The following is a 576,716-nucleotide window of genomic DNA, read 5'->3' as shown; positions in this document are numbered from 1 at the left end:
TCAGCTAGTCTTCATTTATTCAGGATTTATGATGCATCTAAATAGAGCCAGATACTGTCTTAGACACCTGGCTCAGAGGATACAGAGACAAATTAAACATAGGGCATTCCCTTGAAGGGCTTATCTGCTGTGGGAGGGAAAAAAAAAAGTTATGAACTTGCCTCACCATTACCATATGAGCTGCTACAAACATGTAGGGATTTACAGATAAAATTTTAGCTACTTCCAGAAGAATAGTTTGAAATTCCCTGGTCAGATAAGAACAGAGTCAGGGAATTTACTTGAGCACAGAATTGTCTATAGGTGTGATTTCTATTTTGTCATAACTGAGAATTTTAAGAATGATGATAAAACAAGAAAGGCAGGGCTGATTCATATCAATGTATGACAAAACCCACTGAAATGTTGTGAAGTAATTAGCCTCCAACTAATAAAAAAATTAAAAAAAAAAAAAAAAAAAGAAAGGCAGGAATTCTTGAAGCTTCTTCTAAGGGTTTCCAAACCCTCAGTTACTATAATGAGAGATAACAAGATAAACTAGATTATGTTAGAAGCTCAGTTGTGTTGAATATTGAGCTGATAACTGGAAAAAATACTTAGAAGCCAATCAGTCAGCTCTACCCAGCTTTAAGCTATATCCAGCACACAGTTTCAGCTCATTCTGTAAAATGTACAGCTATCAGCCAGCAATGTGATCTTGATTTGACTTTTCTTCGTTGTCTTCATCTATAACGTTAAGGGAGTAGAATTACTAGGCCTGTAAGGTTCATTCCATTTCTGAGGATCCATGATGGACGAGGAATCTTATAGACAGTTTTAGGAAAAAAAATGACATCAGGATCAGAATTTCATATTTAGCAATGAAAAAGCAGTGCAGTGTTATGTGAAGTGTAGAGACCCAGGCACCTGCTTCCATGTCATGAAATTAGGTTATTAACAAATACCATGTCCACCTCAGAGACTTTTGAAAATCAATCTTATACATGGTATTATATTAGCAGTTGTAGCAACAATAGTGGACTCTTAAACATTTTTATATTATTTGAATCCTAATGCTATAAATATAATAAGTATTTTCAAGTTATTTAGATATGCTAGAATTCAATGTTATTAATTTAACTGGACCTCTCATTTTTCCTTGAAAGTCCTTTTTATTCTTATTTTGTTTTATTTTTAAGCTATTTTAATGGTATTGACCATACCTCATCAATCCACATTATTTAAAGTTATTGAAATCAACTCTAAGCTCAGACTTTTATATTCTCTAAGAGTCCTTTTAGTGTCTCATATAGTAACAGTCACTCAATAAGTATTTTTAATTTAAATCATTTTTGTTCCTCACTTTTACTTATTTTATTTAATTTATGTATCTGCTCTGTATAAAAGACTTGATAAAACTTGTAAGGTTTCATAAAATAGGGAAACATTGATAAAGCCTCAGAGAACAGGAAGGAAAAGAAAATAGGAAAAGGAAACAAAAAAAAAAAAGTTAACAATCAAAAATATATACTGTAATTATTCTAACCAGAATTTTTCAAAGTACATTTTAATGGACACTAGTTCTATTGCATGTAGCCGCAAAACGAAAGAAAGATGAGGTTCTAGTAAAAATAGACACAGGAATGAGCAAAATTAAGCAATGCTATTTACAGTAATATTTCTCAGAGCCTTTAGTAATGTAAATCTCCATAAGTATCTGTCAGGAATTTTGTCCCATACAATAAAAATCATAGTTTATCAGGAAACAAAGCTTTTTATGATACTGTTGCTGAAACAAATCTCTCTCTCAGTATTGAAAACAGGTAAATTAAGTGAGAGAGCAGAGAAAATCCTCAACAGCATTTCTTCAGTAAATTTAATAGTGTTTCATGTAGACATGGTAATGTTACGCATGTAATTTCCATCAATTTTATATTGAAAATAGTGCTTTTTGCAAGCTATACAGGATTTATAGCAGTGTTAGAATTTGAATTATAATATTAAAGTGTCATAGAGGTAAAATTATTTTTTAATTTTGCATTGTTATCATAATTTTCTGCAACATGTTAAGTATCAACTTGTGATATACAGACTCACAAGGACAAAATAACAAATCTAGAGCAAGCTGTAAACTTTCAGTTATAAATTTCATATGAGAATCCCTAAAAAGCCCAGAGGTGGCTATATCTAAATGCCTACTGTTTGAGAGAAAATAAAACGGATTGTTGCTATGGTAGTTATGATGAAAAAGATTGCAAAATAATGTATAAATTTCATTAAGTGTAGTTTTAGGTGTTTTGGTTTTTTTTATCATAATTCTACCTTATTTACTAAATCCAAGTGGTATTGACATTGCATTAGTTGCTCAATTTTTAAAAGGGTAACAAATTTACAGCCTTATCACTTTATCCATGGGTTAAGTAGGTGGTATATGGGCTTCCCAGGTGATGCAGTGGTAAAGAATCCACCTGCGGATGCGGGAGACGCTGGAGATGTAGGTTCAGTCCCTGCGTCAAGCTCCAGGAGGAGGAAATGACAACCTGATCCAGTATTCTTGCTTGGAAATTTCCATGGAGAGAGATTTGCAGGCTACAGTCTATGCAGTCACAAAGGGTCAGACAAGTGAGTGACTGAGTAGGTAGGTATAGGTAGGTGAATAATTGATTGATGATAGGTAGGTAAGGAAGTAGGTAGATAGTTTGGTATGTAGGTCAAATAGATGGATAAATAGAGATAGACAGATAGATAGATCTATTTGGATCTCATAAGAAGATATGTCATCTGTGATGAAACTCTCATTTCCCAAACAGATATTCTGAAGCATTTTTCCTTTAAATAAAGTATTGCTTCTTGATTGAAGTAAAATAATAGAAAAATAATAAGTACAAGCCAAACTATTTATACTTGTTTTATAAAATTTATTCTAAATGCATCAAATGAAAATTCAACAGTAGACATGTATTTTAAGAAATTACTCATGGAGGCATATATAAGCTTTAATACAGGGCAGCTGTTTCCTACAACATATTATTCTGTAAAACACTCCAATAAAATGATTTTGATGGAACTTGAATAAAATAAAAAACGTACAGATTTATTTTTATTTTTTCTACTTTCAAGTAGTTGAGGGAAGCCTGGAAAAGATTAGAAGAAGGGCCGTGAGGCCCTTTTGTGGGTTTTGGTTTTGTGAGGCCTTGCAGAACAGTGTCAGGTAAGGTGAATCCTGAAAGATTGTGTAGACATTTTATGCATATGAAAGATCTATAAGCCTATTCAAGACAGAATAAAGTACTCAACATTTAAATGCTCTGAAAAAATAATAATATTATAATTTATAATATTGAGTTAGAAAAACTTATTTGCACATCTAAAAAGTATAAAATATGTGCATGCATGCTCAGTCGTGTCCGATTCTTTGCAACCCCATGGACTGTAGCCTGCCAGGCTCCTCTCTCCATGGAATTTTTCAGGCAAAATACTGGAGTTGTTTCCCGTTTCCCCCTCCAGGGGATCATCCCGATCCATGAATTGAGCCCACATCTCCTGCTTTGGCAAGCAGATTCTTTATCACTGTGTCACCTGGGAATACCATAAAATTTATAAGCCAGTTTAAATGAACAACTTACTATTTTAATTTGTAATAGAACTCAACATTAATTTTATTGTAGTAATTACCCTTTTACCAAAAAATTATATATTTGTCAAATATTATTAATATTTTGCTGACATTTAATGAAATTACATTGCCTTTCTGTATGCAAGTAAAAAATTTTTGAGAGATAGTAACATTTAGCAGAGAATAAGGTTTAAACCTTAGAATATTTGAAATATATATTTAAGCCAGTTTTGAAAACATTAAATAATTAAATTATTTAGTCTTTGTTAAGTCATAATTAAGTTTAAGGAAAAAGAACATAATTTATAAATAGTTTTAATATTCAGGAAAAGAATCCTTGCAAATAAGAGTTTATTATGAAAATTCTGAAAGACTTTTTAACTGCTGACATCATTGTATAGTTTGAATTAGTCCCCTGGGACCCAAAGAAAAAGCTTACAAGCAATTTATTAATCTTTCTCTCTTGTGTAACATTATTTGTCTTCCATTGAAACACTAACTTTCTACTACTTCTCTTGTTAAAATTAAGCCCTGGGGGGAACTTCATAGCTAACTAGTAATATTACATTTTAAAATAAAGGAATTATATATTTTACATATTATTCATCTTTTGCTTTCTATAGAAACGTTTATTTCTTACAGTATGCAACCTAAAACAAAGCAGTGTAGCTATTAGGTTTTATATGAATGGATTCCATATGCCATTAAGTCAAAATCAGACAAAAACTTAAGCTAAGGAAGTGTGCTACTTGAAATCGTGAGTACTAAATGTTAGAAAATCTTGATAAATGGTGTCCTGGGAAGTCTGAGACAATGGTCCAACTAACATATGCTTTGTTGGAAAAAAAAATATGTATATATATATATATATATATATATATATATACACACACACATATAGTATCCTGAGCATTTTACCACGTGTTCCACTGTAGGGATTAATGTCGTAATCAGTAGTGTAGTGGTGTTGCTAGGACAAGACTTAGTGGCCTTAACAGAATGCTTTCCAGGGAATCTGAATTGTCCAGATTATTTCCATCAGCCTCAGATTTCCTGTTGAATTTAATAAAAAGAATACTTGCTACATCTGTATAATAACAGAATGGGACTACTATTCCAACAGGGTTTCCATATGTGTGACTACTATCTTTCACACTCTGGTTAACTGGCTATTAAGACAAGATTTTCTCTAATGTGATGGTCACATGGCCAACTGCTTCTTCACTTTCTCACTCGATTTCCTGTAATCAAGCTAAATATTCATTATGGCTGTGGTTAGGTAGGCAAAATGACACCAAAATACTGGTTTTGCCTTAACAGGTTAAACTGGCTCATCTCTGACAATCTACTTTATGGAAACTTTCAATAAAACCTAGAAACCCTGCATACATAAATCATTTCTTGAGTTAATTTTAGCAAATGTAGTGATTATCAAAATCAAATGTCAATATCAAAATCAAATTTGGTAAAAATATAATGCAAAATAACACGTATTCTATCGTTAAAATGAATTCACAGTAAATACTTTAAAGAGTTATAATGTTGAATATCTAATATGACTGTATTAAACACAATGCTTCTTTTTCTCTTTTTACAGCCGATCGGTGCTTTGAACCCAAAGAGAGCTGTGTTTTATGCAGAGCGCTACGAGACCTGGGAAGATGATCAGAGCCCTCCCTACCACTACAACACACATTATTCCACGGCAACGTCCACCTTATCCTGGCTTGTTCGAATTGTGAGTGCCTTCATTAAGTTACAGTTTGCCTTTAGTATCTCAGAGTATTTAATATAAGGAAATTAAATAAAAATCAAATATACTTATTAGTTTTAAGCAGAGATTAGAGACCACTGAAGTAGAAATGAAAGATGCCAAGCTCTAGCAAAACCTGATTCCTTTTTGTTCATGAGTTGCCTTATTTGCAAAATTGGGTTAGAAAGATAGATTGAGTTTCTTAAACCTAAACCATTTACAAAAGGAACCAGACTCCCAGATTGTGTCCTTAATATCCAGCATTTCCTTTCACACTGATTGTCACCAGCTAGCATTCTTCCCAGCCCTCCCAGTCTTGCTTCTGAGGTTGTGTATTTTAAAAAAACAATTTTCTTAATGTTTTTGAAGACTACTTTCTGTTACTTTGTCTTTCTCCTAAGACATAAATAAATTCAAATCTCTCCAGTCTTTTAAATGCATACTTACACATGACTCAGCAGGCTAAGAATCTGCCTGCAATGCAGGAGATGCAGGAGACGGGAGTTCGGTTCCTGGGTCAGGAAGATCCCCTGTAAGAGGAAATGGCAACCCACTCCAGTATTCTTGCCTGGAGAATCCCATGGACAGAGGAGCCTGGCAGGCTACAGTCCATGGGGTCATAAAAGAGTTGGACACAAGTGAGTGACTAAGCATGCAGTTTGCATGTACACATACTTTCATACATATGCAGATACATACATGCCTCCTCCCAGCCCCCACCCACTCTTCAGTGACTTCCCATGTCTCCCCCTGCATAGTCAAATGTACCAGAAGCACAGCCTCCACTGTCTAGTTCTGCACTGTGCTGGTCTCTATCACCACATTCAGTCTTTATCCTGCTTGATGCAGGTTCCACTCCCATCACTTTACTGAGTTGTCTCTGTGAAGGTCACGGGTTACGTGGCAGAGCTTCATGGTGTATCTGAAGCATGTGGCACCATTGCTCATTTCCTCCTACTCGAAGTTTCTCCCATTTCATGGCTCCTCTGACAATATCCTCTGCTGGTTTCCCTTCTGTCATTCTAACTGTCCTGCCCTATCTCATGCTCAGATTTCTTTTTCTCAATATTTCTGTTCCCCAGGATTTTTCTAGGTATGTTATCTGGGCTGTATCATTCAGTTCTAAACTAGTGACTGCTAGCTTCTCTCTTCATTGCAGACATTTCTCTTGGGCTCCTAACCTGTATTTCTAAGATATGAATATATTTGCTTATTTCTATGTCTTTCTATATTTTTCTACCTGAACACCTCACAATACTATAAACAGCATTTCCAAAAATAAACTTCTCATCTCCCTCATAAATGTGCAGGGGTGTTTCCTACTGATTACTTATCTAAATAATCTGCATTTATTGCACCCAGTTACCTAACCTAGATATTTCCTCCATTTTGTCAGCCCCTTACATCCAGTCTGACATCACATGGGATAGGTTCTACCATCTACAGTCTATCTCCATTCTTTATTAACTCTGTCACTTCCTTAGTTCAGGTTCCTGTTCTTTCTCATCTATATTATTGCAAAAAATGTTAACAAATCTCTTTGCCTTGGTTTTGCCCTCTCCAATCTAGTCTAGTTGAGAGCAGTTACTGGAGTCAGATGGCCAGATATTTTTTAAACTATAAATGACTGTGGAGTAAATCTCTGAATCAATACAATCAATAATGTTTATCTCCTCTTACCAAAATATACTTCAGACTACTCTATTGCATGAGGCTGATTTGCCTCAGAAACACACTGACAAAGTAGGGAATGCATCTCCAACTGACAAGGGTTTTTTCCCCCACTGCCTAAGGAAACAGTTTGGTTTGGAGAGTTTCCTCAAGCAAACCGAACTCGTTACAAACATGTAGTGTGTGCATGTTTTAGGTAACTTGTAAATTAATGGTAGGTGATATACTATAAATAATTACTGTTATGAAAAAAGTTTGTCAGAATTGTGATTCAGTTTAATTGGATGCCTGTTTTATATTTTTCATAATCCTAAACCAACATAAGAAATTAAAGTTTAGCTTAGTCTGTAAGGAAACAAAGTCAAATGTTATTTTAAAAAACAAAGTCTGTAATTATAAACTAAAGGAAAAGACATAAAACTTTTTTAGACCAAAGTTGTTTGTCTAATTTGTTCAAAAATTCACCTTAACTATGTAAATTTGGATCCTTTTATAAAAATGTTTCTGAGCTAGCTATTTAAGAATTTTTTAAACTCTAGGACTTTTACAGAAGTTCTATTTTTAAAAAACTTTCTGTTAATTTGGGGGGAATATTAGATTTATATGTGTCTATTTACCAGTATAAACCAATCAGAACAAAACACCGTTAGTTTATGGGTTGTAATAACTTATTAATTCTCTCCAGGTGTAAGAAAATACTAGACGCTCATATAAAGAGGTAAAGGCTTTTCTGAATTACAGTCACACATATACAGAGAGAACTTTATAGCTGCAGTTTCAGGCACAGGTCAAAACTAAACAGAGAAACCCAAAAATTCACCAGTCAAGATCTCAAACAGCTGGTGTCCTTTACAGTAAATGTAAAATATTTTATCTGAGCTCAAAAATAGACCGACAAGAAAACAAAAAGCAAGAAACAGTTATTGCTGTAGTGAGCCATCACCCTGGGTGGGGGTGGGGGGCCGCATAAGACACCTTTTAGGGCATTTTGGGATTAAAAACAAGTCAGGCACCATTTCTGAAAAAAACCATTATCAAGTCGGTTGGTTTGAGAATTATATGAGAGTATATTATACATATTATGTATTATAGTATTTTGAGATATATAAAATGATATTCAATGGCTTTTGTATAATCAAATAAGTCTAAAATCGGTTTTCTAAGAATTTAAGGATGGATTTATAAAAATACTTATTATCAACAGCTTGATTTAAGTTAACACTCTTCTATCCCTGATAAACTAAACATTTTATCAAATAATAAATCATAATCCATCCCTAAATTTATTTCTTATTCTAGAGAAATGGAGTACAAGTTTGACTCTCTGTAGGGGTACAGCAGAAATGCTATCCTTGTTTATCCTACACATTCCCTTTTAGTATTGTCTATAGCTGTGCTGAATGGCAGACATGTAATGCAAGCCACTTATGTATATAATTTAAATTTTCTAGTAGCCACATTTAAGAGTAAAAAGATTCAGGTGAGATTAGTTTAATAAATATATTTGTTAGCCCAGTAGATCCAAAATGTTGTAATTTCAACATGTAACCAATATAAAAAGTGTAAATGAGATATTTCACTTTTTTTTTTTTTTTGTATTCTTTGAAATCTAGATGTATTTTCTACTTATAGCACGTTCAGCTTGAACTCACCATATTTTAAGTACTCAGTAGTCACATGTGACCTCTGGCTACTGCCTTGAAAGAAGAAATCTATAGGGTTGCTTTTATGGGAACTCATTTAGCCAGTGCATCTCAAGTTGTACTGTTATAAATAGAAGTATCACAGTCTAATAGCTTACTAAGTGTTTAACCTAATGGCCCAGAGAATTGTGATTTCCTCACTCCCAACTCAAGGAGTTTATGAAGTAGAAAATACATTAAAATTTGTGTCACTGAAAATTTGTTCATAAAAATAAAATACAGATTAAAATAAATATCTGTTCTTTATCTTTCAAGCCTGCTAGACCCAAAGTCATTAAACTCATTATTAGTTTCAGTCAATATATTTAGTATGACATTGATAATAGTTGCTTTAAAACGCAAATTAGCTACATACCTCATTACTTAAAATTAAAAGTATTATTTTAGACACACCACCAGTAAAGTCACTTGTCTAAATTGCAGGTTTCTGAAAAAGCTGTTTCTCTGCTACCTGCTGTTGGGCAAATGATGAATAAACTGTTACAGAGTTTTGGAGTTTGTTCAGATATTAAATAGTATAAAAGGACACATTTTACTTTGAATATTTTTGCTTTAAATCTTACCCTGAATATAAAACATATTCAATGAAGTAGTTAAATCGGACTCTTATATCCTTTAGTAACCTATTCAAGTTCCAAATTCAGTATATTCAGCCTACCTGTTCAAAACTCCATTGTGAAACATTTAATCATAATTTTTAGGAGGTTAAAGAGGTTGTACAGCAAGTGAATTGATAAATAAATTGTTCAGAATTTGGGACTTACTTCATAAATTATGAGTTGCCTTGAAAGCCTACCCAAAAGCCTATTTAAACTGTAATATATCTTCAGCAGTATATATTTGTAATGGGGGGAAAAAAATAGTAAAAGCGCTTAATGCAAGCATTGTAATTAAGACCAAAATGTAATGCTATTTTTTTTTTGGAAAAGTTAAAAATTACTTAATTTTTTATTCCTGGTACCACTACCACAATTTACAGGGCAATATACCTGATGTAATGAAAAGAAAAAGACAAAGCTACAACAGATAAAAGACCTCAGGAATGTACATCAAATTGACACTACATTGCATTAATCAATAGCTGCACTTTTTGCAAACTGTGGCTATGACAGTCCTGAACAAGAAGGGTTTCCTGTTTAAGCTGCAGTAACTTTTCTGACTATGGATCATCGTTCCTTCTGTGGCAGATTTTTACAGTTCCTCTAACGCATTTGGGACGACTGTCTCAAAGTAACCTGCAGCTTTCCTGACAACTCCTCGCTCTCTCTCCTGCTAAGAACTGTAGCCCTTTTCTTCTGAGTTTTTAGAACCTTCTGCTACCATATCCACCACTTCCACCACCAGATCCATAACCATCACCATAGGGACCGCCCGAGCTTCTTCCACCAAAACTACCCCCTTTCATGGGTCCATAATTTGATTGCTGTTGTCCACTGTAATTTCCAAAATCATTACAGTTTCCACCACCACCATAGTTACCTCCAAAATTTCCTCCTTCATTGTAACCATCATATCCTCCACCACCGCCACCACATCCACCACCTTGGTTTCCAGATCCTGGTCCACCACCACCGTAACCTCCTCTACTACTATAACCAGGACCACCGCCATAGTTGCCACCATCACCTCCAAATCCATTGTATCCACCGTCACCTCCTCCATAACTCCCTCGTCTGCCACCACCTCCACCACTATAGCCTCCTCTTCCACCAAAGTTTCCACCACGGCCAAAGTTACCTCCACCACCTCCAAAGCTTCCCCCACGACCCATAAAGTTGCCAGATCCACCTCCACGACCTCTTTGTGATCCAGCAGATTGCATCTCTTGTTTAGAAAGGGCCTTTTTCACTTCACAATTATGCCCATTAATAGTGTAGTATTTCTGAACAACAATTTTATCAACTGGATCATGATCATCAAAAGTTACAAAAGCAAATCCTCTCTTTTTTCCACTCTGCCTGTCTTCCATAACTTCTGTGGTTTCAATCTTGCCATACTTTTCAGAGTAGTCTCTCAAATTATATTCTTCTGTATCTTCTTTAATACCACCAACAAAAATTTTCTTCACTGTTAGATGGGCACCAGGCTTTCCAGAATCCTCTCTAGAAACAGCTCTCTTTGGCTCCACTGCACGCCCATCAGCCTCGTGTGGTCGGGCACACATTGCTGCATCCGCTTCTTCCACACAAGAGTGAGTCACAAACCCAGAGCCCCTGGAACGTTTTGTTTGGGGGTCTCTCATCACCACACAATCTGTGAGTGTGCCCCATTTCTCAGAATGTTCTCTTAAGCTATCATCTGTAGTTTCAAAGCTCAGACCACTGATAAACAGCTTTCTCAGCTGCTCTGGTTCCTTGGGCTCGTGACCCTCCTCCCCCCGGTGGCGGCGGTGACGGCTGGAGTCCGGCTGGGGGCGACCGGGCAGCGGTTTTACCTCCATTTTGAGACCGGACCCGCCTCTTCCAACTCGAGTTCAATATGGGACCCAATGTAATGCTATTGGATAGAATATTGCCATCCTGTTTCTCTTGATTCCTGATGCTTACGGACAATGCATGTTTACTTCGAGAAAGATGAGGATTCTTAAACAAGAGCCTGGTGTATGGTAAACACATAGATTTCTGAAGATTCAGAAAGATACTTCTGATTTCTTTTGAAAACACTGGGAGAAAATAAAATTCTGAAGTTAGACACAGCACAGTGTAAACAATGATTCCTCCATTTCGGAGAGTGTGATCTCTCTCAGATGTAAAACAGGGATAATTACACCCACTTAAAGGTTAATAGGGATGATTGATTTAGTTAACTGAGATAATACAGTGCCATGCACAAAAAGTGCTCATAACTTTAGTTCCCTTCCCTTTGGTCTTTATTATGCTTTATATAACTTCAAGGTATATATATCTTTTCTTTGATAAAATTATGTCCCGGCACTATTAACAAGGAATGAGGTTTGTTTCACATGAAACGAAGAGAAAGAAGAGAAGAGCGGAGAGGGGTGTAAAAAAGTCTCTTATGGGTGACTGAGCAGAAGTCATGTAAGACAGAAAAATAAAGGAGGTGTCTAAAGAGCAGAGGGGAAGAGTGACAGAGTTGGATGGCCCGGGGAGGGTGAGTCGTTTGCGATCAGATCATGGGAGGGCGCCTCTGGTGGCTCAGCTGGTAAGGAATCTGCCTGCAGTGCAGGAGGCCTGGGTTCAGTCCTTGGTCGGGAAGACCCCTGAGAGAAGGGAATGGCAGCCCACTCCAGTATCCTTGCCTAGAGAATCCCAAGGACAGGGGAGCCTGGCCAGTCCATCAGGTTGCAGAGCCACACAGGACTGAGCAAGTAACACTTTCACTTTCTTTTCACATCATTGGAAGGCAGGACAGGTTGTTAGTGTCCGTGCAGGCACTGAGGGTTATGACATAATTCAGTCGGGCTGGTACTTCTCATGTAGGACAGGCTAGTTTGACTTTCTGGCCCCAAGGAAGAGTTGGAAGGTTAGGGTAGATGTAATCAGGAGAAAGACGTCTGCCATCAGCCATTTATACGTCCGGACAGAACCTGAAGTTTTTAAAGCCCAACCAAGTACAAGTATTTTAATTTCTGAATTTTCTGTTTAACATTTATTTATTTTTCCACCTTATCTTCAAAGCCAAAAATTTTCTAGGAGAATGATAAAATACCAAATATAATGATATACACATAGAAAGAAAGGAACATGAATTCAATCCTGGGGTCGGGAAGATCCCCTGGAGGAGGAAGTGGCAACCTACTCCAGTATTCTTGCCTCGAGAATCCCATGGACAGAGGAGACTGGCGGGCTACAGCCCATGGGGTCACAAGGAGTCAGACACGACTGAGTGACTGAGCACGCACACATTGAAAGTGGTTTGATCAACATGTGTCAGTTGAATAAATATTAAAGTTTCTTAAACTTAATGTAGCGCTTGATCCCCTGTGTTAGTCAAGCATGAAGCAAATGAAACAGAAAGTCCTTGTACTGCGCCTTGAAGGTAATATGGAAACACATGAAAAAAGGTAATCTCTCTAGTGAGCAGGACTTGAAAGATCATTACCCACTTATAAACAAATAGGTTCTCCCTTTCTGTTAGTACTCTACCACTGTAGCAGCTGGAGGCCTTTGGAAATAATGAGAATATATATCAGTAAAGTAGTATGTGACCCTCAAACAGTTGTTAACTAGATCTTTTTAAAGGCTATGTGGAACAGCAAAAAATGTAGAATTCTTCAATATTTTGTGCTTTGAGTGCAACCAGATTCATAAATTTCATGACCAGAAGTAAATAATTCTTCAATTTCAGGTTTATTTTTACTGTGCCCATCTGCACTTGTTCTTGGCATGACTTCACTAAGGGTTCAAAACTAAGGAAGAGTTTGATAATTTAGGCTAAGGTAGAGATCAGCTCTTAGTGGTTGATGATAAGAAGTAAGACTCTTCATGTATAAATGGGTCTTCACTCACATCTATAACAGGTTAAAAATCATGAAGACAACTCAGACCCCTCTAAGTTATTCTCTGCCTACTACCTACAAAGAAAACATAAATGCCCTTACATCAGCATCCTAGAATAATGAAGAAGTGGATTATGAAGATGCAACTTTTTGGTCAAACTAGTAGTTAAAAACTGACTAGGAAAACTATATCTTACTCTTATCCAACCATACCCCTTCTCCCAGCAGTACCTTGTATGCTTATGTATGTTCAAAAATATTAATTAAACACTAACTGTGAACCAAGCACCATGCTTGGCTCTAAGGATAGAGGGATGAATAAAACCTAAGGAACTGTCAGTCTTGCTGGAGCCCAACATGGGTACTTGACACCAGGCATGAAGCTGGTAGTCATCGTCACCACTCTGTCATCTCTGATGCTACAGACTTTCTCCATATTATTTAATCTGAATTACCCACCAGGTATTGTTATTCCCAGTTAACACAGATGAAGGAACTGAGATATGGTTACTTCATATTGCTACCTATTTGAGGTTAAGTAACTTGCTTAAGAGGTAAATGGTTCCACCAAGATTCAAACTTAGATCTGTCATTTCATTCAGTTTACTGTTGCTATTTCTAGAATTTTTCTATCCCCACTTTAATTTAGTGATAAGATATGCTGCATTGACTACCTTATATTTAATAGGGATTCTAAAATTTACAAAGCAAATTAATTAGTGAAAGACATCCCTAAATTTTTTTTTCCTAACTTATTTTTGGGGGCATCTATTTGTCTGTCAAATCACTTAAAATCTTAAACTGCAATGTAGACCTACTGGATGCATATTTGATTTTGAGGTAAATCAGTAATACCCTCTTTACCTATATAGTGTTATATCATTCTTTATCTTATCTCTTTCACCATACTTTTCTGTCATTCAGTATTAGACATGAAAATTGGTGGCATGTTACAAAGTTATAAAATTGATGACATCCAGCCATACTAAATTTCAGGAAGATACTGAGGCATATAAATATTTATAGCTGTTGCCTGACAACTGGACTTTATGACTAGTGGCAAAAAGAGGAGTTTAAAGAGACAGAGTATGTTTTATGGATATAAAAGAATGAACAGAGATTATATATTAAGAGAAAAAAAACCTAAATATGTAGGAAAGATTTCTTAATGTTATTGAACCTAGGAGTGACATGTCATTTATCCTAGATTTAAGAGAGAGGGACTGAACCATAAGAAAGTAAATATATACTCATCTTTGTTATGATGAGTAACATAACAAAAAAGCAATAAATTTAAATGCATTAGGACCTTGTGATAACGTTATTCCTAGGTTTCCTGCTAAGGGAATATGTACTTAATGACAGACACCATGTTGCAGTAAGGTAATAGTCACAGAATACTAGAAGGACTAGAGTTGATCTAGTCCTATCTGATTTGCTTTAGTGTCATTTCATTCATTCCTTCAACAGATTATATTAACACATTGAGCAGCTTGGGTGTACCAGGAGTTCTTCTAAGTGTTGGAGATAAAACAGTGAATCTGGTAGTAGTTGGTGCTCAGTCATGTCCGACTCTTTGCGACCCCGTGGACTGTGGCATGCCAAGCTTCCTTCACCATCTCCCGGAGTTTGCTCAAACTCACGTCCATTGAGTTGATGATGCCATCCAACAGTCTCATCCTCTATTGTCCCCTTCTTCTGTTGCCTTCAGTCTTTCCCAACATCAGGGCCTTTTCCAGTGAGTCAGATCTTTGCATCAAATGGCCAAAGTATTGGAGCTTCTGCTTCAGCATCAGTCCTTCCAATGAATATTCAGGGATAATTTTCTTTAGGATTGACTGGTTTGATCTCCTTGCAGTCCAAGGGACTCTCAAGAGTCTTCTCCAACACCACAGTTCGAAAGCATCAATTCTTCAGTGTTCAGCCTCCTTTATGGTCCAACTCTCACATCCATACATGACTACTGGAAAAGCTATCGCTTTGGCTATATGAACCTTTGTTGGCAAAGTAATGCCTCTGCTTTTTAATATGCTGTGTAGGTTTGTCATAGCTTTTCTTCCAAGGAGCATTGGAACCTATTCATACAGTGGGAAAGATGGACAAGAAAGAGAAAAACAAATATCATATATTAATGCATGTATATGGGATCTAAAAAATGGTACTGGTGTACCTATTTGCAGGGCAGGAACAGAGATATAGACATAGAGAACAGAAAGGTGGACGTGAGGGTAAGGGGGCTGATTGAGAGATTGGGATTGACGTGTGTCCTGTGTAAACAGCTAGTGGGAAGCTGCTGTGTATAGCACGGGGAGCTCAGCCCAGTGCTCTGTGATGACCTGGATGTGGGGTGGAGGGGTGGGATGGGGTGGAGTGATGGGGTGGGAGGGAGGGGATGTATGTATACATAGAGCTGATTCACTTTGTTGTACAGCTGAAATTAACACAACATTATAAAGCAACTATACCCCAGTAAAAAATGTTTAAAAGTCAGTTTCAAAAAACAGTCACAAATTCTTCAGGGATGTGTTTGAGGAAATATATGTTACCATTTGAACATACTGGAGGGCTTGGCAAATCAAGGGAAGTCTTTCAGAAGGAAACATCTTGGGCTGAGACTTAAAGGATAAGAAGAGCTTAACCAAGTCAGGATGATGAGGTAGAGGGTTAAGTTTGTAGCAGGCAGAGGGAATATCCCATACAGAGGACGAGAAATGAGACCAACATGGCAAGACCTTAGGATGTGAATAAGGGAATGGCAAGAGAGAAAGAGTTTAAGCAGGTTCCATATCACTCAGGCTCTCTTAAGACAAATCAAATAGTTTCTGCTTTTTCCTAAGAGCTCTGAAAAGCTATGGCAGGATTTCAGTCAAGGAGATTTGCATTTTAAAAACATCAGGTCATAATATAGTAAGTTTAGGAGACTTTCAGGTAGTCTAAGATGGACATCCCCTATGCAATTTTCACACCATAGTGTCGGAGAGATTTTCTTAATGCAGTGTTACTATGTGTGGCCTTAGTTATGAGAAAGAAGATCTGAGTTATATGTTGACAGCAATGCAGTCATTTGTCTTAAAATCATAGAGCACTAGAACTCCATCATTTTATAAATCAGAATACTGAAGGGCAAGAAGCAAGGTAAGCTGCCAAGGTTGCAGAGTGACAGGTGATTCAGTGACCCAGAGTGACTCAGACCAGCCCCTCCTGACAGGATCCTGCCTCAAAAAACAGGCTCCAAAGGGTCTCAAAAGGGTTTCCACCTCAAAAGGGTTTCCAAAAGAGTCGTGTTTCACAAAGAGAACAGTTGTGTTCAGAAGGGTCAAATTATTGATTTGCTTTTTTTTTTTTTTTTTTTTTGCTTAGGAACCTTTCACAACCTTCTTCCTCAATGCAAATGATGGAAAATTTGACCATCCTAATCGAACATTCTCGTCTGTCGCAAGGTCTTGGAGAACTAGTCAGAGAGATACTTCTGATGTAAAGGTAAGCTCTTTTATTTGTTGATATTAATTTCAAAATGCGTTGAAATTTTGAGTTGTTTAAGTGGGTGTATAAGATACTTTATTCTGCAGCTTTGTTCCGTATTTTAAAAATTATGTGGTACACCTAAGAGGGACTTGAAAATAATTTTGAGTGCACAGAAAATGACTCAAGATTCTTTTATATTATTCAGTTAAGATGTTTTTGTTATTTTTAAAAAATTCCCATCTAATTTAGATCAAATAATCGGTAGATGGAAAGAAAAGCCCATAAATTGCCTTTCCTGCTGTTAACTCAATATTTGGCCCATTCCAGAAAACACAGCAGGAATTGGATTTGACCTTAATGTGTCATATTGTTATAGCTTGCCCAGCTTTGGGTTTATGTAGCCTGGGGCAATTAATAAAGCATTAATGACAAGACCCATTTAAAATGTAGGCTTTTCTGTACAGCCTTAGCTTTTACTTGACTGTGCCTGGGGATACTACGCAACAATACACATTAGATTAAACCAACACACACACAATATCCTGGACCAGCCGGAGAGCAGAGTCATTTTAACAGTTGCTACTGCTTACCTATTGGTAAATATAAAGATGTATTACTCCTTTACGTGGACTTTCATTTTTTAAAAAATAATCTTATTCAAAACATTAAAATACATTTGTTCTTCAATTTTTTCCTCACTTTTTTCCAATAAGATTAAATGATCCAGTTATTACATAGGTATACGTTTCTTATTTTAATCTCTTTTTCTTCAAATTTTTCTCATCACTTCCACTCATGCTGCTGAATATACAAATGTTATAGTATCATTCCATTTAGTGTTTTAATCCAACAAAAGGTAGTGAATTAAAGTAAAAATTGTCATTTACATATTTGTGCTCATCTATTGCAAACATTTTTTAAAGGCAGTTACAGTGTTACTGAACTATAAGAAATTAGATGAGTACAACTTTTATTTAGTTTCTTTCAAAGCAGAAAACAAGGAATGGATCCAAGTAATCTGTAGCATCTTTATGTGTCTTATTTGTTACTATCAGAGTTTGCATAAATGAATATTAGTTTATATGTACAATGTATTCACATTTGGAAATAAGATAATTTAACATGCATTCTTACTATATGAAACTCTGAAGGTCCATATTTTCCTTCTATCAAACTTATGATTTCACTAAGGAATCCAACTCTGAAAGATCCATAAACCATCATTTAAATTGATTTACAATGAATGATATCAAGAAGAGAATCCATTTCTTATTTAATAATTTTTTTGAGAATTAATATAAAATGGGGAGTCAGTAGGCTTCTAGAACTAACACAGTATCTTTAAAAAGCATTCAATAGCTATTTTAAATGTGAATTAAATATTCTTATCTATATTTTAAGGCTTTCTATCATATGTAAGATTATTCATTATCTTAATTCAGAGCTGTGTCCATATTATATCAAACTTTCAAGTAAAAATGCTTTCCTTGACACAATTTTCTTGACTCTTGACATCATCAGGAAACAGAAACTCGGTTTTTCAACTTAATTCAAACATTCACCCTCAGAAGCCCACACACAAGTCAGTCATCCTAATTTATGTATGTAGGTAGAGTTTTAGGCTTTACCTTCTATCCTAAGAATTTTATTGATTCTTCTGATCACCAGATATCTCCCCTAGTTACATGTCAGTCTCAGGACCAGTGGTTTTATATTTCTAAAGAAAAATGCTTCTGCAGTATCTCCTAATGTAGATTTAAGGTCTTGTATAAAAGAGAACTAGGACAAAGGGAATGGTTTTATTCTCTCTTTGTTAGCATCGTTCTTGTCCTGCGGTAATGAGTGCAAGCTGGGCAGAGAAGGAGCCGTGGTGAAGTGACCTCTCTGAAGAGAGGTCTTACAAGTTAAGTCAGACCAGTTCATTTTTACTTTTTTTTTTATTTCTCTCCTCTAGCATAGTCTTGGTAACAATGACATTCAACTTACTGAAGTTCTTATACTAATTTTTCCTTAATGCCTTCAAAAGTTGTTATATTACTTTTGAATAGCTATGCAGATGTCAGAAAAGGGAGCTGTGACAAAATGTCATTAAGGTGACATAGTGTAAATTAATACAGTTAATGGAGGTGCTCACCACTGACTCATTGACCCATTATGAGCTCTTGTGGAATTAACGAATGCCAGGGCATCAATCTTTGGAAAAAAGGAAGAAAAGAGACGGCAGCTTTAAAACCTTGCAGTGAATTATATTAGAAAAGTGAAAACGTCTGGGTTGGATTTGATTTCACTAGGAAGCCATAAAATAGTATGCTCTCTCAGCAAAATATATTAAACTGGAATGTCAGATTTGATGCAATAGGTATACAATTATGATAGTGTTAATAGTGGTCTTCTATCATTCTAAGAAATACTTTCAAGTCCAATTTCTCAGCAGCTTGAACTTGTCATAAGCTTGTAAATTAGAAATTCTTTTTGAGGATATTTTCTTATTATTGAGGGACACGTATAATACTATTAACTGTACCATGGGGTTTTAGTATAGCTGTTAAAACATACTAGAAATCAAATTTACAGACACAAAATGCCTGTTTTAATATTCATCTTGCCATTTCTTTAATAATATTTGGTGTCTTTCTGCACTATTTTTCATTTAGGAAATTTTAATCTACTTGGCCTCTTTCCTTAAAGAGAAGCTGATTAGCAGAAATCTATCAATGGGAAGAGAGTAAACAGAAGAGCTGTTATTTTAAGTAGGCAAGCTGGTGCCTTAAGTGACCCTGTAGGAGCGCACTTACCAGTTGTAACAGGGGAGTGCGTTCTTCTCGAATAATTCTCAATAGTTTTCAGACAGGCTCTTTTCTTGGTTATTCGATACAGTCCTCAAAACAGTAGCATAAGATATAAATCATTACCCCTATTCCATAAAGTAGGTTCACAGATACTAGGTGACTTGCCTAAGTTCACACAGCAGGTAAAGAGGGAGCCAGAACTAGCACTGAGGGCCGTTCGGTTATTCCCACTGCTTTATATCCGTTGGATGGTCTGCTGCTTTGGTCTTTCTGCATGATCTCACAATCATATCCAGCCATACCTGCTGGTGCTAAGTCTCTTCAGTCGTGTCCAACTCTGCGACCCTATGGACTGTAGTTCGCCAGGCTCCTCTGTCCATGGGATTCTCCAGGCGAGGATACTAGAATGGGTTGTCATGCCTTCCTCCAGGAGATCTTCCTGACCCAGAGATCAAACCAATGTCTCTTATGTCTCCTGCATTGGCAGGTGGGTTCTTTACCACTAGCGCCGCCTAGGAAGCCCAGCCACATTGACTAGTTTGGAGTAATTGACTGATCAAGTCATACTCTAATCATTTATTGCTGTGTACAAACCACCCCTCAAAATTAGTGACTTAAAAAAATTTTTTTTTAATGCAATCATTTATTTTCTGAGTTCTGCAATCAGAATAAGGTTCATCAGGTACAGCTTGTCCTTGATCCATGTGGGGTCAAATTGGTTGGCTCCTCTGGGTCTGAAAAGTTCAAGATGACTTCCCTCACATGCCTGGTGCCTTAGCAAGGATGGCTGGAGCTGATGGGGACTGGCTGGTCCTCTCTCTTTTTGTATAGTCTGTCTGGGAATACCATCACAATTTTTTTCATGGTGTCTCCCTACCAAGAGAATAAAAAACAGAAGCTGCAAAACCCACTTAATGCCTAGGCTAGGAAGTCACATACTGTTACCTCCATACCATTGTTTTTGGTCAAGGCAAGTCACAGGGCCAACCCAAATCAAGGGACAGGATAACTGGGCTCCACTTCCCCATGAAATGAGCAGCAAAGTCACACCTCAGAAGTACATGGAGGTTGATGGGATTGTTGTGGTCAACTTTGAAAAAAATGTGCTTAAGTCCTCTTTCCAGTCACAATTCACATTCCTCCTACAAACAAAATATACTCAGCTTATCCCCCACAGTCTCATCCCATTATTGGGTCAGGCTCAAAATCTAGTAGCTGATGATCTTTATCAGGTCCAGATACACATTACGTGCAGAAATTCCTAATTTGGAGATCTGGAAGATAAAAAGGCAAGTTATCTGTCCCATGTACTATCATCCCCCAGAGGTGAGACAGAACAGGTAAACCTCAACAGATACTCTGTTCAGAAAGGGGGAAGTGTGGAAGGTACACAGCAACTCCTGGTCACAGAAAGTTGGGGCCGAACCCTCTTTTGCCCAAGTTGATGCAGCAACTTTAAAAACTTGTGGATTTTTTTCTGTGTATCAAATTATAGTTCACTATCATAAAAAAAGAAACTGTTGCTCACCAGTTCTTTCAAGAAGGATCCTCCCTACTCCAGGCTGTGAATAGGATGCCCTTGGTCATGCTCATAAGATTCTTGGAATCCTTTTGTGTGGCCCAGTGGGCCTGCAAACCACTATCTTAAATTTTCCTGAAAACTTACGAAGGGTTTTACAGGTACCCTTTTACCTATGGCTATATTTTACTTACAGCACCTTAGTATATCCTTGTCTGAACTTTTTCTTTTTAATTTTGAGAATCTGACAAGATTGTCCTAGGCCCCTGTGTTTCTCTAAGGACTGCTTTAAGTCTGAGCAGATTCTTCCATAGCTCATAATACTTTATCCAGTACTAGTAAAGGAGCTTCCCCGGTAGCTCAGCGGTAAAGAATTCGCCTGCAATGCAGGAGACGTGAGTTCAGTCCCTGGGTCGGGAAGATCCCCTGGAGTAGGAAATGGCAACCCACTCCAGTATTCTTGTCTGAGAAATCTTATGGACAGAGGAGCCTGACGGGCTTCAGTCCATCAGGTCGGAAAAGAGTCGAACACAACTGAGCAACTAAACAACAACAAATACTATTACAAGAAACCAGTGGTCACTTTTGACATTCTGCTTAGAAATATCCTGAACCAGAAGCACAATTTCTTTAGATCTTTTTCTGTCTTTGAAATGATTGCAGGCATGCATCAAGTTAGTTTTTCCCACACTGCAAACCATGCATTGATTTTCTCCTGCTTCCAATAGCAACTTCCTGACTGACCCGCCTCCAAGTCTCCTCACCTCCTTACCTCCGTCCTTCCAGCCTCTGCCTCCTGCCTGTCCCGAGGCCAGTGCCACGTGTTTTTATTACTTCAGGACTCCACTCCAAGGCATGAATTTCTGTTTCAGTTTCCTATCACCATGTAACAAATCACCCCAAACCCATCTCAAAACAACATCAACTGTTATTTACTGACCATCATGAAATTGGGGTTAAGGCTCAGCAGAAACCACTCGGGTCTGCGCTTCAGCGAGAGCTGGAGAAGCTTGGCCGGGCCAAGACGGCTTTGTTCTCGTTTGGTGCCTCATCTGAGCTGATGAGGTGGTCAGGGACTGTCCAGGACTGTCTGTCTGTCCATACAAGCTTTCCAGTCATATGGCAGCCACACGGTTTTATCTGATGGTTGGCTTCTCAGGAAACAAACGAGGAGGCTGCCAAGCCTCTTAAGTCTTAGGCATCTGTGGAAGCCCTGGGGTGTCATCCTGTCCCATTCTGTGTTGAAATTAGCCAGCCTGTTTTCAGAGGGAGGGAGAATAGAGTCCACCTCTTTGTGGGAGGATTGGTAAAATGGACGTGCCAGAAAGCAGGCAAGATGGGAGAGACTGTTACAGGGATGGTTGAAAAAAACTTTGTAAATTACTAATTCTCAGAAATTTGTAAGTTTCAGTTTGGTTTATACCATTCTGTTGAATCTGATTGTGCATTTGGACAAAACCAAAATCTGAAGTGCAAGTAACTTATATATCTGCTTAGCTTAGGTAACATATAAGTTAGTCTAAATATTTGATAAAAATGTTTAAATCATCTGAAATGTCTACATAGATATCCATTCAAACATAAAAGTGACAGAGCTTTAAAAAAAAAAACCTGATTACAGGATATACTTTGATACTGGATAAACTATCAACTGAGTGAGTATCTTCAAAAATGTGTTTTGCATAAAGCTATGAAATATGTTGTTGCGCACGTCGCCCCCATTTAGTCCTCACATCCAAACTGTGAGTTAGTTGCTGTCACCATCACAATTTTGTATATCAAGAACTGTTTTTTTCTTAAAGCTTAAGAAACTTGCCCAGGCTGGCAAGAAGTCTGGATCTCAACTCAGAATGATTTGATCCCAATGCACGGAAAGTCGCACCTCCCCACTGGAAGGGACGGTCCCCAAACCGCCAGCCTGCCAGCCGTCCCTTTCACTACAACTGACTGGTAGCCCTGAGGTGACTGCTTTAACCAACACAGTTTGAAAACCACAGCTTTCAAAACTTTTTACCACTATTTCATGGCAGAAATTCAGGATTTAATGAACATATCGCAATGATCTATTAATTTTTCATCCCACATATGTGTATTGAGTACCATTTTTATACGTCAGGCACCATTCTTACAAGTCAGTGGTAAACAGGTGAGCAAGAGAGACAAGATCCTTGTCTATGGAATTTCCATCACAGTAGGACTTGGGAGCATAAGTAAATTTTAAAAAAAAGAAAGAAAAGGAGACTTGCTACACAGAAAATTAAAACAGAATGAAGTCATACAGAGTTGTTACTGCTTTGAAAGGAAAAACAGAATGTAAGCGCAGGGACCTGGATCTAAAGTGTTTGGGCTTGGCTTCTCTTTATCACCTATTTGCAGTATAGTTATTAGCAAATCACTTAACTTCAATGTTCATTTCTACAAAGTGGGAAGAACGAGGATACCTGCCTTAGGAAGATTTTGTGAAGATTAAGAGAAAGATGTGAAGTTCTTAGAACAGTGCATGACACAGTAAGATACAAATTATAATTCCTGCTGTTTCAAGATTGAATGACCAGATGTGACATTTCAGCTCTTTGCTTGTCTTGGAGCCCAGACATAGTGATTATTATCTTCTTGGACCTAACATTTGAATCTCAGTGATGAAACTCTCTTATTCATGAAATTTTTAAAAATAAACAAATGTTTTAAGCAATATAAATGTGAGCATAAATTATGTACAAATGCCTTGTATTTACATATTAAATTTAAAATCAAAATGCGTTTGAAACAAGATTTTAAAACAATAAAATCAAGGCATAAAAACTTGCACCCACTCAGCTACTTTGGCAACTTCTCTATAGACTTTTTGTGGTTTACTCTCTCTTTCTTCCCCTTCAGGGAAAAAAAGAAAAGAAAAAAAAAATTTCCCCAGCTCTGCAACTTTGGTCTTTTGGAGCTTCAAGGGGGCTTTGCAAATATGCTATGCCTCAGGAATTTTTCATATTGCTTTAAAATGTGTCTGTGTTTTTTGTTTTTTTTTTTAAATCTGCATCCTAAAAAACCAAAAGTAACTGGCAGAGTGATTCAGGGACAGTTTCTTCATCCTGTCAAACGTCAAGCCACCAAGAGCTTACACCAACATCTTAGTTAACACCCTAATTTATGACCACGGTCTGGTTGGTCAGATGAGGACCAGAGTGGAGAAAATGTCTCACTTAAGGATCATCCCAAAGGCCCTGATGATCCTACTTTTTCATGACTGGCCGCAATTCAAGCCTTCCCAAGTGTTCCTGTCAAACCCTCCCTAAATAACCGTCAGGGTGGAGGTTCCTCAGCCTCACTTTGTTCTCTTTGGTGGCAGCCAGCTTCCAGCCCATTCTTTCTGGAGTGCTCACATTAAAATGAAAAGGACCTGGTCCTCCACTTCTTCAGATTGGCTACAACTTTTCTGGCATTGTTAAAACCAACTTTTCCTAAATTTAAATTGGACTCTTTTCCACTTCTGAAACTTTCAGCATAACTAAAATAAACAAGGTAATGTTTTTTAAGCTTCAAAAGTTTCCTATCAGGAGGTGCAGATTTTATCTCTAGGTGCATCCTTTCTTCTTTTGTTTAATCGAGTACTCCATTGGCTTTTTTCCTATCTTGAAGCATTCTTCCAACCATTTGCATATTCCCCAGAGGATTTCTAGTGATATTAAAATAACTTTGTCTAGCATCTTCAATAGTTTAATATTTAATGAGCACCTGCTGTGTACAGAGTATAGCTCCAAAAGCTGTGGGGGATTCAACAAAATATAAACCTCACAACATTAGGCTCAAAATCTGCTTTGCCCAAATTGTTATTAATATAAAGTCCTAGGCTTCTTATGCCTTTGCAGATATAATTGAATGACATTCAGTGAAATATTAAATAGTATTACAGAGGCAAGTAGGTTAATGGTAACCATATATTTTTTATGACCCTATTCCACAGGAAACAATGGGAAATAATATGTATGAAAAACATGAGAGCACAGAGACAGTTGAAGATAAACTGAAACTCTTTGGGCGGTCTAAATAAAAATATAAATCGTGTTGCCATATCCATGTGGATGTACAGCATATCCCTCTTGGTCCTTAAGAAAGCTTATGTAGTCTAGTTCTGGACACAGAACATGAACACAAACATCCAACAAAAGACAGAAGGGAAATTCCTGACTTATGTGATCCTCTTACATATAAATCACCCTCTACATGGAGCAACTGTGTGAGCTTTCATTCCTCTCCCCATTTGGGACCATTTGGGAGGCTCCTTCTACTCTGTATCATATATAAAACGGGTAACGTTCAAATAGCAATGTTCTACATCTTGAACTAATTTCCCACGTTTTCTCAAACAGTGAAAGCGTTAGCCGCTCAGTCGTATCCAACTGTTTGTGACCCCGTGGATTGTAGCCGCCAGGCTCCTCTGTCCATGGAATTCTCCAGAATTCTCGAGAATACTGGAATGGGTAGCCATTCCCTTCTCCAGGGGATCTTCCAGACCCAGGGATTGAACCCCGGTCTCCTGCACTGCAGGCAGATTCTTTTTTTTTTTTTTTTTTTTTTAATTTTTTTATTAGTTGGAGCTAATTACTTCACAACATTTCAGTGGGTTTTGTCATACATTGATATGAATCAGCCATAGATTTACACTTATTCCCCATCCCGATCCCCCCTCCCACCTCCCTCTCCACCCGATTCCTCTGGGTCTTCCCAGTGCACCAGGCCCGAGCACTTGTCTCATGCATCCCATCTGGGCTGGTGATCTGTTTCACCATAGATAGTATACATGCTGTTCTTTTGAAACATCCCACCCTCACCTTCTCCCACAGAGTTCAAAAGTCTGTTCTGTATTTCTGTGTCTCTTTTTCTGTTTTGCATATAGGGTTATCGTTACCATCTTTCTAAATTCCATATATATGTGTTAGTATGCTGTAATGTTCTTTATCTTTCTGGCTTACTTCACTCTGTATAAGGGGCTCCAGTTTCATCCATCTCATTAGGACTGGTTCAAATGAATTCCTTTTGACGGCTGAGTAACATTCCATGGTGTATATGTACCACAGCTTCCTTATCCATTCATCTGCTGATGGGCATCTAGGTTGCTTCCATGTCCTGGCTATTATAAACAGTGCTGCGATGAACATTGGGGTGCATGTGTCTCTTTCAGATCTGGTTAACAAAATTCTAGCAAACAGAATCCAACAACATATTAAAAAAATCATACACCACGACCAAGTGGGCTTTATCCCAGGAATGCAAGGATTCTGCAGGCAGATTCTTTACTGTTGGAGCCACCCTTTTTATATGCCTGAGCTCCCTCCTCTCCACCTTTATTCTTCACTTTGACTCTTAGTGTCTTGCCTTAAAACAGATGTAACCATGGCAATAGCTCTTCTTTAAAATTATTGCAATACAAAATCCAAACAGCTTAGGTGGACATAAAACTTCCTTCATCATCTGACTCCGTGTACCTCATCCCCCTATCTTGGTCTGTCCCCTAATATATGCTACACTCTACCCATACTCAGTTCCTGCCACTCCTTGGCAGTACTCTCTGCTGGTCCTCCTGCCCCTTCCTCCATCTTTATCAAACTCAATGTCCGATCTCCAGTGTAATCTTTTCTGACTTGCCCAGAGTTTGCTGCTCTATCCTTCCTGCTCCCTTTTGCCTTGTTTGTACTTCTTTCATTATTATTGTGTATTGTGTATTATTGTGTATTGTAACCACCACTTCATATATCTGCCCCACAGGCCAGAATATGAATCACTCAATGGTGAGGCCGTGTCTGTTCATTATTTGTTTTCTTAGTACCCATCACAACGTCTGGTATTCAAACTTTACTACGTGCATAAATAAATATTGGGGATTATGTAATGGGTTTTGGAGATTTCTGTTTAAATGGTTTAAATGGAAGAAATGGATTCTTAAAAGGCTAAGCTCTGCTTGTAAAGAAAATTCATTTATGTGAATCTGTTCAAACTCTCATAATGCTGGAGAAATAAACATTACTCTGTCTTTCTTATGGTTCACATTTATCATCATAAGAATGGATAAGGATCGATTTCTCACAGAGGATTTGCTCACATGAAAACTCTCTTATGCTATAGCAGATAAATGTTGGTTTTAGTATGAGAATCCATAGAGAGAATGCTTATGTGTATGCATTTCTTGGGCTGAGGAATCCAGTTCATTTGAAGACCTCCGAGTCTGTTCTGTTTTGTTTGCTTGCTTGCTTGCTTGCATGCTTTGTTTTGTGGGGTTTTTATTTTCCTTTTTGTGGCTTGGGGGGGTTTGGGTGTTTTAATGTTTTTATGCATCCCTGTGTATCCATAGTGAGATTCAAATTTTGGTTACTATGCCATCCATGTTGGACATGTTACTCAAATAAATGTTCTTATAATTTTCACAGTATAAAGTTAATTTAACCCTCATCTTGATATTTGTAAAGATTAGTATTTTTCGTGTTTTTGATGGTATACATAAAAACTGTAGTTTTTTGGTTTCATTTCCTGCAGTTGTTTTTTAAAAGAAAGGACAACAAAAATTTTTAAGGTTGTGAAATCAGTTTCTGTGGCATATTTATTCTAAATTTACACAAACCACATACTAGACATTGTGCATCAAACAAGTTTGCCTTGAACCAATTGTTAATGTCGTATGTACATACACTAAGTAACACAAGTTGTCTTTGCATTCAACTTAAGAATTTACTATTCAAGTGGCATGTACTGAATATTTAAAACTTATTATGTTGCATTATCTCTTAATTTTCTTTAGTGGTAGGTATAAAAATAATTTATTTTGCCAAATTATAAAATGGAACTCTGAGTCTCTTCATGAACATCATGTATTATAATTGCCACTGGAGTCAAAAAGAAAAGTAGAAGATGCTACATGGTTTTTAAACAATATGAGCAATATTTTAAAACTTTTTTTTAAATTTTGGTATTTTAATTGTATTCAAAAAAGTGTGTTGAACAGTGTAGACTTGTAGATATGGCTTTATATACTTGTTTACTAATACTGTTGGGAACTATTATTGATTCTGTAACCCATTTCTCTTAAGTAATCTGTGGCAAGATAAGATTGAAAATCTTATAGTCAAGCATATTGTAGAAGAAAAATATCTTCTTTTCTTAGGGTCTTATCTGAAGAAAATTAAATGAAGAATAGAATCAAGTAATAAAATACTGGATTTAAGTGAAGAAATTAATTCTGTTATATAGTTTTTATAAATTAATACTTCTGTTCAACTGATTTTTAAAGTGGTTTAATATGCTACATTTTTTATTCCTGGCAGGAACTAATTCCAGAATTCTATTACCTTCCGGAGATGTTTGTCAACAGTAATGGATATAATCTTGGAGTCAGAGAAGATGAAGTGGTGGTAAATGATGTTGATCTTCCCCCTTGGGCAAAAAAACCTGAAGACTTTGTACGAATCAACAGGATGGTAAGAACAATTTTGTTTTTTCTTCATCAGTCACAAGGAAGTAAAAAATATTCTGTAGTTTTATTATGTTTTTAGCTATTAACAAATTTTCATTTAACATCTATAAATACAAGGTTAATTTTTTGAGAAGAAAGAAAGGATTTTACAGTTGTCTTTAGACAGTTTTCTTTATTGTAAAGTGCATTTTCCTTTCATGAGGACTAATAAAGGAATGGTAATTCAGTTATTTTTGCTCCCTTAGGAGAAGACAATCAGATGAGCATCTGTTGACTAATGCAACATATTCTAAAATGCTTGACATTAATGCCCATTCCTTATTTTTGTCTACTGGCTGTATCTGTTCTCTTTCTTCACTCATAAAATATTCAAAACAAAATAGTGTACATTTAGAACATACTTGTCTGTAAGAAATTGTAAGCTGTGAAACATACCTTAAAGTATCATACACTTGACTTTAAGAGAACACTCATACTGTAAATGTTCTTAGACAGAAAATGCCATTGCTTTTTAAATCTGTATGACAGATGTCTGATGTAAAAGAATGTGTGGATATTGATAGAATGTTTGCATGTGGTTATTTATAGATTTTAATATATTTATCCATATTTAAGTAGATTTTAGTCTCAGTGTGATTTTGCTATATGGAATGAACTGATTTACCTAATAGCCTCTCTAGTGTTCTTGTTCTGGTTCTTGGCCAATTAAAGAATTAGATCAATAAAATCAATGACCTAAAATATATTTTTAACCCTGTTTCACTCCCAGTTTTCTCCAGCTATCCCATAAATATGTTTTATTTTGTTTTGACAGTATATTTATTTGAATTAGAATCCAAATAATGCCCACATATTACAGTGGATCTCACATATCCCCGAGTCCCTTCTTCTGTAAGAGCTGTGTAATTCACATATATCACACAGATATAATTCACATACCATGCAAGTCAACCATTTAAAGTTAAAAAAAAATGGGTTTTAGTCTGCTCATAGACTTCCGCAACCATCACCACACTCAATTATGAACATTTTTATTATCCTGTAAAGAAACCCAATTCCCTTTAGCATCCTCACAACTTCCCCATTCTTCCAACCAGCCCTTGGCAACCACTAATCTACTTTCTATCTCTATAAAGATTTGCCTTTTCCGGATATTTTGCATAAACAGGATCAGAAAGTATATGATCCCTTGCTCTACCCTACCCCTGATTTTTTTTCTTTGTTTTTTTCCTACCCCTGATTTTATGTCTCTTTTTGCCACTGTCAGTCACATGCTTCCTTCAATTTTAGAGCTATCTTTTCTGTCTCCAAGAAATATTTTACTTTCAATATACTTATTCTAGAAAGTTGGTACTGAGGCAGTAGACTCAGTTGAAAGACTCGTTTAACCTATCTTTAAAGTTACTAAATAGATAATCTGTAATCTAGTCTCATCCTGAGGTAATATCTTGTACACATGCATGTGTGCTCAGTCATGTCCGACTGCTTGTCACCCCGTGGGCTGTAGCCTGCCAGGCTCCTCTGTCCGTGGGATTTTCCAGGCAAGAATACTAGAGTGGGTTGCCATTTCCTTCTCTAGGGGATCTTCCTGACCCAGTGATGGAACCTGTGTCTCCTGCATTGGCAGGCAATTTCTTCACCATTGAGCCACCTAGGAAGTGAGGTGATATCATGTAGTACCTAAATTTTTTGTAGGATTTCTCTTACTTCTCAATCTATAAATTGGTACTTTTGGATATATGCTGTAATTTTACAACATATACTATCTTCTTGAGCCATAGATTTATCTCTTCAGTTTATCTTTTTAATGTGAAGGATTTATACTTTAACAATGTATGTTTCTAAGAATCTATGCTTATCTTTAGAACAGGTAGTCCATTGTTACCACAGTACCCTTACATACTTGAATTTGTTATTGTCGTCATTTAGTTGCTAAGTTGTGTCTGACTCTTTTGTGACCCTGCGGTCTGTAGCCACCAGGCTCCTCTGTCCATAGGATTTCCCAGGCAAGAATACTGGAGTGGGTTGCCATTTCCTTTTCCAAGGGATCTTTCTGATTCAGGGATCAAACTCATGTCTCCTGCATTGCAGGTGGATTCTTTACCACTGAGCCACCAGGGAAGCCCCACATACTTAAATATTGACTATGATATCAGTGTAAAGATACTACATCTACAAATTCAGCCCTAGAACCCACTGCGTACTGAGTGGTGTCCGAGTTGAGTGAGTCTCAGTTTCTCGGTCATATCTGCCCTGGTGGCTGCAGTAGTATTTAGTCACCAAATATTTGCTGAGTGAATCACATAGGGGCAGTAAGGATTTTGGCATACTGTCTAGTTAGATCCAAACCAGTGAAGTAAAACAAATCTTTCACTCAGGCAAGCAAAGTAGCAAAAATTGTTGGACCACTCTTCTCTTTCTCATGATGTTGATTGAACTGATTGAACACAGGTTTTCATGTGGGCACTGATAATTAATAAGTGCCAGCTGTTTATATTAGAGAGAGATTGACTTAGGGTTTAAAAGTTCCCTGGCTCTGGAATTTAAGCTCTGCCATTTACTAGCTTCATTGCCCTGAGCAAATTATGAGATATCTTTCGTCCTCACATGTCTCATCTGTAAGGTGGGAATACCTTATATATGGTTTTTTTTTTAATTTAAAAAAAGCATTATTTATCATAAATTTACTTGTACAATTTAATGATTTTTAATATATTTACAGAGTTGTGTGACCATCACCAAAATCTAATTTTAGAACATTGCTTTTACCCCAGAAAGAGCCTGTGCCCACCCCCAACCCCAGACAGCCATTAATCTTTTTTCAATTTCCTTGATTTGCCTCTTCTGGATATTTTACTTAAATAGACCCATACAATATGTGTTATTTTGTCTTTGACATCTTTCACTTAGCGTAGTTTTTGAGGTCCATCCATGTTGTAGTGTATATCAATTCTTTGTTCCTCTTTTTCGTAACAATGCTCCACATTTTGTTTATCCATTCATCAGTTAATGAACTTTTGGGTTCTTTCCACTTTTGGGCTGTTAGGAACAATGCTACTATAAGCATTCCAATGGACCTCTCTATATGGACAAGTTTTTGTCCTTGCTTTGGGGTTTATACCCAGCAATAGAATTGCTCAGTTCAGTTCAGTTCAGTCACTCAATCGTGTCCAACTATTGGCGACCCAATGGACTGCAACATGCCAGGCCTCCCATCACCAACTCCTGGAACTTGCTAAAACTCATGTCCATCAAGTCGGTGAGGCCATCCAGCCGTCTCATCCTCAGTAATCCCCTTCTCCTCCTTCCTTCAATTTCTCCCAGCGTCAGGGTCTTTTCCAGTGACTCAGTTCTTCACATCAGGTGGCCGAAGTATTGAAGTTTTAGCTTTAGCGTGAATCCTTTCAATGAATATTCAGGGATGATTTCCTATAGGATTGACTGCTTGGATCTCCTTGCAGTCCAGGGGATTCTCAAGAGTCTTCTCCAACACCACAGTTCAAAAGTATCAATTCTTTGGCACTCAGCTTTCTTTATAGTCCAGCTCTCACATCCGTACGTGACTACTGGAAAAACCAAAGCTTTGACTAAATGGACCTTTGTTGACCAAGTAATGTCTCTGGTTTTCAGTATGCTGTCTAGGTTGGTCATAGCTTTGGTTCCAAGGAGCAAGTGTCGTTTTATTTCGTGGCTGCAGTCACCATCAGCAGTGATTTTGGAGCCCATTATATCTACTACTGTGGGCAAGAATCCCTTAGAAGAAATGGAGTAGCACATAGTCAACAAAAGAGTACGAAATGTAGTACTTGGGTGCAGTCTCAAAAATGACAAAATGATCTCTGTTTGTTTCCAAGACAAACCATTAAATTTCACAGTAATCCAAGTCTATGCCCCAAACAGTAATGCTGAAGAAGCTGAAGTTGAACAGTTCTATGAAGACCTACAAGACCTTATAGAACTAACACCCAAAAAAGATGTCATTTTCATTATAGGGGACTGGAATGCAAAATTAGGAAGTCAAAAGATAACTGGAATAACAGGCAAATTTGGCCTTGGAGTACAAAATGAAGCAGGGTAAAGGCTAATAGAGTTTTGCCAAGAGAATGCACTGGTCATAGGAAACACCCTCTTCCAACAACACAAGAGAAGATTTACACATGGACATCACCAGATGGTCAGTACAGAAATCAGACTGATTATCTTCTTTATAGCCAAAGATGGAGAAGCTGTATACAGTCAGCAAAAACAAGACCAGGAGCTGACTGGCTCAGATCATGAACTCCTTATTGCAAAATTCAGACTTAAAATGCAGAATTGCTGAGTCATGTGTTAAATTTATGTTTATCTTTTTAAGAAATTAGCTGTTTGCAAAGTGATTGTGTATCTTACATTCCTACTAGCAATGTATGACTGTTCTAGTTCCTCCATATCCTCTTCAACACTTGTTATTTTCTGAATACAGTGCTTCTTCAAAATAAATCTATTTAATATTCACTGTAAACATAATATCAACCTTAATGTTCAGTGTACTAGGAACTAGGATTGTGTATAATATGGTAAGGTAACTATTTCTCAAACACTTGCTTTCTCTCTCCAAAGGAATAAGTTTTATAACTAAAATATGAGAAATAAATACATGTGCATTTCTGAAAATGGCATAAAACGTTTTTATGATAAGTAATAAGTTCCAGTTCACAGGTGGCTCAGTGGTAAAAAATCTGCCTGCTAATGCAGGACATGCAAGAGACTCGGGTTCAATGGCTGGGTTGGAAAGATCCCCTGGAGGAGGAAATAGCAACCCACTCCAGTAGTCTTGCCTGGAGAATCCCATGGACAGAGGAGCCTGCCGGGCTACAGTTCGTAGCGTCACAAAGAAGCAAATACAACTGAGCACGCAATAAGTTCCAACTCGGTTTCTTGAAGAAATGAAAGAAGCAAGGCACCATAGTTTTTCTCTATTCAAAAACAGTTCTTGGTATCTTTTAAGCATTAATGAATTTCATAAGGCTTGTGAACTAAACCTATTCTCCATAGAATGAAAGACTTTACACAAAATTCTGCTTATTTGGGGAAGTCAGACTGCCTGCATCTTGGTTCCCGGAGGCACGGGCAGGCAGGGCCAGGTTGAATCAATCCTCTGCAGGAGGTGCCAGCACATAATAGGTGGCTTGAGAAGGAGTTATTCTTTGGGTCTTCTTTACATGGGTTTTCCTTGAAGGGTTTTTCTTGAAGGATAGAAAGGGAAAGCTACCACATGCATCAGCAAGATTCTGTGTCTGTAGCCACCATTCTTGGTGTATCAGAATTGAGCCAAAGGCCAGACACAAGCCTGCTGCCTCTGGGAAGATTCTTAATGCATCAGACCTATCAAAAGACACCTTCCAAGTGTAGCTAGTGTGTCTAACAACTGCTGTCCTGTCTCAGGGTCTCCTGTACTGCTTTTCTTTAAATTGAAGTTTTCCTTCACAGCATCCTGTTCATAATCTCCTTTGCTCCAACTTCTGGTCCATTTTCCCATCATACTGATGGGAAATGATCATACTGATATTATGAAGAAATAGTCATCTGTGTTAAAACTGGAAAATATAACCAGCTATCTACCTCTCTTCTTTTTTGCTGAAGAAATATTTACTAGATGAATCTTTCTATAATATACAAAGCCTGGGTGGTAATGTAAAATATAGAAGTATTTAAATTTTCATGAGTTTTCCATGAATTCTATGAATACAACATCCATTTTTTTAATATTATTTTGTAACATTAAAAGTTTCTATCTTTATACTGGCTCTGAAGCTCATACAGGATTTAGTACTTATGAAATGGGTTTAGAGAAAATGTGCTTTAGTGTATTTATAACTTGGACTGGGATTATCTTCAGTGATTTGAAGGAATTCTTTGTAATGAGCCTCAGGTAAAAAATGAAAATGTCATACAGCCCAAAGAAATGACACTCACAGTACCACAAAAGGCCTTCAGCTCTTGTGTGGATTAATATTCTGCATCCATACAAAGGAGCATTCCCTCTGTCTTCAATCAGGCTGTTGTTAACAACTTCAAGGCAAAGTAGACAAAAATAATGTTGTAAAAAGAGATATCATTGATTATAAATGATCAGTTTCATTATTCTATGCCAGCAATTAAAAAGGCATTTGATGCATTTGTAGAAGTCTTTACATCCTGACAGCTTTATTTCCTTTTCTTATTTTTTTTAAATGAAGCAGTATTTGGATTTTTGAATGATATATTTCTTTTAGTCCATTTTTTTAGTTATAATTGATTACAGTTGTTTATATTTTGTAAATACAGTGACAGGCTTTGTGTTTCACTGAAGAACTGTGACATTCAAAATTTGGCTTCATTAGCAAACCTGGAAGAGTCATAGAGACACTCTGAGTAGGCATTTCAATAAATTCTCAGTGCATGGAGTTCATACATCAAGAATCGGTTTAATTTATCCACAAGAAGCTAGGCTGATTGCAACCGACGCACTCATGAAACATTAATAAAGCACTGTGTTCAGTTCTAACATGATTATAATCTGACCTCCTCACAAAGGGCAGAAATAGAAAGTATCTCTGATAACATTACCCTAATGCTGGGTTCATCAATCATAATCTGCCCTTTCTTAAACTTTGTCTTAGAAGAAGGGCTTCCATGGATGTGCACTGCTGACCTCCCCAACCCTCCGCTCAGCGCGATCCAGGTTCTGTTTGCAGAGCAGGCCGGTGCACTGAGGCAGAGAGCGCAATGCCATGGCGTTTTCCTTTGCATGTGTCACATCCTTTACAAAGTGTCTTTTGTAATAGGTGAAGATCGGCATTTAGGGTATATTGTACCTTGCTCGAAGATGAAGTTTAGCAAATAGCATAACATAAGAATTACTGGCAGTCTTGAAAAATAGATAGGGCTTCCCTAGTGGCTCAGTCAGTTAAGAATCTGCCTGCAATGCAGGACACCCAGGCTCAATCCCTGGGTCAGAAAGATCCCCTGGAGAAAGGAATGGTAACCCACTCCAGTATTCTTGCCTGGGAAACACCATGAACAGAGGAACCTGGTGGAACCTACAGTCCATGGGTTGCAAAGAGTCGGACATGATTTAGTGACTAAACCAGCACCACTGTGATAGTTACATTGTGTGTGAGCGCCCGCCCTGCCACTTGTTAGCCCGGACACTCTGGACGAATAGGATATCCTTATCCCTCAGAGCTTCAGAGCATCCTTATCTCTGAAACTGGGGATTTGCCGGTCATGTAACCTTTGTTGAGAGCCAGTTCTGAACAAGGATGGAAAACACAGAGAAGATGTGGTCATGAATCGTACTCTAAAGCAGGCTAGAGTAAAGTAGAGGGATCCCTTCATTTACCCCAGTCTTCACACTGCCCTGGGCTCTGGAGATACAAGCGTGAGCAGCACAGGCAGTGGCCATTCAGAAGCTCACCCTCTGGCTAGGAACCCACACGAGGAAACACACAGGCTCAGTCAGTGCTCAGCCAGCAGGTGACTACGAGAGCTCCAGGTGCTATCTTGCATGTTTGGGGTATAGTAGCAGTGAACAGAGAGAGATCTCTGCCCTCATAGAGCTTCCTCTTGACCAAAGAGAGATGGGTGATAAACAGAAATTAATAAGTAAAGTATCTGGTATGTTCGCAGGTGATCAATACTGTGGAAAAAAAGAAGTAGTGCAAAGCAAAGGGATCAGAAATATGGAAGTGGCTGTCAGATTTTACCTGTGTTCTAACAGTATCTCTCAGGCTGCAGTTCTGGGAATGAACTGTTGAGGCACAGGGCAGCTTCGTCACACGTGTTAGGAGGTCCTGGGAGAGGGGATAGTGACTTGGGCCAGCGTGGTAGCCGTGAAGGTAGTAAGAAGCTGATCAGCTCCAGAGAATTTTTAAGTTAGAGCCAACAGTTTCCCTCTGCAACTTCCTCGCAGTGGCCATTTTCCTTCAGATTTCTCTAGTCCCACAGAGTCAGATAAAGAAAGGTTGGGGGCCAGGTGTACAGACTCATGATGGCTAGAGCAGCAAAGAGACAGCCACTGCATTTTGGTTCTTTTTTCTAGGATGGGGGAAGGGGAGAATGGGGGAGGGTGGTTAGTGCCTATCAGTTTTAACAGAAATTTGAGCGTCAGGAAAAGTCCAAGTCAACAAATCTTCTACCAAACTGTGGTCTTTTTTAAGTACATGCCTTATTTATCCATCTGTATATCCTCCAAGGCTGGCGCCTAGCATGCAGTAGGTGGCCTGTAGGTTGGGACGGGGCTCACTTTGATTATTTGCATTTCAGTGGGATGTTCTGGAGGTCAGAGATCTTGCCTTGTTTATCGAAGTCTCCCTGGGGACACGTCCTGGTACATAAGAGGTGCTCCATATGGAATGAATAAATGATGAATGAATGAATGGTCCCCCACCCCCCCCCCGTTTGAGATCTTCTTCCTTCAGATGCCCTTACAGTTCACTTCCTCCTTGTAGTCCTTAATTGTCACAAACTCGAGGACACTTTCTATGACTACCTGCTCTAAATCAGCAATCCGCTTCCCATGCATACATATCTCTTGACTTTCTTTTTCCCTTAACATTTATCACCTCTCGACATACTCTCCAACTCACTAATAATCTTGGGCTTGGTCAGTCTCTTTCTCTCTGCCAAGGATTTTGACTCTAATCCTAAGATCTGCAGTAGTGTCTGGCACATCACAGATCATCTGTCAGTATTTGTTGAATGAATGAATGAATGAATTTCCCACTCACCCTCATTTCCTGACATTCCTTCCTTCTTTTTGTGACCAACACATCTTTCCCATAGTTTAAATAGTCACCCAATAAATATTTATTATTTAATGCTGAGTTAGGAGCTATAGGAAATGGAATAGAAGCTTTAGATACAGTCTCTACATTCCAAATGCTTAGATTCTAATTGAGGATGTAGTGTGGCCTCTTTGAAACAATTAAGTGTTAATCAGTAATAACCCCATTCCTTTGTCTAGCACTTTACAATTTATATGCAAATTGATTTTCACAAGTAAATTTGTGTATATTATTTACTACATTAAACAAGAGGGTACTCATGATAAGTGTCATAAAAATTCACATAAGACTTCATAGACTGAGGTGGAGAACTCAGAAAACAGACATTGTACTTGAGTGAGGATGTCTCGGACTTGAAAAAGAAGCAGCAGGATGAACTGCTTTCATGTTAAGGGGAAAGGATCAACAGAAGTTCAGAGGTCATACCAGCTGCTATGTGCCCAGGGCTGTAAATTATGCTGCTGGAGCCGAGGATTTGTGTCTAGAAGCCTAAAGAAATAGTGGGAGAGGGTGGGATCAAGGTTTGAAAGGTCTTAGGGGTCAGGTAAAGTTTACACTGAATGTGTTTTGCTAGGAGGAGCCTTGGAAGATTTGAAATCAAGGATGACAGTAAGAGCTGATGGTTTCAGAAATCTGTTCCGCCAGCAGGATGCAGGACCTGGAGTGGAGGAGGAGGTCAGAGGCTGACAGTAGCCCATGTGGAGAGCAGGGAGAGCTCAGACTAGGACAGTGCTAGCAGGAGCGGAAAATAATGCAGTGCATTATACACCCAGAAAGCAATCAAGTAAGAGAATAATTTAAGCCCTCCAAAATAAGTATTTAAAACAAACTTACTACTTCATGGCAAATGGAAGGAAGAAAAGTGGAAACAGTGGCAAAGTTTGTTTTCTTGGGCTTCAAAATCACTGCCAATGGTAACTGCAGCCATGAAACTAAAAAACAGTTGCTCCTTGGAAGGAGAGCTATGACAAAGCTAGACAGCATATTAAAAAGTAGAGACATCACTTTGTCAATAGAGGTCCATATCGTCAAAGCTATGGTTTTTCCAGTAGTCATCTACAGATGTGAAAGTTGCATCATAAAGAAGGCTGAGCGCTGAAGAACTGATGCTTTCAAAGTGTGGTATAGAAGACTTGAGAGTCCCTTGGACATCATGGAGATCAAACCAGTCAATCCTAAAGGATATCAATCCTAAATATTCACTGGAAGGACTGATTCTGAAGTTCCAATACTTTGGTCACCTGATGCAAAGATCTGACTCATTGGAAAAGACCCTGATGCTAGGAAGGATTGAAGGCAAAAGGAGAAGGGGGTGGCAGAGGATGAGATTGTTAGATAGCATCACCAACTCAATGGACATGAATTTGAGCAAACTCTGGGAGATAATGAAGGACAGGGAAGCCTGGAGTGCTGCAGCCCATGGAGTTGCAAAGACTTGGACACAATTTAGCAATTGAACAACAGATGTTATGTTTATTTAAAATAATTACAGTACCTGGTTTCTGAACTAAGATCCTGCAAGCTGCATGGTGCAGCCAAAAAATAAATAAGTCTTTCACTAGGTCATTACTATAACTTTAATTTAATCACGAAGAGAAACCAGCATAGACACTACAGAAGAAGTAGCAATATGAATTTGTCATTGTCCACGAGAATATATGCAACTCTATTTGGTTAGATTTTCCAGCATCAGAAGCAGATTTTTGAGACAATAAGAGAAAGGGCTTGGAAATGTTCCTCTTCTAGTCTAGAAGAAGAAATAGAAATTCGATATTCTTAAATAGAAAATAACATTCTCTCCTCACAGTTAATTCCACTAGCCTCATTTCCTTTTTCCTAAGTTTCTGAGCTGCTTTGTCCTAAACCTGCCAGAGAAAGAATTCTCTGCAATCTAATACCCACGGGACAATATGAAAATTAGAATTAGGTAACTATTATTCATCTAAGAGATATCCTCTCTGGTTCAAATCTCACTCTTTATTTCCTTCCTCTCAGATCCCCAGGGTAGAATTATGGATTGGGAATTGGTTTATCTGGGCTTAAAGCAATTGCTTCTGCTTTTAGATATGCAGGAAGAGGGTGAAACAAGCTATTAAGACCATTATAACCCTAATAGCTCAGTAATCAAGTATTTCTTTCTGTTTTTCAATTGTGTTTGCAATAAAATCTTGTTTCAAAGTCCAAAATGGGTTCATGCATGAAAACACAGTTCTAAAGAGAACAAATAAGTAGATATAGCATATATTTACTAACAGATTAATACTGTCTCAGTGTCAGGCTTCAACTTTAGATAGGTCTTTATGCTTCAATTATGTGATATCTAAAATTCAGTTCTTAGATATGCACTTGATATAGAACCAGATTTAGCTTTTAAGTGCTTTGACTGGATTTTCTTTTCTTTTTCCTACAGTGATTAGCAAGACAGTCTATAAGATTATCTGTTTAATCTGTTAGCTGATTATTCCTTTGTCATTTAATTTTATAACCCCCCCCAAAAAAAACCTGAGGCAAAATTAGTTTTTATTGTTTGTTTACTAATTCACTCTACTATCTAATATATAGAATAGATTAGGGTAAGTAAGTACAGGCATAGAATTTTTTGAATGTAATTAAAGATTTTTGTACAGAGCCATGAACTGATAAGTTTGAAAACTGAGATGGAATGGATAAATATCAGGAAAAATACCAAATGTCAAAATTGGCGCAAGAAGACCTTACAAACCTTAAAGAAATTTAAATAGTAAATCTTTCCAGCCCCCGGAATATCCAAAGCCATATTATTTTATAGGTGAATTCTAGCAGATTTTTAAGAGATAAAGAATTGCTTTCTTAGGCAGATTATTCTAGAAAACGTAACAAGCCATTCAGCTCATTTTATGAGACTACTGTGATCCTGATTCCAAAGTAGTTAAAGGGAAGGAAAGGAAAAAATTAATAGGGCTGATTCATGTATGGTTATAATAGTATGAAAACTGTGGGTAATAGTATCACTAAGTAATAATAATCTAATAGCCCAGTAATTCTAAATCTATATTAAATGTGTGTGTGTGTGTACATTGACTCTTTTAAGATCAGAGAAAAGACAGTGATATCCCATGTCACAACTGTTGTTTAATATAGTTCTCAAAGTTGAGAACACTTCCATAAGAAAAAATAAAGACGTTAACTAGTGAGAGTCACCAGGAACATGATCAACTTATAGACATCAATATCATTTTTCTATGTCATCTATAACTGAGTTTAAAATATAATTTTTCAAATGTTACAGTCGTATCAAAATTTACGAACTTCCTGGGAATTAACTTAACCAGGGTTACCCATGTCCTTTATGTCATGGTCCATGCGCGGGTTGGAAAAGAATTTCCAGACACGAGACAGAATGAGAGGGAAATAAAGTTCACTAAAGTGGAGATGCCATTAGAACAGCCAGCTCAGGGGAGAGCCAGCGTTGAACAGGTGTCCTCAGTCCACCTTTAGAGCCAGGGCACAAGGAGCAGGATAGGGGTCTTGAGGATCATTTGCTGATTGTATGAGGCATGGATACTGGGTGGGGGAAGAGTAAGGCAAATACTTTCTCCCTGTGGGGTAGGGTGATGGACAGGGAGGCCTGGCATGCTGCGGTTCATGGGGTCACAGAGAGTCGGACACGACTGAGTGACTGAACTGAACTGAACTGATGGGGTAGGAGGGGAGACAGGTTATACTGCTCAGGAGGATTTGAAATTCGTTAATAGTTAACAACATGAGGGAGGGATGGATGTAAGGGTCTTGTTTTTTCCATTCCTGCATTCCAAGGCCCTCTTTGGGTTTATTTTTTCTGTTTTTTCATCCTTGGGACACCACACTTTATAGAGAAAATGTTAATTTTTATATTTAATAAAGCAATCTGTTTAAATAAATAGACATCCTGAGACCATGGATGGGAAAACCTAATATCAGTTTTCTCAGATTAACCTATACATTTATCATAATCCCAATCAAAATTATTTTGATGTATCTATACACTTATTGTGAAAGTTGCAGGAAAGAATTGTTGTTGCTTAGTCACTAAGTCCAGGAGAAGGCAATGGCACCCCACTCCAGTACTCTTGCCTGGAAAATCCTATGGACGGAGGAGCCTGGTGGGCTGCAGTCCATGCGGTCGTGAAGAGTCAGACACGACTGAGCGACTTCACTTTCACTTTTCACTTTCATGCACTGGAGAAGGAAATGGCAACCCACTCCAGTGTTCCTGCCTGGAGAATCCCAGGGACGGGGGAGCCTGGTGGGCTGCCGTCTATGGGGTCGCACAGAGTCGGACACGACTGAAACTACGTAGCAGCAGCAGCAGTCACTAAGTCATGTCTGACCCTTTTGTTACCCCATGGAAGTAGCCCTCCAGGCTCCTTCTGTCTGTAGGGTTTCCCAGGCAAGAATGATGGAGTGGATCACCATTTCCTTCTCCAGGGGATCTTCACAACCAGGGATTGAACCCAGGTTCCCTGCATTGGCAGGTGTATTCTTTACCACTGAGCCACCAGGGAAGCAAGCCCACAGGAAGGAATAAAGGTCCACAAATAGCTGAGTTGGCTCTTAAAAGGATGAATCTACCAGATACTAAGATATCTAAGAAATAAAGATAAATTAAGATAACAGTAGAACTAAAAGGATCAAAGACCTGGAGGCACACACATGTCTAGACAGATAGATAACAGGTAGGAACATAGGTGGGTAGATGATATATAGAAGAGGGAAAAAGCAAAAAGAAGGAAGGTAGAAAGGGAAGAAGGGTTATATTGCTTTTTCTATTAATAGGAAGAATATTATATTAACTGTAAACAATAGGAAGCTTCATATCTTTGTTTCAAATATACAAGCACTAAAGATGAAAGCGGACATTGCTGAAGAAAGGTGTGTTTGTTTAATATACGGTTTTGGAAAAACTGACTTACTATAGTAACAAAAATTATACTGGATCTCTACAGCATATTAAAAAGCAGAGACATTACTTTGCCAACAAAGGTCCATCTAGTCTAAAGCTATGATTTTTCCAGTAGTCCTGTATGGATGTGAGAGTTAGACTATAAAGAAAGCTGAGCGCCAAAGAATTAATGCTTTTGAACTGTGGTGTTGGAGAAGACTCTTGAGAGCCCCTTGGACTGCAAGGAGATCCAACCAGTCCATCCTAAAGGAAATCAGTCCTGGATATTCATTGGAAGGACTCATGCTGACACTGAAACTCCAATATGTTAGCCCCCAGATACAAAGAACTGACTCATTGGGAAAGACCCTGATGCTGGGAAAGATTGAAGGCAGGAGGAGAAGGGGACAGTAGAGGATGAGATGGTTGGATGACATCACCGACTCAATGGACATGAGTTTGAGCAAGCTCTGGGAGTTGGTGATGGACAGGGAAGCCTGGCGTGCTGCAGTCCGTGGGGTTGCAAAGAGTTGGACACTACTGAGCAACTGAACTGAACTGATCTAATGCCACATATAGTGAAATTGGAGTCTAGATAGATTAAAGGCCAGTATGTGAAAAGTAGGGCTCCCAGGTGACTCTAGTGATAAAGAACCCACCTGCCAATTCAGGTAGATGTAAGAGACACAGGTTCAGTCCCTGGGTTGAGAAGATGCCCTGAAGGAGGACACGTCTACCCACTCCAATATTCTTGCCTGGAGAATTTCATGTACAGAGGAGCCTGGCAGGCTGCAATCCATAGGGTTGCAGAGTTGGACATGACTAAAGCAACTTAGCATGCATGCATGCATATGAAAAGTAAAACCATAACTATAACACAGCTGACACATCAGAGTCTAGAAAGTTGTCTTCGTTACTTTAAAACAAAATCCCAAGATCATAAACGTAAAGAAAAAAATTTTGTTGCTTCAAAATTAAGAATTTCTATTCAAAGAACAACATGGATAAAGTTAATAGACATGTGACCTTTGGGAGAATGCATTGCAAAATTTGATGCCAACAAACTACCACCTGAAATATATAAAGAATTTCTGCAAAAAAAAAAAAGCAACATAAAGACAGGAACTTTCATGAAAGAATGGGCAAAAAGCATGAACATAAAATGTACTGAAGAGGAAACCCAAATGGCCAACAGCATATTAAAAACATGTCAAACCCCTCAGTAATCAGAGGAAGACAAATGACAACAGCAGTGAGATACTGTTCTGTATCTGTAACACGGGCTAATATTAAGCACCTGGACAATACCAGTTGTCAGTGGGGATGTGGCCATGTAGACACACCTTCATGCACTGCTTGAGGGAGTGGAGACAGAAACAGCCAGTCTACACTAATGACTCAGACTCAGTTTATGCACATCTAGTACAGGGATGTATCAGTCCTACTCCAGGTTATGAGTCCCAAAGATATTCTCATAAAGAGACAGGGATGCAGGAGTGGACATTCGTCACAGAGCATTGTGTCATGGTGCATTGGAGGCAGTCTAGTGCTCACTGCTGGGGAAGTTCTGAGCAGCCCCTGAAAGCAGCGGATTAGCTATGCCTGGCCACACAGCTAGATCCTATAAAACAAGGCTAAGTGAAGAAAGTAAGAAACAATGAAATCTATAACCCCACTCCGTTTTTGTGAGTCAGAAATACACACCAAAAAAATGTGTATGTGTAAAAAAAAGATAAAAAAAATTACATGAATTATGTTTTATAAAAACACATGCAAACAAAAGGAGAAACATTAAAAACTTTATAGCATTGCCCATGGCAGAGGAAAATGAAAGTAGCGGTTGGAGATACTAAATAAATGTTTTAAAACTCAAATTAGGAAACAGTGATCATTGCTTTCAACCCTCATAGTTGCATTAGGCATTTAGTTCAGTAATTGTTTTATTCAAATGCAGTAAATTTCATTGACCCTTTCTTCCAAATATGTCTAGTAGTCTCTACAAGATTGATTTGAAATGGTTACTGCTGAGCTAATTATGTAATTATGTTGGTAAGATCTTCCTTTAAAGAATTTCACTTCTGTTTGACTTCCAATGAGCAGACTTGTGCAATAGCTACTCTATAATGAACTTCCATTTGTTGTTGTTTTTTTTCATCCTTCCATTTATTGCACATGCACTGAATAGTTACTGACTTCTCAGTTATACAAATTGACCAAACCAATATGATAGACATAGTCAATATGGGATTTTAACCAATGTCTGTTTTGTATTTTCATCCCTTGTTCTCTAGTCCGAACTATTTTGTCCAATGAGATACAGAGAATAAAAATTCAGTTTAGTTTTAGTATGAAAGCTATCCTTTTAAAAAATCTGTTTATATTTCTGAATGAGAAACATTCATAATCACTGGTATAAACAAAATACCAAAATTTTTGAAGTAAATAAAAATGGAGTTTGGTGGGAATAAGTTACTAGTTAAATGTGATCAAGGATCCACCTGCCAGTGCAGGAGAAACAGGTTCGATCCCTGATCCAAGACGATCCCAGATGCTGCAGAGCAACTAAGCCCGTACATCACACCTACCGAACCTGTGCTCTAGAGCCCGGGAGCCGCAACTGCCGAGCCCACACGCCCTAGAGCCATGCTTGGCAGCAAGAGAAGCCACCACAGTGAGAAGTCCACTCATCATAACTAGAGAGCAGCACCCCTCACCGCAACTGGAGAAAAGCCTACACAGCAACAAAGACCCAGCACAGCCAAAAATGAATAATAAATAAGTAAAACTATTTTTTAAAATATGATCACAGGAAAAGTTGAGAAGTATCATTCAGATAATTTTTAGATTAAAAAAATGAAATATAATTATCAAAGGGCTAATTTAAGAAACCATTTATTAATTGAATTCCAAGCTGGTTTCAACGCCTTCGAAATCAGGGGGCATGCAGCCAAAGAATGACTTCATTCACATATTCAGTTACAGCTGTAATTGCAAAAATTGTTTTCTATGGCTTTGCATAGTTGAAATTTAAGAAGGTAGTGCTACAGCTTTTTCCTCATGTTGCTGAAATCGGTGTGCCCTTCAATCAGTGAGAAGTTGATGATGAGTGAGGGCAGGAGGTGAGAGGCATGGTGAGCCGCACTGTGACGGCCACTGCTCCGCCACGGCTGTGACCAGGGCTCCGCGCCTGCCGGCCAGGGTACCTCTATGGATGACACTTATGGCGGCTTCCCAGGAAATGAAAAGGCCTCTCTTTTTTTTCCTGACTATTTCTGGAAATTTCTTATAGTCCCTAACTCTCAGTAATTTGCATTCATTTCCCACTGGCTAGCAAATACCTAAAATTACCGAGAGGTTCCTAAACAGTATAATAGCAGAGTTAACTCATAGCAGAAGGCCATTCCCTTTTAGTAGTGTTAGAGGCAAATTTGAAGACTTTGGGCAGGAAAGTAAACATATATCAAAGTTTCTAATGAAATTTTTTACTTTGAAACTGATGTTTAAAAATGAAATTATTATGAATGGCATTAAAACAGGCATTTCAAATTCCTTTTAAACATGAATGTGTCTTTTTAAAGAAATCTATTTAATGTTAAAATTCACATCACATATTCAGTTAAGCCAAGAGTACATTTAATAGTTAAAAAGAAAATTTTCTTTTAGGTCTGTGTTTTATTAGAGGTTGTACTTTGTCATTTCTAAGAATAGGTCTGACACAAACAAGTGAAATACAGGAGGGCAAAGAATGAATTCTACTTATTTATAGAGAGTATTTCAAGCCAAGAAGAATGGAGATTTACTAAATTTTCATGGTCTCTTTATCTCTTTCTTGACTGATTCCAGGCCCTGGAAAGTGAATTTGTTTCTTGCCAACTCCATCAGTGGATTGACCTTGTATTTGGATACAAGCAGAGAGGACCGGAAGCAGTCCGGGCTCTGAATGTTTTTCACTACCTAACCTATGAAGGCTCTGTGAACCTGGACAGTATCACTGACCCTGTGCTGAGGGAGGTAGGTAATAAGTTGGATATTATTCTGAAAATTTCTGCCATCCCTTCAACACAAACTTGGCTCTCCATCTCCACCTGCATAAATCTCCTTCCAGTGTAAATTTTATAAAACATAGATTTCAAGTTCTTGACAAATGTGGAAAAGTGAGTGTTCTATGTCACAAACAAGTAATGGTACCACAGGTACCATGTAGTTCCTTTCTGAAATGCAGACATATACAGTGCACTTTAGTATCCCTCTTTTATTTGTTTTATTTCAGCATCTTCATTGAAATGCTTAATGCCTTATGTGTTATAAATTAATGAAACCTCATTGGATATTTAAATATGAATAGTTTGCATTAAAATAACCTGCCAGTACCTATTTTTTTAATGAAAGCAGAACTACAGCCTGCTAGACAGAATACTCAAAAAATGCAACCGTAAAATAGATGAGATTATAGTATGTTATTCCTGCACTTTCTCACCCTGAAATTTTATAGCTAACAGTTGGGAATTATATGCTATAGTTTGTGTATAAGTATTTTTATGAAAATATTCATAAAATATATTATTTAAATCACTCACACGTTGCACAAAATTATTTCAGATAGGTGAAAAGAGTGAAGATGCAACAGCTGCTCGATGAGTCTTGCTTCAAGGAAGCTGTATCTCAGTCTTCCATTCTACCAGATATCTGCCATCTGCTCTATGCAAAACAAGCAATCATTTCTACATTTCCAGTCACTAGGATGCTTTTTTATTTTTTTATTTTTTAATTTTAGAGGTGGAAAACTCATAGATTTGGGAAATAAAGCTCTAAAAGAAAAATTTGCATCCATAAAGTTATTTCTTATAGACTTCTCTAAAGACAAAATGACTCTATTTGTATGGCTTCAAGCAGAGAAGAGGAAAGGGAAGGGAAGAGTCTCATGATCCTTGATCATTGACCCCTCGGGCTAAATATTTGGAGAACACGTTGCAAGCATATTATTAGGTGTAGTGTTCTACCATGTTGTATGCACAAGGAAATGGAATTATTGCCTGAAGCTGGAAGAAAGAGATAGGGACAGAGAAGGGATGAGTGACAAAAGAGCCAGATACTTGAACATTTGTTGGTGAAATAAGGGATTTTGTCTACAAAAAATCTGATTAGTTTGTTCACAACTGGGAATTCTAATTCTGAGCTTAATTATTCTCTTAACAATATACTCAGTGCTTAACCACATACTCAGTGCTGTAAATGCTTTACCACTATATTCTCTTTTCAGAACCAGTACCTTTAGAATCAGAAAAAAAAGAGAAAAGAATTGGAGTAGGTTGTCCTTTTGTAGCAAGTCCAACTCCAAATTGTTTATTGACTTTTCAATATCATAAACATTTTTGCTCCTGAATATCTTAGCGTACATTTTCACCCATTATAATATGCTGTCCTTAAGTTGCAAGTTGATCATCTTGAGCAAAATAAAAATATTTTAAGCATATTGTGCATAATGAAAATACACAGCAGCATTAAAACTGACTGAAAATAGCTGATCTTTCCAACTTAAATTGAAGAAGGAAATGGCAAACCTCTCCAGTATTCTTGCTAGGAAAATCCTGTGGACAGAGAGGAGCCTAGTGGGCCCCAGTCCATAGGGTCGAAAACAGTCAGACACAACTGAGTGACTGAGCATATTTAAATGAGAACAAAGAGATAAATAAGAGAATGAAAAGGAAATGAAATTAGGATTGAGACTTTTTAAATGTGGATATAGTGTTTATTACTTGAATTCTATAAAAATACCTGCTACTACAAAGTAACACACCATTGCTCTGGACAGTAAAAAAAAAAAAAAAAAAAAAAAAAAAAAGGCCATATGTAATTGTCAAACTGTAGAAAATCTCTGTGAAACATTACATGAAAGAGAGTAATATAAAAAAAAAAAAAACAACTGTTGGGAAGGGGTTCCAGCTTTCCCAGTGTGAGGGCATAATTGCTGAACACTGAGGTTCCATCAGAGAAGCTCCCAGAGTCACTCAGTGCCATGTATGTGCTCCCTACCTAAGCCTCTCGCCCACCTCTCTCACCCAAAAGCTCTTCTGTCGGTTCTCAAAATACTACATGAGACAGCATGTGCTTGGAACACCGTTACCTTACTTCCGCCAGGCAGCATGGGCTCACGCACATACCAGCAGAGCACTGGCCCTGACCCACCCAGTGTTCTGTGGTTTAGATGCTAAGTCATGTCCAACTCTTTTGAGACCCCATGGACTGTAGCCCACCAGGCTTCTCTGCCCATGGGATTTTCCAGACAAGATTACTGGAGTGGGTTGCCATGCTCTCCTTCAGGGGATCCTCCTGACTCAGAGATCAAACCCATGTCTCCTATGTCTCCAGCATTGGCAGGCAGATTGTTTACTCACTAAGCCACCTGGGAAGCCCGTGCTTCCCAGTGGCCCTGGGTCAACTCAAGATAGCTTTATCTCTTTAAGACCACTAGGGAAGCACTTAGTATGTTGTAGATGTGACAGATGAAATGACCTTGCAAGGAATAGGAGTTAATTGTCCCTCTCCACATTTCCCGTGCTCACCTCCTTTACTCCACAACTAACATATTTCCACAAAATAAGTTCTGTATTTAATATTTAAGAAACTGCAAAGATGAGAACCTGCCTGAATCCTGTGAGCTTTCTAATGTGGCCAAGTCATTTAGTGTCCCTCCACTTCCATTGCTTTCTCCATAAAGAAGGGATAATACCAAACATGTATTTGCCAGCATAAAAGCATCTAGCATCTATTGTCACAAGAAAGAAACCTGTGGATAAGTGGAACAGAGTATAGTATAGTCTTTATCTGGTGGTCATTTTTGCCCCTATGCAGTGAGGAGGCTCTCTGCAAGGCACACTGCCTTCCATCAAAACATCAACGTTGAGTTCCAGGAGGTCTGCTCTGTGCTGCTGTGATTTGAGAGAGTTGCTTTATACCTAAATGATCAGAGGCTTTTGGGAAAAGTAGTGTTCAAAACGTTGAGCCTTTTATTGAGTTCAGTGCATTCCTTTTATTTGATAAAGTTTATCTTAGTATTTTTTAATGTGAAATCACTCTATTTCACAAAGATAAAACAAAAGGAAGGTGGTAGTTATCTTATACTAAGCTCCAACTAGCCTAAAGAAGCTAATTTTTAATCCCTTAACAAATGCTGATTTAAAGGAGAAATTTGATATACAAAAATCTACAAAAAAAAAATCTACATATGTCCCTTTTGTAAAAGAGAATAGAAAAGATATATGTGTGTGTGTGTGTGTGTGTGTGTGTGCGTGTGTGTGTGAGCGTGTGTGTATACACACATCTCACAGTCTACCTAGAACTTTGAAGTTAGAGCTAAAATTCGAAAAATGTCTTAAGGTTATTGATTCATTCTTCCTTGACAGGTGAAATCATGAAGCAGCACTAACCACAGCAATTATAGCATTAAAATGTCAAGAAATTAGAGGTCAGAATAACAGATAATTTTCTTCTCTCTGTCAGATTTAAAATTGACATTCTTTGACAGCTTAGGATCTCTGGCTGAGAAAAATATGACAGCTTAACTTATTTTATACTTGTAAAGCAGTAATTGATAATAAACTTTATCATGACAGCCTCTGGGCAGAAACATGACAGAACCGTTTGGGTGCCACGCTCTTCATGACCTGGAAACACTAGGTCTGTGGGATGTTAGGTAGCATTTAAATTGTCTTAAGCCTGAGCTTTTATCATAACCTTCTAGACACTTTTTTTTCGTAGATGAGCTCATTTGACTATTTAAGCAGTATTTTTCAAGCATGATAATGAGTGTTTTTCATATTTACTTTTTCATGTTAATAAAATTATATGATTTGCTTTATGTTTTTACTCCCCAAATGATGGCCGAGAAACTTAATCCTGTGACCTACATGATAAACAGGCTATTCTGGTTTGTGTCTGGTCCCATGGTTTTCTAACTCCTTACTACTCGAATGTGGTCCATAGACCCACAGGATCAGTATCAGCACCAGCATCACCTGGGAGCTTGTTAGAACTTCAGACTCTGCGCTCAGCAGTGCCCCCGCCCAGCCTAGTAAACCAGAATGGAAGGAAGTCCCCTGGGGACTGGTTGGAGGCATCACAGCGTTAAGAAGCACTGTGCTCCTGTTCAGTCGCTAAGTCATGTCCGACTCCTTGTGACCCCATGGACTGAGGCACGCCAGGCTTCCCTGTCCTCCACTGTCTTCTGGCTCCATCCTCCCCATCCTCTTTGCCTCCATCCCAAGGGTATCTCAGAACATCCAGGAAGAGGGCTCAAGCAAGTTTGTTTTGAGAAAAAAAACTCTCTAGGAATCTTAAAATAACAGAATATTTACTTGGGGTTTGGTTTTGTTTTGTGTGCTGTGACACTGCAGCGTGTGTGATCCTAGTTGCCAGACCGGGGATTGAACCCGTGACCCCGCACTGGAAGCATGGAGTCTCAATCACTAGCCGACCAGGGAAGTCCCTTACTTATTTTTACAGATGACATTCTTCTTACTCCCAAAATGATTCTTTAAAATGTAAGAGGCTTTTTAATGGGCACTTTCATTTTACTAATTTAAACTATAAGATTTTCTGTTTGGTTTATGCTTTCAAATTTATTAAACTTTTAACTCAGTAAAACTTCAGTTACTGTAGAGAAAATTTTAAGGTAACTTTAAGAAATCTTTATCAGCCATTTTCTTTTCTCATTTGTCCTTTACTCTTATAATGAGTGAAAAATATTCTAAAGTTGTTTCTTAAAATTATCCCTGTTGTAATCAGGAATATAATTAGTCAAGCCTGTCTGCCTCAGAGTATGATTATTTGATCCCTAGCAGTCAAAGAAAGATGATGGAAAGGTGGACATCATATAACAGGTTATATCACAGCCCCAGCATCATTATTTGAGTGACATAAGGGAGTCACTTTAATATACTTTTATGTAACCACCTAAAATATAATTGAAATGATATCTAACTCATAGGACTGTATTTGAGGATTGTATGTGAAAAGATATGTGAAAATACTTTGTAAACTGTGAAGCACTACCTGGACATTGATTACTACTACCCCCAAACATAATTAAATGAAATATCATGGAAGAACTTCTGTTTTAATAATTTATTTCTCTGTATCATCATATCTGTGGTCAACACTGCCAAACTGAAAAATGATTTAAATGACTTCTCTTTGACTGTGAGAGAGATACACACATAAGTCTACCATAAATGGCTTGTTTTGCTGGCAAATTATTAGAACTTATGGACCATGCAGCATTTATTTATACATATAATACTCATTTATCTGTTTATTTTGGGGATAGCAAAACATTAAATACATTTTTATATTACCAGTAGTCATAAAAATGTGGTATTTTTAGTCTAATTTTCTCTTACCAGTATTTCTTAGTCTTAGACTACATATTCTTCATTTATTTCTTGCTTCAATCTGACAGGGATAACAAAGCATTCCTTTGGATCTGCTATGGTGAAAATATGCCCATAGGAAGTAGAATAGATCTCTTCAGTTTTCACTTTATTTTCTTGCTGAAACATTCCTTGCTACTGCAGAGAACTGACATGATAGGGCTGTCAAGAACCAGCAAGACAAATGTGTCTTTAACCAAAACAGCTGCAATGCTGACTTCCCTAGAAAAGGAACTCATAAAATTTATAAGAAAAAAAAAAAAATGAACCCACTTTTCATCTTGATCATGTAAATGAAGGTATTTATCGTGACAATGTTGATGGCCTCTATAATAATTGCCTATTCTTTCTGAGAATCTGTTATTCCTAGTCTTTTCCTTCCCTCATTTCTGACTTCTCTCTTTGATCTAACAAGGGATATTAACAACACCCCCTCCTGGATCGCTTGAGTGGGTTGTAGAACAATATTGTCTGTTTACTGGTGCCGTGACGCCTAATTGTCTTCAGATGAGGGATGTTCAGAGTTCTTCTCCTAGGCGACTATTCTGAGGCATGATAACAAATGATCAACAAAAGGGCTGATAAATATTTCTTAAGACCATTTTCATTTCCCCCCTATAATTACTAGAAATTTTACAGAGCTGAAAATCTTAACAAACTCAAAAGCCAAATTAAAATAGAAAGAAAAGCCATACATTTTAAATTGTTGGAGTAGAAATACACATTGGGTGTTTTTACATTTAAAGAATCATTTTGGGAACAACAAGAATATTATGATCCCTAAATCTAGTAAGAGTATGGGTTCAAATGTATCTGTTAATGTGCTTCTCATCCGTAGCAATAAGGCATGCATTGAGATAATTCAATGAATACAGTTTCTATATAGAAATTAGTATCAAGAAAATTAATGATATGCATTTAATTTTCATTGGTGAATAAATCTTTTAATTTAGCTTTATCTTTTCTCCTTCTAATTACTGCAGTCCTTAGCTAGTCCATAGTCATCAATTGTCCATAGAAAAGCATAAATAATGCACTTAGTCAAAGTGAGATATATGTCATTTATGTGAGATATGCTTTTTTTCGCTCTTTGTGTTATTTTTACTGTGTGGTGTTGAGAAGTGCTAATTATTGATTTTCAGAAATTAACAGCAAATGCTTTTACAAGTGGCTAAAGTCATATTTTACACAAGGAAGAAGGGTGAAAATTGCAGCCTGCTGTTTGTAATAGAAATAGCTGAAGAGACTTCCTTATCTTCAATTAACATAGGTTTCAGTTATATTACACAGTTGTTACCTTAGCATAAATTAACAATTATTCAAAACATACTGCATGCTTTAGTTTCTTGAAGTGGGTATTACTCAAGCTAAGTACCTAACCATTTAAGTTAGATGTTTAGGACTCATTTTAAATGTTTTAACATATTGATAATGAGTCTATTTATAGCCATTTGATCTCAGTATAGTATATCTAAATTATTGTTTCCCATTTATGTCAAAGAAGAGCATTTTGTTTTGCCAAATACATGAAGTACTATTTTTAATTTGAACTTAATTTAGTGAAAGTGTATGATTTCATTTTGTAATGTTTATACCCACACCTGGTGAACCTTAGTCTTCATATCTTTCTACGTGCCAAGCAAATCCATTTCAGCTTTATTATTTTCATTATTGTCTTTCCATGATCAGACACTCCAAGTGAATTTATTTTGTGTACTGAAGAAGGTCACCACCGATACTACTCTCCCTTCCCCCCACTGTCTTCTCCTCACCCTCCTTCCTCCTCCATTTCCTGAATCAGCCAGCATAGAGTTTGCTTTATGTGAATTTATTCATCAAGGGAGAATTTGGCATGGGTATTGTACTGTTGTTACCTCTTGCATATCATTAAGTATTTCTGGACTGAGTCTTCTACTATGTACTATTGAATGATCAACATCAAAGTGGGCAAAGAACCAAAAACCTGGAGGCATCCTTAAGAACTCATCTGCTAAAACTCTTGCTTCCAGGTCAATCTGAAAATTATCCAGAACAGAATGTTTTAGTTCTTTTTTTGAGGGTTAACAAGCATAGATTGAAAAAGACTCCATGGCCTCCCCCATGAAGCTTATAACAGTGTTTATCCCTCAAATATTCTAAATCCTCAATAAAAATCTTACTTGGATGTAATCACATTTTGGTCAGTCCTACTTGGAAATGAAGCAAAAGCTATTCAGCATTTTTCTTATTTACTATACCTGAATACTAATCCCAGTTGTGTCCATCAATGTTCTGTATGTATCTCAGCACATTGCCCTTTCAAAGGGATAATGACGACTCTGAAAAATGATATCCAAATGGTCAAGAAGAACAGGGAAAGAGTCTAAACATCACTAATCATTGCTGCTGCTGCTGCTGCTAAGTCGCTTCAGTCGTGTCCGACTCTGTGCAACCCCGTAGACGGCAGCCCACCAAGGCTCCCCCGTCCCTGGGATTCTCCAGGCAAGAACGCTGGAGTGGGTTGCCATTTCCTTCTCCAATGCATGAAAGTGTAAAGTGAAAGTGAAGTTGCTTAGTCGTGTCCGACTCTTAGCGACCCCATGGACTGCAGCCTACCAGGCTCCTCCATCCATGGGATTTTCCAGGCAAGGGTACTGGAGTGGGGTGCCATTGCCTTCTCCGTCACTAATCATTAGGCAAATGCAAAACAGAACCGCAGTGAGGTGCCACTCCATACCCACTAGGTTGGATACTGTCAAACAAACACAAAATAGCAATGTCGGCAAGGATGTGGAGAAACTGGAATCCTTGAGAGTACTATGAGAATGTAAAATGGTGCAGCCTCTCTGGAAAACAATATAGAGGTTCCTCAAAAAATTAAAAAGAGACTTACCATATGATCTAGCAGTTTCACTACTGATTATATATCCAGAAGAATTAAAAGCAAGATTTCAAAGAAATATATTGCATATCCATGTTCATAGCAGCATTATTCACAACAGTCAAAGTGTAGAAGCAATCCAAGGGCCCATCAGCAGGTGAACAGTTGAAAAAAGTATGCCATTTAGATATAATGGGATATTATTTGGCCTTAAAAAGGAAGGAATTTCTGAGGCATGCTGTAACAGGAATGAACCTTGAGTACATTATGCTAAGTGAAATAAGCCTGTCACAACAAGGCAAATTACTATTTGATTCCACATACTTAGAATAGTCAAAATCAGAGAGAGGAAAAGTAGAAGGGTGGTTTCCAGGAGCAGTGAAGTAAAAGTTGCTCAGTCCTGTCTGACTCTTTGCGACCCCATGGACTGTACAGTCCATGGAATTCTCCAGGCCAGAGTACTGGCCTGGGTAGCCTTTCCCTTCATCCAGGGGTTCATCCCAACCCAGGGATTGAACCCAGGTCTCTGACATTACAGGTGGATTCTTTACCAACTGAGCCACAAGGGAAGCCTGAGAACACTGGAGCGGGTAGCCTATCCCTTCTCCAGCGGATCTTCCCGACCCAGGAATCGAACTGGGGTCTCCTGCATTGCAGGTGGATTCTTTACCAACGGAACTATCAGGGAAGCCCTTGATATCAGGGACTTCCTTCCAGGAGCTGGGGGAAGGTGAAATGAGCAGTTGTCTGATGGATACAGAGTTTCAGTTTCTCAAGCTAAAGAGAGTTCTAGAGAATAGGCACAATAATATGAATGTGTTTAACACTACTGAACTGTACACTTAAAAATTGTTAAGATGGTAAATTTTACACTGTGAAATTTTATGTGGTAAATCTTACCACAGTTTTAACAAATTTTAAAGGGATAATCAAGAGTTTAAAAATAGTCCTATTTACAAAATTGTGGGGCAGATTAAAGTAGATAATCAAGGGAAGGTGACGCCCCCTGGGGTTAACGTCTGGTTACTGGGCTTAGGCTTGAGGGTGTAAGGGGAGGCAGCTTGTTGCCAGAACCTGGCAGGAGAAGAAGCCCTGGGAAGCGGTCACCCGGCAGAACCTGTGGCCTTAGGTAGAGAACTGCAGCACAGCCATTGCCAAACTGTGACCTGACAATGAGGGGACGTAGGATAACTGCTTCGCATTCTATCTTGTGTCCCAACTAATCAGAGGCTCAACCCCGTACCAGCGATGCGGTCCTTGGAGACCATCACCCAGGGGCAAGGATGCTGATCCAGTTCACTTCTCTGTGCCCTGAGTGAGCTGCCACTCTGGAGCAAACTTATTTAAGGCATTCAGGGTAGGACAGCCACTACCTTCTCATTAAAATACATGGATTTTTCTACCTGATTTGACTTATTTTTCAGCAGAAGAATTGAGTGAGCTTGCCACCTGTGGCACTGACCTAATGTATTTGTTTAGATGTTCCAGACAGAGCTTTTTTATCTAGAAGATATGGTGTTTTTCACGTTAATTTGTTAAGTTAATTATGTAATATCCTTATAATTCATCATTCCAAGGAGGAAGTGTAGGAATCAGCAGGAAGAGAAATCTCCAGTATATATGTGTATATATATATATATATGTGTGTATTAGCTTTATACCAAAAGAATATATATATACACACATATATGTGTATATAAAAATTTGCTGATATATATGTATATATATCAGCTTTATACCAAAAAAATAAAAGCAAACACTGAGGCAAGTAAATGAGCAAATTGGAGCCCCTTCCTCAGATATTTTATAACATAGTCTGATGGTTAAAGCAAATATGGTCCTTTTTTGCTTGATTTATCAAATATTTCCTTAAATATTCTAATACTTTTGCGAGTGTAGGCGGCCTGTAGTCCATGGGGTTGCAGAGCCCTGCAGGACTTTGTGACTGAGCATGCATGCACACATAGGCTTAGCCTTAATGCAGTTGATTGTTAAAACAAAGGAAACATCTTGGTTCTTCTGTTTTGTAGTTTCCTTGAAAAACTAGAAGCAGTTGAATATAAAATAGCATTTTAATTTTTTATATAGTTAAATGTTTATAAGGCAAGAAATAATAAAGTGCAGATATTATTTGCTTGATTTATTTTGCTATTTTTCCAGCATTAAAAAGTAATGCTTTATATGATCTTGTTTTATTACAACAATAAACCAGAAGCAAAGGATTATCAGTTAAAATACATTCTGCCATTAAGTAATCTTTCTTTTTATCATTTCAGGCTTTAAGAATTCCATGTTTTTCCTATTTGATAGAGAATTGGTAGAATTGGAGGCAGAAAAGAGTGATAAAAATCACATATTTTTTTTAATTGTATTATATTTTGAAGTTGTATTTTCTGGTCAAAGGGGAAAAAAAGAATATCCGCTCTCAAACATTAAAATAAAATCATTCTAAATAAGAGCTGTATACTGAGATAAGCACAACACTAAGGAAATTTTTTGAAAATCTTTTTCTGTGTTCCCAAGCTTTTACTTTTTTTTCTTAAATTTTCTGAAATTTGCTGATAATTGGTAATTTGAACATAATCTGATATTTTGCATTATGGATAGCATAGCCTATAGTACTTTACGAAATGCAGATTTTTTTGAAACCATTTAAAAGATTTTACAAACCAAGGAAAATTGATATAAAACAGGTCATTTGACAGCCTTCCTTATTAGCTTCCTCCTACTATCTCTTTCATGGCACTTAGACCTGATGGCATTTCATCTGAAAGACAATACTAAATTAACAGTTGCAAAAAAAAGACAAACTTGTAAAGATTCTATCAGAGAAAAATATATCTGGGCTAAAGTCATCTGCACTGAGGTAAAGAGGAGATTAATCAGCGTGTTTATCTGATTCATAGCAGGGAAGGCATAAGTAGATAACCACACTACACAGAGGGAAGGAGAAGCACATTTGTTCACCTGACTTTTATCTTTTCGAGTGTTTTGAATTCGCCATTAGTTTGAACACCATTCTGAACTTTGACTTTAAGTAGATAACCACACTACACAGAGGGAAGGAGAAAGCACATTTGGTCACCTGACTTTCGTCTTTTCAAGTGTTTTGAATCCACCATTAATTTGAACACCGTTCTGAGCTTTGACTTAGCCATCACCACGCTTCCTTGTACCTTGGTTGTGAAGGTTTTTTTATTAACGGGCAGACGTGCCACACGCATGCACCACAGCATGTTCACTTTCTTTTCTGAGGATTTAATCCCAAACTTGGGCTTCCCTGGTGGCTCAGAGGGTAAAGCATCTGCCTGCAGTGCAGGAGACCTGGGTTCGTTCCCTGGGTCAGAAAGATCCCCTGTAGAAGGAGATGGCAACCCACTCCAGTACTCTTGCCTGGGAAATTCCATGGACGGAGGAGCCTGGTAGGCTACAGTCATGGGATTGCAAAGAGTTAGACACGGATGATGAATAAATACATGTCTTAACGAATAACATTGTCTTTCTGACCCATGCAGAGCAATATATAGAGAAATAGAAATATGTTGAATTTTTTAAGATCCCATTTCTGATAATATAGAAAGAATCCAAGTTATAATTAACTTCTAGTAGTTGCTTGGATGTTTTTTACTTGATCTATTTGGGGAAATTCCATTATATGGCAAAAAAAAAAAGTCCACATAACAAAAACTCTTTTTTTATGATGTTGACCAGCTAATTTCTACTTAACCTTCAAACCTCAGCTCTTATTCTTTTCCTGGAAGTCCCTGTCCTTACAGCCCTTCTCTCCCTCCATCATCCTCCACCTGAGTCTAATTGTTACTCCTCGGAGCTCCCTGGCCCTCTGGGCTTGCCTCACCCATGATCCTCCCTAACATGCACCTTGATGTCCTCATCTCATGTCCTCATGGGCTGAAAACTTTTGGGGGACAGTCTGCTGTCTGAGTTTGTGTGCCTTGGCGTAGAATAAACATTCAAAAGATGTTTGTTATTTCTGTGATATTGAGTTGTAAGAATAATAGTTCTGAAGTTTTTCTTGCTACTGTGCTTTTCTCTTTTCAGGCTACCTTTTGGTTTTGCCCGAATGCCCCACCATTTCCCCACTTCTGTATTCAAACATTTTTGGAAGGACTAAATCACAGCCCTAGCCTGCAGAGAGTCGCAGGCTGAGCAAACAGACACACATAAAGAATTCTGTGTTGAGTTCCATGATAAAGGGGAAGATATGCTGTGAGAATATGGAGGACATTGATTATGATTTAGAACATCTGGGGAGGATTTAAAACCCTGCCCAAGGTTAGCATGAAGGGAGGTGTTTTCTTCTGCATCAGAACAACTATTCAATTTTTATGCTTCATAAGTTGCAGTATGGACTGTGTATATTCCCGAGCATGTGCCCATAGAAAGTACCTCCCTTCCTTTTTTTATTTTTAAAAGATTTAATATGTTTAAAGAAATGAAATAGGCAAAAATATGAGCTAGTAACAGAGAAATGAAACCATAAAAATTCATCAGTCCCCCGCCCCTTTCTGCTGTAGTTTTATTTGTATCTCTGTTCAAAGCCCAACCTGACCATGGAAAACTATTTTCTCCTCAGCATTACTTTTTAAAAAAATCAAAATCTTTGAGCATGTGAAAGTGAAGAGAATAATATAAAAATAATAATATAACAGATTTCCACTTGCCCAATAACAATTTTCAGCAGTAGTACCTCCCGTCTTGGTGAAAAAGAAGACTTTGATTACTTTCTAAGTGTGGGGGAGCCAGTCAAGAAAATCAGTAGGTGCTCACGTACCATTCAAACATTTTAATAGACTTAGGGGAGACAACATGCTTTTTCAAGATCAGAAAGATCTGATCAATTTAAACTCAAAGGGTAAGAAGTTATTGGAGGACAGGATTACATGATAGCTAAAAGATAATATTGAACTAGGAACCTTTAGGTCGTGAAAGCATGTGATGTAGATCATAGGAAAGAGAAATTCAGTTTAGTCTTAAATAAATGTTGAATGTTGGGAACAGACTGTCTTATTGAAAAGGTAAGATTGAGTACAACTTAAAATTCACCGTGATGCCATTTGAAGCATTTAAGATATATATATGTGCATGTGTACTCTGCCTCAATCCAAAAGGATCAGTGGGAGGACCCAATAAAGCGAACTGTACAAATGATTTCTAGAAATAAAGTCAGTTTCATAACATTTTCTAATATAATTTTAATAGTTCCCCTTCAGGAAAAAAAGTCAAGCAAAGCATGTTTATTGATTCACTCCTTCTGTGAACATTTAAAAACTACCTACTCAAATGCAGGGCACTGATCTAGGGATTTAAATGTGTTTGATTTTACTTCTGTCTCTTTCCCCACTCTCTGGTCTTCTATCTGGAGGAGTAAAAACACAAGTAATAGTAGATATCATTATATTTAGTTTGTAATGTATTAAGCTAGGTATTGGGCATTTTCTAACCAAGGAAGCTTAACAATACAATTCCTACTGTTTTTTTTTCAAATAATTCTCAGAATTTATTATTAATAATGTGAACCTGACCAGAAATAGTCTCTCCCCATTTCTAATCATAAATCTTGCTTCGGGAGATGAAGTATGATGGTGTCTATATTAGCACAATTTAGTTGGTAGTCACAGTTCTCATGTGAGTGGACACCATGCAAATAAATGTATACATTAAAATTGGACAGTACTTAAAGAGGTTTAGTAATTCATCCTGTTGCTTCTGCAAATAAAGAGCCAAAGCCCCATTTATGCACTTGCTAAAATATGGCAGATAATGATGCATTCATGTTTAATATTGCTAATAAATTTGAAAATTCACACTTTTATTGATAAACATTTTCTTGAAATGCAGTCCGGGAGGACAGATTGCTAAATCTAAAGACTTTATAAATGAGAATTGAAGACACTGATACGATTAGTGGCAGGGTTTGGGCAAGAGCCATCTACCAACTTACCTGACTCCCAAGCATTCAGCAATGACTTTCGTATTTCACTTTTATGTGCCACCAAACTGCACACAATTTTAGGGGAAAAATTAACATGGTAACAGTAATAATCATAGTAAATATTGTGCTTCTCCTTATTGACTTAAATTACATACTTACAATATTTCAGAAAAATATTTCTCTTAGTCTGGTTAAATATATTGCAGTTTTTGGCTGTAGAATTTATGTATAGAAGAAATACTTAAATCTCTTTTAAGATTTTCTCTTTGATGTACGCACCAAAAAGGCATATTATACACTTCAGACAGTTTGAGATCTAGAAATATTCATTGAAAATCACAAAGGCTCATTAATATTTCCATCTGCATTGGTTTTAATGACATATTGCATAGGTCAGGATACCCCAAGAATTATTTCCTCTTTGGGTTAGTTCTCTCTAAAATTTCAGAAGACTTTTGAGAGGAATGAATTCATAGCTTACAAATAATATTTCAGAATATATCTTAGAATAGCACAGCATACTAAACTGTATTTTTTGTAGTGAAAGTTTTACTGTATTTGATTACTATACAAAGTCTTAATGTTCTTTCTACTTATTACCCTCTGAATTGATTAGAACACATGCTTATTTGAATATTATCTTGTATCCTTAGTGGACTTTATGTTTCATTCTTTTTTTTCCCCATTAAGATTCCAGAAGCTTATTTCATTAGAGATCCCCATACGTTCCTTCTTACAAAGGACTTTATTAAGGTATTTGTGTTGTATTTAGTGTTCAGAGTGTTCTCTGGTCTCTAGCTGCTTGCATGTACTCACAGGATAACATTTCCACATTTAACCCCAGCTTCTAAATAAGAATAGTGACTTAACGGAAGCATGTTTGGAAGGAGAAGCAGAGCTTGTCTACAAAATACTAACACTTGGATGATTCTGCACCCTGGGAGAAGAGCACCCGGCGAATTTTCTAGACTTTTTTCATGGCTGACTTGGGATACACTTTACGTTGTCAGAGTGTGTTGACCTCTCTCGTTGATGCATACTGATTGTGACAATCACTCTCCTTCCCCTGCAGGCCATGGAGGCACAGATACAGAACTTTGGACAAACGCCATCTCAGTTGCTTATTGAGCCACATCCGCCTCGGAGCTCTGCCATGCACCTGGTAAGACGTGGCAGCTTGCGGAACATTTCTGTCTTTCTTTGTACCTGAGTAGAGTTCAAATAAAATAGTGATTTTTTTTTTAGCAGCATTTTAAAGCTTCTCGATGTATTGACTTAACTCTTCAGCCTCAAGATATACTGATTACCTAGAAAGAAACAGAAAAAGGAGTCTAGTTCTTACCTTTAAGTTTGGCTTCAGCTAGCCCAATTTTGGATTCACAAAAATAGCCGCCCTCTCTGTTAGGAGTTGGCTCATATATATAAACTCCTTCATACACATACAGGCTTATAGACATACACAGGCACCAAAATTAGGTTACACTTATAAATTAGAATGAAAAATATAATAGAAACACAATCTAAAGGTAGCAGGTTTGATCTTTGGGGGCAAAGTGTGGTAGGGGAAGTAGTTCATTTTAAGAAAAGGAAAGAAATATAGAGATAATATACAACCTCTGCATGGCAGCAGTCAAGAAAGTAGATTAAAAATAAGGACCTCAGAACCAGATTTGGGTCAAGCACCATGTCTGCCATGAACTAATGAATGAATTGGGCAGGGTATTTAAGTTCTTTGTTTACATTTCAGCATGTGTAGCCTGAGGGTAACAAATCGCACCAGCCCTGAAAATGTAATGACTCAGTACTGTATGTAGCACTTAGACTACACACCCTGGCATACAGGTACTCAGTAAATGTTAGCTGGCGTCATATTCTCAGTCTGCGAGGGAAGAAGTAATATTCTTTTCATTTCAATCTGCATCTTTTAAGATCCATTTTCATAAGAATACGGCCTCTTTTCAGTTTTTAGCAGTTAACATTTCCCTCTTTATTTAATTTGAAGGTAAAAATTTTTCTAAGAAATTACTTTAGAACTTACTTTGTCACTGTGATTTTCCACTAAGTTTTTACTGAGAAAAAAAAAATGCTTGACAGCAAAAATATATTTGCAGAATGAATTACAGTTCATCAATTTTTCTAGATAATTGTCAAGGGACCAGATATCCTCATACTGGAGTAAAGTGCCCTAGAACACGGTCCACACTAAACGTGTAAACAAATGTACAAGTTGTTATTGTGTGATAGAAGTATTGTTCGTACCTTTCATTTATCCTGTCAACTACTTTACACATTTGAATCTAGCCCCTTCTGTGTGCCTAAGCATTGGCAGTACAGAGACAATACGTCCTATACACCTTCGAAGGGTTGATAGTCCATCACCTACTGAAACATAAATAAATGTGGATGTTTGAAAACATTTCTTTTCCTCTACAATAACTCAGCTGAACAGTTTCACTGTTTAGTCACTAATGAATTCTGCTGCTTGAGGTGGGTCCTCACATGCAGCCAAGCAGAGAGGCTTTCACCACGCGTGCTGTCCCCATCCCACACCCAGGCGCAGCGTAGACGTGGAGCCTGCAGACCTGAGAGGAAGCATTTTTACCAAACTGTCCAAAAGAGTCTCTCTCACACTTTGTTTTATGAAATGCTTTGGCAGAAGAGTTTTATCCCCATGTTGGTTTTCTCTGTTTAATAATAATAATAGTAAAAAATATTTATCCTGGAGAAATGCCCAGTCAGAACTCATTACTTTCCTAGGGGAAATTGTTAGAGGCTAAATTGGCATGGAACTGTTTATAAAGAAAATCAGCTTTTTAAGTTTATGTAGCAGAGAATTCACACACACACATACACACACACACGTCTATATAAAATAGTGAACAATTAGAAAACATTCATGAAAGCTAAATAGTGGTTATTTCCAACATTCTTATCTGTCTTTTATGTAATAATGTGTATAGTATTTTGCAACCCACTCCAGTATTCTTGCCTGGGAAATCCCATGGACAGAGGAGCCTTACAGACTACATTCCATGGGTTGGCAAAGAGTCAGATATATCTTAGCGACTAAACCACCACCACCATACTACTTACTGGTAATACTGGTAGTGTCTACTTTCTATCACGTCATATACTAGATGTTTGAGAAACAAAGATTAAAAAAGCAAAGAGAGTGTTGTCTCTCAGGAAGCTCACCATCGAGCAGAGGAAGGAGCCTAAACCACGGTCATCAGAGACACAGCAGAAGCGTGCACACGGAGCACGGACAAGGGAGGCTCTGATATTTTAATTATTGAGACTGTAGCCGTGCCCCCAGATCAGCCAGGTAAAAAATGAAAGAATGGCTTCACTTCATATTCACATACACAGTGATGGTAACTGGCTTGACTGATGTTTCCACCACAGTGATGTTGTAACTGCACTGAAAAATTACACTGCATCATGTGGACATATCGCTAAGCTAACTTCTTAAATCATCTGGAAATGTGTTAGTCACTCAGTCGTGTCCAACTCTGCGACCCTGTGAACTGTAGTCCACCAGGCTCCTCTGTCCATGGGATTCTCCAGGCAAGAATACTGGAGTGGGCTGCCATGTCTTCTCCAGGGGATCTTCCCAACCCAGGGATCAAACCTGGGTCTCCTGCATTGCAGGCAGAGTCTTTCCATCCGAGCCACCAGGGAAGCCCTCTCCCATCGTCTGGCAGCACCTAAATTGCAGCTGGTTATTAATCATTGGGGGGTCCTCTCTCAGCAACTGTGCGGAGTGCCTGCTCATTTGGCTGTGCCCTCCTCACAGACAAGAGTGCCAGCCGCTCTGCGGTCTGCTTGTGCTCACGCTAGCCTGTTTTAATTTCACTCTCCCCCACGCTGTCACTAACTGTGTTATTCCTTTTGTTTCCTTTGCTCTCCTCCCTTTCTATTCAACAGTGTTTCCTTCCACAGAGTCCACTCATGTTTAAAGATCAGATGCAGCAGGATGTGATCATGGTGCTGAAGTTTCCGTCAAACTCCCCAGTGACGCACGTGGCGGCCAACACGCTCCCCCACCTGACCGTCCCCGCGGTGGTGACGGTGACCTGCAGCAGGCTGTTTGCGGTGAACCGGTGGCACAACACAGTAGGTGCGTGGGCCTGAGGGGGTCGCTTCCTAGCGGGGCCTTAAAGCTGGGGTTCAGGTGAGTGTGCGGAGGGCTAGTGCGTGTGCCCCGTGAGCTCCAGGAAGAGCAGAGTAAATGACTGCCAGACCTCACTCTAACGCGTCTGTCTTCACTGCTGCCGTGGTTTAGTGCCACATGCAGTGCTTGTTGTTTAGTCACTCAGTCACGTCCAACTCTTGTGACCCCATAGATGGTAGTCCACCAGGCTCCTCTGTCCATGGGATTTCCCAGGCAAGAACACTGAAATGGGTTGCCATGTCCTCCTCCAGGGGATCTTCCCGACCCAGGGATCGAACCCTTGTGTCTGCACTGACAGGCAGATTCTTTCCCACTGAGCCACAGGGAAGCTCACAGAGTGCTTGGCTAATGGTTCAGTATCTAATAAGTATTTGATTAATTGAAGCAATTCTACTAATAATTCAGGTCCTCCCACCCTGCTCCTGGGAGGGGAAAAAAAAAGACAAATTGTATCCCATACTAAACAAAAACAACTTTGAATCTAGGTGGTTTCAAATCCTTTTTCTCCCACTTGATTAACTCATTTAGGAAATATCTGAATGACCACTTTGTGTCAAGTGGTCCTGGGCACTGGGAGTAGCAGCAGTGGACAAGGCAAGTAGCATCCCTCTCTTTGTGGAGCTTTGAGTCCGAGAGAAGACAGAATCTAAATTGTTGAGTTATTTCATGTGTGTTTTCTCCACACTCATTCCTGAAGGTTCCAGCTAGTACATCTTGAAGTGATATAATTCTGTCATGAAAATTCGACAAATTGATACTTATCCAGCCAGGACAGCAGTGGATGGGACTAAATGATTTAGTTGGCCCAGTTCATTACTTATGATCTCCCTAGAAGCCTCAAGATCCCCACTGTCTCTAAGTCTGAATGGCTGAGCCACACCAAGTTCACCTGAATCTTAATTCTACTGACTTCTGCGTCACTCTGGAAAACCAGATTACTTTTAGCTTTATCTCCTAAGAATTTCTGAATACCTGTTTTATGGTTATTGGTAATACTTTCAACATGAAGTAGAATGACTTCCATTCACTCAGAAATACAAAGAAGACATCTCTTAAAAATACCTGGGGTTGGCTAAAAAGTTTGTTCAGGTTTTTCCATAATACTTTACAGAAAAACCTGAATGAACTTTCAGACCAACCCAAATATGACTTTATTATTCACAGGAGTCTTAGCCTCTAGAAATATTTTGCACTGAGAGAAAGCTATGAAGATTTGATTTTTATTTTCTTTAGAGTTGTTCTAAAGTTTATATGTTACCCCATGTAAGAAATGATGACTAAAGAACTCAATCAAGCTCTATCTATTAATCCTCTGAAAGTAGCTTTTAGTTAAGATTTTAGGTGTGGCTCAACTGTATACCTTCAGTTGGCTCGTCATCTTGTGAAAGAAGCTGGAAAGGATGGGAGTCCCGTCCTCTCTGCCTTGACCCAGGTCGGCCCATGCCCACACCCATTCCTACATGTAGACATAACCTTTTCTTAGATTTCAGCTCTCTGATGGATTCCAGAAATGTTATAGTCTTCTATTTTATCCAGCTTTTTCTGTTGTTAGGATAACAACACTCTTCCTCGCTTTCTCCATCTTAAGTGGAAACCAACAGTCCCTGTTGTAATGCTTTTTTTAAGATTTGTCTTCAAAAACATGTAGTGTGACTGAATGATTCTTACAGTAATTTGCCAAATAATTTTTATGAAAATATATATATTGTATAATTGTTATAAAACACTGCTTATTAGGAAATTCCTCTGTTCTGAGAACTTTATGGTCATTTTCTCTTTTAATTAATCTTTAGGCCTCAGAGGAGCTCCAGGTTACTCCTTGGACCAAGCCCATCATCTTCCCATTGAAATGGATCCACTAATTGGTATGTTAACAACAAAAAATGCATTTTCATAAATGCAGCCTATCCACAGATTCCTATGTGGTTATTTATCACAAATGACAGTTGAATGATACTTTTTCTGTCACAACTTAATGTTCAAATAATGTCAAATTGCCATCAAGGAGCTGTGCAAATCATAATATGTCATCTAAGAACTTTTTGATATTAAAATAATGATTTGTGGTATTTTCTTGGTATTTCCAGAGGTCATTTAGGTTGGTTCTAAACAAGGCATATAATCCAAACCGTGCTTTCTTTCAGCCACAACTCTTCTTTAACAACTTTATATTATTTCAAATATATAAGGACTCAAAGCTATTATTAAGAAAGTTGATACTAAAGAATAACTTTTCTGGAAATCTCCATTCAATAGAGCTTAGCATTTTTTTTTTTAATTTAAGATTTCATATGAATTGGCAAACTCAGAAGCTATAACTATTTGTAGCAGTATTCAAAATATTTTTAAATAATCACATACACATTTATTAGCTGTGTGATGCAGAACAAGTGCCTTAATCTTTCCGGGCCTCAGTTTCATATCTGTAAGATGGTTCCTAATAATGTTTGTTCTCCCTATCCTCATGGGATCATATGAGAGCTAAATAAAGAAAAAAATCGAATATGGTATGAAAAATTATAAAACCATAAACAATTTATGGTATTTTTTCTTTAGATTAATTCAGCCTTCATCTTTGAACACAGAAATAAGATGCAAGGCAGCCATTTAGGTTAGTTACCTATACTCCTACACAGAACAGCACTTATATTTCTCTCGGAGAATATATGCTTAGGACAAGGAATATTTTTCAAGTGGAGTCTAGGTTCTAGCTGTTTCTCTGCTAAAAAAAATAGCAACAGTTTCACGTACAGCTAGAGTGTAACCGTGGAAGATTAATAGCTGTATGCTAATTAATCAGGCACCAACTACATAATTTTCAAGTGACTCAGACCTTTGATTTTCTTTTCCTTTGCTGTTTTTTTAAACTTTTTTTTTTTTACTTTTTGCCTCCTCTAGTAATTATTATTATAGTGTCAGTCGATGTCCACAAATAGTAACACTTAGATTTAATTGGTGTTAGGAAGTGATGGTGATCTTCTACATCTGCATTTTCTGTTTAAGAATTCAGCCCAGGGATTTGGCCTGAAAGGACGGTGTGGAGTAAGGGACAGGCTGGCATGCAGACAGGCACTGGGGAAATCACAGGGCATCTCTGAGTTCCTGACTTTATTCACATTCAGTCCCAGTGCTGCCCATGACTCTCTGCCTGTCTCTTTCTTCCCCAGCGCCTCTCCCATCTTTCTCATTCCCCTCCTCCCCTGCCAGCCCATTCTGGAAAGGCTTCTGTTTGTTGACAATCCAGGTCTTTAAAGCTGCTGACCTAAAGCTCCCTGAGGGGCCACCTACATAACAACACCCCTCGCACAAATCCGTACTTTCTTCTTTTCCCATGAATCATAAAGGCCATCAGAAAATGACAGGTGGGGGCAAATATGAAAACATTTTTTCTTTATGTAACATACTTCATACAATATTTATTTCTTATTATTATTGAACTTGTTGGACAATAATGAACTTGTGCAGGGTGAATATCTATTGAATTAAGTGCATATAAATATTTTTATTATGTTGTAAATTCCCATCTTGAATTCCTAATATCAGTGGAAGAACTACTTAAATTTCCAACAATTTTTTTAATATATAATATGGTTCATAAATAATCATTGTTACTAAAGAGTTTATATTCCTCATGGGGAAATGCTAAAATCTTAATCATATAGCATTAGAACCCATTTCTAGATAAATGAAGCATAAAATTATTCCTTCTGTAAGTGCTTGGTGAAACTCTTTGTAGAATCTCTCTTTAAATTCCTGTATCTGTTTTATGTTTAGCCAATAACTCTGGTGTGAATAAACGACAGATCACAGACCTCGTTGACCAGAGCATACAAATCAACGCACATTGTTTTGTGGTCACGGCAGATAATCGCTATATTCTTATCTGTGGATTCTGGGATAAGAGCTTCAGAGTTTATTCTACAGAAACAGGTAAACTGAACTATGAAATACCTTATCCTCATCAGAATGCCTATTGTTTCACCTAAAGTTTCATATGAAGTCATACTTCTTAATGTAGGCATCTTCATCTTGATGCCAAGATTCCAATTAAATGTCCACATTGTAAGTAATTGACTGCTTCTAATTTCATCCATTCTGAACTTTAGCATGAGTTGAGCCCTGAGTTCATGGGACAAAAGGGACTACTGTCCCCCTCTCCCAAATCAAATCCAGTAAAAGGCCTTAAAGCTCCCCTTAGTCTGGCCTAGCCCAAGGGGAAAAAAATCATGATTGTGTTATTTTATAAGTTCTTTCCTTAAAAAAAACGCCGAAGTGACGTTCTTGTATCATTTTTTCAGAAGGGATTCAAGAACCTAAATCTGTAGCTAGATTTGAATTACCTTGTAAGTTTACAGGTCTATAGAGTCACTTTCCACAAATCTAGTAAAATAAAGTTAAGCTTACTACCGTTTAAAGAAAGATAGCCGTTGGATTCGACATGCCATTTCTGTGTTGCAGGGAAGCTAACTCAGATTGTATTTGGCCACTGGGACGTGGTGACGTGCTTGGCCAGGTCTGAGTCGTACATCGGCGGGGACTGCTACATCGTGTCTGGGTCTCGCGATGCCACCCTGCTGCTCTGGTACTGGAGCGGCCGGCACCACATCATAGGGGACAACCCGAACAGCAGTGAGTATCAGTCCGGAATCGTCCCATCAGACTGTAAATTCCTTTAATTTCCCTAATAACTTTTGCTGGGATTGTAAGGATTTTAAAATACGAAAGCTTAAAAAGCATTGGAATATAGCTGTATTCAGAGTGTAAAAAGAGAGCAACCACTGTAACCTTCAGCCTGAGGAAACTCCCAGATCCCCTCACAGTGACCCTCTGCCCAGCTGCCCTTCCCCAGTCTCCAGATGTCCCCATCCTTTCGGAATTTCCTTCCATGTCACCTGGTCCTCTCAACTTCCTGTGATTTCTCTCAACTGAATGTATTCTCTCCCTTCTCTGAAATTCCATACACTTTATTCGTGCCTCCTGAGGACACCTACTGCTTTCTACGAGGGGTATAGTAAGTATCTGTATTTATTTGACGATGATTGAGCACCCCCTCAGGTTAGGCATGGAGGGGAGCGAAAGCTGAATAAGATGATTTCTTTGTTTAGGGTGATTCCTGACTGTTTTTTATTCAACAGTGCTCCCAGAAATATTCCATAGGAAAAAAAAAAAAGAGGTACTCCAGAGTAAAATAAATTTTAGAAAACACAGCTTATACACTCTTATTCTCTATGTAAGCTCTGAAAGACTCACACAAATACGTCTGTTGATGTTTGCATAAACCAGAGTTTCTCAAGGGCTTCCCAGCTGGTGCAGTGGTAAAGAATCCAACGCAGGAGACACAGGTTTGATCCCTGAGTTGGGAAGATTCCGCTGGAGAAGGAAATAGCAACCTCACTCCAGTATTCTTGCCTGGAGAATCCCATGGACAGAGGAGTCTGGTGGACTGCAGTCCATGGGGTTGCGAAGAGTCTCACATGACTGAGCACACACATGCACACGTGGTTTCTCAAACATGTTTTCCGAGGAACCTTTTGCTCATGAAAGAGCAGTTACTATTCCTGCGAACTGTTGTTCTGAGGAAGCTCTGACGCGCACCATGAGACCCTCTCTTTGCACTGAAGGTTCTGATTCCTGGCATAGTTGCACACATTATAGGTTTTCAATAAATGCTGTTAAATGACTGAGGAACTAGATAACAGATTTCCTAGAAATAATTACTGTTTTTAACTACCAAGCTTGTATCTCCTGTAAAATAGAGAATGATTTCTGTAAACTGTTAATAATGGCGAGTACCTAAACTAGCGTTATTCCAATTATAATTCATACATTGGTCACAATTTTAGCAGTACTCTGAAAACATGAGTTTGGGACTATTTATGATGAAACAGAGCTAAGAATTTCCCAAGAATACTATGTACCTCCCCTGAAATACTGTACAGAAAAAGAAATGTACAGGAGACCAAGGTATAACTGTGAGAGAGCAGGGCATGGAAATGTTCATATGTATATGTAGGTAGTGAGAGATTGAAAGACCAGGTGATTTAGATGACCCGGTGATTTATTCTTGTCGCCCATAGCTAGAGGTGAAGAAAAGTAGATGAAAAAACTAAAAGTGTATTATGAAGTTGTGTCTCTGAGTGTAGATACTGAATAAGAGAAACTACGTGTAATTATACATTTTAGCCTCTGCTCCAAGTTGTGAGATATTGGTTTGAGGAAAACAATTGCTTGATTTCCAACCAGCACAACTAATCAGCCACCAATTCTACAGTATACAGAACATCATATGCCAACTGCTAATAAGTTATTTACTCTTTTTAAAACTGTATCCCTAAAAAAAAAAAAGAGCTTTGTTTTTAACAGGATTCTTGTGTGTGTGTGTGTAAAATATATTTGACCTACTTTACTATTATACTTTATTATTCTTAATCATGGTACATTATCACATATATTTTGTCTAAGTGTATTTTTACATATTTCCAACCTTCCTTTTTTGAGACTAGTGTAGCATTCATTACAAGAGAAGTTGAATTGAGCACCAGAGCTGTGTGGTATCTTCCATCTATTATTGACACAAATTAGAAGTTATTAGATATAAAAAACTTTATAAAGGAGCAGAATAGTGTTTTAAATCCAACTAATTCACATCTTCAAAATGAAGCTCAGAAATGATGAAAATTATGTTTCCAAAAACAATTCATTTCTTAAAAACTACCATCTGGTAGTAGAGAAGATAATATAATGTCCTGCTATGAGATAAAAATGTTAAATTATAGTAATCATCTGTTAACTACTTTATTTTCTAATTATCTTCTAAACGAAATGATGGTTGACAATTGATTGTATCTTTGCTCCATCACTTAGCAAGAAGAGTGAAATGTAGTATTATTTAGAGTATTCAAAGTTCCTATGGTAGGAGCTGTGTAATAGGAATGTTTATGTTAATTCTTAAGAACAAAACTGTGACTGATAGATTTGTTAAAATGTAGCATTTTATTTAAGCTTTAAATAAAGACAGGATTATCCCTAAGAAATCATTGCATAATATTACCCATACAGTATTGTCTCCATTTGTGGGGATATATATTTTTTGATTAAAAACTGTCATCATCATTATAAACCTAAAGGACTTTCATAAAACCCACCCTGCCAAGACTTTCCTAGACATTTAATGTGAGCCTATATCGCATGGTTCCATTGTATTTGTTATCCTTAACATAAAAGGGAAGAAATGCTCTTCTAGATTAAACAGGATGAATTGCTAAAGTATTGGCCAAGCAGCAAGCATGTACTGAACATGTGCTGCGTCCTGGTACTGTCTTAGCAGCTGGGAGGGCTGGGCAGTAAAAGTCTCTGACTTTCTGGTGTTCACCCAAAAGTCTATATTATAATCTATATAGACTATAAGAGTCACAAAACTGCTTCTCCTGCTTGGAATTATCAAGTGTACTGAGTACTGCATGGATCATAAATTGCTATCAGTTAGTATTTAGTTTCCTAAGTATTCGTATCTACAAAATGTTTAATGTTATATCTTGGGCACAAATAGATGATTTGTATAAAAACTGATTTAAGCTTTTTGCCACATGGATAGTAAAAATCATGAGAGTTAAAAATAATAGTCATTTTTAGTAGTTGATTGACTTGACTGATTTGTGACTGACTTAACCTGTTAGAAAAGGCAACCTCATGTAGGCGTGCCCAGAGAGACCATATGTGTTGGTCAGTTCACCTTTTGCAGAGGCAGTCAAAGCACACACTGAATTGACTGTCACATCAGGGATCAGCCATGGGTATTTGCCATCAGAAAACTCACAATATGAAAGGAAAAGCTTTTTTTTTTTCCAGTTTCAGTTTAATCTATTCTAGCTACCAATTCACAGGTCAGAGAATCAGGCTATATGTGCTTTCTGTCTCATAATGCATTGCTACACAAGACCAAAAAGCTAGTTACGTCTAAATTCATATTAAAGTGTGTGACACAATGCCCTTAGGTTTCAGGGGTTGTATATATTAACCTAGACTTGAAGAGGGAAGTCCTGGCATGAAATGTAATATCCCAGTAGCTGTTAGAATTCAGAACTTGGTCTTGCTGTGGACATTAAATTCGCTTTGTATGTCAGAGGCTGAATCATGTCTATCCAGCACAACACCATAATGTGATAGATTCGTTTACTCACCTTATGTGCACATCACTAAAACTTCCTTAAGATAAACTCAAGCACTTTAATAGATGTATGCTTCTTTTACATTGTCATTATTATTTTTTGATGCATAGCTCTATTGGTGTCACAGAGGGAAAAAAAATAGTGTCTCTGCATTTTTTTAGGTAAGTTTGAAAGAGTTAATGGCTTCATTGTGTCAAATACATACATTGTTATGACTAACTTGGACATCTCATAAATAAATCTTTTTCTAATTGTCTTTACAGTTTTAATGAATTTGCCACAAAGACAATGAAAATGTGTAAGCAGATGATTACAGAGTTTCAGACCATAAAAGAAACATGCAAAGGCTACCTGGCCTAGGTTCCCGTTGAATTAATTATACTGGTTTCATTAATATATTGCAGGCTAATATTCACTGCTACTCTTTCAAACTTGCAACTCCGAACATAGACAATTTTCCTGTGGATGTAAATAGGTGCCTGACGAGATAACAGAATTGCAGATGTGAAGAACACACGCTTTGATCTGAAGCAGACTCTTACACAAATTGTGAAACTAATTTGGAAGTGATAAAAATTAATTTGCGCACTTTAATTGGAAGCAGGCGACTGCCTGAAAGGAAGGAGAGCGGAGCAGGCAATCTGTGCTCAAAGCTGATTGAATTTTTTGTCAGGCAGGTATCTTGGACTTGGCCGCTTATCCTCCTGAGCCCTTCTCTACGATATATTACAGCCCATCTCTGACTGGTGTTCTTTAAAAGGATCAATGCTATTCCTGTTGAATCCCTGGAGCCCCAAATTTCATTGATCTTGGGACTTGACATTTCTCATTACGTGCTGTAGCTTCCAACGAGATAGTCACAAGAGAGGCAAGTCAACATTGTCTCTTCAGCAGACACTTAAAACACATCAGGGCCTCGGCTCCAAATCCAGTCTGCTTGTAAAGTGTGTGGTTTTAATGTCTATACCAGATACAAGGTGCTGGATAGAGAGATGGTTGACATTTTTTTTTTTTAATCATAGCAACAGGAAACTTTGAAAGTGAATTTACTGTTCATCTTTGCAAATCAAATCTACGAATACACTTTGAGTCATATGTGTAAAAGGTTGTTATTATGCTTTTGCAATTTCACTTTTGAAAAACAAGCCTTTAGCTCACGTTTGAGCATTATGCAAAACAAACTATGAAATGAGAAGCCCATTGAAAAGGAAACTCCAGCTGTGCACGCATCTTTTCCCTGGGCTCCCATTGTGTAAGCCTCAGCTCTGGACACTGACACCCCTGCCAGCTCCAACCTGTCACTAAACATCTGCCAAATCACATCCCTTGCTTTGTCTGCACCCAGCCTTCTTTTCAAATGACCATCCTGGTGCCCAGCTCCACAGCCACCACTAACCAGTGGTGCTATAGAGGATGAAGAAAGCTTGGACAAAGAATAACCTGATGATTTCATATGTATATCTATTATATATCTAATATATATGTATTAGAGCATGGAATCTTAACTAGGGTTTAGTAAGTGTTAAACCTCTTCTCATTAACTTTGAGAGGAGGTGTAGTTTTACATGTGTAATAATTTTTACCTTGTAGGGCTTTCTGGGCGCCAAAAGACAATGTCCATAATGTAGCGCCCCTAGTACAGAGCCCATTCTGCAGGAGACCTCCTCCCGTCCCCTCAGCCCAACATTAGGAGACTTTATATGGTTCTTGACTAAGAAGGGGACTGCTTGCCACTCAGCTTCTGCTTTTCCTTCCCCCTTTAAAGAACTGAGGCTGCAAGAGACTTTGTCTTGAGCTAGAAGCAATCTAAGAAACAGAAGTGACTATGTGCTCTCATGATCCAGGTGTCTCGGATCTATACCAGTGGGATCTCTGGGCGCCATGCAGAATCGCACCTCCTTGGGAAAGACAGGCGGATGATACTGTTGATTATTTAGGGAAGAGGATGGTAGCACAGTTGTGTACTGTGACCTAGATCCTAGTCCTGAAGACTCAGGACTTAAAGGACAGACAACTGCCCTGAAATAGCAATGCTCAGGGGAAAATGTGGTCAGTGCCCTCTCTGAAGAAGAAAAAGAATAACTTAGACTTAATGACTAGATAGGTTTATATCTATCATCTATTTTTTCAAGTACTCCATGAGTGCATGATAAAATGAAACCACATCATGGGTCTTTTTCCAACACATGGAATGTTTTTATGTGGGTTGCCTTGTGACCTGTAGAAAATGCAGGCCCAGGTGTTTCTAGTACTTGGGCCACAAATGTCTGCAGCAAGCCCTCAGGGGGCCGAGAACACGGTATCTCAAGAAGGGACTCCTCACGACTAAGATCTTCTAAGCTACCTCAGCAAATGATGTCTAGCATCATTTTTTTTTTTCAAAATAAATCTTGAAATCAGAGAGCACTGATGAAAATACCACACCCTTTGAAATCTCTTATTCTAGAAACCCAGGTCAAAAATCCATCATTTTTATATAAGTATAAACATGACTGAAAATACTTTCTGCAGTGATTCTGCAATGACCCCACAAAGGCCAGGGATAAAATCTGAATGTCATATATCATGAGGAGGTTCATTTTCTGACTCCAGCAGAACCACACTGAGGATCATAGAAAATCTCTGCTGTTTTTGTTTAGCTCTAATTTAGTAGAACCCAAGCTTCTCCTGCATATTAGTAGTCCCATAAATGAGGTTTAAAATAATAAGAACCATGAGTAATCTTTACTTTGATCACTTCTCTGAAAGCCACAGCCCATCACGCTGAAAGGCTCTCTTGTCAGTTCTATGTGGATAGCAGCATCGGATACCTTTGTACTTTTTTCATCATCCATTTAAAAAATATTGAAATGACTTGTGATAAAAATGAGATGGAATCTGTTTATTGTAAGCCTGGTATATTTGCTCTTTCCAAATACTTGCCTATGAGGAATCTCAAAATCGGACTTTTTTTTTTTTCATTCATAGTAATTCCATCACACAGAGAGCTCTTCTCCTGAGAAAGTGACTCTGGAAGGAGGGCAGTGGTGCTCTGGTCCTCAGAGGAGAGGTCTCACCTGCACCTCCCTCTGCGCAGTGCCCTTTGACCCTCAGCTACATCCATCAGTTGTGATGTGACACTGACAGAATATTTCTAGGATTGTGAATGATTGTCTGGGTGGGTGACATCTGTCCCTGGCAGTGAAATGAAATATAGGGAATATGTTTACCCCCCGACTCCCGCTGCCGCTGCAGATTCCCCAACTCAAAACCCTGGAATAACATGTTATTTACTCTTGTGTAGTTGAAAGCAGGAAACCATGCTTCTCAGGGGCCCTACAAAATCTTCTAATAGTTAAGTTTTGCAGTTTACTCAAATGACTTGGGGAAATTGTAATGAAAAATAAAACACTTCAAAACTTTTAAATCAGAGGTAAGCCTTGGAAAAACTTACTTCCTCAGAAAATGCATTACATACTTAAGGAATATGTTTACTATTTTTATACTTTTTTTAAATTTCTGCAATAGAACTAGATTGCTTTTTACTTTTTCTGTGGCATATAGGGGAGAGGTTTATAAAACTATATAAATTTTATGAAATATATAATTGCAAGATGTTTAATTCATCAGTCTCGCCAAGATAAAATAATCACTTAGAAAAATTACGGATAATATTACACATAAAATCTTGTCAGTAATTAATCCTCATTTTGCCAGGGAACTTAGGGCATCTTTGAAGCATAAATTTAGAATCAAATGACAGACTAACATGGGCTTTTAGCTTCCCCTCCCACTCACCATCTAGGTAAGAAATGTCTCAAACACAAAATGGAAGCTGATGGATGTGAGGAAACACAGAAAACAGTGCGCAGTGCCTGGGGAGACAGAACACAGTGGGTCTGAAGGAGGAGACACTGGCAGAGGGAAAGAGTATTGAGTACCTTGCTGGGTAGGGCGCTTTCATTATGCACTTTCTACACAGAATTTTCCATGCATGACCTGTTGAAGCCTTCCCTCCTGCCACATGGGGCAGGGAATCAGAGCACTGCCCAGGGCTGGATCATTGCCAGGGGAGGGGCTGACCCAGGAGGCGGGCACAAGCTCCAGCCCTTGGGCATTCACTTCCTACACCGCCTTCTTCACAGTGAGGGGAGCGCAGCCCAGGAAGCATAGGACGTCTCTCTGAGAGATGAGATGGAGGAGGGGGTTCAGCCTGATCCAGAAAAAAGTACGAATTCACAGAGAAAAACAGGCTAGCATGCAGGATCTCAGGCAGCATAAAGGAAAGATCACAGACTCAACAACCAGATGAAGCAGAGTGAACAGAAAAGAAAAATACAGAACTTTCTTAAAAGTCTTAATATTTTCTAAAGTATGAGAAAGGGGACGTTAAAGCCACTGGTAATGTTCTGTATTTTTAAGCTGGGGATGAGTACAAGGTAATTCATTTTATTCTCTTTTATATATATATATATATATATGCTATAAATATTTAATATATAATTAATGTTTTTAATATAAAAGCAAATGAAAATACACATAGTTGTGTGGAAGCTGCCAACTTGAATTTTTTAATTATCAATAAAAAATAGTCTACAATAATATTCCTCAAACTTAACTAATACACTGACCCCTTTTAAAAAGTACAAAATTATTACTAACCCCCCCAAAAATCTCTGACTCTAAGGAATGTGTTCTTGAACCCCTTGAATCTAGTTTGAGAAACATTGACTTAATTAGCTCATCTTAATCTTTAAGTGCATTTCAACTTTTAATTGCTGCAGCATAGATTTTTGATGGTGGAGAGAGATTTCGTCTTTACAACTGGTTAAAAATGTACAGTATCATCAAAGTGCAAATCTGAAATTTAAAATTTTTCATAGAACTTTTCAGTCTCAAGAAAATAGCCACAGATCCCAGGATACACAGACCATAATTGGATAAATACCAAGAATTCTGGAAGAGTTGCAGTCAAAAGGCCAAGTTACAACATGACTTCTCAAGCAGAAAAAGTAATGGTCAGTGATACTGACAACTTAACATGAAATAATGATTATTTTATATATGCACAAAGGCTTATTTATGTATAATACTTGTTCTTTGCTGAAATTATATTGTAGAATCAACTGAACAATACATCCAAGATGAATAACAAAATCATACAAGTCTGCTGGAACTATTTAATAATTAAAGAGGCAATATAAGGCATTAATAAGTGTGATGTTGTTAATCAAAAGTGGAAATAGTTGGATATTACAAGGCAATGATAAACAGTTGTTGGATCTGACATGAATAGTCCAGACCCAAACGGTATTGTTAATAAGCATTTCATGTCCCTCTTTCTGACCACCCTGCCTTCAGCAGAGTTTCACTTCAGAGTCTGCTGGTCATATCCTACCCTGTACCGCTGACACTGGCTTTCTTTTCCCATGTACCAAAGCAGCCACTCCAAACTGTACCCAGGATGGCAGCATACCCAATGCACCTTCCAAAATTCCTCTCTGAATTTCTGTTGTTTCCTCTTCCTCCACACTTTTGCAGCAAGAGTATGGCAATCCCTCATTTCCATCTCAAAAGTGGCTTCTCCAAATGACTTTCCCAGCAAGACATCACTGGGCAAGAAGCCCTCTCAACTTTGCTGGTCCTTCTCACAGTCTTACATGCATGCAGTTTATTCACCAGTATTCTGCTTTTCTCTCCATTCATTTGTGGATTTTTTTCTTTTTTTTTAATCCCATTTCACTCTGTGCACCCACGTTTGTTCTTCACACTTGTCATTGTTGAGTGCCTCCAGTGGTCAACCTGTGGAAGATGTGCCATGGTTGTTTGATGTGTTCTCAGCAATTCCAGGTTATAACTTATGTCTTTTTTATACTCCCAACTCCTAACCGGCTTAGAAGACCTGTCACTTAGAAGGCATGCACTCAGTACAGAGGGCAAAGCACTTGGCAGTCAGAATGCTGATGCAGATAATTCAGCTGCGCGTTCTTGGCTAGGATCGCACCAGTACAGTCAGACGGAGAATTAAGATGATCATCTGATCGTCTCTTCTCCAAAAAATCAAAGCACCACAGCCTGTTTTGTTGAAGATATTAAGGAACATTTTTAAAGGGGTAAGAGCACGGGTTGCAAAATTTACCTAGCTCTGGGTTCAGTTCCAACACTTTTTCCTATATGAACTTGTGTAAGTTGAACAACCTTTCAAAGCTTTGGAGTTCTATAAAATAGAAACAATCATTGTACCTTCCTCCTATGAATGCTGTCATAATTAAATGACATTACCCATGTAAATGTTTTGGCAAGCTTGATTTCTATTTCTTAACAGTAATCAAGAAGAAAAAAACAGTATTTCTCACCACTATCGTGATGCTATAAGTACGTCACATTTGTTGACTTAGCCATCATCTAAGCATCCTGAGTCAAAGCTATGGTTTTTCCAGTAGTCATGTATGGATGTGAGAGCTGAGCCATAAAGAAGAATTAATGCTTTCAAACTTTGGTGTTGGAGAAGACTATTGAGAGTCCCTTGGACTGCAAGGAGATCCAACCAGTCAATCCTAAAGGAAATCAACCCTGAATATTCATTGGAAGGACTGATGCTGAAGCTGAAGCTCCAATACTTTGGCCACAATGTGTAGAGCCAACTCATGGGAAAAGACCCTGATGCTGGGAAAGACTGAAGGCAGGAGAAGAAGGGGGCAACAGAGGATGAGATGGTTGGATGGCATCACCGACTCAATGGGCATGGGTTTGAGCAAGCTCTGGGAGACAGTGAAGGACAGGGAAGCCTGGCATGCTGCAGTCCATGGGATCACAAAGAGTTGGACACAACTGAGTGACTGAACAACAACAAAAGCTTCCTGTGTAGTAGGCACAGTAGATTTCCCCATTTTGCAGATGAGGAAAAAGCAGAGAGGTTAAGTAACTGCCTCATAGTCACACAGCTATTAATAGTAAATGCCCTTACTCAACATTAATGATTGTTATTTCTAAGTGTTCAATTTAATGGTAGAGCCCTTCATTCCTGCTGTTGGTCTGTAGACACTCACTGCCGTTGTTCCCTTCCAGGTGACTATCCTGCTCCAAGAGCTGTCCTCACGGGCCATGACCACGAAGTTGTCTGCGTTTCTGTCTGTGCAGAACTTGGACTTGTTATCAGTGGTGCTAAAGGTCAGAAGACATTTCTTTCATTTTAGATCTTTAAAAACTGTACTGTTTTCACAAATTAACCATGATTTATGACTTATTTCCTTGAGGAAGCTCTCCGTAGACAAATGCAATCCCTAGGTTCTTTGCAGCTGTTTAGTTTTATTAATATTTGCTAGTACTAATATAAGATAGATGTAAAATTTTATGAAGTACTTTGTGGTCACCAGCATTCTAGCCAGAACACTGGTAAATCAAACTGCAGCACACGCATCTGATGCAGTCATTACAAATCACATTCAGAAGCCAAGGGGGAGAGAGCCGTGATCAAGGGGATCACGGGGGCTCAGGCGGTTCACCAGACATAGCCCTGGGTCCACCTCCCTCCGCTAGTCCTTTCTTCTTAAGGTTGGGTAGGTGGGAGAGGAAATCTGATTACTTGGTTCTTTTGGCTTTTTATGGAAGAAGTACTGCTTCGGGAGAAGTCAGGAAACTTCTATTCTAATTCTGGCTCAGATACCAATTCTCCATGGAAGGTTTTGGGGCAGGAAGGAACCTAATGCTTAAGAGAAACTGAAAGAAAACCAGAGGGGCTGAGTGTGGTGAGGATACCACGGAGCTAAGGAGACAGAGGCCGAAGAGGCAGGAGACTGGAGACACAAGGATTTGCAATTTGTGTTTGTTTTGAGCAAAGTAGGAAACCATTGAAGGTTTTTATCAAGATGATGAGATGATCAGATTTTGTTTCTAGGACCTTATTCTGACTGCTTTATACATAAAGGATATGATGTCTGAACGTAGGGACACTTTGTTTTTGTATTTAAGAGTAAATAACCCAGGGAGGAATACAAAAGGTATTTTCAATAAGTCTCTTTTAATGTCTGTTTTAGTAATAATATGTATAATATCATTCTATTCTATAAAGCAAAAGAAAGAAAAGGAAAGGAAAATACAAGACACATAATACACATAGGGAAAAAAAAAGTAACTTTCTATATATGATGGTTGATATTACAAGTGACTGCTATTTTTCTAACTTCATATTTTCTGGAATGCACATCTATTACTTTAGTAATCAGGAAAAAATTTGGGTATAGCCTCATAATGTCACTTGTTTTGAAAAATATATATCTACTGAAATCAGTTGATTGAAAAATAGGAATGAAATTCATACACAGTTTTATGGAGTATTTCTAAAGGATATGGAGGATAGGTAATACCAAACTATATTAACCAATTATTTTTATGAACTTGGCTAGTGAATATTTTATCTCAGTGCTGTTTCTGCTTGAGGCGGGGGAGAGAAGCAGTTGAAGCAAAATAAATCATTCCCCATACTCCTTTTACGTTCTTGCCTGATTCTTCATTTATTTGAAACAATGTTCCTACAGTCTGAATTACTTGATTAATTTTCTCAATTTTGCCTTTTACATTTTACATATAGACTATAGAAAAGGTACATTGATAGTAATGTATTTTTATGTGGCACAGTGTTAAAATTTTGATGACACTAAAGAAATTTAGCAATTGTTTTGATAATTCCCCCAAACGTTCTAAAGAAAAATTTTCTAAACACGTATGAAGAGAACACTTCTGGGACATACAGTCTCTTTTATTCTCATGTAATGTATGGACTGTATCCTGTTTTAATGAATATTATCCCATGAAGGAAAAGAACAAGTATTTACCTAGATGAAAAGTTTGGAAGACACATGTGTGTGTCATGTAATAGTTGTCTGTTGATATCTAACATCAGTGCTTGGCTCTTGCCAGCATAGCTTTCTTTTCTACCTCTTCCTGCAAACCTGAGTGTATATTCAAGTACTGATTGCGGGTTTGTGAGAGTAATATGACTGGCCATTGCTGTTCCCTACTCTGCAGAGGGCCCTTGCCTCGTCCACACAATCACTGGAGATTTGCTCAGAGCCCTCGAGGGACCAGAAAACTGCTTGTTTCCACGCTTGATTTCTGTTTCCAGTGAAGGCCACTGTATCATCTACTATGAACGAGGGCGTTTCAGCAATTTCAGCATCAATGGAAAACTTTTGGCTCAAATGGAGATCAACGATTCAACACGGGTAAATCTGTATGTTCGGTCTAACTAGGGACTGAGCCAAGAGGTTAAAGATTGACTATTTTGCATTCAGTGACTCGTAGTAGAAATTCTCAGGTATCCAGGTAAAGGTGTACTGGTTTATAAAAACATATAAATTCATATTGATGATGCTTTGAACAAAGCCAGAGTTCATTTAATCTCAAGTAGTTAACTCAGTGAATTGAACTTTGAAGGTGACAGCTGTTGTTTGTTTAGAGGTTAGACCCTTAAGGGGGGCTTCCCTGATAGCTCAGCTGGTAAAGAACCCACCTGCAACGCAGGAGACCCCAGTTCAGTTTCTGGATTGGGAAGATCCACTGGAGAAAGGGTAGACTACCCACTCCAATATTCTTGGGCTTCCGTTGTGGCTCAGCAGGTAAAGAATCTGCCTGCAATGCGAGAGACCTGGGTTCGATCCCTAGGTTGGGAAGATCCCCTGGAGAAGGGAAAGGCTACCCACTCCAGTATTCTGGCCTGAAGAATTTCAGGGACAGTATAGTCCATGGGGTCGCAAAGAGTTGGACAGACAGGACTGAGCAACTTTCACTCACTCCCTTATTAGACCCTTAAGGAGATTTTTCTTAAACTCCCCTGACAAGAAGCTGTCCCTACACTGCACTCTCCTGACCTTAAAACTGAGTTTATTGTCATAGAAACTTATCTTTCGAACCCTGTACCAAAATTACATACTGAATTGCTCATCATTCAGAAATGAATTAGAATTTCTGGTTTATCATTATTAAAAACAGTTTTGAAATGTGTTCTGCAATTTGTTCTAAAAAGTCTTGACAATGTTAGCATTCAGAACTTAACAAATCATGTTACTTAATTCTCAAGTTCTTTCTGAACTAGATTGGTAATATTCTTTTTAGAACTTCTGTTACTTTGTAACCTAAATTGGTTTTAAAGAATCCTTTGTTGTAAGACTTACTTTGATGAACTTTGATGAATTCCACATTGGGAAATCTATGGGTTAGACTTTAGAAAACTTGGACAAATGGCTAAAAGTAGATGACAATGACAAGGGACCTATGGTAAGTGCCTTTCAGTAGTGACCATTGGTCATTTGGGAAACAATGAAAGAAATGGTTGCTTTTCTACCTTCTCTGAAGGCCATTCTCCTGAGTAGCGATGGGCAGAACCTGGTGACCGGAGGGGACAATGGTGTGGTGGAGGTCTGGCAGGCCTGTGACTTCAAGCAGCTGTACATTTACCCCGGCTGTGATGCTGGCATTAGAGCAATGGACTTATCCCATGACCAGAGGTGAGCCATGTCGGGGAGAAATGTAATCACTCAAGAGTTGTCATTGAAAGTTCTTTAGATTTTACCAAGGGTGAAACGTGTGATGAAAAATACTCCAGCATCCAGATGGAAGAAAGAGTATTGTTGAAAAGGGTGAGGAGTGAGTACTTTAGGATTCTGGTAAGAAGGAAATAGGAAGAGAATAAGGGGAAAAAAGAAAGAAATGAGTCTGGAGAAAAACAGACTCATCTAGACACGTCCCAAGATGTAGAGTTATCCTCACCAACTTCTCTGTTCTCAGATCTTTACCTGGTCTCAGACAGGCCTGCCTGGCTTCCATAATGTGAAAGACACACATTTTTTTAGCAAGAGTCTTGGCTTGAGGCATAGGTCTAGCTAAATGCAAAGTGCAGACTACAGCTGGCCTCTGTTTTACAAATACAAGGCCCTGGTTACTTGAAACAGTCTCTACCCCCCGTTTGCTTATTCACACATCTCTCATTTATGTTATTTTGTGGTATTTTATGTATTGCCCTAAGATACTATAATCTTTACTTGGAAAGAATCAGTAAGAATGTTAACAAAGGAATATAGTTTTCTGTTATTCCTCAGTTTGCAACAGGATTTTGTTATTTCCTAAAATTTGCCTTTGCATTTATTATAAAGTGAAATGAATATTTGAAATGTAAAGCCTAAATTTTCTAAATTTAAAAAATAAATATTAAAACTATATAATCTTAATATGGTAAATAATTTCTCACTTTTGCTATATATCTAACAGAAATAAGAAAAGTTTATTAAGCAACTCATTTCAACTATGTGTATATGTATTCTTTATGAGTATTGGTTTTAAAATAGTATGGATATTAAGATTTACATGATAAAGCATCTTCACACTATAGTAAAATGATACTGAAGTCATCAAGAAAAGCAATAACATTTAAGTTAGCTTGGGGAAGGGATATTTGATCTGCAGCTCAACCTTTTTTTTAAGAAAACTTAATCAGAGTATTCAAAAATGCATAGTCCATATTCGTGAAAAATGGTAGTGGTTTACTGTGTAATTATTTGTATATAGATTCATGTTTCTAAAGTATTTGAAATAATTTGTGTTCTTAAGTATTTCAAGATTCCCCCTAGTATTCTTATCCATTCATGTATTCATGTTGCAAACATTTGCTGCCACCATCATATATTAAGGACTGTGCACAGTCTGGAGGCTATAAAATAAGACCACTAATCCCAAAGAGCTCCAATAATGATAATAAATACATATGAGGGAGGCAGGAGAACAGGAACAGGAAAAGGATTAGTTCTTGTCGAGGGGTGCGGGGGGCAGGAGTATTTGTGTGATGCTCATCCTCTCACATGGGTAGAGAGTAGATGAAAGCCCACAGGCAAAGCTGCATTCATGTTAGCATCTCCTAGGAGGAGTGAGGAAAGATACTAATCAGTTTCTATTTCTTTTTCAAGCTTATCCCTAATTTCAGTTATTCTTGATGTTTTATAATGCCCCTGATATGTTCAAACAGTTGTACATGCACATGAGTTACAAACTGACAGATAAACAGACAGTGAAGATTCTGTTTATCTGTGAAGTGAAGATAAACTTCACAGTGAAGAAGGTGTTTATCTGATGACCTGTGGGATCAAGTTGATAACACTTGGTCCAGCAGTCCAGGTGTTTGTTGGATTGAGTCAATTTCTCTCAAGAGAACCAAGAATAAATTTTAATCCCGTCTCAGGGCACACAAAACAAAAACTCGGTGAACTTTGAGATCATGCTGTTGTTTAGTGTAAAGCAGAACCATGTCAGTGACTTTGTGTCTTTCCTAACTACGGTCTCTGCTTTTCCAGGACTCTGATCACTGGCATGGCTTCTGGTAGCATTGTAGCTTTTAATATAGATTTTAATCGGTGGCATTATGAGCATCAGAACAGATACTGAAGACAAATGAAGAACCAAAAGCCAAGTTAAAGCTGAGAGCACAAGTGCTGCATGGAAAGGCAATATCTCTGGTGGAAAAAAAAACTTGTCTACATCGACCTCCGTTTGTACATTCCATCACACCCAGCAATAGCTGTACATCGTAGTCAGCAGCCATTTTACTTTGTGTGTTTTTTCACGACTGAACACCAGCTGCTACCAGGCAAGCTTATATCATGTAAATTATATGAATTAGGAGATGTTTTGGTAATTATTTCATATATTGTTGTTTATTGAGAAAAGGTGGTAGGACGTGTCACAAGAGACTTTTGACAATTCTGAGGAACCTTGTGTCCAGTTGTTACAAAGTTTAAGCTTTGAACCTAACCTGCATCCCATTTCCAGCCTCTTTTCAAGCTGAGAAGAAAAAAAAAAAAAAACCACGTTTGATACTTTGTACATCAGATGCATCTTATTTAAAGGGATACTTTTGTAAAAGTAAAACCTTGTATAAAGAACAAAACGTTTCTTAATTTTATTGTGGAGTTACAACTTGCATGTTCTTTAATCCCTATGTCTTGATGGAACAGGTGCACTGACAGTAGGAAATAGTAAGATCTGTCCAAGGACACAGTTTGTATGATTGAATTTGGGCTCAATCAATAATTTTTCACATTTTCACCAAAATATAGTTTTCACTTTTTAATCAGAATTCCATCCCTCTACGTGAAATTTGCTCATAAAGCATTTGGATACTAAGCCATTATTTGCCATTTTTTTGGTACTTTATACAAAGAAAATTCAGCCCTACCCTTCGTAATTTGAAGACACAGCAGAAAGGGGGCTTAGAGATGAGGTCCTGGTTTTATTGTATAAATAGGAATCCCGATTGTTAGTTCCTTAGTGATGACTTCCCAACTCCTGGACAACTCTTCCAGACTCATCCTGCTGGCTTAGCGTGTGTACATTAGGGGAGGAGATCTGACGCTAACTTTTTTTGTTTGTTTTTGCTGATTTTTTATTTTTCTCTCTCTTTGGTTCTTGAATAGCTTAGTTTCTTTAATAAATAAGCCAGACTTTATTATAACAATAACTGAAGTTATTCTTTTAGGTTCTTGTGAAATTCTCACCTAAAGCCACATTCTTAGCCTAAGGCACTTCATCTTTTATGATATAAAATGACGCTATCAAATGATTTTCCATACATTGTACTGATCAAGTTATACACCCAGGGGTATATACACTTTATTCATGTTTCTTCTTTGTATATTTGGTGACCGTATCGTCATAGATGTACATAGTGTGTCGGTAGGGCTATGAGGCATGTTACAGGAATGTAATTTTCTCAGAACTTACACTCACTTGCAGTCATTTATTTAAAAAGATAAAACAAGATAATGGGTTCTTTGTATTGGCACTTTGCACCAGAACCATATCATTATTTATTGATGTGATTACTTATTTGTTATCCACCTTGTACTAGTAAGTTTTAGCACTGAATTCCTTCTTCATTGTTGTTTGTATTTATGAGATTCTGAAATTCTGGGGAATCGGCGTAATGATTAAGTTATTCATCACCAGGCTGTAAGCAATATCTTGAGTTTGTAGCTTAGAATTGGGAGGATAATGAACATCTGGAAGACAAGTTCATTTCATCTTGAGATCATGGTGAAATATTTTGGATATATAAATTCCTTAAGCTATTGTAACCATGTTTTATTGCAAAGATGTAAAATATGCCAGATGTGTGTGAGTTGGAAATCAAAAAAAGAAAAATAAAATATGCAAAGAATTCACTGATTGTTCCACATTTCATTGGACACTTCACTTACATGCATTCATTATGTTGTCATACAAGTTTAAGAAATCAGTGTCACCTCATGTAAAGGCCCAGAGCATCTAAGAACATGAAATAGAGTCCTAATGATGGTCCATAATTCGCTGAAACTTGAGCTGCTTGGCTTGACCATCTGGCAGGGGTTTGGGGCACCAGCAACCCGAAGGAGCCAGTTCTTGTCGTTTCTTCTGCACAATCCAGTTACTGACACAGACGGTTCCAGGTATTTTTGCCACAAGTTTCTTTGCTGTAAACATCTTTTCCATGAAAATTTTTGCTGTAACTAATTGTCCATATGGTAATTTTGCTGTAAAAGATGAAATAATGGAAAATAGAAGAGGGGCATTAAGAACGACATAATGAAACATGAACAATGAGCAACAATTTTTTTTTAAGTAATGGCAAAATATAAACACTTGAATACATTTAAAATGTGTGTAGATTCATGGTAATACTGCTCAAATAACTGACTTTGCTTTGGAGGCTGTACCTAAACACTTGTCTCCTACGTCTTATGTTCATAGTATTTTGTACTTTTTTTTTTTGCTTGTTGATTTATTTCCTCATCCAGCATTGCACTTTTTCCATAAAGTGTCTTGCTTCATTAAAAGATGTATAGATGATCACTTTTCAAATTCTAGGATGCATATTTGTCACTGAGCTCTGTACTGGGTAGTGAAAGCCTTCTACACCGCTATGTGCTCTACTGGTATGTTGTCACAGGTCCAACCTGTGACAGAGTTCAACCTGTGATAGAAGTTCCAGAGTTCTGTGGGAGATGTGAGTCCCAGTCTGCACCTTCCTCCCAGGCCCTCAGCCTTTCTCCTCCAGTGTAATGGGTTTGAAAAGAAATGTAACACTTGGGGCAAATCATCATCGACTGTCGTGATTCGTTTTCTGTGTATCAGTCAGCTAGGTTGTCTTTTACGACAGAATTGCCTTATGTCAGTTAATTATGCAGCTTAATTATTTGCTGCAAAGAAGTTGACTGCAAAAAACGCAGGAGGTGGCCACAGCCAGGGGCCTTTCCAGTGAAGGTTCCGGGAATTTCCAAATGCCAGCAGTGCCCGAGGCTTTAAAAGAAGGACTGTTCAAAGCCTTAAATTCCTACTCTCTGCCCACCTTCATCCCGTCGGAAGAAGCGACGCCAACAGAGTTTTAAGAGCTTCTCATATTCTGGGCATTTTCAGCCAACGAAGGGCTGGGTCATGTCACTCAACTCCTCACTCTGGAAGTAAGTTTTTAGTGCTCTCGTCAGTTAAAATGGGGCTAATTGTCTCTACGTTGGGGTGTTTTAAAGCCTAAGTCAAGCTTTGGCGAGCTCGCTGGGCAGGTGGTCATCGCCTTCCACAGTCTAGGGGGCGCCTTTCATGTTCACCGTTTGGTGTCGCTTTCCCTGTTTCTCTGCTGTGGGTTTTCTGGGGGTACCTCCTCCTCCCCTACTTATCATGTGACTTTTCTTTTTTTTTAACTGGCACCCAACCCCTGGGCCCTCATGGATCCATCCTGGTCCCACCACATCGCCGCCTTTCCTGTTGACCCCAGTGCTTGGTCAGGGGTAGGTTTACCAGTGACCTTCCCCAAAATATGGGGTTTTTTTTAATAATTTTATTTGTTTGGTTTTGGCTGTGCTGGGTCTTGGTTGCCACGTGGGCCTGTCTCTAGTCGCCGGGAGCAGGAGGCTCCTCCCTAGTTGCGGTGCGGGGCTTCTGCTGTTGCCTAGCAGGGCCTCTAGGGCCCGCGGGCCCCCGGAGCTGCCGCAGGTGGGTTTAGAGGTTGTGGCTCCCGAGCTCCAGAGCACAGGCTCAATAGTTGTGGTGCACAGGATGTGGGATTCTTCCCGGCTCAGGGACGGAACCTGTGTCTCCTGCCATCAGCAGGCGGGATCTTTGCCACTGAGCCACCAGGGAAGACCCTCACCAATTTTTTTTTTTTTTTGGTATGCTGAAGCTAGGGAGGCAGATGACTTCCCTTTCTTACAGTGTCTGGACTGTCACCTACTAACCTGTCGCTGAGAAACCAGGGACTGCCAGCAACCAGTTCTCCACTGTGTAGAGAAAGCCCATGTGCAATAGAGAATAAAGCTGTGAGAGGATGCCAGAGCTGGAACCCTTGTCTGCCAGCTGCGAGTCCCTAGGCACCCAAATTGCCCTCATTCTTAGAGGCGTCCCAATTCTAGACTCCTGCTTTATTCAATAGCCAATGTATTACTCCCCCCACCCCACCCCAAGTTGATCAAAGCTGTATTTTTTGGTGCTTGAGAACAAATCAAAGCGTCCTTAATTAATACAATTCCCTGCCCCTGGCTCTGCTTAGAAAAACGTGACAAATCCAAATTTGCTGGTAAAGCTGCATCTATTCCTAGCCTATGTATGACCCCACGATCTCATGTTTAGGTAAAGATCCAAAAGAAACCCCTACTTCCATCCATCAACAAGACATGGAAAAGAATTCTCTTGGCAGCTTTGTTCCTGGTAATCAAACATAGATGTTGACTTCAAAATCCCATCACAAGAGAGTGCAGACTCTATGTTATATAAAGTACAAAGACTGGTGAAACTGATATGTGCTTTCAGAAATCAGCGTTGTGATTACTGGATGGGAGGTCGTGACTAATTAAGGGCCATACAGTTTGTGTTTCTCTGGGCTCTGGGCTCTGAGGCTCTGGGGCTCGGGGCTCTGGGGCTTGGGGGCTCGGGGGCTCGGGGCTCTGGGCTCGGGGCTCTGGGGTCGGGGCTCGGGGCTCTGGGGCTTCTGGGCTCGGGGCTCGGGGCTCGGGGCTCGGGGCTCTGGGCCCTCTGGGGCTCTGGGCTCGGGACTCTGGGCTCGGGGCTCTTGGCTTTCTGGGGCTTGGTCGGGGGCTCTGGGCTCTGGGACTCTTGGGGCTCTGGGCTCGGGGCTCTGGGGCTCGGGGCTCGGGGCTCTGGGGCTCTGGGCTCGGGGCTCGGGGCTCGGGGCTCGGGGCTCTGGGCCTCTGGGGCTCTGGGCTCGGGACTCTGGGCTCGGGGCTCTGGGCTCTGGGGCTCTGGGCTCGGGGCTCGGGGCTCTGGGGCTCGGGGCTCGGGGCTCTGGGGCTCGGGGCTCGGGGCTCTGGGGCTCTGGGCTCGGGGCTCTGGGGCTCTGGGCTTGGGGCTCTGGGGCTCGGGGCTCGGGGCTCTGGGGCTGTGTTGTAGAGTGCTGGAATCCCTCTCAGTTGCATGTTTCCTGCAACTGCATTCACTTTGTAAGCATTCACTGAATGGTCCAGTAAAAATTTGTGTCCTTTTCTGGTGGAAAAAAGAAAAAACAAGTATAATTTTAAAAGTTAAAAATTGAGACTTTTCCTGGTGGTCCAGTGGTTAAGATGTTGCCTTCCAATGCAGGGGGTACAGGTTCAATTCCTGGTTGGGGATCTAAGATCCCCCATGCCTGGTGGCCAAAAAGGCAAAACATAAAACGGAAGCAATACTGTAAAAAAAAGAAAAAAAAAAGCAATAAAGAGTTTAAAAATGGTCCACATCAAAAAAAAATCTTAAGAAAATAAATAAAAGTTAAAAATGTATCCTGCCTCATGCTGGCTCCTGTGACCACTTTGAATTTGTCAGCCCTGAGCCAGTCCTGTCCTTAGCCAGTGCCCACGATCTTCACCTGCCCCTTTCTCCTGTGATTTTTAGGTCTGCTGTCTTGACTGTCCCATCTTGATGAGCACTCTTTTTTTCTTCTGACAATGGCCTTGGCACCATGCCACCTCTTCCCGGAAGCCCCCATCCCCACGTAGCTGGTACCGATCTCTGTCTACACAGGGTTGTTTGCACACACCTCTCCTTTTGCACCATCTCCCTTCCACCACATGACAACTCAACTGCCAAGATTTTTCCTTTTGGTGTTGCAGGCATTCAGCACACAACCACATTGTCACTGTCATTTATGTGTCTGTCTTCCCCACCGGACTGTGAACCGACATGCTAAGCCCTTGAAAATGTTGACTGTATGAATGAATAAACCAGTGAATAAGTAAATGCATGGGTCATGTAGAGGGAAAAAAAATAAACTTGAAGACGTGGGTCTGAGCCCTGACTCTCCTGCTCGCTGATCTTGGGCAGGTAATGGAGAGTCTCTGAGGCTCGGCTCTTCAGGTGTGTTGCATTGTTTCCAAATCATAACGGGCTGCCTCTCCGTGAAGTATTCCCCCTGAACGGCGAAGCCCTCAGGCACCAGGTGGAGGGTGTTTATGACGTGGCCAAAACTCACAGGAGGGGTTGCATTGCGTGTGTTCATGGATGCAATCTATGCTCTCTGTGGGAGAGGCTGAGCCAGCAGCTTCCCGCTACCACCTGCAGACATAAATCTGGATTTCAGGTCTGTTTAGCACCTAGTAGGAAAAGAACGATGCCCTTTGACTGAATTCTATTCTTCTGCGGTACCCCTTCCTGATCACACAGAAACAGAAGGGGAGGTCACTCAATGCTGCTGGGGGAGCCAGCTCCTTATTCTTAGCAGGGCCTTCCCTGAGTGATCATTCTTTGGGATGGCAACCTGTTTTCCCTGTTGGTGGTTAGAGACAAAACCCTGGTAGAGACACCTGTGGTTAGAAACTCAGATGCCTCTGTACAGACTTCCCTCCCCTCTGATGGCAAGAGGTTCCCACAGAGATTTTTCTGAAAGCAGAGGAGACCTAGGCTATGCCTGGGACAGGGGTGGAGTGGGGCTGGAGGTACCACAGGGGAGCATGCCTTAGGGGTGTTGTTGAGGGGCTTCCAGTTGTTGAGTGGTCATCCAGTCCACTCATCTCTTTTGTCCTACTAGGCTGCTGATGGCCAGAGATCAGGACCTCTGCCTCCATCAGTCACACAGGCAGTAAGTCAGGAAGTGAGGGCACGACTTGCCCGTGGGGCCAGGATTTGGGACACTTGTACCTCCTCTCCTTGGGCTCTGCAAGCCCTCCCCCTGCCTCGCAGGACCAGATGGGGAAAGGTGAACAGGGTCCCTCCAAGAGCAGCAGGGGTTTCTGATGGAACCCATGTTCTCTGTGGGTGAGGCTGAGCCAGCAGCCTTCACCGCCTCTAGTGGATCTAGTGCTGTTTAACCGCCTGGTCATCCTCCCCCGCCCTCCATCCAGCACCCAGGGGTGCAGAGTCTGGGAGGAGGGAGGGAGGCCCTGAGCACCCACTCTCAGTGCCAGCAGCTGCAGTGGACCATGGTCTGTTCCCCCCATGGGGCAGAGGAAGGGACCGCCCTCATGTTCCCCTGTGTAATTAGGCCAGCACTTCCCAAGCCTGATCTGAAAGCCCAGGATGAAGATGGCCTTGGTCTGAAGGGAAATCAAAGGCCAGAGACTGAGTTTCTCCTCAAACTAAACTTGTTCAACTATTCTTATTCTGAGATGATGCCTTTTATGTGTGCTGAAAATTTCCTTTCAAATGAAAGTGTGGAAACTGTAGATAGTCATTTTTCATGTCTTTCTTGGTCAGATAAAGTGAAAGTCGCTCAGTTGTGTCCAACTCTGCGACCCCATGGACTATACAGTCCATGGAATTCTCCAGGCCAGAATACTGGAGTGGGTAGCCTTTCCCTTCTCCAGGGGATCTTCCCAAGCCAGGGATCAAACCCAGGTCTCCCACATTGCAGGCGGATTCTTTACTAGCTGAGCCACAAGAGAAGCCCAGTACTGAAGTAGGTAGCCTATCCCTTCTCCAGCGGATCTTCCCAACCCAGGAATCGAACTGGGGTCTCCTGAATTGCAGGTGGATCCTTTACCAGCAGAGCCACAAGGGAAGCCCAAGATTACCGGAGTGGGTAGTTTTTCCCTTCTCCGGGGGATCTTCCTGACCCAGGAATCAAACCGGGGTCTCCTGTATTGCAGGCAGATTCTTTACCAACTGAGCTATGAGGGAAGCAGAAGCCCTGGTCAGGTAAAGGTAATGCCCTAAATGTGTTTGGAATGTTCTTTCCTGAAACCCACCTCTGGTTCAGCCTGGCACCTCTCCTCAGGAGCAGAGCAGGCCTGAAAGTCTGGGAAGAGGAATCACAAGCCAGGGGTGCCAGCTTCTGCCCTGGATGAAACCAAGCTAACTTCCTCTCTGACCAGGTGGTTAAACAGCACTAGATCCAAACATACATCTACTGGAGGCGGCGGAGGCCGCTGGCTCAGCCTCACCCACAGAGAACATGGGTTCCATCAGAAACCCCTGCTGCTCCTGGAGGGACCCTGTTCACCTTCCTCCATCCGGTCCTGAGAGGCAGGGGGAGGGCTTGTGGAGCCCAAGTAGAGGGGGTACAAGTGTCCCAAATCCTGGCCCCACGGGCAAGTCCCACCCTCACTTCTTTCCCAAGGTCGCCAGAAAGAGAGGGAGCCCCGAGGATATTGGAGAAGGGGTCTCCCCTCCATCACCCAGGTTTCTTACAAGCAGAGAAAGCCAGTTCTGGGTGATTGATTGAAATAGAAGGAGTGATTTGCTGGTGAGGCAGCAGAAAGCACCTCCATTCCAGGCCAAGTGGTAGATCATGCTTCCTGAAGGCCCTTCCCAAATGGAACGACTCGGATATTGGATCAAATATTATACTAAAACCATTGTGTAAATGCACTGCTGAGCTGGCCAAAAGACCCACTGCTAAAGGCTAAGCCCCAAGGGAAAGTGGAAGCCTGGGTCGCCAGCAGAGGGTTGTTTCTAGAAGAAAGGAGATAGGACAGCAGTGCCCCTGGCCCGGGAACGGCCCAGAGGCCTGCGAGCGCTCAGCGCGTGCTAGTTCTCCCCGAGGGCGTCGTGGGTCTTAAAGCGTTTTGTTTCTGTGCTCGTGTGTCGTTTTTGCTGTGTGAGAAAATGGGAGACCTTCGGCTTCCTAATGAAGATGGAATAGTTGAAGTGGCAGGCTGAGTGTGAGGATGATAACATTCACAAAAATGCATATACATACACTGGAATTTAAAAATAGACAACAGTTGAACTTCCCTGGTGGCCCAGTGGTTAAGACCCTGCTCTTCCGCTGCAGGGGTCGCAGGTTTGATCCCAGGTCAGGAAGTTCTGCGTGCTGCGAGGTGTGGCCAAAAATAGGTATATAAATAAGCAAAAATTTTAAAAATAGGGAACAGTAAGAAGTCTGTCTAGTCAGATCTATGGTTTTTCCAGTAGTTACGTATGGATGTGAGAGTTGGATTATAAAGAAAGCTGAGTGTCAAAGAATTGATGCTTTTGAACTATGGTGTTGGAGGAGACTCTTGAGTGTCCCTTGGACTGCAAGGAGATCCAACTAGTCCATCCTAAAGGAAATCAGTCCTGGGTGTTCATTGGAAGGACTGATGCTGAAGCTGAAACTCTAATCCTTTGGCCACCTGATGGGAAAAACTAACTCATTTGAAAAGACCCTGATGCTGGGAAAGATTGAGGGCAGGAGGAGAAGGGGACGACAGAGGATAAGAGGGTTGGTTGGCATCACCGACTCGATGGACATGAGTTTGAGTAAACTCTGGGAATTGGTGATAGACAGGGAGGCCTGGCAGGCTGCAGCCCATGGGGTCGCAAAGAGTCAGACATGACTGAGCAACTGAACTGAACTGAAGAAGTAAGCAGCTATGCTAACCAAAATGATAATCATGACTGCTGCGGCTGAACTTCAGATTTCTGTGGATTCAAAAACAGAAGAGGGAAGCAGAGCGCCTCCAGTTACAGACGGTCATGAGCCCTGTGTGTGCTGTCCTGTGACAGAAATGCAGTTTCTCGCCTCAAAACAGCCACATAAGGCGGGCATCACCATTCCTTCTGTCGACAGGAGAGGCTTGAGGGGGAAGCGATCTTGTCGAAGGCCACACGCAAGGCTCTCCTCACAATTAGCTCTGAAAAGAATTGCTCTTTGTATGTGGGACACCAAGAAATAAAAGGAGCAGTGGATTTATAGTACAGGCAGATGCAAGGTTTGGTTTGGTTTTGTTTTTAGCTTATTTAATTTTTACTGCAATATAATTGATTTACAGTATTGTGTTAGTGTCTTCTGAGGGGATATATGTATGCAAATGCAGCTGTTTTTGCGACTTTTTCTGCAGTAGCCAAGTTCTGTGAGAGGCCCTGGGTGCAGAGCAGGGGCGACAGTGCCGTGGGAGACTTGGGGTTCACTCACCACTTCAGTCCGTGGCATGACTGCTGCGAGGAGTGCAGACAGTGCAGGGCTCCAATTCCAGTGTTGTAGCAGGAATCCTGAAAGTGCTGGTTGGTGCAGATACGTAAAAGCTGTATCTGAACTATTGCACCTACAGTTAAATAGCTATTTCCAAGCTGGTCCCCAGGGCTCTTTTCTCGCCAAGAGAGGTGTGGGGCCAAGCCTAAGGCTCCTCTGTCCTTTCAGCTGCTTTCTTCATGTAGGATGATCCGGGAAGACAATCCAGGCTAAAGTAAATTGTCCGGGGCAGGAGCGATCAGGCTCTCCCGGGGACTGACTTCAGTTCAGAAGGAAAACAGGCAGGCATGGAGTAAAGAGGGGAGGAGAGGGGAGCGACCCCCCTCTGGGAGAAGAGCGATGTCTGGCTCCAGGTGAAGGCTGAGGACTGGGTCTGGGAACTTCCACTCTTCGCTCCCCTTTCTCTCCCCCCTCCCACCACTTCTCTCCTCCCCACACCCCGCATCCTCTCTCCTGATGCCCTGACAACATCCTCCTCCTGTTTGCTTAAAGGTGTCCTTCCACCCCACCCTCATTCTAGATAATTCTCTACCCTACTGAAGTAGATTGGAATCCCAGATTGCTTTGAGGAGACATGAAAACACTAAAAAGAAGGGAATGAAAGGGAGATATTGTGGGAAAGGTTCGAAACCAAGAAGGGAGACGATCGGAGCACTTTCTCAACAGCTGCAGTTTTGTTCAACATGAGACGTAAAGACAGTATGTCTCTATGCAAGTACATATCAAGGTATAAATAAATATGACTTCAGGTTGAAGTCTGAAAAGCTACTCTTATACCAACAGAAGTACAGGCAACCATGTTCTTCAGTAGCACATGGAGCCAGAATCCCGGAACCCAGCTGGTCTTGCCACTGCTCAATTCAGTTCAGTTCAGTCGCTCAATCATGTCTGACTCTTTGCGACCCCATGAATCGCAGCATGCCAGGCCTCCCTGTCCATCACCAACTCCTGGAGTTTACTCAAACTCATGCCCATCGAGTCGGTGATGCCATCCAGCCATCTCATCCTCTGTCGTCCCCTTCTCTTCCTGCCCGTCTGGTCAAGGCTATGGTTTTTCCAGTGGTCATGTATGGGTGTGAGAGTTGGGCTGTGAAGAAAGCTGAGCGCCGAAAAATTGATGCTTTTGAACTGTGGTGTTGGAGAAGACTCTTGAGAGTCCCTTGGACTGCAAGGAGATCCAACCAGTCCATCCTAAAGGAGATCAGTCCTGGGTGTTCATTGGAAGGACTGATGCTGAAGCTGAAACTCCAGTACCTTGGCCACCTCATGCGAAGAGTTGACTCATTGGAAAAGACCCTGATGCTGGGAGGGATTCGGGGCAGGAGAAGAAGGGGATGACAGAAGATGAGCTTGCCACTGCTACTTCAGTACAATTGTGGGCAGAGAGCAGCAAGCAGAGGGGGGACCCCTGCCCGGGTTTGGGGCCAGGGTAGGCTGCCTGGAGGAGGTGGCAACAGGATCCGAGATCTGAAAGATGGGGCTTTTAGCTGAGACGAGGATGTGCGGAAGGAGAGGCAGTGACCTCCCACTCTTGGGGAACTGCTTCTCCTTCGTTGTCACTCTTTCACAGGGGGAGTGTGCAGGCAGAGCCAGGGGCTCCTCGGGAAGCACGTGGGTTCTTAGAAGGTGCGCAGACAGAAAAGGGACTCCAGTTGGATGGTTCTGAAAGCAGCTATTACATCGTGCCCAGCTCAGCCTCTCAGATTTCAGAAGCGTCCCAGGGCACACCTGATTGAGGCAGCAGTCTCTCTGCTGTGTCCCCCAAATCTGAACATGTGGATTTTCTTTAGGGACTCAGAAATGATTTTTGGAGGGTGTGGCTGCCTTCCTTGTGGAGTGAGCTGTTGGTTTCCTCTTAAGTTTCACTGATACATTGTAATGAAGATGGAAACAAGCCCTGTCTTTCTGGTGATGAAAGTTCATTTTCTTCCTTGTCACCTGTATGGATTTAATGAGCCTCCCCACGAGTGCCTCCTGTCTGGTCCTGTGAGGGGTGGTGAGCCTCAGAGCTTCCCCAGGGAGCTTGGTTGGACTGATCTGAAATGTTTTGCTCCTCTTATTATAAAAAATCTACTTCCTTGAAACCTACAACGTTATCCCTGGCTCTGCCTCTGGAAGCAGGAAAAAAAAAAAAACTAGAGCTGAATAAAATGAACAATTCCACTGTTACCAGGAGCCCCAGTTTTCCTTGGAGAGTATCTATTTCTTATGGGAGGGACCTCGACATCCAACCCTTCACAATTCATTAATTATTATAGGAATAACATCTTGCTACTTTATTTGACAAAGGGGCCTCTGATAAGTTCATCTAAATGTGAGACCAAATCATTTATTTATAAACTGAAAATGAGGGAGATAGGGAAAAAAATCTTTTTCTCAGAACCTCAAACATCTATCTACAAAGTAAGAGAATCCTGAGTCTCCACTGATTTTTGCAAGTAAAATGCAGATTTTATAAGGGCATTAATGTTTGATCCATATACAGGCCAAAAAGAAATGCAAATAGTTGTCACATTGTCCTTGCCAGCTTTTCTACAGGTAAAGGTAAAGGTAGCGTGGAAGTGCTGTGTGTCTGGGAATGAGATCCAGTTGTTCCTTATACGCTGTGATGAGAAATCCAGACCTGAAGTTCTAAGGAGAGAACTAGCACTAGCTGAGAGGGGAAAGCTGTAGAAGTCAATGAAAAGGTTTGGGAGATGCCGCCACAGGGATACTGGAGTAACTCTTTGAGAAAACTGGGTAAAAGATGACCTTCTGAGCTTATAAGGAAAGGCACATAATTGAAGGAGTAAAACAGGTAAAAGTTTTGGCAAAAATCAGAGCAAACCATTGTGAGTTTTTTCTTTTTTTTTTTTGCAATATGGAGGTTTAGCTATTAAAAAACCATCCCACTACAAAGCATCTTAAAATGCTGGGATTGGGGGGGAAAAAAAAAAACCTAAAGGAGGCCAAAACTGAGTCATGAGTCCAGAGAGGTAAATTTTATGAAAAAGTACTATTACCTGAAGGTCACTTGCCAATCCCTAGTTTCAAAAAAAAAAAGACGAAAGAAAGTGAGCCAGTAAGTAGTATAAATACAGAAGTTCTTTTCTTGGAACTTTGTTTAGTTTTAGGTGGCTGATCAGATGGGGCAAGGTGACCAGGCCTCAGGCTGGACAGTTGTCCTGGATCAGTCAGCCTTGAGGATTGTTTGCAGGGGATATCTCCTTCCACAACCACCATTGCTAAAACTGCCCTGCAGCCCAATGCACCACTAATCCATCTTGTTTATTAGCTGAAGAAACTCAAATTCCAGGTTTCCCTTTGCCATCTGTTGTACATTATAAGTTTTGCTTAGGCAAAAACCAAAACAAAAAATTAGACGAAGTAAACTCAGGGGAACCTTCTCGGACGCTGTTTTTGATCTGTTACCTTCAACCTGCTTGGGCTTATTTTTGTTTCTGATTGTTACCAAACCAAGAACTGGAGGACTGAGACCCACATACACAGAGGGAAGACCTTGTAAGACCAGGGAAAAGAAAGGGCTCAGTGACTAAGCATCAGTAGCCTTGACTTCTATTTTCCACAGCTGTTTGGAAAGCAGTCAGGATTAAGAATGAACAGCTATTGCTCTGGACTTTATCAGGGAGTAGCCCATGCAAGAGCAGGCATGTGATGGCTTAAAACAGCACCCCTGAATGTGTGTTTTTGGGGGGAGGAGAAATGATGTCACACAGGGAGGGCTTTGCCTCAAACAGGGGATCTGTTTTCTGATGGACCCCAATCAGGGATCGCTCTCGTGCGGAAGAGCTGGTGATGCAGACAGACTATCAACAGGTCTGAAGGGAGCGTCATCTGGCTGCCTGAGAAGGAAATAAGGAAGGGATAGTTTTCAATGTTTAGCAGAAAGTATAGCGAGGAGAAAATCTCTTTAAAAATAATGTTTATAAGATAGCATTCTAAATATAAACTCCAACAATTACACAACTATGGACTGAATTCTCCTGCGAGAAAAAACATGTGACATGTAAACCTGCCATTGCACTGTGGGCCGGCACAGCTTCTGTCTCATCAGAGCAACACCCTGGGTCACACCTGGTGAAGGGTTTTCACCCATTTTTTAAAATCAAGCAAGAAATAGAAGCTAATTTTATAACCCCACTGTTATATTAGCAGTACTTCTTACATTAAGTGATTATGGTTTTCATTTCCGAGTGTGGGTCCAGCCATCTAAGTTTTCATTTCTTACCCAAAGTCTTAAGTTCAAGAAATGCTCCACGTTTTGTCACAGAGGCCTCTGTTCACAAATTTATGGCCCCATTAAGGACAAGCATCTGGTTTCCTCAGTGGGGTAAAAGTAGGGACATAGCCCCCAGCCACAAGTCTCCGACAGAACTGAGTTAATCAGCTCACGCTGCACAACAGAATACCACAGACGGAGGAGCTTGAACAACAGACATTTACTTTTTTCACAGTTCTGGAAGCTCGAAGTCTAAGATCAAGGTGCCATCGGGGCTATTGTCTGTCTTCCCGGCTTTTAGACACCTGCCCTTTCGCTGTCTCCTCACGCGGCTTGGGTGAGGGGGCTGGACGTCTACCTATTCCTGTGACACCAGTCCTATTAGGGCCCTCACTTATGACCTCGTTTATCCTTAAATGCCTCCTTAAAAGACCCATCTCCAAATACAGTCACACTAGGGTTAGGCCTTCAGCATATGAATTTGGAGAGGATACAATGCAGTCAAAAAAAAAAAAAGAATATTACTTTATGGAGGGTCATTTGTGACATTTGAGACTATGACAAAATCCCAGACTTGCAAACACCTCCCAGCTGAGAGGAAAAGCGTTCCCTTTGCCTTCATGAGACACGGCTCCTCCTCTACTGGAGTGATCTTGGGCAAGTTCCTAAAGAGGGTGTTTGTGCAGGTCACATAAGATATTATGTGAAAATGTACAGTCTGGAGCCCTACAGGTGAAAGAAAACTAACACACTGTATTTCAGTAGGGCTTTTTGATCATTCTGTATGCTCACAACAAAACAGCATGACAAGGAGCTTATATGACTACAATACGGGTCGTTTTAGGAAAAAGCAACTTGAGTTGATTTCCAGAGTTTTCAGGGTTAATTTTCTCATGTTGGCTCTCTCTATTTCCAGAGATTTTCTCCTTGCTATATTTTCTGCTAAACGTTTAAAACTGGCTCTTCCTTACTTCCTTATTGAACAGCTATACTGCCAAAAATACTGTCCTTTTCCCTGTTTCCCAAACTGCCTTCCTCTTCCTTCCAAAAGTGAAAAAGGATTAGGATTAACAGTTAGACAAACTAGTCTATATGTGTCTTCCATGGAGAGAAAGCAGAATTCACTTACTCAGTTAGTCATTTTTCTAACATTCAAACACTCTGTCCCGAAGCCCTTTAAACTGATATTGTGTTGAATGATGTCACTAATGTTAATTGACAGTTTGTTGGAAACTGTCTCTTAAAAACTCTCAATTTCTGTTCAAGACCTGTTTATTTTGTTACAGAATTCGAAATCAAGGAGGAACTTCCAAAAAGAAAGTGTGTATGTGTGTGTGCATGCATATGTTTTGGCTTTTATACCAGGAAGGTCATTTGCAAGAGAGACCAAAAAAAAAAAAAAAGAAGAAGAAATAAGTAGAAATGAAATTAGACCTGTGTTTATACAGTTCTCCACATTGGCCCAGGACTTATTTTTGAAAGTTTGTAAACTAGCCTTCCAGTTTAAATTGAATAAGTAGGTACAGCTGAGTAAATGGGGAGACATGGGTTTGTGGCCATGTGTTTTCACTTTAAAATTACATTGAAGAGGAACAGAGGGGGTTAGAAACAAAAATAAGAAAGAGAGATATAAGACAGGCTGTGTTTAAAGGGAAAATGTGAGAAAACGAAGAGTCAAAACAGAAGTCCTCTTGGCTTGACTGGAGGGGCCCGAGGCCGCTCCACCCTGATAGCAAAGAACGACCTTTTCAGAGCCCAGAGCCATCCCTCCAACCTGGGGATGGATGCAGGAGCTTGCCATGCAGAGAAGCCCACACACCAAAAGGTGGGGTGCTGGGACAGGACTTAAAAAGTCAGGAGACATTCTGGGGTGGCCTGGATTAAAGACAGGTCCATCTGGGAATCTCCCCCTTGATCTCCCCAGGGCAGGGATTAGAGGCAGCCATTCATCATATCTTAAAGACCAACCTAAAACTACTGCCCTGTTCCTCAACAAGTCATGACACCGACTTCCTCTGTAGCTGCCTGTTACAGGCTGATTTGTGGCCACCCCCCACGCCCCCCCAGCCCACAGTCATATGTTGAAGAACCAACCCCCAGTATTTGAGAATGTAACCATTTTTGGACATAAGGTTTTTTAAAGGGACTGAGTTAAAATGAGGCTGTTATTGTGGGTCCTGATTCGATGGTACTGGTGTCCTTATAAAAATAGAGCCGGGGTGTGTGCGCGCAGAGGAAAGACCACGTGAGGACACAGGCGGAAGGAGCTATCTGCACGCGGAGGGGAGAGGGCTCAGGAGAGCCAGCCCTGCTGGCACCCTGATCTCTGACTGCCAGCCTGCAGAACTACGAGAAAGTACACCTCTGTTGTTTAAGTCACCCAGTGTGGAGTATTTTGTTAGGGCATCCTCGCAAACTAATTGAGTACTGAAGGAAACCATGCCCACAGCACCCATTAAAGATGGGTTGTTTTCTTGCCCCAAAACGGAAAGAATCCTGTGGTTTCTCACTCTAACACCAGGGGAATTGCTTAGTTTCTGCTCCCTTCACTGCCCAGGGCATAGTGTAAAATCCATCTGGACACTGTAACTATTCATGGACTTCCGGGTAATTCTGAAAGGCTTCCTTCAATTTATCCCAATAATCTACAGCATCCCTGTTAAGAATTAAATTGTGCATCCCCCCTAAAAAGTGAGCTGTTGGAGTCCTAACCCCTAGTACCTCAGCAAGTGACTTTATTTGGAAATAAGGTTTTTACAGAGGTAGTCGAGTTAAGATGAGATCGTTAGGGTGGGCCCTAATCCAGTATGACTGGTGTCTTAGAAAAGGGGGAAGTCGGGACACAGACACAGAAAAGTAGAACACCATGTGAAGATGTAGGCAGAGATCAGGGTGGTGCTTCTCCAAGCCAAGGAATGGCAGCGATTGCAGGCAGACAATCAGAAGCTGATCGAGAGAGGCAGGGGACAGAGTCTCCCTCACAGGAGAACCAACCCAGCTGCCATTGCTTTGAGCTCAGGCTCCTGGCCTCCAGAACTAGGACATAATGCATTTTCATTGTTTACGCCTTGAAATGTGCAGTACTTTGTTACCGCGGACCCAGGAAACAAGTGCAGTTCCAATCCAAAGTCTTTCTCCTTCTCATCTCTAGAAATGTTGGGGCGGGGCGGGGGTGGGGGGCCTGATAATTCCGCATATTTGGTCTACATGGGTTCTGGTTGCCCAAGACAGAGCCTCAGATGGCAGCCACAGTCTGTTTTGGGTTTTTAGCTTTGTGGGAGGGGGTTATAACTGACAGAATCGCACGTATTTAAGGTGTACAACTTACTGTTTTGATCCATGCATGCACTGTGAAATGATCACTACAGTCACGACACACCGCCTCACACAGCGCCCTTTCTGGGGTGAGGGTGGCGGGACAGGCACACTCAGGGTCTACCCTGTTAGCAGATTTCAAGTGTGCGATGCAGTATTGTCAGCTGTCATCACTGAGCTGTAAGTTAGCTCTCCAAAATGTGTTCACCTCGCCTGACTGAAACTTCCTACCCTTCGACAAATGCCTCCCCACTTCCTCACCCCCTGCCTGACAACCACCATTCTACTCTGAGCTGCAGACGCTTGTAACCGCATCTTGAAAGCGATATGGGGGCTCAGATAGTAAAGAACCTTCCTGCAGTGCAGACCTGGGTTCGACCCCTGGGTCAGGAAGATCCCCTGGAGAAGGGGTTGGCAACCCACTCCAGTATTCTTGCCTGGAGAACCCCATGTACAGAAGAGCCTGGAGGCTACAGTCCACGGGGTCGCGAAGAGTCTGATACGACGGAGCGACTAATACTTTCACTTTGGAAGTAATATAAAGTCACTTCTCCTGTTTCTGTGAATACAGTGTAGGAGGGAGGTACTCCAGTTGTGAATACCAGGAGGGAGAATCTTGTGGGCCGTCTTGGGAGCTTCCTACACCTGACCTTCCCAGACCTTCCGCCGACTGACTCCGGGAAGGGCTGTGACCTTTTTGGGTCTCCCTAGTTGTTTTTATCTGCATAATGACAAATGATGACTGCAAGGTGATGGACTGTCAGGTGGTTTTCTGTGTTGTCTCATTCAATCGGTACAACAGCCGCCAGAGGCACGGATTCTGTTTCCATCTTCATGACTGGGGAACCGCTGGCTAAATATTCGGGAGGTCTTGAACTCAGGGCGGCTGTTTCCTGAGCTGCTATGTTTTTCATGCATGAACGGAGAGTGCTGGACTCCAGAGTTCCTCCCAGCTCATCTGTCTCCAAGAAGCCTTGGGCTCCGGGGCAGGCCTTTCGCCCTGATGCTGGGGGGCACAGATTCTGGAGCCGCTGCTCCTCCTGTGGCTGGGAGCAGCCCCACTTCCCCGAACCCATGGTGTCCTCAGGCCATGCCCATGCGGTCATCCTTCCGGGAGATTGCGTCTTGGCACAGAGGTGGTGTCTGTGGGTGAGACCTCAGGGATCACCCCGACCTGACCACAGGGCGCGGGGCCCCTGGTGCGGCTGTGACACATGCAAAGCCAGGTCATGAGCAGTCACTCATTTCACCTTTCTTTCCAGACACCTAATTCTGTTATCTTGAGGAGAAGCTTCTAGACCACACAAGCGCGTGGCTTGTGGCCATCTATTGTGGGTGTGGGACCCCCCTGACCCCAGCAGGAGGTCAGCAGAGGTCACCTTCACCCGGAGGCCCTGAGCTCCCACCCTGACGGTCTCATTTCTCTGTCTCTCGGTGATTGCATTTCATGACTCTCCTGATGTCTTTTCAAAAGCCCCCTCTGGTCTATTCCTTGGTGATCAGGGCAGGCAGGGGCTCGAACTGGCCTGCAGGGCCTGTCCGCTTGCATGACCAGGCTTCCTGGGGCCCGCCCTGCTCCCCTCTCTCCCCCGACAACCAGGGAGCCGTGTCGACATCCCTTCTGAGCAGAGTTTAGATGTTCAGGTGTTTGTTTTGACATGACTGCTGCCTGCCCTCCCTCCTCTTCCTCGTCGGTCTTTCTTTCCTGACCCTGCTTCTTGTGATCAGGAGAAGTCAGTAGGCCCACGTTTAAGCTTCAGAGGCAAGTGGGAGACTCCTAAGAGGCCTGGGCTTTGAGGGAGCTCTCTCAACCCCTCCCCCCGCGATCATGGGGAGTCCCCGCACAGAACACATCTCTCTCTGACCCCATGCTCGAGGACAAGCTGAAGCCTAGCCTGTGACCCGCCTGACGGACTCTGGGATGCGGGGCCAGCAGGACTGTCTCGTGTCCCTGGCTGTGTGGGAGATGAGCACGGGCTTTGGGAGGGCTTAGAGCTGAGTTCCTGTATGAGGGTGCCACACCCCTGACGAGGGGACACAAAGGGGACCGGGAGGTGGAAAAGCCACAGGGCCTGAGGCTTTTCACTCCACACGTGTGTTCAGATGTTGGCAAAGCAGCTGATCATCAGCCAGTGTGAGATGTCACAGTGCGGCCAAGCAGTGGGGCCTCGCTGAGCTGATCACCAGTGGGCACCGATTCACTGTCCCCCCACGTTTTATCCAGTGGATTAGGGAGCCCCTAGGACTGGCCTCATTAGGCCTTCCCCACTGTAACTAGACGGCACACTTCCTCTTCCCCAGATGAGTCCTAATTGCGTTGTTTTCATTCCTGCCCTTTGAGTACATTCACTCGGTCTCTTGCTTTCCTGTGTTTAATAGCGTGTGAGCTGTGGGGGGAAATAGTTGTGGCCTTTATGCTCTGATGCTAAATGGACCTTCCAACCGCCACCTCACATACCAAGGCCACCTGTCGGGAAGCCAGTGCATCAAAGCCAAGGAGTCTGGTAACAGATATGCCCCCTCCACCACCAGCTGTGGCACCTGGAAAATGGCCCACAGAAACATTTGAAACTTTCTGCTTACCTCTAAAATGGGGACAGTAATCTCTACTTTGGGCTTCGCTGTTGGCTCAGTGGTAAAGAATCCGCCTGCCAATGCAGGAGACACAGGTTTGATCCTCGGGTCGGGAAGATTTCCCAGAGAAGGAAATGACTGCATGCTCCAATATTCTTGCCGGGAAATCCCAAGGACAGAGGAGCCTGGCGGCTACAGTCCATGGATGGCAAAAAAGTCGGACACAACTTAGCAACGAAACGACGACAAGAGCTATTCTCTACTTTTCAGACTTATGGTGATGGTGACGAAGACTATGCATGTAAAACAGGTAACATGTTACCATGTAGTAAATGTTCGTTTGAACAGTTTTCTCTTTCCCCTTGACCCCATCCACCCAGGTGGGGTGAGGGAGGCTGGTAGCCCAGAGGTCATGTGAGAGATGACAAGTGTAGACATCCGTGCAACTCCTGTTCTCGTCCTGCTGCGTTTGGATTCCATGGGCCTGGACCGCACTCTGGGAGGCTCGGGATACCCTAGAGGGAGCTTCTCTGAAAAATAAAGTTGCCACTCGCCTGCTACCCCAGGTTACACTGGATCACCACATAATGAAATGATTTTCTTTCCCCCTTTTATTTCCTCTCTTTCTTTCATTCTGAGACAAATGGAAAAATAATTTGATCCCCTTGAATCTTTTCACCCTGGGTATTCCCCCCTTCACACCCGAGCGCCGCCCCTGGATAAACGGGAACACATGTGCTGAAAGGTCGGCCTTCACCCTCCTGACTCAGGGCCCGCCTCCTCTCGGGACACGGGTTTCCTTTTAGACCTCAGAATAAATTCATCACAGCAGGAAGAACATTGTTTTTCTTCAAAACTTGGAAGGGGGAAAAAAAAAGCAAATCCCATATCGCAATTATTCCATTTCAGAGGGAAAATGTTGCCCTTTAATCTCAAAGTTTCTTCTCTCCAGCTCTGAAAGCTGTGGCCGAGGTGACTCGAAGGCTCAATACAGCTGCTTTTTTTTTTGCAGAGTCTGCACTGATTCATTGCTTGGGGAGCCAAGGGGTGACACATACATATTTTGAATGTGACCCTGGGTGTAGATCTGCATAGTGGCTTGACTGAAAGCGCTTCTCCTTCTTGAGGTGTTCACACGTGGCTGCTTTCAGTGGAGCTTCTACTTAAAAAAATAAAACAATCCTCAATACAATTCTTTCATTTGCAAGCCGAACTCTCTGAAAAATAGGCAGTGAACCTTAGTATGTTTTGTTTTTGTTTTTATTTTCTTACCGTGGTTCCTCTGACGTCCTGGCCCCTCAGAGAACAAACCCTTTTCTCTTTAATGAAAACCCACGATGACAACTGCCCGGTGCCATGGAAATTAAGCTCTTCAGTCTGACCATCTTCTGTAGCAGGTATCAGAGAAGCAGGATGTCTTCCTGAACTGAAATGTTGGCTTGAGAATTCCCGTAAACTGCCTTACACTTCATGTTAGGAAAAACCCCCTGACACTGAGCATACTCCCCCTGGCTGCCAGGCGTCTTTCTGTTTATGTAGACTTTGTTTACATGTGCCCCCTGTTAATAAAAATCTATATTGAACAGATGCACTCAAGCACCTTGGAAACTAGTTTTTCCTTCAAACTCAAAGCCCTTTCTGGGAAGGAGTGAAAGGAGTTGAGCACTGGGCTGGCCGCCCTCCATCGCATGACCATTTGTTGTCAAGGAATGTAGCAGAAGACGGCTCCTGCTATTTCCTTTTGATTTCGGTGTGTAAATCTGCTCTCACCTAAAGCTTGACCACATGATGGTGCAGACACACATTAAACTGATTATTTCTGTCTGAGCTGTGCGTAGAATGTGCACTCTAAATTGCACATAAAAATGTTCCCCAAAATAGTACCACCTGCTTGCAGAAGTATCACTTTCTTTCACAAAGACAGACCCGAATGTGTTTCTGGGATCCCGCAGCCTCTGGCTGATGAGGGTTGTCACCCTGTCCCTGCTGGGTGCCGCCCAGCTTGGGGCTTCCTTCCCCCTGAAGGCAGGGATACCAGTGGTCTCCCTGGAATGTCTTGGACAGAAGACATTCTCAGATATTTAGGGAGCAGCCCCTCCCGAATCAAAGGGACAAGAGAGGACAGTAAGCGGGTGGGGTGGGGTGGGAGGGGCAGGAATCAAGAGAGTGGAAAACAAAGCAGAAGGTAGAAGTACAACACAGACCATCACAACCCAAGACAAAGCTCTCCCAGAACAGGAGGGATAAACAAACCCAGGGAAGAAGAAAGAGAAAGGAATGTAAAACTAAAAAACAAGATTTGTTTCAGTTTGTAAAAGGCACAATGAAAACGAATCCCAGAGAGGCAAGATCAAATTATTGTGATCTCTCCTGATTAACGAGAGATGCTGAATATCCTATTTTCTTTCAAACATCTGCTACGCCCTCAGCATTCAAAGGGAAGGATGCTTAGAAAAAGAAAGAAAGGTGTTTTGCCCATATAGGGGCACACAGCTTTTATTCTCCAAAGAACTCTTCCCTGACTTACAAACTTCTTACCACAGAAAGCGGCATCCTTCTGGCTGCCCATCCAGCACGTCTCGTCCCACCTCTGGGGGCCCTGGTTGCAAACTCTCTGTTTCCTAATCATCTGGTGCTGCGTGCCCAGAGGGAACCACACAAAGACCTGAACATCCTCAGGATTCTCTTGGTCATTTTATGCTCTCGTAACAGAGCTTTAAGACTGTAAACATGGAAGATAGTAGAATGTCTTAGCAGTAAGGGTGGACATATTCAGGACCATAACTTGTCCATCTATGTCTTTGTCATCTTGAAAGGCGGAGATTTCGGCTGCCTTCTCACAGACTTGGATGTTGTCTCCATTCCTAACAGCCTGGGACCATTCATCCTTATCCGAAGTGAAGTGAAGTGAAAGTTGCTCAGTCGTGTCCGACTCTTTGCTGCCCCAAGGACTGTACAGTCCATGGAATTCTCCAGGCCAGAATACTGGAGTGGGTAGCCTTTCCCTTCTCCAGGGCATCTTCCCAACCCAGGCATCGAACCCAGGTCTCCCACATTGCAGATGGATTCTTTAGCGGTTGAGCCACAAGGGAAGCCCACCCTTAAAAAAAAAAAAAAGAAAAAACTCATTTATTTTTAATTGAAGGATAATTGTTTTTACAGAATTTTGCTGTTTTCTGTCAAACCTCAACCTGAATCAGCCATAGGTGTACATACATCCCCTCCCTTTTGACCCTCCCTCCCACCTCCCTGCCCATCCCACCCCTCCAGGTTGAAACAGAGCCCGTTTGAGTTTCCTGAGCCATACAGTAAATTCCCACTGGCTATCTATTTTATGTATGGTAATGTAAGTTTCCATGTTACTTTCCTCCCCTCTCCCCATGTCCATGAGTCTATTCTCTATGTCTGTTTCTCCATTGCTGCCCAAAAATAAATTCTTCAGTACCATTTTTCTAGATTCTGTATATATGTGTTAGAATATGATATTTATCTTTTCCTTTTTGACTTACTTCACTCTGTATAATAGGTTCTAGGTTCATCTACCTCATTAGACCTGATTCAACTGTGTTCCTTTTTATGGCTGAGTAACATTCCATTGTGTATGTGTACTGCAATTTCTTTATCCATTCATCTGTTGATGGACACCTAGGTTGCTTCCGTGTTCTTGCTATTGTGAATAGTGCTGCAATGAAGCCCGTCCTTATCCTAACTGTGCTCCTATTTTCATGTTGGCCAAGTTCCTCAAAAATAGTCTATGTTCGTGTCTCCACAGCCTCACCTCGTGTTCCCATAAAGACCTCTGTTCATGCACTTTCCTGCCCCACACCCTGCTATTCCCCCCTGCCCTGGCAGTTTATCCATGGCCTCTAACTGCCAAAAGCAGTGGGTTCTTTTCGGTCCATCTCTCATCCTCTCTGTGGTGCCGGATGGTGCTGACCTCTTCCTTCTAGAATCTCCTTCCCCACACACTGTCTCCTACTCCCCTCTGCCTTCTGTGACTGCTAATTCTCCATGTCCTGTGCAAACTCTTAATCCTTCGCCCATCCTCGGGGGCTGGTATCTTCCCTCCTACATCTATCTCAAGTCTCAGATGAGCCGGCCAGCCCAGGCCCCAGCCACCTGTCAGCCCTCTGCATTCTGCTGCTGTACCCCCTCAGCTGCTGCAGGGAAATATTCTTGCCAAGCGGTAGACTGAGTATTAGTCCCCAAAGATATGCACATCCTAACCTCTGGAAGCCATGGATGTCACCTCACAGGGCAAGAGACTTGGCAGGTGTGATTAAGTTAAGGATCTTGGGATGGGGAGCTTATCCTGGATTATCTAGGTGGACCCTAAATGTCATCACAGGTGTCCTCATAAGAGCAAGGCAGAAGGAAATCGGATGCAGAAGAGGAAAAGTCAGTGTGACAGTGGAAGCCACGACCACAGTGACCGGTGTCTCCACTCCCCACCCCCAGAGATTTTCCCCCGAGAGCCTCCAGAGGACCCAGCCCTGCTGGTACCCTGACTTTACCCCATAGAGACTCTTCAGACCTCCGGCTTCCAGAACTTTAAGAAAATGTATTGTTTTAAGGCATCAAGTTCATGGGATTTTATTACAAATACCGAAAACTAAAACAGTCTCCTAGAGCTCCTCGTGGACAGATCTGTTTGGCATCTTTCAGTCCCTGTGCCTCCTGGCAGAAGCTCATCGTTCCATTGGTCACTTGCTCTGGAATCTCTTCTTCCCTTTGACTCCCATTTATCCAGTTCTCAACAGCCAATCAAGCGTTCAGGTTCCAGGGAGTCTGCCCATGAAGCAGATTCAGCCTCAGTTCAGGCTCTCACTGTCTCTTACCTGCATTCCTCTGTGTCCTACCCAGGCCATTTCTAGTCTTATATTAACATCCAGTTTCCCTGACAACTCACTGCCACTGACTTGTCAATTTCACATGGTTCAACCCAGTGGATATAGTTGAAATAAACCAGGAAAAAAAATTCTTGGACATAAACATTTTAAAATACAGCAAAATGTATGTGAGCTTGTTTCAACATTTTCTTCAGGAGTCTCTGGAACTCCAGGGATCTGGCTGAAGAGGGGACACCCCCTTGCTTTTTATTGTCTATCCTGTCCTTCCCATCACAGGCCATGATTCCTTTTAGCTCCTTAGCTCTCTGCTCAAACTGTTCTCCTCAGAGTCAGGGCAGCTCTTGCTCGGTTTGCCTTAGCTCTTGTTTGACAGATATTCCCTTAAGTCTCTTCTAGAGGCCAGCAGGAGACTCCTCCACCCTCAGTGAAAGGACTTTCAGCTCCTAAAAACTGCATCTTCAGGCCCTTAGATTCAATCTCATTAGCATGGTGAAGAAATTCCCCACCAGGAAGGAATTTCAGCCCTTCCTGCAGTAACACATTTACAGCCCACATTTTAACTCTTGCCCCTCAAGCAAATGGCTCAATTCTCTTGAGATTGAATTGGGGGTTGAACTTTGCTATTGTTCTAGATACAAAACATGAGCCTTTTATTTTCCTTTCCAGTATTAGATTTTTTTAAAAATCTACAATAAAACTCTGAAAGGAGACTATAACATCCCTGGACAGAATTTCTCTTTGCAAGTTCTTGGCCAATCTTTGTAACTTTCCCCATTTGTATCACTTCCTCTCCCAAGTCTCCCCCTGTTCTCCCAAGGCCCAGTCCTTCCACGTTCCCCACGGCCTTGAGGGTGTGCTCATTCCTAGTGGTCTCATCCACTTCCCCACACTTTCTGTTCCAGAAACACTCAGCACTTGCCGTTGCCAGAAATACTGAACTCCGGCCTTGATTTTCATGCTTCCCTGGCTCTCAAACACATTCTTTCCCTCATTGAACCAAGGACACCACATACACATATACTTACATTTTAAAAAATAACTTTTAACTCATTTTGTAATAATTTCAGACATCAGAAAGTTTGTGACAATAATACAAAGAATTCCCCAAATGTTAACATCCTCCCTAAATAGTGTAATTATCAAAATCAGAAAAATAGCACTGATTCCATGTTATTATCTAATCTACTTCAAATTTCAATAATTGCCCCACTGATGTCATTCTTGTGTTACAGTTTCCAATCTGCTATTATACATTGCATTCAGTTGTTATGTCAGTTTAGTCTACTGTGGGCCAGTTTTTCTGGCTTCCTTTATCTTTCATGACCTTCACACTTTTGAAGAACACTGGCAAGTTGTTTCAATTTAGGTATGTCTGATGTTACTTCATCATTGAGTTAGCTATGCGTGTTTGCAGAAATGCCACAGAAATACCCTAATTCCAAAACTAGCCAAAGACATTACAAGGTAAAAAAAAAAATTCAGACCAATATTCCTTACAAATACAGATGCAAAAATCCTAACAAAGTACTAATCAACCAAGTCCAGCAATATATATAATTATATACCATGGCCAAGTGGGGCTTATTCTGAGACTACAAGGTTGGCTCAGCATATAAAAAGCAATTTATGTAATAAACCATATAATAGAATAAAGAACAGAAACCACATAATCATTTCAATAGACAAAACATTTAACAAAATCCAAAACTCTTACATCATAAAAGGACTCAGTATACAAAAACCAGCTGTGTTTCTTTATGCCAACAACGGACAATCTGAAGATGAAATTAAGAAAACAATTTCACTTACAATAGCATACTTAGGTATACATTTAATGAGATGATACAATACATATACACTGAAAACTGCAATACACTGTTGAAAAAAATTAAAGGATATTTAGATAAATGGAAGGGTATGTTTACGGATTAGGAGTCTTGACATTATTAAGATACTAATACTCTCTAAATTGATGCACAGCTTCGGTGCAATATCTACCAAATCCCTCATGACTTTTTTTTTTTTTTAGATTTTATTTTTTAGAGAAGTTTTAGATTCACAGCAAAATCGAAGTGAAGGTACAGAAAATTTCCGTATATTCTCTGCCCTGCCCCCATACATAGCCTCCTAGATTGCCAACATTCCTCCCCAGAGCAGTGCTTTTGTTATAGCTGATGCCCCTACATTGACACATCGTAATCCTCAGTCTACAGTTTATATTATAGTGTACTCTTGGTGTTATACATTCTGTGGATTTGTACAAATGTATAATGTCATATATCCACCATTGTAATATTATACAGAGTATTTCCACGGCCCTAAAACTCCTCTGTGCTCCACCTATTCATGCCTTCACAGCCTCATTCCTCCAACCCCTAGCAATCACTGATCTTTTCTTGTCTGCAGAGTTTTGCCTTTTCCATAAAGTTGTGTAGTATGAAGACTTCTCAAATTGTTTTCTTTCATGTAGTAATATGCATTTAAGGTTCCTCTGAGTCTTTTTATGGCTTGACAGATCATTTCTTTTTAGCACCGGATAACATTGTATCATCTGAATGTTTGACAGCTTATATATCGGTCCACCTGCTGAAGGCTGAAGGACACTTTGGTTGCTCCTAGGGTTTAGCCATTTGTAATAAAGCTGCCATAAACATCCTCATGAAGGTTTTTGTGTAGACATGGGTTTTCACCTCCTTTGGGTGCATATCAAGGAGTACAACTGCTGGATCATATGATAAGACTATGTATAGTTTCGTAAGAAACTGCCAAACTGTCTTCCAAAGTGGTTGCACCATTTTTTATTCACACCAGCAATGAATGAGCTTTCCTGTTGCTCCACATTCTTGCCAGCATTTGGTGGTGTCGGTGTTCTGGTTCATGGTCATTCTTACAGCTGTGTAGCAGTATCTCGTTGTTTTAACTTGCATTTTTTCTGTTGACATAGAAAGTGAAGCATCTTTTCCTGGGCTTATTTGCCATTTGTACATCGTTGGTGAGGTGTCTGTTAATGTCTTTGACTCATTTTTCAATCAGGTTATTTGTTCTTCTATTGTTGAGTTTTAATAGTTCTTTGGATATTTTGGATAAAAGTCCTTTATCAGATGTCTTTTGCAAATATTTTTTCCCAGTCTGTGCTTGTCTTCTCATTGTCTTGACATTCATTTTTAACAAAGCAGAAGTGTTTAATTTTAATGAAGTCTAAGCTAATCAATTATTTATTTCATGGATCATGCCTTTGGTATTGTACCTAGGAAGCCATTAAAATATTCAAGGTCAGGTAGGTTTTCTCCTATATCATCTTCTAGGACCTGCTAGCTACTTTGCTGAAAGTGGCAAGCTGATCCTAAAATTCATATGAAAATTCAAGCTGTCCAGAACTGTGAAAACAACCATGAAAAATAACAAACTCCTTGTAGGATTCATGCTTCCCAACTTTAAAATTGAATACAAAGATAAAGTAATCAAGCCTGAGTAATCAAGATCAATGGGATATAATTGTTAGTCCAAATGTAGATCCACACACAGACATTTAGTCTACTAATTTTCAACGAAGGTACTGAGGCAATTCAAGTTGGGGAAAGGATGAAGTTGGACCCTTACCATGTACATTAAAGAAAACCATGGGTGCTTCTTGGTGATCCAGTAGTTAAGAATTCTCCTTCCAATTTAGGGGACATGGGCTCAGTCCCTGGTTGGGGAACCAAGATCCCACATGCTGTGGGGCGGTTAACCCTGTACACTACAGCCACAAAGCCCACACACTCTGGAGCCTGAGGGCTGCCGCATAGACTCCAGGTATTGCAACTCAGACCTGACACAGCCAAATATATCACAGACTTTGATGTAAAGGCAACTAAAACACTTAAAACAATGAATGAAGTGAATGTTCATGACCTTGAATTAGGCAGTGATTTCTGAGATATGACATCAAAAGCACAAGTGACAATAGTAAATGAATAACTTGGACTACATCAATACTCAAAACTTCTGTGCTGCAAATAATACAATCAAGAGAGTAAAAAGACAGCCCACACAATGGGAGACAGTATTTGTAAACCATATATCTGACAAGGAACTTGTATTCAGAATATAAAGATAACTGTTGAAACTCAAACATAAAAAGAAAAATAAGCCAATTAAAATGGGCTTCCGCAGTGGCTCAGTGGTGAAAGAATGTGCCTGCATTGCAGATGCAGGAAACACGGGTTCAATCCCTGAGTGGGGAAGATCCCCTGGAGAAGGAAATAGCAACCCATTCCAGTTTTCTTGCCTGGAAAATCCCATGGACAGAGGAGCCTGGCAGGCTATGGTTCATAGGATCTCAGAGTCCGACACAACTGAGCATGCACACATGTATGCAAGCCAATTAAATAATTGAGAGAGGGTTTTATGAGACCTTTTCTAAAGAAAATGTATAAATGGCATTACCCTTGGTGTGCACAAGGATATCCTTGTATCCTTTTCTTGTCTGCATCTGTTGAGCACTTTTGCGCTTGTCCACACGACAGTTACCCTGTTTCCAGGTCCCTCTGCTCTTGGCTGGTAGGACTCTGAGACAGCATCCCACCCTGAGCACAGCACCAGCTGAGGAAGATGCTCAGCTCTGGTTGGTGGTGGAACGAACACGTGAGGGAAAGAATGAAGGGATGAACAAACACTGCAATGAATGCTCAGATGCAAGCCATAGTATAAGAATATTGCTGGAGAAACATCATCTTGTGTGGCCTCAGGTGGTGGCCCACAGTCTGGTGTATTAGTTTTCTGTCCAGACAAGATATAGAAAAAGAGGGAGAAATCGAGGACACTCCCGAGGCTCCTGGTTATGAGCCCATTGGTAGAAGGCGGTGTGAACACTAAGCCAGGGGACCTACCTGAAGACGATCTGTGTGTTGAGGCCATGCTGGGTTAAGGAACTGCCGTCCACCCGGGATGCTGAAGCAGGGTGTCTCGGAAGCAGCTGGGTGTCCGGGCTGGAGCTCCCAGGAGAGGACTGGCTGGATGACACTTCGCAAGTCAAGGGCCTGCTTGGAAACGATTAAGCCCTGGGAAAATGAGTGTGAGCTGAGAGAGGAGGGGAGAAGATAGAGCAGAGAACCTTGACAACACTGAGGGTCAGTCACCTGCAGGGGAACCCACAGAAGAGCAGCCTGAGAAGAGTCTTGGGGAGACCTGAGAACAGAACCAAGAACTGGAGCGAGCGAGACCAGTAAGATGGAGACAGAAACGGCTCAGGGTTTAGACATCATGGGGAAGGTGTAGTGGCAGCAAGGGGCGTATTTCTGGGACGTAAACTCTAGACGGAGGACAGGGGCCCTAGAAGTGTCGCTTATTCCCATAGGGAATTTGAAAACCAGTATAGGACAGAGATCCAGTAGCACTTCTTAGAAGTTTAAGGTCCATCGATCATGTCTTTTAAAGCCATGGAGGGTCTTGAGTATGTTTGTACATCAGAAAAGGCAGACAGGGCCAGCAGAAAGGAAGAGGTCTGGTGAGACAGGAAATCATTAGCAGGAGACTGAAAGTGTGGAGGAGAGAGGATTTGGAGCCCAGATGGAAGGCAGCACGTCACAGGGGAGGGCCCCGCGTCCCCCAAGACAAGAGGGAAGAGTCGAGGCTGGCTGAGGTGTGGGGAGTTTGGGGGAGCATGGCAGGAGGCTGAGGTGTCTCCTTTAGGGGCCCCCTTGTTTTCTCTGAGGCACCTGGGGGGCGGGGGGGCGGGCAGCAAGAATCAGATAAGGTCTTGAAGGAGTGAGGGAGCTTTTGGGGGGAGGCCTGTGGAATGGCCTTGAGAGGCAGCCGACCCTGGGGCTCTGACTCTGCAGGGAGATGGGGGGCATTTCTCCTGCAGCCCCAGCAGCCTGGGGAGAGGGGGTGAGACGAAGGGGCGCAGGGCCTGGAGTGGGCGGGATGGGAGGGAAGGCGGTGAGGAGGCTGAGGTGAGGGCAAGACTGCAGTGATGAGTGGTGATCGAGGGAGGGGTCCCGGGCCGCAGGCTGAGAACACAGGCTGGGGGAGGAAGACAGGGAGAGAATGGAAAATCAGAGCTTGTGACTGGCGAGTGGGTTGATGGAGGAGGGTCTCTGAGGAGCAGCTCGGTGATGACAAGACCTGGGTGCGGCTGTGGGTGTAGCGGCTGAATCTGCGGAGCCAGCGATGGTGTAGGAAGTGAAGCGGGGCATCCCAGGACACCAGAGGAGGAGGCCCCACCTTGGAGCCCTTAGCCAGAGCCAAGATTGTGTCCACTGTGTCAGAAGACAGATCTTGCCCGGGGACGTGGGAGCCAGCGAGAGGCAAGGAAGTGAGTGGGCCGCAGGGCTGACCCAGGAGGAGGGAGGAGAAGACTGCAGAGGGGGCGGCCGGTGGGGAGAAGCTGGCGCTGGCAGGAGTAGAGGCCACGCTTCCAGAGAGAAGCAATGCCCCGGGATAGCCCACTCCGGCTTCCGGCCTGGCTTCTGGATGTGAGCTTAGCACACACCTCTGTTACAGGCAGAGGACTCTGCTGGAGCCCCAGGGTTCAACATGAAGAGGTACCAAACTCCGTACAAACACTTTAGCCTTACCATTCCCAACCAAGATAAACCACAGTCCTCATACACATTTTATTCCCCTGATGCGACTGATGAGGGTGTTAGGCTGAAAGAAAATCATTGTTTTTGTTACAAATGCAGTGCAGTTTCTTTTCACTTTGGCTCCTTGCCCTTTATCCTCATGATAATTTGAATTCTCCTGCCCCTCGTTGCTGTTTGATCTACGTCAGCCCTTTGTGGGATGCGTTCCAAAGGCACCTAGTTTCCACTTACTGGAGATGAAATTATACATACACCGGAAGTGCCGGGCACTCCCAGCTCGCAGCTGAGCCTCTCAGGTGCAAATTTCTCTTGTAGAAGAGCCCAGCGTTGCCAGAGGTCACGCCCCCTTCTGAGATCAGCTCATAGCCAGTGACTGGTCCACTGGTCCGTTTGGGAGAATAAAGCACCAGCCAGCTCCCCTCAGTGTAGGGCAATTCTCAAGGATCATCCCAGCTCCAGAGCCCCCTGGTGAGCTGGCTGAGGTCTTTTGTTGTGACTGCCTTGCAGTGGAACTTTTTTCTCTGCCCAGTTCTGCTGGCTTCACTGCCCCCACGGGTGTCCATCCTGAGAATAACCAACCCCCAAACTTTCCGCATCCAAGTCTCCTCGGTCTGCTTCTTAGTACAGGAGCCAGACTTATTAATAGCAAATAAGACTATAGGATGCCCAGGGAAATTTGAATTTCAGATAAACAATGCATAATTTTTTTTAATGTGTCTTCAGTATCGCATGGGATATACTTATGCTAAAAACCAATTTATTGTTTGTCTGAAGTTTTCAGATTTACCCCGGCATCCTATATTTTATCTCTCAATGCTGCTGCTTTGGAAGCCCAACCTGGCCTACAAAGTGAAGTTCATGGCCCTCAGAGGTTGTGGAAGAGGAGCCCAGTGTTTTCCGTGCCATAAAAAAAACTCAGGGTTACACAAGAGCCAGGGGCGTTTCAAGGTCAACTGGATGCCCCATCTGGAGAACGGATGGGGACCAGTTCCTGCTGGTGAGGCTGAACGATTTTCAGGGGTGGAGGTGAAACTGAAGAGTTCTCCAGGAAGAACCCACACAGTACTGACGTGGAGGTAACCACCTCAGGGGAGGCCACCACAGAGCAGACAGGACCAGGCTGAGCCACGTGAAGCCAGGGACACAGCCCATGACAGTCACCAGGGCAGACCCTACCTCCCTCCTGCTCCCATATTGGGGGGGGGATCTTACTGGACAGGAGGAGTTTCAGAGTCACATCACACATCTCCTCCACTTACAGCAGTGATGCCCCCAGTTCAAGAATGCAGACATTTTAAATGATAAAGACTGAATCTTAAATGCCAAATTTAAACTATTTTAGTTACCAGGGATGATGGCAAGGTATGCAATCTGGTCAAAATCATGTGAGGAAGGGACCTGGCCCTTGGTGAGAAAGGAGGATTCAACATGGACCTTATCAAGGAGAAGTTACTAGGAAGAGTAAGACCATTTCCTGCTTATATCCAATGAATTATATCTGTAATAAAACAGGTAATTATTATTATCATGCCAAAGGGCTGTTAAGCCAGAGAAACTAAGCTTTCCAACATCCTTACCAGAGAAGGAGGAGGAGGGGTTGTAGTTTGGGAAAGGACCCCAAGCCCTACCCTACTCCTTATCCAACCCACACCATCCTGCTGACTCTTGGCCTCTTCCCCACTGTGTGTGCTCTGGAGAGGAGGCTCCTCCTTCCCAGAAAAACATGCAAGTCTTCCTAAAGAGCAGCATTCAGTCCTGCCCACTTCTTCAGGTTCTTCTTCTTTCCCCTGTGGCCCCCACAACTCTGCAAATCATGGTGGTATGGTGCAGTCAGTACGGCTTTCTCGGGGGACATTGATGACTTGGTTGGTCCATGCCCTTGTTTACTGGTCTGGATCCTCACTGACCTCTTGACAGCACCTGAAGCAGCTGTCTATGGACTTTTCCCCCAGAGTCCTTCCTCTCTTGGAATACAAAGGACCTCCTACCTCTGAATACTCCCTATCTCTATTGGTAACTCCTCTTCCTCTTTCTGCCTTGAAGACACGGGTGCACATTTTCACTTCTCAGTGTCTTGCATCCTTGTCAACACTTGCTATTGTCTGTCTCTTTTCTTTCAGTTGTCCTAGTGTATATGAGAGGGTTTCCCAGGTGGCGCTAGTGGTAAAGAACCTGCCTGCCAATGCAGGAGACACTCGATCCCTGGATTGGGAAGATCCCCTGGAGGAGGAAATCTCGTGGATTCTCCTCCAGACCCTGGTGGGCTACAGGCCATGGGGTCACAAAGAGGTGGACATGACTGAAGCAACTTAGCATACTGTATATGAAAGAGCATCTCATTGTGGTTTTGATTTCATTTCCTAATGACTAATGATGTTGGCCATGCTTTTTTGTGTTTATTGGTATTTGTGTATCTTCTTTGGAGAAATGTCTACTAGGATTATTTGCCCACTTTTTCACTAGGTTACATGTCTTTATTTTTGAGTCATGAGAATTATATGGATATTTTGGATACAAATTTCTTATCAAATATATGACTTGCAAATATGTAGTCTTTTGTGACTGGCTTACTTAGTTTTGAATGATTTTGAGACTCATCCATGTTGCTTTGTACATAGTAGTTACTCCCTTTTATTGCTGAGTAAGTCTCCATTATACAGATGTACTTGGTCCATATATCTGTTCACTACCTGATAATTGAGTTGTTTCTGATTCTTAGCTACAATGAAAAAAGATGTTACAAATATTAGCACAGAAATCTTTCTATGGCTTTATGTTCTTATTTCTCTTGGGTTCTCAACACTTCCCTTTTGGATTTTGAAGCTCTGACTAGCTAGGAGCCAAGCTAAAAATCAAGGATTCTCCTATAAAGAGAGAACAGAACAGACGCGCAGAACAACTTGCAGACTCTGCAATAATAACCCAGACACAAAGCCCTGTTTTTTATCTTACCAGTCAGGGTTCAACCAGGCAAGCAGAAGCAAACAATAGGACATACACATACACACAGACCGCTACAGATTTATCACGAGGACTTGCTGGCTAAGCCCATCCAGAGCGCTTCCTTGGTAGGTAAAGAATCCGCCCACAATGCAGGAGACTACCTGCAATGCAGGGCCTGGGGTTTGATCCCTGGGTCGGGAAGATTCCCCGGAGAAAGAAATGGCAACCCACTCCAGTACTCTGGCCTGGAAAATTGCATGGACACAGGAGCCTAGTGGGTTCATAAAGAGAGGCCTTTAGAAAGGGAAAATCAGAAGTAGCCTGGACCTACAGGCATGGATGGAAGCTGTTGTTCAGGGCAGATTTAAGCTTTCTTTTTGGGCCTGCTGACTGATTAGGTTAGGCCAACCCAGGATAATCTCCCTAACCTAAAGTCAACTGATCAAGGACTTTAAGTCCAAAGGGAAAAACCCCTTCACAGCACCACCCATGTTAGTGTTTGATCGAATGACTGGAAGAAGTGGTGTACATGGCAGCTGCTTCCCTCCTGTCCTCATGCTCCGAAGACAATATCCCTTGTAGCCCACCCTGTCTGAAGACATACTGGAGAGGGAATTCTGGGAAATGTAGTGTAGGACAGTAGTTCACCAAAGCCATCACACCTGTGATTGCAAATTAACAAGTCCCAGGAAAAATCTCTAACTGGCCCAGCACAGGTCACAAGACCATACCAAGCCCAACCTCTGCCACCAGGGGAAGGGGTAGAATATTCAGGCCTGAATGTCATGACCATCTATTGACTAGGAGGGTATGAAACTGTGATGTGTAACCCCACAGCATTGCATGATTGGGGTGGGGGAGGAAGGGGTGCCCAAATAACTGGGATGCTGAAAACCGCGGGACCCGTGACTATATCTTGGATCCCTCATAGGGCTGCATGCTGTCTGCCTACTGCTTCAAAAGCAGTCATAGGCACAGCTGAAAGCCAAGTGAGGACCGGAGTAGGACATCCAGGTGGTATGAACTCTACTGCTTGTCCAACCACTGCCTTTGACTGGACCTGGCTTAGACCAAGAGAAGGGCAAATCTGTCAGTCCCTGTGACTCCTCCACATGGGAATTGGCTTCTCCACACAGTGCCTTTCCAATTTTCTGAAACAGTTGTTATTTTCCAAGACATATTACATATCTGCACAGCAGCACTGCTGCCTGTTCACAGTTTCCTCTGGAAGTCTCTGGCAAATGACAGCTGGCTGCAGGGAGGGGAATGATTTGTGTTGCCTCCTCCTCCAGGGGCTTGAACCTCTGCGTGGGGACCCCAAGGAGAAGGCCCTCCACATTTGTGGATCCCATTTACCCAAAACAGCACGTTGGTGCCATTAGTCCCTATGGCATCATCCCGTTGTTAAATCTAGGCCAGCGGAAACAGTGCTTGGCTGCCTCTCTTGTGGACTCATCAAAGTTTCATGATCCTTTTCATCAGAGCAGTTCCAGCAGGAAGAGGAGCCGTCGCTGTATATTCATCCTGGTCTCATCCCCTACAAGGCTGTAAACTCCCCAGCAGGAGAAGTGATGTCTGATTCCTGTCTGTATGCGTCCTCAGCGCTGAATTCTAAAGGGCATCAGGAGCATGTTTGCTGATGATTAATGAATGAAGGAGACCAGGAAGGGCTGGTCTCTGGTTCCTCCTATGCAGGGTCCATAACTAAGTTAAATTAGAAGCTGGAAAGTGCTGCACACTCCACCCCCTTGCTTTCATCGTGCTCATTAGAGTTTGTGCTTAAATATAACACACACCTTTCATTCTTCCTGCCTCTCCTAGACTGTAAGTTTCATACGGACGGGGACTTTGCCTGTTTGCCTCACCTGGCACTCAACAGGCACTCCATGAATATGAGTTAAATGAATAAATGTCTTTGTCACATCATCTGGTGAGCATATTTCATTCAAAATATCAGAGCTTCTGAGGAAGACAAATGATCTCTGCTCTAATCTTTCAGTTTAAAGGCTAGTTGTGATTTCCCCCCAGACTTTAAATAGGCAGTGTTTATTGAGTACTCGCTATGTGCCAGGCATTTTTCTACAGTCTTACATGCACACTTCTTTAAATGCTCACAGCACATCTATGTAGGCTAATGCTCATTTTACAGTGGAGGAAATAAAAGCATGGTGAGCTTAAGTACTTGCCCATTGCTAAATTGTGGGGGGAGCCACCAGATAATGGTACCTCATTATCTGTTGCCCCACCCTTCATGTCTAGATGTGTAAGGCAGTAAACTGACTAACCTCCAGACCTTGGAAGGTGGGATAGAGCCCAGAGCTGAGCTGACTTGTCTTAAAATTCATCACCTTGGTATTTTACTCCTTGTATGAACTACCCAATGTCGTTCTTAAACTCCCCTCTTCTTCAAAAAATAGTCCTACATATTACTTGACAAATGCCAGGCAACCCCACTCTTGAGTTGCTTACCCAAAATAAATGAAAACATTTGATTTCACAAAGACCTGTAAACAAAATATCCACAGCAGCTTGATTCTCAATAGAGAAGAACTAGAAACAACCTAAATATTCATCTGCTGGGGAATGGATATACAGATTTCAGTGCATCCACATAAAGGAATACTACTTAGCTGTAAAAGTAATGAACTGCTGGTACCTGCAGCAGTGTGGATGAATCTGAAAGGCATTGTGCTCGCTGAAATAAAACAGAAACAAAGACCAGATACAGTGTATGATTCCATTTATACGACAGTCTAGAAAAGGTAAAACTAAAAGGACAGAAAACGAATCAGTGGCTGGGGGGTCCTGGAGGTGTAGAGGGGGAGGAGTTCGCTGCAAGGGGACTCAGGAAACCTTTCGGTGAGAAGGAGTGGAAACTTGATTGTGGTGATTACACAGCTGTATGTATATTTGTTGGGGCTTCCCTGGTAGCTCAGTGGTGAAGAACCTGCCTGCTGGTGCAGGAGATGCAGGTTCAATCCCTGGATTGGGAAGAGCCCCTGGAGAAGGAATTGGCAACCCACTCCAGTATTCTTGCCTGTAAAATCCCATGGACAGAGGAGCCTGGTGGTCTACAGTCCATGGGGTCACAAAGAGTCGGACACAGTTGAGTGACTCAGGACACCACCTCACACAGTACACTAAAGAGGATGGAATTCATTGAATGTAAATTACACCTCTGTAAACCTGATTAAAATTTTTTTTCTTTTACTCCAATGTAAGAAAACCTTCTTCTATACATTTTTTAAAATTCAAATGATAACATCACTCTGAAAGTACATATAATTAAAAAATAACAATAGGAAAACCTAACTTGAAATGTGGGTTAACACATTCCCACTGAGCGAGCTAAGCAGAGCTGCTTCCTGCCCTAGAATGGCTAGGGCACCACCTAGAATGGCTCCTCTGTACAAAGGGGCAGGGGAAGCTGGGAAAGCATCTAATCCAGGGGTGTGTTTCCGCGGCTTGGTGTTAATCAGATTCCGTATGACTGCACTGACCTTTGTTCTCCTTCTGGTGGAATTGCCAACGCTCAGGGGAAACCTGTTTACTTTTAGCAAGTGCCGCAGGGTGCACGGTAACCGGTGTTCACCCCAGGATTCAGACGCGCCTGAGAAACAACAGAGGGAAGGGCGTAGGACTGAAGCAGAGAAGGCGGGTTGGTGTCAGAACCTAAGCAACTGGACAGAAAGCGTGATGTACCCCTGAGCCCTGGCCTCCCCTCTCAGGGACTGATGTCATGGCCCCAGGCCTTGGAGGCAGCAACACAAATAAATAGAAGAGCTGTTTCATTAAAATCTCCGTGAGACGTGGTGAGCTCTGGGCGGTCTTCCGTGACCCCTGGAACAGAGGAGGCTGCGTGTTAAAGACAAGATTGCCCCCGAGGCCCGTCTCTGGAGTGAGACAGGGACAGGGCAGCTGAGGGTCAGCCAGGGCAGCCTCCAGCTGCAGGGCGACGTCAGGCCCCAGCAGCATCAGCAGCTCTGCAGGTTCAGAGACTGGAGATGCGGTGGGAGACCTGGGGCAGGAGGAAGCTGGTGCAAACTGAGGGGACAAGTCTCCTGGAGCCCCAGGGGAGATGCGGAGGATGAAGGCGGGCTAGGGTTCCTGCAAAGAGCATAGGTTCAGAGTTACAGGAAAATTGCTCTCTCGCTGTTATAATTACTCCCGGTATCCATCCCCAAGCCCTCCAGCTGGCGGATAGCACAGTCCATGGACATCGCTCTTGAAGTAGCTGGATTCTGTGCTAACATGGTTGTGCAATCACATTCCTCCTCTTCAAAAATTTCCACCTGCATTATCTATAAATCCCCTTAAAGTTTCTGCTTCTACGTGCATCTCCTGGGAGCTGTGGTCCATAGCAACTAAATTAGCATCCAGGCCTGCTTAATTAATAAAACGAGCAGCATACATTTGCAATCCTTCTGTGCAATTATGGCATTGCTCCGATTCCTACATGGAATTCAGCCTGTTAGCAGGAGAAAAAAAAAAAAAACACGGTGCACCAGACAATTATTTTGCCCTTTGAAATATTTTTAAAAATTCAACTTGTTATGTCTGAGACCTTGTGGTCATTTTTTCCCCCTTGAATTGTGCTTGCTCTGATTGGTAGCTGAGAAAACCCTGGCTTGGCACAAAGCAAGGCCTAAAATTTGGTGAAATTAATTGTGACCTCAGATCTGTTGTATGATCTCTCTCCTTGAGCCTTAATTTTGCCATCTTTAAATGAAGATAATGATACCACTTCTGCAGGATTGAGGTGAGGATTATATATACTACATGTAAAACGTGTGCATGCATTGCTAAGTTGCTTCAGTCATGTCTTACTCTTTACGACCCTGTAGACTGTAGCCCACCAGGCTCCTCTGTCCATAGGATTCTCCAGGCAAGAATACTGGAGTGGGTTTCCATACCTCCTCCAGGGGATCTTCCCAATCCAAGGATCGAACCCATGTCTCTATGTCTCGTGCATTAGCAAACAGGTTCTTTACCACTAGCACCACCTGGGAATTCCCAAAACTTGCTATACGAAATATGTATTATGCTGATGCTGCAGCTGAAACTCCAATACTTTGGCCCCCTGATGCAAACTGACTCATTGGAAAAGACCCTGCTGCTGGGAAAGATTGAAGGCAGGAGAAGGAGATGACAGAGGATGAGATGGTTGGATGGCATCACCAACTCAATGGACCTGAGTTTGAGCAAGCTCCAGGAGTTGGTGATGGACAGGGAAGCCTGGCATGCTGCAGTCCATGGGGTTGCAAAGAGTCAGACACAACTGATCAACTGAACTGAAATGAATTACATATGTATATATATATATATATATATATAAAGGAGATATAGCATTTTATACATCATGTAAATGCTGGGAAAGAATAAAGACCTGTCTTTGAATCCCAAATATACCACTAAATTGTCGACTGACCTTCAGGAAAATCCTTTAACTTCTTTCTCTTTTTTGCAGAGATACTAATACTGGTGCCCACAGGATTTTTGCAAACATTAAATGAGACGATATAGACAAAAGCAGGTTAAAAAGTTGGACTGGTTATTTCATTTCTGTAGCTTTGTGATCATTGTGCTTCCTTCAGAGTTAACCTAACTTTCCTTTCCCCGGGAACTAACCCCTCCTTGGCTGTGGAATCAACGGGTGTTTCTATAAGAGTTCATCTTGCACAGTTCACAGAGGAGTGCAGCTCATCCATGAACATTGCAGGTATAGCTCATCTGTATATATTTCAAGTATAGCTCATCTGTGTACATTTCAGGTATAGCTGCCAGTCCATGTACATTTCAAGTATAGCTCATCCATGTACGTTTCAGGTATAGCTCATCTCTGTATATTTCAAGTGTGACTGATCTGTTCACTCATCTCAACTGAGTTTGGCAGGAGTGTCCCACGCCCAGGTGGGATCTCATGTCACACCTGAGAAAAAGAAATGCCCATGTCCATAAGTAAACATGGTCGTCCTCCTTCTCCCACCTGCACCCCAGAATTGCTGTGCAAGTTCCCCTTCCTGCCCCTCGATCTGTCGGGATCAGCATGGCATCTATTTATTTATTTTGCTCGTCTATGCTCATTGGAGGCAGTCTTCCCTCTCCTCATCTTTCGTTCACCATTTGTAGATCGTTCCTATTAAGCATTAACTTGGTGAATGGATGCGCGTCACTTGGGAACAGCTCTGGAATATTGCAAAACATAAAGCAGTCAGTGCAAACATCTGCAAAACTTGGCAATTACTGTGGTTTCAATGAGCTCAGGGCCAAGTCCTTGACAGGCCTTGAGGTCCTCAGAGAACGCTGCACACGGAAGATTTATTTGGGGAAAGGATGAGAAATGTCACTTTGCCCTTCAGGTAGGAGGTAGACTCGGTCAGCATTTGCAAGCATGAGTCATCGTCTGATCTTAGCCCTCTCGGTGTTGTCTAAGCTGCCCTCTCCCTCATTCCAAGTCCTCATGGTGATTTTGAAAGAAGCTTAAAACCCAGGGCCATCCTTTGAGATGTTGGGGGAATGGGCAGTCCTCCAGGCTGGGTCTTGGATGTCTGGGTTCCACTGACCGCCCCTGTCCTCCCCACCACCTCTGGGACCAGCGCTTGGAGGGGCCGCATTCCATTCTCCACCCCTCTGGTGCGCTCTCGGTTTCAGCTCTGGCACCTCCTCTGAGACTCCCCAGTCTTCTCGGGGAGGCCCTGGCTGGTAACAAGAGCCTGTCTCCCCTGCCAGCAGCTGTCAGAGGCTAGGGGGCCTGCCTGCTGCCCCCATCTAGAGGCAGTGAGGTTTCAGCAGGTGAGATGGCGCAGCCTCCCTTCTGGATTCTCCAGCAGAGAACATGGATTACTCACTCATTTCCAGAGTGTGGCTTTTGCTTTTGATGCTTTGCATCCTCTTTAGGCCTGGGAAACAGATCAGGCTGCTTTCTTAGCAACTGATTCTTACTAATTCTAGGGATCAAAGTGATACTGCTGTGTCCATGGAAGGGAGGTTGGTATTAGATCTTCTTTCCCTGGTCTAATAAAGGCAAAGTTTCATGGTTCTAAAGTCATTTCCCCCTCACATTTGGATCTTGAGATGTTGACTCCCCTCTTGAGATCGTCGATAAAACATTATCACAAGTTTCAGAGTATTCAAGTCAAGCCTACAAAATCCAGGGTGCATCGAATGGTTGGGGTTGGGCCATCAAGGCAGAGTCAAGTGAGGACTGTTGTGGGCCCAGGCACTTTAGCTTTCCTTGGCTCTTTCCTCTATGAAAATGACTAAATACATAATCTTGGCATAAGACAAATATAATCCAAGCTAGGTTCATTATTGGAGAGGGCAATGGCACCCCACTCCAGTACTCTTGCCTGGAAAATTCCATGGACAGAGGAGCCTGGTAGGCTGCAGTCCATGGGGTCCCTGAGACGGACACGACTGAGCGACTTCACTTTCACTTTTCACTTTCATGCATTGGAAAAGGAAATGGCAATCCACTCCAGTGTTTTTGCCTGGAGAATCCCAGGGACGGGGGAGCCTGGTGGGCTTCCATCTATGGGGCTGCACAAAGTTGGACACTACTGAAGCGACTTAGCAGCAGCAGCAGGTTCATTATTACTGCTTTCTATTCTTTTCTGATTTTAAAATAAAAGTAAAAATAGTTTTGGGGCTCCAGGAAGTATCATGGGTCCTAGGCCCTCTTCCTGCTGTGCTCCGTGGAGGTCAGTCATGCACCGACCCTGATGGAGGCTCCCATGGGTCTCAGTGGCTTTGCAACCTGGCCTGGAGTCCAGAAGGTTCTCACTCCCTGCACGATGGCACAAACTGGATCTGGTAAGTTTTCTATTCCTCTTTCTCTCTCCTCCCCACACATAAATCAGAACTATCCCAAGATGAGAGATTGTCTTGTTTATCTTTGCATCACACTCTCATTTCCACCTTCTTTAGATGTTCAGCAACATGTTGTGGAATTAAATTGACGTTCTAAGGTAACATTTCACAGCAAGGGCGAAGAAGGAGGCTTAAGCAGTCAGCCAGTTGATGACACCGACCAGAGGCCACATCCGCACTGTGCTCTGAGATACCCCACGAAGCACAGGTTGACACTTGTCCCCCCGTGTTGTCCACAACAAAATGGTGGGGACACATGAGCAACAACACTCTCACCCGGGCAAGCCATGTGGCACCCTGGTTAGGAGCTCGGACTTGAAACCCTTCAGCCTGACCTTGAACCTTAGCCTCTCTATCAACTTCAAGGCCCTGGAGATAATCTTGAAACTGTGTAAGGTTTTCTCACATTTGACTTTGGGTAATAATAACATCTGCCACGTCATTCAAAGAGATAATGTGTGTGAAGATACTAGAGCATCACGTGGGCTGAGACATAGACAGCATTAGATGAGTTAGTTCTCTGTGGTGGTGGTTTTGACCCACATCACTGTCAAATCATCACTCTCTCTTAAAGTTTCCATCCTCAGCTGCAGAAATTTCTGCCAGTCACACATTACATTTTCAAAACTGAGCTCCTTTTCTTACCTTGAATCTCATGTTTTGTTCCCTTTCCTCCTGTAGCTGAAGCTCCTTGAGGGCAGGCCTGCCTGTGCCTTTCATCTTTGGTGTCCCGGAGTCTAATAAATCCCCTTCGCGGGAGGTATGAGCGAGTTACCCAGTGATGTTCCCCAGGGGCAGCAACCTGGGAGGTGTGGAGTGGTTAACTGACCCAGAAATGCGTGGCGGAGTTGGGGCTGGTAAAGGATCAGCTGAGCACAGATTCTGTGGTTTTCACAACAAGGTATATCATATCCACCTCATCACTGCCTCAGAGAAGGGCTGAGATTTTCCATTAGGGACAGAGGGATGGGATTAGAGGAGCAGAGGCAAAGCTGGGAGCAAACCTTTGGCAGAGCGGTCAGTGGAGCCACACAGAGGCAGTAAATGAAACCAGAAGATAAAAGACGGTTCTTAAAGTGAACTTGGAACTTTGTTTAGGGATAAAAACTAAGAACATCTCAATCGTGTCCAACTCTGTGCAGCCCTGTGGGCTGTAGCCCACCAGGCTCCTCTGTCCAGGGAAATCTCCAGGCAAGAATACTAGAGTGGGTTGCCATGCCCTTCCCCAGGGGATCTTCCTGACCCAGGGATCAAACCTGCGTCTCTTATGTCTCCTGAGTTGGCAGGTGGGTTCTTTACCACTAGCGCCACCTGGGAAGCTCATCAATGTGGTAGAGTAACATTTTTGAGATACTAACTCATCTCTCTCCTGGTAATCCTTCTCCGACCTTGTCTTCCCTCACTCTGCGTGGCCTGGGGTGCAGGTGGCAGCCTGGAAAAATGCAAAAATGTAGAAGACACCTTACCTTCCTACCCAGAGAGGAAGCCACACAGCATAGTCCTGGGTTCCCATGGTAACTTAAAGAGAAACTTTCATGATGTCAGGAGACCTTGATGCCCTGTGAATGAAGGAGAAAGATGTCCTCAAATTCCTCACAGCAGGAACCCACCCAAGTGGCACCGACCTTGACTTCTGAATGGAAGGGTGAGTCTACAGAGAAGCAATGGCTTCTGTTAATACATAGTGAACCCGGGAGAGAAGAGAACCTGGGAGAAGCTTCTGCTGGCAGCTTGAGCCACTGTTGCCGCTGCAGACCTGGCTGATGTCAGCATCACATGCTCCAGGAAAACTGGCCAGAGAGCTGATCTGATCCTGGCAGGCTTCCGGGAGCCACGGCTTCTGGTGGGTTCCTGATCCCAGGGACTGCCCTGCGGCCTCTCCCAGGGGCTCTTCCATTAACCAGGCCCATCATCCCGCAAAGCGCAGCCTTGCCCCTGGGCCACGTGGACACTGCTGTCCGTGCCAACTCGAGGGAGCAACCTCTGCGCATCTGACATGGTGAATGCTGCCCGTGTGAACACCCGTGGAGGTCATGCTCACCTCTGCTTCTGCCGAGCTCCCGAGGAGACTGAAAATGCAGAACAGGTCCCTGCTGGAAGGGCTGTGACCAAGGAGGGTGTCAGAGCAAACGGAATCTGCTCCAGCTCCCCACCTTACTGCTGCTCGGTCTGAGGTCACAGACGGGTCCACAGGCTAAGAGCCTCCTATGCCGGCTCGGTGGTTCCCCAGTGAGGACCCAAGCGCTCAGCGGGCTGGTGAAGGTGGGACCGCAACTCCCGCCACTCAGACCGCTGAATGGGGGGAACCACAACAGATGGGCCTTAGCTGTTCTTGCTCAGACTCTTAAACAAAAAAAATGGAAATAAGGTTGATGAAAATTAACACTTTCTTTAAAAAAAAAAAGAGTGTGGAAGGCAGAAGGAAGAGCTGCCTCCATCTCAGTTTCCCAAAACCTGAACCCACTAAGAATATATTCAGTTTAGTCGGTCATGTCCAACTCTTTGCCACCCCATGGACTGCAGCACGCCAGGCTTCCCTGTCCATCACCAACTCCTGGAGCTTGCTCAAACTCATGTCCATCAAGTCAGTGATGTCATCCAACCATCTCATTATGTGCCTCCAAAGCTAACCTGAAGGTACAAGGAATTCCTCGAAGGAAAAATCCTCAAGGGAGAAAATGGTTTTCCCTCTCTAGTGTCATTAAAAAACATTTCCCAGGACTGGAAGTAGAGTCCTGGGATGGCTGCCCTGACCATTTTCCTGGACAGAGTCAGCCCTAGAAGTCGAGACCCTGGAGAGGGTCTGCAGGCTGGGCTGGGCTGCAGCTGAGGGAACGCACTGCTATGTCTCTGCTCGGCAAAGACAGCCTTGAACCCGAGGGGCTGTGTGGACAGACTGAGTATATACCTCAGAGGGGAACTCCATTGACTCATGACTCAAGGACTGAGTTTCCTCCAGCCTCCCTCAACACTAGTCAGATTCAACTAGTGGAGTTTCAACACCACCCTGGAAATAAGGGGAGAGGAATCAGAATAAATGGAAAATGTGTTTCTGACCATCAGGTGGAAATTAAAGTTATAGAAAAAATATTTATATTTTTTAGACCACTGCATTTGTGGATGAGACTAAGTCTGGTAACAGTAGCCCAGACCCATCTCAAAGACTGCCAGCCTGGGAGCTTCCCTTGTGGTCCAGTGGTTGAAACTCTGGGCTCCCAATGCACAGGGCTTGGGTTTGATCTCTGGTCAGGGAACTAGATCCCATGTGCAACTAAAGATCTCACATGCCACAATTAAAGATCTCACATGCCACAACTAAAAAAAAAGTTGCAATGCCACATGCTGCACCAAAAACCCAGCACAGTCAAATAAAAATAAGTATTTTTTTTTAAAAAGATGCCAGCCCAGCAGAGTGTCCTCTAGGACAGCCAGTGGCTGGACCCAGAGAGGGTGAATGGGAGAATTGAGCAAAGGAAAAACATCTCTGCTGAAAACAGAGTCATTCTGATCATACTGGCTGAGGCTCCTTTGTGAGGAGGGATGGGGACTTGGAAAAAACTCTAGTAAATGATGTACTATCTTTGCTTCCCATTCCAGAATACGGATCAGTTGTTTCAAGCAAATCTCAGCAACTTAATAAAAGACATGAGTTCAGCTAAGAGGTCTTCCAGGGTTGCTGTCTTGCACCCAGAACCAGGTGGATTCCGCTTGACTAACTGGGGTCATGATCCTGGTGTCCATCGCGGGTACCACAGGGGGAGGAGCCTCGCTGTGTGGTGAAGCATGCCGCCCCACTGGTTTACTGGGACTCGCTTTGTTGGCTAGCATGTAGCAGGTGCTCCCTCCATGTTAATGACTGGATGAATGTTGAAGCTTCTCTGGAGTTTCTGCCTGCCCCTGGTCGCTCCAGGGGAATAGAATTGCCCTTCTGCAGCCAGGCCCTCAGGCACAGAGATGCTGCGGATGGTTCTAGCCTGGATGCCTAAGGGACTGTCCAATGACTCATCCCCCAGGACTGAGGCAGATGAGATGGCGTCCTATTCTGAAGGCCTTTCTCCCCCAGCTCTTGCCCAGGCACCCTTCTTATAGGCCTATGGACATTCTTCTCTCACTAATCTGTATTCATTAAAGTATGGCAATTGTATCCCCAGCACAGTGCCTGGCAAATGTTTGAGGAGTTAAATGATAACATGCTAAGATCAGGCCAGATGAGCCCTGCCCATCAAGGCCAGGCAGCGCTACCCAGCCTGAGCTTAGCATCATCAAGTGGCAGTGAATTGATCATCTCAGAACTGTGCTCCTCTTCACAAGGTGCTTGCACTGCCAGTAACCTCCATTGCCGAAGTCTTTGAATTTTCAGTAGGAAACATCTTTGTCAAGTGGACCAGACCTGGCTGGCATTCCCAGATGCTCAGGCCAGAGCAGCAGGCTCTTTGCAGTCCCTCTCCTCTACCAAGCACTACGATGCCTTAAGTGGGAAGGAAAAGGGAGGGGAGGTGAGGATCTCGTAATTGTCCTCCAGGGATGCCTGAGGCGGAGAGACAACCATGGGGCCCAGCAGACTGCAGCAGAACAGATGCTACCTCTTGAAGCTTGCAGGGAGCCTGGATCTTGCGGGTCCCTGGGCCAATCCCTGGGGAATGGGATGATGCTCAGGTGCCCCCTGGTGGTCTTCCTACAAACCGCAAGACTCTGAAAGCAGGGTCGTCTCCAGTGGAGAATGGCGGGGTCCACACCCAGAGGAACAGCATCACCTGTTAGGGAAAGATAAGAATCAATTGGGGGCCGGGGAGCCGCGGTGCCTTAATTAAGTGCCTGACATCGAGGGATGTCTTCTTAGTGAGCCTATGCCCAGTTAGTCTATGTGGATTGATTTTGTGATTACATCTTGAAGCCCGGCCGCCAGGAGCCTTGATAAAATCTTTACATCTACATTAATCAGGGAATCCAGGTAAGCACCACTGAACGCTTGCCAGATGCGCCCAGTAGATGAAGGCCTCCACTGAGGAGGTCAGTGTTCCCAGGGTCAACATTAATTGTCAGGTTCGGTAGCCAAAACGGGCTGAGCAGTGAGAATGGGGAGGGGAGTGAGGTGTGGACTTGCCTGGAGAACTTATGGAGAAGCCGTCAAAGCCAGGTGCCTGGAAAGAGCCAGGGTCTCCACTCCTGAGCTCTCAGCAGCAGGAAGACCCCCCACCGCAGCAGTGGGGGGGATGGGCTCCAGACCAGGCAGCTGCCAATTGGCTCTGAAAGAGCTTCAGGACTTTCCCGAAGACACAGGGATCGTTTCACAGATTAGGATCTGTCCTAAGGGGGAACCCAAGGTTCTTTTCATTCCCATACATAGATGAATCATCCTGTTACTTTCTAAATCTTTTTACAGTTCATGTACCAGGTAGTTAAGTGTTAAGGTGATGAGTTTAACCAAAGGGGTTTTAGAAAGCAAAGGCATTTCACGGTCCGTAGGTAGACAAGTCATGTGGGAAGATTTTTCTTACCATAAAACAAATGGATTTTAAAACTAAGGACTTCATACCTCGAGCTCTGTTCAAGAACCTGGAGGGACCAAACTCTTAGTCCAGAACCCAAACGTTCATGTAGTTTCAACTGTTTCATCTCAAAATTACAGCTTGTACTTCCACAGTTCTTTTGCTTATGCCTCTAAAAGTTACCAACGGGGTTGTTTATACAGTGTAGCTAAGAGTTTTGCTTTTTGGAAAAGCACGCTCTTGTTAACCAAATCAAAGTTTTTAAAACATGAGCTAAATGTGCTCCATTTATTATCATAGTCACACACCCATTTAATGGATGATTATGTTGAGGATCTTGCTGGAAGATTCATGAAATGGGGTTAGAACAAAGAGAACCTGGCTTTCCTCCATCCGTTCATGCAGAAGATGCACGTTTCACCACGTGTGCCTTACCCAGGGCCCTTGAAGTCAGGGCTGCAGCAAACGTCCTTTCTTCTGGCTTCTTGGAAAAGGCAGGCCTCGAGAAGTGATTTCTGAGAAAAGCAATACCCCTCAATGAAAAACTGGCCATAAAACATAAAAGAGAAACTCCCCTCCTTTCCCCAGCAGCAATGCGTCTTCTACTGTATCCTGCCTTCTAAAGGCTTCAAACAGTGAAAAGCTGAATTTGAAACATTCACTGCATTAAGGCACAATTGAGCTTAGCCAGGATCTTTATGGGTCTTATAAATATTTATACTTAATAACATCTGGGCCGAGCCTTAGCTTCGAATCTCATGTTTGCAGAACGAGTCTTTTCTCTTTTAATGAGAAATGAGGTTGAGGAGACACCTTTACTTTGGTATTTTACAGTTTTCATATTCGTTTCTCTTAGCATAGCTCACAAGAGCCAAGCCAGGGTCTGTTTGATTTATTCATTTTATTACTAATCAAGAGGCAGAAAGTGAAGCCGGGAGAAAGGGGGCGAGTGGAAGGTGGGAGCTCTCCTAGGACTGGCTCACACAGCTGAGGGTTGCACAATTATCTGCAAATGTCAGGGCCCCAAATCCACTTTTGCCTGAATTATATGATCTACTGTCCCAAAGGCCCCGAATTTCCTCTAAATAATTGCACAATATTCTTACTTCGTTGTAGCTGAGGAGGCGTAGTCATGGGAGTAGAGAAATGTTGTTGACCTCTTCAGGTTCTCCAAAAGCTTTTCAAGGAGTGATTTATCATTTTTGGACAGGTCAGCATCAGCTCTGTTTCCATAGGCAGAGAGAAAGTATGGCTTTCAAATTCAAAGACCAGAAATGTGTGGATGCAAATGAAGTCCACCCTTAGTTTTCTGCACCAAGAGAAAGCAATTCAAAACTCACTGGTGCTTGGATTGGAAATGGGTTTGTGCTCTTAATCAGATCCAGTGCTTGAAAGTGTTGTGGACATTTCATTTCCAGCAAAGCAAGGAATCTTGCTTTGAAGCCTGATTTAGAAGGAGCTAGAAAGAGATTTCTTTTCCCATATCATCTCTTTTTTTATACCTCAATAAAACCTGGGGTTTGGGGTGGAAAGAGGCAGAGCTTTCTTGCTGGCCCTGAAATGTATCAGGAGAAGTCACACTGCCCTTTCAAATGTCCCTGGAGCAAAAATGGCAACACAATTTATGTTGCAAGGGGCTCTCCAACCAGAATGGATGCTGCAGAAAAAGTAAGTGGAAACTGGAAGGAATCGACATGTCAGTAAAGTAAGGAATTGAAATGTTAGTGTTTCTTGCTGAAAGGGGGAGCTGTCAACTTGGAAAATAATTAAATGCTAAGTGCTGTCAATGGATTTGAAAGATTTGCCTCAGGTAAACCAAAATGCAGATAATTGATACATACTACAAATATACAAAGAGAGAGTCAAAGGAGAAGGATATTTTGTTGTAGAGAAGTAAAGTCACTTACTCAAGGTCACTAAGGCATTCCATTCTCCAGATTTGTTCCATAAAGCGACTCCATGACTACGGTCCTCTGATCATCAATATGGACACGGCATTGCCTTGAATTAGTCTCATAGGCATTTTTTCTAATTTTCCTCTCAGATATGAATGCAAAACTTTTAACAATTCCGTTCTGGGCGCTGGCCTTCTCAAACGCTCAGCTCCCTCTGGGTTCACATCATCTCCTTTGAAAGAAGAGATAAGCCTCTACTCTATTATTAGAAGCAAATGGTTTGAGAAAGTGATTTTTCCCCCCACCCTCCTCTAGTCATCCAAAATGTGGCAGAAAGTGAGAGTGAAACAGAAGATAAGAGTCCCACTCCCTGACTTAGACATTGGTTTTTGTCCAGACGTAGAAGACGCCTTCAGAACGAGATAGCAGGTAGAATTACGCTTTGTTTTCCTAATGACACAGGCACCATAATAACCTTAGAAAAGTAATCCTCAACATGATACCCATAGGGATATTTCTAATAAGTAACTCAGAATCATATAATATTCCTGCCGTGGTGTGGCCCAAGGGAACCGTGAGAAGATTAGATTTATTTTCTCATGTTCATCTAAATGAGGCCGAGAGGCAGGAAGAGGGGCATCGCCTACATAATACTCTGACATTGTGTGACTATGTTCTTAGGCCCGCATCCAAATGGTCCTCGGACTGAGAGAAACTGAAGCTGAAAGCTGAGAACCATCAATCTCTGACACGGAACTTTTTCAGATGCTTTCTGAAAACTGAATATGCACATGCTGACCAGTGCATCCTGGGATTTCTACAGGTTGGGGACTCCCAGAACCCCGGGGGGAGCCCACAAATTCTAGCTCTTGAAACAGAGACTTAAGTTCCAGAAACAACACAAATGATTTTGCTTAGAACAGTTAAAAGAAAGCTAATGTTACTTTAATTTGGGGATTCTACAAAATTCAATACGCAACAGAGAAAAAAAGATAGAAAATACTTCAGTCAAGAATTTTAACTATCATGAAAAGATAATATTAGTAAAATAGTAGCACACAGCATCTGGCCGAGGATAAGACTTACATTAATATTTTAATTTTACATTAATTATTTGTTTTTGACCATGCTAAGTCTTCGTTGCAGCCAGCGGGTCTTCTCTTTGTCGTGGTGTGCGGGCTTCTCATTGCAGAGGCTTCTCTTGTTGCAAAGTGTGGGCTCCTAGGGCACCCGAACTTTAGTAGCTGCAGCACGTGCGATAACTAGTTGTGGCTCCCAGGCTCCAGAGCACAGGCTCTGTTGTGGTGCACGTGGTGTTGTGCAACATGTGGGATCCTCCTGGATCAGGGATTGAACTCACGTCTCCTGCATTGGCAGGTGGAGTCTTTACCACCGAGCCACCAGGGAAGCCCTAACATTTTTCTCTAAATGGAATAGCAACCCTTTTAAATCTCGACTCTTCTGTTGGACACACCCCCTTAGTGACAGCCACCGTTGATTGGATACTTACTAGATATCAGGCACTGAAGTGGGTGCTTACAAGCATTATCTTGGTTGATCCATGTGAAGTAGGACTTATTATTGCCATTTTCCAAATAGGAAAGTTGAGGTTCAGAGAGGCCCCAAATCATACAGTTGATGTATGAAGAAGCCAGGATCCAAACACAGGCTTGTGATCCTATCACAATGCATCATTTTAATAATTCCAGGCCCCTCCTGCACCAAAAACAGAACTAGCACATAAGTCAGTCCAGGGAAAAGTCAGTTTTTCTCTGGGAAAACCTCAGGTGATCAGCCACCTGGAAACCCCACTCTAATCTAGACTAATGAAGAACTGGCCTCGAAATATTTACCAAAACACAGATTTCCAGGGTATTGTCAGAATTTGATAAGGAAGAGTGACAAAGCATGTGGTCATCCTGAATTGTGCCCAGAACACGCACCTGAAGGCCAAGGAAAAGTTGTTCACACCAGACTGAGCTCAGGCTGAAAAAGCCACAGAAGAGACGTCTGTGATTAGGAGCAACCAGTTCACTGAGAAAAACTGAGGGGAGCGTTCCTGACAAGCCTGGGTGCCAAGACCAATATTATCTTATATTAAAAAATAATCGAGGCTGATACCAGGCTTTCGCAGATCCAAATTCACCGTGACCAGGAAAAGAACTGGGGAGGGCGAGGAGGGGTGGGGAACCAGAGGACCACCACCCCGCTTCAGTAGCCTGGGGAAGGAGGAGACAGAAGCAAGTGAAATTCAATATCCCAGAAGTTAAAGCCCTGTGCTTGTCGGGGACAAAAGAAAACACACCTAATGGGGTAGAATAACAAAGAGAGCGCTCTGCATTCAGAGAGTATCAGGCCCTTCAAAGATCTTTGCAAATGGTACGGGGCTCCATGGTACAGGACACCTGTGAGGCATCGTTTGCGCCGGCTGCTCTGTGGAGTGGAGCTGGTCCTGACAATGGTGAGAAAGCTCCAACACAATGGTTGCATTCCCGCCCTCGGAGGGATTAGGCTCCAAAGCCACCTGGGAAGAGAACAACGCAGGCCTGGCAGGGCCCCACCCCCTCCGCAGCCTGGGTGCTCTTTTGGCCGGTGGGTGGGGCATTTTCCCTGAGGCCTCCTGGTTTCCCTCCATGCTTATTGGTTGCAGAGTAACTAAGGGTAGGTGGGTGTGGTTGACAGATTTGTTTTTTTTTTTTTTTTTTTAAATAGAGGACCGGTTTTCAGAGAATGAGAATATCCTAAAGCAATGATCCGTGAACTTTTTGGCTTACATTCCTTTTAAAATAATTTTGAAAAACTTTGTAACCCCACCCATATTATGCAGTTGACCTCTGAGTTCTTCATCATGAGTTTTTCATCATAAGTAATTGCAAAGTAATTGCAAAGGATGTAACTTCTGGCATATTGTACAACTTGACAATTCAAAATATAGCTCTTAGTAACTCTCTTGAAAATGTCCAACTGAATGATTTAATATCCACCAGCATTCATTTTAAAATACAAGTTATCGACACTTCTCTCCAACTTTGCATTTTCATTCTACTTCTCTTTAAGAACTATCCAAGTTAATTACATTTTTGTACTTGTTTTATGACAGCTCTTTCACATATTTTTGTGATAAATATATATGTGTGCATATATGTATATTTTTAAATTTATAGGTTTCAACATTTTCTTCTGAATTGAGGTATTATTATAATTGATAAATAATTGACCACAACAGTATGGGGCTTCCTAGGTTGCTCAGTGGTAAAGAATCCGCCTGCCAATGCAGGAGCCAAAGGAGACTCAGGTTCAATCCCTGGGTTGGGAAGATCTCCTAGAGGAGGAAATGGCAACCCTCTTCAGTATTCTTGCCTGGAAAATCCCAAGGACAGAGGAGTCGGGTAGACTCTAGTCCATGGGGTCGCAAAGAGTCAGACGCAACTGACCACACATGCACAGCAGTATAAAGATTTTACAAATTTTGAAAAATAATTATAAGCATAAAGCTCTAAAAGTTTACTGAATTTATGTATTAATAGGATGGGAGGGCATTTATATGTCTTTCATTGTTTCTTTGTTTGGTGCCCTGGAGGTTTTTACACCTGGGGAAATACAGCATAGTAAGTTTTGGGGGTTGTGGATTGTTTTTTATTTTATTTTTATTTTATAAAATAGAGGAAGGCATATTGTGGCATTGGAGATGGCAAAGGACAAAAGCAAAGGCTTGTCCTCAGGTCAATCCGTTTTCAGGAGAGAACTCATGGAAGTTGAGGAGTCGGAAATTGATTTCCTTGAAATTACCCACATGCAGGTAGCAGAAGGAAAGACCGTGGTAGAGGGTCAGACTGGGCCCTGTGCTTCAGTTTGAAGATGACTGGCTTCAGCGGCGCTCTGTGGACTGTCCTTTCCTTTTCTGGGGGGTGGAATCAGGGAAGCCATCCAAAACCTTAGGGTCCCAGGTGAGAGTGGAGATGCCGCAGGCTCTGGCTCCGCCGCTTGTTAGCTGTGTGACTTTGGTAAGGAAGGAACCTCTCTGACCCGCAGCCCCTCTTCTTCACAGCGAATGCACAGGAGCTGCTTCTCCCACAGGGCTGCTGGAAGGGTCATGTGACTCAAACAAGTGGCTGCTCGGGCTTATCAGTTAGTTTCCTTTCCTCTGGCAGAAATAACGATTTGTTAGATTTAGCTGTGTGGACATGCGTTATAGTCTCGGTAAGTCTTACGGACAAAACGCATCAAGACAGTCTTGGGCCATAGTGAACTCAGAGTCAGTACCGCAGGAAAGAGAATCGTCACTTTGTGTGTCCTCATTCCTGGGTCTTACTGCCTCAGACATGTCGGGGAGCCAGGCCCCTTCTCTCCGGAGTTTTCCTTGCTCTTCTCCCTGTGCCTTCTTTGTCCTTTGGAAGACCCTGCCCCAGGCTGCAGAGGGCCCTTGCTGGGTACGTGCAGCGTGGTCAGACCTGCAGTACGGTCTCCATGGCGGCCCATCTATTTGGGTCTCAAGTTCAGCTGGAAAGGCACTTGGAGCCCTGCAGCCCTGTCTGCATCTGGAGGGTTGGAGGAGCTCCTCTTTGGCTGAGAGGAGGCTTAGCTTTGGCAGCCTGGCGAGGATAGCTTGAGACTGTGGACTATGGCATCAGACTGATACAGTTTCAAATCCTTACTAGCTGACTAGTCACTGACTACCTGGATACCCTTGGTAGGCCATTTAACCCTTCTCAGGCCAAGTTAACGTGTTGATAAAATATGGTTGGTAATAACACTTACTTACTATGTTTAGAGAAGTTAATGACATATTGCACATTAAACAAACACGGTGCCTCCCACGAGGAAGTAAGTGTTCAATAGGTACTGGAAGTTCCAGCTGGGAAAATAAGACAGGAAAATTAACTAAGATGCACCCAGAATGGAAAGAAAGAACTAAAATTATCTATATTTGCAGATAATATGATTGCCTTAGAACATTCCCATGAATTCTGGTTAACTTTAAATAATTCTTTCAGATAAATTCTAGAGTGGAATTGGCACAATGCTTAAACCATAGGGAGTCTCTGTCCTTTTTTCCCCCCATGTTAACTAGTAAGTAGATCAAGTGGGCAAACCATTTTGTCCTCAGTTTTTACTATCTGAGATGGAGGTAGGCCCTGCAGAGTTTGTGAGGTGACACCAGGTGTGTCTTGCACCCAGCAAGCCAGCAGGAAACAGGAAGGGAGTGTGGACCAGTTACTGACATCTTGCCCAGGATTCATCTGAGTGCTGTTAGTGGGGAATGGAGCCCTTAATGAAGTGAGGGTCCCTACTGAGGGGTGTCCCCTGGGCTTTCTGAGGCTGGGGATGTGGAACCTCAAGCCAGCAGGTGCTGAGAAACTTCCACAATCAAGGTCCCGTCAGGTACACCACATACCTCAAGGGGAAGCCCGTTCCTGACCACTCCCCACTGTCCTGGCCTGGGGGAGAGTGCTAGAATGTGAGGCCCCTGAGGACAAGGACTTGTTTGCTCATCACAGTATTCCCAGGGCCTGGAACAGCACTGTCCGAGAGGAATACAACTTGAGTCATGCATGTAACTTAAAATATTCTAGTAGCTACATTTTACAAGTGTAGAGAAGCAAGTGGAATTAGCCTAATTAATCAGTTCAGTTCAGTCACTCAGTCGGGTCCAGCTCTTTGCCATCCCATGGACTGCAGCACACCGGGCCTCCCTGTCCATTTCCAACTCCTGGAGTTTACTCAAACTCATGTCCATTGAGTCGGTGATGACATCCAACCGTCTCATCCTCTGTCATCCCCTTCTCCTCCCGCCTTCAATCTTTCCCAACATCAGGGTCTTTCCAAATAATCAGTTCTTCGCATCAGGTGGCCAAAGTATTGGAGCTTCAGCTTTAGCATCAGTCCTTCCAATGAATATTCAGGACTGATTTCCTTTAGGATGGACTGGTTTATATAAGCAGATTTATCTGTTGCTGTTAATCCAGTATACCCCAAATATTATTTCAGCGTGTGATCAATATAAAAATTATTAATGAGACCTTTATTTTTTGCACTCAGTCTTTGAAATCCATGACATTTTATACTCATAGCTCATCTCAGTTCACACCGGCCACATGTCAAGTGCTCAGTGGCCATGTGTGGCTGCACTGTAGCCCTCAACAGACCTAGAACACTTGCTGGTTCATGGCAGGTGCCTGCAGAGAATTAAGAAGTACAGTTAAATCAGAGTCTCTGTGTTTCCTAGGACTGCAGTAACCAATCACCAGAAATTTGTTGGCTTAAAACCTCTCCTGGTTCTGGAGGCTAGAAGTTCAAGATCAAGGTGTCCATGGGGTTGGAGCCTTTCAGAGGTTCACAGGGATAATCCTCCCATGCCTTTCTCCCAGCTTTTTCCCAGCTCCTTGGGATTTCTTAACTTGTAGACCCATCAGTACAATCTTTGCTTCTGTCTTCTGTGTCTCTCTGGATCCTTTTGTGTCTCTCATAAGGACTCGGGGTCTCCTCTATACTGGGATGAGCTCATCTTGATCCTTACCATCATTACATCTGCAGAGACCCTTCTCCAAACAAGTTCACTTTCTGAGCTCCTAAGTGGACATAAATTTTGGAGGGGCATTACTCAGTCCACTACGGGAGCCTAGACATTTATATTTTTAACAGCTCCCAGCTGATTGTTCTATGCACTGTGGCTTAAGGAAACCCACAATATCACCTCATTGAATTCTTAACAGCCTTGCAGGGTGGAATTACTATCTCACTTTTACCCAAGAGAAATCTAAAGTTGGGAATTTAAGTAATTTGCCCAAGTTCGCAAAGCTGGTAAATAGCAGAGCTGAAGCTCAAACTCTGGTCTATATGACTCTAAAGTCCGTAGTCTTAAAACATGTATTCAACCCAATCTCATGTGTTCAACGTCTGTGGATTTCTATTAGCTTCCCTAAATGAAAGTCCTTTGTAAAAATGCTTCCTCTTTCGTATTTCTAGGCTTTGAGTCAGTGGCTTGACATCATTGTGCATTTTTCATATTTGATCGGAATAATGTATTCTGTATGAGAACCATCTTTAAGATCGTGCAAAAGACATTACCATTGTTAGAAATGGCTAAGAAAAGGATTTGCTTTCATTTTAAGGCTGAGGAGACTATGAAGGAAGGGGGGACTAAGTTCAGTAATACATGTGGCATTTGAAAACCATCATCAGATCTGGGAGCAAAATCTCAGTGTGTGTCCAGAGGTGGAAACAGCTCCTGGAAAGAGCTTATGAAGAACTGTGTGGGAAAGGCACCCAGTACTCCCAGCAAGGAACTCAGTATTACTCCAAAGGGAACTTTTGTAAATACAAAGGAACGATCCTCCCCTCCAAAGTGCGTGTTCTCTATTTAATAGCAGAGACTCAGAGGACAGCTAGGAAAGTGATTCCAGACACTTCTGGTTGTGGGAGGGTGGCCTGGCAAAAAATGCTCAGTGGGGAGATGGGAATGTTTCATTTTTCACTTACATGTGAGAGTAAACACAGCTCTCTTCATCCTTTCCTTCCAGGTTTTAATTTACCAAAATAAGTGGAACCACCTAGCTTCCTCTACTGGTATCTGGAGTCCCCACTGCAATGGGGAGGACGGGGCCAAGGGTCAGGTCAGGGTTGTCTCTTGGTGAACTGGAAGCCTGTCACCAGCCCTCCGCCAAGTGGCTTTAGCTGAGTGCATTGGCACCACAGTGTCCATTGTCTCCGGCCCTTCCTGGGCCTGACCACTGGGGCCTGGGTGTCACTGACCTGGAGACACAGTTACCAGCTGTGAAGAAATCCCTTTACTGAAATAGGCAGCTGCACTTAGCAGGACTGGAAGAATCTGTTTCACTGAGATTTTCCAGGCCTGGACCTGGTGTCTAAAGACTTGGCATTTGGCTTCAATTTGGTGGAAAGGCCTGGAGAAGATGTTGATTCTCTGCCTCTACCATGGCAGTGCAGAAGGCCCTGGGCCCACCTCATAATATTTGCTGTGGTTAAAAAAAAAAAAAAAAAAAAAAACCCAAAACAGCAGCAACAACAAAAACTCAAACCCAAATCTGAGCAAAACCCAGCTTGTTACACTACTGCTTGGGTAAACCAAAACTGCAGGATGTGGCTGCACTGGAAACCGTCCCTCTTGTGGTCTCGAATGCGGATTCTTGTTTGTTTTTCTAAACAGCCCCTTGCTCTGAGTCACACAAGTTCTGCATGCCTGCCTCATGGACTGAATGTGTGCCTTTCCTTCAAAATGTAAATGTTGAAAGCTTAACCTCAGTGTGGCTGAGTTTGGAGACGGGACTTCTAAGGAAGTAATTGGATTCGGTGAGGTCATAGAGTGGGGCCTTGGGCCAACAGAATTAGTGTCCTTATAACAAGAGACACCACACTGCTCTTGAGCTTTCTCTCTCCGTGTACATGCACATGCGCTGGGGAACAGTCGTGGTCAAGTGAGCACACAGGAGGTAGCCATGTGCAACCCAAGGGGAAACCCTCAGCAGACATCAACCCTTGCTGTTGTTCAGTTGCTAAGTCATGTCCGATTCTCTGTGACCCCACGGACTGCAGCACACCAGGCTTCCCATCCTTCACTATCTCCCAGAGCTTGCTCAAACTCATGTCCATTGATGAGTGATGCCATCCAACCATTTCAACCTCTGTCGTCCCCTTCTCCTCCTGCCTTCAATCTTTCCCAGCACAAGGGTCTTTTCCACTGAGTCGGTTCTTCACATCAGGTGGCCAAAATATTGGAGTTTCAGCTTCAGCATCAGTCCTTCCAATTAATATTCAGAATTGATTTTCTTTAGGATGGACTAGTTTGATCTCCTTGCTGTCCAAGGGGCTCTCAAGTGTCTTCTCCAGCACCATGATTTGAAAGCATCAATTCTTAGGTACTCAGTCTTATTTATGGTCCAACTCTCACATCTGTACATGACTACTGCAAAAACCATAGCTTTGACTATACGAACCTTTGTTGGCAAAGTGATATTTCTGCTTTTTAATACACTGCCTAGGTTTGTCATAGCTTTTCTTCCAAGGAGCAAGCCTCTTTTAATTTCATGGCTGCAGTCACCATCTGCAGTGATTTTGGAGCCCAAGAAAATAAAACCTGCCACTGTTTCCACTTTGCCCCCATCTATCTGTCATGAAACAATGGGCCTGGACGCCGTGATCTTAATTTTTGCAATGTTGAGTTTTAAACCAGCTTTGTCTCTCCCCTCTTTCACCCTCACTAAAAGGCTGTTTTTTTTCCTCTTTACTTTTGGCCATTAGATTGGTGTCATCTGCGTATCTAAGGTTGTTGATATTTCTCCTGGCAATCTTGATTCCAGGATTGTGCTTCATCCAGTCTGGCATTTTGTATGATATACTCTGTATAGAAGTTAAATAAGCAGGGTGACAATATGCAGTCTTTACGTACTCCTTTTTCCATTTTGAACCAGTATGTTGCTCCATGTCTGTTTCTAATGGTTGCTTCTTGACCACCCTGGGGTTGGCAACTTAATCTTGGACTTTCCAGAAAGTCCAAGAAAATACATTTCTGAAAAAAAATGTATTTATTTTTATTTTGAAAACAATAAATTTCTGTTGTAAAACTCCCCCTTTGACTGTGTGGATCACAACAAACTGTGGAATATTCTTAAGGAGATGGGAATATCAGACCACCCTACCTGCCTCCTGGGAAAACTGTAAGACTGAGTGCCAAAAAATTGATGGCCTTCAAACTCTGGTGCTGGAGAAGACTGTTGAGAGTTCCTTGAATAGCAAGGAGATCAAACCAGTCAATCCTACAGGAAATCAACCCTGAATATTCATCTGAAGGACTGATGCTGAAGTTGAAGCTCCAATACTTTGGCCACCTGATACGAAGAGCCAACTCATTGGAAAAGACCCTGATGCTGAGAAAGATTGAAGGTGGGAGGAGAAGGGGATGACAGAGGATGAGATGGTTGAATGGCATCACCGACTCAATGGACATGAGTTTGAGCAAGCTCCAGGAGTTGGTTATGGACAGGGAGGTCTGGCGTGCTGCAGTCCATGGGGTTACAAAGAATCAGACACATTTGAACGACTGAACCGAACTGAACTGAGGGAACTTCTGAGAAGGGCCAGGCCAAGAGTGGGAGCCCAGAGGCAGGGAACTGGATTTTCAGAGCGTCCCTGGGGCACCCTGAGGAACTCTGTGAAGGACAGGGAAGCCTGGTGTGCTGCAGTCCATGGGGTCACAAAGAATGAGACATGACTTAGCGACTGAACAGCACCAGCAGCAAAGCTCTCCAGTCCATGGAACTGCAGAGGAATCCCCTCTGAGAAACAAGGCTGGCAGGAGGGAGGGGCACAGAGCAGGCTCAGGTTTTCACTTCTCCTTCCCCACTGGCTTCAGCCTCAGTTTCCTTGTAGGTGAAACAGTGTGTGCAAGGTTGCCAACGTAACCCCCAAACAAGCGAGACTCCCACGGTGGGGGAGCCCTTTGGGATGAGGCTTTCTTCCTCGGGAACTTAATTCCTCTTTGACTCTGCTCAGTGAGAGGGGAGATGTGGATCTTGACTTTCCATGTGAGTTCTGAAAACCTGAGAAGACGGCTTCTCTCGTCCGGGGCGGCATGATTTTAGTTCTCTGTAGACTTATGTGTCAGTTAAGGGTATAAAATGTTCTCTCGGGTCCTTTGCAGATCTAAACCCAGCTTTTCACAGACACTGTTTCTTCTTCTTATTCATCTTTATAAGATATATAACTTTTTATGGAAAAAAAACAACAACAAACCCAGAACCAACCACAGAAGAATAGAGCTTTCCTGAATTATGAAGGAAATACGTGCATATGGGTGTGCAGAATGGTTCATTCTGTTTAACTAACAGAATGAGCACAGTCTGCTGGATATAGGGAATACAAAGACAGTGAGAGGGTCCCTACTTTCAATGGTGTAGAATACACTGGAAAACATTCAAGTAAGTGGTCTTCCTTTTTATTTTAAACTCAAAAAGAAAAAGAACGAAATACAGCGATGACTTGTTCTCCTACCATTCCCTACCTCATTTATAGAGCATGCCTCATGTTTTAAACCTCTGGGAAATAATAGCAACAGACGCCAAGTGTGTTTTAACAGAGCCGAGTATCTGGCTCATGTTCTAAGCACAGACAGGGGACACTTGTATTAAGTTAACACACATTAATATATGAGCTCATCTGATGCATGTGGTGAAGGTTCAAGATGGCAAATAGTTCTTACAGCTGCTAAACTCAGCAAAAGCTAATTGCCCTTTGGAACTGGAAAAGGGTGGTGGTTGTAAGACATTGTGAAGGTACTTAATGCCACAGAATTATATACTTGAAAGTGGTTATTTTTTTTTTTTTTTTGAAAGTGGTTCATTTTTATGTGAATGTCACTTCAATCAAAAAAAAAAAAAAAAAAAAGCTGATTGTCACTTGGGCCTCTTGCTGGACTAAGATGCACTTCCATACCTGAGATTCAAGGTCTGAGAATAACCTTGGATCAAGGCAGCAGGGTCACGTTTCCTGTGAACACCCACAGGAGAGATGAAAGCCAGAGACATGAGCAAACGCTTAGACCCAGAACCACATTCTTAGCCCAGCAGGACCCTGACCTGTGCGTCTCACTGACACGTCTGACGAGGTGAATAGGATTCCATAACTTTCTTTGCTATGGCTGTCTGCCTCCTCAGTTACTCTTTATTTTACTTTTACCATATAACAGCGTATTTCACTCTTGCCTCGTCACCCCTCCGCCTAATCTGTAATGTTTCCTACGTCTGAAATGCCCAGCAGTGTGCAGCGTAACGTTGGTCTTCCCATGCTGTGGTTGCCATTCGCCCTTTGAGGGCCTCCTGAAAATGTCTGTGAGTGTAATGCCTTATTTTCACACATATGGACACACCTCCTTCTTCCTCTTGGATTCCTCCCAGCTGGGGGTTCAACCTTAGTAATTTAATCACCCAGGCTTCTTGGCTTGGTTTCCATGGCCTTGGTTACATCATAATTTCCTTTCACCGCATAGTGTATATTTTCTGGCCAACTGTCTTGTCTCTCCTCTACTGTACAATTGTGGGGCGACGATGGAATGACATGACTTCAAGCTCTTGTTTCTTTTCTTTGCGGGAATGCTCAGGCTCTCGTCTCAGCTCCCTGAACTGCCAATTTCCTTCAACAGCACTTGCATATCAGTGCTCGCAGGCTGAGCCGTTCTCCTCTGTCTTGGTTCTGTCTTTACTATTCACACTCTGATGTTTTGCATGTTGGTTGGTCCCCACTCTCAGGAATACTGGGGCTCTTTTTGGAGATTTGCATGTTTGTTTCTTTAATCTTTGTGCTTGTCGGCCCGCACAGGTGCCCTGTGACTCTCAGTGGGCCCAAATGCATCGAGGTTATCACTGCCCTTCAGTACAGAAGCACTGGACTAGGGTTCACGTCCTGACATGGTCACTTTCTGACTTTGGATTCTGGGCTCAGTTCTTAATAATTGTTTGGCAGTTTTGAGAATTCAATAAAGTTGTGCCTAGGGCAAGACATATAGAACACACATCCAGGGGATAGTAGGTATTCCATAAGGATTTGTTGGATTTAGAGTAAAATTATTTTCATCTCAGGAAATATTTAATCTGAATCTCTGACTATAAAGACCCATTTAAGGGATTAAGAAAACAGTCATTCATTGTGGTGGGAACATAAATTGATACAACTTTTCTGGAGAGTAATTTGACCATATGTATATTAAAAATAGATAAGCTCTCTGTCCCAGCAATTCCAGTTGGAGGTATTTACACTAAGGAAATAGTTGATCTACCCAAAGATTTCACTATTCACTTGAAGCCATGTTTGTATTCATAAATTATTGAAAATATCTAAATGTTCATCAGTTCAATTCAGTTCAGTCGCTCAGTCGTGTCCAACTCTTTGCAACCCCATGAATCACAGCATGCCAGGCTTCCCTATTTATCACCAACTCCCAGAGTTTACTCAAACTCATGTCCATCGAGTCGGTGATGCCATCCAGCCGTCTCATCCTCTGTTCATCAGTAGGAGATGATTAAAAAGATTATAGTATATCCATAAAAGGAATAGTATACAGCTGTTTTAAAAAGGTGTTGTAGAAGAATACTGAATGACAAGCACAATATGCATGACATTTTTTTTAAAAATTGTTTTTTGGCTATGCTGGGTCTCCATTGCTTTGTGCGGGCTCTCTCTAGTTGTGGCAAGTGAGGGCTACTCTCTAGTTTTGGTGCTCGGACTTCTCATTGCAGTGGCTTCTCTTTTTGCAAAGCATGGGCTCCAGGGCGTGTGGGCTTCAGTAGCTGCAGCTCGTGAGCTCAGTAGTTGCGACTCATGGACTCTAGAGCTCAGGCTCAAGATTGTGGTGCTTGGGCTTAGCAGCATGTGAGATCTTCCCAGGCCAGAGATCAAACTCGTGTCCCCTGCATTGGCAGGTGAATTCTTATCCACTGTGCCACCAGGGAAGTGCCTGCATGACATTTTAACTGAGAAATCAAGGTTAAAACACACTTGGATATTTAATAGATTAAAAAAATCAATCCTGTCGATTTAAAAAGTAGAAAGTCTGTCTCTGCCCACTTGCCAAATATGTTCTACTGGTAGCCGCTGCCACAGCAAACAGAAGCTCTGTCCTTCCAGTCGCTCAGGACAAAACTTCAGTGTCATTTTTTTATTGTCACAGCCAGTCTAAGTCATCATGATGTCCTCTGACCCTCTACTACTTTTAAGATCTACCCAGAATCGCAGCCTCACAGGAGTCTTTGCTATCATCCTAGTGCAAGCCACTATCATCTCTCAGATGAATTAGTGCAACATCTTCTCACTCATCTTCTTCTTAGTACACCTCACAGGTTATTTTCGGCACAGCAGTGGAGGGAACCTGTCAAGGCATTAAAACTCTTCACGGAGTGCTCTGCTCACTGCTTGCTGTCTCACTCAGAGTCAGAGACACAGGAAATGGCCTGCACAGCCCTCCACACCCTCTCCATTAGCTTTTGGATCGCATCTCTTACTCCTTTGCCCCTTATTCTCCCCACCCCAACCACACTTCCCATTTCTTGAGCACATCAGGCGAACTCTTACTTCAGGGCTTTTGTGCTGGATGTTCACAGATATACCTGCATATCTCCTCCTTCTACTTCCAGTTTTTGCTCAAACTTCAGCAAAGTCTCCCTTGACTGCTTTATTTAACATTCCATCATGTGTCCCTACTGCCGGCATGCTTCATCACCTTTACTAGTTTTATATTCTTCCCACTGTCTTATGACTTTCTATCATCTTTCCTTGATTTGTGATGCATATTTTTTTCTACAGTTAAACATCTATGATATTGAGATGCAACTGACAATCACATATGTCTTCCAATGAGTTGACAGCTGTTATCTTTCATAGTGGTGAATGAGATGATGGTGGATCTTACAATCAACAGCGTGATGAATTGCTTGCAAAAAATGATAGCTATTGGTTACTTCCTTGTATCCATGCCTTTTGATGTGACTTTATAGCTCCTCTATTTTCCTACTCCCTAAAAGTTACCCAGTCCTGTGGACTGCTTTGATTAACACATTGTTGCAGAAATGAGGGACCAGTTCTGAGCTTGGTTCTGTGGAGGCCTGGTGTATATCCCGTCTCTCCTTTGGAATGCTGACTCTGGCCCTGTTAGCTGGAATGCTGGATGATGAGAAACAATTGGCCCAATTGCCTCTCCTGCCCCACTTGACAGCCAGGAGAGCTCCCTCGCTAGTAGGCAGCTGACCGTGGATGCAGGAGTCATCTCAGAAGTACCATCAGTTGAATCCAGACAAAATTATTGATCTCCAGAATAGTGACCTAAAGAATGGCCTTTCCTTTGATGTGTTTTATTATGCAAACAGAGGTGATTGATTCTGCTGGTGTCTGAGAGTCAGTGAAAAACAATGAATGATTTTCTTATTATGTTTATACTTATATGTATATTTCCCTCTAAGTAAAATATAAGTTTCAGGAGAGAGGGCTTTTCCGCCCCTTTGTTTTAATTATGTGACCATCTCCTCTGCCTAAAGGGCTCAACAAATATTGGCTGAATGTCTTACATGTAGGTAAGTGCAAGATAATCCTGTTTATGTGAAAGACTAGAGGACGCATGTTGAGGTCTTCATTGGGGTGGAATTTTTCCCCCTTTTGCTTTGCTTATGATGTCCAAAATTCAGCAATAAACAAGCCTTCCTTTTATTTAAAAATCATTTTTGATGTATCAATACTTAATCATTGCAGCAATAAAATTGTAACTCAACTAGCCACTACCCTTAGGGGTGATACCTCCTCACTGTCTTGGTGGGGTCTTATTTTTATGTTTGTGGCTTCTGGGGTTTCTAGTGTTAATAATGGGCTTCCCTGATGGCTCACAGGTAAATAATCCACTTGCAATTCAGGAGACATGAGAGTTCAATCCCTGGATCAGGAAGATCCTCTGGAGGAGGAAATGGCAACCCCCTCCAGTATTCTTGCCTGAAAAACCCATGGACAGAAGAGCCCGGCGGGCTACAGTCCATGGGGTCGCAAAGAGTTGAACATGAGTGAACACATATACAAAACAACAGCAAGAAAAATAATGCTAATAATACAGCCGTTTTAACTGCCAAGAGAAAAATATCAACCCTGAATAACTCCTCATTTAGGGCTTGAGTCTTTTGAAATTGTCATCCAAAGATTATCCTAATCGACTATTTCAGTTCCAGATATGCTAAAATTTAGTTAACACCTCTCCTTAACTGATCAGTACAGTTCTTATCTGCAGCTATTAGTACATCAAAATAGCATCAAAATGTTAGAGAATCAAGACACTGCCTGTGTTGACTTCTCTGTACTCATGGTAAAATTTGCTTGCTGAGCATCCTTTCTACAAACCTTATTAAAAGTCAGATTTATGCTGACTAAAGATACAACCCCTTAAGTGGAAGAAGGTTGTAGGGTAACACTCCCACTGTCTATTTATTCATTACTGATGAATGCTCATCATTGGCAAACTTTCAGCCAATGTATAGACACAGTAATTGTTGTTTCTTTCCTTTAATGTAGAAAACTAGAGTACTTTATAACAATCTGAAAGCTTTCTCTTCTTCACTGACACCCCAATTGCTTTCTAAGGCATTCTTCCTCTCTGTCAGTCCATCCTTTTGCCCTAAAATATCTGTTAAGTATCTCTTCTTTTTAGGCACAGTGCTAAGTGATACATAGAAAAACATGGGTGAGAGCTTCTCCCAAGAAGCTCCAGTGTGGCGAGACAGGCCTGCAAACATATAATCATCCTCTCGTGAGATGAGCGGTAATGATAAGTAGTAGTAAATATACAGTGGTGCCCAAAGCAGAGGTGACCCAGTTTAGTCACTGGGGTGGAAGTGAGTGAGGTTGGCACCGTCTTCACCAAGACTGAGATGTACTCATGTTGTCTTACGGGGTGAGCAGAAATGGGGGAGAAGGTGTCGAGGAAGGGGAGGGTCAGAGGCAGCAGGTGAGGCAGAAGAGAAAAGGATCATAAAAAGTCTTAATTTTAAAAAAATAACAGCATTACCAAGATATGGTTGTTTTAGCTGATAGCACTGGCATTTTGGTGTCCCTTGTCAGACCAGGGGGCCCAGGTGCCAAGGACTTGGAGGACCAGTTAGTTACCAGCTGTGCAAAAGCCCCCTCATTTAGCAGGATTAGGAAGATCTGTCTCATTTCACATCTCATAGAATTTACTCTTTTTCCTTAATGTTCATTTATTTTATTTGGCTGTGTCGGGTCTGAGTTGCAGCACTCAGCCTCTTTGTTGCATCACGCCGGACCTTTTGTTGTGGCTCACGGACTGTAGTTGTGTTGCAAGGGCTTAGTTCTCCACGGCGTGTGGAGTCTTAGTTCCCTAACCAGGGATCGGACCTGAGTTCCCTGCATTGAAAAGCAGATTCTCTTCGATGTATACCTAGGAGTGGAATTGCTAGGTTCCATAATAACTTGACCATATACACCTAGGAGTGGAATTGCTGGCCTTTCTTGGCCACCCTTGGTATCATGCAGGGATCCTTTCCCATTCTGCCGTGACAGAAGGTTGAGAAATGCTGCTAAGGATTGGTAATAACCTCTGTATTGCTAAATTCTACCAACATTAAAAAAAAATCTTTAATTTACTCTCTACCCTTGGCTTTCACAATACAGCCCTCTCCTGGGTCTTGCCTACTTCTCCAGCTGTTTCTCTGTGTCTTCTCTTGCACATTTTCTCCTCCATCCAACCACTATAGGTTGAAGATCTTAAGGGCTCAGTCCGGGACCCACCCCTCCTCCTCCACACTTGTCTCAGGCATTCTCATCCATCAGCGGGTTCCCCTTTAGGGATGCCTGAAGATTTCTGTCTCCTCTGGGCTCCAGGCTAGTACATCCTACTGCACCCTCGAGGTCTTTTGGACGTGTCAGAGTCACCTCAAAAAGAACATGTCTACAACTAGGTTCAGCATCTACCTCCACTCCTTCATGCTGGCTCTCTTCCAGAGTTTCCTAACGCAGGGAATCAGAGGGACCATTATCCCTTCTGTAAGCGAGAAAGTGGAAATTACCCCTAACAACTCTTGCTTAAACCCTTCATGGTCAAGTCCTATTAAGATTAGCTCCTAAATATCCAATTCCCCATCTCCACTCTCACTACCAGAGTGTATTTACTCTCATCATTTATCTGTACTGCTTTCTGCCTGTCTTCTCTGCCCCACCCTCTTAAAGCTTGTACTGCTGCCAGAGTAATCTCTTTGAAATGAACATTTGATCCCATCACCACCTCCACCTCTTACTTAAAACCCATCAGTTTCTCTGAGGATAAAGATAAACTACCATCCTCCCTACAAGACCCAGCCAGCCTGGTTCTCAGGTGTCTGCACCTTTCTTCCTCCACACTGTCCCTTGGGTTAGCATGCTCACTTCCACCACTGAGGCTTTGCATAAACTCCTCTCAAAATGCTCTTTACCCTCTTCTTTGCTACTTAACTCTTACCCAGCCTTCTAATCTCACCTCAGGACACCTTGTCTGACCTCCTGTCTCCATCAGATTTCCCTCTCAGATTCTCTCATTGTACCCCTATGTAATACTCATCACAGCTGAAATGCTACTTGTGCAATTATCTGATTAATGTTTATCCACCACTAGACTGTGAACTTCACAAGAACCAAAGGGTTGATTTATTTGGTTTCCTACTATTACTTAGTACCCAACACAATGGCTGGTGCATCATAGATGCTTATGAACTGTTTGTGGAGAGAATGAATGAGTGTCATCCTAAGAAGCTGGCTATTTATCCTGTGGGCATCATTGAAAAAATGCAAGCAGAAAAATAAGGTGATTGGAATTTTAAAAAGAAAACTCAGCAGTTTTAAGATAGGACAGACAGGGGTTTAAAGGACCAGTTTGAAACCTGTCACAATAGGACAACTGAAAATTAATGAGATCGTAAACCAAAGAAGTGCCATGGGATTGAAGAGGAGGAGGTGGGCATGATGGTGCTTAGAAGGTAGAATCAATAGAACTTAGTGATTCAGTGACATGGACGCCTGGTTGGAGGGGAGTGCCCACTCATCCAGGGTGTTCAGGGCATGAAACTTGTTTGCAGGAAGAGAGAAAGTGAGCTCAGTTTTGGATCTGATGAAATTAGAGGTCCATATGAGCCTTGCATGAGCTATGAGATATCTACCAGGCCGTCTGATATTTTCAGCCCTCTTCATGGTGGCGTCCTCTCATCCTGTTAACAAGGTCCAAGTTCATTCTTTTAAAAATTGAGCGCTCTTGGAGCCTTATCACTCTTTCATTACTCCTGCTCTTAACAGAATATTCCTGAAAGGGCAGGGAACACATGGTCTGTCTACACGTGCTTACCTCCTGTTTGCCCCTGCACTCTCTGCTCTCTTGGCATTTCTGAAACTGCTTTCAGTAAGGCTCCCAGAAGCTAAATCTGCACCCCTGGAGACTGAATATACAGATGGACAATGCCAGACCATATATAAAAATATAACTTTGACCCACAACCTTCAGCAACAAGCCCAGGAAACCAATCCTTTATGTACAATGAGCAACCTCAGGAAGCCAGCCTGTTATCCGTCAGACTAGTTGGAAGCTTCAGATCACCATCCCTGGGGACAGTTCAGGAAGTTAGGCCATAACTTCTATAACAACCAGCCCCAGATGACCAGGACTTGATTCATAACCAGAAGTTTCCCTATTTTCTTCCCCAACTGAGAGCGCCTTCCTCAGCCCTCTTCTCTACTTATATTCTTAACTCTGCTCAGCAGCAGCATCTGCTCTTCAAGGTTTTAAATACCACTGCTGGTCCACTCCCTCACCCCTGTGAGCAGCCCAGACTTGTTCTGCAGGTTGTCCCCTTCCACAGGCACCACAGTCCCCTAAACTCAATATATACATCCCAAAGCACGCTGGTCTCACCCCAGCACACTCGCCCTGTCCTCTTCCCCACTGTTAGTCACGCCACACTCACCAAATCACCCCAGAGAAATAAGTAGATTCCACTGGTTGATTTGGCCTCCTAAACACGTCCTTACTGCCTCTTCTTCAGCCCTATCACCACTGCCCATGTCAGGACTTCACTAGGTCTTCCTAAAACATTGCCAGTCCCTTAATGATTTTTCAGTTGCCAAGCTTGTCCCCTTTCACACAAGCCTCTACTCGTCTTTTATAAGCGTACATCTCAGTATGCCGCGTCCTACCCTAAACCCTTCACTGCCTCATGACTGTTTCATAAGGCATGTCGGCCCCATGACGACTCACCAGCCACATTTCCTGCCAAGCAAGGAAATGGAACTTAATGTCCTAAGTAGACACATCACACTGTTGAGGCCCCTGAGACTGTGCAGTGATGTGTGTCCCAGGAGGAGGGAAAGCGCTGAGGATGCCCTCCTCGTTGGTGACCTATGGTCTTAGCTTGGAGTCCTGAGAGAACGTTCACAGCAAGTGGTTTGACACCTGTGAGGAGATCGCTGCTCAGACAGTCGCCAGCCTGAGGGCCATGTTGGATTCAATTAGCTGTGGTTCCTGAACTTGAGAATTCTCTTTCTTGGATGCCCTGGTTTCTACTTGGCTTTTAGGTATGGCCGGAACCAAATAGGGGAAATAGATGCTTTCCCAGGAGCAGGGGAGTTTCAAACTCTCACCCTCAGAAGTTTTCATCTGCTGCACAGAATGAGTCCTTGCTTATACTTACAAATGTGGCCCTTCCCCTCCTGTGACCCCTTCACCAGATGAGGGGAAGGGGGACAGTGGGCTCCCCCTGACTCTCCAGAGACAAGGCCAGGGTCCCAGCAGGCATCCTATTGTCAGCCAAAGCAACAGGAAGAAAGAAAGTCAATATTGGAGGGCAACGGCTGATTGTTAGAGCTGGGCTCGGGTGGAGGAAAGATAATGGTCTGGTGATTTCACACGTAAACATTTTTAAGATGCCAATAGCCAGCAGGCAGCCTTTCACATCAGATATTTGTGAAGAGCAGTGGAGTTGGGGGAAGGTGGGCAGACAGGGTACTTCCGCCTGAAGCCGAAAATACAGGAGCTCAGACTGGAGAAAAGGGTGTCTCATTTTCCAAGTGCCAAGTTGCGCCTCCCTGATTTACAGCCAGACTTTTGAAGCTGACTGCTCAAATCTAAAGTTACTGCAGCGGCCTCCTGCGCTGGGAGCAAAGGATGAAGTGGATGACAGTGAAGGAGAGTAAATAGAGCCGGGGAGGCCGGCTCTGGCCAGGAGCTGGGCCCGTGTCACAGCAGACTGTGAAGCCTGACGCTGTGGGAGTCGGGATCATCCTTACGGGGGTGACACAAAGGCAAACGCTCGGGACACATAAGCTGCCTGCAGCAGGGAGCTGGCTGTGCTCCGTGATGTGGGCTCGTGTTTTAATCGCCACTCCCCCCATATGCACATATAAACACACACAGCACGTTTGCACCACACATACATGCACACATACACATATACACACTGCACACTCATGCATACATACATGCTTCATACACACCACGTATTCATACCATACACACAGATACATGCATACATATATACCATATACACGCACACACACCACATGCCACATACATACATACATATACTCCTACACACACACACCCATGCACCCACACACACTACCTGTTCACACCATACATATAGACACATACACTGCACATACTATTCACACATACACACTTCCAGGATAACTTTGTAGTGACACCACTAGGAACTCCAGTACTGGCCCCCACCCTGGACGCTGCGGAGTGGGAGAAGGGGCCTGCTAACTACAGCAGCACAGAAGCCGCGGTGGTTATGGGTCTGAGCTCTTAAAGCTAAATGTTGATGCAGCAGATGTTAGAATGCGGAAGCTCCATCTCTAGCAGGCCCCCTGGCTTATGATGGAGGTCGATTTAGCCCAGAGGTCAGTCTGGATACAGGACCACATTAAGGAGAAGCAAAACCTTGGGCATTTATAGTGGAGCGACTGCCTGGTTTTCAGGCAACAGATGTGCCTCTGAGGAGGGGGGCAGGTTACAGCTTGGGATGAATGAATGTGGCTTGGAGGGGTTTATGGGGCTGTTTTTGCCAGAACGCCGATGAGTGGAGCCGAGCACTCGGAGGAGGTAAGAGCCTGTGGGAGGAGGCCTGACCGGGCCCGACAGACGCTTGCCTCTCTCTCACCTAGAAAGTTCTTCTCTGCTGGCAAGTGAGAGACAGAGCTGAGTTGGGTAATCTTGATTGTGATGGATAGGAGTGTTCCTCTAAGTCTGAGGGCACCTTTGCTACTGTAAGAGGGACTCATGGAGGCTCTGATCGGCTGACACTAAAGAGATTGAGGCTCAGTAGTGAGCAGACCTCCAGGCTGGCACGGCTTCAAGCTCTTTTATTCCAGAGACCTGATTACTCAGGTGACAACTACCTGCCTTCTGGGCTTCCCTTGTAATTCAGCTGGTAAAGAATCCACCTGCAATGCAGGAGACCCCAGTTCTATTCCTGGGTCGGGAAGATCCCCTGGAGAAGGGATAGGTTACCCATTCCAGTATTCGTGGGCTTCCCTGGTGGCTGAGATGGTAAAGAATCCACACGCAATGTGGTCAATCCCTGGGTTGGGAAGATTCCCTGGAGAAGGGGGATACCCACTCGTGTTCTGGCCTGAAGAATTCCATGGACTGTATAGTCCATGAGGTTGCAAAGAGTTGGACAGATGGAGCGACTTTCACTTTCTTTTCTCCAGCAGGACTGCCCTTGGTGTGTTTTCCTCAGACATTTTTGGTACAGACGTGTTGAGAGAGGGAAGCCCTGTTGTGAGAGGCAGAGGCATTAAGGTATACACACCCATCGACAACGTTTTTGCAGGAAAGCACACCAAGGTGTGGGCAAATCGGGAGAACCCACAAAACCACTGGGCAGGAGAAGTCTCTTGAGAGAATCAGTGGATCCAAGTGTTGGAATGAGGTCTCTCTCCCATCCTGAGCAGGAAATGTTCAGTTTTCCAGTTTAAGAAAACAGCGTGAACCTCCCTTTACTGAGAAGCTAGGAAACAATAGAAGCTATTGATGAAGTCCAAACGATTTGCCCAGCATGAGAGCAGAGAACTGAGAAAATGTTCTTGAAAAAAAGAAACATCCACAGCCGGGAGAACAGAGGGAACCATGTTGAGAGAGGAAATTAAACATGTCTAGGTTGATCGGCCTTGATTTACCTGTTGAAAGTGAAAGGATATTTCACATTCTGAACAACGTGCCCTTCATGACAAGTTCACCGCTTCGTGAAGAATCCAGAAAATTAATAGGTAATTCTGATGGAATAACGAAACCTCTCTGGGTGGAACATTAATTACCACCCTGCTGTAGGGAAAGGTGATAATGTGGATTTGTCCGGGAGGGAGGAGAGAGAGAGCTATTTTCAGGGTCAGTGGATTTCTCTTTTCCTTTTTTTTTTTTCCAGCAGTGAAGCAACACAGGAGAGAAAATTGTGATTCCTTTTTCCCCCTGTGATCCGAGCAGCTTTGTGATCTGGAGACTCTACTCCTTGTGGGAAGGGATTAACACACGACTGGCCCCTCTGTTTGCACAGGGAGGCTGCCCTCTTGTCACTGCTGTGAGGGATCCATCAGGGTTCCTGTTATTTCAGAAAGGGAAGGGTCTCTACTGCCCCTCAGGTGCTGTTCACCCAGCTTCACTTCCTCCTTTAACCAGCCCTGGGGACCCAGCATCCGGGCTGTTTCGTTTCTACCCACCACATGTTTACTGGACCACGCGGGCCGGGCCGCACGCCTGTTCTGCGTGAGAGCTGAGGGTCCGGGGGCCCGCTGCCTGGGCTGGACCCCGGCCTCCTCGGGCCTGGCCGTGAGCCTCCATCTTACCCACCCCGAGCTCCACTGTGCTCTCTCTGTTCCCATGGCTTGAAACACGTTTCTCCTTCTCTTGGCTGGTTCCTGCTTCTCCTTCAGACCCTCCCTTAGGGGCACCTGGTCCAGGAAGCCTCCTCTGAGTCCCCCCACCCCTGTGTCTCAGTGAGGTGAGTTTCCAGAGTGCCCGCGGGGTACCCCGGGCCCCTTTGTTCTGCTTTCCCGCACGGGGCCCCAGCGGTTAGACCTTCTATCTCGTGATCCCAGGATGGCTCCTGTGATCCAGCGGAGGGGCTGGCACCGGAGAGGGGCTTGCTGGAAATGGGACTAGAGGATGTGCCCTGAGGGCAGATGGTGGAGAGGGTCCCCCAGGCTGAAGTTCCCGTTATTGGTTGCAGGTCCTCTGGGAAGTTCTCGGAAGTCAAGGAGAGAATGGACAGTGAGGTGTGAGAATTCGACCATTCTTGGGAAACACCCCACCTTCTGCTTCCTAAAGAGATGCAGTGACGGTGCCATGGTGGGATCTTACTGCTCATCCTGTCTCGGGGAAGGGGGGGCCACTCACCTGGGTGAAGAGACCAAAGCCATGTTAAACCTGCAGTGGGATATGCCCTGTGATTCTCGCAGAGCACGTCCTCAGACTGGGTTTGGGGAGCACACTGTGAGACTTCCCTGGGGGCTCAGAGGGTAAAGCGTCTGCCTACAATGCGGGAGACCCGGGTTCGATCCCTGGGTCAGGAAGATCCCCTGGAGAAGGAAATGGCAACCCACTCCAGTACTCTTGCCTGGAAAATTCCACGGACGGAGGAGCCTGGTAGGCTACAGTCCATGGGGTGGCAAACAGTTGGACACAACTGAGCGACTTCACTTTCACTTTTCTGTGAGACATTGGTATTCTTAGCCTCAAATAACACACTTGGTCTTAAGACCCGGGGCAGCTTCAGTCTTGGCAGCTGTCCTTCCTTCCCTCCCCCACTTGCTCCCCGCTTTCCTCCCCTTCTTTGCCTCCTTCCAGGGGCTTTCTGAGGGCGACACACAGATCTCTGAGTTGTTGTAAGAAAGCAAGCCACAGATGCGTGTGCGCGTGACTGAAGCTTGGCCTGCAGACTCAGCAGGCGGAGAGGGCCAGTCTCGGGCTGGTAGGAGTGCCTCGGCCCCGACAAACTGGAGTTTGGCCATCTGTGAGTGATAAATCAGGTTCCCCAACTCATGGGCATCCAGAGAAGAGTTCTCACCAGATCTGAGACTCTCAAGAAGAGGAATTGTCTTGTTCATCTCCGCCTCCACCGCAAGTAACTCACCATAGGTCCTGGATGATGCTTGCTGAATAAACGTGCTATTTTAGGACAGCTGTAAATCGCGTGCTAATTACAATGGCGGAGAGGACTCTGGGAGGCCTTCTACCTCAGAGGCCAGGAGCAGAGCCAAGGGTACCACAGGGTGTGGGCACCAGCGAACAGGCAGATGGCAAACACATCCTCAAGTGAGAGAATCCAAGTTGCCACAACCACAGGGTCTGATGGGATGTGATGTCCGGGTTGTCTGAATCCCGGACCAGGAGTCTCAGAATAAATAGTGAAGCTATCTTCTGGAGACCCCATCCTTGTCTTTAACATCTTCTGATCATAGTAAAAATGAAAACGGACAACAGAGTTTCCCTTTTCTTTTCTAAACCCCAGTGAGGTGCCCTCCGCGGTGTTGGCACTTACTCAAGAAACATTTGAATGAATGATTTGGATGTGCAGGCAAGCTGGCAAGGACATCTGTCGCAGAACTGGCGGCCAGCGTGGGTTTGGCTGGTCCAGCTGGCTGGGCGGGGCTCCCCGTCTTCCCTCGGTGCCCCTTCTGGAGCTGGGGAAGCTGGCTACCTTCGAACACAGAGGAGAGCCTCTCTCCCGTGTAAGGAATTCCCTGGGATACCTCTTTCCCTGTTACCCGTTTACCTCCACGTGCAAAACTTCCTTAACTGGACGTTAGTCCCGCCCTGCTGGAACGCCCTTCTCCCAGTTTCCCTGACACGGCAGTGTTACCCTCCTCAATCCCAGAGTTGCCAGTAGTGTTTGATGTTTCTGTGTCAGGGCACATTTTTTGTTTTTTCTGATGGTAGGTTTTTGGGGAAACTGCCAGCCTCATAAAACAAGGTAATGGTCCTTAGGAAACAATCACTTTAGCTATTGTTTCACAGCAGTTGCCCTGAAAGCCTAGAAAGGACTCAGCAATTTCACTGCAGAGGAGCAAAAGGCCAAACAACAGCCGCAGCAGCAGTGGCCGCACGTAGATGGCTGGGAAGGGGATCGCTAGTTTTACAAGTGCTCAGAGATCCTCTGGCACCTTCATAGGACACCAGGGGACCTGCAGTCACTTCTGCTGGCCAACTTTTCAATCTCCTAGCTCTGAACAACTCACATAGGAAAGAACTTGATTCCACTGTACATTTTTGCTATTTTCTCTCAGGTCAATATCACACATGGGTTGCCTAATGGGACATCATTATAAAAAAAACAGCAGCTAATTACAGGGTAGCAGATAAAACAAAACTCTTCTCTGGAGAGCTGGGGCAGATAGGTGGAAGGATAAAATTGGGCCGAATGTGTATTTGATTTCTTTGTGTTTATCTGAGTCACTGGCCCAGGCGGGAAGGTAATATATGAAAAGGGACATTTTTGGAATAGTTGTTTTTGAATTATGCTCATGAAATAGACACTCTGCTACGAAGGACATGTGGGAAAGCTACACTCTGACCGCATGACTAATTTTTAAAGCCTCACATAGAGAGAATTCCCCCCAAGAACACAGCTGGTTATTCCTTCGTGGACTGAATGTGTCAATTATGAACTGAAATAAAATGAAATTTTACTCCATTATGGCAGAGCGAACTGAGGAGTGGACATTGGAGCTCGGGTATTACGTAGTAGTTCATACACCAAGTACTATTCTTTTATTAACCTTTAAGAACATGTTTTACATAAAAACAGGCAACATCAAAAAAGCTCAGTTGATAAATGAACATAATATATCACAGATGATTTCATCCACATTAACCTACATTTATTAGCTTAAACTGAGAGATTAGGAAAAAAAATCAGATCTCATTCCAGCTTTAATCATGGATACAAATCGTTTGATAGTTACTTCATTAAGATTCTGAAAAATCAAAGGTTAACCTGTGCCATCTGATCCATGCAGCAATTGATAAATTCAGTATTTTCAAAGGAAACATTGAATTTTTTCTCTTGCACCGAATTGAAACCTTTCAGAAACTTGTTTAAATGCATCAAGTTTCAAGCCCACCTTTTCAGTATGTATGAGCAAAATACTATTTAATTTCATACTCAACTAATCCTTTAACAATTTTCTTTCACCCAGAATGAAAAAGACTATTATTAATTTCCTAATAAAATTAAAAAAAATAGTTATTGAGGATATGACTCTAACCTTGGACCAGTTTCAATTTCTTTTTATTTTTTTCTAAGAATACATCAAAGATTAATGTCAATGGCCAGTGAGAAATTGTCCCTAGAGAACTATTCAAGGTCTTTTTCTTACCACATTCAATTGGACTGGAATGAATTGACATTATAGCATCTTTATCATCACTTTTAAAACCCTACTTTCTCTTAATACCAACAGTGAAGGCTTTTAGAACTATTATTTACTTTAAGTTAATAAAGTATATCACAGACAAAAATATACAATTTTACACTGAAGCAACATTAAGGGTCTCATGTCAGTGGACCAAAAAAGAATGTCGAGGAAATTCACAGGTAGGCTTTAATTACAGAGATCGCACTTCCTTTATGAAAAAGAATGAAACTAGAGCCCTCACCCGTCTCCAAGGGCAAGAGACTGCAAACCCCGTGATCAAACCACCTGCCAGTTAGAAGCTCACTCACTGAAAAATGATCGCGCAGCTTCAGCGTTGAAGCCCGTGAATGACGACAACAGCAACACACACAAAAAACCAAAGGGGGAAATAAAGACCACCTCACCCAGAGGCATCCTAAGCTTCCACACTGAATTTCCTGTTTCCCACCAGTTTATGACCCTTAATGTTACTGGACGGATGGTTGCATATTTGAGATGATTAAAAAATGAAAGACTGCCTTAAAAGCACCTCCTCCTCAAGTATGTAATTACATACAAATGAAAGATTCCTTCTGACAGTCCTAGGGACCCCATTTGTTACTGTTTCATGTATAAGCACCATTGAGCCAATTTTTAAAGCACATTTGCAGTGATCAAATGTGTTCTCAAGTTTCATTTTTTTTTTTTTGTCTTTAAACCAAAAAATGTGTGAAGTGTGTTCATTGATGCACTCCTTATCATATCTAAATTGACAAAAATGTTAATTCTGGAAGTGCTTTTAATCACTATTTTCCCCAACAGACTAGAATGGCTTCATGAAACTTGATTAAATAAAGAAATCCGTATCTCCCAAAGAAGCACATATCTGACCCTCTATCACTGCATGCAAAATAAGGGTCTGTCTGAGAGTATTTTTTCCCCAAACTCCTAATGGAAATGGCAGACAACACACAGGAAAGGCTAACCCTTGAACTGACCAACTTCAAGTTTTAAAAAAATCTTTGATTGGATTCCCACCCCCACCCCTCCCAAATCATGTAGCAGTTTAAAAAATTAATGATTTACAAATTATAGAAAAGATATGTTATCTACAATATATGCCAGGTGACTCATTAATTTTTTTAACCCACTCCCAAATGAATAATTATATTAAACTACCATCTTGGATCTTGGTGCTTTCCACAATTCTGAAGTTACAAGTAAAGAGGGGAGACATACCAGATTTTCTTTTTTTCTTTTTGGTTATTCTTTTCTCGGCAGAATTGGGCAGAGAAAAGAAGGCAGTGAACCTTCATTCTTTGGAACAGGCCCTCTATAGCAAACTTCAGCCTGGGGCACCTTTTTATGATCAAATTAAAAACCTTTGAAATCAGAAGTTTATCATGGAAATGCTGACAGATCCTGACCCAGAGAAGGGCTATCGGGCAACACAATAATATGAAGAAAGCTCTCCCTCAAGCACGATTGCCCTTCAGCACAGGGACAGGGCTGTGTAATGGCACCACTGGCCAGCAGACAACCATGATTTAATGTGCGTGAGCCTTGGTCACACGGCAGCTCCGCGACCCTCTCAGCTAAGCCAATTTTTCTTTTCTTTTCTTTTTTCCAACTGAAATATGCCTCAAAGGGTAAAGGATTGCAATTTTAGCCTTCATTTATGGATATATTGCTTTCTTTCAACAGTATCTGACGGGCCTGTTAAGCGCCACCCATGGGGGTGCTAAGCAGGTTGTAGGAAGGTCTCACTGAATACAGAACACCAAGCATTTTCAGTAGTTTATTTGCATTTTTTTTCTTGGCTTATTTTAGTATGCACCACGTGTAAAATCAGATGAGGGCTACAGAAAAAACATTTTCAATGACCAAAATCTTACTTTTCCTTCTAACGATATGGAGCAAATCACATATGCATTGATTATGAGAATAAATGGTTTCTGCTACAGTGCTGAGGAAAAAAAAATGTGTCATCAATATGAACGGTTCTCATCTACAGAGATGGTTTACATGATGCAAGTAATGAAAGAGTTTTTCCTTAACTAGTCTACTACCAAAACTGAAACAAAATGAATCTTAAAATTCCCCTTGAAAATACCATATGGTTGGTCATGTATCAATAGAGGAAAGACAGTCCCCATCACCAGGCCATCACCATAAAAGCTATATTAAATACGTAGAAAAGAAAAATATGGGGACACTTGTGGCAATGATTAAATTGATAAGTACAGAGATACACTGCCATAATGGTACATATTTATTCTCTAATAAAGTGAAATAAAAAATAAGATCAATTTGGTTATAGAAATTCCTTAAAGAACACCACCACTTAATTATTTCAAACTTGAACTATCCCAAGAATGTCGTGAAAAAAATTAGCACTGGCTAAAAAGCAAAAGCAGTCTGGGTACACCCACGTAATCAGCATGCCTTGTGCTTGTCTGTTAACCCTCTGAGTACATCTCTGACATTCAGGATCTCGATAGCTTAGTGCTGAAAAGATTGCATTCCATCTGATTACTCAATATTTCTACTTGACAGGTCACATTCCACTATTTATTCAGCATAGATCACTCAAATTCTGCAGCGATGCGCTGGGATCCCCATGCTGAATGGCTCTGCATTCTTCCGAGTGGCCCCTCTGCAGTGTTATGGGAAACAGGCCACAGCTTGACATGGTCCACAGTCCTTCAAGACTTGGGTGAGAAAGGCCTGAGCCATGCGCTGTAAGGTATGCACGCTAGATGCTGGCATCATAGACACAATGCCCATGGGAAAAGCAGTAATTCAGAGAAAGAAAGTGAAGTGAAAGTTGCTCAGTCGTGTCCAACTCTTTGTGACCCCATGGACTATACAGTCCATGGAATTCTCCAGGACAGAATACTGGAGTGGGTAGCCTTTCCCTTCTCCAGGGGATCTTCCCAAGCCAGGGATCAAACCCAGGTCTCCCGCATTGCAGGTGGGTTCTTTCCCAGCTGAGCCACAAGGGAAGCCCAAGAATGCTGGGGTAGGTAGCCTATTCCTTCTCCAGGGGATCTTCCCGACCCAGAAATAGAACTGGGGTCTCCTGCATTGCAGGCGGATTCTTTACCAACTGGGCTGCCAGGGAGGCCCAAGGAAAACCACAATCTTACTGCAGGTAGGTCTCCACGCATAGGCTTTCTTCATATTCACACATTTATAATTGAGGCCAATCCAGGAACCTGCTCCTTCGTCTTACTTTGAATAGTGTTTTGCTTTAGAGTTCTAGAGAAAGCAGTAATTTCTGACCAGTTTTGGGTACTTTACTGTAAGGAATCTACCTACACACCATACCTTCCTGGTGTCCTGCCCTCCCCGTCTTCGACAGAAAACCCAACTGATTGTGCTACTTTGTGACGTTGTGTGTTAGGTTTCAGGACTCTCTTAAAAAAAAGGTGAGGGGTGCTCTCAGTAAATGACCTAATATTTACATGGCAAGACAACACAGAAGAGATAAACCTAAACGTGGAAGAGTCAAAAACTCGGGGGGCTGCGGGAGTTGGGGGGGACCATGGTGCAGTCACGGCATGCTGTGATTTTTACATTGATAGTAATAGAGACCATACGTTTATCAGTTGAAGAGTAAAAGGCGGTCACTGAAGACCGATCTGTGTCTCAAAGTCAAGAACTGACTGTGGAAGAGCTGCACACACATTTCAAGACTTTCAGGTGTCGGAGTATACCTCAGAGCGGAGACCGTGAGTACTGTCCAGCCATTTAGATGCAAATTTCATGAGCCATCGTGGTTGTCTCCTGGGCCAGGGAGCGAAGCAAACCTCAGGAGGACATCTGAGTTGGGACAAACCCCGCCTTGCCAAACACCCCGGCCAGCCTCTTCCCTGCACCTAAGCAGTGACGGCAGGCTGCTGCAGGCCCCCATTCCAAGCGTAACACACTCTAGGGGAGACACAGGGCTAGGGAGAAAGATTTGGAAACAGGAGTAAAATACAGCTGTTGGACAGGACTTGGGCCAAAGAAAGAAAATAGCATCTCTCTCTGGACAGCTAAAGACAGTGCTATATAAAGGTCATCCTAGGGAGCGGAAGTTTTACCCTCAGGGATACCCTCTAGGTCTCCCATCCTGTTCTCCCTGAGACTATATGTAAGTATCCTAAAGGTGCACATGGAATCATCTCACCGAAGGTTTATTTCATTAAGAAGCGTTTTGAGACTATTCTAGACTGCTGGTCCACTCTGCTTTCTCCTTGGCCACCTTGCAAAGCACTCGGCTCTGGGCGCCCAGTCCCGGGCGCTCCTCCTGTGTATGGGCTTCATATTCTGTGTATGGACTTCATACTCTGTGTGGATCTCACACTGAAGACTGAACTGTGTGAAAAAAGCAGATGAGACAAAGAACAGGGTCTTGTTGCCTCTGCCTGTTTGACATTCCAGCCCTGTAGAGCACCTGGCAATTTATTGCTCTTTTCCACCAGTTTGTTTATTTTTTTCCTGTAGATGTTTCATACTGAGCAGGCAGACCCTGACTCACCAAGTACAGGGCAAGCTATGGTGACTTCCTGAGGGTCTGCACTGGCAGTAGTAGCAGCTGAAGTGGAAGCAGCATTTCTGGGGCGTCATCAGCACGTCTTCAAATGGAGGTTATTTGGGGGAGGGGGGCCACCATCTATATCCTGGGTCAGGCTGTTGGCCATAGATCCAGGTCCCTCCACGTGGGATGTAGGACTCAGCGCAGCAGGCAGTGAGACCTCTTTCTTTTAAAAAGTCCCTTTCTTAATAGGATGTGAAGAGGAAAGGGATGCTGATGCTTAAGTTATAAACCTGCAATGTTCTGAACCCACAAAAAAAGGACAAGCAAGACAGCATGCTAGACGCTCTTCCTGTCTGGACATCTCAGCATCTAATAACCCCTTAATCTGCAGCAAAATCAAGAAACATGTGCATATAAATCCAGAGGCCTGAAAGATTCCCTCAAGCATTCTCCATAAAATCCCATGCACTCAGAGGGTTAACACGTGCTATGTTACATACTGCAGAGCCTAGCTCCACTGATGAAAACATTCATTGCTTCTACATTTTAAAAGTCGCAAAATAGCCTTAACCCTTTGAGGACCCAATTAGCAGCAAGTTGTCATCTTCACCAACAACATGTCACAGTCTCATTCAGCAAAAGGGAAATCGCTACAAGGATACCAGAAAAACACACTGTTCTGCTCGGCCATTCAAGCATTGAGTGCTAGGTAGATCAGATGAAACTGTTTGACATAAATTTGGGGGGGGGGGTAACAAACCTCAGAGTATCAAAGGGTTAAGCTAGGACTTCGGGTAAAAGGGTCTTATTAAAAGGGCGAGTTTGGGGAGCGAACAGTCTCGGAGGAGCTCGGCGAGTAGTCTTCCGACTCCGAGTTGAGTTCCGGTGGAGCTGGCTGGGCCTTGTACCGGCTCCTCACATCCGGGTTGCGTCTTCGTCGGAAAACCTGCCTCTCCTTATCAAGAGCGGTGGTCTAGCAGGGGCATAAAATGAGAAAGAGGACAATTAGGCCGAAGGAAATGGCAAACACACACAAACATACACACACACATGACACTTTCTGGAACTTTCTGAGGTCAGAAAAATATGCTGGCTAAAGTTAACAATCCACAATGGCTCGCTTATGGTGCCCACAGTCACCACTGCTGGGGTGCCCTCTGCTCCCCCAGATGCAGCTCTGAGAGCCCCTTGTCGTGACATCGCAGGCACAGGCAGGATGGATGATGTGGGGGTTCAGCCTCTCGCCCGCCCTCCCCAGACCTCCCTGAGCTCCACATCGATGACCCTTGGTTGCTCCTGGCCTATCCAGAGATCCCGGCTTCCCCCAGCCCCAGCGGTAAAGGGGAGCCCAGGGCTTGTGCGTCTGACACGCGAGGACACCGGCAGTGCCTTGTTCATCAACATGCAGCTCCAGGCAGCTGCATAATAAAAGATGAGAGGTGATGAAGTTGTCAGACGTGGAAACAGAGCCACAAGCTCATCCCGTTATTTTAGCACCTCCTCCTTCTAAATGACCTTATTATCTCTTGATGAGGGAGTGTGGGAAGGGTGGGTTTAATTTGAATGAACCAGAGCCTGACTTTGAAAACTGCCCTGAATGCAATTAAACCTGATGGAAACCTTCCCATGGATTCCCCTCCACAAAGTTCGTTTCCACTGTAGTCCATGGGAATCTACGAAACTGAGGTTCAGCGTCATAGGGATTCCAACTCTGGGGCCCTGGGTCCTCTGCCCCCTTTTCCTGAGGAAACCTCGGATCGTCTCCAGGCTGTGCTCTGGAAGTTATTATGACATCAGGATTGGGAAGGGCATGGCTTCATTACAGATTTAATGGGTGTGAGCAGGATGGCTCATTACAGAGAAACCTTACACAGAGAGCAGGAGAGCAGGTACAAAGCCTGAAGAAAAATACAGAACACACATAAAAGTTGGAAGGCATCCTTGTTTGAAAGTCCCTCTTTAAAAGGATGTAGCCTGGAGGTTATTCTGCTTTTAAGAGATTACTTTTCCTCTACAGAGATATATACCACCATTTTTCCTCTTGGAAATTTACTGTTAACTTCTTCAAAGAACAGAGATAAATTTATAGCCAGCCGGGTTCTGAGAACAAAGTGAAAACTAAGCCCCTCATACAATTGCAGTGTAGCATTAGAGCAATCTTAGATCTAAAATGGGGCAATCAAAGTTACAAAATGAAGTAATAAAGAGAGAAAGAGAGGCAGTGTGTAGAACCAGTACAGTAAATGGCTTCGTTAGGCTGAACTGCTCGACTTTAAAAACTACCCACACGTTGAGTAACAGGGTTACAAATCAATGAGGAAGATAAACTTTAATAATTCACTTCTCGTTTCACTGGACTGTTAATACAATAATTCAACAACTGGTATGTTGAAATGTCTACCTTTGATTCACCAACCATCAAACTTTTAAGGGCCCTCGTGTACATAGATAGCTCTTGGTCTTATACCCGCCGATTTTGTGATATTTTTCAGCATCATAAACCTAAATTCCTAACTTTATTTAAAACGTTTTAAAGTTACAACACATGGTATTTTGCTTTCAAAGCAAACTGAAAATGTTCTGTTTGTGTAAAGCTGAACATAAAAAATCAGGAGTCTATTTAGTCTGACGTACATAAACACCACCCTGTAGTTAATTCAAGAGTAATATAAACTCCTCTTGGTAATAAAAAATATTTCTATTTCTACCTTCTTGAGAAAGAAAAAAATCACTTGGCATCAAACTGAATACTGACTAACAGACTGAGGTTCCCTGGTGTGGCCAAGAAAATTGCATGTTGGGTTTCGAGTCAGAAATTTAGAGTCTGGCTCAGTCCATTGCTGGTTGTGGGAACCATTTACTCAGTTCTCAGGTAAATAAGGAGCAAGGATAACCCCGCCCCCTGCCACCCTCCTGAGTTGTTAAAAGGTAAAAACAGAAGTGCACATGCTCTCGAAATGGCAAAGACTCCCAGACATGTAAGGTGGTGGTTTGCTGGTTCGTTCTCTACAATGTAAGATGTTGTTCTAAAATGAAGGAGCTGCAGGTCAGAGGAAAGCGATGCAGAACCCAGCTCGCATCAGAACTTAGAGTGCGTCCTTTCCCTCCCACCCTCACTAGCACCTTCTCCACGTCGACCTCATCTCCCCATCACAGACTCAACCACTCCAAGTCGCGCTCTACGCGGCAGCCACGGACACAGGTGATTTTGCCACCGCGATGCCCCGTCTGCGCGCTCACAGCTCGGATGGCACCACCCCGTTGCGTCCACGTTCACTCCTCCAGATGCTCTCAGGGGCAAGTCACATTCTCTTCCTTCCTTGTCCCTCTGCCTGGCCAGCCCTTTGCCCTGTCCCATTTAAGTGGTCAGTTCTGGCCCCTCCTGCCACCTTCTCTAGTGAGCAGCTTTTAAACGCTGGCCTTTGTTGCTGGGCCCCGGTGCTCAGATGCTCCTGGGCTTTCAGTTGTGCTGAGTCAAGAGGAACTTGACAGCAGCTATTGGGCTTCCCTGGTGGTTCAGAGGCTAAAGTGAAGTGAAGTGAAGTCACTCAGTCGTGTCCGACTCTTTGTGACCCCATGGACCATAGCCCACCAGGCTCCTTCGTCCCTGGGATTCTCCAGACAGGAATACTGGAGTGGGTTGCCATGTCCTTCTCCAGGAGATTTTCCCAACCCAGGGATCGAACCCAGGTCTCCCACATTGCAGGCAGACGCTTTACCATCTGAGCCACCAGGGAAGCTCTCAGAGGGTAAAGCATCTGCCTACAATGCGGGAGACCCGGGTTCGATCCGTGGGTCGTGAAGATCCCCTGGAGAAGGACATGGCAACCCACTCCAGTACTCTTGTCTGGAGAATCCCGGTAGGCTACAGTCCATGGGGTCGCAAGGAGTCGGACAGGACTGAGCGACTTAACTTTCACTTTCTATTGTTGAAAACATAGCATGTCATGATCACAGGTCACGGAAAAGGGTGTGATGGCTGTTTCTGCTGGATGTACAGACTCCACATTGAAAAAGCATTTGTAAAGCACTCTTTGCCCGGGACCTTGCCTTTGCAGGCAAGGAAACTGGGGCCCAGGCATGAGGAGAGACCTGCCCATCACTGAGGAGGAACAGAACTCGGTTCTCCTCCCGGCTCAGGCAGCTTTTTCCAACTGATTCTAAAGTCTATTGAAACAGAACCTGAAGGAGCCACTGCACTCCAGGGTTGCCTTCTCCAGTCCCCAGACACAGTGAGCTGGGGCGGAGACACAGACCACAGGCAGCGTCCAAGGTCAAAAGACCAGGGCTTTCCCGTGCCGGAGACCCAAGAACTCTCTCAGGGACAGCAGGCCAGGGTTCCCCGCGTGTACAGTCCCATCCTGGGCCTGTGAACTTCGAGGGACACCTGGGCACGATGACAGGTGGGATCTGCTGGGATCCAACCACCCAGATCTGCTCAATATTCTCAAAGGTTCCACAAGCAAGGTTGAGGGCTCCCAACACACTTGCTCTCAGAGATGATCCAGAGGATGTCACTGCCCCCAGGCCTCTGCTCCCTGGGCTCCTGCTCACTCTGCTTCCGCCTCGAGGGACTGAGCTTCACTTTAAGAACTTCTCCTTGTTCCCATGAAGCCCAGGACAGCTGTCACTGTGCATTCTGCCCGCACCGTGACCGACTCTGCGGCACTGTCTTCCCTGCCACGCTGTGGACGCTGTGGAGGGCAGGATCAGGTCTGGGCATCCTGTCTGTGTCTCCACAGTTCACAGCACAAAGGAGATACTCTCAGATGTGCAGCTTTTGAACGGTGGGCAAGTACAACAGAGGTCCTGGGACTTCCCTCCTCCTGCACACCCAACCCTCAGGCCATCCCACACCCAGCTGAGAGGTCAGTATGCCCAAGACTGATTTACAGTTCCTCATAAAGTCGAACTCCTTGTCCTAGCAGTCGCAATGTACTTACAATAAAATTTTCCAGCGTCCAATTATTCCTATTATTACTCAAAATAATCCTGTGACATCAGGAGACTCAATGTCTCCATTAGCAGACACAGCACCCGCCTGCTCTGCTTATAGTTAACCATGGCTGCTCCCCTTCGGACACCCCCGGCTCCTGCCATCTGTGGTTCCAGTGAAGGGCACCCTACCTCCATCTCAGAGGGTGGGGCAGGGCTGGCCTGTGACCCAGAAGCAAGCCTGTGCTGACTGCATCCCTTAGGACTTGTGGTTGGTTCGGGATGGGCACCCCACCCAGTTCCTAGGCCAGAGGAGACGACACAGTGATTTGGGCTCACAGTGACTCCCAGGTGAGAGGGTGGCCAGGCTGGAGGTGGTACCGTGTGAAGCTCCAGACTGAAGCCACTACAGGGAGGCAAGCAGGAGGCGAGGAAAGACCACCAGCCTCCTGACAACTGAGTCCACCCATGACTGAAGCCACAGCCAGCCTCTGAACCGCTCAGGCTGTATAAAATCATGTCTCCTTTTTGCTGAAAGCCAGCTGGGCTTGGGTTTTCCTCACGTGAGACCCCAGCAGTGCTAACTGATAGCTCTCTGCAGGTGCCTCAATCACGCTCGCCTCTGCATCTTGGCTTAAGGTGTTCACCAGCCCGACATCACCCTCTCTCGCTTCCTGCCCACTCACATTTCTGCTTTCTAAGGTTTGATCAAATCTCACCTTCTGCATCACACTTTTTCTTTCTAAATTCCTCAGGCAGGAATTGTCTTGACCAGACTTTTGACATTTACTACACTCAGGTCTTTTCTGTGCATCGTTTCCAAATCCTATGCAAGCTCCTCCTTTGCATTTTCCAGACTGCCTAGCCAGTTGTGGCACACATCGAAGGGTATATTAAATATGTCTTAGCTAATATATAATTAAATTATTTTAGATGATTATGTACTTTCTAAATAACAACAAAACAGAACCCCAAGCAACTCAGTATAAAACAGTAAGAAGTTAAAGATATTGTGAGTCTTAATATTTAAGAATGTAGTTTATGTTTTAGATATGATCAAATGCTTACATCAGATAAAGTTAATCTCTTACACTCCTATTTATCTACTAAATAACCTTGGATTGTGGTCCAATTTCTTATCATAATAAGCTCTGTCATATATGATCTCTTTGGAATTTTAATTGTGGCTATAAAATTAACTTTCCTCTAAAATCTGTGTTGCTCAAGTTTTTCAGCTAAGTTCTGTAGCCCCTACAGGTAGTTAAGGACAGATGAATTCTGCAAAGAATAAGAATAATATGCCAATACATAATTTTTAAGAATAATGCTACAAAAATATTTATTATCCAATTGGCAATTTTCTCCCCAGAAAACATTCATAACTTTCCCTTTGAAGTGCTGCCTCATAGATTTAAATTCTGGGCTCTTTCAACCATTTCCGAAAGCCTGCTTTCCTCTTTCTCAATCACAAATATTTCCCAGATATCAAGCAAATAGAGTCTCTCCTCCCTAACACCTATCTTTATAAGGTAAGGTTGTCCCCAGCCTTGATGTTCCATTAAAACTTAAGACTTTCTAACAGATTTATTATTTCATGAGTTTATTTTGCTCACAGTTTGCAGCGCTGTGCAACAGACATGAATGGACTTGCTGTGGAATTCCCAAGTGTTTCCTCAGTAAGTTATCACTTCATTAAGCACTCGTAAGAAAATCTGAAGCCTGCATTATCACATTTTGGTGCTAATTATTACAGGTTAGAGGTGAGCAAGCAATCTCTCGAGATGCTGGAGTTGACCAGTAGTAACCACATAGGAAGCTCTGATCTAGTTATTTTACACATGTACCCATCAGTGACAGCTCTGTGCACGGGGCTACAGCCGACTAACAGCAGACTGGGGGATCCTGATCAACAGAACCAGCAACAGACCGAAGGAAATGATGTGGAGTAACAAATACACTCGTGTTCTACCCAGAAGAGACTCTACATGCTCCTACCTCAGACTGCAAGCCCTTGCTGATCAGGGTGTCCTGAGAAGCTGCTAGGTGAAATGTGAAAACCAAGGAATGGTAAAATCATGCCGCTTCCCTCAGCAGCTCATGGGCAGACACACATAGCAGTTGGAGCTCTTAAAGAAATTCAGATTGATCATGTTTTGGCGCCTGCCGTAACATCAGGCATGCATAGATGAGAGACAGCGCTTGAATAAGACCAAGGAAATGTATTCCAACAACAGATTCACCGAATGAGTTCGGCCAGTAGTGGCTTCTGTTACAGTAAAACTACTCTAGACAGTACTCAGATTTTCGAAATCCTTCTTTCTGACCTTGAATTTGGAAATCAGCATGGACACCTAGGCTGTACCCACCTGGCCTATGTTATGGGAAAAATACAGCATGAGGGGGTGGAAGGTCAGAAATGAAGTGAGAACATGAAACAGGGCGTGACTTTGTTTTTGCCAGTCTGAGTCACCCACATCTCTGTGCAATGCCTGCCTTGTCTGGTAGCTGTAGCCTAAGCCCCCTGGTAGCAGCAGCAGGGGGAAGTGGGGAGAGCTGGCCTTCTGTCCTGCCTCAGCTGATTATGTGACCCTGGGCACGTTTCCTAACCACCACGTCGGTCGAGCTATTTCGAAGTCCAGGGAATGCAGTGAGGTACTACAGTGCCTCACCCCCAGGGAAACTTCCACCTATGAAATACCATGAATATGCTTAATATCACCATCAATCTACTAGAACGGATTCTGTTTTTCTCTCAGTAAACAACAGGCCTTCCGTCTGTGGATCAAAAATATTTGTCATGCAGGACCTGCAAGAGATACACCCCATTTAAGTTTGGAGGCGATGCTTTCTGATGTGGCAGTAATTATTGGATTTAAGCAACTCCATTTTTCAGAGGCAAGCAGTGACTGTTTCTCCTTTTTTACGTTTCTAAATTTATTGCTAGCCATCACAAACAGCCTTCATTTCATTAATAAAAGAACATTATCGTGCATGTTGCCTTTGAGCCCATCCATTATTCATACCACCTAGGAGAGGGAGCCGGGGATGCAGCTGTTGGGGCATTAATCTCAGGAACCCTCTCCTTTGCTCGCCCTTACTCTGCGGGGACTGAGTTACGATTCGCTTGCCACTTTGGAAATGTTTTGCTTGCTAGTAAAATTAAACTGACACCTCAATTGATATATCACCCTACTCATTTCTTTTTTTTTTTTTGGTTCACGGCCATACTTATTACGGTTTTGTTTTGTTTTGCTTTAATATCCCTTTGGGGTCTCGCCAGGAATTGCACAGTATCTGGACTAAGACATGGTATTTCCCTAAAGTGAAGGTGACAAAAGGGGACTTCATGGAATGAAACTATCGGCCTTTGAAGCTCTTTCCTGGGCACCAGTCTCTTACAGGTGATTCTCATGTCCTGGGGGAGGGCTGCCCCAGATTTCTCTACTACTTCATAAACGTAGGCTCCTCCCGCTGATCTGGTTCTTAACAGAATCTTGTCCAGCTCTGCAGAGGGTTTCTAGTGGCCTCCGATCAGAGGGTTAAAATGATAGCCACTTGCTGAGCTCAGGCTTCTAGAGGGTGAAAGTCACGTGCTTCCTCTGCTCTACGACCCCTGACTGTCTCACAGCAGAAGCCAAGCTGAGCTGCCTGCTGCTTTTTCCTTCATCGGGCTAATAAACCTAAAGGACAACTGCAGGCACAGTTTATCTTAAGAAAATCTATGAAAATTTAGAACTTACTAAGCAAGCGGGTTAAGGGGTGACTCCTTTCATTAGAATTTTTTGTTTGTTTTAGCTGTGCTGAAAACTCACTCCTGGGTCGCTATCGTGGGATGCAATTGTGGAGCATTTCATATGTGATTTGATTGTTTAGGCTCTCAGATACCCCAAACTCTTCAAAAACACATTTATCCTCAAAAATCAAGGTTTCTCTATCAATGGTCCCCTCCTTGGAAAATTCAATCATTTATTTATTAACAAATATTTATTGAGGCACCTACTCTGTGCCAGGCATTCTATTCCACTAGGTCGTGGTTATAGTTTTTAACAAGCCCACCAGGTGGTACCTTTTTCTACTAGAATAGGAGATGAAAATTTCTTTCTGGAAAGGGTGAATAATTAATACTTCAGGTTTTGCAGGCTATATAGTTCTCTGATACAACTACTCTATTCTGCCCTCGTAGAGTGAAAGTGGCTATGGGTTGGTTATAAGTGAATGGATGTGGCTGTGTTCCAATAGAACTTTATTTACAAAAATAGGCAGTGCGCTAGATTCAGCCCATTGGCTATAACATGGCAATCTCTGCCCTAGAGGACAGCTTTTTAATTAAACATATACTTCATCAGGATTTGGGGCTATAGACTCCTTAAATAAAATTTAATGCCCCTCAATTCATGAATAATCTAACATATAGCTCATTCAAGAGTTTATCCCAATCACAGCATCAAAAAAGGTCATGGTTCTACTTTAATAATAAGTGCTTTGCTCTGGAGAGAGATGAGTTTTCTCAGGAAAATCTCTCTCATGTGTGGAATGGATGGTTTTCTCTTGGAGCAGTCTTTTCTGGACTCTTCTTTTGGGCTGAGTCTGTGAAGGCACTTTTGTACAGGCAGCTCATTTAATTCTTGCCACAGATTTGGAAGGTTGATAATACCCATCTCATTTTTATAGGTGGGTAAACTGAAAATCAGAGGAACACATGCCTTGCCTGAGGTTTGGCTGGATCCAAAACAGGGCTTCTCAACACCAAGGCCACAAGCTCTCCATGCACAGAGCTGCAATCTTTAATCAAGCTTGATTCATCTCGATTTTCAAGGCTTTTTAGTTTCTAGATGTGTCATGTGTTTGACATGTATTTGAGAACTGTCTGACCAGCACATGGATATTTTGCACTCTTTCTTAATAAAATAACAGTGTGTCAATACTTTCAATTAAGTTCTTTATGATCATTCTTTCCTACATGTTTATACCCCATAAAACCTACATTCTATCAGTGAAAATCACTGGGGAACATGTGGAGTCAAAATATGCAGGAACAACTACATAGAAAAGAATGTAGATGTCTTTTTAAACCATAGAGGGAAAGAGGTTCTGAGGCAAGATTAAAATAAGTACAATACCACAGAATTTCCCATTAATACCAAATTACCAAGACTCTCAGGAAAACATATAAAATTTCACTTCAGTTTATACCCAATCAGAAAGTCTTGGAATGCCATGCAAATTTCTCTTTTCTAATATAAAATACATTAAGTTTTAAAAAGATTATATATGTTATATAAAAATTATTTAAAAAGATTATATATATATATTATATATAGATTATATATAATATATATATAGGGATCCTCTCTTAAAGGGGCTCTGAAAATAAAATGAAACAAAATAAAATCTCAGATAGTGAGCAACCTGTTTGACTTGGTAAAATAATACAAATGTCTCACTAGTTCTGTGTTTCCCTCAATGACCATTTGTGGAACTATCAGTAGAAGACAAAGTACCTGTTGCTCAGCTTTTGAGCCTAATAACTCACTTTTTAGTATCATGGGACAGCTGTAAAACCAGACCTCATACTTTCTCTATACTTTTCTCTGTAATCACAGTCTGGGTGGTTTTGAAGCTTAAATCTGTGCCTTTTCTATGTGTTAAACTTTCTGTTACTGAGGGAGGCCCAGGCCAGGGTCGGGGAGGGTGGTTAATCCCTTGCTAGAACTAAGACCCTTGCCCTTCTCTCCTACAGCACTTCTAACATTCTTTGGGGGTTGGGGTACTTTTCTCAAGGGCAGAGCAAGGCCAAGGCAACTTTCGCAACCTACTGCAACTTCCCATGTGCCTTTGGAACCCTCCTCACCCCGTGAGGAGTTCCTCTCTGGCTTTCGTGGGAATTGATCTTTCAAACCGAGCAAGATGCCTTTAACTGACCCATTCCTTTTAGCAGCAGAGCTACGGCAGCACTGAATAGCCTTACAAGGGCTGCGTGGCTGCCGCGGCTCTGCCTCATTACTCACTGTTTTAGGACGGTGCTGGAATCCAGGGTGCACGTGAGTCAGGTCAGGGCTGGGAACCCCAGCCCCCTGTTGTCCTAGCTCACCCCCGCATTTTATCTTATGTGGCGTTCTTAGCGTGCATCTTGCTTTGCTACTTGCTTCTTTCAGTTGGTTTCTGGCTCTTGCCCCATTCTGCGTGCAGAAGACGCAGGAATTCTTCTTCATGTGCTGCTGGGCACAGGTCCTGCCAGGGGGCAGCTTCCCTTGAGAAGCAGGGATGGGGATGACTGCTTCCCCTTTGGATAAGGTTGCATTTTCAGGCAGGAAAAATGGAACAGAATGTCAGTGTTTTCCAGGGCCTTTGGACTCCCTCCATGAGAGGGTGGAATGGCCCAGGCAGTCCATTCCTGGGAGAGGTTCACCCCGAGGCTCTGGGGGACAGGCGTAAGGTCTCCTGGAAAAAGAAGCCATGCAGGATGTGGCTCCCTTGGCCACAGCCTGGAAGCATCTCTGTGTTCAAGGCAGGTGACCGAATGAGAGGAGGAGGAACAAGCCCCCTCCCCCATTTCTCCACCATCAGCAATAAGCCTCCTAAGAGGGACACTGCCAATGCTGGGTGCCCTGAAGCGATGCTCGCCCAGCCTCTGCCCTGATGTGAGCTGCTTTACCAAATGCAAGCCTCCGGAGTGTTCTGCTCAGAGCAGTGAAAACAGCCACGAGCCCTTGTAAACACAACAATTGGGAGCGGGGACATTCCGCCCGCAATGATTGTTTATGTTGCGAGTTGGCTGCCGCCGTGGTTAGACAAATGCTCCCACTTCCGTGGAGATAAAAGGCAAGCATTTGCAATCAGTGAGGGGAGTGTGTTCGTTCTGGGGCTAAATGGCATTATAAAACTTCCTAATTAAGCATATACGCGGATGAGTTTTTAGCATCATTTCTCCAATTTAGCTTTACATACTGGGTGTGCTGTTTAGTACAGCATTAACTATAAACATTGTTGTTACTGCCCCCAGCTGGAAAACAGAGCAGTTTATGTGTGGAAGGAAAAAGAGATTATCTCCCATCTGCTCCTGCCCATTATTCAGCGATGTGTCATTTTGTCTGCTGATGGGAACCACTGCTAGGATTTCAGTTAAATGGGCTTTTCTATCCTTGGCTACATCTATTAATTATTGTGTTTATTTGGGGTTTTGCACCCACCCTCAAGCCCACAAAGTTAGTAATATAATTATCTGGAGATTTTTTGGGAATTGATGTATATATATTGTCACTTGTGTTACACAAATAGGCACACTGTAATTAGACACGTTTGACGCCTATCTTTAATTGTGTATCTTTACACTCATATTGTTTGGTTACTATCCCTGAGGTTAGGAGACACACAATTAAAAAAAAGGTGGTGCATGATTCGATTTATATAAAGAACAAAACCAGGCAAAACTAATTAATGCGGACAGACTCCAGGTCAGAGTTTACCCTCGGGGCTGCCTGACCCTCCTGGAAGAGCCCTGGGGGCAGGGGTCCTCTGGGGGTGCTAGAGATGCTCTGGGCCTCATCTCGGTACTGCCTACTGTTTGTAAAAATGCACTGAGACGTGCACTCGTGTGCACTTTTCAGAATGTATATTACATTTCAGGAAAAAGTAGAAAACTGGATGGATCATCTTCCATGTACAAAGAGTCTGCACAAATCATGACTGAGTCATCCCCCCATCAAAAAAAAAAAAAAAAAAGGTTAAACATAAAACAAAGTTCTTTCTGTATCTATAAAGCTATTTACTTAGGTAAATAAAGAAGTAGGAGTGCAACTCCTCCATGTACATCTGTCCGGAAGATACAAATACCTTCTGTGTAAAACTGACTTTAAGATACTTCTTGAAATTTGACTATTTTCTTGTTTTTAGCAGGCTTAGAAACGGTCACAATCTTAGATAGTTGGATAGTTTGTCAAAGATTAGCTTTGTCTGCTTCTCTAAGGGCTTTGATCCTATTGTCTAATTATAGAAAAAATTAAGAGTAATAATTGGGGGTTAAAATTATATATTATTATACATATTATTCTTATTTTTTTAAATGAGTTAGTCTATTTCTGGAAACAGTATAAGGCACTGTCATTTGAGGAGAAATGCCAAACCCAGTAGAATTTTTCTTAGCAAATGCTAAAATGTGGAGCTTTACCTGGAGATCATTTCAGAAACATTAAGATGGAGGAGAAAAGTTGCCTAGGACTTCTCAGAGTTCATTTCTCAAATCATCAAAACTCATCCTGCCTGTGGATAACTTAAAGAGACACAAACAATGCCCTCTGAAGGAAATGCCACGGCAGTTGACCGGAATAGAAAACGATTGGATAGAATTCTTAACCCAGTTTAAAAAAAAAAAATCGATACCTCCCATAGTCCCTTTTGCTTGAGCAGATAAGCCAGCTAAGTAATCTGACAGTTACAAAATATCGAAAAATAAATTCATGCAATAGCTAGTACATAAAAGGATTTCCAAGGGGAGAGAGGTAACAATAAAACAGAAACAAAATGAAACAAAAAGGTGGAGAATTTGAAACACAAGCTTACCAACACACACAATGCATTCTATAGCTCACTGTGTTTAGAGGAGCTTCTATGACTAAGGTGTAAATGCATTGCTTCATCCATCTACTAAGGTCAAGGTCGGGCTTGATGATTTTAAAATGACAGTATATACTTCTATAGAATATATACTAAGGTACTATTTTTCTTCCATTTGTTAAGGGACAGAAGAACACTAGAAATCATCGATTTAATTAGCAGCATCAGGAAAATGCTTTGACATTAACACTAAATATACTGTCCTTTTAACTGTAAGGAAGACTGATACTGAGCATGTGCAATGGAAGGAAAGCTGGCAAATGTCAGTGTGAAGAATGGGTGAAAAAAAGGAATGAGGGGGTGTGGCATCTCAATCAAGATTAAAATGAAACTGATAAAGCAGCATATGGACTGGATAACAAATCAAAAGCATGTTTATCCACTGAAGGAACTGGTTAATGGAGACTGCCAGCACGTTGCCATGGAAACACTGACTTGAGCTGCACCATCTCATACCTTATCCAATACATTCCTGGTTGTTGGTAGTAGTCCAAAGACCCTGATCTCTTGATGGTAAACCCGTGGTCCAGCTGAGCAGAGAGAAATGGGGGCAACTCAGTGGATCGACATTATGCTAAAGGATTAAGACTCCAGACCAAGCTGTTCTTCATTGACTATATATGTATATAGAAATAACGATGCTTCTTGTGCAGGGTGACTAGCTAATATCCTAAATCTATACATTGAAAATAAAAAGGCAAGAAAAGACACTAATCCCTCATGACTATCTCGGAGGCCAGTTTGTTAGAAAAGATCTAATCTATCAAACAAGTTTTGAATGCACATTTAATAATATCCTCTCAATTTCAAAAGACATAAACACCTCTTCATATTCTAGAGCAGTGTTAAATGCTTTACCATGAAGTGTTGAAATCAGCTTTAGCCACCTAAGAGAAAGCAGATTGGAAACCCCCCCACCAAAAAAATATTACCCCATCAAGCTTAAATTTGAGGCCTTCATAAAAAAATAAAAGATGAAAAGAATCGAGTTTTGAATCACAGCACTTTGGATTTCTTTCAGAGTTAATCTTCAAAAACAAAGCTACTCTTAAAGAAATTACATTTCTAAACTAGATATAGTATAAAACAGTAAATTTTCTCTAAGAAGTTATAGAAAATAAAATGAAAGTTTTCACCGTATATTAAAAAGGCACATGTACAGGTAAGTGCTTATGACAAAAGGTACAATAAATAGAAGACAGGATAAGTTCTCAAAGTTGTTCCTCCTGGAATAAGATGTTAGCTTTTGGCTTCCCAAGGAAGAAAAGATTCAATCCCCAAAATTTGAGAAACAGTAATCATGCCTTATGCCCGACTCCCCGTTCTGCCCACGAGAGGAAGCAAGCTGACCACTTTTCTTTCTGGAGAGGCTCATGAGTGCTTTCAAGTGTGGTACTGCCATGATGCTGAGGACAGCTTCTACTACAAAATTCACAAAGGCATTTCAGAAACATGCCAGGGCACCGGTCGTTTAAACTAGAAACTGCTCAGAAGATTTGGTATTCTGATGACAAAGTAGGCTATCCCAGTATTCACAGAACAGCATTGTGAGATTTTAATCTTAAAAAAAAAAATTTACAGTTTGTTTTATTTAGGAAAAAAAAAATCGCGGTACACTTGCTGTTAAGAAAGATGAAGGCCTGCATTTCTGTTTCAGCCCAGGGATAGCTACTCAGTAACTGGCTCTCTATTGCCACCTACAGGCAAGGCGGCCCATAACACCGCATTCGGAAATGGCTCCAGTGCAGGGGTCCCCGGCTTCAGAAGGAAGCTGCCCACTATCACCATTATTAGTACACTGATTAGTATGGATTTGTTCAATTAGACTGAAATTCTCTATTTGCATGAGCAAAATGCAAAAGAAGAACTTGAAAGCATTAGGAAAATTACCGGTTAAAATAATAAACAGCATTAAATGAGGAAAAATAAATTGGAACTGACATCTGAGTCATCGGTTCTTCATCAAGCTGAGCAAATCTAATAACGCCTCCCTCCCCTCCCTCGGCTCTCAAGAAGTCCACCGTTAAAATGTCATCTCTAATTCCATTTTATGTCTATAAATTGCATTTTAATAACCTTTTGTTTCCCTTTCTCTGTTCTGTTCTGGGTTTCTTTGGTTTGGTTTTCTTTTAATCCCCCAACTACTGGGAAAGGTAGTGAGGCAGGAGGGGACAATGGAGACAGGGTGTTGCAGTTATAAGGACAGCAGCGGGCTCCCACCTAAGCACGTCATCTGACCTAAACGCCAGGCACCTTTCCTCCTCTGAGAAGGGCCCTACGATCTCCGTGAGCCTCCAGTGGGTAATTACCCTCCCAGCCAACTCGAGGACCTTAATATAAAGTTATCATTTGTCCTCTCTTTGGTCTTAATCATGTAGGGGGTGGGAGGCAGAGAAGAAAAAAATGACAACACGAACAGAAAACATTAAGGTTCAGAACCATGAATGCATGTTAAACTACCCTCGTGTCATAAATTATACCTGTGACTAGAGTCTGTTTGTTATGACAGTATGCTCTTTTTCCCTTTGTCACTCTGAGAAAGAAAAAGTGTCATGAATCCCTTTATGAGCAGATAGTGAGGTTTCTAACAGTGAGGTTTCTAACTAAGGGAAGAGAATTACCAGTTAAAGACCAACAATTTAATTGCTGATTTTCTGAAGAAAAAAAAAAACCCCAATAAGCTGATTGATACTCCATTCTAGACAGTACATATATTTTTGAATTTTAAAGGGTGCGTATAATTTCCAGAAAACAGTCTTATAATCGTGGCAGTTTAAAATAAAACACATCATTTGATAGCCTCTGGGAAAAGCATGCATGCCCATGAGAAAAAAATTCTGTCTGAATGAAATCTATGCTGAAATCAGTTTCTTTTTCCCCTATACCCATCAAATAGAAGTCATTATAGTGTAATAATTACATAAATTTCTATCATGTGGGTGAATCAATAATTATATTCCATTATTAAATTGTCAAATGATCTCTATAGGACCATCATTTATGAAAGGCACTCCTTCCACCTCTCACTTATATTCTGCCTCACAGCAGAACGTCGTTCCTTTGCAATTAAACTTTAGTTTGAGTTGGGATATTTTTAATGCCAGGGCTCCTTCATCAGGCGATGGTCCCCTGAGCCTAATCTTTGCACTTTAAGAATGGGAACAGGGGTATGAGGTATACATTAACTTACCCAGTGCCATTCTGAAAGCTAAGCACATAGGCAGTCACACTGGCTGGTTTCTAACTCCCGTCCTGCGCCTGCTACCTACCCCAGGTTTTTATGGAGGGTGTGGACATTTATCTGAGGGAGAAGCTTTCTGGAGAAGATGCATAAATGCATCTATTATGGTCCGTGAGCTCCTCCTGAAATACTCCCTGAAATTTACAGCCATATTCTCTTTCATTTGAAATATTAATCATAGTGGTCAACATGTGAATTGTGCTTTAGAATTTGACAAGGCACCATTTCAGTTATTTCTCCAAAAAGTCAAGTATTTTGAGCCTGAGTTAAGTGGGTGATTTTTTTCACAACTTTGTAGTGGATAAGGAGATTAAATCAGTTTGCAACTAATGCACAACTCAGCATCACACAGCCCATTCTACAATAAGTTTATTACCAGTTGGTACAGTCTCCATGGAAACATGTTGGTGATGAACTGAGAAACTGATACTAAATTGCATTCAAAATGGTCCAGTCATGATATTTAGAAAGAAATCAGTGGACTTTTAATCTTCAAATACTAACTGAAGGTTTTGAGGGCGATCTACTTAGATGAAGTTTTAATAAACTCATATGGAATAGGTTTCAAAATTTATCCATGTTTGATTAAAGTAGGATTTCCCCTCCCATCTGTGTTGTCTGTCCACTGAAGAATTGCCCTAAAGTTCCTGCTCTCAGTCATTATAAGATTCCCATAAGATTCCCAGAATACTGTGAACAAAGCATTCTTGAGCAACCAAGGCAAACTTAACCAAAGACTAATTCAAATAAAAAGCCAGGAAAAACGAAAACAAACCCCAAAATGACAGGTGGGAAAAGCACCCTCTCTAGCAATTGTAAACCCTCAGCAGGAGCAGAAAAGCAGTTCTTTTCATGGACAAGCGTGCTGGCAGTCCATTCCAAAAGGAAACTGGAAGCAAACATTTTGGAATAGACTTACGTCTTGAATGAATGATGAAAGCAGAGGACAGAATGTCTGGTTTCCCTGAGAAGCACCATGAGATTGTTACTTTCAAAAATTACTGACTGAATGTTAGCTGATAACAAAGAACACTGATGAAGACAGGAAGGACAGTGTGCTTCTACATTGAATTTCCTCAGAAAGAACAGAGAGATAGGGCCAGAACAACAACTTGTATATTATATCCCCAGCAGCGCAGAGCAGAACCAGGAAGGAGTAGGCATTCTACTTAGTGCTGTCAGGATGCTCGTGAGCCAGTGACTCACACTCATGTAACTCCCTGCTGAAAGGGTTCAATCAAAAACCACGGTATGCGAACAGTCCAGGGAAGTGTATGCATGCACCCGTGCCACCTGCAAATTCTGGAAGCTCCTATCAAATATTCAGTAACCCAGAACTGAGACTGGTCGTATCTAATAGGTCATTCATTTATCTTTGTCTCTTTTCTGGAGTTCTGAAACAACCAAAAACAGAAAAGAGAAAGAAAAACACCAGTACAAGTAGTTAAATATTCAGTATTGCTGACAAGAATGATGTGTACTTAGTAGCATAAATACTTTTAAAAATTTGACATAGGGCCTAAGTTGTTTGTTTGGAAAAGAAAAACAGCTCAAGTGATTTCACAATGAATACGCTGTTAAAATGTACACACTTAGGGGAAAAAAGAGGAAATTATTAAAAACTCAAGTAATCTGGGACTTGAATATATTTACTCTGGAATATGACACCAGGAAGTATGAGGTTTCATTATTTCTCTGCCCAATTTAATCTTTGCCTAGAGCTGCTATCAAATTGCATGTAGTGTATATCTGCATGTATGGAACAGAGGAAAAGAAGAAAAAAAAAAGGCTTGTACAGCCGCATCAACAAAATGGTAAATGTTAAAAGACTCTCCACTTTGAAAACAGACATTTCTAAGGAGCAAGAAATCGTGATTTCTTTGGGTGTTCACAGCAATTCAGTTTCACTGACAATCTCAGTGGGTAAGCGTCCTGCCATGTTTTTGGCTTTCGTTTAAGTCTTGTACAAAGATCTATAGTGTTCCAACCTCCGTCTGCCATGTCTCAGCTCCCCTTCCCTCCCAGGTCCTGGCAGAAGGACACTAGGAACTTTTTTTCTCAGAGCCCAGAAGTTTGCACTGGCACGGAGTCCAGTGTGGGGGAGGTTTTCTGCTTTAAAAAAATAAATCATGAATTAATATATACTGCAAGGCACCCTGGAGGTGTTGCATAATGATGCAACTCCCACGGAAATGATCAGCAAAAACACATCGTATATATAAGCCCCAGACCTCTCCCAGTGCTTTCCATGGTCGAGCTGTCTAAAGAAATGACCCATTCCGCTGTCTCTGGGTGGAATCTCCTGAGTAATGCCTGTCTCTTAGGTGGATTGCTTTGAAAAAGTTATAGGTGGATATTTCAGATGCTTACTGCTATGACAGAAACTCCAGCTGCTGTGCTATTCGGTTTGGGACCTGTGTTGAAATGCTTCTTTATCTTTCCTGCTACTGACAGCTGATGTTCATTTTCTGGGAGGCCGTCATCCTGGAGGGAAAAAAAAAAAAAGAAATAAAAAAAAAAAGAAGAAAAAAAATGAAATAAATGGGAAATGAGGCCAAGATATTCCAGTAACAGGCAGTGATCTTAAAATTCATAACATTTCAGGAAGAAACCAACCAGTGTCCCCTCATTAAACACTGTTGTTGGAAGTACTGCTCCAAGGGCTCCTTCATGTCCACGTTTGCTCTGAAATTAATTTGCTGTGTCATTTCACCCTCTTACTTTGTCCCTAAATAAAAATTTTCTGTATTTGGTTATTAGTAAAATTGATTCCAGTCATCACTCTAGAGACATATGTCAAAGAGCAAGTTAATCTGGGCAACCAAAAAAAAAAAAAAAAATCTAAAAAACATTTTTTTTTCCCCCTAACACAAGAGTTTTATCCTCTTAGCCCATAATTCTGTCCTGAAGCCAAGGGAAACTGATGGACCTGGGCTCAGGCAGGAACCCCTAAATAAACTGTCTGGTTCCACAGCCACTCGGCCAGCCACTCTATAATCCCAGGCAGCTTTCCAGGGGGCAGGTTCTTCCTTAAGTTTATGTTTGTTTGTGTGTGTTAGTTTTGGCTGTGCCGGGGCTTCCTTGATGCTCAGGTCCTCCCCTCGTTGCGGTGACTGGGGCCAGCTCTCACTGGGTCACAGGCTCTCACTGTGACGGCTTCTCCTGCTGCCGGCACCGGCTCTAGGGTGATTGGGTTTGCTGTTCCATGGCACGTGGGGTCTTCCCAGATCAGGGACTGAACCTGTGTCTCCTGCATTGGCAGGCGGATTCTTTACCACTGGGCCACCAGGGAAGCCCCCTTCCTTAACTTTTTAATCCTTCTCGCGGCCCTCAACTTATCTGCTGTCATGACATACTCCACCCTGGAGCTCACGTGAATTGAGGCTTCTGCTCTCTGCCGGAGCCACTTACAAGGAAGACTGGACTGATTTCTCTCTACTAACTGATTTCTCTCTCCTTTGCTAACTACTGTTAGAATAAGAAGAGCCAGGGTCATGTGCCACCATTTATGAGTGCGTGCCGAAGACGCTGCATGGTCCTGGAAGACAGAAGTGTGTTCTGTGCACTATAGAATCCCCAGGTCTTAGCATGTACTTTGGCTCCTAGTAGATGCTTAGTAAATATTTGTGGGATAAATGAATGAATATATAATTGTTGCTATCTATTTAAACCAAAATTCCTGGCAAGACTTCAGTGTCATTCATCATTTCCTTCTCTACTTCCTCTCCATAATTTTGCATGGAATTTCTTGGCTCTACCCAGGAAAATATGTTTGCTGCTTTCCAAGCACGGCAAGCTTGCTCCCAGGTCCCTCCACATGGGATTTACTCCTTTTTTCAGCATTCAGCTATTTGTTTATTAAGCTAATAGTAACTGCATGCCTGCAATGGGCCAGGCACTACAGTAAGTGATGGAGAAATAATAGTGACCAAAAACAGGCATGGTCTTTGCTCTTATGGACACTGTGGTCCCTTCTCTTTCTTCAAAACTTGGGTCCTAATCACCTGTTCCAAAACATTTCCCCTCTGTTAAGCACCATTCGTTACAACAGTTCTTCCATAAACTCCTAATGCTTCATTATATATATTTGCACTATTTATATTCTTTTTGGTGTTAGGTGACCTTGTTTGTGTGTCTGTGTGTGTGTATATATACACACACAGATAAGTTTATATCTAACTGAATCTTTGCCCTGTTGTACCACATCTTTCATGTTTTCTGTAATCTTCTGTAATCCCTGCACACAGTGGATGCTCAATTTATGCTCTTCTTGTGCTGCTTTATTAACAGCTAGGAGAAGGAACACTTATCCTGCTTATTAAGTCACACCTGAAACCAAATCTAGACGAAGGGGGCTTTCCAATGATGCAGAGTGAACTCAAAAAATTTTTTTAAATTCTGCATTGTGGAAAGAGATATAAAGTGAAGGTCGACTGGAGTAAAGCTGGGATGACACCTGAATGGAAAGCGCCGTCTGCAGTACCTGCTCTGTGCAGGGCTGTGCTGGGGATGGTCAGGTGGGGAAAAGATAGCACTGCCATCCGCCAGACCCTCCCGGGCTAACTGGGGAGACAGAGGTCACACACCACGTCAAAGAGTAAACAGGCCAATAAGGTAGAAAAGAGCTACTAGCAGGCAGTGTAGCCACATGGCTCAGTGAGAAACACCAGAGGAGTTTAAGGGAGAGAAGATGAGTTTTCAGTGAGCACCGACTTCACAAGGAAGCCAGGATCCCACTAGGTCCCTGGCGGTAGGCTTGTACTGACAGGTGTGTGTGGCGGGGCAATGCTGGGGCACAGATGGGCCTGAGTGGGAAGCCACGAGGCATATTTGCCATAGTCCACCATCCCCCTCTAGTTAAGAGTTTCCGTGGGAGAGTGACAGCGAGAAGGTTGAAAGAGCAGGGGGGACTGGTCACTGATGAGGCCCAGAAGATCTGCAGTTGGAAGCCTTGGTCTCAGCGAGGAGTAAAGCAGTGCTCTTTAAGAGGGGTGCGAGGGCAGGACGCGTGAAGGACCACCCTCCCTTGATTCACTCCCCAACTCGACAAGTGAAAGAGAAGTGGGAGGACAATCCCAGAGAATTAGGATTAGGGGGTCTGGAGTTTTAAACACAAGAGCAAACTCAGTGATGCATGGAAAACAGTTTTTCTTTTTTGGTTAATGAAACAATAGCCTTGGAATCTAAGTTAGAATTTGAGGAGGATTTAAACATTTGACGAGATGAAATGATGTGTCTTTACTGAAAGCCTTACAAGTGTCTTATCTCTGGTGTAATCTGAGGTTCTGCCTGAAGGAAAAGAGGAAACAAGATAGAGTGGCGTCTCACTGGGTGTCACCTTCCAAATTATATGGGTACTTCTAGTCATCTGTTTTTTTAAAGATTTTTTTTTTAATGTGGGTCATTTAAAAAATCTTTATTGAATTTGGTTACAGTATTGCCTCTGTTTTATGTTTTGGGTTTTTGGCCCAAGGCATGTGAGATCTTAGCTCCCCCACCAGGGGTTGAACCCACAACCCCTGCATAGGAAGGTGAAGTCTTAACCACTGGACCACCAGGGACGTCTCTCCAGTCATCTCTCAATAGAGCTCCAGGCTATGTAAAGCAAAGTCATTTGTATGAGCTTCAGATTATAAAATGAGCTTCCCTGGTAGCTCAGCTGGTAAGGAATCCTCCTGCAATGCAGGAAACCCCAATTTGAAGCCTAGGTTGGGAAGATCCCCTGGAGAAGAGATAGGCTACCCACTCCAGTATTCTTGGGCTTCCCTGATGGCTCAGATGGTAAAGAATCCGCCTGCAATGTGGGAGACCTGGGTATGATCCCTGAGTTGGGAAGATCCCTTGGAGAAGGCCATGGCAACCCACTCTGGTATTCTTGCCTGGGGAATCCCCATGGTCAGAGGAGCCTGGCAGGCTACAGTCCATGGGGTTGCAAAGAGTGGGACATGACTGAGCGACTAAGCACAGTACTAGATTATAAAACAGTAAGGAGAGAAAGGGGTAAGGAGGGGAGCAGAGTTAAAAGAGAAAGGCAGGAAGATGACAAGAGACAACCATTACGTGGCCCCGTGCTAACTCTTCACATCTAGGATCTCCTTAGTCCCCAGATGACCTTCTACACTGTGCACTGTTAGTCCCATTCTGAAGATGAGCAAACTGAGGCTCTGCAAGGTTAAAAATCTGCTCAAGGTCACAGGGCTAGAAGCTGGCTGACTCAAGCCTGAGCCAGGCTGGAACTCTGCCGTCTTCCCACCACACTGCGTTGCACTGTCAAGGGTATTCAAGGGCATCCAGGGTGTTAGCTACAGACAGAGGTCCTGCGCTGTTAAATGGAAGGACTCAGTGAGTCAGCTTTTCCATGATCAAAGTAGTACGAAGGTAAGGAGGACTGAATCAGGGGCTGAAGACACCAGAGGACATGTGGACAGGGCTCAGTGGAGGTTGAGAAAAATTTGGATGGAGGTCAGTAAACAGGATGCTGAGCACTTCTGGGGGTCCAGAGGAATGTAGTTAGAAACTTGAAACTTCTACATCTAGGGACACTGGGCATCCACTCATTTGGAATGTGGAGAGGTGATCCCTTGAGCTCTCAAAATATCTGTGGAGCAGGCAGTGCTGGAAGGCCTAGCTGATCCTGGGTGACAGGAAGGTGCCCCAGGTCGCAGTGTGGGCCTGTGACAGGTGCATGCAAACGTGAAGGCAACAACTAGAAGGGACTCACGGGAGCAGTCTCTACGTAACTTCCCGAGGGAGGATCAGCCTTATTGCAGTCTCATCTCCTCACCTCCCCAGCACTGCCATCTGTGCCAGAAACTTCTCTTTACCTGGCTTCTTCTTCTTCTTCTTCTTCTTTTAACCTGCCAGTTTTCCAGCTAAGAGTTGACTCTCTCACCACACACACAGTGGACTTCGTTATCATTTCCCGGCTCTGTCCTGGTCCTAATCCCCTGTCAGACTCATAGCAACTCTTTCAGATGCTGGGGCCTGGGGGTTCAGGCTTCCAGCTTTAAATTCTGAAGGTTTCAGCTTCCCTTGGGTTACGAGTTCATGCTGAAGCAATGAAAGTAGTCAAACAACCTTACAAGCTGTCAGGGATGCTTCTGACTTCATAAATCTTAAAACATTTCAGGGTTGTGGTTTTTTTTTTCCCCCCAATGAAATAAGGTGTCTCCACTAGAGAAGGTAAAACACACACACGAGTGCACACACACACAACTAAAAATCTGCAGTCTCTATATCAATTTTGAAGTCTTTGAGCATAATTGGATTAAAAGACAAGCAACTGGCTTTGCAGAGCCCTAAATCTGTACCTGGGGCATCCAGATTGATGATGGAGATTTAGCTAACTTACTATCTTGCCTCAGTAGAATAAATAGGGCCGTTAAAAACATCTATTTTTTAAATATATATATCTTCATCGCCATTATCCTGAATAGATGGATGCGCCAAAAATGTGCTATGAATTTTCCCAAACGTGACAAACCTGGCAGAATGCTACGAATAGTTACAGTATTATTACCATGCGTTCTGGTATGTAGTCTCCAGGAGTAGTTTCTGAAGTTTGACACAGGCTGGTTGCGGTTTGAGGTTAGTGGTTTTTGATTTAGAAATTCCCGTTCACTACTTGGCAGAGCATTGCAACTGACAAGAACAAAATTAGTTTGCAAAATGGAAAATGAACTCTCCCAGCTGTATGCAGGAGACCTAGCCTCCTGGTCTCCATTCCTCAAGCGGATGTTGGGGAGGCTGTCTGAAGAGGTGTGGGGCTCAGTCATGAAGTCATTCAGTGAAGTGAATTCCTCTCTCTCCGAGGGAAACCATTCCAGGGGTCGTGCTTTAGAAACCTTCCTTCCTTTATGGAGTTTTGTTTTTGAATCATGGATCTGGTTCTCGGTCTACTCACTGCCAGACTCTATTATTAATAATACCTGTAAATTTATGAGAAGCGTGGCAGTCTGGAATGGTTCACTACCAGAATATCCTGACTTGGTTTTAAACAACCCCAAGTCCATTAGCGCACTCTCCAGTACTGGGTCCATCTCACAGCCCTCGACTCTTAACCATTTCCAGCTGGACGACATCTCTGGATTCTGACTCCCTTGTCTCAGCCCTCTGTAGTGTCCACAGTTCACACTGCTCTTGGGGAGAAAATGTGAAGTGAATTAATATCTATCTTGGAGGAAGGAGAGGGTAAGCTGCCCAAATACAAAGTGGAATTCCATGTCCTCATTTACAACTTACAAATACAGACAGGTGGTTTTATTTATTATTACAGTATCATTGGGGATTCTCTTAATTTCTAGCAACAATAAGATGAATGCCTATTTATCTTTGTATGGGTAGTTAGTACTGAATTTTATGAGCACAGAAGAAAAAACATATTATCTAGGTTCTTGTTTTTTTCTCCTTCCTCTTTTTTTTCCTTTTTGAATATCTTGGCAAGGTAGTATCTTTTCAAAAGAATAGGTAGGTGAGAAAAAAGAGGTAAAAATTTAAAGGCCAGGAGGGTGATAGGAAGTCTTGCCTTGACTAGGTAACTATCCTTGACTTATTTAAACCTGCCCTTTCCTCTAGACCAGAGGTTCTCTGTCTTGGATTCACATTATAATTTGTTGTTGTTGTTTAATCACTAAGTTGTGTCCAACTCTTTTGCAACCCCATGGACTGTAGCCTGCCAGGCTTCTCTGTCCTTGGAATTTCCTAGGCAAGAATACTGGGGTGGGTTGCATTTCCTTCTCCAAGGGATCTTCCCCATGCAGGGATGGAACCTGCATCTCCTGCTCTGCAGGCAGATTCTTTACCACTGAACCACCAGGGAAGCCCCACATTATAGTCACCCAGCAGCCTTTAAAATTCCTGATGTCCAGGCCAGTGAGGATCAGTATCAGGCTCTCTAGAGGCAAAACCCAGGCATCAGACCACATCCTATCAACCTACTAATTTTTGTGCTAAAGATTTCTTTGAGCCTCAGTTTCATCATCAGGAAAATAGTTGAAAGTGGAACACAGATTTGTAGATTTATAGCACTGAGATGGACCTTCACCAATGGTATGAGGAGAATAACATGAGGTAAGATATCAAAACTTTGAAAATAAAAATCTGGTAACAGGGGACCTCCCTGGCAGTCCAGTGGTTAGGAGCTCACCCTCTTTCTCACGCAGGGGGTGTGGGTTTGATCCCTGGTTAGAGAGCTAAGATCTCACATGCCTCCTGGCCATAAAACTGAACATAAAATACAGGGGAAATACTCTGACAAATTCAATAAAGATTTTTTTTTCAATCTGGTAACAACAATCTATTTGAAATATAATGCTGATAATTTAATCCTAATTACAAACAAGAAAGCACTTTGGAACTGTCATTTAAGCTTATGAACTTAATCACTAACCTGCATTTTTCTACCAATAAACTGTCATTTGGAGAAAAAGTGACTCAACCTTATTCCTAATCCCGGGAATGGTCCAGATATATTATTGGCTATTCCACTCTCATATGTGCCTAAATCATATGGTTCCCCACTAGATGAGGAAGAAGGTAAATACTCTTCGCCAGGGCAGTAAGTGTTGGTATTCTGCAGCTACGTTAAGAGAAGGCTGTGACACTGGAGAACACAACAAGCTGATAATCACAGGATCCATGTGGAGTTCAGAGCACACAGACAGGATGTTTGTTTTGGATGAAGGGTTTCGTCCTTAATCCAGTTTCTCATATGCCGGTGTTGATCACAGTTTGCATTTCATCAGTACGTAGCCACAGATGATGGAGTCACTGCCTGCTTCTCACTCAGAGTCTCCAAACATTTACCAAGTACCTACAGAGTACAAGCACCTAAGACTGTCTGCTCAGGCCCTTCATATATGGTGAAAAAAAGTGAAAGTGAAAGTTGCTCAGTCGTGTCTGACTCTTTGCAATCCCATGGACTATATAGTCCATGGAATTCTCCAGGCCAGAATACTGGAGTGGGTAGCCTTTCCCTTCTCCAGGGGATCTTCCCAACCCAGGGATTGAACCCAGGTCTCCCACACTGCAGGCTGATTCTTTACCAGCTGAGCCAAAAGGGAAGCCCAAGAATACCAGAGTGGGTAGCCTATCCGCTCTCCAGAGGATATTCCTGACCCAGGAATTGAACCAGGGTCTCCTGCACTGCAGGCAGATTCTCTACCAACTGAGCTAAGGGGATGGTAATGATCGTCCCCAGGTTACCCACGGTCAGCCAGAGTTCTTTCCAGGGGTCTGCAGCCCTCTCCCAGACTCCTGGCTGCACACTGATGCTGCCTTCATCCCTCTGGCTCCTGGGAACCATCCGCTGAGAGGCCTCGTTCACAACTCTTCCGACAGCAGAGCAGAGGTCTAGACACCAAGGAGCACCCAGAGTGTATAAAGAATAATGGGAGCCTAGGGGAAGCACCTTGAGGAGCGGTAAAACAAGTGACTCTTGTTGACTAGATTTTCTTTCAGTTCTCTTGCCCTCATGCTCTGCTCTCCGTTTCATAAGAGACTGCCTTTCCAGTTCCAAGTGTGCTAGGTGAAAAGGGCATCAGAAAGCAATAGAGAAAATTAGGACAAATGGGGATGTGGGAAGAGCTTTCTGACGACTTCCTTAGGGCTTCCTTCCTTCCAATTATTATTACATTCTCCACCCCTCCCTGCCCCTGGCTTAGGTGGCCTCTGCTGCAGTGATCAGATACAATTCGATCGCCAAATGCAAAATGTCTTGCTCACTGGGCTTCCTTTTACATTCCTAATTTATTTATTTTGATCGGTATTGTTCATTTATTGTACTCAGAGACCCCAACAAACACTAAAGGCTGGCTGTGAACACTTGGATACATATTTTTTTCACCTGTTATTTTGAGACAAAGAAAATAATCAGTTTTTTGACTAGTTACTACATAATTTTAAAACTTAAGCAGTCCCTTTACACATTTTTTTTTGCTAAAATTGCTACTTTCTGTTAGAATTTAAAATGTTAGAATTATATTAAAAGGTATTTAAAATTTTTAAATCTCCTAGATAATGCCTTAAATATTATCCTTCCTTTTATTTTAAATAATTTTATTTATTTGTATGTTTATTTTTCATTATTCTTCATTGTTGCCCGGGTTTTTCTCTACTTGCGGCAAGCGGGGGCTACTCTCTAGTTGTGGTGTGTGGGCTTCTCATCACAGCGGCTTCTCTTGTTGCGGAGCGCGGGCTCTAGGGCGCGTGGGCTGCAGGACTTGCAGCTCCCGAGCTCTAAAGCACAGGCCCAGTAATTGTGGTACACGGGCTTGCTCCAAGGCATGTGGGATCCTCCTGGATCAGGGATGGAACCTGTGTCCCCCACACTGGCAGGCAGATTCTTTACCAAGTCTTAATTTCATTTCTCTACCCAACTGAGTTGGAATATATTGATGCAGGGTCATTTGCTTTGCAATCAGGATGAGGGATTATTTTGTTTCCAGTAGCAACCCAGGTACCTCACATGTGCCTCCCACTCACAAAGACAAATTTGCTCCCATTCACAAAGTTCTCTTAGAGGAAACATCCATATCCTGCCTCAGCTGGCGCTGCCTGACTTCTCTTCCCAGCCTCCTCCAGGAAGAAGGTCTGACTCCTTGTCCTCCGGGAAGCCTTCCATCCAACCTCCCCCCAGAGCCCGGCGGGGGTGGCCCTTCTCCCACTGCCAAGCTTTATCAGATTGAGCTTCTGGAGGGCAGGCCCGGCAGGCGGTGGTCCTCTGATGAAAATGTATTTCGGATCTAAAATGGCTGTTTGTAACCTATGAACCTCTTTCCTCCACGGCTCTCTGTGAGCCTTCCAAGGCGGTGTTTCAAATTCAGATTTTCCACTGTATTCTGTGTGGTCACACTCTGAATGTTTCCAGCGCTAACATGCAGGGTGACAGTTTGAGGACCGTGGGCTTTTAATTAGCACACAGATCAGTCCCAAACAACTGCTGCCCCCAGGGGAGCCTGCATCTGGCCTGTGCCTCTTCCACCCTAGACGGCTAGGGAGAGGCACCGTGACCCACTCTGGAAAGACTGCGACCTTGCGTGACCAACTGTCACAGCACGCACTCATTCATCTGCAGCATTCATATAACAGAGAGGGGCAGATGCAGTGTGGAGCAGGACTAGGAGTGAGGGTGCTTGGTTGCCAATCGTGTTTCAGTCGCAAGCCCAGCTACTTTGGAAAGGTCATCCCTCGTAGCCTCTGTCTTTTCATTTGTAAAATGGGCATAATAATACCTACCCTGCCTATCTTGTAGGCTCCTTATTAGATTTGTAAGAGATGCTTCCTAACCTTTCCAGCTTCAAAGAAAAGGAGAACCTTTTGCTCAGCACCGTGGGGGTAAATGCTAAGGTTGTAAAGCTGGAGATGACGGCTCCTGGACTCTGCCTGACTGTCCTCTCCCCAACGGCTGCGAGGATGCATCTTTACACATCTGTACACCAGTTGGGGAGCCCTGCTGTGTCCAAACAGTTAACAAACCTTAGCCGTATACCCACACATGCTCACATTCCTATACATTCTCCGGTCATATAAATATAAAACCTCCTAGGACTTCCCTGGTGGTCCAGTGGTTAAGAATCCACCTGCTGATGCAGGGGACGTGGGTTTGATCCCTGGTCCTGGACGATTGCACACGCTGCCAGGCAACTAAGCCCGTGCACCACAAGAGACGCCACTGCAATGAGAAGCCTGTGCACCACCCACTAGAGAGTATAGCCTCCACTTCCTCCAACTAGAGAAAGCTCATGTGCTGCAAGGAAAGCTCAGCACAGCCAAAAAACAAACAAAAAAACCACCCTCCTTGTGGAGTGGGAGGAACCAGGTTCAGATGTGTGAAGTGCTGAACCTAGGCCCATGGCCATCAAGTGGCAAAAATGACAAGCTCTCAAGCTCCTGTCACCTCAGGTAGAATCTGTCTCAACACTGCGCTTTCAATCATAACCTCATCCTCAGTTATTAGTTACCTTGGGAAAACACACCCAACCAATCACCAAAGTGGTAATTCAGAGAAATGGAACATTTTGTTGCCTTCATTTTACAGCCAGACCCCTCAAAGCGCTGGCAAAATTCATATCAACGAAAACTGATGATGTTACACCTGCCTGTGTCTGCATCTATGTCCAAATCTACGTCTGTCTGCTGTTCTGACCGCAAAAACCGTTAGACCCAAGAATGGACTTCCACACATGTCAGTAAGGGCTGTAACAGCCCCTGGGTTAGATGGTGCTAGTGGTGAAGAATCTGCCTGCCAATTCAAGAGATGTTAAGGGATGCAGGTTCGATTCCTGGATTGGGAAGATCCACTGGAATAGGAAATGGTGTTTCCTACTCCACTCCAGTATTCTTGCCTGGAAAATTCCATGGGCAGAGAAGCCTGGTGGGCTCTAGTCCAGGGTCGAAAAGAGTCGGACACGACTGATTGAGCATGCACACGGGATTATAAATTCATCTATGTGAGATGCTTAAAATGGTCCGAGGCAGACACTACAAGCCAAACACTCTGTTAGTATTTATTATTATGATAATTCAAAACAAACCATATCAATCAGTTAGAAAGAGAGAGAGGATCAAAAAATAATGACTCTGCTCTGGAGACTTCTTTCGCAGCTAAAGAAACATCATCAGATCCTTGTACTCAAATAGCAGCAGCAGCATCTGGGAGCTTTTAGAAATCTAGAGCGTCACATCTCCGACATTACCATCTGCATTTTAATAAGACCCTCAGGTGACTTGTGAGCACAGGCATGTTTGAGAAGTGCTGCACTGGAGAACTCCAGGGCTCGGGCAGAGACCCTTGGGTCACTGGTATTTTTGGTTAGAAAATGATGCAAAAGCAGCACTGACTCAGAAAATCTGCTCTGTCTTATTGATGGATTCAGTCCTAATCTGGATCAGAGAATGTAGGTTGCAGGGTGGGGGGTGGCAACCATGTGCAATCCCACCCCCACCCCCCCCCCCCCATGGAAGGCAGTCTCATCTGAATCAAATGAAATGCTTTGTGCAAGGGACCGTGAGAACACATGTCAGCACAGATACATCAGAGGCCCTCGTGGAACAAGGCTGAGATCCTGGAACTGTTCTGGCATGTTGGAGGGGGAGGAACAGACGCAAACACAACACTTGAAACAGGAGGCAACATCATTAGGAAAGTTGTGATTTGAGAAAGGGAGGGAGCTTTAGGAGTAAATTCAGGGAAGGGAGGGAGTCACTTACGTTAACCCAGGGATGTTCGAGGACCTGCACGGCCGAAAATCGCTGATCGACATCCACCAGCAGCATCATAGTGATGAGCTCCTGTCAACAGAAACATCTGATGTTGTTCGTGTCTAACACTGAAAGTAAAAACTGGCGTTTTCAAATGCAGAGGTTCTCTTCTATCTTGGAAAAGCATCTGTAAAAGCTCTAACCTTAAACACATCAACTCAACTTACCTTTTAAAGGAAAGGTGAATATTTGGAATTAAAAATATACACCTTGTAGTTGAGGTAAAAATATAAAGTGAAAGGTTTAAAATCACTTTCATAAAAATGCTTTTAGTAGAAGGAAATAAAGTACATGGATGAAAGAATTAATATTCCTTTCTTTGTCTAGCATTTTGCACTTTAAAGACAGAGTCCTAAATTACTTTAACATAGAAATCACATTTTTAAAACCCCTTAACAAAATTTTCACTTTGCCAGCTGAAAGAAAAAATGGATTTTTTTTCCTCCTAACTGCAAGAGCATATTTGGGTTTGAAAGAAAGGAATGAGGAAAGACATATGGAATTGCCAACAGCTAGTTGGTAAAATAGAAACTGTTCTTTAGCTGCCAAAGAATTCAGAGGAAATATGTTAAAAATGATTCACAAATTTCCAGAACAATCAATAAAAGTAAAATAGAACCATTAAGAAACAAATTATTGAATGGTTCTGAAATGAATGCATCTCTGCCATGAGCTCAAATTTATTTGCCCCAGAAGAGCACTGCTTGGGGTTTACTGATGAAGTCTGTCAGACGTTTGCCTCCTCTGGATTAGAAGTTCCCATGTAACAAAACGGCTAGATAACGTATTACCTGGTCCCTCTCTAAGTACTGCTCCACAGTGGGAATCATTTATTCCCAAAGATGTACCGATTCGACCTGTACTCTCTAACTTGGGCCAGGACTTAACTGGACTTAACTAACGCGACTACTGTGTGTGTGATGCTCCTTGCAGGGTGCTGAGGGGTTGCAGGAGATGCCCTCTGCCCTCCAGTTATGGAAGGCCAGCACTGGGACTTGGGCACGTTCCTAAAGAACCTGCTCACAGGTGAAAACTTCTCCACCCCCACCTCTGCAGCCGTTATCACCCCATCTCCTTTCACCTCTGTGGCTCTTCTTGGACACTTCTCTCAACTCCACACATTTTCCTACGTCCAGAGGTAGACTCCTGGATAGTTGAAGAAAATGAGACATTTGGGCCCGGTGTGCACCATTTTCTATGGAAAGTGGTCAGGCCTAAAGAGTTAGATTTAAAATTGAACTTATACTCAGGATACAGTCAAAGAAGAAAAACAGGTACACTGAATAATCAAAAGATAATTAGTTGCCAACATCAGTTTTGCAAAAATTTAAGTCAATGCTTGGAAACATAAACTTAATGAGTCAACTAAAAAGTTTTCTTTTTTTAATTTAATTTTATTTTTTTTCCATTTACTTTTATTAGTTGGAGGCTAATTACTTTACAATATTGTAGTGGTTTTTGCCATACATTGACATGAATAAAAATACGGAACGCTTCAAGAATTTGCGTGTCATCCTTGCGCAGGGGCCATGCTAATCTTCTCTGTATCGTTCCAATTTTAGTATATGTGCTGCCGAAGCGAGCACAAGTTTTCTTTTTTTAATCTCAGGGTCTACTAATGTCTCTGTGTAAGATTTTCATAGTTTTCTTAGAGGTTGCTCTTTTAATGACAAAAACAATATGCTTTGTTCCACGCTGCCTCTAAATCCTGGCTGTCTTCCAAGGTCCAAGTTACACCATAGCTTCCCCACCGTGTCTTTCTTGGTCATTTTAACTTATGTTGAGCATCTTCACTTTGACTGCCTGACAGATCATTTAATTCACTCATTCTTTTATCCATTCATTCAGTATACGTTGAGTTTCAGTTACATCACTATTTAGGCACTGAGGTATAGTAATGAATACAATAGACAAAAATCCTTGTCTTGATGGAATTTATATTCCAGTGAGGAGAGTTAGAATATGAACTCCATAAATGGGATATATCCACAATTCTATATCTAGGTAGTGAAAGTGAAAGTCATTCAGCTGTTTCTGACTCTTTGCGACCCCATGGACTATACAGTCCATGGAATTCTCCAGGCCAGAATACTGGAATGAGTAGCCTTTCCATTCTCTGGGGGAATCTTCCCAAGCCAGGGATCGAACCCAGGTCTCCTGCATTACAGGTGGATTCTCTACCAGCTGAGCCACAGGGGAAGCCCAAGAATACTGGAGTGGGTAGATATCTAGGTAGGCAGACAGACACAGACAGGTAGTTAGATGGTAGACCAGATAGATGTAACAGTGTAAGTGTTACAGAGGAATATGAAGCAAACGACCATAACGTCAGCCAGGTAGGGGTTCAGAGCTGCAAATGGAAATAAGATGTTCTGGGAAAGCTTCACTGAGAAGATGACATCAAGCCAAGACTTGAAAGAGGTGAAACAATAACCTATATGGAAATCTAAGCTGGGCCCAAGCCTGGTGCGGGCAGAGCATAGCTAAAGGCTACAGCAGTGTAACTGCAGTGGCCACAGTGAGTGATGAGCCAGGGGAGCAGAGGCACCTGATGAGGTGGGTGACTTGAAGACTGTGAACGCTTGGGAAGGCTAGTAATTATGACTAAAATGCATACAGAAAGCATATTTACCATATCATTTGTTTCTTTGCACAGGATGATTCAGAATCAATAACTCCACAGAGACACAGGCTATAAGAAGAGGAAGGCACTAGAAGCCGAAACCCACCTTTGCAGAATCGGAAACGTTATCCCAGTATGGAGAAGGGAAGTCCACTTGCCCCATCAAAATCTGATCAAAAAGCACCTCCTGGTCATCACCACTTCTGTTTAGACACAAGACAATAACAAGGAATAAACACAGGAAAATGCCAACTCAAGGTATGTCTTTTCATCCTTATGCATTGGAGGCCTTCCTTCCCCCGTAATGTGTAAAACGTGTGTTTTTAAGCAATTCAAAATGTCAGTATGGAACTGTTTTGGCAAATTAGGAAAGAATGAGTTTTCAGATTATGTAAGAAAGATTTATGGAAGGCATGTAAACTAGCATGCACAACATGGAAAAAATAACAAGTCCTTATTAAGCAAAAGGTAGTAAAGTTATGTTCTTTAACACAGCATTCCGTTCTTTTCCTGCTACAGGCTCCTTTATGCATGGAGGCTGAATGGATCATTCAGGGAATGGACAAATGCTTTGTGAGTGCTGAATAAAGGATCGCTGCCCATACCCACGGAATGGAGGGAAACCACACAGCAGGATGTAAGTAATGACACCAGCCGCCCAGATGTCCACCTTGAGGCCATATCTGAAAAGGTAAGTGACATCGCCATTAGCAAAGTCCGGCCAGGACAAATTACGGAGCATGGTAAGATGGATGATTCTGCTATCATAAACCAAACACCAAACCAAGCAAAAATTTAAAAAAAATCCACAACTAACACTAAACTACAACCCACTGGCTAAACAAAATTCAAGAAAAGAGTAATAATTAAAAAAGAGACAATTTAAGGCACATGATTAAAAATCAAAGTAACGCTAGGGTCATATCTAAGTATTAGTAAGTGAACAGTTTCAGTAACAATGCTTATTATAGTCATATCAAGTTTGTTTTCTTTAATTACTATTTTTTATGAAGAGTATAATTGCTTTACAATGTTGCCTTAGTTTCTGCTATACAATGAAGTGAGTTGGTTGTGTGTATACATATATTCCCTCTCTTGGACCTCTCTCGCACCTTGCCTCCATTACACATCTAGGTCATCGCAGAGCACTGATCTGAGCTCCCTGCGCTATACAGCAGTTCCCCACTAGCTACGTGTTTTACACATGGTGTAAATAATCTGTTTTACACATAGTGTATACATTAATATGTCAATTCGAATCTCCCATTTCATCCCCTCCTCCCCTTCTCCCCTTGGGTCTGTAAATCCATTCGCTATGTCTAGTTATATCAGATTTAAGACAAAGACCCTTGAGGAGAAAATTCAGCTCCCAAATTTTAGAAATAATAATTATACATAAGACATTCTCTAATCTATAAAGCACTGGCATACATTATCTGATTTTGTTTTCCCAACAACTCTGTAACTTGTACAGGACAAGTATTATTGCCTGTTTTATAAGAAAGAAAACCTAAGTTCAGAGGAGTAAATAATTTGGCTCAAGATCACACAATCAGTGGCACAGCTGAGTTCCAACTGACGTCTTCAGGACCCAACCAAATTCTTCTGCCCCACACCACTCCTCCCCAGCGGGTCATCAGAGCACCCACCGGAGCATCGCCTGAGGTGGTACCTCGGAGGAGGTCAGGCGTGGCCACAGATGTGGCTCCCAATCAAATCTGATGAATAAGAAAGTCCTCATTACCCTGCGTTGGGGATTTCTCTTCTCTTCTGTTCTGTATTTCTGCCTTTCCAGTCTATGCATCCATAGTACAAGTAGAAAAACTACCTCCAGCTGTCACAGGGGAAGATACTATCTAGAGTGCTAGATGGGGGTTGGCTCCACTCATGGGAAGAAACGGCAGGGCTGTCTCTTCTTGCTCTCCCATCCTTCCCCCATCCTTCTGTTTAAGGACAGCATTCAGAACCCTGCCAGTAATCCTTGGCAAGAAATGGGGCTTACTGAAAGAGCCATTTGCCCACCTAGACCTGGAGTTCAAATGCTGACTCAGCTACTGTCATGAGCTTGTATCAGTCATCAGAGACTGAGTTTTTCTACATGCAAAATGGGGATTATATCATCTACCGGAAGAGTAAGAATTAAATAAAGGAGTTTAGCACCTGGCATATGGTACTAGGTTGTTAGTAAGCATTAGGCCACCCTACCATCTCCCCTGATTCTAGAGATTTTCTTTCATCTGTGTTGGCTGCGCTCAGAAACAAGCCAACTCCCAGCGGCCCTCTGACGCCTGGGGGTGTCTGTGCTGCACAGATGGTCCATGAGCTGCTAAGTGGACCAAAGTAGGACTGGAACTAGAGAATAAGGAGAGCTTAGGAGAAGGAACCACAGGAACCACAGAAGTAACTCACCCCACACAGCAACGTCTGCTGCTCTTATCTCCCAAAGCTAGTTAATTACCATCACTCTATGTTTCTCTGTTTATTTGAATATTTTTTACTAAGGGGTTAATAATGGCTGTTCTGCCTTTAACAAACGCCAAAAGGAAGGCTTATGCAAGACTGCAGTAATTGGCAACTTGATTGGGAAAACAGAAAAAATGGCTTCAACTTTTCAAGCTAAAAAAAAAAAAAGTGAAAAATAGCTGACAGCTAGTTCTGTCTGGATGGAACAGAGAACTATTTCATTTATTCTCAAAGCAGACTATGTTGCAAGCACATCACTGAAATAAACACATGAAAAGCATTTACCCAGTCTCTGCAATGATTTCGGGAGCTACGTATGTCGGGGTACCACACACGGTGTACAGGGGGCCATCTACAATGGTAGCCAGTCCAAAGTCACCCAGCTTCAGCGATTTGCTGCCATCTTGGTGTTCATACACCTAAAATAAAAATTAAAAGTGAAACTGCCTTAAAAAAAAAAAAAAAAGGACATTGTGGTGTAAATATATGTTGACCTAAAACAAACAGACTGCCAGATATTTCTCTAGCAAACATGGATTTATTCAAGATCAGCAGACAATTGCAATTTGAAGTCTGTACTCACGGCAAGTTACCTCCAAGTCCCCACATGGCAAGGGAAGGAAATACATTTACAGAGAGGAACAGGAAGTGGGAGGACTAGAGAAACAAAGAGTCCATGGCTTTTCATTGGCTGAGTCCTTGCCAGGAAAGAAGAGGAGTCTCTCTTCTTCCTGTTGGGCTCAGTTATGGTCACAGGACATGAGAGCGCCCCCTTCTGGTCGGCTGACTGTTAATAACTCCGATTTCAGTTTATCAATTTTTTAACATTTATTTTTCATAAAATAAAAACTCAGGCAACTATGCAGGGGTATACATACAAGAACATCTTTATATTACTGCAGAATTAAGAACATGGCAAACACCCTGGAAATGAAAGTTCATTAAATTACAGTACGTTCATACAATGGGAGGCTACAGGACAGTTAGAATGGTGATGCGAGTTTACATTTATTGAAATGAGTTACATTTGGGAAGTGAGGACAGACTTCTGACTGGTTGCATATAATGTCTATTAAAGAAAAAACATGTACTAAGAAAAATGTCTGGAAGGACACTATATTGGTGTGTCTGTCTCTGAGTGGTAAGATTATAGGAGATTTTTTTTTTCTTTTGATTATCTGTCTTTGACGTTTGCTGCAATTCAAATTGATCTGCAGAACACAATGAAATACAGAAATATAGATTTTGTGCTAAAAAACAAAAAAGTATAGATTTTGTGTTTAGTGCAAAATATTCAATTTATGAAAATAATTATGTCTTCATTTTAATGTATCAGAAGCTTTAAAGATGCAGTTCTTTAGTAAATGGAACAAAAAAATCTACACATCTATTAAAACACTTTATTTTCAGTGCCCCATATTTCCAACAAGATCTATTTATATTTTTTATTAATAATTGAAAGGGGCATTAACATTTCATTTTACCTGTGGCAATTTGGAAAGATTTATCAGGTGCAGAGTAAGCATTCTGTCCAGTTTTCCTTATTAAAGCAGTAATAAGTCTTTCACCTTATTATAGTCTTTTTCTAATCTTTCACCCAACAAATCAAGAAAAGGATGCATGTGACCTCAGGCAAGTATTTACACTGCTTTAATTCTAGCCCACAATCAAACAAAATGGATCTGTTCTAAACAGTATCCCAAACAACGTCTGTTATTTTAAAGAAAGTATCAAAGGGCTTTCAGATTTCTAATTCAGAGCCCTCCACTGGAATCAATAAGATACAGAAAAGAGAGCCACAGTAAAAGGCTAGTATTCCCAGTGAAGGCAGTCATCAGGAGATGCCTCAAGGAAATGGTGAAGTTCTCTAGGTACATCAAAATAATCCTTCCAGCCCATCGAGGCCTGCATGTGCCCCTGTTGTTGCTCTATGATCATCTGTACTTGCTACAGCAGTTTGAACCTGGCGCACAGCAAGGCGCATCTCCACCCATCAGGAGCATGGCTACCGTTCACACCACATCTGCCCTCCTTTGGAAAAAGTAGATTCACTTCTCATTTCACTGCAGCTTCAAGTGCAGATGTTTGGCCAGCTAAGCTGCAGTATCAGCAATGATCATTTGGATCTGTTTTGGCAGAAGAAAAGGCAGCCAGAGCCTCCTCTCTGGAGAGACTGTCTTTTCTGGGCAGAAAATGTTTGTTCACATTTTCTCCATACTTGGAACACCGAGTCCTCTCCCTGAGGGCTCAGCCACAATCAAGCGTGGGCTGCCCTTAGGCAGGTATCCAGAGGCTTGGGGGGCCACCTGCACTTGGGCTGTTAGGGCAAGGACAGCTGTATGTTCCCCAAGGATGTGGCTTTGCCCAGTGGTCCTCTGAGATGGACACCGTCGTCCCTACTTTAATGAAGCAGCCGTCCAGCCCTGGTCGGCATCAGCAAGTTTGAATCACGGACTCTGAGGTATCAGAGATGCAAAACATAATATCCTCCCTGACTTAAACACTCTCAGGCAAAAGAAATCCCTAAATTGTAGTCTTAGCATGTCAGCCATTCAGGTCGTCCAAATGACAAGCAAATGTTTTTCATGAAAAGAAATCTGAGCTGGAAACACCTAGTAGATCATCCAGTTTAATTCCCAGACAGAGCAGAACTGTTTACTTCCCTAATTCCATTTTGTTACCAACAATCTCTTCGAAATGCAAAATAACCTCTTGCTTTGATGTTCTGTTAGGTCCAAACATTCATGGTGCCTGTTTTGTGAGGTTGTGCAGATTTCAAATTACACAACTCCATTTACACAGAGATGTTGTGGCTTGTTTCTAAACATACTATCCATAATCACCCAACTCTATTCAAAAGTTGGACAAAGGCAGATGTTGGCAGATGCAGTCATAAGTAACATTTTAGTTCTGAATATGACCATGTAATTCTCCTCCATGTACCAAAGGGTTTTTTAAGCATCTACATTTTAATAGGAATTCCATCTTACTTATAGCAATATGCCAATTATACTTAATATAGCTAAGCAATAAAGTTCAAAGCTTCAACAACTAAGAAAAACCACTAAAGACTTACCTAAAATAAAGAAAATGAAGATTATTTAATGATAAAAATAAAAGTAAACCAGCATCGTTTAAATGAAATATATAGAATCTATCATTTTAATGCTTTCATCTCTCTTTAATCACTACTATGCTGCTCTCTCTTTTTTTAACTTTGAAAACCATATAGCAGAATTTTCATGAATATATAAAGAGATTAAAGTGATGTTTAGGAGAGGCAATAAGAGCTAAGAGACAAAGGCCTAATCCACGTAATTGAAAACATTTCTAGACCCAAGTACATTTGAAATGCTTCAGCAAAATGCTTTTGCAGGTGAATAAATGTCCAGGCCTCTCGTTTGGAATTCTGTTTAACTTACTTACCATCAGGCAGGGCAGGAAACAAGGTTGCTTTGGGTTTTTCTCTGTCAACACTTGGGGAGAAGGATATAGAAGAATATATTGTCGTGTTTCCCTTCCTCCCGTGGGAGAGCGCCTTCCCTAAGTGCTATTGGATTGGCCAAAAAAAATCGTGTTTTTCTGTTAAGAGCAACAGCAAACCCGAACGAACTTTTTAGCCAACCCATCACGACAGGCCTCTCACAACTGGGCTCCCGAGAGCTCCTGCTGCCACCTGGGCTGTCCTCTCCTCCCCTCTCCCCCAGCCGTTTACAGCAGGGCAGGAAGGAGGCCCTTTGAAAATGTACTCAAAACTTTTGCTAAAAATCACAGATTGTGAAATGCATGTGTTTCAAATGTGTGTGTGTGTGAGCAACACACACAATCCTTACAAAACCATCTCCAGAAAGTATTTTACCAAATGGCAGCTATAAATTCACTTTGAACTAAGTTTTTAATTAAATGTTAGGAGTCGGAAAAGCTTCTAACATGTTCACATTGAAAACGTGGCGTCCATGGCGTCTCCCACTCTCCGAATCGGCTTCCTTAACTTGTCTCCTCAGCCTGATCTTCTTTCAGAAAGAACCTTAACAGCCTCCAAGTATAAGTTTGGGCAGCCTGACCCAGCAAGTGGGGTTCTGGTCTAAGAACTTCTTGCTGTAACTGTATTTTAAAGTCTCCATAAAACATGCCCCACACATGAGGTGGGGGTACATTAATTGTCAATCAAAGAGCATTCACAACATGAGATATAATTTAACGTTCATCCAGGCCCTTTAAATACTATAGATGTTCCCCCACATTTTAAACACCGAGGAGCTATTAAAGAGATGGGGATTAGTGCAAATTACCCAGTATGTAGTGCTTTCACTGTTTTAACTAAGCAATAAAACTGTGTAACTGCAACACACTAATTGAATGCGGCTACACATAATTGTGGGCTGCCATATGTATCCTATTACCAGAAAGACTGTCAGTGTTTTGTAAGCTACTCCTGTGATCATTGCAGATGGCTACAGTCAGAAAAGTTGTTCTCTAGGGTTTATTATATGGCTATAAAGACATCCCATGATTTGACAGACTAAATGTGTTAAATGGCAACAATTATGAAAAAGGTTCCAATTAAAAGCTGAAGGCACGTCCTACCAAGAACAGACCTAGTGAAAGGTCAGGTACGTAGGTTTTTGGTATTCTGCTATTTTACACAGGATTTTCTTTTTTAAGGGAGAGTTTTATTTTTGTTTCTTTTTCATTTATTTGGGGTTTCGCAGTAGCTGTAACTTGCTGAACAGTAGATTTGGGGCATATGCCTGATCTCCCCTGGATGAGAAACTGAGACCATTTGAAAAAGTTATTTGAAAAACTAAACGATTTAATACAGAGTCATAAAATGCAGCCGGTGGCCATAAAATAATATGAAAATTCACAGATAACCTGAACCCAGTCAAATGGTTTCTGAGATTCCCATAACAGAGAACTAAAAGCTGACTAATATAACAGATGTGTTGGAACAAACATGATTTTCAATGATAATATGAATTCAAGGATAACCCTGTTGAAATATTGGCTAATGAATTGCCAGGAACCACTGAAATTTCTACACAGAGGAGCTCAATAGGTGCTAAAAATTACTTCACCAGATAGAATTTAACAAAACTGGCATGAAATTGACAAAGCCATGACAAAAAAGTGAATTTACTTTTTAACAAATATGGTATCCTTTAAAAAAGACATTGATTTTTCTTCTAGCCACGGAATATGGCCTTTATGACACTTTCTAAAAACAGTGGATTAAATTTAAACCTTTAAGAAGTGAAGTATAACAACATTTATGCAGGGAATTACTTAGCAAAATGTGTTTTATGCTCCACATACTTTAGAATTAAGCCTCCTAAAAAAACTTAATTCTTAAAAAAAACAAATTCATTTTATACCCACATGTAAAATCTTTATGAAACAAAAATTATGTGAAATAATAAAAATTAAAAAAGGTGTACATTAGTCAGAAGAGGTGCGGCAACATAAGCAGAAAAAATAAAATAGCTTTTCAAAGTGTTACCCTAGAGATGTCTGTGAAGATGGAGAAGTGAATGGAAGTTCCAGGAAACCTGACTCTCATCCCTTCTTTAAAATGGTCATGAAACTATCTAGAAAGGAGTTCTATGCAGCTGCAGCTGAGATACAACAAACACGCACATTCCTGGCTCTGTAGTGACTCTACATCCCAGAATTCTGTTATAACTGGGAATTCAGTGTCACTGCAGCTTTTAGAAACTGTTACATTTCTGTCACACAAGTAATATCCAATATGTCATTGTAGGAAAACTGGAAAAGACAGATAATATTACAGAGAGAAAAGAAATAAACTCACTCGCGATCCTGACACCTAGAAATAACCATTGTTAAACATTTGGGCGTATGAACTTCCAAAGCTTGCTTTCTCTCTCTTTCCTGTTCTTTTTCTCATTGGACAGCATACCCTGGACGTGTGCCCCAGTGAATAAGCATACATGTGTATCATGATTTTCAGTGCCTGCTGGATAGTCCATTGTATGGATGCACCAAAATAATAACCCTCCAGACCTCTGCCCGATGCCATTTACTGAGCCCCTGCCAGGCCTCATGTCGAAGACTTCATGCTTAACATCCCACTTAACCTTCACAACAACTCTGTTAGGTACTATCACTGATATTTTTGCAGATGAAAAATATTGAGGCTCAGAGATGTTAAGTAACTTGCTGAATCTTACACAGCTAATAAATGGTAGAGCCAGAACTTAAGCTCAGGCATGTTCAAGTCCATGATTCTAACCAGTATGTCCTCCCGCCTCCCCATTATGCCAATATTTAAAAAAAATCAGTGCCCTAAGTTATTTCTATATATACATTTTTCCTTTCCATGCTAAAAAACACTGAGATGACCGTCCCTATGTATGTATTACATATCTGATACTTTTTTTTCTTTAGGTCACATTTCTAAAAGTAGAATTATTTGACCACAGAGTTCATATTATTTAAGGCTGTAGTTACGTATTACCAAACTACTTTTCAGAAGAGTTCCATCAAGTTAATCTTGTACTGAGTCACATGAGATGACTGGTATCCTTGTTAAGTTTGCCAACCCTGCATATTATTATTATTTATTATTAATCTTTGCTAGGCCATGTCATTTAAAACATAATTTTATTTACTTATTTATTTATAGCTGTGTTGGGTCTTGGTTGCTGCATGGACTTTTCTCTAGTTGTGGCGAGCAAGGGCTTACTCTCTAGTTGTGGTATGCAGGCTTCTCATCGCAGCAGCTTCTCTTGTGGAGCACAGGCTCTAGGGCACACGGGCTTCGGTAGCTGAGGCAAGAGGGTTTAGAAATTCAGGCTCCCAGGGTCTAGAGCACAGGCTCAACGGCTGCAGTGCACGGGCTTAGTTACTCTGTGGCATGTGGGATCTTGCTGGGTCAGGGATCGAACCTGCATCTGCGTTGGCAGGCGGTTTCTTTACCACTGAGCCACCAGGGAAGCCCCTTAAAATGAAGTGAATGATGTTATTCTCCACCAGTGACAGAGGAAGGGGTGGTGGAGCAGACTGAGGCTGACCCGCCCGGAGACACTGTATTTTACTTCCTGTCTTCTTCCTCCTGGTAGAATCACAGGTCCTTGGAGAAGTCAGAGTGAAAGTGGCTCAGTAGTGTCCGACTCTTTGCAATCTCACAGACTATGCAGTCTCTGGAATTCTCTCGCCAGAATACTGGACTGGGTAGACTTTCCCTTGGAGAAGGGCCCTCAGTAGATGCTTAGTACAATAACGGGCATATTACTGTAGTCAATCATGTTTGGGGAAAATGTTCTTTTTCTTCTGTTTTCCCTCAACTTTTATTCAAATGCAGATAGAAGGCCTTTTTTTCTTTCCCAACATTTTCAGTCACTCAGTCATGTCTGACTCTTTGCGGCCCTATGGACTGTAGCCTGCCAGGCTCCTCTATCCATTGAATGTTCCAGGCAAGAATACTGGAGTGGGTTGCCATTTCCTGCTCCAGGGATCAGACTCACATCTCTGGCATCTCCTGCATTGGCAGGCACATTTACCACCAGTGCCACCTGGAAAAACAAGCATTCCATTTCTGCTGGGGGATTTCAGTGATTAAAAGCTACTGACTTTTCAAACAGGTGTAATTGTTAGAAAGTTTTTCCTTACGTCAACCTCAAATCTGTCATTAACGTCTTCTCATTAGTTTGAGTTCAGTGTCTCATATGCAGCACAGAAAATGTCTCCCATCTTCCATCCGGCAGCCTCTGCTGGACCACTCTGCTGCGCTCTCTCCATGTGTCTGGGTCCCTCCCCACTGAGGTCACGTGGCAGGAGCGGGACAGAGGACTCTCGTGAGAGCGATGCTCTTTCAGTGAAAGAGTCTAAGGGCACGTTGCTATTTTTAGCAGTCATGTCACACTGACTCTCGTAATGAACTTGTTATGATCAATGAACAGCCTTTGAACTAGCCCAAGTTTTCCCATTACTGTTTTTCCACAATGGTCATTAAAACAACTACACCAAAACGGACCTAGTCCATAGGGACTTATGTTTTTAACTCTCATTAAATTCCATCTTACTGGTCGGGGACATTTATGGAGCCAAAGATAGTTGCAGATCTCAGTTCTGTTATTTACTATATAGAATACATCTTCATCTCGACTCACTGGTAATGGTGATAAGGGCAGGGCCAGTGACAGACTCCTGTGAGATCCATGGCTCCCTTCCTTAGGGTGCTCCCCAGTCCGTTCATCCACACTCTGGGGGCTCAAGTTCATCTTGCAGATCTATTCAGCTGTCTTTGTTTATGACCTCTACTGTCCATCTGTGGCACTGGCCTTATCCACCAGTGGAGTGAGCTATCTGACCACAAAATGAGTTTACTTGAGGATTAAGACAGAAGGAAATCCATTATTTGGTAAACTCAGTGTTGACTTGAACTGGAAACTAAGAAGAACAGGAACACAACCTCTGGTCATCACTAGGGGAAAATAAGATAATTTATTCCTAGATTCAACCCATTTTGTGAAAATGCAGGTCATTAGCTGCACATGCCACTTTGATGGGCAGTGAGGAATAGGCACAAACACCTTGACAGAGTTTCTAAAAGGAATTTTCTGACCTAAATAAGCAGTTTCCCTGAGAAACTGCTTTTTCCCAAACAGTATTTAGGAGTTTTTAACAGTATTTAACAGTATTTAGGAAGCAAAAAGATTTTTGAACAGAAATTTTTTTTATATTTCAAGAAAATTACTGTGTTTATTTCTGGAATCTAATAAAAAACTAGTGATGTCAGTTATATTTTCTCCAGTAGGACTTTAATTTTCCTAAGGAGAAGGCATCTGCGTATACATTTAAAAAAGATGGTCCCAGCTCACTGCAAGGAACAGGCTGCTACTGATGCTTTTTGCTGCCAAGGGTACAAGTTTGCCATCTAGTGGCGACTCATGTAAATGGAAAGTGGCTGATCTTAGGCCATTTCTGTTTTGTTTTAAAGCAAAAGGTTCCTTTTTGTCATAAACTATCACATCACATGCGATGCACACAATGGTTCATGTATAAAGGCAGCTCATGTATAAAGGGAAGCTCTGTACTTACTCCCCTCCCTTCAGAAAGGTTTAGTCTACAGCCAACGTGGGTCCTTAATGTAACAGATGAATTGAGAAATGACTAGGGCTTGGCATATTTGTTTGGCTGCATCGTGTCCTAGTTGCGGTATGTGGGATCTTTAGTTGTGGCAAGTGGGATTTAGTTCCCTGACCAGGGATAGAACCCCCGGCCCCTGCACTGGAAGTGTGGAGTCGCCACTCACTCACTCTCTCATCTAATCCACCCTCTCATCCACCTGTCACTCATCCATAGCATCTAAGGACCAGGCCTGATACAGCAAAAGAATCACATAAAATCAGTGACACAATATACTAATTAATAAAATAAGGACTTAGTAGCAATGTGATAATAAAATTATAAGAGCTATTTTTATTAGGTCAGCTTCCAGTTTTCACCTAAAATATGACTGGAAACATCACTGTATATGTGTTTGTTTTTTTTCATTAAAATACCTTGATCTTTAAGTACTCAGACTTGAGTAAATCATTCATAGGATCAATATAGATCCTGAAGGCCAAACTACAATATTTTTATATTGCTCTTTAAGATTTAAAAATAAAAGTTTTCAAAGGTTTTGCTTATACAATGATACTATATAAAATGAAATCTATAGCTGAAATGCCTACAAATGTAATACATAATTCTTTGCTACTTATTACAAACACTAAACACTTATGAAGCAAAAATTTATCAGCAGTCTAACAATTTAGGTTTGTTTTTTTTTTTTGAGATCTCTTCATAAAATAGTAATGCAAAGTGTGCAGCGGAGCCTTTTTTATTTAAGTATCCGGTAGTTAGAAATGGATTGTAACTCTCTGCATTAAATTTATTAGAGCATTTTTCCAAAAACAGTCTCTCGCTCTACATTTTTCCATTAGATGGTAAATCCATGCCTGGGTAAATAGTGACACTTTAAAAGCAATGTCAAAAATGATGAAAGATGATTGTTACAACTTACAGTTTTAAATAGTTTCATTTTTAGGGATAATTTAATTTTTATTACAAATAAAAGGGGAATAAAAAAGAAGGGAGTAGTCACATGGTATCTCTTTATCTTCATAAAGTCCCCTTAAAGGAGACCCAAAGGAGTTAAGTATGTTGTTCAAGGTCAGAGGATTAGCCAGCGTAAGAGTAAAACCCTTGGTTTTGAACTTTTGTCCATCTGACTATAAATCCTGAGTATGTGATTTTTGTGTCTCCCATGATGATTCTTATTTCCACATAAAGGTCAACAGAATGTGAAATTAATAGAAGTCTCAAGGGCAATTAGTAATGTCATCCTAATTTTGTTAAAATTATTCTATTCTTCTACCTAGTTTATCCCATAAAAGCTTTATCCCTGCAAACCTCGCCAATCCTTACTACTCTCCTATAGAAAGAAATGACGATACTGGAGAAGCACAATTACTTTAGTTTTTCATATACATATATTTTAAACCTGAATTGTGAATGACTGCAATGGTGTGTGTTTATATATATATATACTTTTCTCACTCTTAAGTCAGAAAGGGAAAAATTAGAGAATTTTTGTTTTTCTTTTTTTGGGTAATTTAAAGTAAAATATGTTCAAACGAGCACAGTACTTTCAAAGTATCCTGCAAATTGTCATTTTAGTAAAAGCACAGTGCTCTGTAACCATTTATGTCATTTATAGAAACAGTGCTCTGGTGAGAAGCAGGTGAACAATGGGTGCACAAAACTGAACTGCAAAAGCGGAAAGGAAAATGAGACTTTAATTTTCCATCACTGAATTTTCGGAGCTTAGAGAAATTTTTAAACAAAGGCTCAGTTGTAAGTCCGTTCCCGTGAGACAATCCTACATAAGTCAGGACACAGGAAGAATGAGTGCAGACGAGGGGAAATTGCTGCCATTCATGGAGGCAACTATGCAGAAGAGAATGTTTAGGCTACTGTGGAGATGTGGAATTTGAGGGCCAATTAAGTCAGAACTCCATCATCTGACCTCTGCCACCTTCATTAGCCAGCAGCTCCAAGATTACTAACCTAATTGCAATTAACTGCTCGTATATGTATTTCTTTCTTTTCAATACTTATTTTTATTTGGCTATGCCGGGTCTTAGTTACAGCATGTGGGATCTAGTTCCTTGACCAAGGATTGAACCTAGGCCACCTGCACTGGGAGCTCAGAGTCTTAGCCACTGGACCACAGGGAAGTCCCTGTGTAGGTATTTTTGAAATGCCTATTTTTCCTACTTGAATGTCCCTCCACGGAGGCATAGGTCTTCCTTTTCCCTGGCACAGTCCTTGGCATGGGGCAAGCAAGCAGTAAACCTCTCTCCCCAGTTCACACTTTACATAGTCTGGTGGTTAAAAGTCTGAGGTTTAGAGAGGAGCAGAGCTAGGTTGTGACCTTGACTCCTCCACTTAAGAGTGATGATGGCCTTGAGTGGGTCTTTCAACTTCTAGGCACCCAGTTTGCTCACTTGTGAAATGGGACAGCAATAGACTTTACCCCACATGGCTGTTGTGAAGATGAAATGAGATACTGAGTGTAAAGTGAGCATGGGGTGAGCACAGAGGTGATTCTCCATAGCAGCAGATCTGGGAATGGGAGTTGTGTTGTTCATCTGCTTTTATTGTATTTTTAAAAAATATTTATTTATTTGGCTGCACTGGGTCTTTGTGGCATGCAGGATCCAGTTCCCTGATCAGGGATTGAACCTGGGCCCTACCCATTGGGAGCTTGGAGTCTTAGCCACTGGACTGCAGGGAAGCTCCTGTTCATCTGCTTTTAAACTTGAAAGTTCACTGAGATCACGTGCGGGAGCTGGTGGCAATGCAGACCTGCACCCTGTCACCAGTCACCAGATTCTGATTTGGTGGGGCTGCAGGGAAGCTCAGAAATTTACATTTTTAACCAGCATCTGGGAGTAATTCTCATGCAGGGCGTCTCTGGACCACCCTTGGAGAAACACTGCTTTAGAAAAAGAATCCTCATTTCCCAGATTTCAAAAGATGGACATACTAATAGTCAAGTAATACATGACTCTTTGGGTTGGATAATGAAAGTAAAAGAACAATTAGCATCTGGAGGCGGGGAGGAATTGAATATATTTCATTAAAATTCCACCCTGAATAGCCAACAAAATTTATATTACTACCATATTCACTAGTGACAGCTCCCTGATGCCCAGTCTCTGTCCCCTAATTCTTTCAATACCGTCCCCTTAACAATGGGACCAAGAGAGCATGGTGGGGGTGGTGGTAAGAATGTCTCTGATCTGTAAAATCAGTCTTTGTCATGATCATTTTTATGCTGAGGGGCTGGTGTCTTGAAATCTCACAATGAAATTTATCCTTTTAGCTTTTAGATCGGATTATTGGGATGTAAATTGGGAGACTAAGTCTAAAAGGTCTTCCATTTGCTTTTTTTTTTTCTCTGAGTAAAAGCTTTCTGACACCAAAGTGCTATCGATAAGTCATGCAAGTGTAAATGCTCCTCGTGACTGTGTTGGCCTGGTCCGTGGTCTTAACCACAGCCCTAGATTTCCTGAGTTCTTTTCCTGTCCCTCCCTCGGGTTTCTATTTGCTAATAAGTTAAGTGCCCCTAATGGTACATTAACCCTGACAGATCAACTTAAAAGACCAGTTTCCAGCTAGTTACTGAAGGCCAGCTGGAAACGAGCCTTTAAGGGTTTTTTGTTGTTTTTTAAGAAAACGAAAAAGAAGGAAGAGAAGTGTTCATATTCACTCATACATGAGTGCTTGGGGCTCAGGACACCCTGAAGTTGGAACCCTTCTTACCAGCAGATTCTCTGGTTTGATGTCACGGTGGACGATGTTGAGGCTGTGCAGGTATTTGATGGCGCTGGCCAGGTTGTACAGCATCCCGCTGGCATCTCGCTCAGTGTATTTGTTAGTGGAGGTGATGGCATCGAAGAGGTCTCCTCCCTGAGAGAGAACAGCAGAAGTGCATTAACAGATGGTCCGGTGGGGCCCAGCCTGGAGAGGCGCCCGACACGCTATAAATGGACTGAAGGATGCACGCGGGGTTTCTGGGTTCCAAGAGTTTTCCCTGCCACCTCCCTCTCATAGGCCCAGGAACCCTATGGTGATTCCTGCCCCCGCTGCGAGAGCCAGTGACATTTCCGCCAGAGCTCAAAGGAAGGAGGAGAGGATTCTCTGCCATTAAACTCCCAACTGGGGGTGGGGAAGCGGAGCTGGGTCTCCAGGGCAGAGACCTCGGGGCACCGGGTATCCTGGTGGCATGTGCTACACCAACTGCCCGCTGAAGTTCAAATTCATAATCCCCAATCTCCTGAAATGAGAAACATACCACAGACTACACCCTGAACAAAACGTTCTGCTGCCCTGGGAACTTCACACAGACACACACACAATTCTCATCACTCTCTAGATTTAGGTCTCTTGGAGTGGGCGTCATGTCTTCTTTTTCAATAATGTGCCTCCTTGTAAGGAACAGAGAAAAGGATCAGAAACTGTCACTCCAGAGATGAAAGAGAAAGAGAGGGAGGAGGATGGAGACATTTCAAAGAAAGTTTTCTAGGTCCATTACTCATCCGAACTTTGTTTCCACTGTTCTGTGCTAATTTATTGTTATTTGGTGAAGCAAAGATTTCAGGCTCCAATTTTAGATCCATTTATTTGAAGCCCTTTCAGAGAAGTTGGGTCTGATTTGCTGAAAATGTGTGCATCCTTTTTGCACACAAGGCCCCAAAGAGCCAAACCCCACCCCCCCGGCAGAGGCTGACTGTGTAAATCTGTTACCTAAAGGGCTAAGAGATTTAATTTTTTTTTTTTTAACAGCAAATACAAACTAGCCTGTAGGCTGACCATTTTCAAATCCCACTCCCTAACCTGGCCCTCTGCGACCCTATACAATCCCTGCTTGAGGGGAAAGGGGTATCTTCCACTGACCCTCAACCTCAGCAGTTCCCGAACTAAGGAGATACTTTTTTTTCCCCAAAATGAACACCGTCTCTCTCTATGTCTGTCTCTCAAAGGCAAGGTTGTGCAGCTTTGCAGGTTGCTTCCGTGCCACCCGGGGAGATGGGGTTTGCACTGCGGTCCACATGAACGGCACCCCTGACCGTGTGTAGGGCCGTAGGAGGTGACCCTGCCAAGACTCCACCACTGTCCTCGTTGTCTAAACTCAAGACAGCCTGTAATCTCATTCCTTCTTCTTCGCCTTCAACAAAGCTGTCAACAGAGACTCTTGGTCCTGCTCTAAGACCTGCCTCTGACACAGCCTTCTGGGCTCTCTCAGGGTCTTACTCCAAAGACCCTGTGTATGATCATCACCTCCCACACTGCAGGCCAATGTTTCCTATCTTTCACTCATGAAATCAGCATCTATTCCCATGGCTCTCCCCTCTCTGTCCCCAGCCTTCACTTCAACTTGCTTAACCTCATCTCCTGTCTCACCTGGAGCAGCTGCCTTTATGCTCCACGTAGCGTGTGTCTTCCCTGGTCACCCAGACAGACCAAACCCTCCCCCAACTCCGCACTCCAAGCCCAGCCCAGAGTCTCCTCCACGCTCTCTGTCTTTCTCGCTCCCGCTGATTTCTCAGCGCCGGCCCAAGCGCTGCCCTGACACAAGGCCTGCCTTCCTCTGGACACACAAGCAGTGTGCACGTGCTCACTTCTGCCGCTGGAAGTCTAAAGTCCCGTTATTGGTACTTACGGAATTTCACCCTTAAGAATGGTTTTACTGTTCACCCACTTCACTGTTTTCTGGAACACAAACCTTATTTATCCATTGGCATCAGGTCGTCCTGGGCCCCCTATTAGACTCTCAGGGTTTGACAAGCTAAATTCCTCAGGGGCATGTCATGGGAGCTTTTCAGGTCAAATGTGGGGCTGGCCTTCTCTTCTGAGATGCTTCCAGACCTGGTCTCACAGCCATTCTCGGTCAGACTAAATGCAGGGGTATGATACAGTCGTGGAGAAGGGAACAGTGACCCACCCCAGTATTCTTGCTTGGAGAATTCCATGACAGAGGAGCTTGGTGGGCTACAGTCCATGGGGTCGCAAAGTATCAGACACGACTGAGTGACTCACACACACACACACACACACACACACATCCAGTGGCTCAGTTGAGTCCCAATGCTGAGTTTTGCAGGCACAGTCCAAGCTTGTTAGACTGGTCACCCGGAGAGAATCCCCAAAGGCTAAGTGGTACTTCGCTACAGTCACCTGACTAAGCATATTACTGACAATCAGATTAAGCTTTCCCACAAACTGTGTTCTGAACTATTAAGCCTTTTCCTCTTTTATATCTTATCTTCAAATTTAATTTTGTGTTAGCTCTCCAAAACCCAGCCAATAACAGGGGGTTGCTAATTAGTTTTTAACGGCACCCAGAGGGGCAGCAGGAATGATTTGAAGCTGTTTCTTTAAAAATTAAAGTCATTGTAAAACTACTATTCTTGGTCCTAGATAAAGTATAATTTACAATGTTGTAATTACCAAACTTTATTTGGTAATAAAGCGCCAATATGAAAATTTTCTGAATAATGAAATTGACCTTTCTTGATTGGAATAAGCGATTAACATTTTTATCTCCCTCAATCTCAACCATGACCATAACCTGGTGTTAGTACAAACTAAAAAGCCTTCGCTCTCAGAGAAAAAAATGTGAACTTCAAGTAGGAAAAAAACAGACTTTATCTATAAATATAGATTAATCACTAAGTTAAAACAAGGCCAATAGATCTAAAATAAAGGAACTATGAGTGAAGAAGGAATTCATAGGGCCTGGACTCCATCTCAGGCCTGTCCGTGCTGGCTGTGCTCGACTGCCTCTCCAGTGGACTCTGAACTCTCTGCTTAGTGCCTGTGAGGACAACAATGGAAGGATAAGACCCCCTCCAGACAGAGGAATCCTGAAGATCACATCCAGGCTACTCATTGCCTAAGAGGAAGCATACCTTAATCACACCTGTCTCCGGACAGGTCATAAACTTTTTTTCGTATCTGTCAAGATGTAATCACAGGCTTATGGATTATTAACTGGTTGGAATGTAACTGCGGGCTTATTGACTATTGACTGTTTAAGACACGTACACATGGGACAAGTGGTGGGTTTAGACACGTACACATGGGATAAGAGGTGGGTTTAGACACGTAGGCATGGGGTATAAAAGATTTTCACAAATGCTGGACGGGGTCCTTGGCTAAGAGGAGACTCTGCCTTGGGCCCGCCGGTGTAATAAACTGCACTCCACTATCTGCATTGTCCTTCTGAGTGAGTCTGTTTCCCGGAAAGCGTGGCTATAACATGAAGAATGAAAGTTTAAAGTCCCTAGAATGAACATTTTCCTATACAGTAAATGATTGGTTAATTAAATGCTTTGTTGGCCTTAACTCTTTACAGAAGGAAACCCCACATTCCAGCTGCCACCAGCTCAGCTGAGCGATTCTAAGTAGAATTCCTGGAACCCTAGGTGTTCACTGGCACACCCCTGATGGAGAAAATGATCTGACTAATTTACAACTAAAGTAGAAATTACTCATGCCTTTGGTCAGATTAACATAACAGAAAAGGCTTGAGCAAAGTACAGCTTTATGAAAATAAAACATTCAATTTTTAAAAACTTCTAATTAAGAAAATTTCACATATGGAAGTAGAGGAAATAGGTGAGTTACCTTTCACATAGATTCAACCATCATCAACATCTGGCCATTCCTATGTTATATGATCGAATAGAATAAAAACGTAATTTTACGTGGCAGGATGAGACTGTACCCATCACTGAGAGGCGGTATTCACATTATTAACAGGCTGTTGTTTTTCTATTACCCTGGAGTCTAAAAGTTCAGAGCTTGTTTTTATGATGATGAATGATACTTTTGGAGTAGTTCCTGGAAAAGTGAGCAGTTTCTGCTGGAGAACAACACTCTTACTGGCATCTAATACTTCGTGTCACAGAAGCTGGTGAAAGAGATTTCTTTAACCTTCAGAATAACACTCCTAGCAATATCGCATTTTACATAGGAGGGGCCCGAGGTACAGAGTGGTAGATCCAAGGTCAGGGACTATTTCCGTCCAGGCTGAGACTTGAACTATGGGGATATAATTCTAGTGTTAAGACTCTTAAACCATTAAGCCAGTGAACAGCGATGAGGTTGAATACTGCTGAGATGAAACAAAGGGGAGAGCTCTATCATATAGGAGAGTGAGGTGCCTTATATAGGTTTACCTCTTTTACCAAAACACACACCTTTACTAATTCCATGACAAGATACAGCTCCGTTGGCACGTCCATCTCTTCGATCAGAAGAACAATATTGGGGTGCTTCACTCTTCTCAAGATAGACACCTCGTTCTGGATCATGTGCTCCTGTTCAAGAGAAAATTATCTCCATCAAGACACATGCAAAACAATGAAGGGCTAACTCAAATCAAGAAAGCCATACTATTTAAGAGTTTCCCTGGTGGCTCAGACGGTAAAAAGTCTGTCTGCAATGTGGGATACCTGGGTTCGATCCCTGGGTCAGGGAGATCCCCTGTAGAAGGGCATGGCAACCCACTCCAGTATTCTTCCCTGGAAAATCCCATGAACCAAGGAGCTTGGGTGGGCTACAGTCCATGGGGTCGCAAAGAGTTGGACACAACTGAGTGACTAACACTTAACTTATACAATTTAAAGATCAAGGGAGATATATTTTGGTAAAATATAGTAAGTCTATCTTAAATTCTGATATTCTTATAGCCTAGAATTGGCAAAAGATATTGACGGTCCTTAGAAGATGCTTGTAATTTCAGAGCCTACCATGGTTAACTATAACTGCATATAGAAGGATGAAATGAAACTTAGATCACAAAAGTAAGAGAAGAAGTCAATATAAGAACAAAGAGAAGGAACTGAAATGATATCCCATCATTTCAACTGACTTTGATACCAGGAATATTTATAGAATAAAATTATATCCTAGTAAGTATATAACATTCTACTCTACCAAAACACAACTCCTAGGGTGAATCTGTGTTTATCTGGGGGCTCATCTTGTGTTTTTTTTTCTACCTCCAAAATAATATATTTTCAAAAGAATAAAACTTTATACATACTTTGCCTCGACACTTGCTTTTCTTGATAATTTTCAGAGCATACTCTCTAGCAGTCGACCTGCAAAGAAAAAGTTTTGTTTTGTCTTTTAATAAATGTAATTTCAGATGTGTTGAATCATCTTGTTAAGGACTCACTCGTACCCCACTGATCTGGCATCGTGGTGTAAGTATTTTGTAAAAGATTCTCTTTTCCGTTTTTAAAAGAAGTATGTGAATTTTAAGGGGCTGACCAAGTGTAAGGACAAAACAAAGATGATAGCTCAGAAACGTCACAGGCTGTTAAGGCTGCCATAATTGTAATAAAGTTACTGCTACTCCATGGGTAACTCCCCCTTGCAGGTGGCTGTGCCCTGCTCCTCCCTCTAAAGTGGACATGAAATGGGGGTGAGTTTCTGCCCTTCTTCTCCATTTCTCTTGAGGTTATCCCCGAAGTAACAGTTTTCTGAATGGTTCTCGTGGTCACACTGATAACGTTCAAGACGCAGTCCACCCTCTTTAGACTTGGGCTGTGTGCAGCTCTATGTGTTCCAGTGGAGAACTCATGAATGAGGTGTTCAAGGAGTATAGCAAGGGATACAGTCATTATCTGAGCATCCTGTGACCTCTTGAGCCTTTCAAAAAAAAATTTATTTATTTGGCTGTGCCGGGTCTTTGCTGTGGCACGAGGGGTCTTCGATCTTCGTTGTGGCATCCAGGTTCTTCAGCTGTAGCTTGCAAACTCTTAGTTGCGGCATGTGGGATCTAGTTCCCTGACCAGGGATCAAACCCAGGCCCCCCTGCATTTGGAGTGTGGAGTCCTAGCCATAGGCCCTCTCATTCGATAGAAATGAAATGGAGGTGACAATTATAAACAGCTCATGTTCCCAAAGCCACCTGGCACTGCTAAAATCAGAACTTGAGTTCTTGGGGTCTCTGCTCCTCATATAGCCCAGCCAACACTGCCCGTCCTCCATCGTGGGTGTGGGTGGGACGGCTTAGTCATACTGAACCTTTAAATAGCTTCCTAACTTGTGTGAACATTTCTAAGATACTGTAGTGCTAATAGTGACGGTCTACTGTCAGAGGACACAATGCATACTTAACAATCATCAGGAACCACTACTTCACAATCATTTCTACTTCAGATCTAGTTGGGAAACCAACAGAGTCTAGCTTCTTAGCTATAGATAAAGTCCAATTTTAGGGATACAAATGAATATGACGGGAGTGAAGTTGATTAAGAACAAAACTTCAAAATAGGGTTTTAAAATTTTCGCTTTGGAGAATCAAAGGGGAATTTCCTAGTTGTATGTTATGGTAAGAGCAAGAGAGTGATGTGCCTATAAATTAAGAGACCAGATAGCAACAATGTGTTTCAAGCATTTTAGAAACCGTTCATGTTGTTTGCTTCTCTTTTTAAAATATTTATTTACTTATTGACTTGGCTGTGCCAGGCCTTAGTTGTGGCATGTGGGATCTTTAGTTGTGGCATCTGGGATCGAACCCAGATGCTTGTGTTGGGAGCTTGGAGTCTCAGCCACTGGACCACCAGGGAAATCCTCCTGTCATTTACTTCTAAAACTTCTTCTTCCACTGCACTTCCAGGACCCTCATGGTACTAGCTTGCAGAATAAATTAAACATTGACCAAACTGTTATAATTGTATCTAATGAGAAAGTCTAGAGGCTTCCCAGGTGGAGCAGTGGTGAAAAACCCGCCTGCCAATGCAGGAGACTCAACATCACAGAAGGATCGCAGGGACTCTCTAAGCAGCTCTTTTTAAGAGGCTTCTGAAGAGTTTCATCTGCAAACATGAAAATATTCAATCAAGAGGAAAATTAAAAGCTGAAGTGTTTCTGGGTCCTGCATTTCACAAATCACACACAAAGTTATAATGAAGCAAATCTGAGACTGGAATATATGAGCAGTTTCCAATCTAGTCTGGGATGTTTCATCTGATTGCAGGGAATGTGGACTCCAGGACTGAAAGCTTTGACAAGAGCCAGCAGTAGCAGGCAGGGCAAGAGAGCTAGGACGGCGCTGACACTTGTGTTCAGCGCCTCCACACAGGATGGGAAGGTGCTGGTGAGAAGAGCAGGAATTTCTTGGCTGTGTCTTCCCTACGGTTACCACTTGACCCTCCATTTCCCTGGAATGAGCAACATTAAAGCTTTGCTGTGCTCAGAACAGAAAGCTGGAGTGGGACCCAAGCAGGCTGACTCCTCCTCTGCAGACAGATACACACGCAGCAGAATCCCCAGCAAATAAGTGAGTGTGTTGGCTCCCAGGACACCAGACAACCAGGGTATATGCTGAGCCTACAGCTGAGGGGTAAATGCAAGCAAACCTGGGCTGCAGCGGCCCATAGCTTCCTAGGAAGAGGATCTTGTGGGTTGACTACCCAGAATCTTACAAAATAGGAGTCAACACTCACTCAGATTTACCCACATTTTGTATCAGACAAAGACCCCTGTGGAGGAACCACCAAAATTAATACTGCAAGTTTTTTTTTTTTTCTGGATTCTTTGAAGAATAGAACTATAAAGTCATAATAAAATCCTTAATTGCTAGAAATGCATGTTTATAAGGAAAAAGGATGAATCTGGAATATAAGACTGAAAACACGTGTTAAGACTAAATGTCCACCATAAGAATAAACACTTCATGGCTTGCTTTCAGTTGGTAAAAAAGAAAACATTTGGCACGAAATAAAACCCCAAACAAGTATCTGCCTTCCTCCATCCTCTAAACTCTGAGAACCGCTGTGCCCGTGTCAGCATCCAGTAAGCAGGAGCATGGTTCTTTCTCGGCTACACGGGTGATAAGAGACCTGGCCTTTGACCTCAAGGAGTCTACAGTTCGGTGTGTGGAGGAGAGAAGACACCTGGATTGCTCGGGAACATCCAGGCCGTTCACTTGTATGTTCCTGAAATTATAGCCTTGACCTTTCACGCAGTCACGGAACCCTCAAAGGCCACAGCCAGAGCAGCAGCAGTGAGACGAGCTGTGTCTTCCTCCTTGTCCAGAGGAGTTCAGTTAGGTTACATTCCTATTCAGTTAGACCCCAGGCCAGAGCTCCAACTGCTAGGGAGAAATGTCTGAACTTTACAAATCGGAACTAAATCTAGCCTGTCAGGGTTGTACTGACAATGGTTTGGAGAACGCCATCCGGTTTAGCACAATGATTCCGGGCCCCAGGACAGTCTTCTTCTCACTCCTCCTTCCCTCAGCCCTGGAGGGCTGCAGAATGCTAAGGAAAAGGGCACTCTAGACCAAAGGGATTTTCGTCGTTTGCTCTGTTTTGAAGATTTTTATGAAGATTATGTGGAAGAGGAAACAGTTTCCCAGGCATTCCTCTGCCACAGCCTTTATTGACTGTCACGGCGATCCTTTGCTTATGGGTGAGGTCCTCAAGCAGAGCGGCGGTGTCCTGACTCTCTTTGTGCCCCGGAAATGCCCAGCAGAGGCCTGAACTGGCAGGGCCTCCAAACACATTGGTGGAGCTGGGAGAGCTCCAGAGGCTGGTGGCGCTTAGGATATGACAGGGAGACCCTGTCTCCTTGAGGAGTGAGTCCACAGCACTCTTTGTTTACCCAGTAATCAAAGCTAAATCTCAGCCTCCCCTGTGAGCAGAGAATGGAGGCACCCCAGAAGTGTCCTGTCAGACATTTCCGGAGTGGAGCTATATTTTGAACTTGAACTTGGGCCCTGTGGCTATCAGGGGCCACAGCATCCTTAGGGAGGAAAGAACACCGTCAGCTGAGAGACACTTAAAATCCTTCCCACTGAGTCACCCTCCAAATCCCACTTCAGAAGCAAATGCCTCCCATTATGGCTGTACAGATCTTCAAACATCTGAGGCCTTTCTAGGTGGACGCACCATGTCACTGATACTGCAGTCTCAGCTCGTTCTTGTGGGTTTGGGCCTGTCTCACACAATCGCCAGAGCCAAAGCTTTTGACATGTGGTTCTTTTATTTTATCCTATTAATTTTTTTTTTTTTTTTTGACTGTGCTGGGTCTTCATTGCCACTCAAAGGCGTTCTCTAGTTGCAGTGAGCAGGGGCTACCCTTCGTTGTGGTGTGCGGTCTTCTCATTGCAGTGGCTTCTCTTGTTGCAGAGCATGGGCTTTGGGCACATGGGCTTCAGTAGTTGTGGCCCGCGGGCTCCAAAGCACTGGCTTAGTAGTTGGGGTGCACGGGCCTAGCCACTCCGTGGCATGTGGGATCCTCCCAGACCAGGGATTGAACTGGCGTCCCCTGTACTGCCGGGCAGACCCCTAACCACTGGACCACTGGGGAAGCCCTCGATGTGTAGTTCTTTGCGTCTCCAGGTGGAGCAGGGAGAGTGGGAATCATGAGCGGCTACAGTTTTAACCGAGTTGAATCCTGTGCTGCCAAAACATGCAAGCAGTCAGGGGGGAAGGAGGGCCGGGAGCCACCCGAGACACCATGCCTGCTCACAACCGCGTCACTGGTACCCGTGGCTTGGCTGGTAATTAATCCACACAGAGCCAGGAAGCCAGGGACGAAGGGCACCTCATCTCAAGCCCTCTATCCATGCTCGGACCTCCTCTTAGCGCATTTCAGCTTTGTGAGTTTTCTTTGAGGCCTCTAAAGGCTCCACAAAACAGCTTCTAAAGTTCGTCAGCGTTCTTTAGTACATCCTAAGGGCTCCCAAGGCCACTGGAGATGGTGCTGCGGGGAGACAGGCGGAAACCGAAATGGACCTGGCAGGTCCTAGGATGGGATGTGCTGACACAGAATCAGGGGAGGGATGCGATGTCACTGCGTCCATTGTCGTAGGAAACCCTCTCCTGTGATGGGGCACTATTAACAGGAGGGGCAGACCTGTTCTTGTCCATCCACATCTATCCTTCCAAATTCGGCAGAATGTCCCCACACAAGCAGCGTGTGCCACTCAAAACATTCTTAGCCCCCTTTTACTTTCCTGGACCTCTGGAAAATATTAAAAGATTGTTATGGGATACTTCTGAGGACAGGGGGCAGCTGCCATATGTCCTGGTTCAGCGGGAGTTGAATACTAACACTTCGGGGAGCAACCTGGTGCTTAGACTCTGAAGGCTCGTACAAGGAGACCCGAGATGCGAACTCCTACAAAACGAACGCAATATAAACCAGAAAGAAAGAAATTAATCCGGGATGAAGAAATGAGAAATTTCTATCTGGGAAGACCAGGACCGCGGGACTAAGATGCCAGCATGATCTGAGGACAAGCACATGCCAGACTCAACAGATGATGCCCCCGGCAGGGAACCAGGCCCCCGCGGGGGAAGAGCACCGCGGTGCTGGACTCGGGGTTTTCTGCTGCAGCACGCATTATGTTTAAAGGGGTTGGGTTTCCTGTCAGTAAAATCACAAATGAGAAACAAAACTATATACACACACACTTCCACCCATTACTTTGAGAATGGCTTTCCCGATTTCACTTCCGTCTTCTCTGTACAGGGACAAATGTGATGTGTGTGACTTTGGCCCTGGTTGGAGACAGGAGGCAGCGAAGCTGAGTGGTCCAGTGGTGTGGGGTTTGCAGCTGAACTAGCGTCCATGCCTTGCCAAATAGAAATACTTAACTATCTGAGCACTTACTGACCTGGGCATTTAGCTTCCTCAGGCATTCTTTATATAAAATGGAAATAGTTCCAACGCCATGGTATTATGATGATACATCAATAAAATATCCTAAGTGAAGGACCCGGTATATAGTTGACATTCAGTCAACAGTGGTTGCTCCTGTCTGGGGAGGCATGAGGTCCAGAAAAGTAATGGGACATTTTCTATGTTGGTCAGTCACGCAGCAAACTGTCCAGCTTTGTGGTGGGAGTGGGGGACAGAGAGAAGGAGGGGGAAGAGGGCCTGGCATGGTCAGCTAAGGCGTTTCTCAAGCTGCCCATCACTCATACCTCTCCCCACCAAAGAGTGGCTGCTCTGGGGGCTGCGACCACGTCCGCGGGAATGGCCTGGCCCAGCTGGTATGCAGGGAGGGGCACAGTGTGAGACCCACTGCTCCAGGGGAGCCTAGCGGGGGCTCCACTGCCTTAGTCGGGCAGAGGGTGAAGGGAAGCAATTCAGTGGACACTGGCCAAACTCAGGACCCTCGTGTCTGAGGCCCAGGCAGAAGTCCAGCTCAAAGGTGACTTGAATCTTTGTTTTGAAGTCAAAGGCCTTGCAGAAAAATAAGTTCTGGATCCTGCAGGTTAGAACTTTTAGTCTGAGGCATCTGCTTCAAATGGAAGCAGAGCTTAGCGCCTTCATGTTGAGAACTCGGCCGGGTGGGCTGGGAAGAGCATTGGGGGAGATGCTCACCCCGGCCGGCCCCTGGAAGCCAGTGGACACGCTCCCTTAAGGAACGAGGCAGGTGCCCCCAGCTCTCCAATACCCTGCTCACCAGCCCTGAGAAGAAGCTGCTGGCCGATTGGGTCCTCCTTAAATAACAAATTCCAACTCTAACACTGGGCTCAGGGTTTGAGGTGGCCTTAATCTGGGTTATAACTATCACTTGTCACTTCTCCAACTAGTAGCCCCTGCTACTGTCCTTAATTAGGTACCGAGATCCTAGGGATAAACCTTTCACTCTAAGCCCTCCCCTTTGGCCCACAAGAGCGCCTGGCTCATTCATTTTAAAACATTTTAATGTATTAAATGCCATTTTTTGTGGGGATCAGTACAGTTGCATTGTGAAGCTTTTCGAAGTTCTTATATTTAATTTTATGACATATACATATGAAAAATATATCAATACACCTAGGAATGTTCTGACATTTACAAAATGTCTCCCAAAAATGTAGAAAAAACTATTAAGCTTTTTTTTTTAAACAAAATAAAAGGACTAACCTTAAAAAAAAATAATAAAAAAATAAAATAAAATAAAAGGACTTACCTTAAAGAGCTGGCAACATTTTGCTGAGTACATTAAAGAGAAAAATCAAAGCTCTTAATTTATAGATTGTCCCCAGAAATCACTACATTTTTCAAATCTGTTGTTAGATGAGCTGTTCTTTCTTTTACATTTTTTTTAACATCTGGAGTTGAGACATTAACCTATTCCATATGTGCCTCAGACCGCAAATAAAGACACAATCTCGGAAAACATAACCCCAAGTGTTTCCTTTAAAGCTCAATGCAAATGATATCTTTCTCACCTTTCTACACATTCCTTGACAACAGCAAAATTTCCATCTCCTATTGTCCTTCCGACTTTATATCGTTCTGTTATTGTGGCTGGAATCTGGAAGCCTTCCTCCGACACTTCTGAAAGAATCATTAGTATGTTTTTATTGGTAGAAAAGGGAACACAGATGTTGTGCATAGAAGACGTTTAGAAGTATCATCTAATAGACTGGCACTGATTCAGAATCAATATGTCATTTTCTGGACAGGCAGGCTAGTCTCCCACCCCTAGCCCCTCTCTGACATTGTATAATCAACTGTTTCTACTAAGACAAATGATCAACTAAAGGAAATGTAAAATCTACGGGGTCCACTCCCACCTATGTAAGACCAGCTAATGCTTTCTGCTGAAGCGGGTTGTCTGAGGAGGAAGTTTTGCTTTTCATTTCATGCCAATTTGATCAATAGCATTTATGAATACCCATGGTGTTCAGAGAGATGACATTCCTAGGTGGGGAGGAAAATGCAGTTTGTAAGGGACTCTGGACCGCTTGACACCGTACAAGCATGAAAAATGCCTGCTGTTTGGACACTTAGCTTTACTACATCCTGAAATAGAGATCTCCGTAAAATTCCTTATGTTAGAGCTAAGCACTGATCACCACCCCTCCCCAGTATCAATGAGCAGATTTTGGACAAATGTTTTCACCAGCAACCTGCGTGGCAGATGTTGAGTTAAAATTGCAGTATCTATTATGTCTGCGAACAGAACAGTTTTGTAGTTTCAATTATGTTAGTGCCGCTAACACAACGCATTTTCCCCCTTAAAATGCATTTTGAAACATTTTACAAATGCCTAATAATGCTTTAAATATCTAAGGTCATAAAACTAAATAAGCCACACTTAGGTCACATAAATATAGTGGATAACCTTTAACATCTTAGGGGTATAAAAAGCCTTTTATAGCCGGGCTCTAAAATTTACATGCTTTAAAGTTATAAATCCTGGCTTCTCCCTCAGGCAACCTGAATACAAAATGTGGTGGAAGCCTAGTGCGCTTTCTAAATGTGCTCCTTTTCTGACCTTTAATCACAAACCGAGACTAAACATTTCTTCTCAAAATGAAATTAAAACCTTAGGTGGCAAAAGGGCTTTCTGGGCGATTTTCGTGTTCCTATTGAGTTTAGTGTGCAGGGCTGGAGAACGGTCAATAGAAGCTCACAACCAGCAGGCATCTGCTATAGGACCTTTACTTACTCTGTTTTTGCGATCATCTCCACCCTGCACCACTCTGGATGCTAGAACGGATGAGATTTCTGAAAAGTATTGTACAAATGTAGGACTTTCGCTGCTGCTGCTTTTGTCCTTGGCATTTTTGCAACCTCTTCACCTCTTTAAAGGTGACGTTTTACTTTTAACCCACTAGAAGCCATCTCAGAGGTGTCCAAGGAAAGTGGGAGCTGGAGCCTTCCCTCCACTCCCCGCTCCATCTCACCCCAAAGAAGCCATCATTTTGCCTCCGTCTGAACGATGCAGCCTAGGGATTTTTGTCTGGCCTATGGTTATTCAGGAGATGGTTGGAGAAGTTTCAAAGCCACTGTAAAGCACCCGAATTTACAAAACATCTCTCGGATGACAGGGTCTTAAGGCTCTTTCCTGCACGGATCATAAAAGTAACCATCCTTGTCTGTTGGAGGCAAGTCCGGTTTCAGATGGGAAATGGAAGGAGATGCTTCTATGTTTCCATGAAGGGGACACCCATCTGGAGCACATGGCTTGGTTTCTTTTCCCCTGACTATGTAAAAACGTATCTTTTAGGCCTCTGATTAAGAAGACTTAGCCACTGGCTTAGTCAAGGACCCTTTTGTTTCATTATAAATAAAACACATTGGAACAAAAGAAGACTTCTGGATGGCTGCATTTCCTCCTTCTGGAAATACCAAAAAAGTCTGATATTGCATGGTAGTCAGGAAATAATCCTTGGGTCAGTCATGTATCTCATGTAACATAATGAAGTGTTTCCCCCAAGTGGGACTTTACTGGAAAATTAAATCCTATCCCTTCAAACAAATAAGGGGTGCTGGCTCTCTAACAGTGGCATGATTGTATCAATTTTATACCTGAGTTCCTAAATACTTGCCCATAATTGATTTCAGCCTGATAATAACCTCCAGGGAGGAAGCAGGCATGTATTAGGATACAATCTCCATTTCACAGAAGAAAAACTAAGATGCAGAGGGCAGGAAAGGCTCATCCAAAACAATCCAGGAGTTAGGAAACATCCATTCCACAACCCGAGTCACATGACCACTTTCTAAAGTGAATTCGCTGGAGGTCCAAAGAATATTTTTGCCATTCGCCATCAATTCAGTCTTTTTGTAAAGACAGATGTTCGCATTTCGTCTTTACTGAAGTCTGAGTGCCTCTGCAGGGCTATCTCAGTCAAAGAGAGTAAACATGTCTCTCTTGTTATAGAAGTGAACTGAATTTGGAAAACAAAGGCAACAGTTAGCCCCTTTTATTTGCAAGGAGGGCAAGAGCAGGCCTTCTAAGAACGCTTACACCTTTGGAGGGTGGGAAAGGTCTCCACAGTTGGCTGACTCCCTCTTCCCAGCCCTGGAGAGCAGATGCCACTCCTGGTGAGAGCCATGTTCAGTCCTACCCCCTTGTGATGACCCTGAGCTGCTTCAGGGTCATTCTGCTGGAGAACTGTCAGTTTTCTGGACTAAATTTAGCTAACCCATTCTCCGTCTGGGTACAAGCTACGCCTTCTCCTCAGACACCACGTCCCAAGCTTACCACCTTCTCCGGGTCCGTCGTTCTCGTCCATTGAGCTGCAGACTTTGGTGGACGCGAGGGAAGTGGAGGAGCCGCCATGCTGAGAGCTCTGGAGGAAAACGGAAAGAGAGAATAAAAACTGTCCATCCTGCCCCATGTCTCAGGTGCTGTGCCCAGCCCAGAAGCTCGGGCAGCAGCTGCGCCCGCTGCCACGGAGGGGACTGGTCTCCACGCCCAGAAAGGGGGGTGCTCGGACCACCCAGCTGGGACCACCGCTCCCCACCAGCTTCTCAACCAGCAACGGGTGGTGTTAACTGTGCCAGGCTCATCCTTGTCGATTTGGACGTTCCACGACCTTCATTCCATTTTCTCAAAATTAGCATCCTTTTGCTCACTGTTTAGGTTTGGCAGATTTGAGGTGTCTCACCTCACTCTTCCATAGTCTATCTGCAAACAGGCTTCTTATAAGTGGTCACTCTGATCTCTTTTTTTGTTTAATTCTTACCATAGAAAAATTTTTTCTTCAGTTTGATTTTTATGGAATATCCTTTTAAAAAATATTCAGCTTTGCCACATCCTTGGGGAAAGATTAAAGAGTAGGTTTGTTAATTCCACTCTGTGATAAAGACATAAGCACTAAGCAAGTTATTGATATGTTAAATGTTAGGTAAATAAACGTTTACTTCTTATAATTACTTTTCTTCCTGAGGCAAAGATGAAACTAAAAGCCTAAGCCTTGTGATTCAAATTTTGGGTGTATTTGGACTCAAGATTCCTGAGAGCAAACAGGGTAACAACTGTATTATAAAGCTCAGTGTGTGTGCTAAGTCGCTTCAGTCGTGTGCGACTCTTTGCGACCCCACGGACTGTAGCCCACCAGGCTCCCCTGTCCATGGGATTCTCCAGGCAAGAATACTGGAGTGGGTTGCTATGCCCTCTTACAGGGTATAAAGCTCTGAGGACAAAACAATACCAAATATTTAATACTGGGATCAGCCATGAGGCAGTATTTTAACAATGAATCTTTCCATCTCTGCATCTATTCCTTGAGAAAACAATTTGCACATATCGATGCTGTTTCTAAATAATGAACACAGCTTGTCCTAAAAGATCCTCCTTCTGTTTCCCTGGGTTTATCCACTTGGTTGGCCTGATGGGAGTCAGGAGGCGGTGAGGGGGCGGCATTGGCTCAGGGTGCCGGTTGTCTGTGGAGCAGAGAGAAGGGAGAGAGAATCTGTAGTTGAATTAATAATGAAGAAGTGGCGAGAAGCAATGTTGACCTACTTTTCCTCTGCTTACCTGTCTCCCTTCAACCTCCTCCCCATGCCATCCAGCCTTAAGTGTGCACAAAGCCGGAAGAGTTCTACATAGTCATTGTGCCCAACAGCACCTTGCATAGGAAATTCAGACTTCAGTTTTTACCCAAAGGGTGAATATAACTGGGCAAATGCTACTTCAGTCACTGCCGGGCCATTTGGGTCAACTGCACAGCATTCCCCGGGGTGTGCTAAGATGACCACGTTCCATGGGACAAGTTCATCAAAGCTGACAGCTGCCATAATGGGGACAAAAGTTAAACTCACAGCCGTGACACATCTGCTTCCTCGTAAGACTTTCTGGAAGTTTGGTGGTTACTCTAGACGTTTGGTGGGTAGTCTAGAAGTTTTGTGATTATTCTAGGAGTATGGTGGTAGTCTGTGTCGTGTGCCCTTTATTTTCCAGTATTGCAAGAATCCCCCATCCATTAGCCTAGCCTGGTGACTTGAGCTGTTTCCATCCTCTGCCACGCAACTCCCCTTGTGGCCAGCAGCGCCCATTTGCCTCATGTCAGGTCAGAAGGAGGGATTCAGATTGTGACCCTGTCTGATGGCTGTGACGCTAACTGTAGCCACAGCCAACTCTGTCGAAGGCACTGTGAATGTATGAGCCTCTGAGCGTGCTCTTTTATGAATGTCTGTTTGTGAAAACCTTGTATTTATAGTATTGGAATAGGAGGTTGAAACAAGGCAGATTTACAAGGTCAAGGTCTGGAGAAAAGAAACATTAGCGCTACCACATTTGAGGGGAAGGTGTGTGTTTTCCAGAACAGGGAGATCTTTTATCCCCGGGGTCACTGCTTTTGCTGTAGACATAAACCTGTTCCAAGCAGAAAAACAGTAAAGAAATGTTTACAATGTAGACTTTCTCTTCTGAGCCTTTCAATCCTTGAATTTCTTCCAGCAGCATCACAAATGGTGTTTAATAATGCAGACACATTGTGGTTTGGGGTGGCAGGTGCTGTCCCGTCATATGGTGTTTTAGAATACAAAGACACATTCTTTCAGAATCAAGCATTCAAATTAATAGATTAGTAGCGTATTTCCTAGCAAAGATGCCTACAACTTATGGACTCAATTCCAAAATCTTGTTCTTTTAATAAGAACACCAGACACTCAACACAGAACACTCACCCAAATAATATGAAAACATTCTTTTAAACTGTAATGTTTAATAAACTTGCTGGATATTGTTCGCTAAACTGCCTTATCAACGAATGAATTACATTTTCAACAGTGCCACCAGTTGTCTGATGCCCTGAACACTTGCTACAGTGCCAGCTGGGTTTTTCTCTGCCTTATGAGCAAAACCCCTCAAGGTTTTAGGCTCTGGTTTAAAAAAAAAATAAAAGTAGGGTTAACACAAGTCTGCTTATGCTTAAAATTGCTTATTTTCAACTTTAGTTTTCAAAATGTACTCCAGGTCATTTCAAACTTCATGCTATCTGAAGGTAACAAACAATGTAAGAGAACATTTAATTATAAATATGGTACTCTAAAAATGGAAAGTTCTCATTTCATTCTCTATGCTCAAACACAGTAAAATAAATGTATTCAATTTCTCGTTACTTCTGCTTTTCCCCAAAGAAGTAAGGTGGTTAAACGTTATACACCTTTCCAAGACAATGGCCATTCATGGATTCAAAGAATTTCAGGGACTGAAATGGACCTTAAATATTACCTCTTCTACCCTACTTCCATTGAGAGACCAAATGCCCACTATAAAAATCCCAGCCACGTGGTCAAATGGCCTCTGTGCAAACAGCTACAGTACTGAAACCATTATTTCCTGAGGCAGCCCGCTAATTGTTAATAAGGTGAGTTATGTTCAAATGATGCCCCTTTACTTTTTCCATTTGTCATTCTAATCTCTCACCTCTGAAGCCACTCAGTACAGTGCATTTCCCGATAGGACAAGGCTTCCAAAATCTGCAAAGAGCCACTGAACCCCTTCTGTGTCTTTTTTTTTTTCCCAATTATTTTTATTAGTTAGAAGCTAATTACTTTACAATAGTGTCTTCTCTTTTTCAATTTCAAGAATCCTAGTCTCTCTGGTTATTTGTAGTAAGATAGGACCCCATGACCCCTTGGTCCTCCATTGGTCAATATCTCTGGTTAATGGTGGTGCTCAAAGCAAATGAAATATTCTAGGTGTGCCCTGACCAACACAGAACAGAGAAGGGCAGTGTCTTCTTCTTTGTGAATAGAATACCAATGCACTTTAAGATCATATTGGCTTATAGGTAACAACATAACTTTTAAGCCTATACCGTGTCAGATCTCCATATTCTGAATTTGAGAGGTTAGTAATTTGGGTCGAGTCTAAGACTTCTCAATTATTCACGTTAATATCAAATTTATTACATTCATATTCTCCCAGCCTGTTACTTCCTGGATTCTCATTACCTAACATATTGCTCTCTCTCAGTTGAAGCCATTCCGTAATCATCATGGCCCTCTATGTACCCTTGTTACTACTCCTAAATATACTACCTTAGACAGACTGTGAACATTTTGATTATTGCCCTAAGTCTGATTGAAGGATTTTGAACCTAATAAAGGGGAAATGTGTAGTTCATGTTCATTCGAATTAACCCAATGAGATGAATAAGTCTTTATTTATGACCTACATAGAGCTGAAGAGTCCACTTATATTTTGCCATGCTTATAAATGAAATCAACTTACTAATTTTTTTCAGAGAACATAAACCATTTCATAGTATACATGATCATAAGATTTTGTGTTGGCTTTAGTCGGTTTGCTAATTCCAAGGCATATAGTGTACAGTGAAAAACATAGTTATTTTAGAATTTAATGCAATTAGCTGCTCTAAGAGATACTGTGACATTTGAAATGTCATCACCTCGAAGCAGATTTAATGGGAACCAGGTGGACAGGTTGCTGGCACCTGGATGCTTTTATGGCACACCTTCATAAAAGCACTGCCCTAAGTAAGAACACATCCTGAGCGTAGCTATTTAGCTTGGGATCATATAACAGATGGAGAATATATCACACTTTTTGAAGTAAGTGAGAAAGCTGACATAACAGTTCTAACCACATTTTACCAAGATGTATCTGATGACTACGTGATAAAAAAGTTCATTTCAAATATAAACGGTATGAGTTACTCCTGCCATTTGTATTCATATTATTGGTGTTACTCAGCTGGGGTCCACACCAAATAAAGATTACAGGAATATCCAATCGATCCAACTGATGTAAGCAAGGGAGAAAAATTTCACAAGATAACTTTAGCCCTTTCTTGATAATTGTATTATTTCCATTTCACATTTTGTCCTGGCATATGGTTATTATTTGGTAAATTTTTTTTTTTGAAAGGGCAATATAAGAGTTTAAACATCAACTGGATCAATTTTATAAAGGAAACACAATCAACAAATAGTTAACAAACTCATAATTGTCTTGGTGATCTTAACTTGAGGTCTGTAGAATCTCTAAAGATGACTTCATGTAGCAAAATTAATTCATAATCTTGGTGTAGAGAGCTTGAGACCAAGGGACTGTGCGTGCATATAGAAAAATCATACATTTACTTTGCAAGTGGGTAAAGAACAACAAGCTGATGACATCAATATGCAATAATTAACAAGGCTCTATCACTTGAAACAAGGCACAAAAGAAATTCCTTTCCCGAAATTCCTTTGTCTGCATTCTCCATAGTATGTTTAAACCTAACGTTTATGGCACAGGCAACCATGTGCATAAATCAGAATGAACAGTGAAACATATAAAAGGTTATCATAAACAGAGTTTTTAAAAGACTATAGAACTGCTATTCATGAAGCTGGTTTACTTAGAGGAAGAGAAAAATAAAATGAGAATATTGGCATTAAATCCATGATAGCAAAACCACGGGAGCCAAGATATCAAAAATAAATGTATTTAGTTATGACTGTCAGGCAGCCTGCTTTGCCCCTACTGTCTGTTAGCCATCACGCTCACTTAAAGCCAGGATCTATACGCTCTGAATCTCAACCATTCGTCTTGGCGCCAGGTCTCCCCTTAGAAGGTGCGCTCTGTGAGATAATCGTTTGAAGGGGACCAAGGAGCCATCTAGTTTATATCCTCTCAATAAAATAATTCCCTCCATGATCTACTCCTTAGTTTGGATTCCCAGCCTGTAAAGAAGGAAGCTAGTCACTACTTTTTCAGGCATGTGCTCCATTTTATTTTAAACTCTATATTCAGAAAGTAAAGCACAATTTGGAATTTTATACATTTGTAAAGTGAAAGTGAAAGTGGGACTTCCCTGGTGGTTCAGTCAGTAAAGCGTCTGCCTACAATGCGGGAGACCAGAGTTTGATCTCTGGGTTGGGAAGATCCTCTGGAGAAGGAAATGGCAACCCACTCCAGTACTCTTGCCTGGAAAATCCCATGGACGAAGGAGCCTGGTGGGCTACAGTCTATGGGGTCACAAAGAGTTGGACATGACTGAGTGACTTAACCTTCACTTTCAAACATTCCTTCCAGTTGTACCAATTACTGCTTTCAGCATTGACTATATCTGGTGTCCACGGAAATAATAAAGAGAAACAGTTAAAGCAAATTATAATTTCAAAGTTAAAATGAACCTGGTAAAAGTGTTAGATTTAAAATTTATATAGAATTTCAGACCTCTATAATAATTTTAATGTAAATTATTTTTTCCAACTAGGCCAGTAGAATACCATATTATGAATGAAATAGATTATGGGTTTTAGTTCTATATTAAAGTTGGGTAATCAAGTATTTTATATTTATTATGGTTACTTAACTTTTATATAAATATATAATAAAACATTATATATTTATTTATAATAAATATATAATATCATTTGGTGCTTTTGAAATAACTTTCACACACACATGTACCTATATACACACGCAAATTTTTCCCCTGGCAACTTTGGGAAAAATGCCTTCATGCCTAGGAGAAAGTATATTTACAATTTCTTTTTTTCAAAAAAAACAGTTGCCAATTTGTTTGATATATTCATTCTTGAGGCAAACCTGAGAGGAAAGTGTGTTAATGATTTTACTATAACCAAGTGAAACAGAGTTCTTCGCCAGAGAGTCTTATTTCACTGTTACTGTCAGTATTTGATACTTTGGATGTCATGTAATGTCATTCTGCAGTATCTTAAGTCTCACCTACTGATGCCAATCACGTCACAAAACACCATAAATATGATAATGAAGGTAAACCTTACTCCACACAGTCATTTCATTTTCAGTGTCTACTTACCAAGTTTTCTGAAAGAAAGTCACTGAACAACATAGGCAGTTTTTCCTGTTTATTATATAGTTATTCTAAGGGGTAAGCGTAACAACATTAACTTTGAGAGAAATAACATGGTCCAGTGTCAAACACAAAGTACAACATTTTACAACGAAACCACAGCACAAAGTGATGGAACGTTCAAAATCGGGTTCAATGAAACATTTCATCATTTCACTCTATAAAACCCTGCTGATGGCCTCAACTGATGAATTTTTAAAACCTGTTCCTGTTTAAAACGTTTTAACACCAAATGTTCTTTTTTAAGAGAATACACATCCAGGCAACTCAAACTGTAAGCAGGACATATATCAACCTCTTTATAAAAATTTTATCCAAATTTGCAACATTCGTAGTGTATTTTGAAGTTAAATGTCCTGAGAATAAACTCAATTCCTTGCTTGTTGATGAATATAAGCTCAAAGAAAAATCACAAGAAAATTAAATTTCATAGTTCTTTGTCTGTGACCTTTCAGATACCTTCTACCCTAGCTTCAAAACCATTTTGTGGCCATATATAATATAAACACCCATGTATTACATGCATCATTTATACTATCTTGGAATTTATCCATCATCTTTACTAAAACGAACCACATTTTAAAGACACTATATATCATGCGCCCTGAAAAATTATAGCTAGGGCCTCAGATTTCCTATCTTTTCCACATGCGTTACAGGTACAAAATTACAAGTATTTTTCAGCTGACAGTATAACAAACTGCATCAGGCAACTGGTATATTGAATTCAATATATCTCTCATTTTCACACTACACTTCTGTGGGATACTGTTGTTACTGACATGCACAATTAGAGATGCTAATCAGGCTAATGCAAATATGCATAAATAGACAATGTATGCATATATAGTATATTCACTCAGTTAACAATTTCAAGTGTGTATATATTTATGTAGATATATACACACATGGCAAGTATAGTAAGGTTACTACTGAAAATACATCAACAGTTTTGAATCATGTTTGAAAGAACATACAGAACTGCCTTATAGGTTATCTGGCTTTGTTATGAAACTTAGTTCAAATCAAATATAGTTTGGATTTTCTTCTATTCATGTTTCAGTACAATACCCAGTTACTTACAACCCTATAAATCAGCTTTTTAAATGAATATTGATTGACAATTGCCACATATCATACACATTAGAGAAACATTAGTGGTAGTATATAATCACTTTAATGGTTGACTATCAAGTCATAACAATATAAGCATTAATGAATGCTTATATTTAATAGTTAATAAAACACTGAATTTGTCTGAATTTGAAATTTTTTGTTTGTTTATCTGGTTTCCAAATTGTTTAAATCAGTACATCTGCCCTATTATTTGGAACCATTCTGCCATACTAGTTTAGCAAACTACCTTTGAACTTAAACATGCCCCAATTAATATGTCATGTGTAATGACTTATGACACAAAGGTTTTACATACAATTCCACAAGAGCCAGTAACTTACAAGGCTGTGTCACAAATACCATACTTTACTATTCATGGTCTATAAATATACACAATACTTACATAAGCACACCCATATACACACAGACCCTTGCAAATTTATATGAATGCCTACACACCTGGGTAGATATATGCCACATATGAAAAATTTAGTTCAATAGCTAAAATGTATGGAATTATTTTTCAAGGATATTATTCTATATATTAATTTATTTGTTTTAAGAAATGTGGTTTTTAGATTTCATTGCTTTTAAATGAAAAAAAAAAAAATCATGTATAGATTTACATTGGATGTAACCAAAACCTCTGCTGGTTAACACAGGGAACCCATATGGCAATTGAATGCTGGTTCAAAATACTTTTAGAAGATACTTGATTTTTAAAAATATTTAGATGAGCCAATTTAAGAACACAGGGGTGTGTGTAAATGGGTGGACCTGATACTTCTTAAAAGTCTACGACAGTATGAAAACACGGGAATTTCTGCCCCATCCTATCCCCACCTAATTAATAAAGCAAGACAAAGAAGAAACAAACCATGTGGCTTTCAGAACCAGTCTTTTGAGTTCACAATGAAGTTTATACTTGATAAATGATTAGGATTTGCCTTTCTAAAATGCTAAAAGCAGGAGTGTATTTATTACATTGTTCTCTGTGATGACTAAAGGAAAAAAAATAAGTGCAAGTGAAAAAAAAGTATCAAGCGGTTACCTAGAGTGCAGTGTCCTCACAGAACATTTCAGGTTTACCATAAGGACAAAAATGCATTGCTTTTCCTGGAGGTCTCTTCTGCCCAGGAGAACAATTTAAAACTTCAGTGTCTAATATTCTAAAAAGAATTCTGTAAGTAAGGAAATCTTAAGTGCCTATAAATCATCAATTCAGTTCCACCAAAGAAACAAAAACTTCTAGCTTGATGCTAAGGATTTTTTTTATATATATATTTCTGCTTTAGTATAATGGAATTATGCTCTGCATAGAAAGAGATCGCAAAGTCTATAAATGGTGTGCTGTTTCAATCTCTGAGGATTTTAGTTTCAAAAAGTAAATGATATATATTGCCTCTGAACAGTCCTTTAATAAAAGTCATATGTTCAAAAGATTAAATGCTGTGGAATAGCATTTCCCTCAGAACCGCTTGAATGGAAAGTTGGCCATGATATCTATCGGCAATTAGCACAAGTCCAGTTCCTTTTTGCCGTGTCTAAACAAAGCTCTGGGCTTCATATCAGTTGGCGATATCTGCCACTTACCCAGAACAAATAGCGTTTATTGGACCTTTCTAAGCAGTAGCTGTCCAAAAGATTGACAGTTCAGGGAAGTTAAAATTACTAGAATTTATTTTTGTTCTGGACTATCTGACCCCCACCAGATTTAAGGTAACTGTTCCACTGCTTTCTTTGCATTTTTGACAGTTCAGTCAAATACATACTAATCTTTTATGGACTCAACTGTATTAAGTAATGCATTTTACGAAGACATAACTAGAACAGACACCAGCCCAGGCAACCTCACAGATGTTTACTGTTTCAGCTAAAACAAAGCAGTCTTTTGATCTCAGCAGGAGTCTCTGTTCACAATTTCTATTGGAAACAGTTTTAAAACCTGAAGTCTGGAACAGGTATTATTATGAACTGCTCTTTCAAGATGGAATGGTTCAGCTTGTGGTTCTCAAATAACCTGCCAGAGAAGTGTCTTTCTCTCCAACAGACAGGATAATAAGGCACTAATTATTATAGGGCTAAATTTTCAAATGCTGTTAGGTTGCCTGGACTTTTTAAAAAATATTATCTTTCTTATGGTTGGAATGTATTATTCACTTGGAAGGTCAGATAGTAGCATATGTAACTATAAACCAGATGGTAAAATTTGATAGTTGAGCAATTTATCAAGGAGACAAATTGATAACATTTAAAGCATTATATGACAACTGAATTTCTCTCCATCTTGAATCAAACATTTTGTTTTTAAATTCAATTTTCAAGTAAAATTTTGGGGAAAAAAACAAGTACAAACCTCCAAATGGCATCATTCATTGTGAATTTATCACCTACTGAGATATGTCAAGCCTGTGAAATAGCAAAACCATGCTACACAAGTCTTAAATCGTTAGTGTCTGAACTAGTAAAACTAAATGATCACTAGGGCATGGCTTAAATACAACAGACCATACACATTAAATTCATTCTTAACATTCAGCTTTAAAAATAATTGTTTTATGTTTAAGCAAAGCTGACTATAATTTTTAAGTAGAGGACTAGGAAAGCAGAATTAGTAGGTTAATGCTTAACAATGGGTTATAATCACAGACTTAGTTTAACACAAAGGAGTTTTGCATATGAAAATTTCCAAAACACCAGTAAGATCCAGAATGTATCAGAATAGAGATCTGGCTATATGGGACCTGATTTATATAGTACTGTTTAAAAGAATTTTTGCTTTTCAAATTGGTTTTTTGGAAGAAGTCCAAACACATTTTTTTTTAGGTCTGTATGTTTAAAAAAAAAAGTTTCCTAACTTCAGCCTTTATACGTGTGAAAAATTGCATACATGATTGTAAGGAGGAATTATATAATTTATAGCAATGCCATTAAACAAGTTCTTCATGTTTAATCTATGCTTATGCTGTCTTCAATGAAAGATAAGTATAAAGAGTAAAATTTACTTTTAACAACAAAAATTAAGTTCCTAGTGTTTAATGTAAGTCTTCATGAGTTGTATATTTCACATGACTGTTTTTCCTCATATGTTGATTCACATATGAGGAGTATGATAAGTAGCTCTGAATATTGTCTAGGAAGAAAAAGAACTCTAATCGAATACGTTTATTAATTTGCAATAAAAGTACTTTAAAACTCAGCAATCCAAATTTTAAGAAGACTATGTAACTTCAGGAGAAAATGTCTGCTTAGTGCCATTTTAACCTGCTTGGCTAGAAAATCTGCACAGAAAGGTACAGAAAAATTGTCTCTACATGTATACTTCTGAATAAAAAGAAAACCCCATCTACAGAGATTATGACTCTGTCTTGCTACATCATTAGTGTGTTCTGACACTAAGGTCGGGCCCATATATGAAATTCATCTAGTGCCAGGTCTGGCACAAAAACCTCACCAATTGAGACCATTTGTGTTCAATCTCCTCAATCAAATTAATCAAATCTCCTCTATAGGAAAAAAATAATCCCCTTCAAGGATTAATATGAAATACCTGGATATTTCCTTTTATATGATTTGGGGTTTATCACTTCAAGGTATGCAAAACTCTTTTGTGTATTTTGCTGTTAGACTTTTGCTTAGGAAACGTGAAACCTTCACCCAACCACAAACCATACACACTGCTCCATGGTCTCTTTTACACTGAGTCTCCTACTGAATCCAAATCATCCGAAGAGAGGGGGCGATACAGGTCCTGTAAGACGAAGGGCGGTACAGACTTGTTTACTTGGGTTTCTTAGGTGCCCTGTGGTTCTCTTAGGAGTGGAGCAACACCAAATGGGCATCCTTGGTTTCTAATGTCGTTAGACCTTCTAAAGTCACCACGTTTGGACAAGAGGAAAGATCATAACTGAGAAGCCGTCTAGACAGATGAAAAGGATGCTATTTTGCCTTCTTGGCTTGAGCTGCTCGTGAGCTTTCACCTTCCTTTGTGTCGAGTTCTACAGCCCCTGAGGTCTGTCAGTGCCAACCTGCTGCTATTTGTCAAGGCAATTCTTCCTCAAACACTTCCATCCCATTCTGGGAAGAAGAGGAACATGCTTACCTCACACAATAATTTATTAGGCGCCCCAGCAGGCATTCAGCAAATTCCGGTCCCACAGCAGCAACACAAGGGTTGCATTTGTGTACCACATACATCCAATAAACACTGAGTTTTCAAAACAATATGTTTGGAAGACAGAAAGAATGCGAACCTGACCACCTCGCTCCCTTCCCAAAGTTCTCCCTTGTTACCTAAAGGCTCACCCATCACCTCCCCTCTTCTTCCCTCTGCCTCCTCCTGCTACAAGATCCTTCTGCTGGTCGCCAGGCAACCAGCTCAGATCTGCAGAGAGTGTCTAGAATCCTGGCTTCCTTTCTAATTTGAACCACCCACTCCTCACATCATCTGACTGATCAGATAATCTACAAAAGTCAGCCATGTGGGAGTATAATGGGGAGCTTCATTCGACCCACACAATGTAACACGTTTCTTCCTGATATATTAAGGAATGAGACCCCAGAAAGTTCATGGATAGAAGAGATCCTCCAGGATCTGCTTCTGTGACCAAACGCTTCTAGACAGCAATTTAAATGACAGTGTTTAGGAAAAATAGGACAGTTACTTGGTACACTGCCATTGGGGTTTTCATGAAGAAAAGTATCTGGCGTGCAGATTCCTATTGTATAGGACTATTCTAAAGTACAGAAGGAGGTAACAAAATATAATTTTAAATGAAGGAAAAAAAGCTGATTAAACCATCATAAATGATATAAATAAAAATATAGGTTTTCTTATTTGTGAAAAAGCAGTCAAATGTCTCAATAATCCTTAAAAAAAAAAGCAACTTACATTCCCGTGTTTCAAAATGAGGTAGGAAGTGTGAGTGTGTGTGTGTGTGTGTGTGTGTGAGTGTGTGTGTGTGTTGGGGAGAGAAGCAGCCAACTCATTTTCCTGGCCATGTTGCTAGGCAACACAGAAGGAAAAATAAAAGTAGCTACTGTTTTCCAATTTGCAATAAAAAGAGTTATATTTATTCTTTGAAGTGTCTTCTTTTAGCACTTGCCATCTTTCACTTATTTCAGTATTTCCTGCATAGGAGTACAGCCAACCATTTGAGAATATTAACCAAATTTGAAACAGGATCAGTTTTTAGGGATATTCTAGGCTCATTTTAACTGGGAGGGATTATTTGATGTAGTTGCCACCACACCAAGATGAAAGCTCCTCTCACTTAAGCAGCTGGGAATGTTTCCACTCGTTGACATGGTACATGGATGGAGGATGTTCATTTATGGCCTAAATTCAAAAGCCTGGAAACTGAACCATCTCTAAACTATCTCATGCTCTGCTCACAACATGTGCTTAATAACTGTTTTCAGAGGATGATAAACCTTTGTCTCCTTAAAACAGACGGGACTGTTTTTTCCCTCTCAAGTATGGGGCTGGCACTGGTAGCTTAAATGACAAAAAATTAAGACTCTCTAAGAGGACCATCCCTTATAATTACTTCCCAAGCGCTGGCAGTGTTAATTACATAAGCCACTGGCCACACAGCTGCTAGGAGTTGGATGGAAATTTTCTGCCTCAGTTGGACACAGTCATAGCGAAGTGGGGAATACAGAGGGAAGAAGCAGCACATTCTAACCTCATTTGCCAACAAATGGACAGCAGTGCCAAGCGTTTTATGTCCCCAAGATGGAAGTCTCCTCCATATAGCCAGCAGGAGGGACGCTCAGGTTGCTGGCAGGGAGTCTCAAATGCTCTAATCGAACACACTAACCTCGACAACTAAGCATGAGCTGAATCCTGAATCTAATGTAATTAATCCAGAAGATGACGAGAGATTTCAACGCCAGGTATACTCTCCAGGGTATGCACTTCAAATGAGAGACTGTGCTGTGCAAGAGGGCCCCAGCTGACCTATTGTTTTCTAAATTAGAAGTTTACTTTTATTTTTTGGCCTTGCTGTGGGGCATACAGGATCTTAGCTCCCCAGCCAGGCATCGAACCCATGCTCCCTGCATTGGGTGCATAGAGTCTTAACCACTGGACCCCAGGGAAGTAAGTCCCTGTCCTATTTCTAAAGGCTTGCCCCTGTAGATGGGGACCTCGCTGGGTAACATTTATGAGAAAAGAACCACTCATCACCCCTTCCTCCACTCAACCATAGACATCTGAGAGATTAAATGAATCTGGACCTTTCTTCTTCTAGTAGGTCACTAATGATTTCTATACTTTAAAATGCCAAATTATACTGTGACCAGGAAGAAAGCATAGGTATAGCACTCAGATGGAATTGGAGTAGAATGATAGTGTTTTCTATCTGGAAAGAGTCTTCTGTTTTTTGACTGGGGCCTGGAGAGGACCACAGACTTACCTATGACAACACAGTCATTTAGTAGAGGAACTGGTGCCCAGCTCCAGGCCTCACTGGATCATCTAAACAAGCTGGACCTGATATTCGGAGGTTCAGTGGAGCAGGATGATACAACCTGCTGTGTTGGCGGGCCAGGCTCCAAATGGATTAGGGGTTGACTCAAGTCCCCTGCCTGCCACTTTAGAGGGTGTGTGAACACAACCTTGGCAGGAGGCTTGCAAAGGGGTGCTTCCCTCTTGGAGGCAGTGTAAATGTATGGAACATAGAAGTCTCATTTTAAAGCACACATGACAAGAGATCAAATTCAAGAATCCAGGTTTGAGTTCAAAAGTTGTCAAGGAGCCTCACCTATTAACATATTCAGGGAACAGCATCCTCAGAGTTTCTATGAGCACACATCCCTCCCCACCTTGCCTGTGAAATCAGGACACTGAGAGGTCCCCTGTTGCCTCCACTGTACCATCTGCCTCCTCCCCATCCCACTACTTTTATTCTTGCCTCGATCTTACTGGAAAGTATAAATCAGGTTGTGAGCGGATCCAAACAGCAGCTCTCCCATCCAGAAAGAAGAGCTAACCCCCAGCCTCTCCCTTAGCAATGGAGAAACTAATACCATTTCTGGTAGCTTTTGACTCTGATCTCCAAACTCAATCAACATCTCCATTATGACCCAAGAAGCTACAACAAATGTACAGGTCATGATGAAAGATAAGGTGCTCGGTGTGGGTTTCATTCACAAAAACACAGGTCACACGTACCCATCACACATACAGCATAGACCCTCAGCGGCTCTGGATCACCATCCTCTGCCATAAAGCAAGTCCCTCCAGGGCCCGCCCACCTCTCCAAACCAGGCACTTTCCCTTCTTAAGGAAGGCTGGTGACCAGCGATGAGGCCTCCAGTGAAAATCCTGATAGCCCAGGAAGTTTACAAACCAGTGCCATTAAAATCTTTGTGCATTCTAGACAAAATGAGAAAGGTGTTTAAAAGTGAAGCAGCAACAGTCTATTCTTCTTGGAATGAAGATTAGGACAAGTTTTACCAGGAAACTTAAGGTCCCAAGTCCTAGCTAAGAGAAACCAGAGCCAAAACCAGTGACCCACTGTCGGTCACCTCCTGCCCTCACCTGGTTCTTCCTTAGTGACAAGCAGCCCTAACTCGAGAGGGCTGTTTGCTGGCACCATGCCATCTGCACCAAGACGTGGACAGTCTTAAACAAGGAGTTCGCTTATTCTCTTACCCTCTGCTTCCGCAGGCTTCCGGGGCTGGTGGGTGATGGGCTAGGAGACTTGCCCGAGCGCGGAGTAGAGAGCTGACTACCCGGGGTTCCATTAACTGGAAGCACAAGAATCACAGAGAGAAAAAAAAAAATGACTTATTAAAGAATTCTCTTGACAACTCAGCTTCACAGAGCAACAAACAATTAAAGAGGGACATTTGCTAAAATTCCAGACACCTTTTTATCTACAGTCCTGAACACTAGCTTCAGGGAGAAACCTTCAGAAATTCACTTGTTTTGTGAGTCCGGTGTTAAATATAGCAGCAGGTTACATAGAAAAAAAAATGTACTTTGCACAGCTTTTCTGATGATTTATTAATGATGCTTTTAACTGTGCCCACAGAGATCTTAGGCATGTGGTTCTGAGACATTTTTCAATGGAATTCAAGCTTAATTCTTTAGTTTAGCTTCCTAGTACAAGCCAGTGGGAGTAAGCATTAGCACAGCTCATAAGCGATATTCCCAGTGACTTGTGAAAGCAGACTGCTGTCTTTTTAAGAGTTAAGCACTCAAGTCTAGTTAAGTTCCTGCATCCACTTGTGCCCTGTACATCCCTCAGCCTAACTTGGAAGGACCTGCCTCCAGCAGGACGAAGTAATTGGCACAAAGACTCAGAAACTCCTCACAGTTAGTTTGTCCTGCTGTTGAAGATAAAACTTTTTTTTTTTTTCTTTTAAACAGGTTTAAATCACCAGAATCAACCTGTCTCTCAAGACTGCTACACATTATCCCTAGACTGAATCAAAGTCACACAACTCAAGTAAGTCATCCTTTTCTCTTTGTAGCACTCCCTCTAAGAACTGATAAAACACTTAAAGACATGAGTCTACAAAGATGTATCGAGTCGCCACTATTCTGCCTGTAAAAATGTCAACTTTTCTTTTGTTAGATGTTTTACATCCACAGCCAAGGAAGTAAGATTAGCAGTGAGACACACACATTCTCCAGGGTGCAACATAAACATTTTTCCATGAGGGAGAGAGCGATCATGCATTTAACTTACCTTCTATGAGTTCTAACATGGACACAGTCTCAGTGCCTAACCTGACAAGAGCAAGAAGCGAAATCCCTTCTCAGCACTAAACCCAGCACCGCGGAGGGAGGAGGAGGGAAGCGGCTGGATTAGTTAAGGATGGCTAAGGCTGCTCCCAGAGCAGGCTGAATGAGATGCAGGATTCATCAGCAGATGCCTTTCCTGCGTAAGGCTGACGTCTTCCAGGCAGCAGTGGGAGGTGCGGGTTCTGTCTTAGGCTACATCAAAGGTGTCGATTAAGCCTCATGCCAACGCGGAACCACCACAACCCCCACCGCACCACGGACTCCCGGAAGCCGAGTCCTTTCAGCATGTTCCACACTGAATCACAACCAAGTGCCTCTGGGGGCAAGAGACCCAGTGACTCATATGAAAATCAAAATGACAAGACCTCTTCCGAAGCCTGGTGACTCTCTGGGAACAAGGGTAATAAGTCCACCCTCAGAAAATTCAGTGGCGAGGTACATGTTTATTGATTTTTCACACACAATGTTTGCACCAAACCTCAGGGCCCATGGATGTGGGAAGTTCCCTGTTTTGTCATCTTCTCCAAAGACCTTTAACAAATGTCACAGAGCTCATGCGGTACTAATTTCTGTTTTGCCTTTGAAATTTATTTGGTGACTCCATCGAAAACACACGCAACCACACACATTTTTTTTTTTAACAGATTGAAGTAGGAAGCCCTGAGAATGCTTTGATTTGCGTGCCTTCTCTGGTCCTGTCTTTGTTGAATGGGCCTGCTGCCTAAGCCTCCTGGCACGGCCCTGCCCAACCAGTGACTCTAACAGGAAGGGGTCTGAAACAGGCAAGGACTCAAGAACTGTGGGCAGAGGCAGAATGTACAGCTAATAAGGCAGGAGATCCCCTAGGGTTGACTGGCAAACAGGCTCTGGGAATATCATCTTTGCCCACATTCTACATCACTTTACATCTTTACATCACCCCTACGCAGACTGGGGAAAAAATGAGCAAATGGGAAAGCAAACACAGTACTTACATTTTTTACTTTTGGGACTCTAATCTTAGCCAGTGGAACATTAAAAAAAAGAAGAAAAAAAAGATAAAATGCATGCCCAGTAAAACTGATTTAGGAATAGTCAGCTTAAAACAGCAAAACAAAACAACAACAAAAAGTCTGCATCTACTAAATACTCACTATGCATGCATCTCAGCTTATCGAAGACTTATTTTCCATGGACTAGTTAATACACTCAAACCTTTTATATATATACACATATACGTATATGCAGGGCTTCCCAGGTGGCTCAGTGGTCAAGAATCCACCTGCCGATGTAGGAGACCCGGATTCCATCTCTGGGTCAGGAAGATCCCCTGGGAGGGCACAGCAACCCACTCCAGTATTCTTGCCTGGGAAATCTCATGGATGGAGGAGCCCACCTGGCTATAGCCCATGGGGTCACAAAGAGGTGGACGCCACTGAGCAGCTGAGCATGCACGCACCTATTGTCTATTTGCGCGTGTGTGCACACACACACTATTATCTCACTGAACTCTCAGGGTCACCCTGTGAGGCAAGCAGCATAAAGATGATAACGTGACCAGTGAATACAGGGTGGAGCTGAAATCTGTGTACTCTTTACCCCCACCTTCCCCTATAACACCAGCCTTCTAATCTGAAGGAAAACTACACAACTCAACCCGAAATCACAACCAAGTTTTCTGAGAGGGGGAGCACTGGGGGTTGCTCTTGACCCCCAATCACCTATGGGGTCAAGACTAGCCTACACCCTATACAGAGAGAGTAGCAGGTAGTGAAGTCAGATCCTAAGTATTAGTAGCAGTTGGCCAGGTATGTAAGGTAAGCACTCCAAGGCAAGAGGACCACCTGTTTCATGGCTGGACATGGAGGAGGGAGCAAGCGTGGCACTTTGAAGGGACCCCAACAGGTGAGCATAGCAGCAAGTGCTTATGAATGAGGATGGAGGAGGTGACAGGGGTCACATAATGCAGGGTTTTGAAATTCAAGTTAAGGAGTCTTGTTTTTATCCAAAGCACCATGAGAAGCTATTGAACAATTTAAAGCTGGAACCCAGGGGATCAGACCTGCATGTTAAAAAGTTCTGAAGAGCTCTTAAGCTGTCAAGAATGGATGAGAGGAGAACAGTAACAGGAACAGGACATCCCTTAGTCAAAAGTCCAAGTGGGAGAGACTGGGGCACATTTAAGGGTCTTGTGGTCAAAGAGATGGGGTGGCTCTATCTTGGGTAGTGCAGTGGAGGTGGAGGGAAATAGAAACATTTCAGAGAGATTTAAAAAGTAAAAACTATAGGACATGGTAATCAATTGGTGAAAAGGATTAAGGCTAGAGGATTAAAGTGACAGCTCCTCTGTCCGTGGAATTCTCCAGGCAAGTTTCCTGGAGTGGGTAGCCATTCACGTCTCCAGGGGATCTTCCCAACTCAGGCATCGAACCCAGGTCTCCAGTCTGCAGGTGGATTTTTTATTGTCTGAGCCACCAGGGAAGAAACTTAAGACTCAACATGAAAAAAAACTAAGATCAAGGTATCTGATCCATCACTTCATGGCAAATAGAAATGGAACAAGTGGAAGCAGTGACAGATTTTATTTTCTTGGGCTTCCAAATCACTGCTGACAGCAACTGCAGTCATGAAATTAAAAGACGCTCCTTGGAAGAAAAGCTATGACAAACCTAGCCAGCATATTAAGAAGCAGAGACATAACTTTGCTGACAAAGGTCCATATTAGTCAAAACTATTTGTTTTTCCTGTAGTCATGTACAGATGTGAGAGCTGGACCAGAAAGAAGGCTGAGTGCCAAAGAATTGATGTTTTTGAACTGTGGGGCTGGAGAAGACTGTTGAGAGTCCCTTGGACAGCAAGAAGATCAAACCAGTCCATCCTAAAGGAAATCAGTCCTAAATATTCACTGGAGGGACTGATGCTGAAGCTGAAGCTCCAATACTTTGGCCACCTGATGCGAAGAGCTGACTCACCAGAAAAGACCCTGATGCTGGGAAAGATTGAGGGCAAGAGGAGAAGGCAGTGGCAGAGGATGAGATGGTTAGATAGCATCACCAACTCAATGTACATGAATTTGAGCAAACTTCAGGAGATAGTGAAGAACAAGCATCATTGTATGTATCTTGATATACATGGCTGGCATAAAAAAAAGAAAAAAATTTGCATTGCAAATTGGTGTCATTTTTGCAGTGTGATATGAGGAAACTGAGGTTCAGAGAGGTAACCTATGGAAAGACAAGAAGATCAAAGGCGGGAGAGCTAGAAATGAGTCTCATTCACGTCCTACTCAAAGAACTGCATACTTTTCCTATGAGTGGCCAGCTCATCAGGACACGTCCAGGTCTATCGCTTCCTGTCTGCGAAGCTGAGAATGTATAGGCTTCTCTCTCACTGGGGCACTGGAACCTGCCTCCTTTATTTATAGCCAGTGGGCTCACAGCTTCTACTTATCTTGCCATCTCTCAGGAGGAATGAAGTTCAAGTGCCAAACAAGTCACTGACAGTGAAACATTTCTGGAACACAATCTGCTTGTAAGTTGGGATCGACCTGTCCTGTTAAGGTCAAAGTTCTGTAGAGACTCTTCCTCTTGGCCACTTAAAAAGCACCGTCAACTTCTTAAATTGGTTCTTGACCTCCAGAAAACATCATACTCCTCATCCTGCTAGGACAAGTAATTTTGTCTCATAAGTAAGGTTGACACATGTATTGAGTCCCATTGTTTTTTAATCCTGTACTACCAGAAATCCCTGAGTGCCAATTTAAAAAAAAAGGGTTTTCTCATTTATTTAATAGAACTCATTAAAATTCAACTAACAAATGGTATTACAGAGGCCTTTATTAAACAATTCATTATTTCGAATAGGAAAAATCCAACTTCATATGGTTGTTTCTAAATGGCCAAGCAGGCCCAACAATTAGTTATCTCAGTTGGAAGTCACTAACCTAGATAGCATATTAAAAAGCAGAGACATTACTTTGCCAACAAAGGTCCGTCTGGTCAAGGATATGGTTTTTCCAGTGGTCATGTATGGATGTGAGAGTTGGACTGTGAAGAAAGCTGAGTACCAAAGAACTGATGCTTTTGAACTATGGTGTTGAAGAACTCTTGAGAGTCCCTTGGACTGCAAGGAGATCCAATCAGTCCATCCTAAAGGAGATCAGTCCTGGGTGTTCATTGGAAGGACTGATGCTGAAGCTGAAACTCCAATACTTTGGCCACCTCATGCGAAGAGTTGACTCATTGGAAAAGACCCTGATGCTGGGAGGGATTGGGGGCAGGAGGAGAAGGAGACGACAGAGGATGAGATGGCTGGATGGCATCACCAACTTGATGGCAAGAGTTTTGAGTAAACTCTGGAAGTTGGTGATGGACAGGGAGGCCTGGTGTGCTGCAATTCATGGGGTTGCAAAGACTCGGACACGACTGAGCGACTGAACTGAACTGAACTGAAATGAACATCTGAATTATTAAGGACCCATCAGATCCTTTGCCTTAGATCCAGCTCTGGGTTCCTTTGCTCACATCTGTCTGGGCACATTTTAAATGCTATATGCTTTGTTCTGATTTTTACCTCCTGAATGAGAAGTGCTTAATTCTAGGTTGGATTATTCTCATAGTCTGTGATGATCAATTTCATAACTAGCCATCAAAGAGCTGTAGAAGAAATCTATGGGGCTGACTTCTACCATCTCCAGTCCATCCCCTCTTGGGGGCACCTGAGCCTAGCAAGGACACAGCAGCCTGAACTGGACACAGACCATGACTCCTCATGAAAGATCCGACCTCACCTCTTCATTATCAAAGATCGATGATCCTACTCTCCTTCACTGGAGCCATGAATTCAGGATTCTATAATCCACCATTCAGTACACGCAGCGTTCACTTACCACATGCCTGACTCTAATGGTCCCTGTTCTCCCAAAACTTACAATTGAATGTGAAAGTTACCAAAAAAAAAAAAAAAAAAATCTAGAATCAGGAAATACTTGGCTTACTTGTTCAAATTCATTGCTCCTCTTAAATGACTTTAAACTCATGTGTGTTTGAGTTTAGCAAACCCTTTGTAAACTTAAAGGATTTTTTCTCTTTACAGTTTCATTAGTAAAAGGCTTAGACAGCAAGTGAAAACCAAATGCTTGAATGTCTCAAACTGGTCTGGAAGTTAGAACACTCTCCATGCAAGACCATCTCATTACAAGGTGACTAACCTTTTGGACCTGAAAAGCTATCTTGCTGTTTCTCTATCTTCTTTTTGAACTAAGGTGGCTCATTTATTAACATTTATGCTGCTGCCCTTGCAGGCATGGGAGGAGAGAACGTGTTTGCATGCATGTAAGTCCATCTATCTGTCTGCGTGTTCAGGGGGTGGTGATTCAGGCAGGCTTCCCGGGAGATCTGGCTGCTTGCCTTAGACTTTCCCTCACTCCCTGATCATGGAGGAGGCTGTAGATACTCTAAAATATGTTTTCCCAGCCTTTGTCCATTGCCTGCCACATTATCGAGAAAGAAAAAAAAAGAAGGAAAAAGCAGATGGAGTCAACCTTAGGCAAAGACAAAACAGACAAGTGTCTGATGGGTGGGAGAACTCTTGAGAAAAATGCTTTTTCCTCGTTTCATCTTCATAGGTGCTGACTTCATAGATGAATTGGAACCCTGATTTTCTCCATCTGTCTGCATTTTCTTAAACAGGAACAGTAGGTCCAATTCAGAGGGACTGTCTTATTGGGTTAGGAAGATCCCCTGGAGGACGGAATGGCAACCCACTCCAGTATTCTTTCCTGGAGAATCCCATGGACAGAGGAGCCTGGTGGGCTACAGACTGTGGGGTCACAAAGAGTTGGACATGACTGAGCGACTAACACTTTTACCTTGTTGGGACGGTCCAGTGGTTAAGACTCTGCACTTCCACTGGAGGGGGCATGGGTTCTATCTCTGGTCAGGGAACTAAGACCCCACATGACTGGGGGCTAAGATCCCACATATCATGGGGCATGCCCTCTCCCTCAAAAGACAAAAGGACTGTCTTATCTGCTGTGGACAATGGCAAGGCAGGAGGTCAAAAAGAAACAGAGGGGTTGGAGAGAGGAACATGGCTCTGTGAATTAATTTTTTAATATTTACAAATAGGGCCTTGAACCTCAGGAGATCTAGGCAACTTGAAAAGATCCCATTGTTCCTCAACTCACTCATCCAGCCAGCATTTACTCAGTAGTGACCATGAACTTGAAGGCACTGTAGGATGCATTAAAGAACTCCTCCCTCAGAAGCCCTGACTTCGTCAAGCGACACAGCCTGTCACCTGTAGCCTGGGAGCCAAATCAGCTGTCACAAGATGGGGGAGGAGGGAGAGACCCTCAGAGAGGTCAGCTGGGCCAAACTGGGCATGTGTGCTTTTGACCAGAAGTGACAGAGGAAAGGCTTCTAGAAAGTGACAGGGACAAAGGTGGAAGAGCCCCAGGGGTTCCTGGTGGAAATTTAAATTGGTTTCCAGGCTACAGCACAAGTCCAGAGGAGACATGAGAGATACAGATGGACAGGAAGACTGTGGCCAACCCAAGACAGTTCTTCATCCTAGAATAGAGTTCAGAATTGATTTAGCAGACAGTAAGCAAAGGCAACAGGATTCCCAGGTGGTGCCAGTGGTAAGGAACCCGTCTGCCAACCCGTCTCTGCAGGAGACATAACAAGCGGAGGTTTGATCCCTGGCCCCTGGAAGAGGCATGGCAACCCACTCCAGAATTCTTGCCTGGAGAATCCCATGGACAGAGCAGCCTGGCAGGCTGCAGTCCATAGGGTTGCAAAGGGTCAGAGGCAGGGAGTGGGTCAGCGAGCTGCTCCTGCAGCTGTGAGAAATCGGTGTCCCAGGACCGCAAAGCAGGGGCCGAGAACACTGGTGACAAGTGGAAGGTGGACGAGGAGGAGAAAAGGAGTCAAAGATGCTTTCAAGGAAAGAGGAAGGAGATCTTGAATTTAACAATAAGACCGCATCATCTGGAATGCTGGTTTAAAATGATGAAAACATGTCAGTGGGGATCGCAGAAGAGGCTGGTCATTCTGAAGGAACTAGGTGATTAAAGGCACCACCAAGGAGCAGCGAGATGAGGGTCTCTGGGTGCTTAGACCCCACCCTACCAGGTACTGCAGGGCGGCCTCCCCTTGGAGTAAAGTCCGGGAGTCCGCCCCGGGGGGCAGTCCCGGAATGACCCCGGGACACAGTGCCCGCTGAAAGGGACTTTCCACAGGTCACAGCAGTGTCCTTACTGTCAAATCCTGTGTTCCCTCCAGTTCTCAACTCTACTTGCCCCCACATTAACATTTCTGGCCTCTCCTCCCTCTTGAAGCTTTCTGCCCCCTTTGACTTCCGTTCCTGCACACTCACTGTGCCCTCGCCTTTTCTAACGTGCTTTTTTTTAAAATCGAAGGATAACTGGTTTAGAGTATTGCGTTAGTTCCTGCGGTGTAGCAGCGTGAATCAGCTGTATGTGTGCATACATCCCCTCCCTCTAAGCCTCCCGCCCACCCCCCAGGTCATCACAGAGCACCGAGCTCAGCTCCCTCTGCTATTCGGCAGCTTCCCACCAGCGAGCTATTTTACACGTGTGAGTGTATATATGTCAACGCTATTTTCTCAATTCATCCCACCCTCCCTTCTCCCCCGAGCCTGGTGCCCACGAGTCTGTTCTCTAAGTCTGCGTCTCTGCTCCTGCCCTGGAAATAGGTTCATCTGTACCATTTTTCTAGATTCTACATGTATGCGTTCTATGCGTTAATACAAGGTACTTGCTTTTCTCTTTCTGACTTACTTCGCTCATGTCCTCTGATGTACCCTTATAACTGCACATGTTCCTGCAGTTCCAATCTCTCCTTGGGTTGAGGGGAGGTGCATTTTATACTTCTATTATTTAAATCACTACTATATGCCAGTGTCTCTCCAGTACATAGACAGACAGCTCAAATCTGACTTCCACACCATTCCTTCCTACCTGCCTACTGATGTTTCTGAAGTAGCTCACGTGGACGTGGCTACAATGGGACCCATCCCTCATCAATGGGCAAATCATCTCTGATCCTTCTCTTTGTCTGGCCTCACATCTGGTGAAATACTTAGTTTCATTCCCCTTTTGAAGTTTCCCACATTTTATTTTATTAAAGATGTTTTTTAAATGTAAACCATTCTTAAAATCTTTTATTGAATGTGTTACAATATTGCGTCTGTTTTATGTTTTGCTTTGTGGCCACAAGGCATGTGGGATCTCAGCTCCCCAACCAGGGACCGAACCTGCACCCCTTGAACATTGGAAGGCAAAGTCCTAACCCCTGGACCACCAGGGAGGTCCTGTCCCCCATTTTAAAAACTGTTTAAACTCTGTCCTAACAGTTTTTTTCCAGGTGGCCTCACAGAGTCTTCCTGGCCCTCGGTCCCTTCTGTGCAGCCATCCTTTCTACCCCTGTACCATTGTATATAAATTCAGGTAAATAACTAATCATGGCCTTACTAAAAGTCACCTTTTACCCCCTGATACATACAACATTGTTCTCGTGGCATAATGCATGGTGCAATCTCAGCATAACCAACTGGGCTACCACCATCTTCTCCCTCTCCTAGAATTTTATCATCCATTTCTACTGGCCTAGCAACAGCTCCTTAAATGTGCCATATGTTTCCATGCTTTTGTGCCTTAACTCTGTTTTCTCAGGTGATGATGCCCTCTGGGCCCTTCTTATCCTGGCAAGATCCTTCAAGTCCCAATTTATAAGTCTTTTTCTCTGACCCTACTAGTGAGATGTAGTCCTATGGCACTTACTACACTATTATCAGTTCAGTTCAGTCACTCAGTCGTGTCCGACTCTTTGCGACCCCATGAACCGCAGCACGCCAGGCCTCCCTGACCATCACCAACGCCCGGAGTCTACCCAAACCTATGTCCATTGAGTTGGTGATGCCATCCAGCCATCTCATCCTCTGTCGTCCCCTTCTCCTCCTGCCCCCAATCCCTCCCAGCATCAGGGTCTTTTCCAATGAGTCAACTCTTCGCATGAGGTGGCCAAAGTATTAAAGTTTCAGCTTCAACATCAGTCCTTCCAGTGAACAACCAGGACTGATCTCCTTTAGGATGGACTGGTTGGATCTCCTTGCAGTCCAAGGGACTCTCAAGAGTCTTCTCCAACACCATAGTTCAAAAGCATCAATTCTTTGGCGCTCAGCCTTCTTCACAGTCCAACTCTCACATTCATACATGGCCACTGGAAAAACCATAGCCTTGACTAGATGGACCTTTGTTGGCAAAGTAATGTCTCTGCTTTTTAATATGCTATCTAGGTTGGTCATAACTTTCCTTCCAAGGAGTAAGCGTCTTTTAATTTCATGGCTGCAATCACCATCTGCAGTGATTTTGGAGCCCAAGAAAATAAAGTCTGACACTGTTTCCACTGTTTCCCCATCTATTTGCCATAAAGTGATGGGACCAGATGCCATGACCTTAGTTTTCTGAATGTTGAGCTTTAAGCCAACTTTTTCACTCTCCTCCTTCACTTTCATCAAGAGGCTTTTTAGTTCCTCTTCACTCTCTGCCATAAGGGTGGTGTCATTTGCATATCTGAGGTTATTGCTATTTCTCCTAGCAATCTTGATTCCAGCTTATGCTTCTTCCAGCCCAGCATATTATAGTAAGTAGCATATGTGTTTGTCTCCCAACTTGAAGATAAGCATTGCAGTTTAATCACATTTGTATCCCTACAATCTAATACATGCCTGGAACACAGTTGATGTCCTGGATATATTTAATTAACATGCAGCAGTAGTGGTGAGGATTTATTAAAGCAGATGCCATAGGGTGCTGCCCCCACAGATAGCGTGTCAAGATAATGGTTCAAAGTTTCAAAGAGTATCTTTGGAAATACTCACCTGCTGAGCAGGGCGGTTGGCGGGGTGTGGGGGAGGGGCTGTTGATGAGTGCAGGGAAGGAGAATGGAAGGGGGATTCAGCTCTATAGGCAATAGAAAATTCTAAAAACACAAGGAATGAGTCATCAGCCCTCTGGATGTGCTTGCTGCATTTTGTTTTCAACAATTCTCTTGGAATGTCAAAGCAGAAAAGATCCTCTATAGAACGTATATGTCTGAAATCTCTGCACTAAAGGAAAAAGACAGCTAAAAATTAATAGCTAGCCATCTGCCTTTGATGGTGCTTGCTATAAGTTTTAAAAATTGACAAATTGGACCGGTATGCTGATTAAAATTCTCTTTGCTTCCCCAGCTTTGATCCTTATCTGCATATGTTGCATAAAATATTTTATATAACTATAAAAAAGTAAAATTTGACTAGCATAAATAAAAAAGACTTGAGGATTTCCAAAGTCACATTAAAGTAAGTTTTAAGCCTGAGAAATATGAGATAATGCTTCCATCATGGTAGAAGCTCATCAACTAAGGCACCTAGCTTTTTCTTCTTTTAAATGTTCACTCCTGCATCTCTCACATCACTGGCCCCTGGCGGGTTTCAATGCATATTGAATGAATGAATGTCTTAGACTATAAGCTTCTGGAGGGCAAGAAAGTGCATCAGTTTATGCTTGAATTGATGAGCATAAGCATCCACTGGGGACTCAGTTATGTTTGTTATGGCTTCTAAACAGAGGCAGTCACTATATAAGAAAAAAAATGGCCATCCACCTGACTGGGAATAAAACTCTAAAACAAACAAAATTCTCAAAGTTCTTATAAGGGATCTAAGAGGCCAAAATTTTGAAATCTCCAAGTTTTTAAGGAGGACTGCAGCAATGATGATTCAAGATAGGTAAACATAGCTTTCTTCTACTTTTAACATTAAGAAAACAAAATAAAGCAAAACGAAAGCTTATCCATGCTTACTGAAATTGAATGAATGCATTAAATACTCTTATTTGGAGAGAGACTTTGTTATAATTTCCCTGTGCAGATAAAGGAATTTGTTGACGAGAAATTCACCTGTAAAAGTACACATGTTGTGAGATGTCTACGTTCCAAAGAGACACATGAATAAAACTTCGATCCACACGAAATCCTCTTTATGATGCTCTTACACATTCCTGTTTCTTTAAGAAGTAAGTAAAACCAGTTTTCTCCATTTCTTTTTTTAATTAATTAATGTTTGGCTGCGCCAGGTCTTCATTGCGGCACAAGGACTTTCTCTAGTCGGGGCAAGTAGGGGCTACTCTGGCCGCGGTGCGCGGGTTTTTCACTGTGGTATGCGGGCTTCTCACTGCGGTGGCTTTCCTTGTTGTGGAGCACAGGGTCTAGGTGCACAGACCCATCGGGCTATTGAGCACAACTATAAGGCTCAGTAGCTGTAGCACATGGGTTTAGTTTCCCTGAAGCACGTGGGGTCTTTCTGGACCAGGGATTGAACCCACGTCCTCTGCATCGGCAAGCGGATTCTTCACCACTGGACCACTGGAGAAGTTTTCCCCATTTCTTAATGATACCTCATTCAGTGTTTCAGCACACAACTGTCTCGGGACTCCTTATTCTCGTTGTGTTTAGACTTCTGGTTCCTTTTTCTCCAGCTCCAATTTGCCTTCTTTGGACCCTTTCTGTTATGGAGACTAATAATAATTCAACAGCTCTGTGAATTACACTAGGTGTAAATTATGTAGGGGGCTTAACCTGTGTGCTTCTTGACCGGAGAGGCTATTTCTTTCATCTCTGCATTATTAGTGTCTAGCAAGCGCCCGACACTAGCAGGATTGAACTTGATATTTCTGAAGGTGTAAATGAACACCTTACCTTAATAAATCACCTCTAACTTCTCCTAGTCTCAAGAGGAGGAATGAGTAAGGAACAAAGAAAAGATTTACTGAGGAGTCTCATTCTTGTTCGAACATTTGACTTACAAAAGAAAGTTTCTCTCTGCTGCTGGCAAACAGCATGAAGCTGGAGTGAATCATTTCACCCCCTGGAACTGCCCCTGCCTGGGACTAACACTTAGGTTTCTACTGCAAAGGGTTATGATGTTGTAAATCTCAGTCTTAAACTAGGTACTCCATCCGTTATTTCCTGAAGATCAAAATTTTAACAAGCAGAGGTGAAGAAACAGGTATCAAGAATGGCCAGCCTGCCATGTCCAGAGCACTGGAAGCCCCAGTTGCCTGTTCTGAGCAGACACATTAGCCCTGTGACTCTGGGCCAAGCAGCTCCCCCATCCCTGACACTGCTTCCTCATTTAAAAAATAGAGTACATATTATATAACAAAGAATAATGTCTTGTCTTGCTTGTTGTTGGGAGAGGAAAATAAAGAGATTAAAGTTCTATGTTAACTCTGATGTTTCATTTAAATGTAAAGCCCAGTGCGTCCTTGGTGGTCCTGTGGCTAAGAATCTGCCTACCAATGCAGGCGACATGAATTTGATCCCTGATCCAGAAAGATCCCACGTGCAGTAGAGCAGCTAAGCCAGTGAATTGCAACTATTGAAGCCTGTGCACCTAGAGTCCCTTTTCTGCAACAAGAAGTCACCACAATGAGAAGCCTGCACAACGCAGCAGAGAGAGGCCCCCCACACCCCATAACTAGAGAAAACTCTCACACAGCAACAAAGACCCAGTGCAGCTATAGATAAATAAATACTTCTAAAAGTGTTAAAGAGATCATTAAAAAACTTTTAAAAAATAAATGCAAAGTCAACAAAACAATCACAGATGGCATTGGGACCTACAAATCTCAACTTCATGCAATGCTCCAATCTCTGTATCAGGCAGGAAGATGAAGACAGGAAGCAGAAATTTTAAAATTGAAGGAGAAACCAGTTCAAACTTTAGGTGAATGTGTAAGGAGGAAAAACAAAAATTCCTCAATGTTACAAAGTCAGGTTCAGGGTGGAAGGGGGCTGTGGGGGACATCAATGTTCCAGGAGTTTGAAAGGGAAGTTATTCACATTCCAGTCCTATAATTTATGAAAAACACCATACAGGCTATTTTAAGAAAGTTCAGATGCAGTCAATACAGAGATAATTCACTGCTCCCTTCCACGTTTTCAAGAGACAAACTTGAGTAGAGGCAGGAGTCTTAGGCTGGTTCAGTGGAGGGGACCAAGGCAGCTGATCCCCTGACATCCAGAAAGAACACTTGCCCTCAGAAGACATGGAGACACCACTGAACTTTCTAAACCCTGGGCTTAGGTCCTCGGAAAAGGGGTCCTTGAGGCAATCCATGCATTTGCGACTGGGTGTTGCTGCTCTATAAACCCTCTCAAATAAGAATCATCCAGAGGAAGGTGGGAAGATTTGGTAGCAAGTCAGAATCAAGAGACAGTCACCACATATTATAAGCTCTTACATAACCAGGAAATGATTGTATGGCATGTCTTGTAAATCATAAAGCAGGGAGTTGAAAACTATACGCATAAAAGGCTCATATTAAAACGTGATGAGTGCTTTTAATTACTTTTGACCTAGAAGTTTAAAGATACCTTGAATGAAGTGTTAATTTTTCAAGAATACATTGATTTTAGGATGGATTGGATTATGCTTTCTGAATAAAAATGATAATTCCCTGGCATGGTGTACCTATCACATATTCCAGGTGATTTCTGGTCAAATCAGCCAGGTTTTAACTGGTGGAAAAGGGATTCAGAGAAACAGCAGAAAATAGAAATGCTTGTTTGAAGCAACCTATTGGTTTTGAGGTAATGTGTCCTATGCGTTTTAAACTTCTAAAGAGAATGGTTCCAAACGTTGGCAGTGACAAATTCAAATACATCTAATACATTTGCCTATCTCCGTTTTTGAGTTTCCAGAATTACTCTTGGTAAATGATATAGTCATCTTTATTTATAAGATTATAATTAAATACATTTGTAAGATTTATATAATCTTAAGAGATGTTGAATAGTGACTCTGTGACCAGTTAATTCCAAAGTGAAACAATTTCCTGTATTCATAATTATCTTTTTAAGATTAGAGTGATGGTTCTTCTTTTTTTTCTTAACTGAAATTTTAGATTCCTTTTTTGAAATAAAATAGGCTCTTCATTATATACAAGCTTATTTTTTTCTGAGTTGTAAAAATTTTCTCCTTTTTTTTTCTCTTGGCCCTATATTACCCATGGGAGGCCCCTGTTCAGTCCTGACTGCCATGATGAGACAGACAGAAGCATGAAGACACTTCTGCATTTGTAGTGGAAACCTGAGCTGCAGACAATAACTGCTCCTGGTGTCAGGAGCCGGTCCTTGGACACGTGCACAAGAATCTGACCTGCCCACAACCTTCTGTGACCTATGGAGACAAGAAGCAGAGAGAAAAGAAATTCTTGCCCAAGCCTAAGAGCTTCTAACTGCCTACAGCTCCTAAAAACACCACCCCCAAAGGTAATAACAAAAAGTTAATAGCAATAAGTGCATATTGATTCCCTTAAAATATCTATGATATTAAGAGACGTAAGATTTTGGCTAATCGCTCATTTTCATTATTAGATACTTCCCCCTTAACCACACCTGATAAAAATTTTTTAAGTACTTTTTGAATTTTTGATTTTTTGGTCTCACCCCACTACATGTGGGATCTTAGTTCACTAACCAGGGATCGAACCCAAGACTCCTGCAATAGAGGCACAGAGTCTTAATCACCGAACCACCAGGGAAGTCCCATACCCCATGGTGTATACTAAGAGGAAGAAGAGAGGAAAGTAAAATTGTGCAGTATCAAAGTGGGTTGGATAGGGCACAAATATTGTTTTTTAATATAGGCTTTTTTTTTTAGTGGTATTGATAACGTTCCAACGAATGTGAGGCCTGTTTCTCCCTCATAGCTTTTCACGATTGTACTAAATAGCCACGATTTTAGGGAAAACGGGCTGGCTTGGCCCATCACCTCCTCTTCCTTCCTGCTCTGTGAGACTGCATCCTACAGCCCAGGTGGGTCTGATTGGAAAAAATGAGGACTGCTCTTTGGTCAAGACTGATCATCCTCCAAAGGGCTCCACTATAACCTGTGATTGATTAATAACAAGCTACCGCCCCCGAGGGGAGCTTTAACCAGCAGCCTTTCCTGTCGTCACCCCACCATTCTTGGAGTCTGCATCTGCAGGGAGGTGGCATCTCCCCAGAAGAGAGAGCCTTTCTCCAGTATCAATTTCCAGAGAAGAGGTGATCTTCAGATATAAATTCTCTCTTCTCCCGGGGGCCTGGTTCTCTGAAAGCAGGTCATCATGAGGACGCAGAAAAGGAGACTGGCAGCTGATACTCCCCTCTGCTCACTGCTACACTTCACGGCGGCCAGGGTTACAGGGTTAAAGACGGACACTGCTGCTCGGAGGCAAGCAGGGAGGCAGAAAGGAAGGCATCTTTGTTATGCCAACAGATGAAGACGAGCGGGCCTCGTCTTCCACCCTTGACAATCCAGAGTCAGTGACTTCCCATATTTATCTCTCCTTTTGTTACCCACAACCCAGGGGTTCTTAAACTTAGGTGAACATCAGAATAACCTGGAAGGCTTGTGAGAACACAGACTGCTGGGCCCCAGTTCAGGGGATGGTGATGCTGCTGGCCTAGGGACCACACTCTGGAAACCACTTCCTTACCTGTCCGTCTTCCTAAATCTGGGACTGGGATCACTTGAGCAGAACTGCCTGGAATACTGGTTAAAACAGGCTTTTGTCCTTGTCAGAATCTAGACAGTTTGGGGGTAAGAATGGCAAACTCTATACCAAGTTCCCAAACGACTCTCATGAACTTTAAACTTTTGAGTCTCATCACCTTACTCTTTAGCAAAGTCTGTCATCAGTGTTCCGTCCAGTCTAGGTGAGCTTACGACACAATAAGGGAGGAGCTCTGAGTTCATCGGAAAATAGGTGAGGCACACTCGCCCCACCTCAAGGGCCAGCTGTGTTGTGAGATGCTGTAGCCATGCTGTGGGGAGGAGACAAAGTGAAAAGAAGGTCTTGGAGGATCTGCAGGGGAAGAGTGTGCATGCGGGCATGAGAAGTCGCTTCAGTTGTATCCAACTCTTTGCAACGCTATGGACTGTGGCATGCAGCAAAGCCCCCAGGGAAAAGCACCTCTTAGAAAACCAAGGTGGACCACATGGTCTAGCTCTCCAGCCAACTAAGAGTCCCTTCTTCTAAGACTCGTTTCTGAAGTTTCAGTTTTAATTAGGAAAAAAAAAAAGATGACAGAGTCTCCACTTTTAAGCAGGGAGGCTGTAACTCACACTGGGCAGTCGTGCCTGAGGAAGGTCCTAGAGATCTTTTCCCATCCCTCTGGGACCACACTGCTGAGTGGAAGAAGGCCTCAGTGTAGACCCTAAAGGTCTTGGTCTCTATTTATAAGAGCTTCCCCGCCTGCGTTTGTGAAATCAGATGACGATCACTCTGATGTATGTATCACTTAATAATTCACATTCAACAGTTTAGAGCACTTAGTAAATAATTACCTACCATCATGAAATAAATCTTCTACCTAAGACACAGACAGACAAACTAATTCACGTCAGTTTAAGGCCCAAGAAGGACAGGGCAGAGCTGAGGCACTCATCCTATGAGTCCACATCCTGCCCCAACACCAGCCCTAGAGCCCCAGACAGACAGGAGCCGGGCCCAGAGTCACTGCCGTTACCGTGGCCCCCGGGCTGTGCTGGGGCCACAGCGGAAGTGCGCTGATCAAGAACCAGCGAACACAAACGGCAGCCAGCCAGTCACAAGTGGAACAGAAGCTTTAATGGAGGTTTCTGGAGTTGGGGGCCCTGAGCCTAAAAAAATATTTCTTTCTTTCTTTTTTTTGAGCAGAAATGATGCAAGTCGGGAGCGTACTCCTATTTGTGGGCAACTCTGGGTTTTCCGAATCTTTCATTAAGTTTTCCTGAACCCGATGTTTCTTCTTGCAGCCAACATGCTAGACTCTGGCAAATCTGTTCCCCCAGCTTACCATGTTCTAAAATTATAAACCGGAATCTGCACTCCGTTGAAACCTCACGCTCTGGGCTTTCACACACCCCCTGCTCAGCATGCGTCACAAACAAAGCAGTCGCTCTGGGCTCCTCCGCGGCCTTACCTGAGCTGGTGGAGGCCGGGGATTTGCTGCGCCGGGAAGGCCCTGGGCTCTTGGTGGTGCTCCTGCGGGACGATGAAGCTATTTTGGTGTAGGAAGTGGACTTCACCACGCGACATTCTGGGGGAAGAAGAAAGGCCACACGTCAGTAGAGGGGCACGGCGCATACCATTCGACATGTACAATAAACTTAGAAATATACAGCCTTCCTCAGTCACACGTGCTTCCTGCCAGCCCAGCACATGTCCATGACAACAGAACCAAGACGATGACCAGAAAGGGCACCTGGACGTCTCAGACATCGAGCTAAATGCAGCTGTCCCTCTGTACTCACGGAGATTTGGTTCCAGAACCACCCGCCCTGAACCACCACCAGTGGTTACTCTGGCCTGGCCAAGTGGCCCTGCAGGAGATTCCCACTTCTTAAACAAAGACAGACAAGAGTGCATATGAACAGACCAGCACAAATTCAAAGTAGACACAAGCAAGAAACAATATCAGAAGACACGATCAGAACCACCATATGAATAGCGTCTGAGAGTGTGTCTCGAGGTTTTAATTCACAAAATGGGACTTCCCTCACAGTTCAGTGGCTAAGACTTGCCACTCCCAATGCAGGGGACCCAGGCTCACTCCCTGGTCAGGGAACTAAATCCCACATGTTGCAACTAAGACCCAGCACTTCCCCCCCCCCCCAAAAAAAAATACATATATATATGCACACACAGAGATACTTAAAAAAAAAATACATACACTATGATTCTTTAAGAGAATAAAGTGTTAGTCACTGGGTTGCATCACCTCTTTGTGACCCCATGCACTGTAGCCCACTAGGCTCCTATGTCCATGGGATTTTCCAGGCAAGAATAATGGAGTGGGCTGCCATGCCCTCTCTTCCAGGGGATCTTCCCGACTCAGGAATTGAACCTGAGTCTCCACTGCAGGCAGATTCTTTACTGTCTGAGCCACCAGGGAAAGTCATGTAATTCACAAAACAGATCTTTGCACCATGTGACAAGGACATCCACTTGGCTCAAGGCTCTGTCCACACCACGGCCAACACCACCTGGAGTCTGTCCCAGCCTACAGACATTGGCCTGGCCTCTCAGAAGTACATTAGGAACTAGATTGGACAGATCTAATGCTGCCTGTCCACTGGCACGCTTCCAGTGACATTGTTACCAAGTGTTCACTCCATGCCAGGTGGTGAGCTCTTCTGGCCTGGAGGAGAACACACGTGACTTTGGAACCAGAAACGCCGACCCCCTGGTAGTGCACCATAATCTTTTAACCAACGAGGGCTTGTTTTTCTTCTGTGGACCTCATATTTGAAAAATGTTGGCTTATGAAACAAACTGCACAAGATAATAATACATTTCTCACTGTAAATCAAAACCAGGACTACAAGGAGGGCAAGATGACCAGGATTTTTTTTTCCTAGGTCGTGAACATTTAGAGGTCACATGAATTTAAAATAATAATTTAAAAAAGCCCGGCGTCTAGTTAGCAGGGATGAATGGTTAAAATAGAAAGCTACCAGATGGTGCACACTGGTAATAACACCCATCTGTGAGCCGCAAAGTGAATTAAAAAGTTGATTTTGGGGTCTGTCGCATGCTGTTTGCCACAGGTGCCAGAAATTGCTAGTTCTGGGCTCCACCTACCAGCTAGGGTTCTGGAGCAGCATAATAGAACCACTGTTACCACACTAAGTTGACATGTTTCCAGCCACCAGAAAGAAAGTGGGTATTTTTGTCAGGCGCTCAGTCTTACCAGAGCTAATGTAGGCGTTCTGTTTGATTTTCGGAGCACTGAAAAAACCCTGTGGACTCATGCCATGCTTCTATAGCTTCTATGGCTTCTCTTGAACTCATTTTCCACCATATTATTAATCTATCAAAAGGGTTCATTTATTCATTTGCCTCCCCATCCCCTACTCCCTTGGTGGTGGTTTAGTCGCTAAGTTGTATCTGACTCTTGCGACCCCATGGACTGTAGCCCACCAGGCTCCTCTGTCCATGGGATTCTCCAGGCAAGAATACTAGGGTGGGTTGCCATTTCCTTCTCCAGGGGATCTTCCCGACCCAGGGATCAAACCCGGGTCTCTTGCACTGCAGGCAGATTCTTTACTGACTGAGCTACCAGGGGTACCACCTAGTCCTGGCATATTTAAAAGCATATAATAGCTGCTCAATAAATACTGGCCCCCGTTGTTACTCATCTTGTTACCGCCTGTGTGAACTCAACTATTATTTGCTAGAATGATCCAACCTCTCATTTTACAGACAAGGCAAGTGAGACTCTGAGGGTCTAAATGGTCTGCAATGGAATCCCAGTCTCCCGGATCCTCACAACCCCAGGATCTGGTGCAGTGGCCTGTTTCATTGTGAGTAAAGGTTGGAAAATTAACAGTGACCATGGACAGGGCAGATGGACAAGTGGGTGGTGGTGGATAATGGGAAGGAAGGCAAGCAACCCATTCTCATATCAACATTAAATTAAAATTTAATTACTAAAGCTGGGAGTCTGTCAAGATGCTTACTGCATCAAAAAAAAAAAAAAAAAAGAAATAAGGAACTCTCTTTCAAAAATGGAATTATAGGAAATAATCGTTTGGGAGATCATGGAGTCTGAAAGACAATTACAAATCTCAGGCCACTTGCCTTCAGGACAAGAGCGAAGCTTCCTGAGTCCTACAGGGAGATTAGCATAATCCTGAAAGGCTAGGGCTGAATAACAGAAAGCAGACACTCAACAAGGATAGTAACTGCATCCTCCGCCACCACCCAGGGTCAAAATAAAACCAACTGAAGACACTTGCAGCACCGCCATAAATTAGAGAAAAAAAAGAAAAAATACAAAGGACTCCAATCATCTTTCCCATTACAGTTTAGATTTTAATTACTTTAAATGGAAGTGGTATTTTATGATGGTGAAAGATGTCATGGAGAAGGACAAATGCTTCATTACTTTAGAGAGAATGCCAAAATCTCTGTCAGCTTAAAAGCACAATTTAGAAAGCTTGTGAATAATATGATCTAAATGGCCAGTAAAGTACAAAACTTTATTTGTTCTCATGAAGGCCATTTTCACAGTGTCTGGCAAGGAAGCAAATAGCACCCTCCCCTCTCTGCTGGGGTCATTTGCCTCTGGGGTCAATCACTTCATTCTGATATTTTTGGCATCTTCCTATTAAGAGGGATGCATTTTGTTTGGCTGTGGGGACACTTCTTGAGGAGTATGAGATTGAAGGGCTTTAGGTAAGCCACTTGAAAGAAGCTTCAGGACAGTAATTTCTCTTGCCACTGATGGTCACACCTTACCCAAGTACAGAAAATCAGATGAAATACATTAACTGGGTCTCTGTGACTGGACCTCCCATAGCAAGCAAGTAAGCAAGCAAAGTCTGATTAAATCTCTGCTTCAGAAAGTCGCTATAATCATAGCTCTGTGAGGGGGAGAGTACCATTCTCCATATGGCCTGTACTAACGTTAGCTTTACAGATGTTCCCATAATTTGGTAAGAGAGGTTAGGACACTTCCCACCTTCACCCGGGACCCCTACTCATGAAACAGGTGCTCTGTGATGCCAGGATGTGAATGCAGAGGGAGGAAACTGGGGAAGGAATACACCCTTCGGCCCCATTCCCAGTGGCATGAGAACCACCCCTCCTCCCACCCCGCAGAGCAGATTCTCCCCCAACTCAGAAATAGTTGGGAAGTGTAGGCTGATGTGTAACGAAGGGTGCTAGAGAACAGGAACAATTCCAGAACTCCATCACTGGCATCAGCAGCTGACCTGAGCTCACATAGCCGAGACGCTCATGCATTCAACAGAGCCTGATAGTATCTTTTGGAGAACCGTGAAGGACAAGGTGATGTCCCCTCAATGCCTAGGCAGCCTTACTGACATGCTGCAAACTGGCTAGAGAATATCCTCTAAACAAGAGATTTCTTTACTCCTCTAAGCTCTTTGTAAAGCCAGCAGATTAAAATCACTGTCAGGCAGAGACCTCTCAGTGATCACTACTCTAAATTCAGTTGTCCATGAGATGGGCACATTCATTTGGAAGCATCTGTTACCAGCAGTAGATGCTCTGTGCTTTCTTGCCCATCCTGGTAACAAAGACAGGCTCCCTGCTAAACTTGGCAAAGGTACAAAGCTTCCAAATGGAACAGTATAGCTCAGCTGGTAAAGAATCCACCTGCAATGCAGGGGACCCTGCTTCGATTCCTGGGTCGGGAAGATCCCCTGGAGAAGGGAACAGCCACCCACTCCGGTATTCTATACAGTCCATGGGGTCACAAAGAGTCGAACAGGACTGAGTGACTTTCACTTTCTTTTACTTCCTCTCCGTGGCTACATGCCAGAGAGTCAGGGAGACCATTTAGTTCTAGAGACTTTTGACAAATATGGCACAAGTTCAGTGACCAACAGAGAAAACCTGCAATTCTGGCTGTCTAACTGTCCAGCAAAAGTACCTTTTACATGTTCAGATGCTCTGGGTTGGAATGACCCATCTGAGAATACCACGGTTATAAATGGTTACCCATTCAAAGCTGTCCTCAATTCATGAATATCCTCCCCTCCTGTCTTGGTGAGGGGCTGGCCAGAATCTTTCTGGTGCACCTCCAGGGCCTGGGGTATTCACCACCTTCTGGATCAGCCTTCTGGCTGTTGAAGCTCTGACCATCCTGCTTAGCCTCCAACTTTCAGTGTGGATGAGCTGGAAGACCATTCCTGGTGTGACTGACGGCTCAAGTTTACTTCCTATAGAAACATAATGATTTTCATACTTTAGGGCAGTCTTTTGAAGTGAAATGGCTCAGTCGTATCCAACTCTTTGAGACCCCATGGACAGTAGCCTGCACCAGGCTCCTCCGTCCATGGGGTTTTCCTGGCAAGAATACTGGAGTGGGTTGCCATTTCCTTCTCCAGGGGATCTTCCCGACCCAGGGGTCAAACCTGGGTCTCCCGCATTGTAGGCAGACGCTTTACCATCTGAGCCACAAATGTTGGCTCCTAGGAACTCCTTGGTGGTCCAGTGGTTATGACTCCGCAGGGTTTACGTTCAATCCCTGGAAGGGGAACTAAGATCCTGAAAGCCTCGCGGCAAGGCAAAAGAAAACAAGCAAAAGATTCCACAAAGGCAGGCTCCTGCAGGAAGGGCCGATCTGCTGAATTTCCCTGGTGGGGATGAAGGCTCTGAGAACTGAGGCCCATTCTCTTTTTTCTGCACCACTCAGGTTCAGTCAGTTCTCACACCGCAGTGAGAACTCCCATTCCTACTGATGGCGGGGTTTGGAACCAGCGTTCCAAAGCTCCAAATGCAGCAGGTCTTGGCATAAAAGCAGTGGAGACAGAAATACCCTAAACCATAGTTTTTCTAAAAAATAAAATCTGTAGCAGATTGGACTGGAAGCAAAGGTGTCAGCTGGAGTGGCTTCACTGGAGAATAAAGTCCCAGAAACTGAGATTTTTTTAAAAGCACCTTCTAAAAATATATCTCTGTGTGTCTAAACCCAGCGCCTAGCCTGGCCCACCACAACCCTCAGAAGCCCCAGCTCAGAATGGCAGGTGGCACACACGTGTTCCTGCGTGATGCTGCGTGGCTGCCGGCTGTGAAACCAATAGGAATCAGCTCTGGAGCACTTGCTAGCTGGGTGTTGACCCTTCGATGACATCTAGAGGATGCTTTCTGGCGCTGGCATGCTCTGTCCTGACATCTCGGGAGTCACCACTCAGATCTACTGTTTTAATTGTGTGAGCGAGTCTCTTCCCCAAATACTTTTTTTTTTTCCTCCTGAGAGTCAAGTAAGAAGTAATTTTCCCTGCATAACAGCTGAGTGTCATCTGGTGCCTAGAGACGGCCTGGTAGCCCAGGTTCCTGCTGTCTCGTCTGTCACCCTGAGTGTTCTTCTCCACGGAGTCCCAGCCCGTTCCTCGTACCATCTTCAAGTTTCAGCCCTGGGGAAAAGAGAAAAAGAGGAAGTCTTCCGAACACGAAACAGGAAAGGCTGCCGTGTGCCTCGCCGCACCAGATCTTTCCTTCCTGATGCGAATCTGGGTCTTTCCTTTTTGCCACATCAGCTGTGCTGTTCAGTGCCAGGCGCTAGTGGACTCCCTGCTTGCTACCCACTCGATTCCGGCAGCGTCTCCCTGGCTGTGACGACCAGAACATGTCTCCACACGTTGCCACAGCCCCTGGCTGAGAACCACTTCTGGATCTCTCCACTAGCCACGTTCCCAACGGTCTTCAATAAATTCTTCAATTCTTCCTTGAGGGCATTAACGAAGCCATCACCAACCACCTGCCCGGGGGCCTAAACAATGCACTTTGCACATTCTTTCCATAGATTGGGTCAACATGACCATGCCCTCCTTGAGGGGATCTTCTCCACCTAGGGATCAAACCTGCGTCTCTTATGTCTCCTGCATTGGCAGGCGGGTTCTTTACCACTAGCGCCACCTGGGAAGCCCCAAAACAATGCATTCTGCACATTCTTTCTGTAGATTTGGCCAACATGGATTCATAGTTTCAGGTATCTGTGGATCCGCTGCAGAGAAGATAACGTGACTGGCAATGTTGTAAGTCTTCCAGTTGTTTGTTAAAATCAGATCAGCACGCACTGCTTTGCCGTCTCTGAGAACACAGTGACATGGGACCCTGAAACACTCTTGGCTTCTTAGTTGAGAGTTTGGAAAATGGAAGAACTCTGAAATCAAGGTGCTACAGAGCCACCACAGTCCCTTCGAAGGTTCTAGAAAAGAACCCTGGCCTTGCCGCCGCCTCTTCCTGGTGGCTCCAGGTGTTCCCTGGCTCACGTCCGCATCATGGAGACCTCTGCCCACATCTTCACGTGGACTTTCCCTCAGTGTGTCTGTGTCAAAACCTTTTGCCTCCTTCTTAGGCTGGTATTTGTGACGGCATTTCAGGTTTGCCTGGAAGATCAAGATAATCTCCTCATCTCAGGATCCTTCACTTAATTATATCTGCAGAGAAGCTTTTTCTAAGTTAGGGAACATTTCAGTCAGTCAGTTCAGTTGCTCAGTCGTGTCTGACTCTTTGCGACCCCATAGACTGCAGCACGCCAGGCTTCCCTGTCCATCGCCAACTCCCTGAGTTTGCTCAAACTCATGTCCATCGAGTCGGTGTTGCCATCCAACCATCTCATCCTTTCTCGTCCCCTTCTCCTCCTGCCTTCAATCTTTCCCAGCATCAGGGTCTTTTCCAAGGAGTCAGTTCTTTGCATCAGGTAGCCAAAGGATTGGAGTTTCAGTTTCAGCACTAGTCCTTCCAATGAATATTCGGGACTCATTTCCTTTAGAATTGACTGGTTGGATCTCCTTGCAGTCCAAGGGACTCTCACGAATCTTCTCCAACACCACAGTTCAAAAGCATCAATTCTTTGGTGCTCAGCTTTCTTTATGGTCCATTTACAAGGGACCATAAAGAAAGGGAACATTTACAAGTTGACATTCTTGGGTGGTCATTCAACCTACTACAGTGTATCGCAACTTTAGGACAAACCTTTCTTAAAAATTTTTGTCAGGATTCTGCTGTTACTTCCCTGCCTAAAGCCCTTCTAGGACTCATTGCTGCTCTTTGAGAACACGCTGAGCACAGCCTGTAAGGTCCCTGCCCACCTCAGCTCCTCTCTCCTCCCTCTGTACACACTATGCAGTTTCTGACAGACACTAAGTATCTTCCTGCCTCTGGCCTGTAGAGAACACTAATTTCCCTGCAGGAGGAACAATTCTACCCTTGTGCTGTCTCATTTCCGCTCATCCTTCCCTGTTCAGCTTAAATTCATCTATTTTGCAAATGTTTACCAAGTTCCTGCTGTTTAGGTGCCAGGATGCAGTAGTAAATCAGGAGACAGGGTACCTGCTCTGATGGGAGTTTACACCATAGAAGATGAAATGGGCCTTAAAACACAAAAACAAGAACAAGAGCAGATTTTCTAAAAGCTCTGTCAAGGAAAGAAAGATGCCGTGACAGTGACAGCGAGTGGCTGGGTGAGCAGTTTCTCTACAGGGGTGGCCAGAGAAGGTCTCTGGGAGTAGAGGATGCTGAAGGTGAGCTCTGAACACGGGAAGGAACCAGCCATGGGTAGATTACAGGAAAGAGGGAGGTAGGGGCCAGAGTGAGTCAGGATTGGGAAGATTAAATGAGGCGTTTGGATTTTACTGAAGCAAGATGGAAAGTTGCAGAAGGAGTTTAAACAAAAGCGTTGAAATGTTCAGGTCTGCAAGTCTAAAAGATCAGTTCAGTCGTGTCCAACTCTTTTGCAACCCCATGGACACCAGGCCTCCCTGTCCATCACCAACTCCTGGAGCTTGCTCAGACTCACGCCCATTGAGTCGGTGATGCCATCCAACCATCTCATCCTCTGTCATCCCCTTCTCCTCCTGCCATCACCTTGGGGCTAATCTAGGTGAGGAAGGGTGGTGGCTTGGACCAGGACACAGGTAATAGAATGGATGGAGGAGAAGGACTCGACATACAGTGTGGTGGTCCAGTCCACAAGGCTTAAGGGAGGTCTGGGTGGGGTTGGTGGGGGGAGTGGGCAGGACAACCCCCGCTTACACGATCTTTGGCAGGTGTACTTCTGAGACCTACTGACTGGTCTGCACAACGGAGTGGCTTCATGTGCTGAAGCCAAGAGAGACCACAAGTTTACCAAGGCTCATGGTCCCCCTTCAGGATAAAGGACAGACTTTCCCACTCTAAAAATGGAGACCCCTTGTCCTTCTTTTGACCAACTGAATTAGAATCACTGGAGATGGAACCTAAAGCATTAAAAAGAAAAAAAAAAAATCCCCAGGTGATCCCAATAGTATCAGTCCACAGACCAGAAACCTTCTGCCACTCTCTGGTCCACAGATAAGAAAATCACTAAAAAAAAAAAAAAAAATCCAGAGGCTCAGCATTTGAAGTAATTGTGCAATGTGACATTTGGAACAAAGGATTAAACTAACAGTCTGAGGAGAGAGATTAGCAGGATAAATCAGCCTTGAAAAAACAAAAATTATCCATCCTACTTAGATCTGGTCCCAACTCAAATTTTCAAAAACAACAAACTGCCGCCCTGAGGCTCAGCCGAAAGCAGACTTTGGAAGAAGAATCGCAGTTCACGTTTATTAACAACTCATAACCACCTGGTTATCATTAGTTACAAGATGGAAATAATCTGAAAGATAGGTAAGAAACAGATAAATTACCTAAGGACCAAAAGGAAGAAAAAAGTGAGTTATAAATTTCTCCTAGAGAAAAACAAACAAACAAAAAAAGCATGGAAGTGAGAATCGAAATAAAATTTCATAGCTCTGTCCTGTAGAGTAAGGCTCTTTTTATGCCTGACTTTATCCCACTCCTGCAGAAATAAGTGTACATCTTTGGTCTAGTGGCTCCAGCCCAGGCCCAAGTGGTTCAGGAGTCAGGAAGTCTCGATGAGGCTCTCTGAGAAAGGGGAAGGTGTAGAACTGTCCTTTGCTGCCTTAATGAGATCAGGACTAGTCACAGCTTAGATGGGGTCTACTCTCCTCCCATCAAAACAGTCACAGGCTCTGTGCTGTCCGACAGTTTAGGCCATCTTGTTTAGGGACGTTCTCTAGCATCTTGTGCTGACGTGGTCCACGGACCAGCAGCCTCAACATCGCCTGAGAGGTTGTAGAAGCTCAGGTCCCACTCCAGACCTACTGACTCTGAAGGTGCATTTTCCCAGTGTTCCTAGTAATCTGGATTCACATTAAAGCTTGAGAAGAACCACTCTAGAACTATAGAGGGATGCCCTATTCGGATCAAAGGGAGCATGTGAAAACAAACAAACAACAACAACAGGTTCCCTGGACCCAGTCCCTAGAGATTCTGATCTCAAAGGCCAGGCATCTGCATCTTGAACAAGCACCTCAGATGATTATGACTGTGGCACTCAAAGGGTAACCTAAGAAACAGGCCACAGATGGTAATAAATAGTAATTAGTAACTCGAGAAAGGAATTAAGTTAACAGATATAGTCCAGCATCTTCCTGAGGGGGCAGTATTGTACTGTATCACTTGGGGGTCATTGTTGAACACACAACCTCCCAAACCCCTTCCCCACATGTTTTGATGCAGTAACTCTGGATGAGGATCTGGGAATTTCTATTTCTAATTAGTACCCTGGGTGGCACTTAAAGAGATTTAGGTGCACTGCTCTAGTGGGAGATATCCATGGTACAATTGAGAAGGGCACTGTGTGAGGCAAGCCTGTCCTGGCTGCTCATCACCTGTCACTTAAAGCAGAAGAACTAGGTTCCTGGTGGGGGGAAGGGCTCATGTACCAAAGAAGTTTCCGCAAAGTCATATACATGCATGCGTGCATGCTCAGTCGTGTCCAACTCTTTGCAACCCCATGGATCACAGCCCACTAGGCTCCTCTGTCCATGGAATTCTCCAGGCAAGACTACTGGAGTGAGTTGCCATTTCCTCCTCCAGGGGATCTTCCCAACCCAGGGATCAAACCTGCATCTCCTCTGTTGGCAGGTGGATTCTTTACCGCTGAGCCACCTGGGAAGTCCAGAAAGTCATCTACCCTCATGTAAATGTTCTGTGGAGTGGAGATCAAGCTTAGCTGGGAACAGAGACTTTTCACCAGGAGGAAGTTCCTGCATTTGGGGAATAATGAGCTAAGTCTCTTCCTGAGAAAAGACACTCAAACCTATGTCAATATGAGGTAAATGGTACTTAGGGGTCACCTCTCTTTCATGTCTTGAGGCAAAGGAAAGATTTGAGAAGATAATTCTCCAAACAAAATCATCTTTGAGTCTGCACTGTCATCTCAAGGAGAAAAAATTAAAAAAAAAAAAATCAACAGAGAAACCAAGGGGAAAAAAGTGTTAACTAGAAGACCAGGAATAAAGATTCAGACTCTGGTGCAGAAGAAAGTAACCAGGCAGAATGACTGTCATGAGAAATGACAAACTGAAGTTACACGGTTATAAAGGGACTGATGATACTCAAGAATAACGATTCAAATCTACTTCCGAGCAAAGTCTCACTGGGAAAGAATTTAATTTAGAGGGTTTGCCTTCAAGGAACAGGGACAATCACAGAGGTTGACAAAACTCAGCTGCTTCAGGGAAGAAACAGGTAACAGAAACATGTGCATTTCACAGAGCACAAAAAATCAGAACATAAAGAAAAGCTGCTAGATAATAAATGCTGTATGTGTGTGTTACGCACTCAGTCGTGTCTGACTCTTTGTGACCCTATGGACTGCAGCCCGCCAGGCTCCTCTGTCCATGAAATTCTCCAGGCAAGAATACTGGAGTGGGTTGCCATTTCCTTCTCCGGGATAATAAAAGTTGACTAGGTTCTTAAGAAAGCTCGTATTTCCTTCCAAGGAAATGCTTAGAAGCACGGCAGCCAATGGTTTTCCCACAATGGTTTAGATATTGTTCGAACTAACGATCAGCAGGCTTTAGAATGAATGACTTCTTGGGGGTATCACGGAAGTACCTACCCCGAAGAAACAAAAGCTCTTAGTAAAAGTTCCCCATCAGTACCACAGAAGCAACACTTCTCTGCTAAGAGTGTTCTAAGAGTGCCATCAGGGGGACTCACTGGAGAAATTAAATCAAGTGCTGCACAGAAATTCATTTTCTGGGAATCAGTTATGCCTATGGGTGTCCAGGGTACTCTTTGAAGATCAGTAGCATGAGAGACCCCAGGAAACTGGGATGAAATACATTCTTTCCATCTTTTCATAATCAGTACAGAAAATAGACACTGCCCACAACAGGGCAACTTTTATAGTCAGTCAATAGCTTTTTGACTGCTCCACGGCTTCAGGGAAAATAGCAAGTCTGGTTATTTCACTGAGAGATTAAATAGGATAAAAACGACTTAAAGCTCAGAGACAAAGTTTCACAGATTTAATAGAAATAAGAGATATGTTTCTAGGTGCTCCACTTTCTAGGGTCATTAATATAGTCTAAGCTTCTCTGGGGCCAACCCCCTTCACCCCTGCAATCCTTGCTGAGAAGGCAACTGTGTCTTCAGCTGAATGGCAACGCCCCTACCATTTAGCTTGCAAAGCGGCTGCAGAGAAGAAATGTTCTGTTGCTTCTGTTTTTGACAAAGTGAAGAGCTTGTGTCAGTAGATAAACTCTGCTCTTCTATAGTTAGCAATCACATAAGGGACACGCTTGTCAAATACAGCTAAGAAGGCTACATGTTAAAGGCCTGGGGGACATTCCAGGTTTTCCAAGTGCCACACTGTTTGAATGAGCAAGGAGGTGGGGCAAACACCCAAAAATGGTGGAACCAACATGACATGGGCATTCCTGGTGAATTTCTCAGCTGTTGCTAGCCCTGCACTTCTAAGCAGCTCACATGGGTCTTTGAATTTAGCATGGAACCATTAAAACAAGAGGACAACCAGACAAGATATTTGCCATAGTTTTTGTGATCCACTGGATTTCTGGCTGCATGATCTGGGTTGCTCACAGATCACAAAGGATGCTGTATTCGCTTCTCAAACCTTCCCTTTCACCTTGTTTCATGTGAGTCGGTGTCCAGGAGGAAGAAGTGGTATGGGGAGAATGATAAGGAAATGGGAGGGGATCTGGGAAGAGGGAGCCACTAATATCGGTTTTCAACCAAGATTGCCAGTTTCTAACTATGCAAACCTGAGGAAGACTATTATCTAGGAGCTCATCTCGGTATGCATAGCTTAATCCCCGACGTCTTACAGCTCAGACATTTGTTTAGGACAGAGTTACAAGAACTAAAGAGCTTCTTGATGAAAGTGAAAGAGGAGAGTAAAAAAACTGGCTTAAAACTCAATATTCAAAAAACTAAGATCATGGCATCCGATCCCATCACTTCATGGCAAATACATGGGGAATCAATGGAAACAGTGACAGACTTTATTTTCTTGGGCTCCGAAATCACTGAAGATGGTGACTGCAGCCATGAAATTAAAAGACGCTTGCTCCTTGGAAGAAAAGCTATGACCAACCTAGTCAGCATATTAAAAAGCAGAGGCATTACTTTGCCGACAAAGGTTCGTCTAGTCTAAGCTATGGTTTTTCCAGTAGTTGTGTATGGATGTAAGAGTTGGACCATAAAGAAAGCTGAGTGCCAAAGAATGGATGCTTTTGAACTGTGGTGCTGGAGGAGACTCTTCAGAGTCCCTTGGACTGCAAGGAGATTCACTCAGTCCATCCTAAAGGAAATCAACCCTGAATATTCATTGGAAGGACTGATGCTAAAGCTGAAACTCCAATCCTTTGGCCACTTGATGTGAAGAACTGACTCTTTGGAAAAGACCCTGATGCTGGGAAAGACTGAAGGCAGGAGAAGGGGACGAGAGAGGATGAGATGGTTGGATGGCATCACTGACTTGTTGGACACGAGTGTGAGAAAGCTCCAGGAGTTGCTGATGGACAGGGAAGCCTGGTATGATGCAGTCCATGGGGTTGCAAAGAGGGGACATGACTGAGTGACTGAACTGAACTGACATCCGTACAAATAGGAAAGGGATGAATTTTCAGCTACACATACACAGAGAATGTAAAAGTTATGAATGGCAGAGTTCTCCTCGATCAAACACATTTCTAAACCATTTCTTCTTTCTAAATTCTTTCACATTCATGCAACATGAGGGAGACACTTTAAGAGTGAGCTAATTCTTATGGGTAATTCTCTGTAGCCTGCTCTGAAAACTTAAGATTTCCTTTCCTCACTTTTGCCCAAAAGTGTCATATTTATTACCCTGTTTCTCATGTTTCCTTGTTACTTGACTTTCCTTTTAATGAGAAGTATCCTTCGCATCAACCTCCTAATAAAATCCTTGGTTGTATAGTTTAATTTGAAAGCACCTCCTTCACGAGCCATTTATCTATTTTCCCTTCTATTTCAAATGACAGACATTAAATTACATCTCTGGGTAGATGTGATTAATCTTCTATTCTAAAGTGAAGAAAAGAAGAAAAAGGTTAGAAACATTTAAAGCCTCTTTTTTTTTTTTTATTAGGAGAAGGCAGACTCTGGGTTGAAATCTTGATTTATTCCCCTTAAACCTATTTGAAGATCACCTTTAAAACAAGGGGTCAAATGCGGCTTGAAATGAATTCCCTGTGCAGTACTTATGTAAGTCCCTGGGTTATAGTATTTCAAAGCTAATAAATATTGTAGTCACATGAAGGCGGCCTTCTAATATGACAGTATATAGGATTTTAGAGGGATTGTGGTCTTTCAAGGAAAAGGATCTGGTTAGAAGGGAGACATTAGGGTAGACTTGCTGGAAAGCTGCCTGAAATCAGATGATAATTTTTTTGCATTTGGCCCTTAGCCATCAAACAAATAAGTCATTACTGCAGTCCACAAGGTAGTTATCTCTGGCCCAGGAGTTCACTAAATCACTTCAGTAGATAACTTGCTTTTTGTGGCTAGATTTATCATCTTCAAATATTTACCCCCCAGTAAACTGCAATGCTGAGCTAAGGTAAACTTGCATTTTTGTGGCGAATTTGACTCTTTATTTCCAAAACAGAGAGGAAAGTGTCAAGCCATGTTTAAAGACATTAAGTTTCACATAGAGAGGATTTTTTTTTCCTTTCCAAAAATATTAGCAGAAATGTGTTTAAATAATTTTTAAAAATCTGTTCGAGTTAGAAAACAGACGAGTGAGCTTGTTCTTCCCATCCTTCCTGGCACATCATGTACCTGATAATTTTTATTTTTAAAGAAACTTAAAGCATCTTGTAGGCTAGGAGAGAAGATATCTAACATGATGGTCTCTTAGCAACCATAGGATTCTAGAGAGGTCTACTGGGCCCCACTTAATGGAGAAAACATGGTTATACATAGAAACTTCAACATTTAATGCATAATTTCATAATTTTTCTTTGAAAATAATCTACCAAAAATGTTAATGGATTTATTATTTTTATAAAGAGGACCTATAACCATTATAAAAATTCAAAAAGTGCAAAAAAGTTAAAAGAAAGCAGTAAATCATTCCAAACAGGAGTTTGGAGCTGTGCCATGCTCTGCCACACTAGAATCTGCTTTGTCTTCCTTGGCAATCACTTCTTAAAGTTGATGAGCCAGATTTGTTCTTCTTTCTTTACTGGAATGTGATTGATGATCTATTGATTTTTAACATTTTCCTCTTAATTATTTAAATTAAATTTTGACAATTTTATTAGGAATACAGCAGAAAAAAAAAGGAATACAGTAGAAAACATTCTATAATTTTGAATCATTCCCTCATCATTTTTTTTAAGATTGCATGATATATGCTATTTTTTAAGAAGGAATTTGGCTTTTGATTCTGACTCACTATCCAGTGCTCATCTATAGCATTTTTATTTTTACAGACCTCTTACCACCTTGATTACTAATCTCTCTCAAATATTTTTTCTTTCAATTTATGAAGAGAAATGAAGAGAAAATGTACTACCAACCTATCATGGCCATATAGTTAATAATGACATATTTATTTTAAAAGTACTGTTAAGGACTATTTAATAAGGGATGTTTATGAGTGAAAAAAAGAGAGTATAGTGTGCAAGCATGCATGTGTGCTCAGCTGTTCAGTCGTGCCCGACTCTTCGCAACTGCATGGACTGTGGTCCGCCAGGCTCCTCTGTCCACGGGATTCTCTAGACAAGAACAGTGGAGTGGTTGCCATGCCCTCCTCCAGGGCACATGTATGCAAATAAATATTTTAAAAATATTTCTGAATAGTTTTAACAATGATTTTTCCAAACCTTAGGTCAAGGAATTACTTTTAACTTTTTCTTTATACTTTTCTGCATTTCCAACTTTCTATATGACATAGCATTGCTCTTTAAATGTGAAAATGTTCTGAAATTTTACAAAATTCAAATATTAAGCATGGATCTAAATAGTAAAGAAGGGCAGGCAATAAAAAATTATTTCCTCCCACTTCCTATCTTAGTTCAGCACCCACCCAGGGGTGCTAACTGATAACAATTTCTTGGTGAAAGTGAAAGCTTAGTCACTTAGTCGTGTCCTGACTCTTTGTGACCCCATGGACTGTAGCCTACCAGGCTCCTCTGTCCATGGGATTTTCTAGGCAAGAATACTGGAGTGGGTTGCCATTTCCTTCTCCAGAGGATCTTCTTGACAGAGGAATTGAACCCAGGTCTCCCACACTGTAGGCAGATGCTTTACATTTGCCATCAGGGAAACCTGTCATAAAATTCAAGCATAAAATACAAGCACACATAAATATGTATATGTGTACAAATGAGTATGTATATGTTCTTTTGTATTAAAGTAGAATATAATACAAAATATTGATACTTTTTTTTTCCTACTTAGCAATATATATTGGACAAGTTACAATATTGGCCTATCTGGGTTGACCTAATGCTTATTAGGGACAGCATAGTATGCTCATTTACTTATTTGGCTAGACTGATAGCTGTTACTTTTTCTCTAGATTTTTGTTATTATAAATAAACTGCAATAACCTTTATACATATATTTCTGTGCATCTGTGCACAAAATTTTCTAGAGACACAGTTGTCAGATCAATGATCAAAGACAGATATGCCTTTAAAATTTTTACAAATTGGTACTGTCTGGCATTCACCGATCTCTTACCAACTTTGCATGAGACAGTCTTCCTTCATACTTTCACAACACTTTCTTTAACTTTTAAGTAAAAATGGGATTTCACCATTGTGTTCATTTTCAGTTCATTACACTTAGTGAACTGAAAGCTTGAAAAAAAAAGTCTCACAGTCGTGTCCGACTCTTTGCGATTACATGGACTGTAGCCTGTCCTGCTCCTCTGTCCATGGAATTCTCCAGGCAAGAGTACTGGTGGGGGTTGCCATTTCCTTCTCCTTATTTATAAATCATTTGCATTTTCTTGCTTGTGAACTGCGTGTCCATATCCTTCCAACTATTTTTTGTTGTTTGTCCTTTTCTTTACTGCTTGATACATACTCTCTCTGTTACAAAATTTAGTCCTTTATAGGTTATGTTTAACAAACTATTTTTAATTTGTCTCCTGACTTTAAATTTTTATAGTGTTTTCCCTCACAAAATTAATTGTTTTGCATTGTAATTAGAGAAACTTTTCTTTGATAGGTTCTGGGAATTAATTTTTGTAAACCCATCCAATATGAAATTTAAGCAAAAGGCCACAAAGTACTTTCAAGGAACATTTTCATTAGGTGCGTGACATTATAGGTTCTGGAAATGACCAAAAATGCACATAACTTAGGTGGACTGTATGTTGGAGTTCTGTCTCAAGAAAATAGCACAAAATGTTGAAATTTACAATTAAAAAGAAAACTAATAATAAAAATGTTTAACAATCATAGTTGCCTTACCCTCAATTTTAACATTACTTTTGTAACAACAAAAGAATCATATTATAAATCTAGGTTTATACATATAAGATTTTTCTCTTTCTGTTTGAATAAAAATGAACTGTGGGACTGCTAAGGGTTAGGGGGTTTATTTCTAGAGAGACGAAAATGTTCTAACCGTGATCATGGTCAAGGTTTGCACAATTCTGTAAACACCCCAAAAGCCATTGAATTGTACACTTTTTTGAGTGCTGAAAAATTGATGCTTTTGAACTGGGGTGTTGGAGAAGACTCTTGAGAGTCCCTTGGACTGCAAGGAGATCCAACCAGTCCATCCTGAAGGAGATAAGTCCTGGGTGTTCATTGGAAGGACTGATGTTGAAGCTGAAACTCCAAGACTTTGGCCACCTCATGCGAAGAGCTGACTCATTGGAAAAGACCCTGATGCTGGGAGGGATTGGGGGCAGAAGGGGACGACAGAAAATGAGATGGCTGGATGGCATCACCGACTCGACGGGCATGAGTTTGAGTAAACTCCGGGAGTTGGTGATGGACAGGGAGGCCTGGTGTGCTGTGATTCATGGGGTCGCAAAGAGTCGGACACGACTGAGCGACTGAACTGAACTGAATTAAGTGGGTTAACTGCGTGGTATGTGAGTCCTGTCTCAATAACGCTAAGAAATATTAAATTTGGTGAGTTTTGAGTGGAGCTGTGTGCAAAATAAATTACTGTGGTTTGTCAGCTCACTGCCCACAGCATCTTCTGTACCAGCTAGGACACAGTTTCATTAGGAAATGCGTTTTCAGTGGGCTTCTCTTCAGAGATTCCTTCCCTGATCCGCCCTCTTTTCAAATTCTCACGATTGGGACAGAAGCCAGAGCAGATGCTGGGGCATTTTCTCAACTCCTCTCCTATGTTTCTGCCATTCCTCTAACCACTGGGGTTATCATACTTCCTCAGTGGAGTCAATCAATGCTCTAGAACTTGACCTGCCACAATATGGGTTAGCAGAGGGTTAAGCAGCCCTGGATGATTCAAGGAAATTTAGCCTGGCTGGTACCAGCTGGGGGACATCCTAAGGGACTTTCACGCTCTCACAAGCTCTCATCTTACTGAGGGGAGTGTGACCCAACACATTAAACAATTAGTTATACAATCACTATTTCTTACAGAATCTCTTCCGCCTGTCTCCTAAAATACCTACAACGATTATTCAGTGGTAGACATTTTTTGCTTTTTATTCTTGAAGACCTTTCATTAAGATATAATACAGAGAATAAAACTACAGGTATTAGTACATTATTTCCAGCAGCTTTGAATGACTGTTACCTTCATCATTGAATTTTTAACCCCCAGAGTATGAGTCAAAAATCAAGGTAAATAGTCTTTCTCTCTTGCACAGATCTGCAATGAGTCAGTGATGAGCAAAAATCTCTAAAACTAGTTTAATTCCTTGGAATCATCCTTAACACACATAATTGGAAAACACTGTCAAGTTTTTCCATCCATGTACGTTAACATATTGGTGAGTTTTTTTTTCTTTGTGCCTCAGACTAAGGCAAATGTTAATCAGAAGAGGCCAGACAATTACACAAATTTTATCAAGTATTCTGAAAGCCCCATAAATGGTCTTATATGCAGAGTACATCATGCAAAATGCCCAGCTGGAATTAAGATTGCTGGAAGAAATATCAACAACCTCAGACATGCAGATGATACCACTCTAGTGGCAGAAAGTGAAGAGGAACTAAAGAGCCTCTTGATGAGGGTGAAAGAGGACAGTGAAAAAGCTGGCTTAAAACTAAACATTCAAAAAGCTAAGATCATGGCATCCGGCCCCATCATTTCATGGCCAATAGAAGGGAAAAAAGTAGAAGCAGTGACAGATTTTTCTTTTCTTGGACTCCAAAATCACTGCAAATGGAGACTGCAGCCATGAAATTAAAAGATGCTTGATCCTTGGATGACAAGCTATGACAAAGCTAGACAGCATATTATAAAGCAAAGGCATCACTTTTCTGACAAAAGTCTGTACAGTCAAACCTATGGTTTCTAGTAGTCATGTACAGATGTAAGCGCTGGACCAGAAAGAAAGCTCAGAGCTGAAGAATTGATGCTTTTGAACTGTGGTGTTAGAGAAGACTCTTGAGAGTGCCTTGGACAGCAAGGAGATAGAAATCAACCCTGAATATTCACTGGAAGGACTGATGTTGAAGCTGAAACTCCAATATGTTGGCCACCTGATGCGAAGAACTGACTCCCTGGAAAAGACACTGATGCTGGGAAAGACTGAGGGCAAAAGGAGAAGAGGGTGGCAGAGATGAGATGGTTAGACAGCAACACTGACTCAATGGACATGAATTTGAGCGAACTCCAGGAGATAGTGATGGACAGGGAACCTGGAGTGTTGTAGTTCATGGAGTCTCAGAGTCAGACATGACTTAGTGACTGAACAACAACAAAAATCTATACAGTGCAGACCAAAAATTAAAAAAAAAAGAAAATCAGGGGTTGCCTACACTATATAAACTTGAAGATAAACTCACTCTGAGAATAATGAATATGGTTTCAGATAAAGTAGGATAAATTATTATTAATGAAAAATAGACTATTAATCTACTACTCAAATTTTTAAAAATAATTCTAAAAATACTCAAAAGAAAGACACTTCATTCCAAAGCACTATCAAACTTGTAGGTTACCATCAGTGGTTGCTTGAGCTTCTCATGAGTATTTTTTTTTTCTAGTTCCCATAAACTTAAATCTCTTTTAATAAAACCTGCTCTACCTCCTCCATAACTTCATTAATGACATTCTGTTGCTTCCAGTCATCCTGGGAAGAACAGAAATATGGTGTGTTACTCCTGACATCATCATTCAGAGAAACCTCAGGGAAGAGAGGGTAAACATACATCTGCCCCAAAGGGAAAGGAACACTTAAAAGGTTTATTTTGAAACAGGGTAGAAAATTGATCATCAAATATTCAAGTTTCTGAGAGATTTTGATTAGACTGGATACAGCAACAATAAAGAAAAGTAAGATAAATGAAACAATACATACATAGAAATATGCTATTAGAACCCAATACACAGAGAAAAAACAAGTGATAATGGTCTGTTTTGTTTGAAAGAATATGGAACACAGCAATTCTCTTCTCACCAAAGGATCCAATAAATCTCCACAGAGAAATTCTCTTTCATCTCTCATGAGCTCAGCACTAGCATTGAGACAAAGGGGGTATGATCATTCAGTTCAGTTCAGTCACGCAATCATGTCTGACTTTTTGCAACCCCATGGACTGCAGCACGCCAGGCTTCCCTGTCCATCACCATCTCCCAGAGTTTGCTCAAACTCATGCCCACCAAGTCAGTGATGCCGTCCAACCATCTCATCCTCTGTCGTCCCCTTCTTCTCCTGCCTTCAATCTTGCCCAGCATCAGGGTCTTTTCCAATGAGTCAGCTCTTCTCATCAGGTGGCCAAAGTATTGGAGCTCCAGCATCAGTCCTTCTAAAGAATATTCAGGACTGATTTCCTTTAGGATGGACTGGTTTGCAGTACGGTCCTTAGTTTAGGTTAATTTTCCCACTAGAGGGAAAGACAAGTTTGGACCCAGATCATTTCACCATCAGTGGCAGGTGTTCTGGGACAGAAGACAGGGACTTGTGTGTAGGACTTGGATGCTCAGAAAAGGAATACACTCCATCTGCTTGTGGATGGAAGGCTCATTGAAGTAAAATTTGAAGAACCTGCAGACATAAACCAGGTCAAGACAAGATGCCCCAGGCTCCAGAACTCATGGTCAACGGCCGGGAGGTCTTAAGGCAGCACAGAGTGTATGAAGTGGAAAACTAAAACCACTTACTACTGAGTCATCAGTTACAACCGCAAAATGAAGGGAGAGGAGTAGTCTGGAGACTACTAAGCAGCTAAGGGCCAGATGATGCAGGGTCTTTGGGACCATTAGAAGGAGCACAGACTTTACCTTTAGGGGATAAGAAAGGGGCACTTGAGGTACTGAACTGCTTTAAAGAATGAGGTTGACTTGATCAGATTTGCATTGTAGGGAGAACATTAAGATGCAACATGAAGGCTAGCATTGAGGAGTGCAAGGCTGGAAACAAGAAACCGGCCAGGGGATGAGAAATATGGAGTACCCTGACCCAGCCACAGAAAAAAGAATGGACGGCAGGGACCCAGCGTGAGTCAGACTGGCCAGAATCAGACAGTGGATGAGGAAGAGTGAAGATGACTTTTCAGGAACTCAAAGAATAATGGCAACCCACTCCAGTATTCTTGCCTGAAGCATCCCATGGTCAGAGGAGCCTGGTGGGCCACAGTCCACGAGGTCTCAAAAGAGTCACACACGACTTAGCAACTCAACATTAACAACAACAATGCAAAGAGTTGGGCACGGCTGAGCGACTGAGTATGAATAAGAGCAAAGAATACGGAACGGATGAATGAACCCATGTGCCGGGTGAATACTTGGGCATCACTGTTCGGGCTGTGGCAGGCAGTCACAATGATGAATATTGTAGGAAAACTTCCTTTCCTATCCAAGGCTAATAAACCAGAGAGAGGAAAATGAGAAACAAACGCACTTTTAAAGTAGTACATCAGGGACTTCCCTGGTGGTCCAGTGGCTAAAACTCTGAGCTCCCAATGCACAGGGCTCAGGTTCCATCCCTGGTCAGCGTCCTAGAGCCCACATGCTGCAACCAAGACCTGGCACAGCCAAATACATACATTATAAACACATTAATTATAACAAATATTAAAAAATAAAGTAGTATGTCATCTCACTTTTATCATTATTTACTTGGGGAATTTTATTAGTGGTGATGGTGAGCAGTGGGCTAAGTCTTTCCCTCCCATGTAACTGAAACATAAGCATTCCAAATCATCCTCTTAAAAATAAAACAGAGAATAACAATCAAGTTGATTTAGGAAATACTATAAACACACACACACCTGACAAAGGAGAGTGTTAACAGTTAAAACTGTATTTGATGTTCAAGTACCTAGAGAACTGGTTTACTAGGTACTGGTTTACTAAGCTCTTGAGAAGAAGTCTTTTGAGCATAGGTATGCTGAAGCTGAAACTCCAGTACTTTGGCCACCTCATGTGAAGAGTTGACTCACTGGAAAAGACCCTGATGCTGGGAGGGATTGGGGGCAGGAGGAGAAGGGGACGACAGAAAATGAGATGGCTGGATGGCATCACCGACTCGATGGGCATGAGTTTGAGTCAACTCTGGGAGTTAGTTGGTGATGGACAGGGAGGCCTGGCATGCTGCAATTCATGGGGTCACAAAGAGTTGGACACGACCGAGCAAGTGAACTGAACTGAACTGACTGATACACAGAAACGTCTGGAAATCTTGGCTCTTACTAATGAGTAAGAGGAAACAGTAGCAGGAAACATTTCCCATACTACACAACTTTCATTTGTAAATAGAGAATCAAAATTGGCCGTAGTCTTATTATTATATTTGCAACAACAGTGAAGAAAAAAAAGATCATACAGCTTGGTTGGCCTAAAAGAAATTGTGACTTATAGCTTTAAAATGTGTCCAATGGGTAAAATAAAATAAGCCCAAGGCAGTCCTTGGTTGGTATGACCCTTGGGGCCATTTTGTTTGTGTGCCACAGACTAGCTACAGCTACTGTTCTTAAGCTTTAGAACATGACGGTTTCTTTTCTAAGTTATAAGCGAAAAATGACTATGAGGGGACACACATATACCATGACTGACACTAAGGTACACTTTGGGTTCCAGTCTACACCCTCCTTTTTCCCAAATAAGAATGATGAGTTCAACTATATTATCAAAATAATGATAAAAAATGATTGGTATCATCTCTCATTCCCTTATTCCTAATGTGCCCAACCCCCTGGATAACAATACAAGAGGGAGCAGCTTAAGCATGCTAGTGTTTCCTGTAATTATGTGTGAACGAGAAAAAGAGGTGTGTGTGTGTGTGTGTGTGTGTATGAGAGAAAAAATAATTTAAGTGTACGCAGTACTAAGAGAGAAATGTCAACCAACAGTGTTTACAGACACTGGCAAACTAAGCAAATAGAAAAAAAAACAAAAAAACAAGCAACCTGATAAAAACGTGGTTTGGCTCTGTAGAAAAAATACTAATTACAGTAATTTCTCTGAACTGTGTACCACATGCCCTAATTACCAGGCAGCACAGTGATGAATACGTAAATTGTTAACTACATATCTGATTAACTTGTACTCATTTTAACAAGGCTGAACTTTGTTAATGTATAATCAAACTTCATAATCTCTTCATAATTTATCCTCCTCTAAGATGGTCATCCGGAGAAGGCAATGGCACCCCACTCCAGTACTCTTGCCTGGAAAATCCCATGGACGGAGGAGCCTGGTAGGCTGCAGTCCCTGGGGTCGCAAAGAGTCGGACATGACTGAAGTGACTTAGCAGCAGCAGCAGCAGCAAGATGGTCATCGGCTCCTAACTTAAAATTGTGGAAGCTTATAAGAAGTGACATAATGAAGAAGGAATCAAATGAATATCTAAAGTGATAATAATTTTGAAAAAAAATTGCATCTATAAATAAGAACAAGAAGGGGGCTATTGGTAAAAGATACACTCACTGTTCCGTATCACAAGTTATTTCTACATGAAATTTTTTTAGATGTATTGACAGTCTGGGGAAAGCGGAAGCACTGGAATAATGATCGAGAAAATTTTATAATCAAATTCCTAAAAAAATGACAGGTATTTTTTAAAATATAAATTCAAAAGCCATTGAAAATACCCTCATGCTTTCTCTAAAAATAAGATACCTATTCTATAATAAATAGTAATAAATAGATTTACTAAGCATTTTTCTTCATTAATTAGAACACAACATTGTGGGAAAATACTTAACAAGAATTAAAACAAAGTAATATTAATATAAATAAGAAAGGTTCACTGAATACTACCAATGGAAGTATCTAGAAAACTTGGGTAATATAATATGGCTAAATCAATGTGGGGGACAGCATCAGCCAATTCCTTTAGCTTTAAGAGACTTCAGGTTCAACTAAAAAACATTTAACAGAAATTATTCACCAATTTTCCTACATGAGCACTGTACAGAATTACCCTAATTTATAGCAGGGTTTCTTTTCTTTTTTTAAGTTTATTTATTTTGTTGCTGCATGGGCTTCTCTTGGTTGCAGGGAGCAGGGCCACTCTCTAGCTGTGTGCAGGCTTCTCACTGCAGTGGCTTTTTCTGTTGTGAAGCACAGGTTCTAGGGCGCGTGGGCTTCGGTACTTGTGGCCTGTGAGCTCAGTAGTTGCAGCTCCTGGGGTCTAGGGCACAGGCCCAATAGCTGTGGTGCAGGAGCTTAGTTGCTCTGCGGCATGTGGAATCTTCCAGGATCAGTGACGGAACCTGAGTCTCCTGCATTAGCAGGCGGGTTCTTCGCCACTGAGCCACCACAGCAGCCCCTATGGAAGGGTTTCTTAACCTTGGCAATATTGATATTTTGGGCCAGATAGGTCTTTATCCTGAGGGCTGCCCTGTGCCTTGAAGGATGTTTAGTAGCATCCTTAGCTTCTATCTACTAGATACCAGCAGTGTTACCTCCCACTCCTAATAGTGACAAGCAAAAACATCTCCACATATTGCCGAATGTCCCTGAGTGTGTGTGTGTGTGTGTGTGTGTGCGTGCACACAAAACTGACCCCCCAATGGGAACTACTGCTTTATAAATGTGGGAAAAGGTGCAGAAATTAAAAGTTCTGTTAAGGTAGTCATAATTGAAATGCTTTAGCCAAGTTTCCTATTTTAAAGGAGAATAGGAAACTTTTTCTTTGATGAGAATTATCAAGCCACATCAAAAAATTAACTCAGCAAAGGAAAAAGAATTCAACAAAGTGTGTTTTATTTAATTTTTTTAAGGGAGATGTTGAGAGGGTGAGAAAAAAACAAGAAATAAGGAAATGTTCTCTCTGACTTGTAAAATTAAGAACAGAGGACATAAAGTTAGTTCAGTAAACACAGCAGATTATAAAAAATATACTTCAGTTCTGTATTATAGTTGAAATAGGGAGATGAAAACTGAAAGATCAGACAGAGGAGACGTAAGTACGAAAAGTCAGAATGTATGAGATGGCAAGGGCAGGGTGGCAGTGGGGGTGGAAATGGGGTGAAACTTTGGGAAGGAAGAGAGGCAGGCCAATCAGGAGTTACAAGAGGAGCTCCTCCTGGCCCTCCTTCTCGGCTTCCTCTCAAGTCTCTTTCCTCTCAAACCCGAGCTCAGCATCCTTCAACCCAAACTGCCAACATCCTCCTCCCAGGGTTGGACCATGTGCCGGTGGAGGAGGTTGGGATGGAGACTAGAAAGCAGGGGAGAATCACTACCAGGACAGCAACGTCACACAAAAGGCTGGGAACCAGCGAAATGCCAGGATCAACACCCAGCTTTATCACACAGAACTATCTTTTTTCGGTGAGGGAGCATTTGTGTGGAGAACAGCCAGGAAGTTAAGTTCAAGAGAAAGGTAATGAGGACCTATGTTAGGGCATAGGCAGAAGAATTGAACATAACAGTGCTTGCTTACATTTTGCAATACCTGTTTTTTATCCCTTATAACCATCAACAGCACATTTAGATTTGCTTCATGCACAGGAAACACTTAACAAATACTAGTTCGGTTTAATCTGATTCACTTCAAGTTAACCTGTCATATCTATTTCAGTCAAAAGAAACTAAAGCCCAGTGAAGACAAGTGACTTGCCTATGATCCAGTGGTAAGTTTTGGCACCAAGGATGAAACTGAAGTCTCCTTCATTCCAAAATCCAAAATCCACTCCATTAGTTGTAACAAATTTGTGGCCCGTGTGTCATTCTCTCCATTGCGTTACCACTGCAGACATTGCTAATCAATTTCCTACCAAGAGCTTGGATATGGCCTCAGGATCCTTTTGAAAACAGGGCTCCAGGGGGCTACCCTGAACCAACTTTTCTGTGTCCTGCAGTGCACTGTGCTAACTACCCAAGAGAAAGGAAGAAGATAGGGTAGAGATGCCCTGCTGGCAGAACCATTATCATTTGGTAGCTATGGGAGTGGGCTTCCTGGGTAGTTCAGATGGTAAAGAATCTGCCTGCAATGCGGGAGACCCGGGTTCGATCCCTGAGTCGGGAAGATCCCCTGGAGGAGGACATGGCAACCCACTCCAGTATTTTTGCCTTGAGAATCCCATGGACGTGGAGCCTGGGGGACTACAGTCCATGGGGTCATAAGGAGTCAGACATGCCTGAGCAACCCAGCACAGCCGTGCGAGTGAATCCAGTAGGAGGGAAGGATATAAGTACATTATGAAAGACTAAGGAAGGGCTTCCTTTGTGGTCCAATGGTTAAGAGTCTGCCTTGCAGTGCAGGGGGCACCGATTCGATCTCTGGGTGGGGGCGGGGGTGGGAACTAGGACCCACATGCTGCAGGGCAACTAAGCCCACAAGCTCCAACTACTGAGCCCATGTGCCGCAACAGAAGATTTCGCACGATGCGACAAAGATCCTGTGGGCCACAGCAAAGACTCAACTCAGCCAAATAAATTTTAAAAAGTGAAAAAAAAAAGAAAATTAAGGAGCTAAAACCTGGGTGACCAGGGGGATAATGGCACTGGTAACAGAAGGAGCAGTTGCAGAGCTGTAGTGTTGTGAAGGTGATTTTAGATGTGTTGCATTCACAGTGAGAAAGGAGGCCCTCACAGGCAAAGCTGAAGGAGGCTGTTCAGAGGAAAAAAAGGCAGGACCTCCTAATGGGTCTGGTGATCTCAGCCTCACAAACAATGGGAACTGTGGATCCTAACGGTACATGTCCAAAAGATACTGGCCAAGCACTTTTAGGAGAGATGCAGTAAGGACATTCCAAAGTCTTGATTCAAAGGACATTGCTGTGAATCATTTCACAAGGGGAGAAAAATTCTTCTATAATTCAAATAATCACCAAATAATAAAAAAAATCTGATTTCCTATGTGCCAGGTTCCATTTAAATAGGAGGAGGGAAGCAGTGAAAAGAAAATGGCTCTTTAACAACTTCTGATTCTCACTGAGAATGATGAAAGACGTTCTGTAAAACTTCACAAACTAAATTGTTAAACCTTTACGTGCTTAATCATGACAAGATGTTTTTATTTAATGGGAGTCTGGATGAACTGCTTCCGTCATTTGTCCTTCAGCATAAGATTAACAATGCAAGGCTTTCTATCAGCCCAATGATGTGCCTTAAATTTTATTATGTCAGACACACTTGGCAAATTAAACAGAACACCATGGAAAATGTCTGGTTATAACTAAGAGGCAGGAATACTGCTTATGGAAACCTTGATAGGCAACTTGTTGAACCATTTCCTAACCTCAAAACAGATGTGTTTTCTATTATTTAGCATTTAATGTTTCATCTTGGCCTTTCTTTTTTAATCTTTAGCTAGTTTCTTCCCCTTTCACTGCCATTTACTTTATGAGTGTCTTGGTTAAGTTATAAAATCAAGCTATAATGATCTTATTTGGCACCATATGGCTAATGTCAGCCAAAGAGTCTTTAATATTTTCTAAGCAACAGGATATTGTAGTTAATGTTCTCAGAACTAATTTCAATGTAAAAAATATTGCAGGCTATCTATACACACATACGCATGTCTGAGAACTGTCTTCCTAAGCCAAACTTTAATTAATAGCCCAACAAAATAATACCAACACTTCAAATATGCTCTTGGAACAGACTACTAACACCACAGACAACAGAATTTCTATTCAAAAGCATAGTCACCAGCATTTCCTTTGCCAAAAACAAAAACAACAAAACATCCCTCAAGTTCATCGATGGACCTACCAATATCAATTTTTCTCTGCATTATTAGTGAATTACATATATATGGAAGAATATTTAGATCTTAAGATATCTTCATAAGGTTAGTTTCATTTCTAGTAAAGCAAAGATCAAACAGGGTCTTATATATTTTATTGCTAGGTATAAATCCACGAAAAGAATCTCAATCACAGGAATTTCTGACAAGCTTATAGTTATGTGTATATATGCTGAGGGTATAGAATGTATCATAAAGCTATGGATATTCTCAACCAAACACTATTAAAACAGCCTTTCAAACAGCTCAAAATATCATAGAACATTTCCAGGAATAAGGAAATTTCAATAAGCAGTACCTTTAGTAGGGAAATCTGAAAGTTCTGTTCAGCAGGAGTCTCTACTGAACACTGCACTTGCTCCTTTGATAAGAAAAAAGGGGGGTGAGGAGGTGCCGGTTGGACGGGGGATTATGGTTTTTCAGCTTTTCTTCTATTTCTTCTTCCTTCTTTTCTGTGCTTCCAAAAGAAGGGCTGGACCAAGAAGGGGAGACACTTTAATGAGGAGGCAGAAAGGCTGATCTGAGTTAGCCAGACTTCAAAGACCCAATGAAGTGGGGGAAGCTCCCTTTGTGACTTTCCAGATGGGTCTGGCCACCTCAGCTCAGGCACTGACAACCCTCTCTGGGGGCAAGTCAGCCAATGCTCCCAGTAAAACTGCAAAAGGGCATAGTTTGGTTTTTTGCCCTCTTTTTCTTTCTGAAATCTTCTCATCTTTTCTCAAATACTCTCCTTCCATTTCTGTGAGTCAGCACCATTTCCTTCCCAGCACTTGTTGTAATCTGAAATTATCCCGTTCACTTAAATTTTTTTGTTTGCTTATCATTTCCTTTCTCAACTGACTTTACATTTCATGAGGGAAGGGACCTGGTCTGTGTCATTCACCCTGCAACCTGGCACTTGGACTAACGCCTGGCACACGGCAGTATTCGATAAGAGGCTGCCGAGAGACAGACAAATTCCTTGCCTACTCCCTATCTCTTTTCCCCAACTTACAAGGACAGTGACCATCAGTCCTACCCTCCCTCCCAGCCCACAGTGGACACTGTTGGCCCCACCAACGTCTGTGTTGTCTGGGTGGGATCAATACCATCCCCATTCCCAGAGGCTGGACCTGATGGGATGAGGCCAGTCATAGCTTTTTCCTGGCACAGTGTAGAGGTGGGCATATGATACCATTTGGTGCAATCGGAGAGAAGAGATATGTGATATAATTTGGTAAAATTTAAATGGCTGGGGAAAGAGGCAGTTCCCGCCTCCCCTTTCCTCCACAGGAGCAGGGAAACATGGAGCCCTGGGAGCCTCTGGCAGCCATCTTGCCCCCATGAGGTAAAGGCTGGCACACACAGGACAACAAGGTCAAGAGCTTTTCAAAGAGAGGAAGCCACATCCTTGGGACCTTGCTAACCTCTGGTCAAATTCACTTCAGGTTCTCTGCTGGATTCTCCACTTTGCTGGACTCATTCAGACTCTTGCTTTGAAGACCACCCAAGGTGGGACTCCCTTACTGCTAATGTTCCCTCCCAGAAGTCTCATTTCCCAAGATAAGTCCCGGCAAGGTATTATTTCATTAACTGGGGAAAAGCCCAATATGAATTAGGTTTAACCCTCCCCAAGAATATTTTCACTTAAAAATGCAAACAGACACAGATGTGCTTCAGTGTTCTTACCTAATAATCCAGAGAGGGAAACAGAGCCAGCAACCACACAGATTCATCCCGCTTTCTTCATCTTTATAAGTGGGATTCGTAGAAAACAAAGTCAATCACTGTAATGAGTTTAGGAAGTAGGTGTTTTCCAATTTTCAATTTTTTTCAATAAATATTTATTTATTTGGTTGTGCTGGGTCTAGTCACAGCATGTGAGATCTAGTATCCTGACCAGGGATGGAACCCAGGACCCCCTGCGTTCGGAATGCAGACTCTTAGCCACTGGACCACCTAGGAAGTCCCTAGTTTTCACTTTATTAGTTGGTCAAATATCCCGCTTTTTGAAATCAAGGAACAAAAGAACTGCAGCAAAGTCTTGCACTCTTAGTTGAATGAGTACAAGTCTGAGTGAAAACGATGCACAAGAGATATATTTAAAGGTTGATGAGGCTTCTGAGGAGAGAATGATGACCTCTGACTTGAAGGTCTGCAAAGACTTCACAGAGGTTGTATTTGTGCTGGACTCTGAGGATAGACAAGAGAGACGACGGGCAAGAATGCGACCCTGAGTTACACCTGATGAACTGTGCTGGGCCAGGTGGGTATGAACGCAAGGAGGAAACTACTGATGGAAGTCAAGAAAAGTGAGCTGGGAGCAGGCTGTGTAGGACTCAGAACCTCGCTCTCAATTCAGTTGTCTCTGGAGACTCAGTGAAGACTTTCAAGCAACACAGTGACAGAACCAGGGCGGGGTGGGAAGAAAGACTGAAGGATGTGGCATTTGGTGGCGGCCTGAGGAATGGTAAAGGGAGACGTCACAGCAACCGAAACTAGGAACGGTGGCGGTTTTGTGGACACCAGCCAGGTGTCTGACTCCCTGCTACTCCCACCCCAAACCAAGCCAGGGCTCAGAGGAGGTGGGGACTCAGACTCAGTGTTGGTTAAACCGTGTTCTGTGAGCCTAGGGCCCTAACCATCACCTCTACTGACATTTTTATGGAAAAACACTTTTTCTCCCAAAAGAACAGCCTAAAATCAAAACTGTTGGAGCTCTTGTAATTAAAGTTGGTATATTATATAAATTATTTTTAAGTTTAAAGATAACATCTCTAAGAACATTCATTTTTTTTCCTCTATATTCCAGGACTGCTTTGAGATTTTAGTCTAGACAGATTCACACCCTTACAAATGAGCTTTTGAGCTTAGGATCTTAAAATAGGACTGTGCTGACACTGTAATACAAATCAGGAAGGAATAATGGTTGGAGTAAGCTTTGTTTCTCTTTTTCCTGATGAGTTTTGAATTCATCGAAGATGGGTAACATAGAACAGATAAATTATGGAAGGAAATAAAATGTTTTTATAGGTATTAGTATAGAAGATCTAAGACATTGTGAATAAGGCACAGGAATTAGGAAATTTCAATCAATATTAACTATTATTTCTCCACAGAAGATGAGAAATTTCTTATTACTCAAACAGGATGGGCCATTTTGTTATTCAAATCAAGTAGGAGAAAATGTTAGGTTCAGGACAAAGAACCAGAGGATGGATTATGCTAATACTAAACTAGGTTAAACAACTTATTTTCCATTAAAAACTAATTCATTTGAGAAGATGGGTAGGGAGAGAAAGCAAAACAAATATTTTAAAATTCTTTATGGAGAAAAGGTACATACTAGATGTGCCATGTGGTGAAGTGCTAGAGCATCCGCCGTTGGACACAGTTCCATGAACATACTCATGACGATATGAAGTCAAGAGGAAATGTAGCACATGAATACTGCATCCTTAAGGGAAAATATATTTTATATAGGCTCTGGTGAAAGCATATGCAGTTGTTAATGGAAGAAAAATACACTGCCTAAAAGTTGTGATTTATCTTTCATTCGGAGACCTTACTGAGGACTGTGGTCCAGGAGATGGCAGTTGTGGTCCAGGAGGCTGCTCAGTTCACCCTTTCTGTTGGGGTGAACATCCTTGTGGGGGCAAGATGCATGTGATCAACTCCTATTGTTGATTGAGCACACACAAAAAGACACTTCTTTTCCTTACAATTTTGTGCTAAGAGATAGTATTCAGATGCACAGATTTCCTCGCACAAGAAACCATAAAGCATTTGTAAAAAAAACCCCAAAAACAAACACTTCTACACAGCCCTGGGGAATTAGAAAACCTGTTCCCAGAAGTCTGTGCAACTCTGTAAGCCCAGACAGGCTCCTGAGCCGCTGTGAGCACTCGTCATAGGAATGTTCGTGTGTCAGGTAGCACATGCAGCACACAGTCTCCATATCACACAGAAGCGGCTATTGTACGCTGCGGAAAAAGAAACGAGGCAGTGGGATGGACAACACAGCTGCTGGTGGCTCCTCCGCCTGGCCCTCTCTGGCTCTCACTCCCAGACTGGCCTCCTGGACAGTGTTTCTGGGCCATATGCTCATGAACATGAGTGGGCCTCTTTAAATACCTACAACTTTCTCTGTCTATGGCATTCTCCAGGCAATGATACTGGAGTGGGTTGCCATTTCCTTCTCTGGGGGGATCTTCCTGACCCAGGGATCGAACCTGTATCTCTTGTGTCTCCTGCGTTGGCAGGCGGATTCTTTACCACTTGTGCCACCTGAGAAGCCCAAGAGATACCTGCTTTTGTGATCAGCAGTAATCCTCTGATGTTCAACTACATGTTCGTTTTTTTTCCAGCAGATAACTCGCATATATCCTGGCTCCTCCCTTACCTCTTGGGAGCAGTTCCTCAGAACTCTCTGAGAGGCTGTCTCCTAGACCACGGTCCTCAGTAAGGTCTCCGAACAAAAGATAAATCACAACTTTTAGGCTGTGTATTTTTCTTCCGTTAACAACTGCATATTCTTTCACCAGAGCCTATATAAAGTATATTTTCCCCTTGGGATGCAGTATTCGTGTGCTACATTTCCTCTTGACTTCATATCTTCATGAGTATGTTCATGGAACTGTGTCCAGTGGCGGATGCTCTAGCACTTCACCACATGGCACATCTAGTATGTACCTTTGCTCCATAAAGAATTTTATTTTTTTTCCATAAAGAATTTTAAAATGCTTGTTTTGCTTTCTCTCCCTACCCATCTTCTCAAATGAATTATTTTTAATGGAAAGAAAGTGAAAGTGGCTCAGTCATGTCCAACTCTTTGTGACCCCATGGACTATACAGTCCATGGAATTCTCCAGGCCAGAATACTGGAGTGGGTAGCTGTTCCCTTCTCCAGGGGAGCTTCTGAACCCAGGGATTGAACCCAGGTTTCCTGCACTACAGGTGGATTCTTTACTAGATGAGACACCAAGGAAGCCCATTTTTAATGAAGATACACAGAAAAACGTTAGATGCATAGCCTCTTGGCTATTATTGTTTTAAGTTGCCCACTAAGTCACTTTTCGTTTCTTCTCTTCAAACTATGGTAGCCTGGACTCTCTTTACAATATGAAACAGAAATAGAATAAATATAATTCTAGTTATAAATTGTTGCTAAGTGGTTTTACCTAGCTAAAACTATAATACATACTGGATGTTTGAGAAATTTTGGAAATATGAAAAAGTTACGCTTGTGCATCGCACAGAGTCAGACACGACTGAAGCGACTTAGCAGCAGCAGCAGCAGCCGCATGCATCTAGGAAAATAGTCACAGAAAGCACAATATAAGAATATATTGGCAAGAACGTCATAGCATTGAACTAAACTCGCAGTTGGCAGGTGACCAGACACTACACAGCTGATCATGGCACTGACCAGAGAAGATGATTAATTTTCCTTCATTTCCAGGCTAGATTACTTTTATTCCAAGTTGGTGTTATCAGTATAGGAAAGAGGAAGGAATATTGAGAGACTAAAAAGGTGCATTACCAAAATGATTGTTAATGAAAGTCTTAGCCTAGCATTTCTGAGGCTGCCAGATTCTGAGTTGATTATGAGTTCTCTCTCACTAAAAAAAAAAATTCTATGACAGCAAGGGTCATAGCTTACTCATCATTGAATCCCCAGCTTCTAGTTCCATGCCTGGCAACTAGTAAAATCTCTTAATTCAATCAAATAAACAGAAAAGAGATCACTTGAAAAATGAGAAGAAGATAACTGGAAAGAGCCAGTGATTTTAGGAATGGTTTTATGAGGCTCTAAGTAGCAAATAAATATTGAAAAGAAACATTTATTGTTGCATTATGCTTTGGAATCTCTACTAATTATCCCCCCAAATTTCCCATGAGGAAGTTAAGTGCTCTATTCAGTGAATGAGAAAACATAAAAATAAGTTAAGCCTAAGTATAATTGTATCATATTAAGCATTTAAAGCAATTCATTTCTTAATCCTTGGAACATATCATTGTTTTGCAGACTGAAGCAACAAAGTTTTTTTTTTTTTTTCCAAAGTCACAGAGATTCAATAGTTCGAGGTCAACAATAAAACCATGCTGAAGGAAATAATTTGTAAGTGCTATTCCACCCAGGTTCCTTTAACCATAGCATCCTTATGATTATCAACCACAAAGGCTTCAGGTCCCTAATCAACAACCCCTGTTTTTGACTCCTGGGGTTAGCATTTTCAAAGCTAAATTCTGAAAGTTCAATCTGTGTAATAAAAAAGGCTAAAGAGCAACATAAAGGAAAGTAAGCTTTGCATTCATGGAAATGTTATTATCTTATTTACATTTTGATTTATCACTAACCTATGGAGGCTACAACCAAATAAACGCTGAGGGCAGCCTTTATTTAAAGCTAACTCAAGCCCTCTGGCATATGTGTATATACACACTGCAAGGAAGAATAAGTGTTTTAAAACAAGTCACCAAGCGAGCAAATCAAGGTGATTTGATTTTAAAGACAGAAGTTACCAGGAGTTGCAGGTCAATGGACTTTTTACTCTAAATCTATCCTCAAGGCTCTGGGCGATGAAGTGCTCATCGCTGGCCAAAAAGACTTCAGGTCTCAGTTTGTAAGTTAACTGACGCTGAGAGGGAAGCCCACACTAAATTTCCAGGATACCAGGGAGCCAGGACCCAAGAAAAACAAAAGAAAAACAGAACATTCATAACAACCACTCACATTTGAACCTCTGCATTTGAACACAGAAACAGGTCAGCTTCTTCCCAGCAGAGAAAGAGCCAAGGAGCATTTCAGAGGGCTCTTGTGAAATCTAGAGTCCCGACACACAGCAGATATAAAGAGTGGATTTCAGCACTTGGAAATTCCAGGAATGACCTCGGCTTCTCCAGGCAGCTCTCTGCCCCTCTCACACCCTCCCTTCTCCAGACTGGTCCGGTTTATCTCCCTAGTCCTGGCTTCCTCCCCGGCTCTGTAAGATGCTTAGCCTCACCTTTAACAAGGAGACAGAGCAGATGCCCCTTAAATTTCATCGTTCATCCTCTCATGCTGCCCCTCTTCTCCTTTCTCTTTTAATTCTTTCACCTCTTCTTCAGTAATGCCTCCCTCTTTCTCTTACTTTGTCCCTCTAGACATCCTTTCCCTAACTGGTCAAAATTTAAAACTAAAATGAAATCACAGCAAATCCCCTACAAAGGAAAGAGTTCTGTTCCAAGAGTGCATTCCTAAGTTCACTTTGTTTGTAAATCCAACAAAGTTAGCCTCGGTATCCAACTAACACAATTGGCTATATAGCACTGTACTGTAATAGGTTTTTAACACTTTGCATGCAAGTAATACATAGAAAACAAACACAAAAAAATAAACAATTTTAATCTTACAGTACCTTGAAAAGTATACTACAAAAGTCCAACAGCTGGCATGCAGGAGTTGGCATCGAGTGAACAGGCAAGAAGAGTTACTGACGAGGAAGGAGGGGAGGTGGGCGACGGTGGAGCTGAAGGATCCTCAGCAGCAGGAGAGGGAGGGCAAGCTGCAGTTTCACTCAGGCCTGACGGCACAGGTTCTGGTTCCTTGTTGGAACCAGACGCACGACTGTATCTTTGAAAGTTTGAAACTCAAAGGTTCGTATGTAGGGGGCTTACTATAAATGTACAGGTGACCCCTGAACCACATGCACCGACCCCCATAGAGAATCCATGTACAACTTCCACTCCCCAAAACTTGATGAAAATAGTCTACTGTCGACCGGAAGCCTTACTGAGAACATTGTCAATCAACACATATTTTGTATGTTACAGGCATAGCTACTATATATTTAATGCATTCATGACACAGTTGTTTCTCATATGTCAATATTTCTAGGTTCTGTGGTTTGTCTGTGAGTTTTTTCGAATTGTTGAAAATCTCCAAAAACTGTTTCCAATGTATTTGTGTATAGGTGGACCTGGGCATTTGAACCCATGTTCCTCAAGGGTCAACTGCATGATGGCGAATATCTATCTATCCCTGACCTTTAAAACATGACTGACCACTGGATTGCATATAACTAAACAGCTGGATGAAGCAAAGTTTGTGTTGGGGTTCTCTGTCATGGTTGTGGCCCTTGGTTTCCAGTTCAAGTGCCCACACCTCACGTGGAGGTTTTCAAACAATCCGGTCCAAACTCTAAACAAAACACCAGCAAGAATTTAGGAGGTGGAGGGCAATGGTACAAAGATGAAGAAAAGCAAAAAAAGGAAGCCAGCTGGGCCTGGGAGTATTGTTTTCTCGTTGTTTCAAATTAAACACACACTGAAAAGAAAATGAAAGCTTATACCCGGAGACTCAGCCCAAATCCCAATGGCATGACCCTCCACCTACATGTTTCAAGCACCATGGTAACGTGGCATCTTTAAAGTCATCAGTTATCCTGCGAATATTTTCAGCAGAGATTAGCACAGCATTTCCCGTGGGGAGCCGCCAGCTGGGAGGTGTCCTCCAGCTGGCTGGAGACCGCACAACTGGCTTCACACACATTTCAGAATTCGAAGGACTTCCAGAGGGTGAGGCAACCCTGGCCAGGGCAGGGACCCCACCAGCTCGCACCCCTGAAAGCCAGATGGATGAGAAAACAAACACAGACCATGGCCAAAACCCTGCCCGTGATCTTTACAACCATCTTCCCTAAACATTCTTACACACACTACGCTTATTCTTTAATGGGCATACGAAGAAGTGATCATTTTGAGTGACAAGCAGAAACGAATAAATCCATTCTATAGCCTCATGTAACTCATACCGACTCTAAACATCTTGATTTGTCTTTCTCAAAGGCATTGAATAACAGATTTGGAGTCATCACGATAACAGCTTGGTTTGTAATTTGCATCAAGGTTTATAATAAAAGGAGCATATGACTGTCATAGTGGTCACAATGATAGCCAACACCTGGCAGAACTGTTGTCAAGGAGACGGTGCAGGCTCAAACCTGGATGTGGAGTGAAGACCTCCGGGTGGGCTGGGGCGGGGGGAGTCCTCAAGCTTATGAAACAGAAGAGAGCACTCCAAACACTGAATTGTTAGATGAAACCCAAAAAGTCGATTTGATTTCCAGTGTTGTACTTATACCCCCTTGCAATGGTGATTTCCCATGGATTCTTGTCACATTTTAGGGAGAGGAGGATTAAAAAAAAAAAAAAAAACTAGACTCAATTTTGAATGGCTTGATTCCAACTCTACCATTTACCGTGCTTTGCTTAGGCACTCAGTCGGTCTGACTCTTTGCGACCCCACGACTGCAGCCCACCAGGCTCCTCGGTCTGTGGGGATTCTCCAGGCAAGAATGCTGGAGTGAACTGCCATGCCCTCCTCCAGGGGATCTTCCCCAAGGATCGAACCCGCGTCTCTTAAGTCTCTTGCATTGGTAGGCGGGTTCTTTACCAGTGGTAAAGCGCTACCTGGGGAAGCCTGAGCTGGGAGACACTCTCCCAAAGTCACACAGCTCCGAGTGTCCCAGCTGGTGCCAAAACGGGTATCTGACCTCCAAGCCCGCTGCTGTTCCCCCTGGGCCCCGCGAAGCTCTGGTCAGGACCGGGAGAAGCAGAGGCCCAGAGAGCTGCTGCCTGGGACCAACATACAGAAGCAGAGTTTGAAAAACCACGCCTCTCAAAATGGAAAGCCCGCTGCTCTTTCCTTTGTTCCAGAAAACGACTGGGCTTCCCCACTGCCACCCTAAAGAACTGGAGTAATTGCTGTCAACTAGGATCTTAAGGAACACGAAGAGAGGCTGATCCACCAGTAAATTAACCAGTGACAGAAGGAAAAAGAGCTTAAGGAAGGGGGGTGGCTTGAAAGATCCCCCCAAATTCTGTGTTAAGATAAGGAAGAAAGGAGGGACTGGAGTTAAGATTCCGAGCTTCTGCAGTGGCGGGGGAGGGTTCAATCCCTGTTCAGGGAACTAAGATCCCCAAGTGCCATGTGGTGTGCCCAAAGAATTAGGGGGGATAAGGGAGAAATGAGGACAGTCAAGGAGGACCTTGGAATCCAGGGTGCAGGGCTCCTGGGGGAGGCCCTCCATGACCTGTTTGAGGTCCATAGCCTGACTCAGGAAGGAAGCCAGACTGCCCTGGTTCGGGGGCTGTGCTGCAGACGCCCCCTGACCATCTTACCCCCTTTCTCCTGAGCTGTGTAAAGTGCATCTGAGTCACTGGGAAGACGGCCAGGACTCGGTGGGCTGCCCTGGGCCTGAGAAACACGGCAAGGGAGGAGAGAGTCGATCGAGTGGGTGTTGGGAGGCTTATGAGGGAGCAGGGCGGGCAGAGGCTACAAGACAAATGACAAAGCTGGCGGCACTGAACAAAGGATGGGGGCTGGCTCAGCACCCCTGATTCACCAGTGAGTCAGAGTCTGCGAACAGGAAGCACAGCCTCAGACTGTGTTCTGGAAAAGGCCAGGGAGGTGCACTCGCAGAAGATTGCTGTTTTATCATCAGAAGCAAAAAGAGCCACCACTGCCAATGATCACTAAATAGGAGCTGAACTTTTACATTAATTAAAAGTCACACAGTGCACATCTGGGCCAATTTTCCAATTACCGAGAGCTATAACAAGAGATGACCTCAAGGCAAAGATAAGCTCCCAGGAGGCTGTGTCCATCCGATCCTGGTGGCAGTCAGGTCATCTGGACGCTAGAACAGCATCCAAGCTGCTTTCCATTTTGAGGTCAAGCAGATTGAGGCAGGAGACCCCTCAGAGCTGACCGGTCCTCCTCCCACCAGTGCTTGGACCACGTGCACAGGACGTGTGCACCATCACCGCCCACGGCGGTGCCGTCTGGGATACGACTCCCGGATGTCACCTCCTGGGACGGGGAGCTGCACCACTCTGGCTTACAGAGGACGGCATCACCAGGTGACCAGGACACAGGACTCCCGGAGTGAGATTTGCCCCTGACACCTGTTCAACAGGGTCACACGGCCTCACTGCATGCACCCATGAGAAAAGACCCTGATGCTGGGAAAGATCAAAGGCACGAAAAGGGAAAAACAGAGGATGAGATGGATGCATCACCGACTCGACGGACATGAGTTTGAGTAAACTCTGGGAGCTGGTGATGGACAGGGAGGCCTGGCGTGCTGCAATCCATGGAGCTGCAAAGAGTCAGACACAACTGAGCGACTGAACACCAACAACATATATGTGCTAAGTCGCTGAGTCATGCACAACTCTTTGAGACCCCATAGACTATAGCCCACCAGGCTCCTATGTCCATGGAATTCTCCAGGAAAGAATACTGAAGTGGACTGTATACTGGGGTCTCTGGAGAAGGAATATGGCATATATACATTACATATATATATATATACACACACGTATATACACACATATATATGTATATATAAAACTGGGTAAGCAAGGTCCTACTGTATAGCACAGGAAACTACATTCACTATCCTGTAATAAACCAGGAAAACAGTTTTATATATAACTTCCTTGGTGGTTCAGCAGTAAAGAATCTGCCTGCCACTGCAGGAGATGTGGGTTTGATTCCTGGATTGGGAAGATCCTCTGGAGATGGAAATGGCAACCCACTCCAGTATTCTTGCCTGGGAGATCCCATGGACAGAGTAGCCTGGTGGGCTACAGTCCATGAGGTTGCAGAAGAGTCAGACACAACTTAGGAAGTAAACAGCAACAATAAGTGAATCAATTTGTTGTACTCCAGAAACTAACACAACATTGTAAATGAGCTATACGTCCATTAAAAAAAAAAACAAAAAACAATGATCCTAAAAAAATAAATAAAATACCTGGAAAATTAAAGGAATTATTTTAGGTGTTTAAAAAAAAAAGAGAGGAGTGCTGGGCACTGGAGCTTTGGGAGAGTGTATAAAATGCTAACCGCTGTCTTCAAGGGTATCATACTAGGGCTCCCCTGGTGGTTAAGTGGTAAAGAATCCGCCTGCCAATGCAGGAGACACAGGTTCGATCCCCGACCTGGGAAGATCCCAAATGCCTCGGAACAACTAAGCCCATGAGCCACAACTACTGAGCCTGTGCTCTAGGGTCCGGGAACCACAACTATAGAGTTCATGGACCACAACTACTGAAGCCAGGGTGCCTAAAGCCCATGCTCTGCAACAAGGGAAGACACCACAATGAGAAGCCCGTGTACTGTGACGAGAGGGCAGACCCCGCTCTCTGCAACTGGAGAAAAGCCCAAGTGCAGCAACGAAGACCCAGTGCACCCCAAAATAGACAAACATTAAAGAACAAAGAATAATTAAGTTTTCAGGGACTCTGGACCTAATGTCCATGAGACAATGAGAGAAAAAAAGAAGGCCAAACACATGTAGATGTGAGAATAGACCCCATTCTAGCAAAAACAGAGGGTGCTGGGGACTGGGACAGTCCAAGAGGGGTCGGAAGGAGGCAGCATTGCAGTCGCGTTCCAAATTATAGGCCTGCACCCAGGTCACCCGCTATTCACTTAAGCGTCACAAGCTAACAGCCACTGACACCAGTCTCTTCCCAAAGTCTACTTCTCTTTGTTTTAATAATTCTTTTCTTTTTTTCCTTGACGTGGACCATCTTTAAAGTCTTTATTGAATTTGTTACAACATCATTTCTGTTTTCCATTTTGCTTTTTTGGCTGTGAGGCAGGCGAGATCTTAGTTCCCCCAACCAGGGACTGAACCCTCACCCCCTGCATTAGAAACCTTAACCACTGGACTGGCAGGGAAATGCCCACTTCTCTGTCTGGATGATGTGTCCAGGCTGCTTCCCTATGAAGCCCCGAGCTGCCCCTCTAATGCAAGCCTTCTGTATTTCCACATGAACTGCAGGGTCTGATCAGAGTCTTGCAGTTTCTGATGTGTAGGAACAAATCCATCTTTTTCTTTTCTTTCTCTTCCTTTTAAAAGGATGGCTGTCCCAGGGTATCCAGCACGTCACTATAAAGTCTGTCAGGAAAGCGCCACCCAAACCAAGAATTCTTAACCTGTATCCATCAGACCAAGAGCTCTTAGTCTGGGTCCTAGCTTTGAGGATATGTAACTTCTTGAAAGTGAAGGCGCTTGTGTGTGTGCACATGCATGTACGTGTGTGTACTCATGGCTGTGCATGGAAACGTTTATTTTTCTGGAGTAGGGTCCATACCTCTCATTAAGTCCTCATGAAGGAGCCTATTCCCCAGGAGATTAAAAAATCAGTGATTCAGACCGTGGCTCACCAAATTGAAGCCTGCAAGCCAAACCGGGCCACAGCCAGATAAAACAGTTTTACTAGGACACAGCCTACTTGTGTACTTTAGTATTGTCTGAGGCTGCCTTCATTCGGCAACAGCAGAGCTAAGGGGTAGCAGCAAAGACGACGTGGTTTGTTAAGCCTAAGATATTTACTATCAGGCTCTTTGCAGAAAAAGGTGCTAACCCCCAATTTAGACTGTATCTTTAATTTCTGGCCACACCTCCAAGCATGTGGGATCCTAGTTCCCCGACCAGGGATCGAACCCATGTCCCCTGCACTGGAAGAACACAGTCCTAACCACTGGAATGCCATGGAAATCCCTAGACAATATTTTTTTAGAATCATTCACTGCACTTGAATGGTTACTTGTGAATAATTCACCATTCAAATCCAAAGGTGAGCATATAATCTTTGAATCAGTTTCCTGCCCTAACTGGCGAGTTCATAGATTACTTGATGGACTCCAGACACCCCTCCTCCTGTCCTCTTTAGAAGTCTGCTGGACAGAGGAGTGACCAAGAGAGACGAGTGAGAACTCTTCCAAGAGGACGCTGCCACAGGCAGCCTGGGCCAAGCTTCCTTTACAAACTGCTAGCAAAGAGACAGTTAAGCAAGAGAATTATCATCACTCTAAATAATTCAGAGTCCTGCTGCTGGCTACAAACCAAAGATGAGAAATTATATAATTAGCTGCAGCGCATTTAAGGGACTGCATAAAAGATGCTAATGCTATCACCACTTTCAGGCCAAGCTGCAGAAATGATGCCATCTATTAACTGGTCTGTAAGATTGGTCCAAATAAAGAGAAACATCCTAAAGGGTATTTCCAAAATAATACTATCAATCAGTTTGATAGAAAACTTTTCTTGGGCCTCGGATTAAGAAAAAGTCTTACTCCATTTAAATGTGGTCTAAGTTGCATACTTCCCTTTTCAAAGCATTCTTTATATTAACTGTATTATCTTTAAGTCAAGAATCTTTTCTGTGCATTTTGGTGGTTGTTTTGGATAGCTCTCATCATTCTGATCTGTTTGCTGGCAGATCAGGTTATGTATATAGATCTGAATACATGCACTGAGAACAAAGCAAGCAGACGCGACCATATAAACACGACCACACTGAACCTCAAGTTTATGCAGAATTATTCTACATTAGTGTCTTCCATGCTTGAAACCTCAAGGACACTATGCCTTATCTAAACCTGCAGTTTGCATGTGAAGCCACGTGTGTGAGGCAAGGAGAGAGAACTGCAGAGTCAGATGAAATGAGATGATGTGTGTGAAAATCACATTGCCGAGTGTCGGTGGCCCATTTCGATTAGAGATCTCAATGGATGGAATCAAAAGAATTAGGGTTTGAGCCCTGATTCTATCCAGACTGCTTTGGGGTCCTGCCCTTGGGTGGGTCAGACTTCAGCGTCTTTGTTTCTGAGGCAGAGAGAGCAGTACATATTTTCAACCAGGCCGCTAAGTGCCTCTAGGTCCCACGTTGCTCGAGTCAGTTGTGCGTTATTTACAACTGCATCCCCATCCACACCCTCCCATGCACCCCACCCCACACACTCTCCCTTCCCTCCCTACTTCCTTCTTCATTGCACTTATCTTCTGATGTTTATGCAATTCACTTACGAGTTTGCTTATTAAATACCTTCCTCTCCCAGAATATAAGCTCCATGTGGGCAAAAGTTTTTTTCTCTTTAGTTTACTGTTAAATACTTGCTGCTCAGTATGGGATCTGGCACATAGACATTCACTAAATAGCAGTCAAATTCAGTAAAATTTATACCTATATGTATACACATACATAAGATCAGAATTCTTGACATAATAAGTTGAATTCGTACTGAATTCAACTTATTCGTAAGCCCTGAATTCGTAAACCCTCCAAAGTATATTCATTGATCCTACTTTTCATATTTGTGAAATCCATTGTATATGGTAACATTTTATATCTCATTTGAGGAAGAAGAAACAACAGTACTCCTTTTTTTCCACAGGTTTTTAAAGCTAATCCCAATGTCACCTAATCTTCTGACTTTAAATGGCATTCTCAGAATAATTCTGTTGAAAGATAATCAATTGTGAAATGAACAACCAAAAAATTTTTAAAACAGTATACTCACTGAAAGGACTGATGCTGAAGCAGAAGCTCCAACACTTTGGTCACCTGATGCAAAGAACTGAGTTACTGGAAAAGGCCCTGATGCTGGGAAAGATTGAAGGCAGGAGGAGGAAGGGACGACAGAGGATGAGATGGTTGGATGGCATCACTGACTCAATGGACATGAGTTTGAGCAAACTCTGGGAAATCCTGAAGGACAGGGAAGCCTGGATGCTGTAGTCCTTGGGGTTGCAAAGAGTTGGACCCGACTTAGTGGCTGAACAACAATAGCAACAGGTTTAGCTAAACTGTCCCTAAAGTTGAGGCGCAACCTTACAAAAGGAGAGATTTTGTTTTTTCCAGTGATCATCAACTCGAAAGATTTACAACCTCAGTTCTCAATAGTTGAGTAGGGAGTTTTGTGGTTCTACCAGAGAAATGTCCCAGCTGTCATATCGGTGGGACACCCTACAAGTGATTGAAAGATAATTACTGAGCCATGGGCTCTGGCGTACTAAAGGTAGAGACTGATCACTAAAGTAAAGGTAGAGATTGATGTTGTCTTGAGAGGAAAAGGATGCTAGCTCTCCCTCTGACCACTGGACCACAGTTTTCCTTCACTCATCCCCTCCTCTGCATCCAGAGATGCAGGGTCTTTTATTTCTATTGCTGGAACTTCTTGACAGGGTTGCTGAGTTTTTTGGACTTTGTTCTGATGATCTGATAAGATTCATATGAATTTAGAGAAACTCCTTCAGAGCTGTTATATTTTTAAAAATAATTTTATTCATTTATTGGCTGTGCTGGGTCTTCGGTGCTAGAGGGATTTTATCTAGTTGTCGCACATGGGCCTCTCACTGTGGTCGCTTCCCTTGTTGTGGAGCATGGGCTTTGGGGCGCAGGCTCAATAGTTGAGGGTCACGGGCTTAGTTTCTCCACAGTATGTGGGATCCTCTGGAATCAGGGCTCAAACCCATGCCTCCTGCATTGGCAGGCAGATTTTTTTTTTTTTTTTTTAACACTGAGCCACCAGGGAAGCCCCAGATTTGTTTAGGTCTCCAAAAAAAGTGAAGACTCCTGATTTCACAATGACCTTGCTTATTGATACATCAAGATAAGTCACTCCTACAATCATTTTTTTATTTTTTACTAAGAGTTTTATACATTTGCTTATTTTCCAGATCCATTGAGAGAAAAAATCTAGCTGTAAGGAGCAAAGATTCATATAATATCAGGATCTTATTATATTTCAGTTATTTCGAATACTTACAGGAGTGAAAACCTGTAAAGACAACCTATATCCACACTTGTATCAATTACCCAACTTTGAAACTTGATTTTAGAATCACCTTCACACCAAGTATTTTTCCTTAGTAATCCACTTCATCTGCTTTCCAGGAAGTAGACATTAACTTCCCAGAACTTTATTGAAACTCCAAGAATCCTTGACATACAGAAGTCTCTTAACACACTCTTGCTGCAGGAACTGAATCGGTAGATTTCACAGGAACAAAAGGCTGAGTGCATATGCCCTGTGGACCTATGTTAAGAAGAAAGCTCGAACTGTACCCCTCTGTACTAGGGACATGTGTGGGTCCAGGGCGGGGGACAAAAGTACATGCTGTCCTCCTCTACAGGACTGGTGCCCAGATGGAGGAAGGTAGTGACCCAACCAAAGCTGGACACTGCCACTGTCAGCCCCGAGGAAACATATGAAGTTTATTGTAGCCTTTTATGCTTTTTCGTTTTGTCTGAGAGCTTGCAGGCAGCTATGCTACTGCCGGTCTTCAGCTAGACAGGCCCCTAGCAGCAGAACTCAGCTGGCAGGAGAAGGGGCCAGTAAGCCAGGAAGACCTCATTTCAACTCCATTCTCTGTCATTACGTATCCGCAGGCAGAACTCGGATGTTGAAAGCTCTTAAATGGCCAGAAGTAATGGCTAACGTTAATAAGATGTTGGCTGGCATGGAAACAATGGAAGTCCTGGATGGAGGTTCAAATATGCACTTAAAGGAGAACCTGACTTGACATCACTATTGGAAGCCCCAGGGAATTCAGCAGGCCATAAGCTGAGCATGAACTCGCGTTGTTGGGCAATAGTTTAAAGAGGCCAGCGTCACTCTGAGGCTGCATGTGAACAAGCTGGATGCCTTTATTAAGTAAGTTCATATTCCCTAAACTGTTCGAAGCCCCCAAGGAATACAGAATTCAATCCTGGGTTTATTTTAAGGAGGATATTGCTGACCACAAAGTACCCAGAGAAATGTCACCGGGATAGCAGTGTGGTCTTAAGAAAGCTCTGCCTAATGAACCTGGATAAAAATCTGGGGGAAGTAATGGGCCTCAGTCCTCAAATATCTGAAGCATTGACAGGTGGAGCAGATTCATACACGAATTCAACCGTCCCTGGAGAAGGGAAGAGCTACCCACTCCAGTAGTCTTGCCTGGAGAATCCCCATGGATGGAGGAGCCTAGCAGGCTACAATACATGGTGTCGCACAGGACTTGGACACGACTGAGTGACTAACATTTCTTGGGCACTTACCATATTCAGGGCACTGTAATAGGTGCTGTGTTATAGAGATTAATGACATCCAGGACCAGCCTGAAGGCACTTGTAGTTAAGATGAAATGAGGAGTCTGGGACCCCCGTCTTTTATTCCAGTTCTATTACCTAGTAAGTATATGATTTTGAACAGTTTCTTATCCGCTATTAATGTCACTGTAGCACCACATGGCAAGAATTTTTCTGAGAATGAAATGAGATCAAGATGTATAAAAAGAATGAGAAATTAGTAATTGATTGAAACCGAGTAGATGGGAGAGGTTTTACCACAAAGGCCACTTTTTTTTTTTAACACTGAACTTTTTATTTTGTATTGGGGTATAGTCATCACCACCTCAATGAACATGAGTTTGAGCAAACTACAGGAGATAGTGATGGACAGGGAAGCCTCGTACGCTGCAGGCCATGAGGTCGCAAAGAGTCGGACACGATTTAGCAACTAAATTACAACAACAAATGGCCAATTAACGATGCTGTGGTAGTTTCAGATGAACAGTAAAGGGACTCAGCCGTACATACACATGCATCCATCCTCCCCCAAACCACCCTCCCATTGGGGCTGCCACATAACATTGAGCAGAGTTCCACATGCCAAAGGCCACTTTTGAATGAAACCTCAAAGGACAGAAGGGAGTTGGGTGTTGGGTGACACAGGAGAAAGGGCAGAAGAACATTCCCGGCGGGTGGGACAGTATGAGCAAAGGCAGAGATGCAGAAAATAAAGGAGTCTTTGGGGAGACCAGCGATCAGTGCTGTGGCTAGGGAACACGGGAAGAAGAAAGTGATGAGAACACTCTACAAAGACACAACGGAGCTGACTTACTGCACGGGAGGACTAGAACTGCATGCCAAGGAGGACCTGGGCAGTGCAAGGCTCATCAAGGGAACTTAGGAGAATCAATCTGTGTGCAAACATGGCTGGAGTCAGGAAAGCAAAGTGAAGAATCTTTGTAAGTCTAAGCAAGAGATTATGAGAAAGGAACCCAAGATAAAGGCAGTGACAATGGAAATCAGGAGAATAAAACTGTTGGACAGGAGGAGTGAAGGTGAGCAGACAACAGAAGACAACTCCATGGTGACAACCTTGTGGTTGAGGAGAAGGCTGAAGCCATGCACTAGAATGGGAAACACAGAAGCAGAATAAAGTTGACCAAGAAGATGATACATTCAGCTGTGGACTGTGTTGGATTTCAGGTGGCTATGGAAAAATTGGAAAGCAGTTCATGAGAGAAAGTTGGAAATATGGTTCAGGGGCTCATGAGAGGAGTCAGGGTTAGAGATGTAGGTTTGAGAGGAGGTACACTTAAAGATGAAGCATGTGTTGTCAAACATAAATGAACTTGGGTTTGAACTCTGCCTTCCACACTAACTAGCTGTGTGGCCTTGGACAAATTGCTTATCATCAAAGCCTTAATTTCCTTAATTGTAAAATTGGGAAAATTATACATACTTCAAAGGCTCTGCTTATTGCATACCATCTGGTTGCCATTTGTCACCGTCACTGTCTACCATAACCATCACTGCTGAAACCATTAAGGTAGATGAATTTGGCTAGGAACAGAGAGCAATTAAGTAGAAAAAAAAAAGAGTTGAGGAATGAATCTTAGGGAACAACTATGAGGGGATATATGACAGAAGAATAAACTTGAAAGAAGCTTAGGAAGAGTCAAGGAAGTGGGCAGAAGATCAGGACAGACCACGAAGGACAAGGGGCATCAGCAAAAACATCCAATGTGTCTCTATTCCTGCCCTGGAACTACGTTCATCTCTACCGCTTTGTAGAGACACAGATGTAGAGAATGGATGCATGGATACAGGAGCTGGGCTGGGGGGCGGGGAAGGGAAGGGTGGAATGAATTAAGAGGTTAGGTTTGACATAAATACACTACCTACCATGGGTAACATAAACAGCTCGCGGGGATCTGTTGTGTAGCACAGGGAACTGCTCTGTGATGACCTAGATGGGTGGGGAGGGTGGGGGCAGCCCAGGAGGGAGGGAACACATGTGGAGGCATTGCTGATTCACTTTGTCTTACAGCAGAAACCAACACAAAATTGTAAAGCAATTTACTCCAATAAAAAATAAAGACAAAACAAATACCTCCAAGGAGTCAGGAAGCAAAAACATGGAGAACACAGGGTATAGTGATGTGATGATCACCCTTGTTCAGTGATACTATTATGTAAGGGGAAATGAGATTTTCATCCATACTCCAAAGGGGTATGTATCAGATACAAAGAGTGAATTGCAAGACGGATAAGCTTCTAGAAAGGTCCATGTAGACGCAAAGAAACGATTGCTGGCCTTAAGTCTTCTTACCCACTTTCAAAGGTATAAGAGGTATTAGAGAGAAAGGGGATTTCTGAGACGGATCTCTTTAGAAAGAGCTGCGCTGTGAGCCCCTGAACCCCAAAGGAGGGAAGATGCTCCCTCTCATCCCAGCTGGGGCTCCCCTGGGAGATCTGAAGAGCTCGGTCAGTGTCATCTATGGACGGAGGGAGATAACAGACTGGTGTTTGAGTGTCTGGTTTTTCTTCCGAGAACCTCTGGCAGCAGAGTAAAGGAGATTTGCTGGCACCGAGTGGCCTGTGGTTGGGGCAAAAGACATATGAGTGTAGTGACAGATCTGAGGGAGTGAGCTGGCATGAAGATCATTTACATTCTTCTCGAGAGGATCATCTGAGGCCAACAAGCAGAGCTTGGGAACACCAGGACTGAGGGAGAAGTAGCCAAAACTGGAAGAAACTGAACTCACCGCATCGAAGAAGAGTTGAATGTTCCCAGTGAGAGTCCCTGAGGAACCGATGCAAACACTCGAAAGAGACTTCGCTGAGCACCTGCGCTCATGCCCAGAGAGGCTGAGCCACCGCAGCACAGTCACGAGGACCCACCACCCACTCCTCATCACCCAGCCCCACTTCCCCATTCCCTACTCCAACCCTGGGAGGATCAATAGCACAGAGGTGGCGAGTAAAGAGGAGAGAAGGTATCAACCCTACTTTTTTTTTTTCCTGCAGAGAAAGAACTCACTACATTGGGCCCTGGATCCATAAGGAAAAACCATTCCAATTTGGAGTGACTACTGCATAGGACTACATGTTTCCACTTCTGAATTGAGATGATGGTTTGTAGCTAGAAGAGTTCATAACATTTTTTACTATCTTAGGAAAGAAAAGTCTTTTTTTTTTTTTTAAGATTTTTTTTCTTTTGACTGGATCATTTTTAAAGTCTTAATTGAATTTGTTATACATTCCTTCTCTTTTATGTTTTGTTTTTTTCACTGCAAGGCATGTGGGATTTTAACTCCCTGACCAGGGATCAAACCAGCATCCCCTGCACTGGAAGAAATAGTGAAGGACAATTCTGTAAATTAAAAAAAAACAACAAAAACTTTTGTGTTTTCAGCATACCATTTACCCAAAGGTATAAAACGTGAGTCAGGCTGAGGCGATGGAGGTTTCAAGGACAGTATTTTTAAAGCTGTTTGGCAGAGACAGAAAGGCACTGTGGTTTGATCAAATGATTGACAGCTCCTTTAGGATAGGAGAAATTGAAGCATGATCATGAGTTGAGAAGAAAGAGATTATAAAACCGAGGTAGAACAACAAATGTTCAGGAACAAGAGGAAGGGAATGCTGAAAAGGCAAGGTCACAAATAAGAGAGAAGACAAAGTCAAGAAGATTATCATTGCCAAACAAAGACTCTTCTTCCTTTGAAATAAGGGCGGAGGGGAGAAAATGAGTGAATGTTCAGGGACATTTTGGGTCTAGAAGGACAATGAAATAAAATAGTTTACTGTGAATTGGCTTTGATCATCCTGGTGGTCTACGAGGAAAGTTCATCTTCTAAGAATGAAGGCAGTGGGTGGGTTTTACTGCTCTGGAGGGCAGAAATAGGACCACTGTGAACAGGTCAGAGAGAGATTTATTTAGGGTCAATATAAGAAAAAACTTATTTAAAAGCAGCATTAGTGGAAAGTGGAACTGGCCTTCTTATAAAGGTGTAAGTTGCCAAAACAGAGTGCTTTAGTTGGGGATAGATGAACAACTGTTGCAGTGCTGTCAGGAGGGACTGTAAACTCATGGTTTCCAAGACGCCTCATGCATATGATTCATTCTCAATGTTACATTTTGTAGGTTTTTTCATGTCAACAATTCAGGTGTCACTGTTACTGAATATAAGAAAAAGAAGCCCCATGAGGACTGGAAGAGAAAACATAAAGAAAAGATGGCATGTGTTAATTAATAATGGCATGTATAGTAATACAATGTCTTTCCTTCCTAAGGAGAAAATCATCTTTTCATAGAAAAGGAACTAGCTGGTACTTGAGTTAGATTCTGTCTCCAAAGTATAATGTGTCTCTACATGTCTCCAAAGTATCTATAGGCCTCCAAGCTTGGCAGCGAATTAAATTAGAAAATACCACTATGTTCTGGGGAACTTTATATTTACGCATGAGCTGAAATGTAACCATGGAGAAGGAAGTCTCCAGAACCCCTTTAATTTTTCTACAGCTAAGACGCAATTGGGAACTTACTGACAAGAGCAAGCATGTAAGCCAATGGGCTTTCTGTTTAGAATTCATAAAAACTCATACCAGATTTTCTATTCAAAAAGAAAAGGTCACAGAAACGTGGCAATTATTTACCACTACAGTTATAATTTTTTTTTTAAATAAGAACTGTACATTTCTTACATCAAAATCTATTGAACCTATCAAGTATTCCAGCATCAGGTACCACACATCTGAAATAAATCTGCTCACAGATTCCATTTAAATGGGACACATCATCCAATTAAAATTTAAACCTATAAAGAATTGTCAGTATGTTGTGACCCGTCAGATATTTTACCATAATATTACTCCAAAGAGATAAAATATACAAGCAAAAATTAATATTCTGAGTCAAAGTTCAGCAGCCAAGATCCTTTGACAGCTTCAGACATAAGCAATATTAAAAGTCATAGGAGGGTCCTATTTCACAGAAGTGTTACTGTCTACAATTATTTGTGTCTACTGCACTGCCTGGCACATGGTAAGTTAGCTTAGCTTACTGAATAAATGAATGGATGTATGAAAGAATGGGCTTCCCTGGTGGCTCAGATGGTAAAGAATCTTGCTGCAATGCAGAAGACCATCCCTAGTTGGGAAGATCCCCTGGAGGACAATGTGACAACCCACTCCAATATTCCTGCCTAGAGAATCCCCATGGACAGAGGAGCCTGGTGGGCTCCACATGAAAGAATGAATGACTTTTGTTGGCAGTAGCTCAAAAGCCACTTTGTGAGGAGGTCTGGCCAACCCAGACACTAAGCGTCTTTCTGGTGTCCCCAGTGACCTTGTTGTTTCTCGGCATCACCAGCCCCAGGACAGAGCAGCAGATCCATTAAAATCCCTCTAACCCAAATCATCGTGGACCTAAGAGCTGGGACTTTCTGAACATCATCAGTTTTAGAAATCTGACTGGGTCTAAATGTCATTTGGTTTAACTCTTCCAGAGATTCCCTCCAGAAAACTGTGGGTATCTTCAAAGGTCACTGCATCTCCTCTCACCTCCACCACAGGAATAAAAGTTGAGAGTGGGAAAAAAGCAATAGATAATCACTTTTTTGTTCTAAAGTGCCCCAGCAGCAAATCTTAGTGACATCTGCCTCCAATTAAGCCCTTCCAATGCAGCTTTGTGGCTGAGTCCAGCTGCAGTCCACCAGGAGGTATATTTCAGCTGAGGTGTCATTCACTAACATCATTCACTAAAGTAATAAGGAACACAGTTTTGAACGTGCTTTGACATTTATTATCTCATTTGAGGTCCATTACAACCCGGGGAGGTGGGGGGGAAGGTGTTTTACAGAATGGAAAGCAGGCTTGGAGATGTAGAGACCACACAGCAAGCAGGACACCGGGCTTGGACCAGACCTTCGTCTCCTAACCCTGTCCCAGTATTGCTTCCACTGTGCTGGGTTCTAACCCTACTTTCTCATCACCCAGAGTTGGGGAAAGCAATGAGGACCCTGTGGTGCCTGGTGTAGCTTCTGCTGCATCTCATACAGGACCTGAGTCCTTGTTTCCAAGGTCAGGATGGAATACTTCTGGGAACATGTATCAAGAGGGTCCTGGGTACCCGATACCATAGGGTCTACAAGAGAAAGCTGAGGAAACATCCCTTCTTGAATCACACACCCAGGAAGAACACTATACTCCAGATGGGTCTGTCTACTGCAGGAGAAACCTGGACCTGAATTCCCCAGAGACAGGACTCTTTGTTACAGCAACCTTAGGAGACAGATAGACAACATCCAAACAAAAATATGTAAGTCTGAAGTCATGCCTATTAACACTAAGGAATTAATATTAATGCCTATTAACATTAAGGAATCAAGGGCACAGGGGAACTGGTAAACAGAGAGGATGAGCAGAAAGAGAAAGGCAAATACCATATGACACCACTTATACGTGGAATTTAAAATAGGACACAGATGCACTTATCTACAAAACAGACTCACAGACAGAAAACAGGCCTGTGGTTGCCAAGAGGAGAGAGGAGAAGGGGAGGGATGGACTGGGAGTTTGGGGTTAGCAGATGCAAACTAGTATACATAGAACAGATAAGCAGCAAGGGCCCACGGCATAGCACAGCAATATGTATTCAGTATCCTGAATCCTGAAATAAACCATAATGGAAAAGAATATAAAAAGGAATGTGTGTGTGTGTGTAACACCAAATCAGTTTGCTATACAGCAGAAATTAACACAACATTGTAAATCAACTCATTTCAATAAAAATATTAAATTTAATTTTTTAAAAAAAAAGGATGAGTGAGATTTAAACTCCTGAGCAGGTGTCAGGCCTGGCAGGGGTGAAGTAAGCAGGTGAGGAAACTGGCCAAGCGACTCTGGGGGGGGTGTTGGCTTTGAGGGATGGACAGAAGGTGACATCCTGTGACAGGCTCCTCACCAAGGAGCTGCTTTACCCTCCTGGGTAGAGGTAGGCATTTCTCAACAAAATCCTCTCACTTTTTAAGGGCAACAAATTATAAATTCGTCAGTTTATCATCAACATATAAGCAAAACCGTGTGAAGCTTCCTGTCTCCAATTTGGCATTTCCCTTGACTATGTTTCATCATTTCTAAATGAGACCACAAGCCACGACTGAGGAAGGATCCACTGGCCTGTGTCTCTAAAAATAGTCCTTCATCCACCACAGTAGAAGGTGCTAAGAATCCAGTGATTGATGACGATACTGCTAAAATGGTTACATTTGGAGCTGGAAGAAGGAAGGTATTTTTTTTTTCCGTGAAAACGGGGGAGGAAGAAAGCCCCCTCACGGTTTCTAATATTGATATGGCTCCACTGTAGTCCCGTGAAATAAACATCTATAAAGTCACAATGTCTCACTGGAAAAGACCTTAAGAGCCGTCTCCAGGAGCTTTCCCAGCAGTCATTAGGGGAGGTAACGCTGCTAATCCTGAACTCTCTGCGAGCTGGCTTAATTTCGAGAGACAAAATAAAAGTGCTGCCTTGTGGCAAAAGCCCACTTCTTGGTGCCATTAAATCAAGCAAAGCTTCTGCGCCAATATTAATTCAGTCATTGCTGGCCCCGCCTCCCCGTTGCTCCTCCTTTCAGGAAGCCCCTATGGAAGATGCCAAAGGAAGCCTCGACCTGCAAATATCGTTTAGCAAGTACAGATAAGCTGCAGCAAATCATGCTCAGAGCACTTTAAAAAAAAAAGATTCAAATGTTAATACATTAGCGCCAGAACATGCTGTACAAGCGATGGGGAAACTGCAGTTGTCAACGTGTGAATTTAGTCTCAGGGTAGGTTCATGCCAGGAAGTAAAAAAAAAAAATCTCAATTTAGACTTCGTCTCTACCCCTACCCCCAAGCCACGTGCTTCCCGGAGGATATGGGGGAGTACACGGTTACTCAGCAGATGTACTTCACACCAAGAAACGCTCGGGGTATATTCATCCCAGGAAAGGATATGCGGTTCTCCCTTTGTCATTAAAGTTTTAGTCTGAGGCAGTCCTTCACGGGGCCAAGCCACACATCATGGGCAACGTCCCCTGACTCCCGCGTGAGCGTGCACGCGTGTGCATGAGTGTGTGTGTGTATATATATATATATATATATATATGCATTCTTATTCATGAGAAAGGTTTCTACAGGGAAATCATGGGGATTTTGCTGTTCTATGTTTCAGAAAGCCGGCCTGCCCATCACAGCAGATGAACACGAGTAGGCTGCAACCACCTGGGTTGAGAGAACACTGTCAAGGGCGAAAGCCCACCCCAAGCCCACCCCAAGAGAATCAAGGTGGTAGAGAAGCTCCGAGTCTCCCTGGGGGCTGGGGGCACATGGAGGGTGGCAGAAGCCCAGGCCAGCTCTGCTGATCTGAAACCGAGCCGGATTCCAGTTCAAGTCTGACAGGCTGCTTTTTGCTGTTATCAAAGCAGCAGACTCAAACTTTCATTTCAGAACGCATCTGGTCTCTCCGTCCATCCCATCAGAAACAGCTATTTTCTTCAAATTGGAAATAAGGAGGTTTATTCTTCTTAAAACTGTGCTGTCGGCTCTTCTGCCTGACTTCTAACCTTCACTTCTTTTGCACAACAGCTAAGCTGTCTCATCCGAAAAAGGGGTGGGCTGGGGGAGCCCGCCCCTGGACATTACATGAGTGATAGATTTGCATCAATCTTTGTCTCCAAGGAGAGTCTATCAGAGATAAAGATGCAAAGTATTTAGAGAAAACTTAATTAGAGGGAAAGAGGTACCAAACCACTCTTCCAGCCGTTTCAACCAAAACATCAATAACTTAAATCTCTTCAAGTGATAGAGCTACAAAATCTTTTATTAGGCATTTAAAGTTTTAATGATAAAGGGGCAACCTCTCTTATTCTTATCCCTCCCTATACACCTGAAGTCATTTTAAAATGATGAAATAACTGTAATGTGTTTAAATGCATGTACCTGATATGCATATGTGCATATAATATAGACAGTCTATGTGAATGTACATCAGCCATATTTGGAGCTCCAGTATTTCCCACCCACTTGGTCAAAAACTCATTAATTTATCTGCATTTATCTAAGCAAGAAATTCATTATCACTTCAAAAAGTATTTCCAAGTAGCAACAATCTGAACTAACAATAAATAATGTACTATCTCCCTAATTAAATCAGAAGTCATATGACTTAGGAAAGGTCTCTCTGTTCAGGGCAATCGTCTTTCCTGTGATGCTGTTAAGATTCTGAGATGATTTATGGTATCAGAAAACCCATTCTTGAAGTTACAAACTTTCACATTCATTTCCTAAGATGTATCATTCCCTCTTTATCAACGGTTCCTTCTCTATGCTCTTTTCTTTTTTGATCCTTCACAGATCCAAACGACACACAAATTCTGACGTATTTAAAGGAAAGGGACACAAGACCATCTTTCTCAGGACCTACAGGAGAAAGGAGGCCATGTGAAAGCTGAGTCGAGACACATGCTCAATAACTTTACGATAACATACCTTTCAACTCTGAGTTTTGATAAAAATACGTAATTAAAAACGTAGACATCAGCACCATGATTTTTCTATAGAACACCAATGTAGTTAACAAAACGGTTATAAATTAGCCACTGGTAATTTACTCTTCTAAACGATTTAACCTTCCCAATGATCATTTCATCTGTTTTCTATATTAAAAAAATATCAAAGAAATTCGAGATATGGAAAAGCCATGTTGGCTGAGGATCTGAAACTGATTTGGTAGCTTTTGAGTTGACATAATCTTGGCCCGAGTGCAGCTCATTTTGGAAAGCTGCCTCAAATTTCCCCTGGTTTTGAACTTTTTTTTTTTGTTTCCTTACCACTTTCATCTAGCAAGAAATCATCCTGGTAACGGAACTTCTCCGGTCCACATGCAATAAAAATGTCATCGTCACCAAAAAAGTCCTGAAGGCACATCACCTACAAGAGAAAAGCACGGCACTCAGCAAGGGGTCAGCAGAACAGCAATCACAGCAAAGCATCCCCGCCAGCGGACATCTGCATCCAGCCCCTTCCCATCTAATGGCATCAACAGGGCCGCTCCTCCCGAGGAATTTCAAAGGGAGGTTTTTCAGCATCTGTTACTAGTAAGAAACATGTTCCGTTTCAGTGGTGCAGGAAGGCGGGATAAGGTACATAGAACCGGTAACTGTCACATTTATGACTTGATATATCAATAGGCTAGGAGGTAAGAGCCCTTTATTTTCACAAGAGACTGGACACAGCAACTTGTAGAAAAGGGGTGCTCCTTCACTCCTCTGATTGCAACCATCCTGGAGAGCAGTAAAAGTCAGCGCCTGGTTTTAGCAACAAATGTGTTTTCTCGTAACTGATGCCATAGTTACATGATGATGGTCGCTGGGGCAACAACTAGAGGAAAATATTTGTCCCCTAACAGGAATAGAACAATCTCCTTTAGACCCTGTCTGTGCTGTGCTAAGTCGTGTCAGACTCTTTGCGACCCCATGGACTGTAGCCCGCCAGGCTCTGTCCATGGGGTTCTCCAGGCAAGAATACTGGCCTGGATTGTCATTTCCTCCTCCAGGGGATCATTCTGACCCAGGGATCAAATCTGCGTCTTCTGCATTGGCAGTAGACTTCTTTTATCACTGAGCCACCTGGGAAGCCCAAAATCGCTTCTACCTCTATCTAAAACAAAAATGGTACCCTTCACAAAAGTAATAATAGAAAAAGTCAGTTATTTCAGAGATTTAGCTACAGAGACGAAGCAACTGCATCCCTCATCTCAAGCTAAGCTGAACTTTAACACTCACATGATTCCCTAGCTTGTGGTCACACAAAGGGAAAGTTTTAAAACAACCTTTTGATATTTTATTCAACTTCTTCTCCAACATGAACTTTGAAAGCTAAATGCCGCTTTTCAAGTAAATGTAGTCCAGATGAATAATTCCGAGCTTACTGCTCTCTCTCTGAAGATGTGGATGTGCAGTATAATTTTTTTGCTGTTGTTGTTCACAGTATGTATAATGCTAATAGAAGGCACTGGAAACACTTCTGATTTCTATTTTCAATATTCTTTGACCACTTGGAGCAGATTGTAAAGTGGTCACATGAAGGCACCATTTAGACCTGCGTGAAATAGACTTTCGTATTTATTTATTGCATTTTCCCTTGGATATTTGAGGATCAGAGACAAGCCTTCCTGTGTCTGATGTGTGAGATGTTTTTGGTCTGTGCTTCCTGTGAACCCCTCCCTTATGCACTGGTACTTCATCTGCAGGGTACTGCTGGGGTTCTGGGGTTCTGCTCCTTGTCAGTCCAACCTGTAACGTGACCCTGACAAGTCAAAGATGCTGGAGCACTTGCAGACGTAAGGTGGGAAAGGATAGCATCGTTTAGAGCCCCAGATGCAATGCTGTGGAGGCATCAGATAGTTTTTCTCCAATTTGAGAATCCCTCATTCTCAAACAACTACTTGGACAGAGTGAAGTCAGAAAGAGAAAAACAAATATCATATATTAACACATACACGTGGAGTCTCGAAAAATGGTACAGATGAACCTATTTGCACAGCAGAAACAGAGATACAGATGTGAAGAACAAACACATGGATGCCAAGTGGGGAAGGAAGGTGGATTAGCAGATTGAGATGGACATACATACACCATTGTTTCTACGTGTAAAACAGATAACTAATGTATAGCACAGGGCGCTTGACTCGGCGCTCTGCGACCCAAATGGAACGGGAGTCAGAAAAACGGGGGAAACAGACATACAGACAGCTGATTCTGGAGAAGGAAATGGCAGCCCACTCCAGGATTCTGGCCTGGAAAGTTCCTTGGACAGAGGAGCCTGGAAGGCTACAGTCCACGGGAGTCGCAAAGAGATGCAACTGAGCGCACACAAACACACACAGCTGATTCACTTTGCTGCAGAGCAGAAACTAACACACACAGTAAAGCAGCTGTCCTCCTATAAAAGTCAAAAACAACAACAAAATCCCCACAAACCACCACTTGGCTGAGGTCTGCAGAACGATCCTTCTCTCACAGTTTGATAGCAAGCATTAAGTATGAGCAAGGGACATTCGTGGTGGTCAGTGCTTATTCTGTCTCTAAAAGCTTGAAAACACAGGTGACTTAAGAGGGACACTGTAATCATCCAGGAAGATGAACCGAAGGTCTTCAACACTCAGAAGCTTTGATCGTCTACTTGGGTTAATAACAGGCCTTTTGAATTGAGAACCCGCTCTCTGTTTCATTCCTCTCTCTCTGTCAGATTCCAACCATGACTCTCTTCATTTGTATCTTCATGACACAGCACCCCAGCATCGTGACCGCAGCTTTCCTGATCATCGTGGGAGTCATCACAATCAACCCTGCCCAGGCCGTCGTCACTTTAGTCGCATAAGTCCATACTGTGCCAACTATCTGTCCATTAGCATATAGCACACAGGCATATAAAAATGAGTAAGAATGGGAAACCACGTCTTATTCAGGCAAATATATGAACAATTAACCCTAAAAAGCAGTATTTCCTAAAGTGAGAATGATTAATAGAATTTGTGCCTCAAAGGGTCCTATGGCCAAAGGGATTGGGAAAATATTTCTCCAATATAAACAGATTTCTTTATTTCGTGCTGTGTCATTTCAGTCCTGTTTGACTCTTTGCGACCCTATGGACTGTAGCCTGCCAGGCTCCTCTGTCCATGGGATTCTCCAGGCAAGAACACTGGAGTGGGTTGCCATTGCCTTCTCCAGGGGGTCTTCTCGACCCAAGGATCAAACCCGTGTCTTTTACATCTCCTGCACTGGCAGGCGAGTTACCACTAGCGGCACCTGGGTTTGTCCCTTTCTGATCCTCTCAAGACCCTTAATGTGCTAAGTACACTGCAACTCCAAAGAGGAGATGCAAAAATACAGTGTTTCCCAGACTTACTTGATTCTGGAACTCTCCTCACCAGCATGGTATGCTCTCCTATTGGATAGGTTCCCTTTGGTACTATGCTGACAGCCGTTAAGTGAAGAGAATTTTAAATTCATTCAAACATTTAAGCTGGACCTACTCTGTGCCAGGTTCTATGCCAAACATTATGATGACAAAGCTCTGTTGGATGAAAAATACTGTTTTCCAAAAGAAAAAAAATGCCCTTTCTTTCCACATATTCCCATCATTTGCATTTCAGAATGTCAGTTGGCCAACCAGATCGCCTTTATCTACCGGTGGCTACTTTATGCCACTGCTAAGGGAACAGATAACTATCAAAACTATAATGTGTTATGAGCAGGTTGCCAGCCAACTCCCATCCATCATATCCGGATGACCATCCTCCCAGCCCGAGACTCAGAGAATAGAGCAACAGTGATACAAACTGGATGGTTTAAGTAGAACTGTGTTCCAAGTGGGAACTGAAACATGATGAACTTTTGATGCTGTTTCCAACTCCAGGACTCCAAGAACATAAAACGAACACAGTGATGGCTTTGGAAAAGTAACTGTCATCACTCAGCACACACAAAAAAAGAAGACAGGGAGAAGAAGTCCTTTCAATGCCAAGCAACATGTATCCATTTACCTCTCAATCTTCAGTGAGTGAAATCAAAGAATTTGTTCAACTGTCAGGAACTGTGATGTTTTCTATGCTCTCTGCTCTGGCATCATTTATCCATTTCCCTGCTTACAAAACTCCCACCCAGAGAAGGTGGGTAGGGTCAGTAGATCAAGTTCAAATTTAGAAAACTGCTCCCTGTTAGAAGCCTTGGTAAAAGAGTTGATAGCAAAGGAGGCTTAAACACAAGGTTACAATAAAGATGGATTTAGAATAATCTATGCACTTTGTCTCTGTTCTCACTCTCGATCATTGAGCTGGAGGCAGCTACAAATGTATTCTATCCCATCTAACAATAGAGGATAACAGAGGAAGATTTATAATCTTTTTCTCTAGGCCAATATACTTGTAGATTTTCCCTTTAGGCATTATAGTATTTTCTGACATCAAAGGATTAGAAAAGACAGAGAAATGTAAAACCAATATTGTGTGTATGATACATCTATGCAATGTTATTCCTTCTTAAGTCTGAGGTTCTCAAAAGTCAGTGTGGTAACCATTTTTGAGAAACAAGTTCCATTTATGGATTAAAACAAAACAACATTCCTTGCTACAAAGAGAGAGTGACAGTTGACCTTCTCTTCTGTGAAATCTCTGGTCAACAGGTATCAGGTATTGGAAGCATCCATCAGGACTGGGTCCAAGAAAGATACAAAGGCAGAGAGATGACGTTTGAGAAAAGAAAGTCCAGCCTGTCCCTGTTCACCATCACTCCTGCCTCCAGAAGAGGTGGTACAGTCAGTGCCCATCTACCTCTGTGGTCTCCATGGCCACAGATGCTGCCCCAACACCATCTCCCAGACCCAGGCCTTCCCTACCCCTCCTCAGCACCCCCATCACCACCTCAGTCCACAGCTTAGCCTCCTACCTGTGGACCACGGTTTTTCTCACTCCCACCTCCTTTCTCTCCCACTGATCCTACTTAATTCTCTTAATCTCCTTCTTCTTAGCAAACTTTCAGTCTCTCTCTCCATGGCTCACACAAACACCTATGACTTATCATCACATTGAGTTCATCTTTGAGTGTGGCATTCCAGAATCCTCAAAATCTGCTCTGAACCTAGCTTTCAAATCCATGGTAGCTTTAGCCAGGAGATGCTGCCTGATACTCAATAAGCGTTGATATGGATAGATGGATGGATGGTTGGATGGATGGATGGATGGGTGGGTGGATGGGTGGATGGGTGGATGGGTGGATGGGTGGGTGGGTGGTTGGGTGGATGGGTGGGTGGGTGGATGGATGGATGGATGGATGGATGGATGGATGGATGGATGGATGGATAGATAGATGAATGGTTGGATGGATGGGTGGATGGTTGGATGGATGGGTGGATGGCTGGCTGGCTGGCTGGCTGGCTGGCTGGCTGGATGGATGGATAGATGAATGGTTGGATGGATGGATGGTTGGATGGATGGGTGGATGAATGGATGGTTGGATGGCTGGGTGGATGGGTGGATGGATGGATAGATGAACGGTTGGATGGATGGATGGATGGATGGATAGATGAATGGCTGGATGGATGGATGGTTGGATGGATGGGTGGATGGATGGATGGTTGGATGGCTGGCTGGCTGGCTGGCTGGCTGGCTGGCTGGATGGGTGGATGGGTGGATGGGTGGATGGATGGATGGATGGATGGATGGATGGTTGGGTGGATGGATGGATGGTTGGATGGCTGGCTGGCTGGCTGGCTGGATGGCTGGATGGCTGGCTGGCTGGCTGGATGGGTGGATGGGTGGATGGGTGGATGGGTGGATGGGTGGATGGATGGATGGATGGATGGATGGATGGATGGATGGATGGATGGATGGATGGATGGTTGGGTGGATGGATGGTTGGGTGGATGGGTGGATGGGTGGATGGATGGATGGATGAATGGATGGATGAATCTAAGTACTATGCTCTAACAGGAAACATGTTCCAATTTATCTGCTTTACCTAGTTTCCTTGGAAAGGACTTCTTCTACCTTATGTGTGTGTGGCTTTGGAACAAATTTTTTTCCCATTAGGTATCCCCTCCTACTAACTCTTTGACTACTTAAATCCTTTCTATGACTCAGCTCCATTGAAGATCTAAGCCTTATCTTCTCTCTACACTCCAACCCAAAGTGACTCACCCCTGCTCTGAACCCCTAGTCATCACTCCATAAGCGTTCTCTGGACACCACTGTGCGAGGCCTTGAGGATAGGACTGCCTTCGGCCTTCACCTCTTCATTTCCAGCACGTGGAGGCACAGACTGGCACTCCAAGGAACTCCTAACACACTGCAGTGAGTCAGAAATTCAGCAGAGGGGAACCTGCAGTGCCTTCCAGCGGTTTGTCATGCGTCTGGAGGCAGGTGGCTGGGGTGCGTCTCCTGCTCCGCCATGACCACTGACCCAAGCAAGTCAGGAAACCCCTGTTTCTAAAGATCCTGAACTCCGGGCGGAGATGGTTCCTCCCTGAGTGCGATTCTGTGGCCCAACAGGGACGTTCACTCTGGGACAATTCTCCAAGAGCACAGCCCGGTCGTCAAAGCCCAGGGTTCCGTGTTAACCCAGCTCCGCCCCTCAGATGTTCATCTCTTCACGCCTCAGTTTATTGTTTTGGTTGTTTTAAGAATTCCACTGCTGCTGGGAAAACTGGTCAATCACTTGTAAAAGAATGAAACTAGAACACTTTCTAACACCATACACAAAAATAAACTCAAAATGGATTAAAGATCTAAACGTAAGACCAGAAACTATAAAACTCCTAGAGGAGAACATAGGCAAAACACTCTCCAACATGAATCACAGCAGGATCCTCTATGACCCACCTCCCAGAATATTGGAAGTAAAAGCAAAAATAAACAAATGGGACCTAATGAAACTTAAAAGCTTTTGCACAACAAAGGAAACTATAAGCAAGGTGAAAAGACAGCCCTCAGATTGGGAGAAAATAATAGCAAATGAAGAAACAGACAAAGGATTAATCTCAAAAATATACAAGCAACTCCTACAGCTCAATTCCAGAAAAATAAATGACCCAATCAAAAAATGGGCCAAAGAACTAAACAGACATTTCTCCAAAGAAGACATACAGATGGCTAACAAACACATGAAAAGATGCTCAACATCACTCATTATCAGAGAAATGCAAATCAAAACCACAATGAGGTACCATTACACGCCAGTCAGGATGGCTGCTATCCAAAAGTCTACAAGCAATAAATGCTGGAGAGGGTGTGGAGAAAAGGGAACCCTCTTACACTGTTGGTGGGAATGCCAAACTAGTACAGCCACTATGGAAAACAGTGTGGAGATTCTTAAAAAACTGGAAATAGAACTGCCATATGACCCAGCAATACCACTCTTGGGCATACACACTGAGGAAACCAGATCTGAAAGAGACATGTGCACCCCAATGTTCATCGCAGCACTGTTTATAATAGCCAGGACATGGAAGCAACCTAGATGCCCATCAGCAGATGAATGGATAAGGAAGCTGTCGTACATATACACCATGGAATATTACTCAGCCATTAAAAAGAATTCATTTGAATCAGTTCTAATGAGATGGATGAAATTGGCCCCATATAGTGAGTGAGCCAAAGATAAATAATCACATTACAGCTACACAATATATGGATTTTTAAAGATGGTATGATAAGCCCTATATGCAAAACAGAAAAAGAGACACAGATGTACAGAACAGACTTTTGGACTCTGTGGGAGAAGCAGGGTGGGATGTTTCGAGAGAACAGCATGTATACTATCTATGGTGAAACAGACCACCGGCCCAGGTGGGATGCATGAGACAGGTGCTCGGCCAGGTGCACTGGAAGGACCAGGGGAATCGGGTTGGGGGGGGGGGATGGGGATGGGGAATACATGTAACTCCATGGCTGATTCATGTCAGTGTATGACAAAACCCACTGCAATGTTGCGAAGTAATTAGCCTCCAACTAATAAAAATAACTGAAAAAAAAAAACCATAAAATGTTCCCATGAGAAAAATAAATAAATAAATAAATAAATAAGAAAAGGAAAAAAAAAAAAGAATTCCACTGTGACTCAGAAGAGGATAAACCCTCAATACATTTTAGCTATTTTCATTAGCCCAAATACAGTTTTCCTTCCAAATAAGCACAAATCAAATGCATAGCTAATATAAACAAATAAATAAATTTTAAAAATGCAGCAGATAGCTCCCAGGCACAACAGGCTTCTATTGTAAAAGTAGATTTGGGTCAAAGGTAGCATATGGGTGCCCCATCTCACTTTGGGTCTAGGGGGTCCTAGGTATCAATCGTTTTGGGGCAAAGCACACTTTTAAAAATATATATTTACTTAAGGTCTTCGTTGCGACACGTGGGATCTGTAGTTGTGGCAGGTGGGATCTTTTCAGTTGGGCCAGGTGGGATCTAGTTCCTGACCGGGGATCAAAGCTGGGCTCCCCGCATTGGGAGCCTGCAGTCTTAGCCACCAGACTGTCAGGGAAGTCCCTGAAGCTCTTTGAATTAGCATCAGGGAGCCGATAGGAAGCTGGCTGCAGTTGCTGACAACAAGTTGGGTTCATGCCCCAGGTTTCCACTGAAATGATGCTGTGAAAGTCACCTGCAAGTATGTTCACCTGCGACCAAGCGGATATATAGTTCTATGAACCACTGTCTTAATCAGGGACTCTTGGGGCCAAATTTTAGTTCTGACAACAAGTTGGGTTCATGCCCCAGGTTTCCACTGAAATGATGCTGTGAAAGTCACCTGCAAGTATGTTCACCTGCGACCACGTGGATATATAGTTCTATGAACCACTGTCTCAATCAGGGACTCCTGGGGCCAAATTTTAGTTTTGTGGGAGCTGGAGATGTGTATTCCTCTGAGAAAAGCGTCCTCTGTCAAAATGTCCCTACACTAGAAAACACATTATATGCATATTGTATGCAATTCATGAAGGAGGTAATCAGCTTATGGCACAAGGTGCCATCAATCAATTTTCAGTTCTTACCTAATGCTTTGGTTATTATAAGTGCACATGTTGTTGTTCAGTTGCTAAGTTGCACCCGACTCTTTGAGACCCCATGGACTGCAGCACGCCAGGCTTCCCTGTCCTTCTCTATCTCCTAGAGTTCATTCAAAATCGGCCATGTCCATAAGAGTCGGTGATACCATCCAACCATCTCATCCTCTGTTGCCCCCTTCTCCTCCTGCCCTCAATCTTTCCCAGCAACAGAGTCTGACCCCATAGTTGGCTCGCATCAGGTGGAAAATCCAATCCCAAATATTGCATCTAAGTTTATCCCTGGGGATGATTAGCATAATATATCCATATCTCAAAAAACATGGATGATTGTAATTGCCAGATATGCTGGGAAAAAGCCTTTGAATGATGGTCATGATATGTAGATTCTGGGCACAGATTTGAGGTAGTCGTATAGACTTGAATCACTTACCTAAATTCTCTTGCTTATCAGTTTCTCTAATGGTTCTATGTTTTACCATAGTAGATATGTGATGAAGATATAAAGAAAAGATGTGTGTGAGAGAGCAACAAGAACCTTTCTATATACATTATTACACTTAATATTCAATATACATTATTACATTTAAGCCCCTCTGCTATGGAGACAGACTATGAGACAATAGTTAGATGCTATTTGGAGAAAGAAATGGCAACCCACTCCAGTATTCTTGCTTGGGAAATCCCCTGAACAGAGGAGCCTGGCAGGCTACAGTCCATGGGACCGCAGAGTTGGACAAGAAAGAGCAACTGACCACACACACACACACACACAGTATCCATACCTTACACATTTAGAAAAACTTAGCCAAATTAAACAGAAGATCAATAGGAATTTGAAACTAGGTCAGTCAGAATTCAAAGGCAGGCTTTTACCTGCCAAGTTTCAGGAAAACAAGACTATTCAAATGCATAGAAACATATACCCTTGCATTCATGTATTATAAATTACAGCTGATAAAACCACTCAGTTATCCTATAGTGTATAATGAAAAGTTACCTAATAAAATTATTAAAGCAAGTTGGAATTATTTCTTTGACTCAAGGAAAACATATTCAGTTTTCTGACATTCTTTATGTGAAATCTGAAATCATATCTTTCCCATTAACTTGCCATCATGCACTCTCATCACAGGGGACCAAGCTGCTTGTGGAGGAAAAAAAAAAACACTGAAGAAAATACGGACTTCCTCTCCTCTGAGCTTCCGGTTTGAATTGCTCTGCAAGGGCAAGGATTCAAACAAAGGCAATAAAAGCATCTGCTAGTTACACATTTCCAAAGCAGGACTGTGGAATCCACTTCCCCTCACTGGAATGAGATCTCCATGGTGACGCTGACATCACCAGGTTGGGCAAGATTCTCAGCAGCGCTTGTGTGATGAGATTTTCTTAACAAGAGCACCCTCTAGCAACAAAATAAGGGATATCTCTGCAGCATGGTCTTCCTTGTTTGAAGCCACACCAGCTTGTGTTAGACACACTAAAATATTTCACCGCCACCTATTTAGTATATTTTAAGTGAAATTACAAACAACCACAAAAATAAAAGCCAAGAAATTCAGTCCGTTTATTGGCATTACTGATTATGGCCTATCCTTTCTGTTTTAATATTATTTTCCCAAAAAAATATTTATAATTCCTCATTCCTCTTGATACCAGTTAAAGAGCATAGCTTTAAAGGTTCTGTTGACTACGCTCTGATGAGGTAATCTTTACCAAAAGGAATGCTTATACTTAAGAAAAAAAAAAAGTTCAGTCACCTGTATCTAAGGTACCAGAAGCAACAATCTCCTTTCTACACAATTCACAATGTGACCAATATAATTAGCTCTCACTGAAAATATGGCACACAAAGGCCCCCTCCTCCTGCCAAAACTTAACTTTGAGGAGGTTTCTCTTCCAATTTCATTCCATACTTGGCTTCTTTCCTCATGACTTAGTATTGTTACGCCACATGAGTTGTAAGTCGACCTTTGTGAATTTCCCTGTTCTTTAAATCATGCAATTCCATACATTTATGGTTCTAAAATATGTCTACAATTAGTTTATCTCCAGCTATTAAGAATATGTTAGGTATCGTCCCTTTATCACCTTCTCATTTCTTTGATGAGAAACTTAATGCAAATGGCAATTTATTTTACAATTGTTCCTCTTGCTAGAAATTTCTAAAAAAGAAAAATATTTTCAAGAAAGTCTGATTCTTCCCTAGAAAAAAATATAGTCAATAAGAAAAGCAATAGATTACTCTAATAAGAGTAAGATAATATCAAACAGAGATAAGGAAAGATCCTCAAACTGCTTTCTACAAGCTTAAAGAAATGGGGGAAAAAAACACATTCTCTTTTGAAATGTAAGCAATTTAATTTGCTGGGTCAACCAGAAAAAATCCCAAGAGTTAAGGAATGGAAAGTGCATGTATTCCTTGAGTGTGTTCTCAGACTTTGGCTCACATGGACATCTTGTGATGGACAGAGGAGCCTCTCTGAGGAGGGAGGGCATTCTTCATCTGTGGTCGCCATCTAAATGATCCATCTTTCATTACTTATCCTGTTTTGCTTTGTTTAATATTAACATCTCTTCTTCTTTTTTTAGTTATAAAATGACCATCTAATACCTCCTTGGACTGCAAGGAGATCAAATCAGTCAATCTTAAAGGAAATCAACCCTGAATATTCATTGGAAGGACTGATGCTGAAGCTCTAATACTCTGGCCACCTGATGCAAAGAACTGACTCATTGGAAAAGACCCTGATGCTCGGAAGGATTAAAGACAAAAGGAGAATGAGGTAGCAGAGGAAGAGATGGTTAGATAGCAACCCCGACTCAGTGGACATGAATTTGAGCAAACTCTGGGAGATAGTGGAGGTCAGGGGAGCCTGGTATGCTGTAGTCCATGGGGTCACAAAGAGTCAGACTGAACAATAAGAACCCAGGGATGACCAGGTGCACTGGCTCTGCCACCTAACAGATGTGTGACCTTGGGCAGCTACTTAATATCCTCGAGCCTCAGTTTCTTCATCTGTAAGATGGGGCTGTCAGCACTGGACACCATGCCTGGCCCACAGGAGTGCACAGGGGCTGAGCAGCTGCTCCTGTCAGTGCTGGCAATGGTGAGACAGAGGAGGTCTCTGAACAGGCGTCCTGCTGAGGAATCGGGCTGTCTCTTAAGAACAGAATACTGGAACCTTTGAACAGCTGGGAGAGAGGCGTGGAGAACAACGCTGACCCTGGAGCTTTCAATTCTGCCCTCTTGACAAGTTAATGCAACCTCAATCCCATTGCTCTGTCTGCTTTCTCCCGTGAGACATCGCTCCTGTTGACTACCACATCTTTATAATAGCTTACTCTGGGGGTGTCTTGGCTCAGGGGTAAAGAATCCACCTGCCAATGCAAGAGACATGAGTTCGATCCCTGTTTGGGGAAGATCCCACATGCTGTGAAGCAACTCCGCCTGTGGGCCACAACTACTGATCCTGCGCTCTCGAGTTTAGAAGCTGCAACTACTGAGCCCACGTGCAGCAACTACCGAAGCCTGTGCCTGCCCGGAGTCCTTCCTCTGCAAAAAGAGGCCACCGCAAGGAGAAGCCCACATGGCACAACTAGGGAGCAGCCCTAGTTGCTAGTTCCCTCGTTGCTAGTTCTCTAGCAGCCCCCGGCTCGCCGCAACTAGAGAAAGCCCATGCAGCAATGAAGACTCGGCACGGCCAAAAATATATTAACTGGAAAAAAAAATTAGCTTACTGTACTTGCCACCAGCTTCCCAGGTGGTGCTAGTGGTAAAGAACTTGCCTGCCAATGCAGGAGACATAAAGAGATGCGGGTTTGACCCCTGAGTTGTGAAGATTTCCTGGAAGAGGAAATGACAATCCACTCCAGTATTCTTGCCTGGAGGATGCCACGGACAGAGGAGCCTGGAGGGCTACGGTCCAGAGGGTCACAAAGAGACGCGACTGAAGCGACCCAGCACGCACGCAGGCACTTGCCACTCCACTTAAGGAGCGGAAGCGCAGTCCAAGAAAAGTGGAAATGCCACACAGTTCTCTCTTTAAAGAGGGTACAGATAATCTCTGATCTGAGCTCAGAAGCAAACGTATCACCCAACCCCAGATGGCTGCTCCTGTCTATGTCCACCCAGATCTATATGCTGAAACCCTAACCCGAAGGTGATGGTATTGGGGAGCAGGGCCTCTGGGACGTGATGAGGTCATGGATTAGGGTCCTTATAAAAGAAGCCTGAGAAGGTTCCTTCGCCCCTTCTACCGGGTGAGGTTACAGCAAAAAGACGGCCATCCAGGCTCTCACCAGATTCTCGACCCTGGATCCCTCAGCCTCTAAGACTGTAAGAAGCAAAATTTCTGTTGTTTATGACCCACCCCAACTGCAGTATCTTGTTACAGCAGCCCTAACGGGCTAAGACAATGGATGTTCAAGCTGAGGGCTGCCATGCCCCAAAACTGGCTTATAGGACCAGCCTTATTATTCAAGTCATTCTTTTCAGGGCGAGCAAAAGGGTTCAACTTAATATGCTGTCACTCAGAGGATCTTCCAAAAGATCCATGTAAATAGGCAGTGGAGACTGTGACTCGGTTTCTAATTAGGCAGAAACATTGACTGTGATCATTGGAAAAATAAGAAATAAAATCATTATGTGATACACGAAGCCAATGAATGCAGAGATCTTCAAAGCAGATGAGGAATAACAATCCCCAAGAGGAAAATGTGGCTGCAACAGTTAATACTTAGTCATCTGCTTAACGTCTGAACAGAGGTGCTAGGCATAATGGGAGCTTCAAACCAGTCGGAAAAACACTTCAAGCTCTCACTGTCAAGGCTGAGAGGGGCTCCAGTTGCCCTCGGTGAGAGTCACAACACAGGTCCAGCCTGGCTTTGGTAGGGAACACAGATGAGGGCAGGGCTTCCCTGGTGGCTCAGTGGTAAAGAATCCGCTTGCCATGCAGGAGACACAGGTTCGATCGGCGGGTCCGGAAGATCCCCGAGAGAAGGGCATGGCAATCTGCTCCAGTATTCTTTCCTGGAGAATCCCATGGACAGAGAAGCCTGGTGGGCTACAGTTCAAAGTGTCAGACAGGACTTAGCGACTAACATTTTCAATTAAAAAAAACATCTGTAACACCACATAAACCAACAAAAGGCTCCTCTGGGTTGGATTCAGTCCACACAACTTTTGATCTAGAAACGTCCACATAAAGCTCCTTGACAATAATTACACCGTGAAAAAAGATTTACAAAAGTGTGCTCCTTCATCTGAGTTTATTCAATGCACTTGTGTCTGTGGTCCAGCGTGGTCACCGTTTGCGAACGTCCAGATGAAGGCCAAAGAAGTGATGTTCTGAGATGCTTCCACTAAACGTTCAGAAGCCTGGGAAATACCACAAACGGGGTGCATCTGAGGCAAATGAAACTTAAGGACAAAGGAAAGGTGTCACTGAAAAGGTAGCTTAATATGTTTTGTGGAATAATTCCTGGTGAGCAGGTAAATTAAGAAGCTTAAGATTGCAAAGGTCGGGCTTCAAATCCAGAGGACCAAACCCAGTCCACAAAACCTGTGCTGGGCAGCACCCTCAGATGTAGCTTCTCTGGGTCAGGAGTTTAAAATGTACTTAAAGCACTCAGCTGCTGTCTTGCAATTTTATTGACTCTTTTAACTCAACGTGCACATAGCCAATGAACTGGTGCTGTGACTCTCCCTCTTGACAGTGCAGAAGGAGCCCAAAATCAGTGCAAGGCCTGAGATGCACGAGGCCCCGAAGAGAGTCGTAACTAACATCATTACATCGAGTCCCCAAAAGTGCCCTTTGGTAAAACCTGATTTTTTTTTAAAAGGTATACAAGAAAATCACAATCCAAAGAACTGGTATCTTTTTGAGGGTTAAAACAGACTCCTCCTTTTACATTCTTGTGCACTGGCTTGTCACTTGGGGTTGCAGGCAAAAAAAATGATATTCCCAAACTCATGAAAGCACGCTTTGCCAAAAAAATTTGTAAATTGCTTGACATTAAACTATAGAGTTGGTTGCTTTCAATCTATTTCTAGTTTTAATATACTTGTCTACATTTATAGATTGACATTAAAAGAGATTTTTTTATATATGTTTCAAATTAGTCTCAAGTAAACAATTTTTCCCCAAATGATGACAGTCCCATAAATCTGAGATCTAAAACGACTGTTACTATCACCACCACCATCATCTGCCCCATGACCATTAACACCATGGTCATCATCACCAATGATACCACCATCACCACTTCCACAGTGGGAGTGCCCCTAAAATATCACAAAATTTTAAAATTTGTCTCCTGACGGTGGTCAGTGTTCTACATGGTGGATGCTTCACTTCAGTTCAGCTCAGTCGCTCAGTTGTGTCTGACTCTTTGCGACCCCATGAACCACAGCACGCCAGGCCTCCCTGTCCATCACCAACTTCCGTAGTCCACCCAAGTCCATGTCCATCGAGTCAGTGATGCCATCCAACCATCTCATCTTCTGTCATCCCCTTCTCCTCCTGCCCTCAATCTTTTCCAGCATCAGGGTCTTTTCAAATGAGTCAGCTCTTCCCATCAGGTGGCCAAAGTCTTGGAGTTTCAGCTTCAGCATCAGTCCTTCCAATGAACACCCAGGACTGATCTCCTTCAGGATGAACTGGTTGGATCTCCTTGCAGTCCAAGGGACTCGCAAGAGTCTTCTCCAACACCACAGTTCAAAGCATCAATTCTTCGGTGCTCAGCTTTCTTCACAGTCCAACTCCCACATCCATACATGACCACTGGAAAAACCATAGCCTTGAATAGATGGACCTCTGTTGACAAAGTAATGTCTCTGCTTTTTAATATGCTGTCTAGGTTGGTCATAACTTTCCTTCCAAGGAGTAAGCATCTTTTAATTTCATGGCTGCAATCACTATCTGCAGTGATTTTGGAGCCCAGAAAAATAAAGTCTGATACTGTTTCCACTGTCTCCCCATCTATTTGCCATGAAGTGATGGGACCAGATGCCATGATCTTAGTTTTCTGAATGTTGAGCTTTAAGCCAACTTTTTCACTCTCCTCTTTCACTTTCATCAAGAGGCTCTTTAGTTCCTCTTCACTTTCTGCCATAAGGGTGGTGTCATCTGCATATTGAGGTTATTGATATTTCTCCCAGCAATCTTGATTCCAGCGTGTGCTTCCTCCAGCCCAGCGTTTCTCATGATGTACTCTGCATATAAGTTAAATAAGCAGGGTGACCATATACAGCCTTGATGTACTCCTTTTCCTACTTGGAACCAGTCTATTGTTCCATGTCCATTTCTAACTGTTGCTTCCTGACCTGCATACAGGTTTCTCAAGAGGCAGGTCAGGTCATCTGGTATTTCCAACTCTTTCAGAATTTTACACAGTTTATTGTAATCCAGACAGGCAAAGGCTCTGGTGGATGCTTAACCACTTCTAATTGAGTATAATGATTCTAGTAATATTTAATCCAAATGCAACTGAAAATTACATTCAAAAATCATTATACAAATTACTTTCACTGTACCCCAACTCAAATGCAGCTAAGATAAACATTTATATCAAAAATATAAAGTCTGTCCAATAGGAGGGATTTCCCTGGCAGTCCAGTGGTTAAGACCTTGCCTTCCAGTGCAGGGTGTGCAGGGTGGATCCCTGGTAGAAGAGCTAAGATCCCACAGCCAAAAAACCCACAACATAAACCAGAAACAACCCTGTAACAAACTCAATAGAGAGACATTAAAAATGGTCCACACTAAAAAAATTTTTTTTTAATATTATTGGAGAAAAATACTTATTCTTCCAAAAATATATTTGATAACTGTTTTTTTTAAATATTTAATGAAAAAAATCTCTGGAATTATTTGAATAATAATACTGTTTTGCATAACTGTATTGCAATCTAAGTAAAATGGACAAAAGGCGGAAAAAGATGGCAAGAGTAAGACAAAGAACTTTATAGTCCAAAATGAAAGCTTGGTCTCAAAACATTATGTTTTTATAAATAAATGCTGATATAAGTATACAACTATGAACACGTACTTGGAAATGTTCCATATTCAGTGGCCATCAAAAAATTTAGACATGGAGACCAAAACACTCTTCGCCAAAATTTCTTCTTTGTCTTCATCCTTTACTATGTATATTAGAGCTTTTATAATTCTTTTTTATCTACGTACAGAGTTGAGTGGATAACATGGAACTGGCTGCCATTTCCCTACAACATGTGAGCGATTTCAAATGCCTACAGAGGCCCGGAAGGTAACAAACAGTGAAGTGGGCCAAGCACCATTAAACCCAGTGCAGATGGGGTGAAACGTGGCAGCTAACACAGGCAGTCAAGAGGAAGTTATAATAAATACAACTGTAATAAACCGCAACCTCTCCCTCCCCTAAAGGGGGTGCCTACTAACACTTGTCCTGTAGGAAGGTTCCCCCACTTGTGGCTAAACTGATTGATTTCCTAAGAGAAAGTGAAATCAGGTTTTTATCTGAAAGTTCCCAATTTTAAAACGTCGGCAATAAATTCATTTTTTAATTAAAAAACACCATACATTTCACATAAAACACACCTGTGTCCTGGACTCAACCCACAGGCAAACAGTTTTCAGTCTCTGGGAGAGAATACCACACTCAGAGGCCATTCGCTGTGGTTAACGTGCACAGGGCCAGTCCCTACGGCTGCGCCAAAGGTCCAGGGAGGCCACCAGGCTTCCTGCCACACTCCAACTCCTGTAATTTCCAAAGACAGGGTAGCCTGCACGCAAGACCCACCACTTCTAGAACTTAAGAGCCCATGAAAAACCCAATACGATCAATCTTGTGTGCGCTTGTGTGCGCGGGCACACATGTGGGTGTATCTTCATGTGCTTATCACTCTGGTGTGCTGCGAAAATGGTGGATTTCCCAACTGAGATTGTTTTTTGAGTCCTTCCTCTCATCCCCATCCTTGATCATGACTTTCTTTTCCCCCTTCCTGAGAGAGGAGAGGAGAGAAACAGATGATGCAGAGAATCGATAACAGGAAATTACAGAGCAAACGTTATGAGCTCAGTAGAGATGTAACACAAATCCCTTCGATAAAGACCAGAAGCATACTGCCTCACTCTCCAGCTCCTTAAGTGTTCCCCTGGTTACAAGGGCTGATCATGGTTTGAAAAGCTGCCGGCTTCACCTTCCGAGGGAAAGGTCTCTCTTAAAACTCAGAATCAATCATAGGCAGTGATTTCTTTTTTTGGTCACATCTGCTCTGCCCAAATGTGAAAATAACCAAGGCGATTAAAAACTACTAGAAATGTTAGCTCTCATTGGAAGGAAGCAGAGTAAATAAAACTCAGCCATCAGGGGAAATAGATTTGAGGTCTAAGATATCAAAGTGAGAGGATAAAAATCAAAGCTTTTCACAAGTCATTTGTAATGGCTGCTTTTTTTATTTATTGGATATTTCACAAGTGAGGAGTAAGTTGACATGATTCTTCTTTCTTTCAAAAACTAGTCTTATGGTATGATCTTTTCTCACAAGGTCATGATTAGCTTATGTCGTTTAGTTGCTAGTCATGTCCAACTCTTTGCGACCCCACAGACTGTAGCCTGCCAGGCTCCTCTGTTCATGGAATTCTCCAGGCAAGAATACTGGAGTGAGTGGCCATTTCCTCCTCCAAGGGATCTTCCCAACTCAGGGATCGAACCCACGTCTCCTGCATAGGCAGGTGTCTTCTCTACCACTGAGACACCAAGGAAGCCCATGATTCTCTCTGAATGTCCCTAATATCATAGAAAGGATTGGTCCCTTTATCCAGGGAACATCTACAAAGGACCGGTTTACATAAATGCACTGAGGACACTTTCAATGTTTGGATAGGACATGTTTTTGTCTACACATTTATGGTCTCATTTTCATTTCACAAAACACCAGTACAAAACATCATATAACAGAAGCTTTAGATGGGTTATGAAAAGTTTGAAGAGCAGGTCTGGAGTCAGAGAACATCAGTTTTAAAACTCAATTCCATTAATTAACTAGCTGGGTGACCTGGGTCGATTATTCAACATTTAGATACCTCCTTTTCTTCATAGAATGAAAATACTATTGCATCCATCTCCCAGAATGGTGGAAATAATTTGATAAAAATAATGTATGGACATGTGTCAGGCAGAACAAGTGTTTAGCAAAAGGCAAATGACTGTATGCATCCCTTAAGTTAATGCTGGTGAAGCATAAACTTCAAAGATTATGCTCAGAAATGCCAATGATCAAGGCATAGAAGGCGAGATACATCATAAGTTTCCAATCTGTCTATCCCTTGTACTATTTTCATACTGAAAATTATTCCACCTAATGGCTGTCAGACTTCAGGCAACTGCAAGGCATTAGAACTGCAATCAACACTAACTCAAGTACATGAAAATAACATTTACTTTCCATCTGTTTATCATCCAGTTTTCTTTCACATGTGAAGAATACAGTGCAGCAACTATACAAGCTATCTCCTCAGAGCCCCTAAAAATCACGTTCTTTTGAAACACCTTACAAGTAGACGAGTGAACATTCTCCCTATGCCAAAACATTTGTCCACATCAATCATAACTTCCTTGATGTTACAGGAAATGAAATTGAAGCGTGAACTGCCACAATGAGCAGTTCTCAGAAACATAAAAAAGGTATAACCATTCACCGTAAACCTCCACATTGAGGTTCTCTCCCTGTCTGTCATTTAAACAACCTAAAGTTTCCAAATCCGCCTCTAATATTTGGTATCATCAGATATAAATGAGGTTAAAATGACCAGATGCGACAGCTATGCTTATAAAATGAATTTAAACAAAACCATCGCTATAATTCAATTTCTAAAGTCACGGAGCCACAGACTTCTTGCATTATGTGTAGTACTATACTGCCCTTCCGTGTTCAAACACAAGAACTGTTATTCAAAGCTGATTCCTCTGCCGTACACTGGTAACTAACACATTGCCTCCTCCAGAGGATACTCCTGACCCAGGGATCGAACCCGCGTCCTCTGTATTGCAAGTGGTCTCCTGCACTGCAGGCAGATTGCTTACCGCTGGGCCACCAGGGAAGCCCATAAAACAACTATACTGTAATAAAAATTACTTTAAAAAAGAAAGATGTGAAACTATCAAAAAATTCTGAGCTTGAGAAATGTCTGTGAACCTGTACAGTGAACAGATTAGTTATCTTACTTTTTCAAACAATGTTGTTGATCTAGTTCTGGCTGTGCGGGGTCTTCGTTGCTGCGGGGGCTTTTCTCGAGTCGTGGGGAGCGGACACTACTCTCGAGCTGTGATGTGTGGGCTTCTCATTGCGGTGGCTTCTGCCGTTGTGGAGCACAGGCTCCAGGGCACTCGGGCTCCAGCATGTGTGGCTTCCAGGCTCCAGGACGCTGGCACAATAGTTGTGGCTCATGGGATCAGTGGCTCTGTGGCATCTTCCCGAGTCAGGGATGGAACCCATGTCTCCTGCACTGGCAGGCGGATTCCTTACCACTCTGCCACCAGGGAAGCACCAGTCATCTTATTTTTTTGCAGTATCTCCGTGAAGGGTGTTGTTATGATTTGAACCCTGCACCCTTCCACTGCTTCCCCCAACCCCAATTCACACATTGAAATCCAAATCCCAGTAGCTGAGAGTATGAATGACCCTGTTAGGAAATAGGGTGACTGCAGATGCAATTAGTTAAGATAAAGTCATTTAGAGGAAAATGGGCTTCTAATCCAAGGTGACTGTTGGCCCTCTAAAAAGGGGGAATATGGACACACACATCCACACAGGAAGGACGGCATGTGAAGATGAAGGCAAAGATCAGAGTGATGCTTCTATAAGCCGAGGAATGGCAATGTCTCAGGCAGGTGACCAGAAGCTAGGGGAGAGGGAGGGGACAGAGTCTCCGTCACAGCCCTCAGAAGCAACCGCCCCTGGTGACACCTTCATCTCAGACTCAGGCCTCCAGAATCATGAGACAATACCTTTCTGTTGTTTAAGCCCTCAGTTCACCACACTTTGTTATGATGGCCCTGGCAAACCAATACAGGTACGTATCTCTCATGCACGCAAAAATACAGAATAACATACACATTTTCCACAGAACACAATCATCTCACTTTAACTAAAAGGATAAGAAGAAAGGTGTGAAACATACCAGATTACTATTAAACCTAGAGGGTTGTTTTTTTTTTTTGCATTTAATTTATTTTACTTGGAGGATAACTGCTTTAACAACATTGTGTTGGTTTCTGCCAGGCATCAACAGGAATCAATCATAGGTATGCATACGTCCCCTCTCTCTGAAACCTCCCTTCCACCTCCCACCCCATCCGACCCCTCTAGGTTGTCACAGAGCGCCGGCCTGAGCTCCCTGCATCATACAGCAAATTCCCACTGCCGGTCTATTTTAGATATGGTAAAGTATATGTTTCCATGCTACTCTCTCAACTTGCCCCACTCTCTCCTTCCCCCACTGTGTCCACCAGTCTTTTCTCTATGTCTGCGACTCCACTGTTGCCCCGCAAATAGGTTCATCTATGAATAAATTCCATATATATATGCATTACTCTACAATATTTGGGTTTTTTCTCTTTCTGACTTACTTCACTCTGTATAATAGGCTCTATGTTCATCCACCTCATTAGAACTGACTCAAATGTGGTCCGTTTTATGGCCAAGTAATATTCCATTGTATATATGTACCACATCTTTAGCCATTCCTCTGATCAGAGACATTCAGGTTGCTTCCAAGTCCTGACTATTTTAAGTAGTATTGCAATGATTCTTTTAATCTTGACTGTAAATTGCTCTCAGTGGGATCTTAATGCCTCTGAGAGCCAGTGTTATCTACTCTAAAATGAGAGATTATACTAAATGATATAAAGCAGTGCCTCTTCTGGCTCCTTTGTTTCATGATTTACAAAGGGACACAGGCAAACTAAGGAGGCAAATGTTTCCGGCAAGCCTCCTAAGCCTGAGGTCCTAACGTAAAAGGCATCTTGACTTTCACTGTTAGGATAGTGGGGGACAGATATGATAGATTGTACAAATTATTAGGTGCCCTTACTGGATGTTTTGGTAGACTGAAAACCACGTTTTTCCCATGTTTTGTCAATGGGAAGACTGAGATGGTCAAGAATTGATTTTAAGCTGAAATGTTAAAAGGTTATTACTAAATTTTTGGTGTGTTCTAGTCAATGATAATGTTAAAACTTCAGTGCTCTAGACTGTTTGTAGAACCACGAAACAGTTCAATTATTGCTGCACCACTATAGCAAGTTGGGAACAAAAACATTTAGTCTAGACAAAAAAATACTTCTAGAGCCAGGACACAATGATCACTGTTGTATTACCAACTGAAACTTGGGAAAAACAATGTTTTGCAATTAAAAGTACTCCTTAAAATGTAGTAAAATTGTCTTGTATTAAATGATAACAAGATAATTGGGAATAACTGTGAATTAGTAGGGCTCATTTTCTGTGCAAAACTTTAAAAATTTTTCTTTGCCACACCATGCAGCATGTGGGATCTTATTTCCCTGACCAGGTGTCAAACCTGTGCCCCCTGCATTGGAAGTGCAAAGTCTTAACCACTGGACTGCCAGGGAAATCCTGTGCAGAACTTCAGGAAATGAATTAAATCCAGAAGATAGGGAGGTATATGCAGAAGGTATTCAAAAGGGATGTGCCATGAAGTGCCAGGTTTGGAGAATTTGTAACATAGGGTTGTGAGCAGGAAAAAAAGGAAACAATTTTCACTCAGAATAATGCTAAAAAAAAAAAACTCCAGGAGCAAACATTTCATGAAAGAGGAAAAGAACGTGTCAATTGTCTGGATGAACAATTTAAAAATTCACAGACAATGCCAGGGTCTTAAAGCCCTTCACCGCCCTTTCCTATTTGGCAGGCTCCCTTTGTTCCCTAAATCTTTGCCTTCTTGAAGCCATCCAATATTGCCAGCCAGATTACACTGGGGTAGGTGGCAAGAAATACTTTCAAATCTTCACAAGTAACTTGATAGAACATATTTTTAAATTTGCCTGCATCTGAGTTTTTCTACACATATGAAAATCTCAGCAGCAAAATAAACATTCCTGGAAGCTCTGACTTCAACAGGGCTCATAAACTGAGACTCACAGGCCAAACCTGACCCTGTTGCCTGTTTTCGCACAGCCCGTGAGCTAAGAATGGCTTTCACATTTGAAAACTCACTGGAGAAAAACCAGAAGAATAACATTTGGTGTCAAATGAAACTGATATGAAATACATATTTCAGTGTCCATGAATAAAGTTTTATTGAAACAGGGATCACACATTTTGGGATGGTCTATGGTGGCTTGGGGCTTCCCAGGTGGCTCAGTGATAAAGAATCTGCCTGCCAATGCAGGAGATGCAAGAGACATGGGTTTGATTACTGGGTCAGAAAGATCCCCTAAAGAAGGAAATGGCAACCAGCTCCAGTGTTCTTGCCTGGAGAATCCGATGGACAGAGAAGCCTGGAGGGTTATAGTCCATGGGGTCACAAAGGGTCAGACAGGACTGAGCGACTGAGTACACACACACACACACACACAAACACACACATGGTGGCTTTAGCACTACGATGGCAGAGACAGTATGTGTGACAACGCCTAACACATTTTCTCTCTGACCCTTTTCAGTTAAAACTTGCTGATCTCTGATTTAAGTCTTAATGTGAGTTGCTCTGACACGAAATCAACACACTGGAAGACACTGTTTCTAGGTCACCAGTGCAGTTTAACTCTTCAAAGCCTACAGTCCTGTGACAACAGGCAGGTACTTCACAAACGTGTCATTAGTGATGCTTATTTTTTAAAACAATAAATACACACAACTGTTCCTCTGCAAGCATGATAGAAATCTTCCTATACATGCGGACAGCTCGGTCCTCTGTTCAGACCAATGGTCCAGTCGAGGCGGGCAATGACCATCTGGATCCATATGACCAGTCTATGCAAACGCCCATCTCCACCCTTTGTCTGTTCTGACTCCAACTGAGCTGAATTCACACGAGCGTCAGGAACGTCTGTTCTGCGTACACACGGCCTTCATTCCATCTGACACTGATACGCTCTTTTTCAGCCAGATTTTACTCATTTGAGTAAGTGACGTTTCCACGTTTAAAAATATTTACTTTTTAAAAGGGATCTCAGTTTACCCGCTGCTCTAAAAGCACAGAAAGAGAGAAAAAAAAATCATATTCAGTGAAACTTAGATACGTCCTCCCATGAAGGAAAGTTCATTTGGAATCAGCTAAGGGCTAGTTCAGGACCATCTGCTCTCTCTCTTTTTCCAAGACTGACTGGAAGCCACTGAGAATCAACCCACACTTAGTCCCTCTGTTTTCATGGCCCCATCTGCAGGCAGGGGGTTGGGAAGGAGCTTACTTTTTCTTTCTGTCTCTCTCTTGTTAAAACTGTCTTATGCACTGTGACCGACATGGATGAAGAATGCACCTGCTGTATCAGTAAGCAAAGGATCTTGGGGGCATCAACCCATCAGCCCCTTGCAGCCACCCCGGCTGTGCACCCAGAAGGGATTCAGGATGGAGAAAAACAGGACACTGTCCTCAGACAGCTGAAAGTGAAAGTGAAGTCGCTCAGTCATGTCCGACTCTTTGCGACCCCATGAACTGTAGGCTACCAGGCTCTTCCATCCATGGGATTTTCCAGGCAAGAGTACTAGAGTGGGTTCCAGACAGCTGAGGTGCACATCAAAGGAATGATTTCAATAAGCCCAGACTCTCGCATCTTCCCATACATAGAAAAGTGCTAAATTCATTGACTTGAGTTGTCTAGATTTTCTTTAACAGTAATCTTTCCATGTTTGATGTTCAGACTACCCGGGTTTTGTTGAAAAAACTCCTATATATCCTAGGTCCTTCCTTACCTCTTCAGAGCTATCCACGAGGCTGTCTTCCCAGCTTAAGTCTTCAAAAAGTGCACAGAATAAAATGAATTCTCAACTTTTACGTTGCACGTATTTTTTTCAGTCTGCGCTGACCTTAAAAATATTCTTCAGGGCCATATAAAAGAAAGAATGACCAAAAGATGAAAAAAACAAGAACAACAGGAAACTGTAAATGATTTGAATTTCTCATTTCAAAGAGAAAGGACCACAGGGCAAATTTATAGGTGTTTGAAATAATATCATAGAACTGAGAAAAATTTTGTTTTTTTTCAATACAGATGTGAGAAAGACAGAGCTCAAAGTGAGGGGACAATTTAAACATGAATATAACAACTTTCTGAAAATACAATTCATTACAAACCTGAAATTGGTTCAAACTCACTAGGGTGGCTATTTTATCAAGAAACACCAACAGAGAATAACACGTGTTGGTGAAGATGTAGGGAAGCTGGAAGCCTGTAACACTAGTAGAATATGAAATAGTACAGTCATTGTGGAAAACAATATTGATGGTTCCTCAAAAAATTAAACACAGAGTTACCATATAATCCAGCGATTTCACTTTGGGGTATATGGTCAAAAGAAGCAAAGCAAAGATGTGAAAGGTTATTTGTATACCCACGTTCACAGTAGCATTATTCACAATAGCCAAAAGGTGGACTCCACCCAAGTGTCAATCAAAGAAGGAGTGATAGAATCAATGTGGTCTAGACACACATGGAATATTATTCAGTCTTAAGGAAAGAAATTCTGACCCAGGCTACATGGATGAACCTTGAAGACATTAAGCTAAGGAAAACTGTCAAGGCTTTGTAAGTTTTTCAGAAAAATATAGTTGTGGGGGGTGGAATGAAACTTCTTCACTTAAATCTCAAAATTGAAACCACTCTTTCTTCTAAGCCATCAGGCAATAAATTTGATAGAGTAGGAGTCCAGGGGTCCAACAGGGAATGGAGGACCCTGAGGCCCCTAAAAGAGTTTCTCCCTAGGCATTAAAAAATTTCACCCATGGCCCCAGCCAGAAATTAGTTGTTGAGAATAACGTCAGATGAGAATAACCCACAGCTCCCTCATTTGACACCATCTGCTTTGGTGAACCAGGCCTTTAATGGTATTTGCATTTTTTTCCGAAAGGTAGGATTTTCCTAGACAATCTTGCTTCTAATATTTTGCCAAAAAAAAACAAAAACAAAAACAGTTAATTTCCTAGATATTCAGGGGGAGAATGAGCAGAGCAGGAAAGCAGGAAGAACAGCCTCATTTCAGGGTCACTGTCAGACGTCAGAACAGAACAGAACTGAGATGGGACAACACGGGGACCTCTGAGGCCACGGGAATGATCCCACCAGGAAAGGGCCTTCAGAGGAACAGAGCAACAAGCTGCCTTCTTATGAAGGTCAAGTCCTTGATAAAGAAGAGCAAATACCCCAGGAACACACTCAGCTCAGTCTAACAACAAAAAAAAGGATCAAATCCAGCTGTCAGCATCATGTGGCTCAAAGGACGAACTGAAGCTACAAGATTTCCATTCCTGCTCAGCCCATTAGGCATCCGCAGCTCATCAGCTTTAAAAAAATTTACTGAAGTATAGTTGACTTATAGTGTTTTGTTAATTCATCCTGTACAGGAAAGTGATTCAGTTATATGGCTTTCCTGATGGCTCAGAATAAAAAGAAACTACGTGCAATGCAATGCAGGAGACCTGGGTTTGATCCCTGGGTTGGGAAGATCTGGAAAAGGGAATGGCTAGCCACTCCAGTATTCTTGTCTACAAATATACATATTTATTTGTAGACACACATATATATTATTTTTCATATTCATTTCCATTATAGTTTGTCTACCTTGGAATTGAATATAGTTCAGGGTATTGATATAGTTTCCTACGCTCTGCAGTAAGACCTTGTGGTTTATCCATCCTATCCACACTAGCCTGCATCTGCTAACACTAGACCCCCTGCCACTAAGCCCCCCACCCACTTGGCAACCACTGTCTGTTCTCTATGTCTGTGATTCTGTTTCTGTTTCATAGATATGTTCACATGTGCCCTATTTTAGATTCACGTGTAAGTGATATCACACAGTATCTGTCTTCCTCTTTCTGGCTGACTTCACCTAGTAGGATCATCTCTAGGTCCCATTATTTCCTGACTGTTTCTTGGCAGTGAGCCACAGAGAGCCCAAGGGCAGCCACATAGCTGGAGCAGAGGCTGGGAGCTGTCGCAGCTCCCTGGAAGAGAGGCAGGAGACCATCCTTGGGCAGAGTCTGTGCCAGAGGCAGCCTCCCGGGGCCCGACGCTGGGCTCAGAGCCGCTGAGACGACTCTGGGAGGAGGGTCCATCCGTGCCCTTTGTTCTCATTTGGCACCAGGACAAGGACAGAGGCACACCGCCTCCTACCTTCTAACAGCTGATAATCGCCACCCAATGGACTGCCCTTCTAAAGTCTGGACTGAACCTTTCCAGATCTTCACTGACTACACTCCCAAGAGCATCTCCTTTTCCAACCACAGAATTAAAGTTCTCGCCCACAGATTGCTGACCTCAGGCCTGGATGCCTGTCGTCTTCCCAAACATTATTTCTACGGACTCGGCCCTCCACTGAGGCAGCAGCACACCTCTCACCTGTGTAGATTCTCAACACGCCCGTCTATTAACCACGTGCTTCCTATGTGCTCAGCCCACGTACGTGCCATGAGACACGGAGTGGGGAAGACAAACTCCTTATCCTTAGAGCCACACACATCGTGCTTTATACACATTCCCGAATGAATTTACAAACACATCATGAGGATGGAGCCAGATGACGAGGGTTCTTGCCAGCCGAGCAGAGGCATTCTGCCTTGGTGTGGTGTAGACTGTGGACTCACCGCGGGATGACAAACAGCAGAGATCAGAGCAGGTGGCGTTTTAGGGAGGTGGCAGGGGCTTGGGGATGCCTTCAACGGCACAGACAGGGAAGGAAGTGCGGTTGGTCCTCCTTGTCCGTGGGTTCCACAGCTTCCAAGCTTCCAACCAACTGTGGACACAGAACCCACGGAGATGGAGAGCGGACTGTAATGATGAATAATAGAGTGACGATGGACACAGGAAGGCAGATTCCAAAGATGGCCGGAGGGTAAAACGGACAGAACTCTGTGCCAACACCTGAATCTGGAACATTTCCCCTCCTGACTTATGAGACCAAAAAACAGTCTCTGCTGTTTAAGCCTCCAAGCCTCTGGGACTGTTACAGCTGCCCAAGCTCACTAATACAAGCAAGGTACTAAAAAAGTGAAAGTCGTTCAGTGGTGTCCAACTCTTTGCGACCCTATGGACTGTACTGTCCACGGAATTCTCCAGGCCAGAATGCTGGAGTGGGTAGCCTTTCCCTTCTCCAAGGGATCTTCCCAGCCCAGCAATCGAACCCAGGTCTCCCACATTGCAGGCAGATTCTTTACCAGCTGAGCCACAAGGGAAGCCCAAGGTACTAAGAACTTGAGCCCAATGATCTCATTGAAATCAACAGCTCCTGGAGGCTGCTGCCATGGCCATCCTTAGTCTGCAGTGAGGAAGTGATGTCTCCAAGGACACGGCGCCTGCCTATGAGCCCATCAAGCTGACTCCAGAGGCCAAAAATCTAACGCACTTCATGGCCAGAGACTGGGTAAGGGCTTATCTCAATCCCATCATGATGGAAAACCACAGCTCTGAATGGCATCGGTCCCCACGAGCAACGGTTTCTCTGACATCACCGAGCTGCCAGGGGTAAGAGCAGAGAAGGCAGGCGGGGCTTGCAACGTGGACCCGGCAGAGGACAAAGGTGAACGTGCTCAGGGTGTGCGGGGAGGAACACGGCAGCCACAGCGGAGAGCCAGAGGTGACTGAGAAGACAGAGGCAGGGGCTCTGACCGGCCTGGGGCTGGAGGCCCCGCTTGCTGGGCTGTCCCCTGGGGCATGGCACCAGCCTGCCACGACGGAAACACAGGGTTGCAGGCAGAGGAAATCAAGAGGCTGCTAACTGTTTCTGGACGAGCCCGGGCAGTCAGTGAAGGGGCTCAGGATGCCCTCCTCCTCCAGGAGCTCACAGGTGATGCCAAGGACACCCCCTGAGCTGCCTTCAACCACCCCAACCCCACTTTCTACCAAGAATTCTGACACTGTCACTTTTTATAAATGGTTCTGAAATTTTAAACACACACACGCACACACACGCACGGAGGCCTGGAGGCCCTGATTAAGAGTATGAATTAACTTTTCAAAACCTTCATCTGGAGCATCACACAGATCTGCTTACGTTTTTGTTTGTTTTGGTTGATTTCTTCATGGTCCTAACTTACCGCCAAGTCACTTTAAAGATTCCTTACAAGGACTCAGTGCAACCTTGACACTGAACGTTGTTTGGACCAATCTTTCTCAGCCCTACTCACCAGGGTAGGCAGCCCCGCCTTCTCTTAAAGTCAGGACCCACTTCCTTAATGTGACTTGGAAACTTCACAGTAGACCACCAGCCTCCAACCCAAAGCAAAGACCTTCCCGCAGTGTGTGAGGGGACACGCCCACCAGCCTGGGGTCCCCATCAGAGGACCACCTCTGGCTTCACCAGGACACCATCTTGTCAATGATACCGAGCATTCCAGGCATGAAATGTTTGTCCAGTTAAGCTGTTTCCTTAAAGGTTCTAGGCTAGGTCACAAGATGATGAGACACAGGACAGGTTCATTTCTGAGCAGCACAGAGGTGCGACTGGGGGCTGGGGAGGGGGGAAGAGCCCAGCCCTGACCTGTTCTGGTCAGTGGCAGCAACAGGAGGGGCGTGGCTGGGTGAGGAGGGCCTGGCCAGACCAGCAGAGCAGGGTGGGGTGGGGGCATTGGGGCACGAAAGCCCTCAGAAGCCTCTCCATCCTCAGCATTGAGAACTGGAGTACTTCCTGCCATATCAGTAAACAAGTATGTCACAGTCATCTGAGATTCCAGCCCTCCAGGGCACTCAGGAAGAATACCTGCTATCAGCAGCCATGAGGCTGCAGCCATTCCCTACGGTGAGCCCCAAGGGAGCTTAGGATGTGAAAAGCACGGCACACTCAGATAGCTGAGATGCACAGGAAAGGAATGATTTTAGTGAGCCCAGACTCTTTCATTTTCCTACACATAGAAAAGTGCTAAATTCCTTAACTTGAAATACCTGGTTTTCTTTCATTAACAATGATCTTTTGATGTTGAGACTATCTGCCCTCTATTGTGGAGAAGGAAATGGCAACCCACTGCAGTATTCTTGCCTGGAGAATCCCAGGGATGGAGGAGCCTGGTGGGCTGCCATCTATGGGGTCACACAGAGTCAGACACAACTGAAGTGACTTAGCAGCAGCAGCAGCCTTTGGTTCTAAGACTTCTGTATAACCTGGCTCCTCCCCTCGCCTCCTCAGAGCAGTTCTCTCTGGGCTACTTGAGATGCCACTTCCCGGGCTTAAGACCTAAAAATTTCTGCTGGATAAAACACAACTCTCAACTTTTTGTTGCTGTTCAGTTGCTAAGTCGTATCTGACTCTTTGCAACCCCATGGACTGCAGCATGCCAGGCTTCCTTGTCCATCACCATTTCCTGGAGATTGCCAAAACTCATGAGGATGAGTGCTGCAAAGCACTTATTACTTAAGGCTATTTTTCTAAATTGTCCCACTTTTAAATAGTTGCTGATTAAAGTCTAGAAATCCGTGCATTTAATACTGATCACCAGGTGTGTTCTGTTGCGTTGCCCCAGGACACCTGGGATAACAAGAGTGAGGAAATCCCTATGAGGTCAGAACACAGCCAGAGATGGTTGTTGCCATGTCGAGGAAAGAGGCTGAGAACAACAAATGACTGGGTTGGGACAATCCCGGTTCACCAATACTGGCCTGCTCCTCAGCAGCAATAGCAGAATAGGGACTTCCCTGGTGGTCCAGTGGTTAAGAATCTGCCTTGCAATGCAGGGGACATGGGTTTGATCCCTGGTTGGGGAATGTAGATCCCACATATCTCAGAACAACTGAGCCTGCAGGCTTTAGAGCAACAAAAGATCCTGCATGACACAGTGAAGATCCCATATGCCACAACTAAGACCCAACACAGCCAAATAGATAAATATTTTTAAATAAAGTAATAATAAAGCCACATGTACAATCCATCCCCAAGGACACCCAGAGGTCTCCCCAGTAGTGCAGAAAATGGTGGAGGTGCATTCATTTCTTTTCTGAGGAAAGCCAAGGTGGGAAGAAAGTTCAGAAACAATTTTGGGAACAGAATGAGCCTACTCTGCATGGCCAGCAATTCTGTTTGTGTTCAAATGCTGGCCCCACTGACAGACTGGGGCAGGCAATGTGAAACAGGGTGGCATTGGCCTTCAGTGAAGTCTCAGTGTCTTGTTACTAATGATTCAGTATAAACTGGTGTCAATTTCAAATGCATCACTGTACTGATGTGATATAAATAATACATGAAGAAAACACTCGCCCACTTAAGGATTGATCTTCTGCTCTGTGCAATTCAGCACACCCTTGATTCAATAAGTCGACACGCACTACTACTTTTATAATCAGTTTTCCATTCTTTAACCTTACTCCTTGAAACAAGATTATAATTAAGGGGGAGAACCTCGGAAATGATACGTAGCAGAATAATTTGCCATTTTTAACAATGCAGTAGACAGCGAAAACGCAAAATAGCCACATTTGTAATAACAAATTTGTCCACTCGGTGTCACTAGAACTTCAGGAAAAAATCATTCAGCATGAGCGATTACATCAGACTACTGCATCTTTTTTTTTCCTTTTAATGCCCCCATTTCATGCAAACATATTACAAAATGAGAACAGCATGAAGTAGAAGAATAATGGGATTGTTTTCTAAAAGGGTCATAAACTCAAGTTAACTTCCAAACACCATATATAACTATGGCATAAACCACTAACCAGCATTTACCGAATGCAAGATACCCTGCTAAATGCTTTACACGTATTGTCTTATCTAAGCCTTATTGCACTAGCTTACTTGAATGGTAGTTGTATCTGTTTGTTTTTAAAATGAGGAATCTGAGTCCTCCAGAATTCAGTAACTTTCCAAGCTGTCACAGTGCCCAATCTCCACTCAGCACTGAGGCTCCAAGGGCGTGTGTGGGGGGGTGTGGAGGTGGGTGTGCAGGGGGTAGTAGCCATGTCTCTGGAGGACTAAGGTCCAGTGGGAGATGGGCTTCATCCATGAAAAGGCAGTAGTGCAAGGGCTGTAAACTGTCAAGCAGCTGTCCAACGACTGTTACAGGCCACATAATATACAGCCCATGAACCAGGAGCGTGTGTGCTAAGTCGCTTCAGTCGTGTCCGACTCTTTGCAACCCTATGGACTCTAGCCTACCAGGCTCTTGCATTCATGGGACTCTCCAGGCAACAATGCTGGAGTGGGTTGCCATTTTCTCCTCCAGGGGATCTTTCCGACCCAGGGATTGAACTCCGGTCTCCCGCACTGCGGGCAGATTCTTTACCGGGCTGAGCCACCAGAGAAGCCCGTGCACCAGGAGACCCGAGGCTAATCCGGGAAGACAAAGGATGCCAGCTGATCCTCACGGGGGCTCAGAGTGGAGACATCCAGAAAGAGAACATGCCAACGGGTGAGGGGGCAGAGAACCTGAAAAGAGGCCCTGCGCTTGCCTGGCTGATGCATCAGAGACAGCCCACAAGCGACACTGTTCTCAGAGCTGGCCTTTCCCGTTAGATCCGTAAGGGCCGCCTGTTTCTCTCTGCTTTCCACTCCCAGTGCCAAAGCTCTGACTCACAGCCTTTGGGGCTAAAAGGGAACAGACTAGATTTTTTTTCTTCTTCTTCTTTTCAAAAGATGCTGAGCTGGCTTCTTGGTCAAATGATGATTCATCAGGAACAAATCCTGGCGGTGAAAGGTCGATCATGGCCATTTACCTCATTGAGTCTTAACAGCTGGAGAGCAGAGGGTGTCTGCAATGCGTTTCCCTGCTGGATCGTTGAAAATGACCTTTGTCTCCGCAGAGGCCACCGTGTGCGGGCGGCCGGGCCCCCTTCTCCCAGACGTGGAGGATACTCTGAGCGACTCTGGCATCAAGTCAGCTGGATCAGAGCACACTGGTCCTTTTGTCATGCTAGCTCAACCCCATCACAACTGAAAGCTTGCTATTGGAAATATAATGGGATTTCATATGCTTGTGACTATCAGGAGAAACCTTTCAGTGTATTATTTTTTTAATTCTGGTAAAAAAAAAATTTGTTGTTTAGTTGCTAAGTTGTGTCCAACTCTTTGCAACCCCATGGGTCATAGCCCGCCAAGTTCCTCTGTCCACAGGATTTCTCAGGCAAGAATACTGAAGTGGGGTGCCATTTCCTCCTCCAGGGGATCTTCCCAACCTAAGGATCAAACCTGCATCTCCTGAATTGGCAGGTGGATTCTTTACCACTGAGCCATCTAGGAAGCCCATTTTCTGGCAAAATATGGTAACACAAAATTTACCATCTTAACCTTTTTCAAGCAGTTGGGTTGTGTTAAATACATTCATATTAGTGTGCCTCCATCTTCAAAACTCTTTTCGTCATGAAAAACTGAAACCCTGGACTCTTAACTCCCCCGTTCTCTGCTCCTCCTGGCAACCATCATCTTATTCTGTCTCGAGAAATCTGAATATTCTAGATACTTCATACAAGTGTGTGTGGGGGGGGAATCTTTGTCTTTTTGTGACTGGCTTAGACAGGGAGGCCTGGCGTGCTGCGGTTCATGGGGTCGCAAAGAGTAGGACACAACTGAGCAACTGAACTGAACTGAACTAGTTCACTTAACAAAAAGCCTTCAAGGTTCACCCTTAGCGCAGCCTCTGTCAGAATTTCCTTCCTTTAGGAGGCTGAAGAACATTCCGTTGCATGCATATGCCCCGTTTGTTCACTCATTCTTCTGATCCACACATGGGTGGCTCTCACCTTTGGGCTATTGTGAGATAATGCTGCTGTGCACATATTTCTTTGAGACCCTGCTTTCAGTTCTTCTGGGTGTACATTCAGAAGTGTAATTGCTGACTCACATGGTAAATCTATTTTTAATTTTTTGAGTAATTACCATACTGTTTTCCATAACAGCTGCACCATTTTACATTCCCACCAACGGTGCACAAGGGTTCCAATTTCTCCACATTCTCGCCAGCACTTGTTCTTTTCCATTGTTGAGTTTTGTGTGTATGTGTGGCTTTTTTTTTTTTTAATATTAGCTATCCTAGCAGCTGTGAGGTGAACCTTTTAAACCTCTTTCCAAGGTTGAATCTGTATGAAAAAGCCCTTGTTAATAAAGCACTGTGGTAATATTGAATGGTTACAGAAATGTATCTTGGGAACTTCCCTGGGGGTGCAGTAGTTCTTGCAGTGCTGGAGACGTGGGTTCAATCCCTGGTTCGGGAACTAAGATCCCACATCCTGCAGAGGAACTACACCTGCATGACACAACTCGAGTCCACGCGCCACAATGAAAGATCCTGCGTACTGCAACTAAGACCCGGCACTGCCAAATAAGGAATTAAATATTTAAAAAGAAATGCACACTATGATGAATGTGTGTGCTCGCTCAGTCGTGTCCGACTCTGCAACCCCAGGGACTGGAGCCCACGAGGCTCCTCCATGGGATTTTCCAGGCAAGAACACTGGAGTGCGTTGCAATTTTCTCCTCCAGATTGAAATCGCCTACTACCTCTGGCCTCTGGAAGGAGGCTGGTTCAGACTGGCAGTGCATCCGTCTGATGGGGATGCTCTGGTCAGCTCTTTCCACAAGGAAAAGGAGGAACTGGGAATCTGACCACCGATGTGAGGACAACCAATGTAAATGAATTCCAGCTTAGTGAAGTCAGAATTCATAAAGTTTCACTAATTGCTAAACCGAGAACAGCCCCACAATGAGAGTTCAATGTGAAGAGCAACAGAACAAACCAAAAATGACTATGAATACCACACTGAATGCTTCTCTGTAAGTCTTCAGATCTGGAACACAGTTTTTCAAGGTCTAAAACCAGACTGCTAAATCACATTCTTGGGGGGAGAGACAAATGACCCTAGGAGTGTTTGGTTTCCCAAACCCATTCATTAGCGTGAATGGCTTTTTTGTCTGCTTTACCTACCAAGCTTCCTGTAGGGTCCAGAACTTTCTTTTTTTTTTTTAATTGAGGGATCACTGCTTTACAGAATTGTGTTGGTTTCTGCCAAACATCAACATGCCAAGGGATACCCAGGAAGCTCTCTCTCCAAGAGCTTCTTTTACAAAGCTGGTTGAGAGTTAATCTCCGGATTAACTTCGGCCAAAGAGCCAACCATGGTCAAACTCATGCTGGGCCTGGTCATCACCTCTTGGTCCTTCCATTAAGCCTTGACCCTCCATGACTAAGCCCAGGAATGGAGCCAAGTTCTGTGGAAATTCCCTAGCCCTGAATCCTTCCATCAGGAAGTTAAGAGTTTGCCTGCAAGTGGAAGGAGCCGGTGCAGTGAACTGCAGCGAACTGCAATCCAGAAATCTGGGTTTGACTTGACCTCCTAGACTGTGGGCAAATGGCATAATCTCTTTGAGCCTCCACATTCTCAACTGTAAAATGGGATGGATACAGATCTCTGCACCACTTCTGGCATACCGGCTGTTGCTCAAATGCTCAAAATCGTTGACTTTTACAACCAAAGACTGACAGAATAATCCAAGAAAGTTCCTTTTCAGTCGCTGACCTCAACGGAGGCGTCTGTCTATTTTAGCTGAGGGGATGGCTTCAGTCAGTGTCCACAAAACCGATGCTAATATTCTAGATTCTTTGGACATCCTCTCAAGGTCTCTGGCAGCGGGTCGTGCCCCTGTGAGACCCACGTGAAGCATCCTTTGCCTCATGTCCTTCGCTGCAACCAGGATGAGGCCACTCTGGGTGCGCACTGCCTTAGGGGCTGTTTCCCCCTCAGTGTTGGGGAGACCAAGTCATGGCTTCACAGAACACCCCATCCTGCAAGGGTGAGACAGAGAAGCTCCGGTCCTCTCCCTGATGCTCTGAGATGCCCACCCTTGGGGTCAGCGACTGAAAGGGAATTCTGGGACTATTCTGTCAGCCTCTGGTTGTTAAAAATCGATGATTTTGAGCATCTGAGCCACCACTGGTATGCCAAGAGTGGTACAGAGGTCTGCATCCAGCCCATGTTACAGTTGAGGATGTGGAGGCTCAAAGAGGTTGTGCCGTTTGCCCACAGTCAAGGAGGTCTCAAGCAAGACAGCAGACCCTCGACCCCAGAGTTCCAGAAACACTGACACTCAAGCCACCTGGACCCTCTGTCTCTGCTTGCTAAATTCGATTTCGCCCTTTCCCATCCACGTGGGATAATCCTGGCACCATAAACCTTTCAAGGGAAAGAGATAAATTCTCCACGCACCCCTCCCTTTTCCCATCAGTACTCTCTTTCCTCTTCGGTTTTCTAGAATTCCCCTGATTCAGGTATCACCCTTCTGGTCTCCCCCAGGCATCTCTCCTAGTTAATGCCTCGCCCACCTATCCTACCTCCCGGCTTCTTCCTTCTGTGTCTGTCGATGGACCCCAAACACACACAGACATGCACACACACAGACACACACACACACACACTTGAGAAAGCTCCTGTGTGCCAGCACCCTGGTCCCAGCAGCATCATAACCCTGTCTCTGCAGAGCCTCCCATCACCATGGCAACGAGTGTTTGCAGGCACTACAGACACAGCCATTACTGTAGCTAGTGCCCATCAATCCACATGTGAGTGTGCATGCTTAAAATAGAAGTTCTGCAAATAAAAACAGCATCAGGAAAATCTGGAAACCTTTCTGATTACCGATTCATGGCGCCCTGCTGCCAGCTGACTTCCCTTTCACCCTGTCTTTCTCCACCTGCATTCCTAACCGAGGTGCAGAAAGCCAATAAGCCAGTTCTCCCCGGAAACAATGGCTCCTGCGCGGGGGATTAGCCATCCTTAGGGATTTTGATGTTCTGAGGATCAACAATAGCAGGTGTGGCACTGGCAATCCTTTTAGAAAATCTGACACTGATCCCTCTTCTCTGCTTTAAAAAAAAAAAAAAAGACACTTAAAATACAAAAGGGGAGAAGAGGGAGTATTTAGAAACCCTTAAGTGAAATGCAATTTAAAAGGAGCTAAAATATAAATACCAGGAAAGGAGAGGAAGCTGAGAGACAGCAAAGCTGCAGCGTCCCCTTAGTTTGCAATTAGTGAAGTGGGACGTGGCTAAAAGGTAACTGACAGCTCTGCAGGCACTAGAACTGGTTACTGGCCTCCCTGGCATCTCTCCCAGTTAAGGCCCCGCCCACATATCCAAGGAGAGGGAGGCTGGCAGCCTGGCCCCTGGGAGAGAGGGGCTTGGGGGCCTGCAGGCAGAGGAGAGGCTGGGGATGGGCCCCCAAGCCCATGCTGCCTCCCACAGGGCCTCTAATCTTCCCTTTCCAGAACCTTCCTCCCCTCTGGCCAGGTGGCAACGCCAACTAGCAGAACATTAAAGGCTCATTTTCTAAAATATATACTTGCCTCAAATAAAAATGTGTTCTCATGGAATAAATAGAGACTTTAGTGCAGAAACTTCACAACCTCAGCACAGTAGTATCACTATTCCTGTGTATCTCCAGACTTCAGAAGACATGAAGAAATGCAAATATAATCAGAGAAGACGTCAAGAGTTCATAAGGTCTAGCTGCACTTGGAAAACAGATAAAGTACATTATCCTCATTTTATAAGAAGTGAGGGAGGGCCGAGAAGTTGGGGATTTAGTCCTGAACTCAGTCTAGCAAGTGACCCCTTAAGTCCTAGTAGTCTATTTCCCTCACACTTTCTTAGAGCTATCTGGTGGGCATTCATTGCTATATCTCAGTCTTCATACACTTTTTAATCAGATCTGAATGGTGAGCTAAAATCAAATGGTCATAAAGGAAATCAATCCTGAATGTTCAATGGAAGGACTGATGCTGAAGCTCCAATACTTTGGCCACCTGATGTGAAGAGCCAACTCATTGGAAAAGACCCTGATGCCGGGAAAGACTGAAGGTAGCAGAAGGGAATGACAGAGGACAAGATGATTGGATGGCATCACCAACTCACTGGACCTGAGTTTGAACAAGCTCCAGGAGATGATGAAGGACAGGGAAGCCTGGCATGCTGCAGTCAGTCCATGGGGTCACAAAGAGTCGGACACGACTGAGTGACTGAATAACAACAACTGAGGAACTGAGGATGGATGCAGAATCAATCACCTCTTTCATAAAAAATTGCAGTTTTCATTGTTTATCAGAGACCACTTCTTGGGATGGTTTCTTATGTGAATCACTAGCAGCTTCCTGTGCCAATCGCCTTTCTGGAACTAAATGATGTGGGAGGGAGTGGGAGGAAAAATGCAGACACCACTGGGACCTTCCTGATCTTAAGAGGCAGACCCAGATCCTTCTGTAGGCAGCAGGTTACCCTGGTAAGTAACCCACCCCTTCGTTTTCCAGGATGGAGCCTGGTGGTCTATAGTCCATGGGGTCGCAAAAAGAGTAGGACACGACTTAGTGACTAAATAACAACAAAAACTAGCCATTGATGGCAAGTTCAACATGTGCAGGAACAGGGCATGTGGAGGCGGCCCTTACACAAGACAGGGAAAGGGAGGAAGGCAGGCTCTGTTGCCTTAAGGAAGTCTGGATGGTAATTATTTTTTAAGTCATTGATGTTTGCATGGGGAAGGTTTAATGTCTTTACAAAAGCTCCATTTTCCTAATGATATTTTGCAAAGAAAGATCTCAAAGTGACTTGCCCCCACCCCTGCGCTTTCACTGACTGAGCAGAGGTAGGGGTGAGAAATGAGGTGAGTTAGACCTCGAGGCCGGCTCAAGATAAAATACTGATGGTGACTTCTCCATCGGGCGGGGACGTGCTCACAGAGGACCAACCAGCGGCCTCTCACTTGACCACAGAAGACAGGCGCCTCCCAGGTGCCCATGCCCCAGGCGGCTGGGCCAAGGTCCCCAGAAGGACTTGGGCAGGTCACCCAGAGCCCAGGGGCAACCCACTTGTGCCGATGCCAAGGCACCAGACCAAACCATCCTTCCTCCGCCAAGCACGCTCCCGCAGGATCAGTTTAGTCCGTCTGCCTCCTGCAGCAAGCTGAGGTTCTATCTCTCGGCCCCTTTCTCTGGGGAGGCAGGGGAGGTAAGACTTATGAGACAATCTCGGTGAAGAGAAATGCCTTTCTGTTTTTACTCACAGTGGTGAGGTGCTAGACACTGGGCTTCATCTTCTACACGTCTCATTTCATATTAAAAATGACCCTGAGGAGGATCGCTGCCCAGCACTTAAGAGATGAAGTGGAAAGAGGCTGAAAAGAGACGCTTCATCGGCCCTGAGTGATGAAGCCACAAGCAGGGGAGCCAAGTGGGGAATCCAAGTCTATAAAACTGGCTTCTTCTCCCGCAGATTTTAGGTAACCCAATACTATACGCTTCCAAGGCCAAAAGCTGACTGTCTGGAGTTACTTTTCTAATGTATTTCCCATGTTCCAACACGTCTAGAGCTTTTATGGTACGATCCCCTCACTGTTTCCCACTTCTCTTCCACTAGGGCCAAGCGCATCCCGCATACTTGGGGGTGCCCAGGCAGGTGGGCCTGGCTGTATTGGTGCCTCGAGGTCCAATCTCTGCTGGACTGACTTTCAGGCCCCACTTTTTAGGGACTCCCTGCCCCTTCTCATCACTTCTCCTTTCTCCCCGCACCTCCCAGCTCAGCCAGCCCCTGTGTTTCTCCCTCTATCTACCAGGGACTGGGGCGCCACTGTCCTCTGGGCCTGGGTGGACCAGCTGGCCCAGTGTGCTGCCTAAGTGGCAGCAGAGAACCAGCCCCTGAGTGTGAGAGCAGCAGGCTGACATCAGCGCCCGCGGTGGGGACAAGGTGCCCAGGCAGCAGGCGAGGCGTGTCGCTCATGCATGAGGCCGGGAGCCCGTGTGGTACCAGCGCTGCGCAGCCAGCTGCTCTCAGCATCCTGGTACCCAATGCCAGCCCTGCTCCTGCATCCCAGCAAGGACACCTGGCACACTGCATCCCCACGCCACCCTCCCAGATGCCAAGTCAGAGGTTTTGGGGGGAAAAAGTTATTAACTCATTTTTTGACCTACATCTCACAGCTTCCCATTTCTTTTACCATTAATGAAAATCCCCAAGAATGGCCTAACGGGGTTCCCCCCACCACCCGCAGAGGGCCTTCTCTCTGCTTGTTCTGTCTCCATCCGTGGATTTTTTTTTCATCAGCTGACCCAAAGTTACCGAAACTGGTTACTCCTCACGGTCTTCTGAAGTACCAGCGTGTCTGGATAAGTAGCAGTTGCCATGGAGACGACAAAGGAACACTACCCATGCTGCAGTGAGCTTCTGACTGCATCCTGAGCCATCAGCTTTCACCCACAGCTCATTCATTATTCATCTGCAGTGAGGAAATGGCTGCAGCCCAGAACATTTCAGAAGGCCTGCATCAGCGCAGCTGCCCAGAACAGCACACGGGGCATCACCAGAGCCCGGCCGGGAGGGACGCCGGCTCTCGGATTTAAAGAGTGGTCGGAAATCCCGTACTGGCTCTCTCCTGGGGGCCAGCATGTCTCCCACAATGAAAATCTGGATTTTCAACATAAGCTAGGAACTTCACAAATTATCCCATGACTTAAGAGCAGCGGTCCCCAACCTTTTTGCCACCAGGGACCAGTTTCACGGTCCATGAACCGGAGGTTGGGGATGACTGATTTAGAGGATACTGGGATACAGCATCTTCACCCCCTCCAAAGCCCATGAAGTACTGTTCTTCTCTGAGTTGACTTCCCCTGCTCTTCACAATGATGACTCCCTTACAGTACGTACGTACTGGAAAAGTTTGTGAGTTTAATTTCTGTAAAAGAAACATGTTTTGAAATTTGAAAATGTGACCCTTATAGGGACTTTTACACATTTTTCACCTTTGAAGAAAATAATCTTTAATCTTAATGAAATAACTGATAGGGATTTATTTCCCTGGTGGTCCAGGGGCTAAGATTCTGTGCTCCCAGTTCAGGAGGCCCGGGTTTTGATCCCTGGTCAGGGAACTAGATCCCACATGCCGCAACTATGACCCGGGTGCAGCCCAATGAACAAACAACTGATATATGATAATGAGTTAGTCACTCAGTCATGTCCAACTCCCTGCGACCCCATGGACTGTAGCCCTCCAGGCTCCTCAGTCCATGGAATTCTCCAGGCAAGAATACTGGAGTGGACTGCCATGCCCTCCTCCAGGGGATCTTCCCACCCAGGGATCGAACCCAGGTCTCCTGGCATTGCAGGTGGATGCTTTACTGTTTGAGCAACTGAGAATTGATAGACGCCAGATATAATAATTGCAGCAGGAAAGGGGATTGTCTAAGTCAGAAATTACTTTTTTTTTTCTTTAAAGAAACCACAACTCTTGAGTAACCCATCTTAATCATGTCCTTTTCCATATGTCTAATAAAAACACGAAAATTGTATCCAAGGGAAGCCCTCTTGTAAAGAGACTGTAATAAGCATAGAAAATACATTTATGGTCCTAGTTCCCAACAATGTCTCTCTTTCAAAACCATGTTTCAACTGTCCTCAAGAATATAAAAACAGACTTAATATCAAAATACAATCTGTACTAATATTAAATACTAAAATACAAGCCTTTAAAGAGCTAATATCTGTGTGTAATATATTTTCTGATACTAGAATATTAAGGTATCAGTTTATTACCTATATTTTGAAACATCAGAGCCCAACAGCCCCTACTCTTTATATCGTGGAACCATTCTTTCCACATTCTTCCCTGGAGAGTACTAAAGGCTGCTAGGTTTTTACAGGCAGTCTAAGATTTTCCAGAGCTCAGCAGTTTTGCCAATAAATCAAGGCTAGAGACCATTTCTGGGTAGGAAAGGGGTTTAGACTGCAGCCACGTCCTTTGAAAGTACTGAAAGAAACCCAAAACACGTGGCAACAGGTAGGAAAGGAAATAGACCTTGTTTCCTACAGAGACAGGAAGTACCTTTCACACCTGGCCCAGGCAGGAAGGCAGCCAACATCCTCAGAAAGCCTCCGTAGTTCCTAGGACTTGGGAATATACCACCTCCCACAGACAGGACACTCTGGTGCCCCTGAACACCAACAGCATCTGGCTCCTTGGCCCCTGCAAGCCATTCGGCCTGGAGGGCTTCTTGGGGTCCCTCTGTCCACCAGCCACAAGGCCCCCAGGTTCTGTCTCCACCCCAGGCTCTTCCTGGCCCTTCCCCACCACACATTTCTGCCCTTGTTGGAACTTAATCTCACACTCCAGACAGTGGCTCTCACTGTAACAGACACCTCCCTCCCACCTACCGCCAGTTCCTAGACACAAAATCCATAGTCTCAGGTAAACATGTATTCCCTGGTGGCTTAGTGATAAAGAACCCGCCTGTCAATGTAGGAGACGTGGGTTCGATCCCTGGGTCAGGAAGATCCCCTACAGAAGGAAATGGCAACCCACTCCAGTATTCTTGCCTGCAAAATCCCATGGGCAGAGGAGCCTGGCGGGCTACAGTCCATGGGGTTGCAAAATGTTGGACACAACTTAGCAATTAAACAGCAGCAAATGTGTTTTACATTAGGCTGGGTGTGGAAACCCAGGATTCCTTTTTTTTAAAAAAAAAAAAAAAAAGAAAAACTTTGGATTTCTCCCAGCTCCTGGGTGGAGCTGTCTACACTCAATGACCACCCCTGATTAAGTCAGGGCAGATGGTTTCCAGGCTTGTTTTGAATTCCAAGTGAAGACTTCACATGTTAGTGGTTTTTGTTGGTTTTTAAACAGATAACCAACACTGGGAAATATTTTTTAGGGAGCTATTTCTGAACATCTCAATCAAATTATTTAGAATCTGATGGCTTCTCTTAGACATCATGTCCACCAAGTAGGCCTGGAGAATAAATACCTGACTATGGAGTATGACATTTTCAAATTTCTGAGAAGGGCAGTGATCACCTCTGTTTCCCTCATGAGCTAGGTTCTGGAATGGATAAGAGGACTACCTTCTCCTTGAAAAAATCCAGGTCTGGTTCAAGAACCTTCTGTGAGCTTCAAACTGCCTGCCCCATGCTAAGCTCATGTAATAGGCTATTCATCTATTTGGAATGAAAGCTAAGAGGATCTTAAACATAACACGGATAAAGCTTTTATAAATGCCCAAAAGTGCCACAAAGATCACCTAAAATGTCAAATAAAAAGCTAAATCACATCTCTAATCATGAAAATTTTGTGCTAGGATTTAACTCGCTTGAATTCATTTTGGTTTAATTGTCACTCTGAGACATCTCAAGGCTACCGATTACAAACAGCCAAATTCTTTCTAATGCACAACGGAATCACAGATAATCATTTGGTTCCCAAGTTTATACTTCTCAGTCCACGCTTCTTTCTCCTAAAAGCCTCAGTGATAGCCAACATTCAATTCTGCTTTTCTGGAAACTGAAAGCAGGCTGAATCCACTTAGGAGACAAATAATCCCCTGCACATTTTCAATGCAGGAAAAATGTGCACAGCTGTGATTCAGCAAGCCAAAGACACACTGATGATTTCCTTCCAGTCCATCTAGGATGAAGTTTCTAAAATATTCGGGATTACCGGGGGCAACATGTCGGCAACACCAGGAAGAGGACATATTTCTTACTTCTCTTGCTTTAAGAGAAAACGCTCTTTTAAGTCTGGGGTCAAGGAGGAATGACGTTCCACTGTTATCTCAAAGTTTAAGAGTCAAGAGCATTAGCCATCCCCCAAATCAAGTTTCCTTACTGGCTTTCCTTCCCTTGCCAGCGACACCACGGCCATCCTAGTCTCAGAACCTCAGCATCTTCTCTCTAGACCAGTATTATCACAGGTCCAGTGTGGCCTGGGATGGTCCCAGTTTGTGCCCAATTTCTCAGCATCCTGACCAGTTTAGTGTCTGTCCTGGGAAGAGCTCCTGATTGGACACTAAATCAGCCGTGGTTTAGTTGCTCAGTCATGTCTGATTCTTGCGACCCCATGGACCGTAGCCCACCAGGCTCCTTTGTCCACGGGATTTCCCAGGCAAGAATACTGGAGTGGCTTGCCATGTCCTTCTCCAGGGGATCTTCCTGACCCAGGGATCGATCCTGCATCTCATGCATTGCAGGTGGGTTCTTCACCAAGGAGCCACCAGAAGCCCAGACAATAAATTATACAATGACAGTTTTCACCCCCACCACCAGATCGCGTTGCTTTTTCCTTTGTGGTACTTGGTCATCCACTCCCTCATCTCAACTCCCCCATTTTTATCGACTGCACTGATAGGATACGCGCCGTCCTGTGATCTCTGGTCTCTTATGACTGACACACACGAATCTACTGCTCTAACACTCTCAATGTCCTTGTGTAATTTAATGGATAAAGTGCAAATTCAGGATTTTCCACATTCTGGCCCTTTTGTTGTACTGTCAACCTTGTTGCCAATTAGTGCCTCACATGACATCAGTCCCACAAAGCGGCTCACTCAGCTTGCCCCCATCCTGCACACCTTGTTTTGGGATCTCTTTGCCCAGGCGGCTCCTGCCTTCTCCTGTGTGCGTGCTTCGTCGCTCAGTCGTGTCCCACTCTTTGTGACCCCATGGACTGTAGCCCGCCAGGCTCCTCTGTCCATGGGGATTCTCCAGGCAAGAATACTGGAGTGGGTTGCCATGCCCTCCTCCAGGAGATCTTTCCAACCCAGGAATCGAACTAGAGTCTCCCGCGTTGCAGGTGGATTCTTTACCAGCTGAGCTGCCAGGGAAGACCCCTGCATTCTCTTATCTAAGACCTACCCTTCTTTCAAGACCCAGCTCAAGTTCTACTCCCTCCTTAAAGCTTTCCTGCAGTCACCACTTTCACAGGACAGCCCCGCTGCAGGCATCCTCTGGGCCAGTGATTTACCCCTCACATGGTCCACCTGACAGTCTTATCCATCATTTTCGTGTCTCTACTCAGTCTCTCCAAGGTAACCTTCCATTCACCAAGAATCCCATTCACCTTAGAATTCTCTCTGTCCTCAACAGTCACCGAAGTCTGCTCACAGCAGGCAGGAGGCAACATGAAATATAGGAAAAGTAGGGACCTAGCATGGCTTGTCTCAGATTCATCACCTGCTGACTGTGAAAGCTCAGGGAAGGAGTGGGGCCTACCATCCTTAGTGTCCACATCTGTAAAATGGGGTTGATGATAAGAGCACCCACCTTTTCTTCATGACCAGGTTGTTGTGAGGAGCAGGTATGTGAATCTGTTATAAACTACAAAGTCCTACAACATAGGGAGTTAATCAACACTTTTGACAATGATAATACTAACCAGTCACTTCTAAAGGAAATCAACCCTGAATATTCATTGGAAGGACTGATGTGAAGCTGAAGCTCCAATACTTTGGCCACCTGATGCGAAGAGCTGACTCACTGGAAAAGACCCTGATGCTGGGAAAGACTGAAGGTGGGAGGAGAAGGGGATGATAAAGGATGAGATGGTTGCCATGACATCACCTACTCAGCAGACATGAGTTTGAGCAAACTCCAGGAGAGAGCAAAGGACAGGAAAGCCTGGCATGCTGTCCAAAGATTCGGATACGACTTAGCAACTGAACAACAAAAACAACAACAATAATAACGCTGTCTAGCCACAGTCCAGTCAGAACTACACATCACATGATGCTTCTGACTCAGCATGAGGACCTGGGCTGACTATACCTGGGCAGGGATCACAGGACTCAAATTCAGTTGCCTTCTCTGAATACTCACGAAACAGGAGCCAGGCACTGGGTGGGTCTTTAGGCCACCATATTTCATTTCCCCCTTTCAACACTGATGTCTTTTAACAGCTGATTGAGTATGAAAAACAGGAAGAACAGGGAGGTGGGGAGGAACCCGCTAAGGGGTCTAAGTTCTTACAACATTTTAGACTCCTTGCAAGTCCTTCTCCCTCATCTGCAAAACATTTCTTTGAGATACTGGAACCAGCATTATGAACCCTTTGAAAAATGAATGAGGTGGAAAAAAGCCTATCACCTCCAAAAAAAGAAAAAAGAAAACAAACCCCAAACTAAGCTACTTAGTGGGGGTAGATGGAAGGCATGGTGATTTCGGAATGAACCACATTTTACAATTTCAACTGCATGCTTGGGTGAGGTATTTCAGCTACCAAGCTGTTCTAGAACTTTCCATGTAGCAGCAATCTGCGTGTTGATACACGTATTAGTCAGATATACTCCAAATGTAAAAGCAGGAAAGTGGTTCTTCTGAAGCTGCCTCTCTCTCTGTCAGCTTCCCACACTGCGGAATCATCAATCGCACTACAGCCCACAAGAAAAGTCTTGAAAGAATAATGCTCAAACTGACCTCAAGCCGCATAGTCTTAACTAATAAAACACCCCCGTGTCAGCTCACAAGGATACAGACTCTCAGCTAATATAAGGTACCAATTTTGCAAGACAGCTTGCCCCTGGTAATTATACTAAAAATAAAAGAAGGCAGCCAACTGGTGGAGTTGTCTGTTTCTTTAGAAAAAAGTATTTCACATTTCTTCAAGCTTCGTTATCAATGATTGGCTTGGAAGAATAAGAAGCAACCAGCAGCTTCTGCCCAAGTCCAGGCTGGACAAATGTGGCATTATTTTGGCAGAGTCCAGGCTCTGATTCAGTCTTCAAATGCCTGGAACTGTACATGAACTTCTGACCCTGACCTGAAGCTATTATGGGCTTTAAAATGTTCAAGCAGTTGCTTCATTAAGCAGCCGCATGTGATGGCACTGCTATCTCATCCACAGCCCCAAACCACAATGCAGCTAAAGGCAAGTGACATAATTTAGCAAAAAGAAAGACAAAGAAGATGGCAGGAAGAAACAGTCTGACTTTAAGATCCATTCAAAAGCATACAGGTTACAGCTGCTATAGCATATTCGGTTTGAAAAGGCAGATATGCTACAAATTCAGAAAGCATGAAGAGCAATTTGTGACTTTTTATCAAGCAGCGCATGTTGTGAGCAATTTCTTCCCCAAGTGTTTTCAGAGGTAGCTTGGTAGTCAAAGGGTTTCTTCCTTAAACCTTTGCCCTAGAAGAATGAGACCACGAAAACAAAGCTTCTACATTCAATTACAACTATAAGGATTGCCTTTTTCACAGTAACTTGCCAAAACTCTCTCATTTTTTTCCAATATCATACTGGAAAGAGAAGACCTAGCTTCCTGTGTCTAAAAGGATTCAGTGGGGGAAATAACTCAATGTTTGAGTGAACTAAGTTCATTTTATACTAAATCTAATATTACACATTTTTAATTTTTAAATATGTGACACTTTTTTTTATTGAAGTACAGTTGGTTTATAATGTTGTGTTAATTTCTGCTGATAATCTTTTTTAATGAGACAGACACATACCAAAATATAACAAGATAATGAAAAGAATTCAGGGAGAGATGAGGAAGAAACCAATTCTGGTAATTTTATCAGCAAAACTAGAATGAATAAGAACCTTGTAAATTTTATAGGTTCCTTTATCTTCCTTTACTTTTACTGAGACCAATTCAAACCTTGAAGAACAGTCTGGCAGGCTCTTCAAGGTCAGCAATGATTAACAGGAAATTATCATTCAGAACAAAAACTTTTCCTCCTTCTAAATCATTAGATAGAACACATCAGTGTTTCTGACTAAATCCCAGGTGGGAAAATAATAGAAAAAGATTGCTTATTCTTAGTGGTGAGCTATGATAGACAACCTGAAAAAATACTAATTAATCCAGGTATATGAGATCATACATATTTTCCATAATTCTGTGTTTCCTCATTGGTATTGTAAATGCAAACCTAGCAGAAATGTTTCAAACACAAGCAACCAGATTAAAACAGATGGCCTAAAATATCTTCTAAATTGACTTTCCTGAATTTAAGGCTAATAGTATTTTTTATCTACTCTGATTTTAAGGAAAGTCATCAACGCTCTAAGTAGAAGAAACAGGTGAAGACGTCCCTGCCTCAGCATTCACTCCGTTGTGCCAGAATTGCAAACAGTACCTTGTGCAATGCCGTCTAGTCCTACCTGCGAAGGTTAATTTTCTGAGTCAGCTTGGGTGGGCCACAGTAGCCAGATACATGGTCAAACACTCTTCTGGATGTTTCTGTGAGGGTGTTTGGGTGAATTAACATTTAGATCAGTAACTTAAGAGTAAAACGGATTGTCCTCTATAACACAGGTGGGCCTCATCCAATGAGTTGAAGGTCTGAATAGACCAAAAGACCAAACAAGAGAGAATTCTGCAAGCAGATGGCCTCTACACCTGACCTGCACCACTGGTATTTCCCTGGGCTTCCAACCTGCTAGTCCATCCTGAAGATGCTGGATCTACCAGCTTTCATAATCACATGAGCCAATTCCTTAAAATAAATCTCTTTCTCTTTATACATACCCATCCTATGGGTTCTGTTCTCTGGGGAACTGTGACTAACACACTGATTACCTGAAGGGTTATTATCCACTCTGCATCATCCTCTGTCCACATCTTGCTTTCATCAATATGGACAGCAGAACTTTATCTTTACACATTTAATATTGAGAGTAAGTATTTAATCTCTTGACCACAAAGTTATACAGGTATTTACTTTGAGCTTTTTTTTTTTGAACACTTATTCCTGTGTCATATATTTTGCATGCATTTAAAGTCCTTTAAAGCTCAGTAACCACTTCTTTGCATTTGCACAAGGGAAAAAGGTCTCCTCCTCCCTAGGAAAGGAGTCTAGTGGAACTCTGATTAAAAGGTGGGATGGAAAACGCCAGCCAGTTTCCAGAGTGGCTTCTCTCTCTGGGGGCTTTTAAATTTAAAATTTGTAAATCAAAATTAATTCCAAGATCAGATGTATCCATATGCAAGTGCAAAGCCAAGGACAGTCCATTTTCAATGACCTCATGATCCTCTCCACTGAATATGAACCCATATTATCTGGATCAAGTTACTTTAATGATGAGGAAATATGAGCTATATTATTGATGAAGATAGGCCCCAATCTGACCAAAACCTAGACAGATACGATCACCTCTAATATCTTCCCTCATCTCTCTTTTTAAAGGTGGGTAGGTGCTGGGAAATTATAGCAGAGCAGAAGGTTGAAAACTTGCTTTGGGGCCAAAGGACATTTTTCACTGTCCTGGCTTTTTCCAGGGTGAATGGAACACACATGGATCTGATTTCAAGGGCTGATTTCATTCTGACAAAGGAAAACAGTTCAACAGCCAGTCACATGTTTATATCTATCAGTAGTTTTTAATACCAATGGTCATGGGATGGTGTTGACCTCATTAGGTTTTTCTGACTAAATTAAAAATGAGTCGTTTGGAGTAAAAATATCCTTTCTCATCCAGAAAATTTCAAATAAGGTTATAATTCAGGAGGCAAAACAAACCAAAAAACAAAATTTGCTTCTTTTGAACTAATTACTACAAGTTATTCTGTTCCAGGATACAGAAACACTCGACTAATCAAATGCACGGGTTAAAGGTGTTTTCATTAGTTTGGTGCACTGGTCCAATGTTAACCATTTTTTGTGTCAAGAGCTTTATTACTGAAAATGTATCTAAAATACAACCAGTCTGTTTTCGTGCTGAGTACGGTCTATAGTTTCTCTTATTTCAATCACTGTTTCAGACCATTGTTCTGGAAGTATCACTCAAAAAATTCTTTTGATGTACTGTCCTCTCATCTGAACCTTCCTTAGTGACTTTAGTTACTGATGCTCTTTTTACATTTTGTATGCATTTAAGCGAATTAAAGTTAAAAAAATAAAATTTGAATAAAATTAAAATTTGTATGAAATTGTAGGAGTCTTAGGAAAAAAGTTAGCTACAAATGTTAAGATAAAGTAGAAAAATAAGGTTTAATATATTCCTACCATGATAAAATACTAAAAACTTTAATAATCATTAAAATGAGAGCATTTTTTAGTAGAATGACTGACAATATCCTATAAAAGGGTCCTTTGGAAGGGGCCGGCCCTCCTCCCTACTCATCACCTGACATGACCGCAGGGCAGCATCTCTCCCACACGGAGAGCCCTCTTACCTCTTGGGTCCTAGTTCTCCACCCTCCTTAATTCCACCTCTCTTCGTTTCACTCCACTTCAATCACTCAGAATCATCACACGTATTAGATACTGAACTCCAAGATCCTCGCTGTCCACAGGCTTCCATATTTCCTCCTCCTTCAGTCCTGACCTTCACTGGTCCGCTATCCTTATCATGGCTTCATCACACTGTCTGTTTGGCCCATGACTGGCCATTTCTGTCATATTTTCCATAGCAGCCAGAGAATCTCTCACCTACTATTTTTCATAATCTCTAGTTAAAGGTAAACGGCATCATCTTAAAATTTTGGTTGGAAAAAAATTTTTACTGGAAGAAGCCAAAACTGGGTCCGCTTTCTTGTGCACATCTGGGAATCAAACTGCATGTCGGCTGGGCCCCCATGGGCTTCGTCGCTGGGCGACAACAAATCACTTTTCAGCAGCTATTGCCTACCTACGACACCATTATAAACATTCAGCACAGTCTTCACAAGCTCACCTCCCTCTCCCTCTAGAACTTCCTAGAGTTGTTTATTTCCTGGACTTGCTTTTCTCCTTCTTTCTGAATTTGGAAAACAGCTTCACCTGTCCTTCACTTTCCAAAGGCGAAAGCTTCAGTGTTCATTCATGGTTTCTCCCATCAGGACTCCTCTTTCTCTTCTCTCTCCCCCTCGGACACTGAACTGGCCTACATCTCCCTTACTTCAAGAAAGAACTCTCAACCTGCCCTGCCTCTCGGGCTCCTTCCATTTCTCCACCAAACCTGCGGAGCACACAAGTCCATTCCACCTGTCCACCTCCACCTCTCAACCTCTGAAAATCTGCTTCCTCAACACGACTTCTTCTTCACCCTCATCAACCGGGAGCTTCACATCTGAGGAGCTCAGATGTGAGCTGAGCTGAGTCCAGGGGCTGAGTCCAGGGCCCTAACATGTGACAAGCTCAAGTGTCCTCTGCCCCCATTTCTTCCCACACCTCACCCAGCATTCCCGGTGCCTACAGAGGAGGTGTCTGCTCCTTGCCTGGCTTCTCAACAGCATCCTGTGATAATCCAAGATTTTCCTGAAAATTTGAGGGGGGTCAAGGAAGAGACATCTCACCACCCCTCATCCTCCCTTCTCTCCCATAGACACAGACAGTTCTTTCTTCTCTCTTTACCCTTTAGGCTACCGTTTTCCCCCACAGAATCCAGCCAAGCATGTGGCAGACAGTCAGTAAATATCTGCGGAAATAAAGTGACAATAAGTGTGTGTTGGGGATGTGGATTAAAGATCCTGTGGGGCATACATCAAATTATGAACATTAAAAATGGTGATAGAATACTATCCTAGAGGGTTTAAGAACTACAATGTGTTGTCACAACTCAATAATTATACCATGAGGGGCTCCCTGCCTGCACCCAAGTCATACAGAGCAGGGTATGAATGAATGAAAGAATGAATGAAACACTACCAAGCTAGCTTTCTAAGAAAATCTTTCATAAGAATCTTTTTTTTAAATCATTAATATTTTTATTAAAGGTGCAGTGCCCAAACTGAGAGATTACTATATATTTTCATAAGATAATGGTATTGTGATTATGCTTCAAAAGAAAAAGTATCCTTATCTTTCAGACTATTTCCAGATGAGAGACAAATGTGTCTTATAGAAAGAAGTGCAGTCAACCAAGGAAGCTGCCATCACCCAAGGTTTTGCTACTAAAATGTACTGAATATTTATAACTTTGTAGGCAGCAAATCCAAAATAGATGGGGGTGAGACATTAAGGACGCCCAAGGTGGGTATCTATTAATTTTAATGGTGATAGAGGATTCTAATTTCTCGGTATGATTTTTAGATCTCCCCACTAGATCTCTGCTACCAACACGAGCCCTGCTGGAGGACACCACATTCTCTGAGCACGACCCAGGGCCCTCGTGACCACAGCTGTAACCAGGGAGCCACGAGGGCCTGTCCGGGAGCTGCACCCGGGCCTCCCACGTCTCCCAAACATCCCCAGCACCGATTCTTAAGGAGAAAGTCGGCGGGATATCAGTGGCCACAGCCTTTGCCCTTCTCTTCCTTTGTGTCTCTCCCTTCAAGGACATTTTGAAACAGAAAAACAGGCCCTTTCATCTCAGGCCCAGCACGAAACTGCCTTCTTTCCACCAGCCCGAGCGGGGCATCCTGCCCACTGCCAAGGAGACGCAGCCTTTATCCTGAGGCCTTGGGCTTCCATTCTCTCTGGAATTGATTTTCTCATCATAAACAGAGACCCCCATATGAGGCTGGAATATAAAAACAGTAGTATGAAAATAAACTGCATTCCTTTCTCCTTGTGACGGACACCTGGTGTGTTATTATGCCCAGGTCCTTAACTCTTCTCTGAGAAAACTGGTAAAAGCAGAGCTTTCCGCTTGGCAGGTGGCCTGGAACCATGATGCTTGGGGAGCCGGGGTCTCGGGTCAGCTAGTCCTAGACTGCTGTTTACAGAGCTACTGACTGTACACAAATAATAACAACTAATTGCTGAAATCTCCCCATCTACCACATGCCTTAAACTCCAGGGAGCAAAGCTTTTGCCTTTGAGACAGTGATCTCGGGAAGAGAAGTGAGTTACCTGAAGTGGCTGGGAGAGGAAGGAAAGTAGGTAATTGTTAACCTCACGTGGAACAAGGTCTGTCCCCACTTCACTCCTAACCTTGACCTGGCGTTGCAGTTGGTGTCTAGTCGCTAAGATGTGTCTGACTCCTTTGCCACCACATGGACTGCAGCCCATCAGGTTCCTCTGTCCGTGGGGTTTTCCAGGCAAGAATACCAGAAACGGGTTGCCATTTCTGCCTCCAGTGGATCTTCCCAATCCAGGGGTCAAACCTGTATCACCTGCAATGCAGGTGGATTCTTTACTGTTGAGCCACCAGGGAAACACCTAACCTTGACTACTACCTCTCTATTCGAAGTGTCTGGCCTGCCTCAGTTCTTTCATTTAAACCTCAAGGTGAATCTTAAGCCACACACACCCCAAAGGGCCAAATTAAGGATCCCACTCTCCCCACTCAAGAGGATGCCCTCCTCTGAGAGCCCTCCTTGGACTGATTGTCTATAGACTGTCTTTTCTTTTTGCCAGGGAATCCGAAAGCTTCACAACTTAAGAGAAGAAACAAATCAGCTCTCTTTGGATCCCAAACTCCTAGCCCAGACTCTGGCACGTCCCAGGTGGTGGTGGTCCTAGGGGTGGGGATGAAGGAATCCAGGCTTCTGCTCTGGCTTGGTCTGACTAAGCCAGACATCGGTAGCTACCAACACTGCAGCACTGCTGTCTGCTTGTAAAAACTCTCGTTTGCAAAGCTGCATGAAGACAAGGACACCCAAGTTGGATATCTAAAAAGAACTCATCTTTAAATATCATTATGTAAATTGGCATTATACTCCATTTACACACCACTGTATGCCATTATTGAAATTATTAGATTTGGAAGCATTCTAACTTCAAAGTCTGTAAAGGTCATCTGAAATATATTATGGAGGAATTAAGAGGTCATAAATAAAATGAAGCCATCTAGAAGAATCACATCTTGTTAATCAAATTATGTTTTACCATAGAAAACAAAACAAAAAGCCCTCAGTATCTTTTTCCTGTGTGTGTGTGTGTGTGTGTGTACTCAGTCATGTCTGACTCTGTGGCCCCAGAGACTGGAGCCTCCCAGGCTCCATGTTCATAAAATTTTCCAGGCAAGAATACTGGAGCAGGTTGCCATTCCCTACTTCTGGGATTGAACCCGCGTCTCCTATGCCTCCTGCATTGGCAGGTGGGTTCTTCGTCACTGGTTCCACCTGGGAAGCCCTTTCTTATATATAAATGCAGGGATCATCCATTATTTGATTAACTGTTACCAGCTGTTAGCACACAGCTGACATTCAATATATGTTAGTTAACTGAATGAATTTAAATTTTATTCACATAACCCCTATTTTCAATGCATTAACTATGTACCCTCCACACTTATTCTATAAAAGTATAGACATATGTAAGTGATGCTTTAGTAGCAGAACAACACACAATCTGAAAGAAACATCCAATAGCAAAGCAGAGTGCCACTTTTTTGAACGGAGATTAATTCTTCCAGCAACATCAAAGCAACAGAGTTTAGTGGGAAGAACTAGCTGTGGCAGGAATCAGATCAGGCTCCAGTACCAACTGTCTTGTGCTGGTCATGTCACTTCTCTAAGACTCAGTATACCCTTCTGGTTCTCTCCATCCTCACATTCTAGATTGTATGGTTCCTGTAGCAAACATCCCTTGTTTGCCAGGGTACATCTCATTAGCAGGGCAGGGGGGTGGTTAATGGAAAAGATGTGAGGCATGAAAAATGCTGTGTACTCTACAAATGCCCAAGTTATGAGACAGAGAAGGACTGTTTTAAGAAAAACAAGATGAAAAAATATATATAAGACTCAACCTCCTGGAAAATTTCTAAACAAAGCTTTCCTTTTAGTTTGTTTTCATTTGGTGGGGTAATTTTTACTTTTTTTCTTAGAAGACGAAAGGTCAGAACCCATGGTCTGGATCTTACTGAATCCCTCTTAATTAACTGGGAAAGAAAGCACATCATTGTATAAATCAAGCTAATTGGAAGTTTGCTTTGTTTCTTTTCAGGATCAGCTAGATGAAGGCTGGATGCATTCTTGCCTTTTTGTTGTACAAAGAACCAGTTTAGCTTTGATTATCTACCTTATCCCCTTTTAGAAAGAAGTATGATGAGGTTGGGTGGGGGAAAACTCTCTTAAAAGACAACAGGGGTACTCACAAGGCCAAGTATAACGTGTGGGAAAAAAAAATCTAATTTTCATTCTTGGCAGTGATCAGCAGAAAGCTTCATTTAGGCAAAAATCAAGATATAAAAACATAGGCTTTTTGGTCTTTTCAAGATCTGTCCTTTATTTAACAAATGAGAATGACAACTTTTAAATGTTTTAAATAGTTTTCAGTTTCAACTTGGTACCATCCAATGTAAGTCAAAGCATTTCTTTAGTAAAACCTAGAGAAAAATATTTGCTAGAATAATATGTGCTAGAAAATAAAATGAATTCTAAACACATTCTAAAATAATCGTAGAGGTAAGCTTATACTTCAAAGTACCAACAACATCTCGTTGAAAGATGAGAGTACAAATTTTTTTTTTCAAGATTTGAAAAGTTATTCAAGAGCTAAAGCTACACAAAATTTTTTTCTTCCAATGAAGCATTTTAAGCAATGAACAGAAATTAAAAATTTGAGTGTAGTTTTATGGGCCACACAAGGAAAATTATCCTTCACTGGAGAATCAAGAATTACAAAACAAATACTGAGATCAGCAGGAAAATGATGTATTTTAGCACATGCAAATGCCTGTGTACATATGCAGGCATGTGTATGTGTGCATGTGTGCGTGCACACGCATATGTTTTCTTCCAGGATTTACTGATCAACAATCCAACATCCCTGTAGCAACTAACTGTCTGATTTCACCATCCATTGTTTTAAATCCTATGGAAGATGAACTGGATACATCATATATTCTAAAAGATCCACAGTTCTTAAGAAATCAAGAAAGGAACAACTCGAAGTGTAAGGAAAGCTTTAGCTTCATCCTCAGGGGTAGAGGATAAGTCATCAGGACAGATGCCTGCAAACTGCTCTGGCCTCTGCTCACTCAGCCTTGCCTTGCCACGTGACCCTGTGACCCCATGACCGCGTGACCAAAGCAGGTAGGTGTGGTCCAGGGAACTGGGCAGGCTAGCTCTGTGTTCTCAGCCATCTGCCCAGATTGTCTAAACAATCTGATCTCATCTGATGTTGGAAAGCCACTTGTATAAACTTTTGAATGAACTTTCTAATGCCAAACTGATTCCAATCAGTCCCATGTGACTTTGGTGACTATGAGCTCAATTTTCCAAGCTTTGACTGTTCCCGGAGCTAAACCCTGGAGATCAGGGGAGGAGAAAACAACCTTGAAGACTTCTGCTCTGCCACAGACAGCCATGAGGAAAGGATGGGACTAGGAAGGGGATGATGAGAACTGCATTTCCAGTTTTCTGTGTGTGTATTGGCCATTGCTCCAATTATTAAGGGTTTGGAGAAACATACTCTCAGACATTGCTGGAGAAATGCAAATTTTAAAAATCTCTACGGAGAGCAATTTTATGATACAAAACAAGAACCACAGAAGCTTATCCATTTAACTTCTAATAATTTTGTCAAAAGCAAGTGTCTGAAGCTCCACAAAATATTTGCAAGGAGACTAGAATTCATGGCAAGATCGCTTATTTACAAGAAAGAAAAAACTGGAAATAAAGAGGTAATAACTGGACAAAACTGGAAATAAAGAGGTAATAAAGGGTATTGACAAACTAAGTTAGATCTATGTAAAAAACAGATGGATGGCATCACCAACTCGATGGACATGAGTTTGAGCAAGCTCCAGGAGTTGGAGATGGGCAGGGAAGCCTGATGTGCTATAGTACATGGGGTTGCAAAGAGTCAGACACAACTGAGCGACTGAACTGAACTGAAATAAAAAACATAAAGCCTATAAAAATTATGCTAAGGGTATTGACTGTTGGCATGAAAAATTGCATAATACATTAATAAATGAAAAAGTTACAAAACCACGTGAACACTACTCTTTTTTAAAAATAAGATATAGAATGCATTGAAAACTTTGAAAGGATATAACATAATTATGTAAGTAGTTATGACTTTTAAGATTTAACTACCTGCAGTTTCCAAAGCTTCTAATTTTTTTCTAGTAGAGCACAATTGCTTTTGAAATTAAAAATTAAAGTTTCCTCATTAGAAAGTAGTGAGTAATCAAATTTAAGTCTTTATGTTAACTTTATTAGAGTGCTTTTATGCTCTAAAAACCAATAGTTCCCAATTATGCCTCAATAAAGTTTTAAAAAATGATACTACTAGTTCTGAAAAGAAGCAAAAAAAAATATTCAGGATTTAACTATGAAAAATCATGTAACTGACAAGAACAAAACAATACATTACCCTGATGTTTTGCCTTAATAATGTGTCTTTCCTTGATTATTGCAAGAGATTCAGCATTACCTGATCTTTTAAAAAGCAAGATCACTTTCTGAACTGTTTCTAATACCTCTTACATGGTCACAAAAGTCTTCCATTGTCTTTGGGCTTCCACAAACAATATAGCTTCTAGCACATTATTCAAATGACCTTTTAAAACTACAAAGATGAAAATATCACACACACTGGTAATATCAGCTCTATGACAGTAGGGGCTTTATCACTCACTGCCAAACCTCCATATCCTAAAATAGGACTTTTCACAGAGTAGGGGCTCAATAAATATTTGCTTAAGAAAAAGAAGGGCTAAAGGGTGTGACAGTAAAAAGAGAAGATGAAGGTAAGATACGAAAAATTTTCCTGTTTTCTTAAAGAGAAAATACAGAGGAACAAAACTGTTCATAAATTTTAAATACTAATAGTAATAACGCTGTCATTTATTGTCTTCTGTATACCAGGTACTGGGTTTATCTAATATAATGGTCACAACAACTCTTTTAAGTATTAGTATCCTTATAGACAAAACTGTGGCACTGCTGCGATTGGGTCGCAAAGAGTCGGACACGACTGAGCAACTGAACTGTGGCACTGAATTTTTGAAAATTAGCATAAAACTAATACAAAGAGATTGTTAAATCCAACGGGACTTAAGTGAAATACCATCACTTAGGGTCCTTCCAACAGAAGAACAGAATATACATTTCAAGATCTATACTTATTTAGAAACTCTAAACAAAATAATTTTCATATGTGTCATAAAACCCACGCAAGACGCTGGAGTGCTTGCTGATGTTTTTTTTTAAGTGCTTGCTGATTTTAATAGATGATAATTTAAAAGTACTGGAGAAGAGTAAGTATGTGAAAGGATAAATGAATATTGTGTTAAAGGAGATTTGTTCTGAATGTAAAGAATAACATATACAAATTTATGGGTAAAAAGAATTCCCAAAGGCAGCTATCAAAGAGGCCAGGAGATAATGACATAATGACAAGCACAAACAAGAAACTCAATACATAACCTTGCAGCACAAGAAGCGTATGTCAAACTAACTTCTTAAAGGTCAGAGATCAAAGCCTCTTTTTAAAACGATGTCAAAGTGCTAAACAAACAGGCAGGTACTGAGAACAGAGCAGTGGTTACCAGAGGGGAAGGCTCAGGGGTGCGGGCAAATGGGTAAAGCTAGGTCAACCGCATGGTGATGGATGGAAATTCAACTTTGGATTTGAGCACACTGCAGTGTATACAGAAATGGAATTGCAATGCTTACACATGAAACCTATAATATCATAAACCAATGTTGCCTCAATTAAAAAAAAAAGATGGCAAGGTGTTTTATAAAGATATCCACTATCACTTGTTTAAGTACCTTTTGGAAATGTTACAAAAGGATCCAAGAAAACATGCAATTCAACTACAAAAGGTTTAAGTGCTACAGGCTAAGTTATAACAAACAGCAGAAATGACCCACGACATAGCAGCACTCCTGTGTGGCTGCAGGAGGGGAAGGAGGTTTGGATGATCCAGGAATGCTTAGAGAAATCATGGGTTAAAGAAACAGTCACATACAGATGTGAGAGTTGGACCACAAAGGCTGAGCGCTGAAGAATGGATGCTTTTGAACTGTGGTGCTGGAGAAGACTCTTGAGAGTCCCCTGGACTGTAAGGAGATCCAACCAGTAAATCGTAAAGGAAATCAACCCTCAATATTCATCAGAAGGACTGATGCTGAAGCTGAAGAGCCAATACTTTGGCCACGTGATGCAAAGAGCCAACTCATTGGAAAAGACCCTGATGCTGGGAAAGATTGAGGGTGAGAAGAGAAGGGGGCAGCAGAGGATGAGATGTTTGGACGGCATTACCAACTCAATAGACATGAGTTTGAGAAAACTCTGGGAGACAGTGAAGGACAGGGAAGCCTGGCGTGCTGCAGTCCATGGGTCGCAAAGAGTCACATAGGATTTAGCAACTGAACAATAACAAAGAAACAGGAAGGATGCCCAAAGGCAAGCACATTGTCTAGGAAGCTGTAACAAGGATAGGAAGCACAGTAAAAGTAGGGGTGGGAGTGATAAGGGGGCCAAACTGATAAAAACTAAGTTTAGAGAAATCCTATGGGAACCTCTTTTAAACTCAGAAATGAAACAAGGAAGGACCACAAGAGCCACATCTACTTGTGAGACTCCATCAAATAAAGCCGGAAACACAACAACTGTATCTGACATTAGCAGATTTGCATATACACTTACATTCACTTTTTAAACAATGTGTGGCCCTCCAGACATTTTTTTCCTGCTGTGCAAAAGCCATTTTGCAGCTTCCTGGGAAGAAAAAGGCCCAGGAAGGCAAGGCTTCCCAGGAGAGGGCAAAGGAAAGGTCAGAGCCCCGAAAGCAGAAACCTACAAGGAGAAAAAATTCCCTCAGTTTGTCTTCTGAGAAACTGACTTTCAACCTCTTGGGCAAAGAACGTTCTGTCTGAAGTGACCTGGATCCAGGAGCATAAAGGAAGATAAAAGAGTAGAAGTTTTAAAGCCAGGGGACCCGGGTTGGGTGCACAAAGTTAGCTGACCCCATCAAGTCATCTACAGCCTCTGAGCTATGTCTCTCCATCTGTAAAGTGGAATAATGATAATGCTTTGAGAATTAGATAAAATTGTATATATTTAAAGAATATATTTCAGCACCTCTTAAATTTAAATACTTGTAAATATGGAAATGTCTGAATTGCTGGTCCCTATGCTTAGATTAATAACAACTGTTTTCAACTTTCACAGTAGTTTTGTACTTGATGAAAAGTTAACACAAAGAAATCAAATTTTTACCACTTAGGGAAAGTAAGGGCACCTGAGAATTGAGAAAACAGTGATGCCTGGTATCCAGCAAGGGCCCTCTGTCAACCCTGTGGCATGTGGCTGCCCTGTGAAAGCACAGATTGACTGCCCACCACTCCGGTTGGGCCTCAAAGAAATTTCACATTACCATATATCACGAACCTTTGCAAACAGGCCCAAACACTGAAATCATGACTATCAAATCCACAAAGGCCAAGAGTGCCTTCTTATCACTAAATCTTAATGGGGACTTATTATTATTTCACAGGCAGAAGCTTCAGCTAGCAGATGTAATTTCTATATTCTAGAATATGATTCATGGGCTACAAGGCTGCATTAACACATACTTGAAGGTAGAATCATCCAACCTTGTATTTGCAATATCTCTATTCAAGTCTTCTACGTTCCCAGCAAAATCACACCATGTGTCTCCTGTGAATCTTCATAACATGATGGGGTTGTGAATAGAGATGAACACTGATACTTGAAGTATTTAAATAGTCTTACTGGCAGCAAATGAAGGCAGGTGAGCTACCCAAAGGGAACTAGAATATATTCTATATTGGAAGAGCACTGAGTATATTCCACTCTCTAAAATAAGGCTTCCTGTAGAATATTCCAAATCTATACTATTCATGGATAAAGAAATGCTTGAAGAGAAAAAAGCAACAACAACAACTCACCGACACTTAAAACTAGAAGCAATTACTACCTTCAAATAATTGATGAAACGGATTTTTTTTCTGAACAGCATGTGTATCCAATCACTTTGGACATTAGAGAAACTTTAATAAAATACTTGTGTGTATGTGTCAGTTGCTTAGTTGTGCCTGACTCTGCGACCCCCATGGACTGTGGCCCACCAGGCTCCTCTGTCTAAAGGGGTTCTTCAGGCAAGAGTACTGGAGTGGGTTGCCATTTCCTTCTCCATAAAATACTTAGCTATGTCATATTCTGTGTATTTTTGTCTGTCTTGGTAGCAAGAATCTGCCTGCAATGCAGGAGATCCTGGTTTGATTCCTGGGTCGGGAAGATCCCCTGGAGAAGGGATAGGCTACCCACTCCAGTATTCTTGGGCTTCTCTGGTGGCTCATCTGGGAAAGAATCTGCCTGCAATGTGGGAGACCTGGGTTGGGAAGATTCCCTGGAGAAGGGAAAGGATAGCCGCTCCAGTATTCTGGCCAAGAGAATTCCATGGACTGTATAGTCCACAGAGTCGCAAAGAGTTGGACATGACTTTCACTTTCAGTTGACTTCTAAGAAATCAGAAATAATTATTTTGAGTGTCATTTATAAATATTGCATCTTCTATACTGTAGAACTGATCCTTCATGAGTAATTAATAAAATCATTATTTTGTGAAAACCGATGTATATATTTAGGTTCCTTCTGACAACTAAAATATTTCCAATTATACTTAATTGCAGTTTTGATCAATTCCAATCAACTAACTAATAACAGGACACTATTTTTAACATCAATTATCTCCCCAACATTTATAGAGAGCTAAAAGTCATATAAACAAAAATGCATGCTTAAAAGAATGAACAAATTTAATTTTTGCCATTTGTAAGACTTCACAATTCAAATAAAGCTTATTTTGCATTCTTCAGAGCTATATTTCAAAAAGCAATTATTTTGCTGCATTTATAATTTTTAAAAAGCCGTTTACCTTTATTTTGTCACACATGAAATACTTGTAACCTAAGACTGTAACTTAACAATCTGTGAATGACTAATAAATTTAATATAGATGAAAACCCAATCCTGACAAATGGTTTTCAGGAAATTTATCTGTAGGAGAAATGTTAGTAAAGCATTTGCAATCCTCTTGGAGTTGTCAGAAAAAAAATAAAAGCAGCAGGTAAGTCGGGTATAAACTGATTGTAATTCTCAATCATTTTACTACCCTGCAAAAATTTTAGTCTTCCAGAAAGAACACTACTGAGGAAAAGAATAAAATTATTCAATATAATGGCATGTTTAGATTTTATTATTTTTTTTAAAGTGGATGTTTAAATTTAAACTGCAGGCTCATCAGGATGCTTCTTTCAAGTAAAATTCATGTTTTCAACCTTATCCCTTTTGAATAACCCACAGATTATCACATAGATCTGTGAGCAGCTTCTCATCCTTCAGATCTCGGCTCAAATATCGCCTCTTCCTACCACATTCTAATGTCCAACTATTCTCTCTCTCTCTCTCACACACACACACACATCCACTCACACATACCCACTTCTTTATTTGACTGTATCTGATCTGTGGACCAGTGATGTCTGTTTCATTCAGCAATACACTCCCAGTCCTTGGCATATAACAGTGACTCAATACATTAATGAAGATTAATTACTCCAACAACCTCCCAATCTCTTTAGACATATGAAGTGCCATCTCTATCTGCAGTGTGTTTGCAGCCTTTGTTTTCTGAAGGCTTCTTGTTTAGCTGGAGGGCGAATGACTCCCCGGGTATGATTTCTTCCTTACTGACAAGTCTTAGTGCTGAAGGAAGAAAAGAGGGACTATCCCAGGTTGTTGTACAATAAAACCTCAGTAAGCTAGCACTTGAATAAATAGAACCTTCAAATGAGACATTTTTATTTTATTTTTTCCCCCAGGGGTGGATTCCAGTGCTTGGCACAGAACTCCAGAAACAGAAGGGATTTAATATAATAGTAAACTACCAGTATGATCATAAATTATTGGACTCAATGAGTTTTAAGTATTCTGCCAATTCAGAGCTTCTGTGATGTTATGATCTCAACATTCCTAACACTGAGATTGTCCCAGATCGTTCTCTAATCCCACTTGCCTTAAAGCAGCATTTACTCTGTAAAAGGTACCAGCATTCAGCCTTTAGCCAAAGCTACCAACCTTCTTTCATCCACACCCGGTTACTCATTCCCAAAGCCTGTGACTTTACTTTCCAAGTGTTTTTTGATGCAACTGCTATTTCCATCTCCCTCACTGCCTAGTCAGGCCTTCACTGTATTTATTCAGACTAGAAATGAAAAATATCAATTGTTTAGAAGATGGTCCCTCACAGCCATATAAATTCCACCATGCTTTGAAAAGCTCTGTATAAACGGGTTTAGAAGTCAGAATGTTCATTTAACCAGAAAATCACTCAGTAGCTAGGACACTGAATGGCTTTCATATATTTATTTGGGCAATATCTACACACACACACACACTCCTTTGTCATAAGAAAAGATTTGAAACACGGACCCATTGCTAGGGATATCTCTAACTCGGGAGAGTCATTAGCAACTGGGAGATTCGGTTTCCCAAGTTTACTAGGTCGACTCTAGGATTTGGGCAACTTTTATTCTTTCTACCACTGATAATGGAAGTGCACGGTTCATCCTTGGTCACCAGTTCTGCCATTGCCAGGAAAACTTACCAATGTTCCCAGCTATTCAAAGGTTTTGAAATTCTGTTATTCAACAGGAGAAACTCTTGTATTTGAGCAAGTACTCCAAAGCTTTAGGGCACTTCTTCCAGTTCAGTGATTACACTAGATAATTATGACTAGAAAATTACAACTAACTTGTCATGTATGCCCGAGAATTGAGTTTATACACATCCCCTACACAGAAATCACCTTCAGTATGTAACTATTCTATTGATTCTACATTATTTTCCTTTAATTAAATATAGATACAAACTTTCCCTCTTAAGGAAATAAAATTGATTTATGGTCTCAAATTTATAATTCTTTTCTTGTAGAGACTATAACTCTAACTATAATCATTATTTTAAGCATTCTGAAGAAATCAGTTTAAAATATTTTCCTAAGACTATTTAAAAATTATTAATTACATTTTAGCCATCTCTAATAGAGTCTGTCAAAGGTTTGTAATTATTTTTTAGATACTTGCACAACTGAACAAAATTTCATGAATCAAAATTTACGTTTTCCTTTGATACACAACGAGTTGTTTTCAATTTTGGTTTCAAACATGCTAATTTACTACAGACATTTTCTTATGACCATATGTGAAAGTTTTCCCATGTGGTATGATGTATGGAAGAATATGATTTTTTTAAAGATGAAAGTAAGCTATCAACAATTATAAAATATTAAACAATTAAAGTCTTACTCTTTTCCCATCCAAATGTTTTTTCTTGTTCCTATGTAGTTTACTTTCAAATAAATTACCCAAATTCTAAGTGAACTTGAACAATTATCTCCAAGTTCAGTTTAGTAATGAGAAAACTGTTTACAGAACTTTCCATATGGACCTTGATTGAATACATTTCCTTTCAGCAAAAATTCAGATAGCATATACGCAAATGGATACATCATAGAACACTACAGACTCAATTGCTTATTTCTGGATTTTAGATTTATCTTTAGGTCTATGTAGTATCTTCTTATCAAATTAGTATGCAAATTTATTCTCATTTTGTGTTTTCTAAGTACTCCATCAAAATGAGCTGCATTTTTCCCATGACTGACGTCAAAGACATCCTCTGAATTAATTTCTTTCTGCCATTTTCTCCAAAAACTTAATATCTTCTCAGATTGTGTTCTTTTAGCTATCATAGGAACTAATAAGATGATTCCCATGATTAAAAACAAACTGTTCTGTATTGTTAACATTCAGACCCATTTAGAAAACAGAACTCAATTTTCAAATGTCTTGGCCCCTGAGATCTTAAGCCATGAATCTTTCTACTGAAATACATCTTTATAGTCTCAAATGCCAAGCCTGAAAAAGTGTAACTGACACAGATAACACAAGAAAAGAAAACTACAGGCTAATATCCTTTGTGAATATAGATATAATACTACTCACTAGCAAACTAAATCCAGCAACATATAAAAAAGATTATGCACCATGACCCACTGGGATTACATCAAGGAATGCAAGATTGATTTGATGTCCAAATATCAATAAATACCATATTATATCATAAATGATAACACACCATATTAAGAGAATAAAGGAAACAAATCTACATAACCGTCTCAAAATATCTGTAGAAAAAAAATGCATCTGACAAAATTCAACACTCTCCCATGACCACTAGGGAAAAAATAGTAGGATTAGACTTTTTTTCACAACCTGCTAAAAAATCATCTACCAAGAAACCCCCGGAAGCACCGTACTTATTTCTGAAAGACTGAAAGGCTTCTCACCAAGCTCAGGAACATGACAAAGATAGCTGCTACTGCTATTTCTGTTCAGTGCTGGACTAGAGGTTCTAAGCAGCCAACTAGACAACCAAAGGACATGATGACCATCCAGACTGGAATGGAAGAAATGAAACTACCTCCATCTGTAGATGACATGAATTTGTATATTATACATAAAATTATGAATCAGAAACCAATTGTCTTTCCCTAAACTAGCAATAGACAATCCAGAAATGAATTTATGGAAATAATTTTATTTATAATAACATGAAAAAAATAAAATACCTTCACAGAGAAGTGCAAGACTTGTACAATGAAAACTACTTCAAAACATCAGTGAAAGAAATTAAAGGATACTTCAATAAGTGAAACAACATCTTGTGTTCATGGATTTGAAGTCTTAACATTGTTAGGATGACCGCGTGATCAGTCGTGTCTCACTTTTTGCAACCCCATGGACTATATAGTCCGCCAGGCTCCTCTGTCCATGGAATTTTCCAGGCAAGAATACTGGAGTGGCTTGCCATTTCCTACTCCAGGGGATCTTCCCAACCCAGGGATCCCTCAAATCAATCTACAGATTCAATGCAATATCCAGAAAGCTATCTTCATTTTGGAGAAATTCCAAACTAATTCTAAAATTCTTATGGAAATTCAAGGAACCTAGAAGAGCCAAAACAATCTTGGAAAATGAGAATAAAAGTAGAGACTCAAATTTCTCAATTTCAGAACTTACTACAAAGCTGCATCAATCAGGATGGTATAGTACAGGCATAGGACAGACATACAAATCAATGGAGTAGAATTGAGAGTAAGGAAATATATTTATGGTCAGTTGATCTTCAAATGGCTGCTGAGACAATTCAATGGAGTAAATAACAATCTTTTCAACAAATGGTTCTGGGACAACAGGATATCCACATACAAAAGAAAGATGGTATATACCAATGATGGTATATTCCCATTGAAAAATCTATGGCCCTACAAAAATGTGTACATGAATGTTCGTCAGAGCATAATTCTAATAGACAAAATGTGGAATTCCCAAATGTCCATCAGGTCAGTAATGGATAAAGAAATGAGGTAATTTATTCAATGAAATATTATTCAGTCTTAAAAAGGAGTGAAGTACAGATAGAGAATATAACATGAAAAAAATAGTGAAAATATGTTAAGTGTAGGAACTCAGAAGGCCACTTATAGTTACGAGTCCATCAATATGAAAATGCCCTGAAGAGGCAAATGTTTGGCATCTTTGGTCTAGGTTAAAGCGAGAGCAGGACATGCCAAGGATAATGAAGGGAGTGGCATGGGAAAGACATGGGGGTAAGCTTTAAACACCATCATTAAGGATTGTCTATGTTACTCTAAAGAATTAAAAAGTTTTTAAATGTTTGTAAAAAGTCAGAAGCTAAGGAGAGCTAACCTGTGTTTCCAAAATATTATTCTGGCAGCAACATGGAGGAGAATGGAGAAAAATTGTTAAAATTTAAAAGTCAGAGATGATTCAGGTCTGAGCTAGAATATCAACAGAGGAGAGAGTAAAAGAAATGAATTGGAATATGCCATCTTCTTTTTGAAAACTCCCACCAATTCTATTTGGTTGGTTAATTTACCTATATTTAAACATTTTTAAATGAAACTATCATGTTACCTATTCATATGTCATAATACAGATATGATAACAGATAAAATACAAAGCTTATTGAACTGAGTGTGTGAACTAGGTATTTTGAGCTTTCTTTGATGACTTTAACATTGATCAGGAAATAACGTGTTGGCTCTGCACTGTCCAAGATGGAAATAACCCAACACTTGTTAGCTCTTTTTTAACCTTTTTTAAATTTGCCTAAAGTAGTGAATATTGAATACCAGTCATGCAAAAAAGTATTTAAATATGTCAAGAAATTTGCATCAACTGACTTTCTTCATAGATTATACAAAAATAAATGATAACTCAACCCACATCCAATTCCATGAATTTCATGACATACAATTATAAATTTATCTGTAGAGAAAGCAAAAGTGTAATCAATTCTTTATTAGCAAATCCACACCACATCTCAGATGTTAATTTGCAAAACTGTGGAGACATCCTAAAGGTGAATCATTTGCTTTGTATCCCGTCAATGTTTGTTTGAAATGCATTTTATGATGAGTTTATCAAATGGAGTCATTTCTGCAGGAAAAGTAAGTCTCTTCTAATTCTTGCTTTATGGCTGTGGGAGACATATGAAATCACATTTTATAATTTACTGATTATTTTCAGCAAATACCTGAAATATTTGCATTGCTTTAGATACATCTTTTGCTGACAATGAACTAGTTTCCTTGGAAACAAAACTCCTCAAAATTCAATATGAGCAGGATTCTCCTTAGTCAACAGCTTTGCAGGCATTATTATCATGAACTAGGATAATTTACTTGATTGTTAGAAATAATGTTACTTTATAATATATTAATATAACAGAAAACATACTAGCATGCTCCACTGACCATAAATAAGGTATATTTATATACAGACTTATCTATTCTTGGGATAACAATATAAAATCTACTTATTAAAAAATCTAAGGTGCATTAAAAATATTTATTGGCTTTCTAATTTTAAATAGCAGCTAATATCTAAGGCTTCAAACTATTTTCACATAGTGAGATTTTCACTGCAACATTATTCTCCATGATAATATTAAATGTAATGAAATGGGACATGCATCACTAAGACATGACCTTGAAAATATTACAGAGTTTCGGATGAGTGGGTAAATTTTATAGCTTCAATAGGTGCCTGTTTGGAAAGAATGTGTCAGCTGCTGACCCTCCAAGATGATGACTGCGTTCTGGGGTCCATGTATTGATAAAACAGGTGCATAAGTATTTTGAGTGCCACACATTTCTATATGTGAAGAAAAATATCTCTTTACCTAGTACAACAGCCAAAGCAATCAATGGCCTATTTCCTATTGACAATGGTGGTAATACAGATTCATATTTGATTTTTAAGTTAATTAAGTTGCTTTTAAAGACTCATCTTTCAGTCCTCCAGGTTTTCTTAAATTATTATAAGACGAAATTTACATTTCTTGTGGACTTACCTACTGACTACAGAAATAGCTCGGTGGCTATTTGTAATAGATAAACCACATGTAATTCAGGTTTGATTTCTCTAAAATTCAAGTGCATGGCGGAATGATTATTTAATGTTTAGCTAAGTTCAAGACAGATACTCTACTATGATTTTCCAAACGGACTTAGGGGAGACTCCAACTTAAGTCTTCTGAAATGCTGATATGACCACATCATTCATGGGCCTAAATGCTCAATGGTTTCCCTTTGCTGCTTCTCAGGGCCTTTCCCTGTCCAATCTCTGTCAACCTCGCCAGTTTCCCGAGGGGGCCATCTGCTCATCCTGCTTCACTCACGCTGTACTTCACCGTTTCCTCCATTTGCCTGGCTTTCTCCTGCCTGGGGACATGCTTCTCCCTTGTCCGAGGCAGCCCTCACCTTCTCTTCACTCAGGGGACACCTAGCCTTTCTTCAATCCTCAGTTCAAGGATTGCTTCCCAACCTCCCTCGTCAGGTCACAAACCTCTGTTGCCCATTCTGACGGCACCAGGTATATTCCCTTCATAACACCCATCACAGAGACAGTTATGCATGTATTTGTACTATTTCGTGGGTGTCTGCTTTCCCCAAGAGAGCATCAGTGCCACGACAGCAGAGTCTGGCGTGAAACCAGAAGACCAACAAATGAGAAAGGCCAGTCTGATTTATTCTGAGTTTGTGGTTTGGCAGAAACTTACAGGCAGGCTGAGGAATGGGACAGTTTTATAATTTTTAAAAAAAGGGAAGCTTTTCTCTGATAAACAAGAGAAAACTTTGGAGCTTGATATTTACTTTTCTATTGGGACATAAGTGCTTTACGATGTCGCATTAGCTTGTGCTGTGCAGTGCAGTGAACCCGCTGGGTGCGGGCATGTACCCCTCTTGCACCTCCCTTCCTCCCTCCCCACCCCTCGGTCATCACGGGGCACCGAGCCGGGCTTCCTGTGCTTTTAGCAGGGCCCCACTAGCTATCTCTTTCACACATGGTAGTATACATATGTGTGTGTGTGTGTGTGTGTGTGTGTGTGTGTGTGTGTGTATCAGCCCTAATCTCCCAACTCATCCCATCCTCCCCTTCTTCCTACTCCATGTCCACTTGTCCATTCTCTATGTCTGTGTCTCTATTCCTGCCCTGCAAATAGGTTTATCTTACCGATTTTCTAGATTCCACATATATGCATTATAATATATGATATTTTTTCTCTTTCTGATGTACTACACTCTGTATGACAGACTCCAGGTCCATCCATGTCTCTACAAATGACCCAATTCTGTTCCTTTACATGGCTGAGTAATATTCATATCTATCTATCTATATATATATGTATACACACATATATATATGAACCACATCTTCTTTACTCATTTGTCAGTGGACATTTATGCTGGCTCCACGTCCTGGCTATTATTAATACTGCTGCACTGGGCATTGGGGTATATGTGTCTTTTTGCATTATGATTTTCTCAGGGTATATGCCCAGCAGTGGGATTGCTGGGACAAAGAGGTACTTTCCCCAAATGTAAACCACCGAACATACTGGCCCCCTATTAGTTAAGTACTATCCATTCAGTTCACTTGAACAAAATGGGAAACAGAAACAAAGCAAAAGACTGTGGGTTACTTAATAACTCTTAAATGTTTGAACGTGAACTCAGAGTGAGACAGTATGGTTCAGACAAGTACATTCTATTGTTCTGCATTAAGATGCTAAATAATGAAAAATGTAGGACTTAACTCTTTGCTTCGGTTAACATTTGCAAGATTTTGATTGGGTGAAGCCTCCTTTGAATGTATTCCATTTTCAAGTACCTATAACTCAATGAAAGAGTTCTGGCCTCTGCATTTATAGATCTGGGTCAATGCCATAGTTCAACAGAGACCTAGCTGTGTTATCTTCAACAAGCTACTGAACCTTTCTGGATCACATCTGTAAAACTAGCTTAATCATTTTCATCTCCCAGGTCATTGTGGGGACAAAAAGAAATTTAACGATTTGGGTCAGAACACGACGATGCTTGAGTGGAGGAGGCACTCAGGCAATATTTCCCCAGTAAGAAAACATAATGGAGCTATCACTAAACATGTAAATGTCTAAAATGCTATTTGAAATGCAAATTCCATCTAGCAACTCTTGTTCTTCCGTTGGTTTAAACAATGGAAATAAACTTACAACCAAAATATAGTGGCCTCCAAACAAAGCCAGGGCCTCCTAACAGCTCCTTCTCAATGTGATTATCCTATACTTTTCCTATGAGATAATTTGGATTCTATCTCTCAAATAAAAGTAATGTGCAGTTTCTATTTTAGTAGAATCTAACATTTACCTTAAATCAGCATGTCATTTACCTTGGCATAACAGTGATAAAATTTTTAAGGTAATGGGATAATATTAGATATACACATTCATTCAACAAATATCGCCTGGTTCAGGGCAAGACACTGGAAAAGAAAAGAGAAAAAGTAAGACAGTTCCACTGAAAGACTGAATACACAAACAATGGCCAAATCGAATATCTAAACTGAACTCTGACCCACTACCTGCAGTAAACTGCCCAGGAAATCAAGCCCTTTTTTGCAGTAAACAGCCCAGGCAGCCAGTCTGCTGTAGGTCAGACTTACAGAAAGTTACCATCCTGAGTGACCATCTTTACGTCTCTTTTCTCAGATTTTCTGCTTGCGGAAGGGCGCAGATCTCAGGGCACCTCACCAGCTAATCAGCTCAACCAATTCATCATTCATGTGATATCACCACACCAAACTTCCCATAACACCACAAGTGCCTTGGTATTTCAGACCTGGTGTCTTTGGAGATTCTGTTCCCTTAGCACCTAGAAGAAAAACTGGTACTCTATGCTCTGCAAAAGCCACAGAGCTTATTTCTAAAGAACTTTTGAGCATGAACATTCTATCTTCTATACAAAACCCTCACCTCCACACTATCCCCAAGGCTTTACCACCAATGCTCAGACCCCATCTCCGGAGTCCTAGGCCTTCACAGTCCAGGATCATTTCCTTAAATCCCTGCACAGTGCTGAGTCATCATTCTCTGAATTGGGGTTTGACTTTGGAAACTAGTCAAAATCAGATTAGCTAATAATATGTCTGACTGAACTGGATAATTCCATTAAAACTAAAAGAATAAAAATATACAAGAGTAATTTTCTTATGAGGCTTATAGACTGGCTCCAATGCCAACAACAAAAAAAGGAAGGGCTTCAAAAATACTTTGCTTTTCTACAATGTGGCCGCAAGAAGCTTGAATTCTGCAGTGGCGATGGTTTCAAAGGGATCAGGCTCACTTAGATTTATGTGTGTGCACACATATATATTGGGGCTTCCCTGGTGGCTCGACAGTAAAGAATCTGCTTACAATGTGGGAGATCAGGATTCGATTCCTGGGTCGGGAAGATTCCCTGGAGAAGGGAATGGCTACCCACTCCAGCCTTTTTCCCTGAAGAATGCCGCAGACAAGAGGAGCATGGCGGGCTACAGCAGTCCATGGGGTCACAAAGAGGCTGAGACAAGACTCAGACCAACACTTTCCCACATATCTATGAATCACATGTATACAGAATATGCATTTTATCTATATGTCATCAAATTGGTTTTTAAAATATCAGTCCTGTGATTCAATTGCCACTAAGCCCTACATTATTCCTGGTAATACATTTGATAATATAAAAAGGCTTCTTATTCTTATTAGACAATTTAAGGATATCATTCGTTAAGTTGTAAAGATGAATACTGTCACCATGGCCTTATTTAAATTATTTACAGTGACACAAACAGATACTAGTTAAAGGGGAGGTGCCTGGTAACTGGGTGCTGTGAGACTGAAGAGCAATCTTTTGTTGTGGTTAGAATTTGTGACTGTCACCGCATGCTGCTTCCACCTAGCCTGGCTGCGCTCCCCTGCTGACAGAACCTCGGCTCCCACTCCACCTGTTAGACTTGAAGGGTCGGATCAGGAGGTTGCACTTGCAGCCCAGCAGGAGAGGCAGATGCGGAAAACAAAAGGCAGGGGATGGGTCTGCGGGGGTGGGAGGGGGGCAGCCCCTTCCACACCACTGATGAGACTTCCTCCCGCTGCTCTGGGTGGCTCAGAAGCCAACAATGGGTTGTCAACTGGAAATGAGGTGTTATGTTTCTAAAAATCAGCTTTTCTTTTAAGCCCCAGCATTCACTGCAAGTCTGATCATCAGGAAAAAAAAAAAAAATTGAAGATTCACAGCATGACATTCAGTTGTGACTCTCTAAATGGTTGTTCTAACCAAACCCTTTCATTAGCTGGGCAGTTTTAATGGGGAAAGGCCAACTGGACTCCAACTTGGCCTTGGCAAACTCCCGGGGAGGGACAGTTCCCCTTTCTAGTGATCCCTTGAAGTGCCCCAGGAAAGGAAAGTGGGGCAAGAGATCCTGGAAATTCAAGGATCATAGCCATATCAATGGACATCCTCTCGGCAAACGCCCTTTCGATGTCTTCTGCATTTTTGTCCCTTTTCCACTTTCTTGCTGCCTTTCATTGCAAATACAAGGTGTCAACTTGGGCAACTAAAAGTTCCTTGAGTGAGATAAAATACTTTTTAAGTCATTAAGAATCATTTCCTAATAATAAGAACAAATGAACAAACAAAAATGAAATGTCACCTTTTCCCTGAGTCCAGGGCCCAGGGACGGAAGGGTGGATGGCTGAGATCAGGGTATTCCCCAGAAACAATAGGACTGATAAACAGAACACCTTCTGTGCCGAGCCCATTATGACTGAAGCAGGGAAACAGCAACTGAAGCTTTCTTTCTCGGTCCACGCTCTTGCTTTTGAAATAGGAACCACTTAAAAGCATTTACACACAGTTTGTATTAAATTCAGAAGAAGCTGTTATGAATTTGCAATAATGTCCTACTAAAGTTTCACAGTAAGTCAGACATGATGACCTCATTTTAATTTTGCTACTGTGCTTATAATTGTGGTCATCTGGGGAGGAGCACTGGCAATGAAGCCAGAAGACCTTTTGAGCTGTCAGATTTTAAGTCACTTGTACCCCTAAGCCTTTTATAAAACATAGCCTGTAAAGCAGTGATAATACCTGCTTTGCATTCTTCCCAAGGTAACAAGAAGGTCAAAATCACATAATGTATGGCAGGCTTAAGAACTTAAGCTTTGCAATGAAACAGTTTAGACCACTTACACTTAACTACTGAAGTAACTCTGAGCAAGTAACTTAACTCTTCAGGGAATGGGAGAGGAGGTAAATAACACCTACTATATGGGATTGCTGTGAAGTATTAGAAAGATAAATACATAAGAGCCTGTGAGAGTTGGCAGTCAATTACTCTAAGTTCTACTTTTAAATATAAACATCATGCAGCTTCATCTTTAGCTGAAGCCCACTCCCCTTTTTGACCATGAAAATATCAGCCAAATGTCCCAGAGCAGCATAAAACCCTGGCACCTGCAACCACGTCTGCCTCTTTGTCTTCACTGTGTTTCTCATTGTATGAATCTAGTTCCTCCTCCTCTCGTGTTCTTTCCCCGTCCATCTGTCCTTTCTCTCTCTCTGCCCACCTCTGGCACTCTCATCTCCCTTTCTACCTCTCTTTCTCTCAGTCTCTGTCTCTGTCCCTATGCCGGTCTCTCTCTCGCTAGCTTTCCTTCTGTCTCTTCCTTTCTACCCACATCTCCCCAGATCTCCGTCCCTCCCTTCTCTTCTAATAACATCTAGTTGACATTGTTTTTAAAGTCATATTCTGAATAATCTTTGCGGGTCTCTACTGACCTCCAAAGATCAAAAATTTAACTTAGAAACTTCAATCTTACTACACTCACCATAAGCATACATGAAACTCTTGATAACTGGCTTCTTTTAAATTTTCCTGCTCTTTCCCTCCCAGCATTTTCCATTGATATGACTATTAAGTGGTATCAGGGGTCCAAGCAATTTAAAGTCTGAATCTAGTTGTTTATCAAATATTCAACCTGTGCTTTTATATTCTGGTTGCAAAAGGAAATCGGTAGCTATGCCGCTGACTTTTTTTTTTTTTTTTTTAATGTATCCTTTTAACTCCTAGAAAAGCAGTGTTTGGTTACAGTCAATATGGATTTCAGGAAAATCTGAATTAAGCGCTACATAAAAGTGGTATAGAAAAGCTACAGATCGGGGACTTCTCTAGTGGTCTAGGGGCTAAGACTCCGCACTCTCTCAAAGTAGGGGGCCCGGGCTTGATTCCTGATCAGGGAACTAGTTCCCACATGCCACAACTAACCCAGAACAGACAAATAAACAAATATTTTAAAAAAAGGAAAGTTATAGATCTTCTCTTTCCTTGGCCACATGGTAACATATATAAAGATATCAAGATTATAAAATAGATACTATTTTCCATGGATATACTTTTTGTTGGAATTCTTGAGTGATAAATCTAATAATACCTTCATCTTCTCCATAACATTACCTCACCATCTGCTGCAGATTATAACAATTACTCCTTATATTTTATATATGCTTTTGAACCAAAAAGGGTATGTATGTGTGTGTGTATAAAACCACATTTCATATACACGTTAAGCTACCAGGCTTCATACCTGTTAAATATTACATACAGAGTTAATATTTTAGTGAACAGTAAGCTCATTTTGAACATAATTTCAGTTAAGTTTCCTTAAACCTGTTAGTCGCTCAGTCATGTCCAACTCTTTGGAACCCCACGGAATGTAGCCCTCCAAGCTCCTCTGTTCATGGAATTCTCCAGGAAAGAATACTGGAGTGGGTTGCCATTTCCTTCTCTGGGGGGATCTTAAGTTTCCTTAGGGGAGTAAAAAAAGAGTATTACCCCCACTTTTAAAGAAGGTCCAGAGTTGCTGAGGAACTATGGCTTATATCCATGAAACAACTAGAGAATTGAAATACAAACTGAAAGTACAACATTGTGTATCACAGATACACTGAGTTATAAGAGTGAGTGACCTGTAGTCTGGGGCAGCAGAGAAAGGAAGTTTTCATGGACAAAAAAAGCCTCTTGAACATAGCTGATGTTAATTTATTTTTATTTAATGTAAGTCCAATACTTTACTGAATCTGAGAGGATGATGGAGAGGGAAGAGATCACCACATCCTCTCTTGCAGCTCTGTCATCTTACAAAGGAGGAAGCCTGGTCCCAGAGAAGCTCAGTGCTTGACCGAGGTTACCCTGCTTGCTGAGCTGGTGGCCCTCCGCGACAGGTGTGGCTCAGAGAGGTGGAGGAGCGCTCTGCGCCCTGAGGGGTCAGGGCCAAGGGGACGGGCGGCGAGCCGCGGCTTCACCCCTGCTCCCGAGGCTGACTCTGGGGCTGTGGGACGGTCGAGCCTTCCATCCTGTGTGCTAAGTGGGTAAAGAAAGCAGGCAGAGAACCCCAAGATCCAAGTCCGGTGACAAGAGCTCTAGAGCCCAGCTCTGGACAGAGAAGGGAGGGAAGAAATGGAACACTGAGGGCTCACGGGACACAGCTTTCTTGTACGTCAAGATCCAAAGAAGCACTGGCGTTTCTTGGGAAACACAGTTTTTCTTTTAATCAAACAGAGAGTCTCAGAGGCTTTCCTCATCTGTGTTCGTAAGCAACTGATGCACAGTTGATCGTTCACAAGTCAGACACTTGGTGGCACTATTCAGGGAGGTCCTGGCGTGCTTTCTATTGATGTCAATGTCATGATAATGAACATAGATGACACTTACTTCATTTTTACTATGTGCTATGACAAACACGGTACAAAGTTATCTTGTTTAACACTAAAGACAACTCTGTGCATTAGACACTCCTCTTCCCTTTCACTCTGCAGATAAGGCAACTGAGGCAAAGAGAAGTTAAGGGAAAGATGCCCAAGTTCACATAACCAGGAGGTGGCAGGTCCGAGGATTGAATGAAGTGCCTCTGGCTCCAGAGCGAAAAATCTCAGTCGACTGTTTTAGGAAGTAACCCCCTGGGGGCAGAATTTATTTCCAGCATTTTATGATTGGCAGCACCATAGTCGATGAAGGAAGAAGGTAGTTTACATGACTTAGCATTCATTAGTCAGGATGCCTAGAGGAGAGAACTTTTTCAGATATTCTAGAAAATGCAGTTTTCAACTTTAAAAGTGACTTAGTTAAAAAAAAAAACCACACATATATATATATATATATATATATATATATATACACACATATATATATAAACTTCTCACTTCAGGTAAAGAATGACTAGGAAATTGATTTAGGAACACAGAGAATCTCACAAACACATAAGGCTTTAAAAGAAAACTCCAGAAATAACTCCTGGCCAACCGTGTATTTCTGAAGTGTGAAAATGCAACCCATCGCCAGATCTTCCAAAGAAAACCTGTGAAAATCAAAGGACATAATCTGGTTGGATTTCTTCTGGCATTAGAGCCATACTGAGCTGCAGACAATCCTGGTGGAAATGCTGTACCCGTCCAAAGGCAGCAGCTGGCCTCTGGTATAAAAAGCAAATTGGTGAATAAAATTCACACTCTTCAAAAATGTGCGAACATTGGTGATTTTTTTTTCCCCCCAGCACTACTTTCTTCTAAAGCTCAACCAGGAGGGCAAACACTGTCTTTCAAAATTCCTTTTTAATTTAATATGTCTGTCAATTTTCTTGGTAAAATATTTTGTTTACAGTGTTTTATAGAAATGGTTAGCATGTATGTGTGTACACACATATGTACACACACAAACGCACTGCCCTTCCAGCCTCAAAACAAGTTACGGGGCCAAAAAACACTCTTTGATTCCATTAGACAAAGACCTAATTTTACCACAAGATCCGGAAGGTATGACTAAGAGCCATAAATACACTGCTGCACGGACTGAACCATGCACTCAATGTCTTCTGAACGCAGTATCTAATAATGTCTAACAATGCATACATTACTTGCCCTAAATTTAAAACTGAGATAGTCCCACCAAGTAGCAGACACTTATATAACACGAAAAACTTTCAGCCTATCAGTCAGAAACCTAGAATGGATTCCTACCTATTGGAATCTATGGGATTTTTCTAGATGGGGTTTCCGCAATATTCTTTTTTTTCTTTTTCTTTTCTTCCCACCAACCTGGCTTCTTTATTGGCTTTTGAGTGGCAAGCAGCTGGACTCCCCAATATTCTTTTACAGTTTTTTTCTAGTTTTAAATGAGAGAGAAAAAGCCTCAGATGTAAACTAAACCTGTATATCTATTATTGATTGGTTTGATTTTTGCTATGAATATCTAATCACCTATCTTAAAAAAAAAAAAAACTTCATTTTTAGAATAGTTTTAGATTTGCAGAAAATAATGCAAAAATAGTACAGAGAGTTCCTATATATTCCACTGCCAGTTTGCCTGATTATTAATATCTTATTATTATTATATTATTTGGCCCTGCATTATATAACAATGACTGAGCCAATATTTTTAACTCAAGTCCACACTTTATTCAGAGTCTCTTTTTTTTCTTCTTCTTAACTTTAGCTACTTTTTCTCTTCCAAGATCTCATCTATGATATCACATGAGATTTAGTCTTTGTCTCCTTAGGATTCTCTTGGCTATGGTAGTTCCTTAGACTTAATCTTTGCTTTTGATGACTTTGACATTTTTGATGAGTACTGCCGAGGTATTTATTAACTGATGGTTCTCTCAATAGACTGGGGCTCTGGGTTTGAGGGAGGAAGACTGCAGAGGTAATGTGCCATTCTCATCACATCGTATCACAAGTATATGCTATCAAAGTGATTCATCACGGTGGATACTGACCTGGGTCACCTGGCTGAGGTGGTGTTTGTTCAGCTTCTCAACCATAAAGTTCAGCTTTTATTCTCCTTTCCATGCTGTTCCCTGTGGAAGGAAGTCACTACACGCTGCCCACATGAAAGAACCTGGGACTGGTGCTCCAGATCCTTGAGAGTATCTACACAAATTTTTCAGAATCCTTTTGCATGGAAAATTTGCCCTTTCTCTCCCATTTATTTATTGCAATTAATTATTTATATCACTAGGATTCATTCACTTTTACCTTCGATTATAACCCAATGCCACTTTACTTCATGTGTTGCTCAAACTGATGTCATTTGGCCACTGGGAGTTCTTTCCGTGGGCCCCCATGTTCCTCTGACATACCTCTATCATTGGGGGTGGGTTTGTTGTCTTTTTTGGAGCACTTCCTTACTTTCTGGCAATACAAGGTGTGCTCCAGACTCATTATATATATTTCCTGCTCCAGTCTTAAAATCAGCCATTTCTCCAAGGATCCCTACTTCCTTTTATCAGAGAATGGAAAAACAAGATCTGAGCACTAGAGGCATCATTGCTACTGGGTTGCTGTTGCTTCCAACCTTCTCATCTGATAGAGCAAGGAAATATGTATATGTGTGCTAACCCATCTACATACACATATCTATAAATATATGTAACCATCTGCATCTATTGGAGAAAGAAATGGCAACCCACTCAAGTATTCTTGCCTGGAAAATTCCATGGACAGAGGAACCTGGCAGGCTACAGTCCATGGAGTTACAAAGAGTCAGACACGACTGTGTGACTTCACACACACACACACACACACACACACACACTGCATCTATATTAATTTCAGCATGAGTTATACTGATGTTTCCAACTGTAATTTATAAACATGTGGGTTGCCTTCTTTGCTTGTTTAATCTGTAAAATTCCAGTCCAACAGTGAGAAAGCTGGCTCCTATCATTGGCTATCCATTTGCCCAATTGTTCAGTTCTGGAATATATGTGTAGATGCATCAGAACTGTTGACCTCTAGCCCATGGGAAACAGCTTTATCAACTACAACCAGTGCTTATGGACAGGTTCCTCTGCCTTGAATCTTATAGACTCCACTAATTTCCTAAGTCACTTAGGGAAACACTGTTTCCCCATCTCTATTAGGGAGGTTGTTTCACGGGTAATAGACTTAGATCATTTTGTCAATCCACTGCACTTTAGAAAGAAAGGAAAATTAAATGTAGTAAGCTGCTTTATCTTAATCTAAATTCCAGAATATTTAAAACAGAATCATATTTTATTCTAGATGTGCAAGTATTTTGAACACTATATTTAGTCTCTGTGGTCATTGAGTTTTTCCACCATGCTTCTCCTACCTTGCCCCCTCCACACACCTATACTTAAATCCATCCCCTATAATGAAAGTTTCTATAAATCCACCTGTGGAAACATTTTATAGTTTAACTTCTAGCAGGATAAACTGTAGCTTTAAGCATTATGCTTTAGAAAGGCTATAAATATAAAATGTACTCAAAAATGATTGCAACTATAAGGATTTTAATTATTTTCTCTCCTCTTCTTTCCCTACTTCCTAAAATAGAGGCAAGGGCAATATTGCCTTGGCTACTCGGCTTCTTCCACTTCAAATTAATGACTGGACAGATGGGGGCTGTGAACAAAGGGTAAAGTCACAGCTCTGCTTCAGTGGCTCAGATCTTCAGTCCTTAAAGGGCTGGTGACATATAAAACAAGTATAAGTCACTTGTGATGGGACATTTGGCATTCTCTCCAGGTGTGGATGGAGCTTCCCTGGTGGCTCAGTGGTAAGAATCTGCCCACAATGTAGGAGACATGGGTTCGATCCCTGCATCAGGAAGATCCTCTGGAGAGGAAAATCGCCACCCACTCCAGTATTCTTGCCTGGGAAATCCCATGTACAGAGGAGCCTAGTGGAGCCTGGTAGGCTATAATCCCTGGGATTGCCAAAGAGTTGGTGGGGCTGCAAAAGAGTCGGACATGACTTAGAGGCTAAACCACCACCAACACCACCACCACTACCACTAGTGTACACTTACTGAAGATAGTCACCGTGTGACCGTGTCACAAGCTAGTTTCAAGCATAGTCAAAATTTCTCAAACACGGATGTCTGTACAGGTTCAGTTCAGTTCAGTCGCTCAGTCACGCCTGACTCTTTGCGACCCCATGGACTGCAGCACACCAGGCCTCCCCGTCCATCACCAACTCCCAGAGTTTACTCAAACTCATGTCTATTGAGTTGGTGATGCCATCCAGCCATCTCATCCTCTGTCATCCCTGCCTTAAATCTTTCCCAGCATCAGGGTCTTTTCAAATGAGTCACTTCTTCACTTCAGGTGGCCAAACTATTGGAGTTTCAGCTTCAGCATCAGTTCTTCCAATGAATATTCGGGACTGATTTCCTTTAGGATGGACTGGTTGGATCTCCTTGCAGTCCAAGGGACTCTCAAGAGTCTTCTCCAACACCACAGTTCAAAAGCATCAAGTTTTCAGCTCTCAGCCTTCTTTATATTGCAACTCCCACATCCATACATGACTACTGGAAAAACCATAGCTTTGACTAGATGGACCTTTTTTAGCAAGGTAATGTCTCTGCTTTTTAATATGCTGATGCTGTCTAGGTTAGTCATAACTTTTCTTCCAAGGAGCAAGTGTCTTTTAATTTCATGGCTGCAGTCACCACAGGTATGCCCTGCTTTTCTCCAAAGTTCACTTTATGTCACTTCGCTTTTACAAAAGAACTACATTAGCTTCTATTTTCACTAAGTGAAAGAAATTCAGAGAAGATTTTCACTTTCATGAAGAAAACGTAAAGGCTAAAGTAGTATTCAGCGTTTGTTGTTGATGTTTAGCATTTATTTATTTGGCTGTGCCAGATTTAGTTGCAAGTTGTGGCACATGGGACCTTTTTTTAGTTGCAGCATGCAGGATCTTTTGTTGCTTTCACTGTGACATGCAAACCCTTAACTGTGGCACGTGGAATCTACTTCCCTGACCAGGGGTCGAACCCAGGACCCCTGAATTGGGAGTACAGGGTCTTAGCCACTGAAGTGCCAGGGAAGTTCCCAGCATTCGTTCTGCAGCGAGCTCTCCCAGAGGCAGTGCACACCCTGAGTAATGAGACAGTGGCCCCGCCAAACTCTCTTCCTGGTAACTACACTTGGTGTCTCAGCATCAAGTCACCGTAGCTTTGAACTGTGTCTGTGAGCATGGGTGCCTTATGTTGGATTTACTCTGTGCACCCATGAGCAGCACGCATTCCAAGGTAACTGCTGCTTTGGCTTATGGAAGGTTTCATCCGAACCCTCTTTAGCGACTAAACAAAAACAACTTCCGGATAGCGGCAGACACGTGTGTTATGTCTCACAAGATAAAGTGAGGATACAATAATTTTCACATTTCCTTTCTTTTTATTGCAACCTGATTTAAAGAAAGGATAATAAAAGTAATAATCACTCAGTCGTGTCCGACTCTTTGCGATCCATGCTCCTCTGTCCATAGAATTCTCCAGGCAAGAACACTGGACTGGGTAGCCATTCCCTTCTCCAGGGGATCTTCCCGACCCAGGGATTGAAGCTGGGTCGCCTGCATTGCAGGCAGATTCTTTACTGTCTGAGCCATCAGGAAATCAAAGTGAAAGTGAAAGTCGCTCAGTTGTGTCTGACTCTTTGCGACCCCATGGACTGAATTCTCCAGGCCAAACTACTGGAGTGGGTAGCCTTTCCCTTCTCCAGGGGATCTTCCCAACCCAGGGATCGAACCCAGGTCTCCCGCATTGCATGCGGATTCTTTACCAGCTGAGCCATAAGGGAAGCCCAAGAATACTGGAGTGGGTAGCCTATCCCTTCTGCAGGGGATCTTCCCGACCCAGGAATCGAACCAGGGTCTCCTGCACTGCAGGTGGATTCTTTACCAACTGAGCTATCAGGGAAGTTCCCCCCAACCCCCGCCCCCACCCCTCCTAAAAAGAAAGGATATGTGCCTATTAACTCAGTTGAGAAACTAGTGGCCAGGTTGGTAACCACCACTTAGCCTTAGAAAATCACAATTACCCAGCCTCAGTGACCTCTCTCTATGTCCCATGCAAGCACTAGCTATTGCTCTTCTGCGCATGAACTTTTACTTGTGAAAAGAACTGACAGTGAGAGTGACTGTAAATCACTGAGGAGAGAGAACCTTCAAATAACAGGGCTGCGCAAATGGCTACCCAAAGGGCATAACCAGCCAGGAGCCCATAAAACACAACTAAATGTCAAGGACGACACCGCCAAGTCAGGAGACTTCATTGTGAGAGAGCGATGAATTCCCTTGTGGGACAGCCCTCAAGGAGGCATCTCGTGAAGCCTCTCACACAAGTTGTGCTGATGCATTCTGTAGCTTGAAGAAGCAAAGGAGATCATAATAGAACTCAGATTCATTCACTTTAAATGAAGTCAAAGCATGAAGTAAAAAGAAAAAATGTTTTGTTTATACTACTCCATTTTCATTAGCTTCTTTGGTAAATGAGGTAAATTAGTTCTGGTGAGACGACATTCAAATGCATTTAACATACATCTAATATTCAATTACTAAGATGAGTTACTTTCTTCCAAAGAAGCATATTATTTGGTAACTCATATTAAATTGTGATCAATTTAAAAATCAAATGGGAGGACTTCCCTGGTGGTCCAGAGGTTATGACTCTGAGCTTCCACTGCAGAGGGCATGGGTTCTATTCCTGGTCTGAGGACTAAGATCCCACAGGCCGCAAAGCATGATCAAAAATTTTAAGAAAAACTAAATGGAATAGCATCCCACACATAATATTTAAGTAGTTAAGTTGGTTTTGCATCCAATTTTTACTACAGAGAACTTACAAAGTCAGAAGGAGGGTCCCAAGGAAACTGTGAAGGGAATGATAGTTGTGTAGAAGGCCAACAATAGCTCAACCCAATCTAATGAGGAGGAGAATGGAGATTTCTAAGAAAGGCTTCCAAAAGAAACAGAATTAGTAGATACTCTGATGGAAAATCATTTGATTAGTGTTTCACATATCCCAGAAGCATCTGGATATATACACAGAAAACTAAAACATTTTTTAAAAATCCAACAATTAATAACTAAGCAAAAACAGCAGATTGTATAATAAATGAAACAATGATAGTGTACTACTTGACTCAGCAATAAAATTCACATGTTAACTACTGACTTAATAAACATTTGTGATAAGGATGTCTCAGGATGAGGGAGAAAATTAAGGGAAAGATAAGGAAGATAAGTCAAGAAACAGAAGAATCAGTATATTTTTAAAGTTTATGGAGGTAAATAGCTTTTAAAAAATGAAAGCCTAGGGAAGAGGACTTGCATAAAAAGGTAATAGGATCAACAAACCCTCTGCTTTGTAATAAATCTTACACTACTATTTGATTCCTAAATACCTGTATCTATAACTTTGTTACAAATAAATATCTTCCTTACATTAAAATTAAACTGGCTTCAGAGAAAGAAATAGTATTCTATTTCTAAACTGAATGGGGGTATTATTTTTTCCAAAATTTCATTTTGGAAAACTTCAAATACATAGTCAAACTGAAAGAAAGAGTGAACAGCTACATACTCAACACTGAGATTCTGCCACTGACATTTCACCATACTTTGTCTCATGAAGATCTATCTACCTAGCCATTGCTCTATCTCCCCAAGAACCATCTTCTTTTTTGAGGCATTTCCAAGTAGATTTCAGGTACCAGTGCAAGTACTTTAGTAGATATATATATTTTTTTTTTAGAAAAAAATAAAATAATTAAAAATCAAGCAAATTAATGGCTAAAATATAAGTTTAAAAGATTTCAATACAGCATAAATCTTCTCAGTCAAAATCTGACTCTGCACATTTCAGTTTTAAAATTTATCTCATCAAATAATTGTTCCTCAGAGACAAGCTCCTTGCTCAAAAAAGGAGCCTAGTAAATGCATGTTAAAAAAAACGGAAATTTCTTTTTTAGCATGGTTTAAGTTAACTTACTGCCCAATTTCAAAAGAGATGACTAGTGTCCATTTTGCAGTGTGGCCTTTTAAAAATGAATCCTAAGTTTATAATTAAATAAGATTCCTCAAATATCATTACAAAATCCTAATAGCTGGTTTGATAAAAGAAGTTATTAGAGCTGGTTGGGATGAATATTTACTTTCTTTTCCAATGATTTCCCCTCCTTGCCTGGTAAGCTTGCAGAAGCAAACACATACTTTCCTGTGGCCTAACATTTAGCTAGAAACATGTGACTAACTTGAATGTCACCATGCCAATTGGTAAGTAATTTTAATGGCACTTTATGGTTCTCTAATCATTCAATGGCACCTAAATTAATGCAAATTATAACATACCCAGCCAGAGTGCCTGAACAGTGGTAATTTTATGACTGTGGTTTAACAGACAATGCTAAATCTGGCACATTCCTTAAAATACTCCCATGACTTTGTGGCACTGCCCAGATCCATAAATCACATCCCCAAAGAAGCCAAAAAGTAAATCGGCAGCTTGAAACTTCATTAACCCTCTGCTCTGATATCGGATGGCTGTGCCAGGATAGAGCACGTGAGAAACAGGTGATGGCAAAGAAAATTAAGTGGGACATTTCTACAAAGTGGCTGCATCAAATTTTCTTAACAGAGAAATCCAAGACTCGGGGCCCTCGGGGGCGTGTGTGATGACCCCATTCCTTTCAAGTTAATGATTCCTCACTTCCTATTTTTAGAAACACCTGACTTGAATTATATGCAATAACTAACTTCAGGGAGAAGGACTGGGACTAATGAGACCAGACCACCAGAATGAAATTTAAATTGGAAATTCCAAACCCATAAATACGGCACCAAAAGGCCAGCAATGGTGGTTAGTGAGTAAAGCAAAATCAGAGCTCACATGCATGAAATCAGCTGTCAGAATGAAAAGACAGCTGCATCTACCCACGGAAGGGACTGCCAGAACCACAGACATTTCTGCAAGCCAGCTAAACCCCATGTTCCACGGCTGAAATCATGGCTTTTTCTGGCTAAATATTCCATGGTAGCCAACATGGAGCCAACTGATATATTCAGCACTGGATATGGGCTAAAACTGGAAACCATTAACCAAGGAAGAAGCCTTTACTGATGAAGTTCTCCAGAATAGTTTACATTTTGGTCCAAGAAATAAACCACTTGAAAAAAAAATTATAAAATACTCTTTTTATACTGTTTGGGGAGCCAACAACTATTATACATCCTAATAAGTACCTGAAGACAATATTTTACTTTATGTGGAGTTCATTTACAATGTTATGTTAGTTTTAGGTGTACAGCAAAGTGAAGTCAGTGACACATATATTCACTCTTTTTTAGATTTGTTTCCCATATAGGCCATTACAGAATATTGAGTTGAGTTCCCTGTAGATACAGAGGTCCTTATTAGTTATCTATTTTATACTGAGGTACCATCTGAGTCACCAAGAAAACCCACATAACTCTGGACGGGGCTTCCCAGGTGGCGTTAGTGGTAAAGAACCTGCCTGCCAATGCAGGAGACCTAAGAGATGCAGGTTTGATCGCTGGGTTGGGAAGATCCCCTGGAGGCAAACCACTTTAGTACTCTTACCTGGAGAATCCCATAGACACAGGAGCCTGGTGGGCTACAGTTCATGGGGTCACAAAGAGTTGGACAGGACTGAGCGACTAACACTTTCATCTCACTGGGACTGAAGCGACCGAGAACACAGGCACGTGGTAGCGGGTATCTGTCAATTCCAAGGAATAATTCTGCTCATACTTCCTTCTGCATGTTTACGGAATAGAAATTACGTTTCAACTATCTGATCTCAGAATATTCCCCTGATGATAAGGACTGTATGTATGTTCTCAGTCTTGTGTTTCCCTCACCAGGGTGGGGCTCTGAGCCCATTAGAGGCATAAGGTAGAATGTCTCACTCAACTCAATCCCGAGGGAATTTGTAGACGTAAAACAAATGAGGTTATGCATTCAATTCAGTGCCCTACAAGCACAAGGCACTAGACACTTAGAAGTAGCACTAAGTCGGGAAATAAAAGACATCTCATCATTCGTTTCAGCTTTACTAAGAATCAACTGTGAGCTCTTGGGGAAATCAACTCATTTTCCTTGTCTGGTCAAAAGCCTTCACGGCATTCAAATTTACGACTGAAATATTCTTCAGTATTTATGAGCCAGGGGTCACAGTACCTGTGGGCAAGACTCAGTTCTCTGCCTCCTTCCGCTGGGGAAATGTCCCTGGTTTCATAAATCTACTCAGTAGGAGTGTTGGGCTGGAAGCAAGGGGGACTGGGAGCAGTTTCCTGTATTTCCTACCCCTAGTTGTTTATCTCCTCTTACCCCATTCTGCTTCTTCCCTCTCCTTTAAACTCTATCTCATAACTTCCATTCATGTTGGATCTTATCCTCCTGCACACCACTTTCCAAAGACAATGGCAAGCCCAACAAAATGTAACAAAGCACCGAAGAAAAAAAGAAAGCCATTGTTGTCTGGGCTGGCTGATTACAAGATGCTGGTTTGAAGAGGCTGAGCGTATTATTTTCCATTGTTTGGTACTGCACCTGACCGTTTCAGGCAAGTATGGTCTCCTAAGAAACATGAGCGTATCCTGATTATTTTCTGAGAATTTGCCAATCTATCTCCAAACCCTAATGACATGACAGGGGAGATAGTTATCTGAAAGCTTCCAGCAAACTTTCAGGAGACACTGAATGTACCTTGAGAGTCTGGCTGTTGCTAGAGCCCTTCCATTAAAGTATTACTTTCTAAAATAAACTTCCCAATTCTTTGTCCAGGCTACCTTTTAATGCTCCAAGTCCTTTAACACAGCTCCCTGGCTATCCCATGTGGCCTACCAGAACTCGGTGCCAGCTACTATTTTAAAGATTAAATGAAAATTCTTGTTTTCCTATCTTAATCATCTATCAACCTTTTACATTATTTTTTTGTGTAACAGATTTCATTTCATGAAAATTGTATCTAAAGTTAAAGATGGCAAGAAAATCTGCTAAATTATTCAATTATATAATTTATTTAATTTTCCTTAAAATTATATTTGCAGTTTTTAAGAAGTATTTTTCCAAAAAAAAAAGTATAGATCTTTACCATATGGAAAGACTGTAAAAGTGGCAATAATCATAGAACTGCCATGATGAAAATGAAAAATAATCACTCTAACATACTATTTTGGACATCACTGGTATGCTCCTGTCCATGGGGTCACAAAGAGTCAGACACAACTGAGCGACTGAACTGACTGAACATATTATTTTTGGTGTTGAGTCACTTAGTCATGCCCAACTCTTTTGAGACCCCCATGGACTACAGCCCGCCAGGCTCCTCTGTCCATGGAATTCTCCAGGCAAGGATACTAGAGTGGGTTGCCACTATCTTCTCCAGGGGATCTTCCCGGCCCATGTCTCCTGCACTGCAGGCAGATTCTTTAGCAGTGAGGCACCTGGGCAGTCCCCTAAAGTATTTTACTTGACTTAAAAATCATTTAATAAAACTAAGACTTACTGCCACTGGAGAGCTGGAACATTGAACAACTGGCTTTCAGGGTGGGGACTGTGAGGAAGTCTTGATCTGAAGCAACTGCTGATGTCTGTGGTGTAAATATTACCATCATGATATCTATGACCAATCTCAAGCTACCATCTGTTGAACAACTGGCTCAGAAAACTCTTGAAATTTTAACAGTCAGCTCTAACAAGCTGGTTTAAGCCAGCTCCAGCACATAACTGGTACTTACTACGTTTAATGCATTGTTAAACTTTCATTATATAATTGAATAAAATTTACCACATATCCCATGTCATCATTAAACTCTTTTGGCCCACTAATAGTTGATCATTTACTAATCTCTTCTAAATAATTAAGTCTGTGGAATAGAGAAAAATAGGATTTCTTAAACAACCTTAAATATCTTGATTTATTAAAAAACTGCTGGAGAGCAGACACAAGGAAAATAAGCACATCCAAGAACAGCAGTCTCAACACAGGCATAGCGTTTAAGTCTAATGTTCACCAATGGATTTATTACATTATTGGTGGACTTAAATACCAGCAATGATGTAGCAGAAATTAAATTTGAGTAAGAATCAAGAAAAATTGACTTTAATTTTAATACTGCCTCTAACCCATCAAGTACTGACTGACCCACCTCAGAAGATGACAAAATTATAATTTTGTTCACAGCCTTTAAGAATCCCAGTACCAATTTCGTTATCTGCCATGAAATCTACCCATTCAGGCAGTCTTGACATGTGAGGGTTAGACTCCATTATTTCATTTGTTTTTTTAATGAACGTTCCCTTTCCTTCCAAGGATTAAGTTAATCCCTTCCTCCATTATGCATGAGGTTTGCATTTTCCTTCAAATTATGGGATTTGCATGGGGGCACACCATCTTGACCACTGTCCCTTATGATTACACCAGTTCAGTTCACTTCCACATTTACTGTCTTCTGCCTGTCAGGAACTATGTCAGACTCCGAAGATTCAAAGATGACGGAACAGATACCCTTCTCTCTGGAACTCTAGTGAACTGGGTAGGAGCCCATCAGAATGAGGAGGAGCACGTAAAAAAATAAGAAGTTAAAACCCCAGACTTGGTACAGCAACACTTCACAAGGTATTCTCCAACCATGATGCCTGGAAGGTGCTCTAGAAGCACAAACACATTTCCCTCAACCCAAAAGCTGAATGTGCTTAATGGGACAGTCAAGCTATCTCCTTTCATATTCTTTACTCTAAAATAAAATAATGGGACAGTCCAGCTATCTCCTTCCATATTCTTTACTACAAAACAAAGCAATAGCTATTTAAGAAATTTAGAAAATGAAGGTAGTATCCTCTCCTTCTACACTAATCCTTTCAGCTCATGTTTGCATAATCTTGTGGATTCATTTTGGGCCTTTCTTGATTATCAACATCTCTGGAGAATTCTCAGTTCTTCAATGCACCAGAAAGAAAGGCACCAGTGAATCCTTAATTGCCAAACTCACCAATCATTCCAATTGAATTACTAGCCTCGAATCACCTTACTGCTCAACCATATTCACATCTTCAAGTGGCAAAGGATTATTTCCATTTATGGATAAATTAAAGTTTGTTCTTTTTAACAACATTTGTCTCACTTGATTCCTGCCAGTTTAGATCATAAAAGCCTTTGTAGAGTCTATTAATCTCCATCCCCAAACCCATGTGCCCTCTAATTTGTTAATAATTATGACAATTTCCTGAAATCCACTGTTCTCTTAATTCTATTCATTCATTCACTAAATCTTAACCAAGCTCACAACACTGGTTATTCCTCTGAAATTGCTCAGATTTAAGCAGAAGAAAAGTAAGCTTGCTTTAGAGAAGTGAAAAATCAAGTTGAGAATGAACAACACTAAGGTACTGTTCACCTTCATGCTTCTTGAGACTAAAAAGTACAATGCCTTCTTTTTTCTCAAAAGCAGCTTTCTGAATTTCAATACTTTTCTTATTATAGCGATAGCTATCTAAGAGCTATGTTTACTGATTAATTAAAAAAAAATGAACCTTAGAAGGGAATTAATCTGTTCAAAAGAGGCTCCATCTTACAGAAGAGGGAAAAGACCTTTAATGAAAGTTTCATTACCTCCACGAAATTCAAAGGTGCCACTCTCAGGAAACCTGAGCCTCCCAGTGGTTTAAAATACAATTCCACATTTGAGTCAGTCCTAATGACGTGGATGAACCCAGAGCCTGTTATATAGAGTGAAGTGAATCAGAAAGAGAGAAACAAATATCGTATACTCACACATGTGTATATATATATATATTTGTATATGTATATGGAATCTAGAAAAATGGCACTAATGAACTAATGTGCAAAGCAGCAATGGAGACACAGATATTGAGAACAGACTTATGGACATGGCTGGGGGGGAGGAGAGAGAGAGTAACAGGGAAACATACATTACCATTTGTAAAACAGACAGCCAATGGGAAACTATGACTCAGGGAACTCAACTCAGGGCTCGGCAACAACCTAGAGGTGTGGGATGGGGGAAGCGGGAGGGATGTTCAAGTCGGAGGGGACATGGGTAAACCTATGGCTGATGCATGCTGATGTTTGGTCGAAACCAACGTGATACTGTAAAGCAATTATCCTGCAATTAAAAATAAATTTAAAAAAAAACATACACACAATTCCACCTGCTGCTCCATTCCTATCACTTTAGAGAGAGCCAGAGTTAACTGCTATTTAATTTTTAAAATACCCCTCCCCATGCCTAGATTTTGAGATGCTTTCTTCTTGAACGTCCTTGCTTGTTCTGAGAACAGAACTGTCCTTCTCTTCGGAAGGCATTGATATTAGCAAGCAGAAGACCATTATCAGGGATTCAAGGATGGATTTGTTTTAGAAGGGGCAAGGTAGTGAGGATAACAATTGAGAAAGAAAGGCAGTATTTCTGGGCCACTCAGAAGGGTACAGACAGCACACATGCACACAAAAGAGCCAAACAAGCTGACTATCAATGATACAGAAAAGATCAGCCTCAGACTGGGAATTCATTCACTCTACAAAAATCCAATGAACGTCAACTAAGACTCTAGGTCAGGTACTGGGAATGGGAAACTAAACAAGATACGGCCTCTATAGAAAAATTTAAATTAATTTTTACTGGAGTACAGTTGCATTACAACGTTCTACTAGTTTCTATTGCACAGCAAAATGAATCAGCCGTGCACATACGTGTATCTCCTTCCTTTTAGACTCCCTTCCCATTCTTAAGGGGTACACAGTTTCCTAGAAAGACAGGCATTTTAAATCAATACTGAAATAAAAGGAGAAAAGTGTAAGAGATATTTTCCAAATGTTGTGGGGTTTAAAGGACAAAAGAACTGACGCCCTACCTTAACGGGTGGAAAAGAAACTACTGTACCTTTAGGCTCAGGATATGCTGCTCGATGTCATTATGTGATTGATAGGTAGATTACATGCACATCAAAGTCAGAGGGGACGTCCCTGGTGGTCGAGTGGCTAGGACTCTGAGATCCCAATGCAGAGGGCCTAGGATCGATCCCCAGTCAAGGAACAAGATCCCACATGCCATAGCTAAGAGTTTGCATGCCACAACTAAGACCCAAATAAATAAAAGTATTTATTTTAAAAAGTCATAAAATCCATATTGTGAAAGGTACTTCCTTGAACTCCTAGTCAAACCACACCACACTCCCCACACCATGTGTACTTGAACCTGCTGCCAATCTTCTGCTAAGTAATCACCCAGCCTGAGTACTGTGACTGAGTTTATTCAGAGATAGGGTGTGCACTGTCTTTGAGACAGTCATTGCCTTTGTAAAATTCCACTTGTTTTCCCTTGTTGCTGTTAGTCTCTCAGTTGTGTCTGACTTTTTCAACTCCATGGACTATAGCCTGCCAGGCTCCTCTGTCCATGGGATTCTCCAGGCAAGAATACTGGACTGGGTTGCCGTTTCCTACTCCAGGGGATCTTCCCGACCCAGAGATCAAATCTGCATCTCCTGCACTACAGGTGGATTCTGTACCATGGAGCCACCTGGGAAGCCCTTGTTTTCCCTTACATTTAGCCAAAATCTCTTTTCTCTCAGGTTCTACCAGTTATTTCCTCCAAATTCTAACTAAGAGTACATTCCAATTACCCAAAATGCAGGACTAAGTGAACCCCTATCAAACAGAGTGCTAGATTCCAGCTACTTGATCTCTTCACTTACCTTGAAATACAGCGCACCTTCGTTCAGTGTCCACTACATTAAAGGGACTGTGTAAGAAGCTACCTAGAGTAAGAGAAAGGCTCTGTCCTCTACAAACTCAAACATTCAAAGTCTTTACTCGCAAGGAGCTTAGATACTAGAAGGGGCAGACAGACCATAAACCAGTACATACAAATCACAGTGATAATGACAAAAGACTGGCATTCCTGGGCAGGGCCAGGCTTCTATTTAGATCAGAGAAAGGTTTCAGTAATAAGTACACAGACCCCAAGGAAGCCAATGGGGAGCCTCTGCAGATAGCTAGTGGAAAAAGATGAATCTGAAAGATGAGATTAGGTTTTACCTGGGAGAGGTTAGAAGGAAAAACATGTATGAGGCATAGAGCAAGGAAAGCACATGATACAAAGGAAACTGACATGTGCTTCGGTTTGGGGTAACACAGGATAAATGCCAGAGTCATGAAGATAAGTGTAGAAAGACAGAATTAAGGAGCAATTCCCCGCGAAGTTTCTACTTGTGACAGAGTGAGCCATAAACTGTCTTTACAAAGATGTGCGTATGCAAAATAGCCTTGGACGACACAGGTGATGTCTCTTTATGAGGGAGAGGGCAGATCTGTCTCGTGGTCCAGGTAATAGATGTAATAACTCTCTCTAGGACAAGGATTTGGTAGCAGCCCTCTCATGAAATCTGGGTTAAGGAGAGTAAAATCTCAGAATCTCACAGCATAGCTGGGTATTTGTCATAGTGAGAGCCGGGCACTGAGCTGAGAACCTGTCACCCAAACTGGGAGGGGCAACAGCAAGTTCGGTTTGAAGCAGAGCAATTTTTGGAAAGGTCAAGTTATCGGTGGGGACTTAGGATCAACTAGAGGAGAAAATGGTGATGGTGACTGTGAAAGCTCACACACTGGGCAGGCACTTGGGTGCAAGATATCATTTAATCCTCACAAGAGACTGTATGTTCATCTATTCATTCATTCAGCATGTACTTATCGGGCACCTACTATTGGTTTGACCAAAAAGTCTCAGTTTCTCTAGAAGATGGGGCAAAAAGCCAGAACAAACTTTTTGGCCAATCTCATAATCCTCTTATAATCAGAATTTTTAAACACTGAGATATACCCATGAGCGAAATCATAGGCTAGGTTCCTATGTCTATGGAACTCACATTTGAGGGGGCAATACAGACAACCAACCAACCATTTAACAGAATGTCAGGTGGTCACAAATGTTTTAAATAAAAATAAAGTAAGGTAAAAGGACAGAGTGATATGGATGCTATTTCAGAGAAGAAAGTCAAGAAAAACCTCTCTAAGGAGGTGAATGTAAGCAGAGACCTGGGGAAAAATGAGGTGACTACCACTATTATGTCTATATAAGAGCTGAGGACACTGAAGCTAGAGAAGACTCTATCTTACTGAGATCCTGTCCTTACTAATGAGTAGTGGGGTGGAGAGACAGACCCAGGAATCTGATTGCAACCCCTGCACTCTACTACCTGGCGTGACAGCCAGGTAAGAGGCTACCCATGACTGTAAGAGGTAATAAGGGTCAGAGCCATGGGGAGTGCAGCAGGATTAAGAGATAGGGAAGATAAGAAAGATAATGGGAGTCAAGATTTCATGAAACTGACTACTGGGTTCACTTGGAAGACAAAGAAAGGCTAGAAAGAAATTAAATCTTTTGAGCTTGGATGGCCAGGAGAACAACTATTACCAGAAACAGGGGATCAACGAGGAGGGCCAGGCTGGAGGGAGGATGGGTAAATGGAAAAATAATTATTTGATTTCTGCACCAATTATTTGATTAATGCACCAAGCTTGATGCATTAGCTGAACTGGTTTTGAAATTTCACTTCAGGTTTTAGATATCATGGACTTTGCTCCTCTGCCCTCTGAAGGTGAAGATGAAGTCGCTCAGTCATGTCCAACTCTTTGCAACCGCATGGCCTGCAGCCTACCAGGCTCCTCCTTCCATGGGATTTTCCAGGCAAGAGTACTAGAGTGGGCTGCCATTTCCTTCTCCAGGGGATCTTCCTGACTCAGGGATCGAACCCAGGTCTCCCGCATTGCAGGCAGATGCTTTACCCTCTAAGCCACCAGGGCCCTCTATTTCTACTTTTATCTTCTTCAAACTCTAGTTGTATCACAGCCACTGGACCCTATTAGAAAACCATCAGAAGAAAACTGACCATGACATGCTGGTTGATGCTAATCAACTGGCTTCCTTTCTTTGAATGAATTGAGATGTGAAATCAATGTCTATTTCTTCTTAATATATTTTCCATTTTTCTTTTTTGAACGGTATAATAATAAGAGAAAAAATGCATCATTTCCCCAGTGCTTCACTCTCAATGGGTCTTTAAAGAATATCAATACACTGGTATTCGATTTATCTTCCCTACTTACATTAGGTATAACAAATTCAGACACCACACTGTCATATATCTATGTCACATTTCATCCCTTTTGTCATCTGTAGGACTACCTAACTTCATTCTAACTTCTTGAGAGTTTGTCAGACCACAATGGGATAAAGGCAAGGTAAGAGGTCTTTCATTTCTATTTTGAAACAGTTCTAGTTTCTTGCAGAATTTTTAAAATAGGAAATACGAAAAATAGAAGTATGAACTTTAAAAAATTAACAGTTTAATAGGTAATAAAGTTATATCATTCGAACACCCAAATGTATTTGAAAGAATGTAATAAAAGTATGTGTATATGTTTACATATATGTATGTGTATGTATGCGTCAAATGTGTGCTTATGTTCTCCTTTTCTACATAAACAGCAGTACATTATCCTTGAGGCATATTATCCTTTCATCCTTGAAGATCAAAACATGCTACTTAAGAACCACTTCCATGGACTCACTCTTTCACACAAACACACATATGAAACATGGTCAATATTTAAAATTTTAACATTGTTTTAAAGTAGTTCTCTCTTTTTATCTTTTATCATCATCCCTTTGTAAACCACAATCACAGTGCATTTGCCAAATAAATCTGTCTTTTCTAGCAGCAACATAAATCAGAACCACGGACAGCAACACAACTTTCCCCACCCCTTATTCTTCACTTCAAAAGGATTTAATCTTCCAAACAAGTAACTTCACTCCAATCTCCACTTTCCTAAAAGGACAAAACAAAACGAAACCCTGCAGGCCTAGGAATAGGTAAAGTTTTTAAAGCACCTAAGGACTGAATCCTGACAAATCCTGAAATAGAAGCTACAACTGCTTACTCAAAGGTACATATACCACACACTTATGTATGTATACTGGGATATATACTGGGAATGAGCAACATATACGGCAGACATCAATTATTAAGTCAAGTTGGCAAGTAAGGAGTATAAATTTCACTTCTAAAAATTCCTGAGTCAGGGAAAATGAGCTGCAAGATTTTCTGCCTTAGAGATCAAAATCTGCTCAAGCCTTGCTTTATGTGATGCACTCGTAAAAAAAAATTATTTGCACTTTTTAGCCTGTGCAGAGTTCATATGAGGACCAGATTCAGGATACTGAATTCATGGAATGGATTAGAGCCATGCTCATCAGCTAGTGTGGACTTTTAGTTTATAGAATAAAGTACTGGGACAAGGTGGGGGGAGAAGGGAAGAATTTTAAGACTTGATGTTCAGGGTCAGTTTATCTTTCTTCCTATGACCTCTTGGCTTTGAGAAGGGTTTAGAGATACCTGTCTGTTAAATGTCCAGCTCTGTGATAAAATGCATAGTGTGACTGCTGTCCTTCAGATGCTTATAGATTTGGGGGAAGGGGTGAATATACATAAATAATAATTTCATTTCACCCTTGTGCCTTGTTGTTTCATCACTGTTGCGTCCAACCCTTGTGATCCCATGGACCGTAGCCCACCAGACTCCTCTATCCATGGTTTTCTCCAGGCAAGAACACTGGAGTAGGTTGCCACTTGCTTCTCCAGGGGATCTTCTTGACTCAGGGATCGAACCTGCATCTCCTGCATTGCACGCAGATTCTTTACCACTGATCACCTTTGTACCTAGACATATCCTAAACAATAACAGTAAATATCAAGAGAACAGGACAGCTCATAAGTGTTCTAGAAAGTATTCTGAAAAGAGAAAAAAATCTGTGGTTTGGCAGTACTGAGAAGCTTAATGGAGCAGGTGGGATTTGAAGTAGGTTGAAAAGAAGGGTGGAATTTACACAAGCACGCATGGGGTGGCAGCATCTCTGTGGAGGGGAATAAAGTCCAGTTCCCTTCCCAGCACGGAGCCAAGCTCCCTGTAACACTGGCTACAGTGTCTGAGCCAGGACCAGGTTCTGGGAGCCTGAGGGACTGAGAAAAGGGAACTTTTCCCAGAGTAACCAAGGGCAGGGCTGTGTGAGGAGCAAGAATGAATTTTAGCAAGAGATGAAACCAGAGATCAGTGCCAAAACAGTATCAAAACTGAGGGCTGAGAGAGAGTGCTACAACGAGAAGGCAAATTAACAAATGTGAAGCTAATCTCCAAAATTCATCTGGGGTGAAGCACTAATTGAGGTAGGGGAAGCAATTCTAGATATAAATTGAGAACAAGCTGAGGATGTTAGAGGTCCACAGGTATAAGAAATGCCTAAAATAAGGTTCCTGCAGCCAGGAGAGACTTAAGAGCATAAAATTAGACAGCGATTTGAGTATTTCGGTGCCCATTTGGAGAAAGAGAAGCAGCAAGAATCATTTCACAGACTTGAGGCTTACAGGAATGAGAGCCTCACAGACAAGGAAGGCCACTAAGAGAACTTGGTTGAGCCTTTGATTTTGTTTATGTTGCACTTGACCTCCAGGCCAACATTTAATTCAGTCAATCACAGATACAGGGGTATACCTCTCTGGAGAGATTAGGAATGAGGTCAGGTCTCCCTTATTATTCTCAGGAATAGGTTACTCATGATTAGGAAATCTCAGTTTCTCAATTAGCACCCATAGTCAAAGCAGGTACTAAGGGACCCAGTATTTGATTCCTCTGAAAGTGAAAGTGTTAGTCACTCAGTTGAGTCTGACTCTTTGTGACTCCATGGACTGTAGCCCGCCAGACTCCATTGCTCATGGGGTTCTCCAGGTAAGACTACTGGAGTGGGTTGCCATTTCCTTCTCCAGGGGATCTTCCCAACCCAGGGATCAAATTCGGGTCTCCTGCGTGGCCAGCAGATTTATTAGATTCTTCTATTTTTCTCAAAAAAAAAAAAAAATTCCCACCCCTAAATTTCTGCCTTCACAAGACCACCCCCAAAGATTTAGAATGGCTGGACTGACCTGTCCAAACTAGAGAGCAAACCACAATCACGTTTTGCAACGCCTACCATGAAACTCCATCAGTCATGGAGGTGCAGCCATCCAGTTCCATTTCCTGATGAGGGAAATAAAAGTAGGGGCTTCACCCGTGGACCACGCTTGGGTTCATTTCTACAGAAACAGTCTTTAGGTCAGATGAAGATGAAAGCTGGGAACCCTTTCTCCTTCCAATTCCCAACAGCACTGCACCCCTTTGTCACCCAACTCCCCCTCTGCACAGTAACACAAACACACTGTTTATTCCTGCTCAGAGAAATCTTCATGTTAGAAACTTGGCATTTAAATAATACCTTTCTCCCAAGAAGTCAAGAGTGTTTTCTAAGCCAGCATTCAGTGAAATCATCACAGTGGGCCTGAAAATAAAATCAATGGCTTCGTTCCTCCAGGCAATTGTTTGCTCCACTAGACCCCAGTGGCTAGCTGCCAGCTTCAGGGAAAAGAAACTGAAACACAAAAAATAACCACTCATCTTTGTTGGAGGGATTTAACTCTAGAATACAGACAGCCTGAACAACAGTTGAGCGTGAAGCAAGAACTGAAGGTGGGTTTTGACAGGTTAACCAGTGCAATCTTAAACCCACTCACCACAGGTTCAGCGAGCAGATGGACGGCAAGGAGTTGGAATAAGGGGAAAACGATCCATCGTTCAAAACCAGTTACTCCCTTCTGACTTGTAGAACGTCACACAGTCAAAGAAGTGTCCCACATTAGTACATGATGATTTCCATAATAAAGATGACTTAAAAATTGAGAGGAGTGGATTAAGAGGTACAAAAACTGTGAAAAAAATAAATAAGCCACAAGGATAGATTTAAAGCACGGGGAATACAGCCGAAGTCTGTGAAAACTATAAATGGAATATGACCTTTGCCAAGTGCATTACACTGTTGTACACCTGAAATCTGTATAGCATTATAAATCAACTACACGTCAATAAAATTTTTTTTCAAAATTTTCTCTTTTTAAAGACTTAATATTCAATTCACATGGGGTATCTCTGTGTTAACTTGTTTCTGGTGAATTCTATTTTGAATGCAATATAGGGCCTATTAATCAACAATTTATTCAACTATTTATCATTTCCTCAGTATCAGATTACTCTGTCATAGACCTACAGTTGACTGTCTGCCTTTTAAATACCAAATTCGCACTTTCAGTGGTATAATGACCAGAAAGTACACTTTTTCCTGTTATATCTTCCTCATAATCAGAACAGTTAATCCTTGTGCCCTCCTTGAATATGCAGATATAGAGTTCTAGATGTTCATCAAACATGCAGGACACTCCATATGTGACTTGGCTGGCACACGTGTAATCAGGCTTCCCAGGTGGCTCAGTGGTTGAAGAATCCACTTGCCATTGTAGGGTTTGATCCCGGGGTCAGAAAGATTCCCGGAAGAAGGAAATGGTACTCTTGCCTGGAAAATCCCATGGACAGAGAAGCCTGGCAGCTACAGTCCATGGAGTCACAAAGAGTCAGACACAACTTAGCGACTGAACAATAACATCAAATACATGTAATCATTAGCTGTGATCTACATACTACTGGGATGCTTTCCATGAGATGATATGGACAAACCTGAACGAACTTTTCTGGCCAAAGCCATACTGTAGGGGTGTGTATGCATTGATTGGCACAGAGTGTCTAAGAACCCTGTTGCTTATTCTTAAGTTTACACTCAGTAAGTGCATGGAGCAACAAAATTACCAAAATGATAGTTAATACTGAAAGAATTAAAAAGATGTCTGGTTTATAACTAGATGGCCACAAACATTTTTCTCCCTCAAAATGAGTAACATACGCTAGTAAAGATAGAATGTCAATCAAAGAATTATGCCTCTTCAGTAAAGCTGAGACATTGCTTTGCCAACAAAGGTTCGTCTAGTCAAAGCTATGGTTTTTCCAGTAGTCATGTGTGGATGTGAGAGTTGGACTCTAAAGGAAGCTGAGCACCGAAGAATTGATGCTTTTGAACTATGGTGTTGGAGAAGACTCTTGGGAGTCCCTTGGACTGCAAGGAGATCCAACCAGTCCATCCTAAAGGAAATCAGTCCTGAGTGTTCATGGGAAGGACTGATGCTAAAGCTGAAACTCCAAAACTTTTGCTACCTGATGTGAAGAACTGACTCATTGGAAAAGACCCTGATGCTGGGAAAGATTGAAGGCGGGAGGAGAAGGGGATGACAGAGAATGAGATGGTTGGATGGCATCACCAACTCAATGGACATGAGTCTGAGTAAACTCCAGGAGTTGGTGATGGACAGGGAGGCCTGGCGTGCTGCAGTCCATGGGGTCGCAAAGAGTCAGACATGACTGAGCGACTGAACTGCACTGAGTCACAACTCAGGCAACTGAGACTGCAGGAAGGAAGATGCACAAAAATTCATCCTGTGCCCCAAATACCCGGATGCAGCAGAGACTGCAAGAACCAGCAGAAATGGTCCCTAGGCCAGATGAAGAAGTGATCTTCATGCCAGTCATAAAGAATGCAACATCTGCTTAGGAATGACGTGTATAAAATTGCAGAAGGCCACATGGGGGAGGAAGCATGTGGGATAGATTATAACACAATCAACATTTCAGAAAAGGAATCTTCCAGAAGACCAAGAGAAAGCCTGCGGGGATAGTAACCATGGTGGTGTTGATGGAAGGGATGTGAGGCAATGGGGAGGGACAGAATTCTTAAAACTGAGGTCACCAGTTCACAGCAACAGTGAATTCAGAGTCCTGGAGAACTAATCCCACTCCGACTTCCCTCAGCTGAGAACTGAGATTTCTTCTCGTCTATGGCCAGCTAGTTGTGAGATCTAATCTTGAAACAGGTCCTTGTACATTAAAAAACAAGTATGCTGTCATACATGTCTTTTTGTTAAAGTTGAGAGACATCGAAAAGCAAACGCATACTCTCTTTTTTTTGAAATTAGGACAGCAGATAGGCAGCTGTTCGCACACCATATACATTTTCTCTTCTGGCAACTAACAGTGCACTAAAACTATCATTAAAACCTTTTAAAGGCCCAATTTTCCCCAAATTTCCACTTGGATTTGTTTTTTAAGCTATCGTCTCTTCTTCCACTAACAATGACTCCCAAATAATTCTAGTAGGGTAAAGCAGTCCACAGATGCTTAATAAGATTAATAGTATATCTGAAAAAATTGGCAGAAATGGTTTCTTGTTTAAATTAAATACCACAACCCAGACAGAAGTGACTGACGACGTGTGAATGTATGTTGGCTCAATTCAGTGCTTTCCGGCGATCCTAACACATTGATATTACAAACAACCAAACATTTAATCTAGTTATCTAGCATCTACTCAAAACTAAGCAGCAGCTGGAGATTTTCCTGACACTGAATTATACTGTAGTAAATTTCAACATTCCCCCACCCAAGTGTCATCTTTCATAAGATACCATGTCAGTCACCACAGCACCTTGGAAGTCCCAAAGTCCTATTTTTCAGATGTTCTCATCTATTAAGCAGCTCTCTGAGAACTCTGTAAATCTGGAACGCTTCTGTCAGGTACCGTTCTGCCGGCGTTTTGGTTGTGATTCACACTTCAATGGAGCTCCCTGTCATTATAAAACGTCATTCTTGTCTGGGAACACACCGGTTCTTTCATCCTCATTTATTTATATAATGACTTTGAAGTTAAGAAACACTGCACTTAATTCTAAGAAGCCCAAGGATTACAGAATTGTTTTCGGATTTCACTCCCCTAAGGTCTGGGCTTCCTAGACAGCTAGTAGTAAAGAATTTGCCTGCCAAAGCAGGAGACGAGGGTTTGATCCTTGGGTTGGGAAGATTCTCTGGAGAAGGAAATGGTAATCCACTCCAGTATTCTTGTCTGGGAAATCCCATGGACAGAGGAGCCTGGTGGGCTATAGTCCATGGAGTCGCAAAGAGTCAGACACAACTTTGTGACTCAACAACAACGTCAACCGTTTTACGTTGGAAGACTGAGATAACCCTAAACCATGTCCTCTTTCCCAAGCCTTCCTACGACTTACTGGCTATTGCCTGGAATCCACTAGAATGTGCAAAGCCATAATGGTGTCAGAGACCAGCTGTCTTGGTTATGTCTCTATAGCCAATGCTGAGAACAGGGCCCAGTAAATTGCTGCTAAATGACTGAACAAAGGAATCACCTCTGACCTCCCAGAGGAGTAGTCAGGGTTCACAACCCAACAAGTGGAGAATAATACAGGGAAGCCCTGGTGCTGGGTCCAGACATTTCGAGTCTCAACTTCACTTAATATGCCCCTTTGAAAGTTAAGCCCGTAGGTTGATTCTTAAAATGGAAATAATGATACCTGACAGCACAGCATTTGTAAAAATTTAAAGATAGTTCATAAAGTGCCTGCCTGACATACAAAGATACCCAAAGAACAGTTACGAGGATGATAATGTTGATAGTGATGAATGGAAAATGCAAACTCTGGTGGTGCTGATTTAAAAAGAAAAAAAAAAGAGCAGAGAAGAAAACTGACCACAGATAGGAGTCAATGCACCAAGTTCTTTGAGATTAGACTTGATCCATCTTAAATAAAAATTGAGGATACAAACCCTCATTCAAATTTGATATCCCAATTTCATACGTTCAGGTCACACTGACAGCTAAAATCAAAAGGCCAATGACCTTGACCCAGCTATCAGTTGAAGATTTAATGAGAGTATTTCCTCTGATGACCACAAATAACATGAGGCCTTGTTGCACTTGTTGGCTGACGTTTGCATCTGATGTCTTTTGGTTGCCCGTCTGGAACGTGGCTGCCCGAGGTCCTGCGAGAACAGGGCCCGTGTCTGTTTAATCTGACTTGCCTGGAGCCAAAACAGTACCACGCGCACATGGAAATAAAGTGATTTTGCTACTGATTGTGATTTCCATCATCTAAGCTAAGATGAAAATAATTAACTTTTAACAGAAAGGTCCTCAGTGTCACTGGATACGTGAAGTGCCTTAGGACTTGACACTTAGACATCCTGGAAGGTTCTAGATGTCACCTTCTCAAGCTAGAGTCTCAATGCGCCCAGACATTCTCAGGGACACCCCAAAGGGTAGACGAGAAAGGAGAAACCAGAGGGGATTTGGTATCTTCTGTTCTTCAAATGACTTCTCTGCCTCACTAGGAAGTTAAGTCACTGGATCATGGCTTCAGTTAGACTTTGGCCATTTTTGAAATATATGAAAGGAAAAAATATGCACACTCTGCTTGCCAGCAACTTTAGTGCCCTCAGATTCTTATTTTTAGAGAAGCTGTGGCATCCATCACTTAAGAAAAAGGCAAGGAGGCCTAAGAAGAGTCAGCATGCCCAATATTTCAGAAGCTACTACACCAGTCAGAGCATTCACCCCCTGCTAGACAGGAATTAGGGAAACAGGGTCAGTGAGGGGAATTTCTTGCTTTTTACCTTAAGAGGGAAGATCATGGGTACTCCTTTTTTAAAAAATGAATAGAACCTAACAGAACTGTTCTCTAACTGTGGAAAGAGCCAAATACAACTGTGCCCTTGAGCAACAATATCTATGTGCATTTTTCAGAGTATCTATTTAGGAATTCAACCTTTCTATAAGGGCTTTCAAATCACAGTCTTATTCATTAACACATACCCAGTTCCCAGCACTCAGCTTGGCACATAAAATACGGGCAGTTAAGTGTTTACTGCATGAATAAGTGAAACGATGAGTTGATGTTATGACAAGCGGTCCCCACTAAGAGTTTCATAAATCCATTAAAGAGATTATTACATTTTTAAAAACATGACTTACAGGGTAGCTTTGGGCACATTGACAGGTATAATTAATCTGTAATAATCAACTAAAACGAAAGTCATAAATGTAGTCCAAACAGCTCTCACAAAAAAAAAAAAAAGAGCGAGAGAGAGAACACTGGGGAAGAATCTCACCAAATTTGATGAACATGGCTCATATATCACATTCCTGCCATAAACGGGACTCTGACTAGAGGCACTGACTGGATTTAACAAATAAGGTAAACTGATGCGTCTGCTAATCTGAAAACCCACAAAGCTTTAAGCATCATTGAGTATACTGCAGAAGAGCAAGTGGCTACAAGGAAATATATATAGCAATTTGTTATCATATATGTGTTTTTGTTCAAAACTGATGTCACTAAGTGCAGATAAGACAAAGCTCCACTGCACTCTAGTTTACAAGAAGGGAAAAGGATAACCTCACCTTTACTCTTCACAGAGTCTGCTGCTGCTGCTGCTGCTGCTGCTAAGTCGCTTCAGTTGTGTCCGACTCTGTGCGACCCCATAGACGGCAGCCCACCAGGCTCCCCCATCCCTGGGATTCTCCAGGCAAGATCACTGGAGTGGGCTGCCATTTCCTTCTCCAATGCGTGAAAGTGAAGTCGCTTAGCCGTGTCCGACTCTTCGCGACCCCGTGGACTGCAGCCCACGAGGCTCCTCTGTCCATGGGATTTTCCAGGCAAGAGTACTGGAGTGGGTTGCCATTGCCTTCTCCGTTTACAGAGTCTATTACACCAGAAAAAAAGAAGTGGAGCATGACAATTCTGTAAAACACCATCATAAATATTTCATAATAATGGTACCGATCTCCTTTCATCAGAATTTTATTCTCAAGTAGAAACAGGATTGTAATGCCATTACTCTGAGCTCATCCTCTCCTCTCACACGTGATTATGTAAGCAGGTGCAGTAGTGTGCTAATGATTCATCAGACTCCTAAACAACGCTGGGAAAGTTCTGCGAACACTCGCATCTTCCGTAAAAAAAAAAAAAAAAAAAAAGTCATTCTCTGGAATGCTTGACTTCTGACAGACTGTAAATATGAAGAGCTAAACAAAATACGCAGACCATGACAGGCTAATAAATGGTCTCTCAGCTTCCTGTGTCAGTAGCACTTAGAACTTCCTGAGAAATTAGCCCCAAACCCCAGTGCTTCCCCACTCACTTACTATGTGCTCTTAAGTAATTTATTTAACCTCTGTGTACCCCAGTGTACTCACCCATATAATGGGAATAATAGCAGCTAAATTAGGGTTGTTTTTACAGTTATAGATATTAGATATTAAGCATGTAGTGGGCACAGAATAAGCTCTCAATAAATGTTAGCAAGTACTCCTACAACCCAGAATTTCAGTTTTTCTTCCTATATAAGGATGAAAAACAGAACTGGAAGGATGGTTTGGAAAGACAGCTTTCCAATGACTGATGTGGAAACTCAAGGCCCTTCAGCCTCTAAGAACCTATCTTTAAGATTTAAGACAATTAGGCAGAACAAAGACTCTGCTGGATAATACATTTTTTAAAATTTTGCAAAGCCTAAACTGCCAACAATTAAATAATCACTTAAATTACATCGTAAAATGGAATGCCATTTTATACCAATATATTATGCCATATGTATTATGGCATATATGTATATATGCCATATATGGTATATATGGCATATATGTACATATGCCAATATATTATGGAAAAGGAATAGAGGATGCCAGATCGAATATATAGAAGAATATCCATAAGCATTCTTAATCATTTATATATGAGTATTTTATCAAAATGCTAACAGAAATAGTAAAGGTTTGAGGTGTGCAATTATGGCTGGTTCCCCCCTCCCCTTTGTAGCAAGTGCTGTGTTTGCACAGGGGAAAAAAAAAAACACAATATAAAAGATAAGTCCCAGATATCAGAATAACCACAACTTATCACCCCTGATTTGAATTTGTTGTTCAGTCATGAATTTGAATAGCATTTTACAATTTGCCAAGGGTTAACGGTTACAACATACATGGCCTCGTCTGCACCTCAAATAACCTCATGAAATGTGTTCAACATAAGACATTCCTTCAGACCAGCACCTGAACGTCAGAAAGGTCGAGTTCTTTTCCACTATAACGTGGAAGGTAAGGAGAGGCGTCCAAGACCAACCCAGAGCTTTGTCATGCAGGACACAGTTCACAGTTATTTCCCCGACGGTGCTATGGATCAGACGGGACCTGGAATTTGAGGCTCCAGGGCTGTAACTGCTGTGTTAATCAATGGGAACAACACCATTTTCCTGCGCTGTAAGATGAATCTAAATGACACCACTTTCCCAAACAGATCTTGTCAAAATAGGAAACAAGGTATCACACTAGCCTTCGAAGTAACTTCTAGCACACTCCTCTTGGAAGTTTTCATTTTGCTTAGAAGTGCGGTAATGAACTGAGCATGGTCCAAATACACCAGGCAGCTACAACCTCTACTGTAAACTGGGAGGTCTGTGCCAATAATAAATCTGTTAATATTTTCTGTCTTCCTCCCTCCCTTCTTTCCTTTTCTTTTCCTTCTTTCCATCCTCTCTTTTGTTCCTTCCATCCTTTTTGTTCTCCCTTTCTTCCTGCCTCCTTCCTTCCTTTTTCCTTTTTCTTTTGCATCCTAATTCAGAAATGAACTCACTCGACAGCTCTGAGGAATGTGGATCTGGTAACCACACGGCATCTTTCAGGGTAGTTGTGGGGCAACTAAGATGCCAGGGCTCTGCCCTTCCAAGGGGTTTCTTATCTGCTGCCTGAGGGCTGTCCCTTCTGCCCCGGGAGACGACAGGACATGGACTTCCACCTCTAAAGTGTTATTCTGATTCTTTGCGACCCCATGGACTGTTACCCACTGGGGTCCTCTGTTCATGGCACTCTCCAGGCAAGAATACTGGAGTGGGTTACCATTTCCTCTTCCAGGAGATCTTCCCGACCCAGAAGACTGAACCTGGGTCTCCTGCACTGCAGGCGGATTCTTCACCGTCTGAACCACCAGGGAAGCCCACCTCTAAAACCAGTATCTTAATGGGAAGCACTCCTTCCCAACAAAGAAAACAAATCAGTTTTGTTCTTTCAACCAGATGTGCTGCAGGGGTGCTGGACATCTGCTTTAGGTGGAAAACAAAAATCACCAGTTGAGACATTAGGGAGCCAAAAAGAACTGCTTACACATATAAAAGTGTTCTTATTTTTAAAGTATAGGAAGAGAAACACTAAGTATTCAGAAGAATTTAATTAGAAAACATGATCAAAGTGATGAACATTTTTAAAATCCACAATACAACTTTGGATTCCAGCATTTTATACTGTGATTCCTAAAAATTTATGGCTACAGACAAACAGAGCCAAATGTACTAAGCCTGTAAAAGCATGCTGTTCCTATTATGTTGGCAGTGGATGACCTGGCTCATCTCATGCTGGCAACAAAGATGAATTTCTCAGTGTTTAGTTAAAATGCTTTTGACACTGTACATTGTTTTGGCTGGCTACACTGTCTTGGTCTCAGGTTATAAATAAGAGGCCACGTAAATCAATCCTAAACTCTTTAAACAAAGCCACAGTGAAAAGAACTGCTTGGTAGTCACTGAATATAAGCCTCTCTAAATAAATCTTAAGACTCAGCTTTGAATGACCTCTCTGTAAAATTTATATGATACAGTTTTTACAGGCCAAAAATTAAATCCTCAGATTTTGTAAAATTTACTTATTATTTATTTTACTCTTATTTTTACTCTTTTTATCTGTCTGCCTCTTGGTAGAGTGCAGTCTCTCATGCAAATTTTCATAATTCTTTTACAAAGAAATCTCTAATATTTAATAACTAGCAAACTTGATCAACAAAAAAAGTTTTAAAAGAAAACTTCTTGCAACTGGTCCTAAGACATAGTGATTCAAATTAAACATCATAACAACTTTCTGAAATGCTTTTTAAAACTGCAGGGAAAAAAGAATCCATTTCACTAGTTTCAAAATAAGACATTTCAAATCTTCTTTCCAAAAGCATGAGTGATGAATGCTGTGAAGTACTGGGTCTTTCAAATCACACTCAACTTATCTGGATGAATTGAAAACTCCTGGATAATGTGAAGACAAGGCAAGACAAAAGGAAAAATTAATAATAAAATGTATGTTACAATTTCCAAATATAGTCATCAGACAAAAGCTATGCTTTTTAGTCAAATATAAATTACAGGGTTGCATATTTAATAATATAAGATCACTTTAGAGTAGCTTCTGCACCTTTCAATGTATAGAGTTTTCACATCACATCACAGTAATTTAACATTTCTAAGAGGGTTGGCAACAAAAGTTCCTCCAGGTTTTTCTGTAAGATGTTAGGGGAAAACCCAAAATTTTTGGCTAACTCAATAAAATCACACGAGATGCTTAGTATTAATTTCCATTTGCCAGACGAAGAAACTGAAGATATAGTAGGAGTTGAGCGCTGATGGAAAAAGAAACCAAGCAAAAGGTTTTGTTGGAAAAGAGTTCAGAAAAGAATGCTTGGGAAATATTTTGGATTATATTTTAAATGGAGAAAAAGGCTTTAAAAGATCTTGATTCTTTTAAAATACTATCCTCTTCCTGAATCCAAGTATTAGATTAAATTCAAATTAAGCTAAACAGCTTTGCCAACAAGCAACAGAAATAAAGACAAGGGATGGGTAAATTAAGACTACTACTAGTTACCACTCTTGCTTCAATGAGAACACGACTTAATTTGTGAAACTCTGTCATGGTATTTCCCCCAAGGCTCTGAGAATTAGGCCACGTGAAAGCAAAAAAAGCTTGTTCTAAAGTGACATTTGATACTAAATGACAGAAAGTGACTTCAGTGTAACCGCCCCAGGTTGGCATCACGTCCCCTTGCCAGTTCCACTGGCCCTAGACCGTGCTCCCTGTTCCCGCCCACTGAAATGCCCTTTCCCCCTCTCCACCCATCAACCTGGACTCCCGCTCCAAGAGATGGGTCCAGCCTCTCCCTGAATCAGCCACCTTTACCCACCATGATCTTTCATTCGCTCGGACTATGTCACACACAACCCCAGTGCTTATTTTATGTCGCTGTGGGATCATCTCCTGGCTGTCTCTTGGACATCCTCTAAGTATCTTGTCCCCATTGCTCTCAGACAACGTTATGTCTGTTGCTATAGTGGCCTTCCGTGCATACGACCGAAAAACTTTAAATGCCAGAATTTCTTCTTACTCCTTTAAAATAACTGCCGAGCATTCTGTTTAGCAACAGCAACAAAGAATTATACGATGACCACATGCTGCAGCAGAATACTGTGATTGGTTACCCAACAGAGAGTTCTTAAGGACCAATTGTGTGTCTGGTGGAAAGAGTGAGTTTAGATGTAATTTTGATTCAAGACATGTGTATTATTCAAAAAATAAAATCCTCAGGTACCCAAAAGAAGCTCAGAACTCTACAATTCACATTTATTGCACAGTGCCTGAAGCGGGGGGAGGGGTGCGGGGGAGGCGGGCGGAAACATACTTCATCCCACAACTTTCTAAAGTGGCTCAGTTCCAGCTTTGGCCCAAAGGTAATTATGCAATCATAGAAACCAGTTGTTTCTTCTTAAAGTGGATGTAACCCTAGTTCTAAAACTGATCTCATGGGATTGTTTTAAAAATTACAGGCAACAAAGCTCAAGAAAGTGTTGTTGTTGTGTGTGTGTTTTTTTTTTAAGATCTGAGAAGTATATACACATAAACTAGCAGTAACAGCACAAGTTACTATAGCTCCTCCACATCCTGAAGGCATCCTATGATACTGGAGTGGGTAGCCTATCCCTTCTCCAGGGGATCTCCCGACCCAGAAATCAAACTGGGGTCTCCTGCATTGCAGGCGGATTCTTTACCAACTGAGCTATCAGGTAAGCCCCAAGGGATGACCAAGTGGACTCAAAAGGGTTTGGAGTTACTTCAGTTATGGTCAGGGAATTTGTGAGAGGTCAGGTTAGATTTTTATCAAACAAGGCCACACTAAACTCATTTTTTTCCCATTAGGTTAATCTTACTTGGAAGCTTCCTTAGATGATTAGCTGACCTCATTCCCCTGCATCTTTGTTATTTTTTTTTTTTTTTACCAGCTGTTACAGATCATTTTTCTCCACTTTAATAGAAACACCTAAAGGACACAGTATTCTGGCAGAGAGATAAAAAGACACCTGCTTGGCACCAAGTTAGTTCACTTGAGCCAGTCCATATGGGAAAAAAATTTAATAACTGTATATATGTCTAACAGAGTCACATTTCTGTTCTTATATTTTGTAGTATCTTCCACACTTCAAAACTTTTTATGAAAAATAATAATGTTAACACATCTTCTTATATTGCCACTGGACACCCTCATTCTCCTTGGAACCCAAACTTTCCATGAAATTACACAGTTAAAACTGCAAAGATGGATTAAGATTTCTTCTTTCCTAGTACATAAATCTAATGGAAGAGATCAAATATATTTTAAAAAAAGAATTTCATTTTAAATAAATGAAATGAATATTTGTATGGTACTTTTTAAAGGTACAATGTAATTTTATAAATATACCATTTAATTTTCTTTGTGTTAAGAATTATTATTTTCATTTTAGACATAAGGAAATACATTCAGTAGTGTTAAGTAAAATGTATAGACAGTAACGCAATGGAGTAGAAACCCAAGTATGGTCAATTTCCAACCTCATATTTTTTCCTACCTTATGTTACTTCATGTCAAAATATAAGTTAATAGCTACAATAACAGCTAACCTTTACTGGGAAGTTTACATAGGTATTAGTGCTGACCGAAAAGTTGTAACTGTATTACCTCATTTAATGGAGCAAGCAATGGCAACCCTCTCCAGTATTCTTACCTGGAAAATCCCATGGACAGAGGAGTCTGGTGGGCTACAATGCATGGAGTAGCAAAGAGCCAGACATGACTGAGCATGCATGAGCGAGTACAGTTCATTTAAGACTCACGGCATCTCTACGAGGTAAGAACCAATACCAGAATTGTGGTGCTGGAGAAGACTCTTGAGAGTCCCTTGGACAGTAAGGAGATCAAACCAGTCAATCCTAATGGAAATCAACCCTGACTTTTCATTGGAAGGACTAATGCTGAATCTGAAGCTCCAATACTGTGGCCACTCGATGCGAAGAGCTGACTCATTGGAAAACACCCTGATGCCGGGAAAGACTGAGGGCAGGAGGAGAAGGGGGCAACAGAGGATGCAATGGTTGGATGTTTGGATGGTATCAACTCAATGGACATGAGTTTGAGCAAACTCCAGGAGATAGTGAAGGACAGAGAAGCCTGACGTGCTGTCGTCCATGGGGTTGCAAAGAGTCAGACACAAATTAGCAACTGAACAACAATTTGCTAGATGGAAAAAAAAAAAACAAGGCTAAGGAAAACTAAAAGAATTTCACAGCTCACAAGGCTAAGGAGGAGAACTGAGACTTGGATTTCATCTGAAAGACATAAAGTACATGGTCTTAACCACTGGACTATATTGCTTTGACGTTGCAGGGGAAATATTTATGTTAATTAATCCATATAGAACACGATAACTTAATTTTGTTGTAGAAACTAGAACTTGCAGTTCAAAACTCAAAAAAAAAAAATACTAATGATTATGGGCTATCATGACAGGCACAGCAAAGAAACTAAAGAAACTAAATCTGTCCACATAGACCAAAGGCCCAATGTTTGTAGATTCAAATATCTGATGAAAGCCATCCATCCTTATCATCCTACTTTCTTCACCAGCTTCCTCCCGATTTCTTCCCGGAAGAGTTGTCTATGTTTGCTCCAATCTCTCCCCTCACATTATTTCCCTAAGGTCCCCACCTACATCAGGTTTTGACTCCGCTTTTCCACTAAGCTGCTCTTGTCAAGGCTGCCTGTGGCCTCTAGGTTAGTGCATTCGACCAGTTCCCTGGACATATCTTCCCTTAGCGCACGCCCAGGTGTCATTTGGTCCTATTTCTGCCTTCTCTTGGCTTACAGGACACCCCAGGCTGCTGGCTTTCCCTCAGAAGCCAGTTATCCCTTCTCAGTCCTCTCTATGTGGTGTCTTTTCTTTTCCTTGCTCTGTTTTTTTTTCAGAGCACCCCAAAATTAAGGTCAGTTCATGGAACTCTACTGACACTCATTTCCTCGGTGAGTTCATCCAGTTTCATGGCTTTAAATACTACTGCTCTATGCAAATGTGCTCCTAATTTACATCTTCAACCAGATTTCTCATCTGAATTCCAGACTTGAATTGATTATCTCCTCAGCATCTCGACCTGCATGACTAACAGAGATCTCACACCTAGCACACCTGACTGAACTCCTACCTTCTTCACAGACCTACCCCCAACATCCAGAAAAATCACTAACGTATTAGATGCTCAATAAAATGGCTGAACTGAATCAAGTGAGTGCCCTTTCAGATGAACATGAGTCTTAAGACAGAATCACAGTGCTTTACACTCTAAGTATCAGCCCTAACTTCTTATAGAGGGTTTGGTCTGAATCGGGTTATCAGGCTCCTCGGAGAGCTCAGAGGTTAAGAATCTGCCTTCAATGAAGGAGACACAGGAGACTCCGGTTTGATCCCTGGGTTGGGAAGATCCCCTGGAGAAGGGCATGGCAACCCTCCAGTATTTTTGCCTGGAGAATCTGCATGGACAGAGCAGCCTGTGGTATTATTACCAACTCACTTTACAGATAATGAATGTGAGGCTCAAAGAGTGTAACTCACGTGTCCGAAGGGGATCACCAGCCTACTTAGTTACATGGGCTTTCAAAACTAAACTGTCTGCATTTGAAGATCTCCAAAAGATAATTAATACCAGATGACCAACTTGTAGAATGCAACCATCCAAAACCAAGCAAGGAGGAGAAGTGGTACTCCCTCACTCCATTAACATTCCCCATAACCCCCATCAGCCCTCTGGGCTCAAGAGTTTGAAGGACAGATGTCGAGCCCAGACATGAGCTGTGGAAGTGGCGCTTACACTCATGCTGAGCACCTGTTTTGAACACAAAGACCTTCTACCCCTGACCTCGAAGATTCACACATCACTCATGTCCTCATGCAGCATGCACCCAAAACATAGGCACATTGACCACAACAGATATTTATGGACGAATTACTATTCTGATCACAGCTTATAAAGTCACATTCAAAAATATGCACACACCAAATTAACAATGTATTTCTGTAAGAACTGCAATATCTCTTACCTGTCAATAAAGAAAAATTTGGTTACAGTTTGGGGATTATTTTTTTTTTTGACAGTCAATGTTGTCCATTTATTTATTTTTTAAACAGTAGGTTTGTGTTGGCTATTTATGTTAAATATAGCAGGGTGACATGTCAACCCCAAACTCCCTAATTTTCCTCCCCCTGCCAGGTAACCAAAAGTTCTTGCTCTAAGTTTGTGAGTCTGTTTCTGTTTTGTAAATAAGATCATTTGTATCATTTTTTTAGATTCCACATTATAAGCGGTATCATACAATATTTTCCTTTTTCTGTCTGACTTCACTGGGCTTGACAATCAGCTACTGTGGAATGCAGAATGGAGGTTCCATAAAAAACTAAAAATAGAGCTACCATATCATCCCGCAATCCCACTCCTGGCATATATCCGGAGAAAAACATAGTCCGGAAGGATACATGCACCCCAATGTTCACTGCAGCACTGTTTACAATAGCCAAGATGGTGGGTTATTTTTAACTGGACTGACCATTTGGTCGTGGTTCAAGTTCATGAAAATCTCTACTTCTTCTAGCTGAAATCCAACATCAGTGTCCTGCTCTCACATTGATTTGCAAAGATGAACAGTTGGCTTCCTTTCTCAAGTGTCCTCTGCTACATTTAAGAAAGAAGATAGGATGGCTTATTTGGTATCTTGTAACTACAAGCAATAGATTCTCTTTTGTTGAATAAGTCACTGACATCAGTTGATTGATGAAACAGAGATGGAACTTAGATGCTGTGAAACGCTACACGACTGTCGGTTCCCATGAGCAACTATACCTCCTCGTAACTGTCAGAATAACACAAGTCATGAAAACCCATCAGAATCCTTCAGGATGAAAATCAAGATGGAGGCCCCACTTGAACAAGTGCTAAGATCCCCCCGCCTGTCACTGCCAGGGATGAAGTCACCCGGTAGCAGACTCAGCTCCTTCTGCTTTGTGCAGCCGAAGCTGCTCCTTAGCAACCAATGTCGACAACTGGGTTGCCAAGGAAACCAGAAAGCCCAATTTATAAAACTATGAAACAAAGCAATTGTAAAGGCTACGTTAGACACAGAAGGTGACTCTATTCTTATCATTGCTACTGAACTCCTGCCAGAGATGTGGTGCAAATATTTTATTTTTAAATGTTCAAGGAAGAAAACTCATTTTTAAAGTATACTGCATTATCTCTTGTCCTCTGCATCTTTCTGTGAAATGGTGGTGAATGTATCTTTTTTCAGATTCTAAGGAGGAACAGCATCAAAAACTTGTGTTTTTAAAACATAGATGGTTCTTGAAGGTGAAGAATATTTTTTAGAGTCATCTGCCAAGTGTAAATTCCTTCCAATTCACAAGCAGAATTCTATTGATTTTATTCCTGTATAAGACAAGTAGGTCTATTTGCCAGGTTCATTTCCATTAGTTCTTTTAATGCTACTACTACAGCTTCCTGAATATCACATTTCTCTTAAGTAGGGAGTAATAGATAGGAGCCCATAATGAAGGGAAAATACAAATGAGGATACGACCAATAAAATACAGGGATTACTTACAAGCTACATCTGACTGACTATATTGGGAAATCAAGCATATGTCATATGCCACCAACTGCCTTATAATTTAGAGCTCCTAAATGATTTTATAGAGAGTGAATGAACCACTTCTACAAAAAAATCTCTATTTGTCTGCCTTTTAAGATGGATCATTTCCTTACTGCAGAGCCTGGGGTGAGTTATTTAACCTGTGAACCTCACATCCTTTTCCATAAAATGTGGATGGAATTAATAGGAATTAAATGAGAGTAACAGGAATAATAGAGAATAGAGGAGACGTTAAACAAATGTGAAGGCTGTCTTACTGACCCCTCACTTCAAGGATATTTCTTATCCTCATTCCACTTTTTTTTAATCCATAAGACTACTTTCTTCTTAAGAGTAAACAGAATGAACAGAAATTGTGTAGGAAGACAAAATCTTTAACAAAGAGAAAGTTGCAATTCAAAATTTACACAAAGAAATGCCAAATGATGTGAGTGTAGCAGTTCAGTATGTTAATAATGTAAAAGATGTCATTTTTCTCTTGTCTCCTTGGAACAGGCAGAACTTACAAAAGTAATTATGGGCTCATTCATAACCATCACTTACCTTAATTTCAAATATCATCTTTACCTCCCTAGTCTACACTACTGGATAAAACCAGTTCCTGAAAACTCCCAACTGCCCAATTCTCAAAAAAAAAAAAGAAAGAAAAAAAATCTGAAAATTAACACAAGTCGTCATTTGCTGAATCCTATAAAAGCTCTGACAGCATCTGAGTTCTCCTTCCATCTCTACTCTTGTGCACTATTTTGACTATGTTGTCCTGACAACTCCCCTTCTACATATTCTAATGGGAGAACAACTTTTCAAACCCTGGTTCTCTCCAGTGGAATATAAAGACTCCCCATTCCCGTGTCAGCAGTGAAATCATATTAATTCAGTGATTGGCTGATTCCACCCAGGGAAGGAAAGAGACACAAGAATAATGTGATTTTAGGAAGCGACTTAGAGACATCTTGTACAATTTTCTCTCCCAGTGAGGAAATCCCCTCGTTCCAGTCCCTTTGGCTATTATTGTGTTCTCTCAGTTTCTGCGGGAACACTTTCCTAATAATGGGAAACTGCTGCTTCCAAAAGCAGCTCCAGTGTTAGAAGTTCAGATTGCCTCTGCTATCTCCACTTCACAAGGCTAATGTCTATCCACCAGCCCTGGTTTTGCCCTGTGATGTGACGCTAAGTCTCCTCCATCTCCTACACGACACCCTCTCAAATGTCTGAAGACAGTTATCCGGTCCAAAAAAGAATAATGGACAGACACCCAGATTCAGTTCCTTCTTTCACATCTTCCTAAGAAATCTCAGACAAACCACTTAACCCTCTAACCTTATCTTCCACGTCTATAAGATAAGTAAGATCCTGCTATGGCGGGCGGGAGGTGGGGGTGAAGGGGGGAAAGCGAAAGGAGGGAAAGTAGCCAGAGGAGTGGAGAGAGCGGCTGCTGACTCAGCAGTTTGGAGCAGCACCTCACCAACTGCCAGTGCTTCTCAACCAGCCAAGGAGGGACTCACCCCGTTCTGATTTTTCAAAAGGTACACTGAGACCTCTCAGAGGTCGCACTGCTTTTAATTCTCAACCACGATGCTTTGCACTGCGTTGTCCAATCTGGACGACGAAATGCAAACGCGGCTGTTTTCCAACCTAAACAACCCCAGCTTCATCAACTCCTCGTGTAAAATGGATTCAGGAATACTCAGCAATCTGCTTGTCCCCCTCTGGATGCATGCTGCTTTGCCAGCATCCCCTTAGAAGTGGGTCACTGAGACAATGTACTAAATGTTTGCTCTCAGGATGCTAAGTGTCGACCACTGGAGAGGGCAGAAATGAACAGAAAGTCCTTGTTCTCTGGCAGCTAAAAAGTCTATTAGAGCACACACACACAACCCACACAAACAGAAAAATAATAATAAAAGGATTACTATAGTAAAGGCACAAGCAAGGTACAGTGAAAGAAAGTAGGAGGAGGGCCAGACGGGGCCAGCATTGTAAACACAGACTGGCCACTTAGAGGATAGCAATCTCTTCCCCAAACTGCCACCCCCAACACCCCCACCAGGACGACCACACATCTTGTTACATGTGTCCCTGTTCTATGTTTGCTTTAACAAGTCCTAATACATGGTTGGCTCAGTTTGGTTAACAAAACCCATGTCATTTTCCCATAAATCAATAACATCAAGTTATTGCCCCAGCCAATAATTTTGCTGTTGTTCAGTCACTAAGTCATGTCTGACTCTTTGTGACCCCATGAACTGCAGCACACCGGGCTCCTCTGTCCTTCACGATCTCCCAGAATTTACTGAAATTCATGCCCATGGGGTCAGTGATGCTATCAGACCATTCATCCTCGGCCACCCCCCTTTTGCCTTCAATCTCTCCCAGCATCAGGGTACTTTTCAATGAATCAGCTCTTCATATCAAGTTGCCAAAGTACTTGGACTTCGGCTTCAGCATTAGTCCCTCCAATGAATATTCAGGGTTGATTTCCTTCAGAATTACTGGTTTGTAATTTGAGCCAATAATCACATAACTAACATTGGGAACAAAAATGGAGAACTAGCAAAGCCACAAACTCTACCATGATTATATGAGCTCTGATCAATTATTTTAGTAAATCATAACCATCTGATTCTCTCACCAACCAGTGCATTAGTAAATAGGTTCTATGGGTTCAATGTTGTGCCCCCCCAACATGCTTATGTTGAAACCCTAATCCCTACTGTAGAGATAGAGCCTTTGGGAGGTAACTGGGTTCAGACAAGGTCATGAAGGTGAAGTCCCCATGATGGGATTAGTGCCCTAGTAATATGATGATGAAGAGATCCCAGAGCATCCCCCCCTCTGCCAGGTGATGGTACAGTGAGAACGTGTACACCTGGGAAGCAAAAAGCAGGCTCCCCATGGTGACTGCAGCCATGAAATTAAAAGACACTTGTTCCCTGGAAGAAAATCTATGACAAACCTAGACAGTGTATTAAAAAACAGAGACACCATTTTGCCGACAAAGGTCAATATAGTCAAAGCTATGTTTTTTCCAGTAGTCATGTACAGATGCAAGAGTTGGACCATAAAGATGGCTGAGTATCGAAGAGGAACTGATACTTTCAAACTGGGGTGCTGGAGAAGACTTTCGAGAGTCTCTTGGACAGCAAGATCAAACCAGTCAATCCTAAAAGGAATCAACGCTGAATATTCATCACAAGGACTGATGCTGAAGCTGAAGCTCCAATACTTTGGCCACCTGGTACAAATAGCTGAGGCACTGGAAAAGACCCTGAGGGCAGGAGGAGAAGGGGCAACAGAGGATGAGATGGGCGGATGGCATCACCGATTCAACAGACATGAGTTTGAGCAAACTCCGGGAGATGGTGATGGACAGGGAAACCTGGCATGCTGCAGTCCAGGGGGATCACAAAGAGTCAGACACGACTGAGCAACTGAACAATAAAAACCAGGCCTCAATTTGTGGCACCTGGATCTTGGACTTCGCAGCCTCCAGAACTGTGAGAGATAAATGCTTGCTGCCGAAGTCACCCAGTCTGTCATGTCTTGTTACAGCAGCCCAAACTCACCAAGACATTAAGTCTACCCCTTATGGCATCTCCTAACACTGACCAAGGGATTAAGTCTACCCCTTATGTCTTCTCCTAACACACAGATCAAAGTGTGTTAAAAGCATCTAAATGATGCTCATAGGATCAAGACTTGGGGTATGCAACTGAAGCTCCTCCAACTTGGCAATAATCTGTTATCTGCACTAGCTGGTTAGAGTTCTTTTCAACCCTGCAGAACTCTCCCACTAGCCTTTTCTCTTGGCCACAAGAAAACCACGATTTTTTAAGTCAAATTATTAATACAAGTGGCCTACCAGTTGGATACACTGAAAAGTTTTCAGAACGTTTTGGAGCAAGTGGCTGGTAAAAACCACAAACTGCAGGCAAAGTGCTGCTAGAAATATGAAGTCAGGTTAGCTTTCGGTAGGGTTCCCAAATGGCCTTACTTTAATGTGAAAGGCTGTGGTATAAAACATTAATAAGGCTGTCATCTTATGCATACAATTTTATATAATGTGAATCATTTCCTAAGAGAAAAATCAGGCTTGAACTTTGTGAATTTTGAATTTTTCCTAGGTCTTCAGGAACATATCCCTTCTACAAGATGTAACTCATTGCACTTCGGAAGGTTATCGGGAGAAGATGAAATGGCAGACAATGATGGACATCCATTCTGGGAAAAGTGGCACTCAGGGAGAGAAAGTAAACAAAGGAACAGGACAGGGTATCCAAACACATGGCATGAAGTGGCCTATGTGCCTCAGTGAGGCAGAAAAGCCCATTCTGGTTAACAAATCCATGGGTAGAGGTGAGGCCACATGAGGGCAACTGCTGAAGTGCCTAGAATGTCACTCTGTGGAGCTGCAACAAGCCCCTGATGGAGGGTATCATACCCTTTCCTGTGAAAAATGGCGGTGATGTAGCATCGAGTCTGTGGTCATGGAGTACTGCAGCTAGTACGCATGAAGACCAAGAAAGCATGAGGAATTCAACGGCAAAGGGAAGTAGAGGAAAGCAGACATCAGGCCAACTTCATGATTTAAAGACTGGGGTACTCAACATCCAACAAGACTATTAGAAATATTCTGTTTCACAAAGGAAGGAAAATTAAAATTTGCTCCCAAACACAGTGCACAGGATGGCTCCTCCTCCGTCCATGGGATTCTCCAGGCAAGAATACTGGAGTGGGTAGCCATTCCCTTCTCCATGGCATCTTCCTAACCCAGGGATTGAACTCAGGTCTCCTGCATTGCAGGCAGATTCTTCACCAGATATCTGAGCCACCAGGGAAACTCCCAACAAAGAGTTATTTGGCCCCAAATGTCAAAAGTGCAGGGTTGAAAATCATGCTTTAAATAATTACAGACTTTTGATAGAAGTTTTACCTCACTCATCACAAAATCACCATTTCAGTGCATATGGAAATTCAGTATAACAGTAATTAAAAAGTTAAAATGAAAGTAACTTTTAAGAGAAAAAAATATCAGAATTAAATGATTATTAACACAATGAAGCTAAGAACTTAATTTGATGTAAGTATATTTTCCCCCAAACTATTCCTTTTCCTAGCATCTCATTAATATAGTCTAATATTATAAAGCCTTACAAAAACAATGTGAGTTTTGAAGACACAATCCCATTACTTGGCACATACTTAAATAACATTTTGGTCAGCTTATAAAAAAAAAGATGTAATGAAGCAGAACAAAATTCAAAGTCACATATTAAAAAAGAAAAGAAGTATGCTGAAATATACTTAAGAAGACCACCCACAGTTCAAAAGAATAGAGGGCGGCTAATGGGTGGCATTGAAGTGCAGATTTTCTTGGTTCCAATTTCAGAGTCCTATTCAGAAAATGAGGTCTTAAAAAGCAGGTACTCACTTGACAGAAAAGGCACTCTTGGAACGTTTCATTGTTCCAGAATTATACCCTGTGTGCCTGGGTGGAAAGGACTGGAATCCAACCGCCATCTCTACCCACTGCGTCCACCCAGACCTCGAAGGGAGTGCATCGAGCCATTGCTTGAATATCCTCTCTTGCTTCTTCCAGGAAAAATCAAACATGCACTCAACTTCAGTACAAAGATGTAGAAATGAAGCAGAGAAGCTGATTTACACAGGCTTTCTTGAGTGAAAACTTTCTTTCCTTGGACATTCCAGGTGCTCCAGTCAACTGGAGTGAGGAGCTGCAATGCCTTCAGACCTAAATGATTTGGAGAACTGGGAGGATCCACCAACAGCAGGCTCTGGCTCGGCATTAACTCAGGATGAAGAGCGCAGAGAGCCTGCAATCTGTCCTCTTGAGATAACCTTATCTCCAGCGTTGCTATTTTAACAATGACTAAGATGTACCAAGGAGCCACTTTCCTAGACATATTGCATCAAGACGGCCTGATGGACCCTCCAAAGGCCTCCTCTCCTGAAATATCAGCAGAACAGTTACAGTTCTTGGTTCAACCACCCTATGAGAGCACAGTTTCCCAACCTCACTGAAACGAAGTCGACAGAAAGCACTAAAGTCACTTAAATATTTTCATATAAAAAATAGTCAAATCCAGGACTTCCCTGGTGCTCCAGTGGCTAAGACTCTGCTCTCCCAATACAGGGGGCCCGGGTTTGATCCCTGGTCAGGGAACTGGATCCTGTATGCCACAACTAGTCTCGGTACAGACAAATAAACTTTAAAAAGTTAAATTAAAAAAAAAGTGAAATCCATGCACTGTATTAGAAAAACACCTGAGTTAGATGAACCCCAGCTACTGATGTAGCATTTTCTCTTCGCATCTGTCATTTTGCTTTCTTGGTCCCACAGATAAGAAGGGAATATAACAGATGGCCACCATCAGAAACAGGCAAGAGTTGCCTCAGCTGCTCAGAATCTGATGAATCAAAGTTACAGTTACAAGGAATAGGCTCTGACCACACACACAAAAAATTTTTTTAAATCCTTTGAGCATAAGAATCTCTAGAATCTCAGTTGAACTCCCCTGCCATCCATTCAGTGTTAAACAATGGACTTACACGTTCCAAACTGATATTTTAAAAGTCCTTGTGAAAGGGCAGTTCAAAGAGTAAAGAATCCATTCTTTACTAGGCCATAAGAAGAAAGGGTCTCATTTAAGGAGGAAAATACTACGTCATCTTAACAGATCAAGATGGTGGCCTTAAGCCCTAAATGGTCTCTGTCAGACACTTAATGTCCTCAGTCAGTGATGTCAAACGGCTGGGAAGTTCTCTAAAATATGCTGGGAATTTCTAGTTTGTTTTTAACTGACGCACAGATTTGAGTCTCTGCAACTTCTCTTGCATTTTATGACGACTCTGTGGGGCTCCTCGTCAGCTCAGCTCCAGCCCCCGGTCTGCAAGATGAGCCTACAGTGGCAGCATTCACCGTCCAGATGACGATAATGAAATTGTAAATGGTACTAAAAGCCCATTGCCTGTGCTGTCAATTAATACCCTTGAAATCATCAAAATGTAGATGCTGTAAACATTACGAATGTGAATCACCAAGATCAGACATGGGATAGATTCTAAGAAACATACTGTTGCGTTGTCCACATCCCAGTTAATCTGTAAGGTCACCATATAACAAATAAGTGATATACAGGACCCCTTCAGAAACAATATTTTCCCTTGAATTTTCTCATTTTTTTTAATTCAAAAAATATTTATTAAGAATCTACTATGAGCTATCTGCTGTGGTACTTCATAGTGCAGCTTCTTATCTCTACCCCTGGTCCTCTAAGTGATTATATATATGTGTGCGTGTGTGTGTGTGTGTGTGTGTGTGTGTGTGTGTATATACGCATATCTATACCTACATATATATATACTTCATAGTGCAGCTTCTTATCTCTACCCCTGATCCTCTAAGTGATCATATATATATATATGTGTGTGTGTGTGTATACACATATCTATACCTACATGTAGATATATATATATATCTACATATATATGTATCTCCAAGTCAACAGGTTCATTTCCTCCTGGATTTTGAAGTTTCTGTGCTGTTATTATTTTTGCAACATAACTAGGATGTTCAAGAAAAGCACAGAAATGGGTCCAACTGAGACTTCTCTTTCTCAAACAACTGTTTTCTCGAAAAGAAGAAAACTAAATTTATTTGTCTCTTGACATTAAAAATAGACAAGGGCAGATGGACATGCAGGGTTAGACTATCACAAAGGAAAAGTCAAGTAATCCTCGAGGCATTACAAACATACACAGAAATGTCAGTAAACATCCATGAATGAGTGTTCCCTGGCAGAATGAAGAGTGAGGAAAAAGGCAAGATGCAAGGGTCACCAGACAGTTGCTGGATGCATCTTCTCCATCGCCTTTCTCCCCAGACAGTTAATGATTCTTGATTTAGAAACTGGACGAGGGACAACAGCAGGATGTCAGATTTTTCTAATGACTGATATGCATCACTGGGCACAGCAGTTAAATCTTACAGAAGTCTTTCAAAAATTCTGACATTTTTGAAATTATGCACCTAACTCTCCCATAGTCTGCTGGGAGTTACAGCTAAAAGGGAGAGACAGGAAACAAACCTGAAGTTTTGGAAGTCTTAGAAGAATCACTAAGCTGAAAGCCCAGAAGTAGAAGGAACTTATAAAAGGCAGGGGATAAAAGCCCAAATCTGGAAATAGTTACTCTATATCCAGATCTTTTCTGCAGAACTATGCTTTTATAAGAAGCTAATAACACTCATAAAAGCCACAACCATTCAGCTATTATTCTCTATGTTCCCACTAAATCCCTATTACAAAGACTACCTGCAAGTCATCAGTATGTCAGGTTAAGAAAAATGAAAACCAAATAAGGTGTGAAAACTGATGTGAGATTAACAACAAGCCAATGCAAAGTGGTCTTCCCTACTACTGTTACATGGAATCTACTTTTGTTTTTTAAAATCTTCTCCTAAGATAGACTTATATATACATACATATATAGCTTTCCCATTAAAAATTATCATTCCCTTTTCAAAAATGTCATATGATTGTATAAATCAAGATCAGACTTTGAGGGATGTCATTGGTGGTCCAGTGGTTAAGACTTTGCCTTCCAATGCAGAGAGTTCACTGCTTTAGAGTCCAATCCCACCCTCTTTCTTACAGGTAACATATCATCAATATGCTGTGGTGTTTTCTAAACTTTTTAAGTATTAAGGAAACCATACTGCACATATTTTGCAAATTGCTTTAATAAAGGAAAAAATTACAAAGGGTAAACAAAGGGCAGAAGCCAGCTCTGTACCAGTTATTTACCCTACCATCATTCATCAGAAATAAGTCCCTAAATTACTGCACATTATCCTTTAAAACTGAGGAAACAACTATCAGTATCCTGACGCTATCAAGTAAAATTACACTTGGGATAAACCAAGAAAGCTACAATCTGCCATTAAGCACAGTAAGCTTGACAGCTGCTAGAGAAGATTTGAAAAGGGCAAACCCAAAGAGAGACAGACATGATGGACATCTCAAGGGCACCATGGCATGGACTCCTGAAGCTACCTTCCCTTCACTCTTCCTTTGGATTCCTATTATCCTGGTGCTTGGGCAACTTTGAATAGTCAGATAGGAACCTAAAAAAGAATATTTCATTTGCATATTGTTGGGGGCTTCCTGAGTGACACTAGTGGTAAAAAAATCCACCTGCCAATGCAGGAGACATACCAGATGCGGGTTCGATCCCTGGGTCAGGAAGATTCCCGTGGAGGAGGAAATGGCAACCCACTCCAGTATTCTTGCCTGGAAAATCCCATGGACAGAGGAGCCTGGAGGGCTACAGTCCGTGGGGTCGCAAAAAGTTGGACACAACTGAAGTGACTTAGCATGCATGCAAGCATGTATTTTCAATTAGCTATCCAGTCATAAAATGCATTACTTGTTTGAAGAAATACTTAAAGAAAAATTTCTACCCAAACCAAATCTCATGGCACTCAGCACAAGGTTGGATGCTTTTAATAAGAAAATTCTACTGTTGCTCTATGTAAGGTGTTAAATGCTCTCCCTTCATCAGCTCCAATCAGATCCTCTTCCCCATTCAACTCAGCAACCAGTGACACCGTTCACTCATCGGAGAGCACTATTTGGCAATTATCAGCATTACTTAATTAGTTGCTTGAACAGACCATGTGAGTGCCAGGCACTGTTCCTCTGCCTTGAAACACTCCCTGCACTAGCCCTCTGGAGTCCACTTCTGTAGAACCCTTAATCCCCCAGGCTCTAGAACACGTCACCTAAACTCAGGAGTCCAATGAGGGCACGTGGGGAGAGAGGATCAGTCGCCAGAGAGGTCTGCGTAGGATGACCTGAATGCCTTCTACTTCAGCTTCTGAAAGACGCTGAATGACAGAGTGTGTTCGCCTGTTTCTGCAAGTGGGATGCCAAGCTTGCAACCAAAGAAGGCACTGATCTTTAGCAAAGGTGTTGCCACAAGAAACACAAGCCTTTATAAAGGGACCTGTGATCACCATGTTGCAATTAACAGAATTAGGCAGTGTTAGGGCATTACACTGATAATCAGTTCTGAGCAGCTCCAAGAGACAAACATTGGTGGACACAGAAACAAACACAGAAACATTTCTTCTGATTATAAGAAACTTGTAGCTTAATGGCAGATACAGATGTAAAGATGGGGTTGGAGGGTAAGGCCACGTGGATGCGGGCACACAGGGGGTGCCCAAGGATACTGATATCTTTATTCCACTGAGGAGCCTCCTGGTAGATGACATTTGCTCCTGTCTCCTCCTCACTCCCTTCCACCTGGGAGGGGCTGGGTTGGGGGAGGCAAGGGTAAATACCAGAGACCCCCATATTGCTGGGGACACACCCTGTCCCAGGACTGTCAGGAGTGATGACCAACTTCCCCCAGGAAACAGGGAGAGGACAATGAAGGTGAGCAGAGGCCAGAGAGCAAGAAACACAAAACCTACATTTTCGGCTTTTAGCACAAAATTTAAGGGAGCCCTTGGGCAGTACCAGAGTGCCCATTTATAAAGGACGCTTTGGCTGGGTCCAAACAACAGTGTTTTTTTTTTTAAAAAAAAAAAAAAAAAACATGATGTGGTAGTTTCATGGGGTTTTCCTGTTTCTTCATAACTGAAGACTCAAATTCACTTCTGCAGGCTGATCCAGCAAAGAGAGTTGGCTCTCAGGGCTGAGGCCAGAGTCCAGGGGGGATGACCAGATGCAAAGACGAGCACCCCCATCGTGGGCAGATGAGCTGGCAGCTGCCACACGCCAGAGATGAACTTGACCCTGGCCTTCAAGAGCAGTCCAAGCTTGAGGCTTTTTCCAAACTTTTTTTTTTTTTTTTTTTAAGTAAAAGGCATCTGGAAACTTTTGTTAAATATCATTTTTGGCCTGAGTTGTGCTGTGAAGAATGAAAGGCCAGCTGTTTTCCACGTTGCCGGGGAAGTGGTGCAGGGCAGGGAGATGCAGCCTGGGAAAGAGGTGGGAAGACAGACAGGGGAGTGTACCCTGCAGGGGGGCGGGCAGCATCGGCACCCCCCAGGCCAGCTGAGTGGGGGGCTGCCGGACATTCAGGGCTTCCCAGAGGCCCTGGAGGTCCAGAGGCAGCAGAATCTGAAACATCAGTGCTAGGAAAGTATCCATCCCTCTCGACAAAGCCAACTCCTTTCTCCCACTGCTAAGACGCCCCATGACAACCACATTTCCATTTATGTCTTAGCTCATAATAGCTCGAGAACTCTCACTATTCTTAGCCTTGCTTTTTCCTAGTGCAGCCATTTTCTCAGCACATTTCATTCCTTCCCACCTCTACTCTCTATTTCAAGGTTCCTATGGGTGGTAATGGTTGTGAATACTTTTAAAAAGCTGATGAGACATCAATAACCAGTAAAAAATTGATGAAATGTCAATAATCAATCAAAGAAATACATTTTGATTCTATATTTTTAAAGAACACTCTCAATCTACTGACCATCACTAGGGCTATTTATAAACACAAGTTTCCTGGGGTGGGGAGGGGAGCGGGGGTGGGATCTGAAATAACTTTAAAATGGCTTTTACCAGAATCAGTCTTATGCTTCAGGTTGCCGTTTAACTGCTGAGTTGTGTTTGACTCTTTTGAGACCCTATGGACTCTAGCCTGCCAGGCACCTCCATCCATGGATTTCCCAGGCAAGAATACTGGACAATATGGCAAAACCAATACAATGTTGTAAAGTAAAATAAATAAATACTTTTTAAAAAAAATAAATAATAAAATAAAATATAAAAATAAATAAACAAATAAACAAGCAAAAAAAAAAAAAAAAGAATACTGGAGTGAGCTGCTATTCCTTTTTCCAGGGGATCTTCCCTACCCTGGGATGGAACCCACGTCTCCTGCATTGGCAGGTGGATTCTTTACCACTGAGTCACCTGTGAAGCCCATGCTACAGGCACTGGTTTTAATTTTATCAATATCTTCAATAGGCCTGATTTCTGGCCCGCTTCAAACTGCTTCTCCTCTGTGTTATCTCACACACTTATGAATAAAAGGTAAAGCTCTCCCCTGCTCGGCCGGAAAATCTTACATTATAAACCCAGCAGGACAGGCCCAATGCCTGGGGACCCAGGTCCTGCCAGCCTGGATAGGAACACAGACCTTTCCCTGGCGCGCTTTATGCAGTTCACAGACCTCTAATGACTTTCAGAAACAGAACCTCGTTCCAAGTCAGTCTGTATATGTTTCTTCCCAGCACATTCTCAATGCTTCCCTGCCCTCAACACCTTCTCTGCAGAACCATCTTCCAACAGGAAGCCAGGGTTGTCCATTTGTCAAAGGTTCTTATTGGCTCCAAACCCCATATCACCCTCCTCCTCTTTCCATCTCAACTCTCTGGCAAAGACATCTTTTTCTTTAATTGTATTTTAATTTTCTTTTTTTTTTTAATTTGTTCTCTGCACAAAAAAAACCTACAACAGGTAGTTCAGGTCACTGAATTTCCCTAACTCCCTTTTTTTTGGGGGGCCATTGACTCTTGTCTCACATGGATAATGTTTTGCCCAGTTTGTTTCTCATCGAAACAAGACAGAATCTTGTTTCCTCTGGTACGAGCTTGATCTCCACTTAGCAACACAAGAGAACCAAAGCTTTCCATTCTGCCAGTGATGAATCATTACTGAGGTCAACTGGGGAGGTTAATACATGTTAGTGATCCAGATTGTGTGTTTCGACCACGAGAGTCCCCGAATGTGCCACGTGCTTGGTAGGAATAGACAGACATTAGGCTGACCATCTACTACTACGTTTAAAATTTATTGCACTTTTTGTAAACAGTCAGCTATCCGGCAACGCACTATAAAGCAGGCTTTATCTCAGAATGGGGTGACATTAACAGTTGTAGGTTTACTGTTGTGGTAAGAAAAATCAGTCAACATTTCTTGGTCTGGTGAAGGATACAGACAAAAAAGGAAAATACGTGTCCTGAGGTCTGAACATTCAGGGCTTTCTAGAGGAAAATTCTCACAGCACTAAGATGCTGGACCTCTGGCCTGACGGGGCTGCTCCTTCTCCATTGGCAGGAAAAGTATCTAAACGCTGCAGAGAAACCCCCTTATGAGAGGAGCCCCGGAAAGACCTGACCGAAGGCATTTCAGGCAGACAGCGGGAATAGTACTACAAAAACTGGAGGTTAAAAACACAAGCTGTCTGGGGAACTGAGACTTAGGGTGCGCCTGGGGAAATGGCAAGAAATGAGGGTGGACAGGGAAAACGAGTGTCCACAACTTGGAGTTTTACCAGCTGTGTTGGGACAAAAATGGGAGTGATGACCTCATTGGCTCTGTGTCTTAGAGAGCGCCCTCTGGAGGCATCACGGAGGAGAGCCTAGAGGGGACATAGGCAGGAAGCAGAGATCAGCTAGGGAATTTCTGTGGAAAATTCTTAAACATATGGGAATACCAGACCACCTTACCTGCCTCCTGAGAAACCTGTATTCAGGCCAAGAAGCAACAGTTAAAACCGGACACAATGGACTTGTTCCAAATTGTGAAAGGAGTATGTCAAGGCTGTGTATTGTCACCCTGTTTATTTAACTTATATGCAAAATGCTGGGCTGGATGAAGCACAAGCTGGAATCAAGATTGCCGGGAGAAATATCAATCACCTCAGATATGCAGATGACACCGCCACTATGGCAGAAAGTGAAGAGGAACTAAAGAGCCTCCTGATGAAAATGAAAGAGAAGAGTGAAAAAGCTGGCTTAAAACTCAACATTCAAAAAACGAAGATCATGGCGTCTGGTCCCATCACTTCATGGCAAATAGATGGGAAAACAATGGAAACAGTGACAGACTTATTTTCTTGGGCTCCAAAATCACAGCAAATGGTGACTGCAGCCATAAAATTAAAAGACACCTGCTTCTTGGAAGAAAAGCCATGACCAATCTAGATAGCACATTAAAAAGCAGAGACATTACATTGCCAACAAAGGTCTGTCAAGTCAAAGCTATGGTTTTTCCAGTAGTCATGTATGGATGTGAGAGTTGGACTATGAAGAAAACTGAGTGCCAAAAAACTGATGTTTTTGAACTGTGGTGTTAGAGAAGAGTCTTGAGAGTCCCTTGGACTGCAAGGAGATCAAACCAGTCAATCCTAAAGGAAATTAGTTCTGAATATTCATTGGAAGGACTGATGCTAAAGTTGAAACACCAATACTTTGGCCACCTGATGTGAAGAACTGACTCTTTGGTAAAGAGCCTGATGTTGGGAAAGATTGAAGACAGGAGGAGAAGGGGACGACAGAGGATGAGATGTTTGGATGGCATCACCAACTCGATGGACATGAGTTTGAGCAAGCTCCAGGAGTTGGTGATGGACAGGAAAGCCTGGCATGCTGCAGTCCATGGGGTTGCAAAGAGTTGGACACGACTGAGCAACTGAACTGAACTGAAATGAGGGAACTTCTGAGAAGGGCCAGACCAAGGGTGGGAGCCCAAAGGCGGGGAACTGGATTCTCAGAGCATTCCTGGGGCGCCTTGAGGCTCTCGCTGGATGCGGGGACAGTGCAGAGAAAGGGAAGGTGTCTGGATGATGCTCGGGTTTCTAGTGAGACAAAGGGAAACTTTGAGACACAACAGGGGAGGGGAATAAGGATATTGTGATCATATCTGTCTTGCTCCTCAGCCTCCTTACTGCCCCACACCAATGGGTGGCCCCCTCTTCTGCAGTCATGGGACTCAGCACTTCGCACACGGCACTGTAACCCATCCTTGGAAGGCTGGTCTCCTGCCTTGTCCTGGGAGCAACTCAGGGCAGAAACAGGACCTTACTCATCTTTGTAACCTCAATGTAACACGATGTCTTAGCCTGTGACAACCAACTGACCTTCAACTTTCAATCTACGCCTGTGACAACCACCTGACCTTCAACTTTCAATCTACATTTGGCCACAAGCAGAAAAATGACAACTCGAACTTCAAAGAAGCAACATCTGCTTGCTTCTCTGGATGTTTATCAAGTTAGTCTGCACAATTTCTTTCCCCAGAGGTATAAATACATATATGAGTCAAGGCAGATAAAGAAAACAGTGTGATGTGCTTTGCAGCATGTGATACTGTTGACTATATACAACTCCAAACTTGCTTCATTTTTCCCACTGGAAGGCAATAGTGTAATCAAGTTCTGGCCTATGAATTATTTTCTAGCTGGGTTATTTTGAACATATTACACAATCCCTCTAAATCTGTTTCCTCATCTATAAGAGAAAAAAAAAATTTACCTCAAAAGGTTGGTGGGGGAATACATCTTAAAATGCATATAAAGTGGTCAACATACAAAAACTGTTGAGGATATGTCCACAGTTCTTATGCAGACTGTATTATTTAACATTTAATCTCACCATTCCCCACATTACAGCCCAAACTCATGTCTCCTTCATCTAAGATGTCTTTTCTTTCCTTTGAATTTTCTTCACTTTTCCTTCTCCTTCCCACATCCAATCAGACAACAAATTTTATAAATTCTACCTTCTAAGTATCCCATGTCTACTGGTCAAGAGCCCAGACCACACAAAATACATATCAACTAAATAAAAGAGACCTTGAAAATAAAACAAGTCAAGAGAAAAAGTGGCTTTAGAGAGGAAGGCATGGTTCACATCATTGATACGTGTGTGTGTTAGTTGCTTAGCTGTATCCAACTCTTTGAGGACCCACAGACTGTAGCCCACCAGGCTCTTCCATGGAATTCTCCAGGTACGAATACTGCAGTGGGGAGCCATTCCATTCTCCAGGGGATCTTCCCAACCCAGGGATCGAATCTGTGTCTCCTGCATTGCAGGCAGAATCTTTACCATCTGAGCCACCAGGGAAGCCGTCACATCCTTGATAATTGGGCCTCACTGAGTAAGAGAAGCAAGCACGGTGCTCCAAACCACTAACATAATGGGGCATGAGGTGTCTGTGAAATTCTTTCTTCTATATCTAACCTGAAACACGTAACTGGTTTATGTATGACCTACTATTTGAAACACTGGAGGAAGGAGTGCACAGCTTTTAAAGTTGGCAGCATGTACCTTATTTGGAACTGACTGGCAAATTATTTTAAAAAGTTCTCGGAATAAGAATGTAGGCATATTTTTCACTTAGACTGACAGAAGTCACTATGTGGGTAAAACCAACACTTCATTCAGTAACACTAGGTCCCAGGATTGGGGAAGGAGTATTTTCCTATAATGAATCTTCAGGAGGAGGGTTCCATAGTGGCTATAAGTTATCAGCTTAAGTTGCCATATACAGTACGACGACTTCCATTTTTTAAATGAAAACAACAGGGTTCGATCCCTGGTCAGGGAATTAAGACCCCACATCCCTGGAGCAACTGAGCCCGTGTGCTGAAACTACTGAGTCTCACCACCACAACAAACGATACCAAGTGACACAACTAAGACCTGAGGCATCCAAATAAGTAAATAAGTATCTTTAATGTAAACACCTTAAATGAACAAACATTTACCAAATGCCTGACAAAATCCAAGTACCATGTTATTAAGGGCATTTCGATCCAAGATATTCCCAAACTTATTGTCCGCTCCCCAATCTCAATCACCCCTCTATAATTCAGGTACCGAGGCTTCCAATTTTCTTCCAAGAATCTCTTCATAGCACTATTCAAACTCCTGAACAGCCTGAGGAATCTTTAAATAATTTCGACATTTTGAACAATAGCTATTTTAAATGAAACGTTTCCATTTAAATTGGAAACGACCTAAATAGAACTTGGATAATACTTATGAAGTATAAAGATGAAGTGTGTTCTTCCCAATCAATCTATGTTATATATCTTCAAGTAATTTTAATGTATAAGGTAAATACATGATTGATCATGACAAAAATTTTAAATGACTATATATTATGTAGTATTATCATCAAATATATATTAAAATGTAGACAAATCAAAATATATGTTTTAATATAAAAAATAATTGCTTTTTGTGACCTGAGGTACACTTTGCACCAAAACCATCTTGTTTATTAATAACAGTCTGAGTGAGAAGTCATTAAAATATCAGTCATTAAAAACTAAGTTTGATAAAAATTATCATCATATTTTGTTAACATTGTTTCTTAAGTACCAGAAACAACTAAATAAAAAGTGGCAGCGCCATCACTTTGTATTCTGCCCCTTATTAATTTCCTATATTTAGCCAATAGTTCATTATGAATATAAATTTAATAATACATGGCTGAGAACAAAATCAGTTTAAAGATGCATAATAATAAAAATCATGTTATAGCTTGTGGTGTTCCAATGAGTGACACACCAGCTGAGAAATGGGTCATGGGGCCTGATCTCCACTAACCGCCAAACGTGGCTGCTTGATACACACCCAGGTTATCTCTGATTCCTTTTAAGGGGAAAAACATTTAAGCAACAATTATCTTTCTAGTTTTGGGTGGGGGTATTTGCTGTTTCTGTTCTGTTTGTTTAGCAAGGGGGATCTTAGTTCCCCCACCAGGGATGGGACCCATGGCCCTGCACTCGGAGATCACAGTCTTAATCACTGGACCACCAGGGAAGTCCCTATATTTGGAGTTGTTTTTTTTTTTCAAGATACTAAGACAAATGCCATCACTGGGACACACTCATGGGTACCCTAGGGTCTCCAGAATCATCAGCTGGGAAGCATTCTACCATTTTGAAAATGTACTGGCCAGAACAACATGATGAAGAGCCCTAGATATCATCTGTTATAGAAGAAGGGAGAATTTAATGCCAGGAATATGATTTTCTATACGTGAAAAAAAAATAGATGAGAAGAAAAATGAAATTACCTCACATGAACTAAAAGCTCAACTGAAGGAGGTAAAAATTAAGGTGTGAAGGAAAAGGAGGAGGAGAAAAAAGGAAGCATGTGTGATCTGAAGAAGGACCGTAGGTTTGTGGCTTCCTTTGCACAGAAGCACCAGACTCTTGTTCTGAGAAAGAAACAAGTGAAAGAAAGCAAATCCCCATGTCCAACTGAACTGAATAATTATGCATGGGAAATGTTTTGTCAAGAACCAGAAATTTCTTTTGGTAATCAAAGGCATGAAGGAACACAGGTGGCAGAACTGACCCTCGAATCTCTCTTTCTGAGTTCAATCTTCTGGTTGCTTCACGAAATTCACTACTAAACGCCAGGAAACTGAGAGATCTAATGATTTCATTTCTATTGTTTGATGAGTAAATATCAAGGATGTATAAATTCCCTTCGAAAGGACACAAGAATAAAAAGATGGAACACTGATGAGCACATAGTAGAAAAAGGGAGTGTTAGCTCACCTGTGAAGTGTAACTCTCCTGGGGACAGCCTGCCTGGGTCACAGCACTCATAAGAGTCTCAAAGGAGAATATGATCCCCCAGATTTAAGAGCCACTGTTAGAGCTAAAGAACCTGCCTGCCAATGCAGGAGATGTAAGAGATGTGGGTTCAATCCCTGGGTCAGGAACAGCCCCTGGAGGAGGGCATGGCCACCCACTCCAGCATTCTTGCCTGGAGAATCCCACGGACAGAGAAGCCTGGCAGGCTACAGTCCATTGGGTCGCAAAGAGTCAGTCACAATCAAGTGACTTAGCATGAATGTTGGAGCTAAAACAAGAAAACTTCAACTGAAGGTACAGGGTCCAGGAACTTCAATGGTGGTCCAGTTATTAAGAATGCCCCTTGCAATGCAGAGGACACGGGGTCCCATCCCCGATTGTGGGCCGCTGTGGGGCAACTACGGAGCCTGCATGCTCTGGAATCCACACGTCACCAAGCTGCCCACGTGCTACAACTAAGACCCAATGAAGCCAAAGAAATAAATAAAAATATTTTTTCAAAAATAAAATATCTATTTAAAAGAGATACAGGGTTTTGATTCGCTTTAAATCATTGGAATCAATACTTTTTCCATTTTGTTATTGTTATTCTCGGTTGTCAGCTTTAGCTAAAGGAAATCACAATAAAGACCATTCACCTTAGTGTAACACCCCTGGTGGCTCAGACGGTAAAGAATCTGCCTGCAATACAGGAGACCCAGGTTCAACCCCTGGTCGGGAAGATCCCCTGGAGAAGGAAATGGCAACCCACTCCAGTGTTCTGGCCTGGAGAATTCCATGGGCAGAGGAGCCTGGTGGGCTACAGTCCATGGGATCACAAAGAGTCAGACACAACTGAGCGACTTTCATATACACCTTAGTATGTGAGACACCAGCCAAAACAGGGAGCTTTAAAAACTGCCAACTGGTTCCACTGGTTTTAACAAGGGTCTTCTATACATGATTCTCAGCAAAGCATCAATCCTTGGTTTGGTGAATGAACAGATCACCAAGAAGGAAACAAGAAAGCGAGAACCGATAGCGATCTCAGCATTTCATCAGCCTCAGCACTGTGCCTAGAAAGAAGCCCACAGCTTTCAGATGGGTCTTGGCCAGGGACCAGCTTCACCTCCTCACCCTGTAAGAAGCCTCGCAGAGGAAACCAAGCCTTGTTTTGGGCTTAGAGATGGCCTTGAACATAAAGAAAAGGGATACACAGGCATAAATAGATACATAGATATAGATAATGAACACACAAATTTCTCTGGAATCCAAAAGACAGCAGCATCTGAACACTGAATTACAAAGGCACTCAACGATGGCTCAATGAACAGAGTTTCCCCAGGTGTGGCTGTACTGTACAGCAGGATATTGAAATTCACAATGAAGTCCTTTTCCTTGAGAAGAAAAAAATGGATAATAAAAAAAAAAGTCCTCAAAGATCTTGAATACTAAAGTGACGAAAGGACAAGTGGGAAAACCGCCTTGAGAAGGGGAGAGAGAGATTACAAAATAATTGGATCTCACCCAAAAAACAGACAAAGCACATGGAAAGCATATTTTAGCCATAAAAAAGCAAAAAGATATACAGCTTAAAATATGTTAATAAAATTTGAAATCTAATCAGCCTCTAAATGGTATTTTGGACTGAAGCAGAAAAAGTACCTCCAAATGGAGCAGAGAGAAGCAGGAGTGAAGAATAGATGTCTGGGGAGCGCCCTTGGGGCATCAGAGGACGATAATTGTCATTCCATCCTGCCATGAACGTTAAATGCTTTTCCTTAGTTGTCTAAGTTTGGAATTAATTCAGAAATCCCATATGTGCAGAAAGTGCAAAGACAATAAGCAGTTCACTGCACTGAAACAGACTGAGGCATCTTCTCTGCTACAAGTTACTTATAAAACCCTCGTAAGCCCCAGTGCCAATCAGCTGGAGAGGAGAACAATCATAACAAAGACTAAAGAATGATGTATTTAGTAAGCCCATAATTTTACAAACTACTTCAAAGGCAGAAAAAAGTCTTTCCTTTAAATGCATATAGAAGGATGTGTTGTGCGGTGTCACTTCAGTCGTGTCCGACCCTTTGCGACCTTTATGGACTGTAGCCCGCCAGGTTCCTCTTTTCATCGGATTCTCCAGGCAAGAATACTGGAGTGGGTTGCCATGCCCTCTTCCAGGGGATCGTCCGACCCAGGGATCGAATCTACATCTCTTACATCTCCTGCATTGGCAGGGGGGTTCTTTACCACTAGTGCGACCTGGGAAGCCCATAGAAGGATGGGGTCAGCATTTCAAAATTGATGCAATTAAAAAGCAGATCCAAATGGATTAAAGATCTAAATTTAAGACCAGAAACTATAATACTCCTAGAGGAAAACATAGGCAAAACACTCTCTGACATAAACCACAGCAGGATCCTCTATGACCCACTCCCCAGAATATTGGAAATAAAAGCAAAAATAAACAAATGGGACCTAATTAAACTTAAAACCTTCTGCACAATGAAGGAAACTATAAGCAAGGTGAAAAGACAGCCCTCAGAATGGGAGAAAATAATAGTAAATGAAGCAACTGACAAAGAATTAACCTCAAAAATATATAAGCAGCTCATACAGCTCAATTCCAGAAAAATAAATGACCCAATAAATAAATGGGCCAAAGAACTAAACAGACATTTCTTCAAAGAAGATATACAGATGGCTAACAAACACATGAAAAGATGCTCAACATCACTCATTATCAGAGAAATGCAAGTCAAAACCACAAGGAGGTACCATCTCACGCCAGTCAGAATGGCTGCTATCAAAAAGTCCACAAACAATAAATGCTGAAGAGGGTGTGGAGAAAAGGGAATCCTCTTACACTGTTGGTGGGAATGCAAACTAGTACAGCCACTATGGAGAACAGTGTGGAGAGTCCTTAAAAAACTGGAAATAGAACTGCCATATGACCCAGCAATCCCACTCCTGGGCATACACACCAAGGAAACCAGAATTGAAAGAGATATGTGTACCCCAATGTTCATCACAGCACAGTTTACAATATCTAGGACATGGAAGCAACCTAGATGTCCATTGGCAGACGAATGGATAAGAAAGCTATGGTACACATGCACAATGGAATATTACTCAGCCGTTAAAAAGAACGCATTTGAATCAGTTCTAATGAGGTGGATGAAACTGGAGCCTACTATACAAAGTGAAGTAAGTCAGAAAGAAAAACACCAGTACAGTATACTAATGCATATATATGGAATTCACAAAGATGATAACAATGACCCTATATGCAAGACAGCAAAAGAGACATAGATATAAAGAACAGACTTTTGGACTCTGGGAGAAGGCGAGGTGGGATGATCTGAGAGAATAGCATTGAAATATGTATATTACCATATGTGAAACAGAATGCCCATCCAGGTTCGATGCATGAGACAGGGTGCTCAGGGCTGGTGCACTGGGACGACCCAGAGGGATGGGCTGGGGAGGGAGGTGGGGGGGAGGTTCAGGATGGGGAACACGTGTACACCCGTGGCTGATTCATGTCAATGTATGGCAAAAACCACTACAATATGGTAAAGTAATTAGCCTCCAGTTAAAATAATTAATTTAAAAAAAAGATATTTGCAAATGTCATTAAAGAGCTAAACAACAACAAAAAAAAGCAGATCAGTGGTTCCTGGTCTTGGGGCAAGTAGGGATTGACTGCAGACAAGCACTAGGGGACCTTCTGTGGTGAAAGTGCCCTAACACTGGATTGCGTGATGGCTGCACGGCTGTGTAAATGTATGAAATCACTGACTGGTACAATCGAAGAAGGTACATTCTATGTATGCAAATTATGCCTTAATAAAGTTACAAACTTTGTTTTAAGTTGACATGTTTCAAAATTCAACAATTCTTTCTATAAAACTGTTGAATTTCTGAGTGATTCATTCCATTAAAAATGTTCTTTTTCCCACTTTTCTGTATAGCAGACACTGACACAGCAGTATAAAGCAACTATACTCCAATAAAAAGAAAGAAAGGAAGGAAACAACAAAAAAAAATGTTCTTCTTCCAACTGTCAGGGATGGAAATCTTGATGATCGTTTTTCCAAAGATTCTTAGGTGCTTTTAAAAATTATTCAAAGCAATTTCATAACTAACAATCAAAATAGCATGAAAAACTTAAAAGAAACCATAACAAAGCATTTCAGTAGTAACTTTCACAACAGTTACTATGCTTTTGGCAAACCATTCAAACTACAATGCTGACAGATCCCTGGAATTTGGTGATTTCAGTAGAAAAGCAATTTTATACTCCAGTGGGTAAAGTAGATAAAACATAGCAATGAATCATGAACGTTCTTATACACACACATGAAAATGAATACACGTGAATTTTACATACTCAAAACATGAAAACACCATAATAAAGCCAAACATGGCACTGTGATGAAGACTGTCGATCACATACTAATCAGTTGAGTTGACCAGTTATTTCCCTTGTTTCAGTATCTGAACTGGAGATAACAATAGAGTCTACCACATGATATTGTCAACATGGTAAAAGGGAACTCTTTAGTTAGTGCTTGGCGTATCGTAAGCATTCAAGAAATGCTAGCTACCGTTGTGTTCTTGCTGATGCTATTACCCCTGAGTTAGGGCCAATATAGAGATGATTTTATTCTCTTTTCTACAAAGTCTCACACCCAGGGACAGCTCTAGCTCTTTACCTTCCTGGAAACCCAATTACTCAGCAATGCTCATGCCAGCCGTCTCCAGCTGTTGCAATAGCAAACATCTTCCAACTTGTGATTCATTATGCAATGCATTATCACTCATACACTGGCACAGAGCTGGTGCTAACATTCCCGACTGGTCTGACACTCTGTCTTCGATTTGCATTAAACCAAATTATTAGGCAAACAGGACAAAGAAAAAGTCAAATGAGCAGAATCCATTTACAGTGGAATCATTACAGTAAGGTCCTTGCATGGAGGATGGAGCGTCGGATATAGAGACATGCAGTGACTTAAATACATGGGATAAGGCTTCATTTTTCCCTCTGAAAAAAAGGAATTTTAAGGCCTTAAAAAAAAAAAAAGGTGTCATTACTGCTGCTGACCCTCAAAACCATTTCAACCTTTCCTCTAGTCCTTCTCTTCATTATTTTATGCCCCCGAGTAGGCACATGTGGAGTAAAAATAGCCCAAATCGGTTCTCATACATTGTGATATTCTTGTAAAATCTTGGAAATAGTTCCCCTCTCACTTCAACTGAAGTAAGGAAAAGAATGGCCAATTTACAGATCTGACTGCCAATGCACCTCCCTGGGAAAGTGCCGGCTACTGAAGCCGAGGGCTAGCTCATTTACTATTTATTTTCAAAGCTTCTAAAATATGCCAAGAGCTTTGAGGACAGGGCCTAATTTAAATGTAAAGCAATTTACTGGCAGGCTGGTACACAGAAGTAGGCTTTCAACATTATTCATATTCTGAATGTGCTAGAAGTGTTATTAATTAAAGAACAAAGTAGAACATGTCTTTCAGCTATTTAAAATATAAAGGCATTGTTGCTTAAGAGTGTCTCAACAGTCGTATTTCCAAACAATGCAAGGACATCCTCAAACAAGGTTACCTGTACCAATCAACACCTACTTATGAACATACATGGAGAAGGAAATGGCAACCCACTCCAGTATCCTTGCCTGGAAAATCTCATGAACAGAGGAGCCTGGTGGGCTGCAGTCCATGGGGTTGCAAAGAGTCAGGCATGACTGAACGACTAACACTTACTATGAACATACAAACATAAGAAAGCAAGTTTCTCTAGCAGTGAATTGAGGAGGTCCTAAAGGGACTCTTCTGCTTAGGACTCCATTGTAAGGAATTCTTCCAAGTCTTCCCCAACCCCACCACGCAACAGAAGAAAACTGACATATTCCCAACTCCTGGCACAAGCCCATGCTCCATAGATGTCTGCTAATCTAACAAATCTATGAGAACTTGCATATTCTCAATATGAGAGGGCATTTGAATTAAACAGCTAAAGCAGGACCATTTTGATAGAACCCACGTGAAATTCTTGGTCCAATTTGGCAAAATCAAAAGCAATTCTGTGGATAGCCTACCCATCTAACAGACACTGGCACAGACCTCTGTTTCTATGACAACGATCAATCATGGGCACCATGCAATAAAATAATAGGATTTGGTTCAACTTCCTCCACTTGGAAGTATCTCAGAGGCATCAATATACAATATTCTTAGATTTTCTCTTTTCCTATAAAATTAAATAACTGTTGCCAACTGCAAAAAAAAAAAAAAGTTTAATATCTGGACATACTTTTTAAATACACAGTGGCTGAATCTGCCAATTTGAGATGAAATAGATGAAAGTAGAAAACATCTTTGCTATAAAAGAAAATGATGTCACAACCAAAAAAAAAAAAAAATTGGCCAACATGCCCTCTTTTCCTTTCCCAGCATACCAATCCCAGAAAAGGCCTGAGAAGTACATAATTTTATTTTTTCCATGGGCTAGGGCATCAACCAGTGACAAAAATGAATCTTGTACTGCTTCTCCGTGGCCCACTTATTTCCAGAGCTTATTATTTTCTTTCCCCATTTGGAGCTATAACCCCAGAGATAAGAGTTGACCTTCCGTTCAAAAAAGTTTCCTGATGATGGGTTTCCTGGGCGTTGTGAGGTGTTTGCAAAGTCATGTCTGCCCTAAGTGGTGTGCAGTCAAGGGCAGCTGACAAATGAGTTAAGTAGTATATGTCTCCCCAGTCTCTTAGCCTCCCAGGCTGCACTGGAAGAAAACCACTCCAATTCTGATTACTAGGTGATCACTTCACACCAGCTTACCCCATCCATTGTGGTGGTTCTCAACAGCTGGGTCTGTGATACCAAAGACCCTTGGCCACTAAATTCCTAGGTATGCTAGCTAGAAATTATTTCCAAAAGTTGTCCCTCCATTTCCGGCATGCATTAAAAACGTCCCTGTGTTCTTCTGGACATTTTCCATGTTGAGAAATTTCTCATGCATAGGGACTTGGCCTGACATCACTTAATGACTTCCAAGCATCCCCATGGAAGCTATCCAGAAGGACCATGAGGAAAACATTAAACATGCTCAGTCCATGGAGAGGAGCACACATATGGACTCTGCAGCAACCATGTACATTAAACCCTCCATCAGGATCAGCATTTCCACGGTGATCATTCAGTGTCCCCTGCATCTCTTAGCTTTCATTTACTCTCCCAACAGGAAGTCATCCATCGTCCACACACAGGCAGGCAGCCCACCGAGGCTAGACTGCAGGGGCACTCGCTCCACACTAATGGACTGGCTGCGACCCAGGGCTCTGCTGATGGCAGCCATACCTTGCCACCTGATGCTAATACTGACTTTGAGAGGATGCAAATAAAACTGCTAAGTCAGCTAAAATGAATGTCCATCTACTGAGCAATAGCCTGGGTTTTTCAGCTTTAGGTCTTCGGATTCGGGTGCTTCGTTTATACTGTCCGGTCACCTGAGCCATGTCCTTCCAGTGTTCAGGTGAACGTGTGTCCCGTGAGGATATTGCTTCGATTCAGCAGTAGGTCCTGGATGGGGCCTGAGTGTTTGCATTTCTGCAGGCTCTCTGGTGGTATTACTGTTGCCATCCTCTGAACACTCCTGGTAACAAGGTTTAAAGAACACGAGCAACACCAGTGACGTGGGCTCGATCCCTGGGTCAGGAAGATTCCCTGGAAGAGGACATGGCAACCCACTCCAGTATTCTTGCCTGGAGAATCCCATGGACAGAGGAGCCTGGCGGGGTCACAAAGAATAAGGCATGACTGAGTGAGTGATCACACAGAGTATACAAGTGAGGAGAGAGAAGAACTTTCTACAGCCTGTTTTGTTGTATAACTAGTTCCCAGTTCCCACAGTATTACGTGAAACAGCATCAGTCTCCCCCACTCTTTTTTTTTCAAGATAATGCTTATCTTGAATTGTTTTCTTCCCAGATTTTTTTTTTAAATAAAATATTGATTTTATCTTTCTACCTTGCCAAGATAAGTTTAGTTTATGGTTTTCCAAGGAAAGAAAAAGACAGAATAGAAAGATCTCTCATAGGGACACTCTTAGTCCTGTAATTATGTGATTCTATGGACCAGAATGTGAGCCACGGGCTAAAACCAAGAAACATCATTTCATAAACATTAAGCACCTAATAAGGGTAGCGTGCTGCAGCCCATGGGGTCGCAAAGAGTTGGACATGACTGAACAAGGACAAAAAGGGTAACATTGTCTCCTTTCTCTAGGACACACCGGTCTTACACAAGTTCAGAGCTGTAACACAAGCAGACCTTTCTCCAGGACACGCTGGTCTTACACAAGTTCAGAGCTATAATACAAGCAGATGGAGCAGACAGAATTTCTGATGTTTTTCCCTCAGGGAGACACTTGTAAAGGATCATGGTGACTGAGCTCCAACTGACCTAAAAAGTCTAAATGATCTGGTATTTATGAAACAACAGGAGACTTATTTAATCAGACAGGTTTAGAAATGTGATAATAAGTTTTTTTCCAAGAAGTCTCTAGGCAGGGCGGCTGGATTCTGAGACACTTTAACCTCCAATAACCAACTACACTGAACAACTCCAGAGTCACGACTCCATAGAATGTCTGCCTCTCTCTCAACCTGACTTGAGAACTCTATAACTCAGCCGTAAGTCAGAACCCAGCTAGGAGATGGTCTGCTGATGAATTACCAGAGAGGAAAGCACCCTGGAGAACTCGCCTTCCAAGGATCTTACACCGGGCAAGAAAATACCACAATTAGAGGAGGAATGGCTTCAAGACATTTTCTCACATGAATGCACACAGTATCATGTGAAATTATAAAAGAACAGACTTGAGAAGTCACTCAGTCGTGTCCGACTCTTTGTGACCCCATGGACTGTAGCCCAACAGGATCCTCTGTCCATGGGATTCTCCAGGCAAAGTACTGGAGTGGGTTGCCATTTCCTTCTCCAGGGGATCTTCCCGATCCAGGGATCGAACCTGCATCTCCCACATTGTAGGCAGATGCTTTACCATCTAAGCCACTAGGGAAGGCCATAGTATCATGTGAAATTATAAAAGACACCAAATTGGATTCAAGGTAGGATCTGAATTTTTTTCTTTTAAGGAAAAAACAAAAATCAGGACAAATTATCAACAAGAGTCATCTCGTCAATGAGATTATAGGTCATTTTAATTTATCTTAATATTTTCCCACTTGCTCCAAAATTCTTTACAACAATCGTACCTTGATCTAACCATGGAAAAAGCCATTAGAACATAAATCTCCCATCTGTCCTTTTGTTTCTATGGAATGTTGTTTACAACACAGTTCATATTTAAAATCAGATTTTTAAATTTCCATTTAATTTCTGAAACTGTCTTCTTTTATTTAATTTAGTTTCCAGGATTTAAACTAATCAGAAAAATCTGCTGCGACATATTGTACTCAGCCCCGCGAATGCCCTTGAACATTGCGGGTTTGCGTCTGTGCAGTAATTGGGCCAGATGCTCTTCAAGCCAGTCTCTTATTGGCCTATCACCAATTTTGAAATCCACAGAATGTATTGATTAGCTCTTCTCTTTATGCTCTGGACGGCCCAGGCAATGTCAGGAAGATTTCAAGCAATTTTCCAGACTCAGACGGTGAAAATTTTTGAGCAGAGTATCTATTGTTTCCCCATGTAATAAAAGTCCTTTCAATGGAGAAAATGCTCTAAAATTAGCAGATGAGGTTTTGTTTAATTATCCTAGAGTCTTTAATGAAGCAGGTGTCGGAGCTAGAAAACAAGAGCCGTGATGAGCCCCTTACAATCTGCGGTTTCAGAGCAGACGGCAGCACCAGCCTTGAGTGCTAAACAGACACACAGCCTGGGCGAGCAATCAGCTCCTAAATGGCCAGGACCTGTGCCCTGCAGAACACTGGACGCAATGAGCGAACACCAAAGGGGTAGGTCATGGCAAACCGGTCAAAGGTCTAGTCATTCAGCTGTTTCCTGAACAAGCATTCACCAGGTCAGGCCCTAGAGATTCAGAGGCTGACAGGGCACCTTCCCTACCCTCATCCTATAAGTTCTGAAATGAGAGGTGGGCACCTCAACTGCCAACAGGACAGTGTAATCAAGAATTGTGGAGCTGTCTACAATGGACTGATGGACAGCTCCCTGGAAAGGGAGCTGTCAGTTCTACATGGGGAAATCAGGAAATGTTTAGACAAGGCCACCTTTGAATTAATCTTGAGAAATAATCAGGTTCTTGCTTTTCAGAGCTGTGGTGGTGATTCAGTGTGATGGACAGACATGCACAGACATGCAACAACTAGCCCACGGCACTGGGTGTGGAGAAGGTGTTCAGCCAATGACAGCAATAACAATGTAAATATTACTGCATGAGTATAATGGTTTGTGAGTAAGTTTAATGACTGGTACAATTAAAGAAGAAAGGGAAGAAAATAATATCTAGGCTACATTCACAATTGATTGACAATAAATGGAAGGATAAAAATAGAACTTTCAGTAGCTTAGTTACAGCACAGATAACGGAAACAATGCAAAATCATCAATTCTACATCAACAATGTTATACAACTATAGGTGTCCTGTACTTTTAAGAAAGCCTGGAATTTGAAGACAGCAGGCAGAAGGACTAAATATTAATAGTTATATAGGACTTACCTCATGTCAAGCCAGGGCTTTATATATTAATACCTATTTTCTCAGTCAATTATCCCACCAATATTACAAGGCATGCTTTTTTATTGCCATTTTAAAGAGAAAACTGAGATTCTGAGAGTTTAATTGACTTGACAAAGGCCACGCAGCTAATGCATGGTAAAGTCAGGATTGGATCTTATAAGCATCTCAATTCAAATTCTATGCTCTTTTCTTTATATTGGGTTACCAAAAAAGTTCCTCATGTTTTTTTCCCTAAGATGGCTCTAGTAGCACTTGTGAAGTCAAAGTGTTAGTCACTCAGTCGTGTCCGACTCTTTGCAAACCCCATGGACTACAGCCCGCCGGACTCCTCTGTCCCTGGAATTCTCCAGGCAAGAAGACTGGAGTGGGTGGCCATTTCCTTCTCCAGGGGCCGAATCTGGGTCTCGCGCACTGCAGGCAGGCAGGCTCTTTCCTGTCTGCACCGCAAGGGAAGCTTGGTTGTCTTTAACTTCATTCAAAACAGTTTTTTAGGTTGTGCTATGGCAGCTGTCACATCAGCGTGCATTTTAAAAAAATGTATCAGAATTGGTGAATTTTTGCGTAGCCATTTGAATACTGAAGATGCAAGAAAAAAGCAACATTTTCAGCATATCATGCTTTATTATTTCAAGAAAAGTAAAAACACAACTGAAATACAAAAAAGATTTTGCAGTGTCTGGAGAAGATGTTGTGACCGATGAACATGTCAAAAGTGGTTGGCCAAGTTTCTTGCTGGAGATTTCTCGATGGACAATGATCCGGTTGCACAGACCAGTGGAATTTGACAACAATCAAATTGAGACATTAAATGAGAACAATCAACATTATACCATGTGGGAGATAGCCAATATACTCAAAATATCCAAATCAAGCACAGAAATCACTTGCATCAGCTTGGTTATGTTAATCTCTTTGATATTTTGGTTCCACATAAGTGGGAAAAAAAAACATATTTTGCATTTTGCATGTGATATTCTCTACTGAAACGTAACAAGAATGTTCCGTTTTTAAAACAAATTGTGACGGGCAATGAAAAGTGTAAACTGCACAATAACGTGCAATGGAAGAGATGGTGGGGGCAAGCAAAATGAACCACCACCAACCATACCAAAGGCTAGTCTACATCCAGAAAAGGTGATGTTGTGTATATGGTGGACTGGAAGAGAGTCTGTAATAAAAGCTCCTTCTAGAAATACCAAAGGATTCATTCCAACAAGTACCGGTCCCAATTAGAGTAACTGAAAGCAGCACTCAATGAGAAGCGTCTGGAATTAGTCAACAAAAAAATGCATAATTTTCCATCAGGATAACCAAGATCACATGTTTCTTTGACGACCAGGCAAAAACTGTCACAGCTTGGCTGGGAAGTTCTGATTCCTCCACCATATTCACCAGACATTGCACCTTTGGATTTCCACCTATTTCAGTCTTTACAGAATTCTCTTATATGGAAAAAAATTCAATTCCCTGGAAGACTGTAAAAAGGAACCTGGAACAGGTCTTTGCTAAAAAAGATAAAAAGTTTTGGGAAGATGGAATTATGAAGCAGCCTGAAAAATGGCAGAAGGTAGTGGAACAAAACAGTGAATATGTTGTTCAATAAAGTTCTTGGTGAAAATGAAAAATGTGTCTTTTTATTTTTACTTAAAAACCAAAGGAACTTTTTGGCCAACACCATGGAGCGTTTTCATGTGAATAGACACATTTACAAAGGTAGATATGATAAGTAATTATTAAAGGGTAATTTTTTTATTTTTTTCATTTATTTTTATTAGTTGGAGGCTAATTACTTTACAATACTGTAGTGGTTTTTTGCCATACATTGACATGAATCAGCCATGGATTTACATGTGTTCCCCATCCCGATCCCCCCTCCCACCTCCCTCCCCATCCCATCCCTCTGGGTCTTCCCAGTGCACCAGCCCTGAGCACTTGTCTCATGCATCCAACCTGGGCTGGCGATCTGTTTCACTCTTGATAATATACATGTTTCGATGCTATTCTCTCAGATCATTCCACCCTCGCCTTCTCCCATAAAGTCCAAAAGTCTGTTCTATACATCTGTGTCTCTTTTTCTGTCTTGCATATTAAAGGGTAATTTTATTTTTTAAAGCAAGTTTTTCTTTGTTATTTATTTCTCAAATATTTATTCACTCATTTATTTGGCAGCACCAGGTCCTAGCTGTGGCCTGCGGGACCTTTTTTAGCTGCAGTGCTTGAGCTCTCCATTGTGGCATGTGGGATCTAGTTCTCTGACCGAAGATCAAATCTGGGTCCCCTGCACCGAGTTGTAGCCACTGGACCACCAGGGAAGTCCCTAAAGGGTAATTTTAAATAGTGAGTTCCCTCAACACATTTAAAATGTGTAATTGTTTTTCAAAAACAAAAAACAATTTACCTTTAGCTTTTCAGGGATATAAACTACCAACAGTGGAGTGCCTAAGGCAATGCTAAATTTGCCACACATTGTTTCATTTAATCCTCACACTAACTTATATGTAGCCGGCATTACCATCAGTCCCGTTATGCAGATGAGAAAAATGGAGGAGTATCAGAGAATTAAACTTCCCAGTGGGAGGGCATATTTCACTGTGACCAGCAGTACCGGGCAGACTTGACCACAGACGATCAGTTTAGAACTGTGTGTTTGATGTGAGTCTATAAAAACTAATGTTTCTCCTCTATATTATATCACTGCATATATCTACACTTACATGACAACATATGTAAGCAAATTCCCTCATTACAAGTAAATTCAATATATACTACAGGATTTTTAACTAACCACCTCAGTTTCTCATCTAGGCCTGGAAGGAAGGTTTCCAGGCCTGCATGAGAAACTGGATCAAGCTGGATTTTTCAGACTGAAATCTGAGCTCAGGCCCAGCTGATGTGAAAATCCAAGTGCCTCTCCTCATTCCAACATGCTCCCTCAGGGCGAAGGAAGCTCACGGGCCAACTCAGACTCCCAGCCACTGCAAAAGCAGAAGTCAGCATAGGTGATCCCAAAGGCCCCTCTCCAACTTGCCAGAGTGCCCCCAACGTGCCCAGAACCCCCACCGGAGGGAGGGCTTCAGCACATCTTCAGTTCAACAGGGGGCCACTGGGGAACTCGGAATTCATTTGACAGCAAACTGGAATTCCATTTCCAGAAAACTGACTTTTGCCCAGACCAACTGAAGCCTTAAAATATACACCACAGCAGGCACCCGTAATTAATTATACACCATCAGAGGAGCTAAGACTGGAAGACAAGGACTTAACTCTTTCCAACTTGGGGGAACTAAAAGCTACACAAGGAGAGATGTAGCTTATAAACCCTGTGAAGTAAGTGAAGTGAAAGTCATTCAGTCGTGTCCGACTCTTGCATACCCATGGATGGTAGCCCGCCAGGCTCTTCTGTCCATGGGATTCTCCAGGCAAGAACACTGGAAAATCAACCGAAGGTATGGAGCCTAAAAAAAAGCACGCTCCATTCTGGACACTTTAATTCCCTAATGAAGCATCACAATGATTCTTAAGCTCCTTTTTCTGTGAAAACAGCTAAGATTTTCCAGCAGTTCAGACCTCTGCCAAGTCATAAGGATGTCTCAATGTGTGCTCTGAGTTTTTATAGGAAATTTTAATTTGACATTGTAATAAGCTAAAATATTTGTATCAACTATTTTTTTTACATCATTTGCAAAAACAAAAAACTAAAAGGTATTACATTTACTTTCATACCACAGATAATATACCAAATCATAATAGTAAAAAATCTATATATCAAGGATGAGGATTTAAATATGCTTTAAGAAACTTAGAGCTGTCACAGAAGTTTTAACTTAAAAGAAAAAAAAATTACTATTATCAACAGCACCAGATAAATCTCCATTTCCAGTCCAACCAAATCCTTTCACATCCTAAATTTGTTGCTTTTCATTCAGAAACCTTTGGTTTTCACATCTTCTAGGCTCATTAGTTGCTACAGCCAAGGTGACATGTGGTAATAATGTATACTGCTTTTTTTACTAATAACTTGTACAGAGAAGAACTATTCTAAGCTCTCTAAACTCAAGAGTGAACCAAATATTTTTTCCTTCAGATTAGAATTAGGTATTAAAAACCAAAAGGAAAAAAAAACAAAGATCACTTTGGAATTTCTGACTGATCAATTCTTATTGATGATATTACCATTTCCTGAATTCCAATAAACTCATATACTAACTACCTAAAATAAATGGCAGTGAATATTATGACTTTATAAGCATCTTTTGGGCTTTATGTTTGTAGCAGGTGAGGGGATAAATGATCAAAAGATACAGAAAAGACACATTATTGACAGCAACTGGGATTTCCTTTATAAGGCAGCTGCTTTGGGCAGAATATTTGTGTCCACCCCCACCCTGGTCAATTCATACATTGAAATTTAACCCCCAAGGTGACTGTACTGGGAGGGGAAATGCTTGGGGAAGTGATTAGGTCATGTGGCAGAAGCCCTCATGAACTGGGTTAGTGCCCTTTTATAAAAGGACCCACAGAGCTCTCAGCCCCTTTTCAACATATGAGAACACTGCAAAACCATAAAAAGTAGCTCCTTTCAGACCAAACGTGCTGGCACCTTGATATTGGACTTTCAGCCTGCAAGACTGGGAGAAATAAACTTATTTTGTATATAAGTCATCCTGTCTGTGGTATTTCGTTATTACAGTCCTAAGGGACTAAAAGAGGAGCTATGATGTCCGTTCTCAGTTTACCATCTAAATCGGTTTATGAGTACCTCTACTTCAGCTGTTGGCCCAATGTTTTCCATGCTAGGAAGAAAATACATTCTTTGCTCACTCCAGTAACGTTGGATTTTACAAAGTGCATGACCTATGTGAAATGCCTATAAGATAAAAATACAACATCCCTGAGTAAATTTTTCCTCTGATACTAAACTATATTGTTATTTTATGTAGATCTTCAATGTCAAAGAGTAGATAAGATGGGAATGTGCATATATCTTCTACTTAAAGAGCAATCTGGTTTCTCATGACTATATTTCAGTGGGGAGAGGAGAGCATTGGGAAGAGCCTTATCTATGATCTGTACAGGATAAATTGCCTGCTTAGGCACTAGCTGTTCTAAGACTCTCAGTTGTTTATGTTTCTAAGCCAGAATCCAGTAATCACAGATGCCGAAGACTTAGCAGTTCAAGACAGCCTGATTAGCTGTTCCAAGAAAGGAATCGGGAGACATGCAAGTGCATCTTTTCAGCAAATCATGTACGTTTCGGGCTTATTTTAATCATTTAAAAATTAGTCACACTCCAAACGACCTCTGGCTTCCCAGGTGGCGCTAGTGGTAAAGAACCCGCCTGCCAATGCAGGTGACTTAAGAGACATGGGTTCGATCTCTGGGTTGGGAAGATCCCGGGGTTGGGGGGGGGGGGGGGGGGCACGGCAACACACTCCAGGATTCTTGCCTGGAGAATCCCATGGACAGGGGAGCCTGGCGGGCTACAGCTCCATCCAGTCACAGAGAGTCAGAAACAACTGAAGCAACCTAGCACGCAGCACACTAATGTGACCTCCGGAAGTGGCTGCCCAGCAGGGTGAGAGAATAACCCACAGAAGAATCCCAACATCCAGACCCCGGACTGAGGCAAGACTCCTGTAGCCTGCACAGCCTCCCTCGAATATGGAGAAAAGGGATGTGATTTTAACCTTCAACTAGAAAATGCCCTCCGTCCTTCTTTGGGAGCCCTTAATCAGGGCCCAGATAAATAAGGCATGACTGAAAGTAAGATGCAACATGATCTCTGACCTCCCCAGCTATGCCAGCAAAAGTGCCTGATCACCTGGTTAACAGAGGCCCCCTAAAAGGTGTGTGGAGGGGGTGGCGAGGTTGTGGGAACCTTTAATTGGAGCTTCTATGCCGCTGGATAAAGAATGGAGTTGGAATAATTAGAAAAGGTTCGCTCACAAACAGGCTGCTCGTGAACCACAACAGCCATCCAGGGAAACTGCAGCTTCCTGCAGAAGGCCTTCTACACGGGACAGCATTTCCAATATGTTGATTTCCTGATCTCAGCCAAAAAACCTCAAAAAAGCACCGCACTGCACAGTGAACTCATGAAAAATGAAAGTGTAAGTTGCTCAGCTGTGTTCGACTCTTTGCGACCCCATAGACTGTAGCCCTCCAGGCTCTTTCATCCATGGACTTCTCCAGGCAAGAATACTGGTATGGGTAGCCATTGCCTTCTCCGGGGGAATCTTCCCAACCCAGGGATCGAACCCAGGTCTCCCGCATTGTAGGCAGCTTCTTTACTGTCTGAGCCAATGAACTCATAGGCTAGGGCTTAAAGCAAAGCCAAGAGGCTTATGTGCAAGGAAGCCAAGTGAGAGGGGCATGCCATCCATGCCTTTCAATGCCCATCCCTGGGTACCAGCCGGCACGGGCTCATCCTGTTCCACAGTCAGAAATCCCAGAGTCCCCAGTTTCCTCCCCACAAATTCATTTGTAGGCTGCCTGATGGCAATCTGAAAAGCCATTCCTGCTTGTATATCTTCCCTTCTACCCGTTTATCCAAAGCACTCAAAGTATTAATTATTTAAACAAATCTATTTCCTTGCTACAAAAAAAAAAATTACCTTTAAAAGCTTTACTGGGCATTGGGTTTTGATACAAGGGCTCAGATACACTATTTAAAAAAAAGGGCGGACAAGCGATCTTAAGGGTGATGTCCCACGGACAGCATGTGGTCCCCGATGCCACGGTGGGCAGGGTGACCCCAGCAGCACAGGGTGCCACCCTACTGTGTCAGAGCGTCACGTCCTGGGAAGGCTTGGAGGGAAGTGCTTTTTTTCTCAGAGGCTTATCAAGCCGTGGTCACAGCATTGGCTGTTAAAGAATCCCTCCCACAAAAGGAGGGGGAGATCTGCTTGTGGGGGCAGATTCTCTTTTGAACAAAAAAGATTCTAAAGACTCCTAGGGTCCATGAGGAAGGAAGCTTTGTTCCTACTGGGAACCCAAGCACAAAGTCTTTATACTCTTTCACTCTTTCCACTTTATCATCCGATTCCTTTGCAGCTTTTCGCCGCTCCTGCTTTGAAGAGAGCATGCCTCAACAGAGGCAACGCCACAATGGTGACCGGAATCAGCCCCGTGGGATGACTGGAGCAGGGAAAACTCATAGCAGAACACGTTCAGATGATATTCCTTGTACAGATTACTCACTTGGAAATCCGTTTTCAGTACATTTGCATCTCTGGTTTTACTATCAGCTGCTGTGCTACAGTGGCCATGAGGGCAAGCTCTAGAGAGAAACTAGTTCAAATCCCAGCTCTCATTTATATCTGTCTGGTCTTGGACCTGTTTTTTATTAACAAATTTTGTGCCTTAATGGCCTTATCTGTTAAATGGGGATAATAACTGAGCTGTTAGCAGTAAACATGCCAAAAGCATGCAAAGCATTTAGAACAATGTTCAATAAAATTATGGTTGCTATTATGATGGGCTTCCCAGGTGGCCCAGTGGTAAAGAATACACCTGCAATGCAGGAGATGTGGGTTCGATTCCTGGGTCAGGAAGATTCCCCTGGAGAAGGAAACGGCAACTCACTCCACTATTCTCTCCTGGAAAATCCCATGGATAGGAGCCTGGAGGGCTATAGTCCACAGGGTCGCAAAGAGTTGGACACGACTGAGCATGCACGCATGTTATTACTATAGTTCAAAATAGCTTTCACTTATTTATCAGAGTTGATCCCACCAGCACTCTGTGAAACAGAGGTGATCATTTTATCCATGTTTTATTGATGAATATGGTGGGGCTCAGTTAAGTGATTTGCTAAAAAAAAAAAAATCTGTGGCTGAACCAGGATTTGAATCCTGGTCTTTTGACATTAAACTTTGGATTCTTTTCCATTATTTACATGTAAACTACAGCAAAAACCAAAACCCAGCAGGACCCTGCAGGGACTTTTAGGAAGAGACCCCCATGTCCCCTGCCTCTTGCTTTTAGAAAAGCTTTAGCCTCTTAGGTCTTCCCCAAGTTTCCAAAGAGAATTTAATCAGAGAAGTGAGAAAACGCAGAAACAAAGGAAAGCAGTCAAACAAGACAAAATAATAGCAATTTAGCCATAAAACAAAGTCATAAACCTTTAATCCCTCTTCAAAGACTACAGATGATATCCTAAACCATATTCTTGAGTTGGTTTGCAGATACTAAAGCCCCCACCTGGCTGAAGAAGTTACCTGCAAACTTAGCACCAGCACATAGATGCCAGACTAGTTGCAACCAGAAAGTTGATGACATTAGCTCCCAAAACACCAACCTGTTACTCACCACCAACCAATTAGAGGAGTGTACAGGAGCTGATCCCACACCCTGAGATCCTCTCCCTTACTGTGCCTTTAAAAACACTTCCCTAAAAGCCATGGGGGCATTGGGGTCTTTAGAGCAAGAGCTGCCCATTCTCCTTCGCTTTGCCCTGAAATAAACGCTACACTTCCCTTCACCACAAGCTGGTGTCAGTAGATCATTTTTGCTTCACATCAGATCAGACCTACATTTGGTGCATTGACAAAACAGCTATTACAAAATACAGACATCAGATAAAAATCCTAAAAAGATGAAAGCTATTCAGAACATCATGATATCTCTTCTAGGAATTCATTCTTGGAATAAATGCTCAGTTGATGGCAGAATTTAGCCTAAGTAATTAAAGCTGATTTTTTTGATTCAGTGTGTAACAAATCAGAACCCCAAAGTTCTGAAGCAGGGGGAGAGGAGAAAGATTTATCAATTATGTATTCTTTGTTGTAAATTTTATTTTTATGAAAACAGGTAAACTCCCATGTTGAGAAAAATCACAAAAATGCAGAACTTCAAGACGCTTGAGTAATTCATCAGGGAGGGAAGGGATTAAATGTTTAAGTGTGAACCCTGCCATCTTACTGCTGCTATAACTCACAAGGCAGTCACAGACTCTGATCCCTGATATATGGTGACATTCAGGCTACACCTTCCTAGATCTAGATGACTGGAGATTTTCTCACTGAGATTCCTTATCCACATGACACTTAGGGGAAGTTTTATGAGACAAGTAGAAGACTGGTGAATATAAATGAACAACTGGCAGATCTTCCTTTTTCTCCTAATGAATTTATAGTTTAGAGCATTTAAATGGATCCCTAGGGGAGGAATTTTCTCATGACTAACACTCTCTAGTATTTGCATCTATTTCTAATTCATAAAGTTTGAATGTGTTAGCCTTCAAGAACTTGGAAGAGTCTTCTATTTAATAAGATCAATCTTTTAATTTATTAATCTAGTTTTGACTTTTACTATGTACTCTTCATACAAATCATTTTAATTATATCTCAAAATAATTTCTAAAACACATGTGGGCAGATCCATGATTAAAAACTAAGTTTCAAGTAAAGACAGTGTACTGAAAATTGTAATCTGAAACAAAAAGACACTGGTGAACTTTGAGCGATCAACAAATTTCTCTGTACATCTGTCATATGTCAGTGTTCTTTATTCAGCTCACCATCACAGTTCTGTCAAATCTTTGCAAAAGTCCACACAAGACTTCTTTTAAGTTTATCTGAGCAATGCACATTAACATGTCCACTCACCCAAATCGACCAATGTACATTCCACAGCTAAAGAAACCCCTCTTTCATTTGAATCCTGAAAGTATGTTTTCAATAAAAGATGTATAGTATTCTAGAAATATGCCTCTTAGAGCCATCCAGATGGAAATATTTCATTCCTTAGATATGTACTCAGAATTATAAACTGTAAATAAATCTTGCTTATGAACATTACTGAGACATAAAACTATGAAATACCATTGAGGTCCAAGAAAGGACTTGGGTTTTTCTTTACTGGTCAGAGTTTACCTCTACCCTTCAGTACTGCTCACAGTGATGATAAAGACATAACTATACAACCAAACTGAACATAGATGGCTGAAAAAGCACCACTATGTTAGGCAATTAATAATAGGAAAAGCAGAAATCTCTGTGTAATCATTTAAGCTTCAGAGGTCTATATTTGTACTTGATTACTAAGGTTAATCCTGTGTTAACTCTATCCTTGAACTGGTTCGAGGACAACAGCTATGTATCTGCTGACTGATTGACCCAAGTCCATCAGTATCTGTAGAATGTACATCTTGGGTCCCCGTTCGATGCCACACAAACCCCTCAACTCCCTGGTTCTTGCCCATAAAGTCAAGGCCATACCACGGTCGCCCCCCACCACCACTTACCTGCTTCCCATCCAGGGTGTAGAGACGTTTCACGACTCCCGAGTCCAGCTTGATGGCGTCAGTGATGTCGGTGAGAACCTGCTCAAAGGAGTGAGCAGTCTTCTTATTGAGGAGAATCCGGACGGCTTTCCGTGGCTTCACCCCGCTTCTGATGATGGTGACCAGCTTGGGCCGAATGAAATCCTTATTCTCCCGCACCTCCGAAGGGCTTCCTTTGGCAGTGGCCAGAGAGGACACTGCCCGGGAAGCCGAGGTGGTCTTGACGTTCACCGACCAGTTGGGGTTCACGTTCTTGGTGTATTCCAGCTTCTTGAAGGGTTCGATTGAGCCACACACATAACTCTCTCCTAAGGAGGAGAGGGACATATTGAAATATACGCTCAGCTAAACTCATTCCCTTTGTCTCACTCTCTGAATTTTCCTTTTCTCTTGATACTTGGAAGCGAGCATGAGTTGTGACTTTTTAAACAATGGGAGCATGAAAAAGAAGGATTTCTGACTTCTAATCTAGCTCCCTCAGCAACAGATTGGTATTCAAGGGGGGAAAAATGATCTTTTCTCCCTTTTTTCATCTTCAGTTTGGTGACAGAAATATCGATGTTGAACAGCCCTTGGAGACACATGAAATTGAATTCAAGATAGAAAGTATTTGGGGAGATTTAGGTATATTTATATTAGGAGAAAAGTTCAAAATCAGAGGCACCTATATTTGCCACCTGAGATAACTTAAAAACAGGAAATGGATCAGAAAACAGCTTCTGAAAATAGCTGTGTAATTTATAAGTTTGATGGGAGTGTTTGCCTAACATTTTGTAAACTTAAGCAAAATTCCAATAACAAGCAGAATACCTCCATTCCTTTTCTTCCATCTTCACAGAGCCATGCACAGTGATCCACACACACATCATACTTGTTTACAGATAAAACATTTTGAGGGTGGTCAACGTACAAGCTTTATAAACTGACTTTAAAATAACTATATAAGATGAAAAAGATCTGAGGATCTAATGTATAGCATGATGACTGCACTTGATAACACTTTGTGAACCCATGGACTATAAAGTCCATGGAATTCTTCAGGCCAGAATACTGAAGTGGGTAGCTGTTCCCTTCTCCAGGGGATTTTCCCAGCTGGGGGATTGAACCCAGGTCTCCTGCATTGCAGGCGGATTCTTTACCAGCCAAGGCACCAGGGAAGCCCAAGAACACTGGAGTGGGTAGCCAAACCCTTCTCCAGCGGATCTTCCCGACCCAGGAATCGAACCAGGGTCTCCTGCGTTGCGGGTGGATTCTTTACTAGGTGAGCTACCAGGGAAGCCCCAACACTATAGAGTATAATCAAAATTCAATAAGAGAATAGAACTTCAAAGTTCACAGTAAGAAAAATATTTGAGGTGACATGTGTCAGTTAGATAGGAGGAATCCTTCATACACACACACACACTCACACACACACGTGTAAAACTGTCATAAGGTACACTATATATATCTTACAATTTTGTCAATCATAACCCAACAAAGCTGAAAAAATAAATGTATAAAGTTGAATTTTTATTAGAAATGATTCCTTAACAGAGACTCATTTAATGAAGATACTCAGACTTTTTTTTTTTTGGCAGAGTCTTCTACTGCCTTGTTTGCTGATATATGCCCAGCACACAGGACAGACCAGTGCCTGGCGCCTTGGGGTACCCAATGTTTGTTTAATGAATAAAAGAACTGTGAACACTCAGACTATTAAATAGATATGCATCACATAAAAAGGTAATACACATATCAAGCAATGACAAATTATAAAATGACTAATTCTACATATATTTTCATAAACTTAGGTCAAAGCATTTTGAAATTAAAGACTTCATAATGGCCTTTTTTCTGGGTAAGTCTTTGTAACTGGGAATATGTTAAAATGCTAAAAAGCCTTCCTAATTGCAGGTAAAGTAAGCTAGGACTAATCCTACACAGCCCATTTACTTTTATCTAAATCCTTGTCCTATTTTTAAATTAACAGTGCAAGCATCCAAGGCTATGGAATAGGTATTCACATAAAAATGACTGAACCAGGGTTTCAAAAATAGAAAAGCACAATTACGCATGTTATCAAACATTTACTTTGCCAATGTTTTTAAAACATACTCCAATGTGTGTTTATGCATTATGTCTCACTAGTAGTGGTACAAATAGTACAAATTTAGTAAACTACGTTTCTAGGCACTGAGCAGATTATTACTGGCTCCAACTATGCTTTCTCAAAATCTATGTGGATATCATGGAGAAGCAGATGGCAAACCAGTCCAGTATTGTTACCTGGGGAATCTCATGGACAGAGGAACCTGGCTGACTACAGTTCACTGGGGCACAAAGAGTCAGATACAACTTAGCAACTGAAACAACAATGACGTGGATCTCAACACCACCTCCATAGAGGCTGCAACAAGACCACTGCTTCTGCAGGGTTGGTGGAGAGACACTGAGTGTCATGGTGGGGAGGGAACTGGAACTCTAGGCTGGGGACCCGGCCTCTCAGCATGTGACTGGGGCATGTCCGTCCCCTAGCCTTCTCAGCGGGAACCTGTCCACCAGGCAGATGAAGGCTATGCTAGTGGCCACTTTCATCTCACCAGGTTTTAGTGACAATCAAGTTAGATAGGAAAGGTCAAAGCGACCTCAAATGCAAGACTGCTACACAAGTGAGAATCACCCGAGGCTGCCCTATACTGACTGTGCCAGAAGCAGGTATTATACCGTCCGGTGTTCGCTGTTGCTATGGTCACCAGTAGACACAACTTGGGAGCCATCTCAATGTGAGGATGCCCCAAGGGTACCCCAACAAGGCACACAGGCCTTAGCTTACAAAATCAGTCCTTGCCGGAATTCTGTACTAATTGGAGATATGAAAATATCTGATTATTTATAAGTTTATGTATTAAGCTAATAATTAAAATCAAAACAAAATGGGACTTCCTTTGGTAGTCCAGTGGTTAGGACTCCGTTATTCCAATACAGAGGCTGCAGGTTTGATCCCCACCAGGGGAACTAAGACACCACATACCACACAGTGCAGTCAAATTAAAAAAAAAAAAAAAATCGAAACAAAAATATGGAATGGTTTACATTTCAACAAAGGATAATTTTCAACTTTAGGAAAAAAAATAATGTTAAAAGGGAGGAAATTTAAAGTATTCATATAATAGTATGGAATGGATGTGTTGAAAGAGAAAATAAATACCTTTTTTTTTTATCTTCTTAAACAAAGTACTTCAAAAATTTCTGAAAGTATGGCAACTTTGAGAAGGTAATGCTGAAGGAAGGCAGATGCAGATGTAGAGAATGGATTTGTGGGCACAGTCGGGGAGGGAGACAGTGGGATGAATGGAGAGAGTAGCATCAACAAACACACTCTTGGGTGCAAGATGGACAGCTGGTGAGAAGCTGTTGTGTAGCACAGGGAGCCCAGTCTGTGATGACCGAGAGGGACAGAATGCAGGAGAGGATGGAGGCTAGGGAAGGAGAGGATGTATGTAAAATTATGGCTGCCTTGCACTGCTTTATGGAGGAAACCAACACAACATTATTAAAAAAAAAAAAAGAATTTTTAAAGAAGGTAATGCGGGCTTGGGTCAAGCAACAACAGGGAGAGGAAACCTGTGTTTAACCAGCACTGACCCTGGGGCTCCTCTGGCTCATCAAAGACTGGAACAAAATCTTGGGAAAGTGTGTGAGACTCGAACAAAGATGAAAGAAGAAAGTGACAGCTAGAGGGAGAGAAAGGAGTGAGCACCAAACCCAAAGTCACACACTACCCAGCGATGTCATTTAGAATCTATTTCATGATTCAGGAATTCAGGAAACGCCAAGATGGGTTTCTGTATATTAATAAACTTCTATTAAATTATACAAATATATTTATATTAAATTTACTTGACTCATATTTTGACTCCTTTTATTTTAATCGTAACTCCAAACTTCTCCCCAATAGAAGACGTAGTCTCTGTCACAACGCAGTTAAATTAAGTTTGATTGTGCCTTCTGATTTTGTAAAAAAAAAAAAAAAAAAAAGAAAGCTTTTTACTTAATGTATTAATTAATGTATTAATATCATTGATAATGGGAAATTAACAAATGCAATTGTTCTGAATAGGTAAAACAGTCTTGATTTGATTAAATGGCTTTGGATAGACAGGGTTTAATCTCTTCCTTAACTGGGAAAAGAGTCAAGAGAGAGATTATATTTCTTGATTAGTGAATCATCAACATTTTTAGTTTAAGACCTAACATAAGGTATGTGTGGTTAAAGGCCATTCAAAAATAGCAATATATTGGGGTGTATGTATCTTTTTGAATTATGGTTTTCTCTGACTATATCCCAGGAATGGGATACATACACCTCAACGTTCATGGCAGCACCATTTACAACAGCCAAGACAAGGAAGCAAACTAAATGTCCATCAACAAATGAATGAATTAAAAAAATGTGGTATATTTACACAATGGGATACTACTCAGCCATAAAAAAGAATGAAATAATGCCATTTGCAGCAACATGAATGGACATAGAGATTATCATACTAAGTAAGCCAGAGAGACAAAATGTTAGTTGCTTAGTCATGACCAACTCTTTGTGGCGCCACAGACTGTAGCCTGCCAGGCTCCTGTGGCCAAGGAATTTTCCAGGAAGAAAATTGGAGTAAGTAGCCATTTCCTTCTCCAGGGAATCTTTCTGACCCAGGGATCAAACCTGGGTCTCCTGCACTACAGGTAGGTGAGTGACCAGGAAAGCCCCAGAGAGAAAAAGACAAATATCATATGATACCACTTATATATGAAATCTAAAAAAAAAAAAATTACACAAATGAAGTTAAATACAAAACAGAAATAGAAGCACAGATATCAAAAAGAAACTTGTTATTATCAAGGGAGAAAGAGAGAGGGAAGGATAAATTAGGAGTTTGGGAATAACACACACATACATTCAGTTCAGTCGTTCAGTTGTGTCTGACTCTTTGCGACCACATGGACTGTAGCATGCCAGGCATCCCTGTCTGTCACCAACTCCTGGACCTTGCTCAAACTCATGTCCATCAAGTCAGTGATGCTACAGAACCATCTCATCTGTCGTCCCCTTCTCCTCCCACCTTCAATCTTTCCCAGCATCAGGGTCTTCTCCAATGAGTCAGTTCTTCGCATGAGGTGGCCAAAGTATTGGAGCTTCAGCTTCAGCATTAGTCCTTCCAATAAATATTCAGGACTGATTTCCTTTAGGATTGACTGGTTTGATTTCCTTGCAGTCCAAGGGACTCTCAAGAGTCTTCTCCAACACCACAGTTCAAAAGCATCAATTCTTTGGCCCTCAGTTTTCTTTATAGTACAACTCTCACATTCATACATGACCACTGGAAAAACCATAGCTTTGACTAGACAGATCTTTGTTGGCAAAGTAATGTCTGCTTTTTAATATGCTCTCTAGGTTAGTCATAGCTTTTCTTCCAAGGAGCAAGTGTCTTTTAATTTCATGGTGCAGTTACCATCTGCAGTGATATTGGAGCCCCCAAAAATAAAGTCTCTCACTGTTCCATTTTTCCCCATCTATTTGTCATGAAGTGATGGGACCAGATTCCATGATCTTTGTTTTTTGAATGTTGAGTTTTAAGCCAGTTTTTTCACTCTCCTCTTTCACTTTCATCAAGAGGCTTTTTAGTTCCTCTCTGCTTTCTGCCATAAGGGTGGTACTATCTGCGTATCTGAGGTTATTGATATTTCTCCCGGCAATTTTGATTCCAGCTTGTGCTTCATCCAGCCTGGCATTTTGCATGATGTACTCTGCATAGAAGCTAAATAAGCAGGGTGACAATATACAGCTTTCACGTACTTCCTTCCCAATTTGGAACCAGTCTGTTGCTCCATGTCCAGTTCTAACTGTTGCTTCCTGACCTGCATACAGGTTTCTCAGGAGGCAGGTCAGGTCGTCTGGTATTCCCATCTCTTTAAGAATCTTCCACAGTGTGTTGTGATCCACACAGTCAAAGGCTTTGATAATCAATAAAGCAGAAGTATATGTTTTTCTGGAATTCTCTTGGGGTTTTTTTTGTGATGTTGGCAATTTGATCTCTGGTTCATCTGCCTTTTCCAAATCCAGCTTGAACATCTGGAAGTTCACAGTTCACGTACTGTTGAAGCTGGACTTGGAGAATTTTGAGCATTACTTTCCTAGCGTGTGAAATGAGTGCAACTGTGCAATAGTTGGAACATTCTTTGGCGTTGCCTTTCTTTGGGATTGGAATGAAAGCTGACATTTTTCAGTTCTGTGGCCACTGCTGAGTTTTCCAAATTTGCTGGCATATTGAGTGCAGCACTTTCACAGCATCATCTTTTAGGATGTGAAATAGCTCAGGTGGAATTCCATCACCTCCACTAGCTTTGTTCACAGTGATGCTTTCTAAGGCCCACTTGACTTTGCATTCCAGAATGTCTGGCTCTAAGAAAGTGATCATACCATTGTGGTTATCTGGGTCATGAAGATCTTTTTTGTACAGTTCTTCTGTGTATTCTTGCCACCTCTTCTTAATATCTTTTACTTCTGTTAGGTCCATACCATTTCTGTCCTTTTTTTTTTTTTTTTTCATTTCTGTCCTTTATTGTGCCCATCTTTGCATGAAATGTTACCTTGGTATCTCTCAATTTTCTTGAAGAGATCTCTAGCCTTTCCCATTCTGTTGTTTTCCTCTATTTCTTTGCACTGATCACTGAGGAAGGCTTTCTTATCTCTCCTTACTATTCTTTGGAACTCTGCATTCAGATGGGTACATCTTTCCTTTTCTCCTTTGCCTTTTGCTTCTCTTCTTTTCTCAGCTATTAGTAAGGCCTCCTCAGGAAACCATTTGGCCTTTTTGCATTTCTTTTTCTTGGGGATGATCTTGATCACTGCCTCCTGTACAATGTCATGAACCTCTGTCCATAGTTCTTCAGGCACTCTGTCTATCACATCTAATCCCTTGAATCTATTTGTTACTCCCACTGTATAATCATAAGGGATTTGATTCAGGTCTTACCTGAATGGTGTAGTGTTTTTCCCTACTTTCTTCAATTTAAGTCTGAATTTGGCAATAAGGAGTTTATGACCTGAGCCGCAGTCAGCTCCCAGTCTTGTTCTTGCTGACTCTATAGAGCTTCTCCATCTTTGGCTACAAAGAATATAATCAATCTGATTTCGGTGTTGACCATCTGGTGATGTCCATGTGTAGAGTCTTCTCTTGTGTTGTTGGAAGAGGGTGTTTGCTATGACCAGTGCGTTCTCTTGCAAAACTCTATGAGCCTTTGCCCTGCTTCATTCTGCACTCCAAGGCCAAACTTGCCTGTTACTCCAGGTGTTTCTTGACTTCCTACTTTTGCATTCCAGTCCCCTATGATGAAAAGGATACCTTTTTCTGGTGTTATAGAAGGTCTTATAGGTCATCATAGAACCATTCAAAGTCAGCTTCTTTGGCATTACTGGTCGGGGCACAGACCTGGATTATTGTGATACTGAATGGTTTGCCTTGGAAATGAACAGAGATCATTCTGTCATTTTTGAGACTGCACCCAAGTATTGCATTTTGGACTCTTTTGCTGACTCTGAGGGCCACTCCCTTTCTTCTAAGAGACTCTTGCCCACAGTAGTAGATACAAGAGCAGTGGCCCCACAAGAGACTGACCCAGACTTGCCTGTGAGCATACAGGAGTCTCCGGTGGAGGCCTGGGTTGGCAGTGGCCTGCTACAGGGTCGGGGGCACTGGGTGTAGCAGGGCCCTCATGGACCTTTTGAAGGAGGTCGCCACTGTCTTCATCACCTCCACCATAGTTTGGTCCGAGGTCAAACAACAGGGAGGTACCACAGCCCCCGCCCCCTCCCCAACCCGCCAACAGAAAATTGGATTAAAGATCTACTGAGCATGGCCCCACCCATCAGACCCAGTTTTCCCCTCAGTCAGCCTCTCCCATCAGGAAGCTTCCATAAGCCTCTTATCCTTATCCATCAGAAAATGAACAGAATGAAAACCACAATCACAGAAAACTAATCAAACTGATTACATGGGCCACAGCCTTATCTAACTCAATGAAACTATGAGCCATGCTGTGTAGGGCCACCCAAGACAGACGGGTCATGGTGGAGAGTTCTGACAAAATGTGGTCCACTGGAGAAGGGAATGGCAAACCATTTCAGTATTCTTGCCTTGAGAAGCCCATGAACAGTATGAAAAGGCAAAAAGATAGGACACTGAAAGATGAACTACCCAAGTTGGCAGGTGCCCAATACACTACTGGAGAAGAGTGGAAAAATAACTCCGGAATGAATGAAGAGACAGAGCCAAAGCAAAAGCAACGCCCAGGTGTGGATGTCACTGGTGATGGAAGTTAAGTCCAAGGCTATAAAGAGCATTATCGCATAAGAACCTGGAACGTTAGGTCCATGAATCAAGGTGAATTAGAAGTGGTTAAACAGGAGGTGGCAACATTAACATACACACATTACTATATAAAAAACGCACAACCAACAAGGACCTGCTATATAGTACAGAGAACTCTCCTCAGTGTTTGGTGATAGACATAAGGGAACTGCAGAAGCAGCATCCATCTGAACAGCTATGGTATTTTTAAAGGCCCAAAAAACAAATATTTTCTGTTAAGCAAAGAAAGAAAGAAAATGACAGTTAAACAAAAAAAAGGTAAGTAAATGAAGCATTAAATTATGTTTGGATCTGACCAATATCTCCTAAAATATCAGAACATAGTAACTTTTCCCTGAAAGTCTTAAGTATTTTGGGACTGTGAAAACAGAATAATTTCTGTGTAAGCATATTAGATTATCGTAAAGGTACCAAAGAGTCCTTGTTTGTTTAAAAAAAAAAAATCACACATGCGTTTTAAAATTATTATATTTTGTTATTCTTTGAAGAATGGAAATAAATTTTCTCTAACAAAATTTATTAGTAAAAAATCTCCAGAGTTAATGCTACTTGGCCACTGGCTCCCATTATAAGATTAAAGAATTTGCACATAAGAGAAATTCTCAAAGTCACTATGGACAACTTACAGTAATATGGGTAACCAGGCCTATGAAGTCAGCTAGGAAGGTCTTTCTCTATAAGAGTCCGTATTAGGAGATACTAGATGTTTGCCCTGTTTTTCCTCACTGGTAGAAGTTTTTCACTGGCTCAGGGTTGAGACTTGTAAATTCCAACTATGACATCACTTGACCTCAGTCTGAAAATGACCTAATCTCCATTTTTCACATTATTGAAGCTGCTTGCCACCTCCTTTAGGATTCCTTTAAGCTCTAATGTGGCATATTCAAAAGTATCTTAAGTGAGGGCTTTGTGTAATACATGCCATTTTTCCAGAGTAAAAACTTCCTTACTGAAAACTCTAGAAATTAAAATTCACTATTGTGAGTTACAGTAAAATCTGGGACAGATTCAACTGTATATTGAAATCTCTGAAGTCGAACTGAGTTAAATTACATGAAATACATAATGTATGAAATAAAATATCATAAAGTGCCTTCTGGACATTATATTTTATAAACCTATCTCAGATGTACACAAAAACATTTCATAATCTACCTGGAAGGTGCAGGTTTAAGAAGATGATTTTGAGAGTGCTATCAAAGGCAAGAAAAAAAGATTCCCAAAGGCACTTACGGATCATTCTTCCATGGAAGTCTTTCATAATATGATAGTACATAAAAATAAGTTTACTGAAAATAAAATGTGAATGTGTATATCAAGTCTATGGAAAATGTCAACTTCTCAAATATAAGGCAGCAAAAAAATAGCATAAAGGAAAAGTTAAGGGACCCATTTTTTAATTTAAAACTGATACAACTGAAAACTAGAGAAGCTAAAATAAAAAGGGGAAAACAGACTGATGACCTATATATAATACAACAGTGGGTTAATATGCTATGCAAAGCCTTTTATAATTTACAAAAATACAAGGTACTAAAATATATGACAAAGGATAAAAACAAAATGTAGAAAATGCCACTAGAGACACTATAAATTGATATCAACCCTTTTGGAAAGCAACATGGCAAACTGTATTTGGAACCATGAAAATATTCTCATTGCTAAAAATTTTTCCTAAGTAAATAACAGAACAACAAATAACAACACTGCAACAAGTACAAGGAGCATTAGCCATGACATCAAAAAATTTTAAGCAACCTACTAAATTCTCAATGATGGGCATAATACCTGAACAGAATTTTAAGTCATAACCTTATCTTCAAAGAGCTTTGCGAGCAAGATGTATATATGAAAAGATTTCACCACAAGACAATAAGTGATAATTGGTAAAGAAGTGGTCCAGGCAACTCTAATTCAGAGGAGAAAGAAATCATTTCCCACTTCCCACTGTGTGATCAATGAAGAAAAAATGGAATTCATGCTGGCCCTGGAAGTGGGGGTAAGATTCTCATTAGCAGAAAAGAGGACAGCACTTCAGATAAAAATAAAATAATAATATGCTCTACTGAACAGTACAGTAAAGGGGATCATCCGTTGGATATTAACATGTCTTTTTCAGAAAATAATATAAAAATCGTTCCAGGGACAAACAAGTTAGGCAAAGACTGCAGTAAGTTACAGCACCAAAGTTCTTATGCACAATCAGAATCCAGGTTCTATTTTAAAGTCTTTACTGAATTTGTTACAATATTGCATCTGTTGTTTATGTTCTATCAGGGATAGAACCTGCACCCCCTGGGCTGGAAGGCCAAGTCCTAACCACTGGACCTCCAGGGAAGTCTGGAGACCCAGGTTTTAGAAAGACCACACTGGCTCTAGTGTGAAGGCAGGGATTCAGGTAGGACATGGGAAGACAGAAATCAAGATGCCTTTTAGAAGGCTATTCTAATAGCCCAGGCGAGAAGCTGGAGAGCTAAACTTTACACATCCCCATTAGGAACAAAGAGGAACAGCTGCTATGAGGAGTACTTACCAGACAGAACCAACTGATTGGATGGAAGAACTGGCAATTGACTGGATGCCAGCCTCACGGGAATACAGTCACTGAACTGATGCCATTGAAACGTCTATTTTGGCCAACTCTCCATATATTACAATAGATCAAACGAGAAGGGAAACACGTTTGGGTTAGACGGTAAGGAATAAAATGAATTTGGTTGTGCACAAATCGAACGTCAAGTTCCTAAGAGCCAACTGGTTGGAGATTTTCCAGCAAGAAGTTAGAAATATACATCCAGGGCATGAGAAGTGGATGCATGGGGTAGCTGCGGCTTTGGGAACTGAAGGAAATGTTCAGAAAGACCCCACCCAGCTGGACAGGGTGAAGTCCAGGGCAACGCCAATACTGAGAGAGTGTCCAGAGATGGAGGGGCTGTTGAAGGGAACTGAGAGAAATCAGGTGCCTGGAGCCATGGAAACCAAGGGGTGGTGAGGATGCGGCTGGGAGAGACCCAGAAATCAGCATCCGATGCTCCAGGAATGGCAGAGAAAATGAAGCTTCCTAACAGATCGCCGGCCGGGCCAGGAGGAAGCCACACGGGCCTCCGGACGGCCACTTCAGTTGGGCAGTGATGCCAGGTTGCTCTCATTCATTTATTTATCCATTCGGCCTCCCACTCCTCTTTCTTCCAGTGATATTTACTGCGTTCTTGCCACTACCACATTAACACCGAGGACTCCAACAAGCTCCCTGAAGTCCAGAAACACTAATATAAGATAAATAAGTATAATGATGCTAACTAAGCGGCTGAGGTTTGACTGGAAGTAGAGACAGCAAATGCAGATATTTCTCATGGAGGAAGAGCTCGTGGTTGAGAGGTAAGCAGGACGAAGCCAAGGACTGTCCAGACTGTAAGAGACTTGCGTGTCTGTTGGCTGAGAGGTCGAGCGGGGAGATGCTAATGGCAGAACAGGTTGAGTGTTTGCCACCAGCAGATCCTGTGAAACCCATGCGCTGCGACGTACAATCCTCACCGTGACTCGATGAGCTAAGAAGGAACAGACCTCTTCTCCCAGGGCAGATGGACACACCAGGAGTGAGGCAGTTTGCTCAGGGCCACCCCCAGCTTAACCCTGGCACGGCCGTGCGCCCACAGGAGGGCACCCACCAGAGCCGTCCTCACAGGGAGCGGGGAGGCCCGGGGTGGGCAGCACGAGGAAAGAGGGCAGCGGAGCAGGGTCAGTGGGTCCCGGGAGACAAGCCGGAAGAGACGGAAGGGCAGGGGCAGGCGCCGCAGAGAGAAACCCGATAAAATCGTGGGCTGCATCCTCTGCGGACGCGGAGCAAAGTGCGACACAAAATGCTTCGCCTGTAGCCTGGCTTCTAGGCAAGAAAACTGGCCTGAAGCCTGCTGTGTGGGACACGTGTCCGAAATAAAGGACCTCGCCTAAGATGGATAAGGAAGATGTGGTACATACATACAGTGGAATATTTCTCAGCCATAAAAGTGCACAACATTGGGTCATTTGCAGAGGTGTGGATAGACTTAGAGACTCATACAGAGTGCAGTCAGTCAGGAAGAGAAAAACAAATATCGTATATTAACGCATACATGTGGAATCCAGGGAGATGGTACCGATAAACCTACCTACAGGGCAGGAATAGAGGCGCAGACACGGAGAATGGACATGTGGACACAGAGGCGAAAGGGGAAGGTGGGGCAAACTAACTGGGAGATTAGGATTAACAGACGCACAGGACCACGTGTCAAAGAGGTAGCTAGTAGGAGGCTGCTATATAGCATAGGGAACTCAGTTCCAGGCTCTGTGAGGACCCAGAGGGCTAGGATGGGGGGTGGGAGGGAGGCTCAAGAGAGAGGGCATGTGCGGGTGTGTGTGTGTGTGTGTGTGTGTGTGTGTGTGTGTGTGTAAAAAGAGGTTGTAATAGTAATGGAAAGCAGGGGCAAATACAGATGCTATAAAAAGAAAAGAGAAAACAAACTGAAAAAGAAAAACTAAGATGCATGTTTTTAGCTTAGGAGCCTAACAGTACAGGGAAGAGATGACAGGAGTCAGTGGCAGGAATATGAGGAGTTATTCTTTACTTTTTTAAAAACTTTTTTGCATCTTCCAAAGCTTTCTATAATGCTCACTGCATACAAATGTGTTACTCCTTCAGTTTAAAAAAAAAAAAAGGGTAACATTTTTAAAACACTATTGAGAACTCAAAAACTATAATAATGGTGGTAAAAAAGGAACAAGCAAGCTGAAAAGGTGTCTTAAGCAGGGTGAACAGTAAATGACAACAGCTTGGATCTGTGGGATGAAGAAAAGGAGAAGCCAAGGGTGATGCTGAGTTAAATGGTGACACCATTTAACAGGATCCAGAGACGAGAAGAAGGTGCAATTCCAAATAACCTTAAAAAATGGGATTACATCTGTATGTGATAGGATGAAAGCACTCAGGATTAGAGGGCCACCTGATGCAGAGCCGACGCACCGGAAAAGACACTGATGCTGGGAAAGATTGAAGGCAGGAGAAGGAGGTGACAGAGGATGAGATGGTTGGAGAGCATCATCGACTCAACAGACATGAGTCTGAGCAAACTCCAGGAGACAGTGAAGGACAGGGAAGCCTGGCGTGCTGCAGTCCACGGGGTCGCAGAGAATCCAACAGGATGTAGCGACAGAACAACCACAAATAGGGTGAATGTATGCAGGTTACGGAAGTGATGAAGAAAGGTCTGATCTGGGGCTAAGTGGCCTTAAAAGAGTGGTAAAAATGATGGATTTGACGATGTCACAGGAGATGATCCAAAGACAGGAGAGTGAAGGAAGTGTTTAAAGGTGAGGCAAGTCAAGAGGAAAACAGAAGTCACTCTTTGAACACCTTAATAATCACTGGTACAGGCAAAATCTAACAAGAAACACCAAAATTTAGAGGCAAAAGTTATTTAAAAAGCCACAAAGTTCCTCCTCAAAATATTTGTTAATTACAAAGGGGAAGAGAGGAACTTTAGAGTGAAGATAACTGGCAGACACTCCTTAACCAACAGGTTAACCTCACCAGCAACAAGACATGGCAACATCATGCACTCCTGCAAGGATGCCCCAAGGACACAGCCTCACTTCTGTGGCATCCTTGCCACAAATGCGTAACTTCAACCTAAACAGCAGGTACCCAAGTCGAGGGACACTTTATGAAATAACTGACCAGTACTCTTCCAACTGTTAAGTCATTAAAGACAGACTTAAGAACGGTTGGAGCTTGAAGGAGACGGAGGAGGCAGAATAGCTAAATGCAATGTTTGGAAACTCAAAAAAGAGGGGATATATGTAAACAGGTAGCTGATTCACTTTGCACACAGCAGAAATAACACAGCACTGAAAAGCAACTATATTCCAATAAAAAATTTTTAAAGATTTTTCACAAAAAAAAACAAAAAATAATAAAGATGAATGCAATGTGTGATTCTGAAACAACAACAACAAAAAGCCAATGGTGGGGAAATTGATGGAAGCCAAATAAAGCCCATAGTTTACTTGCCAGTATTGTTCTCAAGTTAGTTTTTACTTTGATAATTGTGCCTTGGCTGTGTAAGATGGTCCTTCATGAGAAGCTGGGTCAAGGGTATATGGGAACCTTCCATCTCTGTGACACTTTTATTAAGTCCAAATTAATTTAAAAATTAAAACTCTTAAAAATTAGACAGGCATCCTGCAAAAAATAAAACTGAACCCTTTCTTCAAATATTATATTAGTACAACTTCCATGAGAATATTTTTAATGAAAACATAAACACATTAGAAAAAAAGAAGAGCAACAATTTTATAATCTGAGTCCAGAGGACAAGAAGCATGAAATTCAAGCCATAAATGAAAAGACTGATCCCTTTTGATTATATAATTTTGTTAAATCTGGCCAAAAAAAAAAAAAAAAAAACACCACGATAAACAAAATCACTAAAGGATAATCTGGAAAAAAAACATACTTGAAATTAGTATCACAAAGGGCTAATATCTTAAAAAATCCTAGAAGTCAAAAAAAAAAAAAAAAAAAAGACCCCAACCTGGTAGAAAAATGGACAAAAGCTATGGAGAAAAAAATAGATATGGAAAGATGAAATTTAAAACTATAAGAGGGTACATGCTTTTCTTAACAGATTGGCAAATGACAAAACATTTGGTAATACACTGTCTCATAGAAAAACAGCCACTCTCATACATTACTAGAGGGGAGGACAAACTTGTACCACTTCTATGAAGAGAAATTTTCCAATAGCTCTTAAAAATTTAATGCCTGTACTTCTCTCTCCAGCAATATTACTTCGAGGAATTGATCCTGAGCATATTCCCCTACACGAGTGGAAAACTTAACATCCAAGGATTTTCCCATCAAAACTGTTCTAATAACAAAGGATCGGACATAACCTAAACGCCCATAGATAAAAGACTGGTTAAATTAAAAAACGGTACATTGTGTAAGGCATACTCTGAAGTCAGGAAAAAGGCTGCAGTGGTTCTACACTCACGTCATGGTATATTGTTAACCGTATAAAGCATAGTGCCAATGTGTGAGCAAAGAACATTAACTTACAGGCAAATGATATGTATATTCTTGACAAACACTGGTGTCTCTGAGAGGATGGATATTCAAGAAACTAGTGAACTCTTGGCCACAGCAGTATTTTAGAGAGGCGTGTTTTATAGTTTTTCAAAACTTAAATTTAAAACATCTTTAAATAGAGCAGAGAGAGGCATATAGTCAGCTAGTAAATTAGAGGGGAAAAGTACTGATAGAGGATGACAACACGTCAGGGGGAAAGTTGCCAAGAGAGGTGGGGGCCCTGGAAATCATGACTGGAGAGATTCCCTGACTTTGGGGTGAAGTATGGGTTTATTCCTGAGAGGTTAATTCTGATGGGGACTTGGGAAAAGCCCTTAGGCTGGGGATTTGGAATCAAGCAGTGTCCATGGTGGGGTGGGGGAGGGAGGGTGGGTGGGGGGCATGTCACAGCATGTCACAGCTTGGTTGCCCAGGAACCCAGGGACTGTTTCTATGCACATCTCACAGACATATTAACTTACTCGTATCCAGAAGACAGCACACTTGCATGTTTCTACCCTATTGCTTAAAGGAAACTCTGGCTCTTTCAGACCGACATTCACACAGATGTTAAAGGATGTTACTGAGACAGTGAAAAGGTCAGTGGACACCAGGGACTGGGGCATGGAGGGATGAATAGGCAGATTAGAGAGGACTCTTAGGGCAGTGAAATTATCCTGTATGATACCACAGTCATGGATACACATCATTATATCTTTGTCCAAACCCACAGAATGTACAACACCAGGAGTGAGCCCTTGTGTCAACTATGGACTTGGGGCGATAATGACCTGTCAGTGTAGGCTCATCGACTCTAACAAACATACACCTCTGGTGATAATGGGAAAGGCTGTTCATGGATGGATGCAGGGGGATACGGGAAGGGAAAGCTGCTCAGTCGTGTCCGACTCTTTGCGACCCCATAGACTATACAGTCCAGGGAATTCTCCAGGCCAGAATACTGGAGTGGGTAGCCTTTCCCTTCTTCAGGGGATCTTCCCGACCCAGGAATCAAACCAGGGTCTCCTGCATTCCAGGCAGATTCTTTACCAGCTAAGCTACCAAGGAGTTCCCCAGGATACGGGAAAACTCTGTACTTTCTGCTCAGTTTTGCCCCCAACTTAAAACTGCACTAACAACAAAGTCTATTTAAAAGTGTGGGGGAGGGGCACACCTATTCTTCAACACACAACCCTGATGTTTGAGCATCTGATAAAGAACAGTCAATCAATCAGTGCTTGGGATTTATATATCATGTTGTATATAACATTACATCTTTCTCCTAAGAGTTCAAAGGTTTTAAATGTTCCTCCTTCATTTATCCTTACAACATCCTCACACCTACAGTGGAATATAAACACTGTAAAATTGGGTAGAAAGAGGCAATATCGGGAGAATGAGGCCAAGTCTCAAGATGAATCACTTGCAGAAATAGACCTGCAATTCAACTTTCCTTATTGAGCATCACGATTTTTTCAAACATATAAAGGCCATGTTGAAAGCAAACAATTGGGAGTGTCATCTATGGTCTACCCTGAAGTGTATGTGTGTGCATGTGTGTATACATAAACATTCATGCACAGATAGATACACAATCATGCATTCATGCATACATACAGCCTTACTCATATAATTTCTCTCTCTCTCTCTCTCACACACACACACACACACACACACCCCTTACTCATATAATCATACTGCAGCCTAAGAGCCAGCTTTATCCTGACTGGCTGAACTTAGACATTTTTTTTAGCCAAACTTAGGCACAATAATAGTAAAATAGTGAAACTGACTATTAGCTATTATAAATAAAGAAACTCACTTATGTCATTGTCAGAATTTCTAGTCTGAGATAAGTGAGAACAAACAAACTTACAAAAGACAATTACAAGTCAAATATACTTGTCACTGCTCCCACTAAAAGGATTTAATTTAAAACATCATCATATTGGAAGGAGAAATGAGAAGCTAATAACATGCACTGACTTTTACATAAAATTAGTATGTAAAGTGGGAGCTAGGAACCTAATGGTAAATATGAAGCAATGGCTTGCATTTTATCAGACTAAGCAAAAACGTAATTGACAGAGGCAAATCTAAATGAACTTCCAGCTATTTCAACACTAAGTGCAGCTGCATGCTAATTGTCAGTATTATAGATTGAAAAAAATGCATTGAAACTGAAAAAAATTTTAAAGGCAGCCAATAAGCAAACTTACCTACTTTACTGATGTTACCATTTATTTAATCAGAAAAAGGTATTTTTTTCCAAAAAGGAATTTTTAACATCAGATTATTCCATCTGCAGTTACTTCAAATTGATTGAGGAGAAAAGTGTTTGGAGGCAAATGAAAATATTAAAATGTTCTGCAAGCAGTATCTGCTACTCTTGGAATTAAGTCGAGGTTAAAAAACATTTGTTTTCAAGAAGCCAATAAAATAATACTTCATTTAAGAGCCACTAAGAATATTTTACATGTATATATATGTACATATATAGGTACACACACACATATATATATATGTAACAATCAGTTTTCTGTACACCAGAAACAAACACAATATTGTAAATCAACTGTACTTCAATTTTAAAAGACCACTAAGAATACCCCACTTGGTATCTTATATTAGTGGCAGTTATGAGATCAAGCTCTGGCATCAGCCTTCTTGAGTTCAAATCCCGACTCTTTCTTGCTGTGTGACCCTGGCAGATCACTTAACCACACCCTGCCTCACTTTCCTCATCTTACTATGAGGGTGATTAACAGTACCTACCTCCTAGGATCATTGTAAGAATGAAATATGTTCACATATGTCACACACATGCCCCATATCTGTGAGCAATCATTATTATCACCGCTCAGGACAGCAGTCTCTTAGGGCAGGTATTCTTTTGTACTAAAAAACTGACCAAGAAGATGGTAGCAACATGCCATGATTCTGCTGGCCCCCCAGATTATAAGTACTGTAATGTCCCACCTCTCATACCCTCCCCCTGGTTGATGGGAATCATGGGAATATCTTTGCTACTTCTGAGTATAGATCTATCCTTGGTGATAAACTGACTGAGGTACCACTCTCCCAGGAAATGTTGCACAAGTGACTCTAGACCAGAGGCTGCCAAGCCCAGGATATCTGAGAAGGTGCTCTGAGATTCTGGCATATCTTCCCTACAACACCATCAGTCCTTAAAGCGACGATTATAGGTGACTGGGCACACACCTGACTTTGCACTTGATCTTTATCCAGATCCCTTGGAATATCTCACCGAATTATTTATCCTGCATTTTCCAAGGTCATGAAAAGGACAGGGCACAAAAATCAAAGCTGATAACAGAAAGGTTTTATGTTCCTTCTTCCCCTTTAATTTACTGGAAGTTCCAGCATCTGAATAGAAGGAAAAAGGCCAAGTCTACAGGCATCTTGGCAGGGTGACGAGTCATCGAAAAGAGAAGTGAATTCCCACAAAATAAACACACCAAACCCAGGCTTCTCTCAACTGCAGTCAAACTGTGAGTGGACTGGCACCCCTGCCAAGGGATCAAGGGAAGAGAAATGGGAGAAAGACAGAGGAAGCCCTGAGCCTTGAATCACATACAAATTCTGATTTCAAAGGAGGACCAGAGTGCTTGCCTGTACGCAGTCAGGGCATGGCATTCATCCAGGGTCCAGACAGACCACAGGGCCTGGCAAATATACCTGGAGTAGGGATAAACTCAGGGCGAAATCAAGCTCTCCCCACCTTCTCAACATCCTTTTCCCTGTTCCTTTGTGCTATTACTTCATCAGGACCTTGAGACTTCAACTTAGAAAAACCTACTCCTAAAAAAACAAAAAAAAAAAAAAGAAAAACCTACTCCTCAAGAGGATCGTTTACCTCTCAGCATGAATTTCATCCCAGTATTTCTCTCCAAATTATTTTGCTTCACTTATGATTTCTAAGGTGATCAGAGACTTCCTGCCATTCAAATGGGGTTGGTCCTGAAATTAGACTATTCCAGAGGAGGAAATCTACTCTGCTTGCATAAGATACCAGCTCTCATCTGTGGACCTAGATAGTCCTATTTTCACTGTGTGAGTGGTCAGTCGCTAAGTCATGTCCAACTCTCTGTGACCCTAGGGCTGTAGCCCATCAGGCTCCTCTCTCCTTGGGATTTTCCAGGCAAGAATACTGGAGTGGGTTGCCATGCCCTCCTCCAGGGGATCTTCCTGATCCAGGGATGGAACTTGCGTCTCCTGCATTGGTAGATGGGTTCTTTACCACTGAGCCACCTGGGAAGACTTATTTCCACATGAAATGTCTAAAACAGATAATGACTGTTAGCCACATTTAAACTTTAAAAATAAACTGAGCAGATTAATTCCTCAAATACCATAGAAAGACAACAATCCTTTAAATTTAGAATTAGTCAAACTTCAGAATAATTTTAAAATTTAAATATATCATATTGGAAAGAATAGCCAACAAGCCTAATTTTTTGATCCAACATCACCACTATCTTATCATGTAACCATAGACATATGTTACTTGAATTTTCAGGCCTCAGTCTCCAGTGATCAAAATTAATAGTTTTGGTATCTATCTAAGATTCCTTTCAACTCAAAATTTTCATGAATCATTAGTTATTTTCAGTTCACGTACTGGCAGACATGTGGGAGCAAAAGTTCAATTTGCAGCTAGCAATGAATATGAACCATTTGAATAAAGATACAGAAAATGGACTTTTAAAATTAATGTAGCATGGGTGTGAGAAAAAATAGAGAGGATGCTGTAGAATTAAGGCAGTTTTTCCTTCAGTCCATTATATAAGTTACCTGATCTAATATTACTAGGTCTTGTTTTGTTTTACACTACTGTAAAGCCACATGAATTTCCAAAAGTGTAACATACAAGGACCACACCCACAAGACTAGATGCTAGCTCTTGGAGTTCAAGCAAGAAATGCTAAGAATAATACGAACTTTTGGGAACCGAGGCCATACCCTCCAGGGTCCCTTGGGAGGTCTCTCCCAGTGCTCACCTTCCAGCAGTTGGTCCAGGCTGGAAATCTTCTTGAGTCCATCAATGGTGTAGATTGTTCTCACTCCCTGGGGCAAATTCACGTTATCCGACAGAGTTCGGGTCAAATCAGCCAGCAGGGCCTCAAAAGATCGGAACCGGTCTGGGGAGATGGCATACACAATCCCTTTGAAGTAGCGATCTCCGTTTCGGTAGAAACGCACTTTCTTGGCCTTCTTCTCGGAGCTGAGGGTCTGCAGCGTGCGGGTGCGGTAGAAGCTGCAGTGGGCGCTGTGCGTGGGGCTGGGCAGCCCGTTCACCCGCGACCCTCGGCTGTACCTCTGGGCCTTGTCCCGCTCGTCAAAGTGCTCCAGCTCCATGTCTCTGCCGAAGGACATGACTGCGGCTAGAGCTGAACCTGGGAGCACAGAAACACAAACAGCCACACACAGGTGTTATTTTAGCATCCAGACGGAAGGCTCAACTTGAGAGCAGCTGATGGGAGCACTGCTATAACAGATGATGTGCTTCATATGAGTGATCAACTTGGGAGAGAAAAGACAATATTCAGGAGAGGCAGACCAAGGGAAACATTACTAATCAACCCCAGGTTTTTTAGAATACGGCTAGTATGCGTTGACCATCTAGAACATGTCCGGCTTTGAACCGCTCTTATTTGTGATAGTCACAACAAACCTTTCAAAGTTTATTTATTATTAACCCCATACACAGATAAAGAAACTGAGGCACAGAAAAATTTCTCCCCACTTTCTCCAAATGATACAGTTGAGAAATGCTTGAGCCAACAACTCTGACCCAGGTTTGTCTGGCTCCAAGGATCCCTGCAGGTTAATCCTGATGGTAGGTAGCACATGAGCCTTCACATCAGTCCAGGGCTAAATATAAAAGATATAGCAGTGGGGGTGGGCCAGGAATCAAAAGAGGGCAGGTAACATTTAACAGTCAGATTTTAGGGATCTCCCTGGTGGTTCAGTGGTTGTGAATCCACCTTCCAATGCAGGGGATGCAGGTTCCATACCTGGTCAGGTAACTAAGATCCCACAAACTGCGGAGCAACTAGGCTCACACACAGCAACTACAGAGCCCATGGGCCCCAGGTGCCATGCGCCACTAGAAAGAAGCCTGCGGGCCGCAAGGAAGATCCCCCACACTGCAGCTAGGATCCGATACAGCTAAAAATAAATGAATGAATATATTTTTTTAAGTCAGATTGTAAACATTTTACCCAGTGTTTGTAGTCTCCATGGCCAGACCAAGAGCAAAAAAATTCATGGGTTCTACCAATTTAAAAGTGATTTTCCTACATGGTGGTTTAATCGCTAAGTCGTGTCCAACTCTTGAGACCCCATGGAATGTAGCCCGCCAGGCTCCTCTGTCCATGGAATTCTCCAGGCAAGAATACTGGAGTGGGTTGCCAAGTCCTTCTCCAGGGGATCTTCCTGACCCAGGGATTGAACCGGTGTTCAATCTGCATCGCAGGCAGATTCTTCACCACTGTGCCACCTGGGAATTTCCTACGTAGTCAGTTGAAATTTACTTGAAAAGTAGACTCACAGTAACTCATTTACTGATACTTAATGCTTCAGATAAGGTGGATTTTTAAAAAGGGGTGGGGGGAGGAAGGGACGGGCAGAAAGGTAAGGAGGGAGGGATGGAAGAGGAAAAAGGAAAGGAAAAGCAACAACAAAATAAAATCAAAAAGGGATCAAAGTTACTTCTTCTTTGGGGCACTTGGCCCTTCTTTCCACTAAGACTCTTTGTGTGGAGGAAATCTAGGCTTAAACACGCTGATCCAGACTTGATCCAGGAACAACTATGTAACCCGGAGAAATCTACTTGTTCATCATCATTAAGCCACGGTTTCCTCCGTCACACATGGGAAACCCGATAGTACCTACCTCACAGTTAATATCAGCTATTAAATAAGTGAATACACATGAAACACTTGGAGTAATGTCTAGACTGTGATAAGTATTAATATTTTTAATTAATAAAATTTGCTTCTCTGTTCCTGACTCTGTCACAGAAAAAACTAGTAGGAAGAAAATCTCCCCCGTCCAGTAAGGGGGGATCCGGGTGAGTGCCCACCTCCTACCCTCCACCATTTCCATGTCAGAACCTTCTGGAAGGCACACCTGTGCCCCTACGGCTCCATTTGACTTTGGACGGAGCTGGGTCGTGGGCAGGCTGCCCGTGGGATTATTTCACCCTTGCTCAGGAGTTAGCTGGCGAAGGCTTGTGCTATTGCCCTTCACAGGTGATCTGTGTTTTAATAGGACAATCTAGAAGATGGGAAAACCTCAGCATTCAAAGAAAGAAGTCTTAATGACAAAATTTCAGGCACACTGAAACAGAATATAAGGGAACTGAAAACTGGGGGCAAGAACTTTATGCTGTTGTTCAATCGCTCAGTTGTGTCTGACTCTTTGCGACCCCATGGACCATAGCACACCAGGCTTCCCTGTCCTCCACCACCTCCTGGAGTTAGGACTTTATCAGTGCCCCCCAAACCCCACCATGAAGACGATGTCGCCGTTCTGAAGGTCAGTCCAAACCAAAGCCCTGCCAAGCCTCCCTGACCTTTCCTTCACCCTCCATAAACTGACCTCTGATCCACTCAGAGCAACTAAAAATTCATGCTCAAAAGCTTCATGCACTGCCAGAGACTGTGCACCTCTGAAATGCATGGAGTGGAAAAAGCTCACATTTATCTGATGTCTGTGATGTGCCTGACACTGTTAGGTGGCGATCAATTGCTATGTAACATGCTAAAAATGCCCTCTAGACCTCATGACAGTCCAGTGAGGGAGGGGATGTTATTGTGACCGAGGGTGAGTATGGGTTGTACCCACGTGCCAAAGTCATAACTGAGGCCTTGGGACTTGAACCTGGATTTACTCCAGTTGACCCTGAAGCTGGCACCCCCTGCCCCTCCTTTCTGATCCAGCTCTGTGTTCTAGAGGCCTAGACCCCCTGCCAGTGGCTGCTCATCACATGTAAAGCAGGCTTTTGAAAGCCTCTGCTCCTCTTGGGCAGACCACTTAAACTGCCAGAGAGACTCCGTTGCACAGAGGAGGCAGGTCATCAGGCCTCCAACGTCGCCACCTGCGCACCCTGAGGGGGTGTGGGGGGAAGAGCAGCGCAGTGGGATTCAGTCTGGAGTGATGAGCTCAGGGCACATTTCTCCACCAGACATGAAAACTACCCCATGCCACTTAATACCCCGGACAGCCTAAACTGGCATTTTCCAGGGACTTCCCTGGTGGTCCGGTGGTTAAGACTCTGCACTTTCAGTGCAGGGGGGGCAAGGGTTCAATCCCTGCTCAAGGAACTGAGATGCTACATGCAGTGAGGCAAGGCCAATAAATTAACAATAAGAATAATAAAATAACTTTATTAAAATAAAAACAAATTTGCATTTTCCAGAAAAAAATTTACCACATATATGAATTGGTTTCACTGATTTTGAAGTTAGATAACTTCAAAACAATTATCAGTTGATATCCAGTCCTTCAGATAGCTAGTAATTGAGTAAACAGAATATTTTGCCCATGATATCATAACTGCTCCTACACTTATTAATTATTTGTTTTTAAAAGGCATTGTTTGTCTTCCAAAAGGGAGTGTGTGATGGGGCGATGACGCTGCCAGCACTCAAACAGCCATGCCAATTCACTAGGTTCCTCAAACTTTGTGAAATATAAAGGCCGGATTGGCTGTTGAAGATTTTATTTTTAAAGGCAGTGATAATTCTTCCTACCCTAGGCGTTTCCTCTCAAATCCAAATAAACTGAAACACACAGGACATGCGGAAAGGATGGTACAATTGTGTTGCTAGAGTGCAAATCTAATTCCAAGGGGCTCTTGTTGATTTGTAATTGGCAAGGGTCAAATGATTTAGCAATTGTTGGAATCCCCTTGAGGGAAAGGCTTCTAGAACCAAGAATCCCACACTAGACCCCCCAAAAAAGATCGATTTAGAACAGAAAAGTTGATTTTGTTTTATTTGTATATTTCCCAAACTGGATCAGGCGTTCAACCACAGCAGGGCCAAGATCTTTTACTTCCCTTCACTGAGCCTGCTGCAAAGTAGGCAATGATGTTGGTGACAAAGAAAAACCACACGCCGGGTGAAATCATTCTGAAGCTACAGCAACCACTAAATGAATGTCAAAAACCACACTACACATCCTCGTGTTCCAGATATTATGTGTGGCATTAAAATAGATGTTCTCTCCCTCGCTCAGCAATTCCAATGGATTAGTCATTTATTTGAATCAAGAGCACCTGGGGAAGATTCACCAGACTTCCAGGGCTCCCCTGCTTTCTGTGGAAGCCAGCTATGGAGCACAGCCACGGTCACAGACCATAGGTGGCCAAGGGCCTGGGCACAGGTGTGTCCTGATGCCACGAAGGTAACTGCGAGGCCTGAGCCAGGCAGCTCATAGACGCCTGGGTGGGGAAGACCCCGGCCTGGTTCTTATCAAGAGATTTTCCTATAAATACTGCCAGACTGAGAAATCAGCGTTTTAGATGGTTCTCTGTGGGATTTCTCACCATCATGAAGAACCTCTGTGTCCATCCTTCTCTAGATGAGCACATGAGTTCCTGTTCACAGATTATACTCATATACTCACTCACACTCACACACACACACTCACACACACCAAGAAATAACCTGGTATAAAGACTACCGTGTTTATAAATGTTTATAAATAGATTTATATAAAATCTATATAGACGCTGGACCTAGATATTCCAAGGCACATTTTGCCAGTAGAACTAGGATGTGCGGGAATGGACAGGCGTGCAATACGAGGCGCACACACATCTTCAGAGTGCATGCACCACCCTGGACGCAGCTGTATCACAGGATGCGATCGTACCTTTCACAATGTTCTACACATAACCTCTCTCAGAATCCTCTCTGACCCGCATTCATGCGACATTTCATACTTAAAAAAACGCTGTCCTACTTTCCCGGGGAAAGGAGATATATTTAGGAACATTCATAAAACGTATTCACAGGACACCCTGCGGCGTGGCCACTGAACGCGTGTGCTCCGTAATCTGGACACACGTTCACAGGTGCGGTGAGGAAGCCGGTCTGAACGAGACCTTTCATCTGCTCCGTCTCCCACAAGCATCTCCCCGCCCAATCCAGCAGCGATTCGGAGCAAACCTGGTTTTCCACCGCCGCCCCTTTTGTGGGGCAATGCGGGGCTGTGCGTGCGCTCCCACTAGGAGGAGAATGCCGTTTCCTCTCCGCAGGCTTTTTAGCACTGCGGGCACTAATTTGTGCAGGGGGCTGCCTCGCAGTCCCCGAAGGAACTTGAGATCCCGCAAATGTACTCGCTACATTTGCCCTCCCCCTACCCCCAAATGCAAGGACCCCCGTCCTCCACCCTCCGGGCCCACGGGAGAGCGCACACACAATAAGAGGCCTGGCCCGGCCACTCCTTCTGGGCGCAGACTTGGTCCCCGTTCCGCGGCCAGTTCTGACAATGACCAGCACCTCGCCCGGCCCCTGCGCCCTGGTTCTCCACTAACAACGCGGCGGCCGGGAGCCTTGGCGCCCCGCTCGCCCGACTCCCCGTTTCCAGCGCGGCGGTGGCACCAGACAAAAGAGGCAGGTGCCCGCGGCCCCGGGGCCGCCCGCACACAGCGCCCCCGGCCGGGGCAGGACCGGGCAGCGCCTTTCGAGGAACGGCAGGCTGGGCGGCGGCGGCCAAGGGGCGCCCACCGGCCCTCCGCGCCCGCGCTTCCCCGGCGCCCCGCGACTGCGGGAAGAGCGGGCTCGGCCCGGCCCCCGGCGGGACCCCCGGCAGGCCCTCCCCACTGCTCCCTTCCCCAGGCGAAGGCAAACCACGCACCGGTCCGCGGAGAGACGCCGCCGGGGGTCTTTGTGGCCGCGCTCGGGCCGCCTCGTGCGCTGTCCTCGCCGGGCTGGGCGCGGCCGGGCCACGGGGCTGCGGGGCCGGGGCTGGGCGGCGGCGGCAGGAGCGCGGGCGTCTGGGCTGCAGCCGCTAGAGCAGGGATGCGCCTCGGCCGGTCCTCATTGAAATGCGGCGCTTCGCACAGCCTCACTCCTGCCTCTCTCCGGAGGAGGGCGGCGGCGGCGGGCGCGCTCCCTTTTCTTGTGGCTGGCTCGCTCGCCCGCCCCGCTCCTCCTGCTCCTCCTCCGCGTGCGCGCCCCGCGCCCCCGCCCCTCCAGGCCGGGCGCACCCACCACGGCTGCGCCCCGGGCCCCCGCCTCCCGCGCCCTAGCCTGCCACGGCGACCTCGGTGCGTCTGGCTAGACAAACCCCCTGACCTCCCCGGGCCCCGGGAGTGGTTGTCTGGAGACAGGGGGCGGTCGGTGGTGGACCTGGGGGCCGGGAGAGAGAACGTGGACCGGGTCTGAACCGGGAAACGTGCACGGCAGAGACGTGAGGTGTGTCCTCCTCAGGGCAGGCCGGGGGTGGGGGGAGGAGGGCCATTTCTCCCTTCAGGATACACACACTTCCTTGTGACCTCATGGTTTGACGCCATTCCCAGACCTGTGGAAGCCAACGTGAAGGCCTTGTCATCAGTTCTCACCCAGGACACATCCATGCAGCATCTCTCGCGAGGAACATCCCCAGACCCTCCCTACCTACCGACACGAGTGTCCCCCTCAGGCCCCCTAATTGGGAAGGGCCAGATCTGCGCAGAGATCCCAACCATCAACTCCACTGGAACCCGAGACTTGAGTCATCCTTGAAACTGTGACCTCTGCATGGAGCTGAATATGTCACAGCAGGCCTTTGATAACTTAGAGGCCACGTTTCGCTACTGGACACCTCGTGGCTGCCAAGGCTGGCGGTCAGCGCTGGAAAGCCCCATGAACTCACATAAGCCTTCCCTCCCGGAGCAGGAATGTTCTCGGAGCCCAGACTGCTCACAGCTTCCTCCCGATTTTGCACAAAAGTCCAAGGACTGGGATCCGGTCGCAGACTTCCGTGAAACCTTAGCCTGGTTCAGTGGGCTGAATTCCGGTCCAGTTCATCTCCTGACTGTGGGCCATGTCCCTTGAGACTTATGGGTGTGCCTGAGCTAAGTCACTTAAGTCATGTCCGACTCTTTGCGACCCCATGGACTGTAGCCCACCAGACTCCTCTGTCCATGTGATTCTCCAGGAAAGACTACTGGAGTGGGTTGCCATGCCCTCCTCCAGGGGATCTTTCCAACCCAGGGATTGAACCTGGGTCTCTTATGCCTCCTGCTTTGGCAGGCAGGTTACCACTAGCACCACCTGGGAAGCCCCTTGAGACATGTATTTGTCCCAAATACTCACATACACAAATACGCAGGTATTTCTCTCTCTTCCTGAGCTTACACCTTTTAATGGAAAATCAATTTTTTTTTCTATCAGCTGAGCCCATTATGTATATTTGACTAGTTATTATTAATAAGAGCTATTCTAAATTACTTTCAAAGTATTATGTAAATACTAAATAATTAGTTTGTTATAAAATGCAACTCAAATGAGATGCATGTTACATATTCAACAAGTGCTGCATATTTATTTTTGAACTCCTGAATAGCCCAGGGATGAGTACAATAAACTCACCAAATTAACTACATGCAAAGTACTGAGACTGTTCCTTCAAATTCTAATCAAAACGAGGCCAAGGGGTAAGTGCGAAGAAAGTAAGGAGCCAAGTGTGTTATGAGAAGAGAAATGAGAGTTTCTGTTTATCTTTCCTATGACAGATGCCAAGTGATTTCTGCCAAAATGCTAAACCAAGAAATATATTCCATCTCCTAACCCCTATGGGTATTCTATCAGGGTCATTTCTTAAGCACTTTAAGTAACTCAACCATATCTTCCTCTTTCCTAGCTCTTCAACCTGGGATATGCAGATAATGTCCAAAGAAACACCTTTGAGTTTGATCCTCACAGTTGTGATGTGCTCTCACTAGAAACTGTTGGGCATTATTAACCCTTTCACGACTCCAAAGGGTAACTGATAAGTAAATAGATGGGCGCACTGAATAGTACCCACCAGCCTCCATACTTTGGTCCTGTCATTTAGTCAGGGTAGCAGGCTGGCACTGAATGGTACCCAGTAACCTAATGGAAGTAGCTATGTGTGCTGTGCTTACTCACTCAGTCGTGTCTGACTCTTGCGACCCCATAGACTAGCCTGCCATGCTTCTCCGTCCATGGGATTCTCCAGGCAAGAGACCCACTGGAGTGGGTTTGCCTGCATCCTCAGTCACCTCACTCATGTCTGACTCTGCAACACTATGGACCTAGCCCACCAGGCTCCTCTGTCCATGGGATTCTCTAGGCAAGAATACTGGAGTGAAAAAAAAAAAAAAGAATACTGGAGTGGGTTGCTATGGCCTTCTCCAGGGGATCTTCCTGACCCAGAGATCGAACCCATGTCTCTTGTGTCCCCTGCATTGGAAGGCAGATTCTTTACCACTAGTGTCACCTGGGAAGCCCCCAAGTAACTATAGAAGTGCCTAAATTATTCCAGTGTGGCATATCTAACTCCTATTCAATAATAATTCCTGATTGAAATGAAATTTAACCAGGAAACGCCTTGTTCAAATAATTTTCAAAAACTGATGTTACTTTCTATACATCACCAAGGTACTGATCAAAGACGTGACTGGAATCAATCCATCCTTTCCTCCATAAAAATCTGAAGGCAACAGAGATCTCACTGGAACTCCCTAAAACTAATGCTGTTTAAGTTGTGTACCCCAGCTGCTGCTCTGAGCAGCTACAGCGCTGCACCCCGCAAGATGACGATGGCTTGGACATTGTTCTGTCGATGGCATCTCTTAATTGAGTGCTTGCTTTTTGCTGTGCTGGGGGGCTTTTGTACATTTTCTTCTTCCATCCTCCTAAGAACCATTCAAGGTAGGCGTCACTATCCTCATCTAAGAGATGAAGGAATTTAGGCAGAGGGAGGTTACTTCATTTGCCCAAAGTCATGTAGCTAATAAATCTCAAGTCCAACTCCATTTTTTAAAAGTTCCTGTGTTCAAGATTCAAGTCAATTTTCCAATTGCTATGGCCTATAGAGCAATACCAAATTCTAATGTGAAGTGTAATCTCTTCTGGAAAAATGCAGTCTTTTAACCAGTGGATTTATTATTTCATAACAGAGAGCGAGAACAACTCTTGCTTTTGTGAACACTGCTTTCTGTAGTGATGGGTACCATCAGCTTGTCCTCTCTGAGCAAGACTTTTCATGAGAACATTTGCCCTTCATGCTCGTTCACAAAGTTGATGGATAATCTGATCTAAATGTGCTTTTTCATTTTCTTTCTTGAAATTAAGTTTTCAGGTGAGGCTAGGAAAGATAAAGAGAACTAAAGAATAATAATTTTTAGTTGACACATACCTCTTTTTCAGGTACCTTTTATTGGCTTCTTCATAGAAAATGTGCTTAATCATGCAGATTCAAAGAGGCTTACACAATAAGGGATATTAGCAATGAGATGCACTTCCTGTTTTTCCCTCTAGGAGGGGGAATTTACCCTGGCCTGGTCATCATCTCTCTTCAGTCCTCCTCTGGGACATCCATGCTCCTGGGTTGGGATACCAGGCATATTCAGTGCCCACCACAACAGTGGGAAATAGTTTTATAGAATATGGTCGTCATTTTAATTGTCCTTTGTATTTCTTCCCATCTGGTAAAGGCTCTTTACGGCATTTCCCACAGCGTTTCCTAATCGCCTCTAATTACAGAACACTTACTTCTGCCTTCTTCCTGAATGAAAGCAACTCCCTGACGAGGGGCCTTGCGGCAGCCAGTCGGTTTTCACCACCCTGCGCATGAATCCCCGCCACCACAAGGGGCCTTTCAGCCTCCCTTCGGCTGCTTCTGAACATGGCACATTCAGAAGAGAAATGAGATTCTCCTCTGAGAGTTAGGATAGATCAGGGGATTCTAGATATGATGGACAAAAATCTCTAAAACTAGTTTTTTAACTGGCCGTTTCTCTCTGGCTTGGCACGTCAGACATGATGATATGGGTCCCAACTGCACAAGTTCTGGATCTGAACAAAGGAGGCAGGGACTCTGCCACCCGAGAGGCCCTCCCAAAGCGGACAGAGAGCCTCCCAAAGCTCACATCCCACTTTCCGACGTGTGATTTCCTTTAGGAAAGGGGCGCTATGCACCACCCCTGCTGGCAGAGCCTCAAGCTAAAACCCAGAGTCACTTCTCTCAAATTTGCCTGGTGGTTCCGGCTCTTCTCTTTGGATCCACAGAGGACAGATCTAATGGCCCTGCCTCTCCTTGACAGCCCTACTGTATTCTACCAAGTTCTGCTCCACTTCCACTAGGAACCCCAAGCTCCTCAACTGTTTCCCAGACGACATGGTTTGGAAACGTCAGTGGTGGGCAGCTGTCAGGACCTCCTTGACATCTGCCTCTGGACCCGGGTGGTGATGGGCGTCTGCGACGACTTCAACTGTCCTCCGCACGCGGCTTCTCTTAAAGCAGCCAGAGGCCACACGAGTGTGCCTGCGGGCTTGCTGCATGTTGACTCATCCAGTTAATGAAGATCTCCTTGTGTCTCACACACGTGGCTCTAAGGGCCCTCAGTTCGTATTTGTTCAGTTAGATTCACAGGGCCTAAGTCCAGTGTTCTGTATCTTCCTTGTTAAACTGTGTGTTGTTATTGGATCCACCTTTCTAACCTGTTGAGCGGGATCCCTCTGGACACATTATGTCACCATCACACGCCAGTGACCCCTCCAGCCTCCCGTCAACCTGATCAACACCACACCAACATCCTCCTCTTGTGTGAATAAAAGCTTTCAACAGATGATGGTCACGGCAGGCCACATTAGCTACAGCGAATAAGAATATGTTCTCTACAGCAAATAAGTATCTAGAGAACCGGTGATGGCTGAAATGCCCATTTTTATATTTAGGATTATATCCTTGACTCTTGATATTTTGAGGTCCTGGATATTTATAGATATCACTATAAATCACTCACAAGTTTCCATTGCTTCATCCATTCATTCAATAAATAATTTTTGAGTGTCTCCAGTGTGCCAGACACCGTGCTAGGAACGAGCAGTACAACCATGAGATACATTTGCAAGGCCCCTGCCGATGACTTTGACGGTCTCTAGAGAGTAGGATGGTATGTACCCCTTACACAAATAATTCTTTAATTCCAATATCGCTAAGTACCATGAGGGAAAAGAACAAAGAGCTTCATAGAGAGCTTCTCTTCCCTGAGGAAGTAACATTTAAGAAGAGACCTGAAGTTAGCTAGTAACAGGTGGAAGAGTGTGATTCCACGAAGAAACAGTCTTTTGAAAACTTAGTGGGAAGCGGCTTTTCAAGGAGCAAGAGATGGGCCAAGGACAGGGGAGGAAACGATTCTCTAAGAATTCAGATACACAAGCTGGGCCTTGTGTAGGTTTGCGGCCTAAAGTCAAATTTCCTAAGGGCCCCCAAAGCCTTCGAGTTCTCAGTTAAAAATGGTCCCCAGGCACTTAAGAGAAGCAGACTAGATCCTCATTGAAGAAATCCATCTTTAACGTCGGCCTCAAAGATCACCACTGATAAACTTGCAAAGAATAAAGGCTTAGGGTTAAAAGAAAAATCACACAATATATCAGTTAAGAAGGCATCGTGAGTATGAACTAGAAAAAGAAGAAAAAACAGAATCAGAATCAAAATGATTTTTGACAGAATCAAAGTAATTATCTAACACGGGTTATAAAAATATATGTATGTAGAAGAAAGGATACAGCTTGCAAGCAAAGAGTGGGGTATTATTAAAAAATGACCAAGAGTATTTGAAAAAAAGTATTAAAACAGGTTGTGAAAATTATAAATAAAATAACTGAAATTAAAAACTGAGCAACAGCTTGTTTAGCAAATTTGTACAACTACAGAAAGATTTAACAAACTGGAAATGAGATCCAAAGAATTAGCTCACAGAGAGATTAGCTCACAGAGAATTAGCAACACAGAGAAATGAAGAGACAAAAGGTACTAAGTAATAGTTGAGTTATAAATAATAATTTAGTAAAAAGTTTGAAGAAAAAACATCTAAATAGAGTCTCAGAAAGAGAATGGGAAAAGGAATATCCAAAGAAGATATTTTGTTATTGTTGTTGTTCAGTTGCTAAGTTATGGCTGACTGTTTGCGACCCCATGGATTGTAGCATGGCAGGCCCCTCTGGCCTCTACTATCTCCTGGGGTTTGCTCAAATTCATGTCTATTGAGTCGGTGATGCTATCTAACCATCTTATCCTCTGCCAATATGGCAGATATGCCTATATGGCAGAAAATATGGCTTAGCTTTTTGAAGAACTGATTAGAGACATGAAGCCCAGATTTATGAAGCCAACAGTGTCAAAAACTTAAATAAATTAAATCCACACGTAAACCAAAAAAAAAAAAAAAGACCAACTACAGTTGATCCTCAGTGTTCATGAATCCATATTTGCAAATTTGCCTACCTCCTAAAATTTATTTGTAACCCAAAATCAATACTTGTAGCAATTTCATGGTCATTCATGGCCATGCACAGAGTGGCAAAATATTTGAGTTTCTGCACAGATGTTCCCAGCTGAGGTCAAGTATAGTGACCCTCCATCAAATTTCAGCTCTCATAGTCTAAACATGTGTCCTTTCACAGTCTATTTAGTACCACATTTTCCCCATCTTTGTGCTTTCTGCTGGTGACTTTGCTATTGAAAATGTCCTCCAAGCTTAGTGCCTAAGTGCTGTCTAGTGTCCCTGAGAGCACGAAGGCCGTGATGTGCCTTTGGAGAAAATCCATGTGTTAAGGAAGCTTCGTTCAGTCCTGGATCACAGTGCTGTTGGCTTGAGTTCAATGTTAATGTTTCAACAATATGCATTAAATAAGGTATGTTTTAACACAAACATATATAAAATAAGATTATGCATTGGTCACTGATGAAAATATTTTAGCTAAAAATTTCTAGTGATGAAGAGGTCTTACATAGTGATAGAAGATTCAATTGATCAAGAACATACATTGGTTGTGAGTTGGTATGAACAAAATATGATCTCAATGACATAAGTCAAGAATTGACAGAATTATAATAAGAAAATGGAAAAAATTCACAAATTCTCAAGTATTGATGTCACCTAGTCACTATTCTCTCCTATAATACATTTAAGACAGAAATTAATTATAGGGAAATTAATTTTAAAAACCCACACATTTAAAACTTTCCAAATATACTTTCAATAATACACTGTTCAAAGAAAAAATTATATGGATTTTAGAAAAGACAGGGGCTTCCCTGGTGGCTCAGATGGTAAAGAATCTGTCTGCAATGCAGAACATCTGAGCTCTTTCCCTGGGTTGGGACGATCCCCTGGAGAAGGACATGGCAACCCACTCCAGTATCCTTGCCTGGAGAATTCCATGGACAGAGAAGCCTGGTGGGCTACAGTCCATGGGGTTGCAAAGAGTTGGACATGACTGAGCGACTAACACTCACTTAGAAAATACATTAGAAAACCAATGAACTAACATCTAATATCAGATGTTAAAAAGAAAACAACAAAATAAAACCAACCTAAGTTTTTTAAAAGGTAAATACAAGAACTTCTGGTAGGAAAAATTCTCAGATGCCACTCAAGATTTCTGCTTCTCTGTGCACACACTCAATATAATCCCCACTTGTTGAGTATGGGTTGGCTTGACCTTATCAGGTTAGGTTCCTTTTAAAGAGGATCTAGGGGTCATAGACAGGCTTCCGTGGTGGCTCAGGCAGTAAAGAATCCACCTGTAACGGGGGAGATCCAGGTTCAATCCCTGGGTTGGGAAGATCCCCTGGAGAAGGGAATAGCAACCCACTCCTGTATGCTTGCCTAGAAAACCCCATACAGTGAGGAGCCTTGGCTACAGTCCATGGGATCACCTAGGGTTGGACACAACTAAGTGACTAACATTTTGACTTTGAGAAGTCATAGACAGAAGTCAAAGAGATCTAGAGCTTTGGCAGGGCTCTCCTACCAGCCTGGAACAAAGCAAATAGCCATGTTGTGAATTCCCTGTGGATCCACATTGCAAAGAACTGTGACTTTTCAAAGTTGAGAGTCGTCCCCAGTCACATGCTAGCAAGAAAATATGTACTTCATGTAACCACAGGAAATGTTCTGCCAAAACCAGTGAGCTTGTAACTGATCGTCAACAAAATAGCTACAATAAGAGATGGGAAGTACAAGATTTATGGTGGCTTGGGTGTCTAATTCAGATGTTCAATAAAGGACGGATAATGAAAAGATGCTCAATATCACTCATTATCAGAGAAATGCAAGTCAAAACCTCAATGAGGTACCATTACACGCCAGTCCGGATGGCTGCTATCCAAAAGTCTACAAGCAATAAATGCTGGAGAAGGTGTGGAGAAAAGGGAACCCTCTTACACTGTTGGTGGGAATGCAAACTAGTACAGCCACTATGGAGAACAGTGTGGAGATTCCTTAAAAAACTGGAAATAGAACTGCCATATGACCCAGCAATCCCACTCCTGGGCATACACACCGAGGAAGTCAGAATTGAAAGAGACACGTGTACCCCAATGTTCATCGCAGCACTGTTTATAATAGCCAGGACATGGAAGCAACCTAGATGCCCATCAGCAGATGAATGGATAAGAAAGCTGTGGTATATATACACCATGGAATATTACTCAGCCATTAAAAAGAATACATTTGAATTAGTTCTAATGAGATGGATGAAACTGGAGCCCATTATACAGAGTGAAGTAAGCCAGAAAGAAAAACACCAATACAGTATACTAACACATATATATGGAATTTAGAAAGATGGTAATGATAACCCTAAATGCAAGACAGAAAAAGAGACACAGAAGTATAGAACAGACCTTTGGACTCTATGGGAGAAGGCGAGGGTGGGATGATCTGAGAGAATAGCATTGAAACAAGTATACTATCAAGAGTGAAACAGATCACCAGCCCAGGTTGGATGCATGAGACAAGTGCTCAGGGCTGGTGCACTGGGAAGACCCAGAGGGACGGGATGGGAAGGGAGGTGGGAGGCGGGTTCAGGATGGGGAACACATGTAAATCCATGGCTGATTCATGTCAATGTATGGCAAAAACCACTACAATATTGTAAAGTAATTAGCCTCCAACTAATAAAAATAAATGGGAAAATAAATAAATAAATAAATAAAAAATAGAGTCACGTCTCCCTCTTTTAAAAAAAAAAAAAAGGATGGATGAAGACAACTAAAATGATGTAATAGCTAGAATTTAGGTTTAAAGTTATTTGGGAAGTGACCACAGGAAGCAAGAGTGAAGGACTGGCAAAAGAGTATGTTCTATTTCCATTCTACCTCCCAGTTATGGAGCATGTAATATAAAAGTAAATGTCATGTTCCCCCTTTCTATTTTTTCATATTTGATATAATTGTACAACTATAATTAGGAAGGCATAATTCACCAACTGTATTGGCTCCATATCAGTCTACTTATACATTAAATTCTTTCTTTGCAACAAGTATGAGGAACCATCTCAGGATTTCAACTTCAAGTGTGAATTATCAGTTTCAGAGAGATTGAAATTAGGTTGAAATTAACAAAAGCATTGACATTTAATGATGGAAGCTACATTTATTAGAAAAGAGTAGATCTAAGCTTCTAAATTTACTGTATCATAGCTTCAAATCAAAATATTGTATTAATGTATTTTCATCATTACACAATGAAAAAGAGCATTACATTTACTAAGAATCTACTATATGACACCACTTAATATATATTCTACCATTCACAACAATTCTTTTGACATAAGCTTTTCAGTTCCATTTTTATTTATTAAGAAAATTGGACTCATTATGAAATAAGGTACCTTTCCAAAGTTCTCATAATTATAAGGTGGCAGATTAAGAATTTGGGAGCAAATCTGTCTCAAAAGTCAGAGTTCCTTCTACTAAACCATTAAGCCTAGAAAATACTTGGAAAGCAAACGCAGTTCAGGAAAGATGAATGAAAAGCAAGTGTGTAGGAAAAACAAAAAAGAAATGTTCTCAAGGGTAGAGTCACATAATGTAATAATTCACAGCTAGAATTGAACTAATATGTCAACATGACAAATAATTTTTCCTACAATGCTTATTGTATTTGTAAAGAAATTACCAAAACCCTGAAAGCAATTTGTTCTTTATTTCCTTTTTCCTTAGTGTCAGCTATTGTTGAAATTATATGATTCATCACATTGGTAAAAGGCAGATCTAAAGATTCAGGATGCTAAATCTGGAAGGTATGCATAGCCTTTACACAACTCTAGAACAAGCTATACAAACTGCAATGCTATGCTTCTTCTTGTCATTTCTTCTCAATATAGCAATTAATAAAGTAGCAAATAGCCCTATTCTCTAAGAAGTCAATGTTATTTCTAAAACCATATACATAAAAGGAATTTTCATTACAAATTCTACATATGATATCCCTGGTCTTTCTAATTAGTTTCCCAAAATAAAACCTAAGGAAATAAATAATGAAGATTAGAAAATAAATAGAAATAAAGTTTATTTATTTATTTTTAATAAAATAGAAAACCAAAACAATAGAGAAAATCAATGAAACCAGAGCTGGTTCTTTGAGAAGATCAATAAAATGGTAAACATCTAAAGAAACCATGAGAAAAAAGGGAGAAGATACATACAAATTACCAGTATCAGGAATGCGAAAGGTTATAGCAATACAGATTTTACAGGTACTGTAGTATTAAAAAGAGACTCTTACTAACAACTTTATGTCCACAAATCCTACAGTTGAGAAGAGGACAATTTTTTTAAAGACAAACTACCAAAGCTTTGTCAAGAAGAGATAACTTAAATAGTCATTCACCTATGAAGGAAATGGAATTTGCACTTCAAAAACTTTCCCACAAAGAAACCCCAGACCTAGATGGCTTCACTGGTGATTTATACCAGATAAAGAAGAAGTAATACTAATACTACACAGACTCTACCAGAAAATTGAAGAGAAGGGAATAATTCCCAACTCAATCTAGAGACCAGCATCACTCTATACTAATTTCTGTCTGACAAAGCGTCAAAAAAAAGAAAACTTTACACCAATGGAATTCTATTCAGTTGTAAAAAGAATGAAATCTTGCCATTTGCAACAATAGCGATGGACTTTGAGGGATTATGCTAAGTGAAATAAGTAGACAGAAAAAGACAAATACCGTATGATTTCAATCAGATGTGGAATCTAAGAAAGAAGACAAATGAACAAACATAACAGAACAGAATCACAGACAGAGAAAAACAAGTGGCTGCCAAAGGGGAGAGAGGTGGGAAGATGAGTGAGGTAGGTGAGGGAGAGTAAGAGATACAGACTTCCAGTCATGCAATAAATGAGTCACAAGGATGAAGTGTACAGCATGGCAGCATGGGGAAGACAGTCAGTGATATTGCAATAAGTTTTTATGGTGACAGATGGTAAGTAGACTTACCATGGTCATCATTTTGTAATGTATAGAAATAATGAATTACTATGTTGCTCATCTGGAACTAACATAACGTTGTAGGTCAATTATGCTTCAATTAAAAAAAGATTAGAGCTGGTAATTTTGAAAGAAAAGTATAGGTGATAATGTAAAATAAAATAGTGGTGAGGCTAAAACAATAAAATAATGACATGCATTTGTTTCCAATGGAGATACTCGTGGCCAAGCTTCCCAAGAGTCATGCTTAACTGTAAGATGAAAACTAACACATTACTCAAAAAACATAAAATTATTCTGAGAATAAAAGCAAGGTAGGAATGTCCCCCATGGGGCTCTATAATAAGGATACTGTGGGATTTTTAAAAAATCTTAAATATTTCTAGGAGATGCTGCAATAAATACCACAGCATATTTCAGCATCTCTCAGTATGTTTGGGGACCTGCAAACTTCAGTCTGAGTAATTCTACAAGGGACCATCATAGTGAGTGGAGTCTAAAGAGCCCAGTCCACAAGTTTGGCTTAAAACTCAGGTGCTCTAGCTATGTTCCTTATAAATAGTATAGGATTGGGCTCTGCTTTAGGAGCCAATTTGAGTTTTTTTCTTTTAATCGGTAAGTTAAACCCACTCACATTTATTGATATGATTAATTTGTTGGATCTCAATTCTGTTATATTATTTTTATGTGTGTTATGTTATATTTACCTTGCTTTATTTTTTATTTGGTGTGTCTTCCTTGCTTGTTTTAAATGCTTGTTTTGGTGTTTGGAAAGATCTAAATCTTTGTTCTAGTAGGCATTTTGCATTTTTATCATTTCCAGTGCCATTAATCTCCCTTTTCTCTTGTTTAACCTTTTACTGTTTTGTCTGCCAGTTTAAAATGGTATACTTTGATACTTCCAATCACCTATAAGAGAGTCAAATCCTCAAACTGAAAAGTGAATAAAAGTCTGAAGATTGACTAAGTATGGACAGATAGACAGCAGCATTCAAATTTCAGATAATGAATTCTGATCCTGAATAAGAATTAAACCTATCCATGTCAATTACACATAGAATGCATTCAAATACCAGACTCACTGGTGCTAAAATTTTGGAAAACTTATAGGAATCTTGTTTTGTCTCATTTGTGAAATGAAAGTGATAATACTTCTCACACAGCTGTGTTAAGCATTACATAAGAAAAATGCATGGAAAATACTTAACGGGGGCGGGGGGGGGGGGGAAGATGGTAAAATTTTTACCAAAATAGATACCTGGCAAATTGACCACAGTTAATTTTCCCTGGCATTGAAGAGGACATTGCTGTTTGGAAATTGCAGATGGAATTGCTACTGATCTCAGTCTGAGAAACCTCCTCAATTTTTGGAATTTGGTAGGTGTTCAGAAAGGGACTCAAACTTCAACAACTTATTTAAATGTTTCCTTTAAAACTGATGACTACTCTGGTGATTCAGACAGTAAAAGTGTCTGTCTACAATGCAGGAGACCTGGGTTCGATCCCTAGCTCAGGAAGATTCCCTGGAGAAGGAAATTGCAACCCACTCCAGTACTCTTACCTAGAAAATCCCATGGATGGAGGAACCACCAGGCTACAGTCCATGGGGTCTCAAAGAGTCGGATACAACTGAGCGACTTCACTTTCTTTCTTTACAACTGAGGAAGCTGAAGATTGCTGGCCCAGGGCATTCAGCCTGGTGGTAGTAACTAACATGGAAGTCTCCCCAGTCTGGCTATAATCAGCCACTACAGTCGTATTTCTGTTATAGCCTCCTTGTTCGGGAAAACAAAAACAGAGAGAATGACACTACAACCCGGGTGGCAGAGAAAGAAATGATTCTTGCCTGGACCACCGTTTCGTGCTGTGCTTAAGTCACTCAGTCATATCCGAGCCTTTGCAACCCCATGGACTGTAGCCTGCCACGATCCTCTGTCCATGGGATTCTCCAGGCACAAATACTGGAGTGGGCTGCCATTTCCTTCTCTGGGGTTCTTCCCAACCCAGGGATCGAACCCAAGTCTCGCACATTGCAGGCAGATCCTTTACTGTCTGAGCCACCAGGAGCACTGGTTTACTGAGCTATAATACTATCCCCAGGCCCAGGGGCAGGAATTGAACCTATGACTTTAATAACCATTAGTTTCTAGATACAAAAGCAGACTGTGAAGGGAATCTCCAGTAGATTCACAGGCTGCTTGGAGAGCTGGGTCGTGTGCCTCCCACGTGGAAAATGAACTCAATAGTAATCAGAGGTGGTGGGGGAATGGGAGGGCTGGAAGCCTGGCTGTCAGGCCCAAGGGCAGAGGTCATGACACATTAGAAGGGTCACGCTTCCTCCCCACCCCCAGCGGAGCCCTGAGCCTTGCCAGGGAGCCACAGCCTGGAGGTGGGAGGCGCTGCAATGACCACGAGCTACACTTTCCCCCAGCCTCCCCATGTGGAAACAGCTTCTGTGCCTTCCCTCCATCCCCACCAGGGCCTCTTCAGGGCTCTTTTCACCCAGACCTGGGCTCATCAGACTCCACAACAGCTGCTCATCCCCCTTGAGACGCAAAAGGTCTGTGGGAAACACAAGAAGGGGATGCGTGGTCATGCAGATATTCACACCCGAGCATAATTTTCACCACGTGATTGAGTGAGGTGCATACAAAATGTCTAAAGCCTCATAAATAAATAGCCCTGGGAGTTTAAACTGTCAGAATAAGTTAAGACTTTCCCGACTCCACATAACATTACACCTACCTATGTTTTTAAAGTGGGGAGGAAAAAAAACCTTCTTGAATATCTTAGACTCCAAATCATTAGGTCTATTAATTTGCTGTTTTCTTTCTTATCAATACAATTGGCTTCACCTTGTGCTTCCCTGGGTAGCTTTTGTAATTAAAGGTCTCTGGAACTAACAGTGGATAAAAATACAATCAGGGCCAGTGTGGAAGACCTTAGTTACAAGAATACATACCTATGTGAAAAAGTGGGATTTAAATTCCAAATTTCCCAAGTTAATTTCCCAAATTACCATTCGTTAAAACTATGAAGAAGGAAGTTGAAGTGGAGAAGGAACAATGTACTTACTGATGATAATGAATGAATATTTGGTCTTTAATCTCTGAGACAGAAGCTTTCCATTTTAGGTCCTCATAAAACACCTTCTAGAAATTTTCACATTGCCCATTTTCTCACAGGCATTGGCTGCTGAAGGAATGCCTAGGATTGAGGCGCCCATAAAGAAGAGCCAGCGCTCTTCGGTGATGGAACCTTTGAGCAGTGACCTGAATGAAATAAGTTAGCCAAGCAAATCTGGGGAAGAAAACACTTCATTCAAAAAGAACTGGAAACACGGAGTTCCTGTGGTGGGCTTGTTCAATGCACACCCGGGTGACCCCGAGACTGGAGCAGGGTGATAGAGAGGAAGAGTTGTCCAAGAGGATGCTGGAAAGGGTGCATGGACCACATTTACACAAGGTCTCTCAGACTCGAGATAAAGCCTTTGGTTTTTACTGAGTGAGATGAGAAACCATTGGATGTTTGCAAAGGGATGACAGCTAATTTAAATATTTACAAGGTCATCTGGCTATTCTATGGAAAAAAAAAAAAAACAAAAACAGATTGTATGCAGGCAAGAGTGGAAGCAAGACCAGTTAGGAGGCTGGTTGCAATAACCCAGGTGAGAGATACTGGTGGCTGGACCACGATGGGTGCAGGGCAGCTGGGGTGAAGTGGTCAGGTTCTAGTAAGCTTGTGAAACTCAGATAGGATTTGCTCATCAATTAGATGGAAGGTATGAGAGAAAGAGGAGTCAGGGATGACTCAGCGTTTTCTGGCTTGGTGAGGAACAGATTTGTCATTTACTAAGAGAGAGGAAGAGGAATGGTTGGTGGAGTTCAGTTTTTGTAACCTAAGAGTCCAGCAATAGAGGAGTGGATAAAGAAGATGTGGTACTTATATACAATGGGACATTACCCAGCTATAAAAGAGAAAGAAATAATGCCGTTTGCAACAACATGGATGGACCTAGAGATCATCTCATCATATTGAGTGAAGTAAGTCAAACAGAGAAAGACAGATACCATATGATGTCACTTACATGTGGAATCTAAAATATGATACAAATGAACCTACCTACAAATCAGAAAATGAAAATGTTAGTTGCTCAGTCATTTCTGACTCTGCGACCCCATGGACTGTAGGCCACCAGCCTCCTTGGTCCATGGGATTCTCTAGGCAAGGATAGTGGAGTGGGTTGTCATTCCCTTCTCCAGGGGATCTTCCTGATCCAGGGATTAAACCTGGATCTCCCGCATTGCAGGCATATTCTTTATCATCTGAGCCACCAGGGAAGAGCTACAAATCAGAAAGGGAGTCATAGACATAGAAAAGTTACCAAAAGGGGGAAAGGGTTGAGGGGAGTGATAAATTAGGAATTTGGTATGAATAGTTACAAACTACTACATGTAAGATAGATAAGCCAGGTCCTATTGTATAATTTATGTCTTGTTATAAACTATAATGTAAAAGAAAAAGAGTTGAACTTTTGTTTTTCTTTAACCCTGAGTCCTCTTTTTAGCCCTGTGTTCTTTTGCACAGCATGTTCACTGATCTTCAACCCCTTTCACCATCTTCTCCTTGACTTGATACAGCTCCTTCCCCCAAACCTCCCCCTTTCATAATTATTCTGCATCTGCTTCATATTCCAATTATGCAGAAAAATTTTGTCAAACGTTATTTTCAAACGTTGGCATCATGAAGACATTGGGACTATTCTCTATCTTGGACTCCAGCCATTGAGAGCACTGCTCTCACCCGAACATCGTCTTCCATGCAGTTGTGATGTGCTAAAGAGACAAACCAAGACCTTTAAGCCCTCTTTGGCATAAAACTTTTTGCTCCTGCAGGAGGGTTAAGCTGGAAAGAAAGGACCCATAAGACTTGCTGGGAAACATGAATAAACATCACTCTTCTCCTCTGATCTTGTAGCTCCCTGGCATCACTGTTCTATCAGATCGCACCCAGAAAGTTGCTTGTTAAAATGGTGGAGGTGATCAGTGTGGACTGTCCAAAGTAACTTATTACGAACAGTGAAGGTAGGCTTGCATACTATCTATTTTTTTAAAAAGTGAATTGGAGCCAACTAAACTGTCCTCCTATCTTATTGTCACTCTCCCTTGCATTCTAGCAAGAGAACAGGATGAAATTACCACTTGTTCCAGTGTTGGGAATTCCACTGAATCTTGAGCATCCCCTTGAGAGTCGACGTGCATGGAAGCCATTGTGTGATTTGACAGAAAAGAGATTGAGGGTTGCTGACTTAGCTGCCTAAGGACGGCGGTGTGCAGGGGGCTCAGAAGAAATACAGGACACCCTCACTGCCTTTACAAAGCTTAAAATGTTCCTAGAGACTCCAAACAGAAGGCCAATCTAATGGTAGCATTTTTCAGTGATTACCCTCCCTCTCTTAAAGCCACCTTCCCCTGCCTCATCTCACACAGTTATTGATTGGTGCCCCAAGAAGCAAGGAATGGCACGAGGCAGCCTGAGGAAGCAGCAGCGGCAGTGGCCCAGCGAGTAGGGTCCATGGGCTGGAATCTATTGGCACAGGTCTCCTTTGCGCCCACCGGCCTCAGATGAGAACAGCGATAGCATCACCACCACCACCAATAATAATACGGCTAACACACAATGCACAGTTCCTGTGTGCCAGGCCTGTCTTCTCATCTAATTTTACCACAACCTGGAGAGGCTGGTTCTCCGAACTCCTCACTTTCACAGACGAGGAAACCAAGACACAGAGAGGGAAGGGTAACCTGTTCATAGTTCCCCACCAGGAAATAATGGAGGCTGGATTTCACGTGCAGCCTGGCTTCAGACTCTTGTCTGAATCACTCTTCACTGAATCACTGAATACAGGCAAAGGAATTGTCTTCAGTAGGCAGGTAGAAAAAAATATTCTCAACAGTTGCTATAGAGACAGCAACACTGAGGCTCTCGGTTACCTTGCCAAGACCATTCTGGGGGGCAAAAGCTTGTAGAAGTGGGTTTAAGAGAGAATTCAAGAGAGAAATTTGGGACAAAAAGTAAAACTTTTTAAAAGAGTTTTGCCTCAAAGGGGAGCATTTCCTCACAGGTGGTAGAAGCTGAAAGTAAAATGCCCAGATATATGCATTAGAAATAAGTCTTTAATAGGTAGATGAGTGAGAAAACTGCAATCTGGTACAACTCTAATCTTTAATGTTGATATATGAGGCAGGCACCCAGGCTACCCCACAAAAATAAATCTCGGTGCTACTACTCCAGACAGATTATCTGCAGTGGACAGAGAAATGGTCCGGTATTATCTGCCATGTTCCCAGATTTCCTTATTTTCACATATTTACCTTTGTTTTAGAGAGAAGTTTTCAGTTCTCTCTTATCAAATTTCAGTTATACAATATGGTGATATACATAGGGCTTCCCTGATGGCTCAGTGATAAAGAATTCACCTGCCAATGCAGGAGATGGCAGTTCGATCCCTGGGATGGGAAGATCCCCTGGAGAAGGAAATGGCAACCCACTCCAGTATTCTTGCCTGGAAAACCCTATGGACAGAGGAGCCTGGGGGGGTGACAGTCCATGGGGTCACAGAGTTGGAATGATTTAGTGACTGAACAACAACAAAATATTTCATATTTTCTTTATCTGTTCACTGTCGACACTTAGACACTTAGGCTGTTTCTATACCTTGGCTATTGTAAATGATTCTGAAAGGAACATGAGAATACAGCTATCTCTTTCTGATAATGAATTAATTTCCTTTGGACGTATACCTAGAAGTGGGGTTGCTGGATCACATGGTGGTCCAAGCTTTAAGTTTCTGAGGAACCACCATGTTGTTTTCCATAGTGGCGGCACCAGTTTCCATTCCCACCAACAGTGTATATGGATTCCCTTTTCTCCACATCTTTGCCAGCATTTGTTGACTCTTGTCTTTTTGATAACGGGTATCCTAACCAGTGTAAGTATATATCTCACTGTGGTTTTGACCTGCATTTCCCTGATGGTTAGTGATATGGAACATTTTTTCATGTATCTGACCATTTGTGTATATCTTCCTTGGGATACTTTGACCATCTTTTAATTGGGGTATTTGTTTATTTGCTATTGACCTTTGAGTTCCTTGTATATTTTGGACATTACCCTTTATCAGATGTGGTTTGTGAATATTTTCTCCCATTTAATAGGTTGCCTTTTCAGTTAATTGATGGTTTTCTCTGCTGTGCAGAAGCTTTTTAATTTGATGTAATCCCATTTGTTTATTGTAGCTTTTGTTGTCAAATCCAAAAGCTCATACATAGCAAAAACCAATACTGAGTTGCTCATCCATAGGTATCTTCCAGGGTGTTACAGTGTCAGGACTTATGTTCAAGTCTTTAATGCATTTTGAGTACATTTTTGGATACAGTTTAAGATAGGGGTCTGTCATGTTCCTAGATTTGAAACTGACAAAGACCAATCCCATTTTCTGCCCAGAGTGCTGTGAAAACCAACACAGAACCAAATATTTGAATCCAAGTAAAAATGTTAAAACTTCCATTTCAAAAGATGAGGATTATCAGGACCAAGAAAAAATGTGCAGTTATAGCTGAGAATCCAACCGCAGGTAATCCTTGATTTCAACTGAGTCATTTGAAAACATGTTACCTAGAAGACAAACTTTTGTGATACTATAAGTGCTAACAATAGCAAGAATAAATGTAAATCACATGCAAAACCTTACAGCTGGACAGGGTGTTGCTGTATCTCCAATTATATATGTTTAGGCAATCCATAGCTCTAATACTGCCTATCAATCAGCTTTTGATGAGTCATTACTATCCCATCCTTCCCCCTTGGAGTTGAAATTAGATTGATTTTTCTAGCCTGGAGTTTGTTCTATGTTTGATGAAGTATTTACTTTTAAGACCCACCGTTTCAAAATATCAATGCTTCTATTTATTCTCAGCCATAAATTATCCTATTTTAATTTTGAAGATTACAGTTGCTTCCGGTGGCTATTTTTGTTGTGAAGGTGTTAATTATTTTCTGGGCCTCAATTGTGACAGCTGGCCTCATTATCGCAGGTCCAGCACTGAGCCCCGTTTATCACTGCTTTGATTTAGCTCCTCTGAGGGACTGACCTAAAATGCCTTTATTTTTAAAGCTGAAGAATTTAATAGTGTGATTGGGTCGTTGCAACAGCTTCCTAACCAGTGTCTCTGGTTTTCACGTTCACTCTCCAGCCCACAGTCTGTTCTTAGGGTAGCAGTCAAGTGAAGCTTCTGGTGCAAACATATCATGTCACTCCTCTATTAAAACCTTCCAAGGGCTTCATTTGCCTTTGAAAAAAAAATTTTTTTTTTATTCTTACCTGGATTTCTTAGGCCCTATGTGATCTAACTAACCTCCACTCCACGGCTTGAGTGAATCTCACAGATACAATGTTGGGCAAAAGAAACCATGGCAAAGAAATACGCATGGCATGACTCCAAAACACTTTTTCAAAAACAGGCAAAACAATGTTATTATTGTTATTAAAAATAACAATTATAATGTTATTAAAAATAATAATAGTAGTTATTTTGGAGGAGGAGGGGACGGTAGTGAGAAGAAAAAGGAACACGATTTCTGACACGTGCACAGTGTTCTATCTCTTGCTCAGGGGGTTGGTACGTAGTGTGTTCACTTTATGATAATTCATTGAGTTGTATACCTCCTATGTGTGCACCTCCCAGTAGGTTAACTATACTTCAGTAAAAATACATGCTGGAGAGGGACTTCTGTGGTGGTCCACTTCCACTGTGGAGGGTGAAGGTCTGATCCCTGGTCTGGGAACTAAGATACCACGTGCTGTATGGCGTGGCCAAAAAAAGACACTTGCCAGAGGGAGAATAGGAGGTGAGGAAGTGTAGGAGGTGAGGAAGTGAAGATGGAAAGCATGAAACAGTTCTCTCAAGAAGCTTTAATCTAACAGAGATAGAGAAACGGAGCACTAACTGAAAGAATGTGAGGTCAAGTCAAAGGATTTTTTGAGTTGGTTTGTTAAAATGAGATATATTAAAGTATGTTCACTGTGCTATGGGATCTGCCCTGTCTGAAGCACTATTCAAGAGGAATAGGGGAAGGGGGGTATTTGTTAAAGGGACTTTGCATCTCATCCTCATCAAGAGGGGATGAGACCCAGGACCCAGGAGTAGAAGGTGAGTCTAGAAAGTAGCATAGCAGAGTACAAAGGATCCGACAATGACTGAATTCTATTCAGAAGAGCCTGGGTTCAGGATAAGGGAGTGCCAGGGTCCCCATAGGGGATGTCAAAACGGTGGGAAAGGAACATGGGTAGCTTAGACTTCTGGTGGTGACTGTGTTAAATGACATGGAAAACTCTTTAGGAGTTGGTTTCAATTTACAGAGAAGGGGTAATTCTGTGTTGTAATAGGAGGAAGAAAATTGTATTTTTGTGCCCTTCTCATGTCTTGTATGGCCCCTCTGTAGGGGGAGAAAGTCTTGAACTTACAATGCATTCCTAGATATAGAACTGTGGGATTAAAAGTATGTACATTTGAAATTTTGATGGACATTGCCAAAGAAGTGATGCAAATTCAAGCTCCTTTCCACACCTAGGACCGTTTTCTCCCACCTTCTTGACAACCCTGTGTTAATGTTTATAATCTTTGCTAAATCTTGTAGGTGAAAAATAGCTCACTGTTATCAATGTCTAGTGAAAACATTTGTTCATATATTCACCTCCTTTATGTTTCATCTTTATGAAATGCTGTACATGACTTTTGCCCATTTTTCTCTACTTGTGTTTTCCTCATTGATTTAAAGAGGCTGGTTTTTTTTTTTTTTGGATGTTAGGGAAACCTGCCACTTGTCAGTCATAATAATTGAAAATTTACAGTGTTCAACAATATGAAACACACAGTGTATGTGTGTTTGTTTAATCACACGGGTCTGGACCTCACTGCCATTCTTTAAAATAAGTCATCACTACAGCAGAAACCAATACAACATTGTAAAGCAATTATCATCCAATTAGAAGTAAGTTAAAAAAACAAAGAAGTCATCACTTCAAGTTTACAAAAACATTCATCTGTTTTCTTTAATGACTTTTGGGTTGAGTTTTTAAATTCCTAAATCTTTATTAGGAATTACTTTTGTTGAGTGAAGTGGGAATAAAGCTTTACTGCTGTTTTTTTCCTTCCAAAGAGCTAGCAGTGGTCCCATCATTGTTTCTGGGGTAATCTGCCTTCCCTTAACATACTTGAAATGCCAACTTTATCCTCCCTGATTTTGAGAGCACTCACCACTCAGCTCTAGAGGAGGCTCATCTGGATCCAGTCACAGGCTATCAACCTAAGGACTTCCCTCCCTCCTTCTTGGCGCATACACGACGTGGCATTGACTCCTCGGCTCTGAGCTCTAAATCTGGGGTTACATTAATTTGAGTGTCTTACTGTGTTTCGGGGTCTTTCAGACATTAGTTTCTGCTTATTGCTATTGAGTGGAAGTAAACAAGATCAGCGAATAATTGACTCCCCTTCCTACATTTATTAAAATAACATTTTTTACCTTGTGAAAACTCTATTAACTCTCTGGAAATGGCTGGTTTTTGAGAATATTGGCTGATGGTAAATTATTCCTTAATGTGCTCATGTACTTTCTATCTCACCCTCTCTGTCTCTCGCTCCCTGCCCGTATTCTATTCAAGTACTGAATACAATATCCCTCAGCAACATGACTGAAGCCACTCAGTTAACTGGCCATTAGAAAGAATCCTATCAGAATTCTTAAAATAAAACATATGCTTTACGTATTTGCTTCCTGTAAGGTTCATATGAATGGGATTCTCAATTGCTGACAAGGCTGGAGAACTGAGGTCTTGCAGTTATTGGTGTGTGTGTTCTCTCAATAACCTTTCATAATCACACTTGACTTTTCCACAAACGAGAAAGCACGCTTGTCATTACACCAATAACAGCACCCTTTCCCCCCCCAGGACCCTGAGTAACCCCTCTCTCAGCTCTACACCTGCTCTCACTCCCACCTTATCCTTAGTCTTGCTGCTCTATCTGGTGCCTGGTTCCAATGATTTTTTAACCAGACAGGACCAAGACCTGGATCCACGGGTCCCTTTAAGGTATACTTCCTGTCCTCCTTCCTGGCCAGAATTCTCTGGTTCTTTGTCTGAGTGATTCTGGCGTGTTCCCCCCACTCCCCAGCCCCCACCTTCTCTGCTGCTCAGGGCAACACTCCAGGCATATCTCTGCCAACTCGAATGGCCGCCAGGTAGCTGGATCCGCTGGAGAACACGCAAACACATGCTGACTCTAGGTTCACGACTGTGTCCCCGAGTGAACACTTGTGTGCACAGCAGCCCCACCCTGCAGGGCTTACTCCCTCTCCCGCTCTCCTGGAAAATCATTTCCAACTCCCTCCTCTCCTGTCCACCTTCCGTGAGCCCCCATCACATCTGTCATCATTTCCTGCACCTGAGCCTGCCGGGCAGCCTCCCCTCCATCACCCACAACGGGCCGCGCTGCTCTCAAGCGGAACCACCCTCTGGCCACTCCAGAACATTTGTTCCAGCAATTACCCTTCATTTTTTGTAGTCTAAGTCTTTCATCCTTTACAGGATCATTTCTATCAGCATATGGTCATGCAGAAATTTCTCCTGTTCGGGGGGTGGGTGGGGAGGGGGGTATATGTATACATATAGCTGATTCACGTTGTTGTGCAGCAGAAATACAACACTGTAGGGCAATTATCTTCCAAATAAAAATAAATTTAAAAAATTCTCCTGCCTTAAAAAACCCTATTCTAACTCCACATGCCCCCAGCAACCACCCCAGGCCTCAACAGCCACTTTGGAGAGCTGTCTGCTCTTGCCTTCTCTCCATCTTCCCCTGTTTTTTCATGGAACCCTCCAATCCAGGGGCTTCCCTGGTGGCTCAGCAGTAAAGAATCTTTTTGCAATGCAGGAGACCCAGGTTCAATCCCTGGGTAGGGAAGATCTGCAGATGGTGACTACAGTCATAAAATTAAAAGATACTTGCTCCTTGGAAGAAAAGCTATGACCAACCTAGACAGCATATTAAAAAGCAGAGATATTACTTTACCAACAAAGATCCATCTAGTCAAAGCTACGGTTTTTTCCAGTAGTCATGTATGGATGTTAGAGTTGGACTATAAAGTAAGCTGAGCACCAAAGAATTGATGCTTTTGAACTATGGTGTTGGAGGAGACTCTTGAGAGTCCCTTGGACTGCAAGGAGATCAAATCAGTCCATCCTAAAGGAGATCAGTCTTGGGTGTTCATTGGAAGGACTGATGTTGAAGCTGAAACTCCAATCCTTCAGCCACCTGATGCGAAGAACCAACTCATTGGAAAAGACCCTGATGCTGGGAAAGATTGAAGGTGGGAAGAGAAGGGGATGACAGAGGATGAGATGGTTGGATGGCATCACCAATGCAATGGACATGAGTTTGAGTAAACTCCAGGAATTGATGATGGACAGGGAGGCCTGGCGTGCTGCAGTCCATGGAGTCACAAGGAGCTGGACACAACTGAGCGACTGAACTGGCTGACTGAGGGAAGATCCCCTGGAGAAGGAAATGGCAACCCACTCCAGTATTCTTACCTGGAGAATCCTATGGACAGAGGAGCCTCATGGGCTACAGTCCACAGGGTTGCAAAACGTTGGATACAACTGAGCAACTAAAACCACCAACCACCACCCCAGTCCTGCTTCTATGCTCACCAGGCCTCCCAAAGCAGGATTTCATTAACTACTTTTCACCACCCAAGATAAAGCACCATCCTCAGTTGCCTAAAGAGTGTCTCACTGATCTTCTCCGGCTCTTGTTCCCGGTCTCTACTCTGCCCAGTGCTCAGATTGGTCCTTTCATAATGCACATTGGGTTCCATACCTCCTCTGCTCTCCCATTCTTTGGGAAGAAACCGAAATCCTAACAGTGGACTTTGAGGATGGACACTGTGTTGCTCTCCACCCACCCCTCCTTCGCTCCACGCCAGCCTCGTGGGTCTCCCTTGCTGCTCTTCACACACAACAAGCCTGTTCCCACCTGAAGCCTTAGTGATCCTGGTGTCTTCTACCTTAAACAATCTCGTCTCAGATCATAGAATGGCTTGCTCATCTCCCAAGTGATGGCAACTTCTCAGAGAGTCTCCCGTGCCCTCCCTGTCTGAAATAGCATCCCAGCTCTACCCTGCTCCAGCTTCCTTCCTTCCCTCAGATATGTATCACAGCCAGCTGACATGGCATTTTATGTATTCCCCTACCCCCACCCCAGCCAGAACCTAAGCTTCTTGAGGTTAGGGAGTTTGCCAGCACAGGGTCTGTTACAAAGAGGGTACTCGAGAAATATTTGTTGGCTGAATGTATCATGCAAATATATTTTCATAATTCTGCAAAGACACGATTGACATTTACTATAATATTGCTTGTAAAAATTAAAAATTAAATATGGGGGGAAAAAAACCCTAAACTCCTATCATTGAGAAATTAATTAAAGATATTTTGAGATAGTCTGAAACATCAGAGAAGGCATTGGCAACCCACTCCAGTATTCTTGCCTGGAGAATCCGAGGGACAGAGGAGCCTGGCGGGCTGCCGTATATGGGGTCGCACAAAGTCAGGCACAACTGAAGCGACTTAGCAGCAGCATCCTGAAACGTAGACTACAGAACACAGTGTCAAGTATTAGAAAGGATGGAAGTCTAAATATCCTGACACGAAAATGTCCACAAATGAGTTGAGGGGGGTGGGGAGAAGGAGTGCAGAACAAGAGAGTATGACCATAATCCTATAAATCTCAACGTTTCTCCACATGCACAGCTTACATTTTTATGTGAATAAGTCTGGAAGGAAACTCACTGATTTGTCAAGGGTGATCACCTCCAAAGAACAGGATTTCAAGAGAAGGGAGAGAGATTTTTTTACTGTTTTTTACAGTTTTGGTTTAGATTTTATAAACCCAAATTACTTTATTACAAATTAACATTATTTCAAAAGAAACATTGATGAATGTTTGTTGGTGGTGTCTGTGGAAGAGGCAGGGAAGTGAAAGTTAGGGGGGAGATGAACCAGGGGAGACGCAAGCTTTCAGCAAATACGGGACACAGCGCAACCTGTGCTGATGAAATAGACATTTGATTTACTGAGCTCTGACCACCGGGAAGGTGCGATCCTTAGTGACAGGCCCCGGTCAAATCCTCAGAACAAACTCGCAAGTTAGGTATTAGCTCTGGAGCAGTGGTCCCCAACCTTTTTGGCACCAGGGACCGGTTTCGGAAAGGGGGTTTGGGGATGGTTTGGGATGATTCAAGGGCATTCCATTGACTGTACACTTTATTTCTGCTATTATTACAGCAACTCCACCTCAGATCATCAGGCATTAGATCCCGGAGGTCGGGCAACCTCTCCTCTGTAGGATGAGGAAAATGAGACTCAAAGGAACTGATTTCTCAGGAGCCCTGAGTAAAGCCCAGAAGCCTTGGTGCCAGTTCAAATCTATTGCTGCTTCTCATGCAGGCCAGCCCCTGTGGCTGGGGTGACGGAAGTGCAATCGGGATCTGCAGATCCCCAACGCGGGTTCGGGTTCGGCAGCCTGAGGAGAAGCCACATGAACTCTTATTCCCTTCCTGCTTCTATATTGCTCCACCTGAGGCTGGCGGGGTTAAGATCCTGCCCTAGAGGAGAGTCAGGACCTCACATGCCACCGTCAGGGGCTAACGGAGCCCCACAGCCCAGAGGAAGCCCAGCATCCTCCGTGTTTAGGGTCCCGCACAGCTGGGAAGGATGCCCTGCAACACATGGAGAAAGCTGATTCTCCTCCTTCTGGGCACGCTGTCCTGGGGGGCGGAGGCTGCAGGCAGGGGCGGCCGAGCTCTCCTGTGGGCCAGGAACCTGATAAACATTCTCTCCCATCCTCCCAACCTCGGTAAGTAAAGGAATACCGCTACCTCTATTTTACCGAAGAAGTAATTTATGTAAATGCACGCAGCTAAGAAGAGGCGGAACTGCGCTAGGATCACATGGCTCGCACGTCTAACCGCGTGCTCTTCCCAGGACACCAAGCTCTCTCTGGGTGGCCGAGGGGCCCACGTGTAGGTGCCCAGTGCCCAGAGCCCAGAGCCCACGAATGAGCCAGGGCATCAGGTGTGGAGGAGGCCGTAAGGGCCAGAAAGATGGCAGCGGTAGGGCCGTGTTTCAGGAGCCTGGCCCAGCCAGGGAAGGATCGCAATCACCAGCGTTCAGCCTTGCCTTTGTTTAACTGGGAGCATAATGTCCGTGTGTAGATAGTGAAAAACAATTTTCAGCTGGAAGCCTGGCTTGGCCTGGCGAATGGGATCTGATTAGTGTTTCTGAACTTTCATTAGCATTTGAACGAAATACCCAAATGACACAAAGCCAATCCTAGTAGCAGAGACTTAACATTTTTTACTGTTTCTCTAAGGCGGTCAGGCACCTTCTTTTTGCAAACTACTTTGGGCCTCTGATAAGCAAACCATTTCTACAAGCAACCTCACATTCCCCTCCCGGATGCCAGGCTGGAGGAGGTGGGTCCTGGGAGAGTTAATTTACATCACCGGCTGCTGGGCTGGAGAAGTAGGAGCCTTTTCCCACCCTCACTGGACCAGGGCCAAGGGCAGATCCCTTCACGTGATCGCCCTGGACCAGCTTCTGGAGCTGACAGGATCCCGCCCCTGAGAGCTGAGTTTTTATTGCCCCTTTTGTTGTAGGTTTTCCATTTTAGGGAGAATTGATAGCTGAGGCTAAGAATAAACACATTCTCTGCCAGTCAGATTCTATGGGAAGGTTTTTTAAAAGGACCTGGCCAACAATAATATTTATGTTGCAACTCAGCTCTTGCTTCACAGGGTGAGGGCCTGGGTGGTCAAGAAAAGAATTCCCTTCTCCGTATACACTTCTCACCCATCTCAAGAAAGCTGGGGAGTATTTGGAGCTCAGAGTAAATTCTGCATGGTTTCTTGGTGCCTAAGATTAGGATTAACCCTTTAAAAAGTCTTTTAATGCCAAGACGGACCTTCCCAGGTGGCTCAGCAGTAAAGAATCCGCCTGCCAATGCAGGAGACCCAGGTCTGATCCCTGGATCAGACAGATCCCCTGGAGAAAGAAATGGCAACCCACTCCAGTATTCTTGCCTGTAAAATCCCATGGACAGAGGAGCCTGGTAGTCCATGGGGTCGCAAAAGAGTCAGACATAACTTAGTGACGAAACAGTAAAATGCCAAGAGGATATTTTCATAATTAAACTTCTCAAAATTTGATTTTTTTTCTAAAGAAAAAAAATGGTATCTCACTCTTTCTCTTAACTCTTGTCAATGGCTTTGAGGCATTTTTGTCCAGGTCCTGACTCACTAACCCAATAAGAGTTTAACTTCTTTTCACACCAAAATCCTTTAGCATTTTTTTCTTTTTGGCCACACCATGTGGCATGTGGGATCCTAGTTCCCTGATCAGGGACAGAACCCAAGCCCCCCACACTGGAAGCATGGAATCCCAAATATTGGACCGCTAGGGAATTCTCAGCAACTTAAATCATGATTTCACTAGTTAAAGGTCATGAAGGGTAGTTCAGTCACAGTGCTCCAGTAGATGACAAAAATCAATGCTTCAACCACGTTGGCCACCTTTTTTTTTTTTTTTTTAATTATAGTAAATAAAATCTTAAAGTATTAAAACAAGTAATCCCACAGGGAATCTCCTACGGGTTTTCCTACTTCTAATGGTTTAGAAACAACAGATTTGGGAATGTTAGAATACCAGAACATGAGATAACTAGTATTAGTCCAAGCCTGTAGATGGGGGGGAAATTAGTTTATTCTTGTTTCTCTGCACCTGTATACACATGGCTATGGGAACGATTTCCCACTTCCCCATAGTTTTCAGCCCAACAATGAGATTAACTTTAGGTTTATGGGGAAAATAACCTGCAAGCAGTTTTCATGGTGTTTGCCAAGTTGAGATCTGTTATTGGAGATTTAAAAATGGTGTGGAGTCTAAGTCCTAAGTCATAGTATTTTTAAAACTTTGGTTATTATTTTGAAGAACACAAGAAAATAGCTTGAGACAGGATACAGGAGGGGGAATTCAGTGTTTTAGAAAACACACCACTGTCAACACCCTCACATTGCCTATCTGGGGAGGAGAGAAGTGGAAAGGAATTTCTGTCTGCAAAGACTTCTTGGGATAAATGGTTTAGCAGACACCTTTTCAGAACCAGTGTATCTGTGCACATTAGAAGTCTATTTCAGTGCAGTACTCAAGCCCACCTAGTTTACAATCTGACCTCTTCTTCAAACAAATGTTTGCTTTGAGCAAAAATGAAAAATGCTTTTTTCTCGAGTTTGATGAGTAAAATTCAGCAGCATACAACATACTATGTAATGCAGTTTTTGTGTGTGTGTGTGTATCTTCCTGTTCTTTGTTTTCAGAAAGGATATTATTCTGGGATGTTAAAAATCCCCCTTGAAAAACAGAGAGATAAGAGGTTTCTCTGTCTTGCATAGGGGTGTCACGTTTCCATAGTGATGAAAGCAGCTCTTGATACCTGATTAACCAAGGGCTTCCTGTTTCCTCATTCCATGTAATAGGGAGATAGGCAAAGGGGGAAAACAACAGGGATAGAAAATTGCAAAGGCTCAGGTTTGGTCTCGGGGATTTTGTGATGATAAGTATCCAGAGACATGACATGTTTTCTGGTGTTAGTTATATTGCAAAAGGGGCTTTCTGCTTTTAACAATCCCTGTACTTTTACAAACATAAACATTTAATAAACTTGAGAAAGCACTTCCCTTCATACAAATTTTTACGCAATCAAGATAAGCACAAGTGAGCCAAGCAGACACCTTTTCACACCAAACTCACTTTCATGGTTTTCACTCTTCTTAGTTATTTCTACTGAAACATTCCTGGGTCCTCTCCCGGAGCCTTTGCATTGCCCCACAGCTATGCTCTGACCTGATCATCATTCTAACTTACCAAAGCAGTTTCTGAAACTCATCTCCTTAGCAAACCTTTTTCCGTCACCCAGTGGGGCAGTAATGATCCTCTTCCACGGGCTGCAGAAATTTGGGAGGCTGTGTTCCGCCTGTTTCGTTCCTCGACATCTGCTCACAAGACACTTCACTAGCATGTTATAAATCTAAGAGTGGGCTTCCCTCATAGCTCAGTTGGTAAAGAATCTGCCCGCAGTGTAAGAGACCTGGGTTTGATCCCTAGGTCAGGAAGATCCCCTGGAGAAGGAAAAGGCAACCGACTAATAAATCAAACAGTGGCCCTCAAACCTGGCGGTGCATCCGAATCATTCTATGCTGATTACTGGGCCCCGTTCCAGAATTATGGAACTAGAGTCTCTGAGACAGGAACCCCCAGATGCATGGTTTTCATAAATCCACAAGTGCTTCAGGTTTAGAAGTCGATGACATTTTACTTTGTCTATTCTGTTTCCCTGGTGGCTCAAATGGTAAAGAATCTGCCTGCAGTGCAGGAGACCCAGGGTTCAATCTCGGGATCGGGAAGATCCCCTGGGGAAAGGCATGGCAACCCACTTCAGTATTCTTGTCTGGAGAATGCCATGGACAGAGGAGTCTCGTCCGTGGGGTCGCAGAGTCGGACATGACTGAGCAACTAACATTTTCACTTTTTACATTGCTTCATGTCCCCTCTGGGTATCTGCATCCATTTATGTGCACTGGGTGTTTTTAAGGAGGATAATCAGATGCCAGCAACACCGTGGGCAGTGTTGTTATAAATTCCTTGGTACCGCCGTGACCAAGCCTGCCAATCTGACCGTGGGGTATGCTGCCTGGGAATGTGTATTTTAATGTGCTGCCACTCTCCATCCCCCAAGTGTGGGGGACAAACTGGAATACCTATAGGGACCGGGCAAGTCATTTCAATGCAGGAAGCAAGCTGGGTGAGATGTGGCTAGAAGGAACCTGATGCCCAATATAAAGGGCCAGGTACTACTTACCTGAGCAATGTGCTGGTATTTTGCCAAAGCAGAAACAGATCCAGTATTGCCTATGTTTTGAATTTTTCAGAAGCCAGAAATTCAGAGAAATTTAGTTTCTCACTGGGGTTGGGGAGAGGGGGAATTGGATGAAGGTGGTTTCAAAAGGTACAAACTTATAAGATAAATAAGCACTAGGGATATAATGCACAACATGATTAATATAAATAACCCTGCTGTATGTTATATATCAGAGTTGTTACGAGAGTAAATCTTAAGAGTCATCATTGCAAGGAAAATTTTTTTTTTCTTTGACTTTGTATCTATATGAGAAGATGGATGTTCCCTAAACTTACTGTCCTAATCATTTCATGATATATGTAAGTCATAATACTGTACACCTTAAACTTATACAGTGTTGTATGTCAATTACATCTCCATAAAACTAGAAGAAAAAATAAATAAAACAGTAAACACAGCCACCACAAGCAAGTTGTACCCCCTGCCTTAGAGAGTTCTACCCATGTCTCAAAACTCTGGTAACTTGCAGTCATGCGACACTTGCGGCCCGACCGAGTGACTTCTCATGATGAATTGTAATAGAATTGCAGGCTTAGAAGGCCCTCGTGCGTCACCCAGGCCGCCATGTAACGACTGAATCCCCACCCCCGGCCACATTTTCCCACCTCAGGATGAAGACACCCTAAACCATCTCTCACCCCAATCCCTGCCTCTCTGTGTGCGCAGATTTGAGTGTTTTTTGGCCACCTCCGTTAGGATACCCTACACACACAACAGACGTAACACATTCCCAGATGAAACTGTTATCATCCAACGCCATCCCTCCAAATGCTCATTTCCTTGTGTCGCCCTAGTGCTCACTGTGACCCGTCCAGCAGCCAAAGCCCGGACCTGGGTGTTATCCTTACTACTTTGCCCTCCTTCACAACCTCTATGTCGGATCATCTACCACCTCTTGCTAATTCTTCCTTCTTAGTATCAACCAAATTTGCCTCTTCTTTTCATTCCCATTGCCAGTGACTTATTTCAGGCCATCTCTTGTCTGAATTACTGAAATGGCCAGTCCTTCCCCTGCCAAGTTGGTTTTAGCCCCGCTTTGATTCATTCTGGCTTTAACTCACCAGAACCAGAATGGTCACCCTAAAATGCAAATCTGGTGACATCAATACCGTGGCCGCAGTGAGGACTAGTCAGAGCGCAAACAGGGCAACGTCAAACGGCCCTCGCCTCTCTCCCTGCCCCATTCTTCCTCGATCCCATGCCTGAACTCTCTTCACAGCCACGTAGAATCACCTTCACTTCTCCAGGCGGGTTACACTGTTCTTTCCTTTGTTCCTTCGCAAATGAGTTTCTCTTTGCCTGAAAACTCATCTCCCTAACCAGTCCCCAAATCTCCACGGCTTGGCTTAGTTTATGCCTACAGGCCCTTAAAATCTTAGCTTAATCACTGTTATAATTGTGGTGATGACAATCATATGATGAATTAACATGTATTAAATGCTTACTATGTGCCAGGCACCATTCTAAGAGCTTTCACATATTTCATCATTTAATCTTCACGACAAGCTCATTAGATAAGTCATGTCACTACCAGTTTTAGAGGAGAGCGCAGACTGGCAGGCTGCAGTCCACAGGGTTGCAGAGTCTGACATGACTGAAGCAACTTAGCACACACCCACAGACACCACTACCTGCATAGCCTCTTGTGAATCCCCAGATGCTGTGGGCAATGCTTCTGAGAACTTCATATTCTCCCCCTGCATAGCACTCACTAAACTCCACTGCAGTTTCAGCCAACCTGTCCCTCCCAACAGATTCTAAATGCCTATATATAGAACATAAAAAAAGACAACGCCTTATATAGTTTTCCCAGCATTTAAGACAATGCCTACTATGGGACTTCCCTGGCAATCCAGTGGTTAAGACTTTGCTTTCCAACGCAAGAGGTGTGGGTTCAATTCCTGGGCTGGGAACTATGATCCCACATGCCTTGGGGCCCAAAAAATCCCAAAACACAAAACAGGATCAATATTGTAACAAATCAATAAAGGCTTTAAAAAATGGTCCACATCAAAAAAAGAAGTCTTAAAAAAAAAAAAATAAGACAAAGTCTGCCAAATAAATAGTTAGAGGAAAGTTAATAAATAACAGAATGATTTTTTGCGTTGTTCAACATCTGACTGTTCTCCATTGAACAGACAACAGTTTGTTTGCAAACACTCCCAATTACTGCCATGTCTGCTCTGCTGGGAGACCATCCAACTCATCTATTAGAAAAGCATGGTTAAGGGGCAGGAAATAGGTGTAAACAGAGTAGCGATACATTCTCTGTAAAAGCTATACTGATGGATGGCTAAGTATCTACTTCCACTCTTCCTTCTCTTTTGACTTCAAGTGGGTCCCTAAGTGCCTGACCATGTCTTCTTCTTTCCTTTCTCAGGATCATCACCCATGTTCAGATGACTCCTTCCTCTTGGCTCCTCCTTCCCCCAGGCACCCATCCAAGCACCTGTGCATCCATCCATCTAACCAGTCAGATGGCTGACATGGAGGGTCTAGAGGCTAGTACAGCTAAGTCCCTCTCCTCAAAGGTATATCTCCTAAACTGCCTGGGCCACAGAAAGGGCTCAATAAACAGTTGCTTCTGCCCCTGATCCCTATCTGGGGAAGGGACTGCTGTAATCATCAGTGTAAAACCTTCAAGCCACCACTTTTTCTCAACAAACTCTTTGTACCTTTTTCATTGTGAAAACAACATTGCAACTGTCTCATGACCAGTCATCCTGACTTTACAAAGGAAAATCATGTTCTAGTTTTACAAGCTGAGGCCCAACTAACCTTTCCTCCCCAGCTGACAGCTGAACTTAGTCAGAAGAGCATAATTTATTAAAAATAAAATTCAAGTACTGGAAGTAATTTTGGACACTTGCATGAAGGATCATGGGGACCAGCACTGAAAAAAAGATGAATCTGGCAGCCTCTTCTTCACATAGAAAGAGAAAAAAAAGGGGGGGACTGAAAACTGCAGGTGGATGGGATCTGTGTGTCACCCTTCTAAGTATTATAGAATTCCAAGCCACAACTGTGTCTCATGGTGCATGCATGCATTGAGGGAAATGCTGATGCAAAGAACAAGTCCCAGTATAAACTAACACCGGCTGTGAACACAGGAAGTCATCCCAGTGCTCAAAACACCTCAACAGGTTCTCCTACGATGTCAAAGCCATTACTATTCCCAACAGCAAGAGTCCAGCACATGTTTATAATAAAAAGCACAGAATCTTAGTTAGAAACTTCTAGTTCCTTTATCAAGTTTGCCAAATATCTACAAATTCCATCATCTTGCCATCCTCAAAGAAAAGTTATACATTTTAACATTAAATGTAGGCTATGCCTAATTTTTAAACTGCTCAAAAATCTAGTAAAATTAATTTCCCTACATAGCACTAAAAGAGGGAACACGTATTCATTAAACAGAACAAAAACGGGTTATCATTTTCAGTATCAGAACTGAATATTTCCTTTAATAATAAAACTTATGCATAAGAACATTTCAGTGAAATATAAAACAAACATTTTCCTCCCCTTATTTCCAACAATCTTTTCTAATGCCTATAGGGAGAAGGACATGGAAAACAAAGAAAAACCTGCTAATCTGTAACTAAAGATCCAGAAAGAGACATTTACCTGTTAGCTCTCATTTCACTCAAGGGAAGGTGAAATGCAAAAATAAACACGTCAGTTTATTCATTAGTAGTCAAGTGAGGAGGTAAACACATCTCTCAAATTAAAGTATCTTAGTGGGAATAATGAAGGAAATGCTCTAAAATGCCAAGTCTGGAAAAGATACCACATAGAAATAAGTGACAGTAACTCACAGTGATACTAAAAATAAGAATCAAGTTGTAATATCTGTACTTAGCAACATCAATGCACTATGTGGATCTTTATAATGTAATTTTTGCATAAATTGTGGATCTTCTTTATAATGTACTTTTTTGCAAAAATTGTGGAATGTTTTTTGAGAACAAAAAGTGTCCAGGTCACCTAGGCCATTTGTTCTTAGAGCACTTTGGTTGGGGGAGATCCAAGTATGTATGAAGCGAAGTATTAATAAAAGCCTATGGCTAGCTAGTACTCTTGCTGCCTCTCTTTCTACCTGCAGAAGCTTTTAGCACATTTATCAGAAGCCATACAATGCAAACCCTTTTGATATTAGGTCTCTGGGTGTAGCTTTCAAGATCATTCTTTGTTCCATTCTTCCTGTATTGTCAAACGGCACCCAACAGGTGGTCTAGAGTGAATTTCAAACATGTGCTATTAATACGCCCAAAACTGTTGCTGCAAAGGTGAAAAAAAAACAAAAAACACATTAATTGAATCCTGGCCTGTTCTTACTCATAATGACACAAATGTATTTTCTATGTCCTCAAGCAATAGGAAATAATTTGTAAAACCATGAACTCTTTAGGTGAATATGCCTACAGGTTTTAAAATATGTATTATTCATAGTTACTAAAAGTAATTATATTCTTGGAACAATTCTCCAACAAAAACTACATACAGTTAAGTGTAGGTCACAATTTTAAAAAAATAATGTTACAATCCTTTTTTTTTTTTAATTTACTCTAGTTTTCAGACTGGTATACTAATGATTATTAGCAACAGTATTATATCTGTAGATACTTCATGTTTTAAAATGTCTTTCTAATGCTCTTTAGAATAGTTTTCTTAAATGTTTTTTGGGAAAGTCACTATTATTCCTACTCTAGAGATGTCATATGGAAATGATGTCCCTACCTCAAATGACTGTCAGAGGCTCATCAAATAACCCACATTAATACGTATGGTATTTGTATTAAGTACACATTACTTACTGAGTGCTCAAAACATGTTAACTATTATTAATATACAAAAGTATTGACAGTTATATTAAGGCTATGAGAGTCTATTTTAAGCAGGCAAGTCTGGTTTGGGTCTTCCTCTGGAATTGCACAATTCTTGCCCAAAATGAAGATACCACGGTTTATATATGCTGAACCATCTGCCTGGAATGCTTTTCCCTTCCTCACTCACAAATCCTGACTGCTCTCCTGAGCTAATTCTCACTCTTCAGATCTCAGCATAGATAGTACTTCCTCCAGGGACACACTGTCCCTAACCTTGCCCACATCTGTGTCACACTACATACACTGGGGTCTCCCCCTACATGCTCCAATGCACATCACCACTGTCTGCTTCTACGTTTGCACCCTATGAGACTCAGCTTCATCAACGCAGGGATCGTGGTCTATCTTTAGACACTCCATTCTCGGTGGTTAGCACAATGCTGGAACACAGTAGGTGCTCAATAAATATCTGTGGTATGCAGACACCTGGGATGTGAAACCAGCCTGGCTGGCATTTCAAGAACAGGTTTTCATACAGTGTAAGTGACTGGGGCCTAGAGATAAAGCAGCAGCCAGCCATGGGGCCAGTGGAGGATGAGGCTGGTGGGGTGGGGAGCAGTGAGGAGGGGTGCTAGAGGAGATTAGGTTCCATTAGGTCACGTCCGGTCAGAGCAGCAGGGCAACGTCCAGACTGACTCTGGGTATCTAGAGAGCCGTTGGGCAGCCCTGGGAACCAGTGCCTGGGCTGCCTCCCATGGCCCCAGTCTGAGAGATTTCTAACCCAGAGCGTCAGCAACAAGATGCATGTCAGGGGCCCCTGTGGGCTGGAATGAAAGAGCCCGGTCTGACCCACAGACCCCAGGAGACTTACCAGACAGTTGGGGTGTGCTGTGCACGCCTGGCCCAGCACAGAATTGCAGTGCTGAGGAAGAAACTTGGAGACTTTGGGCACAGCTGTTGGGAAATGCACTGGAGTGTTCTGATTTGTTACGGCAGCTGCGTCATAGGAAGGGACCACTTTAGAATAGTATCTGACAGCGTGGAAGGAATTTAGAGACAGAGCTGTGCTGGGGATTCGGGTTTTATACACATCACCGATAGCGTTCTCTGACGCAGAGCTGGACTGACCTTTAATAAAAAAAGAGTATCCGTCAGTATATGCAAATTGATAACTCTGAACTACTGTATTTGAAATAAATCACCCTCTATTTCATTTCCCCACGGTACAAACTTAAGATACTGCGACACTCAAATGCTGATGAAAAAAACAAAGTGAACTTTTTGGTAGTGACATTTAGTGTAATACAAACACTATAAATTAGTGTTCACTTGTCATTTAAAGACAGAGATTTTACAGAAGCATCAGATCTCTCTGCCTGTGTATGTGTGTGTGTGTCTTTTATCATAATAAGTGACCAATTCTATGAAGCAAGGAAGAATGTTGGAAAGAAAAACTCCATTCAGCCACAAGTAGTTTGGTCACTGATTTTTCCATCAGTGAGTGGGTTATACTGTTATATCGCTCTATTCTGTACAGTAACTAGAAGGCAGAAAAAATGTTTAATATCTAGTGAATGGTAACAATGTAGTCCATATGCTGTGAATATTTATTTTCTTCGGGACACTAAAAGAAATGAAAGTAAAGGAATATAATTTTATATCGACTTTAAATACAAATGGACCTGAAATATTTGTGAAAAAAATCGTTTCAGCAAAAGTGTACATAAATTTATGGAAAACGACAAGTAAAAGCAGCTTAATGAAGTCTAAATGCTGACTAAGATCAGCACTTCTGGTTTACAGGTCAGATTTATCACAGAAATCAGGCGATCATAGGTGGCCACTTAACTTCTCTAACCTTCAATTTACTGGCCTAAGTGGTGAAAGTGCAATTTGAAAGACTTAACTGATTCCAACTGTTCCATTCCTCTTTCAAAAACCATTCTGCAACATGCATGGCCAGCTACACATGTGCTTACATCCAGCCCAAGGAAAGTCCAAAATATAGAAAAAATCCATATACGGAGATGTATTTTCTGAAATGTTATGTATAAAATCACTTTCCCCACAAACCTGGAAACATTAAATGTAGCAAGAAAACTATTCTATAAATCATTGGATAAACTACTAAAACCATTAAACTGGTGATAAAAGCTGCATAATACAAAATACAAGTGTACAGGACACAATGTTAAGTAAAAAAGTCAGAGACAAAATCGGAGGTCTGATATGATTACTACTATGTTGTTGTTGTTCAGCTGCCCCATCGTGTCCAGCTCTTTGCCACCCCATGGGCTGCAGCAGGCCAGGCCTCCCTGTCCCTCGGTGTCTCCCGGAGTTTGCCCAAGTTCATGTCCATTGCATCAGTGATGCCAACCAGCCATCTCATCCTCTGATGCCCTCTTCTCCTGCCATTGATCTTTCCCAGCATCAGTAACTTTTCCAATGAGACAGGTGTTTGCACCAGATGACCAAAATACTGGAGCTTCAGTTTCAGCATCAGTCCTTCCAATGAGTATTCAGGGCTGATTTCCCTTAAGACCGACTGGTTTGATCTCCTTGCTGTTCAAGGGACTTTCAGGAGTCTTCTCCAATACCATAGTTCAAAGGCATCGATTCTTTGGCATGTTGCCTTCTTTATGGTCCAGCTCTCACAACCATATGTAACCACTGGGAAGACCAATACTATAGAAGATTACTACTATAGTATTACTACCAAAAAAAAAAATATATATATATATATATATACACACACACACACACACATGCACATATATATAAAGACTTGAAAGAAATACATTAAAAAATGAAGTTATTATCTTAGTTGGGTTTTATTGTTGTTTAGTCGCTAAGTCATGTCCAACTCCTTGCGACCCCATGGACTGCAGTACTCCAGGTTCACCTGTCCTTCACTATCTCCCGGAGTTTGGTCAAACGCATGTCCATTGAGTTGGTGATGCTATCTAACCATCTCATCCTCTGTCACCTCCTTCTCCTCCTGCTGTCAATCTTTCCCAGCATCAGGGTCTTTTCCAATGAGTTGGTTCCTCACATCAGGTGGCCAAAATATTGGAGCTTCAGCATTAGTCCTTCCAATGAATATTCTGGGCTGATTTCCTTTAGGATTGACTGGTTTGATCTCCTTGCAGTTCAAGGGACTCTCAAGAGTCTTCTCTAGCACCACAATTTGAAGGCATCAATTCTTCGGTTCTCAGCCTTCTTTATGGTCCAACTCTCACATCTGTATATGACTACTACTAGCTGGTTTTTAGTAAAGGACTAATATTGCTTTCAAATGAAAAAATTTATTTAAATAAAATCAGAATGAGGAGTTTGGTTCAATGACCTTCAAGGTCTCCTCCAGCCTGAACCTGACATAAGCCTATGGTCCTAGTGGATTTGTTTCTTCTTGGACCAGTCACTTTAGGTGATATAAAACCAAGAAATCTGGGGGCACAGAAAGGCCTGAATGCCTTTCCTCATGCCTGAATGCATGAGGAGAGTGTTTCAGAGATTCTGCAGCATATGAAGAGTGAAAACGCAGAAGTACTGTCTGTATAAGAAGTAACACTGACAGGCATGTGCCTGTGGCCTGGTCCCTCTCTGATCTAATCTGGGCTGATTTAATCATTCTTTGTGACATTCAGCCAGAGCTACTCTAAGCAGTTTAACCATGGCTCATGGCTACTTTTTCCTTCTCTCCTTCCCTCCCCACTAAGTCAGGAAAAAAATCTAAAAGGACTAACAAACACCCTGAGGCTGATACATGAGCAAGGAGGGCTGTATCCTATTTTGGGCCCCTTTCTCCTTTGACTTTTGACATCAATCCCAGTAACCCCATTTGTTCATGTGGTCTCTATTATGTCCCCACAATATGCACATGACCTCAATGACACTGTCACATCTTTGATATCACTACTAGTATTTGCTGAAAGTGCAGATTACAGTTAGCATTTTAAAGCCATGAAACTTTTTAAAATTAAGGCATGCATGAGACTTTTAAGACATATGCTATCATGTACTTAACAGACTATGGTATGGTGTAAACATAATTTTTATATGCACTGAGAAATCAAACAACATGTGACTCTATTGCAAAGCTCATTTTATTGCAGTGGCCTGGAAGAGAACTCACAATATATTCACAGTCTGCCTATACACTGTTAGCACTGAATTAACAAAAATACTTCCCTCGCTTTAGATTCTACTCACATAATACACACAGTCACCAGTGTGCTCGTCATCTGTGAGCAAGATGAACTTTCTGGTGATGATAGTCAATTTTCAGCCCACCCTCTGGGATAAGACTATTCAAATGCCTGTGGCGAGCTGTGTCCTTCTAGCGGACAGCACCAGAGGACCCAGGGTGCAATCTCCCAGCTACGCCTCATCCCGTGGTTACGGCAGTGGCTACATAGGAGCCCCGGGTGAGCAGGACACGCACACAAGCCCACATACACTACAGCCGCAGGGCAGCGGGCAGAGCTCACCTCTCACAGCTTCATCCAAGGCCCCCCCTGAGGCAGGGACAGAATACACATTCAAGTGCTTGTTAGTCAGGAATCTGATGCCCGTCCCAGGTGAGTAAGTGCTGGTCAGCACACTGTTTTCCCTGAGAAGACAAAAAACATTCCTTAGGCATTTCTCAAAGAAAAGGATATGAACACTGCTGAGTTGAACTGCTCTTCTGTCATTCGAGTTCTAAAAGGCACAGAGATAAACTCTGTATTAAATATTAGAGCAAAGCATAGACTAGGACTCAGGATGGTTATTTAGGACATGAAGGAAAGGTTCACTTTTCCTTGTTAAGAGTTTTTCTTGGTTTACATATTCTAATCAATTTAAATAAGGAAGCATTCATTTGGCACACCACCCTTTACACTAGAAATTTCTTTAAGGACTCCTAACTGAAAAAAATGAGGCTGGATTGCCCTGGTCACAGAGGAATGCTAGAATCTATCATGCCATGAATACACTGTCAGTCACCACAGGCACTACTTGTGAAGTCTGGTTTAAAGAAACAACAAAAGAAATTAAGAGTGAGTCAAGTCATGAAGGGATCCCAGGCCTGAGACTATTATATATTTTATCCACTGTAATTCAATGATGCACATCAGCAGTGGGAAAGGTTCACTGAGTCTTAGTAGATGCCTGAGTTCTCAGTATGGGTGGGTTCAGTGCCTGTCTTATTTCTAGCATTAGTATCAGAGAAAAATAACAAGGTGACTTTGGATTCACAAGATTCAGATTGTCATACCTTTGTCCCATGATTGTGCCTGGGACAGATAGCTGGATGGGCATTTGTTGTTTCTTACAAAACTTCCTATTGCTCTGAAGTACTTCTGTAATCTAAGAAACAGACAGACAGAGACCTACTTTATCAATAGATAGCTATAGATGTTTTTCAAAATATACAAACAGACATACATTTCCAATCATAAAACAAAAAGAAAGGAAACTACAGCATTAAAGCATTGTCTATGAGGATAAAATTCAAGGGCTTGAGAGTTACACACCTGGCCCATGATGGCTGGAGGGATTTTCTCCCGGACAAACTTCACGTAATCAACTGTGGCCTCGAGGACAGAAGCCGCATCATTCTTTCTCCCCTTTATATATGGCAGCAGGGCGCGCAGCTGCTCACAGCAATACTTGATTCGTTCTCTGAGCAGAGAAGTGTGACAAGTAAGGAATAATTAGTCCACTTTCTTCCTGTCACAAGGACAAACGATCTTCCTCCTGGGTCTGTTTATAAAGGAACCAGCCCCTCCCTTTCTGGTCTCCGATTCAGAGGAAGACCATGTCCCCACAAGCCAGCAGCCTCCACGGCCCCTGGAATCACAGCTTCCCGGGGCGCTGGCTCATATGCTGCCAAATACAGCGTCTGTGCTGATGGCAGCCCAGCGCACTTGTCCTTGTGGGTGTGCAGGACGCCCGGACACTGAGGACACCAGAGAACACCCCTTCTGCCTACGGAAATCCACAGGCGACGCAACCCTCAGAGGAGAGAATCACACACCACATGGGTAAATCCTTTTGTGACCCACACGAGAGAGACACCTGGAAGACAGAGTCCATGGGATAGTCCCGTCACTCTGATCTGGACCACAATTCCAACAACACACAATTAGCATCTTGAAATACATGGGCTTTAACTGTGTTCTGAAGTGTCCAAAGGAAAATCAAAAGCCTGCTTCCTTTACACAAGGCGGGCACATGAGCAAAACAAATAAACCAATATGCAAATGAGAATGACGTCCAGGCTCATACCAGAAAGAAACCCACCTAAGTCTTTCATAGTTCTGAAGGGAAATACATAGGACATGTAACACCAAACTGACCGAAGCCTTTGGAACCTTCAGTTATCCAAGTTTTCATTTAATAAACATTCTTAAGCATGTTCTGTGCTGAATACTGCCTTGACATAAATGGGATCAAAGGGTGGCTTTGCCAATTTCTAGCTGGGATCTTAGGCAAGTTACTAAACCTTTCTGAACCTCAGAATGACAAAAATACATGGATTAAAAAATCCACTTTGACATATAGCCAATGAATAACTCAAATATTCCAGACCAGTGGCTGGTATTTTAATTGGGCTTTAAGCTTTGGGGATTCCGTGGAAATGTCTCAGGGACCATTCTGTAAAAGGGTTGGAAGTGTCAACAATTTGACACATGGATGAAGGGCTTTGAAACTTCATACACCCTTCCATAGGGTACTTTCACTTACAAGGACTGCAAACACAGAATAAACTTTCTGTAGAATACCCATTATGGTAGCCCTTCAGTAAAATGACCTCCCTGTGGCTCAGACGGTAAAGTGTCTGCCTACAATGCAGGAGACCCGGGTTCAATCCCTGGATCGGGAAGATCTCCTGGAGAAGGAAATGGCAACCCACTCCAGTACTCTTGCCTGGAAAATCCCATGGATGGAGGAACCTGGTAGGGCTACAGTCCACGGGGTCGCAAAGAGTCGGACACAACTGAGCGACTTCACTTTCCTTTTCAGTAAAATAGGAAAACCAATCTAAAGACACAAAATAAGTGGATGCTTAAGTAAGCTAGAGGATATTAGTTCAGCAGAATATTATCTGGACTCGGAAAGGATATAAAGCTTCCTAGGGAGAAATAGGGTATTTCTATAGGATATAAGTACAAGATAGAAGATAGCATATAAAATATGATTACAGCCATTAAGGCCAAAAGAGACAATAGTGTCAATTAGTCATTATTTCTAGATAGTTGGACTATAGAACATATTATTTCTTCCTTTTATTTTCTACATTTTCCAAGTATCTGTGGGGCATATATCACTTTTATAGTGAAAAATCATATTAAACATTTCTTCCATTAGGAAAATGTTCAAACATACAGGGAGACTGAGAGAATTAAAAATTCTTATTCCTTAAAAGCAGAAAAAATTAAGAATTTGTACAGGGAGCACTTAAATACCTATAACCTGGAGTCCACAGTGAACAGTTACTGTCCATGCTTTGTCATATATGAATCATCCCAATGGTCAGACATCAATCCATTTCATTACACTGAAGTATTTCAAAGTAAATTACAGACTTCAGCACACTAAACCCCTAAACGTATTATGAGCTACAGTTAAAATTATTTTCTTTTCAGGTAAAAGTTACATAAAATAAAATGCACCAATCTTAAGGGTGCCATTCTGTGAGCTTTGATAATGCACAAAGCTGTGTGGCACGAGCCACCTCACCGACATTCTCATGACCCCAGGAAGTTCCTTCTGTCCCTTCTTAGTCAGTCTCACTCCCCATAAAAGGAAACCACATATCTGATATTTTTCCCTCTCACATTGATTTTTGCCTCTCTTTTAACTTCATATAAATTAAATCTCACAACATGTGTCTTTTTATGTAAGGTTTCTCTCACTTGCATAATGTTTTTGAGATTTATCCAAGATAATCTGTTATGTCAGTAATTTGTTGCTTTTTTATTAATAGCATTCCAAAGTATAAATATGCCATAACTTATTTATTCAGGCTCTTATTAATCAGCACTTCCACTATTTCCAATTTTTGATCATTAGGAATAAAACTACTAGATCTTCTATACATCTTTTTGTGAATGCATATTTTATTTCTCTTAGTAAATGTACAGGAATTGAATCAATGGGCTATTTTATAAATTTATAAATTTAGAACTTTCCCCCAAATTCTACCATTTTACACTCCCACCATCAGTGTATGAGAATTCCTGTTGTTCCAAATCTATGACAACATTTAACATTGTCAGTTGTAGTTTTAAAATATTGGATTTTCTGAGGTATATGTGGTAGTATCTCATGTTTTATAATGTGCATTTCCATGATGACAAATTACATTCAGCATTTTTTTCTGCTGCTTATTAGGCACTTTATCTTCCTTTGTGAAGTGTCTGTTCAAATAATTTACCTATGCAGGTCTTTTTATTATTGAACTTTAGGAGTTCTCTATATATTCTAGTGTCAGTATTTTGCCAATATATTTGTTTTGCAAATCTTTTCTCCCTGTCTGTAGTCTGCCTATTTATTTTCTGAGTGGGGTCTTATGAAAGCAAAAGTTGTAAATTTTGAGGAGTCCTAATTCATCTACTGTTTCTTTTGTGGTTATTGCTTTCTGTGTCATAAGGAACAATCGCCTACCCTCAGCTAGTGAAAACATTAACTTTTATTTTCTTCTAGAACTGTAGCTTTCAGTTCATTACCTATGAGCCACATGAATCTATTTAAATATAAATTCATAAAAAATTAATAAAAATTTGAATTCATTTCCTAAGTTGCAATACCCACATTTCAAATACTCAATAATATGACTTGCAGCTACCTTCCTGGACAGCAGATACAGGCCACTTCTAACACTGCAGAAAGTTCTACTGAACAGCCCTATTCTAGAAGCTTTACAGCTCTAGCTTTATATAGCAGCCCTGTCTATACTCCATGTTGAATTAATTTTCACATGATATGAGTAAGGGGTCAAGTTTCATCATTTGTTTCACATGGATGTCCAGTTGTTCCAGCACCATTTATAGAAAAGACTTTTGTTACCCAAGTTGTTTGCTCTGGTGATTTGCTGAAAATTAAGAGACCAAAATATGTGGGTCTAATACTGGGCTATTGTGTTCTATTATCTATCAGTCCATCTTCATTTTAGTAAAATAATGATAAATGTAGCTGTATACTATGTCTTAAAGCCAGGTAGCTTACACACTCCAATTTTGTTAGATGTTTTCAAGATTGCTCTATTCTAAGGCTTTTTATATCAGAGCCCTTTCCATACAGTTTTGAATTAGACTGTCAACTTTTTCCAAAAAAAAAAACCAAAAAACTACTCAAATTATCTAGATCTGAATAAAATTGTATTTCAGTTTAGTGAGGACTGAGGTCTTAATAACATAAATGGTTTAATTCATAATTATGTATAATGCATGATTTAGGTTTTTAGTTTATCACAGCAATATCTTGAGTGACCACTGTACAGATATTACATGTCTTTTATGCATTTTTGTTCCTAAATATTTTTGTTAGAAGTCTGTCTGTGCACTAGGCTAAGAGCTCCTTGAAGGCAACATTTCTTATCTCAATTCTCCAATCATATTCTGGCACATTACACTCACACCTACTTGCTGAATGGCTAAATAAGTGGAATGAGTGAGCAGCATATATTCAGTTGCCAGATAAACTAGTTTCACAGTGATGACTTTTCTTTTGGCCACGCTGCATCTTTGCTGCTGCCTGCAGGTTCTTCTCTAGTTGCAGCCAGCAGGGGCTACTCTCTAGTTCCTGGTGCCCGGGCTTCTCACTGCCGGGCTTCTTTTGTTATGGAGCATGGGCTCTAGGCATGCAGGCTTTAGTAGTTGTGGTGCATGGATTTAGTTGCTCTGTAGCACGTAGAATTTTCGCGGACTGGGATCAAACCCAAGTACCCTGCATTGGCAGGCGGATTCTTAATCACTGGACCATAAGAGAAGTCTTCACACTAACTTTTAACAATGCTATAAAAAACTATGAAATTCATGAAAGTAATTTCTTCCTACAAAGGAATAATGCTAAAAAAAAGGGGGGGGGGTGCTGTATCAAAATTTACCTTCTCAGCTTTTCCTTGCTTGAATGAAGAAGAGAAATCTTTTTTCTTTTCTCAAAATTTGACAATGGAGCCTTTAAATCAAGTCCAATGTCATTTCTTAGAGATTCAGAGCTAGAAACAAGAAAAAAATTGTACCATATATTTAAAAGGAAAATTATGAGGCAATTGTAAAATATTCACCAATACACTAGTCAAAGGATGCTTCTCTAAATCCCTAGCTTTATACAATGGTGCAGTAATTATCAAAGCATTTTACCTCATGTAACTGGTACAGAATATTTTATTTCAGAAGAATTTATTATCAAGATTATCATAAATTCAATCCAAAATTCTGAGATACTGATAAATAACAGACACAAACAGTACTAAAATATTCTAACCTCACTGATTATAAGTATTCCAAATTACATGACTGTATTAAAGGTGCATTACAGGAAAACAGTACAGAGGAGGAGAAGGCCAAGATACACTATTCCAGCTTGATCAGCAACTGGTGCAGTTTCCCTCCATGTAAAAATGCGTCATTTAATGGATATTTTCTGGCTCTACTATTTTTCTAGATTTGCTTTTAATTGATTTAAAAATATATTTCCCTAAGAAACTTACAAATTAACATTATCTTCTTCATTTGAAGATAAATAAATTACTTTCAAATGACTTCATTTGAAAATTTACTTTTATTTATACTAGTAAGATAGTGAGGAAAAACAAAGATACAAGATGAGGAGAGCTCAAAAAGCCGTTTTAAGTAACACAAGAAAATCACAAAGCCTTCCAAAACCCTTCCCAACCTCAACTCCCAGAAAAAAGTTTAACACAGAAAATTTCTTTGAGGTTAAAATCTTAAGATAAAGAAAGCTGTTGTTAACTCTGCACTATTGAAGTGAATGCGTCCCTGGTTTAACCACACTTACTGGGTGCCAAGTCTCCTCCTTGTATAAAATAGTAGATGGTCACATTCTACAAATTCTGGAAGTGACTCAAAATTCTTACTGCCATCACCCAAATCCTCAGCACTTCTGTCCATTCTTTATAGTCAAATGCTCTATTTAAAAATCGCCTTGGAAATCAGCTTCAAGTGAAACAAATTAATGAATATAGAATTTTTACAAGCACTCAATGTTAGAACTAAAAGGGTTGAAATGGCCCTCAGGTTCAATGGCCTATCCTCTGCAGGTTTGAAGGCTACTTTTAATATCCCAGAGGGACACAGACAGAGAGACTGTCTTTAAAGGCTCATTTTCAATAAACAGGGGGATAGTTCAGGAAAGACATTGGGGAAAAGCTTAGCGGCAGACGGATAACAGCTCAGGATTCCATTGTTTTCAAAGTCTGAACATCACTGCTTTTATTTAACCCAGTCTCTACTTGAAGGTGTCCAGTGATGGGAGTGGGTAGTCTATCCCTTCTCCCGTGGATCTTCCTGACCCAGGATCTCCTGCATTGCAGGCAGATTCTTTACTAACTGAGCTATCAGGGAACCTGATGGGTAACTTACTACATGACAATTCAACCTGCTCCCCTGTGGCTGTGGAGTGCTTCCTTATACTGAGATGGATACTTCTTTAATATGCACCCTCAGTGGCAGCTCAGGATTCTGAAATACAGAACAAGCTGTATCCTTCTTCCACAAAACAGATACTTTCTTTTGCATCACCCCCAGCACTGGAGCTGCTGTTCCACAATCAATACGTCCTCCAGAAATGTTTTTTAATGAAATATACACAGTAAAAATTGCTATTAACATACACAGCAAAAATTGTTATTAGGAAAAAGTTAAGGAAAAAAAAAACTAACCAAGCAAATACATCAGTAGAAAAATATCCCAGGTGTTCACTGTAGGACTTCGGCAGAGGCAACTCAGGTTCTTCAGGCTTCACAGAAATTTCATTCTTAACTGCAAGTTTTAAAAAAGGAACCATTTTAGTTATAAAATCACTGGTGAGGATGATGTCAATCACACATGCAAGCTCTAATCAAAAACAGTTGTTGTGTTTCACTCAATAGATTTTACAAAGCAGTGCTTTTAAAATAAAAAAGTAATTTATAGATTTCAGCCTGTGAAGCATGGAACAACTCATGTAAGAAAGCAAAATTACAACACTACATACAATTTACTCCACAGCAGCCTCCTTTAACCAGATTCTACTAATTAGTGATAGGTGTGCTTAAAATGCATTCAACTGAGCTTACTTATTATTTACAGGTAAATGTCAGAGGCAGAAAATGCATATGAGTCTTCAGTAAGTGGGTGCATTGTCAAAGCATCTGACGGTTGTGCTGTTTTTTGGTTTGGGGGTTGTTCTTTTTTTGCTGTTTTGCGGCTGCCCATCCTCAGAGCAGAGCTGAGATGACTGGTGAGATGTGGTTATGACCAACAGGAATGTGCTAGACAAGTGGAGATGAGCAGCTGTTCTATTTCCAATGAGAACCAAAACTAGGAGAGATTACAAAAGGCCCTTGGTCCAGAAGGGTTACCATTTCTCTCCCAGGAAGAACTCTGACACTTGCAGTCTGGGAGCCATTAGAATGCTACGAAACAGACTCACTCATCTTCCCTCCATAATGAAGAACATTTTAAAAAAATGAGAGGTGTACTGAATCTTGTGTCATCTGGGGTTTGAGCTTATCCATCACGATCCCTAAAGTGTCTTTCCGGTCCATTTGAAGAAAAATACCTTAATTTAAACAGATTCCTGCTTGTAACCCAGACTTTGAAAAACCATAAATAGTCACTGATCAACAATGATTCCAGTAGAATTTAATTTCAGAAATTGGAGTCTGCCCTTTTACAAGCCATATTAAAACTAATTTAATTATCTTAAGTGTTTAGATGCTGGCAATACACATAATACAGTATAGGTGAGGAATTTAGAAATGTAAGGTCTCACTGAAGCACTGACACCAATTATTTGTATATAAAAATCTAAACCCCCCCCCAAAAAAAGTAACACACAATAAAAATCTAAAACAGAAAGGATAATCACTCTATTAACTTAAAGAAGTAAAATAATTTATACACAAGTGTTCACCAAAGCACAAGACTCAAGGTTAATGGTGCTGGCTTTTACATAATCACACAATGACAAAGCATGAATAGGTCCATTTAAATGACTAAGGAATGATGGTAGCAGCTACTAAAACAAATGACAAACCAAAAAAATACCCTGTGCTTAACTACAACACTGCATTTGTCCTTATGCAACACATTTTAAACCTTTGAAGACAAACTTTCTCCACAGGTAGAGTACATATGGTTCCCTTTATTTTATTCACACTTGTTTTCTTCAGTTCTGTTTAGTTCAGTGGTGTCTGACTCTTTGCGACCCCATGGACTGCAGCACGCCAGGCTTCCCTGTCCATCACCAACTCCCAGACGTTGCTCAAACTCATGTCCATTGAGTCAGTGATGCCATCCAACCATTTCATCCTCTATCATTCCCTTCTCCTCCTGCCTTTAATCTTTCCCAGCATCAGGGTCTTTTCTAGTGAGTCAGTTCTTCACATCAGGTGGCCAAAGTACTGGAGCTTCAGCATCAGTCCTTCCAATGAATACTCAGGACTGATTCCCTTTAGGATTGACTAGCTGGATCTCCTTGCAGTCCAAGGGACTCTCACGAGTCTTCTCCAACACCACAGTTCAAAAGCATCAATTCTTTGGCACTGAGCCTTCTTTATAGTCTAACTCTTACATCCATACATGACTACTGGAAAAACCATAGCTTTGACCAGATGGACCTTTGTTGGCAAAGTAATGTCTCTGCTTTTCAATATGCTATCTAGGATTGGTCATAGCTTTTCTTCCAAGGAGCAGGTGTCTTTTAATTTCATGGCTGGAGTCACCATCTGCAGTGATTTTGGAGCCCCCAAAAAGAAAGTCTCTGTTTCTATTGTTTCCCTACCTATCTGCCATAAAGTGATGGGACCAGATGCCATGGTCTTCGTTTTTTGATTGTTGACTTTTAAAGTCAACTTTTTCATTCTCCTCTTTCACTTTCATCAAGAGGCTCTTCAGTTCTTCTTCACTTTCTGCCATAAGGGTGGTATCATCTGCATATCTAAGGTTACTGATATTTCTCCCAGCAATCCTGATTCCAGCTTGTGCTTCATCCAGCCTGGTATCTTGCATGATGTACTCTGTATAGAGTTAAATGAGCAGGGTGACAATATACAGCCTTGATGTACTCCTTTCCCAACTTGGAACCAGTCTGTTGTTCCATGTCCGGTTCTAATGTTGCTTCTTGACCTGCTTACAGGTTTTTCAGGAGGCAGGTAAGGTGGTCTGGTATTCCCATCTCTTTCAGAATTTTCCATAGTTAGTGTGATCCACACAGTCAAAGGTTTTGGTGTAGTCAATGAAGCCGAAGTAGATGTTTTTCTGGAATTGTCTTGCTTTTTCTATGGTCCAACATATGCTGGCAATTTGATCTCTGGTTCCTCTGCCCTTGCTAAATCCAGCTTGAACATCTGGAAGTTCTCAGTTCACATACTATTGAAGCCTTGCTTGGAGAATTTTGAGCATTACTTTGCTAGCATGTGAGATGAGTGCAATTGTGGTAGTTTGAATATTCTTTGGCAATGTCCTTCTTTGGGATTGGAATGAAAACTGACCTTTTCCAGTCCTGTGGCCACTGCTGAGTTTTCCACATTTGCTGGCATGTTGAGTGCAGCACTTTCACAGCATCATCTTTTAGGATTTGATATAGCTCAGCTGGAATTCCATCACCTCCACTAGCTTTGTTCTTAGTGATGCTTCCTAAGGCCCACTTGACTTTGCACTCCAGGATGTCTGACTCTAGGTGAGCAATCACACCATTGTGGTTATCTGGGTCATGACGGTCTTTTTTGTATAGTTTTCTGTGTATTCTTACCATTTCTTCTTAATACATTCTACTTCTGTTAGGTCCACACCATTTCTGTCCTTTATTGAGCCCATCTTTGCATGAAATGTTCTCTTGGTATCTCTAATTTTCTTGAAGAGATCTCTAGCCTTTCCCATTCTATTGTTTTCCTCTATTTCTTCACATTGATCACTTAGGAAGGCTTTCTTATCTCTCCTTGCTATTCTTTGGAACTCTGCATTCAGATGCGTGTATCTTTTCTTTTCTCCTTTGCCTTTCACTTCCCTTCTTTTTCCAGCTATTTGTAAGGCCTCCTCAGACAACCATTTTGCCTTTTTGCATTTCTTTTTCTTGGGGATGGTCTTGATCCCTGCCTCCTGTACAATGTTACCAACCTCCATACATAGTTCATCAGGCACTCTGTCTATCAGATCTAATCCCTTGAATCTATTTCTCACTTCCACTGTATAATCGTAAGGGATTTGATTTGGGTCATACCTGAATGGTCTAGTTGTTTTCCCTACTTTCTTCAATTTAAGTCTGAACTTTGCAATAAGAGTTCATGAACTGAGCCACACTCAGCTCGTAGTCTTATTTTTGCTGACTATATAGAGCGTCTTCATCTTCAGCTGTAAAGGATATAATCAGTCTGATTTTTGCTATTTACCATCTGTGATGCCCATGTGTAGTGTTGCCTCTTGCGTGTTGTTTTCTTCAGACTGTGATAAACAAGGACTATATGTCCTTATAATATAGAGAATGCAGTTAGTCCTCAACATATAAAAGGCATCAGTGGAAAGCCAAATGTATAAATACAGTTCTCATAGAATTTTAATTAGAATTTTTCAAACCTTTGGAAACTTGTTTTCCACTCACCAGTAAGTGAGAAATATGTTTTCCAGTATTTCAACACAACGCTCATTTTTTCCATTGTTAGTGGTTCGGTTAAAGCAATATCAGCTCCATGTCCTGAAACACAACCTAAGAATCTTTGTATTAAATATTGACCTTACGATTTCTACTTGGAGAAAAAACAAATAATATACCCAACAGGCACATACCTTTAAAATTCTCAGGGATTATAAAAACAAACAGCAAATGTGCATTTTTTTTCTTACCAAATCTGAAAGGGAAAAAAGAAGCTTAAAATGAAGCAAAATCATCATTAAAAAACTTGGGATTCATACATTTAGCTTATTAGGAAGTAACTACACCAGGATGATTTTCTTTATTTCATTAGAATTTAAAACGGTGATGTTAATATGAAAATTTACTGACAGCAGCGTCTTTAATCAGTGAGGGAAGACTGCTGTTGTTCAGTTGCAAGGCCATGTCTGACTCTGATACCCTGTGGGCTGTAGCCCGCCAGGCTCCTCCGTCCATGGGATCTTCCAGGCAAGAATACTGGAGTGGGTTGCCATTTTCTTCTCCAGGGGATCTCTCTGACCCAGGGATCAAACCCGAGTCTCCTGCATCTCCTGTACTGCAGGTGGATTCTTACCTCTGAGACACCAGGGAAGCTCTAGGGATAAGAAGGATTTTTTTCTTTTTTTCAATTTACAAGAGAAGATGTTGCATTTTGATTTCACGCAATTGCACAAAGAGGGTTCTGCAGTGTGTGGCTGAGGTGGACAGTACAGTTACAGATTATTTGAAAAATACAAGGAAAGGGGATATTCTGAAACTCATGCTTGCTCTGTTGAAAGTTTTATATATAATAGATGCTTTAGCTTCTCTGTTTCCTTTTAAAGGGCAAGAAAATCCAAATTCTGAATCATTAGTCAAAACCCTGGCTTCTCTGAGCAGGAGTTCACTCTGTTAATAAGAACAGTCTTTTTACAGTTCATTTCTATAGCAACCACTAATGCCAGCTGTTTAAAACTGGGCAAGCGGTAAGTGAGACAGAGGTGATTTTTTAAAAATAAACCTTTAACTTTAAAATAATTTTACATTTACAGAAAAAATATGAAAACAGTAGATTTTCCATATACCCCAAACCCAATTTCCTATACTGCAAACACCTTACATTAGTTTAGCAAATTTCTTACAATTAATGAGCCAACATCAGTACATTATTATTAATTTAAGCTCATTCTTTATTCCAATTTCCTTAGTTTTTCCTAATGTACTTTTTTTCCTATGCCAGGAGTCCATCCAGGATCCTACATTACATTTAGTGATTAGGCTCTCTTAGGCTATTCTGCACTGTGACATTTTTGCTGACTTTTGTTTTTGATGATCTGGATATTTTTGAGAATACAGCTCAGGTATTTGAAAATATGGCTCATGTATTAGGTAGAATATAAGATGGACTACTTTTATTCTCACTTAAAAAAAAAATAAGCCAAAACCTTATCCAGATTCTTGATCTAACTACAAGTTTACATGACATTTAAAAAAAAGAGGATTATTTTTTAAGATGCTATGGGGATGAAATTGGAATGTGGGAAATTTATAAGACAAATGGCCCCTTTATAAAACACATAAAGAAAAGATAAAAAGAAAAAAATCAAAAGGAAAGGAAAATTGAATCTTCGTTTGTATAAAACTCACAGTTTAAAAAAGAAATAAGAGAAATTTGAACATCAACTGTATTTTTGACAATACTAAGGAATTGTTATTAATTCTTTAGGTGTGATTATTGGTATTGCTTTTTAAAGATTCTTTATCTTAGATAGGTACTTATTCAAGTTCTCATGGATAAAAGGAAATGATGTCTTAGATTTGCTTTAAAATAATCCACCTTGCCTTTAAAATAACCTACTAGTGAGCAGGGATGGGAGGCTGGAGAAGGAGGTGTGGGAGAGGGTAGGTATGAAACAAGATTGGCTGTATATTGATAACTATTAATATTATGGGCACTTGGAAGTTCATTGTACTTTTCTCTCTAATACACTTGAAGATTTCCAACATGATTTTTTTTTAATTGTGGCATTATTGTTAACTACACTTAGGAATTCAGTAAGGTAGAATTCTGATAGTTTGGTGGACACTGAGCATTGACATTAGCTAAAAGAAAATGATTTTCCATGGAGGATAATACTGGAACCTGACTTCAAAGAGAACAGCTAAAACTGCTGAAGACAAACTATTCTTAAATATGTAAAGCATCATTTATTAGTATATGGTCATATATATGGTTATTATTTATTCCTTAAAACAAGACCTGGAAGAACCCCCACTGAACAATATTTGGTCATCTTATATCTGCATTTGAAAGTAAATATACTCTATTCTACACTCCAAATTACATTACACACAGTATAGAGATCTGAGCCATATATACTGAGAACCTACTGTGTGCCAGATTCTGTGCTGGCTCTGGGGGATACCGTGAACAGACAGAAAGACCAGTCCCTGTCCTCGTGGAGTCAACACGTTTTTGGAGAGGACAGACACTGAGCAAATGCCTGTAGTTGAGTAATTCAGTGGCAACTCTGCGCCTAGTGCTGCAAAGGAAAGCCGTGGGGTCTGAGGGGAGCACGGCCTGGGGCACCAACCTGCTCTGCAGCTTCAGGCAGAGGTATCCCAGCTGGCTAGGAGGAGCCACAGGACAGGCAGGGGCTGTGGGAGGGTGGGAAGCAGACAAGCAGCAAAGTGCATTCTGGACAGGGAACAGCAGATGTACAGGCCTGGGAGTGCAACGAGCAGGTGAATTCCAGAAAGTAAAAGAAGCCCAGGATGGCTCTAGTACAGAGTTTCTGAAGGACAGACACTTAAGACAAAACTAGACAGGGAGGCAGGGCTGGAGTCTGATTACAGTACGCTTTTTAGGCCAAGTAAAAGATGCAGTATTTCATTAAAATGAGCAATAAATAAATACAATAAGATGGACAATGGAAACTGTTAAGCTTGGGAGTAACATGATTCTCTTTGCATTTTTGGGAGACCACTCTACCTACAACAGGGTGAACTGACAGAAGGTGGCAGAGAATACATTTGAGAGACCACAGTGTAAGCTATCCAGGCAAGAGCTGACAGAGGAAAAACTACTGAGGCATACTAAGAACTTTCTTTAAATGATTCACGATATTTACTAAGTCAATTATGTCAAACAAGCAGGATATTGCTAAAATGTGACAATCACTCAACTGAGATGTATTCAGCGTTGATTCCTTGCTATGAATTCTGAAAGAGAATGTGGACTGAAAGAGACGAGAGGAAAGAAAGGAAAGAGGGGAAACCTCATGTGCTTTCTATGAGGCAATGAGAAGCTCAGGAAGTTGTTCTACCATCAAAATACGCAACAGTGGGAGGGAGGGTAGAATTTGACCACAGACTGACGTGACAGTAAGAAAGACCCATTAGCACATGGGCGGCGGGGGTGTGGCGTGGATGGTGGGGGTAGTGAGGAGAGAATAACCCCTGCCATGATGTAAGCTCTTCATATCTATTTTGTAAGTGATGAAAAAGTGTAGAGTATACCAGGGGTATGGATAACAGGATGAGATGGGAGGCACAAATGGACTGAACAGATAGAAACTGAGTGGGTAGTTTAGTCCAACTTTTGAAATAAAAAATACTTTCATAAAAAAATTAATGAAAAAATACATCATTGTAAGTTAAAATATTCTAGAATTAGAGAAGTTTTAAAAAACAGATTCTCTTCTTTTAGAAATAATCCTGTTTCTACTTTTCAATTGATTTTACTGACCAGAAAACAGGTTAGATTTGGATATATGGATTTTTATACCCTGATGAATTTCAAGCTTTACAGAGTTGGAATTCCTGGATTTTTGTCAAGAGAACAGAATCAATTACCAACCCAAACACTTCCCCTGCCGGTGGGGCCCTAATTGTACAGGAACCCCAGCAATCAATAGAGGTCCCAGAATCCAACACTCTGGTCCACAGATCAGCTTCTCAATCACATTCGGTACAAATCAATAAGCTGAAAGAGTTTCTAGTTTCCAGGGTCACCAAAACAGGTTCTCTTTCCACTAAATCAATGTTCCTTAAAGCAAAACTAAGCAACACCAAAATACAACAAAAATCTCCTTCCTCTACCCCAACTGATACCACTTCTTTCACTTACCAAAGCCAAATTGCAGGTTCTGAGACCTTATGAACACCTTCTCAGTTGAGGTCTCCTGAGATTTTAAAAATCTGCAGCTTGCTGGGGTATAATTTATTTCCCCTCATGTTTCACCACGGAGAAGGCAATGGCAACCCACTCCCTGTACTCTTGCCTGGAGAATCCCATGGGGGACGGAGGAGCCTGGTAGGCTGCAGTCCATGGGGTCATGAAGAGTCGGACAGGACTGAGCGACTTCACTTTCACTTTTCACTTTCATGCACTGGAGAAGGAAATGGCAACCCACTCCAGTATGCTTGCCTGGAGAACCCCAGGGACGGAGGAGCCTGGTAGGCTGCCGTCTATGGGGTCGCACAGAGTCAGACACGACTGATGTGACTCAGCAGCAGCAGCAGCAGCATGTTTCACCATATACACTGCTTAAATGACATGATGGTTCCTCCATACATGAGACTGGGTATTGATGTTCTAGTGTCCACACCTACACGTCCATCTCCAGCACCCTCTGGAACTGGAGGCTGCTATAAGCTCACACTGCAGCAGTGCCCACCCCCAGCCTGGTCCCCATCCCCAAGTCCAGTCCCTGGTAGCTGGAACAAAAAAATAAAAAGATCATACAAAGGTGTTTTGAGCCGAGTTGTACACTCTGATGATCAAAGAACCTCAGAAAAACCCAGCTGGCTTCTGAAATCTGTCATCTAATAGGAGAACCAAAAGGTTCATATAAGTCCATATGAAGCCAGGGGACATTTTAAAATACACTTCCTTTATAGCACAAGGATTTCAAAAGACAAAAGCCAGTGTCATTTTTGAGGAGCAGCCTCCCTGAGTACTGTTTCCATTATGCTGCCTGTGGGCCCAATGCAATCAAATTAACCTGGTGTAGTCTAGTTTGGTCTTTGTAACAAGTAATATCCTTTATTAATTAATTAAAACAACAACCATTTTCAGTGAGAAAATTAAGAGTTTTTCTATAAATATGAAAACTGTGAGTTTACTTGCTACTAATATGGCTCCTGCAATAAAATGCAATGATTTCTTCCAGTCAATGTGAAGGCTGATGTGCCCTGCTCACAGTGTGCTTTTTGTCAGAAGAATTTCTGCTGCAACCCTAAGTTAGGTTCACCAGATGATGTGAGGCTAGAAACAATAAACATCTAGAATGTTCCTCAGTTCTTATTTATAGAATAAAGCTTTTAGAAAAACTACTTAGGTGTTTTGCTGTTATAGTGTTTACTGTCAAGAATTCAGGTCATGCAGACTGGCTAATTGGATTTTCTGAGCAGCACTGTCAAGTCAAGGATGTCCTGGAATTTGGGGACATAACAGGACGACCTGTAAGGCCCTTGTGACTCATGAGATTGGGTTTCCTTAGTGAAGTAATAAGTTAACTGATCAGACAACTGGATCTACATGGGAAAAAGTGAAATCAGAATCAAACTTGATTTGCTGACTGAGCAGATGGAAGCACATTTTGTGTTCCCTCCCTGTCACTGTACTGCTCTGAGCTCATGAGAATCACAGACTTTGAAGGACCTCAGAGAAAGTTCGTGGACTAGAAAACCACAATGCCAAACAGGATGCAAACACAGTGGATGTATCTGCAACATACTCTGATGTTCTGTACTGGTCTTTGTAAGATAGAGTGTCTGGATGCATCTGAATTACCAAGTGTCTGCCTTTTGAATTTGGCTCAGTTTTGAGAACTGACCTGCACCAAGGGTCAAACACTCCTGAAATTCTGGAACCAAGAATATGAATCTTGAGATCATCTTAAAATACTTTACCACTGCGTGGTAGTTCATCTGACTCATTAAGAATATATTCATGAAATGACATCAAAATCAAAAAGAGTGAAAAAGTTGACTTAAAACTCAGCATTCAGAAAACTAAGATTGTGGCATCCAGTCCCATCACTTCATGGCAAACAGATGGGAAAACAATGCAAACAGTGACAGACTTTATTACTGGGGGGCTCCAAAATCACTGCAGATGGTGACTGTAGCCATGAAAGTAAAAGACGCTTGTTCCTTGGAAGAAAAGCTATGACCAACCTAGACAGAATATTAAAAAGCAGAGACATTACTTTGCCAACAAAGGTCCGTCTAGTTAAAGCTATGCTTTTTCCAGTAGTAATGTATGGATGCGAGAGTTGAACTATAAAGAAAGCTGAGCGGAAGAATTGATGCTTTTGAACTGTGGTGTTTGAGAAGACTCTTGAGAATCCCTTGGACTGCAAGGAGATCCAACCAGTCCATCCTAAAGGAGATCAGTCCTGAATATTCACTGAAAGGACTGATGCTGAAGCTGACGCTCTCGTACTTTGGCCACCTGATGTGAAGAGCTGACTCATTGGAAAAGACCCTGATGCTGGGAAAGACTGAAGGCAGGAGGAGAAGGGGATGGCAAAGGATGAGATGATTGGATGGCATCACCGACTCAATGAACATGAGTTTGAGCAAGCTCCAGGAGCTGGTGATGGACCCAGAGGCCTGGTGTATTGCAGTCCATGGGGTTGCAAAGAGTAAGACATGACTGACTGAACTGAACTCAACTAGGAATGTCAACCTATAATTGAGACGTGCCATCATTCTTGAGGATGTCAGGGTATAAAGTACTATTATTTTTATGAATATTTAAAACTGTTTCATGATTAGTCCCAGGCCAAAACCATAGTTCTTCTGCAAGAGTAAATTTTAAAATCTTTTTAATGAGCTTGCTTGCATTTTATCCAGAAGAAGTTTATATAGCTAACAGAGTAGATTCATTCTTATTTTCAATAGAAATTGATATGCATTATAGATATACATACATTTGTGATCATGTGCTCTGAAAATAAACATGGACCAGTTTCACTCTATAGTAAGTTTTTTACTTACTGACAAGGGCACATAAGTGCCCAAAGAGAGAAAAGTAAGGTAAATACTTCTATATATTCCTGAACCTATCCAGATTTTGAGATATAACAGAACAACGACAAAGTTCTAAGGGGAAAAATCCAAAATACGGCATAAAAAAGCTAAGCTGAAACCCTTTATCTTGGCTTAGTCATTTAATGTTAGCCCAAAACTCGAGATAAAGTGTTCTAGGAAAGATAAAGATTTAATGCCTTATAAATGGGGCAAGGTGTTCATGAGACTCATTATCCTAAGAAAATGTATAGCCTCAAAATATAAACATGGTCCATAAGGGTATCAATAAGTCATAAAGTCATAACAGTTCTGAGGACAAGAACGGGAATTTCAGAGACATTTCCAGCTGCTGAGGTCAGTATCAGGAAACACAAAGCTTCCACAAAGAAACCTTGGTCCCTTTTTCAAAGAGGAACATGAAAGTTAGGACTCATGGTCCTTCTGAGGTATGCTCACCCACCCATACCTAGAGCAAAGTATGGAATATCTAGTATTGGTCAATACCTAAACTGAATATTGAGAATAACATAATGAGACCAAAAAAAAAAAAAAAGAGAGAGAGACCAAATTTAAGTGTACTCAACAAATTATCTATTTTTTTTTCCTTTTCAAACAAATGACTTCACAGCAAAATAACCGAACTATCATATACATGTCTGTATAGTTAGCTCCTTTATCTGTCTTCTTCTCTCTGCTAACACATCTTAAGCTTTGCTATTCAGAGCAGAGAAAGAATCCACAGAGGGAAGGATCACACAGAGGCTCTCTCCTCTGTCCCTAAAGCTTTTAACAACTGTGACTAGACACAAAGCCTGTTCTTCAACATAACTTTAATCTTATCCGGTTCAAAATGTAGCCTCAATCATGCGCATACATGAGGCCTTTACCACATTTGGAGGAGCACGGCTAGACTCCGGCCCATGGAATGAAGCAAGATCAGCCACCCGGCTGGTCCACTGCTCTTCCAGAATGATATGTCTAGTCTAGAGTAAGTGTGGCATTTATGGGATCTCAGAGGTGTAAACAGCCAGATCATTAAAGACTTTTAGAAGAAAGAACGTGAAGGGAAGAATAAAGAATTCTAGTCTGAGCTGTGTGAACAGAAGCCATGTGGTCTCATGAAAGCCACTTCAGCCTCAGGTTTCTAATCTGCCAAGTAGGAATGATGAAGCCCTGCCCTCATAAAGCTGTTGTAAATTCTTTAAAATGCTATATAAGTGAGATATACTATGCACCTTCAATGAGAGATACTCTATGTTTAGGAGACTTTTTGAAAAGATGTATTAGCAAAATAGGCATATCTTCAGAAAGAAGATTGTACACAACATGTTTTGGAAGTGAAATCTCTTTGAGGTAATTTGCCTGGTTTGTTTAGTTCATATTCGGAGTAGAAAGCCAATGAAATTCATAAGACCAAAAGTTCCAAGAAACCCCAGGAGCAGGGTCTGTCTTCTGTCTTGTCTTTAACAAGTAACCAGTGGCTCTGGCTTTTTCCCAGTCCCATCTTTCTTTTCTCCTAATGTAATATTCTTGCTCCTTTTTATTCTGGGATTATAGTATTGCTCTGAACTTTCTTCTTTGGTCTAGAAAGACCTCTCCTATAATGATGAGAAGTCCTTAAACATATATCAATATTATTTGCAATTACACTTCATCGAGTCTTCTCACAGAAGGGAAACACATTCATTCTCACCTAACCCTATTTAAAAGCATCCTAAATGAATCAAAATCATATGTAATCAGGCAAGGAAGAACCTAACTCTTCACCTCTAGACCCCAGATCTCCAGAGTGAAGTGGGTCAAACAGAAGCAGAACGTCTATGGACCTGCTGGATGAAACAAGAGTAATGGAATCGGTATTGACTTGGACTCTGTGGATACAGAGAACCTCATGGCTCTTTCACATCAGGAAATTTCTTGAAAGAGACACCTTCAGCCCACAGCCATCATGACCCAAAGTGGTCACCTGTTTTAGTATCTGCTATAACAATTAATGAACTCTGAAAAGATATGCCATGCTAATGACATCGTTATTAAAATGGAGTGCCTATCGAATTAAGGGAAGCATTATATACCAAATAAATTTCTACGACCAATTAATTCTTATACCCTCACCTATTACTTTTTAAGTTAAAATGACAATTCTTATAATAGTATGCCAAACTGGCCATAAAAACAAAGACATATAGAGAGATTTTGCCCTTGAAAATATCTCTCACCTTAAAAATTAAAATAGAATAGTATCATCTTCTAAGGATTTTTATAGAAGCAAGTTTCAATAAAAACTATTCTAAAGATATAGAGTCAAGATTTTACCTGATTAATTTGACCACTTCCAGCTCCTCGGCAGTTGGTGAAGAAGTCAGCTTCAGGAAAACCATGTCAAATGTGCAGTCATCCACAAGTGCTGCTGCCCTCTTCACATCACTAATGATGACGGTGACTTTTGCTATATTTGAAAATAATTTCTGTACAGTATCAGCCAGGTACTGAACTGTGACATCGCCCACTAATAAGAGGTCTATATTTGCCTGAAAGAAGAGGAAAAAAGCAGCTGCACAATTAACGTCTAGGCATAGAGAATAAGTCATCATGCATGGGGAAAATAAATAAAGGTAACAAAGAAAGAAGTCATCATGTATGAGAAAATAAATAAAGGTTACAAATAGCCAATGACTGACTATTCAGCTGGACTGAACGGCCAACTATAAGCATACATCAAGGGCATCATGTCCTTGGAACCTAGGTATTGAACAGATTTGAAAGTCATGCTATTTTAAAAAGTTTTGCTCACAAATACCATTCTACTGTGGTTGTCCTACAAGTCTCTTTCTCATCCTATTAACAATAGATAAGATTCTTTTGGTCCAGTTCTCCAACTGTCCACTCTACTGGTAAACCTGTTTATTAACGAGAGAAACCAGCTGGTGCCTTTCCTACATGATTTATGTGTGTGTGTATCTGTGCATGTGTGTGTGTATGTGCACCCTACATCCAAGGAGCAGCGGCTGTGCGGGTGCAGGAGGGCCGAGAGGAGCTACTCCACATTCAAGGTCAGGAGGGGCGGCCGTGAGGACATACCCCTCGTCCATGGTAAGAAGCAGCAGCTGTGCTTTGCTGGAGCAGCTGTGAAGAGATACCCCACGTCCAAGGGAAGAGAAACCCAAGTAAGAAGGTAGGTGTTGCGAGAGGGCATCAGAGGGCAGACACACTGAAACCATAATCACAGAAAACCAGCCAATCTGATCACAGGACCACAGCCTTGTCTAACTCAGTGAAACTAAGCCATGCCGTGTGGGGCCACCCAAGACGGCCGGGTCATGGTGGAGAGGTCTGACAGAATGTGGTCCACTGGAGAAGGGAATGGCAAACTACTTCCATATTCCTGCCCCATGAACCTGCCCCATGAACAGTATGAAAAGGCAAAATGATAGGACACTGAAAGATGAAGTCCCCAGGTCAGTAGGTGCCCAATATGCTACTGGAGATCAGTGGAGAAATAGCTCCAGAAAGAATGAAGGGATGGAGCCAAAGCAAAAACAACACCCAGCTGTGGATGTGACTGGTGACAGAAGCAAGGTCCGACGCTGTAAAGAGCAATATTGCATAGGAACCTGGAATGTAAGTTCCATGAATCAAGGCAAATTGGAAGTGGTCGAACAGGAGATGGCAAGAATGAACATCGACATTCTAGGAATCAGCAAACTAAAATGGACTGGAATGGGTGAATTTAACTCAGATGACCATTATATCTACTACTGTGGGCAGGAATACCTTAGAAGAAATGGAGTAGCCATCATGGTCAACAAAAGAGTCCGAAATGCAGTACTTGGATGCAATCTCAAAAAGGACAGAATGATCTCTGTTCGTTTCCAGGGCAAACCATTCAATATTAGAGTAATCCAAGCCTGTGCCCCAACCAGTAACACTGAGGAAGCTTAAGTTGAACGGTTCTATGAAGACCTACAAGACCTTTTAGAACACACACCCAAAAATATGTCCTTTTCATTACAGGGAACTGGAATACAAAAGTAGGTAGTCAAGAAATACCTGGAGTAATGGGCAAATTTGGCCTTGGAGTGCAGAATGAAGCAGGGCAAAGGCTCATAGAGATTTGCTGAGAGAACACACTGGTCATAGCAAACACCCTCTTCCAACAACACAAGAGAAGACTCTATACATGGACATCACCAGATGGTCAACACTGAAATCAGGTCGATTATTCTCTTTGCAGCTAAAGATGGAGAAACTCTACACAGTCAGCAAAAATAAGACCGGGAGTGACGGTGGCTCAGGTCATGAACTCCTTATTGCCAAATTCAGACTTAACTTGAAGAAAGCAGGGAAAACCACTAGACCATTCGGATATGACCTAAATCAAATCCCTTATGATTACACAGTGGAAGTGAGAAACAGATTGAAGGGACTAGATCTGATAGACAGAGTGCCTGATGAACTATGGACGGAGGTTCGTGACACTGTACAGGAGACAGGGATCAAGACCATCCCCATGGAAAAGAAATGCAAAAAAGCAAAACTGCTGTCTGAGGAGGCCTTACAAATAGCTGTGAAAAGAAGAGAAGCGAAAAGCAAAGAAGAAAAGGCAAGATAGTCCCATTTGAATGCAGAGTTCCAAAGAACAGTAAGGAGAGATAAGAAAGCCTTCCTCAGCGATCAGTGCAAAGAAATAGAGGAAAATAACAGAACAGGAAAGACTAGAGATCTCTTCAAGAAAATTAGAGGTACCAAGGGAACACTTTAAGCAAAGTTGGGCTCGATAAAGGACAGAAATGGTATGGACCTAACAGAAGCAGAAAATATTAAGAGGTGGCAAGAACACACAGAAGAACTATACAAAAAAGATCTTCATGACCCAGATAATCACGATGGTGTGATCACTCACCTGGAGCCAGACATCCTGGAATGTGAAGTCAAGTGGTCTTTAGGAAGCATCACTATGAACAAAGCTAGTGGAGGTGATGGAATTCCAGTTGAGCTATTTCAAATCCCGAAAGATGATGCTGTGAAAGTGCTGCATTCAACATGCCAGCAAATGTGGAAAACTCAGCAGTGGCCACAGGACTGGAAAAGGTCAGTTTTCATTCCAATCCCAAAGAAAGACAATGCCAAAGAGTGCTTGAACTACCACACAATTGCACTCATCTCACGCGCTAGTAAAGTACTGCTCAAAATTCTCCAAGCCAGGCTTCAGCAATACGTGAATCGTGAACTTCCAGATGTTCAAACTGGTTTTAGAAAAGACAAAGGAACCAGAGATCAAATTGCCAACATCCACTGGATCATCGAAAAAGCAAGAGAATACCAGAAAAACATCTATTTCTGCTTTATTGACTATGCCAAAGCCTTTGACTGTGTGGATCACCACAAACTATGGAAAATTCTGAAAGAGATGGGAATACCAGACCATCTGGCCTGTCCCTTGAGGAATCTATATTCAGGTCTGGAAGCAACACTTAGAACTGGACATGGAACAACAGACTGGTTCCAAATAGGAAAAGGAGTACGTCAAAGCTGTATATTGTCACCGTGCTTATTTAACTTACATGCAGAGTACATCATGAGAAACACTGGGCTGGATGAAGCACAATCTGGAATCAAGATTGCCGGGATAAATGTCAATAACCTCAGATATGCAGATGACACCACCCTTACGGCAGAAAGTGAAGGAGAACTAAAGAGCCTCTTGATGAAAGTGAAAGAGGAGAGTGAAAAAGTTGGCTTAAAGCTCAACATTCAGAAAACTAAGATCACGGCATCCGGTCCCATCACTTCATGGGAAATAGATAGGAAAACAGTGCAAACAGTGGCAGACTTTATTTTTTTGAGCTCCAAAATCACTGCAGATGGTGACAGGAGCCATGATATTAAAAGATGCTTACTCCTTGGAAGGAAAGTTATGACCAACCTAGACAGCATATTAAAAAGCAGAGACATTACTTTGCCAACAAAGGTCCATCTAGTCAAGGATATGGCTTTTCCAGTAGTCATGTATGGATGTGAGACTTGGACTGTGAAGAAAGCTGAGCACCGAAAAATTGATGCTTTTGAACTGTGGTGTTGGAGAAGACTCTTGAGAGTCCCTTGGACTGCAAGGAGATCCAACCAGTCCATCCTAAAGGAGATCAGTCCTGGGTGTTCACTGGAAGGACTAATGTTGAAGCTGAAGTTCCAATACTTTGCCCACCTCACGGGAAGCGTTCCTGATGCTGGGAGGGATTGGGGGCAGGAGGAGAAGGGGACGACAGAGGATGAGATGGCTGGATGGCATCACCGCTTGATGGACATGAGTTTGATCAACTCCGGGAGTTTGTGATGGACAGGGAGGCCTGGCATGCTGCGATTCATGGGGTCAAAAAGAGTCGGACATGATTGAGCAACTGAACTGAACTGTATGGGTGTGTATATATATGAGTGTGTGTGTGCGCACATATATATATGTATATATACATATGTATATACATGTATATATGTACAAAATGTGCTTTTATTGAACAGAGTGATTACAATGTACAAGTTTCATATTTGAGAAAGAACTCTCCACAAAATTTTTACTTGAAGATGTTGAATGTCCTGGATGAAAGCATTTATTAGGTGCTTAGAAAATTTAAAGTTTGTTTCTCTTAATACTACTTTCTAATTTATACAAGTTTATATGCTTATTTTAAATGATTACTATTTAGACGACATCTAAATAAAAGGTATTAGTAGAAAACAAAATGTTTTTAGATAGAAAATTAATACTTCATCAAAGGCTCCAGAAAAATAGTTTAGCAAATAGCATGGCCTTTGCAGTCTTGCTGTTGAGAAAATACGATTTTTTTTTCCATTTAAAAAATTTTAATTGGACTATATCATTGATTTTGATGAAACACACATTTCAAAGAACAGAGAAGGATTTAAATCCCCCAATTCTAAGAAATACTCAAACCAAACCCTTTCTTTGAATGGAATATATGTGCTATTCAAATTCCAAGATTAGGAACCAAAAAGGTTCTTTATTTTCATTTGGGGATATTTTCAAGCACATTTAGTTAGAAAAAACAGAATTTCCATCTGAATCTTTCATTTCTGTGTTTTATTCTACACAGATATTAAATACAACCCAATTAAAATATCAAAAAACAGCATTAATGAATAAGCTAAACTTCTCTTAGTAGTTTCAAATGCCATATATAGGTACTATATAAGTGTGTATGTATGTAAATTTGGGGGGACTTCATTCTGATGCATTGATCTATTTGCCTATTCCTGGTTAATAGCACACTGTCTAATTACTAGCTCTTTATGTTTTATATTTGCTAGAGCATATGGTTCCTCCTTACTATTTTTCTATTTGGTCCTTAGATATTTTCTCACAATGTCTCTTCCTACAGAATTTTATCATCAGCTTGTCAAGTTCCATAAGGAGTCCTGTTGAAATTTTGATTAAGGTTGGCATTTACTTTTAAGATTAATTAGGGACTATCATTATGGTATTACATCTCCCTTTTTAGGAAGTATGACTCAGAGAAATCCGATCTTCTGTTGTTCATTTTTCTTGTTGTTGTTCAGTGGCTGAGTCATGTCTGACTCTGCAACCCCATGGACCGCAGCACGCCAAGATTCCCTGTCCTTCACCATCTCTCAGTTTGCCCAAACTCATGTTCGTTGAGTCGGTGATGCCATCTAACCATCTCCTCTTCTGTCCTCCCCTTCTCCTGCATTCAGTCTCTCCCAGCATCAGGGTCTTTTCCAGTGAGTCGGCTGATCACATCAGGTGGTTAAAATATTGGACCTTCAGTTTTCTAGTTACCTTCACATAGATTTTTCAACTGTCTTCACACATTGATTCCTAGATTTTTCAAGATTTCAGCATCAATGTGAAAGAGATATATTTTCTCACTATACTTCCTGACTGATTGTAGCTGACAAAGAGAAGTACTATCGATTTCTGCATAAGGAATTTGCTTCAAGTACTTTTAGATACTCTCCGTTTAGTTTCAATATTTTTTAGCTGATTCTTCAATTTCCTTGATAGGTTATCATATAGTTTTAAAAAATGACATCTTTATCCCTGTCTCCAGAATTTATGTCTTTTACTTATTGATCTTAAAGCATGGCTAGGACATTCAAAGGACTTTCCAGGTGGCGCTAGTGGTAAAGAATCTGCCTGCCAATGCAGGAGACATAAAAGATGCCAGTTTGATCCCTGGGTTGGGAAGATCCCCTGGAGGGCACAGCAACCCACTCCAGTATTCTTGCCTGGAGAATCCCACAGACAGAGGAGCCAAGAGGGATATAGTCCACAGGATTGCAGAGTCGGATACAATTGAAGCAACTTAACACACACACAGAGGACATTCAAAACAACGATAAATAGCAGGAGTGAATTGAGCATGCATGTCTTGTTCCTGACTTTCTATAATGGGAATATTTCAAATGTTTTTACCACTACTGAAGGTCAACACCCTTTACCAACTTAAATAGTTCTCTATTTGGAGGCTAAGAATTTTAAATCAGAAATGGGTGTTAAAATTTATCAACAGCTTTTTCAGTATCAACATGACTATATTTTTTTTTCTCCTGTCATCCATTAGTGAATTACATTAATAGATTTCCTAATGTCAAGTCATCATCGAATTACTGGGATAAACCTATGTTTAAAGCAGACCGATTCATTTATTTTATTTTCTATTTCTGCATCTATGTTCATAAGTAAAACTGGATCTAATTTTGTTTTATGGTACTGACTTATCTGGCTTGGGTATCAAGGTTATGCCAACCATGAAGAAATAGAAAGCTTCAAAATTATTCTATGGTCTTGAATATTTTATAAAACAAGAAATTATTGGCTTCTTGAGGTTTGGATAAAACTTGTCTGTGAAATCTCGGCTTGAAGTCACTTTATAAAGTTAAGTTTTAGACTGCCTGCCTTGTTCCTTAATGCTTACTAGTAAAATAAGTGTTATTTTAAACACCTATATAATGAAGTTATTGTCAAGTGGTTAGTGGTTTTTTCTTTTTTTAATTTTGGGGGCTATTGACTCATTTCTTGTTTCAGTGCATTGTCATCAGTGGATGTACCCAACATGACTCCTACTTTTTAGAACTGGTTGGTATTTTCTCTGTGACTTAATATACAATGTTTAATGTTACAGGGATACTTAAAAAAAACTGCACATATTCCACTGGGCATATAGTCTTTACATAGCTTTCAGATTAAACTTGTTCATTGCTGTCTCACTTACTTTAGGTCTATTTGATCTTCCACTTTATGAAGCAGATGTATAAATTGTCCCTCTCTAAATATGGTTTGTCAACTTATCAATTTCTCTAACTATAGACTCTATGTATAACTATGGATTAGGTACATAAAGGTTCCTAATAATTTCATATACTCATACAAATATGTAACTGTAATACTTAATATATACTATATATAGTGATCTATGTTTATTCAGTATGTATTAACATATAAATATCACATATTGCTAACTACATTGAGAATAAACTATATATAAAATCTTTTTTTTTTAATGCTTTTCATCTGAAATTTTATTTTTTTCTGATATTCAGCAGTTAGTTTTTTGCATCCCTTTGAGGCTTTCTATATCATTTTGATTTTGTATGAATTTTGCAAGTAACATACATTTGAATTTTTTGATTTTTCCATCAGATTTCAGTTTTTTATACATAATTACTGAGTTTTTAATAAGTAATTACATTAATGGCACTAGTTAATGAGCATTAGCTAATTAAGGTAATCAATATAATGTAATTCATTAACATTAATTAATTGTGAAACATTTATAACTTAAAATGAAATGGTCTTATTCCTTTCATTTGTTATCTGAGGTTTTCCATTCACTATAATTTTGTTTCTCTTTTCCAAAGCTTTCTGTTAGGCTGAGCAAATTTTCCTTTTCCCTCTGTTGTTCCTACAATGTTTTAAGAGTGAAAACTCCTTATTTATGTTCTTTGGTGGCATTAGGGCTCACAATTCAATGCCGCTTTTCTAATCAAAATACTCCCAACACGTTAGAATCTCTTTATCTCTGAACTCTGAAGATACTGGGTCGTTGACTTCTCACATCCAGAGTTGCTGATGAAAAGAAAAGACTGCCTTGCTTTTCTTTTAGGGCTTTTCTCTCATGCTGTGGACTCTGTTTTCTAGGATGTGTCTGGGTATGGGTCTTACTCAGCTCACTTGGCACTCAGTGGATCTTCAGCTCTAGAAAGTTCCTCCTATTATTTCTTTGGTCGTTTCCTCCCTTCTGTTGTTTCTGTCCTTAGGAACAGTCTGTTAGATGCTGGTCTTCCTAAATTGATCCTTCATGTCTCAACTTCTGAGAGACTTAAGTTTTTGTTCATATTACTAGCTCAGGCTTTAGTGCTATTCTAAAGATTTTTACAATTTCAGTTAATTTAATGTGAATTGCTCATTTCTAATATTTTTTCCTTTAATAATTGATCATAGTCTGCTATTTTTAGGATATGATATCCCCTCTAAAGATACAAATTAGAAATTTAAAAGTTTTTCCTACCACCCTTATCACCTATCCCTGGAACAGCTGTCTGCCATTCTTGGTTATCCAAACATAAAATATGAATCAAGGACTCAGTTGAAACAGTGTGAGCAGTTTCCCCTGAAGGTGGGGTGGTCTGCTTCCCCAGTCACTATTTCTTTTAAAGGAACCACCGACTGTGGATTTGATGTGAGCGGGAGGGATGGTGGAAGAAAGGCTGGAGGGCAGAGACGGGGACTGGCTATTTGTCTAAATAAAGGCAGCTTGACTCTAAAAACCAAGCACTCTGTTTTCCCTCCGGGGTAGAGACAGCTGCCTTTCCTTCCATTTTCGTCAGCTGGAGACCTCTGGAAACACCCAATACCAGGAGCCCGTGGCTCAGATAGAGTTCATTTTCCTTAGAAAAAGCAGTGCCTGGGTCTGGCTCTTGGCTTGTAAGCTCCATGCTCTGGCTGTAGTAGGAATGAAAGGGGAGAGTCCCGAGTAAAGAACTCCAGGGCCCCAGCTGGCCCAGGGTTCTGCAGACGGCTAATTCTTTACCAGGGAAGAGCCCTTGGGCCCATTTCATGTTCCTTTCTGCTAACATTCTGCCTGGACTGTCACTAGAATTGTTTCACCTGGGCATTATTTCTCTTCTCCATGTCTTTTAAGCTGTGGGTTTTTTTTCTACTTTTGTTTTAGTGGCAATTTGATTCTTCCATCTGCTTTGTAAATTTCAAGCTTTCTTGCGTTTTTTCTTTTCTTTTTTTTTTAATGCTCAGATCTTCTTCAAATCAAGAGCCCATTAAGGACTAAGCATTACATTTGGTTGTTATTAATACATGTCTGAGCCACAGTCAGCTCCCAGTCTTGTTTTTGCTGACTGTATAGAGCTTCTCCATCTTTGGCTGCAAAGAATATAATCAATCTGATTTTGGTATTGACCATCTGGTGATGTCCATGTGTAGAGTCTTCTCTTGTGTTGTTGGAAGAGGGTGTTTGCTGTGACCAGTGAGTGCTCTTGGCAAAACTCTGTTAGCCTTTGCTTGGTTTCATTCTGTAATCCAAGGCCAAATTTGCCCGTTACTCCAGGTATTTCTTGACTTCCTACTTTCACATTCCAGTACCCCACAATGAAAAGGACATCTTTTTTGGGTGCTAGTTCTAGAAGTTCTTGTAGGTCTTCATAGAACCGTTCAACTTCAGCTTCTTCAGCATTACTGGTAGGGGCACAGACTTGGATTACTGTGATACTGAATGGTTTGCCTTGGAAACAAAGAGAGATCATTCTGTCGCTTTTGAGACTGTATCCAAGTACTGCATTTTGGACTCTTTTGTTGAGGGTTACTCCATTTCTTCTAAGGGATTCTTGCCCATAGTAGTAGATATAATGGCCATCTGAGTTAAATTCACCCATTCCAGTCCATTTTAGTTTGCTGATTCCTAAAATGTCAACGTTCACTCTTGCCATCTCCTGTTCGACCACTTCCAATTTGCCTCGATTCATGGAACTTACATTCCAGATTCCTATGCAATATTGCTCTTTACAGCATCGGACTTTACTTCCATCACCAGTCACATCCATAACTGGATGTTGTTTTTGCTCTGGTTCCATCTCTTCATTCTTTCTGGCGTTCTCCACTGATCTCCAGTCGCATATTGGGCACCTACTGACCTGGGGACTTCATCTTTCAGTGTCCTATCTTTTTGCCTTTTCATACTGTTCATGAGCTTCTCAAGGCAAGAATACTGAAGTGGTTTGCCATTCCCTTCTCCAGTGGACCACATTTTGTCAGACCTCTCCACCATGACCCGTCCATCTTGGGTGGCCCTACATGGCATGGCTCATAGTTTCATTGAGTTAGACAAGGCTGTGGTCCACATGATCAGATTGGTTAATTTTCTGTGACTGTGGTTTTCAGTCTGTCTGCCCTTTGATGGAGAAGGATAAGAGGCTTATGGAAGCTTGTTCTGATGGGCGGGGCCATTAATCCAATATTTGGTTGAAGGGTGGGGCTGTGTTTCCTCCCCGTTATTTGCCCTGAAGCCAAACTATGGTGGAGGTAATGAAGATAATGGACCTCTTTCAAAAGGTCCCATGCAGGCAGTGCTATACTCAGTGCCCCCAACCCTGCAGCAGGCCACTGCCGTCCCACGCTTCCACCAGAGACTCCTGGACACTCACGGGCAAGTTTGGGTCAAAATTCTCCAAGTCAGGCTTCAACAGTACATGAACCATGAACTTCAAGATGTTCAAGCTGGATTTAGAAAAGGCAGAGGAACCAGAGATCAAATTGCCAGCATCCGTTGGATCATTGAAAAAGCAAGAGAATACCAGAAAAACAAATACTTCTGCTTTATTGACTACGCCAAAACCTTTGACTATGTGGATCACAAACAAAATGTGGAAAATTCTTCAAGAGATGGGAATACCAGACCACCTGACCTGCCTCCTGAGAAATCTGTATGCAGGTCAAGAAGCAACAGTTAGAACTGGACATAGAACAACAGACTGGTTCCAAATCGGGAAAGGAGTATGTCAAGGATGCACATCATCTCTCTGCTTATTTAACTTATATGCAGGGTACATCATGAGAAATGCTGGGCTGGATGAAGCAGAAGATGGAATCAAGATTGCTGGGAGAATATCAAAAACCTCAGATATGCAGATGACAACACCCTTATGGCAGAAAGCAAAGCAGAATTAAAGAGCCTCTTGATGAAAGTGAAAGAGAGTGAAAAAGTTGGCTTAAGGCTCAACATTCAGAAAACTAAGATCACGGCATCCAGCCCCATCACTTCATGGCACATAGATGGGGAAACTGGCAACAGTGTCAGACGTTATTTTTTTGAGCTCCAAAATCACTGCAGATGGTGACTGCAGCCATGAAATTAAAATATGCTTGCTCCTTGGAAGAAAAGTTATGACCAATCTAGACAGCATATTAAAAAGCAGAGACATTACTTTGCCGACAAAGGTCTGTCTACTGGTTTTTCCAGTAGTTATGTATGGATGTGAGAGTTGAACTATAAAGAAAGCAGAGTGCTGAAGAATTGATGCTTTTAAACTGTGGTGTTGGAGAAGACTCTTGAGAGTCCCTTGGACTGCAAGGAGATCAAACCAGTCAATCCTAAAGGAAATCAGTCCTCAATATTCATTGGAAGGATTGATGCTGAAGGTAAAGCTCCAATCCTTTATCCACCTGATATGAAGAACTGACTCCTTGGAAAAGACCTTGACGTTGGGAAAGACTGAAGGCAGGAGGAGAATGGGACAACAGAGGATGAGATGGTTAGATGGCATCACTGACCCGATGGACATGAGTTTGAGCAAGCTCTGGGAGTTGGTGATAGACAGGGAAGTCTGGCGTGCTGCAGTCCATGGGGTCGCAAAGAGTCAAACACAACTGAGCAACTGAACTTAAATGAACTGAATATATGTCTCCATGGACTTCTAATTTAGAATACCACCTCCGTTTTTTTTTTTTTTGTCTTTTCAATATTTACGTGCTAAAGGTATCAGCACACTGTTAAGCAACTCTTGCCAGTAGAGTGGGGAGGCCAGAATGTTGATAGGTGTGCTCAGTTGATCATCATAAGCCAATCCCACTCTCCAGCCCCACTCTATTTTAAACAGAATAAAAATTCAAACTCCTTAGCATGGCCTTTCATAGCCTAATATCAACCCATGTCACCAGCTTCATGTCCTCCTTCTACATTCTAAGAAGACAGCATAACACTCTTAAGTGAATTTTGAAATCTGGAATTTGTACAGTAGAGAGTATCAGGACCCTTTTAGAGTGTTTCCTTTTAATTTTGTAAACATTCCTCATTTCCATTAATATTTGGAGGAAGTGGGAGTCTAAGCCACCATGATGCTTCTGAGTGAAGAGTGTTTAAGAATCTCCACTAGGGCACAGGGTTTCTTTTATATCATTACAATCCCTTGTGAACCAAACACCAAGCAGTGAAACAGTCATTAACAAGGGGTCCTAAAACAAGTAACTATATTTTTGTTTTTCAGTTAACCAGGTTAACTGAAGCAACCTATGAGTGTCCAAAAGTAACATGCCTGCTACAGATGGGCTGACCATTTAATTTACCTTCCAAACTGAGACTTATGAGAACAAAGTGGGTGCTATTAATCATTATACTAAAAAACACATGTCAACTAGAATGTCCTGGGCTATGAATCACTTGCAAACCTTTCTAGTAGTAAAGTTTCTTTTTTCCCTTTAAGACCTCCTGCCACTTTTATTGCATCTGCTTAAGTATACTTGATGTCTAAGCACTCTCACAGTTGGTATTTATTGAGTCCCTACTCCAGGGCAGATGCTGTGCTGGGAATTCAAGGTGAACAGACAGACCAGCTCTCTGTCCTCGTGGGGCTTACATCCCAGGAATCTTTTTATTTTTTTCTTTTTGCTATTAAGAAAAAATGACTTTCAATCCTTGGAACACAGGAAAAATAGTGGAAGATCAGTTGTACTAAAGCTGTTACTGATCCTTAAAAAAAAAAATTAGAGCATAACTGCTTTCCAAAGTCGTGTTAGTCTCTACTGTACAACAGTGTGAAGCAGCCGTGTGTACACATACATCGCCTCCCCCTTGACCCTCCCTCACCCCCCACCCCACCCGCTGGAGCACAGGGCTCAGCTCCCTGTGCTGGACAGCAGCTCCCCACTAGCTAGCTATTTCCCACATGACAGTGTAAACAAGTCAGTGCTCCTCTCTCCATTCATCCCATGTTCTACCTCCCCCAATGTGTCCACAAATCAGTTCTCTACGACTACATCTCTGCAAATAGGTTCATCAGTACTATTTTCCTAGATTTCATATATATGTGTTAATATACAACATATTTTTTTAACAGTTTGACACAGTTTGCAGAAGAGGGCAAAGGCTTTTGAGGTAGGTATAACAGCATCCGTTGCCTTGTTTAGTCACTAACGAGCATCTCTGAGTAAGATACCTCTGCAGTCCTCATGTGGCCAGGAGGGTGAAGTGAAGTGAAGTCGCTCAGTCGTGTCTGACTCTTTGCGACCCCATGAACTGTAGCCTACCAGGCTCCTCCGTCCATGGGATTTTCCAGGCAAGAGTACTGGAGTGGGTTGCCATTTCCTTCTCCAGTGGATCTTCCTGACCCAGGGATCAAACCCGGGTCTCCTGCATTGTAGGCAGACGCTTTACCGTCTGAATAATACTAAATCACAGGAATGTTGTTAAGGAGAATTGTTTGTACAATGCCCTGCAGGTGGTAGTACTGCTTTATGATCCCAGGTAACACCAAACTTGAGCACATGGAACTCATCAAATCAAGGAGATGGGAAGGGGAGAGTAGAATTGGAAGGAAAATGTGTCCACATCAGGCAGTGAAAATAGCCCGAAACCAAACTGCTGTCTTCATTACTTGAGCCACAGGTAATGCAGGTTAATTTTTGAACAATGTGCATCAGTTACTAATGTGAACCCTTTCCTGGCTAGCTCTAATGCTTCTCACCACAATATTCTGCTCAGAGGCCCAGTTCTAAATTCTGTAGAATTCCTCAGCTAGTCTTGTGGAGAAAAGTCTACAGTGAGATTTGACGGGCAGAACCCAGGTACTGGGGAGAAACTGAGGAGAGGTGGAAAGAGATTCTGAAAGAGATGAGGAAGTAAAGTACTCCTCATGGGCCCTTCTGCACCTTGCAACAGGACACGGAGGGGCAGAAAATAAAGCTGGTCTGAGAACTGATTCACTCTCCTGCCAAAAGCTTCTGTCTCTGCCCTGCAAAATCAGCACACGAGGAACGTTCCTAAATCAGACAGATCAGAACACTGCCCTGCTGTCCCCAAGTAACTCAAATTAACTGAAGAGCTTCTAATCAACTTAAATTTGAATATTTATACAGTTAAAAATAGCTTGCTGATGGTGTAATATGAGCACAGGTGATGAGAAGAATCCACTGCTAAGAATAAAAGGAAAATGAATAAAACGTTCTAGTATATTCAGTTCTGGAAAACTGCCTTTAGTACCTCTAAGATATTCACCAGTGAGCACCCTGACCCAAACTGATGCCGGGCTTCATTTGGTGGAATTTTTTTTTTTCCTATCTGAATTGTTTACTGCACTCTTAACAAAGGCAATACATATTCATTGTGGGAGGTTGGAAAATTCAAAGCAGTCCGAAGAGAAAATAAAAAGCATTTAATTCCAGCACTCAGGGATAAACACCTTGGTGTAGCTCCCTTAAATGTGGGCAGTTTTTTACAACGCGACACCATCATCACCCAGGCTCTTCATCCACTCTGATTACTGAGATCAGCTAACAGGCAGAGCACCGCAGTCTCTGCCATTTTTAAAACACTGGATTTCCATTTGCAATCTGTGGCAGGCTAAACCCTTAATTAGTAACAGCAGGTGCTGAAGTGCTTAAAGCAAATCGCTCCTGCATTTTAGTGAGCTGTTATTTATGTCACTCTTATCACCGGGAGCAGCCCTGACAATCAGCAGCAGCTGGGCGGGCTCGTGCGCTGACTGGGGCGCTTGCTGGCCACCAGGTTCCCCAGGAGTCAGGGCTTTAGGCAGCTCTATCTGGAGAAATGAACAAGTTGCTCAAAGGGTGCAGTTGGGGCTTCGGGGTCTCTTAAGGGTGGAAAGCCACAATCATCTATGTACTAACTACTTGGGCATCAGATATTTTATTCAGAATTCCACTGTGTGCAGCTCTGCCGAATCACACACCCCCAAAATACTGTTTTTCCTGAGTTTAAATCTCTCTCTCTCTCTTCAGTCGCTAAGTCGTGTCCGATTCTTTGCAACCCCATGTACTGTAGCCTGCCAGGCTCCTCTGTCCATGGGATTCTCCAGGCAAGAATGCTGGAGTGGGTTGCCATTTCCTTCTCCAAGGGATCTTCCCGACCTAAGAATCGAATCCCGGTCTTCTGCATTGCAGGCAGATTCTTTACCGACTAGGCTATGAGGGAAGCCCAATAAGTGCTTCCATTTTGAAAGAATTACAAAAACCTCTTAAACATGGTCCACTTCCAAGTGGTAGTAATTCGGTTCAGAAAGCTTGTTCTCAAGGAGTGAAGAGACTGGAGTATGCAGAACACTCTCAGGGGTACAAAACTCGACAGCGCCCAGAAGGTTTCCCTCTCACATTTATCAAGACGTGAAATAGAAGAAAGTCAACACCAGCTCGCCTTGCTTCCTAGGGTGGGGTGGGGTTTAGCTTATGCTTCCTTCCTGGTGGGCTGCTAATCCCCTTTCATTATTATCGAAAATGAGTCACAAAAATGATTCTGCATTTCTGCCAAGGGGATGATAAATAAGGTGCGCCCCAGCCCCCCGCCTCCCTGAGGCCGGGGTAGGGGCAGATTTGTGAATAGGGTGGGAGGATGTGGGAGGAGGGCAGCCGCCTTTTCCCACCAATGGCGACATCTCGACATGCGTCAGCCGGTTTGGGGGTCGGGGGCGTGCAAGGACACTCCGGACACCCCGCCAGTGAGCAAAGTGAAAGAAAGAAAAAAGAAAAAGGCACCCGAGTTGTGCAGATTAGAGACCTGACGATCAACTTTCCCGTATTCAAGATGGTGACTAAAAGTCTCCATATCCAAACTGAAACGTGTGGAATCAACTTCTGTATTTTCAGGCGAAAACATAAAAATTGCCTTTCCCGTTTTATCTCGTCACCAGCCCATGACGTCTCGCCCTCGGGTCGCCCCACCGGTGGTCCAAGGCCCCGAAAATGAGTCTGTGCTGGGCGAGCGTCAAGAGCTCGAGGGGGTGACTCTGTGACGACAACACGGCCCGGTCCCCTTCCCTCCTCGGGCCTCTGCTCCTGAGGTGACCGAGCGCGTCCGCAACCTCGAAATAGGCAGGCGCCCGCCGAGGGCTCCCAGCAGCCAGCTGGGTTGCCAGAGAGGCGTCTTGGACTGGCTCGCGCCCCGCAAAGGCCCCCGGGGCCGTCCCCGCGACGAGCTGGCCTGCACCCAGGGAGCTGTGCCGCCCGACGGGGCCCCGAGCCGGCCCGCGAGCCGTTATAAACGCAGCTGCCTCCCCTTCCTCCTCCTCCTCAGCCTCTTACCTGCCCAGGGGTTTGGCCGAACTCCGGGCCGGTAATTGAGGCCGCCATGGCAGGTTGCGCACGTGCGGGTCCTGGGGCAGCCTCACCGCGGGAGGAGCTTGGCAGCCCGCCTGCCTCGTCTGCCGCCAGCCCCGCGCCAATGGCTCTGGGCCCCCAGCTGCGGGGCGCCCGCCCCCGGCCCGCCCTTAAAGTGGCCATGCCGCCCGTGTGGCTCCGAGTCTCGGCAGGACCAGGTCGGGGGAGGGGGGACTTCCGGGGGACCGGGGGGAATGGGGATGGGCCGCCCCAGGGTGCCCTGCGGGGCCTCAGGAGACCCTGTCACTAGCGGCAGCCCACCTAAAGTTCCATTTCACTTGCCCTGGGACCTCACACAGCTCAGGCCTGGGGCAAGGACATATCTAAAAAGTCTTCAGTGTCTTATAGGAATGCTTTCAAGTTTAAACATTAGGAATTAGAAAACTGGATTTGTTTTTCTTTTTCCAAGACCAAGGGATGGTGGATCCCTATCCTATTCCAAGGATAGGGATGGTGAAGACTGATTGTGGTGCTTTCTTTCCAAACTACTAGGAAACTAAGAGTTTTAGAAACCTTTCATTTTGTCCTGTGAGTCAACAAATATCGTCGTCATTTCTCAAGTGAGAAATCTCCAGGTGGTGGCTGTTATGAAACCTACTTTGTTCAGCC

At 42.1% G+C, this 576,716-nt stretch overlaps 4 protein-coding genes and 1 non-coding gene across 22 annotated transcripts in view; 1 reads left to right on the top strand and 4 right to left on the bottom strand.

Annotated features, from left to right (window-relative positions):
• The window catches only part of NBEA (neurobeachin), a 644,508-nt gene extending 557,622 nt beyond the window's left edge, over positions 1-86,886 (top strand). For 5 of the 10 annotated variants that reach the window (XM_043477413.1, XM_043477408.1, XM_043477410.1 and 2 more), the window contains 14 exons: positions 5,193-5,333; positions 16,542-16,661; positions 28,262-28,414; positions 45,961-46,128; positions 61,049-61,111; positions 61,431-61,520; positions 64,286-64,478; positions 66,326-66,397; positions 68,307-68,462; positions 68,991-69,161; positions 79,748-79,849; positions 81,707-81,903; positions 83,033-83,184; positions 85,021-86,886. In XM_043477413.1, coding sequence (XP_043333348.1) covers positions 5,193-5,333; positions 16,542-16,661; positions 28,262-28,414; positions 45,961-46,128; positions 61,049-61,111; positions 61,431-61,520; positions 64,286-64,478; positions 66,326-66,397; positions 68,307-68,462; positions 68,991-69,161; positions 79,748-79,849; positions 81,707-81,903; positions 83,033-83,184; positions 85,021-85,111 — 1,869 coding nt within the window. In that variant the 3' untranslated portion in view covers positions 85,112-86,886. The remainder of the gene's footprint in view (positions 1-5,192; positions 5,334-16,541; positions 16,662-28,261; positions 28,415-45,960; positions 46,129-61,048; positions 61,112-61,430; positions 61,521-64,285; positions 64,479-66,325; positions 66,398-68,306; positions 68,463-68,990; positions 69,162-79,747; positions 79,850-81,706; positions 81,904-83,032; positions 83,185-85,020) is intronic. The other 5 variants (XM_043477415.1, XM_043477412.1, XM_043477416.1 and 2 more) reach the window with 3 other exon arrangements.
• LOC122447075 (heterogeneous nuclear ribonucleoprotein A3-like) lies at positions 9,746-11,162 on the bottom strand. Of its 2 annotated transcripts, XM_043477427.1 has the most exons (2): positions 10,343-11,162; positions 9,747-10,201 (listed from the first exon to the last, which is right to left on the bottom strand). In XM_043477427.1, the coding sequence occupies exons 1-2, from the start codon at positions 11,160-11,162 to the stop codon at positions 10,026-10,028; spliced, it is 996 nt and encodes a 331-aa protein (XP_043333362.1). In that variant the 3' UTR covers positions 9,747-10,025. The 2 variants fall into 2 exon arrangements, with proteins under 2 accessions (XP_043333361.1, XP_043333362.1); XM_043477426.1 differs by having other exon boundaries at positions 9,746-11,162.
• A 76,609-nt stretch (positions 86,887-163,495) lies between the features above and the next one.
• DCLK1 (doublecortin like kinase 1) lies at positions 163,496-499,337 on the bottom strand. 8 transcript variants are annotated; one of them, XM_043477420.1, is made up of 18 exons: positions 499,052-499,337; positions 493,180-493,575; positions 472,610-472,956; positions 319,873-319,972; positions 263,882-263,998; positions 245,784-245,878; positions 230,413-230,497; positions 227,642-227,750; positions 220,501-220,558; positions 219,653-219,772; positions 215,211-215,357; positions 202,656-202,789; positions 200,513-200,590; positions 200,014-200,110; positions 197,234-197,314; positions 185,396-185,509; positions 180,241-180,314; positions 163,496-167,209 (listed from the first exon to the last, which is right to left on the bottom strand). In XM_043477420.1, exons 2-18 carry the CDS (start codon positions 493,553-493,555, stop codon positions 167,152-167,154), a joined length of 2,190 nt encoding a protein of 729 aa, XP_043333355.1. In that variant the 5' UTR covers positions 493,556-493,575; positions 499,052-499,337; the 3' UTR covers positions 163,496-167,151. The 8 variants fall into 8 exon arrangements, with proteins under 8 accessions (XP_043333355.1, XP_043333354.1, XP_043333357.1 ...); XM_043477419.1 differs by having other exon boundaries at positions 230,410-230,497; positions 499,052-499,335; XM_043477422.1 differs by lacking the exon at positions 180,241-180,314 and having other exon boundaries at positions 163,496-167,220; positions 230,410-230,497; positions 499,052-499,334.
• On the bottom strand, positions 198,764-198,870 carry LOC122447723. Its single transcript, XR_006271372.1, has one exon. It is a non-coding gene; the product is annotated as a U6 spliceosomal RNA (small nuclear RNA).
• A 33,506-nt stretch (positions 499,338-532,843) lies between the features above and the next one.
• On the bottom strand, positions 532,844-576,242 carry SOHLH2 (spermatogenesis and oogenesis specific basic helix-loop-helix 2). The gene is made up of 11 exons (XM_043477720.1): positions 576,033-576,242; positions 559,775-559,989; positions 550,573-550,634; positions 550,388-550,492; positions 546,468-546,567; positions 544,671-544,781; positions 540,094-540,241; positions 539,835-539,926; positions 539,068-539,189; positions 535,449-535,705; positions 532,844-534,029 (listed from the first exon to the last, which is right to left on the bottom strand). The coding sequence occupies exons 1-11, from the start codon at positions 576,228-576,230 to the stop codon at positions 534,009-534,011; spliced, it is 1,431 nt and encodes a 476-aa protein (XP_043333655.1). The 5' UTR covers positions 576,231-576,242; the 3' UTR covers positions 532,844-534,008.
• Positions 576,243-576,716: the final 474 nt, after the last annotated feature.

Source organism: Cervus canadensis, chromosome 9 (genome assembly GCF_019320065.1).
Source record: "Cervus canadensis isolate Bull #8, Minnesota chromosome 9, ASM1932006v1, whole genome shotgun sequence".
Lineage (NCBI taxonomy): Eukaryota > Metazoa > Chordata > Mammalia > Artiodactyla > Cervidae > Cervus > Cervus canadensis.
The sequence above is the reverse complement of the archived record's forward strand: the minus strand, read 5'-3'. Positions and strand labels throughout refer to the sequence as shown.

Bases quoted from the DNA above. Each gene is read 5' to 3' on its own strand.
- LOC122447075 (XM_043477426.1), bottom strand. From the start codon at position 11,162: ATGGAGGTAAAACCGCTGCCCGGTCGCCCCCAGCCGGACTCCAGCCGT.
- DCLK1 (XM_043477417.1), bottom strand. From the start codon at position 493,555: ATGTCCTTCGGCAGAGACATGGAGCTGGAGCACTTTGACGAGCGGGAC. The intron at 472,957-493,179 runs GTGAGCACTGGG...TCTCCTCCTTAG, and splicing joins CCTGGACCAACTGCTGGAAG to GAGAGAGTTATGTGTGTGGC. The intron at 215,358-219,652 runs GTGTGTGTTTTG...GTTCTCTCTCAG, and splicing joins TTGTCATGGAATTAGTAAAG to GGAGGAGACCTCTTCGATGC.
- SOHLH2 (XM_043477720.1), bottom strand. From the start codon at position 576,230: ATGGCCACTTTAAGGGCGGGCCGGGGGCGGGCGCCCCGCAGCTGGGGG. The intron at 544,782-546,467 runs GTTAGTTTTTTT...TCTTGTTTCTAG, and splicing joins TCTACTGATGTATTTGCTTG to CTCTGAATCTCTAAGAAATG. The intron at 534,030-535,448 runs GTAAGTCTCCTG...TCACCTTTGCAG, and splicing joins CAGCACACCCCAACTGTCTG to CAACAGTTTTGGGCGTATTA.